The sequence below is a fragment of the Microcebus murinus genome, chromosome 15 (genome assembly GCF_040939455.1).
Source record: "Microcebus murinus isolate Inina chromosome 15, M.murinus_Inina_mat1.0, whole genome shotgun sequence".
NCBI lineage: Eukaryota > Metazoa > Chordata > Mammalia > Primates > Cheirogaleidae > Microcebus > Microcebus murinus.
The window spans coordinates 46,207,533-46,755,190 of record NC_134118.1 but is presented as its reverse complement, the minus strand read 5'-3'; the positions used below and the strand labels follow the sequence as shown (position 1 = coordinate 46,755,190).

At 42.4% G+C, this 547,658-nt stretch overlaps 2 protein-coding genes and 1 long non-coding RNA gene across 5 annotated transcripts; 1 reads left to right on the top strand and 2 right to left on the bottom strand.

Moving 5' to 3' along the window:
* The first annotated feature begins 80,327 nt into the window (after positions 1-80,327).
* MGST2 (microsomal glutathione S-transferase 2) lies at positions 80,328-104,758 on the top strand. Of its 2 annotated transcripts, XM_012766280.3 has the most exons (5): positions 80,328-80,604; positions 86,353-86,452; positions 98,253-98,323; positions 103,877-103,958; positions 104,521-104,758. In XM_012766280.3, the coding sequence occupies exons 1-5, from the start codon at positions 80,547-80,549 to the stop codon at positions 104,651-104,653; spliced, it is 444 nt and encodes a 147-aa protein (XP_012621734.1). In that variant the 5' UTR covers positions 80,328-80,546; the 3' UTR covers positions 104,654-104,758. The 2 variants fall into 2 exon arrangements, with proteins under 2 accessions (XP_012621734.1, XP_012621738.1); XM_012766284.3 differs by lacking the exons at positions 98,253-98,323; positions 104,521-104,758 and having other exon boundaries at positions 103,877-103,953.
* A 5,728-nt stretch (positions 104,759-110,486) lies between these two features.
* Positions 110,487-513,683, bottom strand: MAML3 (mastermind like transcriptional coactivator 3). 2 transcript variants are annotated; one of them, XM_012766274.3, is made up of 5 exons: positions 512,013-513,683; positions 270,566-272,128; positions 122,609-122,869; positions 118,442-118,526; positions 110,487-113,453 (listed from the first exon to the last, which is right to left on the bottom strand). In XM_012766274.3, the coding sequence occupies exons 1-5, from the start codon at positions 512,484-512,486 to the stop codon at positions 112,453-112,455; spliced, it is 3,384 nt and encodes a 1,127-aa protein (XP_012621728.2). In that variant the 5' UTR covers positions 512,487-513,683; the 3' UTR covers positions 110,487-112,452. The 2 variants fall into 2 exon arrangements, with proteins under 2 accessions (XP_012621728.2, XP_012621732.2); XM_012766278.3 differs by lacking the exon at positions 512,013-513,683 and adding an exon at positions 511,089-511,264.
* Positions 513,684-520,642: 6,959 nt separating this feature from the next.
* Positions 520,643-536,549, bottom strand: LOC142876359 (uncharacterized). The gene is made up of 3 exons (XR_012923247.1): positions 535,971-536,549; positions 522,209-522,382; positions 520,643-521,345 (listed from the first exon to the last, which is right to left on the bottom strand). It is a non-coding gene; the product is annotated as an uncharacterized LOC142876359 (long non-coding RNA).
* Positions 536,550-547,658: the final 11,109 nt, after the last annotated feature.

Sequence of the window (547,658 nt, the reverse complement as noted above, 5' to 3'; positions counted from 1 at the left end):
CCTTTTGATTGTTTTAGAAAAGTAGGGGAGGGCCCTGGACCAGGAATTAGGAGACTTGTGTCCTGGCACAGCTCACCTGCAGAGGTGTCCTGGGAGGCCATCCCTTTGGGCCTGAATTCCTCCTCCAGGAGTTTAGAGGCTCAGGCTACACTGATACAAGGTTCCTGCGGATGAAGGTAGATCGCCGGGAAGTCCTGCAGCCTAGGCTAGAAGGCTCTGAGGTCCTCTGGGTCAGGCTAGACCACGTTGAGGCCCTCCAGCTTAGTCTGAACCTCTCTGCAGCTTAGGTTTGACCTCCTTAAGTCCTTCAGTGCAGATGCCGTGGCCCCAAGGCTGAACAGAGAAGGCGTTCCTGCAGTGGAAGCCGAAAGAGCCACTTTAGGTTACATCATTTTCAAACATGAACCACAGAAACAAGATTTTATTTCTGATTTTTTAAAGCCATCATTTAGTGAGCTTGATCACTCACTGGTTTTAAATGATATTTTTTCTTATATCCCCTTTTTTACATATCACTTCCTCCCCTACGTATCATCCTGGTGCACAAAAATGCACCAGATACTCATCTTTCCCAGTTTCCCTGGTTTATTTTCAGGGGCTAAAAAGATGCTGAAAGTTAAAGGAAGCAGTAAAAATAAGTTATTCCTTTACTCAGAGGGGTTGAAGTTCAGGGGAAGATGGGTTGGAAGAAATCTCCCCTCAAAACACATAAGAGACTTTGACTCAAGCAGTACAAAACAATCTATGTAACCTAAACATTTGTACCCCTATAATATTCTGAAATTTACAAAAACACATAGGGGACACAAGTTCACGGTGGGTGGGTGGAGTGCAGTAGAGGGGAGGAATCAAGTCTCAAGTGTCCTGCCCTTATCTTAGGGTCAGAGGAGGATGTCCAACTGTCCCCTTGGTGCTGTAGGGTTTTTCCAGCCTGTACTGGAAACCCAAACAGCTCCCTTTCCACCTGCTACCTTGAGAACACCTGAAACCCTGCACCCAGCCCCCAGCACAAAAGCAGGTCTCCTCTGGACCTGCAAGGGACGGGGGTGGGAAGCCACCATGGTAGTGACAGGAGTGAATACCTAAGAAGTTTCACTAGATCTGCACATGAGGCAGGCAGCACCAGGGACATGTCCCATCCCTCTTCCCCCACCTTTCATTCCTGATGCCTCCAGGCCCAAAGTTCAGGAAAAATGTTTTTATGATTCCCTTAAAATACTCTTGGATCTTTACAAACCATTTGGTGTGTATTTTGAGTTTCCTTCTCTAGACTGATTCTCATTTATAGGCCCAGGACCCAGCACAGTGCCTGGTGCAGAATGTGGGCTAGGCATTGTCAGTGATGAATTTGCAGATAGGAATATTCTGTTTTATACAAACAGTGCTGAGTCTTTCTCGCAGACTGGATTCTCTTCCTGTGTTTTGGCAAAGAGCTTTGTTTCAGTTCAAGTCTGAAGAGCATTTCTGAGCTGTTCTGCTTTCCCACATTGACTGGCCCCAAATGTGCCTCCATCACATTCTTTCCCACAGTTCTCTTCATCGAGAGCTTATTTCATAAACCCCCTTTCCACTTGGCTTCCCACCAGTTTCCCCTGCCGTACTATGTCCCCACCAATGTGGTCAAGGGCTCGAAAATCAATAAAGCTCTTAATCACAGACGATGTGCAGCAGCAGTGGTAGCGGCAGTGGCAGCAGGGAGGCTCAGCTCTCAACCTGGCAGATCCCACTGCGCCAGAACCAGCCCTGCCAGGGACTGCACAGGACATCCAACATCGAGGCCAGGGGTGGACCTTGCTTCCATGCTCATGCCACCAAGGAGTGACTTTTCTAAGCTGCTCTGGCATAGCTTTCATTGCCTCCAAAGACTTGTCCCTTCTCTTCATACTCAGCTTGGGAAACATAAGTGCCTTTTCCACTGCAGCAAGCAGTCAAAATACTGAGTTAATTTTATTCATTTTCCCACCCATGTCTTTCCCGGAGAAGGCTGGTGCTTACTTACAAGACTGATACAACTTTTGCAATAAATACATTTTTACAAGCTTCTTGTATTTTACGCACCTTCCTACATTTAGGGGAAACAATTCTGTCAATTTGCTGCTATGCATGCTAAGCAAATTGTAAAAAAAAAAAAAAAAAATACTGAATGTGGAACGTGTGTGGGATTCATCATTACTGTGGGCTGTTACTGACTCCTCATCCTGCCCTGCCGAAAGGGCATAGGGGGCCCAAGCAGCCTTCTGGGGCTCCATGTTCTTGGGTGGCAGGTGCCTCGAAGACCTCACATTAGGGAGTCTCTGCAGAGACCCTCCAGGTGCCCCAGCTCTGGTTCCCACCACTTGCTCACGCTGCTGGCAGGGAGATAAGGATAGAATGAATGGACTCTTAATCCTCAAGTCTCATTTTGGCACTGCTCAATCCTTAGCAAGATTCTTCCCACCAAATTCACCGGTTTGATTGAGTTTTCTCTGTGTCTGTTTTGGTTCCATCCAGAACCAGCCAGGTAACTGGGCAGTTAAGCCCCCTGGGCCTTAGTTTCCCCATCTGTAAATGAGGAGTTGGGCTACATAAATTCTAAGCTCAAACCTGCTCGGTCCACCTGTCCTGGGGAAAAGCTAAATAGAGCATGAAGAGCCCCAGGGTCAGGCACAGAATAAGGAAGGGGAAGAAGCCAGGGCCACTCTAGCAATCTGAATATTCAAGTCCCAAGTCATCGCCTGAGCGATGGCCCTGAGCTATGGCGTGAGGGAAGGACCGTTATCTTGGCCATAGGGAGGGAGGCATGGAAGTTTCAGGAGAACCAAGGTTCTTGGGTTCTGAATCGCTGAGTCGCCCATCAGATGGCTAATTGTGTTAGTGGTAACTGCGGAAGCTGGAGGGAGGGGCGGGGACAGCAGCAGCAAGCCCGAGACAGAGCCTGGTGGCAGGGAGACGGGATGAAAGGGAAGCCTTTGCAGCCTGGGGAGCACAGGGAAGAGAAAGGACTTCAAGGGCACCAAATAAAGGTCTGGGGAGCAAAGAAAAGGATGGAGAAAATTCATTCTGCTGGAAATAGACATGACTGCAGTCAGGAAGAGGACTCACGAATTCAGGGTGACCTGATTTGATTACAGCAACAGGAAGTGCGGGAGGAGAGGGCAGAATAACCTGACTTGAGGAAGGGATGAAATAATAGAGAAGACACCACAGCTGCTGCCATGGCATTAAAATACCTCATGCCACACTAAGCTGCTTCTTTTTCTTTTGCTTGATTCTTGTTCTTGCAACATGTTACTGTCATTGCAGTTATCCAATAAACTAAATTTAGACTTTCTGGGCCATGGGGGAAGGGAAGATGCAACCCAGATCTCCCTGTTTGGGTCGACTCTGGGCCAATATGCTGCCTCCACAGAGTGATTGGAGTTTTTTTTGGCTTTTTGTATTATGAGATATGAAAAAAATCCTTGTCGGAATTGAGCTTGGTAAAGCTGCTGAGTAACATAACTTGAAAAAAAAAAAAAAGAAAAGAAAAATTGGAAACAGTTTTCAAAGAGGCAGCTAACTGGTTTAGAAATTACTCCAGGCTGGGTGAGGTGGCTCGTGCCTGTAATCCCAGCACACTGGGAGGCTGAGGCGGGAGGATCACTTGAGGTCAGGAGATGGAGACCAACCTGAGCAAGAGTAAGACCCCCGTCTCTACTAAAAATAGAAAAAATTAGCTGGGCATGGTGGTGCGTGTCTGTAGTCCCAGCTACTTGGGAGGCTGAGGTAGGAGGATCCCTTGAGCCTAGGAGTTAGAGGTTGTAGTGAGCTATGATGACAGCACTGCATTCTAGCCTCAGTGACTGAGACTGTGTTTTTCTTAAAAAAAGAAATTACCTCAGAAAATCAATAGGATGCAAGAATTTGAAAAATAAATATAACCAGCAACAAGACCAAATGTGTTGTCTTAAATATTATTTTATTTTATTGTTTTAGAAAACTTATTTTACTGGGCTATACTTAAGATTATTGGGTCCTATGATTGGTTCTGTGCAAATGTAGACATTGCAGAGAGTGAGTACATTATATACTCTTTTGACAGTAGTGTACACAGGATGAATGAGGATGCATTAAAATGGCACCCTCAATCCACAGGTAGCTTAAGCCATCCCTTCCCCAGATGTACTCTACTGGGGACCTGTCTTCTAGCTTCTTTGAATCTGGAGTGTCCTTCTGTTAGGCAGATAGTGAGGGATCTACAACTATCCTGGGGACAAAGGAGGGGGTCCTCCCCTTGTTCTGGTCTCCCACTCAGCCCTGCTTGGTGCTGCCCCACCTTGATCTTGTCCCAGGCAACTGCCAGAAGGAGGAATGCCCTGTTGATCTGCAAAAGAATGCATGGAATTTCCTAGCCCCCTGGCCAGGCAGCCCAGACATGATAGGATCTGGAAAGTGACTTAGAGTGACCTAAGGCTAATTATAATTATCATGTCATTAACTGTCCATCAAAGTGGTTCCATGGTGACATCTGAACCAGGAGGAGGGCCCAATCAGGACATTATAAAACAGGACTCCAGACCACAACCAGAGCCTCTTGTTATGAGAGGGCTCTCATTCATTGTGGCAAATCTATCTTGCTCTTGCTGTGTAAACCTATCTTGCCCTTCCTCAATAGACTTCGTTTCATGCTTACCTTGCTCTGGTATGTCTGGTCATTCTTCCACCAAGAGCACATGAAGAACCGAGAACAAGACTGCGTACCCAACACTTCCAGGTCATTTAAGGTCCTATTGATCCTCCTTGCTGAGTCCATAGATCAATTCCCAGGAAAAGATGCCGTGGCCAGCCTTTTGGAATGTCTTACAGACAAATGTAAAGGGCCCAGTTTAAATATTCCTGTGCTCAAGACAGAGGAACACAAAGAAAGCAGCCCTGTGGCAAGGCCCTGCACCGTGTCCTGGGAGAAAAATGCCAGTTGAGCAGCCCCACTGTGGAAATAGGTCTTCTGCAAACCACAGACATCTCTTCCCAACCTGGCATCTGGGAAAAGGCTCAAGCCCAGGATAAAAACCAAGTTATTGCTAGGCTGCAGAGTCTGGCCATCTCCTCCAGGTTGCCTGTGTTTTCCCCTCAGCATTCTCCCCTGCGATTCTTTACCTATGCAGGTGCAGCAAAGGTTGTAATTTGAACCAGGCCAAATTCATTCTTAGTTGTAGATAAGATAAGAGAAGGGACAAGTCAATTATCTTTCCCTGACAGCCAATCCTGTAAGATTTGGGTTATCTGCAACTAACTTTCCTTAATATTTCAAAATAGTCCTTCTGAAAATGTGTATTGAGAATTTTGGGGTCATACAGTGGATTAATTTTATTTATAGGCTCATTTTCATCCAAAGGACAATTTTTATTGCTGCCATACTCCTTTTAAGTATTTGGAGAGGTTTATTCTGCATAGAAAGTAATTTGGCATCTTTGGTATCATTTGCACATCACGGTGATCAATCCTCAAGACCAGAGAGGTTTAAGGATTTACTGAGGATCCCACAACTAAAATGTGGCCAAATGAGCCTCCAATCAAGACCCATTGGATCTTCGGCCTTACCTCACACCTCATGCAGAGTAATGAGACCTGCAGAGGGTGGGCGTAGGAGGGCAGGAGGGAAGTGAGAAGAGGATGGCATTTAGAGATATGAGCTTAATCCATGTGATTTCATTTAATCCTGACAATGAACTTACAGAGTACATCTGCATCTATAGACAAGGAAACCTGAGACTCCAAGTTTAAATAACTTGTCTGGAGTCACGTAACTAGTAAGAGTGGGGTTGGAGCCATAGCTGTCTAAATCATGAAGAGGCACATACACAAGAAAGGGAAATAACAGGACAGTTGTAGAAAGATAATTCTAGAAGATAGTCACTCAAATAAAGGAAAAGTTCCTGAAGAAGCTCAACATTAATTTTCATGGTGCCATTCCAGGTGACAGAATCACAAAAGCATATTTATGGCTGGCCTCTGATGGCAGAGGAGAGCTTTGAATTTGTCTCTGGGGTTATACTTTAATGGAGGTGTCCCAAGTGCCCTCCCTTGTCTGAGATGACCCTCATTAATTTGAGATGACACACTTCTTGGGTTCAAGTTTCTCAGTTTGTTTTTCTGGTTATGGCGGCTGAGTGCAGGGAGAGATTCTTTCTGTTGTGGATGTGTTATCCTTCCAAGTGCCTAGCATGGTGCTAGACACATCGGTGTCCAAGAGATTTGGCAAGAGCATCACCATTCTGCCATTGAGGGCAGAAGCCAAACAAGCCCACCAGAAGCAGGTTGGTTGGCCAGGGCTAAGTATGACCATCTTAGCAGCAGTTTACATCCCACAGATGACTTTAGAGCTATGGAAGTAGAAGAAGCAAAAAAAAAAAAAAATGCTTTCTGAAGAACTTCATTAAATTTTTCTTTAAAAATCCAGTCTTATTCTATCATTTTAAACAACCTTTATTACTTTATTACTTTTAGAAGACAAACACTCATTTTAGAGATATTAGAAAGATAGAATATCAAAAAGAAGAAATTGGCCAGGGATGGTGGCTCACACCTATTATCCTAGCACTTTGGGAGACCAAGGAGGGAGGATTGCTTGAACTCAGGAGTTTGAGGACAACCTGAGCAAGAGCAAGACCCCGTCTCTACCAAAAATAGAAAAAATTGGCTGGTGTGGTGGTGCATACTTGTAGTACCAGCTACTTGAGAGGCTGAGGCAGGAGGATCATTTGAGCCCCAGGAGTTTGAGGTTGCTGTGAGCTGTGATGACGCAACTACACTCCAACTCGGGCAACAGAGTGAGATCCTGTCTCCAAAAGAAATAAAGAAAAGAAAAGAAAAGCCTCTGTTAGGGCTGCCATAACAAAGAAAAAAAAAAAAAAGAAAAAGGAAGCAAAAATTACTCAAAATCTTAACAACCAACAGTAACCACTATGAACAATGTGGTATATGTGTTTTCAGACACTTTCTGAAAATATATAAGCATAGATTAAATGTGCTTATAGGATACATAATATCCTGTTTTTCCAATTAATTTCATTTGTGAGTAATATTTCATATTAACTATCTAATAGTACACTCGATTCTATATATTGCAGTCCAGCATTTTTTTCCACAGTGTCATTCAAGATAGATTTGTGGACAGTATTCTTAAAATTAACAATGTTAATTAAAATTAAAAATGTTAAAACCTATAATCTAGGAGTTTTTCATGCATAGAAGTAAGCAATCATATGCTTTTGAGAACAATAGATAATATATTTGCATAGAACAACATCTGGGAAAATACAAGCCAAAAGGTTAGCAGTAGCTATTTATCCGAGGGTATGTGATCTCAAGTGATTTAATATTTTCTTTTTGCTCATTTAAAAAAGTTTTCTTGTAATGACAATTACTGACTTATATAATTATAAAAGAGGGTTTTTTTTTTTAATGTACCGGATAGACATACATTTCTGTACTTTTCCAGGATTTATTCTGCATGTGTAATATGGAAATTCTAATGATTTCACTCCATAAAAGGAGTTGTGAGGATTAATGGGTGTAATGCAGGTGAAGTGCTTTAAAGAGTTCCGGGCACATGGTAGGTGCCCTGTACATGGTGGCCAACATCATGACGACTGTCATCATACTCATTTGTGCTTCTGCTTCTACTCTTGCCCATTCTCTATGGAGTAGGAGGGTAGCCTTTCAAATCCAATCACATAAACCAGTGCTCTGATTAAAGTCTTCCAATATTGTCTTTGCACTTAGGATCAAATATAAACAGCTTCCCCTGTAGGATCTGGCCCCTCACCATGTCCACAAGCAACCCTCACATTACTCTCCCTCTGCTTAATTTGATACACTCCAGCCACCCCAACCTCTTTGTTCTATCCTACCTCAGGGCCTTTGCACTTGCGGTTCCCCTTACCCGGGGTTCTCTTCCGCATATCTGCTTCCAGCCAGTTTTTTGTCTTAGCGTAAAAGTTGCCTCCTCAGAGAGAGGCCTTCCCTGGCCACCCAACCAAGATAGCTCCCCAGCCACACTTCTGCTTACTACGTCTCTTGTTTAATGCTTCCCTTGTTTACTTTTCGTCATAACATTTGTCACTGCCTTACAAGTTCTTGTGTATCTATCTGTTTTATTCTGTTACCTGGTCTCAGTCTCTCCATAGACCTTCCTTGTTTGTCATGTCAGAGCTGTCACTAGCACACCTAAGACAGTGTCCAGCACCTCGTAGGTGCACCATATGTGCTCAGTAAATGCTTTAATTAAGTGGATTATCTTTGTCAAGTGATTGAACAATTTTATTATTATTATTATTTTATTTATTTATTTATTTTTTGAGACAGAGTCTCACTGTGTTGCCTAGAGTGAGTGCCGTGGCTTCAGCCTGGCTCACAGCAACCTCAAACTCCTGGGCTCAAGCGATCCTACTGCCTCAGCCTCCCGAGTAGCTGGGACTACAGGAATGCCCCACCAGGCCCAGCTAATTTTTTTTTTCTATATATTTTTAGTTGGCCGATTGAACAGTTTAATCACCTCCCACAACCTTCTCCTCAGAGGGCTGGTGTTTTCCTGAGGAGGAAGAGGGCAATTATATCACTTCATTTCTACAAGCCCTTCCCCTTAGTTAGAGATGATTTTTAAAAAGAATAAAAATTGTCTGCTTCTCAGGATCCCCCAGATGTGGCCAGATTTATAGTTTTCCATCCCAGATTGATACATATATATTTTTAAGTCTGTCTAGATTTGAAAACAGAAAAAGAGAACCCTCGCAGGCTTTCACTTGGATACATGAGGCTGGAAGGGCAGTCCCCACTCTACAAAGAAGTCGTGTTCCCAAAGTTTCTTTGTGTACGTTGTTTGTTTCCAACACAGAATGCATTTTTCACTGGAAACAATGTTCCCAGGCGAGCCCACAAAAGCCTATTTAACCCACAACACTAAGTAGAAAAAAAACCCAAAAAACCACGATGACATTCTAGGAAACACAACAGGGGAAATGAATAAGAAATATAAGAAATAAAACGTCCATCTTGAATACCAGTGCTTGAGGAGAAGCAGCTTCCAGCACAGGCGAGCCAGGCAGCGGGCATGGAGGTGTGGAGGATTCAGAGAATGGCAAGGAAGGAAGCCCAGCTGGCATGGTCAAGCCGAGACCCTGCGTCGTGTCTGGCCCAGGCTGTGGGGGCAAAAGCTGAGACTTGTGTGGAGCAGCTGGGGCCTGGGCAGGTCTGAGCCTCTGGGAGGGAACATTCCCGCAGATCCACATGCGACAGAGGGCAGGCCAGGGCTGACGCCAACACTTCCACCCATTGAATTCTAGAGGCTAGAATCGACATGTGAGAATTCTTCCAGAAAACCGAGATTTGAGCATGTAATTCGAGTGGTTCATCAGCTTTCTCAGGGAATTTCTGCCTGAGTTTTCGAAGGATAAACATCATACTACTTCTTAAAAAATAACAGTTTCAGTTTCATCAACATTTAGCACAAGGTAATTTTAGGCATTTTTCCCCCCTTATATCTGATCTTTGTGCTGCCACTTTGAGGCAAAAGCTTTTATTGCCAGGGTTATCCCTTAGGAAGGAGGGGATCTCCCGCTATGGGAGATCTTACCAAATTTCCCATGTTTTTTGAGATTTCAAAGTCTCTCATATTTTGTCAAGAAAGTGTTCTATTTGGGGAAGACCCCATTAACCTGAAATCAACTCTGATTCTGAATGTTTATAGACTGGGTCTCCCAGTAGAACTGGTAAAAAAGGAAGCAAAGAAATTAAACACAGAAGTGTGACTGCAAAGAGGAACTCACAATTGTTAAGTGTTTCCAGTTGATGTAAACGAACTCTTAAAGATACTTGTTGTAATGATGAATCTAAATTTAAAAGACAAATACAAAAATGGGGTAACATTTCTAAGAACACTGTCTTATATGGAATTTTAAGTGCTTAGGCAGGAAAAATAATATGCTCTTGAAAACTGTTAGATGATTCCAAAAAGGGCTCCAGTGATAATAAAGACATTAATGTCAAAGATGTATGTGAAGAGTTTGAATAAAATTATTTCATGAAATGTGAGATTGAAAACAGCTGCATTTTATATTAAGGTATTATTTTATGTAACGAGTAATTTAAATATATGTGCAGCCACAGAAAAATAAATACTACATATTTTTGCTGGCATGTGGGAGCTAAAAAATTTGATCTTATGGAAGCAGAGAGTAGAATAGTGGTTACTATTAATACAGTGGGAAGCTGGGAATGGTAGGGAGAGGGGAAGATAGAAATTGGTTAACAGATACAAAATTACAGCTAGATAGGAGGACTAAGTTCTAGGGTTCTGTAGCACTATAGAGTGACTATAGTTAACGACAGTTGATTGTATATTTTCAAATAGCTAGAAAAGCAGACTTTGAATATTCCCCACACAAAGAAATGATAAATGTTTGAGGTGATGGATATGCTAACCACACTGAATTGATCATTACACATTGTGTACATGTATTGAAATGTCACTCTGTACCCCATAAATATGTACAATTGTTATGCATCAATTAAAAATAATATATACGTGCAACTAAATTAATTTATTAAATATTGCAGACATTTGACTCAATATCTCTATTATTTTCTATATCCAATTAGGCTAATTTGGGGGGAGCAGTCTCAGAAAAATAGAGATCACATTTTATACATCTTCTCTTTGTATTCAGTCATCTGTGGAATATGTTCATACAAGTTTGCTTCTAATGGAGGCAGAACATACTGGACTAAGAGCAAAAAGATAGGATTCAAGCTCTCATTCTGGATTTATTGTTGTAGTCATATTCTCTGGGCAAGTCAATTGTCTGTCTGTGGTCTGTTTCATCAACTGTAAAAAATGGAAACCGTTATACTTCTTACATAACTTTTTAATCATGTATTATAAATATACAGACTCAATTATTGATTACTAATATTGATTAAGTAAAATTTACATTTTACTTATAATGTGCTTTGGTACTTACATTTTGTACTATTATACTAATAGGCTGATGCATGGCACTCTAGCCCAGGTGACAGAGCAAGACTCTGTCTTAAAAAAAAAAGACTATTAATTTAAAACCACTTTACATTTTACTTCATAATGTGCTTTGGTACTTATATTTTGTATTATTATACTAATAGTCAGAAGCAGAGTCTGGATAATCCCAGAGACTACTGGCTGGGTGTAGTGAGTCAGGCCTATAATCCTAGCACTCTGAGAGGCCGAGGCTAGAGGATTGCTTGAGATGGGAGTTCAAGACCAACGTGAGCAAGAGCGAGACCCTGTCTCTACTAAAATAGAAAAATTAGCCAGACATGGTAGTGTGTGCCTGTAGTCCCAGCTACTCAGGAGGCTGAGGCAGGAGGATCACTTGAGTCCAGGAGTTTAAGATTGCTGTGAGCTAGGCTGACACCATGGCACTTTACTCAGGGCAGCAGAGTAAGACTTTGTCTCAAAATAAATAATAAATAAATAAATAAAAATAAAGTCTCTTCCCTGCAAGATGTTATCATAACAGTTTGTTGCTATCGAGAATATTCAGATATAAAAACTTAAACTCAAGTTGGTTTTGCTTGTCAATAAACTTGAAAGCAAGGAGTTTGCTTTGTTTAAATAGGGAGGCATTCTTTTCCACAGGACTCTGTCAAGAACATGTTATAAACTGTGTGTTTCCAGTGAACTGTTCAATGCCTTCTCCTCCAAACAAGCATGAGCCAAACCCTCACCTTCTCTTGTAGGCAGCCAAGCCCCTCACTGGGTCTGGGTTTCAAGCGGTCATCAGAATTCATCCTCATGGTCTCTAGTGTGCAATAGAGAGCAATGTCCCTGTTCACCTGTTGAAGTCAAGCAGATCTGGATTCAGAGTCGAGCTCTGTCGCCAACAGCCAGTTACTACTATCTCTGCACTGGGGCATCTGTAGCATTCAACGGTTAGTGGTGAGACTTGAGTGTGTAATGTCTGGCAGTTAGTCTTCAAATGGTGCTGCTTTTTATTAAGCAAGAATAATGTTTTGGGGGTTTTGGAGACGGCTTTCTTTCTTTCTTTCTTTCTTTCTTTCTTTCTTTCTTTCTTTCTTTCTTTCTGTCTGTCTGTCTGTCTTTCTTTCTGTCTTTCTTTCTGTCTTTCTTTCTGTCTTTCTTTCTGTCTTTCTTCCTTGAGACAGAGTCTCACTTTGTTGCCCAGGCTAGAGTGAGTGCCATGGTGTCAGCCTAGCTCACAGCAACCTCAAACTCCTGGGCTCAAGTGATCCTGCTGCCTCAGCCTCCCGAGTAGCTGGGACTACAGGCATGCGCCACCATGCCCGGCTAAGTTTTTCTATATATATTAGTTGGCCAATTAATTTCTTTCTATTTATAGTAGAGATGGTGTCTCACTCTTGCTCAGGCTGGTTTCGAACTCCTGACCTCGAGCAATCCACCCACCTCAGCCTCCCAGAGTGCTAGGATTATATGCCTGAGCCACCGCACCCGGCTGAGACTGTTATCTTTCACTTATTTGAGGCCTGTATATATCCTTCCAAAGGCAGAATAGTGGGCCTGCACCCATGCTAGCAGAGTAAGAGGTATGATTTAAATGTGGCTGCAAAACTTGAACAGCCAGAAATGTCACTTTGCTATCAAAGGGGGAGGTGTTGTCTCTGGTCATCTAACCCCCTTTCAGATCTACCATTGGTGGATCTGAAATAGCAATTCTTCATTTTTTCCACAAACAAGATGAATGCAGGCGGAGCAAGTATCATTTGACAGAGAAGGTCAAGTGGAGGGCCTGGGTGCAAAGGCAGAGATGGATCTGGAGACGACCCTGGTGTCAGGCCGGAGAGGTGAGCCCTAGACACTGGGGTGTTGGCGCAGGCATGAGGGTGAGGAGACATCCTCTGCCAGGGAAGCAGGACGAGTGGGACAGAGGAAGGACAGATGTAGAGACAGGACAGCCTCCTGAGTCTTGGAATTTTGCCCAGGCCCACCCAGCTGGGTGGACTTAATTTTAACTTCGAATTTCTTCCCTAATTATGACTGGTCCACTCGGCAGGGTGCTCCTCTCCAAGCACCAGCTTTTTCATCTCTAAGTTGGGCAAAACCCAAGGCCACCCTTATAAATTGATGGAACAAGTAAGCAATGGATCGAGAGCAACCATAAAAGTCCTGGTTGTGCTCCTTTAGGGGCATATTAAGAGACCCCTGAGAGCACATTCCCTCTCCCCTGAAGCTGTGGAAGGGGCAGTCTGCAACCCTGGAAAGGACTTAGGCAGGTCTGTGGGAGCCACATTGCAGCAGCCCCACTTTCAAAAGCTTTCTCTTTTCCCCTTTGCGAGTGCAGTTGAATTAGTTGAATTATAGTAACAAAGGGGTAAATGCTGAGCTGCACTTGAGTGTGCTCTTCATCCCTCCAAGACAATGCCCGGGTGCTATTTATATCCCAGATCCATTATTTGCTTCTAAAGGTTTCTAAGTTCTTTGATATAGCCATCACTACTCAATAACTTAATATATTAACAATGAATTTTCTAGGCAAGTGTGGAGCCATATCATTTCTTGTTTTTTTTTTTTTTTTTTTTTTTTTTTTTGAGGCAGAGTCTCACTTTGTTGCCCAGGCTAGAGTGAGTGCCATGGCGTCAGCCTAGCTCACAGCAACCTCAAACTCCTGGGCTCAAGCAATCCTTCTGCCTCAGCCTCCCAAGTAGCTGGGACTACAGGCATGCGCCACCATGCCCAGCTCAGATCATTTCTTCTCTCTGAGCTTTGGTTTGCTGTGTAAAAGAAGGTTGTAGGAACAAGAACTAAGGCTCCATATTGTGATAAGATCTTACATGTCAAGAAGAAATGGCCCCACCCAGGCGTCCACGGTGAGGATGGGCACAGGACGGTGTTCGGTCAGCTGTGAAAGCCGGTGAGAGCAGGCTAAAGTGTGCACTGAGCACTCCCTCAAAGGGGAAGAACTAATCTAGTCTCTTTTATCTTTCATTCAACAAACACGTTTTGAGCACCCGGAACGCATGAAGGAATACCATATCAAAGAAAGGACTTGGTTCTGAGAGGGCTCTCAGGGTGGGTGCAGACCACAAGACCTCTTGCAAGGGCTGGTGCTGGGAGAGAGAGTGTCCAGGAGGTGACAGAATTGCAGTCTATGGTCTCTAATTTAAAAAATCCTGCCTAGTTTCTCCATAGGCACCCTTCCTCTGTTAGGCTTTGTGCCCCTATTTTGTGTTCAAACATTTTGATCAGGGTAGCCATCGGGTAAGAGAGAATCAGGAGAATCCCCCCCCTATCTCCCTCTATACCCCCAAAGTCAGAGGATCAAGCCAAGGGCAGAAGTGGCCCAATTGGCCTTGATGGTGACATTGGTGCTGGCTTGACAGCTCATGTTACACACGTGTATTTACCTAAGAGATCTTTAAAATACTAGCCCTTTCCAGTCTTTCCCTGAGCTTGGGAGACGGTAGGTAGAGACTAGACCACTGTACCTTAGGGCCAGCTCTGTCTATGGCTCCTTTCTTTAAAACCAGTTTTCTAGATTGTGTGTCATCCACCTCCCAGTCTGTGACGGAGGAGGGAGGCTATTCTCTCTCATATTTCACACACAGGAATATTAAACAATTAAAAGCTCAAGTAATGTTCCCAAGGTCATATGGTGGATTAGCAACACAGACACGGAAAGGATTCAGGTTTCTGGTCCTTCCAGTTTTGTTGCCTTAGCTGCAGATCTTGCTGGCTCTTTAAGTCCCACATTCAGCTAGATTTAGGGGCTGTAGTTGTGAATTGGTCCCATCTTAACTTTCCTCATTAAAAAGAAAAAGAGCTACTCTTGCTTTCCTAATGCTCTACTGCAAAACAACCTCATAACTATTGAGCAAGGCCTACAAGATCATCAGTTTCCCCCCAGCACATATGAATATCCTCTTTCTTTCAGCTTCTGGTGTTCTGCAGCAGCTGTCGGAGGGAGCCTGGGAGCTCCAGCAAGGATGGGCCGGAACTCCAGCTGCTGGTGAGCAAGTGTTTGCTATTTATAGCAGGAAGGGGGCTGCGAAGGAATGGAATTTTTTTCCCTTCTGAGTAGTTTTGATGCAACCAACAGGAAGTGGGCTCTGATGGGTACTGAATGAGATCACACGAATAAAGTCTATTATAGAACTTCTCAAACTTGGGCAGGCATCACCTGGATGTCTTGTCAAAAGAAAGATTTCTGGGCCCCACCCCCAGAGTTGCTGATTCATGAGATAGCTTAGTCACTTTGGGCTGCTGTAACAAAGTACCACAGACTAGGTGGCATAAACAACAAACAGCTATTTTCCATGGCTCTGGAGGTTGAAAAGTCCAAGGTCAAGGTGCTGGCAGATTGGGTGTCTGGTGAGGGCCCACTTCCGGTTTACAAACAATGCCTTCTCATGGTGTCCTCACCTGGCAAAGGGGGTGAGGGAAGCCCTCTAGGGCCTTTTTATAAGGGCACTGATCCTATTCATGAGGGATCTGCCATCATGACCCAATTACCTCCCAAAGGCCTCACCTTCTAATACCATCACCTTGAGGATTAGGATTTTAACATATGCATTTTGGGGGAGGGACACAAACATTCAGTCCATTACGGTAGGTGTGGGATACGGCCCCAAAATTCGTTGATGCCACTGGTTCAGAGACTGTACTTTGAGGACCACTGCTCTATTTTAATGGGTGAATTGTGTAGGAAAGAGTCATTGTATATAGCAGCAGATCGAACCAAAAAAATGAAAGACCCTTTCTAGTGATCTTATTGTCCTTGTCAAAGCAAAATCAGTTGCTTCTGAGCCAGCATTTCCAGGGCAAAGATGTTATTTTATAAATAAAGAAAACTTTATAAAATTTAAAAGCTGGGACTCATAAGAAAATTCATTGATGCCACTGGTTCAGAGACTGTACTTTAACTGTACAATTCACCCATTAAAATATGTATACACACTGTTTAATAAAATTGTTTTTTATTTCTCTTCTTCCTCCAGTAAAAAGATGCAGTTAATCTAGTCATTTGATCACACGGTAGTGGTGGAGTCAAGGCTGGCAGGCTTGACCTGCACTTAAAACTCCATGCGGGTCCACACCTGGGCCCTGCCGCTGATGAGGCTGTCTTTGTCTTTGATTAGGAGCTAGGGAAAAGCACGTGGGTGGGCCCTGAGAGAATGTGTCTTATCTGCTGAGTAGACCAAAACCTTGCCTTTGACCTCTCGATTTTTTTGCAGGAGATTGTCCTGCTCAGGTTTTCTGATTCTTTTTGCATAAATTTGGTTTTTTATGTTTTCCTTAAAAATTATCCATTTCATTCACATTTTCAAAACAGGAGCACATATTTGTGCAAATAATTCTTTTATAGAAATTATAGCTTCCTATGTATATCTGTATTAATCTATTTTCTAATTCCTAACTTTATTTATTTATATTTTTGCCTATTCCCCCCCCATTTCTTTTTTGATTGGGCTAGCTAATGGATTATTTATTGTTGATACTAGTTTTTTGCTTTTTTTTAAAAAATAAACCAACTCTTAGATTTTTTTATCAATATGAAACTGCAAAGGGTCTGAGATTTTCTCCTACTTGCAAGCTAGCAAGTTAGTTGGCCAGCAGCCTTCTAGGTCAGAGATAGAGTATCAGCACTTGCCCAGTTCCCTACACGCCAGTTCCCAGAGGCTGATGACACCACAGAGGGCATGGGATGTCTGCAACGTCGTGGGTTGCAGGAGAGAAGTCTAAATCCTAAGCTTAGGCCGGGCAAGGTGGCTCACACCTGTAATCCTAGCACTCTGGGAGGCCAGGGCGGGAGGATTGCCTGAGCTCAGGAGTTCAAGACCAGCCTGAGCAAGAGCGAGATCCCGTCTCTACTATAAATAGAAAGAAATTAGCCAAAACAACTGACAATAGAAAAAATTAGCTGGGCACAGTGGCACATGCCTGTAGTCCTAGCTACCCGGGAGGCTGAGGCAGGAGGATCGCTTGAGCCCAGGAGTTGGAGGTTGCTGTGAGCTAGGCTGATGACATGGCACTCTAGCCCAGGCAAGAGAGTGAGACTCTGTCTCAAAAAAAAAAAAAAAAAATCCTAAGCTTAGGGACCCTGAGTCTTTTGTAATGAACAGTAAGAAAGGTAACTTGGCTCTGGACAGAGGCACTCTCTTTAGCTTCCAAAGCTATTTGCTATGGAAACTTCCTTAAAAAGATAGTCCAGAACAAAAGCAGCCAGGGCCTCTGTTCCTGAGATCTGGGGAAACCCAGAGATGGGTGGAGAACTTGCTGAAACTGCAAGGCGTGTTTCCATGGGTTGCCATCTAGGTCCCTTTGCTCCTTGAACAAAAATCCAATAATTGAAACAATGAGGATTAGGAGGATGACCACAGATGCCTTGTCGGAAGAATGGGAGAAGCTGCCCCAAATCTGTCTCTTTGACTAATGTCATATCTGTCTCTTTGATTAATGGAGATCGTGGACTTTGGGGCAGGTCCTGGTGTATCTCACAAGGGGCTGCCTGCATTGGGGGCAGGTTGTGTGGGATGGTGACTCTTGGCATCATGAAGTCTGCCCTGGAGCCTTCAGAATCTTAGCTCTTTGGTCTTGTAGAAAACTCATCATTTCAGTCTGGCTGTGGTGGCTCTGGCCAGTCATTCCAGCACTTTGGGAGGCCTAGGCCAGAGGGTCACTTGAGGCCATGAGTTGAGTCCATCATTTCTGTTAAACTACTCAAAGGGTCAAGTAGTTAAAGGAGAGGATTATAAAAAAGATATAGGGGTTCATGGAGCCGGTTACAAATTGTCTCCTGAGGGTCAATTCTACTGATTTTGTTTTCAAATTCATTATATTCTTTCATTTTTAATTCCTCCCTTCTACTTTCCTTAGATTTTAAAAAATTATTCTTTTTTTTTTATCTTCTTGAGTTGAATAATTACTTCCTTTACCTTCATTCTGCTTAAAGGAAAATGATTTTAAGATTTTGGCTTTTTTTTGACCCAATATTTGACTACATCTCCTAGGTTTTAATAGGTATTATTTTCCTTATTATTTGCTAACTTATCTAGCTTTTCCTTCTTATTTATGGACTTCAAATGTTTTAAACAAAATAAGTCCATCATTTTTAGGTTCCCTTCCTCACTTAGTTTGCTATGGAAGCTGCTTTCTATTCCTCAGACCCTTGTAGATTAAAGCTATAAAGCCCTTTAACAGGATCTCTGTGACTGTGTGCTAAGGTTAAATTGCACTTCATTGCAATTTAGGAGAAAATGGAATTTGGAAGACGAAGATTCGAGTCCTAACTCTGTCACTTCGTAACAACCAAATAAATAACCCTCTTTGAGTCTCACTTTTGTCTACAAATTTGGCTCGAATTACATTATCTCTAAAGTCCTTTTCAATTTAGGACTGTAAGAAATTTGGAATTAGTTTCAGCTAAACTGGTTTAATGATTTCTAGGGTGACTTGTTAGCTGAGGCAGGGTGGCCATAGAAACTGGAGAAGCTGAGTCCAACCCTTGCCAAGGGCAAGCAAATGCCTCCATTTCTTCACACATTTTCTTCTGTGATTCAGAGGAGAGAAAATCCACATGGCCCTGGGAGCTCACTCCCTCCCCTTTTGTAAGGAGACTCTTAGGTTCCCTAAAGGATGGTTTGCTAAAGCAAGGGTCCCCAACTTATGGTGAGTTGTATAATTATTTCATTATATCTTACAATGTAAAAATAATAGAAATCAAGTGCACAATAATTGTAATGTGCTTGAATCACCCCGAAACCATGCCCCCCACTCCCCAGTACGCAGAAAAATTGTCTTCTATGAAAATGGCCTCTGGCGCGAGAAAGGTTGGGGACGGCGACAAAGGACTCAGAGGCTGCTGCCGGGGACTAAGCTCTGCTGCCTCCCCTTTCTAGCAAGCCTTCCTGGCTCCGGAAGCTCCATCGCTGCAGAGTTACATGTTCCCACGCTTGTTTCCCCGTAGGTGTGTGGAGCGCTGTAGGGGCTGGGCCTCTCTCTCTTCACGGATCTTTCCATGGTGTGTCTGTCCTCCTGTGCTCGGGCAGCTGCCTATGTGACAAAAGGACCTCAGAGCCTAATAAACACTTTGCTACTTTTCTGCGTAAGCTTTCTCCCAGTAAATCCTAGTTCAAATTTATAGCTTGGGCACTGTTAATATGTGTGCTCCTGTCCTTTTTGTACAACCCATACTATTTTTTTTTTTCTTTTGAGACAGAGTCTCCCTTTTTGCCCAGGCTAGAGTGAGTGCCATGGCGTCAGCCTAGCTCACAGCAACCTCAAACTCCTGAGCTCAAGCAATCCTACTGCCTCAGCCTCCCGAGTAGCTGGGACTACAGGCATGCGCCACCATTCCCGGCTAATTTTTTCTATATATATTAGTTGGCCAATTAATTTATTTTTACTTATAGTAGAGACGGGGTCTCGCTCTTGCTCAGGCTGGTTTCGAACTCCTGACCTTGAGCAATCTGCCTACCTCGGCCTCCCAGAGTGCTAGGATTACAGGCGTGAGCCACCACGTCTGGCCTACCCATACTATTTGATGAGCATAATGCTAGGTGCTTTACATACATCATCTCATTTAATGCTGATAACAAGCTTAACAGTGAGGTATATTATCCCCATTTTACAAATAGGGGACGCCTGGTGCTCAGCAAAGATAAGCAATTAGCCTGAGGTCACACTGCTGTAAGAGGCAGAGCCGGAGATTGAATCCAGATCCTTTGCTTTCCAAGCCTAGGATTGTAACTCTAAAAGAGCACCATTCACATCTGTGACATCCCGGACAATTTTCCTGCAGATGGTGCCAGGGGGATTATTCAAAGAAATCAGTATATTATGACAATTTTTCAACCCATGAAAATAAAGTGAAAGGGCCACCTTTTCTGATGTGCCCAAAAGTGCCTTACGGACAGGGCATGGTGGCTCACGCCTGTAATCCTAGCACTCTGGGAGGCCTAGGCGGGCGGATTGCTCGAGGTCAGGAGTTTGAAACCAGCCTGAGCAAGAGCGAGACCCCGTCTCTACTATAAGTAGAAAGAAATTAATTGGCCAACTAATATATATATATAAAATTAGCCGGGCATGGTGGCACATGCCTGTAGTCCCAGCTACTCGGGAGGCTGAGGCAGAAGGATTGCTTGAGCCCAGGAGTTTGAGGTTGCTGTGAGCTAGGCTGATGCCACGGCACTCACTCTAGCCTGGACAACAAAGTGAGACTCTGTCTCAAAAAACAAAAACCAAAAAAACCCAAACAAACAAAAAAAAGTGCCTTCCGGACTAGCAGCAGCCCTGATGGAATATGGCTGTCTCATAGGAGGCAACTGGTGCATGGTTATGAAAATTATGTTTTTGGTTTTCTTTTTGTTTCTTTACTTATTTTTTTTTACATTTTTTTCTTTTAGCCAGAGATAGCAGTGGGGAAGAAAATTATGTTTTTTGGATGAAATGTTTAATTCAAGACACATCGAGCACTCATGAGAAGGCAGAGCCCCATCTTGGAGGGGAAGAGGAGGGAGGTGTAGGGCCAGAGGCTGCCTTCCTGACCTCCGAGGTCCTAGGGCGGAACATGCAAGATAACCACAGCCTCCCACTCTTCCCTTACTGCTCTGCTGACACTTGTTTCCCAGATCTCGTGGGGGAAATTACTGGGAACCAGGGTGTCTGCAAGAGTTCCACAGCATTGCTGCTTGAAGAAATAATTTGTTGTTCTATTGTTGATATAGAAGCCAATGATTAGAAACATCTGTTTTTTAAAGGCAGATGGGGGATATCTTCATTTTTAAGAAATTAACTTTATTAGGTTTCATGAGCTAAAAATGAGTCTTCGGATCCGTAGTGCATCAGACCCAGATGGGGCTGTAGAGATCTCCCAGCTTCCTACCAGTGTTTTGTTTCAAAATATCCTTTAATTCTCTCTTCCATACAGCACAAATGTCCTACTTCCACATGCTATTTTCAGTTTTTGTGAGCAAAATATTCTTCTGAGGTCTGCCAGCACTCACATTAACTCATTCCCGGCTTCTCTCCACGGCCCAGCAAATGATGGATTCTCTGGGGTCCAAGCAGGGCCCAGCCTTCTAGATTGTCCCTTGACTTGGCTTTCGTTTGGTTTAAACAGATTATCACTTCAGGGCAGCCAGCAGCCTTCAAAGTGCCCCCAGAGGACCTGTAACGGCGGATACATGTACGCACGCTTTCAACACCCCGATAGGCAACACGCGCTGTGTGCGGCCACGGCCGGGCAGTGTGCCTCGGACGTGAGTCTAATGCTCACACGAGTCTGTGAAGTCAGGTGCAATAATGGCTGTCACTCTATAAACCCACACATCTAAATGCTCATTCATGCAGATGCACAAAGAGCCACACAGAAACATGCACACACATTCATACAGAAACTGATACATTGCCCCCCAAAACAGATGGGCACATGGACGTCTTCCTGCAAGAAGCATACAGAAGCCCGCACAGGCTCCTGAGTTACAGGGATGCCAGGAACTAGGAGTAAAGTAAAATAGGCACAAGCTCAAGAAGATAACTGTTTTACTCTGCTGAGAATAAGTCAAGGATAGCCAAAGGCAAAATAATAGGGCCCTGGCATTTCATATAAATTCAGTTCCTCACTTGTAAGGTAGGACAAGGAGTAAGTCCAGCAGCGTGAGTCGCTGCGATTGTCCAGCAATACTGAGAGAGGGGACAGTTGTGATCTGCTCACCAATGCCCCTAGTACAGGGTGGGGAACCTGCGGCCTCAAGGCCACATGTGGCCCTCCGGATCCCCAAGTGCAGCCCCTCAACCGAATTCAAACTTCACGGAACAAATCCCTTTCTTAAATCATTTATTGAAAGGATTTGTTCCTTAAAGTTTGGATTCAGTCAAAAGGCCACACTCAAGGATCCAGAAGGCCACATGTGGCCCCAGCAAACTTAAGCATGGTAGGACTCAAGTTGATTTTCTTCTGCCACACCCACAGTTTCAGAGTTAAGGAGGTAGATCGAATTAGGTATAGACAAAACAAAGCAGCTGGCCGGCGCGGTGGCTCACGCCTGTAATCCTAGCTCTCTGGGTGTCCGAGGTGGGCGGATTGCTCGAGGTCAGGAGTTCAAAACCAGCCTGAGCAAGAGTGAGACCCTGTCTCTACTATAAATAGAAAGAAATTAATTGGTCAACTAATATATATAGAAAAAATTAGCCGAGCATGGTGGCACATGCCTGTAGTCCCAGCTACTTGGGAGGCTGAGGCAGAAGGATTGCTTGAGCCTAGCTCTAGCCTAGGCAACAAAACAAGACTCTGTCTCAAAAAACAAAGCAGCTACCTTTTGTCTGTACATCATAATTCTAGTATGAGCTAATTTTGTGTCCCTGCTTTGAGAGGTTGAAGGCTTTGGTGAGGGAGATGAAGAGAATTAGGAGAGACAGACTAGAACTGGGGAGAAGAGACTGTTTAAGTGAAGAGGTAGGTAATGCAAAGGTGCATGAGCAGAGAACACTAGCACCCTCCAAATCCAGGGCTTTTCAGCCAGCCTCTCGTGGGCTAAGGGGCAGCAATGCACTCCACCTCCTCCTAATCACGGGCAACAATCAAGAGGCCCCGGGCCTTTCTACCTTGACCCCCAGGAGGTGTCCGTGTGGCATGCATCACATGTCTGTGTGCTCACATGGAACACACATCTCTAACATTCTCCTCGGTGCAAGTCAAGGTGACGACTTTGGCGCTAGGATATCAGTGTAAGCACTGATGGAGTATTTGGGATCCACATTGAACAAAGCTCAGTGGAAAGTGTTCATAAATGAGCATTCCTCATTTGCCAAATGACGCTGTGCTTAGATGTTGGGCTAGGAGTTGTGTGAGTGTGAGTTGGTGGGGAAGGAAGACACGTGGTGGCCTGAAGGCGGAAGACCCAGCTGCTGCCCCTAAGGAGGTTATGCTCTAGCCGGGGAGGGTAGACGTGCATGCAAGGAACTGCAGAACCAAGTTCACAATTACAGGTGCCACATCAGAGGCAGAGAGAATGCTGGGGCTGGAGAAACTGGACGGGGAAATCGTACTTATCCTTGCCCATGGTAGGCAGTTTGACAGAAATACCATCAATCAATTCTCCAAACAACCTTGAGATGGATATTTATGAAAAAGAACACTGAAGTTTAGAGATAGTAGGTGACAGGCAGGGCGAGGTGGCTCATGCCTGTAATTCTAGCACTCTAGGAGCCTGAGGTGGGAGGATCGCTCAAGGTCAGGAGTCTGAGATAGCAGGTGACATCCCTTCTCAGATCACTGAGACAGAAAGTGACAGGGCCAGGATCCTAATCCAGTCTTTCTGACTCACAAGCCAATGTTTTGTTCCCTGTACCAGTGGTCTCTACATGGGAAACCTCACCCAAAGGTATACAAAGATATTTCATAAGGTATGTGAGCACAGATAGTTTTAAGGATATGGTCAATTTTATCTTCTAAAAATGTCTTAAATAATATTTCACATCCATAAGCTTTTCTGGAACCTTGCCGCTCCCCTCAGAAGGAGGAAGCTCTGCCTCTGCCCCTGGATGCTGGGTGGGCTTTTGTGAACATCTGGATGAACAGGGTTGGCAGAAGTGATGCTGCCTGACTTCAGAGGTGAGGTCAAAAAAGGCAATACACCTTCCACCTGGCTCTGTCTCTGAGATGCTTGCTTTCGGAACCCAGCCGCCATGCTGTGAGGAAGCCCAGACCTCATGGAGGGGCCACATACCAAGGTACTTTGTTGGGGGGTCCCAAGACCACCCCAGTTTTGATGATTCATAGGATGACTCACAGGACTCAGTATATGGTCGTGATTTATTTCTTAACAATGAAAGGACACAAGGCAAAAACCAGCAAAGGGGAAAAGGCACATGGGGCCAAGTCAGGAGGAAAGCAGGCACAAGCTTCTGAGAGTCCTCTCCCTGGGAAGTCACACAGGATACACTTAATTTCTCCAGCAACCAGTTGTAACAACACTGGGAAATGTTGTCTACGGGGAAGGGCTGAGCAACACAGGGCCCAGGGTTTCTAACATGGGCTGGTCAAGTAGGTACCCCTTACCTAGCAAGTACCAAGATTCTAATCCCCCAGAAGGAAAGTGGGTGTTCAGAATAAACCACATTTTTTTGTGCAAGCAGTTTAAGAACAGTGAACCACTCTTATCAGTTAGGGTAGTGGTAGGATCCCTCCCCAAATTCCAATTCCTAAATGCCAGCCAAGGACCAACGTTGCAAGCAGGCCTTTCTAGGATAGCAGTCAGGCTCCTGATTTAATTCTTTTCTGCATAGGGCCCAGAGCCTTCGGCTTCCATCCCGAGACTCCTGTCGACAGCAGGCAACCACGGGCCATGGGTGTGAGGGAATCATATCAGATCAGATTCCCCTGTCCTTAGTCAAGCCACTCCTGCTGCTGACACCACATGGAGCAGAGACAAGCTTTTTGCTGAGCCCTGTCCAAATTATAGATTTGTGAGCAAAGTAAATGATTGTTATTATTTTAGGCTACTAAGTTTTGGGTAGTTTGTTATGTAGCAATAGGTAGGGAGTCATTTTCCAGATTCTAATCCTCCATAGGTACTCTTCTAAAATTGGTCATGTCAAGAACCTGGGATCAAGATAGTCCCTTTCACAAACACCATTTTTACACTTTCCAAAGTAATTGTGCACCCACCTCTCATGTTTGTCCTAGATGTGAGGTGAGAAAACTTGACCTGGAACGGGCCAGAGAGTACATATTTTAGGATTCGTGGGCCACATGGTGTTTCTATGCATGTTCTTCTATGTGTGTGTGTTTTATGATCCTTTTTTTTTTTGTTTGAGACAGAGTCTCACTTTGTTGCCCAGGCTAGAGTGAGTGCCGTGGCATCAGCAACCTCAAACTCCTGGGCTCAAGCAATCCTGCTGCCTCAGCCTCCCGAGTAGCTGGGACTACAGGCATGCGCCACCATGCCCGGCTAATTTTTCTACATATATTAGTTGGCCAATTAATTTCTTTCTATTTATAGTAGAGACGGGGTCTCACTCTTGCTCAGGCTGGTTTCCAACCCCTGACCTCGAGCAATCCGCCCGCCTCGGCCTCCCAGAGTGCTAGGATTACAGGCGTGAGCCACCACGCCCTGCCTGATAATCCTTTTAAATATAAAAGCCATTCTTAACTGGAGGGCTATACAAAAACAGGGTAGGCAGGATTTGATCAGGATTTGGACTTGGTTTGCCAACTCCTGTCCTAGATAATTTTAAAAAAGCAAAAAACAGCAAACAAATAAAACAGAACCTCCAATGCTGCAGACAAAAGGACAATCTGAAACAATGTCAATACCGAAAAAGAGAATGACTCAACTGTTCGAGTAGCGAACCCTTTTGTAAGCCAGGTGGTTTGTAATTCTTTGCTTTCAGCTGTATTAAAGGAGAATCTAATCAGGTTTTTAGCTGGTAGATCTTTAAAAATAATTTTAGATGTTAGATCACTGTAATTGTTGATCTAGAACTTGGAAGGCATTCAGAAAATGAAGTAAAAAAAATTAAGTAATTTGCAATTACAAAATTCATTCCATTTCTACCTACGTCAACAATATTCTTTGCTTATGTCCAGAAAATAAAAATAGGAATAGCATTCACATAGAAGCCTATCTCATTCTAGTAATTAGTAATATTAATTAAAAAATATAAGAAGTAATTAGAAAAAAAACAGTCCTATCTTATTAAGAGATATAGTTTCAATAAAACTTTACCTTTTTCTTTAACCACTTTGGTACGAGCGTGGGCCGAAGCCACAGGTGAACCTGCACAGCGACTTTAGCCGACAGCCTGACATGAAGGTGCACAGCTGATCTTTGACTTTAGCGTTAATAACAAAACTTGACTTTTCTAATTTTTCATTTATCAAAATAAAATTGTGAACATTTAAAAATAACGTAATGAAAACATATATGTATATGTTACCTAGTCTGATTTACGTTACAAGTAAAGCTGCCTGTAAAGTAAAACGAGCTGTCAGTGCTTTCAAGCTTTCCTCATCACACAAGAGCAAAACGGATGCGTCGTCAACGCACAGCACAGACCATCCTGCGGACTGTGAGTGCCGGCTGTGGGCAAGGTTTCGTGGCCGGTGAGCGCTGGACCAAAGTGGTTAATTGTGGGGCGCGGTGTTAACGCCATTGCAAGATGGCGCCGACTTCCTGGTCACACCCATACCACAAGACTGATAAACAGGGTGAACCGCGCATGTGTAGGGGCTTTTTCCTGTCTCTCATCAAGTATGCTAATGAGGGCTCTTGCGTGAGCCAATCAGATTCTGCCTAATGTACTTAGTGCCTATATAAGCCCGCTCTGAGAGCTCCTCGGGGTCTTCCGCTTTAGTCATCTTCAGATTCCCCAATAAAGCGCTGTCAGAAGAACTCCGGTTGCCGCGTCTTCCTTGCTGGCGAGGCGGGCGCGACAGTTAATAATGATTTAACAAAATTTTTATGTATTTATCTTGTTGTGTTCAATGGTCTACTACCAATTGTCACGATAACTTAATCCAGAGTAATATTTTTAGATAACTCAGATCCCAGCAGTCACAGGAAATTTAAATTTCAATTTCTGTACATATTTGTGGCAGAGACATATGAGAGAGGGATCAACAAAATACGATTAAGAATAAAATATATTAGCATAACATTTTACTGGAGAAGTAGAATGGAAATACTACAGAAGTTCAAGGAGAAAAAAGAACTATAAAATTTCCTATTGTCAAGAAGAGCTTATTGTTGTATTTTTTAAAATGGACAATGGTGGCTCTTAAATTCTTGTGAATTTCAGTTTCCCCTGGATCCATTTAATAGAGTGATATGACAGTTTAACTTTAAAATGTCAATATTTACAATATATCAGCCAAGGAGTTCTCAAAGTCTGGTCCCTGGGCCAGCAGCCTTGACATCACCTGGGAAGTTTACAGAGGTGCAAATTCTCAAGCCAGACCCCACAGCCACTGAATCAGAGGCTCTGAGAACAGATGTGGCAATCTGTGCTGCCACAAGCCCTCCAGGGGGTTCTGATACATGTCCAAGTCTGAAGACCACTGCATCAAAACTTACTTCCTTTGCAGCTACTTAAACTTATAATGAAAATCTATTTAAACTGTGTGAGGGGACGCATGGTTTTACAGAACATTATTTGAGACATGTTTGAGCATCACTGTACCATACCCTGCACCTCTTTACACCTCTAGACTGAAAAGAGTTTTCTGCCTTGGAGGAAGAAGTGGATGGGGACAAGCACTACGGATGGCTTCTAAACATGCAAACTGCAGAGCATTTGGACACATGGGAGAGAGAAGGGCATCGTAGGCAGACAGCACAGCAGGAAAGAGACTCGGGTGTGAAAGCGCAGGTGTGAGCAAGGGAAGCGTTGGGCTTGGTTGGAGCACAAGTTTGGGTAGAGAGTAGTAGGAACTAAATTTGCAAATATAAGATTGCAATGATGCCAAGGCCTTATTTTGAGCAGGAGAGAGATGTGGTCAGAGTTGTGGTTTGTTGGAACTATTCTGGAATGGCTCAGGTGGGAGAGACTGAGGCAGGGAGACTAGAAGCTACAGCAGCACCCTGGAGCCCACCCACACCCTAGGAGGGTTGCCACCACCTCTGCTAGCAGGGAGAGGTAGGTCCCTCCCTGCCATCACTGAAAAGTGTAGGTAATGTCACCCACTCTAGGGAGACTGGCGTACCCTAGGGACACAGAGAGTCATGTTGCTGTTCTGAGGCGGATATGGCCCATCTGTCGTTTGGGGCTCTAGCCTGGTGTCACGTTTTAAATCCTTACCAGTTCCTAAATAGAGATCATGCTCACCTCCTGTGATCAATGAGATGGCTGCAAAATGCCTGGAGTTGCTCAGGCAGAAGGAATCCACAAACTCTTGCAACACGTTATTGTTGTCTTTGTTTCTATTTAACCAAGGACACGCCAGGGAGAAAAGGCATTACATCACCAAAGCAATCTTTCATTGGCTGCCCATTCCCTAAGGGGCGGGTTCTCTTTCCACTTGCTTAGGTCTCCTATGTATTATATGCAGCAGAGGCAAGTCCTGTCAATTCAGTTTCCAGATTCAATGCCCCTGATGTCATTAGGTTATGGCAAGAGAGTGAGGTAACAAAATGATGGTAAATTTTAGTTGACAGAAATGATGTACCTTAGAGTAAGATGCTCTGTGCTTCATGTTTACTCCTCTAAGGCTGCTTTTGATTTTGCATTACTACATTAATTCATAATGCAATAGACATGAGGGACAGGGATAATAAAATGGTGACAGTAGCTCTTCTACTTAGTATCCTATAAAATAGGATGAAAATGAATTGGCTCTGTCGGTGCAATTTATCACAAAGCTTCAATTTACAGTTCCTGCCAGGAGTCCCGTCCACGTGTTTGTGACTTTCAGATGCCATCTTAGTTTTTTATTCTCTGTCTCATTTCTTGAAGGTTAATAACTGAATTAATTTTTTTCTTAAAAAGTCATATACAATTATGTTGAAGAAAAGGAGGAGATTGTCATTGTTGCTTTTCTCCAGACTTGAATTTGATGTTCCTTTTGGATGAGAGGCAGCGTTAAAACGAATACCTCCTATTTTTTGGCAGTTTAAAAGCAACATAATTTTAGGCTGGGCGCAGAGGCTCATGCCTGTAATCCCAGCACTCTGGGAGGCCGAGGTGGGCGGATTGCTTGAGGTCGGGAGTTCAAAACCAGCCTGAGCAAGAGGGAGACCCTGTCTCTACTATAAATAGAAAGAAATTAATTGGCCAACTAATATATATAGGAAAAATTAGCCGAGCATGGTGGCGCATGCCTGTAGTCCCAGCTACTCAGGAGGCTGAGAGAGAAGGATTGCTTGAGCCCAGGAGTTTGCGGTTGCTGTGAGCTAGGCTGACGCCACGGCACTCACTCTAGCCCGGGCAACAGAGCGAGACTCTGTCTCAAAAAAATAACAAAATAAATAAAAGCAACATAATTCTAAAGTGAAATTTCGCTTAATCCATCAAACAGCCCTAACCATTTGATGAAAAAAATGTAAAGAATAAAATTTTAAAGGGATTTTATTTTAAAATAGCCACTGGGCATGTACAGTAATAAAACTTTTAATGGCCATTTTATTTTCTCATTTCTGAGTTCATTTTTAGTGAAATTACTTGATGGTGAATAGAACCAGAGTGGTAGCCTGGGAGACAAAACTTGTTGGTTTCTGAAATAATAGGAAGTAGTATCCTCCGGTGACAAGGAATCTTTCTCAGGAATCGTTAGCTCACCCAAGCTCTGCTGAGCAGCCTTGCCTGGCCTCTTGCACATTCCCTCCTGCTGCCTCTGTCCTGGCCTTCTAGATGCAAGGTGAGGAAGCCCTTGAAGGTGCCTAATCTTTTCTGAGGACACAAAGCCCCTGAATCAAGTGGAACCAGGGCCTCCGGACTCCTGAGCAGAGCCCTGCCCTTTTATGGCTCTCTGTAGAGAGTTGTACACCAAGCAGCTCCAGGTTTCCAATTATTGGCAAAAAGGAGGCTTCAGGGAAGGGAGATTTCCCAAGGTCTCTTAGCATCACGACATGCAAGGATCTGACCCAGGATGTGTTTGGTTTTTTTTTCTCACTCATGCTAGCCTTTCTGGAACACAGATCAAATTGCAGTGATGTCCAAAGGGACCCTTCAATAAAATTGTGTTTTGTAAAGGGTTTTTCTGTTTCCAGAGAGCATTTGGGTTGATGTTTCCACATCTGAATGTCAAGAGCCAATATGGTATTGTGATTAAAAGCTCAGGCTTTAGAGATATACTGGGTTGGGCTTCTGGCTTCAATACTTATCAGCTGTGTGGCCTCGTTGATGGACATTTTCTGAACTTCAATTTGCTTTTCTGTAAAATTGGGGTAATAAATCCACTTCATAATTTTGGTGTATGGATTAAGTGACGTATACAAGGGCTGTCCAGAAAATATCCAGCCATTATTAATATAATAAGAATGGTTACATGGCTAGATACTTTCCAGAGAGCCTATATATATAATGTTTAGCACAGTGGCCTGGTATATAGTAAATATTCAAATAAATTAAATTGCTTATTAAAACTACTAATGTAAATTTGGCCCATTGTTGAAAAGCTCTAGATTGCTGAATCCATTTCTTTCTGCAAAGTAACCCAATAGAGTATATCCAAAGGAGTTGGGGTGGAGAAAAAAAAATACTTTTACTTTCCACTTAAGAAATCCTTCTCTTTACTTGGGTTCTTGGAGGCTGGGTGAAGGCTAGAATAATTCCACTGGTGTCCCCAGCCCTGCCACAAGCAAACGATAGGTCTTCTCTCTGGTGGAGGACATGGAGGTGTCCAGAGGAACAGTGGGATCCCTTCCAAAGGGCTCTAACCACTGCTCCTATTTCCTAAACAATTTCTGTCTTTTGCTGGAATTGGAAGTAGTCTACTGGGCTATCATTTTAGAGGACAGAACATTTCCAAAACATTTTTCTTCTTGCATAATAGGATGGCCTAGAGTTAACAATACTGTATATTTCAAAATAGCTAGGAGAGAGATGTTTGAATATCCTCATCACACAGAAATGACAAATGTTTAACGTGGTAGATATGCTAATGTTAACAGAAAAAACCCAAACTCTGTAAAATAATTGAAAGAGGTTTATTCTGAGCCAAATGTGTGTGACTGGCCCAGAACACATGGCCTCAATTGGTTCTGAAAAAATGATCCCCCCCATACCTGGATTACAGTTTGGTTTTATATATACACAGAGACAGGAATTACACGTAAGATCCTAAGTCAGTAGGTGGAAGGCATATGTTCAGCCCATAGTAGGTTAAAGAAATGAAGCTTTGTCTAAAGCGTTGGAATGTTTTAACTCAGGATGTCTATTAATCAGAGACAAGCTACCTGCAGAAACTTCAACTATCTATTAAGTAAATTGATGGCCAGCAGGTGTGGTTTCAGGGTTTCCTTGCACAGCCTTAGGCCGGTTAATGATTTAGTATCTTTTCGTTTTACAAAGAATATCTCCAAAAGGGAAGGAGCTTGACAAGGTGTGTCTGACCTCCCTTCTCAGAGCTGGCAACTCAGCTTTAAGGTTTTTGTCCTGCACCCTTGGCCAAAAGGGGGCCATTCCGTCTGTGTGAGGCTTAAGATTTTATTTTAGTTCACACTAATTACCCTGATTTAATCGTTACATAATTTATACTTGTATGGACACATAGTTTTACCCTATAAATATGTACAATGATAACATAGCAATTGTAAATTTGAAAAAAGACTAAAAAAGCTTTCTAAATAAGCATATCACGTGGAGACAGTGGAGACCCAGAAGATCTGGAAGGTAAGGTTAGGCAATAGCCTCTTCTCCAATCAGTCTATTCACACTACTGCTACACCCCAGGGGTAAGAATCCTTCTGCGGGGCGGGGAAGAGGAGCCCATGAGGCAGACTCAAGTAAACTGGCTGCAAGAGGGCTGTTTCCAGAACTGCTTCCCACCCAGGCAGCACAATTTCATGCCCGGGGGAGAAGAGGGCTTTGTGCTTGTGACTCAGGCTTGTGACATTTATGGTTCAAGAGACCTTTCTTTGTAAACCCTCCAACTGAGCGTAACTAAGGAGTGTTCTTACTTCACAAGGGACATAAGCCTTGTCTCCCACATGGAGTTTCAGAGTTGGTCCAGCTGCACAGACAGCAGATGTGACAGGAGCCCCTGGGGCACCCAGGTGGAGCGGCAGCCCAGGTGGGCAGAGGCCACCAGCATGCAGAGGCTTCTCCAGGGTCAGGGCTGAGTCCCCTGTCAGCCAACCATGCAACTTCAGGGACACTACAGATACAGTCCAGTCCACACACTGGAGATTCCCAAATACACTTAAGGGAGGGGAATTTTGTTGTCAAGCTGGTGGAGGCTGTGAGTCATAATATTGATGAAATCGCATTTGTGGTCACAGACGAGTGAAGCCTGAGATATTTTGGCTGCAGAGACACAGAAACAATTTCCACAAGATGCATTCTTCAGGATTTAGTGTACTCAATTCTGTAATTTAACCGTTCATTATCGTTCGCTAAAAATCTCCAAAACTGCTCAAGATTTAAGGTATGTCTTCTGGATGCCCATTCAGTGGGAAAATCCAATCAATCACCTCCTGCTGCTTTCCCCACGAAATGACAAACAACTTGGTTTGGATGTTTAACTCCATGGACTGATTTGACCAGATGTTTGGTATGCGTAACAGGCTTTTGGTGGAGATGGTAGAATTTGGGGAGTCTTCCACTTATTAAATTGTTGTCTTGGTTCCTGAGCTGATTACACTATTCTCTAGTAATAGTTTAGAACATTTTAAAATAGTCTCCCTGAGTGATTTCCCCCACACAGCCACCAGTGTTGTTAAGGACAACGAGACTTTTACCTCAAGAACTCAACTTAAAATTAGGAAAATGGTGTAACTCCAGACAACAATAGCTCAGATCTCAGCCGCAGCGTTTTCTCCTGATCCTGTGTGGGGCTGAGACATAGCCACTGAACATTGACCCAATGGAAAGGCTTTGCTGATGACAACATAATAGCACGCTGTGGAAATACACTTCATCATGTCAGGTTTTAGTGTGCAAATGTTGGTTCTCAGTGTGCTCATGGCTGAAGAATGACCAGACACACCAAAATAAGGCAAGCACGAAAATGAGGTTTAAGGAGGAGAGAAAGATAGGATTATAGGGCAAGAGTAACATATAGGTTTACAGAGCATGGTGCATACGCCATGGATGATGACTGGACCCATTGTCACAGCAAAGAGGGAGCAAAAGGAAGGGTGCAAAGAGAGGCTGGTTATGGTCTCAGTCTTGTTTTATAGTGCCCAGTTTGGGACCTCCCTCATGGTTGGGACGTCATCCTGGAACCACGTTGACTGGACAGTTGGGAGTTGCATTACTACGCAGGTGTTCTATGTCAATTTCCAGACTCTATGGTACCTATGCAGCTTGGCCCGTGGGATAGAGAGTCCTCTGCGTTCTTTTGCAGCTGGCGTGCTAAGTTGATTGGCAGATTCATAGGCAGATTCATTCCCTTCCCATCCCAGGTATGGCAGTCGCTTGGGAGATTAGGGTGGGGCAGGACCAAGATAGGGGCTGCAGCACCACTTTTGTCCTTAGGAGATCCAGAATCCCTCACTATCTACCTAACGATTGTAAGACAACATAAGGACAGTAGTGATGGTTCCAAGCAGATGTTACTGGCTTTCCTACATCGTAAAAGAGGAGCTACATGAAAAGTGCAAAATCTCGTTACAGGAAACTGCAGAAGGGATTTCAACTTTTACCTGAAAACCCAGGTCTGAGAATCTGCAACTGTGAGTCCATCTCTCTTTCCTCACTTGGCTTCTAAGGCCTCACACTGTCCCATGTGTCCTCCTCTCTCCTGGCTGCTCCTCAGTATCTTGGCTGGGTCCTCTGCATCTTGGTGCCCCGGGGCTCAGCCCCTGACCTTCCTTCTTCTATCCACACTCCTCCCCTGGCTGAGATCATGAGTCCCCTGGTTGTAAGTGCTGTCCACGAGCGGGTACCTCTTCATATTTACATCTCCGACTCCTGTCTCTGCCCTGAGCTTCAGGCTTCTTCGCCCAGCTGCCTGCCCAGCAGCTCCCCTGGATGTCAGATGAGCATCTCAGACCTGACATGCCCAACACGGAGCTCCTGGACTCCTCTCCCAAACCTGTTCATCTCATGTTCTTCCCCATCTCTGTTCAAGGGAAGCTCATCCTCGCAGTTGCTCAGACTAAAATAATTTACAGTCATTGTAGCAAGTTAAATGATGGCTCCCCACAAAAGATACATCCACATCATAACCCCCCTGTACCTGGCAACGTGACCTTATTTGGAAAAAGGGTCTTTGCTGATGAAATGACGTTAAGGTTTTTGTGATGAGATCATCCTGGGTTAGCTGGCTGGGCCCTGAATCCAATGACAAGTGTCCTTAGACAAACAAAATCAGAGGGTGATTGTTTACATTATAAAAGGATTCTTTGATGTAGAAAAGAAAACAGCATTGAATTCCTGTGCATAGCAGCTTGTTTATTTGACTAAATGGTTGAGGTCAGAAAACCCTCAAACTAAAATGTTTGCAGACTGATTCGATCTTTTAAGATTAATCAGAAATCATAGTAAATGATCGCTAAAAGGATTATGTAATCAGTGAGGAAAGAAAATTCTATTTACTCCCTCCTCTCAAATCATCCTAAAGCCACACGCGGAGAAACAGGTCTTTGGGGTGAAGGTGGGCACGCTTGGGCACGCAGCACGGAATTAAAATCAGAAGGCACTGAAGCTGTCAGCCTTTTCATGAGCTCAGGAGATAAAGCAAGTCTGTTTACTGACAGGCAGCCAGATCCATAACTTCTCACAAACTGCACACACACACACACACACACACACACACACACACACACACACACACACACACAGAGTTTTTATATGTGGTTTCTTAAAAAATAACAACTTGATTTTCAATCACAATAAAGCTTTCAGGGTATTGAAAAGCACTATAAGCCTTCAGTGTTTGTAAGCAGCCACTTACAAACAATGTTAGTTTTCCAAATGATAATTCAATGTGACCATAAAAACCATAGCTATTTGAGGAAAAAAAAATATGGTAGTAAATATAACCTGGAATTTTGTGATTTACAAGAAAATCTTAATATTCAAAAGGAAACACTCAAAAAGACATCTGCCAAGTCTTTGGAAGTTATGTGCTTTATTTATCTTTTACAGCCTGGTGAATTTACACAATTCTAGTAGATTTCTTTTAACCCTAAGGACAAAATTCAATTTCTCCATAATGAAAAAACCCTATACAGCAACAAGTAACTAGATTGGTGTCAATCTTGAGAGACTTAGAATAAGAGACACTTGATTCCTATCACCAGAGGGCACCAAAGCTCAAGTTGTTGGGAAAACTGCAACCCACAGGGTCACAGCGTAAGGGACTAGATAAACCCCTGAAAGGTCATTGCTGTGGTCTGCAGACGAGACCTCACCTAATTGTTTCAAAGGCCTGAGAATGTCTCCTACAAGGAAGAACTTCCCTAGCTTGTTTCCATAGCCCAGTCTGTTATTGAACAACTCTCCCAGCCAAGAAATTCTCCATATCAGCTCATCCATTCATCCATCTCACAAATATTTACTGAGCACCTACTATGGGTGCCAGGCCCTGGGGTCGCAGTGGTGGGCAAGAAAGGCAAAGTCCCTGCCCTCATGACTTTGCAGTCTGGAGGGGAAGACTGACTGAGCAAACCCTTGAATCGAGTGTGATGTGACTTATGGGAGGAACAGGTCAGGGGCTGTGGGAGCAGCTAGCAGGGGACCTAGCCTTGTCCATCAGCCCATGGAAGTGTATGTATTCCCTTCCAGTGGCTTCTATAATAAACTATCACAAACTAGAGGGCCTAAAACAACAAAAATTATTCTTCCACAGTCCTGAAGGCTAGAAGTCTGATACAAGGTGTAGGCAGAGCTGAGCTCTCTTGGAAGGCTCTAGAAAAGAGTCCCTTCCTTAATTCTCCCTTATTGGGTGGCTCCGGACATTCTTTGTGTTGGGGCTGCGTCTGCCTCTGTGGTCACATTACTCCTTCCTTTTCTCTGTGTGTCTTCTCCTCCTCCGTGTGTCTATGTTTTAAAGATTCATGTGATTGCATCTAGGACTTGTTATGGACCGAATTGTGTCCCCTTCAAATCCATATGTTGAAGCACTAACCCCCTATGTGACCGCATTTGGAGATAGGTCTTCAAGGAGGTAATTAAGGTTAAATGAGGTCGTAAGGGTGGGGCCTTAATCCCATAGGACTGGTGCCCTTGTAGGAAGAGGAAGGGACACCAGAGACCTCCCTTGCTCTCTCCCTGCCCAAGCACTGAGGAAAGGCCATGTGAGGACACAGAAAAGGCAGCTGTCTGCAAGCCTGGAGGGGACGCCTTACCTGAAACCAATCCTGAGGACACCTTGGTGTTGGACTTCCAGACTCCAGAGAAGAGAGAAAAACAATTTCTGTCGTTCAGGCCACACAGTCTGTGGTGCAGCAGCCATCTTGTACAGCAGCCCACGTAGACTAACAGTCCACCTGGACAGTCCAGGGTAAGCTTTTCCCCTCAAGAAGTTTAGCTTAATCACACTAAGTCTTTTGCTGTATCAGAAGATAGTCCCGGGTTCCAGGGATTAGGACATGGAATGGTTTTTTTTTTTGGAGGGGATAACACCATTCAACTCATTAAAGAAGGCTTCTTGAGGACGTGACATTTAAGCTGAGGCTTGAAGCCTTAGAAAGAGTTAGACGAAGTTAGGGGAAGGAGGGGAGTATTGGAGGACTGTCTCAGAGAGCAGGGAGCACGGCAAGGCTCTGGAGGGAGGCGTGGAGTTCCAGCAAGAGTGCAGAGAGGAGAGGCTGGGGCTTAGGCTATTGGGGCCAGATCGTGCAGAGCCCTGGGAGCTCTGTTAGGGAGTCTGCATTTTCTCCTAAAGGCAAGGAGAAGTCTTAGGGGGTGTCAGATGAGAGGGATGAGAGTGCAGGACACAATCAGATTAACAGTTTACAGCACCCAAAGTGTGTGCCAGAGCCAGGCGGGAACCAGGGAGACCAGTGAGGAGGGTTTGCTGTGCTCAAAGCAAGGGCTTGCGGCCTGGGCCAGCGGGTGGCAGTGAGGATGGGGAGAAGCAGGTAGACGGACATCTAGAATGGAGAATTAGAGGACGTGATGGTTGGTTGGGGCTGAGGAGTCTGCAGGAGCAACTTCTAAGTGCCTGGCTTGAGCAACAGGGTGAGCAGTCGGGTGTCACTACGACTGCACAAGGAGTGAGGCAGGAGGAAGGAAGGACTAGGGATGAGTTTGGTTTGGGCCACAATGAGCTCAGCAGTTTTTGGGAGTTGGTGCCAAGGCAAGGTGTCCAGAGGCTAGTTGGCTACATGGAGCTCAGATGCAAAGTCTAGACCGGGGAGACAGGACTGAGAGTCGCAGCGTTTAAGGAAAGAAGCTCATCCAGGGAGAGTTGCAAGAGTGAAAAGAGCAAAGAGCCTAGGACAGAGCCCAGGGAGAAAATACAAAACAAAACACATCATTTGCAGGTGGAGGAGCGTAGGAAGGAGACTGAACGTGAGACCCCGACAGAAAGGAGGGAGCAAGCAGAAGTCTGCAGTAGCAAATGTTGCCTAGAGGTGAAACAAATGGGCGCAGTGGATAGAGAGCCAGCCCGGATGGTGTGGGACAGGGACAGGGACAGGGACAGGGACAGGGTGAGGGTGGGCATGTAGATGGACTAGGAATTGGAGGAGCTCTGAGGGAGGGCTTCGATCTTACTTTCGAGATGGGAAGAAATGACTGTTTCAATGCTGATGGATGGAGTCCCCAGCAAGGGAGAGACTGAAGATAACAGAGGAGCCAACCTCGCTGAGCGGGTGGCTGAGGAGGGGTCCGGAGCTCAGGAGCATGGAGGGAGGGGCGTGCTGTCCTCTGGCATAACTGGAGGGAAGGGAGAAGGTCAGGCGTGCAGATGTGGCAAACGGTACAAGCATGCTCTTCTGGAAGCATCTATTTTCTTCTGGATGAAGCAGGGTGGGGTAATCTACCGAGGTGGAGGTGGAGGTGGCGAAACTGCAGGGTGGAGATTTGAAGCAGGGGGGCAGGGGAGAGTTGATTCAAGAAACAGGGTGGAGCGGCAGAGGTCAAAGAGATGCTATCCGGGAAGCAGCTGAGTAAGCTGGTTGGGAGGGTAAGAAGTCACAGTTCTGTGGTGACAGAGGAGGAACAGATCTGGTTGGACAAGCTCAAGGTATGTCCATGAGTGCAGGCAGCAGAAGGGGAGAAAAAGGCAAAAAAGCTAGAGGCTCTGGTGTGTTGAGTCCTCTCAGTGGACCCAGAGGTCTCCTAAGAAGCTGGTGGGGTTGGCGGAGAGAAAGTGCGAACTGAGAGCCCAGATCTGCACTGGAAGGAAGGCAGGGGCCTGCATGGAGCAGTGTCCAGGCAAGTGGAAGAGCCCTCGTCCCAGGAGGCTGGGCTGAATATGGGAACGCACCCTTCTGGCCGACTACAGTCTGTAAACTTGTCTAAGGATGGGCTGTTTTTTCAAACTGAGATAAAACCTAATTAATCAGACTCCTTTAGTATGAAAGATTACCAAAAATGATCTACCAAGTGATCTAAAACATTGTGCAATACATGAATGCAACTGCAGAAGGAAAAATAATCTGCAAAACAGTCAATATGGTTGTTTTCACAAAGACATCCCATAAATAAATGTCGGTGACTTCACTTTAAAGCCTAACACAGTTTCACATAAACTGATCTGCGTTATCTGTTCATTGATTCTGTTTTCTAAGTATGTGTCATTCAGAGTTGGCTAGATGTCTACTTTGAATGCCACAGGTAAGCCTTATAATTCATTTCTGTTTTAGTGGGCATGGAACATAACTGACCACTATACTCCTCATAATAGTACCCTTGTTGAATAACAGTATTAATGTCACATACCCTGCTTTCTTTCTTCGAAGCCAAACGCTGCTCCTGTTATCACTTTCACAGAATGTCTGTTTCTCTACCCCTTAATAATTTTAGATATAAGCCTAAAAATCCCCTTATTAAAAACAACAGATTTGACAGAACCATGTATTTATTAAGATCATCTAAAGACAGGTCAGTACTTGAACACTGGACACAGCATGTCTAGGAAAATTTCTACTGGAATAAGGAATTTTGTTTTTTTATAGATATAATTCTTGCTATCCCATGGATAAGCCAGAATCTCTTCTTCTCTGATCTTCAGCAGAATCAAAACAGTCCAGGATGAGTTGTTTTTTGTTTTTTTTTAAACAAACATCTCTATTGGGTAGCAAGTTGCAGCAGTCACAGCTGCTATACACCGCCAGGTGAGAACTCAGTGTGCCAAGCCCTGGGCTTAATGTCTTATATACATCTAATTTAAACATTACAGAACCCCTATGGGGTAGGTATTTTTATTGCTCCCATTCTATGGACAGGGAAACAGCTTAGCGAGCTTAGGTACATGCCCATGGACACAAGCTAATAAAAAGCAAAACTTGGATTCAGAGTTAGATCTGTCTAAATCTAAGATCTGTGCTTTCAATGCACTGTTTGCTGCTGTGATAAGAATGCAGGGTGTGTGTGTGTGTGTGTGTGTGTGTGTGTAAGGGGAGGAGGTGAGGGTTTGAGGGTTTGACAAGGTAGGGGTGGGATAGTCACAGAGAAAAATAAAGGGGGTGGTGAGAACTTTGGGAACAAGTTAAGCAGAAATATCCTTTTTGATACTAGTGTAAATGGAATTGTTTTCTCAATTTAATTTTCAGGTTGTTCATTGTTAGTGTATAGAAATGCAATTGATTTTTGTATTTTCATATTGTATCTTGCAACCTTGCCAAATTCATTTATTAGTTCCAATAGTTTTTCTTTTGATGAATTATTTAGGATTTTCTATATATTAATACAAGATTATGTCATGTACAAATAGAGATAACTTTACTTCTTTTTTTCTAATCGGATGCCTTTTATTTCATTTTCTTGCTAAATTACCCTGGCTAGAATCTACAGTACAACATGGAATAGAAGTGGCAAGAACAGACATCCTTGTCTTGTTCCTGATCTTACAGGGAAAACATTCAGCTTTTCACCATAAAGTATGATGTTAGCTGTGGGTTTCCCACAGATACCTTCTATGAGGTTGAAGAAGTTCCCATCCATTGCTAATTTGTGGAGTATTTTGACCATGAAAGCCTGTTAGAATGAAATGCATGACATGACCTGTGTCTCACCTGTCCTTTCCCCCACAGGTGGAGGAGCTCGCTCTCGTTAGAGCAGAGTGGTGAAGGAGCACACAGATGGGGGCCATGCTGCTGGAGCTTTGATACCCGTCATAGGACGTTGTATCAGTCAGGATTATTTTTGCCTGTAGAAGTGTAGGGGAATATTGACCACAGCAGCTAGAGTATGCCTAGCTTACCTGACCACTTTAGCTAGAGTAGCTAAAAGTATGCCACAAATAGTGGCATACTTTTTCTGATGTAACAAGCAGCCTGAAAGTGACCAGTGAGGAGCTAGTATAGCCACTCATAGAAGTCACCAAGGATCCAGGACCCTTCCAGCTTCCTATGCTACCATCATTGCACATGGTGCTCATTTTACTCATTCACAGTGGCTATTCCACCTCCACTACCACATCTGTGTTCCCAGCAGCAGAAAGAGGAAAAGAGTGAAGGGCAACAGGGATTAACTCAGTAAGCCTGCACTTTTTTTTAAAGCCATAAAAACAATAGAATTCCCATTCAACAGATTTCTGCTTTTATCTCATTGATCAAATGAGTCACAGAGCCATCTCTAGTTGCAAGCAAGGCCGGAGAGATGACTATTAACCGGGCACATTGCTACCTGGTTAAAAATTGAGGTTCCATTAGCAAGAAAGAAGGGGAAAATGGATATTGGTTAAGGTACTAGCTGTGTCTGCCAATATTATTGGGGTGAAGGGGAAGTGTCTCAGTCAAGAAAAAGGGTGCTATTTAGCCAAAAAAGGATCCTGTTTATGTTTTGAAAATTTAGATTTTCTTCTAGTGCTATGTGTATTTTTGAGGTTTTTCATGGTTAATTACAGTTAAGTGTTGAACACTAAAGAGAATTGGCTTAGAAGGCAACTCCCCTGGGTTTACACGGCAGAGCAGTTCTTCCCACAGACCATGTGTTGCGGCGCTGGCTCTCTGTAGAAGTAAATGTTTTCGGCTCTGTGGGTTGTGTGGTATGGCAGGCTGAATAACAGACCCCCCAAAGTGTCCGCATCCTAATCACTGGAACCTGGGAATATGTCACTTTATATGGGAAAAGAGACTTTACAGGGTGTGAGTAAATCTTGAGATGAGATTTTTATCCTGGATTATCTGGGTGAGCCCAGTGTAATCACAAGGGTTTTTATAAGAGGGACGCAGAGGAGTTAGAGAGAGACTGTAAGATTCTACACAATTCCTTTGAAGATAGCAGATGGGGCCAGGCAGGAGCCGTGGAAAACCACTGCTCTGTAGGAGCTAGAAAGAGCAAGAAAATGGGTTTCCCCCCCAAGCCTCCAAAAGAAATACAGTCCTGTCAACATCTTGATTTTAGGACATTTCACTTCCAGAATTGTAAGAGAATAAATATGTATTGTTTAAGCCACTAAGTTTGTGATAATTTGTTATATCAGCAACTGGAAACTAATATATAAGGTTTCTATCACAACTACTTAACTCAGCTGTCGTAGCAAAAGTAGCTACAGACAATACAAAAGTGAATATGCATGCCTGTGTTCCAATAGCACTTTACTTACAAAAACAGTAGGCAGGCTGGATTAGGTACTACAATTCTATGTAATCTCCAATTTTGAGACACCATTTTGTCCCCATTTTTGTTGTTGTTAAAATAAATCATGTTCTAGTGAATGTTCTTATGGACAATTCATAGGACCTATCTCAGATTACATGTAAATTTTAGGAATGAGATTCCTGGTCAAAGTGTATACATCCTTTCCCCCACATTGACCTCTGACAAAACCACAATAATCCTTGTGTCCAGGGGAGAACAAGGCAGTCTGCATGTCCACATGCTCAGGGTGCTAATTCTTGGTAAGTAGTTAAAGGAATAGGAATAAAGAATCAGAATAATGACTCATATTCATATTTTATATAGAAATTTAAATTAAAGTGTTGGAGCAGGTAATTTATCTGGTAACTCTGAAGTTGGGCTGTTTAATGTGCCATATTAAATATGAGCAACAGAAAAGGAAATATAATGTCTTATTTCTGACATTTAAAAATGTTGGCACATGATTAGTCTTTCCACTTCACTTGGCCCTACACTAAGTGTGTTCTTAGTTGGTGACAGTACTAGCATTTGGTCCTCTCAGTATCGGCCCTTTAACAATGGAAAATGGGCACATGTGATTTTCTCATTAATTGACTAAACAGAGACTTGAAAGGATAGTATCTCTGGAATGTGCTCTTGATCAATTTATTTTTATTATAAGATAACCTATCATTGTATTTAAAATCTTATTTCTGTTGCTCTCTAGAGGAATTTCACTTTGGAGCCCCTGTTTTGGGGTGATAGTATATAGGGGAAATGATCGGTGAATTCCTTGTTGGCTATTTGGAGGAAAGAAAAGTCAGCACCTCCTATTTCCCCATAAAATTCCATGTGTTTTTAAGACCATTCTTTTTTTTTTTTTGAGACAGAGTCTCGCTTTGTTGCCCAGGCTAGAGTGCCGTGGCGTCAGCCTACCTCACAGCAACCTCAAACTCCTGAACTCAAGCAATTCTCCTGCCTCAGCCTCCCGAGTAGCTGGGACTACAGGCATGCGCCACTATGCCCGGCTAATTTTTTCTCTATATATTAATTGGCCAATTAATTTCTTTCTATTTATAGTAGAGACGGGTCTCACTCTTGCTCAGGCTGATTTTGAACTCCTGACTTTGATCAATCCTCCCGCCTCAGCCTCCCAGAGTGCTAGGATTACAGGTGTGAGCCACCGTGCCCGGCCTTCAAAGACTGTTCTTTAACTATCCTGGTTTTAGCAAGGATCCCCTATTCAAATTGGCCGAGAGTCCTAATAAAATTCTTGGGGGAACTCCACTGGTACAGTGTCAGGATTCTGCATTAGAATGAGATAAAGTGTGTGAAGATGCTATGTACACACTAATTAGAGCTGACATTTGTCCAGGATTTAGTGTGTGCTGGGTCAGGAGAATTATCCTACTTGACTCTTACAACATCTTTGAGAGCTAGGTATTATTAGTATCATATCTACCTTATTGCTGAGGAAACTGGGGTATCGGGGGCATTAAGTAACTTGCCTTACGTTAACAGCTAATAAATAGAATTGCTGGGAGTTGAACACAGTTTGATTCCAAAGTTCTGACTGTACATTATGGATTATACAAATCAATAGATGCAATCTTCCTTTATTTATCCAATTAATCAATCGATAAGTAGGTGTTTATTTATTGGATTTGGTATATATCAATAAGCAAAATAGATAAACCTCCTGTCCTATTGGAGATTTACTTTTCATTTTGGGTAGAGTAGGGACCAAGACAATAACCAACAATCAATATAGTGACACATTAATATGTTAAACATATTAGCATATAAACATATTAAATAAGTCAATCATAGGCCTAGCACTCTGGGAGGCCAAGAAGGGAGGATCACTTCAGGTCAGGAGTTCGAGACCAGCCTGAGAAAGAGTGAGACCCTGTCTCTACCAAAAAACAGAAAAATTAGCCAGGTCTGGTGGCATGAACCTGAAGTCCCAGCTACTCAGGAGGCTGAGGCAGGAGGATCATCGCTTGAACCCAGCAGTTTGAGGTTACAGTAAGCTATGATGATGCCACTGCAACTCTAGCCAGAGTGATAGAGTAAGACTCTGCCTCAAAAAAAAAAAAAAAAGAAAAAGAAAAAGTCAATCATAAAATATGATAGAAGGACTTAAGTACAACGGGGGAAAAAAAGGAATAAAATAGGGTAACGTGGACTGGGAACGGGTCTACATAGATAGGCTTCATTCAGACAGTGGTGTTTAGATAAAGATTGAAGGAGGAGAGGGAGTTTTTTGGACCCTGATCCAACTCCCCGTTTTTTTATAGTTGTAAAAATTTCTCACTGAGATTTACACCAGTAGAATATCTGCCACCTTCTATTTATGGAGTGATGTTGTAGTTAAAGCACCATCTGGAGGCTCCTTGGAATTGTCATTAAGCAGAGGAGCCACACTTAGACTAGCAGGGCCTGGAAACCGTAACTAATAATACACAGCCCGGCCTCAAGTATGTGGACATCAGGTGAAAACAGAGACTCTCCTCCCCTGGTATACCTGATTTATGGACAAACGTGGACTCAATCCAAAGGCAATCTGTAACTCAGGGGCAAGATAAACAATCAGGGGCGACTGACCTAGAGAACAAGGAGAGAAGCTACTGAAAAATAAAACCAAACACATATCTCTTCCCTGGTCTTGGTTGTTATGCAAAAATCTTCCAGGGAAAAAGTATAATAACACTTGAGAAATATTGGTTTTTGTATTTGCCTGGTGTTTTGACAAAAAATATTCATTAAGCTATTTTTGGTAAATATTTTGATATGTCAATTATTCCAAAAAAAAAAAAAAGGAATCAAACTGGCATCTATGTATAAATATCTGGGTTGAGCATCCAGTTTATTTCATTCCTTCACTGGAGCTGTAAGCTCCACAAGCTCTGAGAGACTGTGGCCGTCTTGGTAACGCTCAATACTTATTTGTTAAATTAAAGGATGAAAAAAGAAAGAAAGAAAGAAAGAAAGAAAGAAAGAAAGAAAGAAAGAAAGAAAGAAAGAAAGAAAGAAGAGAAAAAAGGACAAAGAAAAAAAGGAAGAAAAAAGTAAAGAAAAAAATTAAAAGAAAGGAAGAAAGAGAAGAAGAAAAGAAAGGAAGTGAATTTCCTTTACCCAGCTGCTGTAAGTTAGATATGTCGAGTGGCTTTTGAGTAGAGGACAGTAAGGTAAGATTTTGCTGCAAGAATAAAACATTTAACTTTGGTGCTGTATGTGTACTAATTGTTTTTTGACTATGACAATAGTGAAAGAGGAATTTGTGCTTGCCAAGAGTGGCACTAATTCGCTAGTATGCTAAAATTTGGGAGGTAAAAATCAGGCAATGGTGATAATTTTTACAAAGATTTTTTTCTGTATATCATGTAAATTAATGTTTTACTCATATACCCATTTGGGCTAAGAAAAATTCTTTTATTGGTTATTTCCAAATTACAGAAATCAATTTAATTATTTTTGACCAACTTGAAAAAAAAATGCTACAAAATAGAAAAGGATAGAAAATACCAGTGTGCATTGCATGTTGTGAGGGTGAGTATTGTATTGTGCATTTCTTATGATAAAAAGTGTTTTAAAGACAAGTTTGAAATTCAAGCTTTAAGTCAACCAAGTGATTAAGTTAGGGTAAGTACGATCCTCAGATCATGAGTAAGCCGTTGAAATCCTTCTGAAGCTCAGATTGTACTGAGTTTAATAGAGAAGCATTGAGTACATATCTATCCTGGTTCAAATCTAAACTCCACCACTTCCTAAAAGTATGACTCTGGGGCTTTGTTCCCTCACCTATAAAGTGGTAGTATCCACTTCATAAAGTTGTTTTGATTATCAAAAATGGGTTGGGAGGCTGAGGCAGAAGGATCGCTTGAGCCCAGGAATTTGAGGTTGCTGTGAGCTAGGCTGATGCCACAGCACTCACTCTAGCCTGGGCGACAAAGCAAGACTCTGTCTCAAAATAAATAAATAAATAAATAAATAAATAAATAAATAAATAAATAAAAATGGGTTAATATACAAAACATGTTTAGAAGAGTGTTTGGGATATAATAAGGACTACATGAATATTGGTGATTATTATTATTTGTATGCGATGAGCATTGTGTGAGAAGATCTCATATATAATGTCTCATTTAACCCAAGACTAAGAGTTTTAGCATAGCAATACTTTCTACCTTATCTGAAATAGAGCCTGGCTAGTTCATTTTTAAGCAGAAATGCCCAAGACCTTAAAAAATAATTATCTTCTAGCTCAGCATGGTGGCATGTATCTGTGGTTCCAGCTACATGGGAGCCCAGGAGTTTGAGGCAGTAGTGTGCCATGATTTTGTGTGTGAATAGGCACTGCACTCCAGCCTGGGCAATGCAGTGAGACCTCTTCTCTAAAAACAAAAACAAATACAAAAAAAGAAACCAACCATCTTGTAACTGTTCTTTTACATAAGAACATGTTTATCAACCCGAGGTCACATTTTATTTGGACAAGTCAGTGTTTTTAAAATTAAAAAAATTTAAATTAAAAACCCTTAGGCAGAGTTTATACTTTTCTATTTACCCCAGTCCTTATCACTCCCTAATGTCTTAATTTAGCCACTTGACAATTTGTTTTATCTGTCTGACCCTGGGTACATTTGAATTGTAAGTCCTTGCTAAAGATTGAAGTGCCAGAACCTATAACTTCCTCATTCTCTGCACCTAGTTGCTATTCAACCTCAGATCCTTAAACTGAACTAACACATTTACTACTTAATTGTGCTTCCTCCTTTCCTCCATACTCCTGGCATTTTACCCGTGGTTATGGGGGCAGCACTTGCTCCGCTGTAAGCACCTTATGCGGCTACCTTATGGAAGTCACTCTGAAATGAAAAGAAAAGCTTCTATGAGATACATATTTTTCCAGGCACAAAGCCACATACACCTATCTAGGGGCAATATTGGAGTCATGTTCTCAATTCCAGAACTCTTAAGATGACAAGTAGAGGAGATGTGGGAACGTTCCGTGTTTAACTCTTGCAGACTAGAGTTAAATAAAGTATATGTGTTAGCTCATAATTAGGCCTTACTTCATTATAACAAGGTCTTAAAAATATATACCATCTTTCTCTAAAGTGCTAGCAATGTTTCTGTCTTAGTCCATTTGTGTTGCTATGACAAAGTAGCTTAGAATGGGTAATTTATAAAGAACAGAAATTCACAATTGCAAAGTTGTGGAAACAACCCAAATGCCCATCAATACATGCGTGGATTAATAAAATGTGGTATCTGTATACCATGGAGTACTATTCAGCTTTAAGAAACAATGGTGAGATAGCACCTCTTGTATTTTCCTGGATACAGCTTGAACCCATTCTACTAGGTGAAGTATCTCAAGGATGGAAAAACAAGCACCGCATGTACTTACCAGCAAATTGGTATTAATGGATCGACACCTAAGTGGACATAAAGGAAAAACATTTATCGGGTGTTGGGTCAGTGGGAGGGGGGAGGAGGGGATGGGTATATACAAACACAATGAGTGAGATGTGCAATGTTTGGGGGATGGTCATGCTTGAAGCTCTGACTCAAGGGGGCAGGGGGGGCATGGGCAATATATGTAACCTTATTTGTACCCCCATAATATGCTGAAATAAAAAAAAATAAAGAAAGAACAGAAATTTATTTCTCACTGTTCTGGAGGCTGGGAAGTCCAAAATCATGGTGCCAACAGATTCAGTGTCTGGTAAGGGCTTGCTCTCTGATCATAGGTGGTGCCTTGTTGCTGCTTCTTCACATGGTGAAAGGTGGAAGGGCAAAAGGCCTAGCTAGTTCCCGAGAGCCCTTTCCTAAGGGTGCTAATCCCATTCAGGAGGGCAGGCCCCTCTTGACTTAATCACATCCTAAAGGCCCCACCTCTTAATACAATCACCTTGGGGTTTAAGTTCCAACATACAAATTCTAGAGGGACACATATATTCAAACTGTAGGGATGGCATATAGTGGATCTAATTCATCAGATCATTCCTTTAGAGTACATAAGTGGGTGGTTAATGATCCAGGGAAGAGGTAGCCACCAAAGGGCTGCTTATACTAAAATTATCTAAGGTTGTATAGATGGAAAAGCAATGGGTTTCATCTATTCCACACTAGAAACACAGAGGTCAGAATTTTCTGGTTGATCTGGTGGATATAGGTAGCCCAGAACTATATAATTTGGTCATCCCATTGATAACATTTGCCATTTTACTCATTTCACTTTGGGTTGTATAAAGTCTCCTGGTGTCTGTAGTTCCCTAAACAGCCATTAGAGTCATGGAGGAGAAAGAAATCTTCAGAAAACACAGTGTGAGTAATGGCAGCAAGAGAAGGAGAAGTTCCTGGTTATAGCCCACTTATATATTTTTGAAATATAGGTCAGATCTAGAGGAAGTGAAAGACACTTCCTGTTGAATTTTCATTTATAGTGTGTGTCTGGAAATCTCTGAATGTAATTTCTTGGTGTAAAATAAACTGCAGAAATCTGGAATGTGTCAGTCTGCTTTATGTTTATTGAAGCCATTCTATTTGAAGCTGAAATGTAAAATTATATAGTGGAGTGAACAGCTACAATTAGTTTAACAGACATGACCGTATTCCTCAATTGAAAAGCTGTCAAGACCTCAACAACCAGATACAAAAAAGATCCAGGGGTCCCATAAAATCCTGTCTCCTAGGAAGGATTTTCCCTCTGATTGCCACGCATCCCTTTGCATATTTTACTACCTTCTACCTTCCTTTTTGTGATTAACAAAAATCACTGCCCATCTGCCCAAAGAGAAATAGCCACAAATAATGTTTTAAAAGATATGAACTGGTTGGGACAACTTGGAAGTTTTGATGACCCCAACCAAGCTCTAAGAACAAAAGCTAGTTTGGGCAAAACTATAAAAACCTCATCACTGTTGTGCCAAACATCACCATTTACCTTATCTAAACTCTACCTTGATTTTGGATTTTTCTTCTGAATTGAGAGGAAGACTCTATTAGCTGTTAAATGATGCTACTGGATGAATGCTACTCGATGTCACTGTAGCAGACACTGCTGACTGCCTATGTGGCCAACAGTGGCAGCTCTGATTTTGTGGTTGTGTTCACCCTCCTTCACGTGTCCATATGCTCTGGGAAACCTGTTTCCCTCCCAGGGGTAAATCATAATTTTGCCAAGCCAGTCGTGGCAATTCCATTTTCCCCTTCGGTGATTGGTTTAAGGATAGGCTCTGATTTAAGACATGAGTGGAGGTGCCCTGGCAGGCTTCTGGAGAATGTGTCCTCTCCCCTTTTGGGGGCAGTTGTTGGATCTGCACATAACACCTGGAGGGGTGGTTTCCATCTTTTGACCCTGGCCCAAAGCTGACACATTGAGCAGAGAAATGGAGTGAATGTGGGTCCTTCCTGATGTCATTAAACCATCAAATCTTAGAGCAACCTACATTGAGCCTTTTTAAAAATGTGAGATGATTAATTTTTCCTAATGTGTAAGTGAAATTCAGTCAGGAATTTCTGTGACTTGCTTCCCTAGACACCCTAACCAATGCTGCAGAAAGGCAAATATCTATGCTAAGGCTGTTGGGGATAGAGTCTTCTGCTATGGGCTGAGCTAAGACTTGGCTTCTAGAAGACTAGAAAGGCAGCATACTATTGAGCAAAGAGCCCTGGACTTAGGGGAAGAATAACTAGCTTGAAATCACACCTGCCATTTATTATTTGTGTGATCTGGGGCAGGTAATTAAATCTGTGAACCTCAGATTAACAATATTAACTCATGGGCTGGTTGTGAAGGTTGAGTGAATTAGTGTGTGTGAGAGACTACCAGATGGAGTCTCCTCGAGGATGAAGGTTGTGTTGTGCTCGTTTTTGTATTCTTATCCCACACTGGCTGGCACATAACAGCAAATAAATACTTTTATAGCACCTACTCTGTGCTAGTGTTTTTCATGTATTAAGCATTTGGTATGTATTTTAAAGTATTTTTCATGTATTAATTCATTTAATTCTCACAACAACACTGTATTATTACTCCCCTTTACAGGTGCAGAAAGAGGCTCAGAGAAATTAAGTAATTTGCCCAAGGTCACACAGACAGGAAGTAGTAGAGCCAACATTTAAAGGCAAAGTCTGACCCGGCGCGGTGGCTCACGCCTATAATCCTAGCACTCTGGGAGGCCGAGGCGGGAGGATTGATCAAAGTCAGGAGTTCAAAACCAGCCTGAGCAAGAGTGAGGCCCCGTCTCTACTAAAAATAGAAAGAAATTAATTGGCCAACTAAAAATATGTATAGAAAAAGTTAGCCAGGCATGGTGGTGCATGCCTGTAGTCCCAGCTACTTGGGAGGCTGAGGCAGGAGGATTGCTTGAGTTTAGGAGTTTGAGGTTGCTGTGAGCTAGGCTGATGCCACGGCACTCTAGCCGGGGCAGCAGAGTGAGACTCTGTCTAAAAAAAAAATAAAAATAAAAAATAAAGGCAAGGTCTTTCAGAGTCTAGGGTCTCAAATACACTATATTCTGCATAGTAGGGGCTCAGTATGTGGCAAATGAGTAAATGGTATCTTCTAGAATTCAATTAATGTTTATTGGGTAAATTGGACATAGTTATTGAATAACAGATTCTTTTTTTTGAGAAGGAATATTATATTATGATTTTTTTCCTGCTGGGAAAAAAAAAAGGCTTTTCTAAGTTTAACAGGTTTCCACAACCATTTAGGGGGCATTTTTCCACGGTAAAGAGAGTGGCCCCCACTCTCTGGCAGCCTCCTGCAGGATAGGGATGAATACGGTGACTGTTCTGTCTTAGGCCCACAGAGTCTCTGAAATGAAGAACCCGCCTAGTTTCTTTATTACCTCCTCTCCCAAATGGCTTTTGAGAACACAAGCCAGGTCTAGTCACACACTCATGACTAGTCCTCAGCTAACGGTTGGTTAGGAAAGTGAGTTTGTCTCACTGCTTTGCATGACCCTGCTCACGGTGACATTCCCACACTTCTGTCCCCATCCTCAGCATCAGTACTGCTCTGCTCACCCAGTGCACTACCACCCCACCCACCCCCATTAAAATCTGGGGTCAACAAACAGTCCTAAAGGAAAGAATTCTACAAACAAAATCAAACACGCAAATAATGGAAATAATAAATTTCATCCTAAGATATATAATTGACTCAGAGCTTAATGGACGTGGTCTTTTTCCTAGGACAATTAATAATGAGGTCTTTCTCAACTTCAAGAGGTAGAGCTGACAGCCCAAGGGGAAAGAGTTAGTTTGGGAAGGACGCTACCAGAGTAACAAGTGACACCTTAGCAGGAGGCCACCTTCTCTTCTTGCCAGGCCATACCTGTGGTTTTCTCAATGATCCTACCACTTCTGAAGCATGTGACCTTCCTCCTTCCCTCTACATAGCTCCTTTTCCTCCCCCCACGACCCTCCCTGACACTTTTCCAGGGAGGCCACAATTTCCACTATTTGTCTAGAGTTTGTTACAGTGTGCAGAAAGCCAACCCTAGAATCAGTCTATGCAGAAATAGTGCTTTCAAATCACTCTATATTCCAGAACTCATACATCTTCTACACACAAACAAAGCAAGAAGTTTAGCAATTTTATAGACCAAAGGACCTAACAAACATTAAACTCTAAACTAGCGTTCTGCAATAGATATATAATGCGAGCTACCAATGCCAAGTTGTTATAAGTACTTTAACATTTTCTAGCAACCACATTAAAAAAATAAAAAGAAACAAGTGGAATTAACATTAATAATATATTTTATTTAACCCAATATATTAACAATCACTTCGTCATGTAGTACACATAAAATTATTATTGAGATATTTTATGTTCTTTTATTTCTTATTAAGTCTCTAAAATTCAATTTTACACTTATGGCATATCTCAGTTCAGACTAGCCACATTTTAAGCACTCAACCACATGTGGCTAGTGGCTATCATATTGGACAGCTCAGCTCCATACTATTCATACTTTTCACACATTCTATTTTTTCTGAACAGCTATATATTAGTACAGTTGCATGAATATAATCAGTGTATTCAAGCTGTCTTGGATTCTTTTCCCATGAGTTGTTATATATGCAGATATATAACATACATGTAAGATATATTTATATATTATATGTTTTATATAGATTTAACCATATAAAATATACTTATTTCTAGCATTGGTGTGGTCCATATAAATGGGCTGCCATTTATAAAATTGATCTAATGATCTTCTGTTGTATGACTGTATGATTGATCGTCCATTCAGCTGCTGGGCATCTGGGTGATTTAGCATTGTTCTCTGTTATAAGCATGGCTGCTATGAATGCCTTTTTCTTTAGAGTGGAATTCATTTTTTCTCTTTCCATCTTTCTCCCTTCCTCCTTTCCTGTTCTACCATTTCTTTCAGGGTTATAGAAAGTGAGGTTGAGACATCTTCCTTCCTCGGTTGGTCCAGGAAGGGAGTTTGGATCCATTTCCTTCCCACTATACAAGCCCTAGCTGGGGGCATCTACACTTTTGGTGATGAATTACAGCTGGTTACCAAGCTTGGGCCCAAAGCAGTTAATCCATGAATGCGTAGAGAAGGAACAAAGGATGTCAGCAGGGACAGGACGCTTGAAAGTGTTAGGCAAACACCTTCTTTCCTAAAGGCTCTTACAGAAGAAAAGAAAATCCCCCTTCATTTTGCAGTCTAAAGGAGAGGATGTAGCAGCAACATAGAAACACACACATGAATATGGATATAGTTTTCCACATAGCCCCAACGCCTCAGAGATGACAATGAAAAGGCTATTATGGTGCCTATTACAAAAGTGATGGGCTGGATGTAATTAGGGATTAAATCTGAAATTCCCAGGACATACCCAGTGACTCGGGAATTTGACAAGCTGCCAGCACTCCGAGATCCCTGGAGGAGCCGTGTGGCTGGCTTAATCCAGGAGGGGCGTGGGGGGACCTGCCCATAGCACGTTGCTCATCACGGCGCTAACGAGCAGGGAGGTGCTCTAAGGGGGAGCGAAGTGGCGGTGTCACTTTCCCTTTGTTGTGTGCACATCAGCTGGCATCTTGGCAGGGTGGCAACTTGGCAGGAAGGAGACAGGTTGCTAGGTAACCGGGAAAATTAGGGGAAGCCCCTCCCCCATGAGTGCCTGGGGGCTCCAAGAAGGATTTGGATGTTAAAAAACAAACAAAAACAAGTGCTACGGAAGGAATAGCCAAGGAATAGCCAGCTACTTTTTTTTTTCTTTAAGGGGAAGGCTGATTGGAAGAGAATTGCTGTGACCTGGAGGTGGAAAGGGAGGGAAGGAAAGGAAGACAGAAGACCAGAGAGCAAAGGAGGAACAAGCATTTAAAGGGGAGATGGGGAGGGAGAAGATAGTGGAAAAGAAAGAGTCTCCATCAGCTCTGGAGGGGGCTCCCACTACAGGATGGTGTGCTGGGGTCTCCATTAACTGAAGGGGCTCCGAGGGTTCCAGGGGTCCTCAAACTTTTTAAACAGGGGGCCAGTTCACTGTCCCTCAGTCCATTGGAGAGTGCGCGCTGTGGGCCCGGGATGAGTCGGCTGCTAAGCAGGACAGGCAGCAGTGGCAAAAACACCCGGAGGGCCAGATAAATGTGCCTGCATGTGGCCCTCGGGCTGTAGTTTGAGGACGCCTGGTTAAGATAGTCTGTGCAAAAAACAGTCTACAGTGGTTTTCAAAATGTGGTTTCCACACCAGCCATGCCCTCATCTAGAAACTTGTTGGAAATCTGATTCTCAAGCCCCATCCTGGGTGTACCTGCTTCAGAACCTGTGTTCTAACTGGGCTTCCAGATGATTCAAAAACATGCTGAAGTCTGAAGACCTGCTCAAAGAAAAGAGACGGTTTTTGGAGGTGTCAGGAAGGGAGCATCAAAGCAAAGATTGCACCGGACAAAATCAAACAGGCGAGGAAGACTATGGGAGGCTATTGCCATGGGGGAGAGGGACCAGAACTCAGTGTGAACTCAACTCTGCTGAAGTGGGGGGCAGGAGAGTTCTTAAAGCCTAGGGTGAGCTAGTGGAAAAGTACTGGATGATGGTAGGGGAAGGTCATAGGCCATTTGAGTTGGGTAATAAACTTCTCATATCTTTATGGCAACGGGTAGCTTTATGACTTGGACCAAGGTGTTCTGCTGAAGCTAGGGTCCCAAAAAGACCCTGTACAGAGACTGGGAGACAGGGGGGCTATCTCCTTTGATGATTACATTTCAAAGAGAGGGCTCCCAGATCCTCGAGAATGACATTCCTGGGTTATAAAAGTGGCAGGAGACTTTTAGAGAGACTTACATTCATCTCAAAGGGGCAGAGAAAGAATTTACAATAAGTTTTCTAAAGAAAATGCTCTAAGAAAAGGGAGAGCAGGAAGAATTCTGTTTATAGTTCAGTCAAGCTGAGGGCAACCTTAGGACATCTTGGTCAGGGGGACAAGGGGACCCCCTGTTGGCACAGTCAAGTGAATGTCACCCTATCTTGGCAGGAATCCTGCTTCTCTTTGTAACCTTAATCCAGCACCTCACTGCATCCTACAGAACCACATTGGAGGTGACAGGGATGAAAGACACCTTATTCCTGCAGGACTTCTTCAGGGCGAGGGTGGGGAAAGAGAAGGATGGAGTGAAGGGAGCAGAGAGCACCAGCCTGTGCAGAGACTCCTCCCTCCCACTGCTGCTGGTTCCATGTCTCAAGTGGGAAGACAGAACACCACGTGCAGACAAAGAGGGCAGCTTGGGCTTGATTCACTCGAATCTACTGGAATCTCTTGAAGGGTTTTCTGAAAAGCTGACAACTTTTGCTTGGGAAACCGGCTGCCATGGTTAAGATAAAAACCCAGGACTGCCCTAGCCAGCTTAAGCCAGATCTGCTTTGTTGTACTAACAATTGCAACACTACCTCCACCGTCCCCAGCCCTAATCCTGAAGGATTTTGCCAAGACGAAGTGCCCTCAAAGGGTAAGGCACCTGGATTTACTTGAAGCCATTGTTTTTCCAACTGTGGAGCTGTTGGGGGCACAGCCACCATTGTAGCTGAGCGCTAGAAGTCCTGCCAGAACGGCTGGCTCTCTTCCCATCCCTGCTGTCTGCTGGGGTTGTGCTTCTTCCACATAGCTGGTGACTGAGCATGCAGCACTGATCAGGATTGAACTATTCCAAGGGACAAACGTGCGTTTGCTTAGTGACCTTTTAGACAACCTGCTCCCCTCGTTTTGGGGGAAGGGGGAGACTTTTTCTTGGAATGGTAAGGAGGCAGCTGTTCCAGGAAAGCCAGCCAAGAGGCCCAGTGTGGGGACTTGGCTAATGCACTGTGGGGCTGTGCAGCTCCTGTGGCCCAGTCCTGGTGTTACACTCACCTCCAGCACCTCTGCTCAGCTCACCTCCCTCTTGCCCAGAACGAGGGGTGCGGCTGTTACAGCAAGTGTTACAGTGACTGGCCCGGGAAAGAATGGAGCGGCACACAGAGAGTCGGAGAATCAGCCTTTATTTTGCCAGCGGGCTCAGAGGGGCATGCCACCAAATTCTGAGCACCGCTTCCTCGTCCTTCTCTACTTTTATACATTTCTTGGGGTTACACACAACCAATCAGCTATGAGCGCCAGGTGTTATCCAATCAACAGTGGATTCAAGAGTGACCAATCAGTAGCAGGATTGAGAGAGCACCCAACCAGCAATGAGTGTATGTATAGCCAGCGGGCTATGCATATGTTGCACCTCCTCTGGGGCCCCGGGGACTTTCCCCACCATGGCCACCAGGGCTGCTGGGCTCTGATGATTGAGATTGACTTATCTGAGTGCCAATATTTGCTGCAGCCCATCAGGGATATGAGATGCTCCTGAACCTACACAGTGGTGACACTTAATAAATAAAGCTATGAAAATGTCCATCATTATCACTTTATCCTGTAATCATGTGCTTATATGTTTTCCTAGATTATAGGCTTCTCAAGGGAGGGCTCAGTCTGCCCAGTAAAGTCTGCCTATGTTGGTTTATGAAAAAATGCTCAACATCACTAATCATCAAGGAAGTGCAAATCAAAACCAAAATGAGATATCATCTCGCCCCAGGTAGAATGGCTATTATCAAAAAGAGAAAAATGTGCAACGTTTGGGGGATGGACACTCTTGAAGCTCTTACTCGAGGGAGGAGGGGGGCATGGGCAAAATATGTAACCTAAATACTTGTACCCACATAATATGCTAAAATAAAAAAATTAACTAATTAAAAAAAGAGAGAAAAATAACACACTGGTGAAGATGTGGATAAAGAGGAGCTCTTGTACACCATTGGTAGGAATGTAAATTAGCATAGCCAGTATGGAAAACACTATGGAGATTCCTCAAAAAACTAAAAAGATAACTTCCTATGATCCAGCAATCCTACTGCTAGGTATATATCCAAAAGAAAGGAAATGAATCTGTGGAAGAGATACATGCACTCCCATGTTTACGGCAGCACTGTTCACAATAGCCAAGATATGGAATCCATCTAAGTGCCTATCAGTGGATGAATGGATAAAGAAAATGTGGTGCATATACACAACGGAATATTATTCAGCTATAAAAAATAATGAAATCCTCCCATTTGCAGCAACATGGATGAGCCTGGAGGACATTATGTTAAGTGATATAAGCCAGGCACAGAAAGATAAATATCACATATTCTCACTCATGTTGTATCAGAGATAAAAACCTGAAAAAGAGCAAAATGTTTTATGAGCTGTCTCTTTAGCACCCCCTCCCTGATCTTTTTGGGAATTAAAACCTGCATGCCTACTTGAAGCCAGTAATCAGAAGGGCAGAGGAATGTTCTTTTTTCTTTGTTTCTAGTATCTTAAACCACAGGAGATGGCTCAACAAAACAGAGGCCAAGGGTCTTGAGATCATCTTCAACCGGAGATACTGTAGTTGAACAGCAATAGCCCAAAGCAATAGCCCAAAGCCCCCTTTAAAAGCTCTGTATTTCTGCTAAAAGGGGGGATGATGGTTCTTTAAAAAGAGAGTCTACCATCCTCCTCATTTGCCAGCAAATTAATAAACTTCCCTTTCTTTTTCTTCAAACTGCAAATTAATAAACTTCTCTTTCCTTTTCCTTAAACCACTTGTCCTCATTCTTCATTCAGCTTCGGGAACAAGTACTGAGCTTTTGGTAACAATGTGGGAGCTAAAAAAGTTGATCTCAAGGAGGGAGGGTAGAATGATGGCTATCAGAGGTTGAGAAGGATAGGGGGAGAGAGGTTGGTTAATGGGCACAAAAATATAGTTAGATAGAAGGAATAAGTTCTAATGTTTGATAGCATAATAAGGTGACTATAGTTATCAATAATTTGGTGTATATTTCAAAATAGCTAGAGGAGAGGAATTGGAATGTTCTTAACACAAATAAAGGATAAATGTTTGAGCTGATGAATATCCCAATTATCCTGATATGACCATTACACACTGTATTTATGTATTCAACTATCACACATACCCCCAAAATATGTACAATTATTATGTATCAATGAATAAACCTATAACAAAATTTTTAAAAATGTTCGCTTCAATGTCTAAGTGAAAGAATGAATGAAATGCCCCAGAACTCCTTTTTTTGTTGTTGTTTTAAAGAGTACCCATAAAAATGTTACTAAACTTGGGACAATAAGCCCTGTCTCCTTCACCATGCTTAGGAGTTTGAGAATTGCTTCCAGAAGAACTACCATAAAGTTGGCAATCATAGTAATATTTATGGTATTAATTTAATAATAACCTAAATTAACCAGAGAAGACCATCATCCAGTACATGGTAACACACGGACAGGAGGCGTGTTGGGAGTAGTGCTGGCTTCTTAGCAGAGGTGGAACTTGGTTCTCCCCTTGCAATCTGGAATACTAGCTTAGCCGTGTGTGGCTCCGGGTTGGAACTCTTGCTGAATCTCACCAAGGGATCGAAGTGCGATGGCAGGGGGTTTGGGCAGGCGCTCCCCTTATGAGCACATGAACTCATCATCTTTCCTCTGAACCAATTTCTTCTGTGTTTCCTATCCTAGTCACAGGCACCATATCCTGCCATTTATCCAAGCCACATTCTCCCCTTTCTTTCCGCCCATGTATTTGTGTGATCCCCAGCGCATTTTTCTTCTCTAATGTGTTCCATTTCCCTTTCCTTCCTCTCTGTTCCCATCGCCACCACTCCAGTCGTGCCTGCTCTACCTCTCTGCCCGATTGAGGTAGCAAGCTCCTGCCTGGCTTCCCTGCCTGCAGTCCCACCTGCTCCTCAAACGCTTCCAAACACAGGCCCTGCTGACCTCACCCCTACTGCGTTAGCCAGTTATCCAGGCTTCCTTAGCTTGCCAGCGCTGTCCCCATCCTCCTCCCACGCTCTCCCTTTGCCTCAGCGACAGCCAATCGTCGCTGTTCCTCAAACGCATCTTGCCTTCTCATACCTCTGTGCTTTTGCATGCGCTGCGCTTTCTAGCACCAGTGTCCTCTCCTTCTACTAGCTAAGCTCAAGCAGATTTCAGAACTCAGCCCGTGTCCCCTGCTCTGTGTTGCCCTCCCTGAACCCTCCTTTCTGGCGTAGCTGCCTCTTCTCCTTCCTCAGCACCCAGGTGCAACCACGCACGTGACCCTTCTAGTAACTGATACTGTCCGTCTGCATCACCAGCACCTAAGTTTCTCACCTCATTTGTCTTGTATCCCCAGTTCTCTGGACAGTGCTTGCTACTTTGTAGATGCTCAATACAAATTTGCTGAATGTCTATGTGAGTAATTTCTCCGTAGTGACATTCAGTGAGGGTGTTGCTTGTCCTTATCTGTGGCACTTGCCACTGCTGATCGGTTCCCCCTTGAAACTTTCCTTTTTCCGTTCCTTGATCCTGCACTCATCAGGTTTTTCCCCCACTGCTCCAACCAGCCCCCCTCTGTCTTCTTCCTGTGACTCTTCTTTGGCTCAACCTTTCAGTTTTCAAAAACAGCTTTATTGGGATACCATATCATTCTCACGCATTTAAACTATACAATTTTTGTTTTTGGTGTATTCTATTATTAATTTATTACATTTATTGTCACATTATTTTTTTAAATTGTGATAAAAGGTACATAACATCAAATTTGCCATTTTAAACATATTTAAATGTACAATTCAGTGGCATTAAGTACATTCACATGTCGTGCAATCATCACCACTACCCATTTCCAAAACTTTTCATCACCCCAAACAGAAACCTTAAAACCGTTAAGCAATGTCTCCCCATTTCCCCCTCCCTCCAGCCCCTGGTAACCTTTAATCGACTTCCTGTCCCTATGAATTTTCCTATTCTAGGTATTTCCTATAAGTGGAATCATACAAATTGGTCCTTTTGTGGCTGGTTTGTTCCACTCAGCATAATAATTTTCAAAGTCCATCCACGTTGTAGTATGTATCAGAATTTCATTTCTGTTTATGGCTGAATGATGTTGCATTTTATGTAAAATATACATAACATTTTGTTTTTCCATTCATCTATGTTGGACGTGTAGATTGTCTCCACCTTTTGGCTATTGTGAATAATGATGCCATGACCACTGGCACTCAAATGTCTGTTCAAGTCCCTGCTTTCAATTCCTTTATGTGCCTATCTAAGAGTAGAATTTCTGGGTCACATAGTAATTCCATGTTTAGATATTTTGCAATTGTTCTTTTTTTTTGAGACATAGTCTCTCTCTGTCACTCTGGCTAGTGGTGTCATCATAGCTAACTGCAACCTCCAACTCCTGGGCTAAAGCGGATCCTCCTCCCTCAGCCTCCTGAGTATCGTGGACTACAGGCATGTGCCACCACGCCTGGCTAATTTTCTGCTTTTTGTAGAGACAGGGCCTTCACCATGTTGCTCAGGTTGGTCTCAAACTCCTGGCCTCAAATGATTCTCTCACCTCAGCCTCCCAAAGAGCTAGGATTATAGGCATGAGCCACCACACTCAGCTTCTATATTTAGATTTTTGAGGAATAACCAAATATTTTATAGCAGCTGCACCATTTTTCATTCCCATCAGCAACGTGTGAGGTTTCCAATTTCTCTGTATCCTCACCAACACTTATTTCCCTGTCTTTAATAGTGTAGCTATCCTAGAGAGTTTGAAGTGGTAGCTCATTGTGGCTTTAATTTGCATTTCCCTAGTGACTAGTGATGTTGAGCATCTTTTCATGTTGCTATGGTCTAAATTCTTGTGTGTTCCCCAAATTAATATGTTGAAACTTAATCCCCAATGTGATAGCATTAAGAGGTGAGGCCTTCGGGAGGCGATTAGGTCATGTCCTGCCCTCATGCATGGGATTAGTGCCCTAGAGAGCAGCCTGAGGGGGCGTGTTTGTCCTTTATGCCACAGAGGGTGTAGACACGCCTGTAATCCTAGCACTCTAGGAGGCCGAGGCAGGTGGATCACTCAAGGTCAGGAGTTCGAAACCAGCCTGAGCAAGAGGGAGACCCTGTCTCTACTAAAAATAGAAATTAATTGGCCAACTAATATATATAGAAAAAATTAGCTGGGCATGGTGGCACATGTCTGTAGTCCCAGCTACTCAGGAGGTTGAGGCAGGAGGATTGCTTAAGCCCAGGAGTTTGAGGTTGCTGTGAACTGACACCACAGTGCTCTAGCCCGGGCAACAGAGTGAGACTCTGTCTCCAAAAAAAAAAAAAAAAAAAAAAAAAAAAAAGAAAAAAAAGAGACACCTTCCATGAACCAGAAGACAGACCTCATCAGCCACCAAATCTCCCAGCACCTTGATCTTGGACTTCCAAGTCTCCCGAACTGTGAGAAATACATTTTTTTTGTTGTTTTAAAACTGCTCAGCCTGTGGTATTTTGTTTCAGCAGTCTGAATGGACTAAGATGAGTGTGTTTGCTAGCCATTCATATATCTTCTTTGGAGAAATGTTTATTTAAATCTTTTGTCCATTTTTAAAATGGATTGCTCGTTTTTTATGTTGTTGAGTTGTAGGAGTTCATTATATACTCCGGATATTAACCCCTGATCATATGTATGATTTGCAAATATTTCCTCCCATTCTGTGTGCTGAACCCTTATGTTTTGTTGCCTCTTGTAGTTCTAGCCTCTGCTCTCTGTTCTCACTCACATCTCCAGGGTCATTTCATTAGCACAGGTGGTTTAAATGCCTGCATGTGGACGATTCTGACATCTCTCCTGCCAACCCTGATGTTCGCCTCCAGCTCTAGACCACACATGTATTCAGAGGCCTATTGACATTTCCACTCGATTGGCAAGCACGGCGTGGTGAAGACACCACTCATCGCATCTTCTCACTCCAAATCTATTCCCTTCTCATATTCTCTGCATTGGGCACCACCATCCTCTCAGTCATTCTAGCAAAAAGTATGAAATCATGTCTAAATCCCTCCCCTCCCTAGAAAGCCCCTCTCAGATATTTGGTAAATGCACCCTTTCTTTTTCCTCCTCATTGCCACCAGCCCTGTCAGTTTCACCAGGACACTGCAGTAGCCACCATCCTTCCTCACCCAGGGGGTTGAGTACTTTTCTAGCAGTATGTCCACCTGACTGTCTCAGGCCTGCCTAACATCATTTAAGACTTTCAGAATTATGTTTAAACTCCTGCATAAGCATCCCTGAGGTGCTTTTACATGATCTGCCCTTTACTCAGCCCCATCCTACATTTTTCCTTTACTCACACTTTATGCTCTTATTCATTCTTCAAAAGCCCTTGTTGCTGAGCCCAGTGGCACGTGCCTGTAGTCCAGCTACTCTGGTGGCTGAGATGGAAGGATCACTTGAGCCCAGGAGTTTGAGGCTATAGTGTGCTATGATCAGGCCTGTCAGCCTCTGTGGACGAGGCTGCACTCACAACTATTGCACATGCTCAGCCGTGGCTCCACTCAGCATCATGGAACTACTTGACCATGACATAACATTCAAATACGGAAGCCATATGTCTCTGAGAAGGCAGGCTGCCCTTGAGGCAGCGGAACAGGGAGTGGGTTGAGAATTACTTAGGTCAGCAGACTAGTGTGAGTTTGTCCTCTGCTTTCCAGCCTGGGCAACACAGCAAGACCCCACTTCCATAAAAAGAAAAAAACCCAAAAAACCCTTGTCCATGGGTCACCTCCTCTGTAAAACTCACTCTGACCTTACCATGAAGAATTAACTACTTCCTCTTTTGGCTGGTTCTGTACCCTACACATACTTTCGTTATTACATAAGCCTTACTGTACTGAATTTAATTAGATGCCTGTCTCTTACAGGAGACTGTTAACCTTGTATTTCCAGCACTTAGCACAGTACCTGATGTGATGTAGGCCTTCAATATAGGCATCCTTTGGAGAGGTTGGTGGGTTGGTTTCAGACTATCTTAATAAAGTGAATATCCCAGTAAATCAAGTGTGATGAATCACACAAGCTTTTGGTTTCCCAGTGCATCTAAAAGTCATTTTTACACTTCATCTACTAAGCGTGACATAGTATGATGTCTAGAGAAACAATGTACATACTTTTATTAAAAAACACTTTATTGCTTAAAAAAATGCTGACACAGAGATGCCAAGTGAGTACAGGCTGTTGGAAAAATGATACGGATAGACTTGTTCAACACAGAGTTGCCACAAACCTTTAATTTGTAAAAAACACAGTATCTGCCCAGTGCAACAGAGTGAAGCACAATAAAATGAGGTATACCTGTATTTTGTATGTATGTGACATGCATTTTGAACTGTTTAATCAAAACCTCATAGAGCAATAGAACTTTTAAATGGGTCAGATCCCCACCATTAAGGGGAACTTTCAGGGACGTGGCTGCTGCTACTTGTCTCTCCCTGCCCCCAGTCAGCGATAAAGGTACTGCAGCTCATCTGTGGATGAGGCTGCACTCACAACTATTGCACATGCTCAGCCGTGGCTCCACTCAGCATCATGGAACTACTTGACCATGACATAACATTCAAATACGGAAGCCATATGTCTCTGAGAAGGCAGGCTGCCCTTGAGGCAGCGGAACAGGCAGTGGGTTGAGAATTACTTAGGTCAGCAGACTAGTGTGAGTTTGTCCTCTGAGGGGTAGCAGCGTGGTTGTGGAAAAACCAGGTGCTGGAGATTCCAAGGCATCAAAATGACCTCACACTCACTCCCCAGCTTAGAGGACCGCAGACCCCAGACCCCACTGCTGTTGGTCACTGTCAAACAGCAGCTGCCTTATTTATTCTCTTAGTAGGCACTTCCTGTCTCTCCTCTATAATTTTCCCTTGGAACAGGATAAATTCTTTTGGACTTCTTAATTTTATATGACTTTCTTTTAAATGAGTCACCATGTGGCCTGGCCTGTGACACTCCCAGGTGAGCAGACCCTCTGCCCTAAACTTTCCACCTGAGGACAACTCTGCCACCCCTATAGCCAGCCAGGGTACAGTAGGCAGATCTTGGGAGCCTTCTAAGCACATCTTCCAGGTAGAAAGACCCCAGAGGAAGAGGGAGTTCTGTGACCTCCAGGGACATTCTGCTTTGGAGGACATTCAAAGGAGAGGGAAGAGGGAAATAGTGCTTTTCACAGAGAAGTAGACACTGGTGATGTTCCAGTGAGTTCATCAGTAGAGACCTCCAAACCAGATTTATCAGGGTAACCATATGAGGCCCCTGGGATGGTCAGTTTATAATTATTTGGATTGTTTCAGCCGTATTCACCCCTAACGCCATACACCTGATGTAGTTCATGAGGTGGTGAGCATGTTGTAACCCAGGACTTCTCCTGTGACCTCTTGGTACCAAACATCTTCATTAAGTGCAAAACTCGGCTCACTACTCAGAATTTTAACAAATAAGTGATTGGGTTTTGTTATGGACTAGTTGTGCCCCGACCTCCAAATTCATATGTTGAAGCCGTAACTCCCAGTGTCTGCGAATGTGATTTGTAGGTAGGGTCTTTAAAGAGGTGCTGGGACTAACTGAGGCTGTGGGGTGGCTCTGATGCAGTCTGACTGGTGTTCTTATAAGAAGGGGAGATTAGGACACACAGAGAGACACCAGGGTGCACAGAGAAAACACCCTATGAGACACAGTGAGAAGACAGCCAAGGACAGAGCCTCAGGAGAAACCAAACCTGCCCACACCTTGATCTTGGACTTACAGCTTCCAGAACTGCGAGAAAATAGATTTCTGTTGTTTAAGCCACCCAGTGTGTGATACTTTCTTATGTCAGCCCCAGCAGGCTGACATAGGTCCCTTAGTTTAGCACGTGTGTACTCTGTGTATGCTGTGATATGTGTATATGTTACAATATGTGTGCTATGACGTGCATACGTTAGATGTACACTATGATGTATGTTGTGTACATGTTGTATGTTGTGATACATGTGCATGTTGTGTTATGTGTATCTTATGACGTGTTGTATGTATGTTGTGATGTGTGTATATGTCACAATATGTGTTATGATGTGTGTGTTATGTGCACGTTATATATGTATGCATGTTGTATGTGGTGTGTATGTGTGTGGTGTATGTGTTATGACATATGTATGTTGTGTGTGCTGTGTGTTTGGATATGTGTGTTTTGATGTGTTTTATGATATATGTGTGTATATTATGTGTGTGTTCTGTGTATCTTATGATGTGTGTTGTATATATGTTGTGATGTGTGTATATGTCACGATATGTGTGTTTTAATATTTATGTTATATGTACAGTATATATGTATGCATGTTGTGTGATGTGTATGTGTATTACAATATGTGTGTTATAATGTGTATTATGATATGTGTTATGATATATGTGTGATGTGTGTTGTGATGTGTGTGATACGATATGTGTGCATGTTATGATGTGTGTGTAATGATATGTGTGTGTGTTATGTGTACCCTATGACGTGTGTGCATCCGTGTCACGTAAGCAGCAGGAGGGGACATGCGTGGGGAGTGGCCCTCCACTTGCTGCAGGAGAGAACTGCAGGCCTCGGCTCTCCCACCGCCGGGCTCGCCCACTGCACTCTGCCTCAGGACACACTCTTCTCTTCTGTGGGTGGGACTAGTGCCCTTGTGTCAGGGATAGAGAGAAAATAGAATCAGAGCTGTGGGTTAGCAGTAGGATGGGGAAAGAAGAAACGAATTCATTTATAGTCTGCTGAGAGCCATCCAAGGATCCCGGTAGGAGACAGGGGCAGGCAGAAGGCTTCGCTTTCCTAAATAGAACTCTGTTTTGACATTCTCCTTGCAGCTGTTCTCCCCCATGCCTGTCTGTCTGGCCAAGAGCATCGAGGAAAAGCAGCAGGAGTTTGGTCTCTCGCTGCGCCATCTGGTGGCGACCAGGGAGAGGTGCCGGGGTTCTTGCGCACACGCAGCCAGGTCTACCGGAAACTTGAGTCACGCCCTATCTGTAACGGGATGGATACAAAGACCCTTGGGAAGAGAGCGAGCGTGCAAAGAGCGCTGGACTGCAGTCAAAAGTGGACTCTGGCTCTGAATCTTACTAGCTGCACAATCTTGGGCAAGTTAATCAATTTCTTTGTGATTCAGTTTCTTCATGTAAAAAATATGGGTCACTAATACCAACAGGATTTTGTAGGGATTCCTTGAGACAAAAGTAGCCAGAACAGTGCAGTGCCTGGAGCACGGTGCCTCAGGAAATGATTCACCCTCTGTCCTTCTTCATTCCTTCTTGCATTGCTTTCCCTTCACATGATGTTGTAGCCAATCAAAAGTTTTTAGTGATATAGGCACTGCCTTTTTTAAATTAGCTGGGTGGGGCTGGAAGAACCTGTGCATTGGGAGAGCAGGAGGGTGTGGGTCTTGGACACCCCCGCTGGGACTAGGAGGCCACCCAGGTCCTGCCCTTCATTTGATCATCTGTAGCAGTCAGAGCTGTGTCTCAGGCCTGCCCCTGACTTGTGTTTCCAAAGAGGATCTTACCCCCCTATATGAACAAAACAGGAGGTGATGAGCTCCCCAACACTTTAGATTATTAATTTACATTATTAATTTGTAAGAATATCTCCAGGCCTGGGAATATTATGAGCCTATGAACTAAAGCGATATTAACAAGAACGTGAGTCAAAGGCACCAATTATCTAAATATTGTAAAACAGACTAACATTATGCACCTGTAGAATATCGACAATTTAAATTAAAGATAAAAGAATAAAGGAGAGATACACATTGAGAAAGGATTCTAATATATTGGAAAATAATGAAAACATTTATCCCCTCATAATTTTTTTAAAAAAATAAATCTGATGGTGTTTTTCCTGCCAGCATTGGCGTGTGAGGTGTGTGTTTGTACATAGCAGCTCTTGGAGAAGCCATGCTCTTTCCTGGGGCCATCTCTGTCCTCTTTAACACACTGTTCTTGAAATACATGACAGCTGGTCAAGAGACCCAGCCTGACACCTGGAAATACTCATCACACAGGAAAGAAGAATCAGAGACAGATTTTTAAGCCTTCTTGGGGCCCTGCGGTCTTGCGATTAATGGCCTTGGTCATCTTTGGTGACCTGGACTCCCACTTCTTGCCATCTCTAATGGACCCACAGACACTTGAAACCATGACCCCTCCTTTGGTCTGATTCCTATCGTAGGAAATTGCATCATCTTTAATCTATCCAGTTGCTCAAGTCAGAAACCAGAAACGCGGAAATCCTGAGCTCCTTTTCTGTCCCTTGCCCCTGTGTCAGACACATCTAGTAGGTGCCATGGCCAGTTTTCTGGCCTTATCTCTCCAGAATTCTCAGCCTCGTGCCCCACCTTGGCTCCACTGTGGCCACCTGGCTTCCTGTGGGGACCTCTGCAATTCTAACAGCCACCACCAGCCACACTCCTGGTGTCCCTGGCTCTGGTCTGAAGCGCCACATTGCGTGCGGGGCATGGGGTGACGTCAAAGGAGCCAAATGATGCACCTGGGAGGCTGAGTTGATACCTTGTAACGAGACTATGCCTGTGACCACCCAGGTGTGACAAGGTACCCCAAGGTTTAGGGGTTTAAAGCAACCGTTTAAATTGGCTCTTGGATCGTGTGGGTCAGTAGGGCGAGGGAGGCATGTCTCTGCCCCTCAGCTCGGGGAGACTCGGTGACTGGGAGTGGTCCAACAGCTGTGGGCTTGAGTCATCTGAGTGTGTCTCCAGTCAGGTCCGGCTGTAGGCTGGGACCGTAGCTGGGGCTGTCAACCATTGCCCCTACACGTGGGCTCCCAGGGTGGCCGTGGAGTAGTTGACCTCTCACATGGCAACTGAGTGCGACAAGCATGAGCGCCCAGCAAGCAAGGCAGAAGCCACACTGCCTTGTGTGCCCTCACCTTGGGAGCCACACGCCATCGCTTCTGCACTCTGCTGGGCAGGAGTGCGTCATGACGGGCAGCCCAGAGTCACTCGAGGAGGCCGTCCCCAACTCAGCATGGGAGAAATGGCAAAGAGTCTGCTGATGTGTTTTAAAGCTGCCATAGGGGAAAATTTTGACCAGTGGAAGACTGGGTATAGAAGATCAATTCCTTCTCTTTTCCTCCCTCCAGGGCACTGTTCTGAGATGCAGCTTCTCCATACAACCCGTCCGCCCGTCTCCTGAGTGCCGGCTGGGGGTGCCTGTGCAGTGTCCGTCTGTGTGTCACCCCAGCTCACCTGAAGCCCTGGCCCAGGTAGACACGCTTTGCTTCCCTCTGTCCCCTGCCACACTTCCCTCCCTCTATCCCTCCTGCACTCCTGCTGCCCTGACGCGACACCGTGCAAATACAGCATCACGCCTCGCCTCTGGCTCTTAGAAGGCCTGGGCTGAGAGACCCTCAACAACCGGTCTGTCCCCAAGTCCAATTATTTGTTCTTTTCAATCTCTGTCTCAACCATTCACTTTTCCCTAACTACACGGACATTTCCCTAGGCTGGGTCGCCATCCTCTTGCCCAGACCACAGTACACTTTCCTAATAGATCCCTTCATATCTGCACTAGTGTTACCACCCTAGCAGTGCACACTGGCTTCTGAGTGACCTCTTTTTTTTGAGACAGAGTCTCGCTGTGTTGCCCAGGCTAGAGTGCAGTGGCGTTATCATAGCTCAGTGCAGCCTCAAACTCCTGGGCTCAAGTGATCCTTCTGCCTCAGCCTCCCGAGTAGCTGGGACTACAGGTGCATGCCACCACACCTGGCTAATTTTTTCCTATTTTTTGGTAGAGCTTGGGTCTCCCCCTTGCTTAGGCTAGTCTTGAACTCCTGAGTTCAAGCCATCCTCCTGTCTCGGCCTCCCAGCGTGCTGGGATTGCAGGTGTGAGCCACTGTGCCCACCCAGAGTGATCTTTTTGAAACAAATCTCATCATGAAAACTTCCAGCTTAAAATCGACAACTGGCTTCACATCTTCCTTGTAAAACGGGGCTTCTCAACTGCAGCTCTACTGACATTTTGAGCACGGTGGTTTTTTGGTGAGGGGGCTGCCTTGTGCAATGCGAGCTATTCAGCAGCAGCCCTAGTCTCTACCCACTAGATGCCAGTAGCACCCCACTCCCCAGCTGCTAAGTAACAATGTCTCCGGGCATGGCCCAGCGTCCCCGGGGGACAAAATCATCCCAGGTTGAGACCTCTAGAATGAAGTGAGCATACTTAACATGGCCTGTGTGAGCTGGCCCTGGCTCACCACTTGCTGCTCCGTCCCTAGTCTCTAGGCAACAGTCACACTGGGCTTCCCTTCTGCAGGCCATTTGCTGCTGTTCCCCAGCCTGGATCATTCCCCTTTCTCCCTCCTGTCCCCCTTCCAACACACGCACCTGACACCATTCACATAGCTAACATGTCCCTTCTCTGAAGGCTCTTCTAGCCTCCCAGACTGGGTTAGGCCCCCTGACATACCCTCCCCTGGCACCTGGGACTTCTCCCCTACAGCACTCATCACAGTGATCGTGAATTAATTAGCTTTGTGATGGCTTGTTAATGTCTGTCCTCCTCATTCAGCTGTGAACTCTGTCTTGCTCTTCCTGGTCCCAGCACTTGGTGCAGAGCTTGGCATGTGCTAGGTGCTCAGTGCATTTGGTGAATGAAGGCATGACTGGGCAAATACTACTTATATGTATTCTTGACAATCTTTTCTGGTTCCTTCCTGTCCCTGCTTTAGATTTGTCTCTGTCATTGCAAAGCAGGACCCTCATGCCAGTGTGAGGGGAGCTCTCTCCAGGCCAGCCCAGCTCTCTGACACACTCCTTTCCAAAGAGTTTGTGCAAAGTACTATGCAGAGTACTTTTGTTTTTTTTTTTTTTTTTTTTAACCAAGCCACTCTAGAAGTCAGAGGTACATCAGAAAATCAAATCAAAGTCCAAGGTGTGGTGTCTGATTCCTCAGAATATGTACCAAACAATGGGACATCCCCCTTGGTGATTGTGTCTACCAGATGAGACCGCTTTTGTCTTTTCTCACCCTTCCTTGCTGCCTCTTCACAGTTTCCTAATTCAAAGTGTCCTTTTCCGGATCCTTCCTTTTTTTTTTTTTTTTTTTGAGACAGAGTCTCACTGTTGCCGTGCTAGAGTGCCGTGGCGTCAGCCTAGCTCACAGCAACCTCAAACTCCTGGGCTCAAGCAATCCTTCTGCCTCAGCCTCCCAAGTAGCTGGGACTATAGGCGTGTGCCACCATGCCCGGCTAATTTTTTCTCTATATATTTTTAGTTGGCCAATTAGTTTCTTTCTATTTATAGTAGAGACTGGGTCTCGCTCTTGCTCAGGCTGGTTTTGAACTCCTGACCTTGAGCGATCCGCCCGCCTCAGCCTCCCAGAGTGCTAGGGTTACAGGCGAGAGCCACCGCGCCCGGCCTCCAGATCCTTTCTTCATGGAATGTCTCCGTGGCAGAGTCTGTGTTTGGCTTGTGTCTAGTTTTGAGTGGATTAGGACTAAGGGTTATATCCTGGTATTTTTTCTTTCTTTCTTTGTGACAAGGTCTCACTCTGTCACCCCAGCTAGAGTGCAGTGTCATCATTATAGCTCATTGCAACCTCCAACTCCTGGGCTCAGCAATCCTCCTGCCTCAGCCTCCTGAGTAACTGGGACTACAGGTGCAAGCCACCAAGCCCAGCTAATTTTTCTATTTTTTATAGAGACCGGGTCTTGCTCTTGCTCAGGCTGGTCTTAACTCCTGAGCTCAAGGGATCCTCCCGCCTCGGCCTCCTAAAGTGCTAGGATAACAGGTGTGAGCCACTGCACTGCCCACCCTGGTATTTTTATATTTTAGCACCTGTAGTTTTGAGCAATTGTCTGTGTTAAATGATCAATTTGTTGATCTCTGAAAAACTGAATTTTTATAGGGCATTGTTTAGAAATGATTTTGGCAGTTTCTGTTAACTAACTTGTTCCATTTTGCAGACGTGCATTCTTAGGGACCTCTGGAAAGCTGAGACTCAGAGGGAGGCTTGTCCTGAAGCTGCAGCTATCTCCCGTGGTGTTGAATGCCAGAGGTCCGGCAACCTGGGATTTACTCCCCCTAGTGGTTTGACAAAATGTATTATTTTGATAGAAACGGCACTTTAAGCTGCAGTTCTCAGCTCTGAATGTGTGTGCCTGTTAGAATCCTCCTACCGCACTTTAGGGATGAAATTAGTTGCCCCGAGGGCGGGGCCTCTGAGAAGAGACCGAGAAATGGGCTCGTGGAGGTGGAGGGCATGGAAGGGCGGATGAAGCTGTTTTCTTTGCAGTTCCTGTCCCGGATAGATTTGCCTGGGAACTGCCTGAGACTGACATTCTGAGGATGCTTTGCTGAGAAAGTCCGAGAAACAAAGGCAAGCACCAAGCACGATCTAAGGGAAAGCAGGAGGGATAAACAAAAAGAAAGAACAAGAAAAGTGGAGAAAAGCAGGTATCCCATGTTTGAAGTCTTTTCTTGCCTTGCTAAGGTAGCTGGACAAAGCAGTCACAGGCCTGCCTGTCTCCAGTGTTAGTCTGGGGCTTTCCTGTGGGCGGGCTGGTACGTTTCTCATTTCGTTTTGTTACATTTCTCTTTATGCAGGACATAACTTGGCCTGTGGTCTAGTCAAGACGGTGTTTCTGCAAGTCGTGTTCTAACAGGCTTGCGCCGCGTTGCAATTACCGTTGTTTGGCGTGTCAGGCCAGATGCAGGTCTCGTTCTACATTTCAACGTGAATAAGAGCTGCTTTTAACTGCTCTTAATCTGCCAGCCTTTTGTGTTTTCTCATCAAGAGGAGGATAGCTTGCCCTTTTGCTTTTGCGTTAACAAGCCCCAGAGAGACCCCAAGGGAAGCCACACTGCCCTCTCACTGCCTGATCACTCGTCACCATCCGTGTGGTGGATTTCGTTACCGTCCCCATAGGATGCCTAAGGAAGGAGCCTGGGCAATGCATGAGAGACCAAATAATACCTACACCTTAAGGACAAGCTGCAGAGAAATGCCATGTTTGGGGTCTGGGATGTCAGCTCTTCTCCGTTGGTGCACAGATATCTCAGGACGCTCTCTGAGGCAGCAGTTGGCCATCCTGGTGTCAAAAAATCTGAGAGACTTCTCAGTGAAATTGGTGTTTATTTAAAAACTGCCCTTGGTGATTCTAACGTGACAACCATCAGTCTAGATGCACATCGAAGCCAGTGGGTGAGGAGGGGCCGGGTTAGCTGAGACACAGGCCATACTTTAGCCCACCGGTGCCTCGGAGCCCCACCCCGCCCATCTCAGCCTCAGATTTCCCTCCCTTGACTGTCTGCTCCTCCCTCCTCCACCCAGGCACCCGCCACTTCCTCCAGTGGAAACCTCTGCATTCTTCCAGCGTTCCTCCCTCCTGGGCTGCACCCTGAGGCCTTCAGGTCCCCTTCCTTCCAGCCTCACCTCTTCCCTCTGCTGCCATAGAACCTTCCACACCCTTCCGCCACCCTGCACCACTGATGCTCACTTTGGCTTCTGCCAGCTTGTTCACCCCCTCAACCCCACCACCTGATCTTCCCTCTTTGAGACTCAGTGAAACAGAGTGACAGTTGGGGCAAACTGCTCAAGCTTTCTGGGTCTCAGCTTTTTGATCTGTGAAAGAGGAATAATTCACAACATCATGGGAGTTTTCCGTGAGACCACGTGTGATGAGCTGGTGTGTAATAACCCTAGACAAGGCCCAGAAATCTGCATGGTGGTATGGACTACACTGAGAAATGCTGGTGAAGACAGTGGTTCTGCACATGGCTGGGCATCAGAATCCTCTGGGGAGCTTTAAAGACATTCAGGTGCTCAGGCTGAATCTGAGCCAGTCTAGGTGGGGTTTTAGCAGCCCCACAGGTGATTCCAATACGCAGCCAAAGTTAAGAGCAAAGGCTTTGAGGGCAGCAAGACTGGGCCGTACTGACTTGGGGCCAGTTGCTAACCTCTGAGCCTCAGTTTCTCCATCTGAAGAATGGGAATAATGTATACTTTACTGTCTGGTGATGCAGGTTGGTTGAGATAATTCTGTACAATGGTCGGCATGGAGCCTGGCACACTGCCCTCTGTTGGCTGGGTTTGGGAGCTGGCAGGGGTGGGGGCGGGGTACATCAGAGGCTCTGGCAGACCGAGCCCCTCTCAGGAGCCCTGGGCCCACCCAGAGCACCCCGGCCCTCTGGGATCCAGGCTCTCCTGTCCCTGGCTGCTCTGGTCCCAGCAAGTTTATGAGTCAGGTTCCGAGCATGATTCACAGGGGCCAGAGCGGGGAGTTCATGCCAATGATCCTGTTTTAAAGCATTTAATGCAAAATGCTATTCGGTTTAAAAAATTAGTAATGATTAAATGAAAAAGACAAACCAATAGTATTCGTTTCATTTGTTGTTGTTGCTCAATTGCCAATATGCAGTATGCTACCTAACTTAATTCTGTTTAATGTGTAGCGACCTGGAAACACGGCCACCACTTATAATATTCTGCGAAAATAAGTGTTCTGCAGTCTAAACATGCAGCTTATAAATCCCCTTTTGGAACATGAATGTTGATAGAGTATGTGAGTGTGTGAGTATGTGCATGAGTTGTGTGGGTCTGTGGGTGTGTGTTTTGAATGTGTGCATGTATGTTTGGGGTGTACATGTGAGTGTGTGTATGAATGTGTGTGAATCTGGACGTGAGTGTGTTTGTGTGTGAGCACATGTGTGCGAGTGTGACTGTGTGTGCAGGCAGGGCTGCGTGTGCTGAGAGTTGTCAGAAATGAGGATTTGTGTTTCTCCTCTCTAGTCTCTAGATTCCGCTGTATTTCATCCCCTCCTAAGCCTTATGCAAACTTAAGACAACTCAGGCTGAGACCCTCTGTTACTGTCAATGCCATTTCAAAGCAATTCAGATGCTCTGTTTCCATTCATCTGGGAATTCTGTGCAGCCTCGGAAATTATAACGGCATCCTAAGTGTTAGGTTTGTTCCAGGTGGGGACTCGAAAAGTATGTATAGGATAGAATGCGCTTAATGGGAAACTGAGGTTTGCGAAAAAATGGCTGCAGGAGTCCGGAGAGTCCCCGGAGGTTTAAACATCACAGACAGCTGTGGCCGGCATTCCGATCGCCCCTGATAAGGACGGAGCTACCCCCTCCCTTGTCTCTACAGGATGAGACTGACACTCAGGGGTCCCAGAAATTGGTTGTTTAATAAAATATATTTATCGCAGCGGCTGTTCTGGCCCAGGTACTCACTCCCCCTCACTCTACAAAACCCAAGGCTTTCCCCTTCCTCAGGGGGGACGCCATTTTCGGCCTCTACCCATCTGCATCCAGATGCTCAAAATAAACAGCGTTTTGCTACACATGAGGCTTCGTGTGTCCCTCTCAGCTCCGGACCTAACACTAGGATCCTCTGTTGCTTTGTAATATGACCTTTTCAACAAACAGTTCTAGGCTCTTCTGTGCCCACCCAGGGTTGGAGGGTGTGTGGGGTGACATCTGTGGACAGCCCACCCTATGCTGCGTTCTGGGTCATTTGCTTCCCTCACATTATTTCATTTACTTGCCGGAGGAACCCTGCACGGTCGGTATTATTATTTGTCTTTGAAAAGACACGTCCAGGGAAGTTTGGCAACTTGCCCACCACTGCCCAGAGATATGAGCTTGGATCACCAGCTCAAACCTTGCCCTCCTTTTTCCTACACGACCCTGGAAACTGATCTTTATTTTCCTTGCCTTTCTCCTCTTCTTTTTTCTCTATCCTGAGCCCTTCCTGGTTTGGGGTGATAGTTTCTGCCAGAGACTTGCTGGAATCTGATTGTAACCAAACCTGTTTGTCCCAGGGCAGATGTCCCAGTGGAGATAAAAAGCTTTTGCCCTCTCTAGGTTGGTTTTTCACGCCATGGGTTACAGAGCAAAATATTCCCATTTCTGAAAGGGGATAAAATATTCTGTGGGATTACTCCAATTGTCTAAATTTTTGCAATATGTAGCAAAATGGGGCATACTTTTAAATTTTGTTAATCTGAGTTTCGCTTAAAAACTTGCTGTGTTGTTATAAGATTCTTCAATGAGTCAGGACCTGCAGCTAGATAATGTGATATACTCTGGGCACGTGGTCTATTTTTCAGTCACCAGTATGATGGTCATTGATAGCATGATCACCCTGATTATTTCTGGGCATCCCTGTCTCTCTCTGTCACCCAGCCTGTTGGCAGCAGGGACAGACAGCCCACTGCAGGGCTTGGCAGGAACCAGGATGATGAGCTAGCTGTCGCTTTGGGACAGGTAGGGAGAGAACAGAGAGAGGGCTGGGCCAGCGAATAATTTGGGGGATGCAATTGGCCTGAGGAAAAACATTTCTGTAGTTTAATATAGCATTTGTTTTCTTCTATCACCAAAATCACAGAAATAGTTACATTTAGAGTTTACATTTTATAAATGCTGTTCTTTCACATGGTTCAGGGCTATTTTTGTATTACCTTGGCTTCTCTGTTTTGCCATATCCAGAGTACAATTTTGGTAACAATTATCAAATAATAAAGTAAACCTTTAGAAACTCTTAAAGGATACTTTTGAGTTTATATAGATAATAGAAATATTTTTAAAAAAAATTTTACTATTATTACTGTCTCAGCCCATTGTGCTGTTGCTATAACAGAATATCATAGACTGGGTAATTTACTAAGGACTGAACACTGATCTTTTTCTTTGTGCATAAATTTCCTTTCTAAGGGGGCCTAGTGAGTCATGCCTACAAATGATAAAAGCTCAATAAACAGGTGTTTATGATGTGATTCACTTCCCAACCTGATTCCAGTATAGCATCACATAAAAGATAGAAAACCCTTATCCAACTCAAGCATTCCTTGATTCCTACTCTTTTGGACAAAGCCTAACTCTTTCAGCCAATTGTCAACTAAAGAATCCCTAAACCCACCTATGACTTGTAAACCCCTGCTTTGAGATGTCCCACCTTTTTGGGCCAAACCAATGTATGCCTTCCATGTATTTATTTATGATTTTACCTGTAATTCTTGTCTCCCTAAAATGCATAAAACCAACTGTAATCCAGCCACAGCGAGTCCACTTGCTCAAGGCTTCTTGGGTGTGGCTCTGGGTCATGGTCCTCATATTTGGCTCAGAATAAACCTTCTTAAATTATTTTACAGACTTTGTTTTCTGTTCACATAAAGAAAAGAATTTTATTTCTCATGGTTCTGGAGGCTGGGAAGTCTAATATCAAGGCATCTGGCCAGGGCCTTAGAGCTGCGTCATCCCATAGCAGAAGGCAGAAGGACAAGAGAGTGTGACAGCAGGAACAGAGGGGGCCAAACTCACTTTTTATCAGGATCCCACTTCTGTGATACAGACATTAATTCACTGATGCCCTCATGGCCTAATCACTTCTCAGTGATCCTGTTAGGTAGACAGTGGGGGATTCCAGGTCTCCTAGGAATGAAAGTGAGTGCTGTTGCTCCCATCTTGGTGCTGCCCAACCCTAATTCTCCATATCTGGGGAAGGAGAGAATAACCTACAAATCTGCCAATCAGAACTTGACACACCAGCTGCAAAAGAATGCAGAGGACTCTCTAGCCCACAGGCCAAGCAGCATGGGCACCATAAAGTCTGGAAAGTGACCTAGAACCCACATACCACTAAGACTCAGGTCATGCAGCTCCTGACCTGTTCAATCAAAGTCGTTCCATGGTGACATTTGAACCATGGGGAGGTCCCTATCCAGACACCTTAAAACAAGGCCCAGACCATAACCAAGCTCTGTTTTCCTGCTGTGACAAGGGGTCTGGTTGTCATCTGTGGTGTATGTATCATGCTTTGCAAACCTATGTCTTGCTCTTGCTCTTTAACCCTCAATAAACCTCAACTCTTGCTTGCCTTACTTTGGTGTGTCTGATTACTCTTTGGCCATGAGCGCACTAAGAACTGACATTCCAGACTAAAACCCGACAGTCCCCTCTTTTTAAAAAAAAAATTTTCCAGCATATTGTGGGGGTACAAATGTTAAGGTTACGTATATTGCCCATGCCCCCCTCCCCCCTCGAGTCAGAGCTTCAAGCATGTCTATCCCCCAGTTGGTGCACATCACATTCATTATGTATGTATATACCCCTCCCTTCCCCCCCCACCTGCCCAACGCCCGATAAATGTTACTCCTATATGTCCACTTAGGTGTTGATCAGTCAATACCAATTTGCTGGTGAGTACATGTGGTGCTTGTTTTTCCATTCTTGGGATACTTCACTTAATAGAATGGGTTCCAGCTCTAACCAGGAAAATACAAGAGGTGCTATATCACTGTTGTTTCTTAAAGCTTAATAGTACTCCATGGTATACATATACCACATTTTATTTTATTTCATTTTTTTTTTTTGAGACAGAGTCTCGCTTTGTTGTCCAGGCTAGAGTGAGTGCCGTGGCGTCAGCCTACCTCACAGCAACCTCAAACTCCTGGGCTTGAGTGATCCTTCTGCCTCAGCCTCCCGAGTAGCTGGGACTACAGGCATGCGCCACCATGCCCGGCTAATTTTTTTATATATGTATCAGTTGGCCAATTAATTTCTTTCTATTTATAGTAGAGACGGGGTCTCGCTCTTGCTCAGGCTGGTTTTGAACTCCTGACCTTGAGCAATCCGCCCGCCTCGGCCTCCCAAGAGCTAGGATTACAGGCGTGAGCCACAGCGCCTGGCCTATACCACATTTTATTAATCCACTCCTGTATTGATGGGCACTTAGGTTGTTTCCACAGCTTTGCAATTGTGAATTGTGCTGCTATAAACATTCGAGTGCAGGTGTCTTTTTCATAGAGTGACTTTTGTTCTTTTGGGTAGATGCCCAGTAATGGGATTGCTGGATCAAATGGTAGATCGACTTGTATTGCTTTAAAGTGTCTCCATATTGCTTTCCACAGATGCTGAACTATTTCTGACAGTCCCCTCTTAATACCATCACAATGGCAATTAAATTTCAACATGAGTTTTGGAGGAAATATTCAAATCATAGCAATTATGAACATGCTGTTTAACCACTAATTTTTCTTTTTTTTTTTTCTGAGACAGAGTCTCACTCTGTTGCCCTGGCTAGAGTGCCGTGGCATCAGTTTAGCTCACAGCAACCTCAAACTCCTGGGCATAAGCAATCCTTCTGCCTCAGCCTCCCAAGTAGCTGGGACTACAGGCATTTGCCACCATGCTCGGCTAATTTTTTTCCATACATTTTTAGTTGGCCAATTAATTTCTTTCTATTTTTTAGTAGAGATGAGGTCTCGCTCTTGTTCAGGCTGGTGTCGAACTCCTGACTTTGAGCAATCCGCCCCCCTCGGCCTCCCAGAGTGCTAGGATTACAGGCTTGAGCCACCGCGCCTGGCCTAATTTTTCTTAACAAAAATGGAATATATGGAACACATACTGGAAGGATCCATGTGTACTACATTCAGAGAAAATGCCATTCCATTTCAACAAACACAGGGAAAATGTATAGAGAAACTCTAATTTGTGTTGGTTTTTGTTAATGCTATTTCAATCATGGCAGTATTTCAATCATGGGATCATCTGGGAAATTTGATCACTGGAGAAGGTGATAAACATTTCATTATCCAAAGCTCCAATTTGAGGCACTTTTTAAAATTTTGTATCAACCATTTCTAGGACCTAGATTTGGGGGCTGACTGGGATTGGCTGGGAGAAGTCTGCAGGGAACATTAGGATTTGTCCAGAAAGTGAAGAAGCAATTCAGTGGGGAACCAAACAAGCTCATTTTGGAGTTGTTGCTGTTTTGTTTTGTTTTCCTTAAACCAGTTCATCAGTGTGGGTGCACTCAAGAGTTTCTCAAAACAGGAATTACAGACACCCAACGGTTGCATCCATCAGCCCCAGGGCCACATTTGCCCACTCAGCTCCTGCTTCTGCCATTTTTTTCTGTGAGTGGTTCTCTTGCTTTGAGAGCCTCTGTCTGCCCACAGACCCAGCCCAGACCTCTCCTTTGAGGCTGTCGTTTTGGGAGGTTATTTTAGTAGATGGCGATATGGGTTCAGGGCAGCTGGTTTGTAGCTTAGAATCCCTGCGATGTACTGAAAGCCAAAACCTTGAAACTGAGTACACAAGAAAGTTTCAGCGCTGCCCTTGGACTTCCAAGATCTGTCTTCATGTGTAATCTCAGTCTTCAATGATTTCAAGAACAAATGAGTGCAGAGGGAACTCAGAGAGATCAACAAGGCCCTGTGAGCAGAGTTGGCTTGCAACTATTTATAGATTTTGTCATTCCTTATTCCCCATGTATGTGTGGTTCCTTGAATTCTCCTCTGAACTGGTTATATAACATCTTGCTGGCTCCCTCATGAATGAGTTAAATAAAATTTTTGGTGTGTTTTCATTTTATATTGTACAAGAGGCATGGTTTTTACCTTTGAAAATATCTTTTGACATTAAGTACATTATATGTGAAGGAGCTCAGGAAATTTCACTGCAAAATACGACTCCTTGGTATAAAGAGTATTTTGAATTAAAGACCCTTAGAGATCAATAGGCCCTTAGAAGGAGCTTTGCCTCTATCTGCATAACCAGATGGACCCTTCCCCATTAAAAGAACAATGGATTTCCCTTCCCTTCCTTGTTATCTCACTGTATTGTAGGAAAGAAAATCAAGAATGCAACCAGACCTGGCCCAAATAATTTTAAATATAATACTTGTCTCTCAAGGTTAGTTTAATTTGCAAAAAGAATCATTTATTATATAAGTCAGTCTGTTTCCCCCGTCCATTTTCATCCCTAGCAACCATTTATTGCCCCTAAACAGAATTACCTAGATTCCTCATCTCCTCTAAAAAGAGGTCTAAAAATATCTGGAACCCATTGGGTGGTCACTCTGTGATTCTCCCTGTGTGCACAGTTAATAAAATGCTTCCTTTTATTAATCTGCCATTATTGTGAGTTGATCTTGCAGTGAACTTTCAGGGGGAAAGGGGAAGTTTCCCCTCACCCCCACTTATACTAAGTACTTTTCTAGTGTTTAAAAATACTTTATGTGTTTATTTTACAAACACACAGAACACACTTTCATATGCTGGGTGCTATTTTAAGTGCTTTATAACTATTAACTAATTCAATGCTTATAATAGGCCTATTTCAGTTAAGCTTCCCTTCAGCCCTGATTAGCCCTGTGTTATCAAACTTAAGCTCAAGAGGCTCAGAATCTTGCCCAAGGTTTTGTCATAATGAAACGTTAGGGTCTGTGTGAGGCTGGGCAACTGACCTTCTCATCAGGCACTAGGAGCTCCCGGTGAGGGACTAAATGTTTGTGTGCCACCCCCCCCCCCCTCATTCATATGTTGAGCCCCTGACCCCCAGGCAATGGTATTAGGAGGTCGGACCTTTGGGAGATAATTAGGTTTAGATGAGGTTGTGAGGATGGGCCCCCATGTTGGCGTCTGAGCCCTTATAAGAGGTGACCTAGGAGCTTGCACTTCCTCTCCTCAGTGTGAGGGCACAGCAAGAAGGTGTCCCTCCGCACACCAGGAAGAGCGCCCTCCCTTTCCCAGGAACCCGATCAGCCAGCACCAGGGGCTGGGGCCCCCAGCCTGCAAAACTGTGAGGAATAAGTTGCTGTTGTGTCAGCCTCCTAGTCTCAGGGCATCTTTGTTACAGCAACCTCAGTGACACTCCCTCTAATTGAGCTGAGGGATGGGGCGAGGGAGGGGCCCCAGCTTTGGGTTTTGGGAAGCTATGTCTTTAAAGAGCAAAATAATTGTGTTGACAGAGGGGTGGGGACCTGAAAAACATCATAAAGCCTGTGAAACAAAAGCCACAGGAGTCTGCAGAGTCCAAGGTCATAAATCTAACGTTGACCCCAGACAGCTACAGGGACGCAGGTATTCCTATCCCCCCTGATAAGGACTGAAGCTACCCCCTCCCCTATCTCTGCAGGTGTTGCTCACTCCCCCACCCCGAGAGACCCTCTATAAAACCCAAGGCTTTCCCCTGCCCCGCCTCCACCCAGCTGCACCCAGATACTCAAAATAAACAGCATTTTGCTACACATGAGGCTTCCAGCGTCTCCCTGCTCCAGACCTAACAGGGCGGACTGCTGGCCCTGGGTGGTGTGTGGCCTTGGCCCTGACAGTGGATAGGCCCTGGGCCAGTGTGCTGGCCACTGTTCACTGTGTTTCCTACTAGAGGCTTAACTTAAATATTGGTCCACTTCTTTCCTCTAGGGCCCTCTTCCCCCTCAGAACATGTGCCCTGGTTTATTTTTAAAGAAACATATGGTCGTTATGATCAGGGGAGTCAGGTGAAGCCGGAGGCAGCATGGTACTGGGGATTGGGCACAGTTGGAATCTGCAGACGGGGTTCAAATCCTGCCAATGACTGGGTGAATAAAGTTAGAATTGGCTCAAATTAGTATTTAAAATTTCAGTACGATTAAGAAAGTGCTTCCTTCTTACTGTTGCATGGCAGGTGAGAAAGGTCTCAGCTGGGTCTGGGGAGGGAACAGGGGAAGGAAGGGGCCCAGGGAGTCTGTGAATTGGTGGAGAAAGTGGCTGAACTGCAGTGCTGTTCTCCGAGGGCCAATCCTGGGGCTGAGCTGCAGCCTTGTGGGCTGGCCTGGGCAGAGGCTTCAAGCAAATTCAGGAAGCAACTCCCAGGCCAGATAAGGATCTGGGATCTGAGACTGGCAGCCCCAGACCTGCCAGCCTTCCTGGTTTCTGTTCCAGAGCAAAGGGCACTCAGCCGCTTGAATCGGCCTTTTTTTTTTTTTTTTCTTCCCCAACTTTGTTTACTTGATAAGGAAGGTCAGCCTAGCAAAGTCAAAAGTGCTTCTTATCTTCCCCTGCTTTCTACAAATAGTTCTGTGAACCAGAACGGTTCCTGTGAAAGATGACCGGGAATTCAATCCTGCTGGCTGCTGTCTCTGTTCTCTCTGCCTGTCAGCAAAGTAAGAGACTTGGTGGGGGAGGGGGGGTGCAGGGAAAGTGAGACAGAAAGAGAGAGAGAGAGAGAGAGAGAGAGAGAGAGAGAGAGTGAGTAGGGCGGGAGAGAGAGAGGAGGGCGGGAGAGAGAGAGGAGGGAGGGAAAGAGAGAGGAGGGAGGGAGAGAGAGATCGGTCCAGTGTTTGGGTTTAGACTTGTTTCCTGCTTGCTCTTGCTGGTGGCCTTGGGTCCTCCCCAGAGCAGTCTGCTCAGGGTCGTCAGCCTGCTTAACCTCCTTCCTCGGACAAACAGAGATTGGGAACATTCCAGAGATAATTTCTGTCAACAGGGATGTTGTGGGCCCTCAGAGCTCAGTGATTCTGCCTCATCTGAGGTCAAAACTCACAGCCCAGTTCAAAGGAGCATTAGAAGTGTGCTAATCTGGGGGAAGTGGGGTATAAACATTCATTAGGAGTGTTCCAAAGGTGACATTGTTCCTGCTTCTAAACCTGGTTATGATTTCCTGAGTCCTGATCTTTAATTAATGTGTTTTCTTAAATAAACTGCCTATGGCTGGTATGATTATTAGGTTTAAAAAATCTTCAGAAATATAAGCTTTAGATTAGGTAATTAATTCTACTTTTTAAAAACACCTTCCCACTAGGATTGTTCCATATCCCGACTACCTGGTTAAATAAAGAAGTTTTTCTCTACAGGAGTCACATTTGCTCAATTCTTATTACTTTACTTACTGGGTTAGATGGGGAAAAGTATCTGACCATAAGTGAGCAAGACTTCTTACCAAGTATGCCTATCTCTTTATTTTTCCAAGTGTGCATGTACCAGGAAACAGGGCCGAGCTGAAGAATGCTCAGGTTAATACAAACAGCCGGAAGCATGACTGCACCACAGTTAAGGCTCAAGTTCAGGCCTTCATGCACACGTGGTGTCTTGCCTAGTGGTCTGTTTTGTGAATGTATGAAAATCTTTAACCTTCAAACACCCTTTTTTTTTCTGGAGAAAGCTAGAAAAAAGAGGAAAGACAGGCGAAGTAAAAGGAGATTATTCTCAGTTGGTTTTAATCAACTCATAAGAAGGGAAATAAAACTGAAGCTTTCCAGAAAAAGAGGTGAAATAGCTTTTCCATTCTCATCATGTTGTCCCAATGATAGCCTTGATCTCTTTGAGGCCCCTGACCTGAGAGTGTTACAGCATTTCCCATAGCGCAAGAGGAAGCCAATATACTGAGACAGCAGAGAAACTTTATGTATTTTTTTTTTGGAATTTTACAGATTTAATATTCCATGCTTGAAGAACATACTTAAGATTTTGTAATTTTCAGTTTATTACACAAAAAGGAATTCACTATCAGCCCAAGTTATTACTGTTCTGAATTATTGAGTACATACTGAAAAGACAGAGGGTCATTATCAACATAATATGATGAATGGCTAATAGAGGGAATACTAAGCCAGAGAGAATCTTTACCCAAAGCAACTTGATGGCTTAGGTATTCAGACATCCTGTTTCTCGCCTAAGGCAGACACACTTCCTGTTTCCTCCCTGAACAGGACACTTCCTGTTTCCTCTGTGTGCAGGACACTTCCTATTTCCTCTGTGTGTAGGACATTTCCTGTTTTCCCCTGTGCAGAACAATTCCTGTTTCCTCGCTATGCAGGACACTTCCTGTTTCTCTCAAGGTAGGCACACATCCTGTTTCTCCTGTTTGGGACACTTCCTGTTTCCTCCGTGTGCAAGATACTTCCTGTTTCTCCCATGTGCAGGACACTTCCTATTTTGTCCCTGTATAGGACACTTCCTGTTTCTCTACTGAGACAGGCTCACTTCCTGTTTTTCCTCTGTGCAGGACACTTCCTGTTTCCTCCCTGCATGGGACACTTCCTGTTTCTCTCCTAAGGCAGGCACACTTCTTGTTTCTCCCCTGTGCAGGACACTTATTGTTTCCTCTGTGTGCAGGATATTTTCTGTTTCTTCCCTGTGCGGGACACTTCCTGTTTTTCTCCTGAGATAGGCTCACTTCCTGTTTTTCCTCTGTACAGGACACTCACTTCCTGTTTCCTCCCTCTACAGGACATTTTCTCTCCTGAGATAGGCTGACTTCCTGTTTTTCTCCCGTGCTGGACACTTCCTGTTTCTCTCCTAAGGCAGGCCTGCTTCCTGTTTCTCCCCTGTGCAGGACACTTCCTGTTTCCTCCTTGTGTGAGACACGTCCTGTATCAGAGAAAGATTAATATCACAGGTGCCAATGGAGGAGAGAGGAGGAAGTTCTCAAATCTGTCTCCCCGAGGATTTGGGAGAAAGGATTTTTAAAGATATTTTGGCAGGCAAAGCGCTAGGGAACTGGGTCTGCTGATTGGCTGGGGATGAACTGATAGGGTCTGGAAGCAGAAATTGTCATTTTGTGCTGAGTCAGTTGCCAGGTCGCAAGACCAGTTGAGTGAGTTCCTTGGTATGGGCCACTGGACTGGACTGTGTGGGTCAGACATTCTACCAGAATGCAGGGCCTGGAAGATATCTCAAAAGCTAGCCTTAGGTTTCACAAGGGCGATGTGGTCTGTGGGAGCAGCCAAGAAAGCTAAGAATCTTTATGACCAGCTATGAGTAGTAAGCAATTATAGGAAAGCAAGCTAAGGAACAATGACCGGTTATATACACATTTCCCCTACTATAGTTCCCACTTGTGGCCCTTTACTAATTTTATAGAGGGTGTTTTCAAGAGAACAGAAGGGGTCTTCTACCCCTTGGGGCTGGTGCTGAGTCCAGCTGAGTTTTCCTTCTTGAGGCGGGCTTGGATTGGTGGGGGTATAAAACACCTCTGCTGTTTGCTGAAGCTCCTTCCTCCCATATGCTAGTGTCACAGACCAATGCCTACCGGATGCTATTAGCCTAGAGAAAGACCGCACTTTCAAAGCTCTTACTTATTCACAGCTTCATTTTGAAGCTCTAGGCTCTTGTGTCATTGCTAATTTATAAATCTAGGCTGAGCGCTGTGGCTCACGCCTGTAATCCTAGCACTCTGGGAGGCCGAGGCAGGCAGATTGCTTGAGGTCAGGAGTTCGAAACCAGCCTGAGCAAGAGCGAGACCCCGTCTGTACTATAAATAGAAAGAAATTAATTGGCCAACTAAGATATACAGAAAAAATTAGCCGGGCATGGTGGCGAATACCTGTAGTCCCAGGTACTCGGGAGGCTGAGGCAGCAGGATTGCTTGAGCCAGGAGGATGAGGTTGCTGTGAGCTAGGCTGACGCCACGGCACTCTAGCCAGGGCAACAAAGCGAGACTCTGTCTCAAAATAATAATAATAATAATAATAATTTATAAATTCTAAGAGCACACATCTTTCATTGTTTCCATTTCATAGGTGGAAACAAGACACCAAATGTTTTCTCCAAAGCTGTGAAGCAAGTTAGAAGCGATGGTAATGGCAGGGTCCAGAATGGTCAAGTCCCAATTTCTCCTTCAACAGATACATCCCCTTTCTTGGCTCCAGCTGGGCCAGGGAGCCACTGGCCTGTCCAGATTTATGCTGCCCTAGAAGGATGGAGCCCAGGGCTGAAAACAGTCGGTTCCCCTCCCACTGTCCTTGTCCTCACTCTGCTCTCTCAGGCTGCAGTTAGAATGAGAAAGACTCCTAAGCATTTACACACTTTAGATATTCAGCTACAGATTTTAAATCCTAAACAACAGCTTATTTGGAGCAGAAGGGGATTAGTGGAAGGGAAGCAGCCTGCTTTGAGAGCCCTTGCTAAGCCAGGATCAATATTGACTGACTCCTTGTCAGAGGGGAAGTAGTATCCTGTTTCAGTAGGAAACACATTGCCCCTAATACTCTAGCACACAGAGAGATTGAGGCTACAAACTTGGCATGGAATTTTAAAAGGAAGCCATTTTTAAAACATGAGTGAGTAGGAAATGGTTATTATTGTACTAAAATATGGGAGACAGGGGAGTGGTGGTGGAGAGAACTGATAAGAAAACGACATTGGAAAAAATAATCCAAAGGGAAATAATGGATCCTACAAGTTGATATGGGGTGAAAAGAGGGAGAGAAGGACAGAGGCAAGAACTATTTAGGTTCAGAAATGGAAAGAGGAGGAAGTGTGGGTCTGGAAGTGGAAGAAGTCCACAGTCCTAATCATCAGAGAAGGCTATCCTGGGCATCAGCGTTGATTAACTAATGCAACTTCTGGATAGCAAATGAAAGAGAAGAAAGTCAGACCGTTTTATAACAGGGAAACTGAGTAGGGATGGAAGCCATCATCCCTCAAAGTTTTCTTGTGCCCCAACCCAGTGCTCCTTCTCATCTCCAGGCAACCACTGGTCTCCTTTATGTCACTATAGTTTGATTTGCATTTATGAGAATATTATATAAATGAAATTATAGAGTAGTACTTTTTAATTCTTGCTTTCATTTAGCATAATTATTTTGAGAATCATTCATGTTTTATGTATCAATATTTTTCCTTCCTCTTTTTTTAAAAATTTTTTTTCTTTTCTTTTTTTGCCTCTAAAGGGAGTTGATACAGTTGTGTCCTTCCTCTTTTCCTGTTGAGTAATGTCCCACTATATGGATGTATTACAATTTGTTTATCCACTCATCTGTTGATGGACATCCATATGAGTCAGGGACCCCAGAGAAACAGAGTCAATGCACACACTCAGACATAGACACACACAAAACAGATACACATACACGCACACAGCTTTTAAGGAATTCCCAGTGTGATTGTGGAGGCTGGCAAGTCTGAAATCTGCAGGACAGGTTGGCAGGCTGGAAATTCTGGTAAGAGTTGATGTTGCAGTCCCAGAGGCAGAATTCCTTCCTCTTCAGCTGATCTCAGTCTTACCCCTTACGGCCTTCAACTGATTGGATGAGGCCCACCCACACATCGAGGGTAATCTGCTTTACTCAGAGTCTACTGATTAAATGTTAATCATATCCCAGCAACATCTAGGCTGGTATTTGACCAAATAACGGGGCACCATAGCCTAGGCCACGTTGACACATAAAATTAACCACCACAAAGTTGTTCCTAATTTGGGTCTATTACAAATAAAGCTGCTGTGAACATTTGTGTACAAGTCTTTGTTTGAACTTATGTTTCCATTTCTCGTGGGTAAATACCTATGAGTGGAAAGACTGAGTTATATGGTTGATGTAAGTCTAACTTCAAAATCCCTTCCAAACTGTTTTACAAAGTGGTGGTACCATTTTACATTCTCACCAGCAGTGTAGGAGAGTTCTAGTTGCTCTTACATCCTTGCCTGTCTATCTTTATTAATTGGTATGATTTGTCATTTTAATTTGAGATATTCTAATAGGTATGTAGTGGTATCTAATTGTGGTTTAAATTTGCATCTTACCTTTTTTTTTTTTTTTGAGACAGAGTCTCGCTTTGTTGCCCAGGTTAGAGTGAGTGCCGTGGTAGCTCACAGCAACCTCAAACTCCTGGGCTCAAGCAATCCTCCTGCCTCAGCCTCCAGAGTAGCTGGGACTACAGGCATGCACCACCATGCTCGGCTAATTTTTTTCTCTATATATTAGTTGGCCAATTAATTTCTTTCTATTTATAGTAGCAACAGGGTCTCGCTCTTGCTCAGGCTGGTTTCGAACTCCTGACCTCGAGCAATCCGCCCGCCTCAGCTTCCCAGAGTGCTAGGATTACAGGCGTGAGCCACCGCGCCCGGCTGCATCTTACTATTGACTAATGATGTGCCACATCTTTAACACAACGTTCCCCTTTACTTGCAGGTTATTTTGCTTTGCATGTCGGAAAGGCAAGATTAAAATATAAAGTAAAGCCCCCAGCAGTCACTGGGTCACCAGAGTTTGAGAGAATATTTCGAGCACAGTAAGTACTGCTTCTCCTACCCTTCAGGGATCTGTGCCTGCCACAGATTCGCAATTCCTGACTAGGGGGAAGAGGTATGGGTAATACCCTGCATTCAATTGCAACATCTACTCTTCACAGCCAAGACCTTTCTCATAGTCCATGAAGCTTGGAGGGTCCAGTGCATAAGAGTCTCTACCCATCTGTATTATGAAATCAGCAGGTGTATTTACAGAAAAGGCTGAGATCTTAGGAGGGACTGCGATGTCCCTCATGACAGATTGGTTCAAGAGGCCCCCTCCAGCCCCATGAGAGTACAGTAGCTTCAGGTTAGATAAGTAATGCTAGAATTTTCTATCTTGATCTCTTCCTCTCTACTTCAAAACAGAGGTGGGTCAGTATCATCCACTGTCCATTCCTCCAGGAACCATTTCATCAAATCAGACGCCTGTAAGAATGAGAAAGCTTGTCAGATCACATGGAATCGTAGTGTTTTTGATCATCTTGTGCTCCTTGATTTTTCAGACCCATACAGAATGTTCCACCATAAACACCACGAATTTGCCTGCTCCAAGATGCTAGGGTTTCCTTTATATTTCATCTCCCAAAACTAAGTGCTTTAAAAAAAAACATCGCATGTATCACCATTGATATATTGCTGGGTTCTTTCGTTTACATTTTGGGATTTTTCATTTATGTCTACAAGTGAGATTGGCCAGTACCTTTCCTTTGTTTTATGGTTCTTGTTTCATTTCGATATCTAGATTGTACTAGTTGCAAATGAGTTGGAGGATGAACCGTCCTGTTCTATTTCCTCAGAGAATTTTAATAAGGTTAGAAGAATGTGTTCCTTCAGAATTGTGTAGAACTTGCCTTAAAATAATCTGGGACTTATGTTTTTCTTGTGGAAAAATTTTAAATTATGGGAACTCACATTCTTTAATAATTCTTGGGCTAGTCAGTCTTTTTATTACATCTTGAATCAATTTGGGCAGGTCATGGTCCTTGAGATGATGACACTGGTCTCTTGATTATCCACTTGCCCCAAGGAAGATTTTACAGACTATTCTCTAGGCTTTAAAGTGTGGGGTAAATACCACTAGTAGTACACAGATTACTTTTAAGAGGTGTGTGTGTACTTGATTTTAAATAACATGAACCACATGATGAGAAGTCATTCCCATTTCAGGGAAACCACATTTCAATTGTCTTTAAATCCTTATGGTTATGTCAAGTGGAAAGCATTGGTTTGGCACCAGTATGTCCTATCAAATATAAATTGATATTTATTTTTACCAGAGGAATATATTTACATTACGGGAGTGGGTGTAGCTAAGGAAGAAAAAGAGGACCAAGCATTGAACCTGGAGCTCTCTGGAATCAGGAGGTCAAAACAATGACAAGGGTCCAGCAGAGAGATCTGAGCAAAGGAGATCTTAGAGGCTTTACTCAAATGTCAGGTGGTTCTTGACTGTGCAAATTTGAGAAAGAGGCAATAGAGAGTGAGCTGGAAGCTCCAGGCGCATGGCTGGGGCTTGCTCAGTGGTTGGCTTTGTGACAAGGTGATTGCTCAGGAGGCAGCTTTCTTTGGGGATGTAGCTCATCTTCTTCTGGAAGTAGAGAAGTTTTCTCTCTAGAGAAAACTCTTTAAACTTTCTTCGGGGTTGGGAAGAGAGAGGTGGGGATAGGTATAAGAGGCCTGACTTTTGGGAGTGCGGCAGGTAAAAGCAGGAAGGTTTTCCTGCGGTGCCATGTGCGGATTCTCCCTGTTTTCTGTGACAGCTTTGCCCCCACCCTCCATGGTTCCTGGGGTCCCCCAGAGATTCTCTGGTTCAGTTTCTCCAGACACTAAACCTCCCATCTTCTGAGATGGGGAGTAGAGGTGGGCTGGAAGGCGGAGGTGGAAGGCTGCTAAGTCTTCCTCACGCATTCTTTCAGCCAGTCGTCTGTTCCAGCCTTTGGGACCCAGGGCACCTGGTGTCCCCAATTCCTAAGCCTCTCGACAATCTGGGGTAAGGATGGTCTCAGTTTTCATTGGGTCTTTCTTTTGCTGGCACTTAGGCTTCAAACTCAGCTACTGTTCCTCCGTGTGCCGTCCTTCCTGCGGAAGTTTGCTCCTGTTGCTCTTCCACTCATGTCTTCTCCCTTTCTCTTTGCTTGGAGGACTTGTATCTATTAATATTTTATGTCTTTACTAGAATTTTAGTGAGGCTTCAGGAGTGAGAAGAAATAAACATGGGTTCAGTCATGTTTAGCAGGAAGAAGTCTTCATAGTATGTTCTTGACACCCTGTGAACACCCGTTGTCACACTTGGAGACTTCAACCGTCAATGGCATCTAACTAAAATTTAGTGGCTTTTTGTTTTCATTGGATTTATTTTTATACTTATCTCTTATTTAGAAAATGATACTCTTTCTTCACCATGGCAATGATATAAAATTTCTTGTTTCCTAATTTAAGTTTTAAAATGTTGATTCATAGAAAAATAGAGAGTGGTACATGGGGAGGGGGCTAACAGGTTGACAGTGACAGATGAGTGCCTGAAGTTGAGTGATACCATACTATTTATAAAAAGCATCACAGGAGGAGATTCCAGATCTTCCCATTTTTTCTTTCATGATCTGAGAGCTTTTGGGGGAGCGCTGAGTGTCCGGCAGGCTAAATTCCTGGGCCACTTCTCGGTTCCATTTTCATTCTCATAGTTGCCACAAATTTGATTTTCTTTGAAGTTATTGTTCTCTCCCTCTTCTTGTGTATGTGGACTCCTCTTGTCCTAGGAATAAAGCTGGACACCGTTTCCAAATATTTTTCTTAAATTGCTATTCACAAAATAAGTGTTGTATACACACTCAATTTCCTTGTTGGAAACATTTTGCTCTGTGTGATTAATCACAGCAGAACAGAGAGGGGCTAGAATAGAATAGAATGACCAAGAATCAGGGGGAATTTGGAGCCATGAAATAACTTGGGGGCCACAGCAGTTTTCCCCCTGGTTTCTCTCTGAAGGGTGACTGGGGATGGCCCTACTGCCTTCTCTGAATTTCTTCTTGGAGATTCCCCAGCACTAGCCCAGTTCTTGCCTTAGATCAGGCGTCCTCAAACTACGGCCCATGGACCACCTGCGGCCTGCTGAGGACATTTATCTGGCCTGCTGGGTGTTTTTGCCACCACTGCCTGTCCTGCTTAGCGGCCGACTTGTCTCAGGCCCACAGTGCGCATGTGTGGAATGTGCACCGCACTCTCCAGCGGCCCTCCGATGGTCTGAAGGACAGTGAACTGGCCCCCTGTTTAAAAAGTTTGAGGACCCCTGCCTTAGATTCTAAGGTTTAGGATAAATCTGGCCAAGCCAGATTAGATTCATAGCTATTCGAGCCATTTAGATTTTATCTCCAGTACTTAGGGCAAAATTCCCTGGGACAATCAGTACGTTCCAAAGCTTGCTTGGGTATCTATTCTTCTCTTCAAGGGTAGGCTCCACTGAGCTTGGCAAATCCCTGGAGAAGGGATGCACTTTCTTTTCTGACTCTCCTGGACCAAAGCATGAGTCCACCTTGCAGGAGTGGGAAACCTACAGCCTCAAGGCCACATGTGGCCCCCAGATCCCCAAGTTGGGCCCGTCAACTGAATCCAAATTTCAGTTGGATTCAGTAAATTTCAGTAAAATTTGGATTCAGTCAAAAGGCTGCACTCAAGCATCCATCCAGAAGGTCACATGTGTTCCTAAGGTCACAGGGTCCCCAAGGCTACCACAGAGATGTGGCCTTTTCCCCTGCCCTTTCCTCCTGCTGCTTTTGCCCTCAGTATGGCCAAGGAGCCCCAAATTATGACTAATTCTGTCTTTATGTGGAGCTTGATGTCTCATCGTCACTTCAAGGTCCACTGTTTCTCGTTTGAAGATCACCTCAGCAGAGCTGTTACGAAGTCCAGCCTTCCTGAGTCGGCAGCCCAGGGCTCCTTCTCGACAATCCCCATTCAAATTCCTCTTCCATTCCCACAGGGAGAGGCCTCACCGATGACTGTCTCTAGAGTTTTTCAGTCCTTTGCCAGGATACATTTTTTTAAAATTGTGAAAATGGTAACTATAATTTCACCAAGGGCCACTCCTTTATGCTTTTGCTAAACTTAGAAAATTCTATCTTGTCTAATTTGAGCACCTTGATCCCTTTAGATTAAAGGCTTTTATAAAATCTAAAAAGTAGATCCAAGCAACAAATTGATCTTCTTGCAATTGAAACACATTTCCTCTGATTCTGTCTTCACTGGAAGAGAACAGCTGCTGACCTCACTGCTTTTCACGTGCTTGAGGACCACTAGGAAGCACCCTTTATCTTCTGTGTTTTGGGGAGAACTCGCTCTTCAGCTTTTTTCTTAAGCATTTAGAAATTTGGTTGCTCTCTTTAGACTCAAATTTTTAATATTATTCCTAAACCTGGACTCTGTAAGTATATATGATGTCCCAACAATGGTTTCATCAGTGCTGCATCTCTCATAAGAGAGACTTGCTTCTTACTTAGTTTTTGTGAAATATACCCCTATTTGCTTAACGCCAAATTATTCAGTTTCTGTTCCAAAATTAACCTGCCAGAAGGCACAAGTAAACCCAATCATCATGAATCTTGGTACTCTTTAGAAATATTAGCCTCTTCTCTATTGCAGTTTAGTATTTTTCCATTTCATTAACTTTTTTTTTTATTTTTATTTTGAGACAGAGTCTCACTTTATTGCCCAGGCTAGAGTGAGTGCCGTGGCATCAGCCTTGCTCACAGCAACCTCAAACTCCTGGGCTCAAGCAATCCTCCTGCCTCAGCCTCCCAAGTGGCTGGGACTACAGGCATGCACCACTATGCCCGGCTAATTTTTTCTATATATATTAGTGGGCCAATTAATTTCTTTCTATTCATAGTAGAGATGGGGTCTTGCTCTTGCTCAGGCTGGTTTTGAACTCCTGACCTCGAGCGATCCACCTGCCTCGGCCTCCCAGAGTGCTAGGATTACAGGCGTGAGCCACAGCGTCCGGCCCATTTCATTAACTTTTTAAAGTCATTTTGAATTCTGATCCTGAAATTTAGAAAGTAAAACTAGTAACCTTAATGTGTGTCTTTAAAATTATGGAGAAAAGGAAAATTCACAAGGACAGTGATTTTTCCAGTATTCTGCAACTCTAGGATTACAGGACTGTGGGCCACTCACTTTTGCAGTAAGTGCAAAAAAGCGAAAAAAAAAAGAAAAGAAAAGAAAAGAAAAAACTAAAGACAGTGAACACATCCCTATGTTTCTTACAAGTACAGGTGGTCCTTGGGTAATGGACGACCCAACTTACAGTGTTCTGTACTCAGGAATGGGCTCCCAAATCTCCCCATAAGGATAATTTGTAATTCAATAATTAAATTAATAAATCGGGAACTAGTTTATTCCGTGCATGTAAACACACCCACATGCTGTAAGCAGATCATGGGTGCAGCATCTTTATGCTAGTGGCTAGTCTCATTGTTTACTTATTTATTTATTTTTTTGAGACAGAGTCTCATTCTGATGCCCAGACTAGAGTGCCATGGCATCAGCCTGGCTCACAGCAACCTCAAACTCCTGGGCTCAAGCAATCCTGCTGCCTCAGCCTTCCGAATGGCTGGGACTACAGGCATGCACCCCCATGCCCAGCTAATTTTTTTCTATATATTTTTAATTGTCCAATTAATTTTTAAAAATATTTTTAGTAGAGATGGGGTCTCGCTGTTGCTCAGGCTGGTCTCGAACTCCTGAATTTGAGCGATCTTCCTGCCTTGGCCTCCCAGAGTGCTACGATTACAGGCATGAGCCACCGCGCCCGGCCTAGTCTCATTGTTTATGTGGTCACTTACACACAGCATCATTTTTATTTTAACTTTTTAATTTGATTCTGTGAGTTTGTGTCCACGCCTATGACCATGCCTCCAAAGCAAAGGCCCACTGGAAGTCCAGGGGAGCCTGCACTGAAGAGAACAGTGATAATGGTGGAAATGAACGTAGAAATAATTAAGTGTTTGGAGAGAAGCCAGGTGCCATCATCATTGGAAAACATTAGGCTTCAGTCGCTCAACTATTGGAACAATTATGAGGGATAAAGTGAGAAAAATGGAACATGTGAAAGGCAGTGCTCCAATGAAAGCATCAATTATTACTAAGCAGCATAGTGGATTAATTATTGAAATGGAAAGGTTATTATTGATTCAGTTAGAAGATCAAAATAATCGTAATTTTCCTATTATCCTAGTGTTGATGCAACATTAGGTGTTAACTTTTAATATTCTTTTTTTGAAATTTCTTCTATCTAACCTTTTTGTATGAGTTTGCTTTTATGTTCTGTTTGATTACAAGAAAGAGCACAATAGTTTCTATAACTTATTACAGTACAGGGGTGTTATTATTATTATAGCATTACACTATATTATTATTATTACCATGTATGAGTCATTCTAGTATTGTTGTTATTATTGTATGTGTGCCATTCATCAGGGATCCAAGTTACATACAAAATCCCACCTAAGGACATTCTCAGGAACATAGTTTATCCATAACCTGGGGGACCCTGTATAATCATCTTGGACATTAGCTGAAAGCCCTAGATGTCCTTATCCACTGCATTATTATAAAGGGGCTAGGGAGCTCCAAGGTGACAGAATGACTCTCAATGATGAACTCTTCAAACTCCAGCATCCTTTACAAACACCAAACCGTCTGTCACACGAACCAGGTGATTCTCCAGGTGGTCAGGGGACAAAAGGCAGCTGGACTTTGGAGGAACAGAAGTCCCACTCCCATGCCTGCTCGTCCTGCTCCTCAGCAGTGCCACTGGAGTGGGTGGTTAGAAGCGTGCCCTCCTGCCACCAGCTGCAACCTGCCTGTTGTGTCCCCACTCCCGAGTTACTTGGCAAGGAACAATTTCAGCAGTTACGAGTCTTTCTGAAAAGATTAACTCCAGCAACCTCTCACCCCCAAGCCTTTTCTGAGCCTGTTAACCTGTTGCTCTGATCCCCACTTGGTGTAATAATCCGAGACACTGCCTGGGGTCTAAAGTCAATGGCCCAGGGGCGGGTCACCCCCTCACAGTGCCAGCAGCTCGCAGTGGTGTGCAAGCCCACTGCTTCAGAAGCAGCCACCTAAACAAGGGGAGAAAGAAAAAGAAGCAAACAAAAAACTTGAAAGAGGAAAACCTCCTTAAAAAAACCTCTTTTGAGTTGCCTTGTCTGTTTTCATTTTTAAGAAGATATACTGTGAGCATGGCATTAGAGATGTTCTATGTCTCATCAAGTTTTCCCTTTGGAGAATGTTTCAGATTTTCTGAACAAGGTTGGCAAGCAAAGTTGCATGTTGTGTGTTCATTAGAAATCTGTCAAACAGAAGAAATATTCAGAAATGTTTCAGGCCAGAGGCCTCCCAAGTGATGTGCACATGCTGAAGGGATATACTAAGTGATCCAATGGTGAAAACCCAATCTTTTCATTGTTATTTTGTGTATTTTCTAATGTATATGATTTTCCTTTCCAAGCAAATATATTGCCTTTGTGTCTTAGTCTGTTTTGTGTTGCTATAAAGGAATACCTGAGCCTGGGTAATTTATAAAGAAAAGAAGTTTGTTCGCCATACGGTTCTGCAGGCTGTACCGGAAGCTCAGTGCGGGCACCTGCTCAGCTTCCAGTGAGGGCTTTTGCGCTGTGTCACAACAGGGACAAGGTCAAAGGGGAAGTGGGCACGTTCAAAGTGGGACCAAACATTATGACAGCCCAATCTCACAGGAATTACTCCATCCCCTACCCCTAACAAGTGCAATCTCGCGAGAGCGAGAGCTCGCTCTGGTGGGAAGGGCACCAAGCCGCGTGTGAGGGGTCCGCACCCATGACACAAACACCTCCCGCCAGGTCCCGCCTCCAGCACCACCACACTGGGGATCACATTTCAACACGAGTTTCGGTGGGGTCAAACAAGCCCTATCCAAAGCATGATGTGGTGCTCGTAGATAAAACCCAAACGTTCAGTTGTTTAACACAGGGGACGTTTGTGTCTCGGCGCACCCCCCACCCCCCATGGGGTGTTCCTGGGCGGTGCCTCCCATTGGCCGTGGAGGCCCAGGCTCCTCCCACCTTCTTCCTCCGTCGCATCCAGCTCCTCAGAGTCTCTCCTTTCAACCAAGTGTGGGGAAAGGAAATTTGGCATGCCAGCTACTTAACCATTTGGCCACACGTGACATGCGTTACTCACTTTTCATTAGCATGAAGTAGCTCCACCCAGATCCTGCATTGCAACAGCTTCCACCGCCACTGCCAGCTCGCCCCGGCTGCCTCGGCTGCAGCAGGACGCTAGCCTGTCTGCATGGGGCCGTGCAACTGGTTAAGGGCCATGCCATCAGAAACACTGGAGACTGGTGTTGAAGGGACTGCCAGATTTGGAGCTGCCAGGCCACAATTTGATCCTCCTTACCCAATGGTATGAACTTTGTAGTATTAACGACCGGGGACAAGACTCAGGTGGTTGGGACCATCCTCACTGCCACCAGCCCTCAGGACCAGGTGGGATCTGCAATGGCCATGTGTCCTGAGCCCACACAGCCCAGGATCCTCGGTACTGGGATGGACAGAGAGGGGTTTCAGCAGCTTTAACTCCTTAATCTCCACCGTGTCTCCAGACTGTCCCTGAGAGTGAGGAAGTTTTTCTGGGACTTTACCAGTTTTAGCACTTAAAGCTCCATGTCCCCCAAGAGTTCCCAGTTCCAGAAAAACCCAGATAGTTTACCTGGGACTATCCTGGTTTTAAAATGGGAGGTTCCACGTTCTGGAAACCTCGTCAGCTCAGAGGTGGCTGGTCCCCTACTATCCTTCCAGCAAAGCCTTTTCTGTCATTATCTCCTGTGTAGAGTTTGAGGCCCATGGTGACATCTGCTTATAACAAAGGATACGCTTCTCCCTAACCTTTTTATGAGAAGTTTCAATATCAAAAGAACACAGGGCTACTGTGCAAAGGGGGTTCTAACCAGGAAACAAGTAGACGTGACCCGTTGTCCAGGCATGGTGGCACACACCTGTAGTCCCAGCTACTTAGGAGGCTGAGGCAGGAGGATCGCTTGACTCCAGGAGTTTGAGGTTGCAGTGAGCTGTGATGACACCACTGCACTGTAGCCAGAGTGACAGAGCAAGACTCAAAAAAAAAAAGAGAGAGAAAAAAGAAAGAAAAAGTCCTAAACAAGCAGACTTTTATAAAGGATAAAGTGGGCTGCTTTTGAAGGTGCTCTAATAAAATCTCATCACAGCTAACTTTGAATTAAAATATGTTGTTCAAAAACTTAACCAATCTTTACATTTGGAATAATTTAAGGCGTATTCCAAAACTGAATAAACAATGGGACAACCGTGTTGTTTACAAAAAGGATCATATATAATTCCGACGAGTGTGGAAAGACTAGAGCTCTGCTGTTCTCTTTGACGTCATGGAAAACTGTTCTATGTACTGAGCCAAGGAAAAGGAAATGATGGGAAGCTGTTTATTTTTTACATAGCTGGGATAATTCTGGCCATACAAATTCATAAAGCATCTTTTCACTTAACCTATCATAGCTGCTTACAAATTTAAACAGACATTAATTAAAAGACAACCATCAGAAGCAAAGTCATGCCCAGGATGGGAAGCAGCAGAACGAAAAACCTCGGTGACTTCTTGGAGTACTAGAAAGCCGTGGCTGTGGTTTATGACAGTGTTGGCGTCAGGCTCTAGACAAGACATGCCTTGGGTCCTTAGGTGGCCTGTTAGGCCTTAATGACAACAGTCAGAAAAGGAAGAAGAAACACATTTTTGTGTTCGCATCATCCATTGCTCACTTTCCAGGGGACTGGTGGCCACTCTCCTGGCCCTTGAATATCTGTGCGGGTGGCCTCACTATTGTCTTGCTGATGGGGTTAAAATTTTCCACTTGTGTCTTAGTACTCTGCATACTCTACATCCGCCATGGTCTTTATATGAACATCAAGTTTGTTAATTATGCATTTTTTCTTACCCAGCTTTAAGAGACAGTTGAGTTATTATTGGGGAGCTTTGTCCCATATAGAGACAAAGCATAAGCTAATAAGCTAATAAGGTTGAGCTGACCTATCCACAGTTTCTTGCGGAATTATGGAGAACGAGGAAAGAAGTACGCTTTGCAATCATGCTTTCTTTTCTTCATTAAGAAAAAAAAATCACTCATGGTGACTTGGGCCAAAAGACCCAGGTCTTCGATAACCAGCATCAACTGTTTCTGGGTCAATTGCCTCATAATCTTAATTAAGTATTCAAGCTTTAAGGTTTATTTAAGGAAGGATGTGGGATCATTTATAATCTTACAGGTTATGACTCTTCCACCAGGATCTACTGAAGACCTCATTACAAATTACATTGAAGTTCTTTCTGGGGAGATATTGTCAGCAAGAGTTTAGTCAACCTACCCAAGATCACTTGGGGGTGTAGCTCAGGAAAGAGGATGAATATATAATTCATCTTCTTTTCTCTTTGCTAGGTGTAGATGAATTAATTATAGTTCTTAGAGAACTATTCTCTTTTGCTTAAAATAGTATCATATTTTCTGTCCAAATCTTGTATGAATAGAGGCAATTTGGCTTAACAGTAGGACAGGGCTTTGGAATCTGAAGATGGACACTGTCTACGTTTGATTCTCTGCAATGTATCAGTCAGGCTTAACTTTCTGGCCTTAGTTTCTTCCTCCATAAAATGGAAATGAAATATTTTTATTCATTTACTTCAGGAGGTTTTAGGGAAATTATTATTATTATTATTATTATTGTTATTGAGACAGAGTCTCGCTGTGTTGCTCGGGCTAGAGTGCCGTGGCATCAGCCTAGCTCACAGCAACCTCAAACTCCTGCCTCAGCCTCCTGAGTAGCTGGGACTACAGGCATGCGCCACCATGCCCAGCTAATTTTTTCTATATATTTTTAGTTGGCCAATTAATTTCTTTCTATTTTTTGTAGAGACAGGCTCTCGCTCTTGCTCAGGCTGGTCTCGAACTCTTGACCTCGAGCGATCTTCCTGCCTCAGCCTCCCAGAGTGCTAGGATTACAGGCGTGAGCCACTGCACCCTGCCTAGGGAAATTATTTAAAGATGATTTTTTAAAAATTATTTTAATTTCTTTAGAGATGGGATCTTGATCTGTCACCCAGGCTGGAGTGTATTGGCACAATCAGAGCTCGTTATAACCTTGAATCCCCTCCTACCTCAGCCTCCTGGGTAGGTAGGACTACAGGTGAGCCAGCCTACCCAGCTAATTAAAAATACATTTTTTTTTTAGAGACGGGGTCTTACTATATTGTCCAGGTTGGTCTCGAACTCCTGGCCTCAAGAGATCCTCCTGCCTCAGCCTGCCAAAGTGCTGGGGTTACAGGTGCCAGCCACCACTCAGCTGACCATTTTTAAATATTTCGAGTAACTCAAGTAGAAGGCATTAGATGAGAGGGAATTTTTTTTAGAAGAAATCTGTTTACTATAAATTGAGTAATATCTTAAGTTCTTTAGATAAGATACAGAGGAGTTCCTTAGACCTGTCTTTTGGAACAGAGCTACAACTCACTTCCACTACTGGCAACTTACAGGTAGGAGAATAACTCCCGACCCTGCTTTGAGGTTTAAACAAGGTTTGAGTCCCACTCATTTTAAATGTAAGGATCACTTAAGCTCGTTATGTAAGTTCTTATATTATTTTTGTTCAGATAGACTGTATATTTACCTCCAGATGAAAAATCAATACTTTAGTGTATAGTTTTTCTCATAAAAATAACTCATGTCCTTATTTTTTCCTGCAGACAAAACTGTGTGGAGTTTTATCCCATATTCCTGATCACATTGTGGATGGCTGGATGGTATTTTAACCAAGGTAATTTTAAAATACAGTCAACTCTGTTCTAATGACGACTGTAGTGCTTTAAGCTACTAAGGAGCAGCTATACAACCATGCAGGTACTAACCTTGGAAACCATTTTAAACAAGATAATCAGCGTCTGTGTACATCAAAAAGTGCTGTGTTGCAGACATGCTAACTTTGGCTTCATTTCGATTTAATTTAATAATTTTCTTAAAAACTTGGAACCAACTATATGCCGGGCACTCAAGGAACAAAATGACATGAGCCTTGTCTACAAATATAATCTACAGTTGACCCTTGATTAATGCGGGGGTCAGGGGAGACAACCCCTCATGCAGTCAAAACTCCTCATAATCGCTTTTGCCTACTTCAGACTTAACTGTTAATGGCCTACTGCTGGTCTGAAACCTTAGCATAACATAAACAGTCGACTAGCACATATTGTGTATGTTATATGTAGCATATACTGTATTCTTACAATAAAGTAAACTTGAGAAAAGAAAATGCTATTAAGAAAATCATGGGCATTTATTGAAACCTTAAAATCTGTACCCCCATAATATGCCGAAATAAAAAAAAAAAATCATACAAGCATCTAGAAGCTAAGAAAAAAGAAAAAAATAAATAAAAATAAAAATAAAAAAAATCATAAGGAAGAGAAAATATATTTGCTATTCATTAAGTGGAAATGGGTCATCAAAAAAGTCTCCATCCTCCTTATCTTATCACGTTGAGCAGGCTGAGGGGAGGAGGAAGAAGAGGGTTGGTCTGGGTGTCTTGGGTGGCAGAAGCAAAAGAGGCAAAGGAGGTAGAAGGGGAGGCAGAAGAGGCAGGCACACGAGGTGGAACTTCGTGGAAATACATCACATTATAATTTACCCCTGACTTTTTTGCTTTTTCATTTCTCTAATGTTTCCATACAGTACCAATCCTTCTTCCACTATTTGCTCTAGTTTCAGTGCCCATATCATAGAAGGGTCCAGATCATAACAGAAGTCAAAAGCAGTTTGGAATAATCGAAACCCTTATGCTAGATCATCTAATGTCAGTTTGTCTCTGGCACTGCTTCTTCTACATCTTCTTCCTCATGGTCTAGCACTGGTTCAGAAGCTCTCAGCTCCATTAGGTCATCTTCTGTTCATTCCTCCAGGGTGGTGTCTATTAGCTCTTGAATTTCTCCAAGATCCACATCTTGAAACCCCTCACTCCTCACCTTGTTTTCCATATCCACAATCTCTTTCATGATTTCCTTGGTTGGCTCTGTCATAAAGCCTGTGAAGTCATACGCAACATCTGGACACAGTTTTCTCCAGCAAGAATTTATTATTTCAGGTTTGATGGCTTTCACAGCTTTTTCTAGAACAGTAGTGGCACCTTCCATGGTATAATCCTTCCAGACTTTCATGATCTTCTCTGTATGGGCGTTCTCTTCTGTAGTGTTGACAATCCTTTCTATAGGGTACCATATGTAATGAGCCTTGAAGGACATATGACTCCCTGATCTAGAGGATGAATTAGATGTCGTGCTTGGGGACAAGTAGACTACTTTGATGCCTTCAGTGTTGAAGTCATGGTTCCAGGTGGCCAAGGACATTGTCCAATATCAAAAGAACTTTAAAAGGCAGTCCTTCATTGGCAAGGGACTTCCTGACTTCAGGGACAAAGCATCGGTGGATCCAACCCAGAAAAAGGCTTCTCATTGTCTAGGCTTTCTTGTTATACAATCAGAAGACTTGCAGCTGGTGTTTACCTTTTCCCTTAGAGGCTTGGGAGTTAGTAGCTTTATAGATAAGGGCAGTCTTGATCATAAATCCAACTGCTTTTTTACAAAACAGCAGAGTTAGTTTATCTTTCCTGCCTGAAATCCTGGTGCTCACTTCTCTTCCTTCCTAATAAATGTCCTTTGTGGCATTTTTTCCCCTGAATAAGTTACTCTAATTTGCATTAAAAACCTATTTAGGCAGATATCCTTTATCCTCAATAATTTTCTTAATGGCATTTAGGAACTTGTCTGTTGCTTCTTGGTCAGCGGAAGACCAAGTGTCAAGATAGCTGCTTCTTCTGTTATCAAGATATTTTCAAAGCCAACTCTTTTTTTAAAACTATCAAACCATCCTTGGCTGGCATTAAATTCTCCAGCTTTAGATCTTTCACCTTTCTTTTGCCTTAAGTTGTCATATAGTAACTTGTGCTGTTTCTTGAATCATTATAGTCTATGGGTATGTCTTTCTTATAGCAATTCTTCACCCACATAAAAGCTGCATTTTCGATAGGAGATAAAAAGACATTTCACAACAAAGAACAGGGTTTCGGGGCCTGCTGATGTAGCTGCAGTGACAGCTTTACACATTTCCTTTTCTTTTCTTACAACGGTACTTACGCTGAATTCACTTATCTTGAAATGGCGGACAACCACAGCTGCTGACCTCAATTTATGGTACATATCAAGCAATTCAACCTTTTCTTGTAATGTCATGACTTTTCTCTGCTTGGGAGCACTTCCGAAATCACTAGTGGCACTGTGTATGGGACCCATGGTGTCAGTCAGGGCTTATGGTATTGCACTAATCCTGATGAAAAACAGGTGAGAGCCATGAGAAATCACTTTTAAAGAGATGTACAATTTATTGGCGAGATGAACCGGTCATACAGAGATGATGATGTCTGAAGTGGATATTCACAACACTTGAGCTCACAGCAATAGCAACAGGAGGTGGCTATGAAATTATTACAGCACTATAGTATGAACTACAGTTAATTTTATGCAGTTAGGATTTAACAGTACATCTTTACATTTGCTCACATTTCTCTCAACTGTGAATGGTGCCATGCATGGTCTGTGTGAGTGTAAATTTTGATAAATTTTAACTTTTTATAAGATTTGTGTATATTTTATGGTGGTAAATGATGAAATACACAAGTATCTACATATATTTTATGCATTCATGGCATACCTTTTTCTTAATTTTTTTTCAATATTTCTAGGCCATGTGGTTCATTTGTGAGTTTTGTCAAATTGCTTCAAATCTCCAAAAAATTTTCCAGTATATTTATTGAAAAAATAATCCATGTATAAGTGGATCCATGCTGTTCAACCTTGTGTTGCTCAAGTGTCAACTGTAATTCTAATTTAACTAAAGAAACAGAACATAGAATTAACAATTTACCTTAATGATTATAGCTAGTATTTATTGAGCCCTTACTGTGTGCCAGGTACTGTTTTTAAGTTTTATATACATAGTGTCTCATGTATTGATTTACAGGACTTAAAACCTTCATATGAGGTAGAGTTTAACTCCTACTTTACTGGTGAGGAAACTGGGATACAGAGAGGTTAAGCAATTTGTTTAACTCGATATTTACCAATGGAGGGAAAATTTCCCTTTCAAGTACAGAGCAGGGTCCATAGATATTTATACCAACAACCCACGTACCTTTTCTCAAGGGTCCGCAAGGCTATAGCGCTACTGTTTGTACAAAGCAACCACAGATACCCACTTTCTGTTTGACTAGCGTATCCTTGGTGAGCTGAGGGCTTTCTCCAAACTCTGCCTGTTCATTTAATAGGAGTCAGGTCACCACCTGCTACCTCTGTTGGAGACATTCAGTCCCCTTTGCTTTCTGGTAGCTTTCATTGTCTCATCTGGGTCTGCACTTGATTGCTAAGATTTAAATAAACCAAATCCTAGCAGCTTTCAAAGGCAACCCCATCACTCTCTTTTTTGTCATTTTTTACTGTCAACTGACGGATTTCAGATAAAATGTCCTTTAGAGGAAGACTTCTTAGCTTTATTCCAACTCATACTTGTGTCCCTTAAGGGCATGAACGAAAGCGGCTGTTCCTTGTCGTGTAAGAGCACATTAACAGCTAATCAGAAAAGTGCCTTTTGATAACGGGACTCTGTCTCTGCCATTGACCCTTTGGGTGTCACCGTGACGGGCTGAATGAGGCCGACTGCCTGTCAGGGAAGGATTTCTTGGGTATCTTGTTAAAATTTTCTTTTCATTCTTTCTCATCCGGAGTCAGTCACCTATTAACTGCCCCTGAACCATTCTCTTTGGCTTTACAGGAGTGATTTGCTAGGGAATCTCCAACCTGAGAGAATACTCAGGATCTTTCCACCCCCTCAGTCGCCAGCGGGTTCTGCCACCTCTTCTTCCCCAGCTCTTTCTTGGCCCCCTCTTTCCCGCCTTTGAGGCCCCAAGGCAGACGCCAGCCCCTCTGCAACCTTCCCCTACGCCTTCCACAGGCAGCTTTCGAGCTCCTCTCTCTCCATCCCTCTTCATTTCCTCCACTGCACTTTCAAGTTTGGACTTTTCTTCTCATCTTCTGTTTGTTTGTTTGTTTTCTGTCTTTGCTGATAGAATATAAACTCTATAAAGTCAGGGAGCTTGTGTCTTTTTCACTGCTAACCCCAATCCTTAGAGTAATACCTGGTGTATAGTGGAACCCAAAAAACCGGTGTGACAAAATAAAACAGTAACTTTAATTTTATGCAGCATATCACAGTCCCACACATAGACTCCCAAGGTTTAGAAAAAGAAGGCTGTGGCATCTTGCAGCTGCTGAGGAAGAGTGTCCCTCACATAGGGAAGACATTGATATTTTTCAAGGCACGGGGGGGTGGAACATCATTATATTGTATTTTACATTTCTTTCTTTTGGGATAAAATTTACATATGGTGAAATGCATAAACCTTAAGTGTTCTCAAGAGTTTTGAGAAGGGTACACACCTGCATGACTCACTCCCTATTGAGATGTAGAACATGAGCACCACCCAGTCAGGCCCCATCCTCACTCCCAGATGCAAACACTTCTGGTTTTTTCATCATTTAGTTTTGCCTGTTCTAGAATTTCATGTGATTGGAGTCGTAGGTATCCCTGTGTAATGCTTCATTCACTCTCCAAAATCCTTTTGAAATTTCACCATGTTGTTATAAATGTGTTTCTTTTCATAGCTGAGTAGGATTTCATTGAATAGAATGTTACAGACTCTAGCATGGTGTGGTTATCCATCCTCCCATTGGGCTGTTTCCAGTTTGGGTCTATTATGAGTAAAGGTGCAATGAATGTTTTTGTACCAATCTTTCTATCTACAGGTGCTTGCATTTCTCTTGGGTAAATGCAGAGGAATGGAATTGCTGGGTCAAAGGGTCTGTTCAGTTTTGTAAGAAACGACCAGAACTTTTCCCACAGGGGCCATACTATTTTGCATTCTCACCAGTGATGTATGAGGATTCCAGTTGCTCTGCATCCTCAACATTCTGTTATTCTTTTTAAATTATTCTTTTTAAATTTTAGCCATTCTGGTGGACATGTAATGGTGCCATCTCATTGTGGTTTTAAATGGCACTTTTCTGATGTCGAATCATGTTGAAATATTTTTCATGTGATTATTGGCACATTTGTTTACCTTCCTATGTGGGTTACAAGTATTTTGTCAGATATATGTTCTGGATACAAGTATTTTGTCAGATATATGTTCTCTGAATATTTTCTCAATTTTCATATCACATCTTAAGATTGTATTCTGTGCCTTTTATTTTTTTTTCCTCCTCTATAGTTTTTGCTACCTGTCTGGGTCTGGTGTACGTATATGCCCGTCACCGGTACTTCTGGGGATATTCAGAAGCTGCTAATAAAAGGTAAGGAGATCCCAATAATTGTGTACTTATGCAAAAGTAGCAGGCTAAAATAAAAAAAAAAAAAGAAGAAAAAATAGAAAAAAAAAAGGAAGAAGAAGAAGAAGAAGAAGAAGAAGAAGAAAAAGTATCAGGCTGAAGTGCGGGTGAGCTTTCTGCTCCTGGGAGGAATTAATAGCACCGAGAGTTGTGGTGGCAAAAATGATCCATGCTGCCTGAGGCCAAGACTTGCCAGGCCACACACAAGTAGATGTGAGATGGGAAATCATGGGCATAAAACTGTGCACTGCTGCAGGCTCTCTAAATCCTTGCAAAACAATTGCATTGTCTCCAGAAGGTTACCACGGAAATACCCTGCCCAGCCTTGCCAGTCCTATCAATGTTCAAGGCCACGCACCTCCATGGCTGGGCAACCCCTTTCAATTTATATGATGAACCAAAATTTTCAAATGGCAAAAACACGGGGAGTTCTGGGTACTATGAGCAATGAGCAGCCCGTGTCGGGACTCCCGCCTTCCTCATCACAGCCCAGTCTGTCATTTCTCTCACTGTGTCCACCCTGCAGGATGACTGGTTTCCAGTTGAGTCTGGGGACTTTGGCCTTGTTGACTGTCCTAGGTGCCCTGGGAATTGCAAACCACTTTCTGGATGAATATCTAGACCTCAACATTGCCAAGAAACTGAGGCGGAGCATCTAACTTTTCTCTTCCCTTTACTTTAATGCTTGCAGCAGCTCTTTACACCCTGAAGGTAATATGGTGTGTCATTAGTTAAATAAATAAATAAATACATAAAAGTCTTTATTCTGTGTTTCTTGCAATGGCTTTGTAGAAAAACACCCGTTAGAGAATACATTTCCTGTTGAAGAACTGAGATTTGCTCGGGGTGGGTGTGTCCGTGTCACCAGTAGAAGCGTGTTGAGCCCTGGTCTTGGAAGCACATGCTGCTGAAGTCATGACCAGCCCCATGCGTGTGCTGGGCTTCCTGTGGGCCACCGACACGCCTGCCTCTGACACTGCTTCTCTCTCCGTGGAAAGCTCCAGACCGATGCTGACCAGGCAGTCGAGGCCCCTTCGTTGCCTGCAGGAAAGCAACAGATGGCTGCACATGGGGGAGATCAGGTAAACACTTAAGAGTATCCAGAGAAGGGAGTCATCCACTAATAGCACAGAATGAATCTGGCTGTGAAAATGTACTTCACAAAGAAAAAAAGGAAAAAGGAAAAAAAAATGTATCATTGCAAGGAACCACCGAGGGACCTGTGCTAAGTGGATATTCTCCCCTGGGCAGAGGAAGGAGGGTCCTGCTCGCGGCTGCAGGATCTGGGCTGGGTTTCCCCGCACACCCTGCGCCCCCTAGACTGTGGGCTGTGAGGCAGCTCTCGCTGCAGCAGAGCTGGGCGGCTCCGACTCCCACGTGCAGTCACCAGCCGGCACGACACTCTTCTTTGTCTCCTTCATCTGTAAAATGGGCATGACTCTACCTCACAGCCTTCAAAGACCTTAGGGAAATGGAATTAATGATGAGCACACACAACACATTTGAACATCAGGAAAAGAGCCCTCTGTCAGTTTTTCCAAAGAAAATTGGACAGCCTTGAATCTGGTGTGGGCATCGTCAAAAGCTGTTTAATGGGATTTTTCTTTCTTTTTTTGGAGACAGAGTCTCGCTTTGTTGCCCAGGCTAGAGTGAGTGCCATGGCGTCAGCCTAGCTCACAGCAACCTCAATCTCCTGGGCTCAATGGATCCTCCTGCCTCAGCCTCCCGAGTAGCTGGGACTACAGGCATGTGCCACCATGCCCGACCAATTTTTTCTATATATATTAGTTTGCCAATTAATTTTTTTCTATTTATAGTAGAGACAGGGTCTCGCTCTTGGGAGGGCTGGTTTCAAACTCCTGACCTCGAGCAATCCACCCATCTCGGCCTCCCAGAGTGCTAGGATTACAGGCGTGAGCCACCTCGCCTGGCCTGGACTTTTCTTTTTTATAAAGAAAGTTACAAAGGCTATGAGTAATGGAAAAATAAATAAAGATACTAAAACACTAGTGTTTCCAGAATACTAGGGTAAAAGACGTGACCTCCTGCATCCCAAATAGCAGAATGGTATTAAACGCCCCAAAGTACACTGGCCTGAGAACAGGGATGCCAGCTTGGGTTCTCCCACTTGTTGGCTGTTTGACTTTGGACAAGGCACCCCATCAATAAGAGGTCTGGGAGCAAGGCATGAAGACTCCAGAGTGAGACGACCTATCCTGTGCCATCCCTTGCTGGCTGTGCTACCCCAACACTTCGCAGCTCTCAGCCTCAGTTTTTTCTTAGGTAAAATGGGGCTAATACTCTGAAATGCTAGGATTATATGGTCTTTTTACTTAGTATTCTGACCAGTTATGATGGTGACTTGTATGATGGCATTTTAATTGTTTTATACATTAAAGATAATGATGGGGGAGTGCAAATTTTTGACCCTAAAGCATAATTATTGCATAATCATGTCATTTGGAAGTGGACTTGAAGATTTTTAAACATTTCTATTTTGTGCTTAAATTGACTCTAGGCAGTATAAACCACACACACCCCCCACACGGTTTGGTTAAACAACACGTGGAAAGAGCAGTGGGTGTATCAGGCTGTGAAAGCTTTGTAACTTTAAACATTAGAACCCTAGGTTTTATTTCCTTTGTTCTAATTCTATTGTCACCAGGCAACCTTTTGATTATTTGAATTCCTATTAGATTTTGGCTACAGGGAGCAAACATGTTGGACAGAGACATGTGAGTTTCTGATCAGTTTGAGAGTTACATATAAATTCTTTGTATATTAGTACATTGACCAGTTTCATTTTTAGAAGTTAAGATTCATTGCCTCAGAAAGTCAATGTCATGAAAAGAGGGATGGAGAAGAATTTTTCTATATTGAGACTCTTAAGAGGGATAGAAACCAAATGGCAATGTGAGATCCTTCATATAATCCTGGTTAGAAAAAAACATCTTTTGGAAGACATCTGTGAGATAACTGGGATGCTTTGAATATGAACAAGAATTAGATGATATCAGGGAATTAATGTCAATTGTGTGAGGTGTGTGTGCTAATGACATTGTGGCTAAGGGCCCTGATTTGGAGCTGTGTGCCGAGGCTTGGAGGGGTGAAGGGGTGGGATGCATAGCTTACTTTGAAATGGTTCTACAAAGTATATATTGAAACATTTATGGCAAAGTGTTAACAATGATTAAGTCTGCTGATAAATGAATAGGTATTCACTGCACTTTCTGCTTTCCCGGCCATCTGAAAGTGTTCATAATAAAAAGTGTAAAAATTCGAAGAAGAGAAGTTAAGACCTAAAATTGGATTCTGGGTAGCTCTGAAGATTGTTTTGTGTAGAGCACTGTAAGTTTGATTTGGGATCCAGGGGTACTGATGGATCCGCAGCTGGCCTGGTAGCTATTTTGCACGTGGGCAGGGCCACGGGCCCGCATGTGTGCAAACTGCAGTGATGACTTCCACGTGTCTGTCGCAGGAAATGAGGCAGGTCTCTATGGCAGCTCGTTCAGAGGACATTAGTGTGGGACGCTAATGTCCTTAGAACAAAAAACAAAAGGGAGTCAAGGAGAAAATCGAAGAGAAAAGAAGAGATGAAAAATCAAAAAGGGCCAGGCGCGGTGGCTCACGCCTGTAATCCTAGCACTCTGGGAGGCCGAGGCGGGCGGATTGCTCGAGGTCAGGAGTTCAAAACCAGCCTGAGCAAGAGCGAGACCCCATCTCTACTATGAATAGAAAGAAATTAATTGGCCAACTAATATATATAGAAAAAAATTAGCCGGGCATGGTGGCACATGCCTGTAGCCCCAGCTACTCGGGAGGCTGAGGCAGCAGGATCGCTTGAGCCCAGGAGTTTGAGGTTGCTGTGAGCTAGGCTGACGCCACGGCACTCACTCTAGCCTGGACAACAAAGCGAGACTCTGTCTCAAAAAAAAAAAAAAAAAAAAATCAAAAAGAACATAAAACAATAAAGAACTGGTTACCCAAAGTGGTAGCTCTGCTCCCTTCCCAGGTATTTTTCCTCCCCCACTTTTAGGGGTTGGAGGTAGGTGGGGTGTGGCCCAGGAAGCCATTAATAAAGAAAAATACCAGGTTATTTGCTTTACACCCTGTCTTTCCAGACTCAGTTTTCCTTGAAAAGAATAGTCAGAGGCAGAACCAGCTCAGTGAATGCTTTTGAATGTTCCTTAATTTGTCAGCAAGGTAATACTTCTTTCTCACTGGGGCAGAGCCTACCGACTTCCTAGACAGATGTGTATTCTCTTCTCCTTCCCCTGTCATGCACTTACTGCACTAGGATTTTTTAAAGGTAGGATTACACATAAGAACTTGTTTTAAAGGAGAAAGGTATTTCCTTCATTGAATACCAAACAAATTTTAGTATAAAAAATGTGACTTGAGTTAATCGGGGCTTGGAGGAGTAATCAACCCTTCTCAGTGCCTCATGTTTTCACGTCAGCCTCCCCCTGTGCCCTCCCTCCGGCCACCCATCTGGGATAGTGCTAAGTCCGCATTGTAGGGACAAAGCCCGTGCCACGTTGTTCTCCGCCATCCAGTCTGGAACCTCAGGGGTAGGGCTGGCCTCCTCTTCCACAGTCAAATTCATTCTCTTGGTTTGCAGATATTAAAACTCACTCTTGTTTTGGGCCTATTTTTGATGATGACTTTATTCTGTGGCCTATTTTCTGCTTAACCCAGTTTTGAAACACATTGTGTTACTAAGATTTCAACGTTGGATGGGGAGTCTTAGGTCAGGTCTCCTAAAAGTGGCGAGGTGAATTCACATGTATCTGACTTATTAACAAAGGGCTCTGGAGAGCAGAAAAGGGAAAGGGAGTGGGGGACACATGACAGAGAGGGGGAGGAAGCCAAGCCAGGGGGCCACTTTCAGCCAAGTCCTAGCCTCCCCCTGACCCTGCAGGGGAGCTCTGGAGAAAAAGTACATCTCAGAGTTTGTCCAGACAAGTTAACTGGGCCTTTCCACTCCTGCACCAGGGAAGTATTGGCTACAGCCGATCTGGAGGGGTACAAACTAAGCACTTTCAACTCTGTGGTGGGTGCAGGCATGGCCAGCTTTGGCAGCTGGAGTTGGGGCTGGTGGAGGGGAGAGGCGCTCCTGGGGGCGGGGTGTTTACTGACAGTGTCTGCCACAGTGGGGCAAGGCCCCTTTGTTGCTCCCTCTCAATACATTCCTTTTTATTTTTTTATTTTTGGAGACAGAGTCTCGCTCTGTTGCCCGGGCTAGAGTGCCATGGCATCAGCCTAGCTCACAGCAACCTCAAACTCCTGGGCTCAAGAGATCCTTCTGCCTCAGCCTCCCGAGTAGCTGGGACTACAGGCGAACACCACCACGCCCGGCTAATTTTTTCTATTTTTAGTAAAGACGGGGTCTCATTCTTGCTCAAGCTGGTCTCAAACTCCTGATTTCAAGCAATCCTCCTGCCTCAGCCTCCTAGAGCTTTAGGATTACAGGCGTGAGCCTCTGCGCCCAGCCCCAATATATTCCTTGATTTTTCTTTATCTTGCATAAGAATTTTACTATCATTTTTCCAAGTCCTCCAAATTGTGGGCCATTAGAAATTGAATTGTCATGGTACTGAATCTACAAAAGGACTACGGCATGTTCCTTGCAAAGCTGACTTTCCTCCCTTCTCTTTGCCATGGTCTTCAGATTGCTGCAGCAAATTTAGCAAGTTTCAGTTGCATGGTTGAATTCAAAAGACTAGGAATGATTGATCTCTCTACTAAATAAATGTCTAAATAGCGATACCAAAATTTTGAGAAAAGAACTGCAGTTAATCAGTTAAAGCCCAGGAAAAATATATCTGATTAAGGTTGGAGATGCAGTGAGGATCCTAAAATAAACTATACTTTGGTTGATTCAGATAATGATCTTTTATTTTTTTTTTCTTTAAAAGTGGTATGTCAACATCACTTCATTTCTACATTTCAGAGTTCTGTACATTTCTTCAAAGGAAATAAACAATGCTCAATGTACAAGGTAAAAACAGAAAACTAGAAAAATCTGAATAAAATGGAGCAAGTTGCCATAGGTCGTACGGTACAAATTAGTAGTTAGATGTCATCTGAAGTGCAATACCACTGCTGTGATGATGAGTTAAGGAATGAAATAAAAATACTCTATTTTAAACAAACAGTATATATATATTTATATGTATATTTTTTTTACAGATAGTAGACCCAGTGATATCTGCAGTATTGTAAAAACTTATGTACAAATAACTTTTTTTTTTAGACATTACATATACATCAGCACCGTAGTAAAAACAAAACAGAAACAAAACAACTTTATTAAAATCTACCTCTCTATTAGTTGGTCCCAGTACTGAGCATTTGCAGGAAGCTTTTAAAAGATACTGGAGCCCCTGCCTCTCTCCCCATCAGCCACCTCCAGTTTCTCACCATTGCTTATGTATTTATTTCCTATATCTTCCAGGAAAAGGTCTTGTGTATTCTGTGTCTTCTTGTCTGTTTCCTTTTTTTTTTTTTTGGTTTTTATCTGCTTCCTTACAGAGTTTCCCTGGTGGCATCCCTCCCCAGTTCAAGGAGTTTAGGGTCACCCTGCTGCCACCTGTTTGGAGAGGGGACATAGCCTCTGCCTGGGTGCTCACCCTCCTGGCATGCCTCACATCCTGCCCCTCGCTGAGCAGATCTAGAACCCTGGGTATGTGGAGAGCAAGTCAAGGGCTTTGTATGCCCTCCTGCCTCCTCCCCAAGCCCCTCGGCCCCAGCCTTCCACTGGAACTGGCATTGTCAGGACTGCCCAAGCGCACCCGTCCGGCCCTCGCACGCTCCAGCCCTGCCGCGTGAGCACGTGGCAGTGCACAGAAGGGAGCCGCTGTCTGGGACCCGGAGGCAGGAGGGGACAGGCCACTTTTACTTAGGACAACACTTGGGCCTATGGCTTCCAAGAGCGGGTGGTGGGAGGGGAGGCAAGGACCACAGAGACTAGCCCGGCTACAGAGGATACTGTCGATTCCTTCCGACAGTTTTCACTTAGGGCAGATGTGAGTGGGTTACAAAGAGAACGACTGTACAGAACTTTCGAAGTGGATAATTTTGCCCATAGGAAAGGAACCATATCTTCCCCCCCCGTTGATCATCCAGATTTGTAAGGTGGAGCAACTGATGTTTTAGCTCTTCCATCTGTTTTTATGTTTGCATTTCCAATGAGTAGAGATGATGGGCAAGGCTGATTTTAGAGCATCACCCCCGGAATTTTCCTGGAAGGAGCCGGAATCCCAGTGACCTCCAGGCCACTCCTGCCTGGGGACACCAGAAGCATCAGATGCGGCTCCTGTGAACTGACGCCCACACGTCAGAGCCACCCTCTGGGTTCCAGGCGGAGACATTCATTCAACTCCACACATGGAGAGAAAGAAAACGCCAGTGTTGCCTTTGCATTTCAGGCATTGTCTAAGTTCTTCTTGCATTTATTTGGATCCTGCCTAGGCTCCCGAAAGACAGAAGTGTCCCTTCTTGGATTGTCTGCGAGGAGAAGCAAGGGCAGGCTGGGGTGGAGGCCAGGAGGAATCACGGCAGGGGTGGGGGACAAGGGCGGCCAGGCTGGCAGACACTCGGAAGCCAGCTGGGGTCTCTCCACCCTGGGGCCCCCGAAGCAGATGTGAACTACCTGCGAACACTGGTATTGCACCAGGCCCCCAGGAGGCTCCAGCCCGACCTGGAGTGATGCCACCACGGTCCCCAGCAGAAGGCGGCCCGCTGGACTGCCGGACTGCCCCTTCTCCAGACTCAGTTGGCTATCCCTGTGAGGCACCAGCTCATCACCAGCTCATTCCCAGGGGTCACCACGTGGCAGGACACAGACGGGCCAGCAGGACCCTTTGTCATCTCCCTGTGAGCATCTCGCTGTTTTTTGTGCCTACCCCCCAAATTCAGTAGCATGTCTTGAAGCCTTCCGCCTCTTTCCACCCAGGGTTCGGTGCATTCTGACCTGTGCACTTGGCCTGTGCCACCGCCCAGCAGCCTCTGTGGGGCCCTCCCTGGCTGAGGCTCTGCCTCTTCCGTGTCTCCAAAGCTGCAGTCTCCGGACCTGGGGCAGGAGGGGCTCCCGGACACTTCGCTTGGGCAACAGGCCCTCTTGGCTGGAGCAGCGCTGGCCGGTCAAGACCACCACAGGGAGGGCCGGGCAGGGGCTCTGGCTGGCTGCGTCTTGCCCTCCGGCCCATCCCGTGGCTCCCTCTCGCAGCAGGGATCTGCATGGCATCTCATCTTGGTTGCTGTGTGAAAATCAGGTGAAACGATGCCCAGCGGGACTGTGGATTGGCACCTGGATCTTCCACTGTCAGCCAGCTGCAGTTTTGCTCAGTTTACGTGGGTCAAAAAAACAAAAAACAAGGATGGGCCAACATCCCGTTTCTTTTTCACTGTTTAAGCTTTAACCACTAGGCTTGTGGCTCCCGGGGGCCCCTCTGGACTAGGGGTTACCAAACAATTCGTCAAGCTCCTGCATCCACTCGTCCCCTGGCCCGCCCTTGATGATGGAGTCCACGAGGTCCGCACTGTCCGGGAGGCCAGGGAAGGTAGCCCCGGCTCCTTCACCACTGTAATTGTACGACATGTCCTGAGGGGGGTTCCGCTCGTAGGCTTGGCTCTGGCTGCCGGGAGCAAAGCTGCCACTGGGCATCTGCGGCTGTGCCGGGGGCTGGTTGAATGCTGGCATGCCAGGGACACCCTGGCTCAGGCCAGACAGGACCATCGGCCTCGCCTGGCTGGTGCCTTGCTGCCCCGGGAGTGCTGGCATCATCTGCCGACCCATGGCAGCCGGGTTGAGTGTTCTCACGGCGCCTGTGTTGGCGTCCACGACTGACTGGCTCAGTCCCTGTGGGAAGTGCTGCTTGGTCAGTCTCGGCTGGCCAGCTTGAAGTGGGTAGCTGGCGCCATTGTTGAATGGTCCTAATTCTCCACTAGTCCTCCCAGGCATCCCCTGCAAGCTCCTCTGCTGCCAGCTTTGTGCTCCTTGCTGGACTGTTCCCATAATGCTCTGAAGCCTCGGAGGGGCTTGGGGCCTAGGCAAGGCCTGGCCCACCGGCCCCTTCATCTGCTGGTGCTGCTGGGTGATGGCCGAGTTCACCAGCATGCTCTGACTAAAACCACTCACCATTCCGACCCCTTGCCCAGAGGCAGGCTGCCTCGGTCCCTGGGCTTGGTTGTGTGTGATGCTCATGCCACTTTGGTTTGGGTGCTGCAACATTTGGGTCATTCCTGTGCTCATACTGTACATTCCTGGTTGGCTGGTAGGCGTGGTGCTATACGGGGCCAGTCCTATCTCTGACTGGGCTGCTGCTGTGCCCATTGTCCCCGGGTTCTGGGAGGCGCCCATGCCCATCATGCCTGTGTTCTGTGCCATCAACCGTGATGTTCGCATGCTCTGGAGGGCTGCTTGGCTTCTCACAGCTGCTATGTCCTGGGGAGAGCCTATGGGGAAAAAAAGGACACACACCACTTACTCTTCTCCATAAGCCATATACTGTGACAAGTTGTTTGAATTTTCTCTGGGAATGACACAATTCCTCTTTGTGAAAGGATCTACTCTGATAATAAATCTTTAATAAAAATGATTACTATTTTTCTAATTGTAACGCATAATTTTTTTTCTGATTGTGAAAAATTTGGAAAGTATTAAAAAGCACAAAGTCAAAAATTAAAGCCACCCAAATTTTACTATCCAGAGAGGACCACTGCTAACTATTCTTTTATTTATATATAAATAGACACACAAAAATGGGGATCATACTGTACATGTGTTTTTGTAGCTGACTTTCCGCTTAACACACCCTGATATTATTTTTGTTTATACTTCAGAAGCAAATTATTTCTCCCTCTTATGAGTAGGATGCCATCCTCAACCAATAAGATTCCATTTTCTTTGGAGGCGAGAGGAAATTCACCTCTTGAGCTAAATTAAGAAGAAACGGCTGGTCACTTTGCATATTCTATTTGTTGAAGTGGAACATGGCTCAGTAGAGAATACTATCAATAAAGTCCATTAGACTAATTTCCCTTAAGACTTGAGTAGGATTTGAGAGGTTAAAGGGCATTGCTTCTGCTAAGCAGCTATTCTGACAGATGGGACACATTTTGGATCCACTCTGTAGTTCCACATGCTCCAGATTCTCTGAATCATAACATGTCAGTACAAACTGGCCAGCTTCCTGAGATAGAAAAAGAAATCGTCCTGTTACTTGCTACTTGGCAATGAACTTTATGCATTTCTGCAGCGAAGTCCATTCCTTAGAATCGGCGATGATGACTTCTCTTGGCAGATTGTGAACACGGTTTTAATAATGCTGTTTAAAAGTTGGCCAGAGTATCAACGCCAAGTCATTCAACCTTAATTAGGCATTTGAGTGAGCCCTTCCTTATGTGTTCCCAGGAAATTTCCAACACCAGTCAATGTTGTAAAGGGCTAGAAGGCGCACAAAAATGAATTTTTCTGGCCGGGCGCGGTGGCTCACGCCTGTAATCCTAGCTCTCTGGGAGGCCGAGGCGGGTGGATTGCTCGAGGTCAGGAGTTCGAAACCAGCCTGAGCAAGAGCGAGACCCCGTCTCTACTATAAATAGAAAGAAATTAATTGGCCAACTAGTATACATACAAAAAATTAGCCGGGCATGGTGGTGAATGCCTGTAGTCCCAGCTACTCGGGAGGCTGAGGCAGGAGGATTGCTTGAGCCAGGAGTTTGAGGTTGCTGTGAGCTAGGCTGACGCCACGGCACTCACTCTAGCCTGGGCAACAAAGTGAGACTCTGTCTCAAAAAAAAAAAAAAAAAAAAAAAAAAAAATGAATTTTTCTATGTTCCTGCTCATGAGGAAGTCTATCAAAAAAAGAAAAAAAATATATATTTTTTTCCTGGACATTTAAAAAAGATGCGGCATGGGGGCCAATCGATATTATAAGCAAATTTGATCCCACCTGGAACTGTGATGAGAAACCAGATGAGAACACTCTAACCTTGTTAAACCTGGCACCTTGGCAGATAACTGAAGCATGTTTTTGTCTTCCTGATGGGGCTATTGATTTCTGGGCAGCAAATATGTCTCCATATTTTCTGCCTTTCTTTAAGAAAGAAAACTATGGGAATTTTGATTATGACTCAAGTTTTTGTGGCTTGAGATCAATAGCATGCCACATTGAAAAATGAAGTGAATGGTTTCTATGGGGAAACCTGAAAGATCTTGGGGGGAATCCCTAGGAATGTTTCAATTCTTTGTTTTAAGCTTAATTATCTCTAAGTGGTTTTTTGAAAATCAAAAGTTGCCAGTGACACACAGGATGGTAGTATATCCTGCAACTTGTAATCTGGTTATGAAGTTTTGTGACCTTAACAAATAAATGTGACCGACTGCATGGCCAATCAGATCAACTGTGGTGAAATGAGTTATTGAGTTGTTTATCAAGAAATTTAAGGGAAAAATATTGCTGACTCAGAGATGGATTGGATAGACCCAAAAAACATAAACAGGTTGCTGGAAATAGATCAAAGGACTTTCACAATTTAGACACTTTTTGGGTATATTTATAATGGATATGTCGAAGGACTGGATATTATCTGGACTAATTTTGTGAATAAGAAATAGGTTCCTTTCTTTAGAGAGCAGAAATGTTGTAATGCCCTTTAATAGGTAGTAAAACATTAAACTAAGCCAACCTTCATTTTTACTTAGTGTAAATGACTGCATTGTCTCGATATAGTTCTTATTTTAAAAGAGGCATTTTAAAACCACCCATCAGCACAATATTTTCAACCTAAGAGAAATAAAAAGCCTTTTATTAATCTAGTTTTATGCCTTCAGTAATTTTAAGTATATTAATACAACAGAAAAAAGTTCAAACATGTCCAAAGAATTAATTTATCTTTACCTGATTACTACATATATAACACAACAGACTACTTTTTCTTCTTCTTCTTCTTTTTTTTTTTTTTTTTGTCTAAAACAGATATTATTGTGAGACACTGTAGTCAAATCAATTTTTTTTGTCTGCTGGCTAACATCACAATGTCAAATAAAATCATCTACATTCAGAGATGTGACTTTTTCCTAAAAGAGTTTATATTCTGTTTTCACTCACAAGAAGCCTGTATTTGTGAAAAATAAGCATTTCCCCATAGGCATTACCCAGAGACACAGAATTCAATGAGAGATAGATAGTCATTAAGACTTTTGAAATATATAGTGAAAGTTTGGTGTAGGTTCTCATCCAAGTTATTCATAACAGAACTTCTCTCCCAAAACAATATTCTTATATATCAGTTTGCTATCTCCCCAGTTGCATAACATCATGCTATCTAGGGTGTCAATAAAATATGAAAATACTGAAGATAGTAAAAAAAAATGATTATATCTCAAACCAGTCAATCAGTTCAGGGAGCCTAAACTGTCATACTGGTTGTTTAACTTATATGTAGATAAATTTCTAGGTTGATTATCTGTGGTTTGGGGTTTCAGAAAAGTTCAAGGAATAGAACTTTTAAACCCAAAGCATTGAGAATAGCTCATATAAATATATGTCTGTGTTCTGTAATACACAGGAATTATTCAATTTTGGTGGGTCCTTTTTCCTCCCCAAATAACAAATGAGTTATCAACTAGAAAACTCAAGGGACACTATGCTGGGTTTATCAGATTTTCTATTTGGAATGAGTTCATAGTACAAAGCAGTGGTTCTCAAAGTGTGGTCCCCTAGCCAACAGAATCGGCAACTCCTGAGAACTTGTTAGAAATGCAAATTCTCAGGCTCCACTCCAGATGTACTAAATCAGAAACACTGGGGATGCGGTGGGGCTGTCTGTGTTTTAATAAGCCCTGCTGGTGATTCTGATACAGTCTAAAGTTTGAGAACTACAAGTATAAAGGAGGGCTCTGTATCTGCAAAAAAAACCTATGTATATAATGATGACTAATCCCCACTCTTCCCCACCCATGGCAAAGTGAGAAATGTAATTCTTCAAAGAATACTAGCACTGCTTTAGCGCACAGAACACCTGTGGACAGTTCAATTCCTTTTGTCCTTCCCTGTGTCAAGTCTGAAGGGATCTAATATGATATAAGTGTCCCAGGGCTGGAAGGGAGTGGTAGCTACTCGTAAGCCAGTATTTTCACAGGCAATCTTCAGTGAGATCTGTCAGTAAACATCAATGGCTTCCGGACTCTTTAAACCAAACTCACAGTCCATGGCCCAGGATATATACATGCAGGTTTACAACATAAACAAAGTTTTCCAACATGCTCTGATAATTTCTATTGTATTCCATTTAAGAAACGTTAATTGTGACCCATAAAATAGTTTTTATAACCTTGTGTGTTGCAACCTGAAGACTGAAAAATGCTCCCTAGTCAGGAATTTTTCACCCAGTCTATTGATAAACCTCGGGAGGGTAATATTTGCAATGATGTAAAAGTTTATATATATTTACATATATGCATAATTCTGTGCAAGGGGCTTCATAGCTTCCTGCAGATTCTTTTTTTTGAAGAGAAGGAAAGAGAATTTTATTAATTTGCCGGGAAATGAGGAGGGTGGCAGACTCCCATCTTAAAGTACCAACATCTTCCTTCCTGCAGATGCTTAATGGCCAGGTAACTCTTGAGAAGTTAGGACATATTGATCTAGATCCCACAAAAGAGGCAGAGGACAGGAGTTAGATTTCTGCTATTAGGTGTCTTCTGCAGCCCCCTGAAAACTCCTGTGGCTAAGGCTTGGAATGCTCTTCCTCCACCCCGCACAAGACCCTCAAGGGCTCTCTGTACTGGAAATGAGAGGGCTTGATATTTGGGTGGGCTTTCCACATTTACAAAGGAGTGACAACGTGACATACAGTGTGTCCACTGCTGCTGGGGTCCTGATTTGGGATTTCTGCAAATGGTGCAGGATCAGGACAGTCCAATCATCTTGAAGGCCCTATTTGTCTTCTACATTCAGCAGAGATTAGCAGTTGCTGTAAGCCAGATTCGTCTACTCTGGCTGTTAGAAGTGAGGGCTTTGGTCAGCTGACCTGTCAGGATTAACAAGAAGGATGTGGTATACAGGATTTTTGCCCCTATGGTCACTAAGACGACAATCTAAATATAAACAAGGCTGATAGTGGGCCAAGACACTGGTATGTCCTTACTGGTTGTTAAACTACTGAAACACTCTGTACCTTTGGTAAAGCACAGCTACCCTGATCCTTCCCTGGCCCCACTAGGACCTCTTGGTGACCCAGTGACCCAAAGGTTAATGACTGGCACAACAGGAGGCTTCCAGGAACCCATTCTGATTGGTTGAGACTCTTTTCCCACCAGTTAAATACTTTGAGTATTACCTGGACACAAATACAGCACGTCCAGCAATGCCCCTGGCTACACACTCACTCACACTTCGCAAGTGGAAGGTATAAATGCAAGAGCTTTGCTCTGGCCTCACCTTGAAACTGATTGACCTGCTGCACCGGGTACGGATTCCGCTGTTGCTGGAGGTGCTGCCGGGGTAAGTGTGATTGCTGCAACTGCTGGGAAGAGGACAAGAGGGGTGGGGCGTGAGATGGGGAGAGAGCAAGCAGTTAAATATCCTGGCAGTTCTGAGGAAGGCAGGCTTTGTTCCCCTCCACACCAAAATTCAACTTTGTGTCAAAGAATAACATGCATACAGGCAAGTGCACAAAGTCTAAGTACACAGTTGATGGATTTTCACAAAATGAACACACTCCAGGCAGCTAGAACGGAACATGGCCAGGAACCCCTCACTCAGGCCCCTTCCAGCTATCACCCTCCCTTGGCCCAGGGGCACCGCTGTCCTGACTTCAGCAACACGGATGGGTCACATCCGTGTCTGTACTGTATAGAAAAGGATTCACACAGTGCTGCTTTTGTGTCTGGCTTCTTGTGCTCGGCACTGTATGTGACATTCAGCCACACTGATGTGTACACTTGCTGGTTCCTTCTCACTGCTGAATGGTATTCCGTCGTATGAACATACCACGATTTATTCACCCATTCTACCAGTGACTGCCATTTAGGGTGTTTCCGGATTTTGGCTGTTACAAATACGGCTGCTATGAACATGCCTGCACTGGCCTTTTGGTGAACATCTACTTGTGTTTCTGCCGTGTGACTTGAGGCTCTTGAGGAATGCATACCGAGGGAGGGAGGAAGTTCTGACTTGGACTTCCAACATCAATGCTTTCCTTAGCACTGTGGGGACCAAGCTCAAAGGGACAAGCAAGTACCTTTTAATGACCTAAGTAGATGCTTTGGGCATAGAACGATGGAATCCTCAGAGGCCATAAAAAAGGCCAACATTATTCCCATGAAGCCACATTGCCTGTAAAATACATTTCTACAAGTAAACTACTCAGCATTGAGGAAACCACGTGGGATTCCACATATACCAGGAGGCCTGCGATTTACTCTTTCTTCTCCCGCTTACGGGGATTCTGCACCATTAGCCTTGCTACCAGTATACCGGGAAGGCTATTATCATTATCATGCTATATATGTGCAAAGGGAAAGAAAATAAGAGTGAGGTGGAAAGAGCAGAGGAAGAGGTTTTAGTTCTAGGTCTGCCGTCAAGTAGCTGCGTGACCTTCGGGATGTCGTTTAACCTGCTTCCTGCAGCTGCTGAATATTCATTAAGCACCTTTCATCCACAAGGGCTATAAAGAACATACAACAAGGTCCCTGCTCTTTAGAGTGTTCATTATAAAAATAACACACATTGACCACTTCTTAATGCATATGTTTATTTCTATTTTTTTCTCTTGTGTTTGTTCCTGGGCAGCTCTATAATTATCTTTTTCTTTTTTTCTTTTTCTCTACAAGGCCAACCAGCATTCTGGCAACCAACAGAAAAAAAAAAACAAAAAAAAACCAGCTTCTACTCTGTTGAGTCCATCCTGTGATGCCTACCATGTGTTCTGCAGAAAGCTGTTGAAATTGACTGCATAGACCATTAAAGTGTAGACAAGAAACCACGCAAATCTTTGAGGTAGCAATATGAGGGCGTTATTGAGAGTAATCCAAGCATTTAAAAGCTTCTCTTCAGTCAAACTTCCCATAGTGTATAAGAATAGATCTGCCCCACTTACAAGTAGAAATGAGCCCGGGGTAGCTCATGGGGTGGTTGAGGGTGTGGCCTGGAGTCAGGAGTCCCCGGTTCTATCCCGTTCCCGCCTCTCTCTAGTTCTGTGGTCTCAGATAAATCATCACATAAGCTCTGTGGCCTTAGTTTCCTCATTGGTAAAATGACTTCATGATCTGGAATGTTCCTTTCAGATCCAAAACTCTCAGTTCTGTGGAACCTTTGTGCATGGGTGAGAGGTGATATGCTCCACACTCTGAGAATAAGGCATTAAAGATTAATTCACACCTGCTTCCAACCTGCTCGCCCTGATTTCCAAGTCTACTGAGAATCATTTTAAAGTTCCCAAAGATATGCAGATCCCCAAACCTGTTTTCTCTCACATGTCCTTTCAGGAAACCCAATATGCTGTTTCCAAAATTGAAAGTGTTAGGACATTTTAGGACATGTTAGGACATTTTCCATGTCAGGGACCAAGATCATCAGCTTGGTGTTGATATGGCAATATTCACTCTCCAAACACAAAGCTGAGAGCTTCCCACTTCCAGACCCCTAGGTTAACCTGCACGGATAAGCACCATTTGCAGGTGCAGGTAAGATGCGACATCTACTTGGCTGCAGTTCCTACACAACACTCCCTGACACCAGGGTCATGTGACAGGTCCCCAGATACGTTGTGCAGAGAGTACAGCTTCCAAAGAATTTTATGCACGTTACCTCCTGTGATCCTTAAAACAGCGATGTGAGGAAAATTGTTAAAACCTAATCTTGCAGATGAAGAGGGAGGTTGGGTGATTTTTCCAAAATCACATCACAAGAATGGCCAAATTCTGTCCCTGAGAAAAGTGATCTTACCCTGGTTCCTCATCATCTCTTAGTACACTCCATTGCTAAGAGATTACATTCAGGTCATGGCTTCCCATTGCCCCCACCTCTTACAAGAAGCCCTATATCTCTTGGTGTTCTGGATTGAGGGGTCTCACCCTATCTCTCACCTGCCTCCGGGCATCATTTTGATGCTTCTGGTCTCACCCTCCTCCCCCTCCCCCCTGGCTCCCCAGGGTGGGGCTCGCCTTGCCCTGTGGGAACATCCGGGGCTGGCCCAGCTGAGTTCTGCCTGATTCCCCTGACTTCCCTTTGTGCCTTGGCCACAGCACACATATCAGAAATCATCACTCAGAAATATCAGGCACACCTGAAATTTCCTGGGGCTTGGCTGGGGAGATGATTTACAGAGCCCAGCTGCCCGAGGCAGCCCCATTTATCACTGCCTCCGAGAGATTAGCATGATTCCTTGTCGCACACCTTTTGCAGGTGAGAAGGATAGAGGTTTGTTTGTACAATAGCTGCCAGGCGGCTGACTGACCTTGGTAAAAAGGGAGATAATTACACAGCTGTTCAGGAACAAAAGCGAAAAAGGGAACACAAGCGAATTGTGCTCAACAGTACCGTTTTTTCTCTTTGGGGGATGACTGGTGTTACTTTGAACTGCTGTTCTTGGTTAGTGGGGACCTCGGCGTGCCTGTGTCCTACACAGTATCTTGCATCCATGTGGCGGTGGACGCTTGGCAAATTTCCAAAATTATGATCCTATTAGAATAATGGTGACGCAGAGCTATGTTGGGCTTTGAGCCTTGTATGACAACCTCATCCCTCCCGTAACAGAGAGGCTGCCGTGCGAGGTCCCCCCGCAGACCCCACAGGAGCTGTCTAGGGATCTCTTGTGGACAGCCTCAGGCCTTTCCCCGGGATAATACCAAATCAGGCGTGGGCATCTCTGAAAACAAAACAAATCGAAACCTACAGGAGCAGTCCGCAGGGAGGGCTTTCTTTTAAAGCCGGAGGAATTACACGGCAAGGGTGGACAAAGATGCCTAAGGTAAAGCTGTATTTGTGTTCGGCCTTCCTTTAACGCACAGATTTCCTAAGCTGTTCTAAAAAGCTGTTGGGAATTTTCTTAAGTTTGCACCCTCTTCTGTGACCCTGGGTTCAGGTTTCCAGGTAGTTCTGTGGGCCCTATTGTTCGGCTATTGTTCCCGGTCCATTGTTCATGACCAAGTCTATAGAATTCTCCTCAATCCCTCCTCCTGTCACTTTCCTCCAAGACACGGAGTTCTCTGAATTGCACTTTTTGCTTCCCACTAGAAATATTAGGGCTTATGAAGAATGTGAGACAGTCCCCACCCCCAGCCCCGCACGCCCCTGTGCTGATTACACAGACCCCTGCAGCAGAAATCAGAAGGAAAGGAGTCAGGCTTGCACCAGAGAAATGTCTCTGGCAAATGAGCCTTCAAACCGATGGCTGAAGCCTGTCTTTTAAGAACAAACTAATTCGTTACAGGAAAAAACCTAGCGAGTGGAAAGGTCTAAATTCTGCAGGTTCTTTTCTGATCCTGGGAAATGCTAGACTGTGAGCATCTTGGTGGAGGACGGGTGAACCACGACTCCCTCCCAGACAGCAGGTGCTCAATAAATGCTGGCTGAAGGAGCCAATCGCGCCAAGGGGCGTGTTACCTGCTCGGCCAGAATCTGCTGCTGCTGCTGCTGTTGCTGCTGTTGCTGCTGCCTTTGCTCCCGCAGGAACTGCTGCTTCTGCTGCTCCATCAACTGGGCCCGCTGATCCATGAGCATCTGTTTCATGATGGCGGCCTGGGGCTGGCTGCCCAGGAAGCCGGGGCCCGAGGGACTGGCTCCGGAGACCATGCCCCCCGAGCCTGGCGGCACAGAAGACTGCATGGGGCCTGTGGTCCGGGGAAGCCCGACCGGGTGCTGCTCCTGGGAGGACAAGAAGAGAGAGCCATGTAGTGATTCCCCATGGAGACCCGTTGCCGTTTAAGGGAAGGCCCTGCGGGGGGGGGATGGGGCAGAGGTCCCAGCCTGTGCACCCAAGGGGTTCTGAGTGGCACATATCACATTTCCATAGCAACAGCCTCACACCTGGCCGTAAACCTGAGGAGAATTGGAGAGGCTATAAGAGGCCAGTGACAGCATGGCTCCGGGAAATCTGAGGCCAAGTCCAGTTTGTTTGGGATGGGACAGATGAATGGATGGATGTGGACAGGGTTGTCGACCAACATCTGTGTTCCTCCAAAGAAAGCGAATAAGCCCTCAGGCTGAGCTCACCTTAAGTCTGGAATGCGAGAGACATCCTGACCTTACCTGTTAATCCTTATTCCTTACAGTCTACTTGGCCCAAACAGACGTCTTCTTAGCAAGTAAGAGAGACGTTTACAGAAGACTGCTGGAATTTATTAATCAACACATCTGACACGTGATGGAATTCTAATTAATTGCAACATTTGAGAACTCTATGTGCTTTAAAAAATCCTGATGGTCAGAGTTGTTGATGGTGAGCATTGGGAATGTTTTACACTGACTGATGCTAGGTCATCTCCCAACATCTTTAAAAATAAAATTGAGTCTCATATGTCTGGGACAATTTATATGTAGAGGTTTGGATTGAGTTTCTTGATTCTATTAATATGTGTCAGTCAGTCAAATGAAGGCAACTTTTAAGGGTTGGTCCTTAGGGAACAGGAGGTAAAGTGTCAAAGACTTAATCCCACACAGCTCAAATAACTTGTTGGAGAATGTGCTCAGAGGGGAAGTCTGTGCTCAGAGCCAGTGTGGACTATTAGGGAAAAAAGGCTGATGGCAACAGTAGGTGTGTGACCATAAAGATTCAGTTTCTAGATGCCTCCATTCCTGTTCTATCAAGCACACCTGGCAGTGGCAGGTATTGTCTGAACATCCTGCAGAAATATTCCTTCTAACTCATTAACATTTCAAGCAATTAATTTGAACATAGAGGAGTTGACATCAATTAAATGGGCACACATATAAGGACATACATAGTCATTTTGTTAGTCACTATTATGAGACTTAACTAAGAATTGAATGTGAATAACTATAATTATTTAAAAAAATTTTTAATCCAAACTAGATTTTAATATTTATCTTTTCTTTTGCTTTGCTACCTTTTCAATATAGACATTGTCAAACATGCTGGCAGTTTCCTCTCAAAGCATATCGTCGGAGTTTCTCTCTGTTTCTCCTAGAGAGACAGTCTTGGGTTTGATTCCCCACAGCCTGGGCTATGGCCCTCTCTTCCCTCTATCGTCTATGCAACTAGGAGTTACTTGAAATGCATCTTCAGTTGTTCTTCTTCCCTCCATCTACCCAAACAAAACAAAACAAGCAAAACAAACAACCCCAAACAAAACAATATTCCTCTCACTCCAGAAAGCAAAAAAGCTGAAGAAGTGCTGGTTAGTTACTTCAGTAGCTCAGGCCCTACAGCTAGTAACTGAAAGATCCATAACCCACAGGATGAGAATGCTAATTTTGATTCTAAATTCAGAATCCCTTCCACTAGCTCAGGCCTTTCCCAGAACCATGGGTTCATGGTGCCAAGTGTGCACCTGAATTACCTGTAGACTAAATATATACCGTGTCTCTCATAAATGCACTGTGTTCTATTTTTTATATGTAAGTGCTGTAGTTCAAGTTAATGAAAGTTTTTGTCTTTGTATTTTCTCTGCAAATGGACAATTATTAGGGAGAAAGCTATGTGTATATTGTGTTTTTTTTTTTAATTTTGAGACAGGGGTATCACTCTGTTGCTCAAACTGGAGTGCAGTGGGCATGATCATAGCTCACTGCAGCCTCAAACTACTGGCCTCAAATGGGCCTCCCATCTTAGCCTCCCAAAGTGCTAAGAGTACAAGCGTGAACCACCACACCCCACCTGAAATATTTTTGTTGTTAATAAAAAGATCTTAAAAATGCCAGAAACCTTTATGCTACCCAAAAGTTTACTTTATGACTGACCCTGCAGAGGTCTAGATATTTCAGGGTCTTCCCCCTTCCCCCAAATACCTGCTACCTGTTTCCCAAGCCCTTCGTTCCAATGGGATAAAGCTGTTTCTTGCCACCTTTAGAGACAAGTGGCTGATTTGACTTTACGCTTTAACAAACGGATTCTCACTGAAATATAAATAGCCAATTAGCAAAAATACAGGTAGTTTTTTTTTTTTTTTTCTGTGTATCTCAGTCTCTTTGATACTTTCCAGTTTTGATAAGGAGAAAGAGAGTTGGAAAGAAAATGGGACCCAAGGGAAGATGAAGTGTTGTTCTTCAGCTTGATTTTCTGAGAGGACTGGTCTGGGCTGGCCGTGTTTATCTTTGTGTATTTTGAGATATTCTCTTCCTATGTGACCAGCCCTGTACCGATGGGGAGTGTGTGCCGAAGTGTAAGCAGCCGAGGTGTTGCTTTCCAAGCCTTCTCTCCACCAGGGCAAGAAAGGGAGAGGCAAATGGGGTGATGATTGATGATACATCAAACCACTTTTTGCCCCTGTCTTCCTGGGACAAAAAGAAATACTTCAAAGGCACAGTGTGAAAAAAAAAACCCTTCCAAAGGGACATTCAGTTTATTACTTCCCAGGATTATATATTTCCCCAAATGATTCCCTCCCCATCTTTAGTACTTTCCAACAAGCACTGCCGCATGGAACAGTGGGGGAGAGACAGCCCCAGCCCCAGGTGTGGATTCCGAAGTGTGAGGCTGCACCAAGTGACTTGCCTTACAAATGCAGCTGGTGGAGGCCACTGTGCCATATTACAAGGCTTCTTTTAACCTCCGGTCTATGAGAGCTTGATGAGAAATACTCTGTCAAATTTCAGGATTGCAAGCCACCACTCTCGATTCTAAGAAGGACACACACTGCGTTGTGCAATTAGAGAAAACCAGGCTGAGCTTTCGCCATGCGAAATGTAATGCCTTGGAGCCAAATGATGCAGTATTTTTAGTTTTAATTACTGGTTTGTTCTCCACTCCACTCCCTTCCCAACGACCTCCCTTGCTTTCTACCGAGAATCTTAATACAGTCTCTTCCCCTCAAAAATCCTATTGGCTTCATAGCTCTTCATTACTCTCCAAACCCTCTCACTCTTCAGTAAAATAAAGGGAGGAAAAAGAAATCAAAACCAAGGAACCTATTTTACATATCTTCCCCTCCAGGGAAAAGATTTCAGCAATTTTCTAAAGGCTAGAGTGAGGTGGGAGGTGTAAAAAAAACACCCTTACCTCGCCCAAAGAGGCAGTTTTTGACTTCGAAAAACAGCTGTGATAAAAATATCCCCCAAGAACAGCCAGCTGTGTATTTATAAATCTGTGAGTAGGGAAGCTTTATTTCTCTGAAGTGTTTTCAAGAACGTGCATAGTGTTTGGGTGAGAGGGGCTGGGGGTGCTGGCTGCGAACCAAAGGCTGCAGGCTTCTGGGAGTCGGGGTGGGGTGGGGGTGTCACAAAAGGCTGCTGCCGGCGATGACACTGGGGTGACAGGGACTTTGTAGTCAACTGGCTTGAGGATGCCCAGGGCTTCAGCCTTTTGCAGGCGTTGCTCGCGGTGGGGGCAGCGAGGAGCAGCTGCTGTTCCCGCTCTGCCCCAGCAGATGGTGGTGTCAGCCCGGCGCTCGCGCGGGCAGGCCGCCGCGCCGCCGCGCCCCTCCCCTCGCAGATGGCTTAATCATGACTCGCGTCCCTCCCCCGGCGCGTCCCCCGCCCCGCGCGTCTGGGCCCGCGCCGCGGACGTGGAGCCAGGCAGTCAAGTGTTGCCGCGTACAGCAGGTAGCCTGGCAACTGAGAGCATAATACCGAGCAGATGGTGTTCGCACGGCGTGATGGACATCACACACGACAGCCTGAGACAATCCAGGAATTCCCTGGTGACTCGAGGCCCTCTTTGCACAAAATGAGCTCTCTCTCCACTGCCGTGTATCTCTGGGGCTCTCTCCCCCCCTCTCTCCCACCGACACCGAACTGGTTTCTTATTACCGACTTTTCTCCCAGCCCGCGGGGAGGGCGCGTCCGGGTGGGGGAGGGCGCGGGAAGAGGACGCGGGAGGAAACGGAAGGGCCGGGGGCGGGCGGCGGTGGCGGCCGCAGCGGGGCGGAGGGTGGCGTGCGGCAGCCCCGGGGGCTGACGGCGCGAGGGGACGCGGCTCCCCGAACCCCGGCCGCACAAAGCCGGCGCGGGGCGGGGCCGCGGAGCGGCGGCCTCGGGTCCGCCAAGGCTCTGCGATCGCTCGGCCTACGAGCCGCCTAAATGAAATTTAGGATTTTAGCTGAAAAGCCCTCTGGGGCCTACTTTAGCCTCTCGACTGGAGCCTGTGTGCTTACCAGTCCTTAGGGGCTGCGACTGAGCGGCCAGGAGCGGGCCCGTGCGCTCCTCCGCGCGGGCGGCCCTAACAAAGAGGCCGGCGCGGCCGTCGCGGGCGCGGCGGGGCCGAGCGGACCCCCGGGGGCCCTGGAGGTCCGTGGCCCGCGCGCTGCTGGGAGCCCGGGGGCTGCGGCGCGCGCATGTCCCAGCCCCCGCCACCCGCTGTGTGCCGGTGGCCACTTAGGGCATGGGGACCCGGACGAGGGTGGTTGGTGGTAGATCAAAGATAAATCAGCGCTTATCAATAAATCATGCCCCAGAAAACAAATCTGTGCTTTTCACCCTCATGCTGAACTCTGGGTCAAGTCATATTTAAAAAATTAAGTGAATCTTTAGCCCAAACGCAATGTCGACTACGTTCCATATATCAAAAGTCTTCTAACGCGCAACCTATGACAGTATCCAGAGGCTTTCCTGCTGCAAAGATACTACTTTGCAAAGGTACTACTCAAGTGTTAAGTTTCAGAAGGCGGAAGTCTATCAAAGGTGAAAGCTAACATCACCCTGGCCGGGCAAGAGTTCAGCAATTTCACATGAGTGAGCACCAAGGACCAATCTAACCCACGGTGGGGGCTGAACGGAGGCGCCTGGCTGTGACTCCCAGAGGCTCCGGCAAGCCATCTGACCTCTCTGTCTCAGCCCCCGCCCCCTGAAATGACAATCACATTGACAAGACTCCTCCTTGACAATGGAAACTTTGGAGATGACAGAGTTAATGGAGTGCGATAGAAAAGAAATGGCTAAGAAGATTCTAAAACCTTCTCCATCTCCAGTATGGGCAATTTGGGAACAATAATGGACTAAATCAGGGGTTCTCAAAGTGTGGTTCCAGGATCAGAAGCATTAGCATCACCTGGGAGTTTATTAGAAATGCAAATTCCCAGGCTCCACTCCAGGTCTGCAGAATCAGAAGCTCTGAGGCTGCTTTAACAAGCTCTCCAGGTGATTACAATGCCCCATAGTTTGAGAATCACTGGGGCAAATAATCCTGGCTAATGGGAACTCACTACGACCTGTGCCCTGATTAGATTCAAACCTGCACTTTCAAAATCAAGTCAGAGTGCTGAGTTGCTTAAGTATCTATTGCAAGTTCTGCATTTGGAACAAAACTCAAATTTTTCAGAAAGTTGTTCAGGCCAGTGATGTTTGCAATGCAAACCCAAGAATTCTGAAAGAAGCCCATGGCCATGCTGCTTCCAGGACAGACAGTAGTTGCAACTGTGCTGTGGAGGCTGAAAAAAAAGCGGACAATACTGAGGAAGGGATGTATCCCTTGTCACTTCCTTGCTAAGGGAGCATCAGATATCACTGGACTTCCCCTCATGTGATAATAAGGTAGAACTATGGAAGGCCATGATTTGAGGAACGTCTCCTCTGGTTGGAAAGGCTTCTTCAAATATGGAGAAGACCAGATGGGAACAAAGGAAGAAGACAAGTAACACTTATGGGACACCCACTATAGGCAAAGCTGTCTGCTAGGTGCTTTCACCTGTATTCTTAAACTCATTTTGTTGATTTAGAAAACCCCAAGTCTCTGAGAGGTTAAGTAACTGGTCTGATGTCCCACAGCTGGTGCTAGCGTCTTTAGGATTCTGACTTTTCCACTGACCATAACATACATCTGGTCTAAATTGAGCAGACCACCCAGGAGGACTCTGGAATAAAAAGAAAAAGGAAGGGGGCAGGGGGAGGAATGGAGATAGAATAAAAAGGTAGGAACTCTATTGGGATCAAAGGATGAAACTGAAAGAGCACAAAAATATACATCATTTTTTATATGTTGGCTGATACCCAAAATTGGGATGCCTCTGTGGTATCAACTTTGACATTTAAAGAAAGGGCATAAGATTAGACCATTCAACCATAAGTGGAAGGAAGAAACAAAATGAAATAAAACTTTAGAATTCTCTTTGAGGTTGATCAAGTGTCAGGGTAGAAATTTGGTTTCAGGACAGTGGCTTCTTTTACAGACTTTCTTTTTCCAGAACAGGTTTTCACTGTTAGAAAGTTCGAAGGGGTGCTTACAATACATTCACAGCACAGCTCCACAACGGCCCACCCCATCTAAATTCCTCTGTCTCAGCAGATTACTGAGGAAGGTTGGATGAAAAGGTTTGTTTTGTGAAGTGTGATGGCTGTGTCCCTAAGATGAATGAGTTTGAGGCAGAGTTTATCAATTGAGGAAGCTTATCACTGAAACCACAGGAACCCAGTGCTAAAGCTATTACATGGGTTCTCCTGCAAAGTTCTTGTGAGACCCCTAAAAAGGAGTTTCCACTGGGGGGACCCCAAAGGCCTGGGTAGAAACTACGCTCCCTCTGACCACAGAGCAAATGACTTGTGGTTCTTACTGTTATTGGTAGGCTCTTTTGATCACCCTGGGCACCCTTGATGGGGAGGCTAAGCTAGTTCTAGCTTAGCTCCTAGAACAACAGGGACTGAGACTTTAAACTTGGTTTTCTTTCTAGGTTTTCAAGAGCAGAATGGAGTCTCTACCTAGACATTTGATAAAGCAACTATTTAAAAAATACACACTTTGCTGATTCTTCCTCTTGCCTCCCAACCGCTAGGAAAAACTGGAAAACAATGCAGAAAAAGTATAGAAAGAAAAAAAGGAAAAAGTACAAAAAAAGGCAATACTCATTTTTAACACTCAAAGATAACCACTGTTAATATTTTGATGTGTTTTTACATTTCCTCCTAGCTTTTTTCCCCCATGTGCAGTAGTAACATATTTTCCATGCTCATGATACATGCATGATTATACACCCTATAGACTCTTACTAAGTAACATGGGAGAGTTAGAAAGTTCTAACTTTCCGAATGCTTACAAGTTATAATTTTCTGGCAGGATGATATCCTTATGGTGTCATTCCTGGCAAGGTCTTTAGTTCCTTGGGGATCCCAACTATGAGTCTTCCCAGCACCCAGCACAGAGCTGGGTCCACAGTTGCAACAAAATAAATATTTCCTGAACTTCACAGGCAATTGTTTGTGATGAATTCTAGCCTAAACCAGTGTCAGGTATGACTGGAGAGAACAAAAAAAAGATGGCCTTCTAATGGACTGCTCCTCCAAGCTGCTGAGCAGATCATCTGCTGAATATTAAAGAAAGAGTTAAAAAGTTGGCAGTCCAAGGCAAAATGTGAGAGTGCCACCAGCCACAGGAAGGTCAGGCTTTCAAGGACATTCTTGGGGGATAAAAACAACAAAAATACCGTTTTCCTTATCAGCCCTTTGAACATAGTTACCATAGGTCCCTCTAGTAGAAACATAACTTTGAGAGTTATGCTTTTCCTCTGCCTTTGATGTAAATTATAGAGTCCTTTTGATCCTTTTCTTGTGATTAATTCCACCACCAAAGCAACTCTAAATTGTTTAAAAGTTCATTAGTGTGCAACAATAGGAGCTTGATTAAATAAATTATGGTATATCCATATCATGAATACTCGGCAGCCAATAAAAATCATGCCTTCTCAGACTAGCTAATCACATAGAAAAAAGCTTACAATATATAGTTAAGAGAGGGAGTAAAAAGAGCAGTTTCTAAAACAATAGTCACCGAATAGTCTTTTATAAATAAGGATTACAGGTGGTTTTTGTTTTTACACTCTTTTCCAAATTTCTATCATGAACATATATTACCTTTAATAAATATTATTTTAAAAAAGTCATTAGGACTACATCTAAACTGACATGGAATGAAGTGCGGAGTTCAAGAAGGGTGCTGGTTATGTCTGGGACCAGGACTATTTCTACCTGAGCCCTCCTTACGCTCTGGAGGGTGCAACAGACATGCCTAAAAGGTGGCTCGCCTTTCAAGACCTGGTCATGGCATGGACAATGGGGCTTGGCTAAGGTTCAGGCGCTAGGCCGGCTTTCCATTGCTTCAACAAAGAGCTCCCAAGTCCAGAGAAGGCTCTGAAAGGCACTGACCATCTTCTAAGAATTCTTTGATCCACCTGGACAAGGCAGCCCTTTGTGGCTTTTCTCCATTCCTGGCCTGAAGCCACAGGGCATGGCCACATCCAGCCAGGCCTCTGCAGTTCCAGAACCTGAGAGGTGGGTGAAAACTGCCATTTGGCTGGACAGGTTGTCTTTTCCATGGGACTGTAAGAAAACCCGAAGCACCAGGGCTGTGAAACCTGCCCCACGACAACGAGCATCCAAGTGTCAGGACGTACGGACTATAAGTGCTCTGTCAGCTGCTCCGTTAGGTTTTTACCCGTATGTTTGCTACCTTTCTTTTCTTGGTTTAAAAACAGGGAGGAGGAGCAGTCCCAGCTCTCTTCAGCTTCTAGGAAGATTTTTTTTTTCTTCTGAGCTACTGTTTCCTCCAACCTGAACCTTTCTCTCGTTGCTCCCACCCTTTCTGATGAAGTCATCAAAGCAAAGATTGCCTACCTGATGCGTAGGCCTATCTTGTGTTATACTGGGAGACCGGCCAATGTTTCCATTAATAGACAAGAGCACCACCCGCTGCCAAAGGGAGCTCTCTGCTGCAAACACCACAGGACAGGAAGAAGGGAAGGAAAGCTGGGCGTTCAGGGCCCTTCTTCCACCGTCTCCAGACCCTCCATGGCCTTGGGACAGTGGCTGAGGGAGACCAGCGTGGACTACCTGAGAAGAGCCACTTCTAGGAAGCTGCCTGTCCTGTGTCCCCCTGCTCTTCCCGCCCTGCAGAGGCTGCCCTGCCGGATTCCTGACCACTGAACCTGTCTGTGGGCAAACCGCGTCCGACCATGTGCCGCTGAGGCTCCCAGAGGAGGGCTGCCCGCGCCACATTCCACGAGCAGAAGCCTGCCCAGCTGCCGTGGTGGGGTTTGAGGAGGCTGGGACTCGGGGGAGGACAGGAGGAAGCAGAAGGAAAAACAGCAACATTTAGAAATCTGCGATTGGTACTTTACATATTTAGAGATTGAGGCTGAAAACTAGTTTCTTCGAGGAAACAAATCTGTGGGGCGCTCACACCTGGTAGGGATGTGGGGTCCGGGCCTAAGGCCAACTCACCCTGGGCCTCACATCCACACTGACCTTTGAGTTTAGATTTTTGATATCTTCTTCCTATAAGGTTTTACATAGAGCCACAGAGAAAGCCTGTGACAGGATTGAAAGATAGCATCTATTTTATAGCTTTAAATTGTGCCCTGTTATTAGATTTAGACTGCTTTAAGTCTATTATCAATTAATATTCCTTATCTGGCCTGTGTTTATCTTGTAAACAGTATAATTACTCTGCAATGCATTTTAAAAAGTAAAAACACTGCTTTTTGTTTTTAACTTTATTGGCATTTCTTCATTTTGTAAGTCTACCTACCTGGTGACTTCAAAACATAGAAGTGGCTCAGGTCTTTTTTTAACCTTGAGAAGACGTGAGGACAAACTGGGATAAAGATAGTTTTAGAAGAAAAATAGACCTCAAAGAATTTCCTCAATTCCACTTTTGTTACAGTAAATACAGCTCCTGAATCCACACCACACACACACTTAGTAACCTGCACAGAGGAATCTGGAAACAATTAGAGATCATCCTGTCTACACATCTTAACTTTTCCGCTTCTTTTTTTTTTTTTTTTTTCCTGAGGTAGAGTCTCAGTTGGTCACCTGGGCTAGAGAGCATTGGCCTCATCACAGCTCATTGCAACCTCGAACTGCTGGGGCAAGCAATCCTCCTGCCTCAGTCTCCTGAGAGGCTGGAACTACAGGCGGGCACCACCATGCCTGGCTAATTTTTCTATTTTTGGTAGAGACGGGGTCTCACTCTTGGTTGGTCTGGTTTCGAACTCCTGAGCTCAAACGATCCTCCCGCCTCTGCCTCCCAGTGTGCTAGGATTATAAGCATGAGCCACCACATCTGGTCTTCACTCATTTTTATCAGAACTTCTCTTGGTAGCATGATTCAACAGTGCTTGGCATATAGTAGGTGCTTATAAATGTTCGTGCTCATTATCACTATTGATGATGGACATTAGGAACTTTAGGTGGGCCTGTATTTTCAGCTCATATTTTGTTTTTTCTTAATGATCAGATCAGTTCCTCAGCCATATGAAGGGAAATATCCCTGTTCACAAATGACCACCTTCTACTTCAGATAAAAATTAATTTTGTAGCTAAATATGGAACGAGATCCTAGAATGAAGGTGAAAGGTATGTGAAACTTCTGTTTCAGTGAAGAATAAATCCACTCTGTTGACAGTAACAATATACGGCCTTCTAAGATGGGGTTATATGCCAAATATCTTTGGCTGCTTATCCCCTCTAAAAGCATAAATATTTTTGCTTAAGCATCTGGGATGTATCACCAGTTTCCCGTTCCTTTCTACCAGAAGCGAAAGCCAAGTCTGACCTTCTTACCATGATATCACCTCAAATGCTCGCTACCATGCCCTCCCCCTTCCCCCAGAAGTTTCTTGGGCTGATTTTTCCTCTAGCAAACTGACTTGTCCCCGTTCTGCTCTGCTTCCTGGATCCAGGCGGGCTCCTTCACAGCAAATGCAGGATTCACATACACGCGTCTCCACCTAAAGCCACATGCCTCCTTTAACAGCTTCTGCACCCACTACCACTTCTCTCAAAGGTGACTGCTCTTTGGTGGTTAAAATCAGCACAGGAGAAGCAGGCTGGTGAATGCTGCAGCAGGACAGGGACATCTAACCAGCTCCTCAGGAGATTCATCAACCTGAAAAAGCTTCCCTAGTACTAAGGATCATGTTTCTGGTTTTCCTTCTCTTTTGACTATTTCTCTAGTACACACACTTAGCTTCTTGTTTTTAGAGACACAGTCTCACTCTGTCGCCCAGGCTGGAGTGCAGTGACATACTCATAGTTCACTGTAACCTCAAACTCCTGGGTTCAAGTCATCCTCCCACCTCAGCCTCCCAAGTAGCTGGGACTATAGGTACATGCCACCACACCTGGCTAATTTTTAAATTTTTTTTGTAGAGACAGGTGTGGGGTGTGTGTGTGTGTGTGTGTGTGTGTGTGTGTGTATGTGTGTGTGTGTGTCTTGTTATGTTGGCCAGGCTGGTTTCGAACCCTTGGCCTCAAGTGATCCTCCCATCTCAGCCTCCCAAAGTGCTGGGATTACAGGCATGAGCCATAAGCACTCAGTCCACTTAAGTTTCTTTTGCCTTGGCCCAACTAATCACTTTACTTCTCCCTTGTGTTTCTTTTTCCCCTCAACCTCCCCCCATCTTTAGATAATTTCTCAATTAGCAATTATTAAACCCTTCCCAAGTCAACCAAACCTCTTCTGAAAGCTGGGATTAAATATAAAAGGCTGAAAACTTGTTAAGGAGTCGGGGAGGGGTGAGCGTGGGGAACGACAGACCTCTAAGCTGAACTTTCAATCTGTCTCACATCCCCATTATGCAACATGCAGGAAAAGCCAACGAGAGGAGACTCCTGTGTTTATTTACCTTGGGTTCTCAGGGCTCAGTTTTTTATCAAAGGTCACTTTCTATAGAAGTACCTCTTAATTCATATTTAGAAGCATGTGAAAAAAGCTGACAAGACCAATCTTTATTCCTTTTTTTTTTTTGATGTAGTCATAGAAAATTTCCAAGGAAAGAAGGGCTAGTCCCTGTTAGCAAGTAAAAGTAAATCCCCAGGCAGTGAACATCCACGTGTAGGGTGCTGAGAGCTGTCTCACAGTGTGGAGGAGCCATCCCGATGACCACAGGGTCCTGCCACTGTCCCTATGGAAAAATCCCCCATGGCTATAGCAGGTCACTCTTAGTAGCTCCCATAGATTTCTTGGGGGTAGAGCCCAAATATATCCTGCAGTCAGATGTACACACACGCTGGGCAGAAACCTAGAGAGGTGTGGAATACTGTGATTCACTTTCTGCTAAGAGTCTCAGATAAGGAAGGCTGGTCAGTAAACACGTTGCCGGGGCAGCTAACCTAATAGAAGAAGTCCAGGCATCTGGCTTGAGAACAGGGAGCCCTGGGCTTTTCACTTGAAGCTGTCCAGCATGCATACCCTGAATGGCAATTTCAGTTTCCGTTTCCAGATCCTAGAGTTGATTTTCTTAGAGAATACTTACAGCTAAAACAAACAAAACAAATAAGCAAACAACTAGTTTATTTAATACATCACCAAACTCCTGGGTACAGGTTGTGTTTACAGCTTTACTTTGGATTTTATGTGGAATAAGGTACTGTCACTTCATGGCTGAAATGCATATATCACTCAGAAAACAGGCATACACCACAAAACCTCCCCTCGAAACCCGAGCACTAGCACGTTACGTGTGGGACGTATACTTCATTGTTAATGTTTTCTCCCAATTCAGAAAGGCATCCCACTTTTTAAGAAGTTTTCATTGCTCAAGGAGCCGTGTGGGCCGCCAGCAACCCAGCACCATGGCCGGGGCTGTGGTAGCCTCTCAGGACACTGCAGTCACGGTCCCTGTCCCTGTAGGGAGACAAAAATCCAAGTGCAGAGACAAGGTGCACCTTCACAGTGCCACCCTCGAGGATGACACAAGCTGGTCAAGGGGAGGCTGTGTGACAGGTGCTCCGGTTCCACTGGAATTCCACAGAGCTGGCCTGGCCGGACCCGGGATGGTCGGAGCGGTGGCACAGCACAGCAGAAAGAGGCTCAAATGGGGGAACGCAGGGCACGTGAGTTCTAGGCATCGCTTTACCCGGGCAAGTCACCGAACATTTCTGAGCTTTCGCATTCTTCTTTATGAAATGAGGAAGTCAGCCCGGGTGATCTCTAAGGCTCCTACCAGCCCTAAGATTCTCCGGTTCCCCCTTGGGAAGAACTTCACGGATAAGGGGGACCTTACTGGGAGCCTTGATGGAAGTGCAGCTTGGAGTTGGGTGGGAGGAGAAGGAGAAGGAGGAAGGAACAGCCCCCTGCAAGGGGGAAAATGGGCGCCCAAAAGTGAGTGTTTGCTGGCGTGTTCGAGAGAAAAGCTTCTCAGGGCGGACTAACCACAGACAGGGCTGCTCGCAGGCAGAGACAACAGGGAGCCAGAACAGCCTCATAGAGGGAATAAAATGCTAAATGCATTATTTTAAGAAGATTAAGCTGGTGTGAGGAAAGCAGAGATTAGAGTGGGTCTGGATCAGGAGAAAAGTGGGCAGGAAGGGCTGGAAGGCGGCCACTGGGTTGTGGCCAGGAGGTGGGAGAAGCCGGCCAACCCTCAGCCACTGACTGGGAACTAAAGGGTAGGGAGTCAATGCATCCGAAAGGTATATTCCAGCAAGAATTCTTCTGTACTATATGCAAATGTCCGGGGGCACTCTCTGGTTTGGGGTCCCACATTCTCTCACTCATTTCTAGTTTCTGTTATTGTCACTCTGCTCAGCTCAGGTGGCTATAAGAAATCTGGCAGAGACAGAGAGCCCTACTTAAAAAACAGGTGTAAATAATTCCAGCTTTTCTTTTTCTGCCTACTTTTTTTTTTTTTTTTTGAGACAGTTTCACTCTATTGCCCTGGCTACAATGCCGTCGCATCAGCCTCGCTCACAGCAACCTCAAACTCCTGGGCTCAAGCAATCCTTCTGCCTCAGCTTCCTGAGTAGCTGGGACTACAGGCATGTGCTACCATGCCCGGCTAATTTTTTCTATTTATTTTTAGTTGGCCAATTAATTTCTTGCTATTTTTAGTAGAGATGGGTTCTCGCTCTTGCTCAGCCTGGTTTTGAACTCCTGACCTTGAACGATCCTTCTGCCTCAGCCTCCCAGAGTGCTAGGATTATAGGTGTGGCCACCACGCCCAGCCTTCTGCCTACTTTTACAAAACCTAAGTTACTTAAATGTGAATTTAGCATATATTTTAGACATACCACTTGACTTTTAACAGGGAGTAGAATAGTAGGTATATACCTTGGATATTTTCAAAGCCGTAACAATACATCCTGGGAATGAAGGGAAGATGCCAAACAGTAACTGGAAATATGACCAAAACTCCTTTTTTTTTTTTTAACAAAAAAGAAAAAAAAAGAGACAGAGAAAGAGAGAGAGAGAAAGAGAGAGAGAGAGAGAGAGAGAGAGAGAGAGAGAGAGAGAGAGAGAGAGAGAGAGAGAGAGAGAGAGAGAGATGGGGCTCTCATTCTATTGCCCAGGTTGGTCTCAAACTCCTGGGCTCAAGTGATCCTCCTGCCTCAGTCTCTGGAGTAGCTGGGACTATAGGTACATGCTACCAGCTCACCAAAACTACTTTGAAAAGAAGAAACCTTTTAATTTTTGTGTTTCCTGAACTTGTTTCTCCAATTTCGTCCCTCCTGCTAAGTGTTTCATTCACTTAACTTTTTTTCAAGAAGTCCTGACAAAGAATAGCGTAAGTTATATGGTGGCCCAATTAAAGGGTTTTAATGACAAGTAGACTTCATAACAAATGTGATAACTAAATATTTCCTAGGCTTAAGCTCTCAATTCGATTTTTTTTTTAACAAGTCAGAAAATCACTCTTGGTCTTACTGCTACACCTTGTTTGCAAGAGAAATGGTGTGTTATGTTTTTATAAGATGGTTAATATTGCATTTACTCCACCAATATTTTAAATCTAGAGATGGTAGTAAAAATAATTTCTTGCAAAATAGTTTATCAGTATAAAACCAGCCAGGCCATTGAAAATTCATGATTAAAGTTAAGGACACGTTGGTGGTTTCAGGTAAAAACATGTTTTATATCATTATCTTGGAGGCTGAGTGTCTTTTCTGAACAAATGAAAAATCTTCCCTTTGAAAATTTTTCCTACCCTTTATTGAGACAACATTGAGGAGAAGCAGATACTGTGGTCCACAACACTCTGAAATTACACTGGGCTCTGGAAAATGGATTGCTGCACCTATTTGTTCTGTCTTCTAATCCCAGGGAGGGGCTGCAAATCTCCCCATCTGTCTCTCTCACTCTGCGGGCCCCTTGTTGCCATGGTCTTTCCCACAGTGTCTAAAGGAACACGATTCCGCAGACGTCAGACACTGGACCTCCGCAGGCAGCCAATTTGTTTTCCTTTCACCTCCCCCCTTCTCCTCCTCTCTCCCTTTCTAATATGGGATATTCTTTCTGTGCACCCACCAAAAGTAATGTGTCAAACTATGATTATGTTTTCTTTTATTAAACAAGAAGAAGAGAGACCGATTGCTTTCCTTCCTTTGATCAAGTAAAGGTAATAAAAAGCCTAGAGAAAGTAGGGGGGCGGCGGTTGCTGGCGTCTGCTGTCAGCAGGGGGAGGCCGCTCTGGTGGGGGTTCATCTGCAAGAATTGTGGGCCACTGGGCCCCGATTTTCCCTAGTGGCCAAAGGCCAGTGGCAGTAGCTTCTCACCGCTTCTGTGTTCTGAGCCCAGTCTGGGCAGCCGTTAGTGGTTGCGGCCTGTTCTGGGGAACACCATGGGGGCCGAGAATAGATGGAGCCCTCCCCTCAAAACATGCAGGGAAATCAATACTTAAATTATCGTTTCTGCAGAATGGACTACTTTCCAAGATTCCAGACAATTTGAAGGAAGTCCGTAGGTAGGAAAAAAAATCCATTTAAACCCTTAAAACTTACTACCAAATCCACACTATTTGCACCACTGAGAAAAGAAATGTGACTTGGGCTTTAGGGTACGAGGGATGGAGAACCCAGATCACAGGGCCACCTTTCCCCTCGTTTAGACAGAAATTTTTCTTTTAAACATCTGCATCCCTTTAGTTAGAGAATGAATTTTGGGGGGAAGAACTTTTAAAGATCTTGTATGATACTTATCCCTTGCACACATGATTTTACTACTGATACTTACTAAGAGCAACAGGAATGCATGTATAGAGGTGGGGGCCTTTGAAGAGGGGACGGAAGAGAAACGCACAGGAACGCTGCCTGTGGAACCTTCCCACTACTGACAGGCTCTCCACAAGAGCGCCTCCGCCTCCTCACACTGTCCAGGGGCTGATCAGGAAGACAGTGCTCAGGAACCGAGGTTCAGGGCACGTGGGCCATAACAGAAGGTGTTCTCTTGGTTGGGGTTTCCCAGGCTCAAAGCCTATCACTTTCCATTCTGGGGCTCCAGAGAGACAGGCCCACACCTGGAAGTAACGGCACTAAGGACTCGAATAGCAGGAGGAGGGTCTGGAAGCTGGGAGGAATGGCACGCAGGCTGACAACCAACTGGAGAAAGGATATCTGATACGGAACATCTGAAACAGACAGCAAGGGGGAGAGAAGGGAACAACATGCAGAAAGGGACATGATTGAAGCTGAGGGCACAGGATGCTGCCGGAGAAGAATCAGGCTGAGAAGAGCCCAGCACAGGCTCTGGCAGCAGTTCTCTTCCATCTCAGTTCCCCAGACCAGGATAAGGCCTCGCCTGAGACATTCTTGCCCAAAGCTGTGCTCTCTGTGGTCTATATGCTTCTGGGGTAACAAGGGCGCTCTTGGGATAAAATTCCTTTTTTTTCTTTTCAGTCTGAATGCAACTAGCTTTGGAAAGTTGAGCATTTTCAAGTAGTTGCCCCTGAGGTTTTGGAAAGGCAGGAAAGTGAAGGAGGGTCCCAGTCTGGCCAGGGGTCTTGCCGGCAGCCTTTTTCAAGGCCTGCAAAGCCACCCTGGCTTTGATTCGCTCTCCTCTGGAGAGAGCCTCTCTTGGGGGCCTCTCTTTGTGTATACACCGTTTTTCATCCTGCATCCTTGGTGAACAGAGTGTGGGCATAATTCTGGCTGTCCTGAAAGTTCCAGAAGGCACCTCCACTCTTCTATCCCGGCCCCCTCAAACTGCCAACAAAAAACAATCCGGTTGTTCTAAACAGAGCTCAAACAGAACAGGTATTTTCTTCCTCGGGGAAGATTAGGAATTTCTTCAAACTGGGAAAAGACAAAGAATGGTTTATAAGGGTACAGTTTCTCTATTATTATATAGGTTGAATAAAGATATACCCTGATTTTAGAATATTACAGCAAAGTTCATATTTGACCCAATACTTTAGCTTTTCAGTTTTCTCTGCATTATTGTTTTCTGACGCAAAAACCCAGCCCGAGGAACAGCTCGTAAACCTCACCACAGACACAGTACTCATGGCAACAGGAACTATTTCCTATGGCTTGTGAGCTCTGGTAACTGTCAAGGGGGTGGGGGCGCCGATCAGAGAAATCTGGAAAGACATGAGTCTGTCAGAACACGTGAAAGGACTTGACATGGAGGCCACATTTGTGTTGCACAATTTGCATGAGCACTTCTGGACAAATTCTATTTTCACATGCAATTCACAGACCCGCGGCGGCAGTGCTAATTGGTGAGGTTGCCACTCAAGTGTGCTACCAAACAGGAGCTCTCACTACACGGATGAATAATATAGAGTTTTGAGCAACACAGTAATTATTTTACAGTTATTCTGCATCACCGTCATTTCATTATCTCTTTGTTCCTCCTCCCCCATAGAGGAGTTGAAAGAAAATCCACTCCCCCCCAAACCTTACCCCACCAAAAGTGGAATTCATGTTAGTTGAAATCAGCTTAAGAATAAGAAAAGAGATGGCAAGGAACTGCTATCATTTCATTAATATGGATGGATTATTCATGTCACTAGAGTGACAGTGAATTTGATTGTAGCCTGAAGTGCCAATAGGATGCCAAACACAGCCGTGAAAAAACACAAGAAACTCTGAATGGCAGAATGCTTTGGAATTCATCTGCAAGAATCCCAATCCCCCAAGCTAAGGTAGCTCATTGCCCACATGATATTTCAATGCTAAGTGAAGGGGAAGGGAGGGTTAAGATCCCCTGGGTGCCTCCCGTAGCTACATATGAGGGAGAAGTGAGGGCGACAATTCCCCAGCCCCTTCCTAGGTGGCATTAGAAGCTTTAGAAACCACACGGCATCCCCTGTGGGTCACTCTCCACCTTCAATAAAATCAATTGATCGCAGGTGAGGACAGGCCTTCTCGGCGGTGGCTCACAAGTTCCCCTTCTGAAGATGGCCGGGCATTTGCTGCCTCTGCACTAAATGCAAACCAGGCGGGCGCTAGAAATGGCCTCTGGTACAGTGTTTGGCTTTCTCCTCTTTGTTCCTTGCAGATATTAAGCCTTAAATCCTCTTGGAAAGTTTCTGATCGAGCTGTATCTAAACCGTATCGTGCCCCGTGATGAAACCTGACACACTGGAGTTCACTTCTCCATTGTTCTCCCTGTCTGACCCCAGTGAAGAAGTCCACCCTTGCGCAGCTGATAAAAAAAGTAAATTTAAAAAGGTAGTTAGGTCTTCTTTGGGCTCAATTAACTTCTTTGTATATTTTACCTAAAAATTGTCTCCCTAAAGCCACTATACTTTGATTTTTAAAAGTTAGTGATACATTTTCATCTTAGCATTTCCCATCCTCAGATCTCATCACTACTACTCATCCTCCCCCCTTTCTAAGGGGTTTTTGTTTTGTTTTTACATTTCTGATTTCAGGATCAGTTGAAAACGAGCATTCGTTTACGGACAGTGGGAGTGGAGATGTCTACTTCCCTTTGGGACACCCTGGCAAGTTGTCTTCTGGGATTTGATCTCTCTTTGTCTCAAGTTAGTGACCTTCAGGCCTGAAAAATCAGTCCTCAGTCTTCAGGCTCTAACTCTGGATCTGGCATGCGAAGTAGGCCAAGATGAGTCCTAAACGAAGGTGGGATGGGTAAGTTGTCCACAGGTGTGGTTTGCCAAATAACAAGATGCCTCATAAAATCTCTCTCCTATGTCCCTGTCTCAACGCAACATTTTCACATTTGGGTTTATATTTTCTAGGAGATTTCTATAATACTTAAAAATATTACTTGTAATCGTCTTACATATATAGGTTGAGTATCCCTTATTAAAAAAGCTTGGGATCAGAAATATTTTGAATTTTTTTGGATTTTGGAATATTTGCATATGCATAATGAGATATCTTGGGGATGGTACCAAAATCTAAACACAAAATTCATTTATGTTTCATATATACCTTATACACACAGGCTGAAGGTAATTTTATACAGTATTTTTAATAATTTTGTTCATGAAGCAAAGTTTTGACTGTGTTTTGACTGTGACCCATCACATCAGGTCGGGTGTACAATTTTCCACTTGTAGTATCATGTCAGTGCTCAAAAAGTTTTGGATTTTGGAGCATTTTGGATTTTAGACTTTCAGATTAGGGATGCTCAACACTGTATACATAACCCACGTAGCCCCTTATGTAAGCCCCACGTAAGAGTGCTTATGTTCTAAGGGGTGGTATACAAGACGGGTGGGTTTGATGGACCCCAGGGAGCCAGGGTATAGGACCTTGGGGGAGGTGGAAAAAAGATGACACTGAAATAAACCCAGCCCAGGTCACAATTTTGCCCACAGCAAGCCATAGAGTTACAATGACATCTTTGACCTCTAATGCACAAAGGATCCATTCTTATGTCTTGTAGTGTCTGCATGTAAGGTTACAATATAGCTCCTTTTGATAAAGAAAGGTACACATTCAAAGCAGAGACCTCCAAGGAGCCCCCATGTAAAAGGAGGCCTGTATTGCATTTATTACTACCGTGGTCTGCGCCCAGCAGCAGAAATCTGAAGCTTACTTAATTACTCTCCTGACTCTGAAATAGCCTTGTTTTCTCTCTTGCCTGTGACTCAGAGATTCAAATTCTAACTTTCCTTGCAGGTAGACATTTCGACAATTTCTACAAAATGTTACAGGTGGCTATCTTTAGGTTCTCCCTAATATATATATCCTTTTTCATTAACTGTGTAAAGATTCATATATGTTAAGGCTCACATCATGTACTACTAGAAAGAAAGAAAAAAGCTGCCTACGAAACTATGGTATGCCTCCAATTGTTAAGATGCATCTTGAATTCAGAGATGTAAAAATGTACATCTTAGGATCAATGAGGCATGGTATTTAGGCCAGGTGGTTGAGTGGGCCCAGGCCCAAGGCTCGGCTCCTACACGACCACTGGGTCTCGAATGGTGGTGGTAACTCCTCTTCTGGTGGGTGGTGCCAACCCTGGGCCTAGCCTGGCTCTATGCTCCAGGTCCCACCTCTGGGGACCCATCTCTTCTTCGGAGACAAGGAGGACAGCTGGAGAAAAGTGGCTGGCGGGTCTTGGGAAACCTCTTCAGCCAGGAATCCCCTCTCATGTCTTCATTCAAAGCAAAGCTTGGTGCATATACTTTCTGTATTTTTTTAAATGATAGTTAAAAAAAAACTTTACCACCTAGCATTGCACATATTTCTTCCAAGAGAGCATGTGTATAGATAAGAAGTAACATGCCTACTCAGTGAACTCAGGACTAGCACGTAAATGATCTTAGCTTGATTCTAGAAGAAAAAAAAAAAAAGCTAAGGGCAGGCAATAATTTTAAGGGGAAAAAATGTCCCTCAATACATGGCTAACCACAGTTCTTCAGGCTGCTGATGTCTAGGTCATTAGCCACTTCCTTGTGGTGACACTGGGAAGAGCTAAAAGGGGGAAAGAAAATGGGATGGCGAAGTTTTTGCAGGCTGGGGTGATTTTTTTGAACCTATGTGCTAGGTCAAGATAATAGGATACAATACAAACCTGAGGAATTTATTCTTCCTGTCTTCAAAAAGACTTACTGCCGTCTCGAATCTTGTTCAGGAGAAGGCTCAACTAGTAAAAAACAGATTTATAGAAAGAGCGGGCTCCACACTACTCAGTTTCTATTTTCCTTCTCTCCTTTCTTCTTTACCTTCTTTTATTGTGGTAAAATATACATAACGTAAAATGTATCATTTTAATCCCCTGTAAGGGTACAATTCAGGGGCATTAAGTACTTCACAGTGTTGTGAAACGACTACCTATTTCCAGAACATTGTCACCTCAAACAGAAACCCTGTATACCCATTAAGCAGCCTTCCTTTCTTTGTTCTTTTCTTTTTATTTTATTTATTTATTTTTTTTGCTAGGTGCATTTTGGCTGCTTTTATGGGTGTGTGGAAACACAAAGTTGGAAAGCAATGTGACAAATGCACGATGGGAAAATCCTGCCCAAAAGTTAAAGATGAGTTTTAGAAGCTGGTAAGAGAAAACTATGATAAACAGGCCTAAAAATCCCTACTCTAAAACTCACCATGAAAATAAAACATAATTTTAGTAAATGACTTGAGGGGGGAAAAATCTGTATTAGGGCAACTGCAGATCTTTTATGTGGCTTCCCTACACACTCCTCTGATGCTGAGGACAGGATTAGTATGTTTGCAAGGCTACTCAAGTCAAATGCGTGTTAAACCGTCAAAGCCCAGCCCCGTTCATTGCTTCTGTCTGTCTGTCTGTTGGCCCATCTCTCCTTTCTTTCATTCACTCTCCTTTACCGAGCAGGTGTTTCACCTGTGCCAGGCGCAGTGCTGGGCACCCTGGCTAGCAACACACACAGGCATCAGCCGGCCCGCAAGTAACTCCTACACTGGGAGGGAGACAGATGGAAATGAAAACTTGTGTAATGAGAAGAACAGATGAGGGAGGGGATGATTAACTCTGTCTGGGGACTGCAGTTGAGGCAGGGGTGAGAGTTAATGAAAACCCTCTTCGCCCAAGGCAGAATTATGAATTAATATTACCTACTGTGTGAGTGTACACTAATATGTTGTAATGTTATAAAGTTATGAATATGATAATTATAGACTATAATGTGGAACTATAATATTAGCTGAAGAGCCAAATATAAAATAGCATCTGCCCTCTCACTGCAACTGTGTAAAACTTAAGCAGTGTATAATGCAAAAAATTATAACTAGGCAGAACATAGTTGTATTAGGGAGGTCAATTATGGCTGATTTTTTTAAACTTAAAAATTTAGGCTGGGCAAGGTGGCTCATGCCTGTAATCCCAGTGTTTTGGGAGGCCAAGGTAGGAAGATTGCTTGAGGCCAGGAGTTCAAGATCAGCCTGGGCAACATAGTGAGACCACCCTTGCTACAAGAAATTTAAAAATTAGCCAGGCATGGTGGTACACCTGCAGTCCCAGCTACTTGAGAGACTGAGACAGGAGAATTGCTTGAGTCCAGGAGTACAAGATTATAGTTAACTATGATTGCACTACTGCACCCCAGCCTGGGAGACAAAGCAAGACTCTGCCTCTAAAATTATATATAAATCAATAAATAAAAATTTAGACATGCTCTTAGGTTTCCTTTAAATTTTTCTTCCTGATTATAAATTTATCCACTATAGAAAATCTGGACAACACAGAAACATAAAATGGGTCAGTAAAATCACTGCTAATTATTGCCACAAAATGGTAATCACTTGATAAATTTCCTATCAAAGTATTCATTCAAATACAATAAGGATCATAGTTGTATATTATTCCATTGTATAAAGATGTTATCATTTATTTAACCAATTTTCTATCGTTAAACATTTAAATCATTTTCAGTATTTCACCATTTTAATTAATGCTGAAATGAACACTCTTGTACATCAATCTTTGTGCATATCTCTGATTATTTCCTTTGAATAAATTCCTAGAAGTTTTGTGGCAAAAATCACGAATGTTTTTCAGGCTCCTGTTTGGGTGCATATTACCAAATTATCCCCTGGAAAAGTTTTACGTATTTATACTCATCAGCAATACACGTGGGTCTCTGGATTATAATTTAGATTCAATTTTTTGAAATCACCATTTGCCCCAGTGCAAACGCGATTCTTTGTGATTCCTTCCTAATAAACAGAATGGAAGACACTGCAAGTAAGGTTAATGTATAACATGTAGTCATCTAAGCTCTCCCCTCAGTTTCTCTTCCGCTGCCAAAAGCCCTGGGAGCAGGCCTGGCCCGCCTCTGCTTTCCTGAATCGGCATGCTGACATCCTGTGTCTGTCGTTCTGCCTCTCTGGGTGGTGACTGCCCAAATGCCACAAACACTACTCCTCCGGGTTGTCACCTGAGATTCTTCAGCTGTCTGCTCAGAGCAAGGGCGCCGTGTATCAGAGTGAAAGGCACGTCTTTATTCCTGTTGTTGGCTTGGCCATCTGGCCAGCACCAATTCACATGAATGACAGCTGGTTTGCTGTTCTATATTTCAACAGCTGGAGGCCAGGATAACACCTGTAGGCTCTGGGAAGGAAAAGCATCAAGACAACACTGGAAAGAGCCTGCTCCGGTTCTTTGACTTGGACCTCCCACTACCTCCACATTTTGGATGAAAGATAACTATGCCGGCTATGATGGCAACCTAGTTGGAATCTGCTGCTCTGTTACAATCCGCTGCTCTGTTACAATGGCAACTGATTTGATCCAGGGTATCCAATTACTTTTTCTGATCCCCATATATGATTTACTACAACAGCAGAAAAAGAAAGTGAGAAAAAACGTGCTTGTGCACATCAATGTTACGTGAACATTGACGCACTTAACAAGAGACTCTGGGTGGTCTGTTGATGTAACTCCTAAAGGCTAGAAAGTTCTACCCAAATTTTTGGTTGTATGAATTTTAGGCAATGGATCGGGGAATGGCAATAGTTAAAATAAAAACAAACAAACCCCTAAGTCTGAAATTTCCAATCCAACTTCTTTAAATTCTAATTCAATTTATTGAAAGGACACGGTGGGGTCCAAAGTTGGGTGAAACAGTTTTTGCAAGTTTGAAGTCGAATTTCTAGCTCTGTACAACACCTGCAGGGATCTGGGCACCCAGGTAGGTTGTCTGGGGAAGAATGATACTTCGAACCTTCTAATCCCAATGCACTGGCTGTTTAGTATGCTTTAGAAGTAACACTCCCCCCATCCAATGAAAAAAGTCAGTAATTTGGAAAAATATGTGCACTAATAAAAAGTTATTCACTTTTAAAGACTACCATGGTGTTGAATAAAATGGATCTTTAATTTTGAGAAGATTTTTATTATGCCCCTTGAGACCCGCAGACTAAAGCCAGAAGTATGTTGGTCTATGTAACAGAATCACCTATGGCTAAAGAGAGAAAGTTGGCCTTAAAAAGTTGTCTCTCAACTTCCTCATGGAATAGCCCAAGAATTATACCTGGGAGTAAAGCACTCTAAGCCTAAACCTTAAATGGATCCCAATGCACTAACTATTTAATAGCTAACTTCTACTTCACGGGGAAGCTGCCTTGGAGGAGTTGGTGTGTAAATTCAAGCTGGTTATGAAATATTTCCGGAAAAGACTCGGCTGTGGCTGTGCTAAGCTGGTTTAGGCTCCTGCTGGCGTGGACAGCTCTTTGCTCACTGCACACACCACTCCCTTGCAACTTTTTGCTCAGGACTGGGTTTAATGTCTGACAGCTCGGCACCATGAAACAGTTGTTACTAGGAACATCAGCACACAAGATTCTTGAGAACTAAAGTAAGAATAATTCTCTAAGGAAACATCTAGGTTTTGCAAAGCCAAAACCCCTGCCTTTCTCCCTAAAGTTTTTAGGGAGGCTCTCCAGCTTTGCAAGACCTGGTAAGAATGCATGACTTAGGTTTCACGCCAGTAGAGCAGCGTGGAAGCAATCTCATGGCAAAGAGGGAACGCGCTGTGGAACCAGAATGAAACCAGTGTCTCTGCCCACTCCACTCCAGCCTCGATCTCATGCCTCTGGACTCCAGGCCTTTGCAAATGGTGCTACCATATCATGAGCCTGATGTCTGAGCCAGGAGGTCACCCTAGACTCTTCCTCCCCTACCCCTTTCTTCACGTCCAACCCATTAGAGAATCTGGTGGGTTTTACCTCCTTCACAGAACCCCGCCTGCCATTTCACTGGTCCCTTGGCTCACTCTGCTAGTCTTCTCACTGGTCGTCTATTTTCCACTCTGGTTTTCCTCCAATCTGCCCTCCAGCTGCCCAGCTAGGACCTTGTCAGTACTCCCCCTCGTACCCCTGTGACAGCAGGGTAAAAGTGCTACTCCTTAGCAGGGCACATCTCAGCACCCAGTCCTCCCACTTCATTGACGGCCACCACGCCAGTCCCCTCTCCAACACTGACCCTACCAAATTACTTTCATCTGGCGAATGTGCCTTCCTCTCTCTTGCCTCCAGTCCCCCACCTTCATCCCTCACCTGGCTAACTCCTTCTACGCATCCTTTCATACTGAGCTCTAGAATCACGCCCAGGAAACCCTTCCTGCCATCCTCTTGGGGCTGGTCGCTTCCTCTGGGAGCATCCAAAGCACTCTCTGCCTCTTCTCCCTTGGCTGTCTCACTGTGTGCGTCAGTCACACCACGTGCCACCAGTGCATCCCCCTCCCCTTTGGCTGGGGTCCCTTGACAGCCTTTGTCTTTGTACTCACCTGCCTCTTGCAGTGCAGATGACAGAAAAACAGGTCTATGATTAGCTGTTCCTTATAACCTTCCTACATTCCTGCCTGACCCCTCCACAGGTCAACTCAGGACAACTTCTTAAGTTTGTCTTGGGGGAGAGCCATCTGCATTTCCTGCAGCTCCTATCTAAATCCCAGTTCTGAGCATCCACGGAGGAGAAGCCAGGGCTTCCTGCTTGGCAGATGTGGCCTGTGTATATATTGCTGTGTAAAACCCAGAGAGTCACTGCAGAATCTGAGTAGATCTTTTACATGTTTTTAAAATATTTTAAGATATGGGTGCTACAGCCGATTGCTACCTATCTGTGTGTGCAGAGTGGCCAGAAAGACTGATGTATACCCAGCTGTTCATTTCATACCAGACACATACTTTGATCTGGGTCTGAAACCTCTATTTGTACGGCCTGTTGTGGCCTTTTAAGGCCAAGATCCTGACACGGTGGTCACAGCAGTTTTCCTTCATCCTTTCCTGCTATGTGCAACTGCACGATTATGTCCTGTAAGTTATCACACACTTCTGGTCCCCTGCTGATGCCTCCCTTTATTTCCCAGTGACAGCTTTCCCAGAATAGGCTTTCCCGCATTCTTATCTGTGTCATCTGATGACCAGCTTGTCTCGTCCCCAAATTCCTCTGTACGATTCACATCTTCCTCAAGGCTTTTCCTGGACCAAACTAAAAAGTTTCACGAAGATTGCCAGCCCCTGACAAATACACCAAGCGCTGTCCCTCTTTCCAGAATATCAATCACACATCCAAAGACTCACTGAGCTGGAAGGGACCTCTGGGCAGAGCTGCACCTGAACTTCTCTTGATGAGAATCTACAAGACATTTTGTTAGATGTGTGTCCATCCATCCATCTGTGAAAAGATCACAGTGATTGGTTGAGAGACTGGCTCTAAACTGAACATAATGTATTTGGAGACAGATGTCCAACAAATCACAGTCACCCGGAGAGAACCTTCTCGCCCATATGATTCCTCTTCTAATCCCTGGCGTTCAAACTGACGTTTGAGGGGAAGAGAGAAACACGTCCAGATAAAACTCTCAAGCTGGAGAGGATGGGCACAACCGTTGTGACAGAAAGAGAAAAACCACAACGAGAGTGACCCGGTTATTCCCCCAGGGAAACAACAGCAAGAGGGCTGGCAGACTACCACGTACTGCCTTGACTAACAGCACAGCGAAGTACGCATCACAAACAGAGCGAACCTGCCGCCACAGGGAGGTGGTCTTTGGGGCTCACATGACAGGGACATCCCTGTCCCACGCCACGGCACATCCATCCTACCCTTGCCCCAGGGCCCAGCCTTAGGCCTCACCTTGAACCAGCATCTCTCCCTCACAAATTTTCCAGCTGCTGTTAGGCTGGAGTCCTTGCTCTAGGTGTGGGAGACCAACCCTAGGTCTTGGCCATAAATTATTTTAGCACCTAAGCAAATTGCTTTCTGGATTATAAAAGGAATTGCAGATATTAAAGGCTATCTCTCTCTCAGGCTATTGGACAATTTTGCTTCGCGCTTGCTATCTAGTTTTGTATTTTCCGTATTTTTTCAAAGAAGTATGCATTATTTGAATATTTTTGGGAAAAGGAAAATGATTTAAGATAAAAAGTGTTTGCATGTGTGGTTGTGAAAACACTGTTGATGCTGGGAATTAATAAATAATGGAATATGAGAATGAATAATGAAGACAAGCAAGGCAATAGCCCACTTTCATACAGGCGACAAAGGTGAACATGATATTCATTTCTGGCAAAGTTTCAGGACAAAGATTAAATGCAATTTCTGAAAACATATGATACTAAGAGGCCACCTTTAGCACTATTCTTTAATGCCGTTAATCTGCTAGGGTGGGAGAATGCTACACATATGTGACATTATCTAAATCAACATGGTATTTAGCAAATTCACTCATGAGGACTTGTGAATGAGGTGGAAAAAAAATTCATAGAATTCGAAGGTAGGTTGCTTGGAAGCTGCTGCAGTCTGGGCCCTACTGGTGTCCAGACTGGCGTCAACCTGGAAAGAGTTCTCTAATGGGGAGCCATGAGGCACTGTGATGGACGTGGATGCAGGCAGCAGACACAATGAGACAAACTTGAAAAGGTGAGCCAAAAACTCTCTCTGTGGAGTTTCCAAGATGCTGGAATGTCAAGCAGTAACTTATATTCATATCAGACTTAACAGAGATAAATCTAGAATTCAGGTGATAAAAGAAACCAGCTATACAAGTTCAGGATGGGAGGCCGGGAAGTGGGTTTGATAGAATGGAAGCTTTGGAGTCAGTCTACTGGGTTCAAATCCCAACACTTGGGGAAATTTACTTAACCTCACTCAGCCTCAGTGTAGGTAGAATTAAGCAAAGTGACGATGGGACAGTGTTTAGCACAGCACCTGGCCCGTGGGACAGGACATAACCAGTAGCTGCTGTTATAATTATTAAATGTGATCGGACGAGAGTTCATTGCGTGCAGAACATCAAGGAGTTTCGTTGCCCACAGGAACAGTAAGAACTGACAAAGTGATGAGGTTGTAGAACAAGTGGATTTGAATGTAAGCTGCAGATTCAGGAAATAAATCGTACCATTATATTCCATCCCGATCGGAAGCCATCTGGATAGTTGATTGGCCCAGGACACCATGTTTTCAAAGAGACATTCAAGAGGCTGGAAGTTTACTGAGAGTGCTGTGATATGAGAGTGAGAAATAGCTGGGAAAAAATCCAGAATCATTTGGTAGGGGAAAAAAAAAGTGTAAGATGGGTCATGATGATTCTCAGGAAACACTCAAGGGGTTAGTACATAGAAGAGAGGGTCAAACCATGTTCTAGGGGATGCATTTCTAAACGTCTTCAGCTGAGTTTGTTTAACTAAAGGGAAAACTTTTCAACAGTCTGGGCAACGGAACAGTTCCCTTGGTTCTCTGCCCCTGCATGTGTTCAGGGAGTCTGGGTGAGTGTCACTTAGGGAATTGGATGGGTTTTCACAACTGCTCCCCTGCGCCCTTGCCTATTCCAGCAGCAGCAGCCTCTACCACGGGACCCCACCAGGGTCCCCTCTGTCCCATTAATTTCTTTTAGGTGGGACGCAGAGGCTCCTGGTTCTTAACCTTTTCCACTAGGGCCGAGAGGGCACATTCTCAGGTCTAGACACACATTCATCCAGCAAGGGTGCGTTGGTGGCAGTCTGCAGGTCGGGAATTGTGCTACTTGATGGGGGCTACACAGACGAACAGAGTACATGCCCAGGTGCCCGAGCCCCCAGGCTGGTGTGAAAACACACCCCTCAACAGATCCCTGTGACAGGCACGGTGAGGCAAGTGCAGGATGGAGATGAGTGCAGCTGCCTGGAAGCCCAAAGGAGGCTCAACTGACCCAACTTGCCTGGGTTCAGCAGGGTCAGGAAGGGTTTTCTCTGGGAGAAGATTCTGGAAGCCGAACAGGAATTGGTGACATAAAGCCTTGGAGGCAGAGGGTGAGAATCAGCCCTGTGGAGAAACAGGTGCATGTTTCTGGATGGGGAAGGGCACGGGACTGTAAGGAATTGGGCTGGAGGGGTTGGGAGAGGCGAGAGCCCAGAGAGCCCAGTGTGGGCTTCTAAGGGCTGTGTGCTACGTCCACTCGTGAGGGACTCTGGATCGAGCAGAATCCCATCTAGTCCTCAGCATCTAGAAATTATCTGTGCAATTGTTTGTTTCATTACCTTGTGTGCTTTGTTCCACGTGTGCGGGAACCTTGTCTATCTAATTCATCGCTATAACCCAGTGTCCAGCCCAGTGCCTGACACATGGTAGGTGCCCAAGAAGGAAGAGTGGGAACAGAAAGGATGCTCCCTCACAGGGTCTTTGTGAGGTTTCCTGTTACTATATGTAGCATGCTTAGAGCACCTGGCCCTGGTAGGCATGAATAACAGTTGTTACTATTACTATCGTAATAGTAACAGTTGTTACTATTGTTACTATTACTATAGTTGTTACTATTACTCATTTACATTTCTTGTAATCCTGTCTTGTTGGTTTTGCAAGCCCACTGCTTAGTACCTTTGCTTTTGTGGCTGCTTAATAAGTTTTGGTGAGTAATGGTGTTTGTCAAACAGTAACAGCCTCCAAAGGAGGCTCGAAATGTACAGAGAGCTACGGAAATATTCAGTGTCAGAAACCACAAAACGACATGTGAAGGGGAGCGCCCAGGAGCTGATTTCCTCAAGGGTTCCCTACAGCCCATCTTCGCAGGCGGCCCCTGGAGAGAGCATGCAAGTGTCGCACGAGGCTGCATTCCGAGACCAATGCCCAAAACCTGTACCCCCACGGTGATCCCTGGATAAGAAGAGGCAGGTGGAAAACTGGTTATCTGCAGTTATAAACAGTTATCTGCAGATCCCACCGGCCTGAACAACCATCTATCTGAGGGGAGTTTAATCTGGTGGGGGAGGCCAGGCACGGTCCCGTGGTCTACCCAGGGAGGCGAGAGAGAGAGAGAGTGTGTGTGTGTGTGTGTGTGTGTGTGTGTATTTGGTTGTCCACGGGCAAACATCAGGCTTCCTTACATTGCTTTCTCCAGCTTCTCTTGGCATACTGTCTTCCTGGCCTATGGGTAGCCTGGGATTGGCTGGTCTTGGTTACAGGGACACTGGTCAGTGGCATTCACTGCATACCATTTGTTCTGAAGATTCAGGAGGGACAGAACTTTCTCTGAGAAGCCAAGGCCTTATCCAGGGGTGACAAGCTAACTTTTTAGTTGTGATAAAAAACATCATGCATCCCTTGTGGACAAGAATTTAACTCCAGAGAGATTTCTCTTATTAATAGAATATGCCCGAAAAAGAATTCAACATTCCTTTCCTCTTTCAAGTTCCAAAAATGACACATTCCTTATAGAAAATCTTGGAGTCTCCCTCCTCCCCTGAATGATGAAGGCCCTAGGCAAAGCTGAAGAAGAGTGTGGATTCTCTGAGAATGAATGAGGGGGTCTAACTGAGCAGAAGTATAGAGAGAAAGAGGCACATAGTATTAAAATCCGCTAGGTTCCTATAGCAGGGCTTCTGGTCATTTCCTGAGCCAGGAGAGAAAAATGAAGCTTAGGTGTTAAAAGTTCAGGGGAAGGTGAGATGACTTCAATTGCCAAAATAAACAAAATTGCTTAATTAATCTAACTGAACAAACTTGTTCAGCTCTGGATTAAAAAACTGTGTTGACGCTGCCCCTGATTATTTGGCTGAGTACTGGACTGAGAGGGTATATTTAGCCTCAGTGTGCTTGCAGGATTGCATCTTGCAGCTCAACAGGAAATATCTGGAGTCACAGCTAAAGATATCGCTGCATGTTCAGAAATTTACGAGCAGCTGTAAAAGTGGAGCTATGGTGGGCAGAAGGCTGGAACAGTCTCCCTTTCAAATGAGAGAAGCCGCTGAATTAAACACTCGAATATACCAAGTTCACGGCAGGCAGAGGGCACCTGACACACTAAAAATAGCCCAAGTGGAAGCGCTTCTGTTGCTAAAATAATACTGAACTGACATGCTCCTTTTCTAAACCTACAAGAAATGGGCAAAGGAGAAGAGGGCAGGCTCTGAGATTCGCAGAAAGTATGTCAGAAGCCATGCCCAAATGGAGGAAGCAATTTCCTAGCTTTGCCACTTTTCAAAAATAAATAGCTTCCTTAAGCTGAGCGAACTGAAGTAGCAGTAATCAATATATTATTTTTTAATAACCTGAGACAGAAATGGTAGCACCAAAAAGACTTTGCATACCTGGACCTGGAGTCCTGCTGACAAGCAGTCCTGCTGACAAGCAAACCTTTTCCATCGTGGGCGGGAATCATTTATTTTTAAACATCCTTTTGCTAGACTCCCTTATCAGCGGCCCCACGCCCTGCTCACTAATGCCTGGCTGGCAAGGTCCCTGCTCTCTCCTGCGCACATGGCCGGCAAAGCTGCTCGCTTAGCAATACGGACACGGGGCGCGTGTGCGCAGCTGCATGTCGCCAGGCAGAGGAGGCCATTACCCTCCCCAGAACGGCCAGGAGGTCCAAGAACAAGTGAACTTTCATTCTGTGACCAAGGACCCTGCCTCATCTCTCCAAGCCTCACTTTCTCTTCTGGGTAATGTGGAGCTAATAAAGATCACCCTGGTGCCTCCTAAGGTTGGTGCAGAGATCTCGTGAGCTAGCCCACGACAGCACATTGTGACTCTGTAAAGCCTGGCGCCTGCTGGAAGACGCCATTGCTGTTGTTACCGGGCATTCTACTGGAAAGGCGGGGAAAGAATAGCAACACCTGGTTAGAGAGCGTTGTGCACACAGACAGCTAACTGCGACCTCTTTTGTGGATGGCGCCATCGTAAGTGGGTGAAAGCATTGTCCACATCCCGTCCAGAGCAGCAGGGGCTACAGGAAGTCCACTTGCTTTCAATCTCAGCTCGGCTCATTGTCACCACTGCAGGCGACATTTCTGCTCCAGCAACTGCGCCTCCTCTGGGCAGCTCACACGGCGGGGCTGGGCCTGGGCTCCCCGGGAAGCAGGGACCCAGGCCAAGGTGGACCTGGGCTTGATGTCATGGTTACTAGGTTACCACCAATGCTTTCCCTGGGCCTGGTCCCCCAGGCTGGTTCGTTCTCCCAGCTGGGAGGACAGAGGCGCCCACCTTACCTTAGGCAGTCCCACTAACAGCTGCTTGTCCAGGCTGCCATTTCACCGAGGTCATTATTATTTATTTTCCTTGGTTCTTCTCTTCTCCCTCTCCCTTGTATGTTATATCTAAATTTGCTTTAAAAAATTGTAAGTTCACCATGGTGGAAACTGTGATGCACATGGACAAAAATATGTGTGCACATTGTCTAAAGCAGGAAGGGAATATTAAAAATGAAATTACTTGTACTAGGATGGCAGGATTATGAATGTTTCCCTGGCCTCTTTTCTGCACTTTCTAATGTTGTTAAATAGTCTTTAAAATAAAAAAAGGAAGGAATTGTAATTGGGGTTTTAACATTTTATAAAACGGTATCAGTTACCCTGATTTTGGCTTCAGTTGGCTCGGCGTGCAAAGTTAAAGAAATGCCACATAGTATTTCAAGGTAATAATCATATTTTCAGCATCTAAAATATTTTAAGGGTGGCCTCCTTCATTTCAAGGTTTTTTTTTTTTTTTTTGAGAATGTAATAAATGGCAAAGAACATGCAATGTTTAAAAATTAGTGATCAAATCATAGCCTTTTTATTTTGGAAACCCTTAGAAGTCTACAATCTTTTCCATCAATGAAGAATGAGGTGTTTATTGAGCACCTACTATGTGATGAACATTGGGCAAGGTGTTGTGTATTTCCCTTTAGTTCACCCATTTCCCTGTTTATCCTCCCAGAAAGTGATTCTCACTGGTTATTTTGTGGGGGACGCAGCAGTCACCTCCCTTTATGGGCACTTTTTAAAAAGTTCTAGGTGCCAAAATAGTTGCAGTGAGGGGAACTTCTAACAACTTCTGGTTCCTCAAAGCAGCAGCCATTAACCATTACATAATAGGGCCCGGCACCTCCAGCAGCCGGCAACACCCAGCTACTGTCTCAGGGCAACTGCTTAGGTCCCCTTCTTGTTTCTCTCCAGACAGCTCTAGGTCCACCATTTCCTGCGTCTTAATTTAAAACATCATTCACTGTCTTTGACAAAGAGGTAAATGAAGACAAGGTGAAGGTTCTGGCTGCTGGGCACTGAGCACATGAACTGAGGAAAAGACCAAGGTGTGCTATTGCAGTATGTCCCGGACACTGGCCCTGCCACCGCGGCTGTGGGGAGCGACTGAACGCCGTGAGACTGAAGGGTGGGAGGGTGAGCGGGTTACTCTTTGCATTTCAGTATCCACACGTGGAACCCTGGGGTAAGGAGGCGTGTTCCTTCCCACCTCACAAAAATATCTTGTGTACACATAACAAGTGTCTGCATCATCATCATGCCAATGTGGTTACTCTATCAATCAATTTACCTTCCTTTTGCCTCCCAAAGAAACAGACAAAATAAAACATCACACCGCACCACAACTTTCCAATGGATGCATGTTGTTAATTCTAACTGAAAAATTCCACACTGGGTCAGCCAATCCCAGGCCACCCATTCAGCTCAGCACTAAATCTCTTTTGGTGGCCCCAAGAAACATGGTGACAGACATGTTAGGAAAGCAGTTACCCATGTTGATGTCAACCTCAAATGGTAAGAGCCACACACCAAACCACTGAGTTTTCTCCACCATCTCACCATAGATCTATCATCCATGAAATTGGCTTAAGCCGCTTTAAAGGCTATTTATAGATCTGGTATTAATACATGTTAAGTTAATGAAATTCTGTAAGCTTAGGAAATCAGCCATGTAAATGAGTGATGTGTTTTCTTCTTTTTTTCATCTTCAATTTGCGTCTTTCAAACTCCAGGATGGTCCTCCTGGTTTTGTCTTACTATACCAGGATTGGGCGCACATGTTCATGTTTGCACTAATCACACACTTGGTGATTTTAAAGAATCCAATTATATTAACAGTTTCTCTCAGTCTTTATGTATTCAGACAGAAGAACTCAACTTTCAAATTTATTCTCATATAGTATATCTTAAATCAATGGTTATTAACTTTGGTCTGAGGACCCCAAGTAAGCCATGGATGGGCATGAAAATGCACGCAAAATTGTGTGTGAACACGCATGCATTTCTCTGGAGGAAAAGGGTTAGAGAAATTCTCAAAGAAGTCCATGACTCCAAAAAGGTGAAGAACCTTGACCCATCTTTAGTTGTGGTTAGTTATTTCTTGAGATGCAGTAGCCAGAATGGCATATAGTATTCTAGATGAGGATATGTCAGAATTCTGAACAAAATTATTTTGGTTTTTTTTTCATCAGGTGACATGTACTGTTTTGGTGGATTTTGGGGTGGTAGCAGCTGCTCTTGGAACCATGTCTTCAGGGAATGGTGTCCGGTGATTCTCCTGTCTGTTTCTGAGTGGAATACTTGGAATATTATCATACCATCAGCACAACCTAATTGGGATTACTTTCCCCAATGCACTGCCTTATATTCCTCCACACAGAGTTTCATCTGCTACTGAGTTTCATACTGCTACTTCTCAGCCACAGACCTGTCAGGCCTTCTGGAATTTATATAATGTGGATTTGACTTTTCACTGTGATGGCATCCTTTGCAAACTTGTGTATGCGCCCGTGTACTCCCCTTTCTAAACAATTTATAAATAAGTAACCAAGCCCATATGGCACAAACAACTACCTGCCCCGGAACATGAAGCTCGCCTTTCCATAGTAGGGAGTCGTGCCTGGCTGGGGGAAGGGGCTGCCGGCAGAGACCACAATTCCCAGAACCTCCCGCGTCTAGACAGGGCCAAATAACTAGTTCTCGCCAGTGAGGTGTAAGGGGAAGTGAAGGATGCCCTGCTGGGTAAGAGGGGGTGGGGCTTGAGTGGGGAGGGGTCTTCTCCATCATCCCCTTCCCTCCATTTGCTAATGGGATACAGAGGACTCTGGGAACTTGCCGATGGCAGAAACCCAAGGAAGAACAAGCCTGAGTTCCCACATCGCCATGTGAAGAAAAGCTGCCCAGTGATCAGGAACACACACACCAGACTGTTGGGTGAGTGAGAAATAAACCTCTGTTTGCGCCACTGACATGCAGAAGTTTTATTTGTGATAGCAGGCAGCATTCATATAGATCGCCATTTGGATTATTTCTATTCATAGCAAGCTCCAATTCCCTCCACCCTTTATTCAGATATGTCTACGTCATTTCCCTGGCCACAGATAAAGGTCTCCTTGTGAAATCTTGGTATCTAAAGTATTTTAATAGATGTTTTTTATCAAGGACTTTGTTAAAGATATTTTGATAGTCTTATGCCACAGGTTTAAGTTATTTGCCTAAATACCAGGTTCTGGTATGTAAACGGTAACATATATGAAAAGTATTTTTGATTCTTAGAAACAAGTTGCTTTATAATTCCCATGTGCTAGTATTTATTATTGCTCAGATTAATTTAGCCTCAGCCCTGTGTCAGCATGGGCTCTGTGGGTCAAGTACAAACACACTATGTATTTTGGTTTATAGTTTAAGTACCTCCTTATGAATCAACAGCAATGTAAATAAGTAACACCAGATCCTTAAACTATTCTACCACTGTTTAGGAAATAAAGCAATATTAATGTGAATTCCTGGTGCTACTCTTAGTACCACAATGATGTAGAGAAGGTGGCCTTGGTGGGCCAAGGCAGAAAGACAGAAGTCAAGACCTGAGTGCTAGCATGGCTCTCTTGGACCAACAAGAATGTTGGATATTTGTTCTCCAACCTCCTGCTTCCCCTCAGGTCAATAATGTGGGTTCCCCCCTTTCCTCCCAGGTTGTAATATAGGACAAGACTGTTGTCATCTGTCCTCAGTCAACATTGACACAAAGTATCCTCGACTCTATAGGAATGGGGAAATGGCAGTCACTGGGTCTGGCCAAGTCCTGGCTGTGGCTGCTTTGGTAAGAGCATGGTGTTTAAGAAGAACAGTTCCAGTCTCTTTCCACTGCTCACCTCCTGGTAAATCCACTAAGGGAATTCCTAGTCTCAGCAGAAGCAGAAGCCCTACCCTTAGAAACAGGCTTGGGGAACACCCCTGGGTAGCAAAGAAGCCGTGGGCTTCAAGGACTCAGCCAGGAGCTGGGAGCAGGCAGGCAGGGCCACAGCGCTGCGTGTTGGGTGCTCTTCTCCCACGGGATGGCGCATGTGTCCCTCACACCTGGAGAGGCTCTGGGTTCAGCAGCAGAAAAGTCAAAACATACTTTCCTGAGGACGCAACTCAGGGACATGGAATACAAGACACGCTGCTTTGATTAAGTGTGCTCTCCTTTTCCATTTGGTTCTGCAATCCATGGGAGAAGGCCATCTGCATGACAGTGACACTTTCTAGTTTACTATAACAAGTCTTTTCTAGTGAAACCACTTTGAGTGGTATATCTTACAGGACACCAGGAGGCTCAGCATCACCATCACCAGGAAAATCTACGTGTACGTACAACGCTTACCAACCACAATAACAGACGGCGGGTTTGAAGACCTTCCATGTCAAGGCTTCTTTTCTGTTAGGAGGGTTCAGAAACATCCCGAAAAATATTTTCATTACCTTTGCATATGAATAAAGTAAATGGTGGTATTGGGAAAAATCTTTGGACACTTCTGGCTTAAAAGGGTGGAAGTTCTTAGAATTCAACCATTATTACCAAGGATAAGGCAAGGGTGGGGGAAGAAAAAGAGAAGTCTGTACTTTAGTTCTTTTTTTTTTTTGAGATAGAATCTCACTCTGTTGCCCGGACTAGAGTGCCATGGCGTCAGCCTAGCTCACAGCAACCTCAAACTCCTGAGCTCAAGCGATCCTGCTGCCTCAGCCTCCTGAGTAGCTGGGACTACAGGCATGTGCCACCATGCCCGGATAATTTTTTCTATGTATTTTTAGTTGGCCAATTAATTTCTTTCTATTTTTTGGTAGACACAGGGTCTCACTCTTGCTCAGGCTGGTTTTGAACTCCTGACCTTGAGCAATCCACCTGTCTCAGCCTCCCAGGGTGCTAGGATTACAGGTGTGAGCCATTGCACTCGGTCTCTACTTTAGTTCTTAATTATACTTTTTCTTTTATTAACGAAAAGACTATTCTGTTTGTGTCCCTGGCAGCAAGCCCCTCCCAGGCTCCTAAAGGAGCTGGTGGGCAGGGGGCAGGAGACGGGCGGTGGCTGAGTTGAAGCAGGACGGAATAGGACACTGATGTCAGAGGGCGAGGCAGGCGCTCAGCTAGAAAGTTGCTCTTTGTTCCTAAAAATAAAAGTCTGACCCTGCTTTTTTGGAATTTTCCCTGGAATGAAGCCAGCCAACTGCTGACCTCTTTTTAGAATGAGCTCCATAGCCCTCAGCCCAAAGGTGAACTCCAAAGACCCTGCAGATCTCCTGGCCCCTGATAAAATGTTACACAATACAGTAACTGACATCAGAGAAAACGTTTCTCTCGAAAGGATATGGATGGCCTGTATATTTGTAAAAGCACAATCGGCCCAGCAGAGAGGGTGAGTGGATTGGACTAGGGCGAGGAGAGGAATACCGAAGATAGAAAGAAAGAGAACACCTGGCTGGAAAGGCTGCCTGGAGGCCGTGAAAGGATTAACAACCAGATGTGGCCACATGCTTGAGAAAATCCTCTAGGAAGACCAGGAGAGGCAAGGAGACCTCACACAAAGACCCCCCAGGAAGGATCCACACCACACCTTTCTTCTACAGCGTTCTTGACATGCACTGAATCGTGCCTAACTTTTCTCCATGCATGAAGTCTTCACCCAAAGTCACAGCTACAGTTTATAAAATGGCAGTGATGTATCATGCTGCCCATCTAACAGAAGGAAGGGTCGAAGCTCTTCTCCTCTGAAGAAGCTCTATGTTGGGGAGGGTTCGGGGCAGCCATTGTATAGACTGACTGCATGTTGTTGTGGGTCCAAGAATCAAAGCCCTTTCTCAGAACTCTTCTAAGGTTGAGGCTTGTGCTATGGGCTGATGGTTCTGTATAGAAAGAGCTTTCATGAAACAAAGGGACCCTTTTCCCAGTGTCTTTCCTAACTATCCCAGTGACCAGCCACTTTAAGTGATTCAATGTAAAAATAAAACATCAAGTAGTCAAGAAGTTCTTCCCTTCTCTGGAAGAGGGAAAAGATTCAGTGGGCATTAGCATGAAGCTCCAAATACACTTCGCCCATTAGCAAACACTGGGAAGAAGATTCACTAAAAGCTAAACCATTGTTTTCTATATAAGTAATTGGGACTATAGGATACAAAGTAAAGGGCAAAACTTCACTAGTTAATCCATACACTACTTGTCTAGAGTTTAGCTGTTGGAAATAATTTTCTGGTTGAGAGATCAGAAGATGTAAAAGATTTCTCAGGGAACTTTTATTTATTGGATTGCAAATTTCCCAGCCTAGGACAGAATTTCTTAATTAGGTGATCCAGAGACCACTAGTACCAGAATCAGCTATAGGTGCTTTGAAGATGCAGATTTAAGAGTCTCATCCTAGACTTGAATCTCTGGGGTGGGGCCTGAGTATCTTCAATTGGAACAAGTTCACCAGGTGATTTGTATACACTTTGAAGTTTAGAAATCCTTGCTGTTTCTTGAAAGACGCCCACCCCCTTAAAGCAAAAACAATGACAACAACAACAACAACAACAACAAAAAAGAGAGAGAGAGAGAAAGAAGGAAAAAAAAGCAAGACCTCTAGTTCTTTAGGTGCAGTTCTTGCTCACCCAGTTCACAAACATTTTGTAAGAAGTTAACGTAACATCACTGGCCCTCCATTAACTTTTTACTGTATTATAGCAAAGACCTAAAAGGATGAGTTGTCCAAACATGGAATGTGTTAGTGAATTTTCTACCACTGCAGGTGTTCAGGTAGAGGCTGGAAAACCACTTCTTGGAAATTCTGTAGAAAACAATCAAGTTATCTGTAGAGGGTCCCAACCCTGAAATAATGTATTACATTTCCTCTAGCTTTATGGTTCTGTGATAATATTATAACAAAATCAACGTTAATATATCAAGTACTACATTTTAAAAAGCCTAAGCATATATTTGGAAATTTTATTGGCAGTTTTAAAAGGAAGCATGAAAGCTAGTCTATAAAACCGAAGTCCAGAAGCTAAGGACAGAACTATCAATAGACTTGGGGATTCTTAGCCTTAATTCCAGCTTTGAAATGTATTGGCTGACCACGTGCTCATGATGACAAACAGACAAAAGGCAAAAGAGTTCGTCATCTTCACATTGTTCTACACACTTCCAAGCTTCTCCATATCTGATGACAATGAAATGACTACTAAGCCTTGTCACACCTCAGAATGGTGTTCATCAGATTATAGACCTTAAATCTCACCCATTGCATCAAGTTCTTTAACGGCAAAAGAAGGATATCACTCAATGCCCAGGGAAGCACAATTCTCAAGAGGATAAATGCCTGACACTGCACCTGTTTTCCATTGCCCTAGAGTTTCCTCGACACTGGTCAAGAGTGTGCATGTGCATGGGTCATTGCTACTACAGAAAAAGAATTCCAAACATAGATGATGGTGAGGATGGGGTAGCAGTCAGCATATTACTGAAAGCCACAGAAGATGATTTGTTTTGCCTGTGCAAAACAAATTAAAATGCATCCTGAAGTTCCTCAATTAATTAAACTAGCAATTCAGATAAACAGGGGGTGTGGGGGGTGAATTTGTGAAGCCTGAATTATCTGGTAAACCATTTAGATGTATCATATTGATGAAATGGTTGCCAAACTGCCCACTCTTCAGTTCATGTCATGTGAACTGTAGGTAAGCACTCAGGGAATTTCGGACCTCAGACTTGAAACAGGCACTTCGAGGAGATGCCTGAGAAGAGAGGTGTTCAATTTGATGAGAAATTACAAACAACAGGTCCCCTGTGAAGTCACACGTATGGATTGTTTCTAACTAGGCACTTCTGAAACAGTTTTCAAGTTTTGTAATCTCAAACAAACAGGATTTAGAGCAAGCCACGTCTGGCCATTTTTTGCAGCAGGTCATGTGACACTTTTACAGACAAGGACAAGAGAAGCGCTCGAGTCAGGGAACAGCAGACTGCCAGAACTGGCATAGCTTCAAGTTGGAATGCTAAGCTCCGGAGTTGAGGTTTGGGTTTGCTTCTCCTCTAATTTCACAAGCCAAAATAATGGCCAGCATGCGCCTCACCTTGACTATCCGATCTGTGCACATCTTCCCCAGTGACTGCTACACTTGGTGATCATTTATTAATTGGGCGATCATATTTGTTACTGTCTTCCCACCAGTCTGTAAGCAACCTGACGGCAGGGACTCCATCTATTTTGTTCAGTGTTTTATTTCAAGTGCCCGGCACTGTGGCTGGCGCCCTTATGGGAGTTCATCCACAGTTGTCAAAAGGATGAAGGAACAAACACACAAGCAAATGAAGGAGGAGACAATAATAGACTCCAGAAGTAACTAGGGCTCAATGCTGCAGCCCACTCTAGCGGTGGTAGCATTTCCCCAGTTTTTTAGCTTCAAAGATCGCTAAGTATAATTTTGTGAAGTATGAAAAGAATTTAAATTCTGGGTCTCTCCATTAACGATCAAGACAGGAAGAGTCTTAAGAAGAGAAAAAAAGTGAGTGAGGGGAGGATGGCAGCAGAAAAATCATGTTAAAAAAAAAACTAATTGAAGATTTATGACAGTAAGTTTTGAATCTTAAACATGAATTATTCTAAACCCTGATAACGGAATTCACTACAGACGGCAGTTATAGGATGGCTTGAACTGTTTACATGATATTTTATGGAATCTCCGCACTGCCAAATTGGTGGAATTTAAGCTGTTTGTAACTTACTTGGGAGGAAAGAGAAATAAATGCGGTGCAAACGTTCATCAGGCCGATGACCTGTCTTTCGGTGCAGTTTGAAAGCTACACCCGGGAGATGGGCCAAACTCTCTTTTTGGGGAACACTTCATTTTAGAGGATGCCAGCCATCCCCAAACCCATAATGGTGAATTACACGGGTCTGAGAAGGAGAGGAAAAGTCACCATGACTAGAATGAAAGGATCATGCAAGGGTACTCAGGCTTCCCATGGCTGCATGGTATATGATTCTCTGGGTTTTATATGGCTCCTTCCTCAGCCCTCAGAACTCTTAATCCTATTTTCATTGCCCTAGGTAAACTGGGAAATATTTCCTCCTCCTAGACTGCAGTTACTCACACAATAAACAGGTAATAAACATTTTACTGCCCTCAGCAACCTCCTGCTAGGTAGGCAGTCAGAAGAGAAAAGGCTGTGCCCAGTAACCCCCCACAGGACAAGCTGCAGGGGACAGAGGGTGTGAGTGACCCTTTAACAGAGCGCACCCTCTGTGGGTTCCAGGAGAGTGACTGGGAGCTGCAGAGCCCCATTAGCCAGCCTGGCGTTTAGATTCCTCTCTGCTTGAGGCTAGCGGGGGAAGATTTGATTTCACCAAAACGTAATTTAGTTGCCATTTCAAAGCTCTGTCTAGCTGAATTAAAGACGAGGAAAGAAACCGGGGTTGGTAGTCTCCCAGGTTAAACCGTGAGCTGTGAGGCTGGACGGCCAAAGAGGGGGCAGAGTGATTCAGGCTGATTTCTGTTTGATTTTGGGTTTGCGTATTATTTTCCAACACATCCTTGTTTCATTGTTACTGTTTATATCTTTCCTGTATCTCAAATCAAATAGTTGCCATCATCGGTTGACTATACGAAAGGCACAGAGGACATCCTTTGACATCCTATTTTTCTACTACACTCAGGGTTCCCTCAAAAGCCTGCAACCTTCGGCCGAGTTTTAAAGCATTTTATGGTTCCAACTGCTTAGTAGATATTTCTAAGGTACAACTTGCAAGTGCTAGAAGACTGTATTTTCCTCCAACTCAGGGAAATAGGAGAAAGCTGAATAATAATACGATAAGCTCTGCTTGTACCACTGTCATTTAGCTTATTTATGGGAAATAAAAATCTCACATAAATATTTCCCACCAAATAGCATGCCAAATATGAATAGATTAACCCAAGGCAAATGATAAATGCATCTGCATAGACAATTTTCCAATGCATGTAGGCTGCAAAAAAATGATTATTTTGTAAAGCAACAGTTCTTTGATATCAATTGCAGTTAAGTTATGGCATTTTGCTCTAATTTTATTTTGGAATATTCATTTTTGTTGTATTTTGTTGCAGAAGTGTGATGATGGTCTAGCAAGAACTGTAACATGCTAACATGTGTGAAGAGATATATTTGAGATCTGATTATGCCTTATGTGGCTGCTGTCCTGATACAGGGCCCTCGAAAACCCCTATATACTCTTTCTTGGGAGGGTTAAGGAAATGATACTGCAGATTAGGCAATAAGTGATTAGAAAGCACTTTACAGATGCAAACTGATGGAAAATAACAAAGCTTCTGGCAGCTGCAGGAAAAAGTGCAGAGCTGCAGCTACTGGGCATTCTGGCAGAGGTCTCAAGTAGACTGAGTCTTTCCATGAACTGTGTTTGGATGGTTCCTAAAAAGACAGGCTGGAAATACGCAGAGAGTACATTTCAATCCCAAAACAAAAGGCACAAAAACTGGATGGCAAAAGCCTGGGCATAGCTAAGGGGCAGAGATCACAAGTGGACCAAGTCAGGCAGGTCCTCATGGGAAAAAGGGCACACTCCTGCTATGGCTTAAAAAAGAGAGTGACGTACAAAATGCAGGAAACTCTCTTTATTTTACCACGGTGAGGCTGTTATTAGACTTCTGTGTCCTGCTTTGGCTCTAGTATTTACAAAGTGATTTGGACAAAACTGATGAGGACCCAGAGGCCAGCAACAGCCATGATTAAAAGGATAGAAAAAAGGTTCTCCGAAGTAAGATGAAAGGAATTGGGTTGTTTATCCCGGAGGAAGAAAGGTTAAAGGTGACAGTGACTTGTATTCGAATATAGGAAGGGTTTTGAAGGGGACACTCATCAACTCCTCTCTATGTGCAGGGGGGATGGACTAAAAGCAACAGGTTTAACTAAAAAGCTGGCGAGTGTTCATTTGGCTAGAAGGAGGAACTTACGCAAAGGCAGAGTAATCAAAACTACAGGAGGACTAATATGGATCTTGGACTTAACATGTCCAAAGTAAAATTTCTGCTTCTTTTTCCCCCACTCCTGAAAACAATGCCAACATCTACCCTGTTGGCCAAGTAAAAAATTCTAGGAATCATTCACATTTTCTTCCATTCCCTGTGCACCCCAATCTAGTCCTTCAGCAGATCTTGTCACAACAAAGCCTGAATTTGATCAGGTTTCAATCTCTACTGCCACTTTCCCGGTCCAAGCAGTCATCATCACTGACTTGGACACAAGCCAGGAGGATCCTTATATCCTCCTTCAATCCAGTCTCCCCATGGCTGCTTTTTAGAGCATAAATTAGACCATGCCTCTTCCCTGCTTGACACCATCCAAAGACTTCCCACCATGCTTAAAATAAAACTCACACTCTGACCATGGCCTTCATTATCCGGCTCCTGCCCTCTGCTGAGCCCTCATCTCCCCCAGCCTCTCTCCCTGCTGCTTTCCTGAGCCACGCTGACTTTCTTGCTGTTCCTGAAAAACCTGCTTTGCTCCATCTTTGTGCCAGCTGCTCCCTTGGCTGGGACACTCTAGTCCTAGCTCTTCCCTTGCTTGGCTGGTCCTTTTGTCATTCTGAGCTCAGCTTAAGCGTCACCTCAATGGGCCTTCTCTGGCCACTTAGAAATGTACACTCTGAGAGTGAGAACCTTACCTGTCTTGCTCACAAGGGTGTTCTCAAGCTCTGGACAGGCACCTGACACACTGGGTTGAGGCAATACGTATTGGTTGAATAAAAGAATAAAATGATGATAAATGCATGCTGTTACTTGCAATCCCAAGAGAGTTGGAGATGAGAAAAAGAAACTGCTGTGATGGTTTATACTGCCCATGGACTAGGTGATCTTTTGGGCTTAGAAAGAGATTCACAGGGCTGTGCCCCTTTGAAGTGGGGGCCTTGCCTCTTCCATTGAGGTCCCAGAGAAGAGTTAAACCCAGTTGGGGCATCATCCTTACCAGGGTCAGGGAATTTGAGGGGTGTTTCCCTGAGCACGGGCAAAAGCACAGAGGGCTGACCTTGGGTCTTGAAGGGCAGCCACAGTGGAGCGAGAGGAGAATGGGGATTTAAGATCTGCTACCTCAGTCGAAAACCATTGTTTTGGATCACCTGTCGGGATGAAATCAGGTTTGTATTTTCCTTCTCTTTTATAAAGAATCACAAGAGGCTGGCTGCTCCCTCACTCTTCCTGAAAGCTAATCCCTAGCTCTACCTTCAGAGCATTTATAAGGCCCTTGTGGTTCCAAGTTCCCACAGAAAATGCCATGAGCCATCCTAAATCTGCCTTTACATAGCCTATTTTGATTCAGAATTGGACTACAGAGGGTTGGGAAGGATCACTGAAGACATGACTATGAGATTTCTGTAGGTCTTGCACTGCAAGTGCTTAAAATTACCCCAGCCAGTTAGCCAAGGCCTTTAGAGCAAGGTCAATGTCTTCTATTTTATTTTTGCCCTTTATTTCCCCAAAGACTGTCCGTCAGTCTTTGGGGGCTCCATAAACGTAGCAGTTGACTCATGGACGTCACAGAATGCACAACTCTAGTAGGTGTGTAGTTGGCCTTTTTGCTCTTCAGTTCAAAATCCCAAAGTGTTATCATCAGGTGGCTGATAGAAATGGAAGATAAATTTAGAAGCTTAATTTAAAAAATAATTTAAGACTCCATTGCCCCCAACCAAAATCCTAGTGGTTACAATTTTAGTTGTGTCTTTAAGGCTTATAGCCCTGATTTTTTACACTTAAGATCGTTTCTAAAATGTTTGATGAAGGCCAATAAAACCTCCTCAAATTTAGAAATACAAGTTAATATCGGCTGCCCATATCGAGAAGTATTTCCTAGACTATATCTGTATCCCCGGATGGGATATGATGACAGTCTGGAACACGGACTGGATTCTTTATCAATCAATAATTGGGGGAGGGGGGAGGGGCTGCCGCTTTGGTGATTTCATTTTCAGCCACAGCTGGCCAGATTGCTTATTGGAAAATAAAAGTCATGGCAAATTGAGCTTGACAATAACCAGGCTTGACGACGTAGGCCCCTTCTCCGCTCTGCAATTAGGAGTGGAGGAGGGGAGGCCGACAGGGAGACTCTTCCCTACCCTGTCACAGATCAGTCTTAGTTATTTAGTGGGGCACACGCCATATGCTGCTTGTGTAAGTGCTGTTCTCCATCCGCCCGTGGACTCTGTTCTCTCACCTCCGGGCTGGTGGAGGCACGGCGTTCCTGACTTCCAGCTCTGCATGAGGGCCGTGAAATCGAGAGCCGTGCTGTCCAATGCAGTGCCCAAGACTTAAATCCAAATTTAATGAAATTAAAAACTCAGTTCCTCAGTTGCACTAGCCACTTCCCAAGTATTCCTAGCCACATGTGGTTAGCAGCTACTGGATTGGACTGTGCAGGTACAGAACATCACTCCCATTCCAGAAAGCTCTGTTGGACGGCTCTGATCCAGAAAACTCACCTGGTACCAGGAGGCCCTTCCTTCTTTGTTCACAGGTTCTGAGGTCATGGCTACCTTTGTAGGGTCTGTTAGAAGTTGAGGATTCTCTAAGTGCTGTGCATCTATCTAGAAAGCAGGCACCACAAAAACACTGTGACTCAGGACAGAGTTCAAGCAACCTCAAGCCAAGGACAGACTCTGAACTAACCTCAAATTTCTCAACAGAAGCACAAAATGTATATGTGCTTATTCTGCCAAGCTATAAAAGACATGTGGAATGCTTTCCTTTGTATTTGTCCTCTTTCATTATTACTCATGAGTGATCCTTGACAAAACTGCTTTTCATTGTCTATATGTGGCTATCTATGTGTGTGTTGCCCATTTCTGATGACAAAGAATTACAGAGGCTCTGATGATTCCTCTTTGCTCACAGGACAGTCATCAAAATCATCATTTTATCCCTATTAGGATGCTCAGTACCCCATCCCTATGCCCAGCCACTGCAGTTGGTTTCACTAGCAACTTCTCTACAATGTATTGCATTTCTCCCTGCACAGTGCTTGCATTTTATATTATCAATTTCTTAAATTCTTAATTTATTTGTCACACTCACAGGTGCTATACATCATCAATGAAAAATGGAGTTGCAGAGGAAAATCCAGAAACACTCTACAATATGAAGCAATATAACCACCCTTTCTTCTTTGGATCAGAATTTATACTGTACAGCTTAGTGGCTGCACTTTTGAGGCATAAACAATGAAAGAGAAAGCCTTTTATACTTCCAAATAGATATAAAAATGGGGAAGTCCTATAGTTTAAAAGGTAGGGGCCTGCTGTTTAAATCTGGTAAGTTTCATGATATTTAAGTTTGGTAAACCTCAACATCACAATTCTACCACTAGATTACATTTACGGTAGGAGCTTTCTTCTAATGATTTCGGAGCATTTTCATACACACAATCTGCACTGCATACCCATTATGGCTATTTTCTCTCCTAGCCTCATTTGTTCTCCTGCATTAGGCAGGATCAGCTATTAGCCTAATTTCATAGGTGGGCTAACGGAGGAGAAAGCAGTAAAAGAATTGGCTTCACTTGAGGCAGTAAAGTGTAGTTTTACTTTTAGGGCACTGGTTTCAACACCAGCTACTCCATTCATGGTGATGCTGCCTCTTCTCAAAACTTGTGAAAATATTTGACACCCTAAGGTCAAGGTGACTGACCGAAATGAATAGCATAAAATGTTAAGGATGAGAAAATCCCCGAATGCAACCACCCATGCATGTCCTTTGATTAGATAATAATATGATTATCAGTTTGGTCCAACAGAAGCTGAATTGCACTGGATGAAGGGGCAGTCGGGTATCATGGGGACTGCACATCGTGGGACACAGCATCGAGGGAACGTGCTGGGAAGAGGAAAGGAGAGGCCGAATGATGAGACTTGAGCATTAAGGCTAGATCTATATGCTCAACCCATATATTGTGATGAGTCAAATCAGTTTTGAAAACATCAGCTGAAACATTTTTTGAATAATTTCACTGACTTTTTGACCAATCTGGCACAGTGAAACTTACGGCTTATGTGGACACAGAGACAGATTTGCTAGATCACATATATATGCAGAAATGAGGTTCTTGGGTGGCTCTCCCCCCACTTTAACGGGGCTCTGAGGAGGGGAACCCACATGCTGAATGGAGGTGGGCCTTCCTGGCACCTCTTTTGGTCGTCCTCTAAGGACTGGCAACGTCAGGCCAAGGAGCAAGTGCAGGCTGAGCTCTTTTGGTGCTGAGGAGCCAGCGGGAGTCGGAGGTGTCAAGGCAGCTGCGGTGTGTGTGGGCGAGGCGGCACTTTAGACTGGAGGCCTCTGATGTCAACCCTGCAGCTTTGAGCTGCTGGAACATGTTTGGAGCTCAATTTGGGAATCACCCTTCACCTAAAAGCATTTTCCCCTTCCATGTTTCAGATGGGGATTTGAAACCTTCAAAGTAGGCACTTAGAATTTTACCTGTTGCCCTTTCCTGTGCTCCAAATTTGGCTTTAGGCTGCCTATTTTCAGTGTTTGGGGCTTCAAGAAGGAAGCAATGCATAAAACCTCAAGCTAATATGAACCGTTCCCCAGGGCTTGCCATTTAGCTGCAGCTTCCGCAGGCATTTTGAATAAAAAAAAAAGAAAGAAAGAAAGAAAAAGAAAAGGCACATCTAGCCTCTCTATGTACAGGGGCCTTAAAGAAAACATGGTCCTTAAAGCCCTTTTGTGTTCTAACTGTAGCACAAGACAATAAAAATGGATACAAGTTGCCTGTTGTTCCTATGTAAATGCCACCTTGAGGACACAGTCTTCACCAGGCAGATGGCTAATCTCTCTGCTCTAACCTCATTTCTCCAGTGTTCCTGTATTGCTGTGATGTCCTGCCCCTGGAGTCAGGTCCTAATTGTTGTCAAATGTGCGGAGACAAAAGCAGCGTCTACACATCACTCACGCGAAGGCGGTTACTGGCTGTGAACTGTGTGGCGGCGGCGGCTGTAGCAACAGCAGTGGCTGCAACACAAACCTTGTGGCAGGTAGTACCTGCCAGTGCCCGGCTGCTCAGAACCCGCTTTTCTGCTTCCAAGTGTCAAGCTGAATGTTTTCCTTTGTTATGGCTTCCAGCTCCCAGACTCCAACATGCTGATAGCCCCGTGTCTCTCTGTTGGGATCAATACCCACTTCCTTAACTGCGCCTCTCTGGTTCAGACAGACTGCCTCTTGGCATCAGTCTGTCCGTGCAAATCTGGGCAGGACCAAGACGGGGCCCATTTGTCTTGTCACAGACTTAGGTGTGTGCGTGTGGGGGGGGGTTGGTTAACTTGTGGCCCTTTGGAAGCCCTGCTGCCACCAAGCAGACAGGTAATCCAGATAGCCAGGACCCTGCCAGTCAGCCATTGGCCGTCTGATTGGATGCACATTCATCTTCAAATTATGTTGTGTGACAGCCCGGGCTGCTGAACACCATTTTAACATGCAGATTGACTCCTCCGAGGCTCTTCATTATGCATTTAGCGGTCTGTTTTCAGACTAACCAGCATGTCAGAGAGGCCCGCTCTCCTTTTTCCACCTGGGTGGAGGAAACAGCTCACTGGCTGGGGGAGCCGCAGATATTAAAATGCATATGTTTACTTTCCTGAGCACCCTCACACAACAGCCTTCCCCGATGCAAGAGAAGAAGAAGAAAAGACCCTTCTTGGTCCTGAAGCGCGAGCGAAATGGCTGTGCAAAACAAGGGAGCCTTTGTTGAGGGGAGCAGTGGACAGGGCCAGGCCGGCCCGCTGCCGCCCGCCGCCCGCAAGCCGGGCTGGGCGCGTCCACACAAACGCTCCTCTTATCGGCACACAGACCCTCTCTTTCTGCCGCACACACAGAGCCTGAGGTATTTTAAGCAGAACACTTCGAATTTCCTGTTTCTAAAACCGTCTTGCATCTTCAATGGCGTTCCCAGCCACCCCAGCGAGTCCCGGGAGGGGCGGACTCGGGGTGCGCAGGTGCACCCACAGGAGGGCCCCGGGTCCCTCTTCTCCCCCTGGGGTGAATTCCTTCCACTTGCTAGGAATATTTCTCTACGTCCTTTAGCCGCTACTGCGTGAGCACGGATGATTGCCCGTGCGCACGTGTCTCCGCTTTCTCAAAGACCTCTTTCCCCTCCTTAGCAAGGAGCCACATTTATGCTGCTTTTTTAAAATTCCCTTCTCTTCCCATTAAGTGCCCCAAAGTGGCATTTTCTCCGTTCTTCTGAATGACCCACGAAACTCGAAGGGCACCTAGTTCCTTGGGCCCTGGTCAAGTCAGCAGCCTGTTCCGCCGCCTCTGCTCGGTGGGGGCTTCCCAATTTGAAGAGTGGGGCCCTCCTGCTTCATTGCTTTGTTGCCACCTACTCCTGGACAGGTGCGGGAGGCTGGCCTGGACGCAGGCGCCGATGAGGCCAGAGCTGCGACCTGGAACTGAACCGACAGCCACCCTGCCACGTGCCTCCTGGGTGCCCACTTGTCTCAAGAACTCGGCTTCCGGGTCCTCCCAGGCGGTGCCAGATCCTGGTATCAAGGACACGGATGCTGTTTACATGTTTAAAATATTAATCAGCAGAGCTCATTTTAGTAGGGCTCTGGGCAGGAAACAGAATGACAGCAGAGCCGTATTCCTGATTCTCCTCGAAGGGCTGTGAGGGAGGAATGAAATGGTCCCCGACGCTGGCTCTGGGATGCGGGCGTTCCCGATGAGTGCATCGGGCAGTAAACGCAGCTCTTTATGTTTGTACGGATACGGCGGCCCCGCTGACAGGAACAGGCTGCGTGTGGTTGCTGGGCTGTCGCTCGGCTGGCGCTGCTCCGCGGAGCATTGTTTGGAAAGACGCTGCCCAGCGAGAGCAATATGGCCGAGGCAGGGCATGGAGAGATCTGTCCCTTCATTCACATATCTCCTCGCTAATTTTTTTTTTTTTTTTTGTGTGTGTGTGTAATAAAACAAATGGGTTTTCTGAACTCAGAATGCTACTGAGGGTTTTTGGGCCTGGAACTATGCTACGTTTTAAGAAAAGTCCTTGATTGGCAAGTGAGCAGGGGGCAACTTAAGGTTTGCAAGCTTCTCATACACAGAGAAAGGGGCCTGTGAATTCCAGTTCCAAATAGCGACCTGCCACATGGACCAGGGATAGTCGATAAATCTTGAATTTTAAGTTCATGATGGCAAAATGGGTGTATTATGGACTGAATTGTGTCCCCCGCCAAAATTCATGTGTTGAGGTTCTAATCCCTAGTATCTCAGAGTGAGACTGTATTTGGAGATACGGCCTTTAGAGAGGTAGTAATTCAGACCAGGCACGGTGGCTCACACCTGTAATCCTAGCACTCTGGGAGGCCAAGGCCGGCGGACTGCTCGAGGTCAGAAGTTCGGAACCAGCCGGAGCAAGAGCGAGACCTTTCTATAAATAGAAAGAAATTAATTGGCCAACTAATATATATATATAAATATATATATATTTATATTTATATATATATATATATAAAATTAGCCAGGCATGGTGGCACATGCCTGTAGTCCCAGTTACTCAGGAGGCTGAGGTGGGAGGATTTCTTGAGCCCAGGAGTTTGAGGTTGCTATGAGCCAGGCTGACGCCACGGCACTCACTCTAGCCTGGGCAACAAAGTGAGACTCTGTCTCAAAAAATAAAAGAGGTAATTCAATGAAGCTATTAGGGTGGGTTCTAATCCAATATGACTGGTGTTCTGAGAAGAGAAATTTGGATGAAAACATAAGAGGGAAGACCATGTGAAGATGCTGGAAGAATATGGCTGTCTGCAAGCCCAGTTGGAAGAAATCAGCCCTGCCAACACCTTGATCTTGGACTTCTAACCTCTGGAAGTATGAGGAAATAAATGTCTGTTGTTTAAGCCACCCCGTCTGTGGGACTTGGTTATGGTAGTTGGAGCAGACTGAGACGAGGGTATGAGTGCTAATGTGCTTCAGGGATGTGAGAAATGATGGAAGGGCAGAGGGGAGTTTCACAGTACTGGGGGGGTGCAAGCATCATTGTAGCTGATATACCTTAAGAAGAGAGTCCAGTAAGTCTCAGCCCAGATGCTAACGTCATAGGGACTAGGTGCGAATTGGGTTGCGTTCTGTTGGCTAAATACCTGTAAAAGTGTGGTGGTTCCTTAGCTTCCTGTGCACCGGGCAAAAATGACATCTTGAACTGAGAAAATGCTGTGAAGGACCTATCTGGCCCTTCAAATAAATCTCTAGACTTTTGTTTGAGCCAATCAATCAGTTCTCCGAGGTGTCAGCTGGTAACAGACATATCTGTCAATACAACAGTCCTGCGTCGCCGGGCAGGTTGTGTTCACAGCAGGAAGCACGGCGCAGCAGTTACTTATATTTGGCAAATGGATAACCCGGGATTATGTGTTTCAGGAGGGGAGGTTAAAAAGGGGTCAAGGGCCAGGTTAATGCTAGCACAGTTTCCACCGGAGAAAGAGAGCACAATATATTGACTTCAGGGAAATGATGTGTTTCCAGCCTTGCTTAGCATCCCTGCTTCTATTCCATCTGTGCCCTACAGGCGCACCCCTGCCAATTGCTGCTGTAGGAATTGCTGAATCACGAGAGTGTTGTGGAGGAAAAATAAATAATCCGTACATAACAGAAACATGTACATGCCTCAATTGGGTTTGGCCACCGCGCCTTTTAGTTCAGTTTCCTCTGCCGGCTGTGAGCAGGGCTCTCCTGAACCTTCCCCGTTTTGTAGCAGCGCTCGGCCTAGCGTCCCACAGGGCTTTTCCTTACACTTCACTTACTCATTCTCAGCCGAACAGACACAAATGTTAATGTGATTCTGTGCCCCTTAATCAAATACAGGTCCCTTCCTGGAACAGGGAAATCCTCAACTAAGGGAATACTGGTTACAGAGCGTCTTATACCTTTGTTTAATACTCTTTTTTGTTAAATTCATTAAGTGTTGCCTTTTCATACAATGGGACACTAGAACCAAGGAGAAAGTAGCCCCTTCTAACTCATTATTCCTCTTCTATTACACCTCCTCTTCCTTCTTCAAAAAATGCCATTTTCCGAGTCAGTAAGCTTATATAAATCCCAAGGCTCACTACTTTTCTAAAGTATTTTCAAATCCCTTTTCTGGGATTTACTATCTTCTATGATAACCCAAACTGGACACAGAATAGCACTAATGTTTTATACGTTATTTTAAATTTTCTATGTTATTTTTTCTTTTAACCCCCAAGCATCCTATTGGCTTTTTAAATTGCCGCAGCACATTAGACAGATATTTTCCCCAAGTTATCAGCCATGACTCTTAAATTATTTTACAGTGAGTTCAGAGCCTATCAGAGATTATGAGAAGTTTAGATTATTTTTCCCAAAGTGCATTATTTTACACTTAACCAAATTAAATTTCATCTGCTTTCACGCTACCCAATCCCCTAGTTTGTTTAGCTTTGCCTGAAGTGTCTCATAGCAATCCTTAATTTTTTATTAACCGTGCCAATTCAAAGCTTCACACTTAACTCTCCACTTTAGAGCTTTTGCCCTCTATTCTCGTCACACTTTTGGAAATCGGTGGGTTTTTAAAAGACGTGGAATGAAGCATTATTTGTTAAGATTCTATGCTAAGTGACACGGAAAGGATCCCAACAAGTTAATGAGGACAGTCCTGAAGACGAGGCACCAGAGTCAGATTCAACCTCGAGAAGCACCTTCATTCCTGTGCTGAGAATAAATGATCCTGAAATGTTTCCCACTTCGTCTGGATACTGCATAACAGAAAGGAATCCTAGTAGAGTCATTTTCCTGCAGAGCCATCCTCTGTTCTGGCTTCCTTTGCAACCTATGGTGGCCACAGGGGACTTGCTGCACGGAGCCTCATGCACTCCCTTCCCATTCCTGTCTCTTCTACATGGTGGGTTTTCTTTGGATTGAACAGTTCACTAGGTGTTTTTCCATGATTACATCCTGAGTTCTTTCCTCAGACATCAAAGGAAAGGTAAATGTGTTGCATCTTATCTCCAGTTTTTCCGCTCCTAGCTGCCTCTAATCCTTTCCCCAACACATCCTGGAGGACAGAATGAAGTTCTTCCAATCTCAGAATTACTATTAGGAATGTAGCTGACACTGTAGTTGCCTATCAAGAACCCACTTTCACCATTTCTAGCAGGGTCCATTGCTAGCAAGCTAAAATGCTATAATTCTTAACTTCTCTTGCAGATAGGGATGGGCAAGAAACCAAGTTTTGGCCTATGAGATGCAGTGAAAGTTTGAATAGAATAGGTTTTATCAGAAATTACCTTCGAAAAGGGCATGTCTTCTTCTTTTGTTCCTAGAACAGAAGTTCTGCCTGGAACTCGGATGTGATGGCTTGATCTCTTAGAAGCCATTACAGACCACTAGGGTCACCACCTAGGTAGGTATGGCAGCGTAGAGAGTGGACGGATGCCTGAGTTCTTGATGACTCTGTGGAGCTGCCGCACTAGCCCTGAACTGCCCACTTCTAAATTTCCTTTGTGAAAGAAAAGTAAACTGTGCTGTTCAAGCCACGATTCCAGGGGGTGGAGGTGAGGGAGGAAGAGCAGAAACTTCCGTTATTTGTAGCTGTGTCTAATTTTTACTGATACCAAAAGACTCGGTTTAGGTTTGCTTTGTATAATCAAGCCCTTTTAATGCTAGAGAGCAGTCTTAGAGATCATCAGATACAATCCGTTCTGATACAGTCCAATTTATTTCATTTGTTGAATGCCTACCATGTGGATAGGGAGTAGACTGACTAGGTGCTACAGGGGAGACAAAATGCTGTGAAATATGGTTTTTCCCTTAAAGGAGCTTTAATCATACAGCTGCCAATAACACAAGGCAGAATATCATCTTAAGAGAGGAACTCACAGTGTACTGCAGAAATACTGAGAGGGTTAGACATTTGAGTAAGGGGCAAGGTGGAGTAATCTGGACCTGGGAAGTCTTCACAAAGGGTGTTTAGCTGAGTCTTGAAGAAGGGTAGCATTCATAGTAGGGGTGGGCAGAAGGAAAATGGAGTCTAGAAAGAGGGCGGTGCCTCTTGAGCTGAGAGGAGCATAGAACAGGTAAATAGTCTGTGTGCGGGACTCGGTGGCTGCCCAGTGTCACCAGATGCAGGTGGACAAGAAGGCGCAGCAGTGATAAGGCCTGGAAGAGAGAACTGCAGGGTTTTGAATGTCAGGTAAGATTTTTCTTAAAAAAAAACTTAGTCTGTAAGTATTGAGGAACCATCAAAGTTTTCTGATCAAAGAAGTGATATGCAATCATTTCTTTAAAGGAAGTCTTGGAACAGAGGAAATATTGGTGATCAGAGAGAACAGTCAGGAGGGTAACTCCAGAGGTTTTTCTACAACCTTCACTAGGGCAATGCTGGGCAATTCAGAAAGGAGGGGGTGACGCAGCAGGCATGGGGGGACTTGGATAGAGGGGTTGAAGATGCTGAACTTGGGTGACTGAGAAGCTCGTGAGGCTACCAACCAGATTTAGACTATGCCGAGCTTGAGGAGCTGGTGGAATGATCCCAGGAGAAATCTAGCTGACAGTAGGGTTCTAGGACATGCAGACCTCGTTTGCAAGCTCAGGTGAAAAACTGTAATCATTCAGGCACTGCTACCTAATGACTCCCTGAGGATCGTGGTCCAACAAACCTCTCTGAGGCTGCTGGTCTTGTCTCCGGGGCAGGCAGCTTGGGAGGAACAGGCAGGGGGCAGTGAGGGAAGGGGCCACTCATCTTGCCCATGAGATTAGTCAACTGTACCCTGGTGACCAACAGAGAGAGGTAACATCCACATCTGGAGTGAAGTAGAGGGGTAGGCCATGGAGGTAAACCTAGAAGTCACTGGTCCTGAGCTAACGACTGAACGCTCGTCAGCAGACAAGGGAGAAAGAGAAACATGGGAAGAAAAGGAAACCCGCAGGGAGGCCTCTGGGGGACTCACCATTTTGTCTAAAGCCTATGGAAAAGGCAGAGTGGGAAGAGGTCAGGGATGAAGACCAAGAACAAGTGGCTCGAGCAGCAGGGAGAGAAGGAGCAATGCCACGGACGCTGAGAGTGGAGTGTTAGTTTCAAGGGTGATGAAGCAGCTCGCTTATGGATGCAGTGTGGGTGTTAGAGTGAGCCCGGGCCCTGGGCTCTGTGGATCCTGGATTCACCGTTCCGTGCCTGCGTGACCTCAGGAAAGTTAGGTGAACTCTGTAAATCTGTTTATGTTGAAAATCAGGGCAATCCAATTACTAACTTCTTGGGGTTTTGTGACAATTATAAAAAGTATAGGAGACCTGCCCTACAATATGTACTCAACGAATGCAAGTCAAACAAACCAATATATAATAAAGGAAATGCTAACGGATCAACACCTAAGTGGACATATAGGAATAACATTTACTGGGTGTTGGGAGGGTGGGAGGGGGGAGGAAGGGATGGGTATATACGACCACAACGAGTAAGAAGTGCAACGTTTGGGGGATGGGCATGCTTGAAGCTCTTACTCGAGGGGGGAGGGGGGACATGGGCAATATAAGTAACCTTAACACTTGTACCCCCATAATATGCTAAAATAAAATTTTAAAAAATCTAAAAAAAAATTAAAAAAAATGCTAATAATATATTATTCTTCATCTTCCCAACTTTTTTTTATCACTTGAGCAATCTTTTTTGCTTTATGTATAGGGCAAACCACTTTTTTTCCTAATTGTGGAAAATATACATCACAAATTTACCATTTTAACCATTTTTAAGTGTACAATTCAGTGGCATTATAACATTCACAATGTTGCACAACGTCGCCACTAGCTATTTCAGGAAACTTTTCATAACCTCAAACAAAAAACCCCTATACCTGTTCAGCAATAAATCCCCAATACCTCCTCTCTACAGCTGCAATAATCTCTATTCTACTTGCTGTCTTATGAATTTGCCTACCCAAGGTACCTCACATGTGGAATTGTACAATCTTTGTTCTTTTCTGTCTGGCTTAATTTACTTAGCATGATGTTTGCAAGGTTCATCCACGTTGTAGCGAGTATAGGGATTTCATCCTTTGTTAAGGCTAAGTAATATTCCATTGTGTGTACATACCACATTTTGATTATCCATTCGTTTGTTGATGGACATTTGTGTTGTTACTGCCGTTTTGGGCTGCTGTGACTAATATGATACCTGAGTCATCTTATATTAAAATCTCCGTAACCAGCCAGCTATTGACTAAGTTCCCATGGCAACCTACAGAAATCTGAAAATTTTTACAGTGTCCCCTCTTCTTTGTTCTGGGAGTTTCGCAGGGATGATATCATTTAAAGAGACCATATTAACAGAAATTAAACAGAATTTTTGAATAAAAACCTAAGCCGATATCATGATATTATGCCTAAAGATAATTTAGATAAAATTTTAAAGTATCTTTTAAACTCTTGGTATGTACTGACTTTTAAAAGCTTTATTATAGTAGAGCCTTATCCTTATATCCATGTTTAAAGTTGATGAAGTATATTCTCATACATTATCCTTTAAGAAAATAAGGCACCCATTATCTAAACAGACTATGTCATTGACTTATAAAGTTATAAACAGATTTCCTCTGAAATATAACAAAAATATGTTTCCTAATATATTTAAGAATTCCCTTCAGTGCATTTATTAACCTTTTAAAACTCTTAATTTCAAGATGATAGTCAAGGCAGATTTACTCACAATAAAAGGAAATGTCCCTCCTGAAAGTTAACTGTTGAGCTAGTCAGTCACAAAGCACATTATTTCAAAACCAGTATTATTCCAGAAACAGGAGCATATTTTACAGCATTCTTGGCCCACTGTGTTCAAGCCACATGTTCTGCATTGCTTCCTCACCAACATAAGCTACTGTTTAGCAGCCAGCTCCCTGGCATTGTTACTGTAGATGAAGGTGTTCCTTCCCAGAGCAGCCCACTGGGGACAGATGGACCTGGCAGTGGTGGAGGCTCCGCCTGCTAGAGGGTGCCAGATATACCAGGATCGCTGTTTGAGCTTACAGCCTTTGAGTATTTGGGCAGATGCATGTTGTAGGCTAGAGAATATTAATGCAGACAGTGCTACATATGTTTCGGTTGCATTGGACAAACCAATTTAATCAACATTTACCGAGTACCTGCTAACTGTCAGGCACTATGCTAGGTTCCAAGCATGCAATTCTGCTCATGGAGATATGAAGAGAGCAGAATGAAAACACTGTTACTGTCCCACACAAAGGGATGAGACTTTATATTAAATCTGAAAGAGACCTGAGAAATCATCTACTCCACTTCCTCCTATAAAAATGACCAAATAGCTTCCTTTACAAATAGCATATTTAAAACAGTATATAGAAGGTTTGGGAACAGAGATTTAACCTGGTGTCTTAACATCAATTTAGTTTTAAAATATTTAAGATAAAACCTACATTTGACATTAATTTACATGTCTCAAAATTAATATGCTCTGAGTTACATTCTACAATAAGACTATCTCACAGTTACACAGAGGTTAAATGAATTAAACAAGATTAGACAGCTATTCTGTTCCAGTCTGTATTTTCAGATATACAGCATTAAAAATGTCATATAGTTGGTGCTTACAAGATACCCAGTTAGCAACAAGACGTGGAATGTAGAAAGTGCTGGACTGAGCCCAAAGCCCTTCTTTTTCTATTTATTACAAGGTTTTTAGAAACTATTAACACTACGAACATTGCATTCTAGAATTCTAGTTCTGATAGAACTGGTCTTCTTTAAGAGTGCTAATAAGGATGAGAAGTTATTACCTAATGGGTAGATCCATTCTTACTTATCCAAAGACAAGCTACAAGTTTATTGATATAAGAGCTACTTATACTTGCTCTTGAGTCACCCTTCCCTCCAGCCCATCTGGCTTCAATTTAAACTTATAACATCTATAAGTTTAAATGGAGAAGAACACCAACCCAACTGCTTACATCAGAGACCTGAACATGAAAACGCAGTGCAGGACCTCACTGTAGGGGACATTTATGATGCTAGTTTGCCCATCCCCCTTTAAGTAACAACACTCTAATTTTCTCTTGGGGAGTTATCTCCACTGACTTTGTGGCATTGTTAGGCTAGGTACCCTGTTCTCCTCTCACTAAGCTGCATACACATGACCCACTGGCCAACTGGATGATCTCTCTCAGGTCTTTGAATCTCAAACAAATGGATGCAAGGATGGAAAATGGCTGGAATTGACTCATTTCAGTGGTGGCATCTTAAAAGTCTAAATACCACTGCCTGTTAAAAGATCCCACGAGTTACCTTTATATCTGTGTTTTTCCAAGTGTGATTCTCCAGGGTTCTGGAATCTATGAGCTACCTAATAGCTTTGTAATATATATATATATATATTTGCTTAGGTTCATGGGAGTTGATTTTTACTGCTTTCTACCAAAGAACCCAACTTAGACACTGAATCCAGAAATGCAGAGAGCATTTCAACTCCAGAGAGCATTATACACATTTTCTATAATTTGTTCATGTTAGATTAGCAAACATCTACAGGTGGCTGCTGAAATAGTCCACTGGCAGTGTCCACTGGTGAGGCACAAGCCTAGGAGAATATATTACTTTCTTAATTAGAAGGAAAAAGAAAAAATCCAAATAGCACTGCACATTGTCACAGCTTACCTTCTAACATTAGCCAGAACTCACTGTCAGGAAGTACTCATTCACCCTAGGAACAGTCCTGGGTGGAAAATCCATATTCATGCCCATAACCCCCTGATCCTGTTATGATCCTGAAGTAACTTATAAATCATTATGAAAAAAAGATTGCCTCACACTCATTTCACTTTACTACGATGTGTTTTATTTGAAAAATTATAATACTCATGTTCAGTATTTTAGTTACTCCAATAAGATTAACCAGAACACTATATTCCCTTAGAATGCCAGATAACAGACAAAGTCATCACACACCCTTGGCCAAAGAATGATGCTCTACAGGGGAAGGCCCCCTCTCTCTGACTTGGTCTGCAGCACCAGGAAGAACATGCATGGAATGGGGAGGAAGGAGGCCAGACACCTAGCCCGCTGGTTAGATCAGCAAAATCAACCCAGGCAATCGATGGGTGCCTGGTGTCCCGGCAGGACCACCCTCACACCCGGTCTGAGTGTGCTCTGGACACCCTGGTGCCTTCCTAGCTCACCCTGGTCCTGGCCCCACCTATATGGCTACTCACAAGGCCTTGCTTAAGCATACTGTTATTTCTAGCCACTTCCATCTCCATCTCAGCCATTCCTCTGCTCTATAACATGGATGACTCCCTGACTTACCGAGATGGCTTTCCAGTTTGGGCATCTACTTGGTCTAAAGAGCTCTTGTCCGGTTTTTCAAAATGATTTCCTACTGGGCCAATGCCAACCTCTCTGCTCCCAGTTTTGTGGCTAACATGCAGCTGGGGGCGGGGCGGGAATCTGTGCTCCATGCTGGAAAAGCACATCGTATTCGATTCTTGCTGATGGCACCGCCAACAGTCTTCGCTCCTCTGCGGAGCTGGCCAAGATTATTTGTCTTCACACTGCTTAATAGACCAGGGTCAGGTGCCAAGAGGATGCCTGCCCCAAGGCTTCTTTTCTGAAAGAAGGTAAGAATTGGTGGCAATGACACTTAGAAACTCCCAAATAGCTGAAGTTTTTCGAGGGAAAAAAATCATTCTGCCTTACCAATATAGTTATCTCTGCTCTGAAAGTGACTGAGACTGAAGCAATGCTGCTTCTTCCCCAGGGCTGAGGAAGGGCAGCCACACAGCGAGGGGAGAAGGCACAGCTGAAGCGACGGAAGATTTGCATCGTGCCTGTCAGTATGTCAATAATCCACCCTGAAATTCAGGAAAGCCTGAGACGCTAACTTGAAATTTCATTAATAATTGTAATAATAATAAAAAAGACTAACCCAATAATAGCCTAACCTAATGTTGAATTTCACAGACATTTGACTGAAGAGGAAAACAAAAGGTAAATTGGGAAGTCCCGTAAAATGCAGACTTCTGGCTGTTGTGTCTTAAAAACAAAAGTATAAGAATGTCAACTACATTTGAATTCAATTGAATGGGTCATGCTTTATGTGTCATGCATATTACACATGAAATGTTTTTGAATGCATTTTAGTGAGTGTTGAGGGTGAAATTAGAATGCTTTAAAACTCGGAGGCAATTTCCTGTTAAATTGTCAAATCTATCTTGTTCTAGGAGCTTCTGGGGAATGTTGCAGGCAGCGCAGTTCTTGTGTTCTTTTACAAAAAAAAAGGAAAGAGTGGAAGAGGTTTTTTTAAAAGTCACAGTTTCTGGTAAGCAATGGACTCCATTCTTTTCTCCACAACACACACAGACATTCCTTGGCTGACGAATCTTCCCACCACAGAGAGGTAGCGTCTTGAAAGCTGCAGGCGGGAAATGAGCTTCTGTCGTTTAGCCGACTCTCCCGCATGAGGTTTCAAGCTGACCCCACTTACAACACGCTGCAGTGCCCTACTGTCCTCGAGATGAAACCCATTTCCAGAGGATCCTAAATTATTCTAGGAGACGGTGGTCCCCAGATGTGATCCCTTGCACGTATGTAAACACAAATGCACACACTCTTTCCCCCCAGTTCATGCACTCCCCAACCCCCCTCCCCCCACCGTAGGTGTGACCGTACACAGGTGTGTGACTGGGGGCATTTAGGTAGGGTAATTTTAGATAGCACAAGGGAACCTCTTCTTTGAGGCTGGAAAACTAATCTCTCTTGGGCAGACAACTCGAAGTGAGATTTGATCAGGCATGGAAATATGAGGGCTCTATTTTTTTTTCTTCTAGAGTACATTTTCTGTAATTTTTTATAAACAAAGGATGAGATCCGTCTCTGACACTGAATTGGATTTGCCATGCATTATAATCCTTGGCTTACAGGCGAGATGACTATTATGAGGCTTTAGGAATTGCTGATGTCTACTACGGCTTTAGAAAGAGAAAAAACTTTGCAAAAAAAAGACATTTTACACTTCACATGTCTGACAAGGGTGTGTGGGGCCAATTTACAGCAGGGGCTTAATATATTTTTGATGAAAATTGCTGCAATGTGGCACACAGATTAAAGAGAAAACAGCTATTTTGTAATGACAGCAGTGGATTCTGAAATGAAGCCCAGCTGGTACAAAGATCCTACATGGATTTCAAGATATACTACCCTCTTCCCAGCTTTTACAGCAGCATTTAAAAGTCCTCCAGGCCAGAGCATCCTATCAGAGTTTTCTATGGGCGTGAACCTTGTGGCTCCACCCTCTAAAGGAATGAATTGAATCTGGACAGGCCGTGGTTTAGCTCCGCTACCAGAACTACAGTGGACATCTAAGATTACATAACGAACCACAAGGCAGAGGCTAGTTCTATCCCTTTACATCAGCAATTACAAAAAGGTTACCATATACATGCTTTAAAACAATCACAAATCAAAAGAGAAAGGATATTCATCAAAGTAAGCATAGTGCCTGGGACACAGCAAGAATGAACGAATGATAAATAGTGACTTAAAGACCCAGTGGTTAGGTTTTCTAGATCTTACTGTGTACCTGAGTACCGGACTCAGACCCAGAGAGCTGTAGGTAGGTTATTTAATTTACCTTAAACTCAATTTCCTCATGTGTAAAAATGGGGCTAGTAATTCACAGGATTGTGTGACACCCAAAAGTGATAACACCAAAGTGCCAGGCCAGCACAGGTGATCCTTATGAGATGACTGAAGCCTTCGATTTGTACTTATAATTGAAGAAACTATTATATATTGCATGTGAAATTTCAGTTTTACAGCTTATCTTAACCCAAACTAGCATTATTTTAAAGTAATAAACACACGATAGATATACACACACACATGCTGACATTTAACTAATTAGAGTCCAGTCAAGGGGTGGTCTTGGCCGCCATCTGGGCAAGGAACGCGTCAGCAGGTTCATGCTGCAGGATGCAGCGTGGGCACTGGCCGGCGGGGTCAGGGGAGAGAGGTGAGAGGCCCCAGCCAGGATCACCTAGAAGCTAACATTATGTCCCATGTGACACTGGGCAACTGGCCCAGTTTCTTCAATGAGTTGAGGGCGTGTAATCAAAAGGAGAGAGAGTGTACTGCTCCAGATTAAGAGACTTCATCCAAATGCCACATCCTTGGTGGGAAGGGGTGTTCTCCTGTCACAGCAAGGACACCGAGCAGCCAGGGCACTGCTGGCTGGCCTGTGAGCACATGGAGCGGTGGAGACCAGATTCCAGGGGTGGTTCATTTTTCAGAAATACACACTGTGTATATAGGGATAAACTGCCATGATGGTGGGTTGGAACTTGATTTAAAAATACTTAAGCAAGAGGAAAAAAGAATAAATGCAATAAACATGTTCCCCCCTACCCCCACAAAAAAGAGACTTGAAGATGTAGCACCCAAATGCAATGGCTGGACTTCATCTGAATACTAACCAATTATAAAAAACATTTTTTTTTTTTTTTTTGAGACAGAGTCTCGCTTTGTTGCCCAAGCTAGAGTGAGTGCCGTGGCGTCAGCCTAGCTCACAGCAATCTCAAACTCCTGGGCTCAAGCAATCCTGCTGCCTCAGCCTCCCAAGTAGCTGGGACTACAGGCATGCGCCACCATGCCCGGCTAATTTTTTCTATATATATTAGTTGGCCAATTAATTTCTTTCTATTTATAGTAGAGACGGGGTCTCGCTCTTGCTCAGGCTGGTTTTGAACTCCTGACCTCGAGCAATCCACCCGCCTCGGCCTCCCAGAGTGCTAGGATTACAGGCGTGAGCCACCGCGCCCGGCCAAAAAACATTTTTGATGCAATGTAAATAAAGATGAAGCAATTATTATGAAGTTTGTTAAATGTCATAATGACATTGTGATTACCTAAGAAAATATCCACATTTTAGAATGTACATGTGGCACTATCTTGATAATTGAATTTGGGTGGTATGTCTACAGGAGTTCATTGTAGCAGTCCCTCAATGCTTGTTTTGCTTAAATGTTTTTCAAAATAAAATAAGGAAACAAATATTCACCTACTCTTTCTGAGGCTTCATGCCAAATATTTTAAATGAGTGGTATGTTTTAGGTTGAGCCATGTGAAATTGACATTTTTGTAGATCAAAAACAGTTGCATATCTCCAACTTTAAATGGTTGAACTCAACCCAATGCAAAGACCCTGAAAAGTGCCTTTGACTTCTGAAATTCTACCCATAATCCTAGACAGAGCTAAAAACTGCAAAAAGTTCAGAGTCCAAAGTTGTTGGGTAGTATTCTCTAGGGATAGGCATAAAAATGTTTGATACCCTGCTAGCCACCTGCTATCAACAACTGCCTGTATTGTAACTGTATTCCAAAGCACAATGGAAAGATGAAGCCAATATGAAGGCCATAGCTGTCACCTTTTTGCTTTTATGGTTAAGCCCACCAGTCACTGGTCAAGGTGTGCTTTTCCCTGCATTCTTGACTGGGAGTTCCCTCATACCACAGACTATGAGTGAGTGATGTAGAATATAGATTAAACAGGTTCAGGCCAATCCCACAAAACATTGCTTTTTCCTAGTGCAGGTGGTAGAAGCCCTCAGAGACTGACATTCTGCCAATTTCTAAATCTAGGCCCAGCCTCGCCTCCAAAATTAAAGAAAATAACAAAACTACTTTTGGTATTGTACTTCAAAATAGGGAAAGCTGTCTAATTTAATAAGGATGTATTAACATGTCCTTTCTAATCCTGATCTTCTACCAGGCCCTTTTGTAGCCTTTTACATTTTAAATTTACAAAATGTAAATTTACAAAATTTAGTAAATTTAAATATCTAACAAATTTATCTATTCATCTGAACTGGGCAGATTAGAAGCAGCTCAATCCCTTGGTCTATAATTAATGACTTCAGGCAGTTAAAGCAGTCTAAACTTATGGGTCAGGTTTTGAGTTTCTTTCCCAAGCTTTCTGTTCCACGGTTAATAAGACCATCCCCACCCTAACCAGCCTTACTGTAACCTCTGGTCCCCTATGTTCGAAGATTGGGGGGAACATTCAAAAGCATAACCTTTATGGTTTGCAGGTGAGTAGTGCCATTTTTGTGCATGAAATGCCACAAACAAATTAAATGACTGACTTCTCTTAAAGCAAACCACTTCTGTGAGTTACTATTGTTTCTATTTGTTCTGGATCCACAGTCCTTCAAGTGGTTCTTGCAAGGAAAAATACCCTAACATTATACATCAACCTAATGCTACCAACTGGCTAATGATAAAGGCAGCTATTCTACCTAAGGTTGAAGCAACTGAACTCAGAAAATAACCAGACAAATGTTCATTGACAAAATGTGTACTGTGTGTTGTGTATTAAGGAAAATATAGATAGTTAATTTTAAACCCTGGGCAGTGAGAAGGAGACACAAAAATCCAAGGAAGGCAGTTAACTAAATTCTCTTTCTGTCCCCCTCATAAGACAACGGTACATTATCGGGTTCATGTAAGGAAAACTGAAGATGTACCCTATAAATTAACAACAGTAGGAAGAGACTGGGGCAAGGGAAGGGAAGAAGGATAGGGAGGAGCTGGATTCTTCTCTTCTCTTCCAGGTTAAAGTGATTTGTATCTTCAGTTCTGTAGAGACTGAAGTCTAGGCTTTTGCTTCAACCAGTTCCCTCCTACACCAAGTAGGAGGACAAAGCACAGCTAGAGCTGATTTCAACTGCGGTATTTTATAGTTCCATTTTCAGAGGGAGGACTCCGGGCAAACCCTCTGACTCATATTTAAACAGAAGCAAATGCACTTTAATATTTACCCTCTTAAGTTTCAGGAGAAGTAAGAGAAGGAGGAGAAAAGGAGGACTATGAGACCAAATATTTATAATATCAGGAAAAAAGCATACATCTTTGTATAAAACAAAACTGTACTGCAAAGGATTGTATCTATTCTTCTGTAATACTAAAGAATATATAAATATAGTATTAAATTTATGAGCAACATTATTTTTATTTCAGTAAAAAAAGCAGAATCAGGGTTTTTTTCCCCCCCCTAGACTTTAACAACCCATACTTAAAAAAAAAAAGCTACATGTACCACCCAAAGTGAATATTCTTAAATGTTCCCTGGTGGATGCTGATGAGTGCAGTGATTTAGAGTAGAAGAAGGCCATTTCTATGTCTAGGCAGTTTAATGGTGACCTCTCTCATCTTCCTTAAGGAGCAGAGGGTTGCACGGAAGCCTACATGCATGGTCTCAGCAAAGGAAAACGGATCAAGATTTTGTCTCCAGGACATAATCTCCTGTGCACAGGGCTGTCTTGAATATCTGTGTACTTAGTGACTGATTTGATGATGAGAATAAAGATAAAAAAGAGAGAGAGAAATATGTAAATCGCTGAAAATTAGCACGTTTCTGTTTTAAAAGTTTTACAGATCGGAGAGAGGTTTTCAAGAGAGAAGAAGGAAAGAAAGAGAGCTGCTCCTCACTTGCCACGGGGACCTTCGTGATAGAGGAGGCCTCCATCGCTGGGAGACTGCACACACAGGAGAAGACAAAAAGAATCCGAGAGGCCTCCGATTTGTTTTCATTTGAAAACTCAAAGCCAGCTTTAGTTTTTGAAAGGAATGAGAGATAATGACTCAAAATATGGCAGACTTGTTTTACAAACAGCCATTTGCCCAAAATGAATAATACTTTTTGATGATGAGCTGTAAACACTGATTTCATGTATTTTACAACTTGTAACCCTGTAGAGGAGAGACGGGGCTGGCAAATTGTTTTAGTTACCTGCAATATTCCTGCCCCTTTTGTGCAAAGTTGGAGGAAATCCTGGCGGAGAGAAACATACAATGACATTTTGATGCTTATAATGAGCTGTGTCCAGGTAGAGATCTTTTTCAGGGATCTGGTCTGGTGCATGCTGGGCTTCAGAGGCCTGGGCTGGACTGACAGATCAAGGTGGAATCTGCTCAGTTCTTAGCAACCACCAGGCTTCTAGGGGTAGCAAGGAGCCCACTATGGGATAAGCCACTTTCAGTGGTAAAAACCACCTTTAGCGCAGGGCTGTGACCATCTCCAGACCTCTTCTTGGGAGGACATTGAGTTGCCAGACATGGCTCCTCAGGAGGGCTGTTAGATAAAATATAGATCCCCACTTAAATTTGAATTTCAGATGAACAATTTACACTAACAGACAAGTATACTAAAAAATTATTTGCTGTTCACGTGAAATTCAAATTTAACTGGCCATCCTGTTTTTGTTTGTTTTCTAAATCTTGCAACCCTATTCCCAAGACAAGGAAACTCAGCACGGGCCAGGAGTCAGCTGCACCACCGCGGCTGGGAGAGAGGAAGCCTGGAGGCAGGAGTGGTGGGGAGAGAGGAGCACACAACGTAAACTCAGAAACAGTAGACTCTTTTCCACCAAAAGGCAGGCCATAACATATGTCCTAGTGAAGGCGTCAAACCGAGAACAGATTTCAGACTTGGGTCAGTATCCAAGGGAAACGCACGCATGTGGGCACACATGTCTGTTCGTGTCTGCCTCTTTGGAAACTCCAGGCAGCAATGGTGCATGTGTCAGGAACAGACCGAATAACCAAGGTAGGAAAGTTGTGAAACAGGAAGAACAGCTGAGAAATAGGAGTGCAGCCTCGTAAAGAGTTAATTCCCAAGTGATGGCAGGTTGCCGCAGGTCTGGGCTCCCCATAAGTGCTTGAGCTTCCCCAAAGCCCAAGAGTCCTGGGCAGAAGGGGGCAGATGGACAGACAGACCACCCCCTTCAGAATGGGGCCGAGTATATGACCCAGGGAACTATAGTCTGGCCATTTCTGAACACCAATGGTTGTCTTTCAGTGCAGGGTTTCAATCCCAGAGCTCAGCCTGCCTCCAAACCCCAGATTCCAGTGAGGGGGGAAGTGCTCACTCTCCAGCCCCCCCTGGGACCCAGTTGCTTCCTGGATGGGGCAGGCAGTGTGCAGTCTGGATAGCCTGAAGATATCCTGTAACTGGGATGTCTGGGCTGAAGCCGACTGGTTCTTAAGTTGGCTGGAACTGCCTACGGGAAGAGCGTGTACATCTCCTAATGTGCACCGCTCCCCAGAGCCTCTGGCTGCAGCTGGGAGAGCGTCTGCCACTGTGCTTTTTCCTCTCACCCCTTGGTTCCCTGTCCTCCCCATGCAGAGTTGCATTCGTTCACTCTTTTCCTACGAGCAGCTTCTCTTCACCTTCTCCCATGCCTGACTTCCTTTCACTACCTTACCTTTGGCTTCCTGTTTTCCTCTTGCTCATTCATTCTCCAAACCCCTCTCTGTATTTCCCTCTACCCTAAATATTGGAATAATACAATTACAAAGGTAACAAACAATCCTTATTTCCTTAAAAAAAATTCCAACTGAGTATAATTGTTGAGGGAGCAGGTTTCCGAGTTCCCCGCAGCGGCCTGGGCTTCCGGGCGAGGCTGCCCTGCCGCCCGTGGGAGACGGATGGATGCGGGACCAGGGTCAGGTCCCGCCGTGCTCACGGGCAAGTGTGGGCCTCCAGCCAGTTAACCTCCATTGCTCCAGCTTAAAAATGAGGATAATCACTCCTTCTTAACAGGACTGTTGAGAGGATTAAATAAAATGTGTATTTATACATTAAATATAATGTTTCCAAAGTGCTTTGGAAACTGAGCAGCCCTTTTTAAATGTAAGGTATTATTACCTAAATGACAAAAATGTCTCTTACCTAATTTCACTCTACAGCAAACAGTGTTAAATGATTACATATCATTTATCGCCGAGAAATTGTACAACTACTCCACTTTAGAATTGTTGCCCTCTCTCATATCCAGATTTGTGGCTCTTCCAAGATGCTTAATAATATGAACTGGAGAACTCTCCATGAAGTTTTTGGATCAATTTAAAATGCAATGCTGCTGGATATAAGCTTTAAAAGAATTTTTTTTAACCACGGTTTATTATAATCCTTCAAATGTTACAAATTACTGTTTTTGAGCAAAAAAGATTTTATAAAGCAAAACAAAATGAAAACAGAACCTCTATTATAAAGTTCTAGGAGCTACACGTTTTTTATTTTTTTGCTTAGGCATAGTGCCATAAAGGGAATTATTTTTGTCAGCAGGTGCTTGGGAGATGCGTAAGTTAATGACCATGTTTACTATCCAGACAGTGGAGAGGGCTGATTAGTGCAGGGAGGCTGGCTGTGGTGGAGCATGAGACATTGGGTGTACACAGGGTGGCAGCTGAAAGTTACTGATGTTGCCACATGCCTCCACTGACCTCAATCCCCCAGAGACATGATGAAAATAATGAATCCTCCACAGCACTTTACAGTTTATAAAGTACCGGTTATGTAAGCACATATGCACATCATTTCATTATATGCTCTTTAAAACCCTATGAGAGGCAGGGCGTGGTATCTCACGCCTGTAATCCTAGCACTCTGAGAGGCCAAGGCAGGCGGATCACTCAAGGTCAGGAGTTCAATACTAGCCTGAGCAAGAGCGAGACGCCGTCTCTACCAAAAATAGAAATTAATTGGCCAACTAAAAATATATAGAAAAAATCAGCCAGGCATGGTGGCACATGCCTGTCGTCCCAGCTCCTCAGGAGGCTGAGGCAGGAGGATGGCCTGAGCCCAGGAGTTTGAAGTTGCTGTGAGCTAGGCTGATGCCACGGCACACTAGCCCGGGCAACAGAGTGGGACTCTGTCAAACAACAACAACAACATCAACAAACCCCAATGAGACAGATCTTATTTCTGTAACTCAATTTCATAGAAGAGAAAACTGAGGTCAGAGTTGAAGACCTTGCCCAGGATCACACAACCACTGAGTAAAAATCTCAATTTGGGGTCTTGGTTCCAAATGCCACACTACTTCACCATACCCAGCCCATGTGACGCAGGCACACTGGGCATGCAGGGATGTGATCGAGTCTTCACATGCAGTGTGCAGGAAGAGACTGCAGAAAAAGCTAGAGATCAGGAGACCCAATTTCCCACCCTGGCTCTGCCCCTGAAGAGCTGTGTGCCCAGGGGTTTGTCTCCTTAGCAACTTGGACCTTCATCTTCTCATCTGAGGAATGAGGGGGTTGGAGTAGCTCTGTCATTCTCAACTCTTTTTAGGGTCTTAGACCATTGGCAACCACATGAAGTTCAGCTACTGACTCTCCCTTTGGTAAAATGCATACACATGAGACACACACAAATGCAATCTCACTAAGGATGCTAGGAGACTCATGGGTCCCAGTAAGACCAGATGGCTTGGGCTAGGTGATTTGTAAGGTCTGCTTATGCTCCAAAATTCTATCATACATCATAGATGTAAGATTTTCTATCATACAAATTGATTTTTTTATCATACAAAAATGATTTTCTATCACACAAAATTCTATCATACTCTCTCTATAAGCATATTAATTTATATGTACTTATAGTCTCATATGTATGTGTAAATTCAAGTAATAGGACAGTAAAGTATTAACTTTTGTAATGGAAAAATGTATGTTTTGGGAAATCAAACATAAAGTTTTACTAGACTAAGGCCTGAGACTGACTTAGGAGAGAAGTGTGACTTTAGGAGTAGGGGATAGTGTGTCTAGAACACTGATGTTTAGTAGTGACAAATTTGTTTGAAAATGAATTTATTATAGGCATGAAGTTGACTTATTTCTTGTTTACTCAATGACTAAGAGTGGTGCACTATTAGGGATAGTCACTGATGGTAATATAAGAATAGCAGTTGTACATTTCTTATCTGAGAAATAATACCTTACAATGGGTTAATTCAATTCAATTAGTTTTTCAGATGGAAATTATTTAATTATTAATGACTTCTAGCTTGTCAGGTTCTGTTGGGTTTTCTCATAGTCTAACCCCAATTTAGCTAATCAGGACTCTCCTCTTAAAAATGCCACTTTGCAATCATTTTGGAAACAGAAATAATTAAACACTTAAGTTACCCAAGAATAACCTTAATAAGAAATGAATAGGAGCTATATGAAGAATATTAGAGGATCATTAAAAAAAAAAAGACTTGAGTAAATGGAGATATACTGTATATTCCTGAATGGAAAGGCTGGATATTGTAATAAGATTAATTATTTGCAGATTATGCTATAGATTTAATATAATTCAAATCAACATTCCAAAGGGATTTATTTAGGAATTTAATGAAATATTTTTATAGTTCTTCTGGAAAAATAAACTGGAAGGAGGAGCTAAGGAAGCTAAAGAAGAGTAATATGAGAGTTAAAACCTACTTTAAAGCCATAATAATGGGAAACTGTGCTCACAGTGGAAAAATTGAGAGGTCAATGGAAGAGAAATGATAGATTAGAAGGAGATCTTAAGAATTTATTATCTGCCAAAAACATAGAGAATCGGAGGATTATTAAATAGACAAGAGTGGAGGAAAAATTTGAAGTCAGATCTGTACCTCACAACTCTACCAAAATACATTTTTGAAATGCACACAATTAAATGTAACAAATTAACTTCAAAAAAACATAAAAAGGTCAATGGGCTTTGGTATACAAAAAGCCTAAGTATAAAATAACTAGAAGTTACAAAGGAAGCGGTTAATGGTTTTCATTACATAAAACTTTTAAATCTGTACATTAAAAACCCTTAAAAATTAAAAGGCAGAATTAAAAAGTAGGATAAAATATTTGCAAAAAAATGCTAATTTATAATATGTAAGTAAAAAGAAGAAAAATACATCCTATTCCTAAAAAAATGGGCAACAGGCATGAATAGAAGACAATTTATGAATGTAAAATACAATTTAGCCAAAGATTCTTAACAGATGTTCAATCTAACTAATGATCATACAAATACAAATTAAAATAACAAAATATATATTTTCACTATTATATGGCAAAAAATTTTAAGTCATAATTCCTAAAGCTGGAAGAGATGTGGTGAGAAAGCTCATTCAGATGGCTGGTATAAATTGATAAGGTTTTTTGGTAATTAATTATACAACACATGTCAAGATCCTAAAAAGTTAACAACTTCCAACTCAGCAATTCCTCTTTTAAGAATCTGTACTATAAAAACAATCAGAAATTCCACTGAAGATCTGTTTAGAAGGATGTTCGTAAACGAAAAAAGGTAAACAGCTAAAATGTTCAACAATAGGTGACAGATTAAATTTTAAATAATTTATGTAGCATGGCAGAGGAAATTATGCAGGCATTAAAAATCATGCTTTACAAATAATGTTTAATGACAAAAAAAACCCCAATAAGATAAGTGAAAAAAGATACAAAACCAAATGCTGTTTGAGTTAAGGCTGTATAAATCAAGACCTTGTATTAGTCTTATAGGCATAGAAAATGACTGGAATGAATCACTTCCAAATGATATAGAAAGTTCATCTTGGATGGCAGGATTATGCATGATTTTGAAGACACATTATATGTGTATTTTTAAAAATTTCTAAAATAAACAGGTTTTCTAGGATTATAACCATGTAAAAAGTAATCTGTTAAAATTCACCACAATACTTTAAAGAGATGATATACACTCAATGGCAAACTAGATTAGATGTCTCATCATCAGCCTTCCATTCCTGATTCTGCCACCTATTTGCTCTGTGACCCTAAATAAGTCACTAATATCTCTCAAAGCTTTGGTTTCTTCAGCTTAAAAATTGCAACCCACAAACTGTGCCATGTTGAAAGCTGCATTGCAAACTGTGAACTCATACATATATAAGCTATTATTATTAGGGTTTGTGTGTGTGTGTGTGTGTGTGTGTGTGTTTAGAACTCTAGCCTAAATAGACCTTTCAGATTAAAGCAAAAGTGTACTAATCCATATCTGAAAACCCCTGATTCTGAACACCTTAAAATCAATGTACTCATTTCATCATATACAGGACATATTCTACACATGCTGATCTGTAACAACTGCCTTGGCAGCCAAGAGATGAATGATAAATCATATCTAGGGTTATGGGTAAGGCAGATAAGAGAAAGATCCAACCAAGGATGGCCTGAGCCCAGATTCCATAGGATACCTAAAAGGAGCATTTGGGTACCCTAAAACACTCCATGCCCGGTGGCAGACAGGACTTGTGGTAGAACACATTGCATTTTACACCGAGGGTACACCAGGAGGAACACAGCTCTTTGCCACCAGCTTGCTCTCCTTTTGAAGTCAGATCATTGGTGTCAAATAAACAGGGAAATAAATAAGGAAGGTGGATTTTATTATTAACTTGACAAAGGTGAAATGGGCTCTGGGCATATGGGTATATGGTACATGAATGGTGTGCTCCAAGTTTGATATATTTTCTTATCAAACAAAACAAAATGACCGTGAATTTTAGCTTAACAAGTGCCATGTTCAACGGTGCACTGATTCATAGCCAGGGCTGTTCTATAATCAGGATTGAAGGGTGGAGAGGGGAAAGGTGCACTCCTCCACTCACATCCAGCTCTTCCTTCCCCTCACTCTCTCTTCTGTATCCACAGGCACTGTGCGGAGGACAGTTATAACTCACAGTGTGTGGAGAGGGACCAGACATTCATCTGTCAGAGAAGCTGTGTTCATAACACAACAGTGAGCTCTACGTATCCATCATTCATCCATCCATCCATCCATTCACATATTCATCCATCCATCCATTCACATATTCATCCATCCATCCATTCATTCCTCAAATGGCTGTGCGTGCCTGGGGGGAGCCCCTCCCCAACATCTCTGGTGGCCTCAATGTTTTCAATGAACATACATCAGTGTACAAGTGAAGGGCATATATCACCGGCCTGTGGCCAACCGCTGCAGGCACCATACCACTTCTAAGCCCTGTTATTTGATTATCACCATCTTTATTGGCCACAGAGGGGAAGGGATATTATAGTTTTGTGGCTTTTGAGAGTTCGGTCCTTAGTGAACTGCCAAGCCTCAGCAGCAGCTCCCAGATCACAGGATGGGGGATTTTTATGACCACATCTCTGTTCTCACCAGAAAAAGGCAAAAAAAAAAGGGGGGGGGCGCGGTGGGGAGGAAGCAGGTGACGCATTATAGCATTATAGAATACACAGCCATGGATGCGCCTGACACAGCCAAATCACAGCCATTCCCCGTCTTGAGTTCTCTCCCACCCACGCACGATTCCTGTCGCCTCTCCCAATACCTCCTCCCAAACTGTACTCAGAACAATTTAAATGGACTCAACCTCAAAGAGAAGGAAACACGAACCTGACTATTTATCACATTCCATGTCATGCTTTTCTGCTGGTCATATGGCTCCCTGAGCCCACCCCAGTGTGAGCAACTCCTTGCAGAGAGCCCTGACACCAGGGGTGTGCATGTGGGCGCGTGCACACGTGTGTGGGACGAGCTCGTGGCGGTGGCACCCTGTGTGAGCGTGTGCGTGTGCGTGAGACAGAGAGGAGAATGTCGGCGTGTGACTCCCCCCTTGCTCTGCAGAGCCTGGGAGGCTCTCCTCTCTCAGAGCAATTACTACAAATGATTTATGTGACCAGTCAAAAGGGCCTGCCAGGGTTCTTATTTCATCTCCAGAAAAAGGAACTCTGCTGGAATGTTATCAGGGAGCTTGGGATTAAACTGACAGCTGCCTTTTGTTTTCCCTGTGAAAGAGCCTCTCCTTTGGACTGTGGCGTTCGCTTTCCGCACAGAGCCAGGACTCAATGCAGGCAAAGATCAGCTAGAAAAGCACCACCAGGGAAGGGAAGCATTTTTACATGGGGAAGGAGAGGCTGCTTCTTTCCTTCCCTTTTGCATTTATCGTGACAGGGTGTGTTCTTGGCCGCTGATTTTAGGAGGCAGCCTGGCTCACGCGGGATTGGAAGGAAGGCTGTTCTTTTTTTCACTGCACAGGAACAAGCACGGCACCAAACCTCTACCCTCTGCCACCCGTGCGGAGAGGAAAACAAAGGCCCCTTCCAGTGTCGGCTGCTGAAATGTGACCCCGGTCCCCGCCCTCTGCGAGACTGTGTGCTGGTACACGTCAGGTCACAGGGCACGGGCGGGAAACACGGCAGGACGCACAGCGCTCTGTCGTCTGTACAGGCAGGAAAACTCCATGGACATAAAAACATGGAAACATACGTGTTCTCACCCTCTGCCACCCAAACTCTAATAGACCATTGCAGTTTTCATAAATCCTCAGCTGTAGGCTTGGCTGGCCACAGCCCTCCTGCACGTCAGCCTGTCCACACCCCGCCTCCCCGACACGACCTGGTCTGCTGTGTGAAGAGAGCAGAGGGGTGGTCAGTTGTTGGGGCTGATGAAAGAAATACACATACACACACACACACACAATGATGTTGCGGTAATGGCATAATAAAGCTCTGAAGATAAATGACAGTAAATACAAATTAAGGAATCTCTCAAGGATCAAGAGAGGTGTAGTAAAAAGAAGTTGGTGGGTGGGATAGCTAGAAAGAGTAAAGGATAGAAAGCAAGGCATGGACTGTAAAAATCACCTTTATATTGTCTGTGTCTTATATTCAGACATTCTAGCTAAAAATACATTTTTTGACTTGTGATAATGCTTTGCCAAGAGGTCTCGCGGAATGCCCAAAACAAAATCAATTTTTATCAAGTATTAATAATACATTTAATAAGTCTGTATAGGTCTTCACAGCATATACTGATGGCATGGTGAAAGATCCCAGAAGGATCCCAAAGAAGGGAACTAACATTTATGGAGGAACATTATATGTCAGGTGTGTATTTTCTAAGCATTTTCTCCTGTATTCCTCACTGCAACGCTATGAGGTAGGAATTTTTATTCCTTACTTTACAAATAAGATTATGACTATCAAATGAGATGAAATAATTTGTTGCCTAGTGTGGCAGACAGCATTGGCTGCCTGGCTAATATTCCTTTTCTTCATTAGAATCCTGATTGTACTTGAGGAGGGATTTCCAGCCTCCCTTGCAGCTAGGAGTGGCTTCATGACACAGTTCTGGCCAATGAGATGTCAGTGGAAGTACGCTGAGAATTTGTGATTGGCCCTGCTCCTTTTCTCCTGTTACTTTCTTCTTTTTCCTGGGCCCTAAAGAGCAGATGTAAGGCCAGTAGTGAAGACAGCATCTTGTCACTTTGCGATAACAAGCATGAGGATAAAAGCCATGTACTGGGGTAGGAAGATAGAAGGAGATGGGAAAATATCTGATATCACGGATCAGCTACATATCCTCTCATCTGCCTATCTCTGGCTTCTTATTACTTGATAAAAATGAAACATCTTTTTTAGTAAGCTGCTGTAATCTAGTGCTTCTTACAGCCAGACAAATGCAATCTGAACTGACACCTTACTAAGGGACAGAGCTGGAATTTGAACCTAAATCTAATCTGCGTAAGAGCCTCTGTTGTACGATGGTACCATCCTGATTGCAGAGTGCCGACAGTCTAGAGAAGCCTTGGACAAGTGGATGGGCATGGAGTGATCTCTTCAGTAAGACTCATAGCTTAAGTAGTTTCAGCTACTTATGCTGTTCTGGAGTTTGGGGTTGGATCTCGGTCCAGAATTCAGGGAATTGGTTGGTTCTGATCTGTGAATTTTAGACTACTTACTGGTGAACCAGGGAAACTGGACTTACATTTCCTGGGATAGTTCTAGAATCACAGCGCATTTCTTAAGCATATTTCAATGCAAGCCTACATCACTATGGCAGCCCCAGGTGAAAATATTTCAGAGGGAAGATTTGTCAAGTAATCCAGACAATTTCATTTTGATGCACATAGACATAGGGTATTTCCTATGTCAGTTCATAAATTGCAGATAAACAAAACAGGCTGAATACATGTTTATCTCCATTTCTTTTCTACCTTACCTCTCACATGCCACAAAAAATGATAAAAGAGAGAATTTTTTTGAAAAGAAAACTTTACACTGAGTAGCTAGAAAAGGAGACAGAAGCATATATGAGATGTCAACAAAGTTTTGGAAACTAGAAAGCAGATGAATGCATGGTAACTAATTTAGCAAAGCAGGAAAAGCTGAAATCTAAACTTTCAATGGGGAAAAGCCAAGGAAAAGCAAGCCCATGTATGTTAAGAGTTTTAAAGAGCTCAGGAATTGGAGGAACCAGGGCCTCTGATGATGAGGATGCTTAGGGGCTGAAAAACAGTTTGGTTGGTTGAGATTCTGTACAAGAAGCACTGGACTCTGACACCCTTCTCCCTCATCCTGTGCACAGTGCATTGCCATGCAACTATGAAAGGTTGGTGGTTTACTCTTTAAAAAATTGGAAACACAGGGATCTGGCACAGGGACACAAAGCATAGTTGAAGTTGGGGGTGCTGTACTAGAAATGGGAATTAGGTGGAAATATAAACTCAGTGGTGGGATAATCTTACTTCAGTCCAAACTTTTCCATCACTTGGCTTCAAGAACATTGGCAACCAGTCTCATACCATCTAGACAGAAGACCAGTAGATTTCTCTCTAGGGAAATTAACTAGCATATGAGAAATGGCTAATAGATCATGGATTCCTCATGGCCAGGTTCCAGGCCAATCACAAACACTTGAGAATCTTCACATATAAACAAAAGGCTCCAAGTTAGATTGCGAGTACCTTACTCTTAACAATTAATGCACAGGCAAGGAGCAGCGCACATTTGAGGAAAGCCTCTAACATAAAATGCAGAGTCCAAATATAGAAATGGAAAAGAGAAAACAGAAATAAAGGCAACAGAAGAACACTTCTAAAAAATCATTAATATATTCTCAGAAAAGTAAAACAAGATATGGAACTTATGAATTAAGAACAGAATGGCATAAAAATAAACATTTAGAAAATTAAACTTTCATAAATTAAAATTATAGTATCAGGAACAATATTAAACTAAAGGATGGCAAGGTAAGGTTAAAGAAATCTTTCAAAAACAGAACAAAAAGTAGAAGAGAAAATAGAGCAGAGGACAACATAAAATTATCAATAAACTCGTACAACAAAATTTCCCGGAACCAAAGGACATGAGCGTTTAGATTCAAAGGGCCTAGAGAACACCTTGAACAATAGATGCAAAAAATGCCACACCAGGGTACATCCCTATGCAATCTCAGAAAGAATAAAGAAAAGATCCTAAAAGATCCTAAAAGTTACCAAAGGGTGGGAATTAGAATGACAGTGGTCTTTCTGATAGCAACGTTGGAAGCCACAAGAAGATGCATGAAGTGCTTCAAAATTCCTTCGGAAAGTTATTTACATCCTAGAATTCAAATCCAGTCGATGTGAGGGAAGAATAAAGCTATTTTTATATGTGCAAGGCCTCAAGGTTTTATTTCTCACGTACCCTTTCTCAGGCGATGATTAGAGAATACGTCTCGCTGAAACGGGAGCTAAACCAAGACAGAGAGGATTTGGAATCCACAAACAGAGGGTCCCCACAGGAGCTAGGGGAAGTGAAAGCTGGGGTGCCGGCTCTGCAGCAGGCTTAGCACCCATCGGGACAGGAGCCAAAAGGTGCAGGACCCCAGAATAACCCTATGGAAAAAAAGGAGCGGTTTACCTAATGTTTGCAAATGTATCTAGAGAAGATTTACACTTTCGATGAAGATTGTGTGAATGATTTCAAGACGGAAACATAAAAAAACTGAGCAAGCAAAGAAAGGTAGCCAATATCTGCAGAAAAAGCAAAAGTTGCATGTGAGGGGAATGTCATCAAAGTCCAACATTTGGCTCAGCTGTGGACACTATTTATCTAGCCATGGTACACACACACACACACACACACACACGCAAACACTTGATGATGCCACCAAAAGTTAGGATGTAACAAAGATTAGGAAGCCGGAGGAGGAGGACTTGTGTCTGAGAGGTAGAAGAGGCACTGTGAGTGAGCAAATCTCTTTTGTCCATGGTAATACCGAAAACATAATAATCAACAGATAACTGTAGAAACATGTTATGTAGAAACACAGAAGTTTATACTAGAAACATCAGCTAAAACACTTCAAAGCTTTGGGGAGCAGAAATCAGGATGGTGATGCTTTGTGTCACACAAGTCTTGCAGAACTCTGTGATCTCTCAAATTATGTCACTGTGTTACTTGGATAAAGATACTGATCAAAAAACAAAAGAGCCAACTAGTTACCCCTGAACACCTCATCGGGATGAAGGTGATGGGTGTGTTTAATTCCCTCAGGCTTTGGAAGCCACCCCGAGAGAGTTTTCCATCATGGGGGAAAATTTCAATGCTCCCAGCACTGCTTCCCACAAATCAGTGCCCAAGGTTCTCGGAGTCTTGATTTGTGGCTGCTGTGTAGAAATGACCAAATGGCAATAAACTATATGGTTCAGATAATTTTTGGTATAACTCTGATTGCCAAAAGGTGGATGCAACCCCCCAAGATTTGGCAAGCCATGCTGACAATGTAGTTTTGGGGGCTCAAAGAGAGGGTGGGAAATTTCTGAGAACCTTCTGAATCCCACCTGCATCTGACCCAGTGACCCTACCTGTGCACTGTTGCCAAAATAGGCCGGCAACTGGCCTTCCTTCCACATCCAGTAAAGAGGGTAGGGCTGGAAGTGATGCAGGCACCCGGGTGACAGAAGACAAAGGGAAACTTCTACAGAGTTTTATATGCTATTTCCATGGCTGTGCTGTAGAAATGAAAGAGTACCATTAGGGTTTAGAGTCTAATGAGGCAGCATTAGATAAGCCAAGGAAAAGTCACTCTATGTAAAATATAATTATCTGGAGAAGAAGAGTAAGTGCACTTGGATTTAGACCACATGAGAGCCAAAACCTAATTTTGATGAAATGAGATGAAAATTCCGACTATGAGAAAAGCAGACTGGGAAGCTAGAAAGCTCTCTTTATGAATGAAAGACAAAAAGGCCTGTTCTGGTAACTTAGTGTCCACTTAGTATCTAGAGCATGGATGGCTTGGAAATTCAGAAACAAGGGAAGGTGAGATCCTGAGTACTGTGCTCATTAAAGGAAAATTTTTTTGAGGACTGAATTATTTCTCTTAAAACAGATAAATATGCCGTGTTGAATAATAATAGCCAATATTTATTGAGAGCTTATTATGTGCCAGACACTGTTTTAAGCTCTTTATGAATGTTAGTTTATTTAATCCTCAAAACGATTGTATGAGACATGTACTGTGACATGTGTCTAAGAGGCAAAAAGTCTCCATTTTACAAAAGAAGAGAAAAGCAAGACACAAAGAAATTAAATAATTAGGCCAAGATTACAGTTAATAAATGGCAGAGTAGAATTCAAATGTAGATTCCCCAAACCCAGGCTCTTAACAAGTCTATCTCTATGAATTATAAAATTCATATCATTATCAGCATGCAGAGTCATAGGCAGAAAAAGATATTTTGCACTTATGGTGCTTTTTTTTTTTTAAAGGTAATACTACTATATTGTGCTGTGTGGTATATGCTTTATATAGACACCAGTTCAGGCTTCCAGAATTCAACTGGGATAAGTTTTAGTTCACAGCCAAAGTTTTCTCCGAAGACGACTTTCAGACCTTTGCCTCCCTTTGCCTACAGACCTCAGGGGGTAACAGAAGCCTGAGCAGTAACACAGCAACAATAAGGATGACGATGAGCGTAATAAATAATACTTCTAATGCTTGAACCCTGGTGCTAGGGGAAAAGAAAAAGAAACACTCATTGTATTGAATGGTAGAAATATCACATCTGTGCATATATCCACCCAGGCTCCAATATAATTCTTTTAAGACTGCCAAGCTCTGAGACTTAGAAATGGTGAGTCAGTCCGGAGGGGGAGGGGGCGACAAAGATAAAAATAGAGATGTTGATTGCATTGTTACTAATTCAGTTTAGCTCCAACAGCCCCAGCCTGGTGAGTCAACAGCAATGACAGGAAGACACAAAAAAGAAAGCAGCACGATGCTCAGAGGGGCAGAGCAGAGGGGATGCAGACGGCCACACCAGTAACTTCACGCCAAAAGGAGACCAATGGCATCGAGGCCGTGGTTCAAACACAAACAAGTGGCAAGTGCCGAGGGATAAAATGGGCTCCAATCGATGGGCTGCAGTGCCGCTGACCCTCTGGTAAAAAGCTGCCTTTTGTAAGAATCCCCTGATTGTGGGGGATGGGGCCTGCAGACCGGGAGCTTAGAGGCCAACTCACACCATTCAAACACAGTATTGTTTTCTCTGGGGCATAAGGCTTACTGCGATTCCAGACATGTCGCCATGGCAGCGGTGGGGGAGGGAGGGAGGGAAGGATGAACAGATGGGGGTCACCAAGGTCCTAATTCTCATGCAAGGGCCCCCATGGCTCGCCCCTTTCTCCTCGAGGAGTCCAGTGTTGTGCTGCATCTTCTTTCACGGCTTTCCCTGAATCGGTGTCAATCCAATTCAATTTACTACATCTTCCTGAGTGCCTACTAAGTGTCGGTCTTGCACTTCTAATTGACATTAGCTTCTATTAAAATACCCAACCTCTGCTTGGTTCTGAAAAGCTGAAAAGGGGAAAAAGACCTAGTTCCCACACTCTCAAAGTGTATCTTTTCCTATTCCCAAACTATATAGCTATACAGGTTAAAGATACATAGCCACACTTAAGGAACATAATAAATGAAAGTATGCGAATTTGCTACTAGTCTGCACATGCTAACCTTGTATTATTATACAATTAGAAGAGTGAGGTAGTCCTATAGCATCCTTAGAGTTACTGTGAAATTAGAAGGAGGTCTTTCTCATCTGTGTATAACATTGCTGGGCAACCTTTCTGAAACACACCCCTGCTGTGATGTTTCCCTGAGTACCTTCAATGGTGGTCCAACCCCGTTAGCTTGGAATTCAAGATCTGCCATAGCTGGTCCTCATCCCACCTACTAATCTTCCCCTTCTACCATTCAAGTGCTTCTATCTTCTTAGGAGTGTGTAATAGGCAGAATGAATGAATGAACGATAAAACAGGCAAACACACACCAAAATAATCATTTCCATCTCCATCCATTGGCTCATGTGGTCACCACATCTCCCCCTTGAGAATAATATTTTCCATGGCTTTCATCCATGCAACTTCTACCAAGGTCTAGTTCCTATCTCAAAGGTACCTTAAACTCAGTATAATCCAAATGAAATGTGGGCTTTCCACCCTTTGTATCTCAGTGACTGGAACCACCGCTGTCAATCTGGTCTCTAAGCCAGAAACCTAGGCTCTATCTCCATTTCCAAATATCACCAGAGCCTTTTAATGGTCACCTCCTCAACACATGTCAACTCCCTGCACTTCCCTCTATCTCCATATCCTATCGCTCCATTCTATCAGTTTTCGAATCAGAGGGCTGCAGTCACCTCCAAATGATTCTCTCCATGTCCACTGCCCTCCATCAGTTCTCTATGCTATGGTTGGAGGGATGCCTTCAAAATACACACATGATCCTCCCATACTCCTGCTTGACACTCTGTCCTAGGAGCTTTCTATGGCAGAATCCCTGGCAGATCGGGCCAGCACATCTCACAGCCTCACTCCCGCCCGCTCTCCTCTGGCTCTCTGCACTGGCTCTCTCGCAGTCCCACTTGCCCGCTGTGTTCCGTGTAGCCTGGGCCTCCGCACACTATTCCTTCTGTTATAATAGCCGGGATGCTCTGCCTCACTCCCATCCCCAGCCCGCCTCATCTGCTGGAATCATGGTCCTCAAACCTGAGGGTCCATCACCATGGCCTGGAGGGCTTGTTAAACTTCACAAAGCTGGGTGCCACCCCCATGAGTTTCTGACTTAGTAGGCCTGAGGTGGGACCTGATCATTGCTAATTCTATGTCCCCAGGCGATGTTGATGCTGTTGGTCACTTCTCAAATCACTATTGGCTTTCTGGATCTCTGAGAAGCTTCCTCTGACCAGCCCCTCCTTTCCAGGCTAGGTTACACACGTTCGTGGCCATCTATACATTTCCTTGACAGCATCTGCCCTCATCATAGACTGTAATTATGTATCTGTGTGATTACTTCATCAATGGCCATCTCTGCAGTTAAACTCCTATGCATGAGGTTAGGGATCATCTCTATTTTCTGTTCCAAGTGTTTACTAAGTACATGTCACATAGTGTGTGCTCATAAATATTTGCTGAAGCAGGACTAATCTCTTCCATTAACTTTTCTTTAGCTAATTAAGGACATGTCACCATTCCTTCCCATGTATGACTATTTTACTTAGAAGTCTATCCTCCTTCAGAGTTGGTACATTTTAGAGGTTCCCTGGAATAGAAAAACCATCAAACACTGTTGAATTATCCAATGATAGTCAGAAAATTTGTCAGAAACAAAGAAGTTGTTACAAAAGATACTGGCGCCTGCTGTGAGGCCTACTTCCTTGTGTTGGGATGATCAAATTGGATATTACATGGAAAGAACTTAGTGTAGCAAACACTTAAACATGTTTGCTATTATTATGGACTGGCATCACAGAAGCCTTCCCAACCTGGCTCTTTTAGGACTAGTCTAATTTCAAATATTCTGTCTCAGGGTCACATTTCTTGACATATTTTGTCTGGAAAATATGGTTGCACATATGGTCTATACCAAACATCTTAATATTCATACAGTATATTGTATTTAACTAAATGTAACAAACATATATTAAGCACCTACTGTATAAAGTCATTTGGCCTGGCATCAGAGGTATATGCAGATGAGTAACAATCTGACGGTGGAGAGAAAAGAGATAACTAACAAAGATGGAAGGTAGAATAAAATAGCCATTAAAGGAAGGCATCCTCAAAAACCGACAAGTGTGGAAAAGACCTAGAATTTCTGGCTGAGATGGTATCTGATTGGGCCTGGAGGGTAGAGAGTGAGCTTGGTGGGCAAAGATAAGAGGCATTTCAGGCCAGTCTGGGTGGAGGGAACTTAATGGGCTGAGCCTCTGACTCCCTGAAGTGTGTGGCTTACTCAGGGGAGAAAGAAAAGAACAGCATGCCTGCAGTAATGAGAGATGTAGTGAGAGGGAAAGGAAGCTGGAAAGGTATTATATTTGGAGTCAGATTATATATCATCTTGAATGTAATGCTAGGAGGGTAGTATTTTGTTCCATAGGTAGCATGGTTCCAGTAGTATCCTCTGTACGAAGCTGCCTGAATATCTTATTTTTTCTTAGGTTTGGCTTAGGGAAGACAGGTGTGATGTCTACAATGATGATGGGCAGGATTTGCAAGGATGGCCTTTGGATTATTTTTCGCTTATTGTGGGGTTTCTTTCAATTGGATTATATTGCCATCAGGTAAGTGGCCCCAGGTAGTTATGGCTTTATCTTCTAAACATCCAAGTGTTCTCAGAGATATGATTATGAAAGCAAGATGAGCAAAAATACCTAGGTATATTTAGGTAGCTTTCATGTAAATGCTTGATTCAGATTTCTCTCCTATCTAATCCTACCCAGATTTGAAGACTTTCTTTAACTGACTCTGAGTGTTAGTGTTGACATTCTAGACTTGAAGTTAAAGGTCCTTCCAGGACATAGATGGTCCTCGGTTAGAGCTGTTTTCTCACGTGTTGAAGTAAATGCTCATTTTCCTCTGTTCTGAATCCTGTAGTATTGAGATAGTATTTTGATGACTCGGGCTTTCTCATTTAGTCAGTAGCGCTGTGCTCAGCACTCTAATACCCTAACTCTCCTCCCATCTCTCACCCCTAGAACAAAAAAGAAACTGCCTCCTTTATCCATATGATTGCCACAAGAGTGGATGGTGCATGTGAGGCGTGCCTCCGTGTCAGCAGTGCAAATCTCCAATGTGCCATTGTTCTGATCAGGTAAAAGTTTGTCAGCCATTCAACCACCTTGTGTTAATATCTTGGCAATGAAACAACCATTACACCAAATGACATAGATACCTGTGCTTTTCTTCGAAAGAGACTGCTTTTAAAGAAACATGAAATTACAAAAACATCAGCTTATATCAGATTGTAAATTCTGGTGAAATGTGTTTTAAGATAAAGAAAAAAATTATAGAGAAACATGAAGTCGTTTCAAGCCTGATAGGGCTATCCTATCACTCATTTTTCACTGGGAACTTAGGCTGATGAGGCAATGTATTTCTTCCATTGCCAAAATTTTCTCTAGGTTATTTCTTAAAATCTTCAGATTTAGTTATGGAAAAGACACACTTATTCTTCATTTCACTAAACAAAAATCCAATCTATCCCAGGATGTTTATATTGTCACTCTTTTTAAAATATTAGGATCATATGGAGTTTAGATTCTATTTTTTCACTTATTGTATCATGGACATTTCCCCATGTCCATGAGCACTTTTCTAAAATATCTTAATAGCTGTGAAATGTTCTTTCAGTTGAATGTGTCATAATTTATTTAACCAACCCACTACTTTTGGTCATATAGGTCTTTCTTCCAATTTTTCTCCACTATAAATAATGCTATAATGAACATCCTTATATATATATTTTTTGATCACTTCTCTGGTCATGATCTTAGGATAGATTTCTTTAAGTAGAATCAGTAGGTCAAGGGACAGGAGTACTTTTGAGGATCTCTCCACTAAAGTGTTCCATGCCCATTTCTCGCGTGAAAGATGTTTGGTGACATGGCTTGAAAATTCCTATGAGAAAACCCATTGTCAAACTGAGTGGAAGCAGCAACTTCTGTTATCCAAATAAATCCAGTATTATCATAGGAATGGATGAGATGATCTATTACAGAGGTTGTTAAACACATGTATTAGGCAACAAGCAATCCAAGCAAGCAGGGTTTTTGCACATACCACCCAGGAGAACAGAAGCAGCTGAGGGTAGGAGAAGAGTCGGCAAAGTTGGCCTGGAGGTTGGAACCTACCATTTCTGAGTCCAAAGCCTGACTGTAGCGTGGTAGCTGGGTGCTGTGAGCCAGGTTCATTTTTCTCATGAATGCAATGGGACCATAGTGCCTATATTCAAAAGATGCATGAGGATTAAGTGAGACAAAATGCTTTTCACAGTACCATATGAACTGTAAGTATCCAGGAGGTACTGATTTTTAAAAATTATGAATTCTATGCTGACAACTGTCTATGGAACTTCAATATTTGGGGAGTAGATGAAACCAGAAACAATCCATCTATTTGGGACCAGATGTTTGTAAAGTTCTCACAGCTTTCTTAGCCCTTTTTGTTGATCAGGCAATTGAAACTGAGGATCATCACCGTCATCACCCTCACCATCATCACCACCATCATCATCACAGTGGCAAACAAGGGAGTAGGGGCCCTAGAGACCAGGGCTCAGTGACCAGGCTGCTGCTGAGGCGGTACCTCCTGCTCTGTGCTTGGAGCGGAGTTTCCAGTGTGGGAGCTGGGCGTGAGGCCCCCTGCCAGGCTCGCTCTGACTCTCTGGGCAACAGGTTTGCTGGAGGAGGAGTAAGGGCTCATACTTTTGAGGCTCAGGAGTCTTCTTATTGGCTCTAGATCTGTGGGCAGGGCTTTTCTGCCAGGGTAAATGTTCTCTTAATTAAGCACAGCATCTGCTCCATTACAAATGGAGTTTCCATTGAATCTGTTCCTTCATTTCACTGACCACAAACAAAAAGGAAGCAGCTGCAGAAGTACACACAGACATCAGGTTTCCGGCAGGATGGCTGCCTGCACCGGGCACTATGGGCTCACTTCAGTGACCTGCCCCACATCTCAAACCTTAATCAGGCAGGAGGCCAGGAATCCTAATTTCAGCCCCAGTTAAGGAGAGAGAAAGAAGACTCAGAACTCTGTCTTGTTTTTACACCAAATTGATGCCACCATCTTTACAGTGATGGAGGAAGCATAGCCCTGATGCTGAAGAACAGAAGAAAGGTTCATCTCGTGCGTCTCCTCTAGGAGCTCCAAAACCAGGCAAGGGGTGGGCTTGGGGGATTTACCTTGACCCTTCCTATTTCACTGCAAGTGTTGAACACATGACAAGAGGAAAAACATAGTTTTCAAATTAGTGAAATGGACCAAATATAAGGGAAGCTTGGACACTGTGTAGCTTTGTCTTTGGAATATCAGTGGGTATTAAGAAAATCATAATGCTGGCTTATTCCTTCTTAGAAAATCCATAAACGATTCCTTGCCAGTTGGGTCAGCCAAATGGTAATACCTGTACCTTGTGATTCTATGACTATGACCATTGTCAGGAAAAGATAACGTTTCACACTGAAGGTTACATGATGAACCACTGACAAAGGCAGAAAAGGACCCCAGAACTCCAGCTGGGAATCCTGAACTGAATTGGGAGTGCAGAGGCCACCCCAAAAGCAACCGCCCCTCACCCACCCTCCAGCCCTGCACGTTCATGGAAATTTGCATAAGGAGTACCTGTGGCAGCCAGGGTGAGCACAACAAAGATAATGAACTATGGCTAGTGCCTGTGTCACACGTCTTGTGCGTCCGCAGCTTCTGTGTGTCTGCATGTGAGTGCTGTGGTGTGTGTGTGGGCTGTGCTCTGGGGGAACAAGGGCAGGATTGAAGGCATCGGCAGATTGTAAGCCTTGTGTCCCAGAACTTCACTCCATCTGCCCTCATCCTGCTCTGCTTCTTCTTTGCTCCACAGCACTTGGGACTGTCTAACATACTGTGTGACACAAGTGTAATTCCCACTTATTTATGAGTTTAACATCTGCTAGGATGTAAGCTGCACGAGGGCAGGCATCTTTATCTTTTTAATCCACTGGTATACTTTAAGCACCTGCAACCGTAATTGGCACAAAACAGGTAGTCAATAAATATTTGCTTAATGAATGAATTTTTATCAGCCATTCCGATTTTAGATTCTAGTTAAAGCAATTGATAGGTCCACAGGCCAAGACCTATTCATCTGTTTGAAACATTACCCTCATCCCCACCCCTCCGGGCTCAAAGCTGCTTCTGGTATCCACAAAGCACTTGGCTCTGACACTGCCAAGCAATCACTGTCACTTGGTCAAACTGAGGAGGAAGTAAAGGATTTACTGAAGCAGAACTTAACTAATGATGGCCACTGAAGCCCCACTCCCACCTTGATATTTATTTCACAAGCAAAACAAACTTGTGTATGATTTTGATCTGGGATTCAAGAATATTCGAGATTTTTGTTGTATCTACAAATTACTTATATTGCCACTACTATACCCAGAAGATATCCTACCTTAAATGCCTTTCTATTCTCGGAATGCCTAACACGTTTGTTTTCAGTAAATGTTTGAGAAGGCTCCTGAAAGTACGCAAGAGAACAGAGAATAAAAATAAAATCATTTTGAAGCTGGGATCTCTCAGCTTCTCCCAATTGCTGAGATGTATAATTAGGGTAAATATATAATTTTTCACCCAAACCAGGACAACTGGCATAAATGGGGACTGTCTTGGGCAGATTATATAGATGGTTGTCTTAGGTATAATCAGCTTCCATTACACTAGACCACGGGAGAAGGACTAGCAAGGATTAGTGCGTCTGACATGACAAAAGCTCTGTGGTTTGCATCCTACCCGGTTTGAATTCAAGGGTCACAGATGTTGATCAAAATATTCATATTGCCAATTTGCACTAATTTCACTAGTTTGTAAGTATCAGGCAAGACTGTTCAATAGATGACCTAGCAAATTAATCTATTTCCCCCTATTAGTTTCTGACTCTTTAGCATGACAATATCAGACACCCTGTTAAAGCAGAGCCCCGTCAGGCTGCGTAACTGACGTTTTCGTGTCCCTCCTTGGAGACGCATCTGTCTACTTACCACTCCCGCCCCAGCCCATGGACCCCGTCCATCCCTACCAGGCCTCTATTTTTCAGTTCTTGCAGCACAATCAGAATAAGTGAAAAAAGGACCCTGATTTTCCGGAGGGACCTTGCAGTCTGAAAAGGTACATCTTCAACATCATTAGCAGTTCATCTTCTAAAACCTCAGGGCAGCCCCTAGGCAGCCCCTCCTGCAATCCCCCCAGCCCCTCCCAATGCCACCTCTCTCTTTTGGTGTCGGCTTATCAAATTAATGAAGCCTATCTAGACGGGAGGAAGTTGGGGTAGAAGACAGTGGCTTCAGAGCAATTCAATGCAAGCCCCTCCCTTTCTTAAAAAAAAAAAAAAGAATAATGGGGGAAAAAATCCGAATTGCTTTCTCTTAGAATGGGAAGAGGAAAGGGAAATGGTGTTGGGGGTGGAGTAGGGGGTGGCTGTGATTGTCTCATAGCTCCCTGAAGGAGGAGATGTCTATTTACTTTCTCTGACTGAACATTTGCATGTTTAAAAGGTGCAGCTCCTTTGTGGGCAGGATTCATCAGGGCCACATTTTCTACTTGACAGAGCAGAGTGCTGGGTAAGGACTCCAGGTAAGGGGATAAAGCAACTTCCCCCGACCTTCCCTCTCTCCTTCAGTCCCCTCTATCACACAGAGCCTCTGGGAGGCCAGGGTGAGATTTCCGTGACCTGGTGTGTCTGTGCAGCGGGGGCGCGTTGGCGGTGGCAGAGGGTGGCAGCTGCCTGCTGCAAGGCACGCAGCGCAAGGCAGTGCCATTAGAGCCTCCCCATTCCCCGGTATCCGGAGAGGCAGTTTCAGCGCGAGGCACAAAACACATCAACATCTCTCATCACGTCACTGACCTAAATATAGACAATGACTTCAAGGAAGAGGAGAGGGGGGAAAAAAAGTTGCATGTTCTTTTATACCTGCAAAGGCTGCGGAGCTCTTCAAACGAGCACTGGCAATGAGGAACAATAGATAACCAGTCAGATGTGAAGGGGGAAGAGAGGAGGGATGGGTGTTCTAGAAGGATTTCTGTGATAAGGCCATTACAGTTTCTCAGCGTAACATCAATCCTCATTTGTAACCCGGGGTCGGGATATCGCTTTGGGAGCGGTTTTGTGTCCCTTGCCGTGGGGAGCCCCGAGGGAGGAAGGGGGTCTCTGCCACAGATTTTCTGGCTAAGCAAGGCTGGTCTCTTCACCGTTTAGGAGGCGGGTCTCTGATTTAAAGAGAAGCCTTTTCCTTCCCACCAGAGAGGAGTGTGCTGTCGGTGTCTTTGTCACAGAGCAGTCACTTGGAGCCATCTCCATCCTAGCCCTCCACTCAGCACCCCGGGTCAAGGCCCCTTCCACTCTGGAAAGCCGGCGTGGGCTGGCCCGATTGTTTCATACCATGAGGGGTGTCAGTAAAGGCTGCTTTTCCCCTCACAGTATAATTGCAGAGTTGGGTTGAGTTTTTTTTAAAGCTATGTTTATAAGAGTGCTTAATTTCTTATTAACTGGGGGATTATTCACCTGCTGGGTGAACAGAAGGGCCATATTAGAAGCTTTTATGAACACAAATCCCCTAACTAGGGACCTTGAGGAAGATACTGGAACAAAACATTAAGTACAGATAGAGGTAGTCTCAGCAATTAGGACACGATTGCGGGCAATCAATTGCAGAGGAAAAGTCACATGTCTGTCACATATTTCTAGTGCTCTTCCTGTTCACTGAGACAACTATCTGCATAAGAACAGCTTGAGTAGAGGCTCCCTGAGCATAACATAATTGCCTGGTATTGGGGAACAGCAAGCCACTTCGGACTGAAGCTGTCCAGGACTCCCTCATTTAGGCTGAAACACAGCCCCATGCTCTTTTGTGCTAGCAAAGCGGCCACAAATGCAACCATCGCTTTGTTTCTTCAGAGAACACATACACTTGCAGAGACACATTACACCATCCCCAAAAGAGAGAGCCCTCTCCCTTGGGAAAAGTCATGAAAAATAATGGAAAGAATGCCAATCTCACACAAGACAGGGAAACTAAAGGCTCCACTACAAATGAAAGAGTATAAAAACAATGGAAGAAGCTGAACCAGAGGTGAAGACGAAAAAGAAAGTAGGCCAGAAGTTGTAAGTCAAAAGAAGCAAATAACAACGATTAGAAAAAAGGTTTTGGCTAATGCAGAGCTGTGAGTGCCCAAGGTTTGTGCAGTCTGTGCATGACAGTCCAGAAGGGCACCTCTTGGTGGCTTCCCTGGCATGGTGACCCTCCGGCATTTACTATTCTTCTAGAAAGTGAGGCTACATCAGAGCATGGAAAATAGGGAGGCGTATGTATTCAGAAATAAAGACACCCAATAGGTGACAGAAAACACAGCTGTGGATTTCAAATACCAGTTTAAGGTGACCACAACCAGAATAGGAATCTAGCTGCTTTCTGATGTGTAATAGAAAAGATTCCCAGCAATGCCCTTCGACAACAAAGACTGACTGCAGAGGGCTTCTAAAAAGGAACTGGGACTGGGTTCAGGTGAAGTTACTAAGAGATCCTGACACAGTAACAGGGAAGTCTTTTCAGAAACGGCGCTTCTACTAGGTTTCAGCTTCCCCTATACAGACCCTTGGAAATACACTCTCTGGGATCGGTGAATGCAATTAAAAATTACAAAGAACTAGAGGGGAAAAAAATAGAAAATAATTTGGTCAAGAAGAAATATGCCCAGAGTCATTTTTTTCCGATCCAATATCTTTGTTAATTAAGCATTTTTCCAACCTATGATGAGAATACTAATAGTAATCTAATACTATACTACTCATTACTAATAAAACATATTTATGAAATGGAAATATAATGTGCCTATTTCCAAAATGTGGTTATAAATGACTTACTCTAAGCCACAATTTAAAATGGTTTGAGAAATGAGTCTTTAATAAAGAATTGATGAGGATGATGACTGCTGATAATAATTCTATTTGGTAAGATTATGTGCTTTGCTATGGCAATTTGAACTAAGCTGAATGCCTCAAAAATTACTGCAAGTAACTAATATAGGGAAATTTAATTGATGATAAAAAAAGTGGTGATATGTCAACTCTTGAAAGAGTGAGAATGTAACTAAAGAATCAAGCATCATCTTGTTTGCTGAGAATACTCATTGTCATTATCCTGCTGTCAAGATGCTATCTGTCTGACACATTTGCACATAGTAGGGATTTAAAAGGCGAGTGAATAAGCACCTATAAATAGTCCTGAATGTTGGTTCCCATATGCAATTATAGTTAATTATAAACCTATTAACATTTAGGGGGAAAAGCAATTATAATACGGCCTAGGATAAAGGCTTATAACAGCATTTGTGATCGCCAGTGAAGTGGATATTGGGCATGTTTAGAAAGCCCTGATGTTAGGACACCAAGATCTAGCCTGACCTTTTATAAGGGGGGAGAAAAAAATCACAAACAAACCACCAAAGCTCACTTTTCATTTGAATGGTTTTACTACACTAATAGGTCAGGTTGTCTTGACTTGAGCAAAGCGTTGATATAGCTTCTTTGGCTAACCCTTTGAACAAAGAGAGCTAAGTGTCCTAGTAGACCTGTACCAGTATCACATACACACAGAATCTTACTAAAACAGTAGGCATTTAAGTCCTGGATGGCTGAACTCCACTGAATAAACAGAGCCCTGACCATCACAGAGTTGAAAATCTAATGAGGTCAAATAAATGAACAGATGGTTAAATACAACATAACAGATGATAAATGTCGCAATGACAGAGTGGAGTAGGTGCTTCAAAGCAGATGAAGGTTCAAAGTGGGCCAGAGGGCCATAGAAGGCTTTGCAGAAAAGGCCATTCTTTTTTCTTTAATAAATTGTGATTGCAATGATTTAGGGTCTTAATTCGACATGGAAACAAAACAAAACAAAAATAGACAAGAAACGCTGGTGTCAAGGGTTGGTGAGGAGGTGGGAAATCCTGTGGGGTGGCTCTCCCTAAGTCACAGTCCTTGACACAGGGCTTAAGGAAAAGTCAGTCTTGAGTTAAACCTTAAAGGATGAGTAGAAGCCTATGAGTCAGATCACGTGTGGCCCAAGAGTTCCCAGCAGAGAAATAGCCTGTGTGAACATACGAAGAACCTGTGTCTGAGGAACTGCAGTGGCGGACCCCAGAGGATGCATGCATGACGGACGGGGAGGAGATGACAACCCGTGAGGGTTGACAGGGGCAGATGACGAAGCTGGACATACCAAGGGCTCTGGATTCTCCTGTGCAGTGATGGGCAACCCTGAAGGAGTTTTGCCCTCCATGTGGATTAGTGACTTGTATTAGTCACTGGCATAGGAATCAGGAAGAATGACAATGACAAGAAAAAACCAAATCTTACCAGGCCAGGAAAGATAAGTGTTAATATCTAAAGATTCACAAATGCTAACTACTCTTGTGATGCGCTTATCTGTATGTGGCTTATGTTAAAAGATGTGAGGTTTATAACTGATTCAAACACCTATCTTTAGGCTTCAGGCAAGTTGTGATCATTTTTTACTGAACTCTGCATTGGTCAAATGACATTTGGGATTTTATATACAGATCTTGGAATATCATTTTTAAAAAGATAATGGTTATGATGAGCATGTCAGAAAGAGGACAGCCTTTGTGACAATGGGTCAGATAATCATGTTACTATAAGGACTAGTAGAAGGGACTGGCAGTGTCTGAGTTGGAAAAAGGAAGATGGAGAAGTACGAAAGCTTTCGTTAGCTCTCTAGAGGTTGCACATGAAAAAGGCATAGATTTACTCTGTGTCACAACATAGGAGCAAAGTGGAGGTTATATAGAGATAGATTTCAGCTGAAAGCAAGGAAGGACTTTCAAATCACTCCATATCCAGAAAATGAAAATGGATGACAGGCAAGGACTCGACAGCCATCGTGACAAAGAGTTTTGGAGGAGATTCTTGCTCTTGGCGAGAGGTTGAGCTAGACGACCTTGACAGTCCTTTCTCCCCAAAGATTCTCTAAAATGTCAGTACATCCTGGCTCTATCAGATATCTGTAATTTCAACACAACCAGTGATCCCATATAATTTACATTTCTGGAAATCTAATTCACGTTAAATTAATCAACAAATATTTTTGCACATTGTGTTAGTTTTGGGGGAGGATTAAAAAAATAGGACATGATCCTACAATCTCTCCTTTTCTTAAGGAGGCATGCAACGTGATCCCAAAGACAATCATTGACCTCCTAGGAAATTGAGGATTGATTCCAGTTTGGCATTAATCAGGAAGCAGAAATCATTCAGAAATATTCTATCAATGGAGTTTATAATATACTTTGAGGATACAAAGGGTTCCTTTGAGTTATAAAACCAAAACAACAAAAGCAATATTGATAGAGTGCTGAGGGCAAGTCTAGCATTCCACGTTCCGGCTGCTAGGCTACAAGGAGAGCAGCAAAAAACCGAGAAGTTTTCTCTTCCAAATTTGAACCACTGACACAATCATGGCCCCCAAAACCCCTCAGAGAATAGGGGAGGTTTCAACTTTCATAAGCAAGGGAGTCAATGAGGTCATGGCGAGGAGGTTTCCAATTACTTGTTGCTAAACCAGTATCAGTATCAATTTCACACACTAGAGATCTATTTCCACCTATTATTTATTATAAAATCCTCAGGGTAAAAATTAACATTAGACTGCTGTTTTAAATTTTTAATGATTTCTAAAAGCCCAAATGAAGGTCCTTGGATCTATTTTTTTATTTGGGGAAAAATAGTCAACACCTAAAATCTTAAAATTAAAAAAAAAATCTGAATTAAGCAAACATTTTAAGATTCACTGACACCAAGTTCCAAACCCAAACCCAAGATCCTAATTAGAACCTTTAAAACTAAACACTCCTATCCTATTGCAGTCAGTCCGCTGGCAACGGGGGTGGGGGGTAATTCTGTGGGGTGGCTCTCCCTAAGTCATGGTCCCCATAAACACTCGCTCCCTGTTTATTGACACATTTTCTGTCCCTGACCGAGAGGGTGTGGCCTTGCTGATTCCAGTGACCAAGATGAGAACCGGAAGAGTATTTCTCACCTGACAAACGAACCAAACACATGCACACAGAGGAGCTTAACCTTAGACCTGAGCATGGGATCACCTTCTCCTACGTGTGACCAAAGCTGAGATTCTGAGCATGTGGCCAGGAGGAAAAAAAAAAAAAACATCAATCAAACCAAACATGATATCCAGGGGACAAAGGCCGGCACCAACCCCGGGAGGTGATTCCCTCTGTGTTTTAAAAAGGATTGTTTTCAAGCACCACATATACTCACCAGGAAACTGGTATTAACTGAGTAGCACCTAAGTGGACACGTAGGTACTACAGTAATAGGGTATTGGGCACGTGGGAGGGGGGCGGGTATATACATACATAATGAGTAAGATGTGCACCATCTGGGGGATGGTCATGCTGGAAACTCAGACTTGTGGGGGGAGGGAGGAAAGGGCATTTATTGAAACCTTAAAATCTGTACACCCATAATATGCCGAAATAAAAAAAAAAGGATTGTTTTCCTCAAAATATGTGGGAGGCTTGAGGGAGGAACTGGATGCACTGTCTGTACCCCTCGCTCCCCTGCAATGGGAAGAGGAACTAAAAAAAATGAAGCATAGTCAACCTTTATTCACCGTTTCTTCCAACTTTCATTCTATCCCTGCAGACAGACCTTGTGTTTCCCACCTTTCCTGTGGTATTGATCTACCACAGGAATTTTTGCCTGGTATCTTCTTACTAAACCCTCACCCTCAAAAGTAAGGATGTACAAAAATCGTTACCAAAAACAAAAAAAAATTAAGGGATGACCTTCATATTAAGGTAAAATGCCCAGAAAAGTGGGAGTCCCCATGACCATGTCATCTGTGTAAACAAACGGTCTCAATGGCTCCTTGGCAGCCAGTTTAAGTATCTGATATTTGTGTGTAACATCCTTCTGTGACCAGCATGGATTCTTCCCCTTAAATTTTAAATAGTAACCTTGGAGGAAGGGAGACGCATCGCCTTTATTTCTAGTTAAGAGAAACAACAGGCCAGAGAGCATAACGGTAATTTATGATTTTGCTGGTGTATTATCATCCAGTAATAAGTGCAACTTGAAACTGCCAATTATCTCATAAGAGGGGTATCACCTTTTCTGTTGTGAACGACTACATCAATACATGTAGGTTCGACTCCCTCACTCTTCCCCACCTTCCAGCGGCAGAAGTGAGGCAGAGAAGCACAGGGGAAAACAAAAACGGTCAACACACACACACACACACACACACACACACACACACACACACACACACACTCTCTTTCTCAAGTCAGGCCGGCCTCTGGCCCAGGGACCTGGAGAGGGGCCAGGGGAAGACGGAGACAGAAAGGGGGAGGGGGTGGCATGGAATCGCCTGGAGCAGTCGGTAGGTCACACACACGCGGTGCTCGGCAGCAAACTCAGTTTACAAAGAGACATCTGTTCCATTACTCCAATGCATTGTGGCTAATTACATCCTGGCCCGTCTGTGAAATGACAGCCACTTATTCTCCAGTGAACCGTAAAATCTGTACATGTTCGATGTGGGGAGTGGGAGAGCAGAGGCGTGGAGGCTGGAGTGGGAGGAGGGGGAGCAGCGAGGGGAAAGAGGAAAGGCAGGGGACACTGGAGACACACACCGAGCTGTGCTTCCTGGTGAGACACTCATGGCCGGCCCTAGTGGAAGAAAGGACAGTGATGAGAAAGAAAGAGCTTCCGCTCTCAGTTCAGGGGCCCAAAGTTTGCGATGAAAGAACTTGTTCTCCCAGCTGTTGCTTTTCCTTCCTATTCAAAGGTTGCAGTGCCAAGGGGTGGCCTCTTCAAGTTCTCCATCATCATTACCCCAGGGCTGTGGCTTGGGGACAAACTGACTTGCCCATTTGTGTCAGTCTCCAGGGGCTTGCAAAAAGAGGCAGCTGGTCAGAGCCAGGGTGTGGCTGCAGATGGGGCAGGGGTGGGGGTCCCCATCAGCTCTGTAGGAGAGTAGATCGCTGTGTTAGCAAGAAGCCTCCGTGGCTGAGGGGTGGGCTTCATGAAGAGTGGGAAGAAATCTACACCAAGGACTTTTAAGAGGAAAAATCAGTGAAAGAAGCTGGGGGCGGGGAGCTGAAAAGGATGCTCCCCTTGCTTCTGGTTGACATTAATACTTTATCCTAACAAAAATCCAAAACCACTTCTGTAACATGGTGACAGGTACCAGGCAAACAGACATGGAAAATACAGAACACTGCCATTTTGAAATGAGACTTCAAGCCACGGTGGGGTTTAACAGGAAACTTATCTTCTTTCTTACACCAAAGCTTTCTGCTACTTCATTCACACACTTCCATTGGCATCTGTATGAAATACAACTGCTGATGTTCTGGAGTACAACTGCGGTGAAAACATTGATCTTTCTTCCTCTTGGAACAATACCGTATTCTGTGGGTCACGATTGTGGGCTCGAAAGACCTGGCAGCTCTCTGGAGAGGAGGATTACCCTGTAGCTTCAACTTGCTATCACCACTAGAGAGCCTGCTGCTACTCGTGGGAACCAAGCTGCCACTTCTGTCTGTGGCCCGGGGAGCCCCATGACCTGCAGTCTGTAAAACGATGCTTTTCCAACCTGAAGGTGTGTAGCAATCACCCCGACCTGGTAAAGTGCAGGTTCTGATTCAGTAGGGCTGGCGTGGGGTGTGAGCTTCGCATTTCCACCAAGTCCCAGAGTGATGCTGCTGGCTCCCCGGAGAGCAGCAAGGCTCCAAGACCCCCCCCCCCAGACCCCCCATCTCCCCCCCCCACCTGATGCTCTTGAGGCTGGGCTGACATGGGGGAGGCTGGAATAAACAGAGTTCCTGGAACACGAAGCACTGCATTTAATTGCTCTAGGAATTTTACTAATTTTGGGTCAAAGTAATTTTAACAACTCTGTATTCACTACAGAGATGTAATAAAATGGATCAAAGGTTGACCACCCCTTCCTGGGGGTGGCAGGGGGAGGACAGCCATAGTATATAAGAGAGAGGGTGTGAAATGTGAAGTAGGTCCTGACTTTATGTTTACTCCAAGAAGTTAATATTGTTCGGTTCAAAGGGAAAAGTAACCTTAAAGGAGTCTTAGACTTGGCCTCACGTTCTATTAATACAATTCCTGTTGGCCGAGGAAACAAACAGCTCTGGCAAAGATCCCAGTTATAGGGCGAAAGGAGTAAGACAAAAGAAACTCCCCTCTCCTGATGCTATTGCTCTTGCATGGTATTTTGGATTTAACTAACGTTTAACTAAAGTAAACATTTTCACTAAGAGCAGAGCCTGAAGGGAGGTGGCCCCTTCATCTAGCTTGGTGATGTCCCTCACCCCCGCCCCGTGTCAGCAGTGTGCACAGGTACCCTTGGCGGCAGGTGTGTTTGTCTCTGTCCTGTGTTGGTTGCGAATGGGTTTTAGCTTATGCCTCAGGACGCCTGATACGATGCTACAGTCCTCCGTGTTCCATGAGTGCTGCTGACTGGCTACAGACACGCCAGGTTCAGCTTTCATTTCATATTTGAGGTGTCCTGAGACTGATTTCACTTTGGTCCTTGTCCTATTCCTTCCAGACTCTAAACCTATGGCTTTCTGTGAACCAGAAAACTGTGACTAGTCTGTGACTGAATTTCAAAGTCCACTCAGCAGTGGGTGGCAACATACAGACGCTTGCGATATTAATAATATTAGACAGACATAGGAAAAGGCTGAAAGGAGCCCAGAAATGGTCTAATCCAACTTCTTCATTTTACCAGTGGGGACCTTCCCCGGTTTTACTCAACGGCCTGTGGTCACTGAGGCGAAATGAGTCACTGGGTGGTGTCAGCTCCCTGCCTTGAACCCAACCTTCCTAGCTCTTATTTGAGAGATTTTTCTATTACATCCTGCTGCCTCTCACCCAAAGTTTAATATAACTTTTCCAAAGAGGCCCTTAATTTCCTTCATGCAATGACAGAAGAGTCAAATATTATTTCCATGAATGAATTGATTGTGGCTCAAAAGAAGCAAATCTAAATGCAAAGATTTTATAAGAAAAGTTCCACCTATATAATGGAAAAGAAAATAACCTTATAATTCAGGGAGCTGATATTCGGAAATCCATTTCTGATGCTAGCTCATGGAGGTGCAGGAGCCTTGGGTGAGGGGTCCTGGGGCTGCCGCAGAGGGTGCTGAGGGGCCCTGCAGGAGAGAGCAGCTGACACAGAACCTTCTCAGGGAAGCCGTCAAAGAGGGTGGATCATTGTGGCCCTTGGCCCGCTAGGACTGAAATGCCAGTAAGAGGGACATCAACACTCATCATTCTGTCTGTTCACTTCCATGGAGTTTCTATAGATAAATCACATTATAAAATGCACCGAAGTAACAGATACATAAGTAAATACACATAGGCACTCAAAGGTGTTATAGCGACCAGACAAACATCTACATTTCAGCCACTCAATCAATTTGTCTGCTCCACCCTCCTCTTGCTTATCTGCCAACTGGTCAGGAAACGAAAAAAGCTAGACAGGGCAGTTGGGAGAAAGGCATCAATACAATAAAAGTCGCAGACCCACACGGTGTAAGATTACAGGGGCAGGAGTTAGGTTGGTGATAGAAAATACCCTCAGAGGGTTGTTAAGAGAACTATTTCCAATTCAAAACAACAGCGATGATCAACTTTATTCAATTAGCAACTTCTGCTGTTGTCTTAATGCCATGTTCAGGGGTGGTCAAATTACCAATTAAAAATGGAATACCACAGTTCCAGCGAGCAAGCCCCAAGAGTTTCGCACAGTGCTGGAGCCCTTCTTTGATAGACAGCCACAGGGCCCTTCCTAGCTTCCTGGTTCCTGTGCCTGTAAAGGCCAAGAAATGCAGGAGAGCATGGCCAACATTATTCTGGGTGGAATACATCATTACTCTCACTCCAAAACAATCCTGTTGCTACTGCTATTCGGCAATTTTTCTAGGAAGGTATGAGGTGCTTTTTAGACCTCTAATTTGCTCAAGAGTTACTAACTCCAATACTAACCCCAACACCACTGCTATCAAAATCTTTTTTCTCACAAAAGCATAGCTCAGCTCTCAGGGCAAAAGAAGGCGCTTTCTCCTACACCACACGATTATTTTATAATACTATTAATTATAAGAATAATAAAAACCCTTTTGGCTGAATAAGAGCCTTTCTGCACTATCTGTGTTAGATGGAAAGGATGGAGGATAAGCTGGCTGAGACACCTGTCTGTGTTAGATTATGCTCCCAGTAAGAACATGGTCTATACGAGCAAAGCCTGGGTTGGGATGCGTTCTCCTAGATCATTATAGGCTGGCAGCCGCCTTATATGTGCTGCTGTAACAAGTGTGCCTCTGTTAGTAAATGATCTCTTTGTTTGGTCCCAAGGCTACTCTTAATTGTGACATTAGCATGTATGTGAATCTACTATTCATTTTCAACCAGGCATTAGATTTTTAACTTTCTTTTTTTGGGTTATTCCTGAAAATCCTGCATGTCAGCAGTATTTCTCCACCTTACACATATTTCCCTACCCTTGAGATATTCCCTCCTGTCTCATATCATTTTCAGTCCAATTTGGGAGAGGACAGTATCCATTAGATATTGCTCAATTCATCTTTTTCTCCACCCTGAGCACTCCTGCTTTGTCCGTGGACCCAATTTGGGGAAAGCAAGACGTGACATTTTTCTTAGAAAAAGGAATCCTAAGCTTAGTAAAATGCATTTCTGAGAACATGAGATTCTCAAAGTATTGTCTTTCGGTTCCCTGAATCAAAAATTTTTATCGTTGATTCTTCTCATTTGCTTCTTCCTTTTTTCTTCTCTTGTAAATTGGATGCATTGTCTAAGTTTTCTATAGGAAAAATCTTGTTCTGTTATGTTCCAGACAAGATACTGTTCTGCACATTCTAGTTCCTTTCATCCTAGAACAGAAAAACCTTTATTATTATTATTATTATTACTATTACTATTCAACACTAATTGCCACTCTCAAAGCATTTCCCGTAGAATCCAGATGTGGTGTGCTCCTGTCTTCCTTGGTTTGTAACGGTGGGTTCACAATGGGGAAGTGGCCTGCTTGGTCCCTGGACACAGCATCAGTGTCATAATTCTAAAAAGATTTCCGAGGTCTTCTGAGCCTTGGCTGAAGTCACTTGAGAACATTCACCCTAAAAAATTCAGGTGGGCTAAGTGATGAGCCGTAGCCAAATCCTCAATCAATTTGAAAATCTGAAGGGAGCTGATTTCTGGAAGCCAGGTGGCTTGCACATCTGCAGGTCTGACTTGTGGGCACCACTTGCCATTAAGAACCCACTGGCATCGTTCCTCATCAGAGCAGCCTGCGGCCCCCACAGGTGCCCCTCCCCACTCATCACAGGGATGATATCCAGGTGAAACAGTCATACAGTGGCACCTGGTCCTCTGTTGCATAGAAACTCCATCACTGTCCACTGTCATATAAGTCAGAATCTACAGGAACAAGGGTGTCAAGGGGCTGAAGTACTCTTGAGACAGCTTTACCAGAAAGTATGGCTAAGAATCAGTTGCTTTTGGCATGTTACCCACACCTTTTCAAAGACTAATCATCATGAACTAGCTCATCTTCTGCCACACAGTACCTCATTCTAGTCCAACAGATCTATTTTTTTTTTTTAATGGAAGGTTCTTTGGTTGGCATTCCTTTCACTCCTCCCCCAAGAGGAATGGAGTTCGGGAGCAGACATGCAGCGTGTGTGTACACCCAGCATGTGTTTTCTTGTTCCCACCCTACATTGTTTGTTGAAATAAATATGGAAATAAGGCTGAGCAAGACAGCCAAGCCAGCCAAACTGAAATAAATTCATCACTCATGGGCTCTCAAGGGATGGAAACCGTGCATTTTTTTCTAAATGATTATTTCTGAAGCACTGAAGGAATGGCTATATCACTAATGAGGCCTGTACGCCATGACTGCTGATTATAAATGACCCACAGAGCGACGAGGAGATGGTGGATAGGAAGCGGAGATGGCGGGGTGCAGCCGAGGGGAGGCTGCAGCCGCTGGTAGCAAGCAGTGGGGATGAGTACCCAAATCAACTCTCCCTGCTCTCCTGACCCAGCAGTAAACCCCTGGAAGAGCATGTGACTTACTCTTTGTGAATTCAAGTGAATGGAAAGGTGTCAAAAGTCCCCCAAAGATAGAAAAGCAGCCTGTCTTTAGACCACCATGAACATCTGTCTCTTCCTGTGCATGGAAGATCTTGGCAGCATGCCAGGATCTGGAAAAGACCTGGATGGAAACTGCAATGACATGCAAACCACACCAAGAACAATTAATGAATGGTACCTCTGGCCCCTGGGATCCTCCCTCGATGGCTAGATACTAGGTATATAGAAAAAGAAGGTGCAGATATAAGGACAGTTCACATGTGGGATGAGAGCTCTCAATAGAGCAGCTGGTAAACTCCAGGCCAGGTTGACAACACTGGACTTGCAAACCAGGTATCTCACTACTTGGACTGATAGCCAAGATGCATCTTGGCAAAACTTCTCAGAGCTTCATGATGCAGTGTCTGTTTTATTTAATATGATGTGCTTTAGGAAATGCCCACATACCTCCTGGCATGACCTAGCACAGATCATTCAGATACAAGAACTCGCCGTGCAACGTGAGCAGCAGCTAGATAGAAGAAAAGGCCTGGCAAGGGATGTTCAAGACAAATGAAGTGATCCAGTCCCCAAGGGCAAGGGCAGAATGCTGTGGTAGCTTCTGTTCGAAATGGGTATATCATTTAAACCCAAGGAAATGCCCCAATTGTCCTCACATTCTTACAGAAAGGTGGAGGTGGGAAGGAGATTTTGCAGCCCGTGGAACTAAGAAGCTGTGACAGGAGGTGAGGTTATGTCAGAGATGCTGGTGGTGCCGGAGGTTCCTGGACATAAGGAAGATGGTTGGTCTGTCTGCCCGCTGCAGCCAGTGAGCCCTCATGCAACATTCGGATAAGGCTCCAGAAGCTTCTGTCATGCACATTCTTCTGTACATGCTTCATGGACATAGAGTCACATGTGGCAAGAGCGAAGACCTGGGCTCTGTCTCTTGATGCAGTGAGTACTCTGGCTGCTCTAGGTTCTCAGCAACTGCTCTGGTCACAGTGACTGCAGAATGAATCAAGGATTCTAGACTAACACCTCCCATTTCCTGAAGGTCTAAAGGGATATCAACACCAGAATCAAAAGATACGTGGCTTCCAGCATTATAAGGGAAGCCTGGTCACCAAATCTGTCAAGGCAATACTCCTAAAACAGGGAGGCAGAAGGAAAAGACATAAAGGACTAATTATAAAGTGTCACTCGGGTGACTTCTGTTTTTCGGCCTTGCTGCTGTGGCAAGAAAGACATATGCATTTAACCCTGTCTCTGTAGCCCTTTTGGGCAACAAAGAGCCACACATCAGCAAAAAGAAAAGCAACAAACAGCAGGCCCCGGCATTCTCATTCTTCTCCCTGGGGTGAATGCTATGCCCAGATCTTTCTCTCTCTCTCATCTTCTTCACTTAGGGTGAAAGCATAAACAGGGGTTCTCAAAGGATCATAACAAAGAAAAAGAATTAAAGGTCCCACCCATTGCAAGATGCAAGCGCCTTGCCTTGCTGCTTCCAACAGGGGAGCAGAGAGAATCCCACCAGATGCTGCCTCACCTCGTTGCGATGCTCTCTAATGAATCTGACCCCTGGCTGGCGCTCTAAAAGGGTGCAGCAGCGTGTCAATGTAAACAGCTAAACCTAGTGTCATGTCAAGTGGTAACAAGGCCACTGCTGTTTTTTTTTTTTTTTTTTTTTTTTTTTTACAAGCGCTGTGCACTTAGCAGATAAAAATGAGCATCCTATCGCTGACCCCCACAAGTCACACTTATCAACAGTGAGAAGAAACAATGCTTTGTTTGATAGGTGTTGCTTGGCGCCAGCGTTAGGAAGTTAAATTTCTTACAGGCTGCCCATTAGCATGATGAAAAGGCAAGTAACAGCTGCATTAACAAGATCTTTCTGCATGTGTCCACAGGTAAGCGGTGCAGAGCTTCCTGATGTGGCCTTTAATAAAGAGAACTAATTACCCTCCACAGTGCCACCTGGGCTAGAGACAACCAGTGTCAGGAAAAGGCTTTGACAAACACATTTATTTGTCCAGGACCAAGTCCCGGGCCAGCAACCTCCATTCTTCCCGGTATCAGAGTGGAGCCAGATGCACACAGGATCAATAAAAGGTCCAGAGTTCGCCGCAGGCTGGGGGCAGTACCAGCAGACGAGGCGTCCCCGGGGAGGACCAGGGCTTCCAGCCCCGGCAGTGGCGAGCCACTCGGAGCCCGCACGGAGGACAGACCGGCCCCGGCACCGTGTCCGACACTGGGTTGAAGTTCTTGTTTGAAAAAAGCTGAGAGGTTTGAAGGATGTCAGACAAGGAAGAGGAGTTCAAGAGAAGGGAAGATTGTTTTACTGGTGCTAAAGTATCTGCTTTTTAATGGAAGAATTTTAAGCAGATAAATATTTGTTAGCACTATTATCCCTTCATTTTACATACAAGGAAACTACAGAATAGGTGAGTGAGTGCCTCACGTAGCTAAAAATGCAATTACTGCATTTAATGAGCACCTACTCATGATCTAATTATTTCCACAATCCAAGGAGGGAGACATTTTTAGACACACACGCACACTTAGGTTGAGGCATAAGGAGGTTAATGAACTTGCTCAAAGTCACTCCACTAAGGCTGGATTTATGCTGTGACCCATCTGGCTTTAAAGTCATCTAGGAAGGGCCCCTTGGACTTTGATAAAAGGAGGGCTCCGGCACTTTGCGAAACTGTTGGGGCTTGCTCGCTGGGATTGTGATATTCCATTTTTAATTGGCAATTTGACCACCACTAAACGTGGTATTAAGACAAAAGCAGAAGTTGCTAATTGAATAAAGTGGAACATCACTGTTGTTTTGAACTGGAAACAGTTCTCATAACAATTCTCTGAGGGTACTTTCTTTCACCAACCTGACTCCTGCCCCTGTACTCTTATTCCATTCTAAGCTACTTCGATGCCACATTGAGCACTGAGTCTGTGCAAGAAGCCAGCTGATAGGATCTTTGGAGTTACTCAAGTAATTTTCCCAGGCTGCTGGGATCTTTCGGAAGCTTTCACTCATCTGAGTTTCCATTCCATCACTGAGGCTTTAATATGGTAAACAGGTGCAGCTCCTTTTGTTAACTGCATATGCTTTCTTCAACTTCTTTTAAGGTAGGGCTTTAAAGGTAGGGCTAAACCAGTGACTGATGATATCTGTTCCTCCCAAAAGTGCTACTGGTACCCACTGGATAATTGGGCTTGGGCAATCAGCTTATTTCCCCCAACCCAACTCCCCAATCTACTGTAGAGCTCAGCATGTAACACGAAAAACACACCATCCACCTTGTGCTCAAATGTGAGTACATTATGAAGACGTGTCTCCTCTTGGGCACATGTGCTCACATTTAAAAACACATCAGACAATAACTTGATAGATCACAATTTTAGGTTTACTACCCAGTCCCAGTATAGGGAGGTAGAGTGTTTCAAAAATTATTAACTAAAATGCCAACTTACAGTACAGTCCGGAATTAATTACCCATGTTTAAGGACAATGCAAAAGTAAAACCAAAACCTTGATTAGTTAACACTTAAGATAAGTTATCTAGCCCACATTTTTACCATCTCAGCTCACCAAATCTGTTGTCAGAAAATTCAGACTACGTATTCATAGATGTAGGTGATTATGGACAGAAATCACTCCTAAAGTTCCTCAATTCTTTTGAGTCTTCTAATAAAACTGCTACTGTCCCCAGTTTAACAGGCAGATTAGTACTGTCCTCCTTGGTCTGGTTTTGTCCTAGTCTGGACCCTAGCTTCCATTTCAAACAATGAGCACCTCCTCATTTCCTGAGGCCTCACTCTTTGGTCCTGATGAACCGACCTCCTGTAGGTGGCATCGTGACCATGGAGAGGAACCCCACCCACCAAAGGAAAAAGCTTTGCCCACAGGGCCCCTGGGAGGTGCCATTTTCCTCTTCTATTGCACTGTGCTGACATTTTTAAATTATAATGACTCCATATCCCAAATGAGTCCTAAGAACATTCGGAATCAGCTAATTAATAAATCAATTGCTCTTCAGGATGGCATTTATCAAATTCACAACTAATATGTGAGGTGAGGTTAGAGTGGAAGTCTGCAGCTGCTATGCCACTCGGGCTGAGGAAACTGAGGCTTTAGGAGTCTCATTTACGTAGGATCCAGCTTGTTCCAACCAAAGCCTTAGCCACACTCTGGCTGTAAGCTAAGCACCTTCAAGTATCTGTGCATACTGCTTGAGTCCGTTGGGATATGATTTCACCGTCAGAGACAGCAGCATCTTACAGAATAATGAGTAGTTGCTTAAAGAATGAAGAACAGGAGCATCCCTGCTAATCAGACACTCGATGTCCCATATGGTGATGGTAATTGAAACATCCTTCTGGTCACACTGTTGAACTAAGATTAAAATCAATTAGATGCCACCGTTTAGATGTTGGTGGCATTCCGGTATCTTTATCCTGTTCGTTAGGCACAGAGATGATGGGGGGGGGCAGTTGACAATATCAAGCTGGGCATCCTCCTCTACCAAGAGTAGACCATTGGTAGACTCTTCACTCCCTTAAGACCCGGTACTTTTTCTACAGGCTTCAGAATCACATCCTGAAATCAGTTGTAACAGTTAGGCTGCCAGAGCAGCGTGTACTGCTCTTAATCGTCTACTTGGTGTCTACCTCTTCTCCATCATGGACTGTCCACCCCTCTCCCCTTACCGCTGTAGCCACACTGCTCTTTTTCACCTGCTGTTAAGGGGCTGGCATTGACAAAGGGGGTGTGATAGAGCAACAGTGGGAAAACAGCCCACATGTGCCATCCATCAATAGTGGCACGACACAGAGTTGGACCAGAAAACAAGACAGCAGAGAGACTGGGGAGTTGGTGAGCAGAGAGCGGCTATTCAGAGGCCAGAGGACTGAGCAAAGCCTGCCAGTGGTTTAGCCCTATTCTGGCTCACATTATTTCCTTTATATCATCAATATGGTTTTTCTCCTGGAGTGGACTTTCTGTCTGTCTTTTCTTGGATGAGATAAGGGGTGTTGACTTTGCAATCAGATAGTTACCCAAGTCTGATGGCTCCACCAATTACTTAAAATCTCATCCTGAGGGTAGATGTCAATGATAGGGTATGTGTGTGGGGAGTCAGAAATAGTCCACTGTCCTACAGAGAAGACAGAGGAAAGAAGTAAGAGGATGGAAGGGGAGAACTGAGAATGGTGACAGAGAGGAAGAAGGATGTAGACATGTGGATGCAGAGAGAGAATACATGGAGGAATGCACCAACACAGAAATGGGGAGGGGTGTATAAATGAAGAACGAAAATGGAAGAGGGCGTTTTATCCAGGTTTAGGATGTCTGAAGTAGGTGAATTAGCAGAGACACCCAGGTAGAAATTGAAGGCAATCAGTGCAAGAGAATCAGATTTTACTGTTTAAGTTCATTTCTGAACATACAGATGTCAGAAAGTTTTCAATGAATGCCCGTATTCTTTTCACGAATGTACTAAGATTTCACACAGTAAGTTATATCAGGAGTTAGACTGGCTTGAGTCCAAGGCAAAGCAGGAACCTACTTTGAATAAAATTTTCTTCATCTCAATGTTTTTGGATTTGAGACAGATGCTTACCTAATATGAACTAAAGCATTTCATGTGGTGTGATTCCTTATTCTCTCTTTTGTAGTTCCATTTATAAATCTATAGTGGGTGGTACATAATAGTTTCATTGGTACCACCACCTCCTTATGTCTGATATTATGATAATTCTGGAATACAAACTCAGTAAATACAAATGTAGGTCATTTTCAAAATGATTTTTATTTGTTCAACAGATTGAATCTGTGCGGTAGTAAAATTACAGTTGGTTAAGTAAATCTTGAGTCAGAGTAAGGTTTATCAGGGTTAATGTTGATCTTTAACCCCTTGATCTAGAATATATTTTTAGGAGTGGGAGGAAATCCCAACATCTATATAAACACAGAATTCACAGAGTTTGAAATGTTCCAAGCAGACTTTCTCATAGTTGTTTGTGACAGCTTGACAGTGACAAAAAAATCAGGAGCTGGAATGCTTTCTCCTCAGCTTTGCGGAGGACTTTTTATGCAAGCCTTGATAGATCATTTTGTGCCTTAATTTGCCTTCCTGCAGATTGCTGGAAGCCTTGTTGACTAAACTATGGATTATAATAAGCTAACACTGCACCTTATTTTTATTTCACTGGCCATACTCTTGCACCAAACTAAAAGAATTTTTGTCTGTAAGGGAGAGAGCTTAAGAAAGAAATGATCTTCTTTCTTTCTTTCTAAGAAAGAAATGATAGTTTACATATTATTTTATATTTAAAGATGTATTTTTAAAAATCCATTAGTTTATATGACTTCTGTATAGTTACAGTCTTTGAAACATAGCTCCATTGAAACATTTTTGCTTCCGGCCTTCTTCTCTATACTTAAAAATACCTCTTGCATGGCTTTATCAGGGGATCCTATAATTTAGAAAATCAAGGTGATTCATTTTGATAATTTTGAGGAAAACTGTGTGGTTTTCCCCCTGTGAGGCCACTGATCCATGTCACAGCTTTTTGATTGCACAAAGGCCGGGGAAACCCAAAACAGTATAATGAGACTGGATGGATCTGCTTTTTCTCACATCATTCAATAAGATTGTCACAGTTCACACTGAGGATTTTCTGAATCTATGAAAAGGCAGGCCAGAGACAGGGTAATGGGACTGAGCTCCGGCTGACTTGCAAATGATACAAATTTCACCACTTGACAAATCTCCCTCCCTCCTTTTCTCCTTCCTTCTCTTTTTCCTTTTTCAGCCTTCTTCCCTCCCTCTTTCCTCCATTATTCAGACTGTGTAAACTTACAACACACACACATATATATATTTCTTTTCTTCCGGGTCAGTACAGATCACTGATAGTCCAAGCAAGTGTGAGAAGCTGGGTGCAGACGGCAGTGTGAAGAGAGCAAGATCACTCACGGATTCAATCTATTGAGCCAATCATAAAAATATTTTTTAAAGGGTCCTACAAGAGTCATAAGGAATTACACAGTGCTCGTTTTGCACGAGTTTCCATGCATACCCGATATTGTATCTCTTCCTCAAGCACTTTTTGACAGCTCAGGTCATGGGGAGGTAGCAGGTAAACTGGAAGACTGTTTCTAGGCCTCTGTACAAAAGCCTTTTAAATATGATTTAGAGAGCTGGGAACTGATTATGAAACCAAGTGCGGTGGCGAGCGCTAGGAAGCTGATTGCACTAGTGAACAGGAACAATTAAGCACAGGAGATAGAATCTTCAAAAACACTATCTCGCCATGCCCTGTTCCTGATCACCAAACTCAAGGTAATGAAAGAAAAACATACTTCACCTGATTACTGTGACAACAGAACACAGGGCTGCTGCTATTGTCATGAAAGGCTTGCCTGAAACGGAAAGTTAATCTGGAGGAGTGAGAGTGGCAAACCTAGCTCACAAAGCACGGAGCCCACTTCACTGGAAATCTCTGTCTACATGGGACTCAGGAAGGTACAGGATTTGGAATATTTTGTTTGTTTATTTGTTCATTTGGTAGTATGTTTGATCTGGGCAGGAGACTATTTTAGGGATCTGCAAGCTCATCTGTTTGATCTATTTTCCTCTAAGCATGTGTGCTTAGTAAATTATATATTGTAAGCGGCCCTAGGGTGCACAATCCCATCTCTTTTAATACACTTTTCCATCCTGACAAGGAGCTTCAGTGGCTTGGAATAATCCTCTTCAATTGACAAAAGAAGCCCCCAATTTCTAAGTTTTTAAACCATTAGTGGCTGATCAGTTGCAACAAATATGCTGCCACTGCTGTTGCTGCACCTAATGATTGAATTTTAAATATTCATGATGGATGGATGTCTGTGTGTGTGTGTGCACAGAAATGACAGCATCGACGGGTGCCTCTCACCAGGGCACCGTTAAAGCTGAGGCAGAAGCTGCATGTGTCAGATATTTTCTGGTTAAATATTCCAGTCATTAAAAAAATTATTCTATCATATAGATCCAGCAGCATTAACGCAGGAGATATATGCATCTACAAATATAACAATGTTGGAATGGGCAGAATCCTTCAAAAATAGCCCTTTAGTGATTGGGGGGAAAAACACTGAATATACCAGCAATCCTGACACTGGTTATTTTCAGGCATTGTGATTTTTATTTTCTTATTTTTGCTTGTATTAAAAAATATTTTCTATAATAAACAAATCATTTCTGTAATAAGACAAAAGTTCATCTAAAAAACCCCAAGCTAAGCCAGATAACAATGTCATAATAAAATGTTGACCAATTAAAAAATTCTTATGTGAGAATTATGCATTTATACAAATAAACACAAAAGAAGAGAACAGTTTTGTCTAAGTTTTAGCTATGAAATAGGTAGGAAGTAAGTTCTATTTTTTCTCTAAGGCTAGAGAAAAGGCAAGTCAATTTTTAGAGGAAATTCAATACGGAGAATATAATGATCAGAAAAGGGACATGCTTTATGCTATGAAATTACACCACATGTATTCTGTGGCCATCATTTATTGCTCAGATTATAAACAACCGAGAAAATTAGCTGAATTGAAAAATGTCCCTAGTTTCAATCTGGTAGGATGAGTCCTTATGTCTTTCTGTTTCCCTCTTTCCCTGCCTGCTCAGCAATCTCTTCAGCCCTACTGCTCTCCTTTTCTGGTAATATCCTTCCTGACACACATATTTAAACACTATTAAATTCTACTGCTTCTTGCATTGTGCATCCATACCATCTTTTATTTTTCTAAATGGATTCATATTTAAAAGAATATATGACTCTCATGATCACAGAAAAAGGGAAAAATAACGAATACACGCAGGTCTTACAGAAAGCAAAACCAGACTTACTTGAATTGCTCTGTATGCATGAGCAAAAACTTAGGTCTGTTATTCTAGGATAGGATTCTAGGAGTTCTCAAGACCAGTGACTAAGTGGTTAAATGGAAAGCTGTGTTAACTGCTTGGCTATGATTGGTCTCTAGGAACTTCCTGTAGAAAAGGATTAGAGCAAATACACTGAAAGGAGTGTGCAGACTCTGTGTCTACAAGAAACATGGGGAAAAATAAGAAGGCAAGATCTGACCTCATGGCTGATAAACAGGTCGAACTGTGCATCTGGGATTGACTCTCCCCATTTCAGAAGTTACATCATGAGTTTGCTCAGAGGAAGGAGAAATAGCAGGAATGGGCAAATGATAAAAGCAAAAGGAACCTCATTAGGAAAGAATAATTTTAAATTATTTGCATCGTGACAAAGTTGCACCTGATGGCATCAAGACCCTGAAGTACAGACTAGTTCACCCAAATGAGATGCACTGTAACTTAACCACTCAAATTTTAATTTGTCACGTTTGTTCTATCCTATCAAAATATCCCTTTATGGGTCATTTGTGGTTCAGTGTATTTCCTTGAAATGTTACAAAAAATTCTAAAAGGTTATTTTTCTGTAATTGTTAATATTTTCAATAATATTTGGTGCATTTATAAAAGTTATAGAGAAAAACTACCTTATAAGAAAACATGGTGTGGTATACTAACTAGAAGCAAAATACACATATAAACCTTTACACTATATAAAACATGTATTGCATGACTTACATGAAATTTACATGCAAATAGTACTGGTATTGTCAACTATCTTTTCAGTCTGCTCAAAATTCTTACTTGCCTAACACCCAATTTTATTTAGATTCAGTGTATTTCCCCAGCCCCAGACCCTATGCATGTGTAGCTTCTTGTTCTGTACCTGATATCAGAATTTAAAAAATAAAAAGCAAACAGTATTTTATAAAATCTAAGTTTCTATGTGATTCTGTGTAAAAGAGACAAAATCATTCAAACAATGGCAAAACAAAATCCTGAAAGATAGTTTCAAGTCACTGTTACTGTCTTAGCACTTTCTGTCCATCCGGTTAATCTCACTGTGCATCATTAAGGGGACCGCACATCCTGATTTGTCAAGATCTTTCCAGCTTACAGCAGGTGTCCTGGTGACCCATTTGGTTAGTGTCCCTTTTCATCCTCAAAAGTGTCCTGGTTGGGATGATAAATTAGGTGGTCTTGTCTCAGGCTTTCTATTAGCCCATGAGATCAGCTAGGCTGTGTTGTCAATATCTAGCACTAGTACAAACCTCCAACTTATATATTTTCCTTGCTTCCAAAAGGATTGTTGAGATTAACGCTTTTAATGTCTACATACACACCCATGTTAAGACCAAAAGAGGACTCTTTGCAAGATGAAGATAAAAAAAGAGGGAGCACTTTACCACAATGTAGAATATGGTTGGCCCTAGAAAATTATTCATATTTTAAGATTCTTCTTCCAGAAAAGTGGGAAATTATGGTAATTTGAGATGAAATTTCTTTGGAGTTTTAATACTTACTACTTTGATAACTTGGGTTCCAGAACTTTCTCTAAGTATGTTCTCCTTTCAAACACCATTCCTCCAGGCACCTTCTCTCTTAAAGTACCAAGGGCTTTATATTCCTGTATATTCCACTGGGGTTCTTAGAACTGGCCAGACCAGGAACTGAAGGCCAACCTTTACTCAGATAGAGAGCATTACAGTATGACAATCTAGCTTCTTCTGGGGTGCTGTTTATCTATGGTCTAGGTTGGCTACTGGCTTGCACTGCACATTTGACATCACAGAGTTAACATGCCACCTGGACTACTGTCTTCTTCTGGGCTTTTCAAGACTCTTTAAAGGAAGGCCAGTTTCCCTTGGCTTAGAAAATCCATTTTATATTGCTAATGCCCAAGGATGTAAATACTGGAGCTTGGAGAGAAATATGGAAGAAAAGAAAAAGAAAGAGAAAGAAAGAGCAACCAAATTGTCTTAGAATATAGAATGTCTATTGGCCTTCCTCTTCTCCAGCACTGAAAATCAACATAGAGCTCATTACACTTGCCCAACAGAGTGTCTATGTTCATACTTAGCAATATGGGGCTAACATAAAGAATAAGTGACACAGGCTGGGTGGACACATTGGCTCAGGCCATTAATCAGAAAGTGAATTTTGTGCACGTGGCTTCAGGACTCCTCTTGAGATTGCAAAGGAAATAGGAAAACATGGTTATGCTTGCGGACTGGGATTATTTCGGCTGGTAGGAAGATGTTCTCACATTAAAACGATGGCCACTTGTGAATAGTTGATTGCTCAAGGAAGTGAAGGGACGTTCCTTTAAGAAACTGACCTTACAGAGCTCTTGACTGCATAGCTGAGGGGTCAGCGTTAGGAAAGAGAGAAATGGAACTCCCTTCAAAGTCAGTGTACAGTCTCTCTCCAAAACAAGCAGGGAGTTCTAAGACCCTGAGTACCTTGTACCTTGCTGCTAATTGGAATTTGCGTTGAACTGGCAACATAGCGGTTGCCAGTTTTACTGGTTCTACTGGCTACACTGCAGACTAGAACAACTATATAGAATAATAAAGATTTATAGATTTATCACCTACAGGAATCAGGCCCAAAGGAAGTACACAGCTTATAATTATTGAAAACATTTTGAAATACTTGTTTTACACATCGCCAAAAATCATTTAATCAAGTACATCGTCACCAAGGCATTGAAGAAAGCTCGATGAAAATTTTGCAAGACATAACCATTTTGGGGGGTAAGTTTCATCCTTCTTTCTAACCCCTCTGCAAAGCAACCGATGCCCACAGAGTAAAATGTAAAAGAAAGAGAAAGCACCACAGGGCCAAAGATGTGGGAAACCTATTGTTTATTCTCAGTGCTCATCAAGATTCAGAGGACTGGGAATTTTCAGTTGGATGGTACTTTTCATAATCCTGGACTATTAGTAATCCATTCCAGGAACTTGACATTTGCCAAAATGAAGCATTCTGATTAAGTATCTCTGCCTTCCTCATTGACTCAGCTACTGCGAAACAGAAAGAGCACACTCGGTTTGTTTCCTTGCTCTGCTCTTTATTAGTTGGGAGATCTTGGGTAAATCTTGTACCTTCTATGATGGGCCTCCATTTTCTTATCAATTTATTTTCTTGGGTTAAAAGAATTAATGTGTGTGAAAATGACTTGGAAATGGGAACACACAGTACACAAGTCATTACTGTCCTCCTGTGTTATAGACAGAAAACTGACGTCACAGAATGACTACGACGAGAACCACAAAGTGATTCCATTACACAACCGCAGCCAGACCTCGTGCCCACACACACCAGGGAACTGCACACTTCTCATTTCTGCTCCCACTTTTACATACAGACAGGCTTCCAGTCTGTATTTACAGTTTCATCCATTACAAGTGGTACTATCAAAAACGGTGCTCCTTTTCGCATGATAATAAATAGTAGGTTCCCTTTTTGAAAATGGTAAAAATCAAACTAACTAACCTTGCTAAGGGTGTTCACATGAATGTTCCAGGTACAGAATAAACAGTCCTTGTAGTCTCAAATAAAAAAAAGTGAGGGCAGAGCAGGTGGGGTGCCTGCAGGTCCATCTGTGGGTGCAATGCGGGAGGGAACCTGGAAGTTATACTTTAAGGATTATGGAGACAGATGGCCTGGAGGTACCTAGGGGACAGGGATGTAGAGGCCGGGTGATAAGAACACAAAAGCCTCTTCAGGGGCAGGCACATGATCTCTGATTATCTCCCAGCTTCATCTCTCTGAGAAGCCGAGGAGAACAGCAAAGCTGATAATATGATAATAACACCTCAGGGCTAGTCGCTTGCTAAGGTCTTTAGGCAGCCCAGTCGGAAACTCAGAGGACATTAATGGGGAGGGAAACTCCAGGAGGTGGGTGCTTAAATACCAGCTCTGCCTTTCACCGGCTCTGAGACCTTGGGTAAGTTCTCACCCTTCTATGCCTCAATGTCTTCCCCTGAAAACTGAGGAAAATAACCTCACAGGTTGTTTGAGAATTAAATCTGATGTCTACAAAGCTTTCAGCTCAGTGCCTGGCATACAGTAAGTGCCCAAGAAACATCAGTTGTTTTTGCTACCAGTTCAGCTTCCTCACTCCTCATGAGAAAACTGAGGGGCAGAGAGGGACAGTGACTTGCTCAAATTAGTGGCAAAATATGGACTATTAACCTGACCTTTTTGCCATTGTTACATGTCCCCCCACATTTTATGCTAATTCTGATGCCCAGTGTGTCCCAGGGATGGGCACCTGTTGAATAATGCGCTGGATGTGCTCTCAGGGCCCTTCTGGGTCTACGGGATCAGTAACGTTAATGACAGAGCAGTACATGAACCATCATTCAGTGTTGTATGTTAATGGTGAGGAACATTTTCATGGATAACCCCAAGCTGTGGGTGGTGCACTCAATACTGGTGTAGGCCTGGTGGCAACCGCGGAGGGCACAGCCCCTGTCCCCAGTGATCCCACCCCATGCCCAAGCTGACTTACAGAGCTGAATGCCATTCAGGGAGGAAGGCCTGCTTCTTGTTGCAAAACAGGAAGGTGGCTACTCAGGTCATCTAGGTGTCGCCCTGCAGCAGGGGAGCTGTCAGACAAACTCCACTGGAAGAATATCCTGCTGTGACGATGGCCCCCACCTGGTTGTAGAATCCGAGCCTTGGAATCCTACTCATTGTACTCATTCCCCATTCCCTCCACAGCCTCCTCTATTTCCTAAATCATCTCTGTGCTCTCACCCAGGAGAAAGGGAAATCAAGCTTGTTTAATCACTAACCTCGATTTACTTCCAATTCTAAATCAATGGATTTGAGCCCGGGGGTGGCTCTACATCTCAGGCTGTCTTTTACCACTAGAGTTGGGCATGTTTAGATGTCTGCGGTTTCTAGAAGGCTCACCAGAGGATGAATGGGGGATAGCTGGAGCAGGTGTTATATGTTCAGCAATTCTGTTCTTACTCTATTTGAATATGAACTTCATCCTATGCTACATGCTGGTGGATAATAAATCTCAGGGTCTGACACTTTTGGAGGTCTCGGGGAATGAAGCTGCTGCAAGATAAAAAGCATTTCATGCAAAGAGATGAAACAATGTCAGAATAAAAAGTTTATCAATGTATATATTAGAGAAAAGAAATTTGTTCAGGTAAAATGGCTTCGGGGATGCTTTACAGTTAAAGAATTTTTAAAAGGCCCTCTCTATTTTTCTCCCTGTTTTTCAACACATGTACTAGATTTATCACCCTGGTGGCATGTCTACATGCATTGCATAGTGTTCTTTGCTTCAGATTTCCAAAGGAGTTCAGTTTTTCAGGTTTAAAAATCACCAGAGAGTTTACAAGGAATGAAAAATATTCCAAAAAGGGCGTTTGATAGTCTTAACACCTGACATTTTTGTTGTTCCCTTTACTTTATGAAGCGCCTTTGTACACATTATCCCATCTTTATCATGGGCATTGAAGGTTCGCTATCATCTGGAGAGCACGAGACTAGTTCAGATCTGTGGGGACTGTATTACAAACCCCTTCTTTCCAAGTTTTAATTTTCATACGGCAGCAAAAATGTTATGAGTTCACAGGAAAACAACATAAACTTATTATGAGGAAACCACTGCATGCTTCCTTATAAAAATTCCTTAATAAAATTGTTCCATTCCAAATGTACGTTCTTGAAACCCCCCAGTCACCGCTTTAGACTGTTCAGATCTTGCTCCTCTCCCGGGGTCTGAGGTGCACTGATTCAGCCCCCACTGTCTGGCCCATGCGTCCTTTGGGACTCCAGACGCACCTGTGTTTACCAGGATGCAGCCTCATTCCATGATCCACGGCCCTGTCTGCCTGTTTCTCCAGGGGACGACAAGCTCCAGGAGGGCAACGTCAGTATCTGTTCTCACCTACCACAGTGCAAGGCTCTTAGTAGATGTTCAGTATATATGAAATGAATGGAGAGAAAAACCCTTTGTAAATAAGTACCTTATGGAAATTGTGTGGCATAACCTGGGTGCCTGCTAGTGTAGTCAAAGAATATTCTTAAGCAATAAGATGATTACAACTTTTGTCATTTACAAAGTCAAAATGAAATAGGGGCAGAGGAGAGGAGTCAGGAGACAGATCCTCCTACTGGGAAAAGGACAGCTACAAGGATCTGCCACGCAGGGACCTGGATGGACACAGGCAGTGACTGACCTTAACTCTCTCTTCCAGCTTAAAGCACTTCTCTGCGTAGATACTGGGAAAGCAGCGTGAGCAGGAAGTGCTCAGAGAGTGGATTGCCAGTGATCGGAAAGCAAATGGATGGCTTCATCCTGATCTGTTACACCCAGGCAGGTAAAGGTTGAACTAAAGCCTCTTGTCCAAGTTCCGTGAAGTTGTAAAGAGCTGGAGTTAGAGCTGAAGTTACACATAAACGTGAAAAGCTTGCACCTTTAAGAAAATCAGCAATTTTTCACCTCTAAACTTTGTGACTCTGTGAGGAGTAATGGGAGAGTTCTGGCGCCCCATTCCACCCACTAAAAGAAAGTAAACCGACAATTATAACCTTTGCTATTATTGAAGAATATAATTTGTAACTCTTAGGAGACTGCAACTAATAAACTGTATCTGAAAAAAAACCATATCTGTATGCTATTTTGTAACACTAACAGATGCTTAAGGCAACAATAAATCTAAACATATAAAGGGAAGGCAAAACTGTATGTGAGGGTCTGTGCGGTTCTCAAATTTAAATTCTAGTTGTAGAAAAATGAAGGAAAATACAAAACAGGAAGCCACGAAAATACAACATAAAAGAAGATAATTAATTAGCATAGGCATAATGAAGTTTCGTAATTTTAAACAATAAATTGAATCCAAAGCAAATAGGAAACATAAATATCTGTGACATTAAACACCAAGAGGAAAGAGGAGCGGGGAGTTAGCTTAACCTCTGCAACTGGTTTACTGCTGGCTGAGGCGGAACAGGTTTAAAAGAGATTAAGAAAGATAAACAATAAGCAGTCTGTTGAGCCACTCTTTATTTGGCTGTATGTACCCAGCCAAGCAGAAGGTCTTTTTGAGCTAAAGGGCTCACATACATCCAACAAAGCCAAGAAACAGGCGACGAGGGAGTGCTCGCTCTAGAACACGATGGAGGCCCCGTCACCCTGCTGCGCCCACCCCCAGCAACATGAAAGGAAAATTGCCATCACCAGATTCTCATCTGGGGGTTTTGCATTTTTTTCACTGGTGGATGGTAAATCAATATATTGATAGTAAGTTTTCTTGTCTATTGTCTTAACTAAAACAGCCCAGTTTATTCTCAGAATCACAGAATTTCAGAGGTTGGACATTAAAAGTCCCCAAGTCTACCCATCAATAAATCAAGTGACCATTTGGCCTATGATCACCTCTAGTGACAAGGACCCCATTTCCTCCTGAAGAGGTTGCCACCATCCTTGAGCAGCTCTGAACATTAGTGAATTCTTCCTTAGAATTGAGCCAAAATTTGTCTTTCTGAAACATCTCCCTTTGGCCCCTAGGTAAAAAATAAATCTAAACCATCTGCAATATAAGAACCTTTCACATATTAGAAAATGCTATTATGTACTACTGGCGTCTTCTCTACTTCAGGCAAAGTATACTCAGTTCTTTTAACCTTCCATTGTATGATTTTAAGTTTTCTTATCACTGCATCGACTCTCCTCTGAATTCAATCCAGTTTCTCTCTCTCTCTCTCTCTCTCTCTCTCTCTCTCTCTCTCTCTCTCTCTCTCTCTCTCTCTCTCAAGTGTGGCATTCACTGGACACATGCCACCTAATGTGGTCTGATGTGCACTAGTCACAGTGGATCATCGCCACCTTTGTTCGGGTTACCAAATACTTCTGTAAGGCAACTGCAGACTCTAAGGACTGCTTGCCACATTTACTGGAGTATCTACAACGTGACAGGCACGGCAAGTGCTGCAACGTGCTGATTTTAATACTGAGGATAACTCTATGTGTAACTGCTACCATCGTGCCTATTTTACACGTAAGGGCACAAAGACATAGAGCGGTTAAGTAACTTGTCTAAAGTGACACAGTAACTGGCTCGTCTTACACTGATTCTGGGCACACTTTATCTTGATAGATTGTGCCCAGTATTCCAAATCATGAAGTTCTTTTTAGATCTCCATTTCTTCCTTCAATGCACTGCATTCATTATTCTTCCCAGCCCTAGGTCATGTCCAACTTGATAAAAAGTGCCCTTTATAACTTTATCCAAGTCATTCATAAAAACTTTGACCAGGACAGAACTATGCCTGGTTTGCTTTCATGACTCTTGGCTCTCTTTTTTGCAATGCCAGTGGGAATTATTCCATTTAGGCAAATTATGAGAATTCATTTAAAAAGTGAATTCATTGTCCATTCCTTAAATGCTAAGACCATGTCACATGCTTCTGTGCATCCCACTCAGCTAGTTAAAACCCAGTAAAAATGGTTGAAAGGCATCCTGTGTCCTGGAGCACGAAGCCACGGAGGAGATTTGAGAGGGTGGCACAGGCCCTGCCTGCGGTCTCTGGGGACCACTCAGCTTCTCTGCTCCTGATGCCCTGGCGTCACCCCGCCTCTCTCTGTGAGCAGATGCCATTGTGTGCTTGCCACGAGTCCGTGACACCGAGAACATATATCCAGGACATAATGCCTTCGAGAATGAGGATTAAGTAGACACTGAGAAATTTAGAAAATGAACCACGTTTGACTGAAATTAATTGCTACTGGATCAGACATCATCTGGTATTTGTCCACCATGAACGAGACTGGAGCCTGGAAACTGGAGTGAAAACAGGAGAAGTTTGAGGCATATCCTCTCCTCCGAGGGTGATTACGACTGTACCAGCTCTCAGGGAATTATAGTGCCACAGTATCAAAGGGCCTTAAAACCACACTCCAAAAGCATCTCAGGACGTCACAGATCTGCTAACGTGGCCGGTCACATCATGTCCGCAGGCACGCACTGACAGCAAACCATCTCTGATTTACCCTGAAAAGCTTTATTCTCTGTCACCAATGTTATCGGAGGTTCTGCTGCATTTTATATAGAATACCTCGAAGTACACTGTCATAACCCTGAAAATAGTGTTTACGTCAAAAATAATAGCAGTGAGTATTGACTAAGTTCCAAGAACCGTGCTAACTGATTTATGCATTCTCTCATTGGAGAGTTACAATTTTATGAGACATATGCCAAAATTATTCCCAATTTACAGATGAGTAAACTGAGACACAGAGAGGTTAATCACTGCTTGCAACCAGCTGAGCGGCAAAGCTCGAATCCAGCACTGCTAAACTTAACCTCTTAAAGTGTGTGTGAGTTCAGGTCTTCCAAACATGCAAAGATATTTTAAGGGAAAACGTCCGTGTGAGAGAAACTGGGGCGAGAGGCGGGGAGGCCCCCAGCACAGTGAAGTGTGACCCAGAGGGCAGTGCGGGCCGCGGGGAGACGAGCCTCCTTTGTTATTGGAGGCATAAAATCTAAGTCTGATCACAGGAATTTTTGTTTATCAACGAGGAACTTCAGAACCCACGACGGCAGGTGATAGATACTCTGCAGACGCGTGGCCGAGGGGCAGCCAGGGTGCGGTTTCCCTGCAGAGCCCGTGTCACCCCAGGCCTGGGCAGGCAGGACAGGCCAGTTCCTACCAGCGCCCGGAACAGACTCGCTCCCAAGGAACGCGCATCTGCAGATGGCTTCATGGGTTCTCTGGGAAGCATTTGGGAGAGGGTTTCTCCTGGCCATGTTCCAGAAAGTTCCCCAGGAGGAATGTCCTCTGCCACGGAGCTCACGGAAGCAAGGAGGGCGGTTCCAGGGATGGGTCCCAGCTGAGTGCCTGCTGCTAGCACCAACGCCCGTCTCATCTTCTCTTCCTCCTATTTTTCTCTTGCCCCAGTCAAGCTACCCGGTTATTTCCCCACCAAATAAAGAAAAATATGACAGAACTGCTCATTTTGTTGAAACCTACGGAGAGCTGGGCTTATTTGTTCACTTTGACCACTGTCCTGCACCCACCTGGTCGGGCACTGGGTCAGTTATGACTTCATCAATCTTCCCAGCTCTGGCTCCAACTCAGGCTGTGCTCACAGATCAAACAGTTAAGCCTTTTGAATACATCTATGTATACATACACTTATATATACATATACCTACATACACTATCATCAATACATACAATATACATGTATGTATATAAAACTGCCTGAAATAAAAGACGAGAGCTTTCTTTTCCCTAGCAGACCTAAAATCAAGATGCAATCCATGTATTATTTCCAGCCCTAGACTCCTGACCTGTGGTATTGCCTGGTGGCCACCCTCAGACCTCAGGATATCACTCCTGCCCATCCGTCCTTGTAATTCCGAGATAGCTTCTTTCTTGTTTCCCTTCCTTCCTGTTCTCTTTTTACTTGCCTAGCCCTTACATGTTGGCATTCCCAAAGGCTCTATCGGGGGCTTGCTCTCTTCTCCCTGTGCACATTCTCACTGTGTCATTCGATCCACTCGCAGGGATCCTTAGTTCCTCCTATTATTTTTCTCTCTGTCCCTCCAACCTTGTCCCGGCATCTGAGATTACAACCAGCCTACCACAAAATATCCTCTCCATCACTGTTCTCTGTATTAATGGTACTAGGGTGCGTGAATGTCTGTCCAATGCCACGCATCTGCCAGGTGAGATGCAGATGCAGACAGTCTCAACAAGCCTCACAACAATTGAGCAAACTACTATAGATATTATAAATTCTGCATTACAGATAGGGAACTCAAACTCACACAGGTTTAGTTAACAGCCTGAAATTGCAAGTTGGCAAAGGACCTTTATTTTGAATGGAGCCTCCCCTTGCAGACTCCTGTCAGGCTCCTGAACAGTTGCTTTCCCCACTCCTTGGTGTACTCTCAGTGTGGCCACGGTAACTTTTTCCAGAAACAAATATGGCTATGTTTCTCCTTTTCTATAAGCACCTGTTGATTACACTCCAGATGAAGTCCTTACTCGCTGGCTCGGCCAGTGGTTACCAAACTCACCTGCACGTTCTGGGGAGCTCTGACAACTACTGATGCCTGTGTCCCACCCCCAGAGACTACGGAGTTCACTGGTCAGGGAGGTGCCTGGGTTTTGAAAAGATCCCAGGTCAGTCTAATAGGAAAATGTGTTTGGAAACTACTGAGTGAGGCACAAATGCCCTTCTTCTTCTGATTCTTTCTTATCTCTCCAGTAAGCACTTCACTCACTCCAAATCCTGCTGTGGCTCTCACCTTCCAGTCCCCTGTCTTGGAATCCCTTCTGTCTTTGGCAGACTTTTGCATCCTTTGATACTCAGCTCAAATGTCACTTTTCTCTGCCCTGAGCACCCATGTTGCCCTTTGCTCTTCACGCTGGTCACTCATGCTTCACTGTAACCTGGCTGTTGACCCAGTGGTTTCCCCAGACAGGTGCTGGGTAAGAGTGGAGACTCCTCCTCACTATCTGTCTGTATCTGCCACCCAGAACACAAGGTCTGGCAAAAAGAAGGTGCTCTCTAAAGAACGAATGAACGAAAAAATGAACTAATGTCAATGAATACCCATTTAAGCAGTGGAAAGGGCACGGGACTAAATCTACATAGCAATGTTGACTGGGAAAGCTTGGAATACGGAGCCGTGCAGACCTGAATTTGAACCCTGGCTAGGGTTCTAGTTACTAGTTATATGGGATCTAGTTACTAGTTATGGGATCCTTCTTAGGCTATCAAAACATGCTGAATTTCAGTTGCCTCTTCTGCAAAATAGGAATAATAATAGTAGTGCTTTCACTACAGGAATGCTATGAAAGCAGGAGTTGATATTTGTGTGAAATGCTTAGCAATGTCTAACACTCAGGTCTTGAAAAACATGGTAACTCTCATAACTATCACTAGCACTGGTTTGTTCATTTGTTTGTTGTGGGATTTCTGGCATGATATATACTTTCTCTGTGCCTCTTTCTTGTTTATGAAAATATGCAGAGTAATATCGTTTCTTCCTCTCTCAAAAGGAAGATGAAAGTGGTGATTGTACAGACACTTTGAAAGAATATCAAATGCTCTACAAATGTAACAAATTACAATGAGTGTGCCATGTGTGTGTTTAGTTCCTAATCTCTGTACTTTCTTTTGCCTTCTGTGATAATTCTAGAGCATACATTGCCTTTTTTTTTTTTTTTTTTTAACACTGAAAACTCTTGACATTGGAGGAGAATGCGAGGTCTGTCCGGAAAGTATCCAGCCATGTAATATGAAAAGTAGAGACATTTACTGAAGAAGGTACAAGACATAAGAAACATTGCACGCAGGACAATGACGCCTCAGTGCCCTTCAAAGTAGGCACTTCGGGACCTCACCTAGTTCTCCCAGCATCTCTTAACCTAACCCATACACGTCCGACCTTTTCAGGCGTTCTGCTTGTTGCAGGCCTTCCAGAATGTCAATCATTTTCAACAGATTCTCGACCATCTTTGAAATATCTGTACCACACTTTTATCTGCGCTGCGCTCGTTGCATCGTCTCTGAAAGCGTTCTGAATTTCCAGAATAGTTTCTGTGAATCTTACAGCAAAATGTGATGCAGATTCGTTGCTCTACTCACGCAGTCATTTTGAATGCCATGGTCACACAGTACAGGTGCTCACTCAACGGCATCTAGCGCCCCACTGACTAACACAGCAGAGTCATCGTTGTTCATGCACGCCCGTATCAGTCCACTCTCCTTGGCTGCCAGGTTACATTGATGTCACACAAACCGTTCTTGTTACATTAACAATGGCTGGATACTTTCTGGACAGACCTCATCTATCCAGACACATTCTTGAAGCTAAATGTGCAAATACTACAAGACCAGATAAGTCTCCCCATAAACACCGGCAAATCGTGATGAAATTTTTCATTAGGAACACATCTTCGGATCCACAATGATATGACAAATACAGGACAAAGGAATTTGTAAAAGCTTTTAAAATAGTATCTACCACACACAAAAAAATAAATTTCCTACCATAGGCGTCAGTGACATCACTATTGTGATAATGCCTGACATGAACCTAACAAAATTCTGTAAAATTTAAACAGTAATGAAGAATAGTACGAAATTCTCATTTTGTGAGAGCTACTTTGAGATGGCAGGCAGGGAGGCAAAGATTGAAAGGAGATACAGACTCCAGGATTCCGGGCCATCGTGTGGCTCATGCACAAACTCCTTGACGTGTCTGCTCCTCATACAGGCCTCAACTACCCTAATGCTGCAATATTAATTGCTCATACCATGACTCTTTGGCTTTACTTGTGGTGAATAAAAATCTTGAACGATAAATTCCTGAACATCAAAAGTCAACTATGTTCACTTACTCTCTTCCTACAATTGCCATCAGCATGTTAGGAAGCGAAAGGGGGCCCTATCAGGTAGAGTTGAAGGACTCCCCAGGAGTCTCAAATTCCCTGCCTACTAAGCTGATTTGGAATAAAGCCAAATATGGATAAAAATACTTTTAGGACATACTAAGGCGAAGTTGTATCTTGATATTTTGCCACAAAGCTTTACTTGTTACTCATGTTCTTCCCTCTTAAATCATTCAAATATTTTATTTATAAAACAAAGAATTTGTGAAATGGAGACAAATTATAATGTTGAAATATCATTAGAGTTTTCTTCAATCCTACAAAGTATATTTGGGCAAAATTTAAAATATCCTTTCCTCTTTAATTCTGCAAATAGTGCAATTTCAAATACAGCAACTATCCTCTCTCTAGCTAAATATTCAATGAAATGCTTCAGTTTCACTTGTCTGCAAAGTTATTTTTTTCTCCTTGGAAAATCAAAATCAACCTTCAGTTTTGTCTTCTTCTTGGGGATACGATAAGTTGGAATGTTCCCTCTTTAATGGGTCAAGGGGCCAGTATCCAGCAGGAAGAGGGGAAGATGACCTTGATCTTGGGTAGAAATCATTCCCTGTCCCTGCTTTTAGCTCCAACCATCATTCTTTTGCCTTTCATATCCCTTGTCACGGAAAGATAGAGCCCTGTGGCCTCTGTAAAAGCAAGGTTTTTGTTTTTTTTTTCATTCTCTAACTAAACACATTGATAAATTAAGAGTCCCTATCTTTTCAGAGGTGGTCTATGTTCTGGGTTTCTCCCTTCTTTTCATCAGCCTCTCTTCCATCCTGTTTGACTCTTCCCAAGTTACCCTCTTCTTTCCAAAAATGAAGCGGTCTTAATGACTCAGCTTTCATCCTTTCCCCAAGTCCTCTTTCTTCTTTTCAGTTATGCTCAGAGAAGGCCTCCTGCCCTGGTCCCAGCTTCAGAGGGTTTGATCAGGTTCTCCTCTGGCCACATCCCTGCCCACCACTGCATGTATTAATAGTCTGCAGGACCAAGGCAGGAGCCCGTGTCCCCGCTTCTAAACCACGCTCTGGGAACCTAGAACCTCCAGTCCCTGCCTAGAGGACTTCAAGTCTGCTTCTGCAAGGCTGTCCTCTGCGAGGCAGTCACACAGCTATGGCCAAGGGAAGTGCAGATGGACCTCGAAGGTGTGAGTGAGAGTGTCCCACAGGGATAGAAGAAGAATTGGGTAGTCCAGGGAGCCCACACTGCAGAAGCACCAGGAGGCAAGGATCCTAACCCAGCCTTCCCAGTTGCTATGAAAGTATATTTGTCAAGGTCGGCCGAACACAACATATTTTACTTAATAGCTTGCTAGCTTGATGTATAATGATTAAATATGAAGCATATGTTATGAAGGCCTACCTTTGTTCTCTTGCCTTGGACACCATAAATGTTAGGGACAGGTCTGTCTCACTTCACCCAGTGGTTTTCCTGCCAATCTTCTGCGCTAAATTCACATGCCACTTGGGCAGTGAACACAACACCAAGTGTGGATCGTCAATGTGGTCCCCATTAGCAAGGCTTTCTTCTTCACACCACCTCTTGCCCTCTCCAGATTCAGTCCCTGACAGAAGGCCCAGCAGTTAATTTGTAAACAAGGAAGAGAAGGCTTCTGGGTGTCCCCCCACCCAACACAGAGGTTTTGACAGAGCCTGGGTGCTCCTGGGTCTGACCCCGCCCAGCGTGGACTCTGTCTGCAGCGGTGGCCACAGAGAGACAAGTGACCTCTTTTCTTCCGTATTGATTTTTCTCTCTTCCTCACTGTGTTATTTCACCCCTCTCTTCTAAAGTCTGTTTCAGACAGAGGGAGAGGCCATGATGGAAGGCGGCCAAGCACAGCCGAGGGTGGGGGAGCAGTCGGCAGTTCCAGTTTGACGCTAATGATTTGTGTACAATTCAAGGTCAGAGAATGATATGTGAGGCTTGCGCGCCCACCCACACAAGCATACACAATTTAGTGCTTGATTATATCAGCATATAGCGCTAATACATCTCATGCTGCCTTGTTCACTTGCCTCTCCAATTAGAAAGAAAACGCGGAGGGCAGGGACCACATGTTAAGCTGCTTTTGTTCCCCACAACACCCACCACCTTATTAGGCACATAATAGGCGTTTGATAAATATGTTTTGTTAAAAGAGGCCTGCCTCTGTTAATGGAATAAATGTGTTCTTGCGATGTCCTAAATAAAGTGAGTTTTCATAAATGGAATCCGATTTTAATGATACTGGGAAAGTTGCAATGGGAATACTGTGATACATCCTTATACAAAGCTGATAATCGTTCCATCTGGAGTGTCATATATTTTTTACTCTCTTTGGACCTAAAACAAGGAATCTTAACCTGGAAGTCTAGGAATTCCCTGCAATCATGTCCACATTTGTTTTTGGGAATGTGTGTTTTTTTCTGGAGATATTGCTGTAGCTTTCATTGCATTCTCAGAGGGATATGCTACTTTAAAAAGGGGGGAAAAAGTTAAAACCCATGGGTCTAGAGGGTGCTACAGAGGTGGAGCTAGGATTCTAGGAAAATAATCCACCAGTTTTGGTAAGTATAAAATAATAATCAGAGCTAACATTTGTTGAGCATTTGCTACATACCGAGCCTCCGACATCACGGTATTTAATGCTCCCTGAGAGGTAGACACTGCCACCCCATTGGGCTGATAAAGAAACAGGAGAGACCTGCCTAAGGCATGTAGCTATTAAACATCAAGTGTGGGACTGAACTAGAATCAACAGATTCCAAATTTGGACGTTTCTCAATAAAATGGTTTCTGTCTTTCTGTTGTTCTACCTAAAATAACAATGACGAAAATGGTAATAATGATTTGACTTTGAGTGTATTATTATCCCTATTTCACAGACTGGAAAACTGAAGTTAAGAAATATACATGAAATTCAAGTATAGATGATAGTGTGCTAAAGACCCACAGCTGTAAGTGAAGGTCCATCAGCTGGAGTCCAGCCATCTGCCAAGCCCACTGTCCTCACCGCCTTTCACAGCCCCCGCGGGGACGGCCTGGCCTCCCCGTAACTCTCAAGCAAAAATCAGTAAACTGGGTCCTGCTTTCAGTATACCATAATGATTCTTCTGAAACTGAATTCTCTTCCTTCACATTTCTCTAGACATAAGTCCAATTCTCTAGGTATTTATAAAGCACTGCTTTTGTACCTAGGATTGTGTTAGGCACTGTGGGAAATGGGACATATGTGTGTGTTTGAGTGTATGTGTGCATGTATGCGTGTGCAAAGCAACCACACTTTTAAAGTAAAATTCTGGATATTATTTTCTTTCTGATTATATTTAAGGGCTACTTAGGAAAATGTTAATTGTGCAATCAACTGTGCAAGTTGTATAAGTAATACTCCCTCCCTGTTCAATCTGAAAGGCATACCACCAATAAATGTAGCAGGAATTCAGAGATGGTACTGTTGATATTAGATATATATGGAAGTTTGGCCACAGGATCATTCAAGATTCATTTGACATTATGAATTCATTCCATTTAGCAACTCAGCTTGATGCTATGAGAATACATTAAAATGTGAAAGTGCTGTTGGCTCTTTGAAAGAAAATACTGAAATTCAGGTTTAGTATGTAACCTGGAAGGCAGTTTTGCACAGAAGGTAAGCAAAACCTGGGCCCTGAACTCAAAGGGTGCTGAGTTCAAATATCTGTTCTGCCATTTACTAGCTATATGCCCTTAGAATTTGATTTATATCAATATACCAATAAATACATATATATATATATCTCACATATAAATGGAGATAATAATACCTGTATGACAAGCTTTGTGAACATTCAATGAGGAAATGTATGTAGAGTGTGTAGAACAATGCTTGAGACACTGTATTCACTCAAAAAAATGGTAGTATTTTTTAATGTCATGTCTAAAGAAATAGGATGTACAAAATAATGAATAATACAAAATGGTGAGATTTCCCTCTAAAAATCCAAGCAGGATAAAGAATACAAATTCTCCTTCTCCATGAATGATAGCAGTGGCATTGAAAAGGAACTCAGTTCTTACAATAAAAGCTCACAGGAAGAGAATTCTAAAATAAGTCTTTTCCTGTGCATAGGTTTATCCAAATTTCCTTCCCAATTTTATTTATTACTGTTGACATTTTAGTGCTCTAAATAATCTTGTGTGATCCAGGGGGAGCCACAGAAGTGGATGGGGCACTCTGAAATGTGCTACGGCCTCTCTGTCACATCAACATTAAAACAAATTATTTCAACCCATGATTGTGTGGGAAAATGGCAGAGAGCAGATACAGTGAAGAACCTGATTGGTATATTCCAATTCTTGCTTTCCATAGTAATTTCATATATGGAAGTCAAAATTTTTTAAAAATCCTAATTTTCAGAAAAGCAGGGGTGAGTGCTAGCAGCAGAGGGTACATGACATCGGGGAACTCTTCCTTCCAGTTGACAAGCGAGCAGTTAGATCCATCGAGCCGTGGATCTATGTTTTCAAGGACCCCAGGAAATCAGCTCTCTAAAAGCAATAAAATTTTTGTTTTTAATATGCCCATGTCCTTCAGTGAAAATGACAAGGAGGTTGAGGTAACTTTAGGATGCTGCAGACAAGAAATCTTTATGATGAAAAAGACCCAGTAAGCTGGATAAGAGCAATGTAAAAATGTCTGCCTCCTTTCTTGCCAAAATGATGCTAGGAAGTACTAATTCTGAGATGTTTACAGATCGCTTGTCCAGGATCCAAGGCCCTGTAGACCAGAAACACACCAGTGCCCATTTGCACAACCAACCAAATACCACCCTACCAAACTCCAACGAAAAGCACATACATTTATTTTTCAAAATAAACATTTATCCTACAGATGGGGATGGGGGAGGGGGGAAAGGGAAGAGACACTGGAAGCATTGCAATTTAATGAAATTTCGAAACTAAAGGGCCACTGCCCTGGCAAGGGTAGAAAAAGATGAGAGCAGAATGTTGGCTGTGATCTTCAGATGGCTTTCTTGTGCCCATTCCACTCTGTGAATGTCAGCATGGAGGCAAAACTGCATCATGTTTAAAAGCTCAGGTTTGGATTCAAATAGACTTTGCTTTGGTTCTCAGGTCCAGGGCTGATGGGTGAGCTTGAACAGACTACTTAATTTTATATGCCCGAGTTTCAAGATCATTTGAAGATGAAAGGACTCATGTCAAGTGATCAGCACAGACCTTGGCACACAAAGAGCATTCCATGGATGGTAGCTGTTAATATGTACCTTACATTTTTTATTGTTAAATAAAAATTGCTGCTTTAATTAGATAAAGTCCATTATCAATGAGAGACTGTGCTAAAAGACCTTTCGAGATCCTGTCCTATACAGTCTCATTCATGGCATGCAATTAAATATTTATTTATTTGAGAACCAGAGTCTTGCTCTCTGTTGCATTGGCTAGAGTGCAGTGGTGTCAGCCTAGCTCACAGCAACCTCAAACTCCTGGGCTCAAGTGATCCTCCTGCCTCAGCCTCCTGAGTAGTTGGGACTACAGGCGCATGCCACCACGCCCAGCTAATCTTTTCTATTTTTAGTAGAGATGGCATCTGGCTCTTACTTGGGCTTTTTTTGAACTCCTGAGCTCAAATGATCCTCCCACCTTGGCCTCCCAGAAGGGCTAGGACTACAAGTGTGAGCCACCGAGGTTGGCCACAATTAAATATTTAAACACAATAAAAAGCAATATTCATGCTCAAAATATTAAACATAGAATTACTATATTACTCAAATTCTACTTCCAGTTATTTATCCAAAAAAACTGAAAGCAGATATTTGAGTAAAAACTTGTACACAAATGTTCATAGCAGCAACACTATTCACAATAGTTTAGCTAAAAGGCAGAAACAATCCAAATGCCCATCAATGAGGGAATGGATAAACTAAATGTTGCCAGATATTGTTGCTAAATATTCATGCAATGGAATATTATTCAGCCACAAAAAGGAACGAAGTACTGACACATGCTACAATACAGATGAACCATGAAAACATTACCTTAAGTGAAAGAAGCCAGATACAAAATGCCAAATATTATGATTCCATTTATATGAAATCTCTAGAGTAGGCGAATCCATGGAGACGGAAAGCAGATTAGTGGTTGCCAGGGACAGGGAGAGGGGACACTGGGGAGTGATTGCCCATTTGGGGCAATGAAAATGTTTGCAACTGGAGATGATGGTTGTATAACATTGTGAATGTACTAAGTGCCACTCAATTGTATTTATTTTCCTTCTTTCCTTCTTTCCTTCTTTCCTTCTTTCCTTCTTCTTTCCTTCCTTCTTTCTTTCTTTCTTTCTTTCTTTCTTTCTTTCTTTCTTTCTTTCTTTCTTTCTTTCCTTTCTTTCTTTCTTTCTTTCTTTCTTTCTTTCTTTCTTTCTTTCTTTCTTTCTTTCTTTCTTTCTTTCTTTCTTTCTTTCTTTCTTTCTTTCTTTCTTTCTTTCTTTCTTTTCTTTCTCTCTCTTTCTCTATTTTTCCTTGAGATAGGGTCTCCTTCTGTCACCTGGGTTAGAGTGCAGTGGCATCATTACAGTTTAATACAACTTCAAACTCCTGGGCTCAAGCAATCCTCCTGCCTCAGCCTCCTGAGTAGCTGGGGACTACAGGTGCATGCCACCACACCGGTTAATGTACCTTACTTTGGATCAGAGTTTATCAACCTTGGTACCATGGGTATTTTGAGCTAGGTAATTCTTTGTTGAGGGGGACTGTCTTGGACACTGTAGGATACTTACCAGCCATCTCTGGTCTCCACCCACTAGATGTCAGTATCGACCTCAATTCTCCCTACCCCCAGCTTGGACAACCAAAAATATCTCCGGATGTTGCCAAACGTCCACTGGGGGATTGGGGAACAAAACCATTTGTGGTTGAGAACCACTGCCTTGGATCAATCCAAGTTCTAGAAGATGAGGATAACTCCACTCTTCTTTCTGACATACATATTTTTTAAGGGCCAGCATTAGAAATTTATACTCTTATTTTGAAAGCCTAGTAATAAATACCGTTAACTATCACAGTCTCAGTTTCCTCATCTTGAGACCCTTATTTCAAGGCTCTCTCTTGTTCTAAATTCTGACCTTGAAAATTATGTTCCTATCTCTTTCATTTCACCAGATTTAGAACAATTTCCTCCTATGAAGAAACTTGTACAAGTAATATACATTCAACTGGATAAATTGGAAAATTCAGATAAGCAAAAAAAGAAAAGAAAAGAAAAGAAATATCTTTTCTAATGGAATTATGGAATTATAATTCCATTAGTTAGAACTCACTAGGATTAACATGATGAATGGGTTTTCAGATATTTTTCAAATATATTTGTGCATATGTATATACATAAATACATATACTCACACAATACACACACAGACACAAGTATTTCTCATGTGCTTTTCATTTTTCAGTCATTAATTCTAGCTATCTCCAGGCCTGATGCCAAACTCTAGATACTAATATTTTTTTCTCATGTACAACATCTCTCAAGAAGAGGTTCATCAACTTATGAGTTTCCAACTAACACCTAGATGTGGATGAACCCGAAATCCACACCTTTGCTCCTTTATGTCTCCACAGAAAGATAACTTTAACTGAATGTCCAACTGACAATTAAGCCAAACAGTGCTTAAAAACCATCCCCTTTGGTCAACTCAACTCTCCCTTGATCAGTGGCCAGTGGCTGTGCTCAGTCTTTGAAGTTGGAGGTTGGAGGTCAAATTTGACTCTTCTCTTCCTGTCCTGTCCCGACTCCTGCCCAGGGTCACTGCCACCATCTCTGTCTTTCCCTTTGGATCTATTTGCAGAGTCCCATGCAGTCAGGTTCTAATTATTTTGTCCCAGGTGTGTGTTTCCTAGCATGTCTCCTGCCAATCACTTTGATCAAGATAGTCCTCTTCTCTTTCCAGAAACCTACAATGACTACACCCATTGCAGCCCGCGTCACAAGTCAGATCTTACTAACCAGAGAGCTCGGAGCTCCAAGGGGCTTCCTCTCTCCCCTGGGTCCTCCTCCTCAGCTTGCACTTTTCATTCCTTATCAACCTGTCACAGCCCACGGCTCCCCTACACCCCTCTCTGAACAACAGTCCTTTCAGAGTAAACTAAATCAAAGCACAGGGCTGATGTCTTAAAAAAAAACTCAAAACATTAATAATTATCCTTCTGCTTATATTACTTCAGTTACCAGTTGCAGCTAATTATTTGTTATATTAATAGGGTGTGTCTTTTTGTTACAGATGATTAATAAATGCTTTATTTAGGTTTCAAAAACATGGTTGAATTTTCACCTGATTGGGTGAAATGTGCTTATAATAGTAGGAAGTCAACCTCAGGCAATGGTTTTCTTGTAGCAAAAATCTCTCGTGGAGGAACATGCATTTACTTACTCCCAAAGACAGCTAACTAGCTTTCTCAATTAAAAGATATACAAAGGAATAACCCTTGATTTGATCACTGTAACCTGGACAACATACCACTCTATTGAATATAAATGGAAATCTGTATATTGTTATTATTTTTCTAAAAAAAATTCTTTTTAAATCCAGCTTTTAGTAGAGGATAAACTTCTTAAGGGCAGGGACCATGGCTTTTACTTCCTTTGTGATGCTCATGGCAACGGGAACACGGCTTCGTGTGCAGTTGGTCCTCAGTAAATGTTGCTAGGTGATTCATATTTGAAGGGGAAATGGAAAGAAAAGCCTGAAGGACTTAAAGGATTTGCGTGCATGCATCTTGCTGTGAATAATACAAATGTGGAGAGAGATGACTAAGTGGACAGGATGGAGCACGGAGGGCTCGGGCCCCTGAAATATTCAGTGACAGGAAGTTACACTGCGACTAACGGCAGCACCCAGGTCGCGAAATGGGAAGCAGACGGCCTGGGGGTGGGGTGGGGTGGCGGAGCTCTGACGTGCACACAGAACTGCAGCATCACACGGGCGACGCCTGTCAGGGGGCAAACTTGGGAAGGAAAGGCAGCGCAAAGGACAAAGGATGGCACAGAGACAATACAAGCCTTAAAATAAAAAGGCGATGACAAAATTCTGAAAGCAGAAGCGAGAAAACCCTATCAATGACGAGGCTGGGTTTAAGAGTGAGCAAGATAATGGCTCAGATGCTAAGGCCCTCTCGAATTTTCCTTCCTGCTTTAACTGGAACTGCAAACTAGTTCAACCTCTGTGGAAAGCAATATGGAGATACCTTAAAGCGATACAAGTGAATATACCATTTGATCCAGCAATCCCATTGCTGGGCATCTACCCAAATGATCCAGTGACATTCTACAAAAAAGACACCTGCACTCGAATGTTTATAGCAGCACAATTCATAATTGCAAGGCTGTGGAAACAGCCCAAGTGCCCATCAATCCAAGAATGGATTAATAAAATGTGGTATATGTATACCATGGAGTACTATTCAGCTCTAAGAAACAACGGTGATATAGCACATCTTATATTTTCCTGGTTAGAGCTGGAACCCATACTGCTAAGTGAAGTATCCCAAGAATGGAAAAACAAGCACCAGATATATTCTCCAGCAAACTGGTATTAACTGAGTAGCACCTAAGTGGGCACACAGGTGCTACAGTAATAGGGTATTGGGGAGGGGGGAGGGGGGAGGGGGGCGGGTATATACATACATAATGAGCGAGATGTGCACCATCTGGGGGATGGTCATGATGGAGACTCAGACTTTTGGGGGGAGGGGGGGAAATGGGCATTTATTGAAACCTTAAAATCTGTACTCCCATAATATGCCAAAATAAAAAAAAATAAAAAAAAATAAAAAAAAAAAATAAAAGCAAAGGCTTCACACTTGACCGCAGGGCGCTATGCTGCTTCTCTGCTGTGAGACGTAGCTCTCATGTCAGGCCCGGGGCCGCTAGGTGAAAGGAAAGACACTCGTGGTGTGTCTGGAGCCTCTGCCTCCACCGCTCCGCTCGCGCCAGCACTCACCCCACCCACCCACGGACCTCTCGGCGCAGCCGCTCGGTTTCCCCACCCCGGGCTCCCTGTGCCAGTAACAGTTAAGCACTTCATAAAAGGTCAAAAGCCATTCGTGGTAATCACGGTGTCCACAAATATGTTCACAGATTCTTGACACTCCCTTCGGATGGGAGAATCTAATTCCCCTTCCCTAGAGCATGACTGGACTTGGACTTAATTAGTTTTCTTTTAATATATGGAGTAATGAAGAGGCGAAGGTGCACGGCTTTGACGCTATGTCATGAAAGGAACTGGGGCTTCCTCCTTGCTCGTTGTTGAATCACTCACTCTGGGGCATCCAGCCGCCATGTTGTGAGAACACTCAAGCAGTCCCGTGGGGAGGTCTGTGTGGCGGGGAATAGAGGCCCCCGGCCAGCAGCCGTGTGAGGAAGCCACCCGGGAAACACATCCCGCGGCCCCAGTCAAGCCTTCGGATGCTGGGAGCCCTGCTGACAGCTTGACTGTGACCTTATGTGAGACCCTGAGCCACAACTACCGGCTAAGCTTCTCTTGGACTCCCTTAAAAAGTGTGTGAGATAATAAATGTCTCTTGTTCGAGGCAACTAGGTTTTGGGTGTAATTTGCGACACAGCAATAGATAACGACTACAGTCATTTCTCCAATACAGCTCTTCCTTATTTTGGAGTTAAGTTTTTAAAGTTTTATTAAAAATACCTGTTTTATTCCAAATAACTCCAAGATTTTTTTTTAAAAAAGCATTTTAAAATAAAAATACTTTTCATTATTTTGGAATACTTGTTTACCTGCTTTTAATACATAAAAAAGGTTAGCTGTTATACATGTTCAGATAAACCGAATCCCACCTTCCTTTTATTTTTTAATTTTTTAATTTTTGTGCTTATTTATTTAATTTGTGAGAGCTCCTTTTATTTATAAGCCAATTTTGGTATGGTGTAGACATGTACAATACACAAAACACATCTAAACACATACACACGCACACGCAAAGGTTCAACAGCTTTTGTCTCAGGAACTCTAGCCATGAAATCCTCTGAAGTGCCGCATATTAAATCTGCACATATTATGTTTCTGTTTCTCTTTCCCTGTCCAACAGCAGGCGTCCCCACACCTTGGCCAGGTGGCCTCCATGGACGGTGATGCCTTTCAGTCTATTAGACCTTGGGACAGAGAAATCTTCTAATCTTCCAGAACTTAGGACGGAGGCGCTTCTAACCCTTTCACACCTTAGAACCTGGGGCAAGAGAAACTACCACTGGAGGTGTCCTTCAACCTCCCAGACTTTGGACTGTGTTTATAATACTGTTAATGGGGAAAAAAAAAAAAAAAACCCAAACTCTGTAAAACAATTTACAGAAGTTTATTCTGAGCCAAAAATGTGTGACTGGGCTGGAACACAAGGCCTCAAGAAGTCCTGAGAAAATGTGCCCACGCCCTCTCCTTTTAGCTTCTGATTTTAAGAAAGACAAAAGAGTTTTCTCATATGTTGAGGTACCAGAAACAACTAGGGCATTGTAAGGCTTCCAGGAGTCTAACACAGGGGTCCCCAACCTATGGTGAGTTATATAATTATTTCATTATATATTACAATGCAATAATAACAGCAATGAAGTGCACGATAAATGTAATACATTTGAATCATCCTGAAACCATCTCCCCCCTCCCCAGTCCGTGGAAAAATAATCTTCCATGAAAATGGGCCCTGGTGCAAAAAAGGTTGGGGACCACTGGTAACAGACCTCTAAGGTCAGAGGTAGGGAGTGGCTGGATTATCTCTGAGGTGTCTCTTCTTCATTTAAGATCATTTAACATAAAAATGATGGTATTTTCTTATTGCACATCAAAATATGACAAATATATGACTTTTATTTAAATAGAAGTAAATAAATGCAGGAGGAACAATCTTGTGGAAGTCAGGATGAAAAAGAAATCATTTTATCGCCAGTGAAACTTGCTAACAGTTGGTTCTTAAAAGAAAACATTAATACGATTTTACCATTTTGTTTACAGTCTCTGGCCATATAATTTTCACACTATATATGATAACATGTTTCCTGCAGAATCTTTCCACCTTTGCATGCTCAATGCTTAGACTCTGCAGATACACAATAAATCCTGAATGAATGAATGAAGCTGGCTTAAAGGAAAACCGAAGCATAGTTATACTCTCCTAAAAAGATATGAATAGCATATGGAATGATTAATATTTTTAATTTAAAAAACACATACAGTACATACTAAGAGTCTGATACTATTCTAAATGCTTTATATACATTAATACACAGAAGTGTCCTGATAACCCTATTATTATCATCCCCGTTTTGTAGACGAAAACCTAAAGTTCAGAAAGGTCACGTAACCTGCCCAAGGTCCTGTAGGTAATGAAGTGGTGAAGTCAGGATTTGAATATTTGTCCTGGCTTCGGAGTTGACCCCTGACCTCTCCACTCTGCCACCTCCCCACCAGGGCAGTTCCTCGAATGGTCTCACACGACACCCAGGCAGTCCTCGAGTCAACAGGAGGTGGAGTGGCGCGAGTCCTGCCGAAGTGGAGAGAACGGTGGCTGCTTTGTGATGTTTTGGGGAATAGTGTTTATTCACGAGTTTCTCTGCCTAGACCGCCAATTTAAGACGCTGCCAACTGTCCGATTACTCATGTTCACATGGAGTACGTGGGTTCTTCTCCAGCTGCACACCTTCCTTTCTCAGCATAATTAATGGAGCTCATCAAAGCACTAGAAAACAAGCCCAGAGCACCAGGCACTCTTATCGACATGTTAAGAAGGGGCCAGGTGCTCCTGACCTCTCCACAGGATGTTTATAGGGCTGCCCACACGTGTTCCATGTGGACTGCGGGGTGTGCGTGAACGGGGTGAGCGCTGCACTACACACAAACAGTGGAGGAGTCTCTGAAGACAGTGAGACACTAATCAGGGGCATTCTAAGGACACAGGCCCCAAACCGGATGGGTGTTGGGTTGTCCAGTGCAGAGGGCTCCCGGGCCGGGTGGAGGGCATTGGGTAGCTCTAATCCATTCCATCCCTTTAGGATTAAACAGCTTTTAAAAGGTGATGCAAAGAGTCAGAAGCTCATAAACAACAACAAAACTTATCATTTTGCCTCACCTCTAGTCCTGCCTACATTGCCCTTCTGATATCACACAGCAGAATTATTGTTGTTGTTGTTCTAGATCACACTGTCCAATGCAAGGAGACACCAGCCACATGTGGCTACTGAGCACTTGGAACGTGGCTGGTGCAAATTGTGCCATAGGTGTAAAAGGCACATCAGATTTCAAAGATGTGGCATGAAAAAGTGAATGTAAAATATGCCATTAGTGATCTTTCTATTGATTGCATGTTGACATAATCATATTTTCAATATATTGGGTTAAATAAAAATATATTAAAATTAATTTCACCCATTCCTTTTTACTGTTTGTAACATGGCCAATAGAAATTTTAAAATCACATGGTTTGCATTTGTGGCTTGCATTATATTTTTATCGGATGGAGCTGCTCTAGAGTTTCGAATGCCTAAACCTGTCACCCTCTGATAGAGACGCAAAAGGCCAAGTGATTTTTCCAAGTCTTGTCTCTGGACTTTTTCTGCCACAATAATGAAATCTTATTAATGGGTGATACTGCAACTAGCATTATCCAACCACGAGGGCTGCTGTACACTCAGATGTGAATTAACACACGTCCAAGGGCCTTCAATCACCCTTGAGCTTGCAGGCCGCGCACTTCAGGCTCTCACTAGCCACAGCAAGAGCACCCTCTGCGGCACACATGACTCATTCTCACTGCACTGATCAGAAAAGCTGACTCTGCTCTGTGCTTTGTGGCTCGTAGGGAATGGCCAGGTACACCCAGGGCTGCTACCTAAGGTTGCGTGGTTTGTGCATGGCACAACAGTGCCCAACGGAGAGGATAAATAGGGCTGCCATCACACTGGGGGTGCCTCTGGGGCTTTAGTTCATCTGTTCAGAGGGGGTGCCTCTCTACACCCAGAGACGATCCTTGTCCTTGAACCACTGCCTGACCTCAGCTTGGTACTGAAAGTACTTGTGGCCTAGCAAGCCCATTAAAACATCCTTTGTATGAACTGGCTAGAGCCAGGTACAAAAGAGAAGCCCAAATAAACTCCAAGACATCTCAGATCTAAAGGCAATTACAGAATGCAGGTACATTTATAAAACCTCCTCTAAGAAATCATAATATTAATAAATGAGAGTTATTAGTTTGGATACTATTTGGGGTCACTATTTACTGCTGACTAAATACATGTGTAGATAAACTACATAGCTCATGTATCATATAAACTAATCATGACAATGTACTGGAACTCTAACGTGAAAGGTATTTTGATTCTTTATGTACTAGGTCAGATGCAAACCATTTGGTGTCATAAACAAAATTAATTCTATAGGAATTCATCCAGGAACCAAGACATAATAGAATATCTTGATATAGGAAAGAAGCTTTTTATTTTTCGAAGAGTTTTGTAACCACTAGAAAAGCCCAGAGTTGCTATAAATAGTCAATGAATGTTGACATAATATATTTTAAAGCTTGGATCTCTGCTCTTCCCATATACTTGAATCTATCTTTAGAGAAAACTCTCTTCAAATAATAGATATGACCAAGTAAATCTTTATAATAAAAATATTAAGCAAAAGGAACATATAATAGCCTGTTACTACTCTGAACGACAAAAACAACCATTTTCATAATAATATGAATTTCCTGAAAAATAAAGACTTATAAAAACAAAAAGCCCAACGATAAAGACACAGGAGTAGCTATTTGTGGCTCAGTGTAGCACAAACCTGAAAAAAATTGCTATGAGCTTGCTTCACACCTTTTGCTGAGGGTGGGACAAGTATCCAGCGAACTGGAAATACAAATTACAAGTGTTTCAATTGCTTTTAAATATATTGTAAACAAGATTTGATGCTCAGATTTGACATGATCATCACGTTTCAGAAACTATTAATATTATGTCCTCCCAATAGTCCACCTTACGATTATAAACATTTGATTCATTTTGCTTTCATCTTGTCTTATCTTCGATAACCAAGTTCTGTTACTTCTTTCCTCTGAATTCTGCTGTGCCTATTCTTGCTTAAATCTTTACTGCCGCATCCAGACAGACAGTCTTATTGCCTCACACCTGAAATAGTAGAAACTTCCCTATTTTTCCATTCGCCTCACCATTCTCCAAGGTGAACCCTTCCCTCCAGCCTATAATCCAAGTTGGCCACTCGAGGCACAGCCCTTTGCCTCCGCCAGAATGCCTTTCCACCCACCTTCATGCAGCTCGTCCCTACTCACTCCTGTCTGTCTCGAAGCTCATTTCCCCTTGGAGGCTGCTCTTGTCAACTCCAGGCTATACTGCCCTCACCTCTCTCTCTGCCTGTGATCCTCAGTGTAGCATTTAGGAAGGTGGTACTTAACTACCCATTGGCCTATACTGACTTAGCGTGGGTACCTTCTTATCTCCCTGACTAGACTCTACATTGCAGGACACTCTAGGTTATATTATTTTTGTCTCTTTTCCCAGTCCATAACATTTAAAATTTTAGGAGTGAATATACACAGGGACAGGATGACTGGCCAAGTTTCACAGTTTTGTATACTAGTAGGCACCCACCAGGAAAAAGATACAGCCAGGCCTACTCTCTTTACCTGTGTGTGCAGTGGATAGCCACTGTGGGCCCTGGCCAGGGGCCTATGATGCAGTAGGCCACACCTTGAAAGGAAGGGACTCTAACACTCCAGAAGTGGAATGAGATTGGGCGACACCTCCTCAAAGCTCAAAAACACCCGGGAAAGTTGCCTGGATGTCGTCCTTGATGTAATCAAGTGTCAGAACACAGAACAGGGAGTTATGGCCCTGCGCACCTACCTGAGAGCAAGCCTGCTCTGAGGACAATGTTCCAAAAGAGGTCCTCCGTAAGCTTTGTGTTGCCTTTAATGCACACACTACCCATGCCATTGCAGCCTGTCTTCCTAGAGATCGTGAGCAAAGGAGCTGGGCACACACAAGGCCATGCCCATTGTAGGTCCTGACACGGAGAAATGAGCAAGCAGTGCTGTCTCAGAGAGATCAAGGGAGATTCCATCCTTCACCGGTTGGGAGGGGGGAGGAGGGAGCAGTGGAGGATGGGCTGCTTTGTTCTATTACGAAAATCAGCAGGATAATAACTGCTATATTTAAGCATATACAAATATTTAGCAATGAGATAAACACAGGCTGCTCTAACTGCCGTTTCAGTGTTATGTACTATCTCCATCAAAGAACAGTAGTGGAGGTGGCAGTGGTTGGGGGATGGGGGGCAGGGTGGGGGGCTGCTTATTAAGATGCTCACTCCCAGGCCTAATCCCAGAGCTACTGACTCAAGCCTTCGGCAGCAGAATCTGATGACCTGCATCTTGAACAACCTCCCCAGGTGATTCTTAGGCCCATAAATGTTTCAGAACCAGTGTTTGATGGGTTATAAGCTATTTCGGTAAACATGAATATTCTCATCCCATAAAATCTTTTAAGAGTATTCTCATCAGGGGCCAATTAAAACCTCTTCCTTCCACAATACTATCACAAAACTAATTCCTTTTCTAAAATTTGTCCTTTTCTGCTGCTCTCTCTTAGCCTCATATTTGTAAGACTCTGATAGAATATCAACCAGCATTTTCAAAATATGCCAAGATGTCCATGATTTATTTTACCTGTCAATAGGAGCATTTCATTTATTATCTGGATTTTTGGAGCACTTTTGCCCACTGAGTTTCCTGCAGCTGGGAGGGCCTGGATTCAGTTGGGGATGAGTGTTCTGTCAATATTTTACCTTGTGTCTGAATTTCCAGGTACTACTTGTTTAGTCAGCGTCATGGGTCCCAAACTTTTTTTTTCACAGCCCTTGAAGTAAGTCAATATTTTCAAGAGTCCAAAAACTACTCAATGGTTATAAATCACAAAATCTTCATTCTAAAATAGCATGATGATCGTGTTGACTCTGCTGTCCTTTTGAATACTTGTACTTGACATATGTAAATTTTATGTTAAGAGAGCACTTTAAGTTTTACGAAATCTGCTCTATTAAAGCCAAAAATAATGTGAAATCTGCCGTAAAATAGAAATTTCAATATTGGACAATATTCGATATCCAAACAGAAAAGTGTTGAAAGTCACTGAAGGAGCCCTCTGGGAGAATGAACATCCACATTTGTCTTGGCTTTCTCCAGTGCCCTAGTACAATGACATAAAGGAATGGAAATGATACAAACATTTAAGAACAAAGAAGACAGGAGATGGCAATAGCAATCGAGGGGTGTCAACAAAATTTTGGAAGCTGAAAATCAGATGGCTGGGTGGTAAACGACTTAGCAGCTTAGAGAAAGCTAAATCTAATCCTGCAGTTGGGAAGCCAAAAATGAAGCAGGATGGCTCAAGCTAAAGAATGCTGTGAAGACTTAGGAATCAGAGGCACTCTGAATGCCAGGGTAGGAGTTGGGGGTGCAAAATCAAAAATTGGCTGGAATCCTGTATAATTAAGAGGTACACCAGTTACCCTCCCCCAGACTGGAAGAAGGAAGGTGGATTGATTACTCTGGAGAGATGAAGCCGAGAAACTCCAGAATCCTGGATCTCAGGCCCAGCTGAGAGTGGGCTGAGGAGCCATAGAAAACAGGGAGATTAAGTGAAAGTCTCCGTAGTATTTAGTGAGACAGCTCGCCATTACCACAGAGTATCACCTCCCTCCCCTACTCCGGTCCACAAAGCCAGCATTCAGGTTTACAAACCCCAGAGTCATGAGAATGAAGAAACAATCCACGGATCTTGACCCCATGCAATGGCCAGGTTCTAACCCAGTCACACTATAACAAAGGGCCACATTTGACAAACCCTGTCTCAGCACACAGAGCAACTAATGAGCTCTTTTGTGCCTCACTCTTATACCGATATCTGAGAGAAGCTTCTAATATGAAAGAAAAAGCAATAAAATAAGCATATGGAAAAATGTGCTTGGGAGAAACAGAAAAAGCAGGGAGCATAAGAAAATTAATTTAAAAATGATAATTAATATCCTTAGATTGAAAAGGATAAATCAGAGAATAAGAAAGAACTTATGGACATTAAAAATGTGATAAATAAAATGAAATATTTAATATGAGGGTTGGAAGATAAAGGTAAGGAAATCTCACAGAATATGGGGGAAAAGGACAAAGCTATGGAAAAAAGAAAAGACATGAAAATCAGAAAATAATCCAGGAGGTTCAATATATAATGAGTAGAAGTTCCAGAAAGTTGAAGAGGGAGAAAATTATCAAAGAAATAATCCAAGAACATATCCCAGATCTTAAGGACACGTATTTCCAGATTTTTTTTTTTAAAAAGTTCACAGTATTAGAGTGAATAAAAAAGAACTATACTAGATGTATCATTAAGAAATTTCAGGGATAAAGAAAAGATTTGAAAAGCTCTCCGAGTAACTAAACAGGTTATGCACATAGGGTGAGAGATCCATATGTCACTTGACTTCTCAATAGCATGAAAGTCACGACCATGAAGAAACGCCTTTAACATTCTAATTGAATGTTTTTAAAACTATAATTCGATATCAGGTAAACCATCAATCAAATGGAAGGATAAAGACATTCTCAAAAATAGTTTCCATAAAAACAATCTCCCATGTACCTTTTCAAAATAAACTATGAGGATGTGCTCCACCAATTTGAGGGAATAATTCAAGAAAGAGGAGGGATAAAAAACCAGATAATGCAACACAAAAGGGTTGTAAAACATTCCAAGAACAATGGTAAAGGGCAGTTAGTTGTAAGACTTCAGTTAAGCGGCAGGCCAAGAAAACTGGAGGACAGAAGCAGACCGGAGCGAGAGGGTAGAGGCCTTGGAGAGACATCGAAGGCCGAAAGAAAGAAGAGAGGAAGGTGGGGAGGGAAAAGAAAAGAAAATAGAAGAAAAAAAAGATTATGTAATATGTTTGATCATATTGAAAGTTTTACAGGGTCAGAAAAGTTTGTGAAGGGATTGAAGGTAGGTACAAGACAATGCCAATCAAAAAAAAGAAACAATTATTAATTCCAAGGGAAACAAAAAGTAGTACAAGGAAACATAATCATAGCATACTATATGGCTAAACTGTGAGGTCTGCAAAGATTAATCATGTAAATATGGAGTATTTTCAAAATCATAATTTGTGATTATTATTTTGTGGCGGGGCACAGTGGCTCACATCTGTCATCTCAGCACTTTGGGAGGCTGAGGTGGGAGGATTGCTTGAGGTCAGTAGTTTTTTTGAGACCAGTCTGAGCAACAAAGCGAGACCCTGTCTCTACAAAAAAATTTTAAAAATTAGCTGGGTGGCGGGCACCTGTAGTCCAGCTACTAGGGAGGTTGAGGCAGTAGGAACCCTTGAGTCCAGGAGTTGGAGGCTGCAGTGAGCTATGGTCGTTCCAGTGCACTCAAGCCTGGGCAACAGAAGCGAGATGTCTCAGAAAAACAAATAAATAAAAAAAATCATAACTTGTGATATAGCTAGTGATAATTGAGAGAATGAGGAAGAGAAAAAGACTGTGTGGGCAAGGAGTTGTGTATGTTCTTGAGGAGATAGTGTACGCAAGCTAAATCCTCATCTTCTATAGAATCAAGTAATTGAAAAATTGAGAACCAGCAGTTTATGGAGATAAATGAGAAAACAACTTAATGAATTGAAGTGGTTGCCTTTGGGAAGCAGAAATTAAGAATGGAGTGGGTGAAGCAGGGGACTGCTGCTTCTTATCACACGATTGTGGTACTGTCTGACTTTCTGAACTACCCGCATGTATTACTCGGAGAAAGTAAACAATATATATATATATTTAAAAACTGAACAAAGGGGCTCTAGGTTTTTAAAGTTCAGGAAAATGTATCTTCAAAGAGATTTCCATTTTGGCTGTGAATACTGGAACTCTGTTTCTTCTATGGAGATTTTACGGCTAAAAAGCTTATAATAATACACCTCACAAGGTATTCTGCAAATTCTAGTAAAATAAAATTGAAAGGGGAAAATATTCTGTAAAATCTGAGCATATATGTGTCCATTAGGACGCACACGGCCACAGACAGAAAACACATGTAAAGAGTAGCCTATGATTTATCTAGTCCTAGGAATGCAAGTACTAAACGTTAACATCACAGTTTGGAAATTATTCGCCTTTCATTCTTCCATATAGGAATTATTCCTGGGATCTGGGGAGGCCTGTGACTTCTCTTGACCAGTGGAGCAGTCACTTGCTTTTGCTTTACTCCATTCAGAGTTGCTCCATTGTTTCCTGTTTGGCGGACACAGGGATGGAGTTTGCCTTCCCGGCAATCTCATTGTTGTTCCACTGGTTCGAGATAACCACCTCCTATCAAAGGATTCTTTTTCGACTTGCCTTTTCAGTTCTTCCATTTGATCTCAACAGCAGCTCTGTGTTATTTGTGCTAATGCTTTCTCCGCTGGCGCTGAAGATCAACTGTAAACATATTTTTGGCCTAAACTCTGATAATTGCCATCACATGATTTATTAAACAGCCTTATGTTCCTTATGTTGAAGACACAGTGTTAGGCACTAGGCAAAAATTAGTTAAAATGACAGAGAGAGAGAGAGAGAGAAGAGATCCTGTCCTTGAGAAACAAGATCAGGAAAAAAAAATAGACAGACATGACCAAAGTAAGTTCTGGTTATTTCATCACAGAAACATTAAAAAACTAAAAAATTAGAGAGCAATCCAGTAGGTCCAATCCATGATAAATAGAAGTTCAAGGAAGTTAAAAAGGGAGGCAGAGGGAGAGAGAAGGGAGGGAGAAATGATCAAAGAAATAACATAAGAACATATGGCAGAGAAGATCTGAAAACTTATAATGGTGAAAATGTTACTGATAATTCATTGTCACTATTTTAGCTAAATTTTATAGGAATTAAGACAGAGAGCACTGTAAGAAGTGAAAAGGGGATGTAGAAGAGAAAGGAAAAGAGACTGAGTATGGAAGAAACATTTTAAGACTATCTACTAGAACAGGGACTTACAACTAGTATATGTAAATGAATAGAAAATAATGGTATTGTCTTGATCCAAGTGGCAAATCAATCTGACAAAGAATGTTTTCTTAAAAGAATTAGCAACGTGTAAATATTTTTTTAAATAGGAGTCTCCCCTTCCTTAAAAATGGTATTTATTTTTCCTGATGGTAGAATTAACATACCTGTATGACAGAGAATTTAGAAAATTCAGTAAAATATAAAGAGGAAAACAAGTATCACTCACTGTTTTTCAACCAGAAATAAATACCAGATCTAACAGTTTAGTTATTCTGTATTTTTCTATACATATTAGAAAACACAATTTGGATTGTAACATATAAATTCTTTTATGATCTGCTTATTTTACTCATATTATGACATTTTTTATTATCATAAGTGATATCATGAACATAATCTTTGTTTAATCCTCTGACTATAAGGCATAATATGTAAATTCTAAGAAGTAAAATTATACATTCAAAATTTTGAAATTTTTTTTTGGTTTCCATTTTTGGTTTCTTCATTTTTGAAATATCCAGGAAGTGAGTGCATTTTTATTTATTGCTGAGAGAAATGGCATTTTCTACAAGTGTCCCAAATAAACAAACATCTGTATAAGATAATTTTCTCAAAATAAATGTGTCTAATAGGCTTTGTTGCTCAAGTTTTTCATTAAAACGAAGTGTTCTTCGTGGTCCTTGTGAATAAAGTGAATTTTCACTTGCAACAGCAGGAAACAAAAATGAACTAACTACACGTATATATTTTATAGATATTTTATATCTATATAGATATTTTATATATCACCTGTAATGCACACTAGTATTTGTGCAATGTACTGACATATAGCGTAAACATTCTGAGAGCTATGTAAATACTGCTCCACAATCAGATAAAAACATGAAATAAATGGTATGTTTGCAGAAAGATATTCACATGTTTATATATGTATTCTGAAGCCTGTATCAAACAGTGGTGAGTTAATATTTCATTAAAAAGCCTGCTTTTACCTGATGGTGCTTTACAAGGTTAAGAAGTGATTATTCTAATGAGGCCTCGCAAAGGAAGATTCCATCCACCCTGAAAGTACCTTGTGAGATGGAGGAAGAGAGGAGGGGCACGTAGATTTAATCCAGAAAACCATCAGTGTGGCTTCTCCACCTGACTGAGCTCTTTGAAAACACGACCTCTGCAGCCAGCGGAGTCGGTGCACGTAGTTAGGGGAGCAGAAGGGCTTGAAATAAGTACCTTCACCATTCATGTTCCCACAAAGACAGGAACTTCGTCCCAAGTTCGCACATTTCGAAAGACGCTTAGCGAGGGGGGAGGTGAGGGTGGGTGCATCCCTGCACCCACGTGTCTGCAGAGCCTGTGAGTTGGAATTAATCATCTTTGGCTGGTTCAGGGGAAATACGCTACTGTAGCCGGCGTAAACACAGTCAATGGGGAAGCACAATTTGTATTAAGATTAACAACAGACCATTCTGACAGCTCGGGATCTCATAAACCTCCTGATGCGTCTGGGCTACCACAAACATCCCTGCATATTGCCTATATTTTTGCCGGCTTCAGAATTTAATCTTGAAGTGTATAAAATGTTGCATTTTTCCAATGGTTCGTGTATCTCTGTGTGTGTGTGTATATATATATATATATATATTTTTTTTTTTTAATGAAATCAAGATAAAACATAGAAGTTCCCATTTCAGTGATGTTTTCCTACCAGCTACTGATTGCAGCTGATGTAAACCAAGCTATACTTTTATTTATCCAGACAGGGTTTCTTTAGAGCTGGCCGGCATGTGCAGACAAGAAGCCACTGTGAGGTTTTGGGGTTGGAAGGCTGAGAAGGAGAAGAACGAAACCACAGAGCTCAGGCCTGTCTCTGCAGGCCAGCACCACCCCCAGCCCTGCAGCTTTCATGAAGCTTGGGGGGTGGGGGTGGGGTGGGGCGCTCTAGGACATACAAGATGCAAACAGCACAGTGAGGCAAGACCTGCCTGCATTACTTCCCAGTGCTCCTCGCTCCTCGTGCATCCCATTTCGCACACACAGCCAAGCGCTACTTAGAACCTGTTTAGGCATGAGGGCCTCTCAAGCAAAGACTTTTCCGCAAAATCTCCAGCTACAATGCTCGCACCTGCATCCTGCAAGGGCTGAGGCACTGCCCTGCAACTGGCAGTAAGAGTAGCCCTCGTGAATTCACCCAGGTTGGGGGAAGGTCACTCTCAGGTGCATTTCCCCACTCTCCCCTCCCTCCCTTCAGGGTCAATAAAGTGTTAAATGAAAGGAGCGTTGGCTGCCTGCCACTGGTCAGGATGAGGACAGCAAGATGCTTGTCGGTGAGTATTCACTCCCAAATGGCTGCTACTCATTTTGTACCCTGCACACTGATAGCCCTGCCCCCTGAGCCAGGACATCATGAAGGAAGACACTGGGAAGGAGGAGACTTGAATACAGCACCCACTAAGACATTCACCAGCAAACTTTCTGCAAATAGAGCTGAATGAATCAAAGAGGTCTCTCTGTACTCCCAAGTAACAAGATTAAACCAGCTCTTAACTGTTGCTGACCAGCAGCAAGTGTTTAAACATCGAAGGCTCCTACAAAAATCTATCCTCCACTTCACTTTGAAAACACAGAAAACTCCCCCATATTTGAACACCAAAAATCCAAATTTCCCATTATTCATAATTCAGTAAAATGGGTGAAGATTGCACAGGGCCTTATAAAACCATTATAGACAGCCCTAAATGTCCTCATCTTCCTACCACCCCAAGCCCAGGACTACACGACTTAGGAGAGAAGCTACAGCAGTAGTACCATGTTTGGCCTGCCTCCCTCAGGGTGCAAATTTTATGTAAGTTTTGGTTTCTTATCTGCAGTCAGGAACAGAGAAGTTTGATTCCTAGGCCTTCAAATGTAAGAAAATTTATCACACCACCCTTTTCCATCCCTTAGAAGAAAGGGGGACAATGTCCCCAATCCAGACCACTCCATGAGAGGTCCTGCAGGTCCTCAGACCCCACGACAGCTGACGCTTGGTGAGCATCATACGTTGACAGCCTGAAATGCACCCCGAGAACCGAGAACCGCTGCAAGCGTGTCGCGCGTTCACACTTACCTGGCCGTGGGACGGAAGCGCGGCGTAGGCCATGGGCTGATTCATCACTCCTTTCTGCTTCATGAGAAGCATGCGCTTCTGGTCCTCGCTCAGGTGTGCCCTGGGAGCCTGGAGCTGTGGCGGCGGCTGCTGCTGCGGCTGCGGCTGCTGGATGTATGGCATCAGGGGGTTTTTGCTGGGGTTGGCCATGGGGGGTGTCATTCTCTGACTCAAGTCTGCATTGAAGTGGGTCAGGGGTTTAGTGTTGCCGTAAGTCAGAATATTGTGCTGTTTGTTTAAGGAGTTTGTACCCAAGTTATTTGGCTGCTGATTGATCATATTCATGTGATTCTGAGGGAGGTAGTTATTCATTGTCGTCTTCTGCAGGTTGTTTGCCATGGGAGGCACTATAGGGTTTTGGTTGTTAAAGGCTTGGGGGTACATCATTGGGCTATTTGGTTTTTCTGCAGGAAAAGCTGCTCCATATGGACTAGACGGGGGCCCTAAGGGAGACCAGCTTGAAGTCTGGTTTGAGTGCTGCTGCTGCTGCTGTTGCTGCTGCTGCTGCTGCTGCTGCTGTTGCTGCTGCTGCTGCTGCTTCTGTTGCATGAGTTTGGCCCTCTGTTGTTGCTGCGCGGCCATCTGTTTGAGCTGTTCCGCCGGTGACATGTCAGAGCTGGGCACAGCCACAGGGCCTGACCCTGAGCCGGCCACGGGCACTGCCGCCGGATTAAGGAGATAACCATTGCCAGGCCGAGCTGGAGCTTGGCCCGGAGTGTGGGCTTGGCTTGGGGTCTGGGGGGACTGGACAGCACAGTTTGCTGGTGAGCTGGCGGGGTTCGGAGCTGCGGGAGTGCTGGCGATAGAAGGTAAACTGGTGGCCGTGGAGACGGTAGAAAAGGGAGGACCAGAAGAAGAAGGCCGCGCCTGGGGAGAGCCCATGGAGACATGCGCAAAAGGGGAGTGAGAGGGGTCACTCTTCACGCTCGCGCTCTCCTGGGAGAGAGGGGTCTCAGTTGCCGGCTGCGGGAATTCCGGGTCCTTCTTCTCTTCAAAGTCTTCATTGAACAGGTCCTGTATGTCATCTTCAGGAACCGTGTTGGCCAATTCATCTATTAATTCTTGCCACTCCTGATCGTTCAGATTGATGTCCGAGAACAGCTTGTTCTGATTTGAGAGAGATGTTTCTGATGTGTCCATGCAAGTAGGGTCATCTAAAGGTTCTTGTTTGAGGTCCTTGCTCTGCAAGATGGTGAAGCTGTCCTCCAAGTCACTGCAGCCGTTGACAGGAAGTTTAATCTCAGGGAGCCTCCCATTCTTACTTAGATCTTCCAGAAGCCCAGGAGTGTGAGTTCCACTGTTCTGCAAGGGCAAAGAAGGCTTCAGGTCAAGTTGGTGAAGAGGAGAAGCTGAAGGCAGTGGCAGGCTGTTGGGCAAATTGTTGATGGCTTCCATCCCCGTGGGAATGTCCTTTCGAATCCGCTTGCTAGTGGGAGAAAAATTCCCATCGCAAGCACCATTCTGCTGGTCTCCATTAAGAGGTGATCGGGCTCCTTCCAACTTCCTTTTCACAGTCTCTTGGAGCTGGAAAAGAAACAGGAAAGAGGATGACTAAATCTTCAAATCATATTTTACTCTTTAAGCACCGTGATGAGTATATTGCTATGAATTAACTTTTAAATGGTTTAGAAAACATAGGAAAGAAATTAGACGTCTCATTTCAAAATCAGGCAACACTGCAATTCAAAGGTTTTCATCTAAAAGCAGAACTCATGGGGCTTAAGACACAGAAAACAAACTAAAGATTGGAGAATGGGAAACAAAAGAGATAGTTAAAAGCAATATTCCTCTCACAGGGAAGAATCATTTGTTATTATTTTCAAAATGAATGCTAGACATGAGACTTGGAGCCAAACGTACCATACTTGAGAAAGATGTTAATACGTATCTTAAATTCTTGTCACAACTTAATTGAGAACATCAAGAAATTAAATCAATAATATTTTAGAGAACACTGAATAAAACCTTTAAGAATACAGAATTTAACATATTTACTGTATAGTATGGAACTGAAGAATAATGTTTAACGGAACCCAAAACATCCTTTCGGTTCTTATTTTCTCTCCTCTTTTAGCACCTTTAGATATAGTAGCTTACTCTCTCTTAAAAGCATGTTTCCACAGATTTCCACCACGTCACTCTCCTCTGGACTTCCTCCTTTCTCTATTAGCTCTTTCTCAATCTCTTATGTAGTCTTTATTTCTCTTCAATTATGGGATTGTTCAATGTTTTGTCTTAAGTTCTTTTTCTCTGCTGCTCACTCTGCCTTCTTGCCTAGGTACCTTCATCTATTACAGCTTCAACTGTCCAGGCTGATGGCAACTCTAACATGCCCACTCATCTCTACCCTCACTGCTACTGTCCTTGGCCAGGATACTCTTATCTCTCACTAGATGGTTGCGACAGTCTCCCAACTTCTCTCTTTGCCTTGCCTCCATTCATTCATCCATTTGCTTTTTGTCTGTTCTTTTATTCATTGTTTTGTCCTCCCTTAATCTATTCTCTATACTGCCACCTTTTCCAAAAAATACTGCCCTTCTTGTTTATAATGCTGCAATGATTTCCATTGTCTGTAAATTAAAATTCAGACTGACTCCTGCCAATATCCCCAGGCTCCTACTCATCTTCCCAGGCTCATCTTTCTGCCTTTCTACTCAGCATCCCTTCCCCACCCCTCCCCTACTGTGCACTTTCTATCAACTCTCTGTCCCTTCAAGGTGTCAGACTTCCTTCTGCCTCTAGAGTATTGTACAAATTGTTTTCTTTTCTTGGAACACACTCCTCCTGCCCCCTCTTTCCTGGTTAAAAGCTGTTTATTTTTCAGTTCAGATCTTAGATTTCACTTACTCCAGGAAGTCTTCTCCTATACCCTTTTCCCACTCGAACTATATTAGGGGTCTTCTTTGATCCACCTGTACTTGATTAAATATCCTGGAATAAGTTTTTCCAAGCAATCTATGCTTCTCCATCGTAGCTTCTATCACGCTTTCAGACAATTGCTTAAGTGTCTGTTTATCGAGTTCCAAGAAGGTAGGGACTGTGGCTGACTTGCTTACCATAGCTTACCGTAGGGCTGCACCTAGTGATCACGTTCATAGCAGTGGTTAATAAATAATTGCAAATTGAATGAACCATTCTATTGTCTAATTCAAAGGGGCTAAAAGAGATGAGTTTGAATGAGAGCAGGAGGCAGCCCATTGACCATAAGGAATGCCTGATTTGAGACTCTACATTTCTGGTAATGGGAGTGATGGATCTCTTACCCTAGAGAGTGTTATATCTGCCTAACTGGACTCACTTAAGAAGTCCAGTTAAAAAAAAAAAAGCCTTGGAGACTCTATGGACTTACTAATTAGAAGTCTAATTCACCTGTCTGCTACCTTCCTTTCTGCCAGAAAGGACCAGTGCATGTGGCCCTGGTCAAGAGCTTGGCATAGATTAGTACCAGGGAAATGCTTGCTTAGTGACAGAAGGGGGGCCAGGCTGGGCTAGAAGGGGTTCAGTAGCTTTACACAGCTGAAGGTAGAAGGCAGAAAGACACAGGGTGGGTAGGAGAAGGCAGAGCAGTCCTTCCACCCAGGTACTCTCCTGCACTTAGCAAGGGTGCTGGGTATGACAGGCCCAATGGGAGAGGAATAGGATTCTCTTAGACCCTGCCACTTTTGTACTCACATGTGAAACTGCCCAGGCACTAGAGGAGCCCAGTGTATAGTAAAACCCATCTGGAGATGATGTGGTGAATTTCAAGAAGCATGATTTTCTTGCTAGGTGTTTTCTTGTAAGTAGAGAATTCCATTTGAAAAGTAAAGAGTCCAAAGCTACTCTAACCCTCATTTCTAAATCTTATACATTCTTTTTATTTCTATTTTATTTTTCCCTTTATTGTTGATGTTAACTTTTTCAAATACATAAAATAGTAATATGATTCAAAATCCCAAACTATGTAAAAAGGAATATTTGAAGATTTTCCATTCACTTTTTGTTTACATTCTTTACATTTTTAAAAAATTTCAGAATATTCTGGGGGTATAGACATTTTAGTTACAGAAATTGCTTTTGTACTGATTGAGTTAAAATTATAAGTGTGCCCATTCCCAAGATAGTGTGCATTCTACCCGTTAGGTGTGAATTTACCCATCGCTCTTCCCCATACCTGTTTGATTTCTGGTGAATGTTATTTCTGTATGTGCATGTAAGTGTTGATTGATTAGTTCCAATTTAGTGGTGAGTACATGTGGTGTTGTGTTTTCCATTCTTGTGATACTTCACTTAGAAGAATGGTTTCTAGTTCCATCCAGGTTAATATAAGAGGTGTTATCAAAAAGTTCCAAAACGACAAATGCTGGCATGGGTGTGTAGAGATAGGAATACTCATACACTGCTGGTGGGACTGCAAACTACTACTACCTCTATGGAAAGTGGTATGGAGATACCTCAAAGAATTAAAAGTAGAACTACCATTTGATCCAACAATGCCACTACTAGGTATTTCCAAAGGGAAAAAAGACATTTTATAAAAAAGACGTCTGCACTTGAATGTTTAAAGCAGCACAATTTACAATTGCAAACGTGTGGAAACAAGCCAAGTGCCCATCAATCCATAAGTGGCTTAATTAAAATATGATCTATGTATGCCATGGAGTACTGTTCAGCCATAAAAAGCAATGGTGAACTAAATCTTATATATTTCAATCACACCATCAAACTCTGTCTGCAGTCACTTGGTAAAGGCTCCTAAACTGCTGAAGACAAGGCTCTAACTGGAGCACACTAGAATTTGACTTAAAAAAATACTGGTTCAGTCCATCATATTAGGTAGAAACTACTGGAAAATGATGTTATTTATTGGACAAACCAGGAAGCCATGGTTCTGATCTCAGGTATGGCAGATACTTGAACATAGCTTCAAACAGAGTAGCGAGGACTGGTGTCCCAGCTTCAGGGCCTGAAGGAAAAAAGGCCCGGGGCCCTTGGCACCTCCCGCAGCCATGTTAACCTTCGAGAAATAAGCACTTGTCCTAAAAATGCACCTGACTTCATTTTAGAAAGCACAAGTCCATGATTATGCTCTAGGTCATGTAATGGGTGAGGTAGGATAGAGAAATGAAGGAAGATGCTCCACGTGTTCCTCTGTGAAATGGTGGTGGCTGAGACCACGCAGCTGGCCAGGTCCAGCTGGGATCCCCAAGTTTCATCTCTTCCCCCCTGAATGGGCCCTGCTGGGTGAGGCAAGGTAGTGCAGAGTTAGAGAAACAGGAGCACTTGATTTGGAGTCAGAATGCCTAGGTCAAACCAAGCGTCCTCTACCTAAGAGCTGATCCGTATCAGTGTTATCTGGCCCTTAATAAAGCTTGGAGGTGATACCTTCTCTTAGAATGTAACGAAGGCAGGGATTTTACCATTTTGTTCACTGCTTGGCTTCTAGGAGCTCAGAGTAGACACATAATAAATATCTGTTGAATGAATGAACCCTGGAAAACGTATTTAACCTCTCCTAAGCCTTGGTTTCCTTATCTGCAAAGTGGGTTAATAATACCTACCTCGTGGAAGTACTGTGAAGATGAATTTAAATGAAATAATATAGAAAGCACTTAGCTTCACACCTGGCACCCAGTAAGCATCCACGAAGCCTTAGCTTAACTATTTTTAAAATTCAGTGATACCAATAGTTACAACTGCAACCGAGAAAGAATGCGTCCTGGATCTTCAAAATACAAATAGGTAGAATGATAATATTTCTGTTCCCTAGCCAGCAAAACCCTAATGTTTTCCAAGCATCTGGTGTAGCTTTTTTAATATGAACAACAAAAATCAAATTTGCAATTCAAGCCCAAGTCCAAGTGCTAATGCATTCATGTCCTAGATTGTAGAACAGCAGAGGCTAGATCACTGAGGTTCAAATCAAATACATTTTCAGCACGTCACCTGAATGGAGCTGCCGACTATCTCCTTTTCCTTTAGGGTCTAATGTTCTCTGCTCCTTTAACCCAAATCTTGATTTATATATTTCATGTGCCAGCATTTTAGAATATAAGAAAGACATCACCGAAGATGTTATGCTGTGGCTTTTATATTTTGTTCTGTTATGTCCAAAATAGCAGAGCAATCCTAGCATCCCTGCTGTCTGCCTCGTCATCCTTTGTTATATGGAAAGGTGGTCTGAGTGTCCAATTCTCACTTTATGTCCCTCGTGAAAGACAGAAGGAGAGCAAGGAGGAAGATACAGGATCGGCTCTGTGTTTGAGAGGACTGGCGAACTCACAAGCACCCTGCCCGGGGAGCATGGGAATGGCTGGCTGCGCGCAGGGCAATGTCCTTCTGAACCCCCCAACCTCCAAAGGGCCCAGAACAGAATCTCATCACAAATAGCCTGATCTCAGGAAGTCCCTGGCCCTTCTGCCTCTCAAAGCTGGAAGCCTCTTCGTATGATTGTACTCTCGTGGAAGAATCACAGAAACTCTTTGCTGAGCATCAGCCTTCTTGCTCCTGTATTACTATTATTACGTATAAATGTTTTCTCCCATTAGGGGAAGCTGTGGTGCCAGGAGCTGAAGTACGCTGTTCATCCAATGCCCATGACAATATGGGCTGCTATCATGTGTCAATTACTCTGAAGGAAACAATTCCCCCTCCGTAATGGCTCCAGCACGAGTCTCTCGTCTACAATGTGGCTTGATGCCTTGTGCGTCCGTGAAACTGTGGAGCGTGTGTGTGTGTGTGTGTGTGTGTGTGTGTGTGTGGAGTATGACAGAGCGAGAGAGAGTAAAACAGAGAAAGTGAGAGACAGAGAGAGACAGAATGGCTGGGGGAGGGTGTGCACTACACCCAGACCAGCAGAAATAAGAATAGCTGTGCCTTTGGAGTTACAAAGCACTTCGGCACAGAATCATAGTTTATCCTCACAGCAAACCTTTGAGGCAGGCCACGTGCTGGTCTGACGGTCCCTTAGGGAAGAGGACAGTGTTTTGGAGGGGAGGGGTGGGCAAGGCTGGAAGACACCCATAATGATGGGGAACATGGCTAAGATCACCAGGTCTCTGCTGATATCGAGGGGCCCCATTCCTTGCAGATTCTTCAGATGTCCTTTGGGCCACCAGAGTGTCCATGACAAAGAGATCCTTTCTTCCTCTAGAGTTTTAGCAGTGCTAGGAAGTTCAAAGAACCTTAATTTTGCATGAAACTGGGCAAGATCACTGAGCTTGGGAACAAAAATGGTGATGCAGCTATTAATCACGAAGACCAGAAGACGGAAGACATTGGAGCAAACTAACACTCTTTTTCCTGTTCTCTCACTCCTAATGATTCTAAAAGGTAGGTTCTATTGCAACCATCTTACAGAGGAGGGACGGAGGCACAGTGAGATTAAGTAGTGTGTTCCAGATAATGGGGGCCGGGGGAGGAGGTGGCTAAACCCAGGTTCAATTTCAAACTCAGGTCTGACTCCACAGTCCACACTGCACCCTGAGCCAGGGCTGGACGAGCACGGCTGTGCCCTCATCCATGGCACGGGGCTCTGGTACCACCCATGATGACGCCCTCTCAGACTGTGTGCTCAGGAATAGTCCTGGATCCCACCTCCCCACCACCCACACCCAACTCCAGAACCATCCCTTATCACCTGTGGACTTTCCTCTTCCACCCCCAGCGCCCCACCTCAGTTCAGATCCTCCACACTCATCTCGTGGGGCTCTGCAGCAGCCTCCTGCCCCAGTCTCACCTCGCCCAGCCCATTCTCTGCCTTGTGGCTGTGACTTCCTTTATAACACGTGAAGGGGATAGTGTCCATTCTTCACCTCAGCCCTTTGGAAGCTGTCCACCGTCATCAGCATCACCCAGGTCCAGCATACAGGCCCTCGGACTGGATCCTCGTCCCTGCTAAATGCTCCAGTCCCAGCCATCACCTTTGATCTTCCCCCACTTGCCCTCCAACCCCAACCAACTCCAAATTTTCAGCTGTCCTCAATTATTTGCAGTTCCCAGGACAATCCATGTTTGCTTTCTTTCTCTCTGAGCCTTTGCATGTGTTACACTCTTATCCAAATCCTTCACCTGACCAGTTCTGCTTGCTCTTCACAATGCAGCTTAGAGACCTTACACGGTCTCCTCTGACAGCCCTTCCCCGCACTCCTGATCTTGCTCCCATGGCATCTGAATACATATCACACTATAGCTGTGTTCCTTCTCCTTCATGGATGAATGAACGAATGCTAAGAAAAGCTCTCAAATGACCACAGTGTGTTCATATAACTGATCCCCAAAGCAGGTGCTGGCAAATGTTGGACTGCATGGTGTTTTCAGAGTCAGTGTACAAGTTCTTTTGGTTACTTTAAAATAGTGGAGATGGACCATCCCCTCCTTAACATTTTTGAGGACTCTAAGAGTCTACAGAATCCATTCTGAGAACTACTAGAGAACATATGAAGCAATTTGTGGAAAAGAAAACAGAAACTGAAATCCAGAGACCTTAAGTGACATTACCAAGGTCACCTGTTTTCACTTGCATGTGAACCCCAAATACTGGATATTTTCACACTTGAACTTCAAACTTCCATACAAAGGCTGCAAGTGGTTTTCACCCATGGGAGCACTCGCTCCAACCAAAAGTGTGAGTGAGCTTTCTTTGCCAACTGTTAGAGACACAATTCTTTCTCAAGACTTAAAGATGAATTAGAATCTTAGCTTGCAGACGCTATAACTAATCTGGAGGCTCCAAGAGAATGTTTTGGTCATTTTGATATGTTCTGGTCAAACTGGAAGATGATTCACTGGAATCAATTTTCACATGGTTATTCTCTTTCCATCCACCAGCAGATCATAAGCCTACGGACACATGGATGAACTTAACTTGCTTATTTCATTAGTGACCCGGAATACTCATGTGTTAGATATTTTAATTAGTAGAATATGAATGGTGTGCAAAATACTTTCAGAACTGTCTTCTAGATTTAAGCACCCTTAGAAATGGTCTGTTGACATTTATTTAGAGATTGGATTTTCTTTAGTGATTTTACAACTTTAATGCAACTAGTTTCCTGGGAAACTGTTAAAATGCAGACTTCTTGGTCCCATTAAGTCCATAGTCTCTGATTTAGTAGCCCAACGCAAGGTCCAGATTGGGACACAGGGTGGGAACACAATTATCTGAAGAACTTAATAAAAACCTCAGATTCTTCTAAGGAAGTTGGTCTAGGATCCCTGGCTTATAGAAATTCTGATTTAGACTAGTAATTCTGTTGGATTCTGACATTGTGAGGTCAGTGGTTTGATATATTTTTTTAAATAAACATACACACACAAACTCAATGGCAATATAAAATGTTCCTGAGTTGATTGGTGACACTCTGGGGCATCTTATACACAGAACTAAGAAACAGTGCTCTAGATTGGGCTTTTTCAAACCTCAGAGGATTCTAAGTTCTACAGAGGCTTGCTGGATTTCTATAATACTTTTCATAAGAATGTGTATTTTTTCACATTTTAGATTTCTCTGAGCACAGTGATAGCCTAGATCAGGGGTCCTCAAACTTTTTAAATAGGGGGCCAGTTCACTGTCCCTCAGACCGTTGGAGGGCCATTGGAGAGTGCGGCGCACATTCCACACATGCGCACTGTGGGCCCGGGACGAGTTGGCTGCTAAGCAGGACAGGCAGTGGTGGCAAAAACACCCGGTGGGCCACATGTGGCCCGCAGGCCGTAGTTTGAGGACCCGTGGGCCCTAGACCATTTCCCCCTCTGCATTATATACTTACTTACCTTCACTTTCATCAACGAATGAAGAGGGTGCTGTGTGCCTATGTGCCAGGCATTTTGTCAGGTGCTAAGGGGTCAAACTCATTCCCAAGGACAAAGACCACTCCAGAAAGTGAACACATAGCATGCATATGTTTGGTACACTTGTTTTAAAGAGATCTTTGCAAAGGGCAAAGCAACACAAAAAGAAAATGAAAAATCTTATTGTAATTCCTGAAGCCTCCCTTGTCCACCTTAAACACTCCTAACATTACTTTAGAGAGAAAACAACTTTACTATATATGAATTTAAAAATTGCATGCATAACATGTAAAACCTCTGTTTGCGACCATCCCAGAATGTCGCTTCCCTGGACCTGGTCAGCGCGAAAAGTTGGGTCTCTGGAGGGGGCGTCAGCCATAAGCAGTTAAAAATCTCCATTCTGAAATGTTCCAGGAAGAAAAAGATCATTTGTAAAGGGGCTTCACCCTCTTCATGGGCATCTGAAATATCAGCCAAAGAGCCCCAGGGAACAGAACCATTCAAAACATTTTGAGGTACTTTGAGGTTATTTTCAGAAACGACCATGATCTTTTTTCTTTCTGCTATGAATCAGATTTAGAATGCGATCCCCAAGAAGTCTTAGGTGTACACAAGACTGACGGTACCTCTTTTCAATGTTTGGAACACAGATGTTCACCTGATTCCAGCTGTGAGGTGCTAAAACAACGGCCTTTATTTAGTTACTCTTTAAGAACATTTTAAATCTTTTTGCATGTGTGGCTAAATGTTTAGGCACGTTTCTATCCTTTAATTATGCTTAAACAGGTTATAAGTACCAACTCAATGCACATCAACATATTGGGAATAAATCATAACACACAGGAGTAGTGGCAGCAAAGCCTCGACATTTAGAAACCCTAAGTCCCAAGATCCCCTCAAATCTGCAAATTTCTAAATACATAAATGTTTGTACAGGCTCTTGACTTTCTCCCAACTGAATGAATAAATTATATTTTCATCACAAGTCACACGACTCCTGCGTACTCTTTATATCTGAAGTTACAAAGTTTTTCACAAGCGACGTGCATGCAGTTTAAATTGGTGCGTTAACAAAATTATTAACCACTCATTAAAATCAAGACTGTTATCTCTGCCAATGCCAGGCTATAAGATTTTCAAATCTCCTCACATAGTTTTCAGTAGGATGCTCTAAAGTTCTAAGTTTTTATCAGAGAAGTTGATTCACTGCTTACTAAATGTTTCAAGATATTGTTATCATAGAATAGCCTAATTGGCCGAGGGCTTACCACGTGCCAGACATCGAGCTAAATGCTTTACATATATTGCCTCGGTTAATCCTCACAATAAGCTATGATGGGTGATGAATGGGTTCAGAGATGACAGGCAATCTGTCTGAGGACACACAGCAGAACCCTGCTCTCACCTACTCCATCATTCTGCATCTGATGATTTCCGTCCCAACCAAACTTCCGCAAACCTTGCTTAGAAATTCTGGGAACGTGTTTTTAGACACCTGTGTCGTGACGGTCTAAAGAGGATGTGCTCATGTCTTTGAGTCAGATCTGGCTGATTCACAGAAAAGCGCTGTGCTCCTCTACAAGGAAAGACGATACTCTGCAAAGTTGGCATGAGTTTGAGAAGGGATGATCGCTGCAGCCCTGAAAACTTCGGGAGACAACAGGCGTGTGCGTCCTGGTGGTAGCTTCCTTCTACCGGTATCTTTCTGTCGGAAAAGCTCCACCGAGGTGGGTAGCTGTCATCAGAATGTCACCATATGAACCTTCAACTGCTCTGTCTTGTCATATACATAAATTCACACACACATTACACGTATTTTTAAGGACAAGAAACAATTTCCTTAGGAATATCTGCTGACGCCTCTTACTAGAAGTCATGCATATATTTTCTATTCAAACATGCTTGTATACGCGACCTTGTGCTACAATCTGAAAATCCTAATGGGAATTTATTTAGAGCTGTAAAGAAATGCCTGTGAAAGAGGGAGGTGAAGAAGACGGGAAGACCATAGGGCAAAAGAAAAGATCAGATCTTATCTGCATCGTTCACAGCTGGAGACTTACACCAACAGCACAGACCAAAGAACAGGCATGTTAGAACGAAGCATGAGGTTTCAATTTGTTTATTTTCTGGGAGGAGCGAGGTGGGAAGGAGAAATACCTCAGGGAGGCTGAGGACTTTTCTCTCCATTGGGGAGCAATCAGGAATCTTTTTATTTCACTGCTTACTCAAAATGTCCCTTCTTTTCAATAAGAAATTCTCGTTTTTGTTTTTAGCCCCTTCGGGGAGACTGTTTTCCTCCACGGGCAGGGAAGTCGTGCACCAGCTGAGGGGACGCAGCAGCCAGAGAGCCCAGACCCGACGCTGCTGCTTTTGAATAAAATCCCAGCACACGTTTATCTCCCTTTGGGAAACAAACGCATTGAAATAAGATTTCCTAGTCTATAAAAAGCCTCCTGTTTCCCTCAAACAGGCCAGACATTGCTCTTCCTTGTGAGCTGTCATTTGCATAAAGCAGCACTTCAAGGCGACTTCCTCCAGGAAAAGAATTCTCAAGTTCTCTCTCTCTTTCTCCCTCTCTCTCTCTCTCTCTCTCTCACACACATACACACACACACCCATCTCAGCAAACAAACAGAATACAATTCTTATTTGTAGACAGCATCTGACTCCCAGGTCATAGCAGGTTTTCACTCCACACCTGAAGGCTACGGGACCCGCCTTCATTTACCAACAAGGGGACTGCCATTATTTACATGTCTTTAGAGTTATTTTCTTCACGAACAGGAGCCAAGGCAGAATGAGAGGATTTTCCTCCCCAGGATGAGTCATCCGTGGGTGAAGATGCCCACACGGTGACAGGCATATTCTCACACACAGGCAAACATGGAGGTAATCTAACCCACGCTGACAATTTTCAGTGGGGCAGCGGTGGGCACCGCGCGCTCGGCCGGTCAACAGCAGAGCTCTGGAGCCTGTCGGCAGAGCTTTCATCTGTGGGGAGAAGCTGCTCGGCTTCATACCACCAGCTGAAACTCATTTTTCAAAAGAAATTAGACCAAGGTACTGTTGTTATAGCAACAGTCAGAGTCATTTACACAGCCTCTTCCCCACAACCTCACTCTGACTTCTGTGGGCAGTGATTTCAATTATGTATAGGGAGTGACCCAGGCTGAGCTGGGGTGGACCCTTTATTAGCCCTTTAAGGAGTGGAAGCCTAAATCCTCTGTGTCCAATCTGAAGCTAAAAGACAACAAGACTTCACTGTGTGCCTCAGAATCCTCTCAGTCTTGAAAGTTCACTGCACAGTGAAGACAGGCAGAAAACCTTTGCATCCTATGTTTTCATCTCCTGGGTAGGAACTGGACACGTGACCAGGATTTCCTGGGTTAACCAAGCCCTGGCCATTTCAGAATAGGAATTTCCAGTGAGGATGGTCACATGGGCAATGAATTCTGAAGTGACTTTGTTACTTTAGTTCTCCAGGACTTTATTCTTGGCGGTGTGGAATTTCAAATATGAAAAGCACACTACAAACTCTGCAAACAAGAATAAGCCCCAAAATGCCCCTTTCTTGATAAAAAATGTATACTATTATGGAATCTTATGGCAAATAACTTCTCAGAGAAGTAGCGACGTAGCAGTCTACATCCACCTTAGGGATACACAAAGGTGGTAAAAATCCATGAAGCCAGGGCCCATGACTAAAGTTACAGACTAAACTATGCCTCCTGCTCCCAATTCACATGCTGTTGTCCTAACTCACAGTACCTCTGAAGGTGGATAAATTTGGAGATAGTCTCTAAAGAGGTAATTAAGTTAAAATGAGGTCATTAGGGTGGGCCCTAATCCAATATGACTGGTGTCCTTATAAGAAGAGGAGCTTAAGACACAAGTTCAGAGAAAAGACCATTTGAAGATACCGGAAGAAAATGGCCCTCTACCAGCCAAAGAGAGAGGCCTGTCTTATTCCATTTGTGCTGCTATAACAGAATACCTGAGACCAGGTAATTTAGAAAGAACAGAGATTTATTTTCACAGTTCTGGAGGCTGGAAAGTCCAAGAACAGGCGCTGGAGTGTTGGTGTCTGGTGAGAGCCCATTCCTCATTAGATGGTACTGTTTATGTGTCCTCACATGGCAGAGGGATGGAGGCAAAATGGGACACTGTGTCTTCCACAGTGAAAGAGCAGAAGGAGCAAAGGGAACACCCTAAGCTAGTTCCCTCTAGCCTTTTGAGAAGACACTAACCCACTCATGAAAGTGGAGCCACCATGACGTGGTCATTTCCCAAAAGGCCTAGTGCTTAATGCCACCACGGTGGGGATTATGTTTCAACTCATGAATTCTGGGGGACATTCAGACCATGTTCACAGAAGCAACCAACCCTGTTAACACCTTGACCTTTGACTTCCAGTCTCCCTGTTAGGGAATACATTTCTGTTGTTTAAGCCACGCAGTGTGTGGTACTTTGCTATGGCAGCCCTAGCAAACAAATAAAACTAATAATTCGGTTTAAACATATCTCTATCAGTGTCTTCTATAGGATAGGCTCTCCATAGCTATTTTAAAGGAATATCTTGCACAAATTTCTTCATGCTTAGTTCAACTAACCAAAGACCTACTGCATGCTGGGTTCTATATCAGCCATTAGAGACACACTCATGAGCAAGAGTCAGTCTCTGACCTCAAGAGACTTGAGAATGGAGAGGAAAGAAAAGCAGACGAGCCAGGACAGTGTGGTCTATAGTATGCGCCCGTGCTGTGGGAGCACAAAGGAGCACTCAGCCCCGACGAGGTAAGGCTTCCTAGAGGGGGCCTGATATGTGAGCTAAGACCTTAATGACTCATAGTGAGGCAAAGACAGTCTAGGCAGAGAGAACCCTGGCTTTGGCCAGAGGAGACAGAAACATGCTTTCAAGTGAAACCTTGCTTAATGACGGGGATACATTCTGAGAAATGCATCATTAGGTGATTTTATCATTGTGTGAACATCACAGAGTGCACTTACGCAAATCTAGATGGTACAACCTCCTGCACACCTGGGCTAAGCTTATAGCCTATTACTCCCAGGCAACAAACCTATACAGCGTGTTACTGTACTGAATACTGCAGGTAACCATAACATAGTGGTGTTCATGTATCTAAACATATCCAAACACAGAATAGGTACAGTAAAAATACAGTATTATAATTTTACGGAACCACCATTGTACATGCAGTCTGTCGTTGACCAAAATGTTACGACACAGCACAGGACTGTAGTTGTATCTGGCTTGAGCCAGAGGCGGAAGTGCAAAGAAACAAGCCTGGAGAAGTAAGAGCTATATAGATCATGACGGGGTCTCACTCTTGCTCAGGCTGGTCTCAAACTCCTGAGCTCAAGTGATCTTCCCACCTCGGCCCCCCAAAATGCTAGGATTACAGGTGTGATCTTCCCACCCCCAGCCAGAGATAACTCTAAGCAAAACCTCAGAGTAGGCAGACGTTAGCCCACCATGACTTGAGAAGGCTCTGAGGAACGAGTGTTTGTTCCTTGAGGCTTAGTAAATGTTACTTCACAGTGATAATCCACAATCTACCTGACCTCAGAGAGATGCACAGAGAGAAACCGAGGCACAAAGACGAGGGCCACAATGTAACTCAGAGGAAGAGCAAGAAACAGTCAGATTGCTGCTGCAGCCCAATGCCCTGTATGATAAATCACTTTGCCCATAACAGGTTCAGAGTTTGTCAACTTCTTATTCAAATTGTTGTGCATTGTAAATGTACTGTAAAACTGTAGAGTGAAAAGTATGTATTTCAATGGTTTTATCTTTCTTACCTAGCCATCCAGATATTATTTATGCAGTTTCCATTATAATGCTACAGTTAAGTTTGCATAATGTTTTCTGTAACTACCTACTTTTGCATGGTTATAGCTCTCTAAAACTCCCCTGGGACACAATTTTTTTTCACCTTGGTCTCAGTTCAGAAGTAAAAAATTTTTTTTTGTAACAACAAATGATGACTTTCGAGATATTTTTGAAGTTATGTGAATGTGAAAGAAAGGAGGATTTTTACTGCAATGAATATTTTGTTACCTTTTGTCCAAACACCACAAATCAAAAAGAGCTGAACAAAAAGGCATCAAGCAAGGCACGGTAATAGATTTCACTGAAGACTGCCCACACTGCCAGATTTAACTAAATTAGGTTTGCATTCACATGCTTATCAGTATTTAAAAATACCCTGAGTGTACACAACAGAAAATGTCAGGAACTTGAAAAGCAAAAATATGCATGTGGCGTTTCCAGATCTCATGAAAGCACAGCAACTAAACAAACTTAATTATGTGATCAGGCAGCAGTTACTTAACCTCTCCGGACCTCCGTTTCCTCAATTATAAAATGAGAGGGTTGGCCTACATGATCTCCAAGGTTTGTTCCAGCTCTAAAAGTCTCTGTTTGGACTCTGGATTCAAATCAATAACTTACTTTTAAAACCACCCTGGAAGGCACCGTTAACTCAGATGGGCAGCTGAACTCGGCAGGCAGTAAGTGAATAACTAAGATCCTTATTTTATAGCAGGAAGCAAGAATTCATTACGCTCTTCTGCAAAGGTTTCTTGGACTTGATAAATTTGAAAGAAAAATTACACTTGAATCGTAATCACCTCTATCTTTTATAACACAAAACCCCAGAAAACCAAATTACATAGTTTGTTTAAAAGAATTTTTTACTTTTTGATGGCCCGCTTGGTGTCAGGTCTTGAGCTGGGTGCAGAAGATGCAGAGATGCACAAGACCCCTGATTTCAAAGGACTCTGTGGCCTGTTGCATGTTTTGATTTTGTTGCTAAGAGTCTGTTGGAAAATGCTTCCTTCATGCATTAAGGCTTGTCAGGCATAGACAACAATGTTGTATCCTATTCTGGCAACCACAACTTGGCTAACTTATACAACCGTGCTTGGCTCCTCTTCATCTCCACTGTGAAAGATTTTTGAGTAAATTGCTTTAAATTACATGAAGCATTTGAATGGGTCTGTTTGGGTAATTAGATAACAGACCAGGTTACAAGTAGCAGCTATTTACCTTTTCTGGGAATCCACTACTGCATGTATTATCTAGAGCAGGCATCTGGGTTGTGTGCCTGTCACAGGCTTAACAGTCACAAGGCCCTGGCTCCTAGAACCACCTCTGTCACAGCTAAGCTGTATGTTCTGTGGAAGTCAGTTCACCATGCTATGTGGTCATTTTTGCCCTGGACAAAATAATCTCTAAAGTCCCCTCCAGGTCTAAAGGCCTAGAATTTTATAGTCTCTCTAGGTTAATTTGGGTAGAGATGGAAGATGAACCAACTGAGATTATAGGTTGTCTCTTAACTTTATGTAAACCATATGTTTACATATGCTTTTCTAAACTACATAACTAATTCCTAAATTTGGAAGAATGAAAACGTTTGTGCCTACCACTGTTTCTACGTATGGTGTAGTAAAACCCGATTAATTCAGTCCCTGCCAATTTTGCTTTTAGCTGTAACTTGGCTAAGGGCCAACCTGATATTTACCCTTATGTACAAAAAAAGGAGCTTACCGTGTAAAAGAATAGGTAATAATAAAGATTATAAGGGGAAAATGTTTAACCTACTTAAGACAGAAATGAGTCTCAAAAACTCATGGACTCAAGAGTTTCAAATTTAAATAAACAATTGATACATATATTATGAATTCATCTCATATATTTAAGTAGTTCCCCAAGGATGTTTATTTACTAACAATTTGGTAGCCTTGTTTGAATTGCAGTTGCTACTTTTAAATATATCACATGCAGTGTCTATTTACTACTATACTTCAATTTAGATTCGTCTCAATTCAGGCAGCTGTTTGCCCAAATTAGTTTAAATTAGGGGAAGTCTATTGTATTCATAAACTTCATCTAAACAAGCAGAAATCATAGCTATAAAATTTGTCTTAGGTTCGTTGGGACTCTGCAGCTTACTTCTGGTCTGAGGTTCGTGAAGAATGAACATGGGATGATTAATGGCCATTACTGATTTCTTACAGCTGTAACTTATCGGAATATGTATACTCTAATACTGTGCCCATGGTAATTATCTCATTACTATGAAGTGTCACAGAAAGACATTATGCGAAGTACGTGTTGAATCACATTTAGCAATTTCTTTTTATGTTTTAAACCTGGAAGCTCAGGGTTCTCTAACAGTTGGAGCCTGCATGGGAGCCTGGGGCTAAGCACGGCAGTCCCGCACTTGGGCTGGAGTTCCCTGGCGGACGCAGAATCAGCTTTGTGACTCTGGTCACTCTTTTAAACTTTTTTGTACTTTAATTCCTAATTTGAAAATACACATATTTATGTCTGACCCCTACTATACCTCATGGAAAGGATTAGTCTATAAAGATTAAGTCTATAAAACAGTTGGTCACCATGAGGAAAGGCATTAAGGAAATTACTCAGCCTACTGCAGTAGTGACTTCGTTCGCTGCATGAATATTTAACAAACAGGTACACGTAATGCTTGACATTTCTAGGGAGCTGGGCATGCAAGCATGTCAACACTGCACAAACTCATGGCCACAATGATCAAAGATCTGGGAGGCACCAGCTCACTGGCCAGAGGGGTAGAGACAGCAGCACAGCTTTGTTTTTAATGTCATAGTGTTCAAGAGCAGGGGTATGGCCAAATACAGTTATCCTACACACCCAACGATATGGCCTTGGAAATAAGGCAATGTCTACTGGAGAGTCATCCATGTTTACAGATGAGGCTGCCCAGACAATGTAAGCACAAAAATCTCCTAAGAAGGAGAATGCATAGTTGGAAATGGGCCCTGTTAACCACATGAGAGGAGTCAACAAAGAGATAAAGAAACGGTGTCCATGAGAGATCAAAATAAAACATCATCAAGAAAGTAGGACAAAACAAAAAAGAATAATTCATGGTCAGATTTGCAGTGTTAGCTACAGTTTTGAAATGAGAGCTATCAGAGTAATTCCCTGGGAATCTAAGAGAGGGTTTCTCTGTCACCTAGCAGCATCAACATCACCTGGGAACTTAGAAATGCAAATTATCGGCCAGTGCCCAGTCTTTCTGAGTCAGAAACTCTGAAGGTGGGGCCCAGAATGCTGTGCTTTCACAAGCCCTCCAAATGATCGTGATGAATTTGAGAATCCTTGCTCAAGGACAGTGATGTCTCTCCAAAAGAACGCACTGGGATGATGGAAACATGCTACATCTGCACGATTCAATACTTCAGTCATTAGCCCGTGTGGCTACTGAGTACTTGACATGTGCCCAGTGCTACCGAGGTACTGGCTTATTAATTTTATTAGTTTTAATTAAATCTGAAATAGCTACACGCAACCAGTGGCTACTGTATTGGACAGCACAGTTCTAGAATTGTGCCGTAAACAAATGCCAGGTTTTGGGTCAGTGAACCAAAGCAAATGGTGAAGAATGGAATTGCCAGTTGTGACTCTCGTTTTGAAAACCAGGAAGAAAAAAATGCATCACAGCTTGTGTGTCATGAAGTGAAGCAAAGGCTTTTTCAGGAAAAGGGAGCTCTGAGTGGGTTTGCAAAAGGAAAGTCAGGGAGCAGGATAGGGTGACACTAAGGAAGGAGGGACAAGTGAAAATCTGTGCTGGAAAAGTCTAAGATGTATAACACAGGCATATACATGTATGTACATGATTATGGTAAAATATCAATAACATAAAATTTATCATTTTAGCCATCTTTAAGTGTATAGTCCAGGAGCACTAAAAACATATCAAGTACGTTCACATTATTGCACAACTGTCCCCACCATCCATCTCCAGAACTCTTCTCACCTTGCAATATTGAAGCTCTGTCTTCACTAAACAACTCCCCACCCTCCCACCTCCCACAGCCTCTGGCAATCAGCATTCTACTTTCTGTTTCTATGACTTTAACTACTCTAGGTACCTTGTATAAGTGGAATCATACAGTATTTGTCTTTTAATGACTGGAATATTTCCTTTAGCATAATGTCCTCAAGGTTCATCCATGTTGTAGCATGTCAGAATTTCCTTCCTTTTAAGGCTGAATAATATTCCATGGTATATCACTAGGGTCTATATGTTTGTGTCCTCACCAAAATTCGTATGTTGAAATCCTAACTCCTGAGGTGATGGGTGTAGGAGGTGGGGCCTTTGGGAGGTGATATAAGGGCTCTGTCCTCATGAATGGGAATAGTGCCCTTATATTAATAAAAGAGACCCCAAAGAGCTCCCTCATTCCTTCCATCACGTGAGGACACAGCAAGAAAACTGATGTCTGTGGCCAGGACGCAGACCCTCACCAGCCATTGAATCTGCCAGCACCTTGATCTTGGACTTCCCAGCCTCCAGAAATGTAAGAATAAATTTCCATGGTTTAGAAGCCACTCAATCTGTGGCTTTCTGTTATTGCAGCCCAAATGGACTAAGACATATGTATATGCCACGTTTTGTTTATCCACTTACCTATTGCTTCCACATTTTGGTTACTGTGAATAATGCTGCTAATGATTATGGGTATACAAATATCTCTTCTAGATCCTGTTTCGATTCTTTTGGGTATATACCCAGAAGTGGAATTAATGGATCATATGGTAATTGTATTTTTAATTTTTTGAGAAACTGACATACAGTTTTCTATTGAAGCTGCATCATTTTACACATTTCCACTGAGATATTTGTTTGTGAAACAATGAAGAATGCCACATCAATGTCATCAAAGGAATGATTAAAAGACAAACATGGGGGAGAGAGATGTTGAGATGAAAGTGGGGGTAGAAACAAAGTAGTTTGGCTCTAATAGTCTCCACTTTCTCAATGACCTTGACACAAGGTTCTCACCTCCAAGGAAGAACACTGCTGAGGAGGAAGAAACAAGGACTTGAGGAGAGAAGTGAATGACTATTTTGTAGAGCTAGTCCATTGTAAGGGAACAAGCAGACATTCTGAGGGCTCAGAAGCAGAGGTATAGCTACTGTTGCAGGTTGAATTGCACCCCACCCAATGTGATATACTGAAGTACTAACCACAGTACCTCGGAACGTGACTTTATTTGGAAACAGAGTCTTTGTAAATGAAATTAGTTAAATGAGGTCATAATCAAGTAGAATGTGTCCTAAATCCAATATGGCTGGTATCATCGTATAAGAAGACGGCCACGTGAAGCACACAGGAGAGTGTCACATGACGACAGAGGTGGAGATTGGAGTGATGCAGCTGCAAGATGCTGACAAACCGCTGGGAATCAAGAGGAGGCAAGGAAGGATTCCACTCAGAGTCTCAGAGGAAGCATGGCCCTGCTAACACCTTGATTTCAAACTTCCAGCATCTAGGACTGTGAGACAATATATTTCTAGTGTTTTAAGCCACCCAGTCTGTGGTACTTTGTTGTGGCCCTAGGAATTAATACAGCCACAGAGCATGAATCTGCTCTAGGCCCAGGTCATCCCATGCCAAGGCCATTTCCAAATTACTGTGCACCCCACCTAGGAGCAATATGCTTTCTGACACATGATGATCATATAGGCAATAAGTCAATGTAATCATATTTTGAATCATAGTCCTTACTAAAAGGTTTTGCTTTCTGTCTTTTCCAGGCCTAAATGAGGCATGTATATAAGCACACTGAATTATATACTTCTAAGAACCAAGAGCGGGGAACAATGTCAGTTTCCTGGGGCAGAAGTATTTGGAGTAGATGTGTACAAGCCATGCCTTAGCGTTGTCATTACCTGGAAGGTTGGGATTATATTTCACCTATATTTGTCTCCTAAATTTTTTTCCCAAGTTATAATCTTGAGTATGGATGGCTCTTACTTCACCTGTAAAAGCCAAAGGCCTTTTCTAATTTTTGGTATCTCTATTATCTGTCTGCTTTGGCTGTCTTTGGTCTTTGTCCTAAGTGCCAGTGACTTCTGGAAAACAGCAATACAAATATTTTCCTACTTTTCCACTTGAGTTTCATGGGAAAAAAGTCAGTGTTAATGGTCTGGTGATGAGTGTGAACAGATGAAGCCGTTTAAGAAAAAGCTGTCTGGTTATGAACTCCTGGGTGACTCAGAGGCGGATGTGCACTAAAGAGCTAAATAGCCGAGGGGCCCTGGGGGGTGTCAGCACTGCCACTGGCTTCAGCACAGGACAAGGGCTGAATTCTTCATAACATCTCGACAGAAGGGTGTGGAAGGGCAGCTCAGCTACTGCTGACGTAGAAGCAGTGTGGTTACTTGGTTAAGCAGTATAACCTTGAGCATCTGCCAAGTCAAAACACAAGTCGTAAACACACACACATTCACACAAAGCCTTTCCCTTGCTGCCTACTTGCTCTCTCCCTTTAAAACATTCTTTTCCTTTTGTTAAATTTCACCTACATCCTAGTAAAAAGAGGTAGAAAAGAGCTGTGAACTGCCATTGTCAAGAAAAAACAAATCCACAGATAACTACATTTAAAAATTTTTTCCTAAGAAAAGTATCCAGTAACGAATTCTTTTCCTCCTCCCTCCCACAGCCCCTCACATTAAAAAAGAAAAAGAAAAAGCATTTAGACTTTGGCTTTTCATGAAAGGCATATAGTAAATGTATCACTGTTCCAAAATTCCAAAGCTATTTCACAATCATAATGAAATGAGGGAGGAAATGGTTTTGTGAAGGTCTCAAAAACAATCACCCCATGTTGCTGCGTGGAGTATCTTTATAAATTATAAAGGGCTTTGCAAAAATTAGTTCATTCATTCAGCAGACACTCACCGAGCGTCATTTGTGCACCGGGCCCTGTGTGAGAAGCTTGGGAGCAAAGATGAATAAGACACAGGCTGCCTGGAAGAGCTCACAACAGAGGGAAACCGTTATTATTATTATTCATTATAATGTGGCCGGGCTTCCCATGCCCTGTGCCTACCTCCAGCCCCAGGAACCTTGATTTTAATTCACAAAGAACCATATTGTAGGGAGGGAAAAAAAAGAAAATGACCACAGTAAATCCTGTAAAGGTGGCAGGTCTCTCCAGAAATAGAGCTACGCTGTGAGCTCAGACCTCCTTTAAACTAAAGGCAGGCGAAGAAAAGAACACAGCAAAACACCAAACCGAACTACAGCAAACGTCTGGAACGGAATGAGAGAAATTCAAAGTTAATTGGGAGAGAAAATGATGGAGAGGATAAAAATCAATTAAAAAGGAAAATGAAACAAACTAAAATAGAGTCAAAGGCATCTTTCTCTCCTTGTCTTGTTCCTCCGAACTGCCCCAGAGTGTCACCCGAAGAAAGACATCACCTTCAGCTCCACTGGACACTCTGAAGTTTCATAGACAAAGGAGCCAAGAATGGAATTGATAACCCAATTTCCACATATTTTGGGTTTAGTTCAGATGAGCCAACTCAAATATCAAAAATCAGGTTTTCTGATGTGATTCGATGCCTGCTTAAAACCAGTGGCTGAAGAAAAAGGACATACCCAAATCTAAAATCATTCAATGACCGTAAGTCCACCAAGAGGCTTATATTTACCAAAAAGAGGCATTTGACTCCTACATTACAAAGACACGCAAATGATCCCAGGTTGCAAAATCATTATGGATACTTTATTAGTCCACTCTCCCTTGCCGGAGGAGGGAGGGAAGAGGCTTGAGAGCTTGATCAGGAAAACACTACATTTGTCAGTTGGCAACAGCAGCTTGTTAACACAACCTCTTGAATTAACTGCCGTATGAACGTCAGTTCACAGGAAGGGGAAAAAAAACCAACCCTCTTTGGAAACAGATTCATGCTGCAAAATTATCCAAGTTAATTTCCTTCAGTTAATTAAGCCAGTTTCCTTATTAGCAAAGGGAGATGGCCAAGGCTAGTCTCAATCTAATGACTCACAGAATGATGAGGTTAGCTGGCCCTACCTCTATTTTTAAACTTAACTTTCAGATAGTTTCATAGAACCTGCATGGGCAGAACTTGCCCCACCCAGTACTGAGTTTTGCTTTTCCTACTGTGGAAGCAAGGATTCTCTCGGAAATGTCTATGGAGATGATGACTGAAGTCTACTAACTGTGAAATGACAACTCTGCTTGATCTCCTGAGATCTGCGTGTGTGTAAACCAAAAGTACCAAGACGTGCAGCATCCCTGTGAGGCGGGGGAGCAGTTAGGAATTCCTCTGACCCCCCTCTGTGACACGGCACCTTGCATGGAGGATTGGGTTCATGGTGCAAACACTCTGACCTCCATCTTATCTTGAGCAAAATTTGGAGGGTGAAGAGAGGTGGGGAAGGGGACAGGAATAACTATGGAATCTAGGCTTCAGGTCTAAACCTCCAGAGTAAGCCTGATAGCACAGCTCACCCAAATTTACTGTTCCTCAGCCTGGCCCCAACAATTTAGGATCCCCTCAAGGTATCAGCAAACAGCAAGCTGTGTGTGTGTGTGTGTGTGTGTGTGTGCGCGCACACACACACATCCATTGCGTGCCAGGCAAATTGAAGGTCTTTCTCTTAATTCCCACATCAGCCATGCAAGGTTAGGTTTACAAACATCATTTATCCAAATGAGGAAACTGGGGCTTCGGGAGACTAAATGCATTGCCCAAGGTCATACAACGAGTGTGGGGGTGTAGAGATGGGATTCCCAAGCCCATGCTTTTCCGTTCCATGCCTCTCCACTTGGGAATAGAATGTGTTCCTCATTTCCAAACTGTTCCACAGCTTGGATCCTGAGTGAGATGGCAAGAGAGAGAAAAGGCATCCTTAGAACCAATCTCTCCTCTCAGTGGTCGGCTGGCACATAAGGAAGTTCTGTCTGAAAGTGGATGTCCCACAAGGGTTGTGGTCCTTTCAGACGTTCTCAGAATAGTTCCACAGCTGGCTGAGGTAGAACTGTGTTGGCTACTAGCCCACCCCCAGCTTAACTCTGAAGAGAATGGTGTTGGCAGCAGCGTGCCCCCCACGTGGGCCACAGTGGTGACCACGTTCCAGGGACACCACTACTGAGGCATCAACACGAGCACACGTTTCCTCGGAAACCAAACCTGCACCTAAGCTCTGGAATGCTGTACTCTAGGGGACCACAGCCCGGCACTTAAAGTGCAGAGGGCCCACTAACCATGTTCCGTCGCCGGGGCTGTAGAGAATTGCACTATGCGGCCACTGCCTTCACCCGGGTCTTTCCAATTCTCTTTATTAATAGCTTTAAATTTCATGTTACTCATAAGTAAGATAAGGCTAATATTGCCTAGGTCAGAAGATGGTTGTAAGGACTAAAGGAGGTAACATAAGCAAACGTATCCACCCATGGTACTTGAAGACTTTTTGTAACTTTCCTCTTCCACTAGTAATTCGATAATAACCTGCAGGCATTTTCAAGTGGGTGTTCTTCATCCTCCTGTAGGATACTGTTATAAAATATAGAGATAATGCAGATATGTATTTTTAGATGACAGAACCAGGTTCCCCAATATTGATACTGCTGACTTTTTAAATGAGAGTGTTACATAAAAATGGATTTTAAGAGCACTGAGAACCCTGAAAAACTGTACGAAGAATTTTGTGGGTATGTATCTTTTTCAGAAGAGAGGGTCCAAAGCTTTTATCAGATTCTCAGTGTGGTCCACAACTCTATAAAAGTCTAAGAACCACTCTCCTATAGGTTAGCAGTAACAAGATTTGGTGGGTAAAATCTTGCATTTAATTCAGGAAAACCTGTCTTATAAGCAGCTTTGGTTGCCTGTAAGGTCAAAGCCATGTGCTCTTGCAATTCTAGATTGTGTTAATAAAAGTATGTTCTCCAAATCCAGGGAGATGTAGGGATGTTCTGCACTGCTGGCATCTGGGAGGCTGGCCTCGATTCTGGAGTTGTCACTCTCATCGGGCAGCAGGGCAGCAAGCGTGCACGATCAGGGCCCCAGAAACCAGTCATGAGAGAAGGAGGTGAAGGAGCTGAGGATATTTTGCTGGACAAAGAGAAGAATTGAGGCGTGGGAATGCCAGAGCTCTTCTTTTAAATAGTTAATGCTTGCTATGTAGGAAAAGCATGAGATTTGATCTATGGAGCTCCAGAACATGGAACTAAGATCAATGGTTGTAAGTAATGGGGAGAAAGAATTCAGCCTCTATCTAAGAAGGAACTTTTAAAAAACGATTAGAGAGATTCAAAATAGAAAGGGCTGCCTTGTGAGGCGAATGAGCTTCCTGTCCCTTGAAGTTTTCATACCAAGACTGCATGTTCATCTGTCAGGGATTTGTAAAGGGGATTCTTTATTGGGTGGAAAGTAGGAGAAAATGACCTCTACGATTCCTTCTAATTCCATGATCTGTCTATTAAGGTTTTATACCTCTTATTAAAATTTATAGTCAGAGACCCACACACACCTTCTTTTACTTTATAGAATAGATACTTGAGGTGAATCACTTCATAAAGGAAATAATCACTCTTTTTTTAATTAGTTTTGATTGTGATGTATTTTGTTTTCTTCCAAGGGGCGCACCTGTGTCTGGGATGCCGTGTGTGCACGGCCAGCACACGCGCCGCCCACCTGTCTCCTTTTCAGAGTCTCCGCTGCCCTGGCCAGAGCTCGCCCCACCCTGCTCCCTGCCCTGGACTCTCCCGCCATCGTCCTGCCAGCCTTGCTTCCCATTGTGCCCTTCCCAGCCTATTCTCCATGAGCATCCAGAGTAATCCTTTAAAAACGTTAATCAGATCATGTCTCTCTGCCTAAAATCCCTCCTATAGATTCCCATTTCTCTGAAAGTCAGACTCGTAACCGTGGCTCATTCATACCAGTCCTCCCGCCGTCACCACACTCCGGACAGCTGCCCCAGCCTCCCTGCCTGCTCCGTCCCTCCTCCGCACCTGCACCTGCGGTTCTCTCCCTGTGCAACGTGCTTCTCCCAACGTGCTTCTCCTCGCTGGGCTGGCTCATTGCACTTCCCACCTGTCCTCTGTGGAATCCTGAGCACAATTTGTAACCTTCTTGCTTCTTAATTTTTCCTTGGTCTTGTCTTCTTCCCCCATGTGAGTGCAGGCTCACTGCAGACAAGGACCTAGCCTGTGCCATTCACTAATATGTCTGTCTCCAGTGTCTAGAAGACGGACTAGCACGTGGTTGGAGGTCGGTAAGTATTTCTGGAATAAAAGAAGGAACGAAGGAGAGACTGCATGGACAAGTCTGCCCAGTGCAGATGTTCAGCTCTGGGGCTGTGTGTGACCTTGCTCTTCTCTTAGACTACAAGCATGCATGCTCACTTGACACCTTCTCCTCCGACCTAGGAGAGGACTGTGCACACTGCAGGGCCTCAAGAGAATTTTGGATGGACTCCAGGAAGCTCACAAATGTAACTTAAAGCCAAAGATTAGAGAAAACAGACTTTTTTGTTGGAGAGAGAAAGATATTACCCATGCCTCTGAGTTTACTTATATGCACCGTGGGGTTAAATCCTAAAGAGAAATACTATAGGTCCCCAAATCTAGGATAGTATGTCTTTTTTTTTTTTTTTTTCCTTTCTCTGAGGGCTCTTAAAAAAATATTCTGGCAGCGAGGAACCAGAGATGCTGGAATGGGTTACTGAGGAGGTGGTAGAATCTCCTTTTCTGGAGATCTTTAAAAATAGAACAGCCATCTGGGATGATTTAGATATGGTCTCCACCGAAGGAGGGGGATGGAGGGGGATGAAGGATCTCTCTAAGTCCCATCTCAGCCTTGATTTTCTGATATTTCACTTTAAAGTTTTATTCACGGCAAAAGCCTGAAAGGAGCTAGGAACTCACTTTTTCTTTTTAACTGAAAGTTAAATCCTATTTTATTTTGAACTGTAATTCTGCTGAATCACTACCCTTCTCTCTTCAAATGGGCAATTTGGATGTCATAACTTTTTTATGTGGCAAGTTGGGATGAAACCTAGCAACTTTCAGTCCCTCCTTCCTAGAAAGGAACGCGAAGGATTTAAGATGGGAGAGTTCAGATGTTGGGAAATGACTGCTTGAAAAGTACAAATCTCTGTGTGGGTCCTTGCTCATGCCACGGAAAAGGACCGAGGGGGAGGCAGAGCACGTGGCCAAAGGCCAAGACCTTGTGGAACGTGGGACATCCCACACCGGGGACCTGTTGCAGCTGAACACAGAAGTTAAGCCCTAGGGGTCTAGTTTACTATTAATAACTATTGATTCTTCCTCTTCTGTTTTTTTTTTTTTTTTGTTGTTGTTGTTCTTTTGATGCTTGGCAAAGTCACCATGTAAACAAGAGGTATATTTTTCTTATATTTGGCTATAAAATTCTAACAATTGAGCCATGTGCTACCTTTGTACTTCTGACTCTTGCTTGACTAGGCAAAGCTGTATAGTCAAAAGAATAATAGATTTTAATACACATAAAGCTGAAATTTACTATTTTTACTATAGAGGCCACACTGTAAAAAGAAAAAAAAAAGCCTTGTTAAATTTGTTTCTCAGCAGTATTTTCATACCATAACTGTTTTTCTAACCTAAATAAACTTGGTTGTGATTATCAGATACATTTATTTTTAAATGTTCATTATAAGCACGGCTGTACATAGCAAACTAATGACTAATATGACTCTATTTATTTTTTTCCCCCAAAGAAACACAAATAGCTTTCTATGACATTAACTTTTTTACCTTTCCGTAAGTTAATGACTTTTTTTTTTTTGCCTTTGTAAGTTAATGAATAATCCATATTTTAATGGAATATTGTGTGAAGTCAGAACAAAGTGTGACCATAAAGGTCTTCACAAACCATACTTGAAATCTGGTCTTGTATCTTTCTATGACATTAATCGAGTACACCTGCTCCTTCACTTGCCTCCTGACCCCAGGACTGGCCGAACGTAGCAGGAACAGCACTTCTGCAGACCCCCGTGGCTATGTCCGTGTGCGCTAGTGCTGGAAGTGGAACCCGAATGCCAAAAGTCCACAGAAAGAAAATTCTAAAGTAAATGTAAGCACTCCCCCAAACAGAAAGGATGCCCTCAAAAAACTTTAATATGAATTAACATTAAGGGGCCTCTAGAATACAAAATCCACACACTCATGTGTGTTGGTACACCCTGTTGCACAACTATTTGCTAACGTGGCTACCACCCACCTTAAGGGATGGGAGATACACATTTTTCCAGGGCAGAGACAAACATCTGATCCTTTAACAGAGCAGAATGAAGTGTCTGCGGGGGGGGGGGGGGGGGGGAGGCTGTAATTTCTACAGAACGTGGCTCCAACTCTTCCTCTCATGAGGCCCCGTCCCAGCTCTGGAGCCCTGGGATGACCGCCTGGGGTGAGTGACAGGAGTCCGACTGGAGCTAGAGGGTTCAGTCCCTTGGGGAAAGACTGGACTGGATTGGGCTCACCAGGGTCAGATCTGAAGAGCGAGACCCCTGCACACCACTCACACCACCTTCTATCTGCTTTAGAATCTTCCTTTGCTCCTCTCACACCAACAAGGCAGGGGGAGGAACAGTTGAGAACACAGTCCTCCCAAACCCCTCTTCTCTCCTCTCTTCTCCCCCTTAGCCCCTTTCTCCTCTCCACCTTACTCACTCTGGGAGATCCCACGGAACCTCCAGGAGCCCTGGGCAAATTTGGTGGGTCAGTGACACATTCTCCCAGGAACCTAGGTCTGAATCTGGAGCTGGTGTATCCAGCACCCCTCACACGGCCCCCCACACCCCACTCTAGGACGGCTCGTGCGTACGTTCAACCATCTTCCCTTCCCAGCTTCTTGTCAGTTCTCTTTCCTCGCCATTGCTGCCTGGCACATCTGAAAGCTGGTCACTCTGTTATTTGCAAACTACAGTTTTCGGTCTCACTCGCTCTCCCGAGCTGCTTGCTATTGCTCCTGTGGGGTTTTCTCACAGCCTTCTCTGACAAATTCAGCACCACCACTCCCTCAGTGCAAAAGAAGCGTAGGGAGCTTGCTGGGGCTTGCAAAAAAAAGCCCTTCCTCTGGCACTGCCAATGTTAATGCCGATCTGCGGGGAGATTGCAATTCTAACATAATGAGATATTAATGAGCTTTGCACATGTCCCTAGCCACAACACTCCTCTCCCCATCCCCCCCTCCACTCCCTCTTCCGCAAATCTAAAGAGGGTCGGGCTCCTTCTCTGACACTACAATTCCTCCGCTTCCCCTGGAGCCCGCCCTCTCCCACTCCAGCGCCCCGGCTGCCCGGCTCACCTTAAGCTGCCAGCACTACAGAGCACCAAATGGGCTGGCACTGCCTTGTTTCCTGGCCTAATGGATGCTTGTTTAAACACTGAAGCTGTTTGCATTGCTGCGGCTCACTGCATGTTAAACACAGTCCTCTGAAACCCTGTGCCAATCCAATAAAGGTATCAGCAGTTCAGTGTGGGGAGGCAATTACTATATGGTCCCAAGTGTGCCTTCTAAGCTCTAGGAAGGAAAATTTGATCGAACAACTAAAAGGAAAATCTGATTCGGCTCAGCATCACGTGGAGGACACAAGGCTTAACTGCAGCCAGGTCTGTGGAGGGCAGAGGGAAATCAATCCACAAGCGAGGGAGAGCAAGTGCACATTGTTAAGAGGGCTTTAAGCCAGCCTGTTAGTAAGACTGGCTCCTGTGTTTGGAGAGACACCGCCTGTCCTCCCCCCCTCCCCTTTTGCCGGCTTGCTTTCTTTTTAATTCCAAGGGGTATACTTATTTATTTTTTAATGACAAACTGCCATCCTTCTTAACACCCTCCACCTTCTCACTCACCTTTAATTCCTTAAGCACTCATATAAAAAAATGGCTTTTCTTGTGCAAGATCATTACCATATCAAAGGGGAGAGAGAGAGGGTGCACAAGGAAAAATGATAGAAGGATAATATACAAGCAGAGAGGGGAAGGCAGGCCTGCTTCAGAGAGAACGGCGGGTCCCTAACCTCAAGCTAATGATACTAGTCGATAATGCAATGGATTGGTTTTCTGCCTTAGCTAAGTCTGAAAAATCAGGGGAATTAGACACAAGATTTACATTTATTTCTCACCCAAGAAGCAAAAGTTTGGGGAAAGTGAATCCTTTCCTCTGTTTTTAAGTTCTGGACATGTAAAGATACGGAGCTTAGTGTTTATGTTATGTGTTATGTGTTTCCTTCTTTATGTAAAAATCTTCTCTGAAACGGCCCTTCTTTCTCGAGGAAGAATGAGAAAGCAGCAACAGCATGTGTCTGGCAACACTGAGCAATGCGACCCCAGTGCTCACAGGCGCCATCCATTCACCAGGAACTTTGCCAAATCCCTGACTATTCCCCGAGATTCCCGGCACGGGGGACACAGCCAAGGTGGAGCTGGGGCTGCCCTCAGCACTGGCCAGTAGCAGCCCTATCTAATGGTTGCAAGGATAGGGCTGTCTCTTCCAAGGGTTAAGGCCAGAGTGTTGTGGGCGGTGTCTGAATCTCACGTGAGTCCCTGCACCCCAGTGCTGAGGAGGGAGGGAACTCTGCTTGTGATAGGACTCCAGAGCCCGAAATAACAGTGGAAAATATTCACTTCCTAAGCGTGCTTATGGGGCCTTTAAACCAGCACACTTTTGAGTCCCTGCAATAGTAAAGGGTCTGGCCTTGTACTCTGGACTTGCATTTGTGTTATTTACTACACCTCTTAGAAAAACTCCAGTTCCCACACTGCACGCTCCAGGCAGCGGGGTGCCCCCAGGCAAGCAGCATGACTTTATCAGCCCCTCCTGCAGGGGGCGCCGCACTCCGCCACCTAACTGGGAACAGCCATGACAACTCATAGAGGACAGTCATCTTCAGTGCCCATAACTGTGGACATCAGGTAAACTATTGCTGGTTTTACACAAGCCACAAATAGTATATCTGGTTCTTGTGTTCTCCTTGGTTTCCTGACTTTAATATTCATGGAATAGCCTCATTATCTCAGGCCTGGAGATACGGATAAGTACACTATAAAACCTCTTCTGAAAATGATAATAAATGATTTGCTTGTCTTGTGTATGGAGGAATGAAGTATTCTACTAAGTTTTATACATATATATCTTAAGGGATAGCCTTAGTATATGTGTGTGTTTGTGTGTACATACACACATATACACTAAAGTTTACTACATTTAATAAAAGTGCCAAAACAATTTTTAAAGATTTTAAGCCTTTGTGATTAAAAGCTTTCTAAAAACATTTGGATGCTTCCCAGGTTTATCAGAAGGTAGGTAATTAACTTATTTTTGGTTTCAGATAGGGTCTTACTCTGTCACCCTACGCTGGATTACAGTGGCATGATCATAGCTCTCTACAGCCTCCAACTCCTAAACACAAGCGATCCTCCTGCCCCCGCATCCGACTAGCTGGGTGCACGCCACCATGCCCAGCTAGTTTAAAAAAATTTTTTTTTTCTTTTTTGTAGAGACTGAGTTTCCCTATGTTGCCCAGACTGGTCTTGAATTCCTGGGCTCCAGTGATCCTCCCACCTCTGCCTCCCAAAGTGCTAATTAACTTTTTGGATAACTCATAGAGTCATAAGTTACTAATCCTGTTATTGGTCATAGGTCTGCTGTTTTGTTTCTTTGTCTAGGAAAAAAAAAGCTAATCACTTGATCACCAGCTACCTTTATTATGAAGGAAGAGAACCTTGCAAAAGATGATAGAGCAATTACAAGACTCATTTATGACCCTGTTTCAAGATACTACCTTGCTGTATTTGCAGAGTCTAAACTCTGTAGCAATGTTAGATCAGTTTCTCAATAATATATGAACTGTCTCAACTCCATTCCCCAGAAACAGCACATTTTAATTTCTTTTTTCTTCCTAGTGTTTGACATATCACCACGGAATTAAAAAAGTGATATTGACCTCAAACTTCTTCAACCTATTCTCTTTTCCCAGACACAGAAACTCACAAAATCCCTGTGCTTCTATAATGTTATTCTAATCCAGACATATCAGCTGAATTATAATAAAATTACAGAAGGAAATTCTATTCCAGTGATGAAGAAGTGTGGTAAAAGAGAATATTTGTTAATAGCAATTCTGAGATGATCCAAGTAGAGACAATCACAGATGGACACATGCGTATTCCCCGTTTTTCGATTGTGTATGTACACTTAGAGGCTATTATAAGTTAAAATGCATAAAAAACTATCCCTGAAATCTTTGCCTTTCATATTATTTACATAAAAGCTTTCCTTTTTTCTAATTTGTAACACGTAAAATTTTCTCTCCATGTTAGTGTTATTCTGTTATCTCCTTGAATTCTGTTGTTTTGAATCAAGAAATGGCATTCTACCTTTCTCATAAATATGAAATAAAAATCATATCCTATTGTAAAAATGTTAGATGATTACTGAAATCATTGAAGTCAGGTGCATTGAAGTGTACTTTCATAAACTGGCAAGTTATGTTGAACAAGAAGCCAAATGTTCCATTGCTTCACTCCCAACTACTGCTTCTCTCAAAGAGGTGTGGGTTCACACTTTGATATTCTACTTGCACACAGATGTAAAAATCTCTTTCTTCCCCTTAGGAAACTAGCATCTTATTATTCCTCTACTACTTTCTCTGGGAAGAGTTACCTTGATCTCATTTCAGTTATCCATTTAGATCACACTTACTGAGGACCAAAAATTGATGGAATGCTTTGTTAGGAATAAAACCTGAGATCTCTAAATCTGAGTTACTGATGATTAACAGTAACGGATTAACAACTGGAGGGACTGTGGTTCAGTGACCTTTTGTTAAGCTTCTCCCCCAACACCCGACATTTAGTAACCCAGATGCCTGATCAGAGAAACATGACTTAGGTTTCTTTAGAAGAATTATGTCTTTAGAGCAAACAGTGATTTTGAGGTTATAGTATTAATAAAAGCATAAATAAAATGTTAGGTCCCTAAGCAAAACATTTAAAGAGGTCCCTTTTACATTAACTATACCCAGAAATAACCTTAATCTGAATTGAGCAAAGGGTAGAGAAAGGATCGTTTATGGGTCCCTGCACTCTTGATAAGACAAAGTGGCCAAAACACCCAGTGGTTGTCCAAAAACCAAGAGTATTATAAAAGTAAGCATGAAAGGATGACAGGAACTGCTGTCACCTTCACTCTCACCACTGATGACATCTAATTTTTGGTACTCGCAGTTGCCTTTCCTTGGAAAGCGTACCTCTATGGTTAAGATCAAGTTGGCAAGGGGTTTATTATATTCTCTCTATTTTTCTGCATGTTTGAACATTTCTAAAATAAAAAGTTTTTTTTTTTTTTTTTTTTTTAAGTATGTGGACTGGTTCTCTGGAAAAGGAGAGTGCACAGACAGCAGAGGAAGCGAACAGTCTATCAGTCCAGTCGTCTTGGGACTGGAAATCCGGAGCACTCAGCAAAGGCCACTGTAAGTAAGAAGAAAAAGCAGGATGGAGAAAGCACAGATGCCATGAGGGCAGCCCCTGGTCCCGCTCAAAGAACTTTGCAGGAAGGTCCAGGAAAAGGAGAACATGTAGCTGGCAGCATCATGCCCTCAGGAGAGGATTCAGACAGAGTGGGTTCACTTCAAAATCCAAACATCCATGTACACAGAAAGCATATGCTCTGGTTTTTATTTTGTTTGTTTGTTTTTAGCAGAAGGAAAAGGCGTTTTGCACAAGCTGTCAGACCCATGCACCTAGAAACAAGTGGAAACAAGAAGACATAGGAAACAGACGTAGAAAGGAGTGGTGAGTAGAAAGAATAAAAAGAATATCTGACTTTCTTTAAAGATAGTTTGAATCCTCTTTGATTAAAGAAATGTCTACAGTATTATTACTAATAGCCTCCCTTTAATTTAAAAAAAAATTTTTGAACTATTTTTTGACTCACAGAAAGTTGCAAAAAGAGTACAAAGCTCTTCTTATCCATTGCGCTACTTCCCTTGATGCTAATGTCTTACATAACCATAGTATAATTATCAAGAACGGGAGATTAACATTCATACGATATTATTAATTAAACTACAGACCTCATTAGAACATCACCATCTTTTCCACGACTCTCATTTTCTGTTTCAGGATCCTGTCCGGGAAGATCCCACGGTGCATGTGGTTGTTATTCCTCCATAGTCTCTTCTACTCTCTAACAATCCCTCAGTCTTTTCTTGCCTTTATTGGCCTCAACAATTTTGAAGAGAACTGATCAAAATGATTTTGTAGAATATCCCTCCATTCCAGTTTGTCTAATGTTTTTTCATGACTGAAATGAGGTTATGCATTTTTAGTAAGAATCTTACAAAAACCATGTTGTGTCCTTCTCTGTGATTCATATCAATGGGTTCCTGGGGTCAATATGTCTTACTATTGGTGGTGTTTCCCTTGAATACTTGGTTAGGCCGGTGTGTGCTGAATTTTCCACTATAAGTTACTATTTTTCCCTTTGTAGTCAATAAGTATCTTCAGGGAGAAATGCCAAGACAATGCAAATCCTGTTTCTCCTCAAACCACTGCCCACTATTTGAGCACTAACCTGTGGATCTTGTCTGCAACAATTATTACTGTGGTATTTGCCAAATGGTGACTCTGTTTTCTATTTTACTTCTATGTGTATTATTTGTAATTCTACTTAAGAAAGAGTTATCCCTTCTCCCCTATTTATTTTTTAAATTATTTATTTGTATCATTATGGACTTTGGATATTCTTTTACTCCATGGATTAAAATCCATTCTTGTCATTATTTTGTTGCTCAGATTCTTCTGGTTTTGGCCACTAGGAACACATTTATGTTGACTTTTATGTTCTTTTGACAATCCCATGTCCACTTTCAGAGCATTTCCTTGCTTATTGGTACTGTAAGACATTCTCGGTTCATTTTGTGTTTGCCCTCCCTGAGCCCTGGAATCAACTGTATCTCTGCATGGCTTGGTTCCTTTTATTGGAGAATGGTGTTTAGAAACCAGATATAGGTGCTGAGTGAGCTTACTGCTAATGGGCTGTCATTGCTTCTGGGCCTTCTCAGCAGATAGAGCTTGGTAATATATGCATGTATACTAACCCATCTGTATACAAACATATGTATTTCTGCATCTAGCTATCTACCTATGTAACTATCAAAACACGAGTTTATACTGCCAGTCTGATTCCAATCCTACATCACAGGGTTTATTTTAGCTTTCACCTTTCCTTATTGATTACTTTTTTCTCCATCAATGCAATACCTATAATAGCCTCTATTTAACTCAGAAGATAGTTATGTTTAATAATCTGCTCCAAAGCCATTCATGGATAAGTTTGGAAATAGATTTACTTATTTAGTAAGTGTTAATTTGGCACACATTATGTTTGAGGCCCTATACGCTGGGTGGAAGACAGATGAAACTTAGCCCCTGCCCTCAGGTGGTTTACAGGCTATCAGGAAACATATAAAAATAATAAAGACAGTAAGGAGTATTGGGAGAAACAAATAAATTGCTAAGGGAGCATAGAGGAAGGAGAAATGCATTCCTACTGAAAAAATAAGGAAAGACTTTGTGTTGAAGCTGTGGATCTTTAAGGATGGGCAGGATTTGGATCCACAAAGGTTAGGGGAAAGCACTCCAGAAAAAGGGAACAAAAGTAAGGCAAGGCATGCAAAGGAAACAGAAGATCTGTAAGCCTGGGTGGGGAATAGGACCCACAAGGGGAGTATGCGGCTGGAGCTGGACCCCAGAGCTCAATATGGTGGAATGTGACCTTTGTTTGGTGGGCCATGGAGATCCCCTGAGAGTTTGTGAGCAGACAATTGACTTTGTCAGGAGTGAGGTAGGGAGATTCAGAATAGAGTGGGGATTTGAGGGACAGGGAACATATTTGGAGAAGAGAGATCAGTTCAGAAGCTACTGAAATAGTTTAGGGTATCAGAGATGGTCTGGATTGGGGCAGGGGCAGTTAGATATGGAGAGGAAAGAATATATATGAGAATAATCAATAACATTTGACAACCAATTTGATGAGGGGAGCAAGAAAAAAAGCCAAAAGTAACTTCAAGAATCAAGGGGGTATATTAAAAACCATCAGAGTTAGAAACTAGGAGACAAGCAAGATGGTGGGAAAGTGTCCAATAGCCCTCAAAATGCCGAGTTGAGATAGATCACTTTGAAACATCTGATTTTATATCAAACAATGTCATTACTTTTTAACAGCAAGGCTGAATCTCCAGTAGGGTAGAAAACTACACCAAGAAGCAAAATGAAGTTTCTAGATGGTAAAGAAATTCAGTTTATCTGTAGTGGTGGTTAGCCATTGGCCCTCATGATCAACACATAGCATAATTTTCTTTGAAGTTAGATTGTTTGCACTCTCTAAACTGGAAATTTCCCCCATTTTATCCATCATGACTCGGAAGCTGTTAATACAGAGCCATGCAACTTCTGTCACCAGGGAGTTTTAGAACACTGAAGTCAGAGTGAAACCATCAGAGCTACCCTACTAACATATCGCTGTTCACATGCCATCATTTATCGCAGGGAACAGCTAAACTCAACGTACTAGCATCTGTGCAATTGTGACAACACTCACCAGGCAGTACCCAATGTGCGGGCACAGGCCATGCTTGCTGGAGAATGTTCGTCTTCCAGGCTCAAGAAGCAACTATGAGTCAATTGCTACTGTGCCACCGTCTTTGTTCATTGTGTTCTTATTAAGTAGGAACCAAAAGTGCTAAATTTGCTCATTTGCTTTGCAAGATGCTAGACAACTTAACCATGTCATAGGGCAACAGGAAGGATAGAAGTGGAGGAAGAAAGAGCAAGTGACTTTTCTTTGATGAGATTGGGAAGTGTAGAACCGTGGGCCAGAGGGAAGTCTGGAGCGAATGCCTGGCCTTGCCTCGGCCGTGCCGCCCAAGGTCAGCCTCTAGTACTGCCCGCTCCTCCCCACCGTTGAGCGAACTTCGAGCTTTACTTTAGACACAGTATGTCTCTTACCCTAACGGGTCTCAATGTATAAACCTACTAAAATGGTTCCTCAAACAGACATTCTTCCTAGAGAAATACAGATACTTTTAATCTTCAGGAAATAAAAAGAGAAAATTATTTAATTATGCTAGTCTGGATATGAAAGTGCTCTACAGAAGACAGGGATAGACCATTTGTCTTTTTTCGGGAGAGTCAAAAGAGTCACATCGAAGGAGAGGTTCATGACAGATACAAAGAAACCTCAGTGACGTTAAGAGCGCTCGCCACCAGAATAAGTGTCCAGGCCGAGTTCGTGGACTCAAATTCATACGCTGAGTCCACAAATGTGTCGAGGAAGACCGTGCACTGGGCTTCGCTAGTGCAAAGACGGGCTGGGTGTGCAAAGGCGAGGACTTTAAGTCCTGGACTTTAAGTAGCTCAGCAGCTTCGAAGATATTAAACAGCAGTTCCTCCAGGAACTAAGCTCCCTCTTTGCAAAGTCACCATATTAAAAATCATCTTTATAAATTAAGGGAGGCAGGGTCGCAGGACTGAAGGGTCAATGACAAGCACTGAAACAAGGAACAGTTCAGGCAAAACTGTGAAGTGGGGAGATCTTTCTTCATCGTGCGCTCTCCCCCATTGTCCCCACAGCACGCTGTCCCCTCTGTGGCCACCTACTCTTGTCTCTATGCTTCCAGGTCCCTCTTCTTAGTCCTGTTTTCTTATGTTTAAGTGGGGAGTGATGTGACACTAGACCTTTATACTTTTCCCACATAGATTACACTTTAGTATGTTGGTTCCTTAGGTCATCATGGTACCAATCATGGAATCATGATTCCATGATTTTTTAAAATACAGTTTCTAGATAGGAAATTGAAGGCTTTGTCACTGCTACTACGGGAATGTCCAGCCTTGGCCAGTAGGACATGTAAATTGAGAGTGATGAGGACAGCTACAGTTTGTAGTCCTCTAAGAAAGATGTGGGGCAGAAGAGTTATAAGAAAGGCAGAGTCCTTGTCTTCTTCTTTCTCCTGGAAGGAACCTTCACTTCCAGCAGGACCGACTCTACAATTTGCAGGGCCCCTTGATCAAAAATTATAAAGAGCCTCTGGAAGGTGACAGCAGAGCATTAAACCAATTCCCAAGTTCCAGGTGCCACACAGCCTTGCGGCTCTGCAGTTCAACTCTTCCTTTTAGGTTCCTCTCCCCTGGCTACCTTGTTTATCCTTCCACTGGTTTCATAAGAGATGTAGTAGCGTGGTACCATGCTTTCATGTGGTAGCGTGAGCAAGTCTGTCATTCTTGCAACTAAAATTAACCAACACACTTAAATACATCACTAGAACACAATAGGGTTCCCTCTGCCCTTTCTTCTTCTCTTGTACCATACCACCTAGAACTGCACAGACATATTAAAATGCTTTCCATTTCAGGTTATTTTAAGTAATATTTGATTAGGTTTTTGCTTTAAACGAAGTCTGATGTTCTGGGAGGTATCCCACGCCTCCTCTCATTTTTTGCTACTATAAGAAAGTTCTGACGCTAGTTTGGGAGGACGGAAGGCTTCCCCTTCCTCAAGAGCCTCTATCCTCCTGCCCAACACGCCTCACCGTGCCATCTCCCCCAGTAATCCCCCTTTCTGGAAACACTTTCTGGAGCGTCAAAAGAACTTTGTAAAAGTACTTTAGAAATAATTTCCTGATTTGCATAATCCTTTGAATAGTGTCTTTGGCTGCCTTTCTCTGCCCAAATTTATGGTAAATAAAAGTCATGTAAATAAAAGGTTCTCAATTCTAATTTCTCACAACAGGGACACTAACTTCCTCCTATTCCCAGATTTTCATTGCTTAATTTATACATCAGTTCCTCATTGGTATATAAAATTTTGTTATCTTGATCTTTTTGGATATCTTGGAATTTTTTGGTATCTCCTTCTAATTCAGACTAACTGGAAATGGAGGGACGTCATGTGGGAAGAAAATTATGAAATACTTCAAAAGAAATGAAGTGTCATGAATCTCCAGATCACAAAGCACCTCCAACTAAGGTTAACAAAGTGTTGCTTAGTTAAGGGTGACTTGGAGTCAGTTAAGTGCTTTAATAAATAGATAAGGCTAATTTGTAATTAGCATATTGATTGTTTACATATAAATGAGTGCTTCTAAAGTGCTTGAGGGGAGCAGAAAACAGCTTGTTAAGAGTTTTAAATACCCCCTCGCAGATCATTTATCTCAACACTAATAGACACTGTCTTTATACCAAGTCTTTGCTAGGCCAAGAAACATCAACCAAAAAGCTCAAATTTCAAATAAGTATAGTTTACTAATGTTCTTTATTTCTAGAAAAATGTCACCAAAAGTCCCTTTAGAGCGAGTTCACCTGATGGACAAACAATCGGAAAGACAGTAAGATGCCCATAGAACTAGCTTCACACTCTTTCACCAGCAGGGCTGCTCTCCCATATCTCCTTTTTAAGGGGAATGACCAAATTCCATAAGTTTTGCACCTGAGGCTGCTTCCCTTTTGATCACAACGATTGGACCAGGGAGAAGCACTAACCCAGGGAAAGCCTGTGCTCTTTGTGTGACATAGGTTAGCTTGAAAAGTGACCTTGGTCAATCAGCTTCTGACTCTCCAAAATTTATCTGGGGACACAGAGCAACAAATACAGTAGTGACAGCGGACCCTAAAGAGAGTGACACAGAGGGGGGGCCAAGGAGTGGGATGAGAGATATTCCAGAGCCAAAATACAGAGAAATTGCTACAAGGAGATGGAGATAATGAGAGAGAAAGAAAGAAAGAAGAAGGAAGGCAGAAGGGAGACAGGGAGTACAGGGAGAAAGGAATGAGGGCGTGGGTTGTCCCTGGAGATTCCCTCACTGGCTTTTCCTACCCTGGCCCAGCCCATAAGCATCCTTGGAATGAACTTCTTTGTCCTTTGAGGTAAATCAAAAGTGTCGCTCTTGCTTACTCCGTAACTTGCTGCTAGAGACTAAGACACCCCAAAACCATCTTCCTACTAGGAGCAAGGGAAGGGGCCCTGGGGAACGAGTCCGTGACAGGGCAGGGTGGGGAGACACCAACACGTAATGCATTTTACACCGAAAAGCTTTCCTTCTAACACTCATGAATTTGCTTAAATATTTCTGTATTTTCACCAATACAGGACTACAAAAGGGTCTTTCTCTGGGATCCTTAAGACCTGCACCCTGGCAGGGAGGGAAGCCGGCGGCGGCGCGTGGGCCAGACGCCAGGGACGTGGCGGAGGCTGCCACACGCCTTTGATGTTCACAGTCAGGACAGCTTCTGCCTGCTAAATATTTATTTAATCCAATTTGGCCAATCAAACTTCAGGTCTAATAAATGATTATAGTAACAGGCAGCTCTTAACCCAGAGCACCCTTCTACTTCCAGAGGTCAGCCTGGGGCTTTGTGTGAAAACAAGGAGCGAGCACAGCAGGGAGGAGGGGACCCAAAGGAACAGTGCCAGTGAGTGTGTGTGTGTGCGTGTGTGTGTGTGTGTGTGTATGAACATGTGTGTCTGTGAGTGTACGTGAACGTGTGTGAAGAGCGTGTGCGTGCCAGTGAGCACGTGAATGTGTGAGTTTGTGAGCATGCGGGAATGAGTATGTGTGTGAATATGAATGTGTGTGTAGTTGTGTGTGTGACTGTGAGAAGTGTATATGTGTGTGAGTATACTCCTGTGTATAGCTATTCATGTGTCTGTGAGTGCACGTGACAGTGAGTGTGTCCTGAGTGAGAATGAGTGTGCGAATACGGCGTCTGCATGTGCACGCAGCGCGTCTGTGTGTGGGTGTGTGTGGCGGTGCGTGTGTGCGACTGTGCGTGCGTGTGGGTGTGGGTGTGAGTGTGTGTTGAGGAGGGAGGGTGAAGGAGGAAGGAAATGGAGAAAAATAAAAGGGGAAACGAGAGGCTGTGTGAAAACGTTATGTGGCAATTCTCTCCCCTCCACTGGAAATACAGATTAACATGTAGGAAAAACACCAGGAACCGGGCTTTCGGCTTTTGGTGCAGCCGTGATGTCATTCTCCATTAATCAGAGAGCAGATGTCGTCGCCTTCATTCTCTGCCATCATTCTCTCAGAAAGAGGGTGAGGAAGTCAACAGGGCTCTTCAGCTCTCCTGTTTCTACCTCCATCAAAAGACAAATACGAGCCATGCGGCTGTCTCCACCCCCGACTTTAAAAGCGTGTGCAGCCAAGGGACCTCAGCTTCCAAAGGGGCAGTCCTCACAGGGGTAGGGAGAAAACCAAACTCAACTCCTAAGGCATTCTTCCCCTAAATGTCAAGGAAATCCGGCCGGCTGCCGCTGTTGTTTTTCTAAACCTCTTTGCCCTAACAACACCTTGTAACATACAAGGAGTGCAAGATTCTCTTTCTGCAAGAGAAAATAAACCCTAAGGCATATAGTAATTTTCTGCTTGTTGAATCTTGCGCCTGGTTTGTTTCAACAAAGCCAGGTTTCCTTAGCATCACCTGGCTCAATCTACAGAGCAGGCACTTCCATGAGAGTGTAGCCATGTTTAGCGAAAGACCTCTGCTTTGCCAGCTACTTAATGTCCTGGGCTACGTCGTTCTGCCAATATCCACTCAATTAGAAGGTATTAATCATCCATTTTACTGCCCGCCTTTCTGCCCCTCACCCCCCTTCCTCAGCAAGGCACGGAACACAGCAGACTTCTCATGTAAGTCAGCCTTCCAGGCAGATGCAGTTACATGGCAACCATAAAAGACACCTCTTTTTTTTATTTGGACTGATATTCTATTAATCCTTACAAGTTTATTAGTTCTGACTCATAACAATCCATCAGCCATAAGTGCAATAAATGATGCTTGGAAATTAATACCCACATTTCAGCAGAGAAGGTTTTACATATTAAATTATCTTTAAAGTTATAAATAAATAACATACGTGAAATAGATTTAAGCAATAAAATTATATTCAGCAAACAATACCCAGTAAGCTTAACATTCAGCAAGCTGAAGCTACTTCTGCAATATCTTGTTAATAGGCCCTCTATTCCCTGCGTCGCTTCTCTTCCCTGGTAAAATCATAAATCCATCACATCACATATTGGAGTCGTTCCTTTCTTAGGAAAAATAATGCTTGCTTTATCTAACACTTATTCTCAATGCTTCGGCTTTTCTAGGGTTTTTTTTTTTTTTTTTTTTTTTGCTTGTTGTTTTGTCATTTAATTTTTAAATTTTATTTTATTTTTGTAATATTTTTCCTATTTTTTTCCAGCTTCCTTGAAGCATAGTTGACAAATAAAAAATGTATGTATTTGAGGTACACTACATATTAATATTTTGATATATGTATACCTTGTGCTATGGTTATCAAGCTAATTGGCATATCCATCACCTCACATAGTTATCATTTTTTGGTATTCGGTAAGAACCATTAAGATCTACTTATTTGCAGAAATTTTCAAGTATACAATACAGTATTGTTGACTAGATTTACCATATTGTACATTAGATCCCCAGAACTTATTTACCTACACAACTGAAACTTTATATACCCTTTGACCAAGATCTCCCCATTTCCACAATCCCACCCCCTGTCTCTGGTAACCACCATTCTGCTCTCTACTTCTGTGAGTTCAACTTTTTTAGATGCCATATACCAGTGAAATCATGCAGTATCTGTCTTTCTGTACTGGCTTATTTTATTTAGCATAATGTCCTCCAGGTTCATCCATGTTGTCACAGATGGCAGGATTTCCTTCCTTTTAAAGGCCGAATAATATTCTATTTAGTGTGTGTGTATATATATATATATATATATATATACACACACCACTTTTTTTTTTTTTGAGACAGAGTCTCACTCTGTCACCCCAGCTATAGTGCAGTGACACAATCACAGCTCACAACAACCTCAAACTCCTGGGCTCAAGCGATCCTCCTGCCTCAGCCTCCTGAGAAGATGTGACTATAGGTGCAAACCACCACACCTGGCTAATTTTTCTATTTTCTGTAGAGATGGGGTCTCACTCAGGCTGCACACACATTCATCAGATGATGAGCAGTTAGTTTGATTCTGTATCTTGGCTATTATGAATAGTGCATGCAGATGCCTCTTCCATACACTGATGTCCTTTCCTTTGGACATATACTCAGCAGTGGGATTGCTGGGTCTTATGGTAGTTCTATTTTTAACTTTTTGAGGAACCTCCATACTGTTTTTTCATAATGGCTGTACCAATGTACATTTCCACCAATGTTGTTTTAAAAGAATTCAGAAATTTTTTGAGATACCTTTGTTAATTTTTTTGTGTGTGTGTGTGCACTCCTGTTACTTGGGAGGCTGAGGAGAGAGGATCACTTGAGGCTGCAGTGTGCTATGATCATGCCTGTGAATAATCACTGCACTTTAGCCTGGGCAACACAGTGAGACCCTTTTCAAAAACAAGTTGGAAAAAAAAATCTGAGATATCTTTGTTTGCCCCTACCCTCTCTTCTTTCTTTCTTCTCCTACTCCTCAACAAAGCCACTAAATAGCTTTTAAAAAGTGACCTATTAAAGGGGCTCTGTTTAAATCCTGGCTTCAGTAGAGCTTTCAAGGACCAAGGCCATTAGAAATTCATCTTGCTCAAGGGAGCTAAGAAGCCAGATTCAGGAGCAAGGAGGTTATTTTGTTATATTATGAAAGCAAGGGAGGGTCAAGTTTCTACTAGGTGTCAAACAACTGTACCACATTAATCATCTAAAAATAAGTCAGAAAACCCCTCTTTATATTTATTTTTGTTTTTTAAACAAGGAGAACAAAAAAGAGCACATGCAGTGCTATTTGCTAACTTGTATTTCTTGCTGGCTAAATTTTCTAAAAGATACAAATTAAAAGTTTTATAGTGATACTTTTCTTTCAGTAATAAATTAAATCTGTATAATTTCATCAAATGTTGTCCCTCTTGAAAAACGTAATTATTGCATTCTTGTTTCCTATAACTACTTTACTCTTAAACTCATTCATAGATTTCACGCACAACAAAACACAAGATTCGTGTTAGTGACAATGTAAAATGAATTAAGAGTTACTGACAAAAGTCTGGTCTAGACAATGATCTATCAAGGGGTGTTTTTATTACTTACCCTCAGAGGCAACAAAAGCAGAAAGTCCGCTTTTTTTCAGCCCCTCCGCTAGCTTTTTTGGCTCCTTTCTAATGTGTTTCTTCTTCCTATGCTTCTCTGCACACAGTCGTGCTTTTTGCTCATGAATTCAGGAGAACTGCATCCATAAATTATATCACACCTTTCCTGCCTACATGCAATTTCCAAGACTTCAAAATTCTACAAAGCAGACAGATCAAAATGCACAGACTTCCACTTGATGCCCCTTGCTGGATTCTGAGCCTAGAGAGACTCACACTGATTTAGCAGGTGTCTGCAGGTGAAAGCACTGCTTGGATGCCACACACCCAGTGCTCCTGTTTTTCCTGTCTCCTGTGCCAGTCTGTCCACTCTTACATCTCCACCGAATCTGGTCACCAAGGGCTATGTGTGGACCCCCAAGGCAGAAAGATTTTAAAATATAGTTAGTGACAAATTTTGAAACTATAATAGCAAACATTTTGAACTGCTGTAAATCCTTGGTAGATGCTCAATACTGGAGATTGGGAGGGGGCAGGGATGCTAAGCCCTGGGCACCAAGAGCGCAGAGCAGTTTACAAGTTGGGGAGACCCTAGTGACCATCTGGCCCAACTCCATCCATCTACAGAAAAGGACACTAAGATCCAGAGTCATGAAGTGCTCAAGGTCACAAAGCCAGTATGAGGCAAGCTAAGGTCAGAACCTGTCTCCTTTCAGTAAGGCTCCTTACACTTATGCAAGCCAGCTCTAGCGCCAACAATCAGAAAATACAATGAGGTTCTAATACATACACCCTATGACATTAGCACATGACACATAACAACAGTGCTTGGGTGATAAGATCTGATAGGGTTATGGGAGTGGAACGGTGGTGGTTATGAAAGGGGATGACATATTTTATAGCCTGCTATGTTCTGAAATAAGGGCACCGTTTCATTTTGCCTCAAGGGTTACACAATAGATGAAGATAAAACTCCAAATTAAAGAAAAAATGGATAATCAAGTCAGTTGAGGCTTTTTCCTTAATAAAAGTGTTTTAAAGATATATATGATATATATTATAATTAAAATATCGAGACTAGTTTTAATGTACACCCAATAGTACTCACCAAAGGTGTGCCTATCCAGTGCACACCTTTGGATATACACAAATCCAATTAATATGACATGTTATTGTCTTTCCCAGACACAATTCTGCCAATAATCTTTTATAACCCTTGATGCAGGTATGACTAAGGACAGGTCAGTTACTAGCCACCCTTCCCCACTCTGCATACTGTGAAGCTAGCTTCTCATTTAAGAGTATAGTCTATGAACAGATTTGATTTTCCCCCTTTGGGAATGCAAATACCTTTACTCAAGGAGAGCCATGCCTGCATCACCGACTCCTTGCAACTCTTCATTCTCCACATCTTGTCTGATGCTACCACTTTAATGTTTCTTCCTTTTTCAGTGGCACAGATTTGATGGAGGTTCCCTTATCTGAAGTAGAAACTATTATTGCAAATGCCTTTTAACTATTCTCACTTCCTTTCATTCCTGACAGAGGCATCAGAATTATCATCCAAAGCATAACTCTAGACGTCATTAAGTTGCTCAGAATCTTCCATGTCTCCTCATGGCTAACTGACTAAAGTCCAGATTACTTCACATGACGTTCCAGGTTCTCCAAAAGATGGCTCACTCTGGTCTACTCGCTTTGGCCCAATCCTCTAGGCACTGCTTAGATTCCCACCCTGTGCCTTCGCATCTACTAACCTGAGAGCCTGAAGGACCCTTTTCAGTCATTCTCATCCCCACCTCAGCCCCATCACAACTGGTCAAAGCTCTGTTCTTTAAGGTCCAACCCTAAAGCCCAATACTTACAACTCCCCCATCTTACAATTAAAATTTAGCTTCTCTCCTGTCCTTCCACACCTTGCTAATACCTCCAATGATAGCTCACAATACATTGTTATATGTGTTTTTTCTTCATTCAACCATGAATTCCTTGAAGGCAGGGATGTCTCCTATATGTCTGAACAAGGTACCAGTTCAGTGCTTTGTACAATGGAGGCTCTCAATAAATATTTGTTGAAGTGAATTTTGTACCTCTACATGCCAAATAATTTGTTAGTGCCCTACTTTTCCCACCTGCCATAGCTCTTTTGCATTGTTTTCAATTGTTTTTTAGGTACACCCTTACAATCTTCCCTTTCCTATCCATCCACTGCCCCCACCATTAATACTGCTTGTGGTTGCTTTAATGAACTTGCCAGGAGCAGCCTGGGCTTGTATTTAGAGAGCTCATTTTCTCCACATTTACCTTTCCCAATCTATGTCATATCTGCATAACATCTAAAGATTTACTAGGGCACCCAGACTAGAAAGTGATTGGCATGTGCACTCACTTCCTGGCTATATGACTTTGAGAAGGTGCTTAACTGCTCTGAGTCTTGGTTGCCTCACCTGTACAAAGGGATAGTTATTTCTCAGTTCTGTGTTGACTATCATGGCAGTAATATAAGAAAATCACATGGCACAGAGAAAGCATTCAATAAGCAGTATGTGGTATATTTTAGACCAGGCCAAAGCAAGGTGGGGAAGAAAGCAAATTATTTCTGAAATCTGTGTTAGCTGCTTCATGAATGAGCCCTTATAATCATCTTCAAAACCTGATTCCCTTCTTGGGGACACACTTGGCTTCTCCCCAGCACACTGAATTCTTTCACGTGGATTCTGTAATTTATCCTTCTTCCCATATACAACGCGATACAACACCTGCCACACAGCACCCTCTGCTTTAAGAGTGCAGTACAACTCTCACTCCACTTTGCCATGTCCCGGCACACAAAGATATAATACCAGGGAGTTGCTGTTCATTAAGATTTACTTGTATAACTTAGGAGTTGGTTCAATTCTCAGACTATGTTATTAATGATATTGTCCTGTAATCCATGTTAAATATAGATCATGAGTGATGCTGATGAATGGGCTGGATCTCCCATTTGTGTTAGTTCAATTTACAATCATAAATTAAAATGTTCTCCACTCCCACAATGTAGATTTGGTCCAGGGTTTCATTATGATGACTTAATACTCTCTCTGTTTTCATAAAAACATGCTGGCTTTTTAATTTTGTTTTCTATTTCTAGATTTAGCTGTACATTATTGGCAACATATCCTGCCCATATTACAGAATTTGGTAATAAATTATATTTATACTATCTTTGATAATTCTTTTCAGGGTAGAAGATTTTCTAGCCTAAGTTGTTATATGTGTTTAATCTTGCTTTTCTTGCAATATTATGTAGATTCGGCAAAATGATCCATGCACTCATTCATTCGAGAATGTATATCAATGTAAGTTTCTGAAACAAAATCATCAACATGCAGAGGCATCAATGCTTTAGGTACACAGCTTTCAAGAGTACTCATGTTTGTTAAGAAAATCTTCCCCCAAAGGTCCCAAAACTAATTCTATAGCCTAATTCTGGTGCACAAAACTAGGACACCAAACTGATAGTCCTAATTTGTTGTTCTTGGTGGTGGTGGTGGTGGTGGTGGTGGTATTGGAGTCTTTTTTTATTGAGGTGGGGGAGGATTCTGAGGGGAGTAAGAATGATAGTAATGACCAGATACCAACTAAGGTATGTGTACTCATGTGTTCACATGTGCATGTATTTGTGCAAGCACATGCTGTGTGCGTGTATGTTTAAGAGGGCTGACACATGCTAGGGGCAAGACAAAGAGTGATGAGCAGTCTCTGGGCCCTTTGGTCTAGTATGCTCTTATATTTCAGTATAGCTCCATAGCACCGAATCAATTACACAATCCTTTCTTACTTCACATTAGAAACCCTCAATACCAAAACAAAGCGCCATAATATCAAGGTGAACACAACCCAGAGGATTTCATTATATTCTTTAATAGCCAAGCTAAGAGATTCAGGAGTCCATGCCCACTTACAGCATGATATTATTAAGGCTGACGACTATAGGGTTGAAGCCTTGCTATTTCCCATTCTCTGCCCTGCTACAAACATGGTTGGGCCTGGAACCACTTTGTGATTACTGGGGTAAGTCCTCTGTGATTGATCTGGACGTAACACTGTCCAGAAGACCTGGAGTACACGTCTTATCTGAGAGCCACCACCCATGACATGGCCATGAGGTCACTGGCCCCCTTTGTGTTCAGTTATATGTTACCTCAGTCTTCAGAAAGATGATTTAAATCAACCTTCAAGAAGATATAATTTCATTACTTATTTTCTTAGCAAAGTATGCCCCTGTTGTCTATACTCTTAATATTAATTACAAACGACTCAGATTTATAGTTTTTCTATGCAAATAAGGCACGTATTAAATGTGTAAACTATACCAAAACACATGTTGGAGCAGTTGCATTAGAAAACTGAATCATGATTTGGTCCTTTTATTCCCCAAAGCTAAATAAAGCAGATATCTGTGAAATCATGGAGAGACAAACCACTTTCAGTTTGACAGGTTAATTTGGGCAACATTTTTTTTGCTCTGCTCTATTAGAACCACCATCATAACTCAAAACAACTGCTATTAAATTTTTGCCAAGGTAAAATGTTTACAGAAATGTGTTTGTGTTTTGAATCTTTTTGTTCAACAAGATGCATACCAGTTTTAAACAAATACATAAAATCAAAATTTATGTTATTTCTATATGTGAAATGGGGGTGCCGACAGAAATTTAAAAGAATGTTTCACCTAAAATAAAAAAGATTATTCCAAAAGGAAAAACTTAAACTATAGGGGTTGTTGTGAACGATGCCTCCTCATCCAAATACATAAATTTAAAGAATAAAACGTTGCTTCTCTTGTAGAAGAAAAAAATTTTATAATCCTTACAGCACACAGATGCAAAAGAACATATTAGAGAAGACAGGCAAGTCGACAGGAATAGAATAAAGAGGACCCCCAACTTTGGGGGCCTAGAGACGGGCTTGAGATAGGCCACTAATGGCCAAGAGCTGGAAAAGTCAAATGTTCACATTTTGAAAATAGAGAAGAGAAGAAGTAGAGAAGAAACTAATGGAGTATAAGAGAAGAAAAATAGGAAGCCAATGTAATTTGTGCCCTAGGATGGGAAGTGGGCTACAGGGGCTGGGCGCACAGGAAGATGGTTCGAGTTTAAGGAGATAGGTCTACTGCCGCATTCCTGGGACTCTGGCGAACGGCCAGCTCTGGATCCAGGTGATTATGGACAGTACCATTTTGGCTAAAGCCCAAATAGAAAGAACCAGGATGAAGAGTTCGTTTCTTGCCCTGAATGTGTAACCACAGAACCAGTTCAGCTGGTTCAACTTTGACAATAACAGAATAATAAGTTGTTTTTCAATTGCAATGGCCCCCCACGTTGCAAGTCACAAGCAGGTGAACCAAATATGCTTGATTAGTGATTAGTTGATTAGCAACGTTTTATTCTTTAAATTTATGTATTTGGATGAGGAGGCATCATTCACAACAACCCTATAGTTTAAGTTTTTCCTTTTGGAATAATCTTTTTATTTTAGGTGAAACATTCTTTTAAATTTCTGTCGGCACCCCCATTTCACATATAGAAATAAAATACATTTTGATTTCATCCTGCAGCAGGCCAGAATGAAAAAGTAAACCACATGTGGAACTTAAGCACCCAGACCAAGGAACAAGGACCAAATTAAGATGTGTTGCAGTATGAACTTAACAGCCAAAGACCCAGCACCACCTTCCTGCATAACCCAATCAAATCATGCCTCATTGCATTTTCCTATCTCCTCCATACTCACTCTCTTCCTGTAAAACCTGCCCAACAGACCCCAGCTTGAGGAGACAGATTTGAGCATTGCCTCCTGTCTCCTTGCTAGCTGTGACCTTGCAATAAAGCTTTTTTTTCCCCTTAAAGCTGTTGCCATAGTATTGGCTTCTATGGGTGTCAAGCACGGAGCTCATTGCTAGGTGAGAGATGTGTACCAGGTTGGATTCAATACCTACACTGAGTGTATGTAATTTACCTGTTTAGAATGTGTACAATAATGGACATCCTCTTGCAACAGCAGATTTCATATGCTAAATAACCACCGTTCTGATACCACAATCTGTTGATTGGCTACTATACAAAGTCTGGAATACAGTATGTTTCCTTAAGATTAGGTTATAGGCCCAAAGACAAACTTTTAAAACGGAAGACTTTACTCCCCCGACTGCCAAGCCCTTGCAAGGGATCAAGGCAATTTCCAGGAAGTTCTGATGTGAGGTCCATCCACTCTTCCAGGCTTCCTTCCCTCCTCATTTACTTGGGCTATTAAGGAAAGACGAGCTTTCCTGCTTTTTAAATTCTAGGTTCTTAATTAAGACTGAATTATTCCAAAGCAAACAACACATCATATTCCTGCAGATTATTTGAATTATCATTTTATTTGCTTCTGGTGAATTCGGATGCTTAAATGATTTCCAGCGATACACTGATGTGACTTTGCCTAAAACCTTGTCAAGAAAACTTCTCTAAAAAGGTTATCCTTACACCTTCAAGTTTCTTATTTGCTATTAAGGACTGATGACTGCTGGATGCCAATTCCTCTTTTTTAACAGGCAAACATTTACACGTAATACAAAAACCAAACCACAGACAAGACAGCATGTTCCATGACATTCTGTATTCTTTCAGATGTAAAGTCAAAGTTTTAATTGCATGAAGATATTCAAATATTAACAAATCATCATGTTCACTTTAAACTAGGTTCACAAACTTTGTTTCACCGATTTTAAATAGCCCTTCTTATAGGATATTTAATAAATGTTTTTCCAATCTGTATTTTTCCCCACAATTAATAAAACTAAATCAAAAATTTTATGTACATTGTTGAAATGTTGAAGTCCTCCAGATCTCGATTTTACCAACACAGTTTCATCTACCTATCCATGTATTCCATGTATATCATACTAAGGATTTATTCAGGAGGCAGTGGTTTTTAATAAGCCATTGTATGAAAGAAACAAAAAAAGGTGGAAGGTATTGCCTGAGAACTAATGGCAGTAATAAGAAGCCGGCAGATTGCTCCTTAATAAGTGTATGCACTGCACACCTCCTCAGTCCTGATTAACTACATTCTATTTTAGCAGCAGACATCAATGAGGAAATGTTAAGTTTCCCCAAATGGTATGATGGTAGAATCAGAATGGAAAATACTGACAAACCCTGTGAACACTATGCCGCCAAAATGTGAGCTTATAAATGATTTCATCTTTTTTAGTTCCACCTTGATTTTTTAAAAATTAATCATTCAATAGAGATACTATTGAAAAACTTACTGTGTACAAGGCGCAGTAAAATTTTATACTCAGAAGCTAAAGATAATATGTGCATCAGCTTCATGATAATAGTTTTCGAAGGCGGGGTGGAGTTTATTAATTATTTCAACAAACCATCCAGCCTGATTCTCTCAGACTCAGGGAATGTGGGCTTTAGCACATTTTCATGGTTGAGATGAAGGACTTACAGCCAGGACCAAATATTTTTCAGTCTGGGCAATGAGCCTAACAATGTGAATAATCTCAATGCAATAATTTTTTAGATGCTAAACACACAGGTATATACAAACACACAAAAGTAATCTCTGAATAGTCAAGAAATAACTATACCAAACACATAACTGCTAATTCTAGGGAGAATATAGTGAATAATTACAGATGTTTTTCTAAGTACAAGTTTTCATGGCAGAAAAAAATGTATTTCCGGGAGAATCATTAGTGCATTAAGTAAAAATCAAAATGAAAGCCTTCCAAGCAGCCCAGATGACATCTCCGCTTTTATTTGAGTAAATAATTTTTAAAAGCAGAATAATAAAAGCTAGCACAGATGAATAAAACATGCTTCCTGGTATCAGGGAGGTTATTAGTCCACTGAGGGTCGAGAAACACTATTACCTCTAAAACTACCTTACATCAACTCCTACTGACATTTCAAAAGGAAAACAAAAACAGCACCCAAACTTCTTCAGGCAGAGTAAGCTACACACACACACACACACACACACACACACACACACACACACACACACACACCCTTTACAAAAGTAAAGTTTGCAACATGCTATAATTAAGCTCACATCCTGACAGTAAAAACACAAAGTTTGATTCTAAATATAGAGGAAGGCTCTCCACATTGCGCAACCTCTCTGCTTGTTTTTTAACATTAGTCATTGATATGTCAGTGTCTCTTTTGCATTAAAAAAAATAATCCCTCTTTCTGAAAACACACATATAGTAGACGTGAAAACTGTACTGCTTTAATTTTTTATTTGGAGTGGACATTTTCTTAAAATCTCTGGTAAATTTTTACCCCTGCCTTGTCCTTCCTGTAGCTCTAAACCACTATTTAAATGGTATTTTCCTTCTTGTGTTCAAGGTAGTGAAGTGCTGTTTGCTAAATGGACGTGGGTAGCTACCCACAGCCCACTTCCTAGTTCTCACTGTTCTACACTGGCTGCCCCCGACCTCCTTCAGAGATGAAACTTGTCCACACAGAGAAGTTTCAGGAACGTGGGCATACAGGTCAGCCGTCAGGAAGCTGGGCAAGTCCTGCTCCATGGAACGCGACAATACTGTTATGAAAATTACAAGTCCCTAGCATGTCAGACTGGACTCAGTACCATTTTATAAAAGAATTATAAATCCCAGAACAGCTCAACTCACACCTTGCAAAGCACCTGCAAGTCCCTGGCAGAAAGCGAGGCTGATTTTACTTTATGAGATTTAAAGAACATCAGAGGATACTAGTTAAGAGTTTGGGCTTTTATGTTCCTGCTATCTGGACTCTAGCTACCTGTCATGCACCTGGATCGAGTTCATCTTTCTAAGCCTCAGTTTCCTGAAATGGAAAATAGGGACAATAATGGTGCCTGTTTGCTTGGGTTATTTTGAAGATGACACGTGATAATACAGGTAAGGTATTTAATATGGTACCTGGCAAGTGGCAGATCTCAACAGAAGATAACTAGTATTATTTTTTAGTTAGGATTTTTAGAAAAATAAAAGCTACGACTCTGCACCAAAAAAAGTCAAACATGGAAGTATATCAAACAAAATCCTGTGTAAAGAAAGCCAACAACTTACAAAGCTAAATTAGATGTACAGGAAGCAAACACACTCCTAAACACTCCTGCTCTACCTCTGTACTTCATTTGACTGTTAAGAACAGTTGATGGGCCTTTAGGAAAAATATTTCAGCTTTCAAATAACTGCTTAGAAAAAGACTAAAAACTATATTTAACTGCCTCTTGGGCAATTAAACCATGGCCATCGCCACATCTGCTATTTGCTCATCAGGAAACTGCTTCCAAGACATTTAACATTCATAGGTGTATTAGCTCATTATTAATACCCTGGAAATTCTCCATGACACTATTAACTACAGTGTAGAATTCGACATAAGGAGGCTCCATCTTGGTTTCAATTCATCTAAGAGGATCATGAATGGAATCCCCTAACGGAAAACACTATAAAGTGCTCTCAAACATGGACCAAATTATAGCAAAGTTCCAATGTATAATCTATTTCTAAACACTTTTCTTCAACCATCTCAACCCTCTATTCAGATATTCTCTCTTCATAGTCCCTGGAAATAATTGTTATAATAGCAAACACTTATGTGGCACTAACTATGCACAGACACTTACATATGTTAATACAATTAGTCCTCCCAAGAACTCTGTGAGGCGGAAACTATTACTATCACCCCCATTGTACATGTGAGGAAACTGACGCATGCGTAGGTTAGATAGCATGCTAGTAGTACCAGACCAGAGCTGGGAAGAACCCGGGCAATCTCACCCCAGGGTTAAGCTCTTCCCTGTGGCTATGCAGCCTCTATGCCTTACTACATACAAGTGGTGGTAGAAATTACTCACTCTCAGGCTGTTATCCTAAGACAGAGGCAATATCAGGAAGTAGACTCACACTCTTTCAGCTCTCTGTGCTAGGCCATATACCGTTCTTCTGACACCAAGGTTTAAAAAGACTATTTCCAATGAAGGCCCATTCAGAGATTATGCCACGTACAATCTGTCACAAGAAAACCAGCAAACATGTCACTGGGACAGTCTGGCTTGTAACATAACTTTTACTCTGAAGAAATTCCCATCATTTGACCTGCGAAAATTTGAATATAATGCTCCACTTTCAATTTATAAATATACATTTAATATACACAAAATTTATCAAAATATGGAGCCTAAAATATCAATGTTATCTTAAATTCCTTCTGATTAGATTGTCAACTGCTTGACATAGCCATGCCTTTAATGTGTCCAAATTCCCATGTAGTGGTATGTTTTAGGTGCTAATTTGAAGAGGCTATGGTGCTCAGTTGTTTGGTCAAACACCAATCTAGGTGCTGCTGGGAAGCTTATTTTTTAGATGTGATTAATATTTAAACCAGCAGACTTTGAGTAAAACAGTTTACCCCCTATAACTTTATCCAGTCAGTTGAAGGCTTTCAGAGCCAAGACAGATTTCCCAAAGAAGAAGCATTCTGCCTTAAAACTGCAACACAGAAAACCTGCCTATGTTCCCAGCCTATAGATTTTGGACTTTAGACCACAGCACTAACTCTTACCTGAATTTCTAGCCTGCTCGCATGCGCTACACATTTTGGACTTACCAGCTCCTATGATCACATGAGCCAACGAGCCAATTCCTTAATAGCAATCAATCAGTCTCTCTCCCTCCCCTTTTCTCTCCCCATTATTGGTTCTGTGTCTGTGGAGGACTCTGACTAATATACCCGGCACCTCCCTCCTATCACCTTTCTCATAGGAGGCTCTCAGTAGAGAGTCATAGATTGAGCTTGCATCCTGATTTCCTATTGTAGTTCTTACAAGAAAAGATGAAGTTGCCCACTTTCCATAATAGCACACAAACTGGCAACCTTTCTGGAACTGGGTAACACATTCTTCCTGGCTGGATGGTGATGGGTTCTAATCCACAGGCCGTCTGCAAATGGTTGTGGTTTGACAGGCTACAGAGACGCACAGCCTGGTCTGTGGAATTCCCCAAATGGGCCCCAGAGACGGGCAGCCGCCCTGCTCAGAGTTGTCCAGCCAAGCCCTGCCCTAGCACCACCCACCATCAAGCCTTCCGGTGCCACCGTGGGCTAGCCTGAAGGGCGTGAAGGGGCCAGATCGCATTTTGGTCACCTTTTCCTCCCTGGATCGTGGAAAACCACCTCACTGCCTCAGTGGCTCCCAATGCTGACTGCACATGGGTTTGGCTGTTACAATCTCATTTTGCTTAGTGCCAACCTCCCATTTCAGCTGCTCCAATTCTAGAAAACCAGTATGTATTTCCTTAAGAAAAGATCTCAACAAGCCAACCCTCCTTCTCATTTTTCCCCTCCCCCTTTTGTTCTCCCCATCCTCCCCAAACCAGAAAGCCCTGTCCTTTGTAAAGCCCTGTGCTGGGAGCTAGGAATGTGTCACACCAAGAACATCCACCATTGCCCAAAGCTGTTTTCCTTGTGGCTTCTTCAGTAGCAGGCACGCAGCCTTCAGTGTTGACAGTCAGCAGTTTTGAATGTGCTGACATGGAGAACAGTGACCACAGAGTCCAGGCAGACCAGTAAGGAAGAGAAAACAGATGCGGAAATGCCAAGGCGAGGACTCGGGGCCCCTGTGCCGTCCTGCTTCCGGGGGGCCACCGGGGAGGTCGCAGATTGGCCAGCAGAGGCCCGGAGGAGGGCAGGGAGCAGAGGCAGCCTCACCTCCTTCTGCTGTTTCCTTGCCATCACAACTTGGTCCCCACGTTGCTATTCTGGGGGCTGACGCAGGCAGAGCTGTGGGGGAGGGAGCCATCCCCTCTGCCGCTGGCTCCCGCGGAGAGCAGAGAGGACAGGGTCTGTGAGCCTTCCTGACAGCCTTAGGGACCAGTGTTGTCCCTCTCTAGCACTGAACTTGACAAAAGTTCTTTATATTGCTGATTTGTTTTTCGTTCATTTTTTTTTTTCCTCCAGTAGCAAAGGAAAGTTTTGGAAGCAAAAAAAAAAAAAAAAAAAAAAAAAAGAGCCAGAAAATGTCTGGGTAGCAAGTCTAGCGTTAAACGGAGAGGGGGACGAAGCCAGTACATTAGAGCTTGAAAAAGACTATTATATTAGCACTATAATGTTTTATAGGCGGCCTGGGAGTTGGGGATTCTGGAATCCCTCTCTTCTTGGCTCTATCTGGGTTAGATAATACAGAAGTCATTTAGTTTCAGGTGGTTCAATTCATGAAGTGATCAGTTGGGCAGTGGGTCTCCCCATCCACAGACACGTGCAATGGGTTAGTTCTGGGAACTAGACTTACACTTTAGCAGGGGCAAAAGTTGACCTTGATCTTTGGCCTCCTGAATAAAGGAGTGCTTCTCCAACTCTGCAGTTTACAGACCACATCCGTGGTATACATGTCCGCACCAACCTCTTACTGTCCTCTCATATGCCAAAAGGAAAACAAATTCCCACTCACTGTAATTAAAAGAAAACGAGGTACATTTGGGGATGGAAACTGGGGCAGAAATGGCTAGCTACCCGCCAAGGGCACATGCACACTTTCAACTATGTGGATTTGATACTGGCAAGTGGTTGCCCAGACAAGGACTACATTTCCCAGCTACCCTTGCATCTAGTTCTCACCAAAAATAATGTGCACAGAAATGATGTTTGCCATTTCCAGGCTTGGCCACTCCAGCAAGATTCCCCATGATCTTCTAGGCTCTCTCTTTTTCCCACTCACCAGCTGGAATCAAAAAATTCCAAGACCCACAGAGGAGCTACAAGGTGGAAGTTGCTGGTTGGCTGTCCAGCGAATGCTTACATCGGACTGTTGCATAAGAGAGAAATAAACTCATAGTGGTAAGCCACTGGGGATTAAGATTTCTCTATCACAGAAGATACTTTCACTGCACGAAATCAGTTCAGTGATGCCAGAGGAAAATGATCAACTGGATATAATGACATAGACGTTAAACATGGTATAGCTACCATTTGTGTGTGTGTGTTTTTTTTAAAGCATATGCCTACATATATATTTCTGTGTGTTTGAGATGTCACTGGAAGGAAACTTGAGAAAATGGTAACTGTAGTTGCCTTCAGGGGAAGGAAATTAGGAGACAGGAAGCATGGGATGGAAAAAGAGATTTGTCTTTCACCAGCTATTGTTTTTAACCTTTTGAATTTGTCCTATGCGCATGTGTTACCTACTCAAAAGTTACATTTAAAAAAAAAACACAGATTCTGAAAAAAACAAGTTTTCAGACCACCAGGAGAATATTTACAGACAGCACTATTAGTGCCCAGGGCCTTTTTCGAAATCCAATGGTACAAAGTGTTGACATTTAAAAATGCACAAAACTGTACTTTTCTTGAAAACTCAAGGGATGGGTGGCAATAGCTGCCGCTGCTGTGGTGCATCTGAATTCTTGGAGTTAACTTTGTCATCGTCCTAGAGACGTTCCTTTCCTTCCGATGGGAACAGGAAGCTGATACCAGAGAGGAGTTAGGAGTTGTCGTGCTGCTAGATCCGGTTATTCCCAAATGTGTATGCCACAAGTCATCCATAGTGCTTGGCAAAAAGGGATTCCTGGACCTCTTTCCTGAAAATTCTGATTTGGTTGTTCTGAGGTGAAGCCCAGGAAACCAACCCACTAACAGGGGTCAGCTGACTCTTCCGCTCAGGCACACCCGGGAAACCCTGTCTCCCTCTGTCCACAGATCCCACCTGCCACCTTGGATAAGTTGCTGCACTGTCACATTTTACATCCCTGGAATACAGATACTGAGATTTATGACCTATGAAACTCAAACGTGTCTGCTGAGACTAGGTGATGCCTGTGAAAATGGCTGAACCCTCTACAAAATGACATTATACACAAGTGCCAATTATTAATATGATTATAATTACTATTGTTAGCATGTGCGTTTCAGATTGCTATTTTATGTTTCAAAATTCACTTTATCAAAAAACACGTTTTAAAAAGAGGAGGGGGGGCAACGTGTTTTCTGTGTTTCCATGGAAAGCCTTTGTAAGAATTTCTGCTGTGCTGTTAGGTGTTTAGTGGTGCGTTCCCGTTGGTGGATCTTCCACCCATGACAAGTACAGCTGTTTCCAGGAGGAACAGGGCATCAGCCTTAAGGAAAGCTCTGCGGGTGAGTCCAGAGGCTGGAGCCCAGGGCAGCACAAGCACAAGGGAATCCAGGCGGCAGTCGGTCTGTGGCAGAGTACTGTATGGAGCAGGGTCAGATGCAAGAGATGCGCTTGGCATAAGAAGTGTCTTAAGGCGTCTAGGCTGGCCCTGGACCGATTCATCTTCTGTCCAGCTCACATCTCTGAACATCTTCTGTCCCATCCTCATCTCTGAATATTCTAAAATCTTTTGTACCAAAAGGCCACCCAACCCAACCCCTCCATGTTACTCAGATTCAACTGGTTCCTCTGCCTGACTGCAATTTTACATCAATTAGCCACACACAGAGAGAGGGGAAATTATCTGGGAAATAACCTGAGTAGCTAATAAAACTTTAGAACGATGAAGGTTTTAAGATATCTTAGGAGTAAACGCTGATATTTTCTAAGGGATAACCCGAAGATAATTTTTTTTTTTTTTTTTTTTTGAGACAGAGTCTTGCTTTGTTGCCTAGGCTAGAGTGAGTGCCGTGGCATCAGCCTAGCTCACAGCAACCTCAAACTCCTGGGCTCAAGCGATCCTTCTGTCTCAGCCTCCCAAGTAGCTGGGACTACAGGCATGTGCCACAATGCCCGGCTAATTTTTTCTATATATATTAGTTGGCCAATTAGTTTCTTTCTATTTATAGTAGAGACGAGGTCTCGCTCTTGCTCAGGCTGGTTTCGAACTCCCGACCTCGGGCAATCCGCCCGCCTCAGCCTCCCAGAGAGCTAGGATTACAGGCGTGAGCCACCGTGCCCGGCCGATAATTTTTTTTTTTTTAATCTGAAAGTTTCTCTGTAAAACTGATTGGGTGGTGGCAGTAGAACCATTAGATTTAAAATATAAGTTTTCTGTTTATCTTTTGTAAGAAACTCATTTTTAAAGATCAGGTCCAAAAAGGGTAAAGTTAACATGATCTCTTGTGATCACCATTGTTTCTTTTTTCCTTTTCGACAACTACCCACATCAACAAGTGCTGTTTAAATTCATTTTATGCCTTTTCATTCTCCTCAAACAAATGAAATGCTCCAGATGCAATTTGATTATGGCGCGTTCTTAATTCCAACATGGGTCGCCTATATTGCCTAAATTTAAATGGACTACCTGAAAGCCTGTGACAGCGATTTCTGGAGCTCATCGTAGCTGGTTCTTGTCCCTTTCTGAGCACATGAGAAGCCTTTGCAGGCTCTCATGTAGTTAACTAGGGGCCATGTAACTAGTTCTGGCCAGGGGGCTCTGAGCAGAGAAGGAGCTGGCATGATTTCTCCACATTCCCTTCCCCTGCTGCAGCAAACCTGGAGGCCACATGCTGAAATGGCAGTGTCATGACACCCTAGAGCTTCTGTCAGCCTGGATCCCTGAGAGACTAGGTGGAGAAGAGCCTTCCCCTGCTTCTCCCATGAACTTGAGTTGGAAATGTAGTTGGAAATGTACCAAGCCCGTGGAACCAAGAGGGGAGCTGGGTGGAGGGTAGATTTGTTACTGCAGCACACTCTTATCTTTTCTGATTAATACAAAGCAAATGGTTTAAAAATCTCTGAGTTCTAGTCAGAATACTGGACTTCCCATTTGTATCATTGATGGGCAAGTCACCTCATCTTTCTGAGCTTCAGGGGTTTTTTTTTATTGTAAAATGGGAATAATAATTTTTGGCATGCCTACTATTCAGGGTTCTGCGAGGATCAAATGATTTTTTTCTGGAAGTATTTTGAAATCTGTAAATCACCTCTAGACGTAAAGTGCTAGCACCGTTGCTGTGGACATAGCTGGAGCACTTAAGGGGATAAACTTGACTGCTTATTTGGGTCGGTTATTAGAATGCACGGCCTCATCATTCTTAAAAGCTAAGCAGTACATTTCAGCGATAGATCAGGAACATGTGACGTCAAATTCTGATACCCCCTTGGAGAATAATACGTTATCTTAAAAATGTCGGGGCCAGCTGAATGGCTTCAGAAGCCTCCCTTCCAGCGAGCACACTCAGCTATTTGCCTTTGGCATAAAAAGAAAGGGAAAATAGAGGCCCTGAGTGAAAGGCTTGGCACGAAGCCCTTGATTCCTCCCACAGCCTGTCAGAGCAGGAGGGGGAGGGAGCGTGCAGGGGGGAGGAGAGAGATTGGGCATTCCAGACTCCACCCCTGCACACACAAACAGGGAGGGCCGCGGACGCTCAGGAGGGGCAGCACGCATCTATCCTTGCCTTACTCTCACAGAGAAGACAGATTTCTCCAGAGAAGAAAGGAGAAACGAAAGAAACGGCCTTTTCGCACAGAAGATCCAGAAACAGGGCAGGGCCCGTGTTCCCTGACAAAGGGCCGAGGCACTCTGCTTCTGACCCAGAAGGGCTGCCTGACCCTCTGAGCAGATGACACTGATCCACAGGCGGACTCGCCAGTGGGTCATGTTCACCCAGCTGCTCAGGTTGTCAGATACTAACAGTTGGCTTTTTTTGAGCGCTTACTAAAATTGCCAAGCACTGACATTTTATATGTCAAGGAAAGGAAGCACACAGCAAGGCTAAGTAACTTAGCTGAGGTCACACAGCTGGAATATGGCAGAATCAGAAGTTAGGCCCAAGACAGTCTAGCTAGGTGCTGTGGTCTTAACCACTACAGGTATAAAGAAAGGATTAAAAAAAGGGAAGGAAAATGGGGAGCAATTCTGTCAGTTGCTACATGTGTTGCCATGGATTTCAGACACATTAACTCACTTAATCCTCATGGTCTATTCTAACATAATTGGTATTGTTACTCTACAGGCAAAGAAGCAGAGGTTCAGACAGGTTGATTAATCTGCCCAAAGTTACAAAGCCAAAAAGTAGCAAGTTAGGAATCAGATCCAACTTGACTCTGCTAGACTACAATGGGAAAGTCTATGGCTAACAAAATATGCAAGAGTTTGGGGAAGAAAACAAAATACATAAGAAGGTAGAGGAAAGAAAGACTATGGAACGTAGTTAGAAGCAGGCAATTCTGGGGCCTGAGACACTTAGCATATCTATTAATAAATACAGGATAATGTCTATCAATAGAGTTCCTTCTATCACATAGCCTTTTTGTTTACAGAATTAGAAAGATGGTGAAGCCGGCGTCTGGACCAAAGAAAGCTAGTCCTGCATCATCAAACAAATCTTTTTATACTCAGCAAATGGAGAGTTACTATGAAAGTAGCCAACTGCTTTTTCTTTGTCTGTCTTTATATCTTCTCACACTAAATTATTATGATCATATACTTCCACGTTTCCTAAACTTATGGGCCACCAAATAACCATCAGTCGTTTTGTTGTTATTTTGCATCATTTGCTGATCCACAGCTAAAATGTTCCTCCAACCTTAAGCTAGATAGGAGCAATGCAATTATGACACAGGCGCAAAAGAAGCTCATTAACATACCCGTGACTGACACAGAGGATCATTAATTAGGCATTCTGAGCATAAGTATATATGTATAAATTAGCATCTATTCACCATTTAAACTGTAAGAGATTTTTCATATCTGAATATTAACTATGTTGGAAAATTACTAAGTTTTCCTGAGTGAATTCCACAAACAATACCCATCCCTGATAACAAAAATAAAATGAGAAAGGATTCTATGAGCTGAGCTAGACATAGTAGAGTCTGGTGATGTTATTCCTCTTCATCTACTGGTGTCTTCATTTGTCTGTTTCTTCTTTTTTGTGCTTCTGACTGCCCCACCTGTGGGGTGCTCCGTGTGGACTCTTTTCTGGAGAGAATGCTCAGATATGGCACCACTGCTGACATTCTAGAGATGCTGTGCCTCTGTCTGCATCCTGTCACTCTTCATTCATTTATTCTTTCAGTAAAAATTTATTGAGTGTGACCTATGTACAAAAGACGATGTGGAGGATACCTACGTGAATATGGCAGACTTTTTACTCTCAACGATGTCTAGGTGGAGTGATGAGACAAAAAGTGTACACCTAAAGCTGTAATGTAAGTCAGCCAATTATAACCCCCAAAGAGTCCAAACCCTGCCCAGAGGAGGAAAAGGCTTCTTCTGGCAGAGGGAGGAATGGGGAATGCTTCATGGAAGAGGTGGCATTTGAGCAGGATATTAACGAGAAGTAGAAGCAGCAAATCTGAACGAGTCTGGGGCATGTCAAGAAAGTCACACACTCAAGAAACTAGAGCCAAATTGATGTCCACCTCTGCATGCAGGTCCCAAGTTGTGCTACTTCTGTGGCCAACAGACGTCCACTCCATGGTTTTCGATGAGTCTAAAACATTTATCCTTTCAGGCTTCTGGAAAACTACTAGTATCAGGATCATAATGATAATAATACTCTATTGTCCTTCACATATATGACAATGATACTAATTACTTTGTAGAGCTTGTGCTTGCATTGTTTTTCTTGCAGTAGTCTTGGATTCACGCCAGCACGTCCATTGTTCTCTGTTGATTTTCCTTGCGACCGGTGGCACACTTTTGTAAAATGGCTATCCTGGCTGAGGGCTGGAATTTGCAGCTCTCAGACCATTTTCTTTCCAGGTGGAGCTCACTTGTCTGTATGGAGCTTGAACCAAGGAGCTTGATCTTTTGGGCGCTAAACTATAGCCACCTGAACTCACCAACCACCCGTGTTTCACTGGGATGCCTTTTCCAGTGGAAGAACTGGCGTTTTAACAAATTCTCCTGTTTGAAGAAAGGTACTGAACTGGCTAGCCTGTGAACAGAGTAAAATCTCAGGGCTTCCACAGTTCATGACTGTAAACACCAGGTAGCCCATAGAGCAGAGTGTTCCGGAAGAGGCCCAGAGCCTGGGCCTTTCCTACCCGTCTTGATTCCGCATCCGTGGCAACTGGCCGTGGGCTGCTCTCAGGCTGCAGTCCTCACTGTGAGGCTTCTACAGCACATTAGTTCTTGACGCACCTTGAATAGGATTCAAGACAGATCTGCTTCATATTGGATACGGCGCCATGGCAGAAAGGAAGGCCGTCAAGGACAGTTTTCAGGTGCGCTCATGGAATAAAAAACTAAGTGGCCAGCAGTGGTTTTCACGAGGGTGTGTGCCTTTTCTGCCTCAGCTATTGGCAGGTATTGAAGTTTCCCAGGCACGCTGTGTCCTGGAGGAAATGAGCGGCTTGCCCGTAATGGACGAATCTGGGGAAACATCGACCGTTACTGAGGAATGAACTACCTGGGATCATGGCTGCTGGTTTTTTCCATGCTCCTAGCTAAACAGAAATCTTTCTCCTTTTGTTGGGCAGATATATGTAGAGCAAGTATAAATACTCCATTTTTCTAATGGAAGTAGAACTTTTTAAGGCCATTAGCACCTATGATTAAAAGGGTAAGAAAATTCTTGACTTTTAGATCATTACAGGGGATAATAATGAATGAATGAATTGAAAAACTATTCATTAAGATCATGTTCTATACCCTACCCTCTGCCTGGCATGTAGCAGACACAGACAAATTAGAAAGCAGAGAGTATCATTTAACTGGAGAGAACCGCAGAGATCCAAGTGGGCGCTTGCCCTAGAAATTCAGAGGCAAGGAAACCTCGTGACGGTCAGAGGTCATTCCAAAAAGCCTACATGGCGGGAGGAAGATACAGAGTTGGGTTTTACAGAAAGTGAGGGCATTACATGATCTTCATGATAAAAGATATACCTTGAATATTGGAAGTACACAATAGAGAAAAGGAATCTGAGTTCCATAATCTCAATAAAAATGTCTCAAATTTAATTGTGTCAAAGAAGGAATATGGACATTTTGTCCCGTGTGCTCTGCTGAGATGTGTCTGTTTTAAAAGCTAATTGGCTTCAGCATTGGCTGTGTTTGCCCCTCCTCCCTTACTACCTTCTAAAATTGGACAAAGCTCTTCCCACAGTGGTCTTCAGACAAACACAGAATCCTGAATTTTTACGCTGAGCTCCTCTGCTGTACCAAGAGTGGCTTGCTAAAGCTTCACAGAAAGAGATGTTCTGAGCCCAACCTATGGAGACACGTTCCAATTTAGACTGTGGAATGAAAATTACAGGGCAGCCACAGAGGCAAGTTTAAAATTAGGACAGGCTTCACTTTGGGCCTCTTAAGCCTCAAAGAGTTAGTAGATGAGGCAAAGGAAAATGGAAAAAAAAAATTAACAGTAGGAACTTGAAAATCAAAATCCCCAGACTTCTGCTCCTTCCTATGGTCCTCCTGACACCCTCAGCTTTTTTGCACATCTGAAAATCAGCAGAAAGAGCTTTCTGAGTCCCTCACCAGCGCCCTACGAGCCACTGCTTAAGTCAGGGCCTGTGAGGAAATTCTGCAGGCAAACAGCTCGGGATAATCCTGTCTGGGAAAGAGGGAGGAGGGGAAAAATGAGAACTTTCCCTGCCCAAGTCCTTTTACTCAAACCTCTGTCACTCGGTACACAAGTAACACGGGGGACTCAGTTTCAAAAGGAGCTGCAGATGTCAGTGAGCATCAAGGCCCACCCAGGAGATAGCAATGTTGGGTGCTCAGAGCCTTCTCAGAGTGTGCCTGCGTCCCTGTCTCTAGGTGCAGCCCAGCTGTGACAGAGCCGGGCATGGCGGCAACCGACAGGAACTGTCACCTCCAGGCTGCCCTGCCCAGTTAGGAGTGACAACTGTCCTCTCTGAAGAGGTGGTCTCTGAGAGAGTGCCATGGGGCACCTAGTCGTGTTTTCCTCTTGCCTCTGCAATTTCACCTTCCTGTTGCTAAACGTTAGGAAAACATCACCTGCATTTATCTTCTTTTGAGACTATTTTCACTGGATGCTTTTGTGTATTAAGAGTTTGCACTCTAAGGGATTCAACGATTACTGACTAGAGAAGGAATTATTCCTGCTCTTCCACAAAAGGGGGGATTTTCATGTGAACACCATATGTTTTCAAAAAGTTCAAGGGCAACTACTAACAGACCCCTCCTCCCATTAGATAACAAGTAGCTACCGAGGATCCCAATGGGGGAGGATCTGAATGGGGGAGGAAGCAGTTGGCGGATCACCTGTCGTGGGCTCCCCTTTTTGGAAATCATTTGCTAGATTCACTTTCTGAGGGTAGATTGTCTTAGATGTGCTTGAATTTCTAGTTCCACATTCCTAAGCGCCAGAAGGTAGAAGACAATAAAATGGATAAGAATGGTTGCTTTCCTGTGTGACTTCCCTACCGATGGTCAGCAGTGTATCTGCAAAGCTTGTTACAGGAAATGTCCATATTTGCTTATGTCACTCTTTGAAAAACAAAGTTTCCAATATATAGGAAGTAGAATGTGTCCCCCAATAAAGCATAAATACATTCATAACCTAATTCATCATGTAAACTAAGAAGTCAGACACATTGCAGGGTTATGGCTCATCTACCGTTGTCATGTTAAATCTATAACCTTCATAGTCCAGAGTGTTTTAATAAATCAACTCATCCTATCAGTGGGCCTTTCCCAATAGGTGTTGCCTTTTAGGCTACAAAACTCACTTTGTCAGAGCGATTTCAGCTGAAGTTAGAGCACAACTAGTTACACAACTTAATCTCATTGAAATACTTGGTGCCTGCTGATATGTTCAAACAAATTCACCAGATCTTGATTATGTTCTGGCAATTAAAGCTATTAAGTCAGTAGATAGACAGCAGGTTATTTCATTGCTGGTTGAAAAAGCCAGCTTTCTTTTCTCCCCTTTTTATGTGACAGCACTGTAATTAGCCTTAATCAAATACTATTTGTGTTAGGTGCTGTAACTTTGCTTCCTTAGCCAGGAAACTCTGCCAATCTGGGAAAAGTAGAAATAGAACTCTGGTAAAAAAGCAAGAAAGAGTTGCAATGGGGGATACAGGAACTTTCTGTACTATCTCTGCAACTTTTCTGTAGATCTAAAACTTTTCTAAAATAAGATGTTTAATTTTTAAAAATCAAGAAAGAGGAAAGAAAAGAGGAATGCAAAAGAGAAGAGCCATTTAAGAGAAGAGCCATTTAATGTGAAGTTTCAATTTCAGCAGCATATCATGTAAAAATAAGCTGCAGAAATAGTCAATTAGTTCTGAAACTAAGTTTGCCCTTGGAAATTCTAGGTTAACTCTCTGGTTACACTGGGGGTAATACCTCCGTGCTTTTTTTTTAACCACTGCAAACAGTTTGTAATGGAGACTAGAGGCAGGTGAAGGGAAAGATAGTAACTATAAACAAAATTTATTTTTTTCACCATTTCTCCAAACTTCTAATTGATTTCTGTGTGTCTTAAGTTCACCATTTTTTAAAATATCCTTGGAAGGAAGAGCTCTTTGGATAGTTTGGGAATGACGTTAGTGAGGAGGTGAGGCAGTGCTTCTCAAACTTTAATGTACAAATCACCCGGCGATCTTGTGGACCCATATATTCTGATTCAGTAGGTCTAAAATGGCCCCCAAGATTGTGTTTGCAGATGCCGGAGCTGCTGGTCCATGGACCACAGTTTGAGTAGCAAGAGTGTAAGGACTACTAACTGGGTGAGGCAACAGACCAGAAGCAGAACCTCAATATCTTATCTACGTGGCTGACAATGAGAGGTTGGCATGAAGCAGCTGCCAACCGTTATTCATTTTCTATTTTCCTTGGCCAATAAACCCTCGTGTCAACTTTTCAAAATACATTGGTAAAATGGCATCATACCATGGGTCAGATTATCTATTAGCTCAGAGAATTCCAGTAACTGAAATAACTATTCACTCCTGTTCAAAGTGTAAACGTTTGGGGGATGGTCATGCTTGAATCTCTGACTTGAGGTGGGAGGGGGGCATGGGCAATATATGTAACCTTAACATTTGTACCCCCATAATATGCAGAAATAAATCATAATAATAATAATAATTAAACAAACAACGTGTCCCAGCCATGATGGGAAAGCATCAGGGATAACTAAGAAAGCAGTGCTTGAGAGGAGGGGGCAAGGGCAATATACGTAACCTTAACATTTGTATCCCCACAGTATGCTGACATAAAATAAAATAAAAAAGAAAGCAGTGATCTGATCTTTGTTTATAATTTTGACTAATGTCTCCTCATACCTCAAATTCTGTATCTGTAAAATATAGCTATCAAAACAAGTAGTATGTTGAGGTTAAAGAAGAAAGGCCATGCAAATCTGAGAGCCCCCTTGGAAGCACTATGCCCTTCTAAGAGAAGCTGGTAGCTGGTAGCTGTGTCCCACAGGAGGAACTGGTGCAGGTGGAGGGACACCCTGCCACACGGCTGACACCTGACGACGACAGGATGCATCATCTCACTCCATCCACAATGGGAAGACTAGGCCATTAACAACTTTGAATAACTGCAAAACGTATTTCTTACAACTTGTAGGAAGTGTGTGGTAACTGCCACAAATGCCACACGTCTAGTTCTCCTCCACCAGGATTTTTACCCTTTGAATGCAATTTTTGAATTCCAAACAACGGTTCTTCTACTTATGTTAGATTTCTTCCATATCTTGACTAATGCAGCTCAGCCTTTCAATCCAGTGGTGTGGTGACAATTATAATATTTAACAACTGTCTCTCCAGGAGGGAGTAAATAAAAAGCCCTGGTATGTAGCTTTTGTTAATTTTGATGATATAAGTACTCCCACCACGGTCAGTTCCAAGAACCAACCTGGCTTTACTGAACACAGTATTAGGAAAAATGTTAATAATCACAAACTTGTACAAGGCTGTTAGGTACCTCAAAGATATAAAATGTTTCAATTATTAAATTATATTAATAATAATCTAGCAGGGGTAAAAGTATTCTATGATTCCAAGACAGCTTGTCTCTTAAAATGTTTCATTTTTTCCTTAACCTCAACATACTACTTTGTTAGTGAAGAGTAGAAATCTATAAGTATTTTAATATAGCAAAAGTAATTCCCTGCTAGTCTTTTTTTAATGACAGCCTCATGATCTGTATAATTGCTGCAAAATCTGATAAAGTAAGCCATTTGGATTTTAATGGTACAATATACTGAAAGTTCAGAATTCTTTTATATGAACTTGAGAGTTAAACTCTTCCAGTTTTGATTTTTGCTCACAACAAGCTCTTTCTTCCATGAACAACTTAGTCTCTGTGGCCATGAGAATCCACAGAAAACCTCACTGTGTTTTCTACTATTCTCTATGACTGCCTCTGAGAATAATGGCAGCTTAATATCTTTGTGTCTTCTCCTATATCTGATTTGCTTCAATTTTTAAAAAAGCTATTTTGTATGTAAAAAGACACTAACTAGTCAGGCTTGGTGGCGCATGCCTGCAGTCCCAGCCATTTGGGAGGCTGAGGCAGGAGGATCACTTGAGCTCAAGAGTCCGAGGCTGCAGTGAGCTATGATGATGCTACTATACTCTAAACCAGGTGACAAAGTGAGACCCTGTTTCAAAAAATAAAAAATAAAATTAAATGACACTAGAATGAGGAAACTCCATTCTTAACCATAAAGTTATAACTGGTGCATTTTTTTGAGTATGTATTTAACATATATACTCTTTTCTAGCATATCATTCCTTTATTCTACTTTTAATCTGAGATTCTTTATTAAATTGTTTTTAAAAAATATTTTTACCTACAAGCACACCTACTTATTACCAGTGAGGTTCTTTTTTTAAAAAATTTATTTAGAGAAAAAGTGGTCTTGTTATGTTGCCCAGGCTGGCCTTGAACTCCTGGGCTCAATGAATCCTCCCATGTGGCTGGGGCTACAGGTGCATGCCAGCATGCCCGGCTCCAGCATGGTTCTTTTAAGAACACAAAAACAAAGCCAGCTGCAGCTCACAGAGTAGCGGGAAGGGAGGACACTGGTGAAGAAATACCTGGCCAAGTAATGTAATTAACTTGAAGAAAAACATTTACATCATGACCCTACTCATGTCTTTTCCATCAGCAAAAGCCAAAGCCAAGCAAAGAAAAAGCCACCAGCATTCACCCACCACCCCAGACACACAGGATTCTGACAGTGTAGTCAACATGAAAAATTGAAACAAACCAGGAAAAAAAATTCCTTCAAATCAAGTCTTCCTGCTTGCTTTCTTCAGACTCACCGTTGTACCTTTTGAAATGCGGATCATGTGCACCTATTAACTCTTCAATAATAAATATATCTTTTAAAGTCTTCCTATTTTTTTGAACTTTGAAGATTCATTTTTCCCGAGCATCCCATTCACGACGCACGCATCAGATTATAACGCATGCAGAACACGGCAACGGTGTACCCCCTACCATTCTCCAGATGTTAGGAACTAGAAACATGCAAGGATTTTTCATGTTAGAAAAATGGTGGAAGTCAGCTCATCAAAAGTAAAACAGGCAGAATAGGTCCCTGCCTTTGCCTTTCCTAAGATGCATTTAAATTCACTAGGTTCATCTCTAGTTTGACAGGATTATTAATAGGATGGGCTTACCACTCATGTAGATGAATATGTTAGCCACGGGAAAGCCTTTTACTATCTTGCATGTTTCTTCCCGATGCCTGATGACTACCAGCTAATCTTCACATTAACCAGAGATTTGAGCCGATGATCAGTTTCTAACAAAGTAAAACTGGTAACATTATTTTCACGGAATTGGAATGAAGCTTTTTTTTTTTTTTTCCAACAGAAGATTTTTACATCACCCAGAAGTCTCTGGTTCACAGGCTTTAAAGGTGACAAAAATACCCATCACGGAAGAAAAAGTATTCACAACACTGGATCTTCTTGAATGATTGCAACAGAGACCTCTTGACTTCCCACTAATCAAGTGCACCAGGCCTGCTGCACATAAGCCGACGCGACATGAAGACATTTAAAAAGACACATGAAGAATAAGATCTACTGGAGGGACAGATATAAAGACATGGACACAGACGTACATGTAGACACAGAAATATTCCAGTAAACAAATGGGTATTCATACCATTTTTAACAATTGGGACTAAATTTCACTGTACTTAAGATCAAAACAAAAAAAAATCCTCATATTCTCTATCAGAAGAAACAAAGATACACAGCAGCAATGGAAAAGAGGGGCTCTTTTTTTCTCTGCAGGGCACTTCACAGGTATTTGGGAATTCCTCACTGCTGAGTAAGAAGCGAAGGAGGTGGTGATGAAAAGAAGGAGACAGTTAAAGGTGTTCAATGAAGCAGTCACCCCCGCAAAATTCTCACTCTTCCCTGAGGTCACCTTTCTGCCTCTTCCTTGGTGCCCTTCCTGTGGGTAGCATTTGGGAAATAGGAGAAAGAAGAGAGATTGACAATGAAGCTGGCATTAAAATATATTTTTTCCCTATTTGCCTCTGGCCTAGAGCACATTCCTTTTTAAAAATAACGTGAAAATAATGTCAAGTTGGTTTTCTTTTTAAGCCTCTCTCTCTCTCTTCTTCATCCCAGCAATTTTCCAAATGAGATCTGCCATCATGAGTCTACGGACATAAGGCAGTGAGAGAGAGAGCCTCTCCTCCCGCCAGGCCTGAAGAGTTCTTGAGGGCATCTAAAACTGAAAGCTTTTAGCAAAACACAGATGTAAGCAAATTACAAAATCACAGTGTCTGCAGGACTGGATTCTGGTTGGCACAGGGTTGGAGTTGATTTTTTCAGACACCTGGGCAAAGGGGGAAGGAGCCTCCCTGCTTCTTGGTCAGTCCTGTGCTGTGTTCAGCTCACTCTTTATTGTTTCCTTGCCATACTTGTGAAATTAAATTCAACCTCTGTTTCACAACAGACACACATTCCGGGCTCCACAGGACTTTTGAGTCACATTAGGGTGTCTCTTCTTCCTTAAGAACCCATGCTGGGTTCACACGCATGTTAAGTCTAACACCACCAGGGACTCCATCTGACCCCCATTTGCCAGCTGGTCTAGCTCAGTGTCTCAGTTTCTCCCTGGGTTAAGAACTCATTGGAAAGTCCATTCCAAGTACTGAATTTTAGGCAGCAGGCAAAACCATTCTTACAGTAATAACAGTTTGATATTTTTATGGTACTTATTATGAGCCAGACATTCATCTAAGTGCTGTATCTATATTAACTCACTTAATCCTCATAAACTCCCTATGAGGGGGGTTTAATTAGCCCCATTTTGCAGATGAGAACACTAAAGCACACAGAGGTCAAGTACTCTGCCACCTTGAGAGGTAGAGGGGGCTTGAAATTCTTCAGTGGCCCTCCAGAAGCCAGGTCGTAGCTACTACCTCTCAGTAAGGACTTTTTCAAGCACGGGTGACTGTTTCAACGCCTTCGCCTTTGCTGACACGTACTTTCGTGGTTGTGGTTGTGGGGAGTACAGAAAGCAAACCCCTCTGTTGAAGATGCCTGGAGAACACAGGACACTGCTCAGCCTGTCATCCTACCAGCATTTTCCACTTCCAAGGAAGCAAGCGGACTGCATGCTGCCCCAAACCTTCCTGGAAGCACTCAGGTGACTATAAATCAGACCCAATAGAAAACAGAAACAGAGTGAGAAAAACAAAAGTTTCAAAAGAGGGTGACCGGCCACCAAGAGCCAGGTGGGGATGAAGGCACGAGGAGACAGGAGACCTCTGGTGAGTGCTCTGTGAGCCCAGCACTGACTGAGATAACTGCAGGCCTGCCCTGCACAGGAAGGCACTGCTGAGCATGAGGGAGGGAGGGTTTGAAGTCCCTCCTCTTTCCTCCACACCCCCCTGCACACCAGATAATGCTGGTCAACTGGAGATTTATATATGCACCCCCAGCCCCAGCCCTACTGCAGGATAGATAGGTTGGTAGAGAGAGAGAGATGGGAGAGAGATTGGTTTAGAATATTAAAGACTGAACCATTCATTTCTCACTTTTCTGCCCTCTTTTGCTTCCCCACGTTTGTGCATCAGAAAATTATACTTGGAAAAATGAACACGCACACACACAAACACACTGTATCTCCTTTCAGCACATTCTTTTGTCAAGAACCTTTATAAGCATGAATTTACACATTTGATAATTTACAACAAACTTTTCATTTGGGTATTAAGATGTAGACACATGAAAAGCTCCCTGACACCACCTCTCCTGACAATGGTAACATATTTATGTAAAAGAATTCACAATACAGACTTTCTGTTAATATTCCTTAATTTGTATTTCTTGCATTTCAACTTAACCTCCCTTGTAGGAAACAGCTTCCAGACTGTTCCAAATATTCATAGGGCCCACTGTAGATGGAGAAAACATGTTCTCTAAATAAACACATGCACCCCTGACAAGCATCTCCACCTTGCTGCCACCATAAAGACTGGGAGCCATGACAACGCTGGCCATTCTGCACCATCAACAAAGAAGTGTTTCCAAGGTGAAGCAACTGATGGAGTGGATGGATGCTAGGTGACATATTGGAATTCCCAAATTCTTGATATAAATATTTTTTAAAAACAGGTTTTAGACCTGATCTTCCACTAACAGCTGGCCCGGACAACATTCAATAGCATTTGATGAAGATTTTTTATTAACTACTGGATATGAGGTCAAGGGATCATGAAAGATACAGTCCCTGCCTTCCAGGGACTTACTATTTAGTGAAAGAGATAAAATACAAACACGAACCACAATCACAGCAGAATGCAACTATGGTCAGAGAAGTTGTCTGCAAATGGCAAGTTGTCTACAAGTGTTGTGGAAATGCAGAGAGTCAATAATTAAATTGAACCGGGAGAATCAGAGCAGGCTTCATGGACAAGATAGCATTTGAGCTGGGCTTTGAGTGAAATTGGATTTTGATAGGTGGAGAAGACGGCCAGGAAGAAAGCACTTTAGCAAACCCGGAAGTAGGAAACGCTTGCAGCACACGAAGGCAGGAGAGCGGCCGGGGGTACTGAAGCACAGTTTGTAGAGAAGGGTGGTGGAACGGATGTAGATGGCGGCTCTGAATCACAGGAGAACCTCTGTACTCACTGTGCGGGCAGTACAGATCCACTCAGGGTCTTCAGAGGAAAAGGGAGCACTAGTTTTAAAAATGGACCAGAGAATCAAGAGTTAGTAAGCAGAAGGGAGGTTAGGAGGATGCCCAAGCAGTTTAGGTGACAGATGAGGAGGAAAGTTATCTAATTTCAGGGCTTTAGCATCATTTTCTTTTCTCCAAATGAGGGAACAAGGTTGGTCATAGAACCAATGCACTTAAAAATCTTGAGGTAGAACTTAGAGGCTCGTTCTCCTACGTTCTAATTGCACCTGGTATATAATCCTCATTACAGTTACTTCCATTGAATTTCCTAGTCACTTTCTTTTTTTTGAAAGAGAGTCTCACTCTGTTGCCTGGGCTAGAGTGCAGTGCCATCATCATAGCTCACGGCAGCCTCAAACTCCTGGGCTCAAGCTATCGTCCTCCCTCAACCTCCCAAGTAGCTGGCACTATAGGCACACGCCACCATGCCTGGCTATTTATCTATTTTTAGTGGAGATGGAGTTTTGCTCTCACACAGGCTCATCTTGAACTCCCAGTTAACTAAAAACTGTTACACTAATGCTAAGGAAGACTTAGAATATGGTATGTATCTATGTTTTAAGGACCTAGGGATTAGTTTTGCAATCTCTTCATATCCCAGCCATATTGGGAGATAATATTAAGGTTTATTACAAAAATATATCCAATCCATTGCTCACAATGTTTTTGAATCTCAACTTTGAAATGACCATTAAAACCAGTTCACAAGCCTCATCGGAAACTAGCTCCCATGATTTTATAGTCGCATTTTGGCTATGACCCAAGGATGTATCAGTTCATGTGATCACCAACTACCTGAGCCACTAGACTTGGCTCCCTCTGCCTTTTCACTTTCTACAAAAGTCAAATCCACTAAAACAGCTGCCACCAAATAACAGTAATAGTAAAAAATGTGCTCAAATGTGGGAACTTGGAAATGTTCTATGTTCTGGACCACAGACTCTTGGAAACCACTTTGTCCCAAGAACAATTATTACTGGAACGGAGCCTCACCATCTCCCGCACATGGAGCTCTCTTCAAGTCAGACCCAGGACATTGTTGGGTCATAGGATGAATTAGGTCTCCTGAAATAGTACTGATATGCCATCAACATCTGTGAACATCAAAAGTTCACACCTGCAATCAAAATTGTTAATTATCAAAATAAAATAAAATAAAGCTCAGATGATGGATGGGACATTGCCATCCATTGGATGGAATTGTCTTTCCCTTGTAGACAAAGAATGGAAAAAAATTTGTTTTCAATCCAAAGTGCTTTGATAAATCTTGCTGAAGCAATAAAAACAGCTGTATCATACAGACATGATAGAATTACCTTCTACCATTTCATCAGAACAAAAAACTCCAAGAAAGGAAAAATTTTTCATTCTCCCATCTAATCACATTCACAAGTCAATCCCTGAAATCACATACATGGCTTTCTGCCTCTAGAATATATGTGAATTTAAGATATAGTTGATGACTTAAAGGCCTATAATGTTCCTTTAAAAACAAATAAACCAGTCAAAAAACTCAATTTACTTTTACATTTAATTGAACATAATAAGCACCTGTTATAGAAGTACTGCGTTAAGTACTATTACAGGAGATTTGGAGAAGTATAAGGCATGGTATCATCATCCCTTAATGAACTTACAATTTCATTGAGAAAGGCAATAGACAACAAAGGCTATATACAAATTACACAACTAGCTGAGTGAACTTGAATGATGTCCTAAACTTTGCTTGCCCTCAGTTTCCTCATTTGTAAAATGAAGGAGTCAGAACAGATGATTCCTGAGGCTTCTCCAGTCTCAAATTCTATAAACGTTTGATATGGTATCTATGAGTCCTGCTTAGAAAACAATGCAAAGCAGTATACTGTTAAGTCCAAATGCACCCTATGAATAATCAATGCTAATCAATACAATAGGAGGTCAGAGCAGAGATAGATCAATTTTGGGGAGGCAAAGGTTTTCTGGAAAAACAAAGTTCAGCTTGGACTTGAATAATGGGTAGAATTTGGAGAGGATGGGGGGCTATGGTTCACTGAGAGTGCAGAGGGCTTATGCAGGGGAACTAAAAAGTTCATGAACAGGAGCAGGGAAGATGAGGAGCTTGTATTTGTCTCTGTGGATAAAGGGATTATATGTTTTCAAGTGGCGAGTAAAAACAGTGGAAGTGATACAAGGACTTGGTGACATGATCCTATTAACCTGGGAGTCAGATCACATCATCCTCTTCTCAGAACCACCTAGCAGCATCCCCACTCTCTGAGATAAAAGCCAGAGTCCTTGCAATGGCCAGCAACGCTCCACATCATCTGCTCCTCCCTCCCCATTAACTCTCTCACCTCATTGCCTACTTCTCTCCCTCACTGGCCTCCTCACTGTTCCTCCAACGCCAGGCATGCTTCAAGCTTTTGCACATGCTCATCTCTGCCCCGACTTCTCTTCCTCAGGGTATTTCCACGTCTGGCTACTGCTTTATGTATTTGCTCAAATGTCACTTTCTCAGCAAAGCCCTCCCTATCGCCATATTTAAAATTGCAGCCCAATCTTCCCATACACACTGGCAGGCGAACACACACACACACACACACACACACACACACACACACACACAATATACCTTCCGATCTCCCTTCCTTGCTAACACTTTTTCCATAACATCTACCACATTCTACCACACTTTATAATTTATTTATTTTGTAAGATGTCTGTCTCCATCAGCTACCCCAGGTGTCCCTAACCTATGGCGAGTTGATTATTTCATTATATATTACATGTAATAATGTAATAATATTAGAAATAAAGTGCACAATAATTGTAATGCGCTTGAATCATCCCCAAACCATCCTCCCTCCCCCAGTCCATGGAAAAACGGTCTTCCATGAAAACAATCCCTGGTGCCCAAAAGGTTGGGGACCACTGGGCTACCCACTTCCCCTGGGTGGAACATAAACGAGAGCAGGGAGCTTTCTCTGCTTTAGTCACTGTGGTAGTTCCAGAGCCTAGAACAGGGTCTGGCACAGAATAGAGGTCCGAGAACTATGTGTCCAGTGAATGAACATGACAAAAAGATGTGGGGTCAATTAAGCTCACAGGTTGAACTGCAAGGGGCAGAGGTTATGAAAGCTTGAACTAAAGGAAAGCAACGCGAAGAGAAAAAAGGACTGACTAGGAGACACCACATCAAGAAGTAACAACCATTCCTGCAGATCATATCCGGCAGGGAAAAAAAAACCAGAAAGAAGCAATAACCAAAAGGGGCTGTTTACTTCTTCAATATTCAGGCCTGGATTAAAGGAAAGATATTCACCATGGGAGTCAGGAGAAATGTGTGAGGGCAAAAGAAGAACTGAACATGTACTGAAAATAAAATGAATCATAGTTTTATAAACAAGCATCAGTCCGATTTAACTTCAGTTGTTTCTAAGCATAATTGATTGTTGTTTTCTTCCTGCTTACATTTCTGAGGATGGCTAAAAGGAAACTAAAAAAGAAGGAAGTGGAAAATGTATAGCATGCCACACTTTCCTTTTAAGGCAACTTCAGCCAGAATGGCCCAGCAAAACCTCACACATTTCACAATTTGTTCTCTATCAGCTCTCAGGAACACAAAATAGAATACAGGAAAGACAGATCCTGTTCTTCTGTTTTTTTCTTTTTCCTTTTTCCCCTTATTCTTCTCTTCATTATGTTTTCTCCTCCCCCACACAGTAATCAGTACAGATGACAAGAAATCTTTCTAACATCAGCCTGAGTGTAATAAACATGTTGGAAATGGAAAAAGAAAGACGGTGTGCGATGCAGTCTTTACCAGTCTGTGCAGATGTTAAGACTTCACTAGAGCCACAGCAAGAAACTACTATATGTGTGAGGCTAATATCATATTCTACATTTCTTGAGAAATTATGAAAACATGGTACATTAACATCCAGTCACCCAATATTATTTGGAATCATATGTAATGTCTTCAGGAGAAAAAAAGGTGGATGGTCCTCTTTCTTGACTATTTGAAGAAATCTCAAGTGCAGTTGAGAAGCTATATGTGGATGGTATCTATATACAATAATGAGCTTTTAAAAGAGAGTCCTACGTTTCTGCAAATTCAAATTTTTAAATGTTCTTTTATTTAAATCAAATAATCCAATTTGCAAATTCAAATTTTACTAATGCCTCTTTAAAAGTTCAGTATTTTTAAGAGGCATTTGCTTAAGTTTGCTTCTATATTTATCTTTCTGCCTCTTAAATACAAACCCTAAATTAGTGGTTCTCAACTAGGGGTGATTCTGCCCGCCCCCTCCCCAGCACATTTGGCAATGTCCAGAGATATTTCAGTTGTCATAACCGTGCAGAGGCGGAGTGTTACAGACAGAGAGCAGGTGCACCGTGGTCTGAGTGTTTGTGACCCCGCAAAATCCTTATGTTGAAACCTAATCACCAATGGGATGATATTAGGAAGGTGGGGCTTTGGGGAGGTGATCAGCTCATGAGAACAGAGCTCTCAGGAATGGGAACAGTGCCCTTACAGAAGAGGCCCCAGGGAGCTGCCTTGCCCCTTCCCCATGTGAGCACACAGAGAGAAGGTACCATCCAGGAACCGTGAAACAAGCCCTCACCAGACACTGAATATTGATCTTGAGCTTAGATGCCCCAGCCTCCAGAACTGTGAGAAATAAATTTCTGTTGTTTTTAAACTACCCAGTTTATGGTACTTTGCTACAGCAGCCTGAACGGGACTACGACAGTAGGGATGCTGCTAAACACCTGCAATACACAGGACGGCCCCCGGCACCGAGAATGATCTAATTTAAAATGTCAATAGTGCCGGGGGTGAGAAACTCTGCCCTAGATCATCTCTGATAGAGATCCCCAAATTATGATAAAGTAATAACCTTTTTAGTCCAAGTGTGTCCTTCACATAAGACTAAGGAGGAGGAGAATGGAGCCCTGCAAATTGCATTGTTTAAAAATGCAGTCAAGCCCTTGCTTTGGAACATTCTGCCCAAATTGGTAATGCTAATTAGGAACATTTAGATTAAATCTCCAGATAAGAATTAAAAGAATGCTCTATGCTCTTTTCTGTTCCTACACAGAAATTCAGGGAAATTTATCACAGAGCCAGGGAAGGCCCCAGCAGTCATCACGACAGACCCTTCCCTTTTCCTGCTGGAAGGGGAAGGGATGCGGAGTGAGGTCCACCGACTGGCTTCCAGACCCTCAGCTGGTCAGTTTCAGAGCTAGGACTCACCCCATCCCTCAGGTCTGTGCTCCTTCTATTTAATACTTGCATCAGAAGTAGATGTGAAAAATGGAGCCTCAAAAGATCACAAAGACGACCTTGGACCGAAGTCTTCCTCTCAATTTCAGACTTAAAGGAACTGAGCTAGTGGGGAGAGGCGTGGCTCACCCGGCCCCCTGCCCTCGGGAGTGGCGCCCCCTGAGCAGGGAGGAGTCAGCACCCACTCTGGCTGCACCCCTGTCCCAGGCCCGGCTGCATCAGCCAAGGCCTCTCCAGGAAGCCGGTGAGAGTGAGTGGAGAACAGCCTCAACAGGTGGCAAGTGCGTCTCAAGTGCCACTCCTCTCTGAAAGCCAAGTCCTACAAAAGTGAGGATCTAGAAATGCTTTAAGAACGAGTGGTACAGGATGGGCTCTCTGCTCTTTGTCCTCCTAGAGGAGGGGCAGTTGCACCCTCACGACACCTCCCAACACCTCCCGTGACTTGGCCGCACCAGCCACATCAGAAGAAAGAAGACAGCACACAACTGCACTGGGGCTCCGATCTAGGCCCTGGTGGATGTCAAAGAACCTTGGGTCTCCTTCCTGGGCCCCTATTCCCATGTTGTCTCGGTGGCTCCCATTGGCCCTCTCACGGATGACGTCCGCTCGGAGACCTTGCTGGTCACCCTGCCCTCCTGGCCTCTTGGCAGAACCAGCTACCGAGCTGGAAGCAGATTTTTCCCACTTTTCCATTTCCAGATGGCACCAAGACAAGCACCAATCCCCCTTCGTGTCCAAAGGGCTTTAGGACTGGTTGCTTTTAGAGAAACAGTTGAAACAAAAGCAACAAACTTTCCCATGTGATATTATTATAGTAAATCACAATATCAGCACTGTTTATTATGCATACTGTATGTCTGGCTCTGCATTAGGTGTTATTCCTGCATCATCTATAAACTTTTCAACACCTCTGCAAGGGAGGTATTTTTACTCCCATTTTAAAGGTGAGAGAACTAAGGATTAGAATGATTTAAGACCTCAGAGTCTGTGCATAAAATTTTAATTGGTCTAAGTTGCCATTTTCTTCAACATGCTGTAAATGAGTCTAGACTTGCCCAGTTGATCGTTCCATCGTGACACTCATGCAAACGTGTCTTCCCACATTTTGGAGGCAGAGCTCTTCAATCCACCCCTCTGGTAGAGACCACCACTTCCCACCTCCTGTCTGCCCCCGTCTGCTGAGCCCCTTCCATCTCGCCCACGATGCTGTTCCCCAGTTGTTGCCTTAGCTCTACGCAGGCCCAGGCACTCACAGCTGGGTTCGTGGTTGCTATGGCTTGAATGTGACCCCCTCCAAAATTCAGGTATGGCCAATATGATAGTATTAAGAGGTGGGACCTTTAAGAGGTAATTAGGCCATGAGGGTTTCTCCCTCTTGAATGGAATTAAAGCACTAATAAAAGAAGACTCCCCGCAGCATTCAGTTGGCATGATCTGCTTTTTTGGCCATGTGAGAACACAGTGTTTTTCTCCTCCAGAGGATGTAGCATCAAGGCATCATATGGAAGGCAGAAAGCAGCCCTCAACAGGCATCAGAACCTGCTGGATATTTTGTTATAGCAACAGGAACAGTCTAAGACAGTGGTTCTCTGGAACAACCACCAGTAGTAAATGGGAATATCCCACTGCCCCACCCAGGGTCTGGATGGCATGTGCAGTGCTCAGGGCCTGGCTGAGCATTGAGCCATCGTCTCCCTGGGCTCTCCCAGCCCAGTCTTGCCCCCCAGCCAGCTGTCTGGAGGCCCTGCTTCCTACTGGCCTCTTTACCCTACGGCTGGAGCCTGGCTGTGGGATCTCTCACCTCATCTGGAAGGGCCGTCTTGGCTTTACAATCTCTATACCCACAGACACGAAAAACTGTGTCCACTCTACAGGTCAGATGCCACTCTCCACCCTGATCCCTGAGAGAGACTCACTCCCCCCTCCCCCACCTGCATGCACACTTCCTTTGGCTGTTAGTGTCCTCTTATTTTGACTTGATCTCGTCCCCTCTGAGGCCTGCAGAGAGCTTCTGGCTAAGACAGCATCCCCCAACCTCCATCCCTGGTTAGGATCTAGGCTCATTCACTCTCTTAAAGTTGTAAACACAGCAAAAATCGAACACCTTGGGCTACCAGGTTCATAGCCTGCCCACCTCCAGATCCCAGTAACTTAGAAAGACTCACAGAGCTGCTTTTAGTGTAATGATAGAAGTGAATAGGTAGTCCAAATCAAGTCCCCACACTCCCAGGGGATTCATGCAACAAATATCCATGCAACAAATATCCACCGAGTGTCTACTATGCAGTCAGCACTGATCATGGTATTTGGTGCTGGAGGGACCCAGCAGTGAACACGACAGCCAAGGTCTCTCCTCTCGAGGAGCTCATGTTCTGCTGCAGAAAGACAGGCTATAAAATGAATAAATGAATGAAAAAGTAACTATTGGTAAGCTCCATGCAGAGAAGTAAAATAGGGTAACGTGATGAGGAGAGAATCGTGTGGTCTGAGAAAACTCCTTTCCAGGTGACTCTGGACTGAGATCTGAATGACAGGAGTTCAGGAAAAAGCCATATTAAAATGCCACAAATGGGGTGGCGTAGGCAATAGGCATTTATTCTCTCACAGTTCTGGAGTCTGGAAGTCCAAGATCAAGGTGCTGGCAGGGGTAGGTTCTTCTGAGACCTCCCCCCTTGCCTTCCAGAGGGCCACCCTCTTGCTGCCTCTCCATGTGGTCATCCTTCTGTGCACATGCACCCTGGTGTCACTTCTTTTTCTCTTAAGGACACCAGTCATATTGGATCAGGGCCTTGGCCTATTGGCCTCTTTAAAGACCTTATCTACAAATACGGTTGCATTTCCAAGTACTGGGGGTGGGGACTGCAACAAACAAATATTGGGGGTGCGGAGAGGGTAACAGTTCACCCCATGAAAAATATTTTCAGATTTATAGAAAAGTTGCAAAGATAATATAGAAAGTTCCCATGCCCTATGCTCAGTTTTTCCTATTATTAACATCTTATATTAGTATGGTACATTTGTCACAACTAATGAGCCAATATTGATGCATTATTATTAATCAAAATTCATACTTTATTCAGATTTCCTTCGTTTTTACCTAATGTCTTTTTTCTGTTCCAAGATCTAAGACACCACTTTACATTTAGTCATTATGTTTCCGTAGGCTCTTCTTGGCTACAGCACTTGCTCAGGCTTTCCTTGCTTTAGAGAACCAGTTTGGAGAGGACGGACCAGCTCGTAGAACGAATCTCTCAACTGGGATTTTTCTGATTTTTTTTCCCATGGACAGACTGGTGTTATGGATTTTTAGGAGGAAGACCACAGAGATAAAGTGCTTTTACCCATCACATCATATCCAGGATGTGTGACATCAACATGATTTACCCCCGCTGGTGCAAAGCTTCATCATCTGGCTGGGCTAGTATTTGTCATTTTTCCTCACTGTAAAGTTACTCTTCTCTCCTCCTTTCTATTCTGTACTCTTCAGAAGGAAGTCACTATGTGCAGATCATATTAAGGACAAGGGAATTTATGCTCCACCTCCTTAACAGTGAAATATCTACAACAAGTAGTTGAAATTCTTCTGTGTGAAAATTTGTCTTTCTTCCCACTTATTTATTTATTTAATCATTTGCTTATACCAGTACGGACTCATGGGTGTTTATTTTATACTTTGGGTTATAATCCAATGCTACTTTATTTATTTTGCTCAGGTTTTCAGCTTTGACCACTGGGAACTGCCTCAAAAGCTCCCATGTGCCCTGATATACCCTCACTATTATGGGGTTTGGGGGAACATTAATTCTTCCTGTTATAAGATTCTTCAGGCTCATCTTCTATATTTCATGCCCCACCTCTACAGTTAGCCATTTCTTTAAGAAGCCATGGTTCCTTTTACTGGAGAATGGTATTAAAAACAAAGATTTCTCCAGTGACGTTCAGCTACATGGATGCAGGCACTACATGTGCTCATGGTTGCTGTGGTGCCATTTCTAGGCCTTCCAAGTGACAGATAAAGGGACTATATGTGCATATACTAACCTGTATATATACACATATCTGTAAATATTTATATATGTATCCATCTGTATCTATATTAAGCTAAACGTGAGTTCATACCGATGTCTTCAACTCTAATCCATCATCACATGGATCATTCTAGTATTCTCCCCTTGCTTCACTGTAAACCCTCTCCCACTTCAACAGTGAGAAACTTGCCTCTCAACATCTATCATCTATTAATCCTTCAATTCCAATATGCATTATAGCCATTTCAGAGTGGTTAATCTTCACCTCCCTTAGGAAAAAAACACTATCAATTAGAGTACAGTGCTTACGTACAGCTGCTTTGGCCCGTAGTTTTGCAGTCACTACTAATTTCCAAAGCTCCTTAGGTCAGCACTTTTATCACCCCATTCCCTTAGTGAGGGTGTTTCATATATTTGTGATAGTAGACTCTTTTGTCACAATCTGCTTTCCTGCTTGGAAACCTCTGACCCCTAAATATTTTTTTAAAACTTACATACATTAAGGTACACTCTTTGTGCTGTAAAATTCCACGGGTTTTGACAAATGTAGTTTTGTGTATTCACCATTGTAGTTATTACACAGAATAGGTTCACCACCATAAAAAAATCCCTGTGCTTTTACCTATTCAACCAACCCTCCTTTTCCTCCCAAATACCTGGCAACCACTGATCTGTTTACTATATCTATGGTTTTGCTTTTTACAGAATGTGATAAAAATAGAATCATACAGTTGATAGCCTTTTCAGACCAGCTTGAACGCTAATGTTACAATCGAGAGGTAATGGTCGACAGGTTGAAGGTTGCTGAGTGGTGAAATAAATACAGAAGAGTGACATAGGTTGAGTCTGACTTATCCAAAATGCTTGGGACAAGTGTTTTTGATTTGGGATTTTTTAGATGTCGCAATATTTGCATCATACTTACTGGTTGACCATCCCAAATCCAAAAAATCCAAAACCCAAAATGCTCCAATGAGCATTTCCTTTGAGTGAGTTGTCGGCACTCAAAAGGTTTCCTATTTTGAAACATTTTGGATTTAGAATTTTCAAATTTGGGGTGCTCAGCCTGTATTAGATTTGGTAACATGGAAGACATTATTAGAAGAAGAAGGTATGAAATATAATTTAGAAAGTAAAAAAGGAAACACACCAGGGAAGACAGTGTAAGTGTGTTGGGCAGTAGAGGCCCACTTGGGAATCTGTGGTCAAGAATTTCCGGAGGGAATGGTCAGCGCCACCATGTTTTTCTCCAGTGGTGTTCAGCTGCGTGATGCAGGCACACAGTGGTTGGGGAGATGAATTTAACTAGGGCTCAGGTTTTGTCAGGCAAGTTTAATGGAGGAGACAAAGGAAAGAAAGTCATGGGTAGATGTCAAGATGCAATTATAAAAATAGACCCTGATATCTAAGTTGGTTTGGGAGGAAGGTAAGGACATGGAGAGATAACATATCAGGAAAACATGGTAAGGTCAGCAGATGGGATGAGTTTTGATGAACTCAAGAAGCGGGAACAGGAGGTGGTAGTTGGATAGTGGGGTGTTTGAATGTTAGATCAGTTATTTCTGGTGATGGGTCAAGGATGTGGCCTTCAGACTAGATGGTTCATGTGGGGTTGAAGAAAATATACTGCAAGTGAGGAGATAAAGGAGCCACAGAGCCATGAAAATAGACAGACAGTGATATCACCAAATACAGTGACAGAGCTAGGGGTGGAAAGAAAAAGACAGTAACCAATGTGAACAGGGGGGAGTAACCAGGAGATTTATCCACATCTTAAAAACCACGGGTACCAATTTCAGTGTTCCTCTTGCTCTGTATGAAAAAGTCAACAAATCTAATTTCCTGACATGATCAGTCATCTATTTATTACAGCATAACCTACCTAAAAGAGGATCATAGGACAAGGTTAAATAATTTCCTCCTGCTCTTACAAAGATACCACTTGGTGTATCAGAGTTTTCTAAAGAAACAGAACCAATATGAGATTTATTTTAAGGAATTGGCTCATGCGATTGTGGGGGCTGGCAAGTCTAGAATTTGTAGGGCAGGCCAGCAGGCTGGAAACTCAGGCATGATTTTATGCTGCAGTCTTGAGACAGAATTTCTTCAGTTTTTGCTCTTAAGACCTTCAGCTGATTGGATGGGGCCCGCTCAGATTTTCCAGGGTAATCTCTTTTACTTAAAGTGAACTGGTTGGAGATGTTAACCACATCTACAAAATCCCTTCACAGCAACACCTACATTAGCATTTGACTAAATAACTAAGTAGTATAACTCCATCAAGTTGACAGATAAGACTAACCATCACAGATGGTATAAACGGAATAGCAAACACAGAACAAGACAGCTGTTGCAGCTTTCTGCAATTTAATATGGCAAATATAGATTCTGGCAGTTTTTGATTAGAGGACATTCATTATGACATAGAAACACCACGGGATTATATTTTTCTACACACCAAAAGTTAGCTTTTCTTTAGCATAGTAAGACATGCTCAAAGACTACCTCTGAAAGTTTTTAAAATGGGCCAAACTGGGAGAGTTTTTTTAAGTTTTGTAAAAAGTGACAAGTATTAATTAGCATAGCACAGGCTAGGTCTAGACATTTCCGACAATAAAACTGAATTTCCCTACAGGTTGCTAGTTTAGTTCTCAATGCCAGTGACTCAGGAGTGAGGGTTGGAACGTCACACCAGACACAGGGAAACCTCACCATGGCCATGGGCCAGACCCCTGGAGGAAGAAAGCTCACATCTTTGAGATCCTCAAAGCACAAAGTACATTACATACTGGGTAATAAGTAGAAGATGAGTCAATACTCTATACAACAATTGAAGTTTCATTGTACAAAGTGAAAGTTCGGTGCCTTCGGATGTGCTTAATTTACTTATTTATTTGAGCTAAAATAGATGGTGATCAACAGTGAAACATGACTAACTAACTTGGGAATCACTTAAACCAGTTGTCTGTCATCTAGCTAAGCCGCCCTAAATGAGGAATGCACACTCAAGGATTAAGATTCTGTGCTGTCTCGAAACTGCCATGTGTAGGGAGATGCCCTCAGAAGGCGTCACCCAGAGGCAGGGCACACATGGCCATAGAGGCCCGGGCCTGTGGGGAATTAGCCAGAATTCTACCCTGTACTATAGACACCAGGGAGCGTTTAAACAGACCACACCAAAAGAGGCAACACAGATGTCCACTGAGACCCTTATAGCAATTTCTTTAAATAAATCTCAGAATGCAAGCTCTTAGAGACTGGCTATGGAAATAGATCAGGTCTCTTTGCTGTCTCTGAGGCGACACCTCCTCATGCCCTTTTCAACCTCATTTATGCCGGCTCCCCAAGTCTCCTGGTGGACTTAGCAGCACCCTCTTTGCAAATATCTACCCCTTGTGATGTTGTTTCTTCCAGCCCTACAGAAAGCAGGGTCGGATGAACAGAGGAGCAGACCAACATGTGATCTTTACCACCGTGGCTCTCACTTTTTCTACAAACTGCTGAGTAACACTGTTTCTTCTGAGTTTGGCCAGGGACAGCACCATCCCTTGTCATAGGAGTGCTATCGAACGTGACAGTCATTTGCTTATTCTCCTCCCAGCTGTTTTCCCCTCCTCCTCCTCCTATTGTGTTCTTGCTTGGGTTGAGTATCAAAGTTCCTTAGCGTCTATCAGGGACAGGCATATTTGCCAAGATCCGAAGATAAAACATCTTGGAAGAAAGCCGAGAAAATGGTGTAGCCACTGAATTTCTACTTCTTTTTATAACTGCTTTTAGTCATTATCACTGGATTAAACACACACTCACGCACACACGCACAAAACTGATTAGTTCTGGTTGTTATTCATTATTCTCCCACTTCTTGTTTCTAAAAAATCTGCATTACAAACAACCCTCCAGGATCTTATTCCAATCAACCTATCTCAAGTCTTACAATTAATATTCCTAATATAACCACTGTGCCATTCGACTTTTTTTTTGTTTTTTTTTAAGCAAGGAAAACCAAAGCCAATGAATCACAAATCTCCACGAAGAGGGAGGCCAAAGAGGTTAACCCGAGAGTGATCTAGACATTGCAAAGCAAGAACCTCCCCTGCATTTCCCTCTTCACTAAAGCTGGTGGCTTTGATGAACGCGGGGAACACAGTAAATACACAGCGAATTGTACACACAATGCAGCCATCGGCAATTTGCCTGGTGGGGTCGGACAGCACGCAGCTGGGAGGTCTCGGGAGAGGAGGAACAAACAGCCGTGATGGATTAAGTGATTGCTATTGGCTGTGTGCTTGCCCTGAATATTTCGCCACGGACAGTAATCAATTACTAGAGACCAGTAATGATACCAATCAAACGCACTTAGCACTTCGCCACTGTCCACCCGAGGGCTGTCGCCTGCCAGTTAGGAAAGGCGTGAGGCTGGGTGAGAAGCTCTATGTGTGGCAGCCACCGCGAAGCCTTCAGGTCGGGCAGGAAGGCGGCTGCTTTCCCTTCATGTTAAAAAGATAAATGGATAAATTAGCCACTCACCTGCCCTACATTAAGGTTTATTTTAAAACAAGCAATATTCTCTCTCTCCCTCACTCCCAGAGGGATGACAGTTTATAAATATTTTGGCATTAACATGAGGTACCCTGGTCAGCAGTTCTTTTGCGAGCAAACAGCCTGGAAGAAAAGGACTGAACAGAGGCCGTGGAAAAGCAGAGAGAGAGCTTTCCTATTGTTTCTGGACACCCCCGGTCACCCTAGAGCAGGGGTCCTCAAACTTTTTAAACAGGGGGCCAGTTCACTGTCCCTCAGACCGTTGGAGAGTGCGCACTGTGGGCCCGGGACGAGTCGGCTGCTAAGCAGGACAGGCAGCAGTGGCAAAAACACCCGCCGGCCGTAGTTTGAGGACGCCCGCCCTAGAGTGTGGCTGTTACCATGTCGCTTCCCATCTTTCTGCTCTCTGGCGGGAGCACCCTGCGTCACTACTAGAAGTGCAGATGCCTTGAGCTGGAACGCTGCTCTTTACGGTGTCCGTGAGAAGCTGGAAAAGAAAACCAGCCTCTCTGTGTTTCCTGCGCCTCAGAATATAAAACCTGGTCATCTCTTCCTGGGATTTGGCATCTTGGTTCTCCCTTCGTGGTCGTCTTCACTGATGGTATGACGCTGCCTGGGGGCTCCGGGCAGGAAACGCAGGGTTCTAAGTGTGCGGAGTCTGGTGTCCCCACAGCCACCCCACCTGGGTCGCAGCCAAGTCTTTTATGAAATGATAGGCTGTCCCACCACTGCCACGCCAGTGGACGTTTGGGCTTAACAATAATGGTTACTGCTCAAAAAGGGGCAAAAGCCTCAGAAGAGTTGTCCCCAACTTAGTCCTTGAGGCTTATTATTGTTGTGTTTTAACCGTTTTTCCAGACAAGCATGAATTCCCCTTTTCATATGCTGGAGGATGAACAGTCCAAGTCCATTAAAAGCTTCCATTAAATGGCCATTTACAAATCGCTCCAGTTCTTCACTTGTTCTGCCTTAAACTTACATGCCACAGAGACAGGAAGGGGCGAAAGAGAGCCTTTAGGAGAGGGGAAATATCCTACATCTTGGCAGTGGTGGTGGTTACACGGGTGTATACATTTGTCAAAACTGCAAACTCTACGACCAAAATTGGTGCAACTGTTGTATGTAAATCTTAATCAAATCGAAGTTAAAACCCTAACAAGCAGCCCTCAACTAACAAGAAAGATCACTGGATGAGGAAGTGAGATAAACGCGTCCTTATCTTACCCCTGTCTAACTGGGGGCAATCACTGTCAGACACGACACACTCCTGAGAGAATCGCCCTGTTTTTTCCACTGACCGGTTTAGAATGGAAGTGAGTGCTCAATCTGAACCTGCACCTTTTCTCCCACTGCCTCTCCGCTGGGTACGGATTTACTAAATTGCGAGTCGGTCATTCAGCAGAACTGGCCCTTCTCAGTCAGTTCCAAACTGTGTCCATCTGAGAGCACCACCGGAGTCGCGGCTCGGAGCAGTCGGGAGCAGGAATCCCGGCCAAGCGCACAAATCTCCCAGAGCCGCCAAAGGCACTGCCCTCCAATAAAACGCCATCCTGAATGGATTCAATCCTGTCCCATTATCAAGATTGTCCCTAATAATATGTGCCACCTTACCTATGCCACAAGGGCACTGTGGGAATTAATGAAATAATGAGGCCTCTGGGGCACTCTGCCCTGAGAGGCCACCAGGGGTGTCAGAACCACCAGCCTCCCCAGAGGCAGCGTGTACAGATGAGACCCGTCTGCCAGTTTCCGCTGCCTTCTCTCTGTTCTTTCTCCCTAGGAGGGCACACCTAGCACACATATCTGGACAAAGTGTTTGTTGAACTTACCACTGAAGGTATCTGACTTTTCAGCTAAGCCATCCTCAGTGTGCGCTGTTGCTGTGCACAGTCCGTGAGTCCTGGTGCCCACAGGACTCGCTGTGGAACCCAGAGATCCTGCCTGCTTGCCATCCCATCAGCATCACCAAGCGACTGTGGCGAGCTTCCTCCTGCTAAAGAGGATACATGCTCTGGTTGTCTTTCTACCCACGTGCTTCTGTCAGGCTACTATTTTTCTCTGAAAGCCAACGGCCAAGCCCTTTAAAGGACTGGGTCACAGCAGGGAACATGTGAGTATGTTAATGCTATAGCTGTGCACCTGGCTTTTTGTTTTTTGTTTTTTTTGAAACAGGGTCTCACTCTGTCACCCTGGCTGCAGTGCAGTGGCGTGATCATAGCTCACTGCAACCTCAAACTCCTGGGCTCAAGAAATTCACCCAACTCAGCCTTCCATATAACTGGGGCTATAGGTGGCACCATACCCTGCTAACTTTTAAATTTTTTTATTTGTAGAGACAGGAAGGTGGCTATGTTGGCCAGGCTGGTCTCAAACTTCTGGCCTCAAGAGATCCTCTGCCTGGGCCTCCCAAAGTGCTGGGATTACGGGCGTGAGCACCGCTCCTGGTCAGGCCTGGTATTGCTCATCTAGCCCCTGCCCTTACTACCACTGCTCACTACACACACGCACCACACACCCGCATACACACACAGAAACAGTATGAGAGAGAGAGAGGTATTCAATTCCAGAATAATATCAATATTTTAAGCATTAATTATTTTTAAAGTAAATTGGCAAGTAAAAGAAAACATCAGAACTGTGAGGAAAGAAATAGCACAGAATCATAAAAAATTGTTTTGCTCTAGCAAAGTAATCTTTCATTTTTTTTTTACCTTTCAGAGTCTGAAGAATGGCTGACTACAACTTCTATAGAGTTATATAGATCAGTGGTCCCCAATCTTTTTGGCACCAGGGACCAATTTCATGGAAGACAATTTTTTCACGGATGGTAGGTAGCGAGCTCAGGCAGTGATATCCGGGAGCCATGGGGAGTGGCTGTAAATACAGATGAAGCTTTGCTTGCTCTCCTGCTGCTCACCTCCTGCCGTGCACCCCCACCGCAGTGCTCCCCACATTTCCTAAGTTTCATGGAAGACAATTTTTCCATGGACTGGGAGGTGTGGGAGGTGGCAGAGATCTGTAGCCTGGTTCCTAACAGGCCACGGACTGGTAGCAGTCCACAGACCATGGGTTGGGGAATCACAGATACAGCTAACTAACATCACTACACATTAATCTAATATTTTCTTACGTTGAGAGGCTTAAAGTCACATATAAGAAAATGGAAAATATTATATTAATTAATTTTCAGATGTTAAACCAACCTTACATTCATGGGATAAATCCCACTTGGCCATGGTACATAATCCTTTGCATATATTTCAGGATGCAATTTGCTAATATTTTGTTAAGGGTTTCTACATCTATGTTCACAAGGACATTCTTGTAATGTCTTTGGCATTAGTATCATAAGTTGGGAAATGTTCCCTTCTCTATTTTCAGAAAGACTTACTGAGGGAATTTTTTAAATAAATATGTATTTGATGCAATTCACAACTAAGGCCATCTGGGACTGTGCTTTTTTGAGTGGAAAGATTTTTAAACACTAATTTAATTCTTTTACTTATAGGTCTATCCTTTCTATTTCTTCTTGAGTCAGTTTTGGTGATGTATGTCTTTTAGGATTTTGTCCACTATTTCATGTAACATATCTAATTTGTTGGCATGAAGTTGTTCATCACATTCCCATATAGTTGTTTTAAATTCTGTTGGGTCAGTAATGAATACTCATCTTTCATTCATGATTTTGCTAATTTCTTTTGTCTTTTTTTTTTCATGGTCATTCTAGCTAAAGATTTGTCACTTTTCTTGATCATTTAAAAAAACACACTTTGGGTGAGTGGTCACAAAGACATGGACTCCTTCTGTGGCTAGATCTCACAGACTCTTTTCCATCTCAGTGGAGATTCATGGACTTCTTGATGCCTAGTGGCTGTCTGGTTGTTGATCTATGACCCCCTATGATGTATTAAAGAAATGCCATCTTGATGACTAGAGTCAGAGAAGGTCTACTGAGGAATCTCTGTGATTGAAGCAAAAGACCTGAATTCAGGAGACTGGGGGCAAGATGGCGGACTAGGAGCAGGCTGCGCAGTGCTGCTCTCACAGAGAGGGTGGGAAATGGTGCAGAGATACCCACCTCTGGATTGATGTCTGAGTGAGAGCATGAAGAACCCACAGAAAGGAGGCAGGAATGAAGTGAAGAAGACAGAAGTGGGACGAGCTGCTCAGCAGGACCAGAGGTAATTAGGGAAGGCGCCCACATGTGGGACAAGGACAGAGGAGAAAAGCCCAGACTCCACACTTCCCCTGAGAATACTGCAACCGGAGTGGCGGGAGGGCCCCTCTACTGCAGCAGCTCCAGACTGATAAGGATACCTCACTGGAAGCTGGAAGCTGCACTGCTCAGGAGAGAAGAGACAGCTAGCTTGTGAACCCTGGGTGCTGCAGCTGGTGCCATTATAACATCCAAACTCCAGAATGCTACTTTTATTCAGGGGTCAGATTTGTGACTGCAGCCTCCCTCTTGCCCCTGCCAGGTGGGGAGGGAGCAGAGAATCCGGGGACTCACATACTCCTCACAGGCAGTTGACATACATCGCCCACCTACCACTGCTACCAGGGGCCCCAGGCAGAGTAGGAAACTAAGGGCCTGACATCCACTGCTGTGGCCTGAGTGTTACTTCTCAACTGCACTTCCCACAGGACCCCTCTGGAGCACATGCCCATAGCCCTTGGCACCACTCCGCCACAGTCTGAAAGGCTCCAAGCAGGAAGAAAGCCCTCACAGCCGAGACCATTGGATCTGGGTAATCTGACCCATACTGTCCTATACAGGAACTCTGGGCACTGTGCCCTGTGAACACCCTGTCCTATTCCCACACCCCTGACCTCAGCCTCCCTGGCCCATACACATGAACACTACGTCCCCCAGACCTGCTCCATCCCAAGTAGGTTCCCTGTCCCGCAGGTGTGCTCTGTCCAGGGGTGCTGCTCCACCCCACAAAAGAGCTGTGACCTGTTGATGCTCCACACTGGGGGCCACTCTACCCCATGCCCCATGGGCCTGTGGGGCTCCTGTGCCCGCAGCACCTTCTATTCCCTATCTACACCCTGCGTGGACCTGACATGTGCCTGACACCTTGGCTGCCCAGGCCTGCACATGTGCACCCTGTGCCCAAGGACCTCCTCCATCCCCTGCACACATCCCTTCCTGCTGGCCAGCTCCACCTCATTTGTGTACTTAGCACCAGGGGCATTGAAGACCTATTCAAGAGACTAATAGAGGAAAACATCCCTGATACTGCTAGAGGTTTAGATATCCAGATGCAAGATGGCCATAGAATACCTGGAAGATTCATAACCAATAGTACATAACCAAGACATACAGTCATCAGCCTGACCAAAGTCAAAGTGAAGGAGACAATGCTACAATCTGTGAGATGAAAGCAACAAATTATCTACAAAGGAAAACCCATCAGAGTAGCAGCAGACCTCTCGGCAAAAACCTTTCAATCCAGAAGGGATTGGTTTCTCATTTTTAGTCTTCTTAAACAGAATAACTGCCAGTCAATGATTTTGTATCCTACAAAACTAAATTTCACAAATGAAAGATAAATAAAATCTTTCCCAGACAAGCAAACACTAAGGGAATTTGTCACCACTAGACCTGCCCTACAGGAAATGTTCAAAAGTGCTCTATACATGGAAAAAAACCAACTGATACCCACCAATGTAAAAACACCCAAAAGTTAAAGCTCACAACCCTTAAAAAAACAGTAACCCAAGGAAGAAAAAGCATCTAGGTATCAACAGTATCTCAAATATCAATACTAACTTTGAACATAAATGATCATACTGCTTCTTTTAAGAGATATAGACTGGCTGTATGGATGGAAAAACACACCCAAGGTCCTGCTGTCGCCAAGAAACCCATCTAACCCACAAGGACACTCAGAGGTTCAAAGTAAAGGAATGGAAAAAATATTCCAAGTGAATGGAAACCAAGAGCAAGCAGGAGTAGCCGTTTTCATATCAGATAAAACAGACTTTATATTGACAATTGTAAAAAAGACAAAGACAGTCATTATATAATGATAAAGGGAGCAATTCACCAAGAAGATATAACAATCCTAAATATATATGCACCTAACACAGGAGCTCCAAGATTCATAAACAAAGTACCACTACATCTAAGCAAAGAAATAAACAGCAACACCATAATTGCTGGGGACTTCAACACTCCACTGACAGAACTGGACAGATCATCAAGGCAGAAGATCAACAAAGAACCACTGGACTTAAACAGGACTATAGCACAAATGGACCTAATAGTCGTCTACCCCCAAACTGCAGAATATACGTTCTTCTCATGAGGCACTTTGGACCTGTTTCAAGATAGATCATATGTTAGATCACAAAACAAATCTCAACAAATTCAGAAAAATCAAAATCATTCCATGTATCTTCTCAGATTACAGTGGAATAAAACTAGAAATCAAGTCCAAGAAAAACTCTCAAATCTACATAAAGTCATGGCAATTAAACAACCAACTGCTGAAATGATCCTTGGGTCAATGATGAAATTAAGGTGGAAATCAAAAGATTTTTCACACTGAATGACGATTATAACACAACATTCAAAATCTGTGGAATATAGCAAAAGCAGTGTTGAGAGGGGAATTCATAGCCTTAAATTCTTGCATCGAAAAGGCAAAAAGATCACAAATTAACAACTTAAGGGTATACTTCAAGGACCTACAAAAAGAGGAACAACCCAAACCCAAAGCTAGGAGAAGAAAAAAAATAGCCAAGTGCAGGACATGACTAAACGAAATGGAAACCAAAAAAAAATCAAAAAGTTGGTTCTCTGAAAAGATAAACAAAATTGATAGGCCTCTAGCTATATTAACCAGAAATAGAAGAGAAAGGATACAAATAAGCTCAATCAGAAAGGAATAGGAGACATTAAAACTGATAGCACAGAAATACAAAATATTATCCATAAAATATTATAGAATACTACGTAAATCTCTATGCACACAAATTGGAAAATTAGGGGAAATGCATAAATTCCTGGAAACACACAACCTCAAGCCTGAATCAGGAAGAAACAAAAATCTTGAACAGACTAACAAGGAGCAATGAGACTAAAGAAGTAATAGTAAAAAATCTACCAACAAAAAAAGCTCCAAACCAGACAGAGTCACAGCTGAACTCTACCAAACCTACAAAGAACTGGTACCTATCCTACAAAAATTATTCCATAACACTGAGAAGGAGGGAACCCTAACTCCTTTTATGAAACCAGTATCACCTTGATTCTAAAGCCAGGAAAGGACACAACAGAAAAAGAAAACTGCAGATCAGTATCCCTTAGGGAAGATAGATGCAGAAATCCTCGACAAAATTCTAGCAAACCGAATTCAACAGCACATCAAAAAGATAACTCATCATTATTGAGTGGGTTTCACTGCAAGGATGCAAGGACAGTTCGACATACACAAATTAATAAATGTGATTCACCACAAAAACAGACGTAAAAAAAAAAAGATCATCTCAATAGATGCAGATAAAGCATTTGATAAAATCCAGCACCACTTCAGGATAAAAACCCTCAACAAACTAGGCACAGAAGGAACACACCTCAAAATTATAAAAGTCATCTATGACAAACCCACAGCCATCATCATACTGAATGGGGAAGAGTTGAAAGCACTCCCCTTAAGAACCAGAATACAACAAAGCATCTTGCTGTTACCACTTTTATTCAGCATAGTACTGGAAGTCCTAGCCAGAGCAATCAGGCAAGAGAAAGAAATAAAGTGCATCAAAATCAGGAAAGAGGAGGTCAAACTATGTGTTTGCAAAATATATGCTCTTATATCTAGAAAACCCTAAAGACTCCACCAAAAGCCTCCTAGAATTGATAAATAAATTCAGGAAAGTCTCAGGTTACAAAATCAATGTGCACAAATCAGTAGCATTTCTATATACTAAGAAAAATCAAGCTGATAGTCAAATCAATAACATTTATAATAGCTATGAAGAAAATAAAATACCTAGGAATATACTTAACTAAGGAGATGAAAGATTCCCTATAAGGGGAACTACAATACACTGATGAAAGAACTAATACTTGATACAAACAAATGGAAAAACATCCCATGCACACAGATTGGTAGAATCAACATTGTTAAAATGTCCATCCTGCTCAAAGTGATTTACAGATTTGATGCAATCCTCATCAAAATACCAACATCATATTTCACAGATCTAAAACAAAATAATGCTACCCTTCATTTGGAACCAATAAAATGCCTAAATAGCCAAAGCAATCTTAAGCAAAAAGAACAAATCTGGAGGCAGCACATTACGTGACTTCAAATTATGCTACAAATCTACGGTAACCAAAGCAGCATGGTACTGGTATTAAAGCAGACACATAGACCAATGGGATAAAATAGAAAACCCAGAAATAAAACCATACACTTACAACCAAGTGGTCTTTTTCAGAGCAGACAACAACACACAATGGGGAAAGGAAGCCCTATTCAATAAATGGTACTGGGAAAACTGGATAACCACATGCAATAGAATGAAAACTAGGACTCCTACCTCTGGCCATATAAAAAATTAATTCAAAATGGAAAAGAATTAAATGTAAGGCATGAAACCATAGAATTCTAGAAGAAAATGTAATTAAAACTTTTCTAGACATCGGCCTATGCAAAGACGTTATGACTAAGACCCCAAAGGTAAATACAACAATAACAAAAATACATAAATGAGGCTTAATTAAATTAAAAAGCTTCTGCATAGCAAAGGAAATAATCACCAGAGTAAACAGGAAACCCACAGAATGGGAGAAAATATTCACAAACTATACATCTGCCAAAGGGCTAATATCCAGCATCTACAAAAAACTCAAGTAAATCAGTAAGAATAAAACAAAACAGCCCCATTAAAAAGTGGGCAAAATATATGAACAGAAGTTTTTCAAAAGAAATAAACCAATGGCCAACAAATATATGAAAAAATGCTCAACATCACTAATCACAAGAGAAATACAAATTAAAACCACAGTGAGATACCACCTTACTCGTTAGAATGGCTTTTATTAAAATGTCAATAAACAATAGATGCTGGCATGGATGCAGAAAGGAATGCTTGTGCACTGTTGGTGGGACTGCAAATTAGTACAACCTCTATGGAAAACAGTATGGTGAGTCCTCAAATAAACAAATGTAGATTTACCATTTGATCCAGCAAATCCCACAACTAGGTGTCTACCCAGAGGAAAAGAAATTATTGTATCAAAAAGACACCTGCACTGAAATGTTAATTGCAGCACAACTTGCAATTGCAGAGATGTGGAATCAACCTGAATGCCCACCAATTCATGAGTGGATTAAGAAAATATGGTGTGTATGTACACACACACACACACACACACACATCCATGGAGTACTCCTCAGCCATAGAAAGGAATGAAATAACATCCATTGCAGCAAGTTGGATGGAACTGGAGACCATTAGCCTACGTGAAATATCTTAGCAATGGAAAAATGAACACTACATGTACTCTCTAATACTTGGGAGCTAAATGATGGGCACAAAGAGACGTAAATAGGATATTGGAAACCAGGAAGGGGGGGAAGTGAGAGAGAGTGAGGGTTAAAAACTTACCTGTTGGGTACAATGAACACTATTCTGGTGATGGACATCTGAAAAGCCCCAACTTAAGCATTATACAAGGTATCCATCTACAAAAACATTTGTACTCACCTAATATTTTGAAATAAATAGTAAAGAAGAAAAAAAAACCAAACTTTTGACTTCACTGAATTTCTCCATTGTTTTATTCTTTTCTGTTTTACTTATTTCTGCTCTAATCTTTTATTATTTCCTTTCTTCTACTTGCTTTGGGTTTAGTTTGCTTTATTTTTTCCCTAATGACATGAGGTAGAAGCTTAAGTCATTTATTTGAGAACTTCTTTACTGAAATAGACAATTAAAGCTATAAATTTCCATCTAAGCCCTGCTTTAACTGCATATTGTAATTTTAATATGTTGTGTTTTCATTTTACTTCAGTTCAAAATATTTTTAAACTTTTATTGTGATATTTTTTCTTTGATTCATGGGTTATTTAAAAGGGTTCAATTTCCAAATATTTCTATTTTAATTTCTAATTTAATTGCATTGCAGATGGAAAACATATTTCATAGGATTTCAGTTCTTTTAAATTTATTGAGACTTATCTTATGGCCTGGCATATTGTATATTCTGGAGAATATTCCATGAGCATTTGGAAAGAATGTGTATTCTGCAGTTTTTAATTGGATTGCTCTCTATATGTCAGTTAGGCTAAGTTGGTTGATAGTGTTGTTCAAGTTTTCTATAGCCTTGCTGATTAGAGAAGGACTTGCTTTCTAGTTATCTTATCAATTAGCAAGAGTAGGGTACTGAAATCTTCCACTAGTGTTACTGAATTATCTATGTGTTCTTTCAATTCTGTCAGTTTCTGTTGCATGTCTTTTGAGGCTCTGTAGTTAGTGTTTATATATATATATATAGGCTGTCTGGAAAGTATCCAGCCATTGTTAATATAATGAGAACATACAACATGGCTGGATATTTTCTGGACAGTTCTTATGTAATTATTATATAGTCTTGATGCATTGATCCTTTAATCATTATGAATATAATCATAATTATGAAATATCCTTCTTTGTTTCTAGTAATAGTTCTTAAAATATATTTTGTTGATGTTAATAGTTATGATTTGTGCAGTAAATAATTTTCTATCTTTTTACTTTTATCCTGTTTATGTTTTGAATTAAAGGTGTTCTTATGGACAGCATAGTTGTGTCTTGTTTTTTAAATCAAGTCTGACAATATCTGCCTTTTGACTGAAGTATTTAGACCCTTCATATTAAATATTATCCATACAGCTGGATTTACAAAGGCCATGTTGATATTTTTCTATCTCATCTTTTTTGTTCCTCTGTTCCTCCTTTACTGCCTTCTTCTGTGTTAAATAATTTCTTTTTACTTATTTTGGAGTTGTTTTCTGAGTGGTTACTCTGGGAGTTATTAATATAACATGTACTTTAACTTACCACAATCTATTACAGATTAATATTAACAATTCCGGTAAAGCATTAAAACTTCGCTCCAATATAGCTCCATTCCCTCCCACCTCCTTTGTGCTATTATTATAATATATAATATCCATATACATTGATATTTGTTATAAACTCTAGAGTTAAGTGTTATAATTATTGCTTTATATGTTTTTGCCTCTTAAATAAGGTATAAAAATAAAATATATTTATATAGTCATTTATATTAACTTACAAATTTACAATTTCCAAATGAAGTGCTCTGCATTTCCTCCTGTAGATTCAAGTTATATGGAATCATATCTTTTTAGCTTTAATAATTTCCTTTAGTATTTATCATAAGGAAGGTATGCCAGCAGCAAATTCTGTTTTTTTGTTTTTTTTTTAATTGGGGATGTCATCATTTCTTCAGTGTTTTTGCAGGATAGTTTTGCTTGGTATAGAATTCTTAGTTGACATTTTTTTCTTTTTGTTCTCTGTCATTTCACTGCTTTCTGGACTCTTTTTCTCAAATGAGAAGTCAGCCATGCATCATACTGATGCTCCCTGTATGTGAGAAGCCATTTTTCTTTTGGTGCTTTCAAGATTTTCTCTTTGTCTTTCAACCAATCTTACCATGATGTATCTAGATATTAATCCTACTTGGGGTTCGCTGTGTTTCTTGGATGTGTACAAGGTCTGTCTGGAAAGTATCCAGCCATGTAATGAAAAAAATTATATTAGCAATGGCTGGATACTTTCCAGACAGATCGCGTATATAAAGGTTTTTCATCACAGTTTGGGAGTATTTTTACTATATTTCTTCAAATATTTTCCTCTCCTTTCTTTCTATTCTCATTCAGGGATTTCCATTACACTCAATATTGTTCCACAGGTCTCTGATCATTTTTCTTGAATTTTTATTTCTTTGTTTTTCAAGTTTGATAATTTCTATTGATTTACCAAGTTTACTTATTTTTTCTTCTGTCTTGTTGAATCTGCTGGTGGGCCCTGTACTGAAGTTTTCATTTCAATTACTGTGTTTTTGACTCTAGAATCTGTTTGGTTCTTTTTTATTTTTTAAAAATAATTTCTGTCCTCTCTATACAGTGTCTCTGTTTGTTCATTATTGTTAAACTTTCCTTTAATGCTTTAAACATGGTTTCTTCCAGTTCTTGTCCATAGGTGGTCTGCCTTACCTCAACTTTTAAAAGTCAGAATCTTCTTACATTTGTTTTATATGTAATGTTGAATGCATTTATAATAGTGGTTTTAAAGTCTTTGTCTGCAAATCCAACATCTGGGCACATTCAGAAACAATTTCTATTGACTGATTTTATTCCTGAAAATGGGTCACACTCTTCTTTCTTTGCATAGCTCATAATGTTTTGTTGAAAATGGACATTAAAGATGATACATTGTAGCAGTTCTAGATTCTGATTTTCCCCCCTGTATATTATTGGTTTTGCTTTTGTTTGTTTCTTTTCTTTTTCTTCAGTATCTTGCTGGATTAACTCTGTGAAATCGTCTCCCTGGCAGTATGAGGTCACTGATGTCTCTTCTCAGCTTTTTTTTTTTAATTTTATTTCATTTTTAATACTGGCTTTCTATTTGTCACCCCTGTACCTGCAGAGCTTAATAGTTGGCCAATGATTAGACAAAGATTGTGATCAAACACCGCAAACCAGTAAGACTTCCATCCTCCGCTGATGGATCTATATGCGGGTAGAAGAGCACATTCAAAGTTTGGTTCATTGTCAAGTGGATCTCAGCTTTTGCTTTCCACTGGGCTCTTCCTGGTTTTCCTCTAGGCACGTGCTCAGCCTCAAGACTGGCCAGGAGCATGTGGACAGCTCGGGCTCTCTTTCTTGTCTGCTGCACATGTAGGCGCCTCATCTACGAATATGCTTACTCCAAGCATGACTACAACCTCAGGATAACAGAGCCACTGGCCATTCCTAATCTGCTGCCACTAGGATCACTGTGTCCACTGACAGAGCCACTGGTTGTGAGCATTGGCCACCATTTCAAACTGAGTGAACCTGTGACAGCAGCAGCCACCTGCCAGTCCACATAGACTGTGGTCCTGTCTGCCCTAGGAACCTCCATGACAACTGAGCTGGGTGAGGGATGGATGCAACCCCAGGCAAGAATTCCATAGATTCCTACTATTCTTAACAGAAGTTCAGCAGTTTTTCTAGTATAAACCCTTCTCATTATTTTATGTCTTCACTCAATTTCCAGAGCAAGTGATTGTTTTTGTTCATTTTGTGCAGCCTTATATTTGCTTTCTTAAAGAGAAGATTTGTTGACTTCCTTATTTGGCTACAGGCAGAAGTCCCACCCAGGACTTATTTTTAAATGCTGTGGATACTACACAGAAACTTAGCACTCCAGTTTATTTATGGTCCACCCAATATAATTTTTATAGTGTCAAGTAGTATGCAGTTCTTTTTAGGTCTCATAAATCATATCTCTTTGTGAGTGAATAATGCCCACTTCAAACTGTGGATTATTTTCTTATAAGGGATAAAACACAATTGATAAATTAAATATTTAAGTCAAAACATTTGGGGGCTCAGTTTTGAATATATACTAAGAACTCCATAAATGATCCTTGATTCATAGAAGTGGATTATCAGATACATTTTGAGGAAAAATGTGTTTATTTTCCCCCATTTTTAGGATATTTCTGCCCACTGTTTCACCAAGCATCTATACTAAATGTCATATGAAGGATATAATTAAGGACCATTTTTAAAAAGACTCCCCCCCAAAACATGCAATTATAGTTACACTTTACTTTTTGGCATGATCTTCCTCTTGAAAGTCACAAAGGGTTTTTCAGTTAATCTCAGACAAGCATCTGATTGAGATGTTGCTAAGGTTAAACAGCAATACCATTTGATTAATATATTAAAACTGTCACGGTCACCCTCATTTACCTCAATAAAGACTGCTCATTACTTTCAATGGTCCTTTGTCATTATATGACTGAAATTATGAGATAAGAAGAGCCAGCCAAGCAGTAGGAGATCCATAACCTCTATCCCCCATACCTCAAGAAAAAAAAAAAAAAAAACACAGCACTTCCCATGGCATGATTCAAACCGGAAATAAAAAAGAGCTTTGCCAACATCAACTAAAACTCACCACAGCTGGTGATGTTAAATCAATACTAGCCCCTTAGAGGAACATAAACATATTTGCCTGAGATGATGTAACAAATTGGTACAACCACCAGAAACATGGCCCGGAATGCTTGCCCTATAATCACCACATCCCAGCCTCCCTTTACTTACATAAAAACCAAACTATATGGACAGTTACCCAAACCTTTATCCCAGCCCCACTTTGCTGGAGAAATTTCTTCCTAAAGAAGAAGAATGATGATGTGGAAGTGGTTCAGTGATCCAGCTGTGCTAATAACACCCTTAATGGAAAAAGGACAAAGACGTAGGAAAAGATTTGGCCTTCTTTTTCTTCAAATGCAATGCAAGTATGATCAAAGAACCAAATCTCAAATAAAACAAAATAACAAAACACAGATTGATTTTGCTGTTTCAACCCAGAATGGAATAGATGTGCGTTAAATCTGCAACATACTACTCCAATTTTCTCCATGAGCAGTCCCAGTTTTAGCCACCATCAGTTCTTACCATGTTAAAACACATTTTCAGAGCTTCTTCTCTATAATGAAACCAGTTGGAAGGTTCCAAATTGCTTTCTTATGGGAGATGTTATCCCATATATCCTGATAACTGTTATAATCCTCATTTGAGGAAGGTAGGGAGCAGGTATTATAATTCCAGTGAAAGGACAGCCAAGAGCTTAAAAGACACTCCCAAGAGGTCTCAGAGTCAGTAAGAAGCAAAGCGAGAAAAAGTCAAAGTTGCTGGAGTAGGCACAGAGCTGTGTTTAAGAAACTGAGCTGACCCTCTCCTGGGTGGGTCATTACTTTATGTAAGAAACAGGTCAAAATTACAGGTGGCAAAAGGCCAGAAGACGACTCACTGCCTGTCTGCACATGTGTACACACATGCACTTTGATCCATCAAAGGTTTTATTCTGGGTATTACTAACCCAATAATGTTTCTCAATATGTCCAGAGGATTCTATGAAAACTACAATGCATCTTTCCCCATGTACTATATAACTTGTTTGGATAACGATAATGTGCTTCACAAAAAGTTTATTACTATTTAATTATATCCTTGGCCTAACAAATACTGTCAGTCTATACTGGGAGCCTTTTTACTTTTTTGTTTTTAAAACACAACAACAACAACAACAACAACAAACCACCAGATTCACATGTGGTGGATTACTCTGCCTTTTTCACAGCAGCATGGAAAGCTGTAAATCATTCAAATGAACACTATTATTTTTTCTTTTAAAAAAATAATAAATTTTTAACTGACAAATAAAAATTGCATTCATTTATGGTGTACATGTTTTGAATCATGTATTCATTGTGCAATGGCTACATTGAGCTCATTAACACGTGTATTGCCTCATATAATTCTTATTTTTTTGTGGTGAGAACACAAAGTCTACTCTTAGCAATTTTCAAGTATACAATACATTGTTAACTACCGTCACCATGTTGTGCAATAGATCTCTTGAATTTATTTCTCCTGTCTAACTGAAATTTTATATCCTTTGGCCAACATCTCCCTAGTACCCCCAACCCGCCCCAGCTCCATTTCACTCTGTGTTTCTATGAGTTCAACTGTTTTTAGATTCCAAATGTAAGTGAGATCATGTGGTATTTGTCTTCCCGTGCCTGGCTTATTATTATTTTTTCTCTACCATAAGTCTGTCCTGTTTAACTTATAATTACATTCGGAATAGATTTAAAGTCTGAAAAATGCTTTCAATTGAGGTCTGAGATGGGAAACCTTACACAGAAACAGAAGCAAAAAACACAAATAGGGATTTTAATAAGTCACAATGGTCAGAGTAAGACTACTCAACTTTCTATCAAATTTCATGATACACTGGTAAATGTTCAGAAGACAATGATGACTTTAAATTTCACTGGAATACAGGTTCTAAATACTCGGCTTACAATCAGAAGATCCAGGACTTGTCATTATCATTAATGACTTATTAAGTAGCAACCCACTGCCTAACACAGTATCATTTACATGGCTGTCCTTAAGGAACTTATACTCTGGAGGTGAGTCACAATATTCACATGCCACAAAAAAACAAAATAATATAATTGCAAGTATCCCTTGATTTGTTTACTAGATATGCCCAAGTCAACCTGGCAGGAAATAAACTTATGCATATTAAAAATCATTTTCTAATTATGAAGCATCCTCATACTGCAGAACTCCCAAGGGCCCTCCCTTGCCAGCAGCAGTGGTCCCCTGGTCCCCTGGTCCCCTGGGCAGGCGCTGGCAGGGTTGGTTGGAGAGGCTCCCACGACAGTGCAGGGACAAGCAGAGACAAGCACCCAGCTGTAAAGTCAGACTAAAGAGCTGGGTCCAAAAGCCTGAGCTTTTTAAAATAATTCGACTGGGTGAATGTTTCAATTTACAAATTCTTTTTCAAAATTCCTCTGTGCAAATTATCTGAAGATTTAGGATTCTAGAGTTGGAAGGAACTTGGTTTGGGAGTTGACGGGTATCCTGAACTGGTGATGGCATCAGAACTTGACCTCCTGCTCCCAGACCAGTCCTGCTTTTATAATACTGTGCCACACTAGGTTGGGGTACATTTGGAAGTGACACTGGCATTGCCTTGGTGGGAACATGAGTTATGTCCAGGTTACCGGAAGGGAAATTCTAGAAGAAGCTCTTCAACAGAGCTCCAGATATACTGGGAGAAAAGTACCTAGTGAAAGAGAAATACATGACACACTTTGTGTGTAAGGAGAAAAACAGCCAAATGGCATTAAGGGGTAGAGGACAGGCTGGGGGACAATGCAGGAGAGAGGAGCAGACTCAGGAACCCTGGCATGCAAGGGGCCAAGGATGACACCCGTGAGGCCAGTATGATCAACCTCCAACAGCTAGGGAGGACTGTGAGAAAGACAGTGTCCTATCTCACAGGCTTTGTCACCCAGGGTCAACACTGGACAATTCTCTTTTTTCTGTGCTTTGGTATTCCTCATTTTAAAATGAGGATGATAACATTTTGCCAGTGACACCTTTCAATAACAAAGGGGACTGAGATACTGCCATCTGCCCCTGAAGGAGTCTTCACAGAGCACCAGATTCAAGAACTAGCCACACTCTGGCTCCGTGTTCTGGGAGACATCCCCAAACATCCGCTAAGCTCCGTTTCCACATCTACGGCAGAGAGGGCCCGGGCTCCTTGCATGGTCTGTCCCAGCTGTGTGGTTTCCATGTGTGAAGTGCTTTAGGTTCCCCCAAGGAAAGTTTCTGTATAAATCACAAATGGCTTTAAAAGCCTTGCCAATGCAACCTTTCTCCCCTCTGCTCTCCACCTCAGCACAAGCAAGAGAATCACTTAAAAAGCGCTGTAAGCTCCAGATAATGGGAAGAAAAGGGGAGAGAGTGTATGGGGGCTCTTTCGAGCAAAGCCCCTCCAAGCCCTTAATGCTTCACTTTGCTCAAGACAGAATGTGGATTCGCGTGCTTCTTTCAAACACCGCACCTATGCAAATCCGCAAGGCATTTGCTGTCACGTTTTGCCTCTTACTAACAATGGCACAGAAGCCAGAAAGGGGGGGGGGTGTTAGTCAACAGCTCAGCTTCTTTGCTTACCTCCCACCCACCCTCTCCAGCCCCAGTGCTCGGTATTTTTAACTAAAAACTGTTACTTCAAGCACATAACTCCCAGATCCACACGGAGATCTGTCGGTTGTAAAAGGCGTCACATGTTGTTCCCTCACTTCTTTGAAGCTCCTTAGAAACCCAACCTTTTGAGCATCTACTTCACCAGAACGATCTTAAACTCCCTGAATCGCACACCTGCAAGAAAGGGAGTCTGAGGAGGGGCCCGGGTGAGTAGTGAGGAGAGCAAGGAAGGAAACGGGATGAACCGGGGCTGCTGCTGTGTGCGACACCAGCTACCCACCGCAGACAAAGAACGCAGCGAGACACAGGAGAAGGGAGACAATGACGGCTCCGCGGGCGCCCCTCCCCGGCCCCTCGCTCCTGCCGACCCGGGGTCCAGCAGCTGCTCGCAGGCTCATCTCCCGGCTGAAAGAGTGTGGCTACGGCTTTCATTTTATTTTTTTAAGATAAGAAATAACTCCTCTCCACTGCCACACTCCCCAGATACAGCTGTGTTTGCAACTACCAGAACAACAGACAGAATGATTTGGGTTTCTTTAAGAGTTTGGAATGTCTTGTGCAATAAAATAAGAGGGAGAAGGAAGTTCAGTAAAGTAGCTGAAATCTGTGCTTGTCTCAAAAAACACAGAAAAAAAATGTTGGCTGTGGGGAGTGGGGGGGCTGGTGACTGGGGGGCTTTTAGACACGCGGTGAAGGGACTGGATGGTGTTGCCACCCTTTGTCCTGGTTGGCTTAACTGCTTAAGACAATTTTGAATGTCTCACCTCTCCTCTTTCCCCAAAAGTATCCAGAACAGGTTAGTTCACGAGTGATTCCTAATCCTCCTTGGCAGAAAAAAGAATTGTGGATTTGACAAGTGCTATGTGTAAAATCTTCCTTAGCCTAGAAAACATGAGGGGAAAAACAATTCAGAAGAACAGAGATCAAAAACTAAAACATGGAAGAGGGAAAAAAACCCGAATAGTGCCGCTGCTAAGCAGCCACACCGGGATTTGCAAACATCATCATTGCCACAGGACCAGATCTGTTTAAAACCACTATCTGTTTACAAACAAAGCGCTTACTAAATAACACCCCAGGTAATGGATGAGGACAGGAATAGGGTTTGCTCTTTTAAATAACAACAGATTGGAAAAATATTTCAGTAGCATCAGACAACAAATTAAAATGAAATATCTTTTCTCACTGGAAAAATGCAGATCTAGCTGGGAAAATTGATTTCCACCCAACCCCCCATCCTCCCAAAAGGAGATTAGAAAGAGAAAACTGAAAAGCCTACATCCTGGAGATGAACTTTAGTAATGAGCACATAAACATTCATGGGGAGCGAGGTGCCTATTGCCTAGGTCTTTGAAAAAAATATTTTAATATGCTCACGCAAGTCAGTCTGCAGCAAAATGCATTTAATGTTTAATTGTTTTAATACACTGCAAGAGGGAGTGAAGTCTTATCACTCACCAGATGATATCTGATCTCTCTCAAATCATCTCACCCAATAGTGTTAAAGACATTACTGCTGTGACATAATTCAACCTCAGGACATCTGCTGGGAAACACAGGTCAGTTTTAAAGCACCAGGTGGGTAAACAGAGGTTATTTAGCCTCCTGACCTTGAATTTTAGGGGTCTGTGTTACTCATCTTTTGCTTAGAAGCTGCCACTTCAGATCATGTGCCATGCAAGGGTTTTCCAAATTTAAGTGGACTTTATAGAATAAGCTGACTCTTTTTTAATCAGAACAAATGAGGTGCCAGAAAATACTCTTCCGTCTCTTCCTAATTCTAAAGTGCCCATACGGAGAGGGGGAGTGGAGGGGAGAGGGACCTGTAGCCCTCCCCTCTCCTGGTTAGTATTAGAGTGAACAAGAAGTGAATCAGAGAACATTTCAAGACCCCTGGGCAGAGCAGACAAAAAGGTGGTTGGCATGTTTTCTCATTCAACTCAAGTACTTTTGTTGACCTCAAAAGGTCAAACAATTGCCGGGCCAACTTTGCATCTAACCAGCTAGCTGGGGATGAATTGCAATTGACAGTCTATTTTCTTCTATCAAATTAAAACAATTAAATAGGTAATAATAATAATAGCAAATACATTGCACTTACCCTCTGCCAGGCATTAATCTAAGTGCTTTGCTTATATTAACTCATTTAATCTTCCCAGAAACCCCTTGACATAGGTGCCACATATACGTGAACATAAACTTGGTTATACCTAAGAAGTAAAAAGCATCATAAAGCTGGTGGATAGAGGCTGGTGAGAGTTCTGAAAAGTAATCTCTGAAATCCACATATCCTGTAACATAAGATGCTACCCTATATATTGCTGGGGCAAATGTTATATGAAAGAAACATACAAGGATATCTTACCCCAATTTTGGTTAAACAGCCTAATTCATAAATTTCTACTGAAGAGAATACTAATCTTTGTAGAGAGAGAAGTCAGATTTAAAGGAGACTGGGGGGGGGGAGGATATGTGAAAATCTAAAACAAAACAAAAGCCTGGGCTGATCCTTCTTAGAAATCATAATCGTTATAGCTTTTACTTCCTGGGATTCTTCCTAATGCCAATTCCTAGTAGCTAAAATAATAATAAGGGTATGGAAGATGAGGCAAAGAGAAAATAGGCAATGTTCCTGTATTTCATTACATTTGGGGGAAAATGCATCAGAGATCTAGAAAGAGGAGGAAGAAATGGCAGTTGAGAAAGCCTTCCTGTATCTGTTTTGCTTTCTCACCCATTTTTAATTTAGCTGTTTGGAACAAAAGGGAGAGGGGGGAAGATCAGGTTATATTCCAAAGCTGCCAGCCTGGGACAGGCTGGGAAAACCAGGCTGACCACATTCCTCCATCTCTGGCTGTCTCACTGGGCTCCAGTGTTTGCCCTGTGCCTCCTCCCAGACCATCCTGGAGAAACCATTGGCTTTTGTCCACCAAAACTGCTTCTCTGCTCTTGCACTAAAACCTCCTGCCATTTTAAGGACATGGTCCTGTAGGTCACCTTAATCGAGTAACTCATAGTCATTTATTTGGCCTTACTGTCAAAGAAAAATTTTCATCAGTAAGAAATGGCATTATTGGGTGGTGTTAAGTCAATTTATACTGCTGAGAGAAGAGATTCCAAATGTCTAGGATTAATATTTGTGATATTTACCCTAGGCTAGTCCCAGGGTTAGAATATTTTTTAAAAATGTTTTTGCATGGTGTTTACAGGTTTCTGACCTTTCAGAATCATATCACATGGCAAGGACCAAACATTTTCTGACCAAACATTTTTTTTCAAATAAAGTAGATTTTTTAGGAACATAGTTTACATCCTATCGTTCCCTTATGACACTGGTCCCTAAAGGAACAACCAAGGGAAACTATGAGCTGATAAGAGATGAAAAAGCAAATGACAGATCTTCTTTTTTCCCTCACAAGTTAAAAGCCTGCCTTTATATTGATTTTCAGATGCTGAATATACATAATTCATCTTCCAGATAATCTCAATGTGTCTTACTCCAATAAACAAATACAATTTATGAGAATGGAAAAAAGAGATGAATCTATATCTGTAAACAAACTTTATAAACACACACACAAACGTTAACCTGATATGCAATTGACTTCTTTAGATAAAACAGACGTTTCCGTGAGGCCCCAACCCCTCAGCCTTCCCGAGGATGTAGATCCACCTGTCTATTTCCCCACGAGCAAAATCTCTTTATCAATTAACTTGACAGGACAGGAACAGAGAAATTGTTCCTAAATTACAATTTGTGTATTTGTCTTAATCTTAAATTCTTTGCATGTCTAAAAGGGTCATCGTTCCCTAAATTCTAAGACATTTCAAATTGTGATTTAATGGTGTAGTTATTCCAGTGAGCTTGAGTTCTTAATATAATAACATAATAGATACCCAAAATATGGCATGTATTTGCACCACTGTACATAGGCTTCTACTAAATGAGAATTGCCAGGGAGACATGGGACATGGGCAAATTTGGGAAACAGGCCCTAGGCTCCCACAAGTCTCGAGCTGCAACAGGAGGTGACAACTTTTCCCACAGAGCAAGCTTCCCTTCAGCCCTCATAGCACAGGTGTTCCCTACCCTGACACCACAATTCAGTGTAAAATGCACTCATCTGGCCTTGGCCCTGTGCTTCTTGTTCTGGTTAACAAGAGATCTTTTCCTATAAAATTTTCTTATACTCACCTAACCATGGTGACCAGTGTCTAAGAATCACAGTAACATGTTATAATAATAATAAATTTTAGGCAGGGCACGGCGGCTCGCATATGTAATCCTAACCCTCTGGAAGGCCAACACAAGAGGATCGCTTGAGATCAGGAGTTCGAGACTAGCCTGAACAACAGCGAAACGCTGTTTCTTCTAAACATAGAAAAAATTAGCTGGGTATGGTGGCACACGCCTGTAGACCCAGCTACTTGAGAGGCTGAGGGAAGAGGATCGCTTGAGCCCAGGAGTCTGAGGTTGCAGTAAGCTATGATGATGCCACTACACTCTAGCTGGGGTGACAGAGTGAGACTCTCACACGAAAAACAAGAAAAAGAAATATATTTTAAACATCACTTCATTAAGAAGTTCTCCCTAAGTCAAGCAAACTAGTCTCAGTAATCCAGGCAGAAGGTTTAATTACATTGTTAATTCCACAAATATATCATAAGTACCTGCTATGTACCAGGAAGTGTGCTATGAGTCAAAGATATAGAAGGAAATAAAAAGACAAAAGTCCCTGCCCTTGGGGAGCTGACATCTGAGACAATTCCCCAGATTTGATGTAAGAAGGTATCTAGAATCACAAGAGTTTTATCAGTTTAAGCTAAACTAATTTGGCATAGAATGTATCTTTGCATAATATCATCATTTGCATATCCTAGGGCTGGGCTTACCACTAGCTGAGCAAATAGCTGGATGGCATAGAAAATTAAGCAATTTTAGTTATCCAGAGAAATTGTTTTCAACTAAGACTGTGTAGAAATAGACACTGCTTTTATTGGGTGCCACATTCTAAATTTTTGTTTTTTAGTGCAAAAGGTAACTTTACCCTCACATGTATGAGAGTGGCATCATATCTACTAAATAGAGTGAAGGAATAACGGAGAAACTTCATTCTTATACTCCACCATGCTTCACTCTTTAAAAAACATTAATGTGTGCTACAAATATGAGGCCGTGATTAGTTCTACAGCTTGGTGAAAAGGCTCATTTCACTTGATTCTAAACTACATAGCTGGCATTCTGCAGAAGGAACAAATTTAGATCAGATGTTTTGACGTGGGTGGAGGTGATTGGAAATTTGTACCACTGATAAGTACACCTATATTACACACGTATCTATGTTTCTGCCATAGGTAGAAGTGTTTTTTAAATGTTAGCATTTCTTTAAAGTGAATATGTAACTGTATACATATTTGCTAGTATAGTCATCTTTACTTTTTTTTTTTTTTTGAGACAGTCGCATTTCTGTTGCCCCAGCTAGAGTGCAGTGTTGTCAGCCTAGCTCACTGCAACCTCAAACTCCTGGGCTCAAGTGATCCTTCTGCCTCAGCCTCCTGAGTAGCTGGGACTATAGGCACAGGCCACCAAGCCTGGCTAATTTTTTCTATTTTTTTGTAGAGATGGGGTCTCACTCTTGCTCAGGCTGGTCTCGAACTCCTGACCTCAAGCAATCGTCCTACCGTGGCCTCCCAGAGAGTTAGGAGGATTACAGGCATGAGCCACCACGCTCAGCCATATGTACTCTTTAATTCATTCTCTTTGTATGGAGCAGATCAGTCTAAACCACTTAAAACTTAGAACCAAAAAATTTTATTTTAAAAGTGCTGGGTTTTTTTCCAAGCACATTTTTACCTAGAACTAAATTAATAAATATAAATGTCACCCAAGTATAAATTTTAAGGTACCTACTTGAATGTGTTTTACTGAGTATCTTCACATATATCTACAACAGTTTTGTAAAAAACTGATCCTTTAAGATCAGTGAAATCAAAAGAAGTGTCAAAATATTATGAAAGGGGGGTGCATTTGATAAAAGCAATTTCTAATTTGAATTGAGGGGAATGAATGAAATAACAATACCATTAAACAGTATATTAATATAAGAGACATACAGGCTCTGATGACTTTATAAAAGAGAAAGGATACTGATCAGTTTTACTCCAAGTTTTTGTTTTTGTTTTGCAAGGGCTGGGGATTGGCTCAAGTGAACTAATTTAGGCCCTAATGATTTTTATTAGTGCTTAAAGTTTGACTTTATATATTTAACTTCTTTGCCCATTTGCACATTGGCCAAGTTTCTGACTATATGGAGGATAGATTAATATACTAGTCACTTTTCCACAGTGCTGTTAACAATTTATTCTCTTATTCAATCCCCTTTAAACATTCTACCTCTGAAAAAAAGAAGAAAAGCTTTTTCAGGAAGAATTATAATAGAAATTTCTTCCTGCCTAGATTATCAGAAGTTTTGAATTAACAAATCTAAGTTAATTTTAATATATATTAGAGAAGTAATCTAAATCTCAAAAAAAAGGTCTACAGATGTTTTAAGCAATTACCTATTATTTAATACCTCTTTAATCAGGCAACTTTTCTTGCAAGGAAGGGGTTTTAAAATAGAAAGTTTTGAAAAACAGGGTGTTCTTGCAAGTTTGACAACCAAAAAAAATTTTACTCTGGAGATAATTCACTGAGGAAAAGAAGAGGAAAGAATTAGTGCTCTTGGATTCAAACACAAGTTTAGCTTGTGCAATCTAAGCTATAGCTCCCATGATGGAGAACAACAACCTATTATATGTGTTAGGGACATAAATTGTGATGTTATAGGCTGTGGAGACAGACAGACCCCGGTCGGTGAGACTCAGGATCTCTGTTGTCTAAGCATGCTCCCTCTCCCCGGCTTCCTGTACACAATCAGTTGGTCCATTAGTTGTTTCTTCGCAATGCCTCAGTCTCCTTCCACTCAGCTTTAGTCCTGTCCCAGGCCAGCACTGACGATCTCACATCTGTATCTCCAAAGCTACCACCACGCCAGCTTCCTGCCTTCATTCTCTCATGCACTTCACCACCAAAGATATGTTCCTACATTCCATCTGGGGCACGTGTTTAACAGCCTTCCCAGAGACCTCTTTACTAAACAATTTAAAATCCATACCTTTTAAACCCCGCAGTCAAGTTTCCCAAAGATCTGGCCCTAACCCACCTTTTGGGCTCTGGGTTCTACTGCTCTCCTTCATCCTTAGAGTTCAGTTATGTAGACACCCAATGAGACAAGTGCCCAGGCACCATCCCGTAGGGGGCACTGAAACACCACTAATAATTTAGAAACACAGTGCCAGTTAACTGGGGTTTCTACCCCCAGACTCCTTTATTCACAGGTAAAATGTAAACCAGAACCACTCCCATCAAAGCACCCAATACCCTGAGCAAAGAGACTGTGTGCCCGTGTTCTCATAAATGACTTCTATCCATGGTGAGTATGACTAATCATATCCAATTATATGTGATTTTTAAAAACTATAAAATGAAAGACAAGTCCAAAAGAGTCAAAATGCCATGTTGCATTCTGAGCATATAATAGACATCTTATTTTGAATATAAAGAAAGGTATAACTATTTGGGTATACCTATTTTATTAATAGAAATCACTTTTTCCTTAACTGTCTTACTAGAAAATGGCAAATAAATATTTAAGGGGCCAAATGATCAGCTTGCCAGGGCACAGGTGTATCTCAGTCTGCCCTCTTCACCCTTGCTATCTTGTCGACCCATGGCCCCAGGAACACACCTTGCCACTCTTCCCCTTACCTGTTCTTAAATTTTCCTCTGGAATACTTTCTTTCCTTCTTTCTTAAGCCATCCACAATTCTAACTGTTCTTTGAGACTCAGGTAATTTTCCACTTTTTTTCCATAACATCTTCCTCACTCTCACTAGCCATAAATAATCTCTCCATCATCTGAAATCCCATGTTGTCTCTGACATAATACCATACTCTTTTGTGCCCATTTTTCTTTTTGAATAAAATATATACACCTACCTCACACCAAGCCCTTTTCTAAGAGTCTTACCTGCATTTTTCCACATATTCTTCAAAATAACCTTAGATATTATCTTTAATTCCATTTTACAGGTGAATAAACTGAGGTGTATTGACATCAGATAACTTGCTCAAAGCCATACAACCAGCTTCCTGGGCATGTACAAATTCCAGGTGTGCCCAATTCCAGAGCCTGAGCTCTTACTACAATGCCATAGGGCTTCAGTCTCACTTCCCCAGCCCTGGTGTAAATCCCCTCACTATTACTGGAGGGCAAGCATGTGTATCTGCATGCCTCGCCACAGTCCCCAACAAAGGTTCTTTCTGGACCATAATAGATACTTAGCAAACGTATGTTAATGATGGTGCTGAGACTCCTTGGCCCTTCCGATGGGAATGCGGTACCCATCCCGTCTCACCTTCACCTGTTCTGAAAGCACTTCCGGATGGGATGAGGCTTCTTTCAGTTGTATGGACAAAGCCAATCTCTGCAGGGGCAACACTACAGACACTACACAGTTTAGAACCACCTTTCCATGAACTCCTAAATTGGCCTAACAAATTTTAGTCACAACTTTTAAATCTTTCCTAATCAACTTCTTTCTAAATTCTCCTGAAGACTCATCATCTAACACTGTTCCGACTTCCCAGTGCTGCAGCGGAGCAGTAAAGCAATGCCATATGCTCATTTGTTAAGCAGCTTGACATAAATATCCAACCAAACAACCAAAGAGTAGAATGACTAAAATGACAAGGCACTATAAATGATTTAAAAATAAGGATATGCAAAAGCCTAATACAGACATAAGTTAAAATGAGATGACTCATCACAGCAGGAGGGGGTACAAAGATTTAACTACATGTTTATCATTGTAAAAAACAGAAACAGCCCAAATGTCCAAAAATAAGGGGCTGCTTAACTAAACGAGTGTGTAACCAAACAATGGAATACTACACACTCATCAGAAATTATTCAGTCACTCAACCAATACTCATTGAGTATCTCATTTGTATGAGGCAAATAAGAAAGCAATGATACCTGCCCTCATGGGCCTTAAAATCTAGATGATGATATAGAAGAATATATAATGACAAAAAATTTTATGTTGTTAAGTGACATGGTAGGTTATAATAGAGTAAATCTATATGAATTAACTTTTTGTTGTTGCTATTTTTCATAACTTGAAGATATATTTGTTCTATGTTCACGGCCTGCATGGAAGATGCTTAAGTTCAGTAATGTCATAGAAAACATTAAACGTCAAGCACTCCCCTTTCTACTTACCTGCATAACACTAGGATATCAAAAAGCCTAAAATACTGAAAGACTAATTATGTGTGTACAGGAAGCATGGAAAAGCTAGCATTATTTTATAAAAAGGAAGATGTAAAAATAGACATCTTCATAAGTAAATCTGGCAATATTAAATTTTATAGAAGAAAGTAAAGCTGCATAAAGTTCAAAATTCAAACTGAAAAGTAATTCAGATTTCAAAAATATTGAAAAATTTAAAAAATTCAAAATATCAAAGTGAAAATGAGAAATGTATACATCAAATAAAGATTAGTTTGGAATTTCAATTGAAATTAATTTTCAGATAGTTCTCTGAAACATATTTATATACTCATTGTAAGCTCATTTTATTTTAAAGTGTGAATTAAATAGTTTCTATTGATCAACTACAATGCAAAAGTATTGCATACTTATGCATTTTTAAAAGGAAAAAAGACAGAAAAAGGAAAGAATTAAGTCAAGTACATGAAGCAAGAAGGAAATGAAAATTAAAATCTCTTATAAAATGTCAATAAAAAGGACGTCTACTACTCTGGGTTGCCCTGCTTTGCATCAGTCCTAAACATGCATCTAACTAGCAAGCAGCAAAGCAGGAAATTGTGCAGCAAGCAGCAAGCAGGAAATTGTGCAGCAATAAGCTGCACAATTTCCTAAGTTAACCAATAATTACCTATTAAGATTTATAATGTTCAAACTTATTCTTTCAAATTCCTAATTTTAGGAATAGAGGAAAATTTCTTCAAATTGATAAGTCTAAAAAAATCTACAGGCCGGGCGCGGTGGCTCACGCCTGTAATCCTAGCTCTCTGGGAGGCCGAGGCGGGCGGATTGCTCGAGGTCGGGAGTTCAAAACCAGCCTGAGCAAGAGCGAGACCCTGTCTCTACTATAAATAGAAAGAAACTAATTGGCCAACTAATATATATAGAAAAAATTAGCCGGGCATGGTGGCGTATGCCTGTAGTCCCAGCTACTTGGGAGGCTGAGACAGAAGGATCGCTTGAGCCCAGGAGTCTGAGGTTGCTGTGAGCTAGGCTGACGCCACGGCACTCACTCTAGCCTAGGCAACAAAGTGAGACTCTGTCTCAAAAAAAAAAAAAAAAAAAAAAAAATCTACAGTTAATGTTGAAAGACTAAATGCTTTCCCCCTAATATTTGGAACAAGGCAAGGATGTTTGTTCTTGCCACTGTTATTCAATAAAGTATTAGAAGTGCTAGCCAGGGCAATAAGACAGGAAAAGGAAATAAAAGGTATGAGAAAGCATCTGTTTCTGTTTGTAGATGACATGATTATGTAAGTAAAATCTTAAGGAGTCTAGGAAAAACAAAAACAGTGTTCCTAGAACTAGTAAGTGAATCTAGCAAGGTAATAGGATAAATGATTAGTATACAAAAATATAATTATGTTTCTATATACTAGCAATAAATACATGAGCACCAAAATTTAAAATATAATATCATTTATAATTACTAAAAAATGAAATCTTTAGGTGCAAATCTAACAAAACAATATAGGACTTATATGCTGAAAATAAAAAAAAAAACACTGATAAAAGAACCCAAAGAAGACCTAACTAAATGGAGAGACATACTGTATTTATGAATTGGAAGACTCAAAATAGTAGATTGTGAATTTTCCTCAAATTGATATATGAATTTAACACAATTCTTATCAATATCCCAGCAAGATAAAGACAAGATTATTCTAAAATTTATGTGAAAATACAAAGAAACCAGAGTAACAGCAAAAATTTTGAAAAAAAGAAAAGAATAAAATGGAAGGAATCAATGTACCTTATTTCAAGACTTATTATTCTATGTAGCTATGGTAATTAAGACTGTGGGGTCATGTCGTGGAGGAGAGACAAATACCAGATCAATGAAATAGAAGAGAGAACCAAGAAATAGAGCCACACAACCCAAATATGTTCAACTGACTTTTAGCAGAAGCAATTTTGTCGAAAAAGGACAGCCCTTTTAACAAATGGACTAGAACAATTACACATTCATTGGCAAAGCAAACAAACAAAAAATAAAACAAAACAAAAAACACATATCATGACCTAAATCTTACACCTTATAGAAAAGTTATCTTGAAATGGATCACAGACTTAAATATAAAATGTAAAACCATATATATTTTTTTAAATAAGAGAAAATCTTGAGATCTAGAACTAGGTAAAGAATTCTTAAAATCGATATCAAAAGCATGATGAATCAAGGAAAACTGATAAATTTGACATTATCAGAACTAAAAACTTTTGTGAAAGACTCTCTTAAGAGGATGAAAAACAAATTACAGATTGAAAGATAATATTTGCAAACCACATATCTGACAAAGGATTTGTATCTATTAATAGAATACATAAAGAATTCTCAAAACACAGCAGTAAGAAAACAATCCAATTAAAAAATGGGTAAAAGACTTGAATGGATATTTCACTGAAGAGGACATATGGATGGTAAATAAGCACATGAAAAGATCTTCAACATCATTTGCCACCAGGAAAATGCATTTAAAGTCACAATGAGACATTACTATGCACCTATCAGAATGGCTAAAATAAAAAATAGTGACACTACCAAATGCTGGCAAAGAGACATGAATCACTCATACATTACTGATGGAAAGGTAAAATAATACAGCCACTATTGATAAGAGTTTGGCAGTTTCTTTAAAAACTAAACATGCAACTACTATATAACCAAGCAACTGTACTCCTGGATATTTATCCCAGAGATATAAAACTTATGTACACAGAAAAACCTGTACATGATTGTTCATATTAGCATTATTCATAATAACCAAAATCTAGAAAGAACCCAAATGTCCTTCAAAAGACGAATGGTCACACCGTTGTATATCATACCATGGAATACTACTCAGTGATAAAAAGGAATAAACTATCAATATACACAATAACTTCAGAGAATCACAACCAATCCCCAAAAGGTTATAGTGGGTGATTTCATTCACATAACATTCTTGAAATGAAGTCTTACAAAACCTCTCAACTCAAATTGCTAACATATGAAAAATCAGTAATTGGAGAATGATTTTTTTTTCTCTTCCAGATTATTGTCTAAGCCTCAATCTCTTGACCAACTTAGGTTCCAACTGCTTTCGGTCCAACTAAGTTAACTCTACCCTCCAGCCAAACTGAACTACTTTCACTTCCCTTAACTATCCATGCACTTTTTCAGGCTCTTGAGTACTTCCCCTACTCAACGCTTTGACTGACTGAATACTAAAAGATCTTTGGGCTTCAAAGACACTTTTTATGTAAAACCTGCCCAGGTCCCTCAGAAGGCTGGGTGAAGCTTAAGTGCCCTGTAATTATTTCACCATATTGTAATTACCTACTGTCCCTCTTGCCACTGGATCCCATGCTCTTTGACTGTTCACTATTTTATCCCTAGTGCTGAGAAAAGGGCCTGACCCATAACAGATGCTCAATTAACAGCTAATGAGTAAAAAAGAAAAAGGAAGGAAGGAATGAACAAATAGAAAATAGATTCTTTAACCTCTGGCATAGGGACATGGTCAACTTCTCGTTCACCTAGATGACTAGTTCCTGCTTACACACATGGTCAACAACGTGAGGAAGCTCCATGAAATGTGTTTTACAGCTTCATCTCTTTACTGCTATACAATCCAGGAGCTTAAGCACCTTTCCAGAAAACAACGCCTTATCTAAGAGGTGTCTCCTGAGAGCTACTCTTGGCAGTACCAAAGTCCTTTTTGGCAAATACTGCAAGGTCCTTGAAAAGACACATCAGGTAACTTCAGTGTGCAACGTGCAGCTGAGAGTATTCAGAGGGAAGCTGGCATAAAAGGGTGTCTATAATACAGTATTTAGGTAGGTTGATCTGACTGCTTAATTTACCTGAATGAATATTAAAAACCTGGGTACTTTGAGATTTCTTAAAGTCTGTCACTAAACTTCCATCTTTCTCAGTACTGAAACTACAAATCTTTGAACACCAGTCCTGAGCATGCTCGGTAGGCCTTCGTCGGACAAAGGCCTTAAGACACAGGATGCATGCCTGTCCCTTGTTTTCTCAAGTCTCATTTCAGAGGGCTCTTCCCACTGCAAACAGCAACACTATTTTTTTCCTCCTGACCTTTGTCAACTGTGTTGCTGTACTGCATTTGGAGGTATTAACAATGGTCATTACCTGCCCTGTTTATTCAGTGTTAAGTATTAACAAGGCCTGTGCTATCTCAGCTGCTGCCATGTTTCTCCAGGAAAGAAGTGCCTATGTAAATGTCCTAGTGCAAACAGGGGCCTTGTCTTTTTCTAGGTGGGGGTAGGGAGAAGACTCGGAGACAACCCAAAGGATAGAAGAAAATAGTAGATATTTTAAAAGAAACAGTTTTCGAAAACATATAAAATAATTGTACTATGAAATCTAATTCAAGACAAAATTAAGATTTTTGTCTGTGCATTTGGTCAGTTCTGGTATTTACTAATATAGGGGCTATGAAGCACATATTTGTCTTCAAACAGTTTGATATGAGTAAAGAGTGTATAAATATTTTACGGAATAAAAAGAAAAAAAATAACCCTTGGCATTGAACTTTCTTTGTTTAGGGTTTGCATGTTTGGTTTCTTGCATGAAACATCTATGTCAGAGTGGGAGGGATCCTGTTTTTCTGAGAGGATGGAAGAAAGCTGATAATATTTTCCTGAGCACAAAGAAGGGTGAAGAGTTTTATTAAAACACCTATTGGATACTGCTTGTTGGACAGTGAAATTGCAAAACTTGCAAAGAGGAGGGCCAACCACCATGCAGAAGAGATCAAACACAAATAAAAAATCGACTGAGGGGAAAAAAATCTTTCACTTGAGTCAGCTTTTCTGTAAAAATTAGCCCTTTCTCATAAATTAACTTACGTTTGGGCTTGGATCAGGTGACAAGGCAAAAATCGTTCTCAGAGAGTTGCAGGGACCTGCCAGTGAAACAAGGAAACCAAATATGTGCTTCCTAGACAAGATCTGATGCACAGAAAGGAAAAGTGTAGGTCACCTTTTCATTTTTAAAAGTACCCAAGCAGTTCCACAGAGATGAAAACAGACCATGTATGGAGAAGAAAAGACTAATGCTTTTCTGTATGTAGAGCTGTTTGAAATAAAACAATAATGCTATTTCCTCTGGGATGTACACATGTGCCTGTTGTTTAAGAGGACTGGCTTTGGAGTAAAACTTGCAAGTTTTGGATCCCAATATAACCATTACCTATATGAGCTTAGACAAGGTACTTAAATATTTTTAATGTTCTACTTTTGAGAAGTGAGCATGGATTACTTAAGTAATAGCAATTAATTAGAGATGGAAAAAAAAGAATGGTTTGCTGGAAGTACTTTAGCAACATAACCTTTACATAAAAACAAATGTCATTGTTTATTGAGGGTCTAATATGTGCCCAATATTTCAAATACATTATTTTAATCTTCATATTTCCCTGCCAGGTTAGTAGTAGTATTTCCAGTTTAGAAGATGAAAAAAATAAGCCTCAAAGTATCAAAGTAATTAGACCTAGGTTTGAAAGCTGAGAAGTGGCAAAATCATCTATCACACATTCCCTATCTCATTTTTTTCCTCATTTAAAAAAAAATGACATATGAATTTTTCTTCCCTCTCTGATTCCTGTTTTCCTGGAGTAATTTCCACTCCAGGTCACAACTTCATGGGAAGTCTTCCTTCTTTCTTCTTTCCTTTGTTTAGCCAGGTTAAGTTTCTTAAATCTACTCTACCAAGCGGCCCCCTTTCCCCACTTCCTGGTGCCACTGATCCCAATATTTCTACCATTTGGTTTGGCTTGAGCCCGTCCTCAGCACCCTGCACCTACCAAATCCACTTCCACCTCCGTCATCGGCACCATCATCATAATGACAGCAATATATAATGAGCATTTTTCTATGTGTCAGGTACCTTACGAGATAGGTACCATGATGATCCCTATGTTAGAGATGAGGGAAGTGGGTTACCAAAGGTTACATGGCCCACCAGGCGCATGGAGTCCTGGCAGAGACGGAGGGCTGACCTCGGCAGCTGGCTGCAGAGTTCTTAGTCTCACCCTTGGCTGTACTGCCTCCATAACCCCAGAGGGACCCAGCGTGAGTTCCTGATTCCAGCAAGTGGGTGTGAGCAGGAGAGTGGGTTTAAAAAGTGCGTAAAATATATTCTATGATGTTTGAAACAAAATTGTTTCCTTTTTATTGTACATGTGTAGGTTTTTAATCACTACAGATAAGATGGTTTTTGAGTGGGCTAGCCTAGGAACACTGTTTTAATGGAAACATAAATTCTGAGTGATCCCCTATCCCCCCAAAATGACTGGAACAGCCTTCTTTATATATTGGGACTTCCTTTATTTCCATTTGGGGTAAAGGTGAAGTGAGGGAAATGGGGAAAGGAAAGATTTCTCATTTCTTGTAGATACAATTCCTGCACAGTAGAATGCAATCTAGATAATACATCCCAACTTTCTAAGTGTGCTAAAAATAAACATAAATGGTTCATTAGAGCTAATCTGGCAGCCAAATGTGAATATTAATAACATAGAAGATCAATAAGATGCCTAGCAAAGAACAATGGATTAACTTGGTTCTGGAAATAGCAAAATTAGTGTGGGCCACAGAAGAAGCAACGGGACAAGAGGCACTGCCAGAAGAGACAGTCAAGTCGTCTTGTCTTTACAAGATTCAAGGAATTGAGAGTAGAAAAATATGCCCATCTCTTTTTGGCTCTGCCCACTAAATAAGCAATTTCATCAATTTTTACCTTTCCCTTCCTGTCTGCATCTGCCACTACTAACTCAATAGAAGAATGTATAGCCATAGTTCAAATATAGGTCAAGATGGCTATTATAAATATTATGAGCTTATGCTATTACTTTCTCCCTGAGTTCTTGTGTTGTGTACTCTATTCAAGTACAGGACAACACAGGGTAGTTTTTACCCAAAGTATAAAGCAATGAAAAAAGTGTTTCTATGGTCAAATAAATCTGGGAAATGCTGCATGAAAATCCCCATTTTAAGACACTGAAGATACTAAGAAGACTTACAGGAAAGACACCCAGGTAATATATGTTATCCAGGGTTTCCAAGCTTTTGGATCTCATAATCCTTTTTATTTTACTCCTGTTAACATCTTTGTGCAGATTCCAGCACTTTGGGAGGCTGAGGTGGGAGGACTGCTTGAGGCCAGGAACTTACGACCAGCCTGGGCAACATAGTGAGACCTCGTCTCTACAAAAAGTAAGAAAATAAAAAAAATTGTCTAGGCATGGTGGCACGTGTCTGCAGTCCCAGCCATTTGGGAGGTTGAGGAAAGAGGATCGCTTGAGCCCAGGAGTTCGAGGTTACAGGGATCTGTGATCATGCAACTGCACTCCAGCCTGGATGACAGAATGAGCTCTGGACCAGAAGTGACTTAAAGAACTCACTTTAACTTTCCTGGACTTCAATTTCCTAAGGAAGCTGGAGCACATGATGGCTAGAGGCTCCGTCCAGCCACACAGTTCTAAGGACATCTTCAAACTGCCTGCGTAAGTAGCCATCGTCAACAGCACAGAAGCTGGGGTCTGCGGAGGCGCCCTGGGCCAGCGTGCGCCCTCCTGCTAAGCCCGTCTCAGAGCAGCTCCCGTCACCTTGGAGCAGGCTAGACAATGGATTCCTTTTTAGGAGACAGAGTCTCACTTTGTCACCTACACTGGCATGTAGTGGCATCATCACAGCTTACCGTAACCTCAAACTCCTGGGCTCAGGCAATCCTCCTGCCTCAGCCTCCCAAGTAGCTGGGACTACAGGTGCCACTCTTGGCTAATTTTTTTTTTAAATGGGGTTTTTTTGGTACATTCTGGGGCCTCACTATGTTGCCCAGGCTGGTCTTAAACTCAGAGTCAAGCAACTCTCCCGCCTCAGGCTCCCAAAGTGCTGGGATTACAGGAGTGAGCCACTGCGTCCGGCCAACAAAGGATCTTTACACCGCTTCACATTCAGTCCTTTATGTCCGGGCTGAGCACTCATATTGCAAAGGCTATTGGGGGGATTTGCAGAGAATTGTTAAAACAAGCTTATATTTGTTTCTTTGAAACATTTGCTGGCATTCAGACATGGCTTTTTAAATAGTTTATTGTGCTTTTTCATTTAAATATGCAAGTTTAATAAACATTATTCACCCAAAACAGCTAAATGAAGCAAACCCTTACAACTGATTCTTTAGGCCTACATTCTTAGGCCACATTCTCAGATGTTTTCACTTGAAATACTGTTAATCCTGACATTTCAATTTTTTTTTGAAAAATTATCACAATCCAGAGGATTTTTCCTAATATTGAAAATATATGACTTTTATACAGCTTCACGAAATTATTCAACTTTTACTTTTACTGACATATTATTCTCCTTTAAAACAGTGTAGAGAGAACTAAGGGTTACCTCTCTACAAGCTGAAATCAACTTACTTTCTTGTTACAGCAACAGTTACATATTATTGATGTAACAGCAACAGTTAACACTCATCTAATTGCCTAGTATGTGACAAACATTATTCTAAGTAATGTGTATGTGTGTGTGTGTTAATCTTAACAACAGCCTTATAAGATAGGTACTATTACCCCAAATTTACAGACATGAAAACTGAGGCACAGAGTGGAGAAGTGACTTGCCAAGGTCACATACCACTAGTGAATAGCAGAGTTGAGATTTGAATCCAGCAATCTGTGTTCTTAATCACTGTGCGATATAGCCTCTCACTCAAATTTGTAAAACAATAGAACTATCACCATACAAATACATATAAATAGTTGAGAGACATAACTTGGGGTTACATGAACTCCATGACAGAAGTAAAGAAAAAGGTATTTCCAACCTCTTGGTTCTACTTAAATCAGATCAAGGGAGAAAGACCTGACTTATACTATAAAAGATATGGGTTAGATATATAAATACATTTTCTATCTGTTCAATGCCATGAGACCAGTGTACCTGAGGAAGTAAGGGAATCTGCTTCCCGAATACTTAATATAATCATAAAAGTGAGAGAACCATCTGAAATATTCTGGAAAAATTCTCACAGAAGTTAGGATGGGCTAAGTTAACTGTCCTCAACATTGTTACTCTAATTCTTTCCTGTGAGCGCTACATGACTATTTCTCCAAGTGGGAACAAGAGTGCTCTTTAACAGGCTAATCGGTGGGGGCAATTGTTAAATGCTCTTTAACAGGCTAATGGGTAGGAGAAAAGACTTAAGAGATATAACAACCAATCTAACGTATGGACTTTGTCTGGATCCTGATTTACACAAACCAACTTGGAAAAGGCTTTTTTGGGGGGGGTAATTGAGGAAATATGATTATGGTTTAGGTTATTAGATGATACCCAGAAGTTATAGTTAATTTTGTTAGATTTGATAATAGCATTGTGGTTATATGAGAAATCTCCATTTTTTAGAGGCGCATCCCAAAGTAAATACAGGTAAAATGATATGATGTCTTAGATTTTTACTTTGACGAAAAAAGAAAGGGCTAGATGAAGTAAGTGTGGCAAAATCTTGATAATCATTGAAGCTGAGTGATGGTATATGAGAAGTCATTATACTCTTCTGAAACCGCCCTTTATAAAATTAACAAAGGGCCACAGGTGGGAACTATGGTGGGGGAAATATATACATAAACAGCCATTGTCCCCTAGCTTGCTTTCCTATCATTGCTCACTTCTCGGGAGTCACATAGCTGATGGTCACAAAGATCCTCAGTTTTCTTCATTGCTCCCATAGATAACACACCCCTTGTGAGATCTAAGGCTAGTTTTGAGATATTTTCCGGGCCCTGCATTCCAGTGGAATGGCTGGCGTACCCAAACCAGTGGCTCATACCAAGAAACTGATTCAACTGGTCTTGTGACCCCCACCCGACAACTGACTCAGCAAAGAAAGACAATTTCTACACCCCTATGGTTCTGCCCAGAACCCAGCCAATTAGCAGACCAAATTGCCTAGCCCTTTACCCACCAAACAATCTTTTAAAATCCTTTCTCCCAAATTTCTGGGGAGATGGATTTGAGAACTTCTTCCCGTCTCCTCACACGGCACCTGCGATATTAAACTCTTTCTCTGCTGTAACGTCTGCTGTTTCAGTGCGTTGACTTCCTCTTGAGCAGCGGACAATGAACTGGTAAGGCTGTAACAGTTCTCTCTGCTTTTGCACATGTCTGACACTTTTTGTGATAAAATATTTTAATAAAGAATATAGAAGGACTTCTCTCACCATGAAAAGAAATATATGATAGGTAAAATAATACGAAGATAAACTAATGGAGGGAGAAATAGCTAGATATACACCTGGGTTCGTAGTTCATTTCTCCTGAAACGGAGGCCAGGAAAAGGAAGTGAGAGTTAAAGAGAAGAGAACAGGACAGACATGGAACAGAGAAAGACAGGGAGAATAAAGACCCACAGCAATGGCACCAACACGGTCTCAGGGAGATTTTTACAGGACTAGCTGTGACCTCCCGATTTGCTGTTTCTGCTTTCAACTTCTTCTAGAAGTGTCCTGCTACCCAATACTCTCAATCCCTGACTGAAAAATATTAAGTAAAATGAGTCTGATATCCCTGCCCACCTTATGTATTTGGTGTTTATAATCTCTCCCGCTGATGGGCCTTCAGTCCTTAGGAGCACTTGGTTTAACTATTGAGGCCCAAGTCTGTGCATGAAGGTGTGTGTTTGTGTGTTTGTGGTCAGCTTCTCCCACCCTCCCATATGCTTGTCTTTCACCCACTGGGTTACAGCTCGATAAAACTAAGAGCTAAATTTCTACTTGGTATTCCAGGTGTGCTTAATATACATCTATCTTCAGGACAACTAATATCTCTCAATAATTAGGAAATCAGACTGTTTTTCAAAGAAAATGGCCACATAGCTAAATCATTATACTTGCCCTAAGTACCTTTACTAAAGGCTCATCAAAACTTACATTAAAATGCAAATAAAAAACCTTTGCAAACAGGAATAAACACGTTGAACAAATTAGTTGGTCAGACTCAACAAATACTACATTTTCTAGCATCTTTTTTCCCACTCCTCCCCCCTCCCCACACAAAGACAACCACTGATACATTTAGTTTCTAAAAATGCACTAGCTTTTTGTTTTCAATCACACTCTCGAATAAATTCTGCGTCCTAGTTTTCTCATCTAACGTTAAAATGTGGGTCTTTTCCTGTTCTAATTCTTAAACACCCACCAGTAGCTGGAGAATATCCTGTCAGGTGGAGACAGTAAAGTTTTCTTAAATTTTCCCCTACTACTGAATGTCAGGTTGTTGCCATTTGTTTAGAATTATAAAATAAATAATGCTCTAATGAACTTCTTAATGTGCGATACTTTCTTACACGATTGTGTGTGTTTCCATAGCACTGATTCTTAGATGATAATAAAAAATTCAATTAAGAACAGTTTCTAGTAGTTTACCTTAACATGAGAAACATACAGCAATAAAAAAGACAGGTCCCACTGACAGGTGAGTTTGCTGGATGGGCCTAAAGTCCCAACCGACTGACTCCATTATCTGTGACTCATACGCTGTGTTCAAAGAAAAATATCACTGTCTTGTTGCTTCTCAGTATCACATGGTATTATCCTTGCTGTAACCCTCCTCACTTCTCACACTGTAGCAACGTGAATTTGCAGTCCTCACTGCTCCATTTGGAGTTCCATCACTGCTGTGCTCCCAAAGCACTTCGCTTGCACCTCTAAGGTGGCAGCACTTCCTTCGTCCTCCCTGATGGCGTGGTGACTTGTTTGCATTATCTGTCTGCGGAGACTCTTTAACTCGTCTTTTCATCACCTCCAGTGCCCGGGATTGTGCCCAGCGCACAGGAAACACTGCCGAGCCATTAGCTGATTTCAATCAAATTATTAACATCCTTCTGTTCTTGAGCAGCTTCATTCTCTTTATATTGTCCTCTGCCCCACCCAGTGCTTAAAAACACCTCTTTATTTAGCTTCTACAAGTTTAATGAAGACGTTAACTAAGACCACGCTGAACATAGACCCCCGCCCCCTCCGCATTCGATACATTGCCATTTATCATGACACTTTCAGTCCTTCAGGCAGTTTTCAATCAATCTGACACATTCAAGTCAATTTGAATTTATTTTCTGAACTAAATTTCATGAGGCCCACTATCAATTCTTTCATTAATGTCTGGATGTATTTAGATATAATAATATATCTAATGTATTCTTTTTGTCTACTGTTTTCCAATTTTCAAAACAACTAAAAAAAATCAATTAAGTTGCCTAATATGAAAAAGCTTTATAGATCTATGCTGTTTGCGGCTCATGGCTCTAATATCCCATAGACATTCATGTATTTACCCTCTCAGCTGTTCCATTATTTGTTAGCAATGTGGTTTTCCTAATTCATTTATTTATTCAACAAACACTTACGGAATACTTACTATGGGGCAGGTACTGCGCTTGGAATAGGTTTAAGAGTAATCCTATTTAGAAATTAATTATTCAGGGGCTCTTGTTCTGTGAAATATGCAGGGCAGTGTCTCTTGTCAAGTGTTATTTTTACTGTACATTGGCAACACTGGCACAGAGATGGGGCAGGAAGAAGAAAATAAGCTCAGGGTGGCTGGAGGTATGATAAACAGGTTCCTGGGGTAAGGATTCTGAAAAAAAGTGGCTTAAATAAGATAATAGAATGAATCTGTGCTTTGATTATCCACGATATCTCTGCCAGCAATACTCGGGACAATTTAGAATTGGAAATGCCTCCTTCACTCACTCCCATGTCTGTCCCTCTCATTGTTCTTCATGATTTCCAAAGGACAGCTTCCATATTTTGATGAATTCATTACTACTTCCATTAACACTGGCTAACACATCATCCAGGACCTTGCCTATTTATTTGTTTTCTTCTTCTTCTTTTTTTAATGAAACAGGTCTTCATTACTGCTTAATTATCCTTATTTATCTTCTTAAAGGCCAGTTTTTAAAAGCAGTTCCGAAGCTCAGCCATTTTGCCATCGATAGCTCAGTCATTTGAGCATAATCATTAAGCTTATCTCCCTCTTCATTTAATGCTAGGCCTCCTTTATCTCGGGTCTGCCTTCCTTTCTCTTCTTTATTATGTTTGTGTTATTACCCTTTGCACTACCGATCACCATAAATACTTCGGGGTTGTAACTCTGGAGCCTCTTCGATGATCCATGCTGTCCTGCGAGAGTCCTACAGACAGACTTCATTTACTTTCAGCCTTCTCCTTTTATTCCTCCCCTTCTATTTTTGCACAGTTGTCATCGTCACTTTGATATTGCCTCTGGTTTTTCCAGTGATGTCTGGCCTTCAAGGTCAAACCGCTGACCCAGAGCAAAGCACCTGCCCCAGTTTTACAAGGTGAGAGGTGCCGCAGAAGCACAGGACCCAGAGGAATGGTCAGAGGCTGCCTGGGTACACCTGCTCCTACCCCAGTGGGACAGGTACCACCTTCTCAGTAAGACCAAAGCCCGTGCAGCACACACAGCACAGCAGCAATGCTGATTCTACTGGGGAAAAGGAATGATGCCTACGTGTGAGTTTCCCTCCCCAAAACAGCACACGCTGCCACTTCCGGCAATGGTTCCTCCCTCGAATACTGCCACTGCTATTAGGACAACTGTTCTCCCACTTGTCAATGATGCCTCAAAAACCACAAACTAAACCAATGCTGCATTCTCTCTCTTTTCTGGGTGACATCCATGTGTATATCTGGATTAAGATACATGCACTCCTTCTCTCTGTACTCCTTTCTTATTTGTGTGGTAACTGAGTTTGTGACTGTTAATTGTTATACTGGATTAATTACCAATTAATTTTCACCCTGTATTGTAGCATAGAAATAAGTTTTTAAAAATAGGGACAATTCTGAGAAAAGTATTTATTTGAGAAAGTCCAACTAGAAAGAAGTCATAAAGAAAAAGAGGCCTTATTACTGTATTTGTAAGTATAATACTATTTGTAAATATTACATATATCATTTCAATTGTATGTGTCTTTTTAAAAGATTGACATAAGACGCCCACAATTATTACATAAATGCCATTTTTATATCAGCTTTGCAATGTGCTCATTTCTCTTTTAAACCTGCCATAAGCAAAGGTACCAACTTATTATGTTCTTTAAAATTAATCCCAAATAAATCTATCTACATTTTTTGGTCCCAAACTCATATTTTTAACCAAAATTATCGTGGATGGTTTAAGGAGGACTCTGCTCCATCTGACAAAATACGACGTTGAAGACGAAATAAGTAGATTGTTTTTTTTTCTCCTCTGAGCGAGAGCTACTCACACATTTACACCATTTTCATTTGAGAGTGGATGTAACGTTCTGTGAGTAGGAAGAAACGAATAAGGTGAAGTAAGGATCTTTTTTTGTCATCACATCTTTCCCTCTGCCCATCCTGGTTTCTCTATGCATGAGTCTTTTCTTCTCCTGTTCTGGCGCTGCCCCTGTCTGTGGTTCATTCCTCCTCTCCCCTCCCATGTGCAGGAAAACTGCATTCTTCATCTTTAAATGCCACACCAACAACCCATGAAAAACTTCATGGCCACTTCCTTGGAGATAGGGGATTACATTATTTTAAAATTGCAGTCATTTGTTGATACACGACCACACAGAAGGCCCTGGACAACACACACCCCCGCTTTGGCAAGGGGCCTGCCCTACATTATCCCACACTCACCAGGGGCGAGCCGGCCTCTCTGGAGTGAAGATAAATATCACGGGAAGACAAAAATCAGCTTTTATTAACTGAATAGAGGAAAGTGAGAGCCAGGCTCGAAACAGCTATCTCGAGGCATGGCATCCTCAGCCCCTCCACCTCCTCTGCGCTTTTCTTTTTCTCTTCACATTTTTGGTTGTTTTCTTTCCTTTTCCACCCATTTTTGCTTCTGTATTTCCTGAAAACTCTAGATTCCTTCACCTCATCTCAGCTTCTTTTCCTCCAGCTCATGGGGCGTTTTACCTTCCCCTCTCTTTGGGGCTGCTCACCCCACTCTCCCAGCTCTTGCTGCCAGCTAATCGCCTCGGGGGCAGGCAGTGCCAAGGTCACCCCCTGCCACCGGGCAAGCCTCCTAGCAGAGGAGACATTGTAAACCCCAGGGATGGGGAAAATCATCACCATTACCACCTCTCTGGGCACTGCTGGGTCAGGCAGAGATGGAGGCTCCCCCCTTTGATAATGAGGAACTCTGAGATGACAAAGGAGGGTAGCACCGCATCAGCATGTAACACCACCCCAAGAAACCAAGCTCTGGTTACGTCGAGACAGGCAGAGATCAAAATCCGCCACAGATAGCTGCAGATCGCACAGACAGGGCACTTCTGCACTGCGTCACCGTGGTCAAACCCCTTTCCTTCAAAATTGCCACCAGTTAGGACGACTCTCGTTCCCACTTTATTAGGAAAAAATTTTAAAGGGGCATTTAAAGCAAATTCAAGCACAAATAGATTAACAACAAAGAAAACTCCATCATTATTCTTCCAATGCTTACTCATTCTGATTTAAATATTTATTCTTCAAATACAGCCAGTGTGCGTCCATACGAAATCATCAGAACATTGGACCTTCGGCTCTCCTCCGAGGGTCAAAGCCGAGATTCTGTGTGTATAATATTATTATAGAAAGAATAAATATTTAAAAATGAACTAAGTAATTTTTTTCTTATAGACTACCGCAGAGAACAAAAAGTTTCACACTGCTTCAAACTCCGAGGAAGTTGGCTAGTGTATGTGAGGAGACTACAGAGTTATAAGAGGATAGACAACAGACCCTGTCAGCCCGTCACAATTCTTTCTGTGAAATTTTGCTATATTAAATTTTGATTCAAATAAGTAATCCATCAGCAAAGGTTTCGCAATATTGGTTAGGCAAAGATTTTCAATGGAAAGACATTTGTTGAAGTGGGATTTAACTTAAATTTTTTAATAACCCTGTAGTGGCATGGAAACTTTTATCCATAAATTTTAAACTTTCATAGGGTTAGTCATCATGATATTTTGGAAGTGACAAGATTACCTTCATTAGAAACTTCCTTCCAATATTTCTGCCTGCCAAGTTACATCTGAAAAATTTCTCCTTTCACAAAGATTTTCATTGTGATTTCTCTGTCCTCTGAATTATGCTCAGATTCTCCTAAGGGTTTTATTTCCAGTCTTGCCTTCACCCTCACTCCCAACCTTTACTGGAGGCAACTTTTTTCAACAACTGGAATGAACTTTGCAGTCTGTCTTCCCTGGCTGATTGGCCAAGTCTCTTAAATAGTGAGCCCTAAATACATTTTTTTTAAATGTCCAAAGAAAATAGAAAACTTTGGATCCTAAATCCAGCTCATCCTCAAATTTATTTAACTAGGCGTGGTTCCTTTTCCCAGCCACCAAACAGTATTCCCATAGTTCTGGTTGTACCCATGTAGATTTAGATTGATGGCTCTAGAATCACAGAATTGGAAATGGTTTTAGATATAATTTAGTTCAACCCACTCGTTTTCAGAAACAAGGCAAGCGAAGCTCAAAGAGGTTAAGTGCCCTTTTATCACAGTTAGTGATAAAATCCAGGCAAAATTGAAAGTGGCTACTCTGGTCTGTATTTACAGCAAATGACTTGTCTTAGAATTTCTTGAACCTCTAGCATTCACTATAGAGTGATTTTATCCTGAAGAAAAACTTCAGATTTGAAATTATTCTATTTTCAAGGAAACTGAAATTGTTAATTAGTTCTAGTAAGCCAGATGTTTAAAATCATCTCACTTTTATTTGGTTCCTCGCCAAGCCTAGCAGTTTCAAAGTCCTGTGACTAGCAAAACTGTAAATTATTTGAAAATAATTTCTATTACACATTATATAAAAATAAGAGTACTAGACTCACGTGGCCATTGCTGGTGCAAGTAGGTAAACTGTTGCAAGCTTGCGGAAGGGCAGTACGTTATCAAAGACTTAATATCTGAACCCTCTTCATGCTGTCAATGTCGCTTCTAAAAATGTATTCTAAGGTAAACTTACTAGACATCTAGGAATACGGTCAATTCTTATTCTTCTGCCTTTGCACTTTTCGATAAATTCCAAAATTACTTACAATGAACTCATGTCATTTCTGCCATTGGAAAAAAAAACTTCTCATTGTTTATAAAGAATGAGAGAGTAGCCGGGCGTGGTGGATCACGCCTGTAATCCTAGCACTTTGGGAGGCCGAGGCGGGCGGATTGCTCAAGGTCAGGAGTTCAAAACCAGCCTGAGCGAGACCCCGTCTCTACCAAAAATAGAAATAAATTAATTGACCAACTAAAAATATATATACAAAAAATTAGCCGGGCATGGTGGTGCATGCCTGTAGTCCCAGCTACTCGGGAGGCTGAGGCAGTAGGATCGCTGAGCCCCGGAGATTGAGGTTGCTGTGAGCTAGGCTGACGCCACAGCACTCACTCTAGACTGGGCAACAAAGTGAGACTCTGTCTCAAAAAAAAAAAAAAAAAAAGAATGAGAGAGTAAACCAGGCTGTGTACCCTTCAAGATTCCTTGATTAAATTCTTTTCTGGCCAAAAGTTTATAGAAAGGGAGAAATTGTGTCTTCTGGGAAAAGCCACCAGCTTCTAACTGTGAACAGGTGTTTGAAGCACTAGTTGGTGTTTGAATTTCCAAAAAGCTATAGAAGAAGAAGGCTCCAGCTGAACCTCTTCTTTGCATATGGATTTCACATAATCAATAGACCTAGAAATATTTATTGAACGCATCCTGTGAACATCCTCACACTAAGAGTTCCGTAGAAACAAACAGCCAGAGCTTTACCATGCCGTTTATAACTATCTTCTGTAGCAACCATATAAGCACCTGAAAAGATGACCCTGGACGTGAGGCTCTAATTAATCTCTGAATAATAATATAAAATATAGGTATATAGAAAGTGATAAGGAAAATGTCAGGCGCTGGGACTCGGCCACTTGCCACCTCCCCGTTGCTCTGCATCTCCGTGGGCCAGCGCTGTACATGGCCAGTTGGAGGGCACGCTGCTGGGGCCAGGCCCCACGGCAGCACCCCACATGCCGCCGCCCCACGTGAGGAATGCAGGCGGGCCCACGTGCTGCCGCCATTACGGGCAGGCTGCTTGTGTGTTAAATCCCACTGTTTTTTATTGGATGTTAAAGCTGGTTGCCGATTGGATGTTAAAGCTCGTTGCTGATTGGACATTAAAGCCTGTAGTTGATTGGACACTTTTTGAGCCCTACCAAGGGTATAAAAGCAGGAAGAGAACAAGGAAGAGGGGCAGAAGGGTCAGAAGATTGGAGGACGGGAGGAGAGCTGTAACACTAGGTGTGTTGAGCCTGCTGTGGAGGAATAAAGGCTATTCTCCAACTCTTCGTTTGCCACTTGGTTCTTTCCCTGGTCAAGAGCTGTAACACTAGCTGTACACATTGCTACAACAAAAAAGGAGAAGCTCATGCAGAGCCAGAGTGACAAGGAAAGGCTTTGCAGAGGAGGGAAGATTCAAGCCTTGAAAAAGAGATGAAGCAGGAAGAGGCAGAGTATGAGAAAGAAAGGTTTTACTGGGTTTGAGTGGTAGAATACTGGAAACCAAAGGTCAGAAGGGCTGGGAAGGCCCAGCCTGAAGTGCACTGTAACTCCCTAATGACATCTGATCAACTCACTGGGTGTCTATTTTGTGGCCCATGCTGTTCATGTGAGGTGGTGTAGCACAGTGGTTACGAGTGCTGAGCTCTGGAATCAGAGGACCTGGACTCTAACCAATTCTGATGCTTACTAGCTCTGTGATCTCGGATAACTCACCTAACCTGCCTAGGTCTCAGTTTCCACGTGTATAAAATGAGGGTCACAACAGAACACACCATGGGGGGCTGTCAGGAGGATTAAGTAAAATGTATATGTAAAGACTGGGTGGATGTTCAAATGTTTGGCAAGGCGCTGGACATAAAATGGAATGATGTTTATATGCATTAAGCAATGGTATGAGTCTTTTATTAAAAAAAATAGTTCAATTCTTATTTAAAAATCTTGGTAAGGTATGTTAAAGGATTTACCTGCCTTTGGAAATACAACAGCCTGAACATCACAAATTGGTTTTTGATGATAACCATCTTGCAATGGGTCTCAAAGTCATCGTAAGACACTGCTCTTCTCACAGTGTGGACCGACAATGATAATAATAACAACAGCAGAAACAACACTCTGTATCGCACCCAAGTGTTTACAAAAGTCTTCTATATGGTTCACAAGCATTTGAGGGGCAAGCCAGCCAAGTACCAGGATAGAACCAAGACTAGGACCCAGGGCTTCTGTGTTCTCAGCCAAGACCCTGTACAGCTTACCAAGTAGTCCATGGGAGAGATGGGCTGAATATAAACTGATCCCAAACTTGACCTGGAAATTAATTCCTTACATTTGTAAGGAATATATGATGTGAGACAGTTTGGCTGTGAATTGACTTTGACAGAAATGTAGTAGATTACTAGGAAATTTAAACCCTGAATAGTTTATTCAGGTTTTACTGTCCAATGTTCACATACCTATAAATGCAACAATTCAATAACTGAACAAATTTTTTGTCTTACTTTGTATTTGAAGGGGAGGTAAAAATAATGGGCACTGCTATTATTTGATTATATTTGACTCCCTGCTGATCTAATGCCAGTAAATTCCAGTTAATGACATATAACCAAATCAAAGGACATATTGACAGGGTTTATAGATGGGTAGAGCAAGCAGATTAACATCTATAAACGTCACTGGAAAACAGTTACCAGACACAAGTCCAAAATGTGATTAGTTGTCCAACAGTGTGAGCCAAGGATCTAAGGTGAGCCCTTAAAGATAGAACACTTACGTTCCAACATGCGAAATCAACATACTCCTTTTCAGATCTGATGTTGGAACTGAGGACCAGGTTTTCCTCATTGTTTATCCAATAGCATAGTGATTGATTCATCACTTGATAAAATATAGCTTTCTAAACCTATAAAAGCATGCCTTTACCTCTAGAGAATATATGTAAAGTTTTCCCATTAAAATGGTAACAGAATAATAAAGTTTAACACCAAATTGCTTCATCTGAGGTTGAGGGGTAAAGCTTTAGTTTAATTCTTTCCAGAGGAGACTCTCTACGTTTAAGAGTTTTATCCTGCTACATTTCTTCTTGAGGAGCTCACAGAAGAACAACATAGCTGAGAACAGATTGGGATGAACTCAAACCAGAAACAAAGCATATGTACGAAAGGGAACGGAACGAATAGGAAAGTAAGGACTGGGACAGATTCCTTTTCTAGACGGCTTGTCACTGTATTGCAGCCTAATTCTGTTGTCAATAGTATTTCTGCTGTTCACTGAGCTCACACACCCTGTCGGTCAAGGTTTTCATAAAATAACAAGCATGTGTGTGTTTCCCTAATGCACGTGAGGCCCGTTCTGACACAGTATGTCCTAATATGAAGCAAGGGAATAATCTCCCAGTGGCACGTGTCACAGCCTGCATCACTGCTTTCCCGGATTCACCTGCCTCAGGTGGACACAGCAGTCGGGGAGAGGGATGTCGCAAGAGACCTCGGTCACCCAACATGCAGGAACACAGGTATTTACTGGCTCTGTCTTCATTGTCAGGGAATACTACATGGAGGATGAAAGGGCTACAGTGATTTAAAGCCTGCCCCTCTTGAAAACAGCCTTGCCACTGCTGTGCCACACAATGACCCTTTCAAATCGGGTGCTGAGCTAGATCAGCACCTCTCCCTCGACCCCTTTGATGGCTCAGCGGAGGCTGCGCCATGTGCCGGCAAGTCCAAGCGCCGCTCCAGCAGGAAGCTCCTGGAGCAGAAGGCTGGGGAGATGATGAGAAGGAACAGCTTCTGAGTTTCCGTCTCAAAGGCAGCCGGTGTGCGCCAGCCCTCCTTTTCCCTCTCCAACCGACGTGTCCTTTCTTCTTTTTTTCCTCTCTATTTAATAGTCATGCAGGAATAATTTACTTAAAGGTTGTGAAGTTGCAAAACTCATCATGCTCTCTTTCATTTCTTTTCCAAGAAGTCGGTCTCCTAGAGCTGATCTCTAGAATCCAACTCTCTATGCGCATTTTAGAAATCACCTTGAAGACAACAGTTGAAGAGCACACGGTGGCCCATGCTGGGATGGCAGCCCTTACCCTGTGCTCTTCAATCCCACTTTCCAATTCTGAAACTTGCTTCGACACGAGAATTCATACCGCACGGATATTGTCACAAGTTCCAAGGATCCCAGCTGGCATTTCTGTGGCCCTGCTTGGGGGCAACAGAAGTAGAAGACATTGTGTTAATTCAATGGTATCTTTTAGTCCTCTGCTGATTGTATAACAATTCAGCAGACTACTGGGAAAGTGAAGCTCTAAGATTTTTGTTCCCAGAGAAACCTCAAAATTCAAGACTATGTATAGGGAAGCAGTATTAATGACTTCTGACCCTCTGCTTTAAAAAAAAAAAAAAGAAACAACAACTAAGATGTGATCAAAAAGTTCCTTGGGTTAGGTTTTAACATGAATGCTTAACACATTATTATCTTTCTGCTCTAAAACTGGAGACTGCACTTTAAACAGAGATTTTAATAAATTAATGCATTAGCTACAAAGAAATGGACTCAATTTAAATGACTAAGCAAGTGACCTGAATATTATTTCCTCTAAATAGCCTGAGCAACATAAAAAGAAAATGAATACAAAAAGGAATCTGAGTAATGCCCTATGTCTACAAGATTCCATCTAAGTAGAGCGTGTCTCTGTGTGGCGTGACTCACGGGAAGCCTGCAGCTTCAGTTCTGAACAAACGAATGCAAGTTTTCACTCAGCAGAGAGCTAGCTAGTGTTAGTTACACAGCTAACTAGTTATCCAGGCTGTCCACGTTGACAGAACCAGAAACATACCCTCCTTCAAAAAGACAAGGCCCAGTGAGTTAAGGATGATCCTAAGGTACATGTATTTCAAGGCATGGCAAACTGTACGTTTCAGAAAATCATTTCGTTTAACAAACTCTCAGCAGGCACCCTGATTAGACATAATCTATAAGGGCCTTTTGTCTCAGGCTGCTCTGTCTGCTGTACTGGGCTCTCTCTGCGGTGGTAATTGGTCTGGCCGTCCATTCCACCCACCAGGTGATAGAAAACTATCAATCAGCCGAAATGCAATGTGAGAGAAGTCTCTTTAGCCAATTAGTCAGTAATGAGAACATTAGCCACGATATCTTCTGCAGAGGGCACCTTAGCCATTCCACTAGAGTCTGAGAAGATGACAGTCCCTGTGTGATTAATAAAGATCACAGGATACTTCAGAAATCCTACATGGGTGAAGAAGAGAATCAAAGAGAAATGCACTAGTAAGAGCTAAATGTTTCCAGTGCCACCGAGTGTTCTATGCAGAAACATTCCAAAAACACAGAACCAAACAACTTCACACCTGGAAGGGACCTTGAAGATAATTGGATGCCACCCCTACGTTATACAGATGAGGCAGGGAACAAAATGACGTGTCCAAGGTCACCCAGCTGGCTGGCAAGGGTGTACCTATCATGGCTCCAAATAAAACTGTTTGGGCTGTTGAGAACAAACAAAAAAAGACAACACATCAATATGGAGAGATCCCTGGGTGGGTTCTGATAGTTTCATAGGTGTGTCATTGTCTCTACCAGAGGCAAGAATTTTGTGTTTTCCTACCCTCCCCTGGGCCCAGCACAATAACTGCACATTCCAAGGAAGTATCACACATATTTAGAGCAATGGCTCCTAAGCCACATAATAGATGTGTGACTTTGGGTAAAGTACTGAATGCCGCAGTTTCCCCATCTGTAAAATGGGGATATGATAGTACTTATATCCCAGGGCTGTTAGGAGGATTAAAGGAGTCAGTCTACATAAGACACAGAGAGCAGAGGCTAGCACATGCAAGCTCAGCCATTATTATTCAGGAAGGTGGTCTTGGGATGACAACTGCAATGGCATGGCTACTTCTGCATGTATAAAAATAAGGTAAATTAAGGCAAATTAAACAAAATGCCATAACCTTCTCTGGGACGAGGACTGAAGGAATGATGGAAACAAGAGTCAGATCGAAGGGGAGAGCTGAGGTGAGGCTGGTATGGTTGAGACTGTGATTTGTGGGAGCATCACCAAAGCTTTCAATGACAGTCTATAATGTCCCTACCTGCTTGCTGGAATGCTCCCCAGTAGGGTTATTTGAGCACATGCACGTGGAAATCCATGTGCCCACTCACTCCTGCAGCCCACCAGCCAAAGAGCCATGATTCAGGTGACTGACTGCATGTGGTGATCTTCACCCTTGTGTGCTTGCGTGGTCTTTGAGCTAAGCACGTCTTGATCAGAAGCATCACCATTCTCTGAGTCACCGGCCCTGGCTCCTGAAGGTGACTTCACCTCTCTTGGAGATTTCCCTCCTCCTGCCCCCCCCAACACATAGCACTTCAGGCACAGCCCTCCCACTGTGCTGGTGACACTGAGTTGTCACCTTGTCACTGCTTGTTTCATTCCATGTCTGTATTTCCTACTGCTCCACAGTGCCTCCTGAATGCAGGGCCAGAAAGGTATTTAATATTTGACAAAACCAATGGATTGTGCCAGCATAACAGACACCAAACGACAAGAGCTACCCTGATATGGGTGCTACTGCACTGCTATAAACTGCCTCTGAGATTTTTCTCTTTTAAGAGCAAATGTACTCTACTATCATCACTACCAATCTCTCCTCTTTCCCCTGGTCCCCAAAAAGAAATGAGAACACACATGAGGTTCAAAAGCCAGTGCCTCTGCCACTGCTGTAACAGGGGCAAACAACAAACATACAAATGCTCACAGAGGCTAAACAAGCAAATGATGAAAATGGAGAGCATGAAGACACAGATGGACATACTAGTGAAACCATGATGCACTCGAGCACAGAAGATTTGGGGCAGAAAGGCCCAGGAAAAAGGCGGGATGCTACCTAGCTTCTCTTTTCCTTTATTCTCTCTCTCTCTCCCTCCCTCCCTCCCTCTCTCTCTCCCTCTCTCTCTCTCCATATATATATATATATATATATATATATATATATATATATACACATATATATATGTGTGTATGTATGTATGTATGTATGTATGTATATCTGGTCTCATATAACAGAGGCACAGAGAAAGGGGACACCTTATTAGATCCTTGAAGGCAGGAATGCTTTTACATATTCATTTCTATTCCATCATAGTGTTGGGGGTATCTCTAATCATCTGAATGAGTGAATGAATACTAGATGGGATATAAAGAGAAACAAAGAAATATATCTTGAACTTAGGAGATACACCTCAAAACTTTCCCAAACTCCAGAGAGAGGAGTACTCCTCATGTGCTGCTTTTAACCGCTATGTAGAATTTCATCCACGAGCAATGCACCTCTCTCTCTCCCATACAAGGTTAATATGGTTGACAGCCACCAATCTTCCTCTAGCCCTTGAATGCCATATTATACCTAATATTATGCCCAACAGAAATTAGAAACTGCAAAGCAAACCCCCTCAAAAAATCAACAATACGCAGGGTACAGTGCTTATCAAAAGGACACCACAATTTTGTGAAAAATGCAAATGTTCAATTACACACAGAGTAATTGCCATATTTATATCTTTCCTACTGACCTTATCTTGCCAGCGTAGGGGAATCAGTGTCAGGAATGAACTCTTCCCTGATTTAAATAGGATTCAAATATATATACTATGCATAATAACAGTCTCCTTCCACTATTACATAAACATATTACCCTCCTTCTATTCTTGAGACGCTATGACAATTTCAGCTAATTCATTTAATTCAACTCAAATCCCTGAAAGAAAAGAACTACTTCTGCTTGTCTCTGAAATGCAGTCTATGAACATGAAGGACACCAAGGAATCATTGTGTCAGATGGCACATTGTGAATATTTTTAAAACTCTCACATTTAAAATAAGACTTTATTTTTGTATGACGGAAATTATTTAAGGTCCAATAATATGCAAGCATTTCTATACAAATGCATATGGAGGTGTCCTAATATTCAAGATGTAAATTACACTACTTTGTGAGCAGATCTTGAAGCAACAACTATGAGTGAGCCACCCCCGTTTATCTTTAGCGAAGATAAACATATCTTCGCTAGCTCGGGCTCCATGGAGTTGGCTAGTGATGGGAGGATAAAGAGACAGGAAAAAAGGGACTAGGAAATGGAAGAGTAGGAAAAAGAGGGCAAGGCAGGAGGATCAACTATTCCAAACTGAAAAGCTAGAATTAAATCCATGCCCCCTCCCTCCAACAATTAGAGGAGTGATCTTACCTCTAGCACTCTTTAAGATGGGGGGGGGGGATATTAGGTTATTAACTATGAAATGTCTGACTTCCTTAAGTACTAAGTTTGACAGTTGGTGTCTTGGACATTTCACTTTGATACTTCTTGTTGTGTTTTTATTGTAAAGACATCCTCAGTCTATCAAACACATGTTTTGTTTTGTGGTTATCTTTCAAATTTTTTTATAAAGCCATTTTTGTGAAACTATGGATAAGTCAAAAATTCGTGTTATTTTCAAATATGAGTTCTGTTGTGAAACCAATGCAACACAGACAGATCAAAATATCCATGAAGTGTTGGGAAGGATGTGGCTAATAAACGCATTGTACATTGATGGTTTGAGCAGTTCTGTTCTGGTGATTTTCATCTTAAAAATGAGCCACGTGGGTGACCTTAGACCAAGGTGGATAAGGATGAGCTGAAAGCTGTAGTGGAAGCGAATCCGTCTCAACCTACTCATGAATTAGCAGCAAGGTTTGACATTACTATTCCAACAGTATTGGACCATTGGAAACAAATGGGTAAGGTAAAGAAGCTGAATAGATGGGTTCCGCATGAATTAAAGAAGTGTCAGAAGAGAAACTATCTCAAAGCTTGCTTTTCCTTGCTGTCACGACCTAAAGATGAGCCATTTCTACCCCATGTTATTACATGTGATGAAAAATGGATTCTTTTTGACAATCACAAGCATTCGGCACAATGGTTGGATAAAGAGGAAGTGTCGAAACACAGTCCAAAATGAATAATCATCAAAAAAAGCTAATGGTGTCTGTTTGGTGGTCTAGCACTGGTATTATCCCTACAGCTTCATGAAACCTGGTCAGTCAATTACAGCGGATGTCTGCTGCAACCCATTGGATGGAATGATAAGGATGCTTGCAACTGAGCAGCAGAGATTGGTCAATAGAGACAGGCCAATCCTCTTGCGAGACGTTACGTCACACAAACAATGCTGCTCAAACTACGGAAGCTGGACTTGGAAACTCTGTCATCCACTGTATTCACCAGACCTTGCACCAACTGACTACCATTTCTTCCAGGCTTTGGACCACTTCTTGCAAGGAAAAACATTCAATTCTCAACAAGCTGTGGAAAACACCTTTCACGATTTCATCGCCACTCGCTCTCCAGGCTTCTTTGCTTCTGGCATAAGCAAGCTACTGTTAAGATGGCAAAACTGTGTCGAAAGCTTAGGTGCATACTTTGATTAATTGTACTGTTTCTTGTTTGAGATATAATGAACTACACTTGTGATTCAAAATTGGACATTTACTATTTAACGGCCTTAATCTTTATTTTTTTAAATGGTCCAAACAAGTGAAAAATAAAAAGAACAGCCATACCTCTAGGATTTAAAGGGAGGGCTGCAATTCCATCATCCAGAGAGCTTGTCTATTTCATGAGAGACCTTTAACTAGAAGAGTTCTCAGTGAGGCTATATGTGTAGCCATCTCTCATTCAAGATATAAATGAATAAAACAGCTAACCTTTGCTAAGGTTAAGACCTAAGTGTAAGGTACTGTTCGAAGCATATATTCACTGTGAAGCAGGAAGTATTATTATCCACCTTTTACTAATAGGAAGTAATTAATGTACCCAAATTACACAGCCAGGAAATGTCAGAGCTGGGATTCAAACCCAGCTGTCTGACTGCAGACCCAGCACTGTCAGCCATTTCATTAGTGAGCGAGTGGATGGATGAGTGAGTGAATGAATACAAAGCTATGCTGGCTGTTTGTAACTTGTGGCTTTAAAGGCTGCTGCAGAGCGTGTCTGTAAACATACAGAACAGCCTTATGAACAAACCATGGCTCAACAGAACCACACCTCACACATGTCCCTGCCCCTACCTCACCCACTTTGATCGAGAGCCTTTCTTCTCAAAGCAGCAAGGTCACAAGTAAGGTTGATGCCTCCTTTGTCTAACCCGGTCACACAGGGGCCACGGTGACAAGACCGTGTTGCGGGATCTAGCCGTGGGATGAAGATGTGTGAAGGGCTGTGGAGCTTCCGGTGGGCCCCCTGGTGCTTCCTGCTAGAGGACAGAGGTCTGCCCTGGTGCGCTGGCAACATTCCAGCCTGAGCACAAACTTCACATGAAGTTTGAAGTTTCAGTTAGTGGCAAGGTCCCCACTTCCTGTTCCAAGATGTTGAATCAGTCTTGTACTTCAAGTCCCTGAGGCATCTAAACTTGGGTGGTGCAATGCCCTGAAAGGTTCAGTGACCACGCTGCCCAAGCCAGGAACAGGGACCCAAGTCTGAAAAAAGGAAGTCTACCTATGGGGACAAAGAGACAAGCTATTCAAATTCAGGACTGCTCCAAGATGCACCACAGCAGTAAGGATATGACAAATTGGACATGACATGCATATTTTATGACTGTCTCTCTGCCTTCCCCGCTGCTTCTCACCCCTCCTCTCTCTCTCTATTTCTCAAGTCCTCATTTATGGATGCAGAATAGGAGAAACTTAGGTCTGTAAAATCTATACTCATTTACCTAAGGCTCTGTTCAACTCTTAGATCCCAGACAGAATTCTTTTCCTCCCCCAGTTTCAATTTTGTTTTCCTATATTTGACAACTGTGCTGTCTCAAAAGCCCTGATTTTTATTTTATAGGAATGCTGAGGAACAGGGGAAAGCAATCATCTGGAGGATTCATGACCTTATAAAAACTTCTAGTAGTTTCCGACATCCAACTTCTTCCCTTCCTCAAACTCCCTCCATGACTCCACATTCTGCCATATATTTTCAGGCAAGCATCTGAGCGAGGGAAGAATTTAAAAATGAGAAAAGTGAAAGTGGCCAACAGCCACAATAAAATTTTTATTTAAAAACTGCAGCATTGTACCTGGAACAGCTTGTGTAAGTATGCACAGCATATTTTAATCAAATCGACTGTGCCCACCTAGATTTAGCTCTTGGAAAAATTCTAACAAAGACAACACTCTCAATCAGTTTAAAATAGTCTATTATGACAGGAAAGTACCTTGAAAATCAGTGAAGACTTATACATAGAGCCAATTTCCCCTCTAGGGAAAACCAGTGAATATAAATTCATTAAGGTAGTTAATTCCTCCATGTAAATAGCTACTGACATCATAGTTAATATTAGGAAAAATCAGCAGCCTCTTATAATGAATTGACTGTAAAACCTGAAGCGAAGAGAGTTGAGTTCTAATTGTGCTTCTTGTAAAAAAGGAATAATACATGTTCCTTTTTCATGAAGATGTTTTAAGAATAAATAAGACAAATAGGTAAACATACTTTTAGTTCTTCCAGGTAAGGCACCACCGAGTCCCAAGAGAGTTCCAGAAGAAAGAAAAAAATAGATTGCTGTGTTCTCTGCAGTTTCAATGAGGGCTATGGGCCCAAAATATTTTAAAAGCAGAAAACTGTTAACACTGGAGATATTGTCAAAATACATTTCCCCCTGGTTAAGAAAAGGAGAGAGGGAGGGCTGAAAGGGTGGAGTGGAAAGGAATTGTCATCAAAGCATTGTTAATATGAACTGAATTATACTACAATGGCGATGCTTCAACATGGGGAACGAAAATTGTTCTGTATTATTGTGGATTGACAATATGACAATCGTTCATTGAAAGTGGATGACAGCTGTAGCATTATAGCTCAGTACACAACACAAGATGAATGAGTGTAACAAGTTCTTCCAGAATGGGCCCCTATTTCACACGAGTCCATACCATCCCAAAATAAATGCATGCCAGTTTTTCACTATCTCAGCAAATTTAGCATCTCTTTACAAACCAACGTGCTACCAGCGGCCTCAAAGTGCCAGTGTCATGTCCCTGCTTAGTGGATTTGCAGCAGCTGTGAAATGTCAAGTCAAAATGCCATGGAAGATCTATACAGTGCCTCAGCAGAAGAAAGGGCAAGAAATGGTAAAATGTTTCCGCCTGGACATGTGTGAACTGACGTCAAACTGTCTCCTGATCCACAGGAGCACTGTTCTGAATTTCTGCCTTGGCACCAGGCTCATCCCACCATAGACATATGAGAGTCATTTGGGTGCCTTAGATCAAACTATTCACCTAAAGAAGTAATACCATGCAAGCTCCTTGACATTAACACACTTCAGAGACCAGAGATATTTACATATCTCTTTATGTGGGAGTCATTCCTACTCACTTAACCACCCCCCCCAGATAAAGCAAGGGAAAAAAAACCCCACAAAAACGACTCATAGTATCATCACAAAGAGATGAAAAGAGGAGCCCTGTTCACATTCACATATTAGTATTTTTCTTTCCAACTTTAATGCATTGTTTAAAAGCAGAATCTGTTACACATTCTGTTCTAGCGCCTGCTATTTTTTTTAACTTAGCAATGTATTGTGAACATTTTCTTCAGTCTCCTAAAACATTCTTCTAAAATATAATTTTAATGGCTACATGTATTCTACTTTCTATATATACCACAACATACACAGCTAATCCCCTGCTGTTGGACATTTAGGCTGTTTCCAGCTTTATACTGTGAAAACAATGCAGCTATTATGTAATATTTCTATACTATCTGAGTAACTTCTTAGGAAAAAAATATTCATAAAACCTATACTAATTTTCTATGATCCTGACCGTGGCAAATCTTAAAGTGAACCTGGGGAAGCCCTTGGATAGCAGCCCAATTGACCCATCGGAAGAGCCTCTGAAGTATTGGTAAGAGCAGATGAAGAGCTATAAACAAGGAGCAAGTTTTCCATCTTACACTTAGAAAGAACAGAACCACTTATCCCTTAATTGCTGGGGCCAAGTCTTCTAGGGTTAAGCAGTGCACCTTGGTAGGTGATGGAAAGAATAATATATGCAAAGAGAGAAGAACTACATGAATATTCTCCACGCTTCCAAATTCACTATTAAATATAAACTCTCTCTAAAATTCTTTGAGTGGATAATATAGTATGGGAGTTACTTGTGCTATTATCCAAATATTTCTAGCTATCTTCCAGGCCCACGGTAGAACTGCACTTCCGGGCTCTTCTGTGGGTAGATGGGATCACACGTGACTAGTTCTGACCAATCAACTGTGAGCCCAGCGGCAGGGGGCTGAGAGGCTAAATTGCTGATGTTAGACCCTGTGGAGCTCTCTTTGCTTCGGCACAGCCACTAGTGTGAGATACTGGCAGGCTTTGTGAGAATGAGTCCCTGAGTGACAATAATTAGCAGAGTCCCTCTTCTCCCCACCACCCCGCAATGAACATGAGCAAGAAATAAATCATTGTTGTTAAAAACCACTAAGATTTGGGGGATATTTGCTACTATAGCATCACCTAGCCTCTCTTGACTGATAAATATAATAATATTTAACAGAACTTCATGATCTAATTTAAAATATTCACAGAAAGTTCCATTCTTCTCTACATCTATAGTCTAAAAAGCTGGTGAATTGTAGACATAAATTTTTAGGTTTCCTCTGACAATTCAACAGGTATTTCTTCAGTGAGTACTAGGTGCAAGGCAGTTCCATTAAGCGCTCTGGGAAATAAGAAGATGAGGAAGACACAGCTCAGGCTCTGAGTAACTTAGGTAGGATAGAATTTCAGATTTTCAGATTTTCTATAAAGGAGGAATTTAAGGTTAGCAACTGGGTTGCAAAGGGCACCCGGGGGACTGTTTTGAAGCTGTCCTGGCATAGTAAATGCAGTCTATATGCAATTAAATATTTATCGGGGGCAGTTCTGCAGGGAGGCTGATGGGGAATACAGGAGAGTGGCGAAAGACCTTCTCTCGGCTGCCTTTGACTACTAAGGACGTGGCAAATACAACTCAGAGCAGAAGATAAAAAGTTCCAAAAGAGAGGTGGGGAAAAAAGAGGCCATGGTGCTTCAAAGTCTGAGTGGGAGAGCCTGAGAGAAAAGTTTCACTGAGGAAATTGTGCTTGAGGCCAAGATGTCCACAGCGCGAGAGTGGGGAAGAGGAGTCTGGAAGGAGGACACAGCTCAAGCAACGGCACCAAGGGGAGAAGGCGGGGGCATATCAGGTGACCAGGGCAAGATGGCACATAAGTCTTAACTAGTGCCTAGAATGAATGTCCGACCCAGTGCAAATTTCGGGGAAAGGTGCAGAAGGACTTAGAGGGATTTTTGCTTGGCCGGCTGTGTTGGGAAATTTAGGGCAGCAGAGGTGGGTGTGAAGCAGGGATTTGAAGGCAGAGAATTATAAACCGGGAAGAAGAGAAGCAGGAGGAGCTGGTCCTGGCAGGTTGACTTGGCAGAAGCACAGAGCCTGTGTCTGAATAATGAAGTTGGTGAAACCGAGAGCGCTGCAGCCCAGAGACGGAGGCTCAGAGCCAGGACAAGGCTCACGCTGAGCTTCCAGCTCCAGACTCTCCGCACAGGACTACTGAGCACAAAATAGGGGAGCGGTGAACGAGCGACAGCCGTAACACCGACCCACTGACCAACCACAGGACAAGTCAGCTTTATAGGACTTGCCAGTGAGTCCTTTTTTTTTTTTTTTAACTTTTTTGCCCACTTTTAGGGCTTTAATATCTTCCCCCCAAAATGGGCACAGCGGAAGATGGAGGCGCTGGTCACTTCTGAGCATTTGGCTACCTGCAGATAGCTCTGGGTTAGCCTGCCGGAGACTGAGATTAAGTGAAAGGAGGTTCGAAGATAATCTACAAATTTTAGCTTTAAATCCCAGAAGTGAGAGCTGGCAGCATTGACCATCTTTAACTTCACTATAATAAGGAAAAGACGGGCTCTTCGACTAAAAGAAAAACATTCCAGTTAATCAACGTTTGGTGAGGCTTTAAACTGGTAAATTACCTTTTGCTTAATCAGATCCCACACGCCTGCTTCCCTTTATGAAGATGTTTTAGTGTTGGTTCAAACAAACAAACAAACATAAAGACAAAAAATCAGTAGAAAGGCTGGACAAAGCAGGTGGAGTGGGAGAATGATGATCACTTTACTGCGTGGATTGGATTTCTGGCTCAATAGTAGGGCAGTATTTCAAGTATGAAAGGAAAATTTCTTGAGGGAAATGGACAGTTTAAGCATGAATATCATCCTTTTAATATTCTGCCGAAACGCCAGCAAATTCAGGAGGATGTTACAGGAAACCTCGACACCTTTGACTCAGAAATAAACACAGGTTATTTTTTCAAAGGGCTTACAAGCGACCAAATAATAAAGCCATCCCCAAAAGGTCAGGAAAATTTATTGGGAACCTAATGGGCATGGAACTGAAGAAAGTCTCCTTGTAACTGGGCTTCACATGGTAGCAAAAACAGTGGGTGCCTTCCCTGCTTTTATCACCAAAGACAGCAAACATTTTCCATGGAAAACTTAACTGGAATCTGTTTTGTTCTAAGGCCACATCTACAAAGCCATAATTACCCAGGTAGCTTGGGTCTGATGTTGCCCAAAATATGCAGGTAATTATAGTAGAAAGGTCATTTCCTCTGTATAATCTCGACTATACCACTGGCTGTCTATGCTGGCAGTTATCCAGTTAAGAACAGCCTTTCATTTCACTTTGTGCTTGCATAGACCTTTGCCAAAGACTATGACATTCTTAACAGGGGATTTTTAAAAATTCTTTTTATAAATAGTCCTCTTCCCTTTCCCCATTCCCTAGGATGATCTGATGACTTCCTCCCAAGACGATCTATAAAATACTCTTTGCTAATTTTTACATTCACAGGAAATGCATTCTGGAAGAAGAGGAGAAGAATACAGTGAGACAGAAAGGAAATAAGAGAGGTGAACAGGGGTGCCAAGATCTGCAAAACTGTGGGGATTAAAAGATTCAGAGAGAGAGAGAGAGAGAGGAGGTGCGGGGAGCAAAGCAGATATGCAGGTCAACAGACGTCTTATTCAGAGTTTAAGCTTTGACAACACAGGCAGTTTGGGGGCAGAAAGAAGCGCATCTGCTGGTCTGTGATTGCACAAGAGAGGCAACCATTCCTTTTCTTCACAAAGGAAAAAATGGCATTTATCTCAAGTACAGCAAGGCATATTAGGATTCACCTCCCCCATTCTTTCTTCCCTCTTCCTCCTACCATCTCCCTCACTGCCTCCCCTTCCTGTTGGAAAAGAAAAGGTGGGAGGGAGAGGAGGACCCACCGGTCACAGACAACGCTGTGGGATTCTCTTTCTTCAGCTTTTACCAGCCTGTGGGGGTCAGGATGCTATTGGTTCAGCTTTATGTGTGATATGGTGCCTCTCACTTAGCAACAGCGAGCAGGAGAGGCAGGAAGCAACGCCACCTGGCTCAGCAAGTGTGCGGATGGTTTAAAATGAGCCACTCACTCAGAGGGAGACAGAAGGGAGGGAGAGAGAGAGAGAGCAAGCAGTCAGAGCTTAATATATTGTACTATTAAGAGCAAGGCTTAATCAGGATGTTAACAACAACCAACAGGCGGGCTATGGGGGAAAAGCAAAGACTGGTCAGGAGTTATTTTTAATGAGTATCTATGTATAAATCATATATATTGTCTACATGTATTTTTTTAAGGACAAGCTACACTGTGCTGCATGGGCGTTGGGTGGGGGGAGAGATGGTTATCTAGGCAAAAAATATGAGATAAGATGAATCTAAAACTCTACAGAGAGTTTACTTTGTTTTCACACCAGGGTGTTACTAGAAGAAAAAAAAAGTAAAATTGGGTGTACTTGAAAAAGCAATTGGCTATGTAATCACAGGATTTTTTTTTTTAATTAGTCAACACAGTAGCTATTTCTAAATTCTAAATTCCATTTTAGCATTTGAAAATTAACTTTCTGGAATGGAAAGTGGCAAAAGAGTACATCTCTGCTAGCAAGAGATTTTTTTCTTTGCTTCCTTTGTGGTAAAAAGGGAAGTCTAAGAGGGATGCTGATAGAAGTTCTGAAAGCTCACGCTGCCTGCATCTAACGGGGCTCAGCACCCATAACAACAAGGAAATGTATGCTGCTATTCCGTCCTCTTTCATTTCTCGTAACAGAATTTGCCTTTCTTCTCTGTTCCAGATCTCCCCACTAAACTGCAGAAGGATTATCTCACCTGCGTATCCACCCCAACCCAACCCACCCCATAACATCTAAGAAGCCTTAGACTCTAAATACATGGGGAACTTTCCTTCTTCTGTTCTTAGAGAAAAATGGAGGCAACTTGGGTCTCACATTGGAGTCAACTGGTGCCCTAGAGACAAAGACCAACACTGTGGAGGGCACAGATGGGTCTCTATCTGCCTGCCCTTCCAAACCAGATCCAATTAACCCCTTAGGCTCTGAGTAGTAAAAGCCACTGACTACAGTGACACCTACTGCTCGGGGCACAGCTGTACATCCTAGCATCACCTACCAGGTTCTCCACTGATCTGGGCTTCACTGAACACACTTCTCACTGCTTGGGGCTAACACCTGGATAATGACATTTACAGCCCCCTCTCTCATAGGGTGGCCTCTGAACCTGTAACTCAGAGCCCTGTAATAGGCCAGGAGTCCTTACCTGGGGGATGCAACACACTCCCATCTATAAAGGGACTCACTCGAGCAGGGATTCCATACAAGAAGGATGGAAAACAGTTTGATAAGAGCCCATGCCTCCTTCAGAGTCACTATGTTGAAATCACTTATTAATCTTCTTTGATACCCGATTAAATGATCCTCGAAAAAAGGAAAGTTTGACCCAGTATCCATTGAATTTTGCTCTGCAGAGAATAATGTGATAGTGAAGCACTAGTACAATAGAGGTATTTAGATACTCCCACTTCCACAGTTTATGCAATAGCATGTTAATTAATTTCTATTTCTTTTACTCTATGCATTTAGTCAGATGCCAAGAATTCTGTCCCATTGAGAAAAAAATCCATTTATTATGAAAGTCAAAGTTGTACTTCTCTGAAGGCATGCAAAAGTGCCTATATGTTGATTACAACATATCTATAAGTCTAGGAAGGACAAGAAAAAAAATTACTAATAGAATCAACGACTTCCCCCAAAAGAGGCATTAAGTTTAAAACCATATTAAAGGTGCCAAGAGCTGTAAGTCAGATGATTATAAAATTAATGGGTCAGAGGGATAGCTCATTTCATTTTTGGCTAAGAGTATCTAACGAGTCTTCACCAAGATAGGTACACGTTGAACAGAACACTAGTAACGCTGAAAATTCAAATATCACCCTTCTTTCTGGATGTTCAAAGTGCTATGCAAATATTTTGCTTTTTAGTCCCAAACATTCCACTTGAAAGAACTAGATGTTAGATCGTGATATTCTCATTTCCCAACTGAGCGACAGAGGAGCTCTGCCGTTTTCCCAACGTCACAGAGCAGGCGCTGAAGGGGCTGCACCAGAACCAGGCTCCCTGATTTAAATAAACCAAGCCACCAGGGCCAGACAGTTCCCTGCGAAGTCCAGTGAGGACTACCTCAGACTTCACGCCTGTGTGTGACTTGTGCTACTGTCTCAGAGTTCTGGTGGCCCTATTTACATTCTTCTTAAAGTTTCTTACGCTGTGACCTCATTTATCAGTTGCTTTCACGAAATGGGTTAAGGAAAAAAAACCAAGTATGTGGGAGGCTTAATGAAAGGGTTCAAACACAAGTTAAATGAAAGGCTAAATGTACGCTCCTGTACCTACCTAACTCTCTAAGGTTTCAGCACTAACATGAGTATTACGTGAAAGGACATTCAGAAACGTAGCAGCACTGGCTCTCCACCGAGACAGGAATCCACAAGGTGGAGCTACTATGGGGTAGCCAGCTATGTAGTCTAATTAACAGCACAACAGCGAAACTTCCATTCTTTTCCACAGAATTTCACACTGGCAGAACACACCTGAACACAAACCTGTGTAAGTATAGCTCTGTGACTGTGTCATGAGTCACCTAGGCCCAAGTGTGGGAATCTGTTTAGTGGGGTGAGATGGTTGAAATGGCATCCTTAAATGTCCCACAAAAACCCCACATAGTTCAGCTGGGTTCGGTGGCTCACATCTGTAATCTTAGCACTTTGGGAAGCTGAGGTGGGAGGATCCCTTGAGGCCAATAATTTAAGACCAGCCTGGGCAACATTGTAAGACCTTGTCTCTACAAAAAATAAAAATACTAACTGGGAGCGGTGGCATGCACCTGTAGTCCCAGCTATTCAGGAGGCTGAGGCAGGAGGATAGCTTGAGGTCAAGAGTTCGATGCTGCAGTGAGCTACGATTGTGCCACTGTACTCCAGGCTGGGCAACAGAGCAAAACTGTGTCTCTTAAAAAACAAACAAACAAAAACACCATATATTAATATTTTTATCTGATGAAAGTCTCCTTCCCTCAAAATATTCCTAAATTTACAACTAGTTCCTACTACTAGGGAAAGTAAATAAATGGTGATAAATTTGTCCTGATGATCATTTCTTTTCCAGACACTGTTTTAACATAAAGCCCAAATATCCAGCGTTTCCCTAATGGATGTATACAGCTGAAACAGGCCCAGAGAACTCCTCTCATTCAAAATGTAAAAGTTGTATTTTATTGAGGTAATCATGATAGAGGCAAACACATTGCAAGGGGTTACACTAACATGAACTGCAGCAGCCAGCCACTGGTGCTCCCAGTTCAGTGTTGGATAGACCACTTCAAATTCAGCAAGTCTGAAACTTGTCTCTCCAAACAGTCCCGTCCAATATGCTTCACGTCTTCCATACCCCAGTATTCTCTCAACACCAACCTGGAAATGGGGGGCACCTCTCACTACACGTCCAGTCCCATCTCCTTCAGCGACTCAGCACTCAGCAAGGTCCTTGGTCTATATGCTTTCGGAATGTCTCCCAGCTGGCTCTCCAGCTCCCCTCTGAATTAGGTAATTCAGTTCAGTTCGGGAGCACACCATGGACGCCTGTGCTATTGCAGGGGCCACCTTCCCGGATGCTTGGATTTTCCTTCTGGGCCATCTGGCTTCAAGATACTGTCCACCTTCACAACCGTCAGTGGCTCTTACTTAAATGAATCATTTCAGATCTAAAGAAATTTGCTACAACATGGTTCACACAACCCTACTTTTATAAACAAAACACCATAATATATGTGCATATGTATATTTATAAAAAATATTTTTGAATGAATGTATCAGTGGCCACCAAATCTTTTCTGTAAAGGGCCATTTAGTAAATATTGTAGGCTTTGAGGGGCAAAGGGCAAAATTGAGGCTCTTATGTGGATACTCACACAACAAGAGAAAAAACAAAATTCCACCAAGTTTTGGTTGACAAAATCCAAAACTTTATTTACAGACACTAAAATCTAAATTTCATACCCCTTTCACGTGCCATGAAATACTACTATTCTTTTGAATTTTTCTAACCATTTAAATATGTAAAAACCATTCTTAGCATAAAACACAGGGGTGGGTCTGGGTTTTTGACTCCCAGCACTTAGAATATACATCAAGTGGTTTAAACTGTGGGTAGGTCTAGTGAATGGGGAGGGGAACAAAAGATGAGGATTTTTATTCTTCGTTTTAAATGAAAACATTTCTGTAGTGTTTGCATTTTTGCTATAGACATGTATTACTTTTAATGATTTGGAAAACAGTAACACAGGACCTGATGGATTGATTAAAATAAAGGCTTCTTCAGAGCTTTCAAGTTCATTCATGTTCATCCTACTTAACTTAATCTCTGTTACTATTCTCTTTTTCTATGAGCACGATGGTCTCTTCATCACCTGCCTAAACCCCAGGTACCTCTCCTGTTGTCACACATTTGCTGTCTGGCAAAATCATACTCATATTTCAAGGCTCCTTCAAGACTTCCGTAACTATGACAGTATGGGGAAACCTTCAGTCATCTGACCATCACTTGTCAGTTCATGTATTGTGTGTTTAATCTCATGTCCTAATTAGCGTATTATGAGCTTCCCACGGGCAGGGACCACCGCGGAACCTGCAGCGCCCTCCGAAACACCAAGCCCGGCGATGAATCTCCACTTAGGTGTTCAGAAAATACTTGCCAGCTATTTATTCGGTCACCCTATGCTAAAATACAACTGTAGACTATTTTTAAACCATTCTGGGATGGGTGGATGGAAGTTATTATAGAAAGATAGAAATTTTGTCTTGATTTCTGAAAATATTTTTTTAACTTTTAGAACTGTCCAACAGTGAAATATGCTGCCTCTTGAAATAACAAATTTCCTGACACTAAAAAGTATTCAAAACACAAGTGTCTGACCATCTGTCAGGGATTCTGTAGGAGGAATTCCTGTATTATTTAGGTCAGACCACATGGCCTCTAAATTCCCTTCTTAGTCAAGAATTTGTTACTCTGATTGACTCTATTCCCCAACCCCAAATATCTCATTTATTTCTTAAAATTAAGTGCTTTAAAAGTAACAGGAACGATAAGGTCACAACACAGATAATCAAAACCCCTACTTCTTTGCCATTTTTAAAAATTCTATGGGTATACTAACATAGTATTAATTGGTTTAAGCAGGCATAGTTTATTATTAGTTTATTATTTGATAAACCACCAGCACTAACCTGAACAAAAGATCCTAGAGCAGTGAGATTTCTTTGCCTCTTATTGAGACAGCTCCCTGGGGATGTTTTGCTTATTGTTTTTGTTTATTTGTTTGTTTATTCTTTTTAAGAGGTTGTTGGGTTGCTGTCACTAATCAACTGTCTGGAAGACAATATGTAAATCACAATTATGCCTGTATCATATTCATCTGCAATCTAGCTTTCTAGATCCTTTAGAATTCAGGAAAACCCCAGATTCAAAAGGAACTTAGAAACACACATCTCACCAGCTCTTAGGAGATAAAATATAGCCCCGTGAGCACTGAGCCACATGTAAACACGACTGCAAAAAGTCAAAGGTACAAAACTACACATCACAAGTTCTTTCCCCAGGTGCCTCCTGAGTCACCACCATGGGCCACGCAGTGCTCTGAGTACCAGAGACAGGAAGTGACAAAAGACCCAGACCCTAACTCAAGGATTCACAGTGGTCACCTAACAAAGGGCCAGTTAGCTATAAAAAAGGATAGAAAGAAATAGATTGAGTGGCTTGCAGTGTCTATAAAAGATCAAGAAGTGGAGAACCAGTGACAGGAAGAGATAACAGACAAAAAAGAAAAGCACGTGGGAGGAAGAGAAGGAGGAAAAGAGAAGAACGGGGACCAGCTGCAGCAGCAGGGGCATGTGGCGTTACAAGTGCCAACGGCGAGCAAAGACTCAGACAGAGGAGAAAGACAGGAGGGCCGAGAAGCTGCCTGGGGGTGAATGCCAGGACCCACTGGGCCACCCGCTCCTCGTGTGTACGCAGCGTCGGATGCTACACGGTTCTTGCCATGGGGTGGAATTCGCTTTAGCCATCGTGATAAGGAATAACCTCACTATATTCCAGTTTCCCAAGTACATTCTAAGGGTGTCATGACATATGTTCTAAAAAGCACCTACGTGCAGGTCTGGCACACAGTGTGCTCTCAGCTAACCTTAGTTTTCTTTTTATATTCTTTTCCAGTCACCAATAAAAGATTCAATCACAGTCTCAGTCTTCTGCTCATAAAAATAAATCAGCAGTAATAATAATAGCTTACAATTATTGAGTGCTTACTGTGTGCAGGCACTAAAGCTAAGAACTCCAAATGGCTTATCCTGACAGCCCATTTTAGGGGCACAGAAGCTGAGAATTAGAAAAGTTCAGTTGCCCTGGCCATAAGACTAAGTGAAAAACAAAGGGAGGATTTAAACCCAAGCAGTGTAAACCAGCACTCCTAACCACAGAGCTGCAATCCAGTACGACGCCACGTCGACCCATCTTCTCATCTTTATGCCATGACGACGCTGTTTAATTTCTGAACCTCAGGAAATGAGATGGTAAAACTTGGCTTTGTTAACAGATGTTTGATTAACTAAAAAGTTCTTTACAAACAAACAAAAAAACCCTCAACTAACGAAAACCATGTCCTAGGACTCCAAAACAAAATTTTCCCCCAAAAGACTGATATGGACTCCAGGGACTATTTGCCAAAAGACTATTTCTGAAAAATTATAGGAAGACGACAAAATCAGTTACCTTATTGGCATTAAAACAGAAGAAACCTAAGGAACAGCCCTTTGGTCAGCAAAGAATGTTCTAAGCTGATGGCTAAGATAATATTTTATCAGGCTTTAAAAGAAATATAGTATTCCACTTAGTTGAATTATCCACATAACTGAAGTTTAGTCATTAAAGTAAAGGCTACTTTTAAGAAAATCTTTCTGAAATATTACATATTTATATTCCTTTATTATTAAGCAGAAAATACCATTTTCTTGAAGGTTTATTACAGGATCATCATTACAAATATTACTAGTAATAACAGGCTGCAATTCAATTACTTTTGGGTTAGGGGATTATTAAGCTAAATAGAGTTCTTTGACCTTGCATCATTTCTTTTCTGCCTATTCTCTGCCATCTTCACTTGTTGCTTGCATCCTGCTTCTAGTTGGCTTTTATTTTATACTTGGGTTGCTTACTGAGGATGGCAGGGTGGCTCCATGCCTGGTCAGGGTTAAATGTGAAGGGCCCCTCACACCCTGGATTTAGGTTTTATTTTTTTTTAATCTCACTTCCAGGTTCCAGATGACTGAGGTTGACAGAAGCCTAAATTCTGCTTAAATATATAGTTACTCTCATTTTCTCTTTTAAAAATGCCTTTCATAAAAACCAGCATGTGGATTTCTGGAGAAGTTTTCTTCATCTGAGAAATTAGGGACCACACCTTTTCAAAATTAAATATTAACATATAATGGATCAGGAAGAAAAAAAGTAGGATTGTTTCAAAGAGTAAAATAGACCTGCATTTTCCCTTTGGGATACTTTGCCTTTGAAGCCCAAGTTTAGATTATTTTTTAAATTACTGATTTAAGCTTCTTTGCTAAGAAAAAGAACCTAACATTTGGTATAATTCTTTCATTATTCCTCATTGATTTTGGTCAATGAATGAATAGATAGGTATTAGATATGAAATGGAAAATTATATATCATATATAATATAACATAATATAAATTATATATACATTATATATTATGTAGATAAATATGGCATTATTGTTAATCTGTATGTTCATAGTATTTATATCATGCCTGTCAGTTATACTGTTCCATGTTCTCATATTGCAACATAATGCCCAACTGATGTTAGTAGTTTTCTGGTATTCTCATTTTTTTAAATTTCCATCTTTTTGTTTTACTACTCCCCTAATTGAGCATTTAGCTCGTTTCATAATTTTTTTTTGTTTTGCTGTTCTAAAAAGCACCACAATAAATTTTTTCTTATAAATTCCTAACCCTCCTGAATGAATCCTTTGGGTCTAAACATGAATCGTCATGTTACAGACGCAATAAGAAATCCAAGCACAATTAGAACAGAAAATAAAGGAAGAAAGAGAGAATAGGGATGAGAGAAATGAAAGAAGAGTCTGGAGATATGTTTTCTCCTGAGAAGACTGCCTCTTGTATATAGAAGGCTGGTAATAATAACATCTGCTCTTCTGCACGTGCTGAATGACACTATGATTCAGGTGAAGATTGTTTATTTCAATGTGATTTCACTTATTGCCTAGTTATTCTAAATGGAGAGCAGACTCAGAATGTGGTGCTTTCCAGAACAACTCCTATGATTTCTACTGCAGCTTTACTTTCATTTTTAAAAATTTGTCTAAAAGAAGCAAAGAAATAGATATCATTATATCATCAAAAGCTTTAGGGTAACTTCAAGCTTGAGGAGGGAAAGAAACACATTGTTTCTATTCACTGTAACATCCCTAGCACGGTCACACAGGAACAAAGTGGGGATCCAATAAACATTTCCTAGAGTAGGGTATTCTTTCCCCTAAAGGAAATCACTTCCCCCTACTGTATATTTCCAACATTTTTCCATTCTTATGGATGGAAAAATTGCAAAAATCTGATAACCCACAGTTCCTAAGGAATGTGCTCAGGAGCAACTGCTGACTGAGAATGACGTAGGTCAAAGGTGAAAAGAAATGTTCTGACATTCTCATTATCTGATTACTAAAAAAAAATTTTTAACCCTTATTATCTAAAAAGCATAAAATAAATGCATAAAGAAATTGCTGAATGTTTAAGAAAGGGATTACCATGTCTGAACCAAAAGACAGTCTGATATAGATCAAATTCTATAAGTTTGTATTAGCATATTCCTCAGCGAAGGGAGTCAATCCTCTTAAAGGAGGCCGGGGTGAAAACTGACCTGAGTGATTTTAAGTTTGTGAAGAAGAGCTAAAGACCAGTATAAGATATAGGAAAAAAATAAAAGGATTTGTTAGTTTTGCAGAAATTGTCAGGGTTTCTATGGCATTGCAATGACAAAATCAAATATGCATCTTTTTCAAACAGAAAAGTAAAACACAGGCACAAATGTCTTTCTCCAACAAAATAGTTCTTACATTTAAAACCCAAAAGATCCGTAATTTTTAATGTATGATGTGATATATGTGCTATGATGTAATATCTATTTTTATTTATATTAAAAATAGGTTTGGAAGACCCTAGCTGGGGTTTGCAAAGCCATCAAAAAAGGGACAATAAAGCCATTAGAAGTCACAAGCCTGAAATAAAAATCAAAACTGTGAAACATTATGGACTAACTTCTCTTAATTTAACCCCATTACCCTGCCACTGATAAGGCTAAGTAGCACAGATCTTTAAAACATAAGAATTTCTTTGAACAAAGCATCAGATCAGTGCTAACATGGCCAGTCACAGTAAACACACAGAATGCCATTTCAAAGACAGACACTAAATTAAAAGGAAAGTAAGAGTCTTGCCTATTTTATGGATTTTTCCTACAAGCAGTGTCAGACCCTACCTTAATGTTATAAAACAGTGTTTGAATAGCCACTGACTACTTTATCACTATTATAAATGATATTCTGATGCTTTTAAATATTCCAGAACCCATTTAAAATACAGGTACTAACTATTTTGAATTATTCCTATAGAAGTAAAAGGTTTGACCTATTACTAATTACAGGATTAATGCAACAATCATCGTGACCACACATAAACAGAAATCTAACTACACATATCACTGAATTTTAGCCACAGGGTCCAGGTTCTAACTGGAAATTGAATGATATTAGCAGAGAATAATCTGCTCAGCTAAATAAGACTCCATAACTGGAGTTTCAAAAATCATTGTTTTTATTCTAAGTTATCATGCAGAAATATGATGGCTCAGATTTTACATTGTCAGAAGTGACAAAAAGGCATGCACATTTGATGTAGATCTCTATGTGGCACCCACAAGCAGAGGTGGATTTTCAAAGCTCTACTCATCTTCCCTTTATTTTTCCTACTCACTCAGCCACCAGCACCAAACCCTATAGTCATATTTCATTTTTCAGTGAAAACCCTGGGAATCATCATTGCTTTGCACCACAATTGGACTCAAAAGAAAACACAATCCCTAAGTAAGCGAAACAGTTCAGTGCACCAAGGATATTTATCATAGAGAGAGATCTGCCTAACCCCCTAACTAAGACATGGAAGACTGCATTCTCTCTCTCGTTGAAAAACATATTGCCTCTGATATATGAGGAACACAGCAATCTAGCATCTCTAAGATTAGCAAGAAACAAACTTCTGTTCTTAGAAGGTCTCTTATGAGAAAACCCTGAAGAATTTCTATAATCAAAACCATGATCAAAGTTCATCAGAATGCAAGAGTTCCAGTATGTCCATGTTCAAGGCAAGACCAAGTTGATACCCAATTACTAAAATACAACCTTGGCCAGTAATACTTTGCTCCAATCTAGACCTACCTTCTATGTATTTAATGAAAAATAAGAAAATCTGATGTTCAGAATGGAAAAGGTCTTCACGAGCAAGGCTGTTTCACAAACGGTCACTCCAGTCCAAAGCTTGCTTCTTAGGCTTCATTTGGTGTTGGCAGAAATTACCACTAACTGGCAGAGGGAACTGAGAAGAGAATGACAATATGGTGCCTGTATATGTAACCACCACAGAGCCCAGTGTTTTGACATTGTTACTGAAACAAACTCAACTATTTATGAGAGCTAAGTTGAATCAAACAGTTGGTGTGGCAGAAAAAACATCTGTTTCTGAAGTCTTTTTGTCTAGAAAGTCACTAAGAAAGGAGGAGAAAGCAGCACAATCATCACACCAACACAAATACCTCCAAAAAAATCCTAAATAGTATTGTCAAGTGGGAACAGATACCTCCCAGCCTGAGAGTAACAACAGCCGGCAGCCTCGGAGCCCCGGGAGTCCCAGGTAAGGCCTCCCCGTTGGCAGCGCTCTCTCCCCTGGACAATTGAAGTTTCACTCTTCACACACCAAATAGGGCTTTTTAATTAATTATTTTGAACAAAATATCCCTCTAAAATGGAGCACAAACGCTTTTGACTCCTTAAACAGAGAACGTGGACAACATTCAACTTTGTCTTGATCTCTGGATCACAAGCATCAGGCAGAACAGCAGGTGGTGGTGAGTGGTCTCCCCCCCCACCAACACCGACTGGGGACCTGTTATAATAAAACTACCAATACTGTGCTCAGACCCCTCCCAGACCTGCTGAATCGATACCCTGGGGGTAGGCCAGTCTGTCTGAACAAGCCCTCTGGGTGATCCCGATGGAGACTAGGGTTTGAGACCTGGTGGCATTTCTACAAGGCTCCAAATTGCTGTGTGTGTAAGAGTTTTCTGCTTTCACTGGGTTTTCCTTCTACTTGCTATTGAGTTATTAATTATTTCTGCCCAATATGTAGCTCCCTTTATCAGTCCTTCTCTCTTCTAATTTGCTGTATCTAATCTGCTATAAGCTTAGAAATCAGTTGTCACAGTTGTTAAAATCCTGTGTGCGATACAAATAGGTAGAATCAAATGAGTAAAGAACTGCTTAGGAACTGGAAAAACACCTCTGGGAAGAAAGTGCATAGTTCTTGGGCAGAGATTTTGAATATCTGCTTGGTTATTTAGAAGCCTTTTCTGCTTACTTCCTTAATTGTGCAGTACTTCCTTGTGCTTATGCCTGATTAGGAAGAGGCTGGCTGAATAACTGAGTTCCAGTAGATGACATGTTTCTGTAGTTTACAAGTAACTGTGACATTTATCCTAATATTTTTAACATAACAGTAATAACTACCATTCATTAAATTTTTGCTATGTGCCAGGCACTGCACTAAGCATTTAATATGTGCTATCTAATGAGATCCTCACAACATAATGTAGGCTATTATTAGCCCCATTCTAGAAACTGAGGCACTCTGCTATTCAGTAAGGTGCTTAAGATCATAGGGCTATTAAGAAGCAGGGGCAGAACTCAGGTTTGCTGGATTCCAAAGCCCTACTCCTTTTAAAAACATATATTTTATTGTACTTTTTAAAATTAGTATCACTGGGCTATGAAACAAAGGGGGAGTCAGGCCTGAAAGCAAAACTAAGAGAGAAAGAAACAGAGATAGAGAGAGAATGAGAGACAGAGAGAGAAAAAAAATAAATCTCAAGTGTAGGACAGGACTATAATAGATGGTCAATGTCCAAAAAAGTATAGATGTGTCCTTCCCAGGAAGGAACCAGGACTCAAGTCACATCGCTCTCTCTGTCTGGAAAGGCAAAACCCGCCAGTGCCCATGGTAAGAGAGGCTCCAGTCCTGCGACACTCCAGCTGTGCTCAGCACTATCTCTGCTTCCTGCCTAGAAGCTGGTCCCCATTGTGGACAGTCTTCACGGATTTCCCAATCTATTTTCCACAGTGGTCTATATTCCTTTTTTTTTTTTTTTCTGAGGCAGAGTCTCACTCTGTTGCCCGGGCTAGAGTGCCATGGCGTCAGCCTAGCTCACAGCAACCTCAGACTCCTGGGCTCAAGCGATCCTCCTGCCTCAGCTTCCGGAGTAGCTGGGACTATAGGCATGCGCCACCATCCCCAGCTTATTTTATATATATATATATATATATATATATATATATATATATATATATATATATATATTTTTTTTTTTTTTTTAGTTGTCCAGATAATTTCTTTCTAGTTTTAGTAGAGACGGGGTCTCGCTCTTACTCAGGCTGGCCTCGAACTCCTGAGCTCAAACAATCTGCCCGCCTCAGCCTCCCAGAGTGCTAGTATTAGCCACTATGCCTGGCCTATATTCCCTTTGATACCCAGCTCTGGGGTCCCAACAGTTATTGTTTAAGCTTATTTAAAACACACATGATCGCCGTGTTTTATAAATATCATGAAGTTAGAATCTTCCAGCACATAACAGATACTAGAACTGACACTAACTGACCATCTGGAATACTATAAGTTGAAATGTCTTCTTACTTCTTACTTTGCTTGCTTTTTAAAAAAAATAAAAGGAAAGATTTGAAGTTCTCTTTCTTTCAGTCTAAGATTTTGCTAACACACAGTAGCACTATGATATGCTATGTGGTGCTCTCTAAAACATTTAGTATACAAACAGATGCTATGGGTGGATGCTGGTGGAATAAGTCATATTAAGCATGTTGAAAGAGAAGTTATCTAAGAATGTGTCCAACAAGCATCAAGGCAAACCCTTTGTGTCATCTGAGAGCTGCTTCTCCCTCCTTAGAGCTGCTGGGAAAACTCCTTGTCTTCAAGTGTCCCCATTCCTCACTGAGAAAAATCAGAAGCAACCTTTGTATTTCAGTAACTTGATTATAATCCGTGTTTAATCATATCAATGGGCCTCTGCTTTCTAAATTTCAAACAATCCCCTTCAATTTGGTTCTTTGAAGAATCTATGATTGCTGGGGAGATAGTTCAGGCAAAAAAATGCATTCTACAAAGTACCTATAGGAATGACTGAATTGAGAGGTAAATATCCAATTATTTCACAAGCTAGATATCTTAGCATTCTGATACAACACTCATGCCAGGGCAAAGGTAAAACGTACAATATAAACCTTTTGTGTTCTGATAAGAAAGACATGATGTGAGATGAAATGTAAGGGGAACACAATTTTTCATTTTCTAAATCGATGGCTTATAAAAGTGCCCTACTAATTTGTAAATGTTTCTATTATTTATACAGTTGGGTTCGAAGTAGCTTCTGCCTTTCCACACTTCAGGCACTACTTTTTTTGACTGATTCCTCACTGAGAGATAAAGGGAGCCATTGAGCGTGGGACCTCTAGTTCCCAGCAGACCAGTAAGGTAGAAACCTGAGTTCCTTTCGACTCTGCTGTGGCCTGGCCTTCTTTGGAAGCCAGTATTTCACAGAACGGTGTACTAAGCAGCTCAGCCCGACCGCTGAGAAGCACACACCTTCCTTCCCTCTCTCCCCGTCAGAAAGCATCCCTCCCCGCCTTGCCAAAACAACAGGCCAACAGCTGTGCCCTAAAATTAAAGGGGGCTTTTTAAGGTTTGTTTTTTTTGCAGTTCTCTGCTAATTACCAGAAGGTTTCCTCAAGGCTTTTTTCAAATTGCTGGAAGGTTCCAAAGACTCTAAACTTTCTGTCTCCTGAAAATGAAAATTCTCTCATCCACATCACCAAAAGGGTTCTTTTAAATAAAAAAAACAGACATGACACTTTTTTAACCAGCACAACCTGGACTGAGGTTGTCTCTACCATTCGCTGCCATGCAAAAGCGTTTATGTAGTAGAACTTTTACCCACGACGGTACCTCCAACATTAAATGCCAAGGCCTAGTAAGGAAGCAGAAGTAAAAACTTGCTTTTCCACACAAGGTTTGCCAGCAAAATTCAAAAGCTACTTTGTGAAGATATGTGTGTGTGTGTGTGTGTGTGTGTGTGTAAGTATAAATTAAGTTGACATTAAACACTCACTTGTGTTTGGACTTACAGTTTGCTTTTTCTTTCCTGTGTAAAATTCCATCAAGGTAGAACCCCATCTTTCTTTTGAATTTTTTTCCCCCTACACACATTGCTAGTATTTATTTTACTGAAGCAGAAGGAAAAGAGATATAATTATTGCACATATCAGCTGGCTCGACTGATGGTGCTATTTCTCATATAAAATGCAGTCGCTTCCTTCTGCCTTTGGAAATTGGGAGCAGCCTTTCACCCACAGAGCTGTAACTCTTTTCAAAATCAATGTCTCTTGGCTTTACCATCTTCAAGATCCTCTGAATTAAACTCAGTGCAGACAGTCTCTGCTGACCCTCACAACTTGCCAGACTTGCAATGCCAGCAGGGTTAGTTGTGGGAATCCGGGCCCTGACTCATCCATATTAGGATTTTTGAATGCTTTGGCAGAGCCCACCCTTATAAGTCTCTCCTAGGCTATACAGGAGTTGTAAGTTTTATTCCCTTTTTAAAAAGTGATCTAGCTCGTGAAAATTGAAAGCTCTAGACCAACTGAATCTATGTGAGCTTATTCCCATCATAAAAGGGACTTCCCTCTGCCCAGCTCCCCTCACCACCCATTCCCCGCACCCCCATCCGACAGGAAGCTCTGGAGGAAACATACCAGAGCGCCTGGCATGAAGAAGCTGCTCAGTAAATATCCGTTCAATGAATAAATGACATCCTGACTTTACAAAAGGATTGACTCAAGGTCTTCCTCATTTGTAAGAGCTTACATAGTCAGGCCTCTTGGTGCACACTGTTCCCAGTGATTGATTTACACACGGATTTTCAGGGACACATCCATGTGTCTCACGCGCTAGCCGGACCGAAAAGGATGGGTGAAAATGGGTAAATCAGACATACGAAACACACCAGATCAGACCCTTGCTTTTCAAGACTGGTGTGTTATAGTTGGGATCTGGGAAGTGCAAGGACTTGAGCAGCAAACAGAGCTGAGTGTGAATCACAACTTTGTTATCACACAGGGCTAGTAACTGCTCCGAGCCTTGATTTTCTAACAACAGAAGTGGGATAATATCTCCGGAGCTGCTTCAAGGAACAAATCACTATTAAGTAGCTAACACAGCTCCTTTACTACATAGAAGATACGGAATGGAGGCCAGCTCCTAATATGTACAACAGGTTCCCCGAGAGCAGCTGCAGCATTCTGCTTGCAGGGCCTAGCAGAGGTTTTAGGAAGTGCCATGCCGACACCTATAACCCAGAGTTCTCTCTCCAGTGTAGACTTCTCAGACCACACAGGTCAGCTTGCCCAATTTGGCATGTACGCGGAAAGATGTGTTCTAGGAATTAATCTAAGAGGAAGGAGTTCTACCTTAGTTCAGAATACAAGTAGATCCATAAAAACAGGAGCAGAAAAAAAATTATACTGCTGAAAAAGACTAATGTGAAGTTTGGGGATTCAAAGCTGAATAATTACACAAATAACAAATGGTACGTGAATTCCAATTCTATTTCCACCAAGGTCATGAGATGTAGGGAATATACACAACACAGGAGGCCTGTGTGGACCCGGCCTAGAATAGCCAAACTCTTGGCAGGCAACGCCAGGACTGCCCCAAATGCACGCATCCCACCAACTGCTGCTTCCTTTCTTAGAGATCCCATCCAATTTAAGTTTTGATTAGTACCACTTTCAATGTAGTGTCTGTAGATCAGTGTTGAGAGATGACCACGATTAGTCAATAATTAGTGCCAATTATTCAGGCACAGAATGAAAGAGATTTTATACCACCTAGGCTATTTTTAATATCAAAGATTTCTAATCTTTTATGTAAATGGTTAGGGCCAGCATCACTTATATGAGCAAACTTAACAATAATGTTCGCATATGAAACCCTGCATGCTACTTCTCCAACAATCAAGGCTTTCTGGAATATTTTCATTAGTTTGGAAGCAGGTAGAAGGACTCAAGATAATAATCAAGGAAATCACTAACTGTTCCAACCCTAACAGGCCACTCAGGATAGGACATTAGGGGTGTGTATATGAGAGAGAAAGGGAGAGAGGGGGAGAAAGAGAGAGAAATGTAGAGTGATAAGGAGATCCAAGGCTCTCAGAAAGGGTTTAATTTCCTCTACTGCTCAGGGATATGACTTGAGCCCAGTTATCAAAATGGCCAAGAGTTTACAAATCTGTCAGGCAGATATTAGAGAAGTGCTGGGATGGCCACAAAGTCAGGGAGGGAGAGCACAGTAGTGGTATTTACAATAAAGCTTGCTAACACTGTCTGTATGTTATTAAATTATTATGTCTCGGAATATAAAAGTCATTATGATGGGGGCGTTGTTGACAGTGTTAAGTTCCTAAAACAATAGAGTTTTCTGTATTGTCTCTACTATTAAATCACACAGTCAACTGCCAAGATTAGGCATCTACTTTTATTTGTGACAAGAAATATGAAACAGCATAAGGCTGAATGTTTTCTGGTATTTAAAGCTTTCAAAAATTTATTACACTAAAGGTAATACATAAAGGTCAATCTTAACCTATTTTTTTATCTGCTTTTTTGTGAACAGAAAAGCCTTTTCTGACTTTGCCCTGGAAAACTTGGCAGTCACACAGGATCACTTCCACATATTCCGTTGGTCCAAGAAGTACTGAACATGCCCAGATGCAAGGGGATGGAGACCTCACCTCTCAATGGGAAGAGTCTCAAAAGTTTTGGTACCATGTTTCACAACTGCCACAATGGTTTTGTCAATCTTTGCACTCTCCATCATTGCTTGCAGATAGTGTACTCCTCTGTACACTCAAGCACACACAGGCTTTGTACATAGTAAGTGTATAAATGCTTTGGAAAGCACATCATGAATTATTTTTGCAAAGGGAAGTTATGGCATGGCCACTCAGTTGAAGGCCACTCACAAAAGAATGTTCAAAGATATGCCATGGGTGTGAGCACTTAAACAAGGGTCTCTGCCTAAGCATTTTTTAGACCAATTGGGTCAGTTCTTAAATTGGTAAGAGAATGAAAACGAGCACTCCCCAGTAAAGAGAACTCTACCAAGAGCTCACTCTGTCAGCTTTAGGATGAAACAAACATGGATTTAAATCCTGACCCTATCACTTATAAGCTGGACCTTAAATAAAAACATATTACTTCACCTCTCTGAAATCTGTTCTCTCATTTTTAAAAACAGTAACAAATAATATAAATTATCTCATATTGCTGTGAGGATTCAATGTGTAAATATCTATAAAAGGTGAACAATAGAGCAGGCACAACAGTGGCACTCAATAAACATGTGGGTTTTTTTTTCCCCCTGGGTTTTTTTTTTTTTTTGAGACAAAGTCCGTTCTGTCACCCAGGCTGGAGTAGCACCATCATAGCTCAATGCAGCCTGGAATGCCTGGGCTCAAGTAATCCTCCTGCCTCAGCCTCTTGAGTAGCTAGGACTACAGACGTATGCCACGATGCCCAGCTAACTTCTCTATTTTCTGTAGAGGAGTCTGGCTTTTGCTCAGGCTGGTCTAAAACTCCTGAGCCCAGTCAATCCTCCCACCTTGACCTCTCAGAGTGCTAGGATTGCAGGCGTGCTAGGATTGCAGGCATGAGCCACCATGTCCAGCTCTCGTTTTGTTTTTGCATCATCGTTACTATTTAAAAATTCTTAGACCATTCCCTAGTATATAGTAGGCACTCAGTAAATGTCAGCTATTAATACATTTATCACCCACTATCCTCATTTTGTCCAGTTTCTAACTGCCTCTCTACCTCCCTACTGCAACCAAACATTAAGGGGTTGCTGACAAATTTTACAATTTGACAAATCAAACATTCTGAACTTCTTATTCCCCCCTTCTTTATATTCTGAAAAAATGTGAAAAAGAACAATGGAAATGCCTGAAGATGGGTAATTTTAAGAAAACCAGGCCTGTAAGAAGCTTTAATAATCATATAATCAATATGTGACGTTATCAGTTTTGACTCAACATGAGAAAAAAAACGCATTCACGTTGATTTTTGCCACTTCAAAATGTTCCTATCCTGTAGGAGAAGGCAAAGCGTGGAGCCTTTCGACAAGATTCTACTGTAGGGAAGGTGGCTCTTCCTCTAGTCGAGGAAATCAGACGAGGACACACAATTCATGGGTGTGTCTCGAGGGGTGATGCTATGAAAGAAGGAACAGGGATGGCATTTTGTAGCAGACGGCCTACAGAATAGAATGTATAATAAAATCATACTATGAAGAAAGACTGAACTGGAGTTGTTAAAAAAAAAGAACTAAACAAGAGCCAGACTCTAAGTTTTATGAGGACAGGAACAATGTCTGTCTCAGTCACCATTGCATATCTGATTCCAGCTTCAGTATTTGCCACTTAACAAGTGCTTCAGAAATATTTGTTGAGTGAGCAGCGTACATTCATGTTCAAATAAATGGCTGAGAACCCTCTCAATATTTTAGCCTAACAAAGTCCTTTGAGGCCTACAAACTTATTTTAATCTACAACAATCCTGTTTTTCCATTACTAAAACATTTCTCTCTTTTGAAAGTGAGCTTACTTTTTCAGTTCACTGATGAAGATAATCAGAACAAAGTAGAACACACTCTAGGGAGGGAAAAAAAAAAGACAAGCTTCAAAACTAAAAGCAGAACCCACAAAAGCAAGCACACTGCTGTGCACCGTCTCTGCAGCTGACGCCCAACAACCAAAATGAAACTGGCCTTTGCTTAGCAAAGCCCAGCTTAGAATCACGAAAATCAAGTCTTTGAAATACTACACATGGCACCGATGTGCCCATGAACAAGTTTTAGAGCCTCAGCAACGGAGTAGGCAGATGCCTTTGGATGAGCCACTTTGCAGAAGGGAGGACTCCCACCCACGGCAACTCCTTCATCCTTTGGCTCATTGTTCTATTTGTTTGAACTTGACTGAGCCTTGCACGCACACACAAATGATTTTTTCCCTCTGCATTTGATTAAGATAGTCGTCATTTAAAAATCATTAGGAAGCAAAAATGTCCTCTTCCCTCTCTAGAGGGGGAACCCCCTCCCCGCCAATAACCACACGGCTGTATCTGACTTTGCCAGCCGCTGGCACCCCTGCCCCTGGGTCCTCGTGAGCACTGCCAAACTTCCCACGACAGACGATCAATGTGCCACTTAAGCAGGAAGGCAGCACCTTTCTGCCCCAAACTCCAGCTTCCAGGATCACCTGCCTACGTCTCCTCTTCTGGAGCCTCCTTTGTCTATCACATTCATACTTTGTGCCTTGTCATTGTCAGGAGGACAAAAACAACTGGCGGTTTCTCAACAGCTGTCTGGAAGAGCTGCTGCAGCAGGCACACGTGTGCACAGACTCCTCCCTCTCTCTCCCTCTCTCTCTCCCTTTCCCCTCCGAAGCAGGGTCCGGGCAAGCTGCAAGGCTGCCTTGAACTTGTTCTATCCAGTTGACTCCACCAGCCTTTTCCTGGAGATCCATTCCTATGGCTGGATGGAGCCATGCAGGTGGAAACGCTTGCCCGGCTTCCTGATTTAACAGCCTGTACATGGAGGTGAGGCCCCGACCCCAGCCCCGCCATCGTGCACTACATCCCTGTTAGCTTTAAACGTTCAAAACAGAGGGGTCAGGACACCTACTTTTTTCAATGTCAAGAAACCCACAGTGGCATATGAGAATAAACATAAACACATGCATACTAGCCCAGGACTTAAAAACAAATCACATCATTTCTTAGACCCACAGCCTCACAGTAATCATACTTTAAAAAAAAAAAAAAAAAAGCCCACAATGAAATGTCTCAGCAGACATCCTCCTTCAGATTCAATACACAGAGAATCATTACATTTGTAATTTTATAGGGACCAAGTTTAAAGAGAGAGAGAGAGAGCAAGCATCTGCTTTGTGTTCTCAGTGACCAGTTGGACAGATGGTCAAGAATACCATTAGTTAAGAAAGCTCTCATTCATTATCAGAAAGTCCCTTGGGCAGGCTGGTGTGGGGTGCAAGAATGTCCCAGAATGTGATATTCGAAGAATGTGTTCATGTCTGAGATATGAACCCATGCGGTGGACGTGGGGGAGGCAGGGAGGGAACAGAGAGCCCGTTGTGATCCACACAGCAGCCACGAGTACCTCCACACTGGTGTGTCGCCCAGACGCTTCCGGCTTTCATCCCGCTCGCGTCCCCCCCCCCCCACAGTGTGAACAGGGAAGAAAGCCATTGGCAGGCTGCAGTAGCTGCCGTAATCCTTACTTCTCCAGACACAAGTACAGTAGGTCCTCTGTGTCCGTGGGTTGTTTCATCCATGGACTCAACCAATCGCAGATCAAAAACATTTGGGGGAAAAAATTGCATCTGTACTGAACACAGACAGATTTTTCTTGTCATTAATCTGTAAACAATACAGTATAAATAACAACTATTTACACAACATTTACACTGTATTAGGTATTATAAGTAATCTTAGAGGTGAGTTAAAGTATAGGGGAGGGTGTGCGTAGGTTATATGAAAATACTACACCATTTTATATCAGGGACGTAAGCATGGGCGGATTTGGGTATCTGCAGGGGCCCCTGGAACCAAATCCCCACAGATGCCCAGGGATGACGGTACCCCACAAATGGGAAAATATAAGGGAAGATGGAACAGGACATGCTGGCTGGAAATGCCACTTCGTTTGCCCTGCACCTGGGCTTAAACAGAAGACGTAAAAAGCAACAGGGGGCCAATGTGTTCATGCTAAGATCAGTGTTGCCAGGGTGAATTTTTTCTAAATCGAAGTCATTCCTCCACCTGATTCCCTGAGAGTGTGGGTGCCTGGATGGGAGGGGAGGAGACGACACTGAGCACTAGTGAACCGATGGGAGGACCTGAAATCAACCGATCTGCAACTGTCTGATTTCTGTACCGATTTATGTCCACCTTTTCAACTTACCCTCCATCAGAGGCACTCTGGTACCACCCACGAGCTCCTGGGCCCTTTGATCTGTCCTCCTACCTGGCACCAAGCTCTGCAGGCTGTGAGGTGTCATGCCAGGCACCAGAGAGAATGCGGGAGACAGCCGGTGTGGGGACACCTGGCTGCCATTTAGGGGGCTGGTGTGTGTGTGAGAGAGAGAACATCAAGCAACATTCACAGCTTCTACAGCTGGAAAAAGTAGTCCTCAAAATAATGCATACATTGCTTTTTGCCAACTACTCACTTCGGTACTTTGGAGAGTTCTGATGAGGAAATCAGTGAGGAACCTAAAGGGTTAAGTAGGAACCAGATTCACCAAAATCAAAGAGGAGGCCAGGTTCCAAGCAGGGAGCAAAGACATTGAAGAAAGAAGGACACGTGCACTATGAAACTAGGAAGGAGAGGGTCATTATTCATCCCCACCTGTTCCCCAACTCCTGTCCTCCCTTTATTTACCAGCAAGCGCTGTCCTGTCAGAAGATCTAAGGCAGGATCCCCAGCTGCCTCCACGACTGATCTCTGGGGACGGAGTAAGGCTGGGGAGACCACCAACAACAACAGTGACACAGGTTGAATGTCCCTAGTCTGAAAACGCAAAATCTGAAACACTCTAAAATCTGAAACTTTTTGAGCACCAACCTGATGCCACACATGGAAAAAAACCCACACCTGACCCTACCCGACAGGTCACAGACAAAATCCAGACACACAACAATTTATTCAGCGTCCCCACCTATTCTGGAGATGCTCCAGTGCTGCTAAGTTACCCTGAACACATTATAGTTTCACTGTATTAATGGTATGTCCTATTTTTACTATTAGTTACTTATGTGTCAATCAGTGTAAGAAAATGATTGCTTATCGGTATCGTGCAAATTCAGAGTCAGGAATGAAAGTGATGCCAAAACAATCACAGATCGTCCACATGGGTGGTTCAGATAGTGACACCTTTGCTTTCTGATGGTTCAGTGTACACAAACTTTTTTCATGCAAAATTATTAAAATTATGGTATAAAATTACTTACAGGCTATATGTATAAGGCATATATGAAACATAAATGAACTTCATGTTTAGACTCGGGTCCCATCCCCAAAGTATTTCATTATGTATATGCAAATATTCCAAAATGCAAAAATATCTAAAATCCAAAACAATTCTGTTGCCAAGCAGTTTGGATAAGGGATACTCAACCTGCAGTTGGCTTTACTGAGTGCTGACTATAGACTCAGCACTCCGTTAAATGTTTCAGTCTATTACCTCATTTAATGCTCATAACATCTCTCTGAGGCGGGTATTACTGCCAATTTATAAAAGAGAAAACTAAATTTTGGAGAGGTTAAGCTACTTGCCCAAGGTCACACTGCTAGCAAGTGGCAGAGGCAGGAACTGGATCCAGTTTACACCGCCTTCCAGTGTCAGGGCTCTTGACCCCCTTCACTGTAAGGAGTCCTTTCTATTAATATATCCAGGCCAAGACCTGATGGAGATTACCTAAAATTAACTGTATTAAGAAAGTAAGAAAAAAGTAAAATATAAATGCATATTTTTATAAGTTTTTAAAAGTTAATAAAAAGTCAGTCTCTTGTGCTCTTAACATCAAAATCTAGATGTTCAGCAATTAATAAGTTTGCTAGCCAATTTTCCTTACAGTGTATGAAGAGCATTTATACATATACTTTACATTTATTAAAGCACAATATAAAAGTTAAAGATGTATTTGATATGTATTTTATTTAATATAAAAGTTATTATTTTCCTTTTAGGAATATTTCATCTCTATCCCCCAACCCAAGGTCTGTGAAGATCAAAGAAGATATGATGGTGGCTGAGGATTCTCCCTTAGATCTTTTCTGCAATATTAAAAAAAAAAAAGTTAACATTTTAATTTTATATCTTCAAAACGAAAATATATTGCTTTTGTAAAGCAAATAATAGAAATAAAGCTCAACCAAAGTTCTTGGCTGGTGGAGATCTCAGAATGAGGTGTGTGTACAAAGTGAGACAAATGAGATTTTTATGGTTGGGCTGAGAAAACTCTCCAGCCATCCTGTACTGACCTTGCATTTTTCTCTGCTGTCTCCCTCCAAGGTCTGAGGCTCTGGGCCCCTAGAGGTCCTGCCTTCACCTATGCCCTACTTTGCTTGGTGCCATTTGGTTTATCAGACTTTGCTGAGGCTTCTAGAACGTTCATTTTTAATTTGCCATGTACTCTGAGCTAGCACTTGGCCTTTTTCACCTGTGGCCTCCATGTGGGCACCATCTTTCCCCGAAACCGGTCTGTAGCTTATCTGTCCCTTCCAACCATCCATTTCAGAGTTTGTTCTTCCCGGAAATAGGCAGCTACAAGTTGCTGTTTCCTGACTCATGCATGGCTCCAGGACAGCTCGTGTGCAGACAGACACAGGGAAGGATATCCCAAATAACTTCTTCAAGTTCTTTCAACTCAAAACACCTAGAGAATCTTCTCTTGATTTCTCCATGTCTAAAGCTGGCATCTTATCAATGTAATTTATTACCCATGTTTCTAACTCATACACAACTTCCCCACCGGTACTGCCACATGGAAGCAGAGGGCTGTTCCCTCCACACCCTGCAAAATCTTCCAGCCCCATGCCAGAGGCAGTCCTGAAGCATCACTACAATGGGAAGGCCAAGGCTTTCATCCATCATATTGCCCCTGCTCAATACAATACTGAATTTTGGAGTCAAACAGATTCAAATTCAAATTTAAACTCCCCTAAAGTTCTGGGACATTGGGCAAGTCACTAAACTGCTCTAAGTAAGCTTCAGTTTACTTGTCCTCAAAGAGGGGCTAATGATAACAACTATTTTACAGTTGCTGGAGGGTTTAATAGGAATATTGTAAAACAAATCTTAGCACAGATGACACAGAAGTAGGCCCATATTTTAGTATTATTTATCAAGGTAACCACTATCCTCTTCCAAGCAAAGCAGAGTTAAAAATAAAGTAGAGCTTCTCTGTTCCCAAACATTTCTGGAAATGAATTCATTGCAACAGTCTTTCCTAGAAGTTAGGTCCCTCCCTTCCTTCTTCCCTCCTTTTCCTTCTACAAGGGCCTGACGGACAACAGAGATAAAGGATCTATGCCAAGGACAAGAAGGCACCGTAGCAGTCAACTCTAGCAGCAAGAAAGGGAATCAGATGTTTTAGTTTTAAGAAAAATACCACCCTCTCCCACACCAATCACTTCCAACTTTATCAAGCTACTAAACGTGAGACTTGCAACCCATACTTTAGTTTAGAAATGGAAGAACCCTAGAGAAAAATAAAACTCTTTTAATCATTACCATTTTTATTACACTTTTATGCCTCCCACACAGAGCTCCGAGGAAAGCTACAAGAGCTCAGGGTTGTTAATGTGATACCAGCTATGCCGTGGTAATCAGAGAAGGCCACTGTGGGCCTCCTCGCTCTCAGAGGCCTCCCCACTCACAGGAGGGGGGGGGCTCGAGGAGGGAGCCCGGGCAGGAGACCCCACGCCCCGGTCCTGAAACCTGCCTGGACTCAACGAGCAACTTGTGCCTTTAGAAGAAAAGTAAAAAGATTCGAGGAAAAGAAGGACTAGAGCAAGAATTGACAAGGAAAGTATAAAAGTGAAAAGAAAGCGACAGAGTCAAAGACATTAAGCTTTGTCACCAGCTCCAGGATGAAAGGAACTTCATGCCAAACTCTAAGGGAAGGGGCCCTTCTCAACTTAGCACAAGCGCCCCAGGGCCCATCTTGAGGTATGGAAAGAAAAGGAGACAGAGGTGTGATTTCCAACCTCTACACTCTAGAGACCATTGTCACAGGAGGAAAAACAGGCAGGAGAGAGAGAAAGGCCTGGTGGGTGCTACGTTATAAGCCGTGTCCACTAGGGTGTATGGAAAACCCAGGAGGAGGGCTCTGCTTATCCAGATGTGGGCAGCCCATCTTCTGACTCCCATGCTAGGGTCGCTAAGAAAGTAGACAAAACCAGGAATCAAGAACTCGATCCCTTCTTTTTCATGGGCCCACGACTAGCAAGAAAACCTCTGCCTTAGTCCCCCAAAAAGAAAGTAAACCCCCACAGCCACAATGGTGAACTGTCTTTAAAAAACAAAAAAGTGGGGAAATGGGGGGAAATTAGATTTGTATATGAACGCCCTTCTGAAAGGAGGAAATGTAAGAAGCAAATGGTAATTCTATATATTTATATTTTTACTCTTTTCATTGAGAAACTAAAGAGTAACTAACTCCCATCCCCAAAGTAAAGTTTCCTCTGAATCCTAAAAAATGTTTAGTCAAGGTTTAAACATATATGAGAAAGTAGTTACTATTTCCCAAATGATACAAGACCAAAGACTGAATTATGCATTACTAATTCCGGGACCACCTTCTTACTGACTGCCTTGTTTATGGGCATTCAAAGGCAAGGACAGGAAGTTAGCAGTATGTTCATTTTCTTAATTGTTATGTAAAAATCTCAGACTGACCTATGGAATCATGGAAGGTGTAATTCACTCTGAAATACGTGTTTACAAAATGCAAGGCAGGTGTTTGGATTTATTTCAAATGTATTTTTTTTTAAAATACCCGATACCATACTCCCTTGATCAAAGAATGCCAGAGTGTACGGTAGTTAATTTCGGGAAAAAGAAGTGCATGTAATCACTTACATTTTTGAAGTAAAGGTTAATTTATAGGAAATGGGAAGCTAAGACGTGTGCAATTAACCCAAAGGCACACAATATAAAGCCTGGGAGGCACAGATTCATGAAGGAGCTAAAACAAGCTAGCACAGAAAAGCTTCCAGAAATGACAAACGGCGGAAATCCCTCTTATTTCGGTCCTTTCCTCCCATGTAACCATCACAGCCAGAGAAGCTCTACTCATGGGTCAGAATGTGCCCACAGACAGTGCCACTCAGAGGGTGGTCCCAGACCCCGTGCTCACCCTAAACTGGGACTGTTCCATGCCCACAGGATGACGACCAAAATTTGAGAGTGCACGGTGCAAACTGCATATTAATTTGTAATTAAAGGAACATCCAAGCACGTGATCATTTTTCTAGTAACCTTTTTTTATTGTGTTCTCTACATCTAACAGTCCACAAGGGATTGGAAATGGAGCAGGAACTGGTCTTTCACCACAGGCAGGTCGCAGAGCACCGCTAAAAAGCCCACACGCTAAAACTGCAGTCAGTAAGCCCTCCACGTGGAGCTGAGAAAACACATGAAAACTTTCCGTGGCTCAGCTTTTACTTTGATTTCTGTTTTTCCAATGCAGAAGCCGGCCTGGTTAGTATAGAAACTGATGAAAGAAGCTGGCAGCGATGGCTATTTTAGTTTAAAACACTGATTCCACTAAAACCAACACCTGGCTTTCTACTGTTGCGCTATTCCGCATGAGGCAAAACCCCGTATGATCTTTCTGTTTGTTTATATAAAAAGAAATTCTGAACTGAGCAGTCTTCCATAGAGGAAAAAAAGGAATTAGTAGTTTTAATTATTAAGTATAGCCAAATATTTACATGTCATTAACCATAAAATATATGAGCAGTTAAATGGGTTCTTCCCACCCTCCTCCCGTGCCTTACTATAAAGGAATATGTTACAACACACAGACCACATCACATTCTCTCACTTCTACTTTATTTTTTGTTTGAATATCTGTGGTGACAGTAATACCACTTTTTATCTTCTAAAAATATTTTAGGCTTCCTCTGCCTGGATTTTTTTTTCCCCTGGAATTCTTCTTGTGAAGAGGTATAGGTATAAAAAAAGACAGTACTATGTCTTTGTCAGGAGCTTAAACACATCAAGAAAACCAAAACATACATACACGTTTGTACATGAACACAAGTGTAAACACACATCGACAACCCACTCCAGAAGTCCCACCAGCAAAATCCTCGACTCACTGTCTTATCGCTGAGCAGAAAAACCGTATATGCCCAAGGACCGTGCGACAACAGCCTCATTATTTACCAACACGGCGTGTTTACTGAAGTAAAGCTTTCTAGCTACCGCCTTGGTGGTGTTAAGCAAGTCGGCTTCAAGTTCAATATGCAAATGCAAACTTCGCTAAACGTGCAGGCGCGGGGTGGCGGGGCATGGGTGGGCTGCGGGAGAAATAGATGGGTGGAAACAGGGCAGCAGTGACTCAGTTGGAGAATTCTCTGAGTAAACACTGAAATCATATTGGCATGATTTTAGATTTTATCTAGTGGCTTTACCATTAAGTCGCTGCTACAAATGCTGGGGTCATCTAATGGGGAGGGTCAGAAACAGACCTCACGGCCCATGACACAGGAGGCTGGGGACCGGCTGGGCCGCCCCTGCATCTCCATAAACAAGGCCTTTTCCCATCAAAGGCCTCTGGGGAATGGCGCTGGACTTGTTTATACTTCTTTCTTTTGCTATCGGGTTTACTTTCCCCCATGTTAAACCTTGTCAACTTTACTGCCCAGAAACCCATCTTCAGAATGGGACCTTCTGCTTTGAAGACTCCTTTTTACGAAATGTCAGGGGGCAGTAAACATAAAATAGGATCCGTAGCACCGCGGATGACAACAAAAACAGGGCCAAAGCTAATCAGTCTCCTCCATAAAACACGCTCGCTCTTTTTCTCCCTCTCACGCACAGTAGCAGACCAATAAGATCTGTTGAGTGAATGTAAGCAACAGGGTAGGAAGCAGCTGAAAAGAAAGGATTCCTGCTGGGTGCTCCCCTTGTGCTGGCTTCACAGTGCAAGGAGTTCAAGGGAGGAATGTTTTATTGCACACTGCTGTTCCACTAGCAGTGCAGGTTTATTCTGCCTGGGGGCTCACGCGGGACAAATTTGGTCATCTCCATATGTTCTCAAAGTGAGATTCTGCCCTTTTTTTTTTTTTTTCCATTTTTCAGGCCTGGGCTAATTTAAAACAAGCCACACAGAGACAGCAGCATACGACCCGAGGCAAAGCGGGCGACTCCCTGGGAGAGGGAAGGTGGACCCGCGGTACTGGGCTGCTGCAACGGCATGTGACAATGCTGCTTGCTTATGTTGGATCCCAGTGACCTTCCTCCCTACCTGGGCAGCCTCCTGGGCCTAACAGGGAGCCCTGCCCATAGTAGTGTCATTACCACGGCCACAATCCTGCAGCCGGCCGTCCATCTGAGGCCCTCACAGTCCACAGAGCACGGCCCTCGGCCTCCTAGGCCAAGTCCATCTCCGTCGACGCCAGGAAGCGAAGGTTCAAACAGGGCAGGTGCAAACTGCCCTTCTTCCCCACAGCACCAAGACGCAGACCAGGCTTTACCCAGAAGAGAACATGAATCAGTCTGGGATTTTTTTAAAAAAGAAATTAAATTTGGGACTTGTCAAAGCAGCTTATAAGTGCACCCTAAAGTTGCAGACCAGTGTGAAACTCCTCGGTCGTATCAATAGCCCTAAAGTCAAACAGAACCGGAAAAGGTTCTGTTTACCAGTGAACTGGACTCCTGAGGCCCCATAAAGGAGGCGATCTCTGAAAACAGGTGAGGCCAGCCAGTGACGCTAACTGCTTGGGGGATGTTATTAATATTATTTTAAAAAATGAACATCTGACTATACAAGCATGTGTATATAATGCTTAACGGTTTCCTCTGCCTTCTTTCTATGAATAATTTTGTGTCCACAACAAATCTAAGAGGGAGAAGGGTAGAAATAATTTTGCTTACTTTATGGAAAGGAATCTAAGGCTCAGAACCTAGCTAAGTAAGTAGAGAAATGAAAATAAAACTCAGGTCTTGTCTCTTTCCACTGCATCACAGCTCACATTCAAACGGAAAGAAGCCTTACCTTTTCAGCATCGATAAAGCATTTCCCCTGTCTTTCCCCATACTGCCCATTTTTCTTAGGTGCAGGAAGAAAAAATCCCCACTACTTTCATGCATATAATGAATGCATGGTTGCTGCTCAGCAACTGATTCCTGAATATATGAGCGCTCCCATACATGCCGTTCCAGTGCGCCAGCACCCGTCTTGCCCTGGGCCAGATTTAGGGAAGTTAGAAGCATCTAATATGGAATCTTAAGTAGTCAGAAAAGCAGGGAGGAATACAGATGGGTATGCTCCTTGTTTGCACATAAATGCCATTTGGGCTTCTCAGACCTGACACTCGAGCCTTTCCTGAACCGTGTGCTTTTCATAACACGCAGGTCTGCCTGTAACACCTACACCACCAGCCTGCCATCCACCTCTCTGGCAAATCCAGTTATTGTTTAGTTTAACCTCTCTCCATTTTACCAGAAGGTCCCCCTGAGTCTTCCCTGTTTTAAGTAGGCCAAATGATGTTTTGCCAACGGCAGGGTCTGGGGGTTTTGTTTTGTTTTAGAATCCACTTGCCATTCCTTGCCTCTCCCAGGCTGTTCACGGGCATTTGGCCCACCCTACTCCAGCTCCAGGCATGAGTTGCCCCCACCCCATACCCTGACTCCTGCCGGCTTCAAAGAAGCTCAGTGGCAAAAGAAACACCTTAGATTAAAAGACAAAAACAAAACAAAACAAAACAAAACAACCTGCTCATAGTGGAACTTAGCTCTAGGATAGGTACCAGGTGCAAGCCACTGTTGACCCTCCAGCCAGCAGAAAATGGCCAAACCCACCTCCCTAATTCTAGTTATTTCTAAAAGTTTCAAATCGATAATGTCACCATCATTCAGCACTCAATATTTATTGAGTGAACGCATGAATGAATGATTACTATTATCCGATAATGTGCACTTAAGAGAAACTTTATCAAATTCTTACTGAAAATTTAAATTACTGGACAAGCTTAGGGTCAATGACTACTCAGAGATTTACCTCTGAGTGGCATATACAATTTCACAGCCATGCTTATCTGTCTTGTTACAATCATCTAAATGTTTTATTTGTTTACAAAACTTTCCTCAACTATTTTTGATGGTTTGCTGCCATGTGAGCAATGTATTTGCGTGTGATATGCATGTACGCACAGGTAACGAAAGTAGGTAACGCTGGCACGTGACCATTCTAAAGATCAGACCGCAATGTTGTTTATGCCATCATGCATTTTCACTAGCAGATCAGCCATTTTCAAGTTTATTTCTTCCTAAATTCTTCAACTTCCTCTGAGTATTTATGTCTCAGATTCCTCCCATTACCTCCTTTAGCACCATTTTATTCCTAATATTGCACTTTCCACCTCGTTACTATGAAGCTAGCATTTATTTCCTGACTTCCAAAATGAAAAAGATTTATAAACAAAAAAAACAAGAAGAAGAAGAAGAAATTTCAGCAACTATTTTTGGACTCCATAAACAAAACCTACTTTTCCAAAGAAAGAGAATCCTTTAACCTACTTCGAGAACTCAAAAATTACTAGAACACATTGTGTTCAAGGCTTTACCATAAAATGGGAAAATACAATGGCCTAATATTAAAAGTGCTAGTTTTTTTTTTCTATAATTAACCACCCTAGTCCAACAGTCACCTTAGAAAACATGAAAAAAGAAAAAAAAAAAAAAAGGACAGCTACATGGTTTACATTGGGTTATTGTCAATGTTGGTGCACTGTTGCTGTCATTTGGTAATAATTTGGAAACCCTCCCTTTTAATATCCCCTCTGATGCTTTCTGCATCTCAGTATGAGTCCGAGACCACAATGAAGCTACGTTAGCAGCCTGTGAACAGAGTTCACAAAATCAAGGATTTGTTTACAGACCAGCCACAGCATGGAGAAACAAAAAGGTCTAACTGGCTGTTGTCTAACCTGTTTTTATGTTTTCTTTGCTTATTTCTTCCCAAGCTCTTAACAAACAGGTAATGGGTAGTTAAACATTTGAGACCAGTTACTCATCCTGCTTTGCAGTCACAGGGCTGGTCCAAGTGCGGCAGCCAGTAACTTCAAAGGACACCCTTGTTTGGATCTGTTTCACAAGGGACAGACCCCAGGCCCCAGGGCACCCTTATAAAACCTGAAGAGGTAATTACTTCGTCCCCTGCCCCTGGTCACCTGAGCCACACTGCGCACATATACGGAAGCTAAAAGGGGTTTCTGCTTTGCCCCATTTGTCTCAGGAAAAGGAAAACAGAAGACAGGTCCCTGTACTGGCTCCTCCCACTTCTTACTAACTCCACTCTCTGGGCCTTATGCAAGCTACTTAGAAAGGTCAGGTTTCCAGAGCTGCTTGGCCAAAAGGCCAAAACAGGCAAACACATGGAGTGAAACAGAATTCTGAAAATTCTTCTGATTTCTTTTCTCGTTCTCACACAAAATCATGCTTAAGCCACAGGCACCTTGCAATTTTAACTTACAATACAGTTTCAAAATAAAGAATAAGGCACCGATGCCATTTAGAAACACTCGAAATTCTACCTATTCCATATAGCTGCTGCCTTCATTAGAGTCACAATTTCTCAGAGACTGTAGCTCCAGTTGTACTCGAACCACCATTTTTAATTATTTTATATCTTGTGACCATTTGTCCTACAGATTACTCCTCAGTCTCTACCATTTTCGCCAGTGGAAAATGTATGCTGTCTCCTTTAAATACTAATAGCCTAAATTTACTTTACTGGAGAAAATTCTGGCTCTAACTAAAACTCATGTAAACTTTCCATTTCACCCTGATGTTTTCTTCTCTTGGATTCAACACAAGTCTTTTCTATTCTAAGAAACGGCTCTTAAAGGCCCTCCACGCATGTTTGTTTTCCAATTTAAGAGTGTCTCTCTGTACACACACTAACAGCTTCGGTGATGTGTTCAAAGCTGTTCCAAGCTGGGAATAGCTGATCTGACCCTCCATAGTCTCCACACGGGCTCTGCCTCACACGTGTGGCCAAGTAAGACCCTGTTGCCCGGCGTCCACTGCAACTTTTCTTCTTTGAATTCCACTTTGACAAGCTCACATGCTTGGACTCCAACCATCAACAGTTCTTTCATTTTCTTTTGTTCCACAATACCTAAACAATACACTGCCTACTTGTCAAAGTGCTTCCAGTGCTTCTGCATGTTTTATTTCCATGATTCCTTCAGCATCAATCTAAGAACAGAGAGGCCTAGGAAATTTCAACTATTCTTTATGGGGGAAAAAAAGCATTTAAAATATCAAATATTTTGTGATTGGCTCAAGATCTTATAGGTATGGCAGAATCAGAACTAAAGTACCAGTGTTCACACTCTCACCAAGATGGCAAATTCATCCTACTCCCTCTCATGAACATACGGTAAACATAAACGGAACCTGAACCCCTTAAACAGGGGCCACGGAAAAGAGTCCCCTCTAACAGGGAGGGGACTAATGAACATTAAACTATTTCACTAGAAAGGTTCTTCTTTCTGACTATGCCCCTACTGACTCACTTAGGAAAAAGAATGAAAACACAAAACAAATTCTTCTACCCAGTCTCTGCCCAGTATTGAAATCTTCCATCTTTTTGTGTGACTCTAAGCTCTTTTAGTAGTCGTATCCTCTAATTGTAACCAAGGGTCCATGCTATCTTATACACCCTCCTATTGACTGTCATAGCCTCCCATTCTAAGCCAAATAATAAATCTTATAAAGCAATATTTGCCTTGACATTCTGTTATTTGGGAATTTGTATTTGTAAATAATGCTACCATGAAAAATTTAATTCTGTACAATTACTTGGAACTTCCTGTGGTATTTAGGCTATGAAAAGTAATGTTTTAGCTCTTTGTAATTATTGCAAGATTCTTCTCTGGATATACTGTACCCATTTACAGGAACCTCAGCAAAGTGTTAAGTGAAGATGTTCTGTCATATTTTGATCAACACTGGGTTGACTTTTTTCCCTAGTCTCTTAAGCACATAACTTTAAAGTTGTCTTAATATATGTTCCTTCAATTCCTAACTAGAGTGTGCACTTTTCAGGGTGCTAATTTATGGTCTGTAGTTCATCCTGTGTGAACTGTCTTCTTCACTACTCACTGCCTCTTTTTAAACACTAAATCATGCCATCGGTAGAGGAAAAGGCCAAAAATAATTATTTAATCATCACTAACTATATAACCAACTCTTTAGGAAGAAAACCAGAATTCTCTACTCAAGAAAAATGGGATTATAATTAGCCTTCTGGAAATGAGTAGCAATCAAGCATAAATACTCACTGGTTAACAGGTGCACACATAAAGCACATGGAAACAAACTGACCTGGGCAAAGACAGAGGACCCCTTCCCTCCTCCCTGCTACACGCTCCACCAACCACCACGCTCTCCGACCCGGGTCCCAAGCAAACTCCAATTTCTCCATCATGGCAGGGCTACCCACAGTCTCACAATCTTCTTTCAATGTTCCTCCCCCTTGCATCCAACAGTTCTTCCTACTTCCAGAATCCCTCATCCTTTGCATTCCCACCACCCATGGTTTGGGCCTTCCTCACTTCTGCCCAGACTAATGCATTTTTTCTAAGCAAACTCATTTTTCAGCTTCCAGTCTTTGCCCCTCTCCTGACCTTACATGGAGCTAGCAGATAAACCTCCTATAGTGTAGCTCTGACCTTCTCCCTCCCGTGTACAAAATTCTGAGGTGCTTCAGCACCGACAAACCACATCCCAACTGCTTCCTACGCAGAAACTGCATTTCCAAAAGCACTTTATTTGTGTCTGTCTTAGGTTTATAAGCTTTGGTATTTATAAGCTTCTTGAGGAAAGGCAGCTTTCCTTATCATCATCATATTTTCATAGTGTTTTGCAAGATTCTAAGTGTCCTCAAAAGAAGTAATTTTTTTTTTTTTGTGAGACAAGATCTCACTCTGTCACCCCGTATGGAGTGCAGTGGCACGACTATAGCTCACTGCACCCTTGAACTACTAGGCTCAAGCAATCCTCCTGCTTCTGCCTCCCAAGTAGCAGGAACTACAGACACTCGCCACCATGCCCAATGCCCAACTAATTTTTTCTTTTCTTGAGACAGAGTCTTGCTCTGTCCACCACTCGCCAGCCCTGCATTAGAGCACGGTGGCATCACCATCACTCACTATAACCTCAACCTCATGGGCTCAAGCAATCCTCCTGCCCCAGACTCCCAAGAAGTAGCTGGGACTACAGGCCCACCACTGTGCCCTGCTAATTTTCCTACCAGATAATATTTGTTATTTTTATTTTTTGTAGAGACAAAAGTATTGCTATGTTTCCTGGGCTGGTCTCCAACTCCTAACGTCAAGCAATCCTCCCACCTCTGCCTCCCAAAGTGTTGGGATTATAGGCATGAGCTACCATACCTGGCCTCAAAAGAACTAACTTAGAGTTTTTTGTTTACCCATTTCATAGTATCTAGTCATCAAATATAAACATATTAAAAACAATGTTTTAATTATATATCCCATAGTCCAGTGCTTTCAGTCTAGAATTTGGGTAAATCATTATTTAACAAATAAACCAAGGAAACAATAGTTCTTTATTCCAATCTGGATCTACTAGTTTTGTGCTCTAGAATAAGCCACCTAGAAACATATTAGTAATTAAAACATCAGAATACTACTAAGAATACTTCCATCAATTAGTTACCAAAAAATTATTATAAATCAAAATAAATGATAGGCCTTCAGGTTAAGCTCTATTATCAAATCATACCTATGATCAATACCAGCAAAGATACGGATGTGCCTCAGGAAGAAATGTGTTACTAAGAAACTAATCCATATACTTTCTAAAGAAATTGTACCTTCTACAAATCTAATCCTTCCAAAAATTATAATCGTAAGTAAGGCTCAGTTAGCTTGATCAGATTTTGACCAATAATAAAAAGGAGAATGGAACTCCAGACCCCACCCCCTTGACAATCAGCTAGACCTTCGGCTTAATCCCAGCATGATTTAACAGACTCTGCCTGGACTAATAGTTGGAATTCCAAGTTCATATTCTTTCTTTAATTAGCTTCATGACCTTGGGCAAGTCACTGCATCCTAGGAGGTCTCTGTTTCTTCACCTGGGAAATGCGAATGTTTGGCTCTGATCTTTAAGATTCCATCCAGTGCTAGAATTCAGTGATTTATGAGTGTTAAAAATAAGCTTTTTACTGATAACACGTACCAGCGTGAATGAATCGCGAATGCATTATGCTAAGTTAAGAAGCCAGACTCAAAAGGCTACCTATCCTACAAATAGCCTTCGTAGGCTATTTTATATATATATATATATATATATAATATAATAATATATAATATATATAATTATAATATATATAATAATAATAAATATAATAATAATATATATATAATAATAGCCTATATATTATACAATAGCCTATATATATTTATTCACATGACATTCTGGAAAAAACAAAACTATAGGAATGAAGAGCAGGGGATTAAAGCTGAGGGCACTGACTACCAAGGGGCAGCATGAGGAAATGTTCTTTGAGGGTGGGGTCACAGAGTTACTCTATCTCTTGATTGTGTCAGTGGTTATATGATTTCAAGCATTTGCCCAAATTCACAGAACAGGACACCAAAAGCAGTGAATTTGATTGTATGTGACTTAAATTATTCAAGACATCAAAAAAACTTCTCCAAAGCTAATGCAATTTTCGACAACATAATGGCTGGACAATTTCCCCAAGAAGTTACATCCGACCTTCCGTGTTTACTCTCACTGTTTTGTTTTCCAAGATCAAGGAACAAAGTTAGCATCCAAATAATTCACTGTTTGTTTCTGTTGTTTTTAAATCTTTAGATAGACCTTCTACAGGATCCTCTCTGTCTAGTTCTATTTTTCAGTGTGGTACATCTAACAATGAAAAAGTGAAATGAACACAAGTAGGAAGAATTCTTGGGCTGCCCAGGCCCTGCGTGGTCTTCATAGAATGTAAGAATGTTATTATATTTGTGATTCACACTAACGGCATGAGGGACTGAACACGAATAAAAACAATACAGCAATAACAACAGCTCACATTTAATTAGCACTTATGTTTCTAGCACTGTTCTAAGTGCTTACTTACAACCTTGCTAAGTGATACTGTAGCACATTTGGTTGGCAGAACAATCCTGAAATGAGTTATATTGTTATCCCATTTGACAGTCAAGAAGCTCAATTTCCTCAAGGTCACCTGGCTAGTACATGGCAGAGTCAGAATTCAAATGTGGCTCTTAACCACACAGCTAAGACCCTGTGCAGAAAATCTTTATTTAAAGGAACAATTTATTTATCTTCCTGAAGAATCTGTGGCTATTATTATGGATTCCATAAATGCTTATCTAGGCTGTCTTCAGAAATTAGACAGAAGGCTTTTTCTTCTTCTTCTTCTTTTTTTTTTTTAGAAGGCCTTCTCTAATTAACACAAGCCAGTAATTTCCATCTTGGCCTGGTGATTTCATGAAGAAGTCTGCATAGCATAACACCCTCGACAACTTTTCGCAATCAGGCAAAACTGTGTTCCCTACTCCATCCTCCTTGCTCACGGTGAAGCTGGCTTTAGCTGAGAGGCCAGCCATTTTTCCTGAGGTCTTCCCAATACAAGACAAGAGAAGGGCTTCGCTTCTCCTACCTGCCACCTTTTTCCTTCAGTCATTTTTGCTGTTTTAGGTAGTTTTGGGCCTTTGGGTAGAATCATGTCCCAAAGTAGACATGTTCCTGTTCCTGAAATGACTAATTCCCTGCACAAGGCAAAGGAAGCTGTATAAAACCCTTTAAACGGGAGGATATGGTTCGTAAAAAAGGACCAAGCTGCCTAGCAAAGGAAGCTACACAAACAAAAACAATGCGCCCATTAGACAGTCCCCGTAAGGTATTTAAACCCTGAGAACTTAGTTTGTCGTAGAGAGGCACATTATAGGAGAGAAAGGGCTCCCAACTAGTTCGTGGGTTTGTTTAGTCTGCTTATCTCAAGCCCAAACTAATCATTTTAATGGTTGTTTATGGGCAGCACAGGATTCCAATGGCCTTTCAAAGAAAGCAGGGCAGGCCTGGCCCAGCCTGCACGGGACTGCAGCCTTCCCCGCTCCAACCACCCCAAGATTCTAATTACTCATGATCTCCACTCTGAGCAAGTTAAACACTAGACCATACTTTTTATTAATTTCCTATCTGTCCCTTTAAAGCAGACAGTAAACTCTAAAAAGAGCAGTGAGTTAGTTAGCTCTGTTGTTCATGGCTCTTTCTAGCTCAGGGGTCATTTTTGGAATAAAAACTTTTTAAAAGCCCAAGGGTTAATGGATTGCCTGGAGGGAAAGATGGCAACTCAGACCGAGTTTAAGGGCTCCCTCTCCCCTGATGCAGATCCCCAAACCTTGGGGCTCAGAGTTAAGGGGTCCCTTCCTCCTGGAAGGGAACTTCCACAAAATCTTCAAAGTAAACCAACCATCAGAATTAAAGGTGCAGATTTCCAAAGTTTGAATCCAATGAGGGGAGCGGGGTGGCGGGAAGACAGGGAAGGAAGCAGTCCTTCTCCAGGCCACCTACCCCTCCTCAAAGCAGAATCAGAGGAGAGAAGCCGGGTGAGGCAAGTTAACCGACAAGCCCTCCTCCAATTAATGTGCTATTGCTCCTTTAAAACCGAGAACAAACGGCCCGCCGGCTCGTGATCCCAGAGGCTGCCGAGCAGTAATTGTCACTTAGCCACTTAACTCCCCGCTGCACTGCTCCCTCAATCGTCGTGGTTTATCTCTCAGCCAATTACTGCTGTCATTTGCGTTTCAATGTGTGCAGTCAGAGGCCAGGCCAGCCGACTGCGGAACTGAAAACACCGGGCCCAGAGCCCAGAGCCCCCGGGCTTGCGGAGGCCGGGGAGCCCGCACCTCGTTCCCTGCGGCTCTGCGGGGCCGCGGTGTCACCCCTAGCGGAGGCCACAGCACCGCTCCACGAGGGACCCGAGGCTCCCGACCACACTCTGGTTTGCGCTGTAACTGTCTCCACACTGAAGCAACCCAAAAGAGGAAAATCTGACCCCAAAGCAACAAGTCAATAATAATGATGGTGATGTTACAGCAACAGAAATTTTAGCCACTTGGCAAGACAGCAGATGGGGGAAGTAGAAGTAGGAGCAGGGATTAATTGCAATACGTTATTTTGAAATCCAGACAGGCATAGTCTACAACTGTGAAGACAAGAAAACCTTAATTCAGGTCTCACTGCTCTTTTACACAAGCAGATTTCCAAGCAGGGGTTTTCATCCATCTATATAACTTGGCCCCAAAGGGTGGGGAACAGGTGAATTTTCTTAGGCAGTCCTGAATTGAAATATCTAAAAATTATATTTGCATCCTATTGTGATATGATAGGCTGGTGGTAAATTGTGTACTTAGCCACAAAGTTTTACTTTAAAAAAATCCTTAAAGGCACAACCAGATATGAATTTTTATAATTAAATCAGAAAAAAAAGCTAGCTTCCCAGACCATGTGTCCAGATCTTTAAGTTCTACAAAGAGGGCCTTTCGGGTTGCTCAGTGGATATTAACCACAAAAGAAAAGCTCATTTTTTTCAACTATTTTGTTTACTCTGCTTTCCTGGATCAAATCTGTATCACCACTGTGTATCTTTGTATGGGGCTTTTACCCCAGAAGGTTGCAACCTCCCTTGTTTGCAGAGGCAGCCTCTTAGCTGAATGTATTCACCTAGCCTGAGACTTTCTTTGGAATGCACTTGGTCTCCTTTAGAGATATAAGCACATGTTTTAAACCCTGACCATAGGAGGAAAGGAGAAAGGAAAAGAGACTGAGAACAGACGGGATCATTTATAACCGAGCTCCTGCCGGAAGCAGCGCAAGTGAGAGCACCTGGAAGGAGGAGGGGACCAGCCAGCGGGGCGGTGGGCGAGCAAGCTCTGGGGAGTCAGCATCTTGGTCTTCCCAGCTGAACCGCAGTCAGGTTGTCCTGCTCCTCGTGCAGTGAGCAGCAAGCCCCCTCTGACATTCCATCCTTTGAGGCCAGGGCAACCACAGGAAGAGGGCGGGCAGCTGAGGCAGAGCTGGAAGAGACCTGTTCTAGCTGGATCTACACAGCCCAGTGGTCTCTGGGCCTATCATAAAACCCTTAACTTCTCTGCCAATGGGCTTGGTTGGGCCTGATGATGTAACAGGTGCCGTCAGTTCTATTTGCAGGCCAGGTCCATTTACACCAGCATTTCATCCAAGTAAGGAGGAACTGGGCAGGGGGACGGAGTGAGAGGCTCGCAGAGGATGGACCCGTCTTCTCACTGTGCACAGAAAAGGTCTGAAAGAGCCAGCGAGGTGCCAGGGTGCTTGTGCACGGCATCCTGGGCTGTGCTGAGAGGAGCTGGCCTCGCTAGAGCTAATTGCTGTCCTCGAGCTAGATGCTGCCCACTGAATAGCAGAGAGGGGACTCTGTTCAGTGCATAACAAAGAAAAATCACAAGTCACATAAAGCCGAGCAGCCGCCAGCCAATGCTGTGATGCTGCGACCATGGCGCTCGGATTTGTCCTCACGCATCTCCTCTCCGGCCTTCTCGTTAAGAAAACCTTAAACTTGGAACCAATTTACTCCTTTGTCGCTCATTTGAGTCATCACCCTGACCCACCTCTGATGACGAGAGAGCACTTTAGAAGATGGAAAGGACTTCCTCAGACAGCTTAGTGACCACAGTGTGAACTTCCTAATTAAGGACCCACAGGAAAGTAACTTTCTCTTCCTTTCAGCTTTGTGTTTTCAAAACGGCTGCTTCAAGCTGAACAAACTGAACATCTTCCTCCTTCCTCCCTCCCTCCTTCCTCCCTCCCTCTTTTCTCCGCCTGTCTGTCTGTCTGTCTGTCTGTCTCTCAGCTTATCGATCAATAGCTGGCACTCTCTGTCATGAAGTGTGCAATCAGCTGCTCTTTTTCTTTTGTCTCAAAGCCAAAAGGCACTGTATGGAGAAACTAGTTCCTCTTCTCCCCTCCTCCCCGCCATGCGTGGCAGCCCAGTGGAGGTTTGGAAGCCTGCCACTGTGCGCCAAGAACAAAACCCAGGCCCATCAGCAGGGCGGATCCGAGCCCATGTCTACAGAAGGGCTGCCTTTCCACAGTCCAGGCTGCTGCTACCCACAACCCCCAGGGCTGCCTTGGCCCTGGAGCCTCAGGCAGGAGCCTGCATCTTTCTCAAAAAAAAAAAAAAAAGCACGGAGTACCTGCCCTTGGGGTGCAACACACCTTTCTTCACTCTGTTTTATCAGATCCAATTTTGACTGAATGGGAAGAACTTTGCTGCTTCCTACTTTTTCTATTCCCGGCAATCCCAGCGGCTCTCCCCAACTTTCACAGAGCAAAGCAGTGCACTCGCCAGCCCCAGATTCTCTGAGATCACACAGGATCCTGTCTGGACTCCAGGGCTTCCCCAGGCCTCTCCACAGACAGCCCGGACCTGCATATCCAAAGCCGGATCCATTATCTTCCCCTGCAAGGTGACACTCCAGTGTGTGACACGACCCTGCACCCAGGGCTGGGGTCATGCTTAACTGCCCCATTTCCTCTCTGTAGCAAAAGCTACAACTGCAAGCTTTTTGAAGTTGACTTCACACACATTTCTCAAATCCAGCTCCAAGAGTGGGGAGATAAGACCATAGCCCTAGCTCAAGGCCAAATCTGTCCTCCTCACTCCCCTCCTCACCCCTGCCCCTGCCAGGAGGGAGCTAATAACATAAGTCTAACGCCATCTTCCAGTGCCCCTCTGCACTACCCACCCGGCCTCTCAATGGTCCAGGGACTTTCAGGAACCCGAGTTTCTCACCACTGTCACCCATTCACTCCCTGCAACAGGGACTTCACACAGAACCTGCTGCACCCGGGAAGCTTCCTGCCTCTTGCTCAGGCTCCACCCCCTCCACAGAAAGGCCCCTCCCTCCCCTCCCCCCAGCTGGTAACTAGGACATGGCTCAGGTGCTCGCCACCTCCAGACTAGGCTGCCATGCCTCTGGGCTCTCGTCACGCCCACACACGCTTCTGCCATTGCACTGAGTTCCTTAAGGGTAGGGACTGTGTAATAGATCTCTGTGTCGCCGCAGCACCCAGGTACACACTGTGGGCACCTGTTACACACAGTAGGCGCTCAGCAATTGGGACACTGCATTTGTGCTTTTCAGATTACTAATGGATGCCATCTACAGGGTAGTCAATACCTGGGTCTCAGTGAGACCCGTTTTGGTATTATCTATTTAAAGAAGACAGACTCCTAGACACGTAACGTATTTTGTCTTGCAATTTATGTACTTTGGGGTGCTTAATAATGGGATGGAGTTGAAGATGACGATGGTGACAATGACGTCAACCGAGACAGGAAACTGGAGATGATTAGACATCCTTTATTCTCTGAAGCTGTGTAGCTGCTTAAAACAGTACCCGATGAGTCACAGAATGACAGCTCACTTATCTTGAAGCCTTATGAACCAGAATACAGCCTGAAACCTCAGTCAGACAGGCTTCTGAGAGGCCAAAACACATGTCAGAAAGTCCACGCACTACAGCTTAAAGAGGTAACTCGAGGAAGGGGTCACCTGGTCTGCCTATGTGATCTTGCTTTAAATCCACCTTGATAATCTGTGCTATCTCATTCCCCACTCACGGCATGTTAAACATAAACTATGAGAAGAGGGGAGGTGGCAAGAGGCTCGTAGGGACTGACACAGTGGGAGAGGAATAAGTGCTAGCCATGTGGAAAAGAGAAGACAGACACTTTAAAAGAACACAAAGTACACAGTAGTCCGGGGACATTTCGTGTTTAGGGACAACGAGTCCCACACATATTAACAAATCCTAATGCTACCATTGCACAATAAATGTACAATATTTACCATCAGGATGATGCCTGAGACAGCAAAAGAGAGTTAAAGTCTGTGCGATATCGTCTCCTAGTAGAGAGAAGGAAGCTTAGATTATTTTAACATGATTTCTATGAAGGTGACTTTTGAGTTTTAGCATTTACTAGAGTAGATTGTGTTTATTTGGGAATTTTACCCGAGATACCTGACAAATGAGCCATTGCTTAACGTCATCCAACACGGAATTCTTAAGTAAAAACGTCATAGGCCTTTCCGACCGAGAATGTATGACCTAAAACTACTCAAAGCCCCCGAGAATACATCTGTACAGGCAGCATTATTTTAAAACACAGTTGCAACAGGAAACCCTGCAGCCAAAAAAAAAACACTACCAAATATAGCATGTACCACACCTCCCCATCCATGCAAACCACAAATAAAGTAAGATTTTAATTAGGGCAAAAGCACAAAAGATGAATCCATTTCAAGGCAGGTCCCACTTAGGAAACAATTTTCTTTTGGTCTTGATAACTCACTCTCCTCAGTGCCTCGCTCCTTTCACCACTTTAGCTCAGACCCCTCAAATGTGCAGGAGCAGCTTAGATGAAGAAGATGAGTAAGACTAGGCTTGGTTCACACGTCATTACAGTCCCATGGCCAGCATTTTCTTAGTGGTTCAGCAGGTACAATCAAACATAAGGAGGATGAGAGATACCTGGTTATTTTTCAGAAAAGACAGAGTTTGAAATGGGATTAAAAGAAAAGGCTGCCAAATTAGAAGGGGAAATTATAAGGGGAAACTCTTTCTGAAACAGGATACTGCAAGAAGGAAGATACTGAGGGGAGGAAGAAAGGGGTGAAGTGTGGCCAGAAAACGAAATTGGTTAATTCTATAAACATTATCAAAGAGTTAAGTGCCGAGAACGATGGGAAAGTAGCTAATGTTTGGCCACTTATCTGACTATTCCTGCAAAACTGGAAATTTCACAACTGCAGCTCCTAGTTCACTTTCCTTCCTGGTGACAAGAGGGAAGTGAACACTTTGAACAAGATGGCAGAAGTGACCACAATATTCCCAATACTGTGTTTCTACCAAATGTTTCCAAAGTGGCCTAGGACAGAGAGCATTAAGCAGTTATCACTGATTGGTTTGGCATTTTTGTCAACCTGCCTGTAATGAGAAACTTGTGTTGAAAATAACATTTTTGGCTAGGTGTAGTAGCTCACACCTATAATCCCAGCACTTTGGGAGGCTGAGGCAGGAGGACTGCTTTGAGGCCAGGAGTTTGAGACCAGCCTGGGCAACATAGTGAGACCCCCATCTCTACAAAAAGTAAAATAAGTAGAAATTAGCCAGACATGGTGGTGCCACATGTAGTCCTAGCTATTCAAGAAACTGAGCAGAAGGGTTGCTTGAGCCCAGGAGTTGGAGGTTACAGTGAGCTATGACTATTCCACTGCACCCCAGCCTGGGTGACAGAGTGAGACTCCATCTCTTAAAAAAAGAAAAGAAAACAACATTTTTTATTTAAAGCTAAACCTTCAAGTCCTCCACAAGAAAGTATTAGACAGAAATATACACAAATCACTCATTTACTCAACATTTACTGAACACCTATTGATTATGTGCTCAGTCCAGGGAGTTCTTAGAGTTCTCACATTTTCAAACTTGGGGTAAATTCTATTTTGCATGTGTGAGGTGTGTTGATTTATATTATACCCAAACAATATTCTGATAAAGGATATTTACAGTACACTCAAAATATTTGCAGTACACTCAAAAGGGCAAAGGTTTAGAATTATACAAATCCAGGTCTGAATCCCTGGCTCTATTACATGCAAGGTGCATGTCCTTTGGTAAATTACTTCCCTTCTCTAGACCTTGACTCCTTCATCTGCTTAATAGAGGACCAGGTTTTATTGTTTTTGTGAAGCTTAAGTGAGATATCATATGTCAGGCACCTAACAGAACCTGGCAGAGGGAATTTAAACAATCATTCATTCAGTAAACATTTACTGAGCATCTACTATGTTCCAGGCTCTGTTCTAGACACGGAGCCTCAGCCACAGAAAAAGAGAAGCAAGTTCCCTCTTCTCTCAGTGCTTCACAATCATCACCAGGACTTGTCAAGGTCTCTGAAAACCTGTGAAAATGAAAGCAAGTGGATGCAGTACTGATACTCCACATGCCACCATTTTCAAGATCCCGTTGTGATCTGCAGCAAGGATTGCATTTTCAAATGAGATTTAGCCTGTGGCCATGAGTCCTGAACATAAAAACCTGTGGCTACTGGCATGTGTCCGGCTGTTCACCTGGGAACCCAAAAGCAGAGAACCAGAGCAACCCACACCCCAGTTAAGAGACATGGACTGTTGTCTTTTGCCTTTTTGCTCTTCAAATGAGAAAGGTAACTTATTTTGAAGGGGTGACGGAGGCAGCTCTATTCAGAGGAAGTTCTCAAATGAACTGCTACATTGTTTCTCTTACTCTGACTCATTTTTACTTTTCCTCCTCATTCCTTCCTAGCCCTCCCTGGATGTCTTCATCTGTTCCTGTTGTGGCACAATAGGGTCTTTGTTTAGGAGATTCTAATGTGCAATAAAACCAGTTATTAGGCCAAGAATAATTTATGCACAAAAATGGGGACAGGAAAATTGACATGACTGTGTATTTTCTTATCTGCAACATTTCTGTTGATAGAATTGACAAAGAAACTAGTTTAGAACTTTACATGTTTACATCCTCCATTCAAGCTGGAAGGATGTGACCGATATACACACACACACACAACTCAGGAGTCAAACATTTTTAGAAGCCTTAAACAAAATTCTAAGTTCTTTATTTTTGTTACTGTCACAACCATCCACCCAGTCTCACAAGTAAGAAATCTGCAGTTATTTTCAATGGATGAGGCAATGAGGTTTTATGGGAAGTCATAGACACTTTGTAGCCAAACACACTTGGCTTTGAATCTCAACCCCATTCACTTCTAGCTAGCCACGATCAGTGAGGTTTTCTTAATGCCTCAAAACCTCAGTGACCTCATCTGAAAAATGGATTTTGGAGAGAACTAAATTAGACAAAGCAAGAGTGTTTGAACACATGTTCACCAAAAGTTATTTCACCAACCTCCCCTCCCCCAACACACCTCTCAAAACCTTTCTTTTCTATTCTATTCCTCAGTTACAGCTCTCCTGGACTACTGCCTTCCAACTTTCAGCCTGTTGTCTGTAACTTCTCCAAACGACCCCAACTCTGCTATTAGGAATAGCATTCAAAAATCAGAAATTTGATCACTCCCTGCCACAACTCCTTCCATGGTGATTACATTCAGAGCAAATCTACATTCAGAGCAAATCTGCATTCAGAGCAAAGTCCATGTGTCCCCAACCCATCTGTTCAGCCTCACCTCCCACAATCACCCCACCCTGCCCCCGAACGACCACAGCCCCCACGTTCCAGGCACCCAGGCATTGTCTGTGGAGCATGCCATCTGCTCCGGTGCCCGCCTCTCGCTGCCCCACCTCCCGCGTGCCAGCCCCACTCCACCACCCCATCTGTAGCACCGCTGTCCCCTGCAAGACTCAGCTCAAATGCCACTTCTCTGAAACCTTCCCAGATTTCGTGGGCTGGCTCAGAGATCCACTCATGTGCTAAGTGTGGATTTTATTATTTAAGCTTTCTCAATTTTATTATTTTATTATTTAAGCATTTATTCTACAGTTATCCATATCCATGATGGTCCTCCTCCCAGACTGTTAGTTCCTCCACAACAGAGACCAAATTGTATTCATCTTTACAAATAATCTTCGAGTATTATCATTCCTTGCATGAAGAAGATAGAACCAAGTGGATAATTTCTTGAACTGAAAGGACAGAATGCGGATAGAGGAAACTAAAAAATGCCTTTGTGAACAGAGGAATTTCTTAGTGGAATATATATGTGTGTGTATATATGTATATATATATATATATAGAGAGAGAGAGAGAGAGAAAGAGAGAGAGAGTGTAATGTAAAAATGAGGCAAGCCATAAAGTGTTTCAAATTCTAGCAAAAGGAAACTAAAATGCTAAAAGACACTGAAAATGAAGTTTTGGGTATATTTTTTTGAAGAAAAATAAAATGTTTCAAAAACCTCGGCAAACCACAGAGGTATACACTATACGTGGTGGATTAAAAATGGCCCCAAATTCTTTGATCCTTCTTCCATGGACAGATGAGTCTATTTTCCTCCCCTTGAATATGAGCCGCCTGTAACTGCTTGGACCAATGGAGTATGGAAGTGATATGTCATTTCCAAACCTAGTGTTTAATACAGCTAACAGCTTTGGCCTTGGTCTCTTGGAACCCTGAGCTTCCCTTTAGGAAATACGATTACAGTAATGGAGAAATGACATGGAGAGGTAGAGGGACCCAAGAGGACCTCAGCCTTCCGGGCATCCTTGTCAAGGTGCCAGGCAGGTGAGTGAAGCAATACAGGAACCTCCAGATCAGATCAGTCGTTGGCCGAACACCACCGAGTGATCACAGTCAATGCTGCATGGAATAGAAGAATCACTTAGCTAAGACCTGCTTGAACAAAAATCACAGATGTAATTAAAGGGCGATTGCTTTAAGCCACCAAGTTTTGGTGTAGTTTGCTAGGCAGCAATAGGTAACTGGAACACCATCTTAATTTTGGCTCAGCGTCCTACCCTACCTAATAGAATACTTTTCCTCCAAAGGGAGCACTTCTCTTATTTGTCAATAGATAGAACAGTTAGAGTTAAACTAAACATATCTTAAAGAAATGTATATTACACACTACCCACGTGTATTACAACTCCAACTGTCCTAGAGCCTGCCAGGTCTCTCATCCTTGAGAGCAACACCCATGTTTTACACTATACCTGCAGCCCACGGGATGTGGCATACAAGAGTGCTCAATATCACTTGTTTGAGTATCAGATTTATTGATTCCACACTCAATTTTTATTGAGCATTGGACTGGAAGCCCTGGAGGTATAGAACCTAACTTCTATTCTTCACTTTGAGAAGGGAAAGAACAGACTAGTCACTAATGTTTGGACAGTTGTAGTTAATAGATAACTTCAGGAACAACTTTGTTGAATACTATACAGCTGCAGTCCCCAACCCCACAGAGAGGTACCAGTCTGTGGCCTGTTAGGAACCAGGCTGCACAGCAGGCGGTGAGCAGTGGGCCAGTGAAGGAAGCTTCATCTGTATTTATAGCTGCTCCCCATCTGTCGCATCACTGCATAAGATCCGCCTCCTGTCAGATCAGCAGCGCCGTTGGATTCTCATAGGAGCCTGAACTCGACTGTAAACTGCGCATGCTAGGGATCTAGGTTGCAGCTCCCTATGAGAATCTAATCCCTGATGACCTGAGGTGGAGCTGAGATGGTGATGCTAGCTCTGGGGAGCAGCTGCAAATAGAGATTATCATTAGTGGAGAGGTTTGACTGCACAATGAATGCGATGTGCTTGACTCATCCTGAAACTATCCCCTCACATGGAAAAACTGTCTTCCACGAGACCAGTCCTGGGTGCCAAAAAGGTTGGGAACTGTAGAGCAGGAAGCCAAGAGACCTTCCATTCCAGTCCTTTACCACCCACACTTCTTGTGCATAGAGGAAAAAAATGTTTATGCCTTCATTTACCTAGTTATCCAATGGGGAAAAGCATATGTGATACCTCTTAGATCAATACAAGTTAGAAGTGAAATGAGGCTAGAAACACCTCCAGTTCGTTGGCCAAAAAATTCCAGGTAAACTAAAGGTAGGAGTTTGAGACTAGCCTGGGCAACATAAAGAGACCTTATCTCTACCGAAAAATAAGAAAAATTAGCTGTGCGTGGTGGCACATGCTTATAGTCCCAGCTACTCAGGAGGCTGAAGCAAGAGGATCGCTTGAACCCACGAGTTTGAGGCTGCAGTAAGCTATAATCATGCAACTACACTCCAGTCTATGTGACAGAGGAAGACCATGCCTCTTAAAAATAAACAAATAACTGGAATTAGTAAATCCAATTCCATGTGCTGGGTCAGCTGAACATTTGTTTGACATTTGCCAGATTTCCCTTTTATTGTCTTTAAGGCATAGCAATAGAACAATGCTAAAGTGTATGGAGAATTTAACTAACTTTTGAAGGAGATGTAACACATGTTGGAACCAGAAAAAAAAATCTGTGCCATAAGTCTGGGTCTTCTACAAAACATCAGCCAGGCAAAATGTGGTGAAAAATTTGAAATTTATACATGCAGTGAGTTATATTGTTCTGTTGTAATGGAAGCACTCAGCAAAATGCCTAGGCTACTAGAAAATGGACATTAGCCTGTGCCTATGGACACAAATTCTCCATATATGAGAAGGCATCAACTGAGACACTATCCTGATTGTGTTATGTCATTTATTCTCATACAACAACCCCATAATGTAGAAACCATTTCTAACCCCATCTTAAAGATGGAGAAATGGAGGCCTAAAGAGTTTTTGTAATTCTCCTGTATTTGTTTGCTATTGCTGCCATAACAAAACAACACAGACAGGATGGCTGTAACAGCAGAGATTTGTTTTTCTTACAGTTATGGAGGCTGGAAGGCCAAGATCAAGGTGCCAGCAGGGCTGATTTCTCCTAAGGCCTCCCTTCTTGCCCTGCAGATGGCTGCCTTCTCTCCCATCTTCATGAGTGACCCTTTCTTAGTGCATGCTTAGCCCTGCTGTCTCTTCTTACAAGGATACCAGGATACCAGTCATACTAGATTAGGGCCTCACCCTTATGACTTCATTTAACCTTAATTACCTCCTTCAAAGCCTTCTCTCCACATACAGTCACATTGGGGATTAGGGCTTCAACCTGTGAACTTTGTGGGGACACGATTCAGTCCATAACAAGTCCCCGCATCACCATGCTCGTCAGCGGTGGAGCTGGGTGGGGAATGCACCCGGAGCCCTGCCATCACCCGTGGTTCAAACAAATGCTGTCTCTGCTGCTTCCCTGTCCCACCACTGCCTCACTCTGTAGCCACAGAAACGGCCTGCGTCATCACCCATCACACAAAGTGAAGGGAATGAGGGCCAAAATATGGAAGCAAAGGAGAGCAGGGAAGCTGTAGCTGCAGAAAGGTGAGGGGAAAACCCAGAAAAACTGACTCTCACCAAGGCAGGAAATGCAGCTCACACCCAGCTATTCTTCCAGGGCCAGAAGCCCCCTCCCTGCCCCCATGGTGCTGGCTTTGTTGTAACAGCAGGAAACTTGCCCACCCTCCTCCCAAACAGTGAGAGGAGGGACCAGTGCTTGCTCTTCTACTAGAAGTCATTGGCAGGGCACAACTCAATCACATGCTTTTTGCAAAACTACAGGATAATGTACAATTTAATTTTTTATCACATTTTTATAACCACAAAATTTCAAAGATCTTCTTGGATTGCTATATAGCTTATAAATGCAATTAATAAAGATTTTCTGATTAGCTACAATAGGTTACATAACAAAAAGTAAGACATGGTTTTCTTCCTCTTTCAGGTAATGCAGAGAAGCATCTTATATTTATAAAGCACAAGTGTTCAACTATATTGAATGTTCCTTTTAAGCAGAACAATAAAAAGTGGCTGTTCACAGAGGATTGTTAGATACATCTAAATGGATATTTGCCTTCTGAAAATCCTAATTGGAACTCTTTCATTGTTGTTGTTTATGTATGTGTTTGTTTTGCTTCTAAGGGAGAGCTGGGGTTCTTTTGTGCATTAGGAAGCCTTTCATCTAAAATTCCAGTTTCATACAAAATTAAACCAGCATATTGGAGATATAACTTTATTTAAAGCATTAGGACATGTTCAAGTATTGTTTTTAAAGGATATGAAAAATCAAAATGGTCTTTCTATGTGAATCATTCTACAACAAATATGAGACACAGCAGGATGGATGGACCTTGAAAGGAGATGAAATCTGTGTTACCCATCACCCATCCCTCCCTGTGTCACCCTCCCGAGCCCTGCAAGATGGTCAGATCTCACCAGCACACCCTGAGACACGGCTGGTGAGGTGTACAATGCACATCACCTTCAGTTGTGTTGGCTACCACCACATTAACATCAAACTGCATTCTCGGTTTCACCACAGCAAAGACTAAACACTTTAGTTTATAAGCCATCCCATCCTATGGGTCAGGAAATAGCTCAAACAACAATATTTCTCCACTAATCTCTCAGCAAAGATATTGTAGGTACTACTAGAAACATCATATCAGTAGCCTCTGTTCTAAAATGGAGATGCTCATTTGGTGCTAAAAATCAATAATCAAATTTTTAAGTACCTTAAATAAAAAAATAAAGGCATCATTATAAAACTTTTTTCCTTTTTTACCAAGCCAAAGGGATTTAAAATTACATATACAGTTTTTCAGTGTGTGTATTTTAATAGTCTCTTAGTGGCACTGTCCTTCATCTGAGACATTAACTCAAGGCCTTTTCAGCTCTTCTCCCTAAACTTTCAGAGTGGGTGTAGAGAGTCCAGAGTGCTTATGTAAGGAGGAAAAGATAACCCTGATATTTATACCAGGATCCCCCGCTTGGCAGAAATATGTTCCAGCGTCCTTGTCCCGAAACTCCCTGACTTAGCTGGCCACAAGACCCTCCACTCTCTTCAAAGCCACCATCTCAAGCATGTAACTCCCTTATGCCGGAGAAAATCATGTGTCCTATCACAGAACAGACATGGTATTATAAAAATAAAGCCCTCTTCTGCTAGTGCACATTCTTGGAAAAAAACATTTTATTTATAACTTGAGAAAAAGCATTTTAAAATGGTGCTCAAAACAATCATGATACTAGATTTAACCAGTGGCGCATCCAAAGGTTTCATGAGAAACTAGACTGTCATGGTCTCAGCCAGACACTCCATTTCAAATTCTCATCATCTCCCTCTCCTGCTCTACTTTTGCAGAGCTGAACTAAGTGCACGTAAGTGTCAAGGACTCCCCTACAGAACCTCTTAGTACCTTGTGGAATGAATAATAGGAAGTAAACATGAAAAGACCCAATGGGTCAGTTCTTCCTGTGTCTGACAAAACAGGATTATTCCCTGCAGGACATTTTCAAGTTCGATCACCTTCATTTTTCTTGTTTACAAAGCCTAGTACTGATAAAGTATACCAAACAGCTGCCTGTTTAAATAGTTTCATCGACAAATTAATAAGTGAGCATCCAAGTCTGGGAAGTTGCTTATGAGGAACACAGAGGAAAAACCCAAAACCCTCTTCCAGAGTCTGGTCAATGCATCCATCACACTTGGATCGGGTGACAGAGACACTGGCCCACAGATGATGAAATCCCAGGACCCTGAGGTACAATCTCCCAATGAAATAACTAGGAAAACATCCTTGAAAAAACTGAATATGAGGATGCTATAGTTTTCCAAATTCAGAAGAGATGTAAAATGAGCTAGCCTGGTTTTTCCACCTCGATGCGCCTTATCCCACTTTTAAGACTCCTTACTAATAATTCCATCCCTCAGCATAATGCTACAGCATCAGGGACAGCCATCCTAAGATGAAGGAATCACTTGCCATCTTTATTTCAGGATATTTCTTGGTAAAAGCTGGCTTTTCTTTAAAAAAAATAAATAACCCTTCCTAAGACATGTAAAATGATTGGGGGAGAGGAGGTTCAAATTAATTTTCCATTTCCTGTTGTTTTCAAAAACCTTTCTCTTTGATTAGACATCCCCTGCTTGGAGGCAAGTGCAGATTGACTAATCCTTCTACTCAGCCCTGGCTGTCACAGAAATATGCTTTTCCTTCTAATTGCTCTTGACTATCACAAGGCCCCCATTCTGGTCAACAGATTTATAACTCTCCTGAGTAAATTTCCTTCCATGCTATACCGGCCCCTAGTCTTAGAATCACCAGTCTAACAGAAGCAGACATTTCAGCGTGTGTGCATGCCCACGGACAAGTGAACTGTAAAAGTCAAAAAGAATCTTCCTTATGCAACTGTGACCTTCACTCTGGTTTCTTATTTTTTTTTAAAAAAAATCAGTATTTCCAAATACCTCTAACATACTAGGATTTAAACTCTTATATCAGTTTAGTGCTGCATAGAGACCAATACACAATAACACTCAATTTCCTCATTTTGAATGGCTTTAATATTTACCTTTTTCTTAATCATTGGTGTCCTAATCACATGGACTATTTGGAAAGCACTGGCAACCAATCACAGCCTGAGAGCAATTCACTGTTTTTCTTTTTTTCATCTAAAATAGTGAAGACTTAGCAAAAGTCTGAGATTAGTCCTGGAATAAAACCTGTTAATCAAGGAGTTAGGTTTAAGGAAAGTGATGTTTTTAGGAAAACCAGAAAATAGAAGCAGAGAATTTATTAACATTACTGATTGGAGGACCAATCTCCTTTATGTACACAAACTACAAGATGAAAATATATTGGTTAGCAGTTAGCACAGAGATTATATCTGAGTCAAGCTTTCAATCCAGCACTTGGGGCTAATAGCTGAAGAACCATCACCATCAAGTTTGTAGAATGTACAAATCTTCCTCATTTTAATTATCTAATTTATTTGCCCAGGACTGATGTTTTACCAGCTTCTTCACCTGTTCTGCCTGACAATCTCCTCTTATTTAGGATCTCATGACTACGGATCAAAAAATTCTTCTTTATCGTAGAGGAGAGCCCTTGACCACAACAATGAAAAAAAAATGTACTCTGAGAAAAGAAAAGGCACTGAGAGAAAAAACAGAAATGCAAAAAAAACACAAAGTCGAGAAGGAACTACCGTTCCAAGTCAACAACCCCTAGCTTGTAAGGACCTAAAAGGAAACAATCACAACAGTCTTTGGTTTGGGTCCCCAGTCACATATATAACAGAAGACATATCGGGCTTACCCTGTGCAAACTCTAGAGAATCACTTTACACATCTTACCTTATGCATGCACACACGTCACTCCAGAATGGGCCACGGCCTCATTCTTCTGTGTCTTTACTCAGGCCGTCCCCTCAGCCTGGAACTCCCTTTTCCTCTTCATCTACTTTCAAATTGTCCTTTAATAACCTGCTCTATCATGACCTCCTCTTGGGAGCTGGCTGTCCCCTGCTTTGCACTGGTCAGTGCACATGCCTGTCAGGGCACTTAACAAGCTGTTCTGTAGTTATTAAATGCTTCCCTGAGTCTCCAACAAAACTGCGAGTTCCTTGAAGGCAAGGTTGGTCTTGTACATCCCTTGAAACCACATAATGAAAAAAAAATACATAGAGCCAGGCATACTGCATATGAATTTTGTCTTGTCAAACTTCTCTTCTGCAAAATGATAATGGTATATCTACTTTTCAAGATTGCTGTGAAGATTGAATAATTTAATTACCTAGCACCTACTAGGTGCTCAACAAATGTTAGACTCTACTTCCTTCTGATTAGCAGGACCGAGAAAAACACTCACCATTTAGTATGTGTTCAATTTACGCGTGTTGGATTAAACTGGATCTATAATACTCTGATCAATTACATGCCAGTGGGATATAAGGGTAATCTCACTTACTCTGTTAACTCAGTCATGAATACTGAATATGCCAAAGAAGACACCCTGTGTGAATGTCAGGCGCTGGGGCCATACTGGCTAGCCCGGGGCCCTACCAGGAAGAATCCACCACCCCATCTGTTATGCCTGGCTCTCCAACGAACAGACTGTCCTGCCCAGGAATACTTCTTTTTAAACTTCATGGTCCCTCCTTTTCCTCAACTGTAACATGGATACAGGAACATACACACTTTTCTTCTTATTTACCAAGATAGCATGGTTACACGAGAACTAGAGAGCTAGTTTCGACTTGTTGGGACAAAGCACCACACACTCTCACACACCAGTTATTGTCTCTTAGCATTTAAGGCTTTTAGTTCAAGGCATTTATCAATTTTTAAGAGAGAAGAGCCTGAGAAAAGAAGAGAGAAGGAAAAAAAGAGGAAAGGGTAAGTATGCTAACTGTGCTTGACAAAGAGGAACCCCTCCACATTTGAATGTATCCTACATTGAAATAGATGTAGTCCAGTGTGCATAACAGAGTATAACTCTATCCTCTACATAATAATTACAGTGCTCCATTAGAATTCTACGATAATGATTTCTTACACTTCCAACTAGCAAAAATTCAGTGACGATCTCTGGAAAAAGAATGACTCAACCCTCTTTCAGTGTGCAGAACTGGTTCCCCAGCCCCCAAGCAAAGCTTCTAGACCACACTGTGTCTCCTGGCCTCCTCTGAAGCCACTGCATTATCACATTAGATCGGGGGAAGCAGAAAGGCATCGTGTTAATAATGTGTACCCAGACAGCCATGCAACATCCGGAAACCATTTTTTTCTTTTAATACTCCACTTTCATCTTATTAATAAAAAGTAAAAACTCCTACTTCTTCAGAATCACCTAGAGCCTATAAGGGAAATTTTTTCTTCAACAAGGCTAGCTTTTCTCCAGCTGATCCTATAAACACTGCTGGCAATTTTTTCCCCAATGCCTCTAACATATTTTCACTTAGCACCAGTTTGATGTATAAGATCTGACAGCCCGGCAGTTATAGGCCACCTGCATCACTGTCGCCATGACAACAGTGAAAGACAATCCATGATCCTATGCCCTGGTCACACGTTTCAATACAGCTTATCTGTCCAAAGCCACTGAGTCTAATGGAAGAGAGTAATTACCATCTTCCACTCATTGTCAAAATTCCCACCATATAATGCTCTTCAAAATTATTTTATTCCTCTCACATGGCTGCTTTGCAAAAACTAAAAGAAATCTTAAGTGGAAAGGGGGGTGGCTGGGAGAAAGAGGAGGCTGTGACTGGTATAAATGTAGTTGACTGTGCGTGAACTGTCCCTTTGCAGCCGAGAAATGCACCAGCCAACAAGAGGGACACAGGAACAACTCCAGTTCACTGATTATCATCTTAAGATTTTTTTTTAAATTTGGGTAAGGAAATTAGACAGGCATTTCATTACTACCAACACAACCCCTGCCCAGGTACCACAATCCCCCTGTGACAATGTGCAGCAGGCACGGCGGCCCTGGGTGGCCCACGGCTCAGACCAGTGGAGAGGAAGGCAAAGCAGAAGCCGTCCATATGGACACGTTTCCTACAGTCATTTTCCCAAAACGCTTCGTATCTTCCCTCCACGCTCGAATAATCAAATGGATAATCGACTGTTCGATGTTTGCATATTCTTGGTGGTGGGCACAACTGTGTCTTTGAGCAAAGTCTCATTCATACAGCATTAAAAAGTGAACTGTGACCCACCAACACTTTTTGTGGGAAAACCTTGTGGAGAAAAGTACTTTCCGGAAAGAGTAATTAAGTTTAAAGGCAACATTAAAAGTCACATGGGCTTGAAAAGCAAACTACAAAGAGCAAAAAATGGACAAAAGGGCACAGAGAAAGATAACCCTCCAGGCTCAAGCGGCTCAAAGCCTGGTAAGATGGCCACGCCCCCTTCTCTAGCCTCAGTCATCCTCAAAGAAACAAAATCACACCCATCACCCGCTCGCTAACTACCAAGAAAGTTATCTGCAGTGTATCCAGCTTTGCGGCTAACATAAAATACTCCCAGTAACAAAAAAATAAGCAATTTCCTATGATGAAGTATAATAAATACCAATCCACAAAAAGGACGAAGTAACGTAATTTTTAAGTATAAATAATGAATTCTCAGATTAGTGTATATTTGTGCACCTGTCAGAATTAGCCTGAAATGTTTTATTTATGGCTAAATCCTTAAACTACAAGCCATGAAACATTTAAGCAGCTGTCAAAACATAGTTATGGACTGACATGACCTATGCTATGTATGGAGCATGGCACAGCACAATAATTAAACATTATATTATATTGTACATTATACAACAAACAAGAAAAGCCTGATTAGTCAATGACCTCTGTAATGCAGCCATTGTGTTATAATATTTGGTGGCTGGTGGACAGGCCCTTTTATCGTGGTCTTGATCACCTTGGGTCTCCTCACTGTTCATTAGCAGTCCTCAGAGGAGGCCAGAGAAAGATGTAGGAGATTAAAGTGAGGCTCAGCCTTCTAATGGAAAAATTCAATAGTTTGTGTAATTTTCCATAGGACATTGCAGAGACAGATCCTTGCAAACACATGGATGTTCAGTAATCTTTGGTCAAAATGGCCAACCCATAACTAGAATATTCCAATCAGTTCTGTCAATTTAGAACACCCGGATGAAATGTTTTCATGTTTGGATTTCACTTAGTTGTCCTAGCTTTGTCCCCTCCTCCATATAGTGCAATTTGATAAACATAATTTTGATAACAAGAACTAGATAAATATAAATATTTTGATAGAATAGAGCTGGAAAACTCAAGTTGCCACTGGCAAAGTAATTTCCTATCTGTTACCCGCCTCCAACTACCGCCCGCCCCTGTGAGAGAAGATCCAACTTGTAAGTCTTCTGTAATCTTCATTTTAAAAGGAGCATTACTCTGCTCCCGTACCACCTCGTGTGAAAAGCAAACGTTGAAAACTGGCTCAGAAACCCCTTCTTCAGGATCAGTAGAAAGAAAGGAAGTATCTGTTCTCTTCCAGCTTGCCCATTTCAATAGCCCCAACCCTCACCCTTGCCATCCTCAGTAGCTGTCTCCTGGATCTTGACATTTTCTAAGATGACAAGCCCATTTCTTTATAAAATGACCCTCAGTTTCTGTCTGTCTTATGCTTCATCATGATTAGATTCAGGTAACTCTCTCTTAGAGGAACACAGAAACAATGTGCGTCCTTCTCAGTGCAGGATGTCACAAGGCACAGGGTGTTCATTTCTATGCTGGCAATATTAACTTGGATCGTTTGGTTAACATGACATCTTCCAGACTTTTCTGCCATAAAGTTATTATATTTGCCTTTGTAGTTAAATAAGCAATTTGTGGAGAAATACCTTGAAACTATGCAAATATCTCATTCCCCATCAAATTTTTCCTACCAGTCTCAGCACATAGTGATGACCCTCTAACTTCATCCTTCATTTCACACTCATTAGTTGGCTCTCGAAGGAAGAACTTTTGCCTCCCCTCCCCCTTGTATTTATTTGATCAATTTCTATATCAGTGTGAATTCATGGATTTTTTCATTAAATTGGTTATAATCCATTACCATATTTATATTGATGGTCAAATTCTCCTAATTTATCCAGTGGGAACCCATCAAACTAGACTGGCTGGCCTCTATGTCCTTTTGATTTTTTGATAATCCCCTCCTACTTGCTGGCTAAACAAGATGTTTCAGGCCTATGCTGTACTTTCCCTGCCCTGGCCCGGAAATTCAGCCATTTCTCCAAGTTATATCTCATATTTTTAAAGGTAATAATATGTTGACTCCATGGTTTCCAAGACTATGATGCAAAATAGATTAAAGGACATAATATGAAAATAAGTTGCAGGCTGTTTAATACAGAATGGAAACATCACTGGTGAGTATGTAAAAAGTAGCCATGGAGTATAATCTTTTTCACATGCTTGCTTCCAGTAACATCTGAACTGGCTTCACTTCCAGCCACACACAGCTTGGCTATGAAAGTCATGGGCAGCTAAAGGTCAGGGAGAGGAAAGGTGAGGACACAGAGATCAGGGTTCTAAAGCGACAGTGCAAAATGGTGGAAGCAAGGGACAGTGCACCCGCCAGTCTCCCGGGCAGGGCCAAACTTAGCAAAGACTCTTTTCAGACCAGTAGAGCTTACCCAGGAGGTGTGGGTTCCCTCCCCTCTTGTGTCAGGACCAAATTACTTATTACATTTCGCTTGCCCAGAAAGTAGCGTCTGGTTCCAGTTTACATACAACTGCATAGTAATCTGTGACCAACCTGTGAGGGAGAAAATATTGTCATCTGCTCTTTTCAGAAACAAAAACTAAAGCATAAAGAAGTTTCCATGATATGCTTGGAAGCACAGGAGGTTTCAGGCTTTGTGGGACCCGAACCCCATACCATTTTATCCTTTAAGAATAAATTTACTAATATAAAGTAAACATGACTATCTAGCAATTTCTAGGGACCCTCCCATAACTTTGGGCTGTGCCAATGAGGGGGACTTCAGCTTAAGCTTCACTAGCCTCACACTAAAAGTCCGCCTCTGCTCAGGGGTTCCTGCAGCTTCTTGTCATGGACCCCATGGTCTAATATTAATAGTAGGAGAATAGCTCTTCCATGATGTCATTCAGACGGCCCTTCTACTTGCCTAGGAGAGTCAGACCTTCCAGGTTCTACCCAGTAAGTAGTGCCAAGGACATCCCCACTCAGTGGGCTTCAAACCCCACCAGTACCTTTCCACATAAAGCGGAAAAGCAACCAGAACTCCCACAAAAGCCTGGGAGCAACCTGTTTGGCAGAGGAGCAGAGAATCTCGTTGGCTGTTTGTTAGCAACTTCACCTGTAGCAAACTCCAGTCTGTCCACCCAAGTGAAGTGACACTGCAGCTGGGATCCCTCAAATCAAACTACCCAAAGTCACAGGTGCAATGTGAAACTGGGCCTGGAAACTCAAGCTAACGGGTATGAGGAATGCCACTCTCTAGGAAGCAGGGACTTGCATTTCGGGGTCTTACCTTCATGTTCCTGGATCTGCTCCCACCCATTCTACCCCACTCCGTGCTTTACACTCACTGAACCCAGTCACCATGCTGAACTCATTTTCCCCACTCCGTGCTATCGATCATGCTGTTCCCTGTACCTGCCATGGCGTTCCTGTTTTCTCTGCCTAGAAAAACCCTACTGGCTCCTCAAGGCCCAGATCAGATACCAACTCCCTGCACAATCTTCCTTAATATGGCCCTTCTCTGCTCCTCTCTGACAGCAAAATGAAATCATTCTAACCTCTGTGTTTCCATGATACATTTTTTAAGTCCGTTAAAGCCTTTATCACATCACACTGTGGAGTGACGTGGAGAAATCTCACCAGCTACATCAGTACAAGGCCTGCATTTGTGTTCTTTGAATTTCTAGCAATCTCTACAGTCCCTAGCAACAGAGGGGCTTCCCAAACACGTTTGCTGTCTTAAAGACTGTTGCCTAAATGGCAAGTGTTCTTTCTCCTTTCACCTCAGTAGAGGCTTATCTTAATTAAAATAAAACTACAATATTATTGGGTTGTAAAATCATGTAGCTGTATATAGCTGTATGTAATTGCATTGCAATCAGACCTCTGATATTTTTAGGCACCTCCTTCCCTTGAAACCTCCCTTAACTATCTTTTACAAAATATCAATGTATTTCTACTCAGGAAGTTTTGTGTATATGTATATTTTAAAAAACTTTTTACTATTGAAAAATCTCAAACATATAAACATAGTCAGAATAATGTAATAAATCACAGCTCCACCTACTTTCTTCTCCCATATTATACGAAAGCAAATTCCAGACATAACTGTAATAACTGTAATAAGTATTGCAGATTGTACCTTTAAAAGTTATAGTTTCTTTTAAGAAACATAACCATAATATCATTATTGCATCTAGCATATTTAATAATAATGCCTAATATCATCAAATATTGAGCATTAGGATTTCCAAATGCCTCAATTCTTTGGCACTAAGATTTTTAACAAGGAAAATACATTGTACTTAGTACAACTCATAAGCAAACTGTCTTACTTAAATAAAAAGCCCCAAACTCATAGAGCCATAACATTCCACAGAACAAGACAAATGAAGTCTCATTTTAATGCAATGTACTAATTACCCTGCTGAAATTTTGTTAAACATTTGTCCTATATAGATATGTGAAATAATTTGTTTTCAGTTCAGTACCTTTCGACTCAAAGATTTTATCCCACAAAGATTTCCACATGAGTTAGCACTACTTTTTGAGTTATTCATAGTCTATAACAATGTATTTTATTTTTAAGTCTTCAGATACATGTTTCTCTTCCTCCTGAAACTCAAGTGCTCACTCTCAATTAACACAAATGCTCTCACTCTCAATTTTCACTTTCAAAATAAAACTATGACACATTGCCCTCAATGAACAATTCATAAACAAGTATGCAAAGCTACAAAAATATCCATTATAATTTTTACTTGGGCATGCAAATCAATGAATAAGAGTAAATGTTTTCATCCACAATAACACAAGTCGGTGAGTGCAAAAGACTAACACCAGCACACATCTGGGAGGCGGTTGGTGTCTTGGGGCAGACCCCAGCTCGACAGGGATGTTCAGAAGCACTTGAAAGACTTAAGAACAGTCCCATAAACTCATTTCTTGATGACTCTGGACATATACAATATATTCCTTGAAGTGTAATTGGAAACTGCTACATAAAGAACATAAAGTAAATATACTCAATTTGTGCAACTGAAATGTTTCTGCAAAACTGAATACAATCAAACATTAGTACGGGAAAATCTTGCCATTAGACGAATATTAAGGTCAAGATTTTGTGAAATTAAGACTTTTTCAATGCAAACTCATCCTTTTTAAATTTAGGTTTGAATATAAAGGGTTTTTCCATCAAATACACAAAGTTACTGAAAAGGCAGATGTCAATTTAAATACAGAAAATATTTACTAATCCACACAATTCTAGGTAAGTCGACATGGAATAATAAAAAGTAGCAATTATCTTGAAGTATATACAAATATACAGACTGCAAATATTTGCTAATATCTGTCCTTTAAGATCCTTACTTTGATTATTTTAGTTGCAATTATTTTATTATTTCCCTGTATAAAAAAAAGATGATTCTAAATAAAAGCAGTTTATCTTATTGAATAGGTTAAATATCCTCCACTATGCCTGTTTTATTTACTGTTAGTCTGTTTACCAGCACTCTTTATACAAGGTAAGAAGCCTTATTGCAATTACCACAAATTCCCAACATCTGGGCTCAAATTAATCAAATTACACTGTACTTCCAGAATTCTGAATTTTTCACTTTTTTTCATGTGTTGCAAACAACTCTATCCTGTATCCAAGGTCCCCAGAGATTCAGCCCTGATTCAGGGGGCTCCTCTCTCAAAACTGGCCGTTAAGTGTTGCTCACCATAGTCTCCTGAGAAAGACGACGACAGAACCTACTTATCTCGCCTGTTCAGGGCTATTGCCAAGTCACCAGAAACCAAGAGGTGTCTATTCTACTTCAGAACAAGGAGGAGGCTGACAAAGAAACACAAATGAGAACAAAAGTCAGGTGGAGCCAACTGCCTGGATTCAATTCCTTCAGAAAATCACTTTAGAAACTGCCACTCCAACCTCCATACAACCCCACTGCTTCAAAAGTGGCCATGCCCTCCATCGGCGACAGTTCTGGCCACTTGCAGACTAAACCATTAGGCTGGTTTATACCCTACACAGCAGGAAGTGAATCATGCCTTTTACTCAACTGAAACTGCAGCAGGTTTTAAGGAAGCTAAACACAGTCAACCAAATTGAATCAGGAACACTTATCTTGTAAAGATGTGTCTAGGGATTGTTATTGATGACAAAGGATTAGCACTTTGGATTTACATCTCCCTTCACAGATGAGATTTTTTAAAAGCATAGGGCACTTTACATACAGACGGAGTATAGCTGTGTCGATCACCTTCTGCAATATGAGCACTCAGAGCATTCTCACCATTAATTCAGGCACTTCAACTCATGTTCGAATCTCTAGCTTGCAGATCATGCTAAGTTCGAGACGTGGACTGCCCGCTTCCTTAGCAGAATAAAAAACAGTCTATTTCCTCTTCCTTAGAAAAAGAAGAAAGTTCTCAAATGGGGATTTCTCTAATCTCACCTTTTATCTATCCTTAGTGTGATCTCTGGTGATTTGGGGATCTTAATATAAGCAAAATCCTAATTATGGGAAGGCCATTATCATACATCTTATTTGCAATAACTTGAAAGCAAATGTTTGGGGTTCATAATTATATCGATTCAAATACTTCTTTTATGTTTTCTTAAATGCTCATTATTCTCTCTCAAGACTTTTAAAAGCTGTTTCTAAATTTACACTTTTACTTAGAGCTGCTGACCATATTAAAATCTAACTTCCAAAAATAAGATTAAACTTGAATGCAGTTTTATGTTTTTAAGCATACCCTATAAAACTTAAAAAGTATGATTTACAGAATGTTTATTTCCTTAAGAAAATATTCAAATGCTTCATTAGGGGAAAAAAGCAAGACATTTCATATCAGAAATCCTTTGTAAAACAAGGTTTTTTTTAAAAAAATTCACAAAATACATCAAAATTATTAATAGAGAACAGAAAAATTGGTCTTATCTGATGCCACCTTCCCAAGTCTTGTAAAAACACAAATAAAAAGTTTCTAAATTATAGCTATATCCTTAATAAAATTTAAAAAGCCTGAGATTATCAAAGGAATAGAACAGGTTCTCTAAGCACATGAGACAAGATCAGAAGTCAATAGTTCAGATTAAAGAGGAGAAATTTAGTAATTCTCAGGGTAGTTTGTGTATACATGTTTTTAAGCCTTCTCATAGATAAACATACATAGTAATACATACAAATACAAGTAAGATACTACATAAGAAATAGAACCCTAAAAGGATGCACTAAGTTCATTTTTTAAAAACTATTCTACAGTGAGAATCATGACATCCACAGCAGGCATTCCCTCAGGGTCTACAGCTAGACAATTGCCACGAAAAAATTTTCTCTCTAATGCCAGCTTCAACTCAAGTCAAAATAGTTAAGGGTTTGTTTTCTTTTTTCCCTACTGTGTTTGTTCTTTTAAAAAGTAATAGTCGGGAGCACAGACTTTGGAACCAGACTGCTGGTTCAAACCACAGCTCACCTCATGTGAGTCATATGACCTCCACCAAGTCACTTAACCTCTCCGTGCCTCAGTTGCTTCATCTGTAAATACATCTACCTCACTGGGTTGCTTTGAAGATAAATGAGTTAATAAGTACAAAATGCAGTGTAGTATACAGTAAGTACCATGTAAGTACTAGCAAATAATAATAATACATAACACATATGAAAATCAGGTAGTTGACTATCTTTATGGGACCTATCTATTCCAGTGTGAAAAAACAGAGTAGGTAACTCCAAGAGAGGACCAGATAACATTGGGAATATTCTGGAAAACCCTGATTCATTGCTCAGGTAAATATTTATACAGTATTACAGCCCATTGGAAATCAATAAGCTATAGCAGAGGAAGAGAGCCTAACGTGCTCTCCAATTGCAAAAATAACATGCATGAGAGCCATTTCTGATCAAGAGATCCACATTGTGGGTCCCCCGCACACACAAGGCCTCTGATGGCACACACAGGAAGGAGGCAGCATCCTACTTTCCAAATGTAATCATTCAAACCAACCAAATTATTTTTAGACCAGAGATTTGGAAATTAACGTAGGCTTATTAGCAAGGGGAATAGTAGTTAGCAGTAACTTCAGTTAAAGGCAGCTTCAATACATATGCTACATGCCCCATAGAACACAAGGCGAAGGGTAGGTGCCGTGTATAGGTCTTTCCAGAATTCAGGTCAACCTCAACAGCCTATCCTTACCTCCAATCTCATGGGATAGAAAAACTTATTCAATTTTCTACTGCATAACCTTTTCTAGAGACCACTTTAAAAGGTGTGAATCGTAATAAGCAATTTTTAATAAATAGGCTTGAAATGGTACTGTAATCATTCGTCCATTCATTTCAGGTAGCATGAGAAGAAACCAAATTCAGCCATTAAAGTTTTACATTAGATAGAAATGAATTTAGTTCAACTAATTTGATACCCTCCTAGAGAACACTTTCTTTACCTTTCTTTCTCACATCTCACAGTCCATTTATGGATATGCATGGTGGTCCATTCAGGTCCCCAAACACAGTCATTACAACTTCTGCTATAAGTACCCTCTAGAGAGACACTTTGAGACACACAATATTTATGCATCTCGGGTCAAACCTCTCTCAATCTCTCTGTGTAGTCAACTACTATTAGCTATTCCAGAGAAGTAAATTAATAATTACTGTGAGCTTGAAAAGAGACTTCCAATCACAATCAAGTTTGTCTCCTGAGGTTCAAAGCTAACCAAAATGTCACACATACAAGGTGAATCTGAGCGCCTCCCCTAATGCTTAAGGAGCTGTGTTAAATTACAGGTTGCTACTGATACCATACACAAAAAGCTGCACATACAAACTAGATGATGTCTTATAAAAGTAGTTATTAACCGAAGACAAATTAATGAAGCCTTTGCTTAATTAAAAGGTATCATATCATTCTTGATATGATATCATTTCTGTTTCCCTACTTCATTATTGGTAGATGGAAGTGAACAAATGTGTCTAATGTAGATTAATATTTTAAGGGTATCCAATCCTTAGGCATCATGCTTCCATGTTAATCTTTTGCATTTTGTTGCATATAATCCTTTTCCCACAGTTCTAATTTTAGATGCAGTCCATCACAATTAATCTTTTCCCATATAAAGACTGGTCATAGCTAGGATCTAATAGTTTCTCCTTAATCTATTTTTTTCCTCATAGAGAAGTATATAGATTATAATATTAACTGTTCTTTTTTCTCTCACTTTTCATTTTGAAATTACCAACAGATAGAGAAAAATGTCCACTGCTTGGTCCCCGAGCTAAAGTAATACAGTAACATTCAGTTCACAACTCAACAGCATCCTCAACAGAATGGGTTACACTGCGGTGATCTTTGAGCATTATTAAAAAAAAAACAACACAAACACACAGTGGTTTTAGAAAAAGTGTATTTCTAGTATCAAAGAAAATCTTTTGTGCTAAAAACTGAATCCAGACTAAGGGCTAGACTTAACTTTAAGCTTCTAATATAGTCTGTACTTCTCCAAGTTTACAGAAGTGTCGTTTCACAGAAGATTCGGCCAGTGGATATGCTGCAGAGACAACTATCAACAGGCAAAGTCATTTTCATTTGGACAACATAAACTCTGATGAGCTCAGACTCAATTTCTTGGCTTCTTAAAACTTTCGGATTTTTAAATGTTGCACAGTGGTCTCTGAAGCAGAGAGATCTGTCTGTTCCCAATTGTGCCAAAGAGGTACAAATATTTACTTTTCATTGGCACTCACCACGGCCCAGGTGAAGTTTAAAATGTTAAATACTCCTATTTTCATTTAAATAATCCAATCTTGGAAGCCTTAGAAGGTTATCCCGGCCACTTTACCACACAGCATGTCTTTCTCTTGATTATAATAGTAACCAAGTCCCAATGTTCTACAGTGAATCAGAAATGCTCTCTAGCTAGCAAACACAACTAAACCACCACTTTGAAAGGGAAAAAGAGGTGTGAAACTATGTAGATTCTAGAGGGGGTGATAGAAGCCTTTATTTTTATATACTAGCCACTGACTCTGCCTGTCTTGACAGAGACTTGATATGGCAAAGCAAAAAATAGTTTTACAGATACACTTTATTTTGTTAATTCACTTTGCTCCCTATAAGTGACATCTAAGTCAGGTCTTAAAAACCAAAACAAAATTTAAATATACTGGAGGCTTTTGTACTTAAAAGATACCGAGGGGAATTTTCTAAAGAAAAAAATCCCTAATAATGACAAGAATAATCAAACTTGAGTGCATTTTATAAGACTATTATGTAAATCTGAAAGTCTCCTCATTTCTTAAAATAAATCACACCAATATTTAACTAAATACTAAGTAAATATCTGCAAGTACTTCAAATACTTAGAGTTTTGATCCTACTGATAAGGTTTGAGCTGTCCTGAAATACTCTCTCAACCTCCAGTCTCTCCTATTCTCTAGTAAACCAATATAGTTGTGACATTAAAAATAAGACAAAAATAGAAATTCTGAGTATTTCAAACTTCTTCCAGGTAAAGCTCTATGGTTTTTTAAAGAGATCGCTATAATCAGGAAAGGCCTGAGGCACATTTCAGACCATGGTTACTCTGCAACTCCTCTGTGACTCCATATTTACTTAGTCCTACCTTGTCCCAGCAAAGGCTTATTAAGATGGCTTACAAAAATGCACACAAAATTAACCATAAAATTAATTATAAGGGGTTGGCAATTTTGGAAAAAGGAAAAAGGTACGTGATGTCTACATTCACATCATTAAAAAAGGTCTAAAAAGTTATACCCCAATTTCATAGCACATGTCACTCCTGAATAGTGCAATTGTGGGTAAGTTTTCTTTAAAGATGCATTTGTAAAAATAGGTGAGAAATTGATTATTATAAGATGTCCAGGTAGGTGAACTTTTTTGAACATACTTTCATATTTCCTTTCACTCTCTCACATGTAACTTTGAGAGAGGTCTTCTGTTTTCCAGTTCCTCAATCTGTTTTCCAAGTCTGATTGGTTCGGAGGAATCTCCTTTGGGGCCACAGAAATAAAGGACAACCTACCCCATCAGAAGAATCATGTTTGAAGTCCATTATCGCTTCCACCATTTAGATCTGAATAAGATTAAGGATTTTAAAAGTAAAGAATTTTAAATTGGATTCGGGCATCATCTTTAAAAGATGGTTGACTTCTTTTTTGGGTAGGCAGGTACTGCATAGACCTTCTGAATATAAAATGAAGATGGGGAAACAAGAAAGAACTCACTTTTTCCTGGGGAAAGGGCTGGGGGGAAAAAGCCCCCACATCTTTGTAAGGTTTTTGGGGTGGAGCTATGTAAGGCTTTTTTAGGCAGCTTTAATCCAAACAACACTGTCTTTGCAACACATCTCACAACAAACCCAAAATGACTAAGGTTTAAAATGAACATACATAAGTTTTATTCCAGTTTTAAGGAAAAGCCATCATATTTCCTCCAAAAAAATCCAAATATATACCAATAGTCACCTACTAGCTCTCTCTTCTCAAACTTCCAACTTCAGTAGTCAAAATGCTTTCACTTCCGACAGACCTAGCTTTACTGTTTTCTCTGAGGTTTTTAACAATCACACATTTTGTCCTTTCTCTCTGGAGCTTCTTTGAGGCTTCCTGAACATCTAGTCTTAATCCACCACACTGTGCACACTGTCATGCATACCTTAGCATCTTGAAATCTGTGCATGGAGAGCTGAAAACCATGTCTATTCTGAAACAATGCCCAAGATACTGCCTTCATGACTAGCTCCTAAATACACCCAAGACAGAGTCTGTATCTGACTTATTTTGTAGCTCCTAGCAGGTGCCTAATGCAGCCCTCTGTGCCTAATGCAGTGATATACTTTCTTAGACGGCACTGACCAGGTCTAGCTGGGCAAGTTTCTAAGAAGGAAAAACACTTAGACGTTTCCAAGTGTCTCTTAATTTGGAAAGAAAGTATAACCATTAGGAAGTGCCCTCTCAAGTGCCTGGAAACCTTGTCCAAGTTATCCCCAGAAACACAATAAAACCTAGGGGAAGGAATAGAAGGAGCCCAAAGCTATCACAAAATAAAGACCTGAGTTCCTCTTTATCAGCCAGGAGAGGTGGATTTAGCCTTTGGATATTCAGGGCTACCAGACCCATTTCCAACTGTAATTGGTCTTCAATTGACCCTTCTTCCCAGTCCTTTACTAGCTAGTAGACTGCTAAAAACACATGGATCACACCTTGTTCTCACTATCGGAAAGCCTGTGGTACAGCTGGCACAGCCATGGGCATCCTAAATCTCATACTTAGGACCATGGACAGACTAACTCCACCATCTGAAACTCACAAGGAAGAAAGTCTCTCCAGGTTATTACCCAGTCTTTGAATGCCCCACATCCAATGCAAAGAGTAAGATTCTGTAACATAGAAATTAATTATTCTCTGATGTTCTTTAATTAAAGAAACTGAGCATCGACTTTGTTTTTTTAATTAAGCCCAGCTTCAGGTATTTTTCAATATTGTTAAGTTTAGATATTCGATTTGTATATGTTCTATTAAAAGACACTTCAACTCATGTCAGCATAGAAATTAATATTCACATATATAAACTGATCAATATTCAATAAAAAGAACATTTTTAACAAAATAAAAGCTATTAAAATGCCTATTATTTTGAAACAATGAAGAATTCACCACACAAAAAAATTATTGGATACAGGCATGGCGGCTGTAAGTCCCAGCTACTCAGGAGGCTGAGGTGGGAGTATCACTTCAGCCCAGGAGGAGTTCAAGGCCAGCCTGGGCAGCATAGTGTGACCCTATCTCTAAAAAAAAAAAAAGTTTTTAATAAAAAAATTTTAACAATAGTATTTTTTAAAAACAAAGATTTTTTTTTTAAATTGATTGGTAATCACATGCTTTTATTCCTCTTACTTGTCAATTGTAAGAATCCAAATTTCGTTACACACATTTACTTACTAATGCACAAGGCAAACTAACTGACCACATCATCCTATTTGGAGGAGAAGGTACAGGTTTTAAAGAGGCAAAACCATAGTTCCATTTAATGGACCCTCATTTAAAATAATAATAATAATAATAATAAAGAGGACTGTAATAAGCATTGTTCAAAAAAAACCCCAAAAACCGGCCGGGCGCTGTGGCTCACGCCTGTAATCCTAGCTCTTGGGAGGCCGAGGCGGGCGGATTGCTCAAGGTCAGGAGTTCAAAACCAGCCTGAGCAAGAGCGAGACCCCGTCTCTACTATAAATAGAAAGAAATTAATTGGCCAACTGATATATATATAAAAAAAAAAAAAATTAGCCGGGCATGGTGGCACATGCCTGTAGTCCCAGCTACCCGGGAGGCTGAGGCAGAAGGATCACTCGAGCCCAGGAGTTTGCGGTTGCTGTGAGCTAGGCTGACGCCACGGCACTCACTCTAGCCTGGGCAACAAAGCGAGACTCTGTCTCAAAAAAAAAAAAAAAAAAACCCCAAAAACCAACAACTACCAAGCCACCCATATTCAAGGCATTCCTACCCCCAAAAGCCTTGCCAACTACTTGAAAGGGGCTTCTCTCTTGAATGTGAGATCTCCTCCTAGCCACCTCCCTCCCTCCTGTGCACGCTGTTTTTAATTCCATCAAGCTATCCTCTCCTCTGCCACAGTTCTTATTCACTGCCTGTACTCACACCATCCCATTGCAGCCCCTCTTTAAAAAAAGCCAGGAGCTTCCTTCCAGATACCAAAACCCAGGACACAGTTTGGTCCATATCTTGCTGCACTGACTCTGCGGGCTGTGTTCTTCTTGCTTCTCACTACTCCACTCTCCTGTGCTCATCGCCAATTGGACCATTCTTTCTTCATCACCTTTGAAGGATTTTCTCCTCCAAACATACACTGAATGTTGTGTTTCCCAAAGTTCTTGCCCTGTTCTTTTCCTTTCGTACTATATGTGCTTCACCAATTCCATCCACTCAAATTTTATCCATCTGCAATGTCTATACCTGCAACTCTAACCTCTGGGCTAAATTCTAGCCCTGCACACCCAAATGACTACTGGACATCCTTTCGGAATGGACCATTAAACATTGCACGTCTGAAACCGAACATCTATCTTCCCTCCAAAACCTAAGACATCTCCTATATTTCCTAACTTGGCCAACGACACCATCTTCCAAGCCAGAAACCTAGAAGCCATCCCTGATTTCTCTCAATCACCCCTGTCTACTCAATCGATTACTTCCTTAATATTTTTTGGTCTCACATCTTCACCTCTACCTATGCCCCTACTTTAAGCCCTTCAACATCTCCTTCTGGAATGTTCAATAAGATCCCAACTGCCCTCCCTGAGTCCAGTTTTGGTCTCAAATCTGCCTTTCCTATGGTCATCAGGGTGCTTTAATTTAGTAACCACCTCACTCCCTCATTTACAGTCCTCCGATGGCTCCTCTTCACTGTCTCACAGGGGTTATGCTCCTGAGGGTGGCACATATGGCCCTCTGCATCCCAACGCCTGACTCCCGCACCAGCCTCTCGTCCCACCACCTTCCACCCAGAATGTTCTGTTTCAACATTCTGAGTGTTATGAGTGTTCTGTCCCCAAAACACTCATAATACTCCCCACTGAAGCCCTGTGTTTCACACCTCTATCTTCCATCCACCCAAACCCTCTTCAAGCTCCTCCAGGGAAAGGGCAGTAGCCCAGACAGTTGTCACTTCAATGCTTAGCCCAGCATCTGGCTCCTAACAGGGGCCATGCAAATGGTCAGTGATAAATGACAGCAGACAGGATATGACACATCCAAAATGAACGACACAGGTACAGAGTGTTGAGGGCCTTTGGACTCATGTCGACTGTCATTGCAATGAGGCTGAACGTGCTATACACTGTCCACACGAGAAGCACGAGAGCGCCAGCAAAAGCTCGACAACTCCACGTAACACCCACCGCAAACTCTACTTTTAGGAGAAAACACGTTGTCTACCCGCTGAGCCTGCGGCCATCATGAGGCACAGCAGTGGACATCCTGGTGATGTGCAAAGGACAGCTGGTGTGTACAGAATGCTTACTATATACCCAGAACTTTACTGGACATTCTGCATGAATTACATCTCTCGGTCATCAACGCTATGAGGAAGGAACTATTGTCACCTCTGCTTTATAGGTGGGGAAATGAGGCTCAGATATCAAGTAACTTTACTAAAAGCACAGAGATTTAGCATGAAGGACATTATCCACCAGAGCACAAGCCAAGCCTCCACATCTATTTCACACGGCTCCCCAAATCGTACATGTACATTAAGAGCTGACCACGAATGAAACATCAAAATACTATTATGTCATCAAACCTTTGAGCCACTGTTCCCACCACCAAATAAATACTGAATTGCTGCCTTCATTCAGTGCCTCACAGATGGCATCACCATCACATTATGGAGATCTAAGGACAGGACAGACAGCTCCTTCCTCCCTAGCGAGGCCCCTTCTCCTGTGCCCGGACTCTGTTTTGTCTCCTCGTCTGTCCATACGCCACTCTAGTTTGCTCCAAACTTCTCCTCCCATCCTCAGTGAAGGAGGGCATTTCAGAACACACAAATTGAAGCAAGATCTCTTCTTCATAAAAACAGGGACCTCATTACCTCAGGAGGTGCAGAAGCCAGAAATATTCATAAGCTCAAGAAGCGGTTTAGATAAATCCACGGAGAAGAGAACTAGATGGCAGAAGAAACTTGTAGAAGAAACCTTGTGCCAAGGGACAAGCATGCTGGGCTAGAAAACTAAGTCCACATACATGTATTGAGCACCTACTATGTGCAAAGTACTATCCTAGACCCAGCAGACAGCGCAAGGAACGAAAGAGACAAAATCCCTGCCGTTATGGAGCTTCAAGCTCCAACCACCAGTTGGTTCCTGTTACGGGGTGTGGGCTCAGAGCTTGCCACAGGCAATGGGATCTGTGCACCAGAAACTTCCTTCTAACACCAAGGACTGGGTGCTCTCGGGAAGCACTCTGTGGGCCATCAAATAAAGCTACACACACAGGCTCTGCCAATATACAGCTCCAGGACAGCTGCTCTGGGCCTTACCTGTATGCTCAAAGCGCAGACAGGATTCTGACTCTGGCGATTTGGGAGGGGGACAAATTAGTAAAGGTACATAGTACATTTAGATAACAACTATGGCTAGTGGGCCACATATAGGGCCAGGGACGGAGCTAACACCCAGGCAACCAAGAAGCATGACCCTGTCCCTAAAGTCAGGACAGAGGAGAGAGAGCCAGTCATGGGATAAATGGAACAAGTTGCATCTGAGTGTGGACCTTCAAGATTTCCCTGCAGCCACACTGCACCAGCATAAGTTAATCGTCTTCCAAAGTCCTAAATCCATCAGTGTCCTCCTAGGACCAATATTGAGAGGTAATTAGACAGAGCGGTTAGTGACACAGCCTCTGGAGCAATCTTGTCTGGGTCTGAACCCCTAGTCTACCACTCATTAACCTTGGCAAGTCATCAAAATTCTCTGGGACTCAGTAGCCTCATCTTTTAAATGGAAACAATAATTATAACAGCCTCGTAAGGTCATTGTCAAAACTAAAAGGATGGTAACATGGAAAGCATTTAAAACAGTGTCTAGCATGCAGGAAATGTGAGCAGTTACTATTATCGCTTTTTCCATCAATAGGATCATGGACGTCCCCTTCTAGGCCAGGACAAATACCAGGTGCCACATAGATGCCATATACATGAATTGCTTAGAACATGAGTGGTCCCATTTGGAGGTCACACCAAGATTCTACACAAAAGGTGTTTCTAAAACCCTCACCCCACCCCCCAATTCTTACATACATATTTTTTCTATAAATGCGACAACTTTGATCAAATTAAGCCAAAACTTATTTAGGCTACAGTATATATTTTTAAAAGGTAAAGGCAAAAGAGCAGGTAGATTGTGGCTGCTTGATAACATCCCCTGGCCTTTTGAAAAGACAGGCTGAGTCTTAGTCTGCCAAAGAGAGGAAAGATATAGAAAAGAAAGGAGGAACAGGAGGAGTTTTCAGGCTGACTGACAATCAGTACAGCAACTAAAAGAGCCAACGTCCAACCAGTCATTTCGAATCGAAACAAAACATCCTAAAACTGATTGAAATCCTTGGGATATTAGCTGGCCTTACTGAAGGATGAGTATTCTTATAAACCATTAATAAATGGCATAAAAATGCATGCCTTGGTTCCACTATTGGGTGGTAGATGGATAAATTGCTACTTGAAAGACAAGAAAAGTGGCCTCAACTAACCATCAGAAAGCTTACAGGCCTAGCTTACAAGCTATATTTAAGACTCTAGCCCTGAAATTCAGGACTAATGCCATAATTAATAAGGACATGATAAAATATCTCAGCCAATATTATAGTTCAGGTCTATTCAAGAAACATTTATTGGCCAGAAGCTGTGGCTCACACCTATAATCCTAGCAACCTGGGAGGCCGAGGAGGGAGGATCACTTGAACTCAGGAGTTTGAGACCAAACTGTGCAAGAGCCAGACCCTATCTCTACTAAAAAATAGAAAAATTAGCTGGGTGTGGTGGTGTGCACACCTGTAGTTCCAGCTACTTGAGAGGCTGAGGCAGGAGGATCGCTTGAGCCCAGAAGTTGGAGGTTGCAGTGAGCTATGATGGCGCCACTGCATTCTAGTCTACGTAACACAGTGAGACTCTGTCTCAAAAAAAAGAAAAGAAGAGAAATATTTGCTGAGTTCCTCCTATGAGTCAAGCCCAATCCCTGCATTAAAGCTGCTCACCACCCAATGCTGGCCACTCACCCACAAGCAATACAGGACACCACCACGTCATGGACCGGGTGTCATGGGCGCTGGGGAAAAGGGGAGACCCAGGGTTCTGAACACAGAGGACAGGCAGAATTAGGAAATATCCCTTTGCACCTTGGGGACTAGCCTAATTTATTTTCCTTATTTCCAAGCAGGGTGCATGCACATATGTCTTAAATTAATAAACTATTATGTGCTGGACCAAACCCACCAGTCATTTCTGTGAAGGTCAAGTCCTCTTTTGTTTCTGTTGTGCTGGGGGCCTCTAGGTAGCCAGAAAGAAGGAGGCAGATGTTTCTAGGATGTAACATACTACTACTAGCGTGGCTACAAAAAGTTACTAAACATTAGTATTTCATAATCCATTTCCTTCTACTGTAAAGTGTCCTTATAAATCAACCGAATCAAACTACGAGTTTTGTGGTCCTAAGAGATTAAATGATTCGCTCAAGGTCACAAAGTTCATTGTGGCAGAAGGCCGAACTAGCCCTGGTTTCCTGGCCCTCCATATAATGATTGTTTAGTTGGACAAAACTGCCTCTCAAGTGTGGAGATGACAGCCAGAGACAGAAGCGACAGTGGGAGCATTTGTTGTATTCGCGCATCAGAAATTCTGACTGTGAAACACAGACAGCACAGCCATGCAGAGGAAGTTACGGGCTTGCTGTTGACTGAGCCTGAGAAACGCACAGAACAGGCCAGGAGAAAAATGGGGGAAACGCCCAAAGCAGCAGACTTCTGCCGAGACCAAAGGCTGGGGTGTTCACTCGTGCGCAGCACCAAGAGAGCACAAGGCAGCGCCCCCATCAGGGGAAGGATGGGTCTCTAAGCAGGGCATGGAGGGGCGGCTGGCTTCTCCTGCAGACCCACGTGCTACTTCTGCTGCAGGACTCCCCGCAGAGGCAGAAGGTGCCTTGGAATTTGTGCAGCACCACAAAGATGCCTCAGCAGGTAACGAGCCAGGAAGGAAAGCCAGACGGAACTTCCACAGGCTATCTCCAAGGAAAGTGGAGAATGTTTCCTTCTTACCATATCAAAAATCAATTCTAGGTAATGAAGAGTCAACATCCAAATGTCTCCTAGCAATTGCTTGCTCAGATTTATTTCATGTTTTCCCTGCTTCCTGCATCTAGCTGTCCCCTGCGTGGCCCATTTCATCCACCTCTGCCATCTCCAGTTCCAGTTTCAGGGGCAACAGTGGTTAAGTGGTGCAGACAGCAGGGCCGGGGCATCAGCAGGCAGCCCCCTCCCCGCCACCAGGCCAGGGCTGTCAAGCAAGGAAGGAATGGAAGGACTCTTTGGGTCAACCGCTGCTGGCCTCTGCTCAGAAGGAGATACGCCGGGGGGTACCCGACCCAAGTACATTCAGCAATGCTGTCTCCTCTCCAAGTTCTATTTGAAACACCAGAGATGTCATTATCTCCACACGTTTCTCCTAATAAAGAAAGTAACATCCTCCTAAAGGCACCGTGGTCATGGGAAGCACACAGCAACTGAGCAACCAGGTCTTGTTACCATAAGGAGGTGCCAGGTTGGGGCCTACACCAGTACAATCCTCGCCACGGTCCTCCGCCCTGTCCACAGCTGCGCAGCTTGCACTGACCTCGCCAGGTACGCGGCCGCAGTGACAGCATGCGTAGGCACATAAACACACAGACGCGGGCCAGGCAGCGTCCACGAGCACGCGGGCTCCCTTGCCCTGCTTGCCTAGAAGAATAGAGCTAATCAAGCAAGAAGCTCAGTGAAAACTGGGGATAGAGAAGTTCTTATTAACGTATTGACACTTGCCAAAAAGCCTGGCCTATCTCAACGAGTCACTTTACTTTCACATATACCTGGGTCCCTCACCAGGACAAAGAAAGGAAAAACAAAGAGGACTTTCAGATAACTATGCCTCTCACACCTATACAGCCAAGAGTGGGGGGAAATGCCTTTTATCGCTTCCTCTGGCACTAACTGAAAACTCCGGACTTTGGGGAGGCTATTATAAAAAGGTTAAATATGAGACTAGATAATGATATACCAAGGGACTCATGTCAGGGTTGTTTGAACACCACTCAGAAGCAATTGCTGTTGAGAGTTGGCGACCGCTTTAAAGAGCTCTGAAGAAGGCCAAGTCTGCAAGTAAATGCCTCCGCCGTGCCCTGGGAGGAGCAGGCTGAAGACTTCTTATTTTGCACACACATCCCCGAAAACATTTGTTCTCCGTTCCTTAATTCAAAGATTACTAGGTACACATATCTAGTAATTATTTCCTATATGTGGCATATTTTCTTGTCTTGTTTTTGGTTTAATTCTACTTTTTCAAAGACATAGCTTTATATACACAAATCCACCCTCCCCCTTTCTTTCACCGAGAGCTAGAGAGGTTTATGGTCTACTTCTTTAGACTTCCTATTTCATTTATTCTAAACAAGTCTGTCAGTCAATTATTTAATGTTATTGTGCTGATAAGAGTTTACTTCAAAGTGTGAGTGCTGACTGTAAGTTCTATAAACAATATGGGGGAGATTATTATGATACCTGTATTTATTTTAAAAGGCAAGGAGAACAGAGGTGGATTTCTATCAAAAGGAGCTACTGCATGTTGTTATATGCTATATACATGGTAAATATTTATTTACAATCTTTGACTGGGTTTAAATAAAGCCAACAAAAAGGAAAGCAGAGTTTACTTCAAAAAGTCCTGTTTGTGTAACTTAAAAATCAGTATGTAACCCTTTCTCCTGCCCCTAAAACTACAATGGTCTCTCCATACAAAATCTGTAGTATTTCTCAAAGCACCTTGTGCTATCAATTACAAGGTTATGAATATCTGCCACTAAAGCTATCTGACTGGCTTAACGTCCCCTGTGCTTTATAAGGATAACTACACAGCATATAATTACACAGTCCCCAGAAGATACTTATAATTGCATCACGGGGCATTTTGTGAATGTTTGGGACAGCGATTACAGGACCACAAAGTGACAGTATCGCAACTCTTGCCAACCAGAATGTAAATGAAGCACCCTAAAATTCAATTATAAGAGTCCTTCAGGTATTAAATAATTATAATACAAATCACATTAGGGGGCAAGTTTTTTTTTGTAATTGAACTGCCCCCATAATCCCTGAAGATTATATTTCTTAATAGTTTGTAAAACAACACAGTTTTAGATTTTCAGATTTTTATTTCTTTGTCCAACTGGAAAATCTGTATCAAAGGTAGAACATTCAAAAACCCCCTTTCTTCTCTTACTTTGCCACCTACTTATTTGGTGACCTAGTAAGGGAGTTGGGTCTCACTGTAATTCCACTCGTCCCCTAAACGTGCTGCATAATTAGAATGTCTACATCATTCTGCAAATATAAAATGGCTTAGAGATATTTACAAATTTAACGAAATGGAAACAAACGTAATTCATGTATCTCAGTTTTCACCTGTTTTCTCAGTTTTCACCAAAGTATCCTATCATTTCTTACCCTCACCTTTTTCCTCTTTTCTCCAGCTGTTTCCCTCTAGGTCTTTCTCATCCCTACTCATTCCTCTGCTCTGTCCACCATCTCTCTCTCTGGGGAGGCTGTGATGGCTGTAACAAAACCTCCAGGAGTGGTTACAGTTGGCCCCATAGTGCTCAGGAAAAGGACAGGGAAGAGTCAAGTGTAGGTCTTTTTCAGCCATTATCTTCTTGCTTCCATTTCTAAAAGACCGGTCCCCTGACTTAGGGAACACAGGGAAAGTAAAAGCAGAAATACTCCTCCCCTAACTTTGACTTGTGTAAACACACTACCAAGGAAAGGTTGAAAGGATGTTCCCACACTCAAGGAGCTCAGACAACCAACCTCACAAAAGTTAACAGAAAACAGGACCCCGATCATTTCTCCAGATGCTCTGAATCACTTCCAGGGCACGTGCATAAACTTTCCCACCCCCTGAATGCCACAGCAAGGGCACACCCACTTACAGCAGATTTGTAAACACATCTATTCACCACCGAAAAAAGTTTTTTTCAAGGCCAGTGATCAAAAATGTAAAAAGTAGGGCCTGAAAAAATATCAGTTCCCTTCACAGAGCCCAGTGTGAAAACAATCTACATACATATGTAGATTTATTTCCCTGTAGATTTGGCCTTGCAATGACATTTGATTACAAGAAAAAGAAATTCACCTGTTCCAACACCATAACCTAACCAACTTTCAAGGGTGTTCTGAAAAAAAAGGTCCTATAGAAACTAGGAACTTGGTGACATTTGGTGGCTCCTCCATCAGAGTGTGAATATCACCCGTTTTCTCCTTTTAGCTCCTGAAATAAAAATATTCTCATGCACGAAGCACAATGGCACAGGCTACAGCCCTCCTCATGGCGTGTGATTCTCTCTGAGACTCGCCTTCTGCTGTGTTTGAAGGAACCTCTCCCAGTACCATGTAGCCCCCTTGAAAGCATCCTTTGCACCTTGGAGTCAAAAGAAAAGGATCCAGAATGGGTGACTATGACTCCAGAGAAGATAAAGTCATAAAGGATTCAGGATGACCTTTTACTCTGGCCAAAGCGGAGCACACGAACAGGACAGCCAAAGAGACCCCTCCAGAGGAAAGTGGAGTTAATTAGCCTTTTTATGCACACACACATGCCGGCTTCACACATTGAAAAAATAGACCCACGCCAAGCAAAGGGTCTATTTCAACACTGGCTTGTAAAAACTAGATAGACGGGCACTCTCTCTTCTTTCTAGCAGCAACCCTGGCCCTAAACACTTGCTGAGTTTAGCTATTCAAGCCATAAGAATAAAGAAGTCATGTGCAAAGTGCTCTGAAAAGCCTTAAAAACAAAACTAAACAACTTTCACAGGAAGTATTGAGCCCTGATGAATTAACAATGAATTAATAACTAGCATTCCTTTAGCAAATTTTCCCTTTGTAATGTAGCCACTGAGCTGCTGCAGGAAAACATCCCAATTTATACTTGTTGAACAAATGATTTGATCAGTGACCAAAGTAAGGAAGAGGAGTGAATGTTTTCCAAGCTTTTCTGCATGGCCTGGGTCAGCCACCACACCGCGAGGCTGGCACGGGGCCAAGAGCCCACTTGCCAATGAGACTAGAAGTCTCTGAAGAGCCATCATCCACCCGATGCTGGGAGAGTTCCCCACACAAAAGCCGGCCACCGGGTTCAACAACTGGCTTGCCATGGCACCATATGCTCCACAATATTGTCCTGCTGCAATGCTGGGGCCCGTCTTCAGTGTCCCCGTGTGCTGCACAGCTGTCAGCCCAGAAGCTGTTTTATCAATTATTTTCACTGTTTTATTACGTTTCTGGTTATTCAAATCAGTGTAACCGCGATTGATGCACCCTGTGAAAAATGGCATCTCCCTCCCCCACCTCCTTCAACCTAATGAATTGCCCTTTTTCATATCAAAGAGTAATGAGCACCAAACCACATAATATTTATTCATGGAACAAAAGACACAGGAATGGAGTTGGGGGAGCAGAGGCAACTCCTGGGTGACAGAAGAAAACCTGGACATTTTAAAGGAGCTCCCCATTCTGATCCCTGGTGATACTGGGTAAAATTTATAGGTAAATCCAAACCCTTTGGCTCTCCCCATTCTTCCCTGGGGGCCCCCCTTCAAGCAATGCCATGGTCAATGCTTAGAGACCCTGCTGCTGAGAGCTGACAGTAACCAAATGTAACTCACCCCGTTGACTTGACTATGAACCATCAAAACATTTTCTTTCACAGTGAAATTCCACTGAAAAGCCTCCTCTTGTTTGTCTTACGAGCAATAGGCCTGTAAATCTCAGAACATTCTAGACAGATCCCTTTTTCCCCCTGTATCATCCTAGCCTGCACTGTGGATGAGGGCATGATTTGGCCCAGGGAGGAAGAGCCATAGAAATAATGGTGATGCTGGAGACATTCCAACCTGGATGACGTCAATTTCACCCCTCCCCACTTTTTGCCATAATCGATCACACTCTGCTCTATAAATTTTCTTATTAATCCAGTAAACAGAAAATAATGTACAATAGTAGGCATAATTTATCTCAATGCATGGTTAATCTCCTTCTTTGTAGACATTTAGACTGTTTAATCATTCCCTTTGCAAAGAGTCCCCAAATTGGGAGAGGCAGGATGGACTACTAAGTCAAGTTAGTGCTGAATGAGTCAGATTTCTTGAAGGTCACTTCCTCAAAGGCATGAGCCACCGAAGTGAAAAGAAAACTATTTTTTACGGTAAGCTAGTCGTTAAACAAAAGTTCCTCAAAAATGATACACACTTATGCTAAGGGAGGGGTTGAAGTTAAACGGCACCATGAACAATCTATGAAATTCTAACACGAGTGACTAGGTTGCTTTTTCTTCCTCCCATTTTATTACTCAGCATCTTGAATTTCTCCGCTTCAAAATTCTATTTTGAAAATTAAAAAGGAGATTCTTTCAAACTATGAAGAGTGGTTATATTTTTTTAAAAATTCACAAAAGTAGTCACTTCTTCCTACCCCTGTGCCACTCACATGGTCGTACGTTTTAACATTGAAGAAATTCTTACACGGATACTTTTCCTCAGGCCCAGCAACTGAACCCTTTTCTTAAGCAATCCTCTTGTTTCCTTCTCTTACAGTCTCATTTCTGAAAGTCTGTCAAAGCTAATTATCTCTATTCTCAAATTTATTGCTCTTCAGTGTATCATAAACACATATATTACAAAAAGTTGAAGAAAATAAGTGAAGCGTGCATTACACTGTGAAGAAAAAGACAGACATAAATAATTACCCCAAAGTATCCACTCTCTCTGTTAATAGAGTCATGAAAATGACACTAGAAAAAGCAGATGAGAATACCAAAGCCTGCCGATCCCCCTTTCCTCTTCCCTACATGGTGGTTCCCGCCCCCACAAGCCAATACCGGGGACTCCTACACCATTACTTTAGAATAAGGAAGGAAGCAAAGTTCTCAGGTTTGCAATCCTTTGACATTCCAGACCACACATAAACACCAAGCCTACCAAACCAGGAACACCAACAGCCTGTGCCTGGGCGCAGTTCTCACAAGCACACACTGTCATTAAGCTCCCTCACTTGAAACTATTGTTACACATTTCAGAGTGTTCCAGTCTCAACCACAAATTTAAAGTTAATAAAACCCCCCTGAATGATTCATATCAGTTCTTTAAATCCAAGAACAGGATCAAACACTAAAAAAGCAACAGCCCATTTGAATTGCAATGACCTGGATGCCACATAGCCCTGATCCCCAAAGTACCAGTTTGTTACACCCTGGCACCCTCAGAGTCACCCTTACATGTTCCTAGTTCATTGTGGGCTCCAGACATATCCACTCGAACAAATACAACTTGACAAAAGTATTTCTGAGTACGGTAATTCACTATTATGGACAAATAACTTTTTCAAATATTCTTTCGCTAGGTTCTGAGAATAAACCAGCATGCACTCCAAATCTAAAGTCATTGTTTCCAAGCTTCATTGAAGAAAATGAACGTGTTTTTAAACATCCAATAGCAGCTGCAAAACATTTCAGAATTCCTAGTTACACTGCAAAATACATTTTCAACCATTTAATCATAACAACTTCTAAACTGAGAAAGTTGCTTGTTTATATAAACCACCTCTGTTTACCAAACAGACATCTCCGGGTAGAGGGCTACTTACTGCAGGATGTGAGTAGTAAGAGAATGTTAAGATCCAGGAGGTGCTGATTTGCACACAGCACCACTAGGAAATACCTGAAATGATTAAAGATAAACACCACCTGCAGGCTCTGCAAAGGCGTCCACCGGCTATAGCCACACTCTTAAGGAGAAAGGATGGATTGAAATACCACAGTGGATTACCACTGGGGACCAAAGGAGCTGGGAACAGAAGATGAGAGCATGCAAAGGCAATGTATGTTTTACCCCTGCTGGGAACTTAGACATGCTGAATCCCAAACTCAAGAATAATTAACACTTAGAACTTCTTTTACTTAGTATCTAGAAAACTTTGCTGAGCTCTGACATATGTCAGATTTCTTTGCATAAATATTAACATGAACCCCAAGATACCCCTATTTATGAATTCATATCCAGTTACTGAACTCTCTTCATGGCTATTCTGTCAAGATTAAGCCTTAAACTTTTACCACATTTTTCTTTAAAAAAAATGATCTGAAACAGTCACTTTTTAGAAGTTATGTTTTAAAAAGAAATTCCATAATAAGGTAAAGATCTGATTCTACTCATTTATTACCTGTTATAAATCTCTGGACTCTTTCAAAGAAAATCTCTAGAGTCTCTGTACTCTTTCACAAAAATATAAGAAAATGTTTTCTAAAGGAATTATAAATTAGATGTTCACTGCAACAAAGCTGTAATCTCAATAGCCTTCAGAAAATAGTTTTCATCTAATAGTTATTATAATCAGATAGGTATGAAATAACTAGTGTTCAAAACATTAAGAGAACCATTTCTCCATCTATGCTCAATATCAAGGTAAGTATTATATACTTCATGCAAAATGCAAGACAGTTGTCTACCTTATATGCAGTGAAAGCCAACCTTGAAAGAGAAAATTCTAGAGCAAGAAATGAAAGAAACAGATCCAAGAAAAAACAGAAGCGAACGTCATAAATAAGATGTCACTCCTTAGAGGATAGCAGAGTAGTTAAACTCAACACTCAAGGAAAAGTCAAAGGCTGACATTGTACTGCATAACCACAGCAGCAACTAAAAATCTCTCAGTTTATCATCTAGGACGGCTTAGGTGCAAGACTAGAAGACAAGTTTTTTATGTACACAACAAACTCTTGCTATTTAAGCCACTCAAAAGATGATACCTAGCTGTCTTTATTTGGAATGAAGCAGCCTTCTTCCCTAAAGCTGGCGCTGACCACATAGCTGCATTAATTTAGCTGGCCAAAGGGTTTTCTCACTGAGATGCTGTGTGGCCCAGCTAAATGGCAAAAAATGGCTAAAGAGAATCTAGGTCATAAATTGAAGCATTACTCTTAGTTTATTGGAATAACTTGGTAGAGGCAGTGTGTGGTGAAGCTTAGGCCCCCAATTACTTACGTTCTTGCCTTGGATTTATTTCTCTGGCTCAAATCATTGCCATCTACCCCTTGTAAAGGCTTCCAGGTCCTACTGTCACTGAGGCAAAGGTGAAAATGAGGTGGTGGCAAAAGAGATGGGGAAAGGAGGGACAGCAAGGCCAGAGGTGTGTGAGTGAGGCCAGGAGGCAGCAGGGTTGGGGTCCCCAGCACAGAACAGCAGGGCCAGGCAAGGACCAGCTCTACCGTGTGCCTTCATTCTGGCTCCTATGCAAACTGAGAAAGCGAAGTCAAGCAGTCGAGAGCCGCTCCTCGGGAAAAGCATGGCTACTTAGAAAATGCAGTTGCTCGGACAACCTTTCCAAGAAACAACACTGCAGTCAGTGAAGGCAGAATAATGTAGTAGCCAAGAGCACAGATTCTGGAGCCAGACTGCTCCAGCTATTGTGAAAATGTAGACTATAATTATTATTTTCTTGGTGTAAGGGAAGCTGCTATGCCAAAGGCAATCAAAATAACCAAGAACTCTGACGAAGGGCAGTCTTCAGACCACGTCAGCACTTGTGTATAATGAAAACTGATAGGACTTCTCACTGTCTAAACAAATGCCATAAGGTGACTGTCGAAGCAAGTCCGTTTTGATGCATTTTCTACAGTTGGCCAGGTCAGCAGGCTGTTATTACCATGTTACACAGATGACTGGATTAGTCAGGGTAATTTAACCTGCGGGAAGTAGCAACTCGCAGACCTGAGATTTTTACGACCACTCAAATCTGCACCCATGAACACTCCCGGGTACTGTGTCACCGACTGAAATACACTTCACAAATAAAGCCACACAATCAGGCCCGTGAGGCACGAAGCTCAGGAAAGGCAAAGAGAACCACAAACTTGTGCAAGGAAGTGAATTTCCCACCTGCAGAATGAGCAGGACCTGGCTAACCAGGTTCCTCATTCAGTCACCTCCTCTGTAGGACCAGCTAAGACAAAGGAACATCACCCTTGTAAGATGTGTTATCTGCCAGACATGCTGCCTCTGAAAGCTAGTGATGTTCTATACAAAGGCCAACACTAGTTACTACAGCTGATTTTTTTAAGCTGTGTTTTTAAGGAGACGCAATTATCATTTGCCCTATAATGGGCTGTAATAAGATTCAGATGCTATATTAAACCATATTAGACTGAGAGATTTTTCTGCCGACTTTTTCCTGTTTATACGTGTTACGTCTACAGAAGGAACCCTAAATCTCTGCTACAGAGATGCTCACATATGTAAAAGGGATATATGGATAAGGATGCTCATTGCAGCAACATTTAATTAGCAAAAAATTAGAAACTAGCAAAGTATCTATCAATAGGGGAGCATTCAATAAATTATTCACAATATGGAATACTATTCAGCAGCTAAAAAGAATGAGTAGAGGAAATGTATGTACCAACTTGGATGGATCTCTAAAACATATTAAATGGAAAAAAGTGTATCTCAGACAAATATGCATAATATATTCCCATTTATGTAGAAAAAACTAATGTGAGATTATGTACAATATATAATCAAACAGAATAAGGTCTATAGAGAGATGCTCTAGACTATGGTAACTTCCGAGAGGTAAATAACATTGATGGAGGGGAATTAAGTCCCTTCTTAATCTATTTACTTTCATTTAGTAATTTATTCAACAAATATTTAGAGTTCCTTCTAGGTACAGGTAGGTACTTCAAGTTATAAAGATACAAAAATGAATAAAGAGACAAAGTCCCTGCCTTTCTCCAATGTTCCAGCCAGATGAACAATTTTTGCTGGGACATGTCTACTCATCAAGGCAGCCTATTTCATCTTTGAACAGCTTTAATTTTCATAAAATTGGCTTTTAAATATATATTACCAAAGCCTGAGTCCTAATAACCACCAATCAATGATCCTGAATGTATCCCCTTGAGGTCATAAAAAGCACACTTGATCTTTTCTTCACGTGACAGCCCTTCAAATATTTTAAGAGAGCAATTCTGTCACCCCCTAAATCAGATCAAACACCTCCAGGTCTTCCAACGGTTCTTCATATGACATAGTTTCAAGTCTTTCTATCTTCCTGCATGTTTCTTTCTAAATGCCCTCCTCTTTGTCTAATTTCCTCTAAAAGCTTGATGTCAAGCCATTATCATGGTGCTACAAGAGTCATCTCGTCAAAAAAAAAAAGTCTCTCATTTTTAACAACTATACCATACCTGAATCTTATTTTCCACCACACCAACTAATCCTCTCCTTCCGCAAAATAATTTTATTTGAAAAATGAAAGGAATTTTGTTACAGAAAGCAATGCTTGCAGGAAGATACAAAGTATTTATGATTTTCCTAAGTGTTAGTTTATTAAGTGTTTCCATTAACACGTTTAATAAAACCACAAATACCATTTCATAAAGCTAATCTGAGACATGAAATTATGCCCTACTGTAGTCCAATGAGAACAAGGACACCCTGTCCATCACTGTATCACCAGTGGCTAGAATAATGCCCAGTGTGCTGCAGCTGCTCAACAGATTCATTAGACCTTGGCTTTTGCATGAGTGAAATAAGCCTCAAATCACTCAACTTGAAGTCTGCATTTGGGCAGGCAGCAAAAACTAAGTGAAAAGAAATTCATAAAAATACGCCTAGCATTGGTGCAATACCATAAAGTCTTTGGGACTCTCACATATACTAACTCATTTGATTCTAACAATCACTCCATGAAGTAAAAAGAATGACAACCATTCACCTTCCTGACAGGCAAGGAAACAGAGCCAGCCAGCAATCATGGAGTATAAAGCCATGTCACCTGACCAACTAGGAGAAGGCTGAAATGCAACACAGTAGTCCTCTAACTTCTTCCTAGGCACTCTCTCTCTCTCATCGCTGCACCTCTGCCTTGCCCCACTCTTTTAACGAGACTAAAAGGCTTAGAGAAAGCCACATTGTGTAAATCCATCTCGTATCATACTGTGAACATTCTAGGGGAGCTCCTTGGTTAAAGCAGGGCTTCTCAGTAGCAGCAATATTGGTATCATGGATCAGGCAATTCTCTGTTGAGGGCGCCTTGTAGGATATTTAGCAGCATCCCTGCTCCTACCCATTAGACACCTGTAGCACCCTCCATTTGCAACAACCAAAAAGGTCTCCCTACCTTGCCAAATGTTCCCTTGGGGAGGATAAAATCTCTACCAGTTGAGAATCACTGAATTAAAGGAATCTTATACTAAATCCATTCAAATGGAAGTAGTAATGATTTAAGAGAGCATGGAAACATTCCAGGAACATGATTTTTTTTTCAGATAGAAACAAAATAGCCATTAGCTCTTGAAAGTATATTTTTGAGTTCAGTAAGGTCTGCAGGTTTAGAATAGACTACTAAAGGCAAACTTTGCCTCTGTCAACTCCTAAGGCACTGGGATACTGTTTACCACAAATGCACAAAACCAATAATCTCTCATTATTCATCTCCTGTGCCATCCATTCTAGCTGAGACCTCCAAAATGCTCACCCCTTTTGCCTCTCCTTACCAGTAGAGTTCAAACATTTGACTGGGTACCCATCCCTTTAGATTCACTCTCAATCACTGAGATGCTTTCAACCTCTAACAAACAATCGAAGAAAAAGAAAGAACCAACCACCGAGAGAAGGAAGGGCACAAGTAGAGTTTGTCTCTTAGAGCTGCACAATCCTTTTGAGCCACGGCTACAGCCCAGGTTGAATCTACACAAACAGACTCAGAGTATTTCAGCCTTTTTCTTCGAAGGGAAAGAAGCCCCTGTCCCCCTGTCCGGACATGTGCTCTGGAGGTGGAGAAAGATGTTGGGAGAGGGAAGGAGAGATACATAGTAATTCGTCCCAATAACTTCTTAACACACAGCAGTAAAGGCTGAAAACAGTTGAGGGTTGGAGGGTCCATAAACATGAAACAGTACCCAACCATATTCCAACCAACGGGATGGAGATTTAAGGAGTTAGAAAGCAAATTCTGGAAGTTATTAGTTAAAATTAAGTATTACACCTAAGTTTTCTATAGTTGTTAAGCCACTGCTAAAGGTGGATAAATTGGTTGTTAGTATTTTAAAAGATTCTACCTCAGCATAAAGGTCATGTCCAACCAATGGGAGGTCCAATATAATTAAAAGGAGGTTCCTAAATTATTCTTGAGGAATCACTTTCCTTAGTCAGAGGAAGTACTGCAAGCCTTTTGCGATTTTTATTAAATTTCCCCAAGAATAGTATGCACAGCTTGCCTTTAAAAAAAAGCCACTGCAGTAATTTCCTTTTCCTATGCATGTGTGTCATGTGGCCCTAAGGGAACACTGTGCTTATGTGCCAAATGGAGAAAGGAACTCAAAACCCCTCCACTGTTTAAACACATGCAATAGCCAGGTAGACTTATGAAAGAAGTGTGCTCCTTCTCTGATCCACTGAATGCAACTTGATCTTTAAGTATTTATTATACAGCAGGCCTTGAACTCCATTTTCTGAGTAATTGTATCCAATATTATTTCTTTTGTTCTTCAAACTTTTTTAGACTTAAACCAAAAAATTAAATTAAGGAGATTTAATCAGTTCTTAGTGACAGCTGATTTTCCAGAAGCTTCATTTCCATCATACAAACCTGAATAATGAATTTCTGGAATATGTCTGTCTGAAAAGTATGCTGTATTTTTAATAAAAATTTAATTTTGGGGGGTATCCTATAACTTTAAAGCAGTCACCTGTAAATTGGTGCCTTTTTTATTCAGATACCAATGTCAAATTAGTTTGAAACAACAGGAAAGTAAAGCATATTATTTTCCTTAAAATATCATGCAAATGGGCTATAACAGCCTAAAGCTACTGAGAAGTCACTAGCATTAATGACTATGTTGATTAAAAAAAATAAAATCTGCTGTCCCCTTAAATACCTAGCCAGAATAATACTGAAAATCTATAAAGAATATACATTGTCAAAGTCTTGGATACAAGACCATGATTTAGCATTTTAACTTATGTGAAACACTATGGGCTGTGTACCAACGTTGTTGAATAAATGAATTAAAAACTCAGTCCAGTCTCTATTATCTGTGCTAAGGAAACAATGTATAAAACCAAATCCATATTAAGTCCAAAACAGTTTCATATCCAATCATTTCATTAGTTATGAGAGTCAGAAGCACCAAAATTAAATTTCTTCTCTTCTTACTGCTTCTTCCCTCTCTTTGATAAAGGTGCTAAAGATCAGTGAAAAGACCAAAAGGTTGGCAGCAGGAGGAGGAAGGAAAAACAAAGCAAACTGCCACAGGATCTGCAAACTCAATCATCAGCCTTTGAATAATAGAGTGAAAAATGTAAAAGCTATTTGGGAGACTTAAAAGGCAAATACTATGAAAATTTTGAGAGTGAGTTTTAAGTACACTCCTGTTGATATCTAATTGATTTCACTGTTCTCTATGGGTAATGTGGGAAAAGATGACAGAAATTAGCCATCCTAACTAAAGAGTATAGCCCAGGACTATTACTTAACAAACATAAAACATTAATCAAATAAAATACCATAAATGACATTAGATAAAACATGAGTACTTCAAATGCATCCAAGAATGAACTATGTCACATGCAAAATGATTTATAATACTAGATTCCCTTTATGGCACCAGCACCAATGACTGGTGTGTGTGTGTGTATGTGTGTGTGTGTGTGTGTGTGTGTGTTTATGTATAAGAGAGAGAGACAGAGAACACGGGCCCATTCCTATCTCAACCAAATGGAAGACCCTGGTCAAAAACCTTTTCAGTAACAATAGCTGGCTATTAGTCTCACAGAGATAGTTAGAAAAAAACTCTATATAACTGTATTTTAGTGTTTAAGATCCTCATCCTTCATCTTACAGAAATGTCAGTAAACCCTGTACCAGGACTGCTCATTTTTCTCTTATCAAGTGCTCAGAAAACTCTCAAAAGATTCTAAAGTTTGCCCTTAACAGTTCTAATGAGACAGGATGTAAAGTATCTAATGTACTAGCAGCCTGAAAACTCAGCTTTCCCTGAAAAAGAACTCAGGCTGAAGAGCATTTTGCAGTTGATTAATGGTTAACTAACTGTGCTTCTACTTTTCGGACTGCTCAGTACTACATAAAATTGGCCGCAGTCAAAGAACGTAACAGAATTAAGTATGTGTTGGAGTTTTAAAAATGCTTCTTGAGAATTAAAAGAAAAACCCAACATGTATGAAAGACATGAAATTTCAGAAAGCTTTTCTCCCAAACTTAAGGCACACTATACTGGGCTATAGAAACCTTTTCAAAACACGGCTGTCTTTCCTATTACTCTTGATAGTGTAAGCCAACAAAAAGGTTATCATAGGAAAGATTTAGAAATGGTTCGGTAATACATGCTTGCTAAAAAACCTGGATGCAGACCCAGTAATTTACCTGCAACAAGGTAAGAAATGGGAAACCAGATTCATTTATAAGGAGCTTTAGCACTGGACTAATATGTCAACATTGCCTGGATCTAGTCCGGGAATGGATGAGAATGTTTTTGATGGGTTGCAGTTGTCCCTAATACTCAGTAATTAATACATTTACTAGCAAGTGAATTTTAAATGAGATAAACGCTTCAGAGCAGGGGGTCACATAGATTTTATGCAGTCTGCAGCTGTATATAAATTAAGCATACTCTGAAAGTTATGATGATGCTAATATAGAGAAAAGGTCATGAAAATACCATGGGTCTTACCCAGGTCAAGTAAAACTACCACCATTTTGGAATTTTGAAAACTGTGCATTGTCATGCTTTCTGATACGGCCTATTAGACGCTTGTCCAGCCCATCCACCGTTGGGCTTGAAAACAAACTTGTCAATTGAAACTCACCTTAAAATTTTAACCAAGACCTCAGTTCCAAGTATAGCAAATGAACAATGTCTCTTTTTGTTACCACAGATAATTAAAAGTATTTTAAGAAAAGATACCTTTTCAACTGAGATTCTCTAACAGGGAAAAATCGTTTTTTTCAACAAGTCTTTGGAGGGGGGGAAAAAAAACACCTTCTGTAAATAAAGTGGTGGTTGTGGTAGTGGGGGTGGGGAGTCATTTTGACTACATGTTCAGAAAGGACCTATTACCCCAGGTAGGGCAGCTTCAAACCCAGGCCTGCGCTACCTACATCAACAGTACTAGTGAGGACTCACACAGAACCCAGCCCCCTCTGCAACCAAAGGAGGTTTCTATTACCCCTCACCCACCCTGCTTTTTGTTTGCTAGTTTTTTTTGTTTTTGTTTTTCATGCCCGTGCTTGTAAATGTATAAGATACAAAAAACAAATCAAAAGAGGTAAAGCCGTCATTAACCCAAGCCAGGCAGAAAGGGAATTAATCGATATTTAGTACTTTGGACATATTGGCTCTAAAAAGGTAAACAATAGCAATAAAACAGGAAAGAATCCTATTCATCTTTATTTTTATATAGCTGTTATTATTATTTGGCTGTGGTTGATCATCGTTTTTCTTTAGGGCTTTCCAAACCGAGAGCCCAATCTGAGAACTAAATTTAATTGCTCTGTGCCCCACCAGAGCACAACTATAACCCAGCAGTCAATTCGAGAAAATGAAGATCAACATTTTCTTTATAACCTGTTTTTAAGCTTTTATTTCACATATAGGCTAAGTTAAAATACTCATGTCAGAAGTCAATGTGAATTTTTAAACTAATCACTTTAAAGGGATATATAACTTGTAGAAAATGTTAATTTTTTTTCTCTTTTTGATACACAATTTACTAAAAGAAAAAAAAAACTCTGCTTGGGATTTACTGCTGTTTATTTTCATGACATTTATCACACATACTTCCCACTGATATCAGTGAGTGATGCATATGCGAAACAGTTGAAGCTTAGAAAATACTCCTATTCCGTACACAGCCCTGGAATTTACGTAAGTCTAATCAATAGGCTAAATTATGATCACAAAACTGATAGGAAAATTTTATTTTCAGGCAATCATTTTTCAGCGCTATCTGTTGTTAACTTGCTAAACTGGGATTCACTGAAATTTACAGCTGATGTCTCGTCCATTCAAGTAGGCATTATCTTTTCATTTTCAAAAGTAAGCTCTGGCTCGGGCTTGCTGCCTCCTTCCAGGTAACGTGAGGACGCGGGCTTGCTCCCACCTGCGGGTGTACCAGCGCCCAGGCGCGCGCCCCGCGTCCTCCCTCCACCCGTCCCAGGGCCGACTGGCACCTCGTGCGAACAGAGCCCAAACACAAAAACTTTCCGGTCGCAAACTCTACTCCTCTGGCCTGGGTCAAAAGCGCCCAGGCACTGGGAACCACACTGGCTTTTGTTCCAGGGTCGCCCAGCCGGCGAGGTAAGCGCCCCGCGAGTCCTCCGACCCCAAAGGTCGTGAGAGATGCCGTGGACGGGACTTTTGGAGCCTCACGAAGGCAGCCCACTTCTACGCAATCCAGGCGCGTGGGGTGTACAAACGCCCCAAAAGAGGGCGTGTGGTGGGCAAGGATGTAATGCTAAGTGTCTTTCAAATTCTACTTCAGTCTCAGGTTCACAAAGTGAGTCTCCTGCGCGGAGGGCGCGCGGGGGCGGGGCCGGGAGTCGCGGCGGACTGCGAGATAAATGGGAACCGGGCAGCGAGCTACAGTCGAGACGCAGGTCCGGCCCCGCCTCGGGGTACAATCAGAAAGGCTACAGTGTGACAGTGGTTTTCGGCTTCCTGTTTGTAAAGCGAGAGCCTCCCCCCCCCAACTCTGGGACTGTCGCTCTTCCTCAAAACGCAGACGGCCGGTTCCCCGCGCTCCGGGCAGGCAGCGGGCGCGGGGCGCGGGGGCGCGGCGCGGCGCGGCGGGGCGGGGCGGGGCGGGGCGGGGCGGGCGCGAGGGAGGGGGCAGGGCCGCGGGCGCAGCGCCCCTCCCAGCCGGGCGGCCCGGGGGCCGAGCAGGGCCGCCAGGCGGACAAAGCGCCTCCCGCTCCCTCCCCCACGGCCGCGTTCCAGAAGGGCGGGGGAAGGCGGGCAAGAGGGGATGGAGGCGGAGGGAGCGGGGGAGGAGGGAAGGTGCTGCCGGCGGGATCTGGGAGGATCGCGCCGGGCTGGGAGGGGAAGGAGGAGGGGCTGGGCGCCCTCGGAGAACTGGGAGGAGGGAAGGATTCTTGAAGCCCAAGATAAACAAATTGTTCCTCTTCACGTGCGGGGTGGGGGGAGGTGGGGAGCGAGCGCCGCGGCCCCTCCTCCCCTCCCCCAAGCCGGCTCTTTGTCACGGAGCGCCGGCCCCAGCGCCCGGCGAAAGCCCGCGGCGGCACTGACACCACCCCCGGCGCCGACGACTCCCAGCCGGGGGACGTGCGCGATTTAGGAACCGCGCACCGAGAGGGCCGCCCGCGCGGGGCTCTGCGCCGCCGACCGAGGCGCGGCCGGCACGGGGAGCCGGCGAAGGCGCGCGGCCACGCCGCGCTCCAGGACCCCCGCGCCCGGCCCACCCGCACTCGGGCGGCGCGGTGGGGGAGGGGTGCGAACACCTTTCCCGAGCTTCCGGCCTCCCCACCCAGAAAGGAAAGCAAAAGAACCAGACGGAGTAGATAAGAGAAAGGATTTTGGGGGGCGGGAACTGCCCCTTCCTCCCCGAGAAGTTAAGCCATTGGCTGCTCATCCTATCTCGGACCCACCCACCCAGCCATTTAAGCCTCTTTCACCTCCCTGCTACCTTCCACTCCTCCAGGCTGATTAGGCCCGCAAAGTTGGCGGGCACTGGGGCGGGGGGCGAGGCGGAGAAGGCTCGGTGCTGGCAAGTTTAAAAGGAGGAAGGGAAGGAATCCCAAGCGAACTTGTGTGGCGGGGACTCTCGGCGCAAACCCTGGGCGTCGCTTTCCCCGCCCGCCCCCTCCGGGCCGCTCCCCCCGACCCTCCCCGCCGCTCCACCTGCCGGGCTAGCCCCGGGTCTGGAGGCGCGAGCGGAGCGCACCCGGGCCCGCATCCGTGCGCGCTCCCGAGAGCACCCCCGCGCGCAGCCACCCTCGCTCGTTCCTCACCCACTTCAAAGTTCATTCACAAAACTCTTAGACTTTCTCAGCCCAAAGGGGGTGAGGTGGGGAGAGGAGGCGAGAGGTTCTCCTTCCACTCCCCTTCCCCCAAGGGGCTGAGGGCCTGGTGCCCGCCCAGAATCTGCGACAGCATCAATTTCTCCTGCACCCGGCGGATGTGCCGAGCGGGGTGGGCGAAGGGGGACGGGTCTGGGGAGGCGAGGCAGCTGGGCGAGAGGTGGGGTGGGGAGCTGTGAAGAGGAGGAGCGAGGTTCCAACTCAGGGGTTCACTCTTTCAAATCAGTAGCTAAGAAAGGGAGGGGGGAAACTTTTCCGGCACCTCACTCTGACGCTCCTCCAGGCTCCCTCCGCCCCTCGAAGTCGTGACTGGCTTCTCCCCCTCTCGCCCCCTCCTCCCCAAATCTGACAACCCTGACAGATTAACAGGTAGCGGCGACTGCGGCTTTTTCCCTAAGAAAAGTTGACGTTAACCCTTCGGCTTCAGCCCACCTCACTCACCGTGCAAGTCAGACCCTCACACCCCCATGTAAGAAGCTCCACGCCCCCCCCCCCACGCGCGGCCGAGCCCGCTGCCAGTGCGCCCTCACCATGATCAGCGTGTGGTTCCTCTGCTCCGCCGAGGCAGCCTCCGCATCTTGCTGGGGTTTGCTCGGGTGCTGCTGCTTGCCGGTGCCGGCGCCCGATTTCTTGGCCCTCTGCTCCAGGGTCCGCTGGTAAAGGCTCACGGTGTCCCGGCGCTCCAGCTCCAGCTGCTCCACCTGAGCCTGCTGGTACCTGTTCTCGCAGTTGACGTGGTGCCGCCGGCAGCCCTCGATGCGCTGGCGGAGCCGCTCGACCACGGTGCTGTGCTTAGGGACGGCCGCCGATCCGCCACCTGGGCCCCCGGAGCCGCCGCCGCCGCAGCCACCGGCAGCGGGGTGATTGCTACTCGGAGCAGCGGGAGTACTATTGGGAGTATTATTCACACCGATCCCGGCCCCGCCGAGGCTGCTGTTCAGGCTACTGTTGATGCAAATACTACTGCCATTTGCGGCAGCAGCGGGGGCTGCGAAATCCCCCATCCTGCTCCCCGGGCACACTATTTTGGAAGAACTTTTTTTATCCACCCCCCCTATCAGCCTCCTCCTTGGGTCCAAGGATTAAAATAGTTTAAGTGGAACGCGGGGGAGACGCAAGCACATGGATGGAAACGGCGATCCCGACGGGGCGAAAAAAAGGGGGAGATTTTGGGGTGGTTTTTTTGTTTCCTTTTTTTAAACTGTAAAAGCTCGAGGGGAAAAAAAGGGGGGGTTATCGGAATACCATCAGACACCTATCAACAAAAAGAATCACAACAAACTGAGCCAGCAGCAAATCGGGTTGCAACTCAAGGGGAGATCCGCTCCTCGCCTGCCTTCTTTTTATAATCCATTATTTTCTAATAAATTCCAGGAGATCTCCGGTGGTTGGCAAGCATTTTCTCCCTACGTACCGAAAAACACACCCCATGTACACACACAAGCATATGCCTCCAGTGCGGACACGCGCGACACACACTCACTCCACACCGGATCGGAAAACGGCAAGCTTGCTTATTGCATTTTCCTTCCACAAAAAAGTTTTGGTGTTTATGCCGCCCCGTGTTCTCAAAGTACTTTGGCTGCTCAGTTGCATTTCACAGGAACCTAGATATCGAATCCTCGGGCTGGGGGAAGTAAACACATGGACAGTCCGAGGCGACTGCAAAAGTAGATCGGTGAAGTCCTTTGCAAAACGCCGCGCGGAGAGCAGCCCCTAACGCTCGGCTGGGCTGCCGCTGCCGCCGCTGCTCCTGCCACCATCACAATGATCAACTGCTCGCCGCCGCCGCCGCCGCCGCCGCCGCCGCCTCCTCCTCCTCTCGCTCCTCCACCTCCTCCTCCTCCTCCATGCCAGCGGAGTGATATCAGGACGAGCGAGCTCAGTAAACACGGCAGCGGCGGCGGCGGCGGCTGGAGGCCGTGAGACAGGCCCGGGGACACGGCGCAAAACCCGGCCCGGACTCTCACCCGGCAGGAGCGGGCGCGGCACGCACCGGCTCCCGGCTCCCGCCTCCGCTGCCTCGCCACCCCCCGCCCCTCCCACACCCCCAACCTCACTACTACCCTGCCTGGGAACCCTAGCTGCCAGGAACCGTGAAAAGAGAGGTTCTGGGGGATCTCAGGAATGAATCAACTTTTGACCTGTGTGTGTGCGCGCGCGCGCGCGCGTGCGCTTGTGAGTGTGTGTGTGTGTGTGTGTGTGTGCGCACGCGAGCGCTTGTGAGCGAGGACGCCCGCGGGGACGCGCCTGGTTGGATTTCCTTATTCCAAGGGAGGTATCAAACGAGCCCAAGTTGTTGTTATACATTTATGCATTATATTGCAGAACTGTGCATGACCAGGCAGAAACATTGAAGCTTCGCAGCAGTTGTCTGTCATCCCTATCCATGTGGAAAGAAAAAGGCAAATGAGTGACTTGTTTTTAAAACCCAGGTAATAAGTCCTTGCTAGTAATAGCTCTGTTTATGGACACTTGTTCAAACTCTAGGCCAGTCTTAACACACAAATACAGAATTCTAAATGAATAGAAATGAGCATCAAAAAACTTGTAATATTTAATTCACTGTACATAATGATTGTTGTTATTAAGACAATTATTGTTTTACTTACCCTTGGAAAAAAATTAAAATACAGCAAGCAAGGACTTGGAGGTGAGACTAACAGTACATTTTAACAGACTGTTTTGAACACTAGGTGCTAATGACAGCAGTAATTAAGGGTCCTTCGTAAATCAAGTGGAAAGATTGCAGATTTCATGGACTACAACTATAGGAAAAACACAGCATTTCACAGTTTGTCATGACCAAAACCAAAACAAGCAAAAATAACAGGCCTACTTTCTTATTAGATATATTTCTTTCTATTTCAATGAATTCACAATAAGTACAATTAAAATGGACACTAGCAACTGCAAAAAACAATCTAAACTTTCCATTTTATTATGGTGAGTCATCTTTCCAGATACTGAGAATCTAAAAACAACAACAACTATATTCTTGAATCTGGACCTAAACCATTGCATATACACAATTTTGAAAAAACTAAAGTGGAGAAGTTGTTATTTCTGTGATCATCAGTAGGCTACAAATCTTGATTGTGAGATGTTAATTATAAGGCATTTTGTATTATCTCAATAAATCTCATAGAATTAGTTTTTAGGGTAAAAATACACCCCAGTTTTCTAAAATAGCCAGGAATAAAAGAACTTTGGATCTTATGCATTAATCATGAGATCTGATTTAAACCATCTTCATTTCTTGGCATTGCAGATTAGCATAGGATGCTATTTCTAACCTCATAATGTCACTGATAAGAAGTCTATGTTTTCATCAATTAATCAGGTCTATAGGGTGAACTGTATTTTTAATATCCACTGGATTATCTGGTAAAATGGAGAGCAAAATATTATTTAACATGGTGTGAGGCTACCTTTAAGTAGTAAAACCAACATGAAACAATATTTTTGTTGAAGTTGCCATACTTTTTGAGGGCTATTTAGTTAATATACAAACTTCTGTATCAAAACTGCCCTGGCCCTAGGTCTCAGTCAGAAAATTAAATTGAATTACTTCTATAGTAAATGAGTCTGTTCAAACTCTTAAAAATATGTAAAAAAAATTTTTAAAAAAGAGGTAGCAAAGTGGCCTTTGACTTTTTCACATATTCACTAAATAATATCTCTATGAACTCAGGAAACACATGGCTTCACCACAGAGGGGAAGCTGTGACTCTGCATTCATTTTCTCTCTCCTCACTACAGTTTAATTCTTATCCCTCTCCTACCCTACTTGCCTACATCACCCATGTAAGACTGTAACTTGATTCACAGAGGCAACAAATGTTAGGGTCTTGAACTTTAGGTTTCAAGTTTTGAGACTTGGGTTCTCATTCTAGATTTTTCTTGTGACTCAGAATTTAATTTTTCATTGAGAGTTTCTCATTCTGGGGGGTGGGGAGGAATGACAATAACAGCACCATGTATTCACATCAAGTTATTTACCTTTGCTATCATGAAGAGAAACCAAAAATACACAAGAATTTGCATCCTTCTCTGTGGGGAACCAGCAGGTGGGTGAGCAGACTTTGGGGCTTTACCACAGAGCTCCCCAATAACAAATGGAGCTCTTCTTGCACAAACCCAGTATACCTTGCTGCCTGGTTTTAGGGCATGAGTGGGCTATACCCAAAAGAAAAATCAACTGTTATGTATGTACACACACACAGGCACCCATCTTTTCTCTCTTCAAGATGGTGGGAGTGGCAGCCACAAGATCCAAGATCAAGAAATGAGGAAAGAAAGGACTATAGAGCTATGTAATGGCAAGAAGGGAAGAGTCTTTGAGAAGCCAGCCTGTACAGTACTCTACTGTGACATACTGTGAGATAAGAAACTCCATCCTAATTGTGCAGGGCCATTAGAAGAAAGAAGCAGGAAGTAAACAAGACTTGGGTCTTAAGCAACATAGGCCAGTAACCCTGAATTAGAGATGTTAATCAGCCTCAGGGACTCTAGAAGAAATAGAGACCTTCATCCTGGCTACTTCTGACTCTCATGATATATTCCTGCAAGATTGTCAGCTTTCTTGGTTACCATCCTAAAGAACTCCTTGAAAATCATAGAGAAATCTGAATTCTAGGGAAGCAATTTTGGTTCTTTCTCACTACCAGGCACTGATGGCATGATAGCAATGATAACACTTTGTCTTTTATGTGAGCCTGCTACAAAGCAAAACTTTTGGATGGAAGCTGTAGACACATCATGGATACAGTTGCCCTTGAATGGCGAAACATCTGAGATGCCACAGCAGTGATGAGAAAGAAATTACTATGGCTGCTTCCCCAACTATAATGATATCTTTCCACACGCCAAAGAGAGAAGGACTTGATGAATAAGTAGCCACACCAGGCTGTCCTGCAGCCCTAGCTCAAAGCCAAAGTGGGCAGTTCTGAGGCATTGACCGAGGTTCCCTTTCCTTTAGGCCAGCTCTCTGTCATCCTCCCATGCCCATCTGATAGGGTCTAGAGTCCCAGTGACAAGAAAGAGATCTTTGTGTAGAAATTCCAGCATATGTGCCACTTCTGCTTCCCTATTACTATGGATCCATAGAACTGCCTTCATAATTGTACCCTAGAATAGAAACCCTCTGCTGCTCACATACGAGTAAGCAAACCATCCTTCCCAAGTGGGGCTCAGGCATTCCTGAATTACTAGCAGCCATGGGATGTGCCCCCAGCTGCCTAGCAATAGCTATCATTTCATTAATTCCACAAATGTATTTATGGCCTTCTGTGTGCCAGGCTCCATGATAGTCGCTGGTGAAATAGCCTAACGGTATATAGAACATGGTTCCAACTGCAGTGACAGCCAACTAGGATCAGGGTGGTAGAAGCTGTGATGGGACCAACATGGAGTGGATGATGTGGGAACAAGTAGAAGAGTACGTGTCTAAGAATTATTTTCCAAAAAATCCACCAGTAGTTCCCTGTCACAGGGACTGTGAGTATGAAAGGGTGTGATGAGAAATGAGGCAAGGCCAGGCAGATAAGCAGGAGCCAGATTGTTCAAGGCCATCCAGAAGTTTACACCATAGCCTTGGAACAATGGCTGCCATCAAAAGGATTTAAGCCGATTCGTACTTTTTACACTGTCAGTGCAGCGGGTGTATTAATATTGTGTTTTTGAAAGTGTGTTCTGAAAAACCTAGTTCCGTAAGCTGCCTCACTAGAAAGGCTTCTGAGCCAAGGAAGTTTTGGAGATGATCTCCCCTGCCTCTCTCCCCAAAGAGTTATTACCACACCGAAGGTCACAAGAAATCTTGCAGTGAAGCGTGTTTCACTTTGTTTAACCTAGCACTGCCAAAATCCTGTTATGTCCCGCAAAACAGAGCACACTATAGAAAGCTCTGTGTAGGAGAGAGTAAAAATTGAAGGTGGTTCTAAATCCACTTAAATTCACAACAATTGCCTGGGCACGTAGCCTGCATCAAAGACCACACTGCCCTTACCATCTGCTCTACCAGAGTCACCAGTACCCAGAGTTCAAGGCCTTCTCTAACCCCAACTGGATGTGTTGAATTCTGACCTTTAAGTATTGAGGAACTAGCACCACAAAGGCAAAAATCCAGAAGTGTGAATTTGACTAGATTTTTTCAGCATTGGTACTTTGAGTATGATATATTAATATTTATCTCTATATAGTAAAACCTCCTTATTAGGGGAAAAGGTCAGCCTTATTTAATGAAAATCTTAATTATGTAATATCTTTAAAGATATAGATTTTCATTACTTTTGAACCACGCACTCTGTCTAGCCTAACAATACTGGCCTCTTGGAGCTATTTTAATGATCTCCTTCTACCTACTAAATCAATTGTATGCAGGTGACATCTCCCATGAACTAGGGGTGTTTGAAAAGTTTGCTTCCTTAAGTATTTAAATGTTCCTAGCAAGATTCTATTTATGTTATTAATTTTCACTTTTTATTAAGAAGGGGTTTACTAAGCCCTAGACCGTGTCATAAATTTTGAAAAGAATATGAATTAATGGGGTTTATTTTCTTATTCATGTATTTTAATACATATATAATGGTTTTATGGTTATTAGGGGAAAGGTTATCTAAAGTCCATGGCAGAGAAATTTTTTAAAAGCCTTTCATTCTGTTTCACATACACTTCTACTTTCAGCACTAAAAATTTTATACAACAAGGCATCTGACTCAGACAAGGTGTGGCTTTCAGGTAAGATGTTGAACACTTCTGAAAAAATTGTGAATTCTTTAATTTATTAAAGGCCTATAATCAGCTAAACTGCTAACTTTAGAAATAATTAATTTTAATGACCAACAGTTATTGAAAACTTGCTCTATTCCAGGTTCTATTATTATCCCCCATTTCACTGGTGAGGAAACTGAGGCACCGAAAGAAGCTACAGGAACTTTCCCCAAATCACACAGCTTACAGTGGCAGAGACCCAATTGGAACCCAGACAGTCTGACCCCAGAGCACACAGGATGGGAGGAACATGTAACTAGGTTCCTAAGTTTCCTTCTAATTTTAAGAAAAATTAAAAACTAAAATTACTGTGTTTTATCCAGATCTCATTTCAACAGAAGTCTGCTGCTGCACAAGGCTTATGAATGAGGAATCACTTCTGCAGAAAGCTGTCTCTGGCCAAGCCTCTCTCAGCCCCATTCTGAATTAGTCACCTTCTCAGTGCCCTGAGAATCCTGGCCATTTCTCTGTCTTGGCACTTATATTATCACTGTACTGTATTGTAACTGTTTATTTACTTGTCTGTCTCTCATTTGTGTCTTATTGGTCTTGGGACCTAATACAGGGCCTGTCTGTGACAGAGCTGCATAATGGGTAAATGAATGGTACCCAATTTACGAAAGTTACAAAATCAGAAAGAAAATTGTGGCTAGTGCCAGGCAGTAGTCCCCAAAGAGAGTAGTACTGTGGCCAGCTTATGGAAACTATTCAAATGCAACATAAGAAAATCATAGGGAGATAGGATTCATTTTTCAAATGCTGTTTCTCAGCATTGGGGGTATTCTCTAACTTGACTTGAAGAGGTGCAAGGGTGGAAGAGAAGTGGAGTGATCCAGTTTCCTAGGGACCCCATCACTGCTCTCTGCCATCTGTCAGGAGTGGGAAGGGGCTAACATTTCTTGTGCACCATAGCCAGGTGTCAGCTACTGGCCAAGGCATTTTCTGTATATTAACCAATTTAATAATTCCAGCAATCCTAGGAGGTGTATAAACTAGCATTGATCCAACTGTGCTTTTTTTTTTATTTCGGCATATTATGGGGGTACAGATTTTAAGGTTTCAATAAATGCCCTATCCCCCCCCCACAAGTCTGAGTTTCCAGCATGACCATCCCCCAGATGGTGCACATCTCACTCATTATGTATGTATATACCCACCCCCCTCCCCCAATACCCTATTACTGTAGTACCTATGTGTCCACTTAGGTGCTCCAACTGTGCTTTTAACATATATGAATTCAACTATGCCCTCAGGTTTAAAAATATATATAACATATTTTTAATATATTTAATTAATATTTAATATATACATATATTCTGTGGGTCCATCTACTTCATATGTACTCAGAATAAACAATGGATGGAAGGGGACTATAGATTTTGGAGTTGCTGAGAGGCAGTTGAGGAATGCACCAAACCATGTGTATTGTACTTTACATCATGGATGATGCAGATGCCATGGACTAAGTTTGTGTCCCCCAATCCCATATGCTGAAACCCTGATGCCCAATATGATGGTATTGGGATGTGGGATTTAGGGAGGTAATTGGGTTATGAGGGTGGAGCCCTCATAATGGGATTAGTGCCCTTATAAGAAGAGGCATGAGAGAGCTTGCTTCTCTCTCTCTTTCTCCCTCTCTCTTTCTGCCCTGTGAAGATACACCAAGAAAGCATCCACCTGTAAACCAGCAAGAGGGCCCTCACCAGGAACAGAATGGGCCCACGAATTGATCTTGGACTTCCTGGCATTCAGAAATATGAGAAGTAATTTGCTGTTCTTTAATCCACCCAGTGTGTATGGTATTTCTGTTATAGCAGTTCAAGCTAAGAAAGACATAAAGGGTTTGAAGGTAATTACAACTACATGCCTGAGAAAGATATAACTCCATTATATTATTATTCCCATTTTATAGATGAGAAAATCAAGGCTTCTTTACATAGCTTGCTTTGAGATTAGGCCCAAAGCTTCTGTGGCATGCACCTCCACACTGTCAGAATTCTCCCTTTGTGTTGCTGTTGCAGTAGGGACCCCACAGCCATTCTCTCTCTGCTTGTGTCATTTATTCAGCAAATATTTATTGACTATTGACAGGTCTTGTGCCAGGTGCAAAGGATGCATACTTGAAACACTTTCCTCCCTAAGGGAGCTTAATAATGTAGTGGTGAGAGGGAAATGTAAATAATACAACAGGCTAGCAGAAGGGAGGTATAGTCTGCTCTTGACCGACCAGAGATTAAGGGAGAATAAGAAAAGATTTGTCACAGTTAGTACAAAACTAGTAAAAAGGGGATTTTTTAAAAAATTAACCTAAACTTAGTTAGAATTATACTCAATATTAGAAAAGGGTTTACCATCCAATGCATATCATTCAAAAGGTAAAAATTCATTAGATAACAATAGTTTAATAACACAAAGCATCACTCTCATTGTCTGATGAAAAATCGCCCAGAGGTATCCGTTTAATGGTTTGATAGTGTCTGTTCCTTAGCTGTGCTCTCCCTTTTTAACATTGGAACAAAGCCTAGGCAACATCAGTTTGTCTCTGAACAAACTGCGTTTTTCCCTTGTGCTCTAGACAGCCTCCGTCAGCGGTTTTTAAGCCACGTTGAGTCCTAAGAATTCCCTCAGAGGGGCCCAGGGGCTGCTATATGGGCGAGAGGGGAACGGGCTGTGTCTTGGCCCCTCTTCAACTCGACGGCCTTCTTTTTCCAACAGAGTAAGATGTCCTTTGAGTAAAGGGTTCCACAGCTAAAAAGAGTTTGGAAATGGTTCTGTGCTGCATCTTTTTGCTCCCTCCTCGGCTCAACCCCCACCCTCCACCACACACGGAGGACCACGCCATTCTTCTCTTCTTGCTGTCACCAAACCCTGGTTCACGTTGGCTCCAGATTGGTTAACGTTGGCTCTAACGCTTAATTATCCACTTGTTTAATGTCAGGTCCTCAAATGTCTCTTCATTCATCTGAGCTGCACGGGTTTAAGGATGACCCAGTGAAGTGCGTGGTAAGATGGAGAGAACGGTTCACTACAGCTGCACGGGGTGGGCCCAGGGGCCGGACATGCTCAGAAGAAACACCAGGATGATCTGTCCTCTAGAGCCAAGCAGAGTAGGAGGTTAATAAACTGCCTACTAGAAAGAATGTGTCCTGATATCACAGGCTTTCTGCCTTACTGGCTGGGATGTGCAAGTTTGAGAATGTGGAGGAGAGAGAGCTACGGGTGACCTAATGACCTTTGCTTTCTCCACTGAGCAGATGCCAAACAAAGTGATGTCAAGGGCCACCAAATAAATGGTTAACCTATCTGGGACATACACATGCTTTAGTCCAGTCATGCCTGTGGTTACTTGTTGGCTTTCGGTGAGGCCAGAAAATAATCTAGTGTGAGATATGATAAGTTTAGGAGTAGGACATTATTAGCTCCTATGAAATTCAAAGCAAAGGTCTCAGCTTTGGGCTCAAGTTGTTTATTTCTTCTGCCTCCCCTGCTGCAATTGTCTGCTAAAGAAAATCTTCAGCATGGAAAAAGTAAAAAGTCTGTTAATGCCCCAACTACCATGAGAAACAGACCTGGGACAAGGATGAAGTCATGGCTGCCCAGGAAGGTGGAGTTTCATTGAGCCAACTCTGCTTACTGTCTGTGGATGAGTAACTGACAGATGCTGCAAAAAGGCAAAGTCCTATTGGCAAGGGGTGGGGGTCTTCCCCACCTTAGTGTAGAAACAGTGTGACATATGTTGGTTAAAATGAGGCTCCAAAACCATGGGCATCTTCTTACAGGTAGACGTTATACAGATTTGTAGTCATTAAAAACTTTCTTCCCTCACAAAAGCATTAATGTTTTTCTAAAAGAAAAAAACTATGTTAATCTGCTCTAAGTTATTGTTGTTTCTCAATAACCCTGCCCATGTCTCCTGGTAACAGAATAGCTTTATACCTTTTTAAAACTATCTTACCTGCATTCTCAGCCCATAAGGATTTCAGAGGGCCAGGGAGGTTGGGCATCCCGTGGCCCCAGAGGTGTGCTGGTCACCTAGGCCATGTTTGACTTGCCCATAGCGATTGATCCAGAGATGAACATGTGACTCGGGCTGGTCCAGTTAAAGCTCTCTCTGGGAATTTCGCTGGAACTACCAGAAAAGAGACATTACTGAAAACAATGTACAGGTTGCTCAAAAATGTAAAGATAGAACTACCATATATGTACCAGCAATCCCACTAGTAAGTACATATTCAGAGGAAATGAAATCGGTTTGTCAAAGACATGTTTGCACTCCCGGGTTCACCGCAGCATTATTCACAATAGACAAGACATGGGATCAACTTAAGTGTCCATCAATGGGTGAATAAATAAAATGTAGTATACAGTATATACACAGCCAAATACTATTCAGCCTTAAAAACTAAGGAAATCCTGTCATTTGCGACAACATGGATGAAACTGGAAGCTATTACATTAATCGAAATAAGCCAGGTACAGAAAGACAAATACCACATGATCTTCTTTGTGCATGGAACCTGAAACAATCAAACTAATAGAAACAGAGAGCAAAATGGTAATTGCCAGTGGCTAGAGTATGAGGGGAGATGTTAGTCAAAGGATACAAAATTTCAGTTAACAGGAGAGGGAATAATTTCAATAATTCTATTGTCTAACAGGGTGACTATAGGTAACAACAATGTATTATATATTTGCAAATTGCTATGAGAGTAGTTTTTGTTTGTTTTTAGAGACAGGCTTTCACTATGTTGCCCAGGCTAGATTTGAACTCCTGGACTCAAGGGATCTTCCCTCAGCCTCCTGAGTAGCTAGGACTAACCATGTGAGCCATGGTGCCTAGCTCTTGTGAGAATAGATTTTAAGTGTTCTTATCACAAAAAAATAATAAGCATGTGAGGTAATGCATATGTTAATTAGCTTGATTTAGCCATTCCATAATGTATACATATATTTAAACATCAGGTTGAACTCCCTAAATATATTCAATTTTCATTTGTCAATTAAATATTTTTTAAATAATTTTTTAAATAAATTTAAAACTAGTGTTTAAAATTTAAATTTATTAAAATTAAGTTTAAAATTTGTGTATGTGGATTTAGCAAACTCTAGAAATCTAGTTAAACATCATTACTCTGGGATTTTTATCACCTTATTCTTTTCTGAATTGCTTTAATTCTATATGTATATATGAGATCTGTCTGGAAAGTATCCAGCCATTTGTTAATAGAATGAGAATGGTTACATGGTTGGATACTTTCTGGACATACCTCATATAATAAAGAGAGAAAATGAAAACTTTCTATTTTCTAGAAAGAGAAAGAGAGAGAGAGAAGAAAGATAAGGAGGGAGACTCTGCAGAAAGAGAAGAATGGAAATGTCTGTAGTCTGAAGTTTGCCTAAATGATTTAGGAAAAGATTCAAGGAGGAGGCGATGCCATCTGAACCTGAAAAGGTATTTTCCAGTGGGGACAGATGAGGAGAGGGCATCTAGAACAATGGAACAACACAGGTGAAAGTTCAGAAAAGTGAGAAGCCATAATGTCTTAAGGACTAAGTTGTGTGATATAGCTAACTAAGCGTCAGTAAATTTGCAATTTACCCTTAATAACTAAGGCAGCGTTGATTAAAGTCAATGTTAATAGAAGGAGTTCCAAATCAGTATTACCTATGGAAGGTACAAGGGAAAGAAAAATACTGTATCTTCAAGACACTGTTCTCTATACCCAATTGCTTAACCACATCTCTCCTGTGAGGTCTAATGAACAGAACCAACTTAACATGTCCAGAGCAAAACTCTGAATAGCCTCTCCAAATCCACTCCTCCTCTATGATGGTTAATTGCATGTGTCAATGTGACTGGGCCATGGGCTGCCCAGCTATTTGGTCAAACACTGTTCCAGGTGTTTCTGTGAGGGTGTTTTTGGATGAGATCAATATTTAAATTGATAATAATAGAGTACATAAATCAAGTTGCCCTCTCTAATATAAGTGGGCACCACCCAATCAGTTGAAGGCTTGCAAAGAACAAAAGGCTGACCCTCCCCGAGTACAAGGGAATTTGTCCTGCCTGACTGCCTTTGAACTGGGACCATTTTTTTTCCTGCCTCTGGGCTTGAACTGAAATAGGCTCTTCCTGGGTCATAAGCCTGCCAGCCTTAGGACTGAAACTATGCCATTGGCTCTCCTGGGTCTCCAGCTTGCCAACTCATCTTGAAGATCTTGGGAATTACAGCCTCCCTGATCACTTGGCCAATCTCTCTCTCTCTCTCTCTCTCTCTCTCTCTCTCTCTCTCTCTCTCTCTCTCTCTCTCTCTCTCTTTCCCCTCCCCTATACCCTCCCCCCCGTCCTCCCTCCCTCCTCTCCTTCTCTCTCCATAAATATTTATCCTGTTTGTTCTGTTTCTCTGGAGAACCCTGACGAATACATCCTCTTTTTCCAGTGACAACAGTCTACCAGTGCCTTGGTATAAAAACCTTGGGATCATCTTTGACTCTTCTCTGTCTCTCACTCACACGTAAGATCCAACCCAAAGCAAATTACATCAGCCCTACCTTTAAAATCTATCCAGACTCTGACTACTACTTATCTTGTCTCCAGCTACTGTCATGGCCTAAACCTGCATCATCTCCCACTTGGACCAAAGCAATGTGTGCTAATTTGTCTCCCTACTACCACCTGGCCCCTTCACAGCCAATGTTTCAGCACAGCAGCCTCAGAGATCCTTCTCAAACATCTCAGATCATGTCCGTCCTCTGCTCAAAATCTGCTAGTAGTTTCCATCTCATCTGGGGTAAAAATCCAAAGTCCTCACCTACAGGCCCTGCAGGATCTGGCTGTCTCCTGCACCCTCCTGGCTCCATCTCATACAATTCCTCCTTCACTCTGCTTCCTAGTCCTCTTGCCTATTTTTTTTAAATATTCCAAGACCTCCTTCTGTTGAAGTACTCCATTCCTGCATGTCTGCAGGATCTATGCCTCATTCCCTTCAGAGATGTCCCTCAGAGACCATCCCTGCCACCATCTCCCTACATCCTTTTACCCTTCCTTTTTTAGGTCACTTTTCACCACCAGGCATAAGTCCATCTTATTTTATTTATCTTTTGAGTCCCCTTGGAGAATATAAGCCGATGAAAGCAGGCAATTGCCTTGTTTCTCTATTTCCTGCACATGAAGCAGAGGCTGATATACAGAAGACACTCAATAACTATTTGCTAAAAAAATAAAAACAAAAACTATTTGCTCACAAATGAATTAAGTTTCTTTCCATACATTGAAGAAAACAAGATACTTTTGATGTGGTAATACTTAATATCTATTATTGGTCATATACTATTTATTGGGCATTATACCAATCATTTTACATAAATTAACTCATTTGGTTCTCACAACCACCTCAGGGGCACACAGCATTTTCTGAATGAGGAAACTGAGGCAGAGATAACTTTACTGATGTCTTGCAGCTGACTAGGGTTGGAACCTAGCTTCCAGCTCAGGCTGACTCCAGAGATCACGCATAGGTCTAGGTCTCCCAATTAGAATCGACTTTCTTGCAAATTCATTAAGAGATGAAGAACAGCAAGAATTGAAAAGACTTATGCCCTAAATTTATGTGTCAGGGTTAAAAATATTTCCCACTATAGAGGATCTCTACCGGTTTACAACCCAAGAGCACAGCAGAGAGTAAACATACAGCAGAAAAGCTCAGCGGACTCCTGTGTCGTGCACATTGTGACCTTTGAAGCAATTTAGTTGAGACTAACAAGGTAACAGCAAAGACTTGTCTGGAAAGCTTTCCTGGGTCTTGCATACCTTATAAATGTGGTAGGAGCTTTACAAGTTCATTCGAAGATGCAGGCCTATTTGCCCTGTGGATTTATTCATTTGTGTACCCAACAAATATTTATTAAGCACCCTCAGGTGTCAGGCACAGTTCTAGGCACCAGGGGTATAGATATTTCCTCTCTCATGAATGCCCATCCTCACCTGTAATGAAATGGAGCTTATGTATGGTAGTGACTTGGATCTAAGTTCCACAATCAAAGCGACTTGGGCTCAGATCACAGCCCTGCTGTTACAGGCTGCATGACGTCAGGCAAGTTACATAACTTCTCCAAATCTGTTTCTTTGTTTATAAAATGGAGGCAATATTGATTATAAGATCTACCACACCAGTCTATTTGGAGGGTTAAATGAGCTTGCCTAATGCACAGGAAAGGTAGTAAGGATTCGTAAGTCAACTATCTATGATGATGAGGTTGAGCTTATCAAATCTTTGTGATATTGACTATGATTTTGTACATAATGTCAAATTTAGAATTTTGTTAAGTTTCTCTTCCGTTCAGTGTCAAGAGCTTGCTCAAATGTTAGTGTCTTGAAAGAATGCAAGTTTAGTCAACATTTTCAACTGGAGTGCCAAACCTTGCGATGAAGTCATAGGGTCTTATACTCACAATTAGACATCATAATAGAACTATTAAAAGAACTCTGATTCATTAATTTGTTTATTCCTCCTTCTGGGGCTATCTGGGAAAGCTGCCCATGTGTAGACAGCTCTTTTGGCTATCTTCCTCTGCCTTTCAAACCCTCCAAACAAAGTTCTTAAGTACCTCATAATGGGTCCATGAGAATGTTGATTTTGTTTATAACATGTCAGAAACAACGATTTTTATACTACTAATAGACTCATTACAAAGTATAGGGATATCTCAGGTGGGTTCTGAATGGAGCAAATATTCATGTTTATTCAGAGGCCCTTTCTGCTTTAATGAACATTAGACCAGGAGTTAGAAGACATAAGTTCGAATCCTAGGTCTAATACTAATCAACTGTTTGATTTTGACTTTATTGGTGTTTTGTTATCTTAACTGTCTACAGCAGAAGGTTAATGTCTATAATCATCTTCTTGCTCCTAACTCTTTTATTTCTCCTGAATAAAGCTAATCAGCAAGAAATTTATCCCGTTTGCTATGTGGAAGTGAATTTGAGGAAGCAGGGACCCATCCAGGAAGAGGGAAGCACAGGGGCGCTCACATTTTAAGTTGGAAACACTGTTACAGACCCCTACAACAAGATAGCAACAAGCGTTGAAGTAGTAACATAAATATATACTTCAAAAGAAAAATCAAAAGCATAAAGATATATAATAGCCAATTCATCTCCTTGAAAAGTATTTGAACAATATTGCATATTAAAGACCTATTAAAATGCAAATGCTAATATATCCAGTACCATTTACAAAAAGTTGAAACCTGAGATCTTCCTTGCTGGTTGTTGAGTGACTCTAACCAACCTCATGGCAGTTAGAATCAATGTCAGATTTGAGATTCAGTCCAGACCAACGCTTCAGAGAAGGCTGGTCTTCAGATGAGGAGTTATCATAACTTTTTGAGGACTTAGGGATCCTTTGAGATTAAAGGGACACTTTGAGCCTGAGCTCCCAGTGACACAGAATTAATAAAATGTTCTAGTTTAAAGGATTTCACCCTTGGGAAACAAAGGAGCTAATCCAGGACAAAGAGTTGTATTTTCCAGATTGAAGGGGTCTACAAGTATGTGCTTTGGTGCCAAAGTTTTCTTGGTGAGGAAAATGTTTCCTAACATTCTTTCTGACCCTGCAAATTGGGATCCTTTGCATTGAAGAATGAGTCTGAGGTGCCCTCTGAAGGGAAGATGGAGACAGGATTGCCAGAATTGTGGCTAAACCAGTTGTAGTCTGAATCCACGAAGCTCCTAATGACTGTCCTCTATGAGCCATGCAAATTAACCTGGGCCCATAGCCCTGCCCAGGAAGAAATAAGGAATAAGTAAAATAAGTTACTGTTCTTTTTGGTGTGTGTGTGCACACGTGTGCATGGGGGTGGGGGGAGACAGAGTCTCACCCTGCCACCCAGGCTAGAGTGCAGTGGTGTCATCATAGCTCACAGCAACCTCAAACTCCTGGGCTTAAGCAATCCTCCTGCCTCAGCCTCCGGAGTAGCTGAGACCACAGGCATGCACCACCATGCCTGGCTGGTTTTTATATTTTTCGTAGAGATGAGGTCATGCTCTTGCTCAGACTGGTCATCTCAAATTCCTGACCTCAAACAATCTTCTCTTCCTGCGTTGGCCTCCCAGAGTGCTAGGATTACAGGCGTGAGCCACCGCACCCAGCCTAAGCTACTGTTTTTTCCATGCCTGTTACCTTTCATCTTGGATGGGAGTGCAGTGTGAGTATGTCTGATGTAGATAGTTGATTCTCTGAGTGTGATAAAATAGGAAGCTACACAGAAGATAAGACATTTTAAGAATCCGTATCACAGCAGTGATTTTTATATAAAACAGGTACTCAGTATATGAATACTATAAATAAAATAGGATGAATTTAAAGCATTACTCTCTTGAAAATTTAGTCAAAGTCCTGAATTTTCCTTACCTCAAAGCATGAATATGGATGTTTACGCAATTGAGTAATTATTTATAGAAACCAACTAAACATGAACATTCTTGAGAACAAGAAGTTATGAAAAAGAAATGATCAGAAACTTTGGAAATTAAAAAAATGTCTTGTTTGAAATAAAAAAAATCTCAATAGATGGGTTAAAGTCTAGACTAGAGTCAGTCAAAGAAAGAATTGGAAAATAGTAATGAGTAATTAACATAGAATGCCGTTCAAGGACACAAAAATTATGAAAGAGAAGTTAAGAGTCATGAATAATAGACTGAGAGGCTCTGAAGTAAATCTATAGGAGTTTCAGGGGAAAAACAGATGAAGGTAAAAGGTAGAAGAAAAACATTTAAAAGATAATGGCTGAGAGTTTTTGAGAATTAAAAAAATATATCCTCAGACTAAAAGTCCACAACAAATTCCAAGCAAAAAATAACAATAATGAATCCATATTGCAGGAAAGCTATAAAACATCAAGGGCAAATAGAATCCTAAAAGTTACTAGAGAGAAACGACAGGTTACCTTCAAAAGAATGACAACTGGGCTGGCAGCAGACTTCTCATTAGCATTGATGGAATAATTATTCAAACAGCCAAAAGAAAATATTTTTCAAGCTAGCTATATTATCATAGAAATTAACGCATCACTGATGAGAGAGGCAAATTAAAGACATTTCACCCTCACAAACTCAGTAAAGGATTAACCTGAGTGTAAAGGAAAGAGCCTAATGATAATAATAATAGTGAACACAACAACACTATGAGGCAGACACATCTCAACCCATTTTACACTAAAGAAACTGAGGTACAGAAAGATTAAGAGCTCACAGCTAATAAGAGCCAGGATTTCAACCAGGCAGGCTGGAAAGATATTGGATGAAAGAAACAATAGTCAGCAAAGAAGTTAATAAAATATGTGGATATATTTTAATTGGTCATTGACTATAATAATTAACTTTTCATACTAAAAAAGAGGAAAAGCTAAAACTCTATATTATAATGATAAGACCAGGAGTCGTTCTATAAATGACTCATGCTGAGATTCTCAGTGTGTTTAGGAGAATATGGCAATAAAGGATAACATTTAACTTTTTATAAAAATTTACAGTTACATAGGTTTAAAATTTAAGAGTTAAACATTTACGAATTCAGCAGAAAGCTAGAAAATGAAAAAAAAATTACAAAAAGGAAAAAGGTGGGAAAAAGAAAAAATAGACAGTAGAAATATATTTAAATATACCACTAATCATAATAAATAATTGTGAAATAAAATTTACTTATTAAAGGAACTTACTAATCTACTATATTTTTTAAAGTAACCAAGAAATTTTATTACCCAATTTTTATATCTGCCTCCTGCATGTTAGTATCATGTTAACCAATAATATGCAGAGAACATTCAAGAGTTGTATCTTACACTTCTGATTTTAAAAGTTATATTTAAAAATTAAGACTTGTGTCTGTATAACTATAATGATAAGGGACATTAAAACCCAAACAAAAGGATATTTATCAAACTGATATTCCAGAAAGAACTTAAGAAGTAAGAACCCTTTTGAAACTCCTTCTTTAATTAGAGAACAGTTCTTTCAGAACTATGTTTTTTCCTAATTGTATTCCAGAGTATGTCAAAAGGAAAACAGTTAGCAATCTTAACATTTTTTTAGATGGATTGCTTTTCAGAATCATTTTCTAATCACCATTATAGGAAATGTAGCTAATTAAAAGCCAAATGTTTACATACTTTTTAAGAGTGGTATGATTTTTTTTTAATGTATTACACAGATGGTATCCAGTATTTAACATACCAAGCCAGAGGAATGATTTTTATTGTCTTTGTACTTAATATGGAGTTAACATGTAATTCTCTATGATAATCAATATTGTAGATTTCACGTCACGATGAATTCCAAGAACACAAGTTTCTGCATCTTTTGTGGAAACTGTGGTTTTCAGTTGTAACAACATTCTCGAAGAGTTTTCAGGTTGTTGATATCTTGCTCTTTTTGGTCGCACAGTGCAAAAGATTCCTGAACAAATTGCCTGCACATTGAGAACTTCATGTATCTACCACTACAGTCACGACAGGGAATGGAACTGATACTTGATACCTTACATAAGGCCTCTCCTGCTCCTACTTTAAAGCCATGCCCAACCCCTCTCCCACCCATCCCTAAACCCTGGCAAATACTAATTTTTCTCTCTCTGTCTCACTTTCCCCCTCTCTCTCTCATAATTTTACTATTAAAAGAGTGCTATATAAATAGAATCATACAGTATGTAACTTTTTTTTCCTACTCAGCATTATTCTCTTGAGTTTCATCCAAGTTGCATTTATTAAAGTTTCATTCCTTTTTATTGCTGAGTGCTCCTCCTTGGTGTGGATGTACCACAGTTTTTTTATCCATTCAGCCACTGAAGGACAACTGGATAGTTTCCAGTTTGGAGCTATTACGACTAAAGCGGCTATGAACATTCACATACAAGTTTCTGCTTGAACATAAGTTTTCATTTCTCTGCGATAAATGCCTAGTAGTGCAATTGCTGGATCGTATGGTAAGTACATGTTTCGTTCTACAATAAACTGACAAACTATTTTCCACGGTGGCTGTATCATTAACATTCCTACCAGTGATGCATGAGGGATTCAGTTTCTCTGCATTTGGGCCACCATTTGGTGTAGTCAATAATTTCTATTTTAGCCATTCTGATAAATGTGTAGTGGTATCTCATTGTGGTTTTAATTTGCATTTCCCTGGTGGCTGATGATGTTGAACATCTTTTTATGTGCTTATTTTCCAAATGTATGTCCTCTTTGGCGAAGTGTCTGTTCGTGACTTTTGCACACCTTCTAATTTGATTGTTCATTTATTTACTGTTGTGCTTTGAGAATTCTTTGTATGTTCTAGATACAAGTTATTTGTCAGATATGTGCTTTGCAAATATTTTCTTCCAATTTGTAATTTGTCTTTTCATCCTGTTAAGAGAGTCATTCCTAGAACAAAGGTTTTTAATATTGATGAAGTCCAGTTTATTGGCATTTCTTTGTATGGATCACACTTTTGGTGTCAAGTTTAAGAACTCTGTCTAGCTCTAGGTCCCCCAAATTTTCTTTTATGTTTTTTCTAAAAGTTTTATAGTTTTACATTTTACATTTAAGCCTGTGATACATTTTGAGTTAATCTTTTATAAGGTGTGAGATTTAGGTAGAGGCTTTTTTTTTAACCTATGGATGTCCAATTGGTTCAGCCCATTTGTTGGAAAAGTTGTCTTTCCTTCACTGAATTGCTTTTGCACCCTTGTCAAAAATCAGTTGAGCATATTCATGTGGGCCCATTTCTGCGTTCTTTATTCTGTTCCATTGATCTATATGTCTGTCCCTCCACTGATACCCACAGTCTTGATTGCTGTAGCTATATAAATCTTGAAATCAAGTAGACTGTTTCCTCCCACTTTATTCCTCTTTTTCAAAATTGTTAGCTGTTCAAGTTTCTTTTCCTTTTCATATAAATTTTAGAAAAATCTTAACTATGGCTACAAAAAAATCTCACCTATATTTTCATAGGAATTGCATTAAGCTTGTATATCAATTTGGAAGAATTGATGTCTTTATTATCCATAAATACAGTGTGTCTCTCTATTTATTCAGGTCATCTTTGATTTCTTTCACTAGCATCTCATAATTTTCAGTATACAGATTCTGTACATATTTTGTTAGATTTATACTTGAATATTTAATTTTCTTTGGTACAATTATAAATCATATTACATTTTAAATTTCAGTTTTCACTTGTTAGTGTATACAAATGTAATTGATTTTTGCATGCTGATCTTATGTCCTACCACCTTACTGAACTCACTTATGAGTTCTAGAATATTTGTAGATTCCTTGAGATTTTCTAAGTATATAATCACCTCGCTTGAAAATAGAGACAATTTTATTTTTTCCATTCATTATATTGTATTTTTAAAAGTCAAATTCTGTGCTTCTTTCAAGATATATAGCTATAACAGATTCTAAAAATTTGAAAATAAAGAATGGAACAAAATTAAGCAGGCAAATGAAAACATGTGCACACACAAAGATGGTAGAGACTTATTAATATCAGAAAAATAAAATATAAGCTCTAATAAAGATAAAAACGGGACACTAAATAGTATCAATCCACCAATAATATGTAATAATCATGAATTGCTATGCAACCAACAATATTGGATGTCAGTAAAGAAAAGACTGACAATTATAAAGGTAATTTGGCAAAACACAGTGGGCTATTTTAATACACGTGTATTAAAAACTAATAACTTAATCAGAAATATATGAAAATAGAAGTATTGAGAAATAAAATTGTCAAGTTTGAGTTAATGTGTGTGCATACACACATACATCCCATATGCAACCAACAGAAAATATACTTTTATTTTAAGCACTAATGGAACTTGTATAAAATGAACCATCCAAACTACATTATGCATTTCAAAGTAAGGTTGCCTCATAGACCACAATTTCTTGTCATGGTAAATTTAAATTTGAAATCAACAGTAAAAAGAATGTTAAAAAGCACATATGTTTGGAAAACTAAAGATACATTTAAATAATTTAATGATTAAATAGGAAATCACAGTGGAAATAATAAAAAATTAAGAAATAAACACTATGAAATTACTACCTGTCAAAAATTAAGATATGGCTAAAGTAGTATTTAAAGATAAATTATAGCCTTAAATTAATTTTTTTTAAAGTAAGAAAACTGAAATAAATGAGCTAGAAGAATAGAGTAAATATAGATAGAGTGAAAGGTAGGAAATAAGTAAAAGCAGAAATTACTACAATAGAAAACTAAGAAATAAGAGAAAGGCAAGCAAAAGCAAAATCTGGGTTTTAAATGTTTTTTATTTTAAATAAATTTTTTTGGAGACAGGGTCTCTGTTGCCAAGTCTAGAGTGCAGTGGCATGATCATAGTTCACTATAACCTCCAACTGAGGAGCTCAAGAGATCTGTTCTTTTAAGCTACTTTAAATTTAATTCTTTAAATAGGCAAATCATTCACATGGTTCAAAATTCAAAATATATGAACTGGCATGTGATTTAAAGTTTTGTTTCCACTTCTTTTTCTTGGCCACCCAATTCCTTCTCGGAAGCTGCAAATATTATTATTTTTTTCATCCTTCCAGTGATAACTATTTTATATTAAGGCAGTATACATAGTATGGTGTTTCCCCACACATACACACACACCATTTTTTAGCTCAAATTTTAAAGCAGGATATATTTTTCAGATTTTTAGCAAGACTGAGGAGGAGGAGAGAGAAGACACAAACAATACTGGGAATGAAAAAGAGGAAATAACTGTGGTTATGGTACAGATTCTAAAAGTTCTAATTGAATATTGCTAGTTTTCCTGTGTATGCCAATCAACCTGAAAACCCAAATGAAGTAGGTGATTTTTTTTTTAGAAAAATATAAACCATCTGGATGAGCTAGGGTCCAGTCAGGAAAACACAGCCTCTCCAGGTAGTCCAGTGAAAGGAATTCAATACAGGAGAGTCACTACAAAAGGAGAACCTCAAACTGAAACAGCTGGAGGGTGAGGAAACGCTGAGGTCAGTGACATCAGGAAGTTGTCACCACCCATACAGCTGAAGAGACCAAGGGTGGAGCTGGTATTACTGGAGTGTAGGAACCAGGGGAGCTGGGTTTATGACAGAGGCTTAGAGGGAGCTGGGACCATGGGGACCAAGCTGGGACCAAGTTGCCTAGTGGTAGCCTGAACCCCAGAAGAGACAGCCACTGCTGGGGACAGAGAGAAGACAGGGAAAACAAGCTTAGCTTCTCTCTTTCTCCCACCCATTAGTCTTCTAGTAGAGCCTACCATTGACCCAAATTAGCTGATTGGTTAGGGAATCTTGGAAATCTAGTTTGCATCAGGAAGACAGAGAAATGATCTGAGAGCAAATAGGAAAGAAATGACATCCTCAAAATTGTCTCAAGGAAAAAAAAAACACAAAAACAAACCAACAGCAATAAAACTGTGGCCATTCAAGCAAAGGAATGTATAGGTAAAATATCCTCTTTATCTTCTCTAAGCCCCTCCTCCAGAGACCCTGGGCTCAGATAGTTTTATAGGAATTAAACAGATAAATCTACTTTATGCAAATTATTCAAAATAACTTAAAAAGCAGAAAAGCTATCACATTCATTTTATGAAGCTAATATAACTTTGAAAGTAAAAGGAGAAAAGGATAGTACAAGAAAAGACAATCACAGAACAATCATATCTCATTTATAAACATAGATGGGAATAGCCTAAGTAAAATTAGAACAAATTGAATTCAACACACACATATATATGTATATATCTATATGATACATCATAATTAAATGGAGTTTTCCCATAATGCAAGAATGTTTCAACATCATAAAATATGTAAATGTAATCCAACATGATCAGAATGAAAGAGAAAAACCATTCTCAAAAGATGCACAAAAATATGTTGGAATAAAATTAAATATTTAAGATTTCTTAAAAAGTCTTAGTAAATTATAAATAGAAGGGAATTTCCTTAATCTTATTTCTAGACTCACTGCTTTCACTTCATCACCTAGTATTTTTTTCCTCAACCCAACTAAATCAGGCTATAATCTTCACCATTTTACTGCCAAATTTAATGGGCAATTCTTATTTTAGTCTCTCAGCAGGATTTGACACAGAAAATCTCTCCTTTCTCCTTGTAATACCTTCTTCCCTGGGATTCTGCGACTCTACACTCTCTGGGCTTTTCCTCCTAGATGAATGCATTCTCATTCTCATTCTCATTCTCATTCTCATTCTCATTCTCATTCTCATTCTCATTCTCTGGGGCCACAAAATCTTCCTGATATTTAAATATCCAAGTTCCCTAGAGTTCAGCTCTCCATTTGCTTTGTTTTATCTCCTCTCTTTCTATCCCATCCCGGTGATCTCATTCATTCTTGTGATTTCAAATTCCCCTACCAACACAAAAGGCTTTACTCCCCCAGGCTTGTCTTTTCTGTCTTGCTTTTTTTTTTTTTTTTTTTTTTTTTAACAGGGTCTACTCTGTTGTCCAGGCTGGAGTGCAGTGGTGTGATCATAGCTTACTGCAGCCTGGAATTTACTGGCCTCAAGTGACTGGGATTAGAGCCATGAGCCATCATGCCCAGGCCCCTCTCTCAGTCTTTTTCAAACTCTGTAAAGGTAACTCCATTTTACCAGTTGCTGTATCCAGAAATGTAGGGTCATCTTTGACTGTTCTCTTTTCCCTAAACTTACTTTCAGTCCATCATGAAATCCTCTTGGTTTTATCTTCAACAAATCCTTAATCAGACCAGTTCTTACTACCTTCACAGCTACCAGTGTGGCCCAAGCCAGCATAATCTCTTACACAATTGACTGCCATTGCTTCCCAATTGGTCTGCCAGCTTCCACTCTTGTTCCACTGCAGTCAATTCTACTAATAGCAGCCAGAAAGAACTTCTTAAAAACCCACGATTCAGTTTTACAGTTTTCCTTCTTATAATTCCCCAAAGTTTTCCCTTCAGAGTAAATTCCAAAATTCTTGCCACCCCCTGTACAGCCTGACCCTGTCGTATCTTAGAGACTCATCTGCTGTTCTCCCTGCTTGCTCACTTCCGGTCATACTTCCCTTCATTCAGCTTCTTGAACATACCAGGCTCTTGCCTAACTCAGGCATTTCTTTCATTGCCCCCTGCAGGACCAACTCGCTTCTGGATCTTCACGTGGCCTGTGATTCACCAGCCAGATCCCTTTCAAAAGGTCTGTTACTGCACCTGCTAGAATCTCAGTGGTGGCCTCTTTTAAAGGACTGCCTTAGTTGACGAAAGCAACCTTGCCTGTGGTCATACTACTTCCTGGATGACCCACATCCAAGTCTGATCATTGCAAGGATAAAAGGACCAAGTTCCCCTGCCCTTACTTATTCTAACTCCTGAATGGGGTCACCGTAGCTCCAGGGCTCCCTATCAGACTGGACAAGGCTGTTGTTGAACCTGTATGATAGTTAAATTTCTCCTTCCACTCATTCCTCTTCCCCTCCCTTTGCTTCCATAGGTGTTGGGTCCAAGGGCACCTTCTGCATGACCTGCCTGCATGCTGAATTCCATCTCAGAGCCTGCAACATACAACCCATGTGCCACTTGTTTAGCTCTCTCTGCTCACATGTTAATTTCTCAGAGAGACCTTCTCTGAACACCCTATCTAAAACAATCATTCTCTGTCATATCGTGTATTCATACCTGAAAGACCATCATTTTGAAAAGTGCCTGGCACAGCGTAAACTCTGAATAACAATGTGTTGAATGAAAGGCAGAATAAATCTGATAATGAGTATCAACTGTAAAAAACAATAGAAGCCCTTTTCTTAATAGTATAATTTTAGAACTTTAAAGTAAGGAAGGAAGAGTATAAGGATATTTGATATTAACTCACTGTTCAACAATGGAATAAGATGAAGATAATGATTTGATGAAGAATTGGAAAGGAAAAGACAAAATTATCTTTATATGTAGACTATATGATTATCTATGAAAGGAGTGCAATGTTTGGACAATCTATTAGAACTAATAAAAAAATTTGGCCTATTCCAAATATATTCAATATAAAGTGACAATACAAATCTATATCATTCCTATACATAAGCAATAATCAATTTGAAAATATAATAAAAGGACAATTTATAAGAATAATAAAATCTATACATAGGAATAAGTCTAAAAATGTTATGTAAAAAGTTTTTGAAAAAAATTACAAAAAATTTGTTGAAGAACATCAGAGAAAACTGAAAAAATGGAGTAAAAAACTAAGTTCATGAGTAAAAACACATAATACATAAAGAAATCAATTTCTCCAAATTATTGTAGAAAGTAAATACAACTCCAATCAAAATTACATAAGAGTTTTTCAAAGAACTTGACAAGCTAATCCTAAAATTCATTTGGAACTCTAAAGGACAAAAATTAGCCAAGAAAATTTTGAAGCAGAACAAAATGCAACAATCCCAACCCAATATTAGCTGAGAATATTTAAGATAGTACAATTTTAGGGCAAGAAGAGACACATCGATGAAACAAAATATGAAAATCCAGAAATTGGCCAATGGAAAACTTGGTATAGGACAGAGGTTGCATCATACGTTGTTATCAATATTTGATGAATGGTGCTTAAACAATTCATATGGAAAAGAAGTGAAAGTCTTACTTCACACTGATAATTTTTAAGAAAAATTCCAGATGGATTACGAAATTAAACTTGAAAAGCAAAACTTGTAAAATAAAATTCGAGACTTTTATTATAATAAATTAGCATAGAGAAAAATGTGTTAGATAAGGCATAAGATCCCAAACCATAAAAAAATGATAAATGTGATAATATTATAATTTAAAAATTCAACCTCAAAACCAGAACAACTACATAACAAAAACCCAAATATATATAAAAAGACAAGCTATAGACTAAGAGAAATAATTTGGTATGTATTTAACTCGCAAATGGGCAAAAAATATAAACAAATAATTTACAGAAGAAAACTGAATGGTCAATAAGCCTAAGATGGCCAACCTTACTAATAATCAGGGAAATACAAATAAAAATGAGGTATCATTTTGTACCTATTGTATTGGAAGAATAAAAATTCTGACTTGAACAAGGACTCATGTGCTACCACTGCTGGGAGTACAAACTGGTAGAACAACTTTGGAGAGCAGTTTGAATAGAAAGTTAACATTCTTGTATTAATACTTTACCATCCAGTAATTTCAATTCTAGGCAATATTCTCTATTCAAGAGAGACTCTTATATAAGAGTAATGTACTGGAATATTCATTATTGCATTATTTGTAGTAGTAAAATATCAGAAAAATCTTCAATATATACATATACCTTGTTATATTGCGCTTTGCTTTATTGCTCTTTGCAGATATTGTGTTTTTTACAAATTGAAGGTTTGTCACAACTCTGCATCAAGCTAGTTTGTAGGGGCTGCTTTTCCAACAGCATGTGCTCACTTCGTGTCTCTGTGCCACATTTTGATAATTCTCGCAATATTTAAAACTTTTCCAGTATGATATCTGTTATGGTGATCTGTTTATTTTCATTTATTTATTTATTTGTTTTTGAGACAGAGTCTCACTCTGTTGCCCAGACTAGAGTGCCGTGGCATCAGCCTAGCTCACAGCAGCTTCAAACTCCTGGGCTCAAGTGATCCTCCTGCCTCAGCCTCCCAACTAGCTGGGATTATAGGCATGCACCACCATGCCTGGCTGTTTTTATATATACATACATATATATATATATATTTTTTTTTTTTTTTTAGTTGTCCAGCTAATTTCTTTCTATTTTTTTTTTTAGTAGAGATGGGGTCTCACTCTTGCTCAGGCTGGTCTCAAACTCCTGAGCTCAAACGATCCTCCTGCCTCACCTCCCAGAGTGCTAGGATTACAGGTGTGAGCCACCATGCCTGGCCTGTTTATTTTTTAATTTGTATTTATTTATTTTTTTGAGACAGAGTCTCTCTGTGTTGCCCAGGCTAGAGTGCCAAGACGTCAGCCCAGCTCGCAGCAACCTCAAACTCCTGGGCCCCTGCTATTCTCTTGCCTTAGCCTCCCAAGTAGCTGGGAACCACAACGCCTGGCTAATTTTTTCTATTTTTGGGGAAAGACAGGGTCTTGCTCTTGCTCAGGCTGGTCTTGAACTGCTGAACTCAAGCAACCCTCCTGCCTCACCCTCCCAGAGTGCTAGGAACATAGGAGTCAGCTGCTGTGCCCGGCCATATTATGGAGATCTGTTATCAATGATCTTTGATGTTACTATTTTAATTGCAGATGTAGTGGGAATAGCAAGATAACTAGAATCAGAATTGAAGCCTGAAGATCTCGCTGAATTGCTGCAATCTCGTGGTAAAACTGAACAAACAAGGAGTTTCTTCTTATGGATGAGCAAAGAAAGTGGTTTCTTGAGATGGAATCTACTTCTGATAAAGATGCTGTGAACATTGTTGAAATGACAACAAAGGATTTAAAATATTATATTATATAAACTTAGTTGATGAAGCAGTGGCAGGATTTGAGAGGATTGACTGTAATTTTGAAAGAAGTTAAAATGCTGAAGTTCGAATGGTAAAGTGCTATCAAAACAGCATCATATGCTATAGAGAAATCTTTCATGAAAGGAGGAGTTAATTGATGTGGCAAACTTCACTGTTGTCTTATTTTAAGAAATTGCCAAGAACCTTTACCAGCAAAATGATTATGACCCACTATGACCCACTAAAATTTAAGTATTTTTAAAATTGAAGTTATGTACATTGGTTTCTGGACATAATGCTATTAGTATTTCACACTTAATGGACTACAGTGTAGTGTAAACATAACTTTTATATGCACTGGGAAACCAAAAAAATAAAAAGCGTGGCTCATTTTATTGTGATATTCACTTTATTGTGGAGGTCTGAAACAAAACCTGTGATATCTAGGAGGCATGCCTGCAGAAGAATGACTATATAGATTGTGTAATAAAATACAGTCATGTACTGAAATACTGTCAGCGATGAAAATGAAGGACCTAAAGCTACACTATGGATGAAGCTTACAAACAATATAATGCTGAGTGAAAAAAAGTAAGTTGGAGACTCAATGGGATATAAGAATCTGTTTTTTGTTTGTTTGTTTGTTTGTTTGAGACAGAGTCTCAGTTGGTTGCCCAGGCTAGAGTGAGTGCCGTGGAGTCAGCCTAGCTCACAGCAACCTCAAACTCCTGGGCTCAAGCAATCCTTCTGCCTCAGCCTCCCGAGTAGCTGGGACTACAGGCATGCGCCACATGCCCGGCTAATTTTTTCCTATATATATTAGTTGGCCAATTAATTTCTTTCTATCTATAGTAGAGACAGGGTCTCGCTCTTGCTCAGACTCATTTCGAACTCCTGACCTTGGGCAACCCACTCGCCTCAGCCTCCCAGAGTGCTAGGATTATAGGCATGAGCCACTGTGCCCGGCCAAGAATCTTTATTAAAAGTTTAAGAACAAAGATACATCATTATATTTTGTTTGTGGATATACTATGTAATTAAAGATATAATCTATTATAAAACCATTCATGGGAATGCTATATAGCCATTGCCCGTAAGGGGTAGAATAAAGGGAATGTGATTGGAAAGGGGTATACAGGAGGCTTTTACTGTATTTATATTATTTCTTTAAAAAAAGATTTTATCTATGGCAAAATGTTGAGATTTGTTAAAAGAGTGCTAGGCATAGAGATCTTCATTATATTATTGTAAATTTTGTGTAGGTTTGAAATATTTTATCTAAAAAGTTTAAATTTTAAGATATTTTCTTTAAAAATCAAGAAAGAAATCATCAAAATGTTTGATTTCCTCAAAATCATCTAAATGCCAATTAATAGGGAACTGGTTAAGCAAATATTAGTATATATGCAAATATTAAAAAGGTGCTTCATATTTATATAATATGGAAAGATGTATAAATATTTTGTTAAACAGAAAAGTTATAAAATATTACATATAGTATAATTTCATATGTACATAATATACATAAGTGGCAGAGATGTTAAATAAAAAATTTTAATGATTGTTGTCTCTAGCTATATCTACATAATAGATGTTCTTTGCTATTTTTCTATATTTTTAATGATCATGTGTATTTATATAAAAATAATAAAACTATTGAAGTAGACCTTAAGAATTGACCTATCTTGGAAATGTAAATTAAAAAGAAAAAGAAGGCTGACATGGTGGCTCACACCTGTAATTCTAGTACTTTGGGAGGCTGAGGCAGGAGGATTGCTTGAGGCCAGGAGTTGGAGGCCACAGTGAGCTAGGCCACCGTACTCTAACTGGGCAACAGAGAGAGGTCCAGTCTCAAGGAAAAAAAAAAAAAAAAAGAAATACCAATTTTCAGTTTTTTTCCAATTTACAGTTATGTAACACATAGGTTTCAATGATGGGTCACATATACAATGGTAGTCCCATCGATTATAGCGAGCTGAAAAATTCCAATTGCCCAGTGACATCGTAGCCAACATAATGTCATAGCATAATGCATTACTCACTTGTTTGTGGTGATGTTGCTGTACACAAAAGGTGTAAATGCTGCCAGTGACACAAAAGTGTGACATACACAATTATGTATAGTACATAGTACTTGATAATGATAATAAATCACTATGTTACTGGTTTATGTATTTACCGTGCTATACTTTTTATTGTAATTTTAGAGTGTACTCCTTCTACTTATTAAGAAAAGTTAAAGGCCGGGCGCGGTGGCTCACGCCTGTAATCCTAGCTCTCTGGGAGGCCGAGGCGGGCGGATTGCTCAAGGTCAGGAGTTCGAAACCAGCCTGAGCAAGAGCGAGACCCCGTCTCTACTATAAAATAGAAAGAAATTAATTGGCGAACTAATATATACAAAAAATTAGCCGGGCATGGTGGCGAATGCCTGTAGTCCCAGCTACATGGGAGGCTGAGGCAGGAGGATTGCTTGAGCCAGGAGTTTGAGGTTGCTGTGAGCTAGGCTGACGCCACGGCACTCACTCTAGCCTGGGCAACAAAGCGAGACTCTGTTTCAAAAAAAAAAAGAAAAGTTAAATATAAAACTCAGGCAGGCCCTTCAGGAGGTATCCAGAAGAAGGCATTGTTATCATAGGAGATGACAGCACCATGTGTGTTACTGCCCCCGAGCACCTTCCAGTGGGACAAGATGTGGAGGTGGAAGACAGTGATATTGATGATCCTGACCCTGTGTAGGCCTAGCCTAATGTGTGTGTTAGGGTCTTAGTTTTTCACAAAAAAAGTTTAAAAAATAAAAAAAAGAAAAAAATTAATAGAAAAAAAGCTTATAGAATAAGGATATAAAGAAAGAAAATATTTTTATACAGGTACACAATGTGTTTGTGTTTTAAGCGAAGTGTTACTATAAATAGTTTAAAAAATTTAAAAGCTTATAAAGTGAAAAGTTATAGTAAGCTAAGCTTAAATTATTGAAGAAAGAAATCTTTACAAATAAATTTAATGTAGCCTAAGTATACAGTGTCTATAAAGTCGACACCAGTGCACAGTGAAGCCCTCGGCCTTCACACTCACTCACCACTCTCTCACTGATTCACCCAGAGCGGCTTCCAGTCCTGCAACCTCCGTTCACGGTAAGAACTCATACAAGTGTACTACGTTTTATCTTTCATAATGTATTTTTACTGTACCTTTTCTATGTTTAGATACACAAATACTTTCCATTGTTACAATTGCCTACAGGATTCAGCACAGTAACATGCTGTACAGGTTTGTAGCCTAGGTGTGTAGTGGGCCACCTGGGTTTGTGCAAGCGCACTCCATGAAGTTTGCACAATGACAAAAGCACCTAATGACACATTTCTCAGAACATATCCCATCATTCAGCCACATATGGCTGTATAATCTTGAGTGCTGGTAAGGCTGTGGTTAAGTTTTATCCTCAATCACTGATGTCAGTCATGTGAATCAGCATGATATTTTCTGAAAAGTTATTTGGGAATATGTAACAAGAGCACATTTACCATAATAGTAAATTCATCCCAAGGAAATAATCAAAGATGCACACAGAAATGTACGTGCAAGGATGCTTTTATTAGAGCATTACCCAGAGCCCTAAGGAATAGGAAACAACCTAGATGTCCAGCAGCAGGGGATGGCTCAATAAATGACAGTACGTGCAATAAAATACTATGCAGCCGAAAAAAGCATATATTTAAGAAACTCCTAGTAAGTTGGAAACATGCTCACAAATGAAAGCAGAATATAAGATATACTTCAAATTTTGTCTTTAATATATATTTTAAAATACTTCAAAGAAACACAGCAAAGTTTACCAGGGATTATCTTTGAGAGATTAGAGGTCCATGATTTTTACTTTTTAATCTATTTGTATATTTTCTAAATAGCACAAAAAACAAAAATTTTATGATCTAGAGAAGCTATTTTTAAATAAAGAAAATAACCTTCATCTCTGTACCCTTCTTGTCTCCCTCTCCAGTCCAGTTGGCACCGGGTCATGGAGCACACAGAGATCCCTGGGTTATAGTCCACGGCAGGTAATTACAAACCACCATTACAAATTGCCCCCTTGTTCAGACAATTTTTGAAAATGTAAACAGGGTTATATGGCTGTGCAGGCCAACACACAAGAAGAGCTTGTGAGGAACGGCGTTTTGCCCCAAGTGTATAAATATTTCTTATTATCCACCACCCTCAGTTTATCAGCCATGACATTGTCCTGAACTGGTTTGTGACATGAGTTCATAGTATCTGTTGCCCCACGGGAAGGGTTAAAGTATGAGAAAAGAGGAGTGGATTAAACAAAGAAGAAAAACTATCAATATGTCATAAAATATACATGCTATTTCTAATTTATTCCTGTCCATTTGAGGCAACATAGCTAATGTGTTACAGACATTTCTGGTAATACAGTATCGTTGTTCCCTTTAATAATGTGTTAGTGTCTGTGACTCTCATTTGGACTTGGTGAATTACTGTTTTATTTAATGAAAAAAAGATAAATTGTACTTGATTTGTACTTATTAATTTCTGTGAATTTGGTTTATGACACTTATGAAAGCTTGGCCGCATAATTTTCCCTTTCTTTAATTTACAGCCAGAGAACTGTTTAAATGTAATTTTAAATGATGCATAAAATGCTTCCTGACATATTTATTTTCTGAATTTCCAACATGCATATTTGCCATTTCTATATGATGAACAAACGCTGTCTTAAATGGTGGAGAAAGAAAAATGTTACCTGTTTAGGATTCCTTTATTAAATCTTAGCTCTTGTATTTTGGCGGCAGCAGGCTGAGTTTCCTGGAGGTTGATAAGTTTACTTGCAATTGCGATCTAGTTCATGCTAACTCAATTTGATAGGTAAGGCTTTGCAGGTGTAGCAATCATCAATTTGGTGCAAAACCTCAGAACAAAGTCTAAAAATAGATACCACTTTGATAGCATTTTGGAGGATAGAAGTTAAATAATAGATGAAATACACTGCTTAAGGAAAATTATTGTTGCTCTGATAATTTTCTAAGTATAAAATATAACAGATATTTTTTCTTCATATTTTTTTCATTTCTTTAAAATGATTCTATTTCTCCCGTTCTATATTATGGCCCTATTAATTCATAACGCCTTTGAAAAACCATGTATCTGTTATTCAAATAAGTTGTTCTGAAATTTCAATTTTTTCAATTTTTAAATAAACACAAGCTTTATAGGGTGTTTTTTTTTTTCGGAATAAGAGTCAGCTATTTATTTTGCTCTATTTTTAATCAGAACACATTTGAAGGAAAATAATCACTAACTCTTTATGAGCAATCTGTGAATAAAGAATGGAGAGGCTCAAGGTGCTGCTCTTCTCCTGACTTCTGTCATTAAAACAGATGTTCTCTATAACCTTGACCAAGCAACTCCATCCTCTAATCAGAAAGAGCAGACTTGTTTGTGGATTTATGATAGATGTCTGCGCCTGAGCTTAGAAGACTGTCTAGGACCATGGGCTCTTGCAGACTTGTGTTTGTGCTCAGATTTGGCTTGTAATGCTGATTTTAACTTGTTTTGTATACTTTCACCCAAACATGATTTTACTTCTTTTTTTTTTTTTAAGATTTTCTTATTAATTGGGTATTTCCAATGTATTCATCACAATTCTGAGTAGCGATAGCTTTAAATATATGATGGACTTGCTGATGTCAGCTGCTGAAAACTAATGCTGCTGATATCAGCTGACAGGACACTAATTACTAGTTATGTGGCTGTTGCCTGCTTAAGGAGCTATTCAGTGAGTTATGATTTAGGAAGGCTGGAGAGCACAGGGCTGATTTGTGAAGAGACATCTAATATGAAAATACCACAGAAGTTCTCAGATTGATCCTCATGACAGAGATCTGTCTAATTAGGAAGTGTCTATTTTAATATTAGACCACAAAAAAGCCCAGCTGGAACAGAAGAATTTATAGGAAGACACAGCCTTCACTAGTTCGGCAGATAGCAAATGCAACCTAAGCATGTTTATGGGCGTCGAATCAATAGCGGCTATAGGACAATTATTCCCTCGCAGACAATCTAACTCGTCACACGCGGAAGGAGGGTCTTCACAGGTGATCGTGTGGAGGGTCTCAGCACCACTTCTCTTGAGTCGAGGCCTGCCTAGAGGCTAGACACTTAGTAAATTATCACCGAGAAGATAGCAGAACTGGCAGCCTTCTGTCCCGGGGTGATGAAGGAAGTGGCCCTTGGTTCTGAGTTCCAGGTGAGACACGACAAGAGAGAGTAGGAACTTTCAGTCCAGCTGAAGAAGCACACTGTCAGATTCTGAGATTAGACTCTAATGCTTGTGAGGATAAGAACCTGTTGCTAAATTTATGTTCTAGGTATGATCAATAATGACTGACCTAAAGAGATCTTTGAAGGAAAAAAAAAAAGACAAAAAAACCATAGTTTTCCTCTGAGGTTAAAAAAAATCTGGTCGCTTATTTGCCAAATATGAGAAGACATGAAACCTTCTGAGCTTTCTCTGTCTGTGGAGTTAAGGCTGCGTCTACACAATCGCATAGAAACACTTTTGCGGGAGTGAAACCAGGCCCATAGGTGTGGCGTGGGGCTTTATACCCCAGTTGGTTTTCTCCTTTTCTCCCTTGGTGGCTGTGTTGCCAGTCGGTATGTGGCGAGTTTCGCAGAGGAGCCTGCCTAGCAGGCTGTTAATGAGTCACGCCGCTCCCTGCCTTGACGTTGGCAAGATCTCAATCTCCAGGAAGAGAGAGAACAGAAGAGGAAAAGGTGTTTGGAAAACACTTGCTTATGTTGCTGTATGCTTTATCGTGGCTGATCTAGCCACAGGATAGGTAATAGGACGACAGATCCTCAGAGGTATTCCAGAAACATCAACAAGTTTATTCCACGTGTATTTTTGAGTCTCTGTTAGGTGTACGACGCCCTGACGTAGGCTACAGGGGTGACATGGAAACAGGACGGCCACGAGGCCAGAGAGAACAGGTGAGGATTCAGCGTCTGCCTTGACGACTGAGCAGCTGTGTGACCATGAGCCAGTGACACATCCTTTTGCACTTCAGATTTCTCGTGTATGAAATGGCTTCTCATATACCGTGGCTGTGGAGAAGATCCACTCCTGTAACACGATTCTAGCACGATGCCAGGCACAGTAGGCATTCTGTGGTCACTGTTTGCCTTTTCTCCTGTCTTATTTTGGGTTCCAACCCTGGCAGACCCAGAAACAAGGATCCTAAGACAAGATGTAAGGGACGCTGCATGGGAAGGGGGAGTGAAACAGACACTGGGAAGCAGCCAATAAGCGTCTGTAATTAAGCCAGACAGCAGCAGCAGCGTGGGCACTGGAACTTAGTCCTGCAGGGAAATGGGGCAGCGCAGAGCCATCCCACCTGAGGGAGTGGGGTACTGGGGTACTCGTACACCTATTCCCAAAAGTCCTAGGTTGAAGGCGACTGGGAGGGGAGTAGATGAGTTGCCAGTCAGTGTCAGCCTGCCGTGTGGTTTCTCCTTCTGCTGCTCTGGGGCGGGGAAAGCCCTGGGCACAGAGATGCAGATTGGAAGTCAGCTGAAGCTCACCGAAATGTCCCAGGGGCATGGGCAGGGCGGTGACAGGCACAGTGGGGAATACCAAGACGTCTAAATCATGGCAGTTTCCATCAGGAAGCCACCACTCTCAGAAGGAAGATAAGACAGACGAAGCTTCAAAGGGAAAGGTTGGTGATGCTAAGATGTCTGCAGTTTTGAGGAGCGATCAGCACCTGGATCTCTCCAGCCCCTGGCTCTCAGCCCTGCGTCTGATCTGTCGGCATCTGGAGAGTGAATTCAGAGGAGCTGTTAGTCTCCTGTTAACCGAAACCCACAGAATCTGAGCAAACAACCAGAATACCCACGTGTTGATT

Excerpts from the sequence above, each read along its gene's own strand:
- MGST2 (XM_012766280.3), top strand. The coding sequence starts at position 80,547 with ATGACCGGGAATTCAATCCTGCTGGCTGCTGTCTCTGTTCTCTCTGCC. Across the intron at positions 86,453-98,252 it reads GAGAGAATATTTCGAGCACA|ACAAAACTGTGTGGAGTTTT; the intron begins GTAAGTACTGCT and ends TTTTTCCTGCAG. Across the intron at positions 98,324-103,876 it reads TGGATGGTATTTTAACCAAG|TTTTTGCTACCTGTCTGGGT; the intron begins GTAATTTTAAAA and ends CCTCCTCTATAG.
- MAML3 (XM_012766274.3), bottom strand. The coding sequence starts at position 512,486 with ATGGGGGATTTCGCAGCCCCCGCTGCTGCCGCAAATGGCAGTAGTATT. Across the intron at positions 272,129-512,012 it reads GGAACCACACGCTGATCATG|CTCCAAGAGACTGTGAAAAG; the intron begins GTGAGGGCGCAC and ends TTTCTTTTCCAG. Across the intron at positions 118,527-122,608 it reads AGCAGATTCTGGCCGAGCAG|CAGTTGCAGCAATCACACTT; the intron begins GTAACACGCCCC and ends TCCTCTTCCCAG.